This window comes from Dermochelys coriacea, chromosome 1 (assembly GCF_009764565.3).
Source record: "Dermochelys coriacea isolate rDerCor1 chromosome 1, rDerCor1.pri.v4, whole genome shotgun sequence".
NCBI lineage: Eukaryota > Metazoa > Chordata > Testudines > Dermochelyidae > Dermochelys > Dermochelys coriacea.
The window spans coordinates 231,338,895-231,838,555 of NC_050068.2; the positions used below are offsets into that span (position 1 = coordinate 231,338,895).

Sequence of the window (499,661 nt, forward strand, 5' to 3'; positions counted from 1 at the left end):
TAACTCTTAGGCAGCAAGCAGCATTAACCTCTCTTGCTTTGTTGTAATGCTCTTCAACTTTGTATTAGAACAGCCACTAGCAAATAGTAAAATACTAAACTTACCAGTGCAACTTGATGACTAAAAACTGAAATTCTTTCAATATCAGATACCATCTTGAATGACAAAGTGGTAAAGGAATCAAGTTTTTAACAATAGCTTTTGAAAGCTGCAAAACATCTGATGGCATGAGTGGACCACAACCTTCACAGCAACAAGAAGCCTTCCCTTGAAATCTTGATACTTCAGACCATTTTAATACTACTTAAGCTAATTTTTAAAATGTTCATTATGGGGTAAAAATTAGGAAAGATGTGGTATAGTTTCACGGTTTCTTCAAAGGCTGATTTAACTTCATCTTAAATCAGTCATTCATTGTGGGAGCTAAAAAGCAAGGGCCAGATTATAGCGTAGCTCAAATGAAATCAGTAAACTATGTTGACTTACACCCGTTGAAGATATGGTCCGGAACATGCTGTCTTTCAAGTGTCTCGAGGGAAACCTGTTTCTCATGTACTGGACTGTTGCTCACTGACTAACTTTTATAGCACTGATAATGCTGAGTAACTTTGCCACATCTGATGGCCAAAGTAGCAAACACTTAACTTTGATCTGAAACTACCCTTATATATGTTTACCTTGTTTTTATAATTGCCATGATTAACATTGTGAAAGAGAAAATATGAGTTACATTTGTTCCTATCTTTTATAATAAAGATTTTTTTAAGAGTACATGGAACTGAAGTCTGCTCTTGTAGTGGGTTATACCAATTTTGGTACAAACATGATCAAAACCAATTTCAACCAATCTGTGGAAACACCTTTTGTCTGTTTTGTAAGTCTCTTGTGGAGACACTCAGAAGGTGAGTATGGAGGCTTCATTTTATCTTTTGTACAGTAAGATCTTGAGTTCCCATCTGAGGTCTGGGCCACATTGTGCTCAGAGTCCCTGCCCCAAAGACCTTACACCATAATCAAAGATTTGGAGAAAGGAAACTATAACTGTATTTTACACATTGAGGAAATTGAGCCAAATTAAGCAATTTGCCTAAGGTCACACAGGAAAATATTAGCAGGGATGGGAATGAAACTCTGATCTCCTATGTCCCAGTCACAGCCTTACAACTGTGACCATCCTCTGGATTTTTGAAAAAGGCTTTTTCTAATCCACAGGAGTGCTCTGAGAAATGTCTTTTTGCAGTGGTTTTTGTAGCTCTACCCTCAGCATTGCTCCACGTTCTCCAGCCTTGTTCCCTATGCGTACTTATGAATTCATGTCCTGACTTGTTAAAGATTAACATTTTGGCACCAAACTCCCCTTCCAAAACAAAGCCCACAGGCCCTGACACTAGGTCAACTTAATGAAGCACTGCAATTACCTGCACCATACTCTTTACTTTGCTATGACAGAACTTTTTAGCATCTGGGACTTCAGAACTACTTCCTCCCTCAAACCAAGGTCGTTTCTTCTGTGTTTGTCTCCCTTTTTAAGGGACAGCTGTGGCATGGCCAGTATCCTAGCTCCTTTAATCACTAGGACTGTTAGTTTTGGGTGAGAGAAAGTGGGCCATTTTTCACAATGTGGGCCAGAAAGCAAGGGTCAGATTCTCCATGGAGTGTGCTATTTGTCAATTTAATGTGCAACGATCACTATAATTCACATTAGTTTCTAAAGCATGCTAAGAACTTTATAAATGTCAGTCCGTGGGAACAGTACTGACTGTGGTGGGGATGGTTGTGTTCAGGGCCCTTTGCCTGGGGAATTGTTCTAGAATCTGTTTTTATTCAAGAATCTTTTTAGCTCTTATAGCTGCTGGGCTCATGCTAAAAGCATGAGCAGAATGTAAATTCAACTAGTGTATACAGTCAACCTGAAACAAAAGCTCAGACATGAACTAGCCTATTTTTTTTTAAATGGCTAAGTGACAGGTTTCAGAACTATTTAATGCATTTTCAAAAAAAAATCACATAGGTACTAGCTAGCTATCCATCCCAGTCTTCCCCACCCTAAGCAGTTCTCAGGCCCTCCAATTTCCCACTACCACCCCACTGCATATAGGTATTAATACAAAATCTAGAGAAGACAATGTGGAGACAGCATGAGATTGAATTTGAAACTAAAGAGGATACTATACTGACCAACTCCATATTTAGTTCAGTAAAACCCCCAAAGTTCTAAAACAGCTTGAAATAAGTTTTAAAAGTTAAATCCAGTAAGGGACATGGTCAGAATTAGGGCTGTTAAGCAATTAAAAAAACTGATTAATTGTACTGTTAATAAATACCATTTAAATGTTTTTGGATGTTTTCAAATATATTGATTTCAATTATAAGTGTACAGTGCTCACTTTATATTTATTACAAATATTTGTACTGTAAAGTATTTCAATTCACCTAATTCAAGTATGGCAGTGCAATCTCTTTATCATGAAAGTTGAACTTACAAATATAGAATTATGTACCAAAACCAGCATTCAAATATTTGCCGTCTACAAATCCACTCTGTCCTCCTTGTTCAGCCAATTGCTCAAACAAGTTTGTTTACATTTGTAGAAAATAATGCTGCCCACTTCGTTTACAATGTCACCTGAAAGTGAGAACAGGTGTTCACATGGCACTGTTGTAGCCAGTGTCACAAGATATGTGCCAGATGCTTTATGCTTCAACCACCATCCCAGAGGGCGTGTCCCCCTGGTGATGATGGGTTCTTCTTGATAACAATCCAAAGCAGTGAGGCCTGATGCATTTCCATTTTCATCATCTGAGTCAGATGCCACAAGCAGAAGGCTGATTTTCTTTTTTTGGAGGTTCTGGAGCTTAAGACGTCTGAAGACAGGTTTTACACTTTGTCCCTCTCAGACTTTGGAAGGCACTTCAGATTCTTAAACCTTGGGTTGAGTACGGTAGCTATCTTAAGAAATCTCACATCAGTACCTCCTTTGCATTTTGTCAAATCTGCAGTGAAAGTGTTCTTAAAATGAACATGTGCTGGGTCATCATCCAAGACTGCTATACCATGAAATATATGGCAGAATGTGGGTAAAACAGAGCAGGAGACATACAATTCTCCCCCAGGGAGTTCAGTCACCAATTATTTAATGCATTTTTTTTAATGTCATCAGCATGGAAGCATGACCTTTAGAATGGTGGCCAAAGCATGAAGGGACATATGAATGTTTAGTATATCTGGCACATAAATACCTTGCAATTGTGGCTACAAAAGTGCTATGTGAACACCTGCTCTCACTTTCAGCTGACATAAATAAGCAGGCAGCATTATCTCCTATAAATAAACTTGTTTGTGTTAGTGATTGGCTGAAGAGGACAGACTGGTTAGACTTGTCAGCTCAAGTTTTACATTGGTGGTTGAGTGCAGTTATGTAACTTGTATGAGGTGAACTAAATACTATTCATCTATCATTTTTACAAGTGCAAATATTTGTAAAAAAGAGTACTGTACAGTTATTGAAATCAATATTTGAAAATGTAAAAAACATCCAATATTTAAGTGATTAAAACTAATTTCTTAATCATGAGAATTAACTACAATTTAACAGCCCTCATAATCACCCAACTTTCTATTAAACGTGCAAGTTAATATTCATAGAAGTAGCAGCCTGAATGTGGATGTAAATTTTTTTTTAAACCCTGAAGGAAAGTCAGATTTTAGCAAAGTTTTCAAAATTTAAGAAATGAGATTTTTGTAGTGTTCTCTATTAGCAAACTGCTGTAATACTTGGTTTGAAAGCTGCATGACAACCTGTAAAAGTAACTAGGCTGTTAGTTGTCCAGACTGACCCAGAGTCTGGAGATTAAGTGAAAAGTACATTTGATTTTCAAATTTTAGTTCCTTGTCACTTTACAAAAAAACCTGCCTCCTTAACATTTAAAGGAAGTTGAGTGAAGGCCATGATACCACTAATTGGGCATCTTTTCTATAAATATAACACTAAGCAAACATTCTTGAATAGTACATTTTGCTAATACTGCTTTAATCATTAAGCCATCTAGATTGTCATCTTTATTCACAAAATAAGTTTACTGTACAATACACATTCCCAGCCATGTGTTCACTTTAAGCATCTGCATTACAAAAATAGTGGGTATGTGATGGAAACTAGTCACTCCACACAATGTGAAATGTATTTAAAACCCTAAAATTGAGTTTGTTGTGGGGATGGAGGAAGAGAAATATCAATACATGTAGGTGAAGACTAGGACTAGATAAATTAAAATCACATTTTGTATTTACAAAGAAGCACAAATCAAGCATTGTTTCATAATAGAGCAACCTTAAGGAATTGCCACAGCCTAACAGCTTCCTCTGTTATATAAGCTAGGAAACTACATTTAAAAAAAAAATCAAAATTTATCTTGAACATGTTTTTGGACACCAGTAATGTCTAAAGGGAAACTGTCAGTTTCTTACAGCTCTCAAATGGAAATAAAATCTTTCTAATGCTGATACAATAAGGAGGCATTGTATAACATAGTTTTTCCTAAGTTCCTAAACCAAAAGATAGGATGCTGATTTTGTAATCAGTTAAACAGAACTAGTGATCTTTTCAATAATTTATGAACTTATTTTGTAAAAAGCAAGATTCCTTGGAAAGTTTGGAGAACTTCATGCACAGTTGTCCGTTCTTATCATTACAATGCCTTATTTCTATAGGAGCAGTTCAGTCATTCCAATGATTAACTTGCATATTTGTCTTCACCAAGCAAGTTCATACAGATTAAGTCAAATATTAAAAGTAATCAAAAATCATTTGCTTCCAGGGAGGGGAAAAGTTACTATGTGAATTATAGTGGGAATGAATAGCATTACTCTCCCAATGGTTCAATCATTAACTTTATAAACCCAAGTTTTTCTACAGGCTGATAATTCAGTCTTAGACATTTATACCATGCTAGGTTTTAACCTATAAGGGGTCAAGAGCTGTTTTTTTTTTTTTTTAAATAAACTTGAAAGAAAAATTGGTGTACATTTACACTAACTAATCTGATTATCAAATGCAGCTTGAGTAGCAGAGTTTGATAGGATTCAAACAACTTTTGCTTTGTGAAAGTTTGAGCTGCCAAAGTATTCAGATTTGGCTAGTGCTTGTGTGTATAATTTTTTTGGTGAAGGCTTTTACTATACTATATATATTTGAAGATTCACTTTAAGTTATGAATTTTTTTACATGCCAGACAAAAAATATGCAAAGGAAGCCACATATCAACTGAGGGTTTTCACCTTTTCTTATTCAGAAAAGCAAATTGTCAAATTTAGTCAAAAAGGACAAAAGCAATGCAAGAGTTATTTCCTCAGCTTTTCACTTCACACCTACATATTGCAGCACGTATAGCCCATCTAGTTGGATTCCAACCATTTAATTGGGAAGTGCCAACTTTTCATTTCTGCATTTGCCTCAGGACTTAAAGAATTGGCTCTTTTTTGCTCAGTGAAGCATGCTAAAAGCACAACTCAATCTATAAACAGAGTTGCAGTTGAAGCAAACTTTAAAAACATGTTTGGTACTCATGAAAGCGAGGGATTAATAGCACCATTAGAGCCTGCTAGAGTGCCAACTTCCTCAAATGGTTCTTTAAGTAAACCTTATTTCAGCTACTTTAGTTTGGGCATCTCACAACTGCAGCTTCCCAAGTCGTGATGAACAAACATCCAATTACAGACTAGAAAGAGATCAACCTAGTCCTCTACAGTTTTGAAACAAAAGTCTGAACCTCTTTCCTTCTCTAAAGGTGACTGGCAAGAAACTGAGCAAGATGGAAGCAGCTCTTTTAATGTTACCGAAACAATTTAAAAATAGATTCGGTATCTGCAAAACATTTTTTTTAATAAAGTATTTAGAACTGCACATGTGTATGAGCAGAACATACTGTGGATACTTGCAGAAAGTACCTTCCAATATTAAATATAATTATTTACAAGTTAGTTTACTGATGAGTGTTGATAAAGATTAACAGCATGAGGAACAACAAGACCTGTCATTTTAAATTTGCGATTTCCTAATTTCTGTCATACTAAATGCAAGTGGTGATCATATTTTCATTCTTCAGGAGGTTTGTTTCTCCACGGACTTCAATCAGGAATTGGATTAGGCCCTTAGTATTACCAATTCCTGTTGTGAAATATAGTTTTGACTATGTTTAAAATTTGTTAAAAGAAAAACAGCAACATGGATAGTACATAGGGTCTACCTGTTACTTTAACTACTCTTGGCCAAGGAGACTGATTTCAAGTGTCATGTTATTTAGGCAGGTGTCCTTTTTATGATCAGTAGCTTATACGCATTTTCTATATGTGAATGTTTAGCTTGTCATTTGTTTTGAATGGATTAATACAAAAATCTCCAATTCCACAACTGCATTGAGAAGCAATTTCCTACAAGAGTTAGGTCTATGGCAATCAACTAATCTGGTACTTGATATACGTACACTGTATAAAGCATTAACCTGAAGTCTGATTTAAGGTAAAGGAGCTTTCTGGTGCCCTATTCAGTAACAAATGCTTGACAAGTGAACCCTGATACCCTAAGCTTTAAATGTGCAACGAAGTTTGACGACTTCACAGAATCTTCAGCTCTTCCTGAGGCTCAGATCACTGCTCGTTACTAATGCTGACAGAGATGTACTCTCCGATACATCTTCTTTCTTGAGATTCAGGAATGATTCTCTAGTGATCTGAAGGATTTCCCTCAGGCCTTTGTTTTCTTGCTAGAACATGCCAAAATAAAAAAAGAGACACTTAAAATAATTCCAGGTGGAAATCAGGACAAAGAAAATAAAAATAAGATCTATTTGCTGAGGACATTAATTGTTTGGAATGGAAGAGGAAGAAAGTTTTACATTAATCTGATTTAAGAGTGAGGGAGTATTTAGGAGTTCTATTTTTTGTTGTACTGAATAGATATCTTCAGTATCAAGAAGAGAGCTCAAAGGAAGAGGATAGCTTAAGTTTAAATTTTTTATTTATTTATTTTTTTAAACAAACAAAGTTAAGATTTCCCCCCTCCATGGTAAAACACTTATTTAAAAAACATTTCTCTGTGGCAAAACATTGTGTAATCACATAACCAGAAAACTACACTGGCTACCTCAAACATTCAAAAAGCGATCCCAAAAATATTTTTTTTAAAAATGTTTAAGACAAAAACACATGCATGTGGGTTGGAGGTTATTGGCCTTCTGGTTTCTGAACCTTCAGCATACACTCCCGTCACATTTTTAAAGCTTTTGTCTACAACCATGAGGGATAAAAATTTAATTGTTTAAAAATGAAAGCTGAAACTCTCAATCATTTCCCTAGGAACTGGAAGTTTACATAAAACATCCTATTGCAGGACTCATGGAAAAAAATTGCAAGAGTTGGACACAGAGCAAAACTGACTAATCTTATTGTCCAAATAGACTATAATGCAAACAGGAGCATAAAAATAAATTAGATCAAGCTAACTCAATAGCATATTACATTTTGATAATTTTGTCATAAGATGGGGTTGTTTTGGGTTGCAGTAATGTGATGGGAACAACAGGATTGGAAAATTTACATAGAACAGAAGCTGAGACTGAAAACCAAGAATGCAAAGCATCCTCTACCATGCTGGACTAAAATGGCAATAAGAGTAGAGAAGATTAAACTTTCTTCTTCAAAATTATTGGCTTTGCAGACTTCATGGTTAGAGCTGATGAATGTTGAAAATAGTTGTTTGCACGGTTCATACGAATCCTTAATTAAGCTGAATAGCATAATATTCTGTAAAGGGCACAAGGAAGCACCTCTGGTAAGGCTCTCTCTATAGTTGCAGAGAATATAGCATCTAAGAAGACATATTAGAAGTCAAAGTAGATAACTGGAGCCAAGGAAAGTATTTGGACGATTGTCTCAGAATCTAGTGAGGGCCCAGGACTGATGTGAGAGGAACCCACGCCTTTATGCTCTGGATCCCCTGGGTGTGTTAAGCTTCTGGAGCCTGAGTGGAGTTCAGCCATTGCCCCAATCTCAGGGCATCTCTCTTCTAACTGGCACCCCTTCTGAGTGTGAACCCACTATCCAGCCACCTAGCCCTTCTTAGCTCAGCACTGATTCCCCTGCACTTAAACCCACCCCTTTCCCAGAACACCATCCAAAAGATGTGAAGCCTCCAGTTTACAGTTGTGATGCATACACTTACAGTTTACATTGTGTACAGTCTAACACGGGTGGGCAATAATTTTCACAGGAGGGCCACTCCACTAATTTTGGTAAGTCATCACGGGCTACACATTTCTAATATATTAATGGAGGGAGTGCGGAGTCAGGGAGGGAGTTTGGGTGCAGGAGGAAATCCTGACTGGTGCAGAGAGCGTTGGGGTGCAGGGTCTGGGAGGGAGTTTGGATGCAGGAGGGGGTTCTGACCTGGGGCCAGGGGGTACAAGGTGTGGGCTCTGGCCTGGAGGCACTTACCACAGCTGGCTCCTGGCCAGCAGCGCAGCAAGACTCAGGCAAGCTGCCTGCATGCTGAGGCCCCATGCCACTCCTGGAAGCGGCTGCGTCTGGCTGCTGCTGGCACACCTCTGTGCACTTCCTGTGCCCACAAGCACCACCCCTGCAGCTCCCATTGGCCGGTTTCCCATTGGTATGGGACCACGGCAGGCAGGCAGCCAGCCAGCCTGCCTGAGCTCCCCACTGTGCTGCAGGACTTTTAGCAGCCCAGACTCTTAGATCATGAGGGCGCAGAGGAGACCAGGCAGAAATGTTAGTCATGGCAGGCTGGACAGAATGGATTGGATCCAGGCCATATTTTGCCCACTCCTTGTCTAACACCTTTATGCTCTTTCATACTTAATACTGTAAAGCACAGGAGAAACTAGACCCTAGGAAACAATAGAACATCTTAACCACAATATCCCTCATTAGCTCACCCTTCTGTTGGAAGTGGTTGAAGAATAATCTGTGTTCTGAAGGTGGGCAGGGTATCCCCTGCCTCATGCATGCTGTCACAAGGGAAGTGAGTTCTCCCTCAGACTGCAGAAAACAGCCCCCATGCAGAGACCAGCCTCTGCTCTTTTAAAACCTTCACCATCTGTCAGGTGACACTCACGCCAGCTTCCCTATATGAGCACAAAGTCACCTCCCATCTGCTAAACCAGTTCTTCAGGGCAGGGACCAAGAGTGACTAGATTTCCAGTGACTGAGTACTTGAGACAACTACCCTCTATTGTTGTTTTGCCACTAGTCTTTGGAATTTGCAACCTTACATGGAGGCAGACAGACCACAGAGAAAGCAAAAGGCTGCATTTTCAAAATAGAGAGTTTGCAGCCTGACACAAATATAGGCTTCATAATCTCACACAAGTCATAAACTGAACAGGCATATTCCCAATTCATCACACCAGGACAGCAACAAGGAATTTTCACAGTGGTAGTGCAACTAGAAGAATAAATAGGAAAATAATAATAAAAAAAAGGCAGCGTATTAAAAGCTAAATCCACTGACTTAAAAGCTGAGCATGGTCCCAATGCACTCAATTCAGCCTAGGCATAATAGATACAGTAGTATATAGCCCAGTTCTCACAAAAACACTTATTTCAGCAACACTGCACTTCAAATACTTGCTTCTAACACCATGACTAAAAGCGGAGAGAGAGAGGAGATAGGCCAAGCAAAATAATTAAAAAATAGATATACAATAGGTGGTCAAATAAAGAGACCGCTTTAAGTTTGAGCAAACCCTTGTAATGTTGAGCGAGCAAGCATTTCAAAGCTAGAAAGTTCCTCCGCTTTACAAATACATGCTATATTGTAATTTTATTTAAAAATATGATAACACTTGCCTCAAGGCATTTAGTGGTGAGGGTAGGAAGAGAAAACCTAGTTGCTACCTTAGCTTCTTTGATTTAATACTTACTTCAAGCTGAAAAATACGCTCCTGCTCTTTGCAACCCTGCTGCTCATCAATTTCAATGGCTCTTCTCATTACTGCTGCCATTTCTGTAATTTGGTCCACATGCACTTGTAGCTCCTAAACCATAAGTGAAATAAAAAGCTTTACCAATATATTCTTTCCGGCATTAATAAAAGTGAGCATTAACTTCATTTTAACTACTGTGCCAGTTATCAGAAGTTTGAATTCTACAATAATTTAGATCTAGCAGTAAAAAAAGCCCCACAACGTTCCAACATTAACTAATATTACTGTGACAATTGATTCAGTAAACTTTTAAAAGAAGAAAGTCATCTTAGCAAAAGGCTTCTTCTTCAGTCTCATGCCTTTGGAAGTCTGGATCAAGCTTGCTACAGTATCAGCAAAACTGACCACATAATCCCTACAGAGGTAATAATAATTTCTTTACTCTTGTTCATCCCTGACAGTCCTTGCAATATATCTACTACTTCACTCTGTTTTAAGAGTAATCCCTATTCCATCTCTTTTTGTGGGATGGTGCTGACAACTTCTAGTTTTTGCGATTAGTCCCCCATTGTCATCTCCCCCAACCATGCTGGGGAATTAATTCTACACCAAGCCAGAGGAGAGTATGTCACCCATATCACCTCCACCATTTTCTGCATGTATTGATTCTGATATAGATGTATTCTATTTAAACTCTGCTTTGCTTAATATATCTGATTACATCAAAATAGTATGGCTACACTAAAATCATTCAAGAGTATCTGAAAGCCAAATATTAGTTAAATAAAGCTCAAACGATTCCTCAAAACAAAGGAATTCCTTGGATATCTAGGAGGGTTTATATTAAAATAAAGTTGAAATCAAAAGCTTCGTAACTATTTAAAAAGTTGAAATAATGTTTAGGCTTTAATAAGTAAGTTACAAAGTTAATGCCATCTTTAGCTTGCCCCATTTTGCCTACATATTGCAGAGGCTTGAAAAAGCCCATAATCTTGCTAAATATGCCTGATCTTCAGGACATCTGCTACAAGAGATTCGGAATTTTCTTTTTGTCACAACCATAATATTCTATTATTTACTATTTTCAAAAAGGTAAAGTAAAACTAAGTAAGATCTGTAAAAAAAAAACCCATCCAATTTTAAAATGTACATTCTGATTTGCTGCCAACTGCCTCCTCTCCAGTCCATAATTAAGTGCTTCATGGACACATTGAGGTGCACTGATGAGGAGGAGTCCTTCAGGGTTGTTAAAAGGACACATTTCAATCTCTAGTTTAGAGTCATTACCATGTTAATATGGATGTAGGCTTTAATTTTAAAGTATTACAAAAAAGGTAAAAGGTGTGCAGTAACCAGTGTTTGAGTTGCAATATCTTTGTTGTTTGAAGTATTTGGTTGTTTTAAAAATTACCATATAGCACTACCCCACAGCAAGGATCACGTGCCTGCAAAAGAATTTTTTTTTTTTTTTTTTGCAAACCAGTTTTTAGGAAGTTTAAGATTCGACTGTTCAGAGCATGAAACTGCATAACAAGTTTAAGATCAGAGCCTATTTCTACACTATATTTAGACCAGTTTTGACTACTTAAAACCGTACATGTATTTTTCTGGTATATAGGATACTGGTATAAATATTTTCAAATTTCTGTTTGAAAAAAATTCAATTGCAGAAAAACAAACCATGTGGAAAATTTCAGTAGACAAGTGCCAACAGTTGTCACTTGGTAGAACAGTGTTCACTGGTAAAGCAAGATTAATTCCTTGGACACCAAATTTGGAGTAATTATATTCTTAATGCCCATAAGAGAGAGAAGCTTTTAGACTGTACTTCAAGATTACCTAACATTACTGACTATATAGACTAGTAAGAAGTGCAAATGATGAAATTCCAGGTATCTAGACACATTAAAGTCTCCCCAACAGACATATAAAATGGGACTGAGTTGGACTAAAAAGATGGAGGGCCCTGAAATTTCTCTGCTAAAATAATATTTTCCCCAAACAAAACACTCTTGGGATAAATTAGAAGGAGATATTTTGTTTCCTTGCTTAGGACTTAAACTGTTACTGAAACAAATGCAGTTTTTTTGAAGGTTTCATCTTTATACTTTTCTAGAAGCCCTAAGTTTATACTCCCTTTATTCAGTACAGACCCATTTACGCGCGGATGTCAGGAGTCAAGCCGTCACGACTGCGTGTTAATGGACCGCGGGTTAAGAGGGCCATGCTGAATCATAGACACTTTTTTCACTTAGGAAAAAAAAATGCGAGCTAGAAAGAGCAGAAAATAATGGCGTTTTTTTCCTCTCTTTCTTATGAAGTCTGTCATTTGCAGCAGATGAATGACTTAGATATTTTCTGCATTTGGCTCCTTCATAAATCTTACAATAGTTTCTACAGCACTAAGGGCTTCTGTGGGCTAAATTCTGACCGTTTCAACGACGTCCTTTTTGTTGTCGTCGTCATCATCATTTAGGCCTGAGTTATTAGAATTCTCGCCATAACTTTCACGGTCCAACGTAGCCTCGCAGCCCGTTAATATTTCTTCCTTGGACAGTAATTCTGAAGTCGGGCAATCTTCATCCATCACCAGTCACTCGGTAATGATTTCTGGTAGCGTATCCAAACTAAAACCTTTCATCATTTGAAAAAGAAGTTTACCTTTATCCTCTTTCGTCTGCGTGTGTGTTTGTAGGATGTCTTCTTCCGAAAATCCTTCAAAGCCTGGCCCTGAATCAGCACCACTGCTGGAGTTTTCTGAGTCTGAGCCATCTTTGACAGACAAGGCATCACCGAGAGCCTTCATCCAGCAGTTTTCAATGGACTTTTGTTTTACTCCGTCCCAAGCTTTTTTAACTCAATACATAATTTCCTTCATGTTTAACTGTTTCAGGAATTCGGAAATGGCTGAAGACGTGCATGATACGATCACCAAAATCAGCTCCCGTCGATAATTGTTTTTAAAATTCTGAATAATGCCCTTGTCTAAAGGTTGAATTTTTGATGTGGTGTTGAATGGTAGGTATAGCCCTCGAATTTTTCCATTGCTCGATACCAGTGATTCGGCTGGAGGATAGGTTGGACAATTGTAAAGTAGCAAAAAGTGCTCTGGCTCCGGATTTCTTCAGACTGCAGATGCTTATGAACAGCTAGAACAAAGCTGTTGTGGAATCAGTCATTGAAAACGTGTCTCGTCATCCAAACATTTTTGCTGTTAGCATGTATTACTGGCAGTTTGGCTCTACTGAGGGGATTAAACCAGCAAGGGTTATGAAAGCGGACAACGAGAAGAGGGGCAAGCTTATGGCTGCCCGTCTTATTACTACAAAAAAGAAGAGTCACACACTCTTTTTAAATCCAGCTGTTTTCTGTGTCTCGTAATTAAAGGCTAACGTCTTATCAGGTAGCAGTTTTGCAAATAAAGCTAATCACAATTATTAAGTTGTTCTTCGTGGTAGTCTTAAAATCTACTTTACAAAATGAACTTGGCAGGAAATGCGTTCGCGGCCAATTCATCGGCTTTCTCCAGAAATTGGTACCTGTGCTATGCCATGACGCTTTTTAAAACGACTTATACATTTCTTCACCATATTTAGAATGGCTTGGAATGATTCATCCCCCGTTAAATTTCCAAATTTTGTAGCTTGGGCTTGAAGAATTGGCCCACTTAGCGGCATTCCTTTCAGCCTTTCCTGAGCAAACCAGGTGCACATGGCTTTGTCTATCGTGGGTTTTGCTGAATAGCGTACATGTTTTCGCTTAAGCCCCGCGGCAGAATCAATATTTTGTACAAAGCCATTCAGTTCAGATTAGGTTTTTTGCCATCCTCGGAGAGTAGATTCTGCAATCCCAATATCTTTTGAAACTTTGGCCTGGGTTTTTCCGCTATTTACTCGATCTATTGCAGCTAGCTTTTCTTCTACAGTGTAGGAACGCTGATGCTTGCCCTCTGCCATTATATCAGGCCTACGGTTAAAATTTTCTAATGTAGTATATAAATTACCATATATTATCTCTCTCTCTAGCGTGACAATGACTAAGCGTGCGTGATACGTCTATACCAATATCGGTAAAGACGTACATGTTTCTGCTCCACACTTCCTGTTGACTTCTATGTCCGTGAGTTAGTGAGCAAATCTGTAGCGCTACATAGCAAGTTCCTGTACCACATGTTAACGAGTCTTGCGTGTTAAATAGGTAGCACTGGGAGGCATGGCGCTACCGCGCTTTAAGCGGATTCTCACGTAAATGGGTCTGTACTGTAGTACCTACATTTTTTTAACTCCTATTGTATCTATCAGTGTACGTTCTATTTGAAGTTCTCTCTTCCATAGGGGGAGTTTTTCTGATTTTTAAACCAAAAGGTTAAGAGGAAGCTCCAAGTAGAGGTGAACTGAGGAATAGCCCACTGTTTTATTCTTAGCGTTTATCTGTGAAGTTACTTCTGATATCAGCAATGCTTATTATTCTATTACTGTATGTAAAAATCTATTTCAATAGCTCTTCTAATGAAATAGTTCACTCTAACAATTGCAGTACTTTCCATTAATTAAGTGTTTATTGTACCATGTTACAAAGGTACAATTTAAATACTTGTGTTAATTACTTTAAAAAGATGAATTGAACATTGTCACCTTCTGGCAAAGCCTGTTAAAAAAAGTGAAGAACCAAAATAATATGGGTCAGCCTTAACTAGGAACTGAATACCCACAATATTATTATATATATATGCGCCACTGATGACAGGTTAGAAACACACTGGTTTTTAGTAACCCTTTACTCTCCTAGTTTTCCAGGATCATCAAGCAGCTCACCCAGTATGGACAACTTCCAGATCCACTCAGACATCCTACAATGCACTGGTTACTCCATAGCATCTCTGATTAGTGCTGAAATAGGAAGCCTGCATGGAGGGGTGGGAGAAGAGAAGAAATATAAGCCTGGTTATTCAATATTCAGAAGGTTCTCCCAAGAGTTATTTCAAAACTAGTTTAATACCTTCAGAAAAGCGGTTGAATATTGAATAAAACGAGGCTTACCTTATTGACCCAGCACTGATCACAGAAGCCATTGAAGTCACAAGTGCATGCTGGAACACTGAGCTGATCTAAATTATTACTGGAGACTATGATAGCCGAAAGTCCAATATGGCATAGCTTCCCCGCCCCACCCCACCCCCGGCCCAGGTCTACAAGAGGAAAAAGGGAATTATGGAAATGTAGTAATGAAATGCTCTTCGATAAATGCCTAAACACACATCACAAGCATCTAGTAAGATTGATCTGTTTGTCTGAACAAGCTTCTTTTCCATGTTTAAGTAGGCTATCCTGTAAAACTTGGGAATTGCTAATGCACTTTCTAATATAAAATGACATTTGCTCAATTATCTTATATTGTCACACGACTATAAGTTAGAATTTTTTTTTTTTTTAAAAGAGACTTATTACCTTGGAATGTCGCTCTTTTAACTTTGTTATTATACCTGGATCGTCCTTTTTGCTGGCCATGAGCAGCCTAAACATTTGCTCTCTGTATTTGCTCATTATGAGTTCCAAAGCAGACTGATGTTCTTCAAGAGATGTACGTAGTTCTACCAAAACAATTTAAAAACTGCTTCAAGACATGCATGCAAAAATACTTCATTTGAGAAAACTAATACAAGCTCTTAGACAGCACCAAACAAAGTTTGCACAGCGCTTGCGCTGAGAAGTTCTCCCACAGACAGAACCAGGACCTATAGAGTCCCTTTATGCTGCTCCAGCCCTTTTAACTGAAGTAAAGTGGCCAGAGAAAAGGGTGAGAATCTCGCTCCTAGTGCTCTACTTAAAACACCCAATGCAGAGTCCATCTGAAAGTTACTTAGGCTACTGTTCTGATCTGTAACTTTGCAGAGTTTGTCTGACTTTAAACATGAGCAAAACTTTGTTTTGTTTTGAAAAACAATATTTTGTGATTCTTCAGTATATAGAACCAGCAGTTAATTTCCCCAAAACTAAGCTTTTCTGCACCAAAGGCTCAAAGCAATTAACCATTACAAAATTAATAAAGGGAGTGGAATTGTACTTAGTAAGCAGGACTGATCTTTGCGTTTCTAGTACCCTACAGAAGGGTAGATAACTTCCTATGTGAGACAAGAAAATAGTGAATATGAATCTGCAAGTGCCCCCTTGTTTAGAATACCCCAAAACTATCAAGAGTCTGAAGATATTTCATTAGACTACTTTTTTTTTTTTTTTTTTTTTTTAAGAAGTAGAAGCCTCCCCTGTACATAAGTTATTTTCTTGGCAACAGTAAGATAGATATATTCTGTATAGTAGCAGTGAACAATAGTCAAGTCACAGGATAAATAAGAGCCATAAGACCTATAGAAAACTGCCAGCAAAACTACATTTCAAAAATCTCAAAGGAAAAATAGGTTTCAGGAAAAAGGGGAAAGGAAAAAATAGTATGCCTGAATTTTTTTTTGTTCACTATTGTAATAAAGATGCCAAATCTCCAAATGTCTACACAACCAGTGCACATGACTGATTATACTAAAACAGTAGTTCTCAAACTGTGGGTCAGGACCCCAAAGTGGGTCACAACCCCATTTTCATGGGGTCACCAAGGCTGGCTTAGACTTGCTGGGGCCAGGGGCTGAAGCCCAAGCCTGAGGGCTTTAGCCTGGATGGTGGGGCTCATGTTTCAGGCCCCCTGCGTGTGGCTGAATCCCTTGGGCTTCAGCTTTTGTCCTCCTGCCTGGAGCAGTGGGGCTCAGGCTTCGGTCCCCACTCCTGGGGTCGTGTAGTAATTTTTGTTGTCAAAAGGGGGTCATGGTGCAATGAAGTTTGAGAACCCCTATACTAGAAGAATTTAAAATTAGAAGAAAACATTCTTGGGATATGATCCTACATCCATTGAAGTCAATGACAAAACTACCACCGATTTCAATGGAGCAGGATCAGATTCTTAAAGAATAAAATATTAAGCCTCACCTTTATTTTCCTGTTGCAGTTCTCTGATCTGCCTGTTTTCCTGCTGGATACCCATTACTAATGTAGATCGAGGCCGATGTCTTGCTACCTCATTAAGCTCTTGAATTTCTTCTTGGTACTAGTAGAATTAAACAGATTTAAAAAAAAATAAAAATACTTGTGTAAATGAAGGCAAGCAGGTGTATTAATCCTGACTGACTAGTTTCAAAGTTGGAATCTGACCAATACTAAATAGCCCTTTTGATACATTGCTTATTATTATTTAGCAATCATTTAAAGACCATTAACAAGAGCTAATTTTTAACAAATATTCTTATGTCTGAAGGTTCTGCTGACCATTATAAATTCCCGAGAAGCAACATTTACTTCAAAACTTTAAATGTGTTACCTTATTTATTAACAGGTTTCAGAGTAGCAGCCACGTTAGTCTATATTTGCAAAAAGAAAAGGAGTACTTGTGGCACTAACAAGTTTAATTGAGCATAAGCTTTCGTGATGAAGTGAGCTGTAGCTCATGAAAGCTTATGCTCAATTAAATTTGTTAGTCTCTAAGGTGCCACAAGTACTCCTTTTCTTTATTTATTAGTTTTTCTACTTTACTGAGATTGTTAACATGACAGGATAGGTTTCCCAAACATGGATACCACAGAGCCTTTATCACCACTGACCCACCCATACTTAGCAAAACAGTAATATCCATTGGTTAGGTTAACAGCAGAGAGGAAATTGTTACCCACTCAAAGTAAGATGAACGGGGTACTTTGCCACAGAAGAAAATATAAGATGAGATGAGAATACTCATGTAAGAGAAAACAAGAGATTGTTCTTATGCAAGTCTCTATAAAATTTTTTTAAAAAATTAGCTGAGATGTGCAAAATTAAGCAAAAATATTAAGCTACTTTTAAATACTTCCTACAAGAGCAGCACACAATCACTGAAAGTGCCATAATAAATCATAAAACCCAATCCCACAGTCACATGACCATGCTTAATTTTAAGCATGTACATGTTTGTAGGATGGGGTCATAGTAACTGACAAGTAATTTGTTTGTAGAATCATAATTACTAGAGACAAGAGACCTATTGGATCATAGAGTTCATCCCAATCCCCATGAGATCACCAGAAGAGGTATTGGATATTAAACAGATTATGCACTATACTTTAGGAGTCGAGAATATTTAAACCAGTTTTAAATAGTGGTGTTTCAAGTGTTTTCAAAGTGTTTTTTTGAGTAAGCAAAACGGGAAAACAAACCTGCTTCATCGCTTCCACCCGCTTGTTGAGAGCTGTAGTCTGTTCAATAAGAGCTTCTGCTGCATTGTCATGTTCTCTAAGTCGCTCTACTAGTGCTTTAGCATCAGCTAGGGCTTTCTCAATTGTGCAACTCATTTCTAAAAAAATAAATGTCATTATTGCCAAGACAAAGACTGTTTATCATATAGCTGTATCACCACCATGTCATACCTCAAACACATCAAATATGTTTTCATTAACCCAGAAGCAATCAGATACATTCTTTCCCTCATCCCCAAATAAGGAGAAACATCCTCACATTGCAGGAACTATTTTCTCCTGGGGAACAAGGAAACTCTGCATCCCTCATGGAACCCTGCGGCCCCGATTTCCTTCATCCACCTTTAATCCCCCAAATTCAAGGTCATACATCACAGCCAAGAGCTGAAAGGAAATTTTTGCAATTACAAAAAGTTATGTCATATTAACTGAAATTCAAGACACCTATTAAAGGCCATCAAAAATACAGGGATAGCACCTTTCCCCTTTAGCTGTAGTAATCTGGTTGAATTGTAAATAATTTCCTGGCAATCTTAATGGAACACTATGTTCAAAGGGCATCCAGAGAGTTCTCTTTTTGAGACTTACATTTATCCCATAAGATTCAGTAAGACAGGGCAGAGATGGAACCATAAGTTGTGTGCTATTCTGAAAGTGGAATAGTTGGAATTTAATATGGAACAAGAAGGGGAACTAGTGCAAAGAAAAGAGGGGCAGATATGTTCAAAGCATAAGGGGAAAGGTGATGCTGGCACCTTCATTTTGGATTATTGTTCTGGCTCGTTCCTCCACAAGGTATTACAGCAATCAATGAGACATGAGGACCAACTTCTTGCAAAGAAGGATAAGCAGGAAGGATGGAATTCTGGAGAAGATGAGACAGTGGTGTGACATGCACATAGCCTTTTTGAAAAGTGCATAGGAAAAAGAGGAAAATCAAAAATTATTTGTAAATTTGGTTACTGAAGAGATGGTGGTGTTGAAGCTAAAAAAAAAAAAAGTTGTGTCACCCTCCTCCCCTCAATATATTTTATGGTCCCAGTGATGTATTTGGGGGGGGGGATCTAGAACTGATCCTGAAAGGCTAGGAATAAAGATAATTTTTATGAATCATGAGATTAGAGTTGACCGCTAACCTGACAAGAGAAAAATCACACCGGGAAAATTTAGAGATACAGAATAGATGATTTTTATCTATGTCTAAAAATGGCTCCAGTACCACTGCATGGAGTATTCTTACCTCACATCAAAATATGGACTTTTTAACAGTACTGAGTAACACAGCAATTTAGGACACAAAATGAACACACAGAACTCAATTAAAACTTCACGATCTATCATTTACAGCCACTGTGACCAAGCCCACACTATGGCTAAGGTAACAAAACTATATATTCAAATTTGAAAAACATTGGCCTTATGAGATTTTATACCCTTAGTCTTGGTACTCAGATTATATTTCGTTTTTTATTTTGAGATTTTGATGCAAAGTCTCTTCAGTCATTTTTGAATTCAGAGTATAGAGGAAAACCCACACATTTTTTCCATTAAAAAAAAAAAAAAACCACACAACACAAAACCGGCTCATGCTTTTGAGCAGTAAAAAGAGCTACAGTAAAAAGACAGCAAGAGTTTGAAACTTGGCATAATAGTAGTTTTCAATGAAGACTGGGGCTTTTCTTTGCCTTGGGGAAAACTATTAAAATAACTTCTGAGCACGCTTACCGAACATTTGCCAAGTGGGAGATTTTCAAAAGCACAAGAGGTCATTGCCAAACTTCCCTGAAAAAGTCAATAAGAGTTGGGTGCTTAATTCCCTTAAGCTCCTTTGAAATATTTTAACTCCCTTTGAAAGCCAAGATTTTAAACAGATCCTAACGAAGCCCCTATTTCACGACTGATTTTTCTGACAGACTAGTCCAGAATGTGCTGTTAAGAGGAGGAATGATTCAATGAATCAAACATTTACATGTGAAGCAAAATCATCCCCATTCCTACCTTACTATGATCGGGGGTGGGGGGGAATAAAAAATAAAAAGAATAATTTTGATTGCTCAACAGTGTTCATGCATTTTAAGAATATGCTGCAAATCTAATTCTGCAAAGATTTTGAAATCATTTAAATTACACAGATGTTTTAAATTTGATTAATCTGATCAGAGACTCCCTCTGTGCCCTGAATACAACATGTAATATTCAAACATGTTTACTTTGGTGTTTATGTAAAGGTAGCCAAGTGTCTTTTCAGGGATCCCATTGGTAGAGAATGGAAAATATCTTGTTTATTCAACAAGTAAGCTTCACTTAAAAACTGGCAGGTGCAGTTGGCTGTAAATGTGTAAATGGCTGTTAACTTTTTCCTGTAAATGTTTGTAGTGTTAAGTCTTTTCTGGTTATCAAGTTCCTCTTTAACAGTTAATCTTGTGGTACCTAGCCAAGTTGTTTAGAATTTTGTGTGTTGCCAGAAACAATCAATCAGATTGATTTGTTTTGTCTTAGTCTGGCGAAATTAGGTTTTTTTTAATGAATATTAATGGAGAGTTGGCTCATATGGTTCCCCCTGCAATCTGTGTTCTTGTTCTTTCTAGGCTAGAACACTTACAACAACACACACAAAGTTTGGCCCCTTCCACACAGGCTGGCAAAACTGTGACAGAAGCAAGGTTAGCCAGAACCGTATTTAGATAGTTTAAAAATTGTTCTTTATTTTCCAGCCCACTATGAATGGAGCCTCACACTGTACAGTAGAAACATTTTTTGCACGTCAATTTATATTAAAGCTTATATATCATTAACTTTGATTCAACTACACCATTACTGACGCACCTTTATAGGCAAATAATCAATTTTGCCCTCCCTACATTGCTGTAAAAAAACCCTTTGTAGCAGAACCTGTAAGGTTCTGAATTACAGTGAATGACTCAAGAAAGACTGTGAAATGAAACCACACATCCTGCATAAACATACCTCTGGGGGACTTCTTGTGACATTTAGCTGACATTTAGGGGCAAGTCTGGGAGAAATACAGCAACATATGTCCCACCAAAAATAGCGGGAGCCCAGGTGGTGCAGATGATACTCCCAGTTCTGATGTTAGTGTCTTTGAGTGGGAGATTACGATTATTTACCAGTAGCTGAAAGCCTGTGCTGTAATTTGGGAGCAATTTGTAATGCCATGTGTGTAAAACAGCCAAGAAAGTAAAAATTGGACAGTAACAGACTGAAAATCCCAGTGATGACTGAACCTGGTTGAGATTCCAAACATAGTGAACTTTCAACATACTTGTTGCTGCTTCTATTACTTCACACTGACTGTACATTCATTTTAGTTTTCAGAGTGACACACTGAATGGCATTCTTGGAACCATGAGCCAGGAACCCACTAGACTGGGCATTGTACAATCATGAAAAAAGGATAATCCCTACACCACAGAGTTTATGAGATTTTCTACTCAGCAGTTTGGACTGTGCTTTGGAAACACCATTTTTAACTTGAACAGAGATGTGAACAGTCTATCTGCAGATTTTGGAATACATCACTGAATTAATCTATATATCTGGAAGGTTTTCCTGCAACCATTAGGGCTATAAACTTAACACTTACAATCTTAGATTCTTTTCAGAGTAGCAACCGTGTTAGTCTGTATTCGCAAAAAGAAAAGGAGTACTTGTGGCACCTTAGAGACTAACAAATTTATTTGAGCATAAGTTTTCGTGAGCTACAGCTCATTTCATCCGATAACTGCAGCTCCCGCTTCTGGCTCCCCCTCCCCCCAACAAATGCATCTAAATGGCAAATGGATATGTCAAGCCAGGCCCTTTCACTGATTTCAGAAATGTCAGGGTTAGCACAGAGCAAGATCAACAGCTCTAACAGTACAGCAATACAGCCACCTACATGCTCGCTTCCTGTAGTTAACTAATTGGTTTGAATCTTATCAAACTCGGTTGCCTTAAAAACATACTAACCCTCCTACACAAACACACACAACCTTCCTGTATCTTTCTGCCTTTCTCCATCTCTGCTAAAACCTCTCTGCCTGGTGTATGCTCCTTAATTTGTCGTCCCCCCCGCCCGCTTTTGATGACTAGTTTTCTACCACGCAACAATTTTGCCATACAGAGCTTGGGCAAAGGTTCACAGGCACGTCTGGGAGAGCACCGCACGCAGCCTCTCATGTAAAACACAGAGCGAGCAGGTTTCAGAGTAGCAGCCGGGTTAGTCTGTATTCGCAAAAAGAAAAGGAGAACTTGTAGCACCTTAGAGACTAACACATTTATTAGTCTCCGATGCATGCATGCATCCGATGAACAGAGCGAGCAGCATCCCCCTTTGGGCATTTATCACACGAATGCCTCCGCGTCTGACAGCGAAATAGTTAAGCGATGCCGCAGCGTGAGCACCCGTGCTTGGGACCGTCGCCGCAGGAGAGCTGGGGTCTCGGGCTGCTCAGCCAAGGCGGGGGCGGAGGGGGGGGGGTGGAGACGAGGGTGCTTGGCTGAGCAGCTGCCACACAGGCGCGTGCCCGACAGGGCTGTTTCGGTGCCGCAGCGTCGCGCGCTGGGAGGGAGAGGAAGGAGGGCAGCAGCGCCCGATACTGTTACCTCACGACAGCGGCACGTATCGCGATACCAGGGGCGCTCGTGGGTGGACGAGGCCCTCGGTGGCTAACGTTCACCGGGCACGGCCACAGGCGCCCGAACGTCACAATCGCCCCCACCCCCATTCCCACGGCCAGCGCCAGCCCCGCTCCCTGTTACCCTCCTTCCATCGTCGGGGGGAGGGGGGTCCCCAACTCACTCATATCCGGTGGCTCCGGCAGCGCCAGGCGCCGGGAGCGGGCGGAGGCCGCCGCTTCAAATAGCGGCGAGTGCGGGGGGAGGCACCAGGCCGAGGAGAGACCCCATGAGGGGGGAGCGCGACGCTCCACAACCCACAGCTAGCCGCCCGGAAGCAGAGGCTGGAGGGAACGGAAACCAGATATCGCGAGACTTCCAGTCCTTTCCACCTGCGCGGCTTGTGGGCAAGTGCCGCAAGCAAATATCGCGAGAGTGTCAGTTTCTCTTGCCCGCCTGTTGGGAAGTCCCGCGAGAGGCTCTACGGACGGTGGGTGTGTAGTGTCCGAGTCTCGCGATACCAGTGCGGTTACGGTAGCCAGGCACGAGCATGGGGGAGTGAGTGGCCCGAGGTGCGGGGCGAATCGCTGTAGCCAAGCCCGGGGCAGCGGCGACAGGCCCCTGGGCTACTGGCTTACGCGGCAGTCTCAGGGTATCGGAGCCTGAGGGCGGAGCGGGGAGTCCGGCTGCTCCCCGCGGGTGCCGGGGCCGGGCTGTGGGGCAGCGGCGGCAGGAGGGGGATGGAGGGCGCCAGGCCGCCGCGCCGTCCTTCCGTCCCGGTGTAAAGCCCAAGTGCGCCTGCGCGCTCCCGGGGTGGGCAGAGGGGGCCCCGGGCGGCGCTCCTCCGGCAGAGGATCAGGCAGAAGTAAGAGGACGCCCCCCCCCCGCCCCCCCACCCCCTGTCTGTCTGTCTGTCTGTCTGTCTGTCTGAGGAGCTGGGACTGCTGGGTTCTGTTCCCGGCTCTGCCACTGGTTGTTCCGGCTCCCTCAACTAATGCCAGGCCCAAGTCTTCTTCGCACGGTGCTGGAGGAGGTTACGGTCTGTCTGTGCTCGTATGTAAACTATTATTGCCATCCTGACAGCTGCGCCTGTTGCTAAGATCATCTACAGAGCTTGCTAGTGTGAATAAGCCTTTAGAGGCTGAAAGAAGAAAATCGCACGTGAAGGTGAAGCATGGTATGACCCTGTCCGCACTAGGCCGAAACACCCGCTTGTTTATTTCCAGGGGAAAACCAAACCCAGCATGCGTGTGTGGTTTGCTTGGTTCCTTTATTTTTTTAACTGCATTGTCATTCAAATTTTGTTTGCAGCAGTGTTATAGTCGTGTTGGTCCCAGGATATGAGAGAAACGCTGGCTGAGGAAATACCTTTTATGGGACTGATTTCTGTTGGTGAGCAAGACAAGCTTCAAACTTCAATTCTGGCAACAAGAGCTCTATGTAAGTTCAAAAGCTTTCATCAACAGAAGTTGATCTGACAAAAGATATTACTTCGACCACCACCCATTCTCAAGTTTTTACGTAAACATATTTGAATGATTTTAATTCTAAAAACATTCTTACTCAATCTGTGAATGAAAATGTTTCCTGTTTTTAAAAGGGAAACAATAAGAACATCAAGGTTCCTAATGGGTATAACAGGAAATCTCTAAAAATTAGAAGGCTTAAGGGAAAGAGGATTGGAAGGAATAACTGGAGTGTGACATGGATAGTGGGTGGGACCAGCTATTGTAAATTGGATAGGGATTTGCAAACTGTTAGGCTGTGTCTACACTGCTACTTTCAGCGCTAAAACTTTTGTTGTTCAGAGGTGTGAAAAAACACTCCCCTGAGTGACAAAAGTTTTAGCGCTGAAAAGCACCAATATAGACGGCACTTGATCTCCCGGCAATAAAGCTACTACCACTTGTTCGGGGTGGTGTTTTTAATCACAGGGGGAGAGCTCTCCCAGCGATAAGTGTGTCTACACTGCCACCAAACATCAGGGGATGAATTTTTCTGACTTAGTATACCTAGAGTTGAAGGAAATGATTTATAAGTGATTCAGTGGACTGAAGTTATAAAAACAGATGGTCTGTAGTTAAAACAATGTTTACATTTTATTTTAAGTAGAAAGATCTGTGCTCATTCTAAAAAATACAGAAAGTGAGTTTCTTTTAGATTTTCAAGATCAAATGTGCTATCAAAAAAACAAATTATAGTGGAAAAACAGAACATTGACAACATTGATGGGTCTGAAAAATGCCATCTTCAATACTGAGCACATCAGAATTAAGCCCATGTTAAAGACTTGGTGAAATGACACGAAGACAAAACTTAAAAATTATTCAAATAGTCTGTGAAAAGGTTCAGAATAGCAGCCGTGTTAGTCTGTATTCGCAAAAAGAAAAGGAGTACTTGTGACACCTTAGAGACTAACAAATTTATTAGAGCATAAGCTTTCGTGAGCTACAGCTCACTTCATCGGATGCATTTGAAGTGAGCTGTAGCTCACGAAAGCTTATGCTCTAATAAATTTGTTAGTCTCTAAGGTGCCACAAGTACTCCTTTTCTTTTTGCAGTCTGTGAAAACTTTTCATTACTTAACTGGCATGACTTACTCCCAGATTCAGAGATCAAAGGTTGAGCCCAGAATATGAAGAAGCATGGTTGGTAGAACATAATCCTGAGTTCCTTCTCTTCTGGCACTTAAAAGTTGAACATCTTGATTTCTGCCTTAAATCTTCGTTTGTGAAGGAGGTGGTGTCACATCCAAATGGTGTGAGAACTGTGGTGGTAGACTCACCGGGGACTGTACAGTTGAATTCAGAGTTTTGTCGGTTTTTAAAAGACCTCTTCTCCTATCTGGTCAGCATCAATCAAGAATACTTTTAACTCATTTGGAATGGTTCGTAATAAGAGGTTCTGAAAAATGTATCTGTATGTAAGGGCAGATACAAAAGCTTGGTAGTCTTAAATAGGTCATAGTCTGTGGACTGAATTCTTTGGTTTACTTACAGAATAGCAACGTTAGACAATTGTGTTCCTTTTAATGTTTGAAATTTGTTTAGAAGCACAGCTGTAATACCGTTTGCATCTACATTCATCCTGCTTACAAGTGGAGTCTTAGCTGTGTTTAGAAACTGTCCAGAAATCCTGATGCTGAGGATGGGGAGACTGCAGTAGGGTTTCTGCTAGCAATGTTTCGTTTAAATAGCTCTCCATGTTGAACAGGGAAATAACATTTTGATACATGTCAATTTTGAAAGGACACAGTTAACTTAATCTCTCACTTCAAATAATGAGTTTAAAATAGTTTCAGGTAATAGGTTTGTGCCCCCAAGTTTCCATGCCAATTTTTAACTTTGCAATCGCATTTTCCTATTCTTTAAAATGTTTTTCTTTCCTCTTGCTGTGCAAAAGATCCATGTGAACAAAAGGGAAATCTCTGTGTGCAGAGCTGGAAGAGAAACTGACAATTCGCAAAACGCTGTCAAATGCACAAACTAACAAACTGTAAAAGAAAAGTTTGTCTTAAGTACCACCAGCCAAGATTACTATAAATGGCTAAAAAAACAAAACACAAAAAGCCATACAGATGAGTGGTTTTTTAAAAGTTGACATAGCTGGCACAAGTTAGTATAACTTCTGGTGTGAAAATCTTGTATTGAGAAAGCGAAATTTGGTTGACTGAATTTGCTTTGCTATGTGTGTTGAGGGCTGTGCCTACAAATATAATGAACTTCTTCAGGTCACTGCAATGAATTATTTTGCTGAAAAATTGCTGCCTGCTCTATAATTTATTTTCAGAAATAATATTTTAAGGTATATTTTTAGATATACAAGCAAAAAAACTTACTGCTTACTAATTTCATTTTTAATCATTATATGAGGATGAACTGCAAAAAAAAGTAGTACCTATTTATTATTTGCTTTTTCTATCACATTCACTTCAGTTTTCTTCTCTTTCTGGGGAAAGTAGTTTCTTCCTGGGCAGGGATTATGTATTACTAGTTTTTAGTTCAGAAGGATTTTCTTTTTAAATACCAAGCATAAGTAAGGCAAACAATCAATGCAAATGGGTATTTATAGTGGAAATATTTGTGCATCTGTAACTAAAATCTTACCAACAGCAGCTCGCTAATAAAGTTAATATTTGTTGTACAAATTTAAATAAAATAACACTAAACATCTTCAAAGGCTCTAAGTTCATATAGTGGTTTTCTCCTGTTGCTTGGTAAGTTTTTTTTTTTTTTTTTTTATTTGTTTTTTTGTTTTTGTCTGATTTCAGGATTTATTCATTTCAGGAGGAAAATGAAAGTTTTCTCTGAGTCCCATAAAACTGTTTTTGTTGTGGATCATTGTCCGTATATGGCAGAATCATGTAGACAACATGTTGAGTTTGACATGTTGGTAAAGAATCGGACCCAAGGAATCATACCTCTGGCACCCATATCAAAATCACTGTGGACCTGTTCGGTGGAATCATCTATGGAATATTGTAGAATAATGTATGATATTTTTCCTTTCAAAAAACTGGTAAGTGCTTCTAAAAGTACTGCTTATTGTAGAGATTGTCTCATTTTAATGGGTGCTCTTTTAAAATTATTTTTGGATGCTGTCGGATTGAAAAGCATGTGTCTTAGATTAAAAACACTGGAAATTTTAAAAATTGAATTTTTCACCATTTAACTGCTGCATTACCCTTTTCACTCAGTTGAACAATGAAAATAGTCAGTTTCATTTTAATTTTTCACTTTCTGGTTATCTGCTCTATCTCATTGCTTTGGTTGTAAACTCTGTGGGTGAGTGTTTAAATCCACACCAACTATAATAATATTAATAATTTATTATTTAAGATACATTTAAACATTAAATCATTTATTTTGATCTCAGGTTTTATGTAATCCAGATTTTGACTCTACACAGACTTGGATATAACTTTTTTGTAAAATTTGATGAAAAATAAGAAAATACTTGGTATTACTAGGAAAATGTCATCTTAGAGGAGAAACTCACTTTCCTCTTTTATTTAGTCATGCACATAATTAGTCACAGATGTCTCTAAGTGAATATGGAGTGGTACTTTATGGGATAACAGAAAAAGCAAGGCAGGGTAATAGAATAATTGCTCTCATTGGCATATCTGACTCTGTTGCTGAAATGACAGTAAAATGTACTGCCCTCTAGGTCTATTGTTTGTATGCAGGATTGATTGGGTATTATAGGAGACAGTTCCCTATGGCTTCATGCTTTAGCCCTGCTTTCTGTAATGCTGGTCTTCCACTTTTGGGGAGAGAGGAAAATGCAGTCTTGCTGAAGGATTGATAATGTGTTATGACCCATTTTTGTTGCTGAAATAAGTTAGTCTTCATTCAGAGTATTTTTAAATAATACAAAGTACATAAAACACAGACTTGGAGCACGCCTTTTTGTTCTCGCAAACTCATTTATTTTGTTTTGGAGTTAAGCTGATACATTTTGGACAAAAGTAAGGAGTACATAGTGGATCACTTAGTCTGTTTTTCTTCTGGCACGCATTTGAGACCTCTCCATTCCCTTTAAGACCAAACAAGTCACTTTTGTGATTTATGGTTCCTTTTTTCACTAACCTGGAAATCCAGAAATTCTAAGGGTGTTCCTTGGTGCATGCTTGGCATCACATCCAGCTGCCATAATCCACTGTGCCCAGCATGACTCTCATTTGTATCTTGATAGTATATTCAACAAATTCTAAGACTTTTTTGTTTTTTTTTAGGTGTTCACACTTTGGCACATAAATGAAAGAGAATCACTGTGTTAATGAAAAAGGAACTGTGAATTGCAATAAAAGATAACTTGAAAACATTATAAATGAAAGATTAACTTTTTTTTTTTTAACATAGCACGGGCAATATATATTTGTAAGACAAATAAATTTAAAGTAAGTTATTGAAATATAAATTCAAAGTGAAAGATTTTACAGAGTGCAATTTTTTATCCTTTTTGCTTTGTAGAGTAAGCGCTGTGCCTCTTAATTAACACTTCACAATTAATTATAAGAGTTAGAATGCCAGATTTGTCATTGGGGCCATTTGTGACCCTTCTAACTGTTGTTGTTATAAGGTTGTTCCACTCCTTTCTGTCCTAAATGTGTTCAATTCTTTTGTGGCTCTCTGCAGTGCAAATTTAATGGAGTGGCAGTTCTGCTATTAAGAGTAAATTGTAATTTCTCTAAGGCCCCAATTGAGCAAAGCATTTAAGCACGTACTTAAGTCCCATGATGGAGATTACTGTGAAGTCAATGGGACTTAAGTACATGCTTAAATGCTTTATGAGTATGAACATTTGCAGTGAAGGCTCATAAAGTTATCTAATCTATCCTAGCTCACTACGGTGTTTACTGCAATGATCTCCTTTGATAGCAGATTCTACTCCACTGATTAAGTGCTGTGTTTAATTAAATAAGAGAAAAAATACATCTGTGCTCAATAACTATTGCTAATGAAAATATAAATGTGATACTACGGGAGTTGCTCCATTTTTTTTTCTCCTGTTAGTTTTGCAATGGTAACTGCAGTGTCAACAGTCAAAACCAGATCCTTGTTTATACTCTGCTAACACAGGATATGAAGTCAGTGTTAATAATGACTTTCTAAGATGATAGTTAAGATTATCTGAACATTTTTTTTTCTTTGTCATCACACCACTTCTAAATGCTTGATCTTTGCTTAAAATAAAAAGGAGATATTATGTTAGTCTGGATTTAGCACAATTCTTATAACCTATGGGCACAAATTAGTTTGATGCAAAAATGAAATGAGGTTTGAGTGACCTATAAAGATAATACTGTGGCACTGTGGCCTTTCCTAGGTAGAGCCCTGCAAATCCAGGGATATGGGCTTCATGTCCACGGACAATTTTTGGCAGCTCGTGGCTTGGATGCAGATGCAAATTTTGTATCTGCACAGGAATCTAGCGATCTCCTCACAGAAATCGGGGTGACGCTGTAACACATGGGATGGGGGCATGGCAGATGCTGTGGTCCCAACAGTAGGTGTGGGGTGGAGGAGGTGGGAATGGAGCTCTGACTGCAGCACACACTCATCCAAATGGAGCAGCTGTCACCAAGCCCTCAGGCTCCCACTCAGCTCTTTGAATCCCACTGCAGGGGGCTGTGATATGTGGCAATAGCCCGCTGAGCATTTTGGTGGTTGTAGTGCCCGGCTTGCTCAGACTTGCTTAAACTACAACTCCATGGGCTCCTGCGCATTGAGCCAAGTGCCATTTTGAAAGCGGTGTTGTTGTACTTTAAACTAGCAAGGAGCAACGACGGGTGCTGTGAGGAGCATAGTTGTTGCCACTGTCTGTCCTGGCCAGGTCTGCATTTGTTAGAGCTGCCATGGCTGCATAGGGATGTCCAAGCCCCCTGCTGGGAGGGCGGCACTGCACACAAGGGCCCAGGATTATAGTGTCTCTGCCTGGAGTGGGGGAAGCAGGTGCAGTGAGGGCAGAGCGGGTGGTGGGGCAGGAGGTCTCTGGGGAGAAGTGGGAAGTGGTTGGAGTTTGCAGGCTTGGCACAACCCCGTGTCACTGGAGCATGGTGACCCATGGAGCTGCTAGTAGAGCCCTGCTAATCTGCGGATTTCTGCTTTTTATCCGCGGACCATTTTTGCAGATTGGCTGTAGATAAAAATTTTGTATCCATGCAAGGCTCTATTTATGGGCATGGGAGAATTATCGTATAAGAAGAAAGAATACATTACTGTGACCTTAAAATTTGCTTTGTAACCTTTTAGGTGAATTTCATTGTAAGCGATTCTGGGGCTCATATCTTAAATTCCTGGACCCAAGAAGACCAAAACTTGCAGGAGGTATGATTAGTATTTGATACCTCTGTTTATTTTGTGAGGCTAGTTTAAATAAATTATAGTGAAAGAATATGCTTTCTTAGTATATTCAGTAGGCAACATTTTATCACGGTATGACATATCAATGTTTTAGTTTTTTGTCTTGTATATTTTTTCTGACAATAATAATTCATTTGTTTGAAGGAGAATTCTGGATTTAGAAAGATTGTATGTTTCTAACAGAATAAGGTTGTGTGTGTGTGTGCAGTTCAGTTACTTTTCATCTTAAGATAATGGTTTAAATAGAGACAACAACTTTTAGCTTGTGTAAATTTTAATTTTATTTGCATAGTCTTACAAATCTAGATGAAACTAGCTCCTCTTTTAAACTCACTTGAATTTTTATTTATTTTATTATTCATCCTTTAAAATCGCAATCATGTAACTATAACAAAGGAAAATAGGCAAAAGCTGTAATATTCTCTTTATTGCAAAACGTTTTCAAAATAATCTTGTAAAGAAATTCACTAAAACACAGTGGGAATACAAAGAAAAAAAAAAAGTAGTAATTTAAAGATAAAATTAAAAGGTACTCCATCACAGGTTTGACTTCTCTGTAGTACCCCCTGCAGGGCCAGGGATGGTTCTGTAAGCACTCCCTGCATTAGTTTATGACGGTGGTTCTCAACCAGGGGTACATATACCCCTGGAGGTACTTAGCGGTCTTCCAGGGGGTACATCAACTCATCCAGATTTTTGCCTAGTTTTACAACAGGGTACATAAAAAGCACTAGCAAAGTCAATACAAACTAAAATTTCATACAGACAATGACTTGTTTATACTGCTTTATATACTGTATATTGAAATGTAAGTACAATATTTATATTCCAATTGATTTATTTTATCATTCTATGGTAAAAATGAGAATGTAAGCAATTTTTCAGTAATAGTGTGCTGTGACATTTTTTGTATTTTTATGTCTGATTTTGTAAGTAAGTAGTTTTTAAGTGACGTGAAATTTGCGGGTACATAAGACAAATCAGATTCCTGCAAGGGGTACAATACTCTGGAAAGGTTGAGAACCACTGGTCTATAAGTTGTGGCCACCTGCTTGGAGTAGGGAGGCTTGTGCCGTAAGCTCAGGGTCAGTCTAAAAAAAGGTTAACAAATTCAAAATTTTTTTATTTTTATTTGTCTGTGTCAAGGCAAGCACTTGAAAGCAAGGCCCTTACCTGGCCATGGGGTTCTGGGAGAGCACCGAGTAGCTCCTCTTTCCCAGTCTCACCTATCTCTGCCCTAAGCAGAAGCAGGCAAGCTGCCTTAACTGGCCTGCTGGCTCCCAATTGGTCAGTGTCTCCCACTGGTCCTTTTAAGCATCTCGAGGAATAAGTCTTGTAGGTAGCCCAGTCTGAGAAGGGGGTTGTTAGGGTGTTGACACCTACAGCTTTGGGGCAGAGAATGCCTAATAGGCGCTATCACAAACTCTGTTTGCATTTTGACTGGAGGTGGTTGGAGATTTTCTGATGGAACAGTTTTTCCCTGGAAAATAATAATTTGATAGATCTGCAGAAACATGTTGATTCTGGCAAAATTCGGTTGTAAACCTGCAAACCAAGCTGGTTTCCTGCAAGCTTATCCCCTCCCTCCTCTGGGAGGATGGGGCTCACAGGGCTTCCTGATTGCAAATCAGCCTGTCTAGTGGGTTGCCCTGGAACCAGGGCTTCTAGGTAGCCTGCTGTGCAGGCTGCCCCAGGGTGGGGGTCCCAGAGCTTCCAGGGAGCCTGGGACCTAGGGGATCATATTTCATTTTGGAATCCCCAAAATGTTTCTCTGGAGAGGAACATTTTGGTGTTTCTAAAGCAAAATAAAACAAACTCCCAGTTCCATGAAAAATTGAGTTTTTCAATTTTTGTCCCAGTTTGGGCCCAAAAATTTTCTCTTTCCCTGCCTGCTCTAACTTTAACATCTGAAGTAAACTATCGAAGGTCTACTTTTACCATCAGAAACAGCAACTGATCATAGTCTTAGTAAGAAAGAACTATCAAGAACATCCTCATCAGGACCTATATCAAAAGCTTAATTTAGATGAGCCTCTTTTTTGGCCAAATTATATTAGTGAAATGTCAGTATGGAGAAGAAATATAATTTTCAGCCCAAAAGAAGTAGTTTTCAGAAAACTAGAAATGTGTAACAAAGGAAGATAATGGAAATGGTTTTGTAACCTTAGGAACATAAGAATAGCCATACTGGGTCTGGCCAGTTATCCATCTAATTCTGATAGTGGCCGGTGCCTGATGCTTCAGAGGGAATGAACAGGACAGGGCAATATCAAGGGATCCATCCCCTGTTTTTCAGTCCCAGCTTCTGGCAGTTGGAGGTGTAGGGATACTTGGAACATGGGGCTGTGTCCCTGACTGTCTTGGCTAATAGCTAGGGTCTTACCAAATTCATTGTCCATTTTTGTAAATGTCATTTTCATAGCATTTTAAAAATCTTGAATTTCATGGTTTTAATATTTAAATCTTAAAGCATGGATATGTATTTAGAGATAGCAAAATATAAACATGTAAAGCCCTTAAGTCAGCGTTTTTCAACCTGGGGATCGTGACCCAAGAGGGGGGCGCAAGGCTATTGTAGAGGGGATCACAGTATTGCCACCCTTACTTTTGCACTGCCCTGAGAGCTGCGTGGCTGGAAAGTGATGGCTGCTGACCGGGTGCCCAGCTCTAAAGCACCCTATCAGGCCACCCTTACTTCTGCGCTGCTGCTGGGAGCGGCGAGTTTAGGGCTAAATATTTAGCTCAGCAAGTTGGTTATGGGTCAAAATCAGTTGAATATTGCTCTATTTTTCTCCCCTGACAATGTTAATTTGTATGTAGAATAAATTGTAATTAATGACTTCTAGTACAGGATCATTTTACTGTAATAGCCAAGATCAACTTCACAACAAAACTTTTTTTTTTTCTTTTTAACCAGTTAATGGCAGCTCTAGCAGCTGTCGGACCACCTAATCCTCGTGCGGACCCAGAATGCTGCAGCATACTGCATGGTTTAGTTGCAGCAGTAGAAACACTCTGCAAAATCACAGAATACCAGCATGAGGCCCGAACCATGCTAATGGAAAATGCAGAACGTGTTGGAAACAGAGGAAGAATAATCTGCATTACGAATGCCAAAAGGTATTTACAGGATTATACAATTGGGGGGGGGAATTAATGGTTTTATAAATAGGCTAGATCCTTTGTCTTTTGATTTTTTTTTTTCTTGATGTAGTTCAGTGTTTTTATTTTGACGTATAATGCCTTTAATAGTTTTTTTGGCTACTGACAACTTCTCTCCTAATGTACTCCACCAGGAAAGGTCAGCTGAGGCATTCAAGATAACAGCTCCCTGTTTTACATAAGTGAGCATTAATGGTAGAGAGTTTCCAGGAGAGAGTTGTTTAAAGAGTTTTGGTGGGCTAAGGAGTATAGTAGTGTAGTTCTCTTGGGATTAATGGTTTATGAAGAGTTAGTAGTTTGATACAAAATTAAAGCTTGTCTCCACACGGAGCTATTCAGAAATCGGAGTGTATTAAGCTAAATTGGAAGAAAGTACTCTTACTCACGAATAAGGGAGGGATGAGGGGTCTGTACATTCCTGAATAGCTATTGTGTTTGAAATTCACAACATATTTTAATCCAAATTAATTTTCAAGTGTAGACAAGTCCCTTGACCTATCCTGTGCCTTCTTGCTCACAGACAGAGCAGTCCACAGACGTATAAAAAGTTGCAGATTGGGACTTAGTGAATAAGATTTGTAATTTTGTTCAATTGTACATGTATCTAGGAAAAAAGATAAAGTTTTGTGTATATTTAATTAAAATTATACTTTGACTTTTTTTAAATATTGCAAAACAAAACTTGTTTATACTTCTGTTGAAGAATTTTTAGACTGACCTTTGCTCTTATTTGTGCTGCATCTACGTGCCAAAACAGTAAGAGCAATATGGTAATGAAACAAATATAGCCACAAGAGTTTTTCAAAATCCTCTTGATCTGTAAAAGTATAAGCCATTTACTAAAGTATTTGGGTTAATTTTTTCTCTTTTTCTAAGGTAATTTTTTTCCCCCTTCTTTTAGTGACAGCCATGTTCGAATGCTTGAAGACTGTGTCCAAGAAACTATTCATGAGCATAACAAGCTTGCAGCTAATTCAGATCAGTGAGTGTTCAGTCCATAAACACAGTTTTTCTTATCCCGCATATGCCAACTTTGATGTGCCTTTTACGAAATACTGATCTATATTGGTGGTGGGCAACTGGCCCACGGGCCGCATGCTGCCCATATGGGTAATCTGATTGCGGGCCGCGAGACATTTTGTTAACGTTGACCGTCCGCAGGCACGGTCCCCCACAGCTCTCAGTGGCCACAGTTCTCTGTTCCTGGCCAGTGGGAGCTGCAGGAAGCAACAGCCAGCATGCCCCTGTGGCCCACCGCTTCCCGCAGCTCCCATTGGCCAGGAACTGAGAACTGTAGCCACTGGGAGCTGTGGGGTCAATGCGACCCACAGTCAGGTTACCCTGATTGACTGCCTGTTGCTCAACACTGATCTATATGATGCTGTTTATTGAGAATTTGTCTTGATGGGCCATTTGAATGCTTAACGGAGAGGGGAAACTAGATGAGGAAGATACTAAAACACCACCCTGTAATCTGAGGTCTTTAGCCATTGTGTTTTCCTGTACCATAGCCCTGTACAAGACTGTGCTGCTTTAGACTGGTATCTCTGAAAGCAATGAGGTATAAATGAGAAGAGTAAAAAAGATAATTTAGCCCAGCTATGGAAAACATCTCTGTAACTAACAATGTATCTGAAGAATACCTGATACTGCTGGTGATTAATGCTTTGAGCAATGCATATTGGTGGCAGCACTGAATTAGTTTTTCATGCCTGATACTTCTAGCCTGCAAAAGCTTCTGTGCTTAGAAATTGCTTTTAGTTTTCAAATAGCTTTTTTTTGCCTGGTATCTCTGTTGAAACTTGAGACACAAAATACTGAAGGGGGTGGGAAAGGACTTATGTTAAATCCCTTTTTCCTATCTTCTGTCTATCTTGTCTATTTAGATTATGAGCTCTGGAGGGCAGGAACTATCTATTACATTGTACATGGGGCCCTATCCTTGGTTGGCTCTAGGCATTTTCACAGTATAAATAAAGGTTAATAATATAATCCACCACATAACATCTAACTTTCATTTCACTGTTTGCATTTTTACAATTTCATAAATGTTAAAATGGTATTATGGGCCCCCAGGAAATAAGGTTTTTATTTGAATGCTATGTAAGGGTGAAAAGGTTTTGTGACTAAAACATTGTGACATTGGAAACAGTGGAGGATTGGAGATACAAGATCTGGGTTCTTTTTCCAGCTGCCAAAGTTTTCTTGTGAAAACTTCATGTAAGTTGCATAATGGCTGTGTGTGGAACTCCAGCAATTGGTAGGTGAGGGTGCTCAGCATCGTTCAGGCTATTAATTTCCATTTTCTCTTCTGTACCTAATGGGAATTAATTGATATTTGCAAAACACTTTTTTATGAACAGATCCTCAGCTGGTCTCGATTGTCATAGGTTTATTGACTTCTGTGGAGCTATGACAGCTTATTTTAGCTGAGGATCTATCTACCCAATTGATAAGGATTAAGTATTATCTAGACATCCCTGACAGATGTTTGTCTAACCAGTTCTTAAAAATCTCCAGTGACGGAGATTTGTGTGCTTATAAAATGCAATAAACAAACACCAAGTCCTGACAAAACTTACTCAGAAGCAGAATTTGTCTCTGGCGCTTCTGACTAGCGCAGTGTTTAGGAAATCAAGTTAATCTTGCATGGGAGAAAGTTGACATGAATTATGTGGCATACAGCTGCATTGCTGACCTACTAAATAGAACATTTGATTTCTAAGCCTCATGCAGATCCAGAAGTGTGAATTGGTCTTAATCCACACCTATCCAGTTGGTGAAGATAGCCTTGTTTCAGATCGCCTTAAAAAAGAGGTAAGGAGCTTAAATTGCTTTAAAGAAATGGTACCACTGTACTGAATGTCACAAACCAACTTAGGGCAGGTCTGTACTTAAAACCCTGCATTGACACAGCAGAACCTCTGTGCTGCTTAAGTGAAGACACTCCTACGCTGACAGGAGAGAGTTCTCCTGTCACTTCCTGAGAGGCGATAGCTATGGTGACGGGAGCACTGTCTCTGCAAGGTTTAAGGTTGGTATAACTGTTGGTCAGGGGTGTGTTTTTCACACCTCTGTGCAACATAGTTATACCAACATAGGTCTTTAGTATAGTCCTGGTCTTAAAATTTAGCAGTAATATTTTAGTTTCCCAGAGACTGGATACTCCTCTGTAAAGGAAGAGGCATATGTGACAGAGAAATGTTGTTGCCATTTTCAGTGTGTGTTTCTGATAACATTTTCCCCTACTTTTGCAATAGGCATGGAGTTATGGTATCTCTTTCTTTTGTCAGTTTGCTTGAGTTGTTTTTGCTAACTGTTGACTTTTCAGTAAAGCCATTCATCTTATAGTTTTTGCAGATTGAGCTCCTTTAGTGACCTCTTGAAAGGAAAACTGTTAGTTTTAATTTGTGGGAAGGAGATAACAGTACAATGAAAAACAAGACCTACATGAGATATTTACTTCTCTGGGACTTTGTCTCCATGGAAGAACACATTGCTGGCCACCAAGGACCTCTACTTCCCCGTACAAATTTCTGTTGCTGCTGAGCTTGATAGCCTGCCAGAGCATGAATATTGTTAAATGTTACATATATATTATTCTGTCCAACCCGTCAGTACTTTGACTAACTGTATTGCACAATATGTTATTTTAAACTTGACAGATAGACTTGTTTGTATCTTTTTAATTAAATGTCAGTGGAAAGAATATCTGCTTCCAAAGGGGTGATATGCAGATATGCTTGTCATGTCTCAGGAGTTGATAAAATCCTATGGTATTTATCCACATACCAATAAAAGAAATTTCCTAAAAGAAGAAATTGTATTTTATAAATAACGTTAACACAGTAAGTTAAAATTATTCTGTATACTGATATTTTCATAGCTTATTTACAAGTGCACGTACTTGGACAATCTGTATATTTATAGTGACTGTAGGTCAAAAACCACACATGCACCAAGTGGTATGTGCCACTGTGCTCTGCTGTTCTTCAGTCCTGCTCTGTTTTAATAATCATAAGGTGTTGGCTGTACCTGGAGATTATTGGAGCTGAACGTAAGTTACCTTGGGCTGTTGTTACAGCAGAATTCGGGGGGAGCTAGTAGTGAACCGGCTTGTAGCCACTCAACTAAATAAACAAAGAAATAAGCAAGGCCCAAAACTATAAAGTGTGAAAATAGGAAGCAATAGTGTTTCCTGACAGAGCCTGCTTGTGGGTGAATATGCCCTCCCCATCCCCTTAGAAGGAGATGATAATAAAAGCAACTATGCAAATTTTGCTTTGGACGAACTGTCTCACCTGTGGACCTAGGCTTTGTGGGTGCCCAGGAATTCCCCATGCTGGAGCAGCTTCTGCCATGAGCCCTCAAGGACAATGCTGGAGGGTCCGAGACTGTCGGTAGCAGAAGGGGTGTAAGCATTGATGCTTGTTTGCTTGCTGGAAAGCATATATTTAGTAACACGTGAAGGCTGGGAAGCTTATTACATCTTGGTATTAACTTTTATATAGTTATAAAATTATACTTATCTACCCGGTTATACTTATGCATCTGGTGTAGTTTCATTGAGTGTATCCGAGCACTTTGGCTCGATGCCAGTAAAGGTTTTTGTTTTTGTTTTTTTTTAAAGAAAGCTTTCTAGTTTGACAGCATCCTTTTAAAATGGCCAGACTAAAGTGAAACTATTGGGTTAACTGAAAGTATGTGTGTGGGGGGAAAATCTGGAGTTAGTTTTTAAACTGTCACTCTGAACATGAAATAAATCCAACTCGATATCTCATTGTAGGAGTAAAAATAAAGATAATACCTTTCTTCCCACAGAAACTTCAAATGCTTTATAAACTTCACAGAGGCCTTGTATAGAGTATTAAATTTTTGTGCAATGGGTGTGAGAAGCAGAGAGTACTCTTACTACTTCACCATATTCTGAGCTTCCTCTCTATAACACAGTCCCCTGACCAAGGAAAATTAGACAGGACTTCCTTGCAGTTCATTATAGCAACTCATGACATTTAGCACTTTACCTCTTCAAAATGTTATACAAGTGTATATGAAACACTCACGAGGTAGATGGATAAAAGACTACTGTCCCCACTTTACAGATTGGGAAATGGAAACAGACTGACCTTGGGCCCTATGACAGATCAGTGACAGAGTTGAGGTTAGGACCAAGGAGTTCTTGGATTCCAGTCTCGTGGATTGAGGCAGCCTCCTGTTGGCAGAAAGGGTCACAGTTTAACAACTCTCTGGTGTTCAGCGTTTTTGACAAAGTTATGATGACCGACTGAACCTAAGTCTTCTATATAACATCACTGCATCCAAGATGACTTTAAACTATGTTTATATCCTTTTCCTTTCTAAGGAACCATACATCACATTTTCTGTTGAACTTGGTGATGCAAGTCGTCTTAAGCTTAAAATGTTGATGGTTTGTATGTTTGTATGGAATCAGAAAACACCGATAAGGTACATTCTATGTCCTTTTTTAATTATTATTATTATTATTTTATTTTTAAAGCTTTCTCCAGTCTTAACCAGTGAAGTGCATAGTGTCCGTGCTGGACGGCATCTGGCTACAAAACTGAACGTTCTAGTACAGCAGCACTTCGATCTGGCTTCAACCACAATAACAAATATCCCTATGAAGGTAAGATTGTATCTATAGCTTTGATAAGTAGCTGCATCACTTACTTTAAATTGTTTTGAAATTTTAATATTTATTTTAATTGAATTTTTACATTGTTTTTCTCTCCATATCATATTTTCTGTTTTTTATTAGCCCACATTCAATGTCTGTGACCAGGTTAGTACATTTTAAGAAGGAAAAAAAGGAAGGATCACAGAACAAAATCCTGTATTGCTATGTCAGCAATTCGATTCGGCAGTACAAGTGTTATTTCAGTCCACTTCATATTATTTTATATAAATATAATCTTGTTTACTTCAAATTACTTTGTCTGTGATTCTTTTGTCTCTTATAATTGTGTTCATTAGATATTCTTGACCTTTGTGCATTTTAGTGGCTTAGTGAGTCTTTTTTCCTCTGTGTCATTTTCATGCCCACCCAACATAAAGGTGTTTGTAACTAATAGTTTCTGACCAAAGGATAATGGTTTTTCCGCTGATGTGGAGCTGTTTAACAAGAGGGGAATGGGGAAATTACTTTTGCATCTAGTAATGGAAGATATTAAATGACTTTTTTTTTCCCCCATAGAAGCTACATACATCCCTACTTCTCATTTATTTTTCTTTTTAATTAATCTTCATTGCCACTGGGATGACAATTAATGTAACTAAAAATTCTAATTGGCTTTTAGTAAGTAGGAGCCCCCCAGCTTCAATTACATTTTACTGCCAGACCAAGAGCACCTGTATTGCAAGAGAGGGAAGTTTATTAGCAAAACTAAAGAATGCACAAAAGGAAAAATAAGTCATTATTACCCAGTGCCCACTTCTTTAAAATGAATAAATGATAGTAGTGTATGGATTGTGTGTGCTAAAATATCAGTTTACTTACTTTAGTTTGTTTTTACAACTTTCAGCTTTAACATGGATCATAGTATTATATATATATAATATATATATAAAAATAAAAACATTTTTTTCTTTTAGTTTCACAAATACCTTATTTGTAACTTACTGCCCTGTGTGCTGCTGGTATGCCTCTTCCTCCTACCTTTGTCTTCTTAGGAATAGAATATGTTGGGTTCCCCGTGTACTATTTACTCAAAATAAATTCCCCAAGATTACTGTTCTGTTTTTGCTAATTTACTGTATATGGTGTTTGCTAATGCAGCTGTTTAAAGATGCTGTGTCCTCCTTTTAACAAACATCCAGTCTTTAACTTTATGCCTGCAGTTTGAACTATTAAATAGCTTCTAGTTCTTAACTGCAGGAACATGATAAACTGCTACTCTAAGTGGTTTCTTTTGTTAGTACGGGGTAAAAAGAAATTCTCAGAAGATTTAAAAAAAAAAGTGACACTGCAAACAGACTCTAGTAGTTAGAATTACTGGGTGCTGGTTAGGAAATTACAAGTTTCCCAGTCTGTTTCTTGTGCTTTATATAGAGAAGAAGAGGAAGGAAAAAAACTAGAATTTATGTCAGTGTTATTTATCTGTTTGTTATGCGTTGTGCACATTTATGGCATTTATATAAATAGGAATATCCTAGAGTTAAAGAAAAAGCAGGCAATTGCATCTTTAAATAGATCAGAAAGCAAACAGTTTCCTCAACGTTGCAACCCCTTATTGTCTGATTCACTTAGAATTTTATTTTCTTCTGAAAGGTAAAATGTAGAATATCATTCTCCATTTATAAAAACAACAAACAATCCTTTTAAAAAAACAAACCAGATTCTTTTTGAATTTCCTTTTTATTTAAAGGAAGAACAACATGCTAACACATCTGCCAATTATGATGTGGAGCTTCTTCATCACAAAGATGCACATGTAGACTTTCTAAAAAGTGGTAAGTGGGGGGGAAAATGTAAAAAGTGAGTGGTGGAATAATCTAAGAATTAAAAATGTCTAATAGAACGCTTTTATAAAAACTGTTTTAAGATCATTCAAAAACTCAGGATTTGGGCTTTAAATTGATGCAAACTTTAAGCTTCTTCAGCAAGGACAAGATTTAACTAATTATAGCAGATTTTTTTTATTTGAAATTTTAAATTTTCTTTACAACAATTTGAGATGTAATGTAAAATGAATTGTTCTTGGAATATTCAATTTAACTGATTAAAAAAAAGACATAACAAAGGAAAGAATAACATGTAAACATCAAACTAGATTAGACATGCATCGTAACATGTGTGTTTGATGGAACCAGAGACATTTCAGTTTGTCACATGGATGTAAGCATACCAGTTCATGAGTTAAGACACCAGATGCTTAAACAAAAGTCCAGGAGATTTTGAGCAAGAGGACCGTGTGACAGGCCAAATGTTCTTTGATGTTGTAGGAAGTATTCTCCATCCAGGTAGCTGCATGTCAGTGTCTAAATAAATATGGCAACCAATTACTTCACTCACAGAGACACAGATTTGTTTCCCAAAATTTGAGACAATCAAATATGCATATGAAAGTATCATCCTCTTTGATGTACATCTGGGTATGCTAGATAAAATTTCCTGTAGAACACTGATAACTGATAAGTGCAGTGTATTAGACTGAACAGTAATTCCTTCCACCTAAAATTGAGAGAAAGCATTTGAGAATTGAACCTTATTCTCCCACAGTTTTTTTTTTCTCTTCCAGTATGATCTTTAGCTTTTGGTTTCATCTCTTATTATCCTCTGATAAAGTTCAACCCAAGTCCAGTACAATTTAGAAATACATTTAGTTTGAACCTCTTTGCCATGTAGAGTACTTGTGGTCTAGAAACAGGGTGTGGCTGTCTGAGCTCTAATTTAATGTACAAATATTGGAAGGCCAAAATTGGATTTAACTTAAACATTTTACCCACTTTGAGCAGATACAAACTTCCACCTTTAAAATATTGAAAGGTATGAAGCAGATACCCCACTCTTTTCATTTAGAACCATCTGACCTGGGGATAAGTGAGTGGGGTGTTTTGATGAGGTGTGTTGGTTTTTTAGAAAGAGATTGAATTACCATGGGTTACTGTGATGGAGAAACTACCTAACTGTCTTTTACAATTATTCTGTCAAAGAATTTAAGTGATGTGTCATTAAAAAATGTTATGCAGTTTTGTCTTTAATTTAAGCAGTGAGGGAAGAGAGAGATGATAAGATGTACAATAATTAAGGTTAAGATTCTGTCACAAGTATTTTTAGTAAAAGTCAGGGACAACTCGTGGGCAATAAACAAAAATTCATGGAAGCCTGCAACCTGTCCCTGACTTTTTTTTACTAAAACCACCCTGGGGCAGGGGGATGGACAAATAAAGCATTGCCAAGGATTTGCAGCTGCTCCAGCCTCAGCGGAGCTTATCCAACCATCGGCCGCTGCTTGGACAGCACTAGAGCCGGCTGCTGCTCAGGCCCAGAAGTTCCAGAAAGTCACAGAATCCGTGACCTCCGTGACAGAATTGTATCCTTAACAATAATGCATTTATACTGGTCTGGACTTGTATTATAAGCCAGGTAGTGTCTTTTCTTGTCTTCCCAACTTAAATGAATAATAACATCGTTTCTTCCTGACACTCCCCCTTTTCATCCACAGTCTATTCAGTAAAATGTGGGGTTTTCCTTTGTTTCTCCACATAAATCTGTGGATTTTTCTGTGTAAATCTATAAATATGGATTGGCCCCCTCCCTTCCCAGCTACTGAGAAAGATGGTAGTGCAGGGTTTTCTATGAGCATACTGTCTTTGAAACCTCCTTGGAATTCCATCTTTTATATCTTCCTGTGGCTGGGAGATGGCAGGTGTCTGAAAAATTTGAAACACCCTCCATAAGTCTTTGGCTTCTCGAAGGATCATTCTCATCTGAGAGCCTTTTTGCAAAGATGAACAAAGATGTACTTCCCTACACTTCCCTCTTCCCAACCAGCAGGAAAGTGAAACTGATCCAGAGTTCTGAATTTATTCAGTGATGGTGCTTGTAAGGGGGCAGAACTTAGCACTGTGGCTCTTCCTGCTGGCCATCCTGGGAATTAGCTCTCGGCCCTTCCATGATCTGCCTTCAGCTAGTGATGTCACGCCTGCTGTCACTACTGTCTCCACTCTTTGGACCCGCATCACTCCCTGGACCGCAGCATCTTCTTCTGGGCACGGTCCTCTGGCTGTGCTCCCACTCTGGTATCTCCCCCTTTCTGGGGTACCGGCAGTCCTTAGTCCCGCCACTTGCCTCAGCGCCCAGCTGCAGTCCAAGGTCCAGCCCCTCACCTCACGGAAAAACTGCAGTCTGGATACTGGCCACTCTCCTGATTGGCAAGTGGGGTTCAAGATGGGGGAACCTAGGCCCGCCCGCTACTCTCGATCCTGACCCAGGGACCTTATAGCCAGCAGCCATCTACTTCCCTCCTGCCATCTGCTGCCTATTTTCCCTGAGCCACTTCCCCCGTAGCCCTAGCACCCTCTCAGTCCTTATTGCAAGGCCCCAGCCCAGCACTGCTCTATCTATGGTGCTTCTTCAGGCAGCCAGTCCTCCTCCCTTGCTTTCCAAGGAGAGACTTCCTTCTGCTCTGCTGAGCAGCTCTTTATATATGGCCCTCACCGGCGCTAATTGGCTGCTTCAGCAAGCCTTCCCCCTATCCATGGGCTGCTTAAACCCTTTCCTGATGCGTGGGTTCTGCGCAGCCTCCCTGGTGCTGCTTTTAACCCCTTCTTCTCCCCGTGTGGGGCAGGCGCCCCACCACGCTGCTAGTACTGTTAAGTTTTAAGTCTGCTGCATTTTGACAAAGCTGTGAGAAGCATCACAGACATTGTCTGTAGAAAAGCAGGACAGCAGTGTTTACTTCCTGGCCAGATTTAGAAAGTTCTTTTTGCAGCCATAAACAGAAGTCTGGATTCTGTAGAAGTCAATTGATCCTCACCTGGGAAAGTTTACTTGGGCAAGTTTATGAAGCAAAGTGGATTTTTCAAGCCCGTCTATGGGAATATAGTGGACAGGAGAGAGCAGCCTAGGCAACATTTCCAATTTTAAAAACATTGACTCTGTTGACCAGGAAGGTGGTAGTTTGAACCAGTTAGACTTTTTTTTTTTTAAGGCGTTGTGGCTGCTGCACAATTGAGATGAAATAGAACTGACTGACATTCTTTAGAAGATCTCTGATTGAAGTATCTAAAATTATTGTATCGGGGGTAGCCATGTTAGTCTGTATCCACAAAAACAACAAGGAGTCTGGTGGCACTTTAAAGACTAACAGATTATCCTTAACGGCAACCTGCAGGGTTGACTTCAGTGTGACTGTGTGGATAAAGACTACTTGTAGAAGCAAAGGACAGATCATGCAAGACCCATTAGTACATGTTTCTGTGATTTCAAAATCAGAAAGGACTGTGTTTATCATTTAGTCTGACCTCCTGCATAACCCAATATATACCCATTGACTCTTGCATCTAGTTCAGCATGAGATATTGGTCTAAAGCGTAATATTTTGAAGTATATTTTGTGAGTAGTAACACCAGCGATTTGAAACTTCATGTAAAACTTATCTTTCCTTAGTGTGTGCAGATTATTGGACATGCAGATTAGCAAAGCACTAATTAGCAAGAATCTACTGCATTGTCGTGGAAGCATTATGATATGTTTATATGTATTATTGCCTTTCTGTAATTAACTGCTTCCTGTCAGACCATCTGTAAATAAGAAGTGTTTTAGCAATGTATCTTAATATACATGGCCAGAACTACATGATGAGAGGTGTTCGCATTGGACAAGAAAGGATAAAGTGATTTGATAACAATACCTACTATTTTTTGCAAAAGGGAAGAAAGCAATACAACTTGTCAAATGTGCTCTTGAGAAACATTTTCAGTTATGATTTTTGGGACGTGCTGTTTAAAATAAAATTTTAATTGTAACTGATCAGTTCAAAACAAAGGTTCTGAAACCTAGGAAGTGCAGAATTTTTGCACAGAAGGCTATTACCCATCCTTTGAGTGTATTAGACTTATTTTTAAAATAAGCTGCTTGGCCTATTACAACTATAAAAGTATTGTAAATATATTTTTGCTTTAAATAATAAAATGAGATTTAGAGGAACACCTTTTCAGGAGCCTCAATGTAGCCGTTATGTTGAACATGCCTACTTGAACACCTATGTATTTTGCATGCATGGTTTCTTACACCCAACTTTGTCTGTACTGCAATAACTTTGCTCACTTAAAAAAAAAAAAAAAGGTTTAAAATTGTAGCTGTTACTTCTGAAAACTTCTGGGTTTGGGGATATTTTTGACCTTATTTTGAATGTTTAGTTTTTTAAAAATCATCATGTTCTCGTTCAAAATCAAATTCAGATTCCAGATAAGACATTTTGTACGTTAAACCCTCTCATTCAAGTAGGAGGGTTTGTGCAGCATCATCATATATTTATATAAGGGTTATAATTGCTAGATTTTTGTATTCTATAATGTAATGAATTGAAGATTGACTAATTTATTATGTTACATTTTCTCTAACTTGATGTTGCAGGTGATAATCATATAGGTGGCAATAGCAGAGAGGGTACATTTAAAGAAACTGTAACATTAAAATGGTGCACACCACGAACAAACAGTGTTGGTAGGTACTGTATTTTCTGTAAATGTTTGAGAAGCATTTTCTGTCGTGCAGTATGTTTCCTCCTCTCCCCGCCCCACCTCCCCGCCCCACCTCCCCGCCAACGGCATCCAAACATTAGAAATATTATTCCCTGGTGATTTACACTACTGTTCCTCTCTTTTTTGTTTCCTTTACCTAGTATCTCTTGCCACAGCTCTACTTTACTGACAGCCAGCAGGCCTCCAAAGAGGCTTCAACATCTACTGCCATGATTTGGCCACTGTATGTGTACAGTCAGTATCTGGTCAGACTGAATGCTCCCGATGCTGGCTAATCACTGACTTATTTATGTAGGAGAGAGGGGGAAAACAGGATTTTTCTCCCTCTACCAAGCAAACTGCTTGTTTGCTGGCGAAAAGTGTTCAGTAATTTTCTAATCAGATAGCGTATTTTCCCCTCCATTACTTTTCTGTGGTTTGCATCACCAGTTTGTAAATGTATTATAATTCTCTAGTGACATTGCTCTGCAGCTTTTTTCCTTCCCTTTCTCTCTCTCAAAGAAATTTCACAAACAAATCATTTCAACTAATTTAGATATTTTGTAAGAGTAGCTTCAGGCCCTGTGTTTAGTGTGTGCTTTACTATCTTTGCAACTAACCCTTTCTACATTTTTATTTTTCAGAATTGCATTATTGCACTGGAGCATACAGAATCTCACCTGTAGATGTAAATAGCCGACCTTCCTCTTGTCTTACAAACTTTCTTCTCAATGGTAAATTGTTTTCTTGGTTAAGCATTTTAAAAATTGTTAATGTTGCAAATCTCTTTTTTTTAAAGTATGTAGGTATATCCACATTGTACAAAATGTTAAAAAGTTAGATATTCACTTTATTCCAGATGTCATATTAACACCTAATCTGTGTAAAGGTCAGTAATACAGAAGCAAGCCAGTCCAACAAATATCTAGATAGATATTAACTGATAACTATATTTGAAGGGAAATGGAATAAAAATTACAATTTGAGTTTAAACCTAAAAAAGGGGAGAAGAGATGGGAAAGAGAGAGGAATCCTGATTTTTTTTTTTCCCCAATATAGATTCTGTGTTTAGTAATACATTTATTTTAATATTATCACTGTTCTTGAATTCCAGTATAGCTGATTAATAATAATATGTTTGATCACAATGCTTAATAGTGTTGAGTGTTCTTTCTGAATAGAAATGTAATATCTAAGGGTTCTTCCATCAGAAAACTGGAAAATAGGTTTTCTTGCTCTTATCAGTTAAGTGGAGATTGTTCTATATTGCAAAGCATTTGCAAGTTTCTCTGAAACATGCTGCAGAGGTTCAGAACAGAATAGGAACTTCTCAATATATTCCTCTTTCCCTCATTGTCTCTCATTCAAGAGACTAAAAATATCTTCCCTTCTATTCACCTCTGCAAATTTGCTAACTTTCATTTTAAATTTAATCCAGTTTTGAGCTAAGGTAGCAATGATATATCCTGCTATCTATCGAGAGAGCGCGAGAGGCTAGGCAGCTGTCAGCAATCAGGAATCGGTGACTACTGTCTTTACCACCCACAGTTGATACAATTAGGTGATCATGTGACCTCCTACATTTATTTTCATGTACTAGGAGGGCATTTTACCTGCTTGAAACTGACATACTAATTAGTATTGAGGTCAACCAAGGATTTGGTTAGTCAGTTTATCATTCAACTGTTACCATAACCTTCACCCTCAAAAGAATATATTTAGTAGAGTTTTCTCGTGCATATTCTTAATTTCAAGAAAATAAGACATATTTGACTTTTGTGAACATGAAATAGTGTCCCTTGAAACAAAGAAATTTAAGATACCCTTGTACTCAAATCATTTTCACAAGATAGTTTTTTAAACTGTATATTTACCATGCTCTTAGTCTTCAATGAGAACAGGTTAGGTGTTTGGGTCACTATTTGGTTAGCATTGTAAACTATTGAAAATAATGAGCTGACCAAATACAGTATAGCACTTCCATTACTTTTACAGACATTTATCTCCATAAGAATTATATTTTCTGAATGATCAAAAGGTAACAAATAAAGTACATAGTTTGAACCCTTTCTATATAATGCAAGAAGAGTGCTATGTTCCATAATAGCCTATTTAAAGGCAGGAATTAAAATTCCATAGGAAACAATTGTAGATCTACTAATTTGAGTTTAGTAAGAGACCTACATTAGCTTAACACCGCTGAGGTTGGGTGGCTGGATGGTTAAATATAAACCTGTAGAATATCTTTAAAAGTAAATTGCTGTACTCAGTAGCTAATCAAACTGATCTCAATTTTAATAGGTCGTTCTGTTTTGTTGGAACAACCACGCAAGTCTGGTTCTAAAGTAATTAGCCACATGCTTAGTAGCCACGGAGGAGAGATTTTCCTGCATGTATTGAGCAGTTCTCGATCAATTCTAGAAGATCCCCCTTCAATTAGTGAAGGATGTGGTGGAAGAGTCACAGACTACAGGATTACAGTAAGATACTATTTTATGTTTTTAGTTTTACTCAACAATTCATCAGAATTCAGGGGTGAGGAATGAAGGTGGGTTGAAACAGACATGTAAGAAATTGTAGGTCACTTATTTAAAACATTTTTTTTTTAAATGGCACACGTGGATCAACTATTTCTTCATTCTGTTATTGATAGTCAGCATTTATTGACACACACGACCACTTTATAGAAACCTTTTGTCTCTATCCCACATCTGTGCTTGCATGCTGTAAGCAATATGAAATTTCTAAAATACTCTCATTGGTTACTCTTTTTAAACACTGTTTATATCAACAAAGGTTTGAAATGGACTGGATCCAGATAGCCCTGCACCCAGCCCAATATAAGAAGGATAATTGTCATAATGAGGGTCTTTGGGAATAGCTGGACTGAACAGATAAAGAGCTGGATCTTATAGACTCAGGTGTGGAGGGGGCACTCTAAAGAAACCCATTTTTACTCTTTTTTTTTTTTTTTTTTTTTAATTTGATATCCTCTGCATTCAGAGCCCATTAGCAAAAAGTGGCCTGTAAACAAACGGAATAAAACTTTAACATATGTAATTCCTTATTATCAATCCAAAGCTGAGCATTTTTTGCCACATCCTACAATTTTTTGAAGTTAAGCTTTCTTGAAGTTAAGATTTGACAAACCTCTTCCTTAAATGCTCTCTATATGAATTCAAAGTAGAATTGCTCATAAGAATATTGAACACAGACCTATAGTTTTTAGGGCTACATTCCTTTTCCTTTCTGCATTATTCATAAGGGAGGCAATGATGTTTGACCCATTCAATGAAAGTTACTTTGTTAGAGAAGTTCCTAATTTTATCTTGTTTGGTTATCATTAGGATTTTGGTGAATTTATGAGGGAAAACAGATTAACTCCTTTTCTAGACCCCAGATATAAGATCGATGGAAGTCTTGAGATTCCTTTGGAACGAGCAAAAGATCAGTTAGAGAAACATACTCGTTACTGGCCTATGATTATTTCGCAAACCACCATCTTCAACATGCAAGCTGTAAGTGACCATGGATTTGTAACTTTCCTTTTCTGTTCTGGAGTAAGTTTTTAAAACTGTACTTGGGGGAAGAGTTAATATCAGTAAAAACTGAATAGCTGATAGCACGTTATAGAAAAATCAACCAAAACAAAATCAGTTAGAATAAGGTTTTGACTTTCACTTTTGATTTAGTACTTTGTGTACATTTTACAATTATAACTCTGTACCCAAATGTCTGCCATTACATGGAATTGAGTTGGATGCAGAGCTGTTGGGTTAAGAGGAAGACTTCATGTAGTAATGCATGCTGGGGACACTTCCGAATGTAGGTTAAAGGATTTTTGTTTTTTAATGTCAACCTCCGATATGCTTCCAAATTCCCCCCCCCAACTAAATGCAGATTTTGTTCTGTTTTGTTTTGTCTTGAAGGTAGTGCCGTTAGCCAGTGTTATTGTGAAAGAAACTCTCACAGATGAGGATGTGCTGAATTGTCAGAAAACAATATACAACTTAGTAGATATGGAGAGGAAAAATGATCCACTGCCAATTTCAACAGTTGGTACCAGGGGAAAGGGTCCAAAAAGGTTTAACATTTATTAATTTTGTTGTACTTTAGCAAAAAATATATCCCATCTGCATACATTCCAGATGAACCTTGTGTTTTAAGTTGGACAATCAAAGGTAATTTAGAGTCCACTAAACTACATACATGGGCAAAATAAATGTTGTATATCTTTTGGCCGCATAATTTAGAGCTGTAGTGCTATTCCCCTGGTTTCATGTTAAAGAAAAAACTCAGTTGTAACTGGAAATAACAGATTCAATCACATCTTATATTTAAGACACTTTTTAGAGGGGAAAAAAAAATCACACAGAAAACACCATCTTGAGCCTCACGTTAGAACAGAGGAAATGGAGGCACCACTGGACACATGGAAACCAGACCCTTCCAAAGCTATTGTATATTTAAAATATTTTTAATATTTTATTATCTTAAAAGTAGTCATACTATTGTTGAAACATTTGATATAAAAGATGAAACTTCCCTTACAACAAATTTAGAAGTCCGTGATATCCCATCCATTGGAATAATGATCTGCATTTCTTGTACATCAATCTAATCCTAGGCAGGATGGTTGCCTGAGTATGGGGGGAAAAAGGTCAGCTACAAAAGCTACTTGAACTATTCAGTTCTGTAGTGATATGTTATGATGATTCTCTATTATTTTGTCTTTAATTTTTGTCTAAGAGAAAAACATTAAAATTAATTTGAATCTGGCAATGAACAGAAGGATTTCTACCTGTCTCAGCATTGAAAAAGAGGGTTTCTTCTTGCCTCTTGAGTTTGTTGGTTCAAGTGACTTTAATAGGTTTTGGCAATGTCTGTACAATAGCTTAGACCCAGGGAAATTAATGATTATGACTCAAGGGGAGATTTGGATATTAGATTTAATTGCAAGTTCAGGTTTGTTGGAAGCAACCGAGCATGTCCACATACAATGCGGCTCTGATGCTTCCAAGAATGAAACAATACAAGGTGATCAGAACTCCACTAAAAGGGAGTTGGAGAAAACCTACTTTTACTAAGGCATTTTAAAAAAACTTATGCTCAATCTACTAGACATCAACTGTTTGAACCTTGATTATTTAATATATAAATGGCTCTTACAATCTGGAGGGGGGGAGAGAGAGTGTATGTGTGTATAAATATGTGAAGATTTTATTTTGCGTCTGTGGATAGAGACGAACAATACCGGATTATGTGGAATGAATTGGAGACCCTTGTTAGAGCGCATATAAATAACTCTGATAAACACCAGCGAGTCTTGGAGTGTCTCCTGGCTTGCAGAAGCAAACCTCCTGAAGAAGAAGAGCGCAAGAAACGAGGGAGGAAGAGAGAAGAAAAAGAAGACAAGTCAGAGAAATCAGGAAAAGATTATGAACTGGAAAAACCCTGGCAGGAATCAGAGAGGTGATTTTTTTTTGAATTAATATATGCTTTCACGTACTAGTATGTAATGTGGAATATACAGCACAGTCTAGCGCTAGAATTTTTAAAAGGTTAAGTGATTTAATTTAACATAATTTTAGCTTGTTTATAAAAGGCACACATGTAAGCAGCTACAGGTAAACTCTTAGGTATTGAAACCCCAATTATCTGATGTTAAGATAAGTTTCCCAAATATGACATTTAGTTTCATGCTTATATTAAGGGTACGCTTATAAATAGTTTAGAATGGGGATAATAAAAGAGAGAGGTTTTTTAATCAATGTTTAATCAATTGTTATAATGTCCAAAATAACAATAAGTTGGTTAACTATGACTTCACTATCTATAGCACCTTCTACTGTTTAGATGTATACCCATCCGTAACATAGTACATCTGTTAATCACTTTGTGTAAACAAACCCTAATATGAAGTGTGACTGAAAACCATAGATAAATGAATTTCATGTATCCTGACCTCTGGCTGATTGACTGTTTAGGTGTCCTCATAGACATTTAGATGCTCCAGGTTTCTCTGCATTGAGTTTTGTGTAGATGAGCGTCAAGGTTTATTGACTATGGACCTGCTTTCTATCCCTTAAGAAACAAAAAGTTGTCCTTTTAGCTGATATGACATGTGGTCATGAAGGATCAGTTAATCTGTCTAGTCATGAATTTCTTGAGTATCTTTTTCTTTCCCCCCACTTTCAAACTTCTCTTCTAAAGAAATCATAAAGTTGAGACTCCTAAAAAAATGGTTAATCAGCTCTAAGCTCAACTTGTATGAGCTGTTCTATATGCATGCATGGCCACTAGGAGAAGATGGATGTTTTGGCCTGCAGTGTTGTGAGCGTGCTGATGATACTTGGATCTACCTATGCATGTGATCAAGTCCAGTACTATGATTTCCTTTCTTTCCTAGTGTAAGACAAATGTAGGGATGCAGATGACAGCAAACTGGTTCAGGCTCAAACCAGGAGTCGTCAGTAGATTTGGGTTGTCCAGATGGTTTGCAACAATTGCACTTTTAAATCTCTAGCTCAACCACAATATCACAATAATGAGTGCAATATAAATATTGGTAACAAATTGAAATGAGATTGAGTTTCAGGTCATTCTCACTTCTTTTTGGTCTGCATCCAAGAAAATACTTAGCCAATGGCTTTTCTGGTTATTTTCATCGATCTCATGACTCACAAAAAAAAAAGCAATTGTTATACTAGGACAGATGTTATATGAATAAACTTGAAGAGTGCTGTAAATGAGAAGTTTGTTGTTAATGCTCTCTGATGTTTCACCTCTTTTTTTCTCTCTCTCCGTTCCTCCCCTAAGATTAAAAGGTGTATTGGATCGCGAAAAAGACGAACTGGCAGAAGCTGAAGTTATAAAAGATTCTCCTGATTCTCCCGAACCACCCAACAAAAAGCCTCTTATTACAATAGATGAAATACCTCCAGTGGAAAAAACAAAAGGTAAGTCAAAACGATTTCAACAGATTTTGAAAAATAGTAAGTCGGGTAAAATCGGTGTGAATTGCAAGATATCCTATATGGTTGTCACAGCAGTTCATATTTGATTGAATAAGATAAAGGTGCATCTCTTGAATATCCTGTATGTAGATTTAATTGTTCAGTACTAATGAGAGTCGTGGCTAAGTCTTTATACGTGATGAGAGGGGGTCAAGCAGAATCTTACTCGGAGATGAACAGTTTTGGTCCAGGTGGAGGGATGAAAAACAAGCTCTGAGGTTGAAGATTCCGGGGACTGATACTTAAAGATACAAAGCCTCTGTGTTCCTGATTTGAGTTCCATCTGATTAATTGCTGTTAGTTTTAAATTTGGTTAGTACCTTACATTGTATGTGATCCCATGGATTTCTGTGGAATTACATCTGGAGTAAGGCGCTTCTCAATGTGCCCAAAGATCACAGCTTCGTCCTAATCTAGGTAGTACATTTATTTGGGTTCAAAATTCATTTCCTTGTATAGAGATGTCACTAATGTAGAATAAAAAGCCATGAGGGTAACACAAAGGAGAGCAGAAGAGTTACTAGAAATGTAAAATATATTTATTTTGGGGTAGTGTGTCTTTATAGAAAAGAACCCTCACCAAGTAAAGGGCTAAATAAGGCAGAGAGGTGAATACAAAGCACCATACATCTATAGGGGAAAGAAGGCCACAAAAAACAAGTTACAGGCAGAATGAATGAGCTGTAGCAGTGGACATCAAATGGTTTTATCCTAGAGTGAGGAGTCAACTGCAGAAGAGTTGAGTGTTGGAGAGATATGAAGAGTTAGTTTTAGTTATTTAGAAAATTCTGAATTCTGAGAGATGTCTTCTGATTTTTGTGCGTGTATAATCTATTGATCAGTGGTTTTCAATGTATACGTCTAAGGGGTCTGCAAAAGATGACTATGAAAATACAGTTTCAGATCCCAGAAAAGGTATTGTTTTTCTGATCAATCAAAAGTATTTGAATACCCCCACCTACATGTCAAAACCCAGAAGTATTGTTGTTGTTATAGTTACCACAGTTTAGTGCTCTTTTTCACATTGCATCAAATGCCATGCTGAGCATGTGCAGCATTTACAAAACGTCAGTTTTCAGGCCAAGACTTCTATGGCAGGGGTTTGAAGACCACTGGTTGAATTTCCAAAAGGGTCCACACTTTCATTTGAAATTTTTTAGGGGTCCATGAATGGGGGGGGGGGTAGGTTGAAAATCACTGTATTAGATCATTGACATACTATATAAAATGGAATATTCTGGTGTGGTCTGAAGGTTTTAGTGATAGTTGCATTATGCAGACCTGGAGCTAGAGTACTCTCCGGAGCAGTCGGCAAAAGGTAAAGAGTGGGATGTGGTAGTTCACAGACTGAGATTTCCCCTCCTCCAATATAACAAATGCTGATGGAAAGCTCAGAGGGGCTCTGTTGCTGCCCACTGTCTTTGGTAGTTCTGGGTGGGGAATTTTTTTTGGTCTAGTGGGCCACCATTCTTGCTGGCTGAACAGCTGTATTTCAGAGCTGTCAGCAGTGGCTGGTGTTGAAAGGACATTGACCATTTGACACTCTCTGTCAATCTGCGGGAGAGACCAGTCTCTAGCCTGGGATATCAAGGGGCAGAACTGCCTCCTTTGATGGCCCAACTACCATATATTGCAGTAGAACAACCACAGCTTCAATTCTGTCTTTGGGACAAGGTTTGATTGATTTAGAGCAATTACTTGTCTGCTGCAGATTATGAACGGGATGTGGTCTGTCTCCCTTGGATCCATTTACCGCTATGCATAGGCACAAAGCCTGGCTCAGCTTCATGCCCACAGAATAGTGGAATCCATTTTGGTCAAATGTACTGAAATCATAAAATAAACCATATAGAACTAACATAATGTGAAGAAAGGTAACCTCATAACCTTATACCGTCTAAATCTCCCACCTGTTTGCAGCTGTCACGTTCATCTAACCTACAGTATAAGTTTCTTGGGGTAGGGATCATGTCTTGCATTGATCTTTAATGTGCTGTGGTGATGCTGTATAAATAGTATAATTTGTTCGGTCAACTTATATTGAATTTAGTATTTGAGAATTCATTAATCAAATCCCCTTGATTCTATTTTCAAATCTAATCCTAGGGCCAATGTCCTTGCTGTCTTTGTGGAGCAATAGGATTAATACAGCCAATTCTAGGAAACACCAAGAATTCATTGGTCGTCTGAACTCTGTCAACAATAAAGCTGAGCTGTATCAACATCTTAAAGAGGAAAATGGGTTTGTATTGCTGAATACATAATATATTTTATAAACAGTCAATGTGCTATATACAGGAACAAATTAGTCATCGTAGTAATTTATTAAGAGGATTCCTTACCTCTTGCATTAATTAAAATTTAGAATTTTTTTTATAGGAAAGCAATTTAATAATCTGTTTTCATCCATTTGCCCCTACTTCATTGCAAACCTCCCCGTAACTGAGCAGGGATGAATGCCACCCTGTTGTCTTGAGGGGATTGCTTCTTACCATCTATCCCAGTGACTGTCTACACAGCAAAATCCTCCTTATGCTTAGAGGGGGCCAAATAGGAGGCGAGATTAAGACCCAAACTCCCCAAAACATCATCTCCATAAAAGTAGCTAAATCAAACATGGCAGAGATAAAACCATTGCATCTTGTACAACACATTAAAGGAATAATAACATCTCCTGCATTCCCATAAATCCAACTGCCATCAAGTAATTGTTAGAATGGGAGTAGCCAACAAATTGAGCAAAAGGATAAAAATAACAGGGAAAAATGTTAAATACTGTTAAGGAGTTGACAGAAACTGGTACAGCTCTAGAGATTCAGAGAAGCAGACCCTCCACAGTCAGACATGAGTCTGTCTTTTGTCTTGTCTTTGTTGATCATTGCTGGAGTCAATAATGTAACGTCAGTCTTAAATGTGATATTTATATATGGAACTTATTGCTTGTTTACCCTAGTTGTAAGTGGAAAGTTCCTTGAAAGCAGAGTTTCCTCTGGTTTAATGATTACTGCATAAAGAAGTCTCTAAAAAGATAGTGTTGGGGTACTAGAAACATATAAATAAATGTTTATATAAAACCACAGATTTGCTTTTTATTTTTAATCATTTGAGTGCACTCAAGTAAACTATATGCTCTAACTGACCAATCTTCTTGATATATTTTTTATATTTCAGAATGGAAACAACAGAAAATGGAAAAGCCAGCCGGCAGTGAATGTTGGTTTTTAAGAACTATGCTTGGCATATTTCATGAATATTTTATGCTGGATTTGATATTGGTACCATTTCAGTAAGATTGTATAGATCTGTTGCTTTAATTGGTTTTACATTTTTCTGATTTTATTCTTCTTCTATTAAATGTAAAATTTGCATATTACATTCAGTGAAATGTGTGCAAATGGGATTTGTCTTGAAGTATCTTATAATCATATTTTAGGATGAAAGGATGTTTCTCCTGCAACACACACAAGCAAACCTGTGAAATGATACAATCAGATTTTTAGGTCTATTGTTTGATATTGAAAAGCACAGTATTCATGTATTTTAAAAAACTTATTTGAGCTTTTTTCTGTTGTATTGATACATTTTAGATCTATATGAAACTCCTCAAGAGGCCCCACACTAGGAGAAGAGAAATATAAAAATATCTATTAAGTACAGACTCTTAATCTGGAGTTCCTCATTGAGAGTGTATAGTTCCAGATCAACAGCTGGGCAGTGGGATGAGAAATGGTTTAAAACCTTCACTTGAGTATAAATGATTGGGGTGAGGGCATGAACTTCTTAAACAAGATTAATTATTAATTTCATCAAGAGAATTACTCAGTTTGAAAGCAAAGCTTTTCTAGTTGCTGTTTATGCCATAATTAACAAAAAAAAACAAATCCTCGCCTTTAACTGTTAACTGGCTGTTACCTTCAACTTGCCATCCACAGGAGTGTACAGAAAGAGGCTGTGAAGTGTAAAATAAAACCCACTTCAGAGAGCAGGGCCCAATCGATTATTGTTTCTTTGGCCATGCAGCAGAGTTACTCCAACCTTTGCTGAATTAACTTCCTTTTGCTTGATGGCAGCTGGTAGAAACAACTGACTTGGGTATAGTACAGTGCAAGAGGCTGTACCATACTCTTACTTTAGGAAGAAGGGTAGCTGGCACATAGGCTTTTCTTCTAAATAAGTCAGTATGTCACATAGCCAAGTTTCATTAATTGAGAAAAGTATGAAGGCCACAGATGATGATGATGATGATGGTGATGGCTGGATCAGAACACAAATATCATGTGAGTACTCCTTACTTACATTTGTAACTGCTGACCATTTAGCGGCATAGAAATAAAATATAGAGCTTCAAGGTGATTACATAGCAAGTATAATGTAATATAATTACTAAGTAAATACATAGTTTATTTCTTTCTTGATATATGATGATTACTTTTAGAGTCACCTGGTGTAATTATTTAAGTAATTCATAGGATCAGTTAATAAAGAGTACTTGCATAATATTTTGTCTGTCATGTTTTACATTTATATGGAGATTGCTGAGGTTCTCAAACCTTGGTGTTACACTGCTGCAATCCAGTGACCTTTGGGATGGGAAGGCAACCATTTCACAGGACTTCAAAGTTTTCCCTCCCCCAGCTGTTATGACCAAAGACGCTGGGGCAAATCTCTGCATTTATTTAAAAAAAAAAAAAAAAAAAAAAAAAGCTTACAGATACTGAAAGTCCTCTCAGAGCAGACAGAACTGATTTTTATAGAGTCTCATCCGAAAGATATCTGAAAAAACTCCCTACTCTACTCTTGAGAGTACTATAGAATCTTTAATGGCCAAAAATACTCAAGTTCTTCGTTTCCACCTCTTATCTGAAAGACAGCACGTCCTGCAGCACAGGGTCTCCTAGCACCATATTGAGGTATTGATTCAGTATTGATGCAAAAAGAAAAGTGCCACCTAGAGCCTTGCAAGCATGGTTGACTTGAGGGAGGCTTCTCTGCTCCTTGAAGTCTTTAAACCATGATTTAAGGACTTCAATAGCTCAGACATGGGTGAGGTTTTTCATAGGAGTGGGTGGGTGGGTGAGATTCTGTGGCCTGCGCTGTGCAGGAGGTCGGACTAGATCAGAATGGTCCCTTCTGACCTTTGGTATCTATGAATCTATGATAGGACCTGATTACAAGTATCAGGTTCAGATGTGAAGACAACCTGACTCTCTCAGACTTGGGTTGGGTTCTCTGATCATCGCCTGCTGCCCCTGAGGATGGCAGCTGCATGCCCTGCTCCCACTGATTGCCGCCACCTCGCTGCTCTCAGTGTTGTGCAGAGTGAGTGTGCCAACAAGTCACAGCACCTCTCACTCCACAGTGCACACACAGAAGTGAGGCAGGAGCAGGGCACATGGCCACCACATTGCCAACCCTATTGGCAGGAGACAACTGGAGACAGATTGCAGTCACAAGATGTGGGGAGCGGGAAGCTTCCATGAGACCAAGCCTCAAGGATGAGGCCACAAAGTTAACACAAGTTTGGGGGAAGTGTTAGAGTCATGTCTGAAAGCGACTTGACATGAGTTTGGGTCAGCTGTGGGTTAGTTGGGTTCAAGATGGGCTTAAAATGAGGCCAGCGCAGACCTGTATTGCCATCCTCACTTCTTGCAGCACCTAAAATTTTATGTCAGTTTCTCATCTTAAAACTTGCTCAGCCTGAGATCACTATCTGATCTGAACTTCCTCCTGTCTATACTGAAGAAGATTTTAAGTCTGGAAACTGAGCATTTAAATGTCAATATTCAGCATTAGTTGCTGTTATTTGTAAAGAAACATCAAGCAGAAGTGCTTCTCGTTTGTATCTGGGCATTCTCTACCTGTCCCATCCTAATGTTCCATAAATATTAGGCTGCACACTTAAAATATTTATGTGAATATTTAATCACAAGAAGAAAAATCCTGCATGTTCTATTAAAAACAAACATACTGCATAAACCACCCAAATAAATAGCTACACGATTCAATAAAAATACTTTGCTCTTCTGAAGTACCTTCCATACAAGATCTCAAAGCACTTTACAAACAAATGGGCCCCAATTCTCCAAGGTACTTTAGTATGTGCCTAATGTTAAGGATATGAGCAATCCTATTGAATAAATTAAGGTATTGCTACATTTCAAAGTAAGACAGGTGTTTAAATTTCCTGCTGAATTGGGGCCATAATTTCATTTTAAGCTTCACAACAGTCCTGTGAGGTAAGTGAGCTTGTTACGTGTATTATGTGCTATATTAATTATCTTTGTTCTGCCCTTTTGACGCTTACCCAAGCCCACCCTTCCCCTGCAATAGCCCCTTTGAAGCCTCATACCTCCTCTCTGGAGAGGTTTTATGCTGGATCCTCAAAGGTATTTAGGCTCCTAAATTCCAGGAGCCTAAGTACATTTGAGGGTCTGGGCCAATGTCACTTAAATGCTTTTGAAAAATTTACCCTAAAAATATCTATAAAATGTCTGATTAAGACTTGATGGTTAGGGAAAGGGACTTGGGTTCTTTTCCTCATTCCCATCACCAGCTTATGTGACTCTGGGGAAGTTATTTAAGCACTCTATAAAATAGGCTGATATTTCTACTCCAGCTTTTCAGAATGTTCTGAGATTTGACACTTAAAATATAGTCAGATCCTCAGATAAAAGGCGTGAAGGTTTTTTTATTAATAAAGAGGGAGAAATCTTTCATAGAGAAGTAGAAATGCTATTCTGACCTGAAGAGTTCATTTAAATCAAGATATATATTTCTCGGTGTTGTAATTGTAGGGGTCCTGACCCAAAAAGGAGGTGGGGGGGTGCAAGGCTATTGTAGGGGGGGTTGCGGTACTGCCACCCTTCTGTGCTGCTGCTGGTGGCAGTGCTGCCTTTAGAGCTGGAGAGCTGTGGCTGTTGGCCAGGAGTCCACCTCTGAAGGCAGAGCCGCTGCCAGCAGCAGCACAGAAGTAAGGGTGGCAATACCATACTTCTGCACTGCTGCCTGCGGAGCTGGGCCTTCAGTCAGCCTCTGCCACTTTCTGGCCGCCCAGCTCTGAAGGCAGCAGTGCAGAAGTAAGGGTGGCAACACCATATCATGTCACTCTTACTTCCACACTGCTGCTGTGGGGGACACTGCCTTCAGAGTTGGGTGCCTGGCCAACAGCCACCACCCTATGGCTGCCCAGCTCTGAAGGCAGCGCAGAAGTGAGGATGGCCGTGTCACGACCATAAATAATTTAAAATAACTTTGTGACTGAGTCCCGCAACTCCCTTTTGGGTCAGGACCCCCAATTTGAGAAAGGCTGGTCTCCCCCATGAAATCTGTATAGTATAGGGTAAAAGCACACAAAAGATCAGATTTCATGGTCTGTGACAAATTTTTCATGGCTGTGAATTTGGTAGGGTCCTATATATAGGTACTGTCTGAGCTGTGTCAGTACTTGCCTCTTGGCAATCCTTCCATATCAATCTGTTGCTACAAAACAAACCACTAACCTTTTGGTTTTTTACCTAAATCTGTTTCTTTTGGCATCTTGCATTAATTGTTAGTTCCAGAATTCTATATTGTAACATCACCTTATAACTTTTTTAGGGTTTAATATCTTTTTCAAATTTAATACAGAATACAAAGTTAAGATGCTTATCATTTGTGCATTTTCTTTGTGAGTAATAGACAAACATGCCTCTTTTGAGACAGATACTTAGTATAATCCAGATTTAGGGTAATCTCTTCTGTGAATATTGCCTTGGTCACTGCAGCTAGTAATATCTACTTTATAATGAGGTGGGAGTTGATATTTTGGAGGCTGGAAAGGCGGTAGAGACTGAGGCAGTCTTGAGGCAACAGAAGTTACATTGGGCCTGCAAGGTTGCTCTTGGGAAGAAGGTGGCACAGAGATCCATAAATGCAGCGAGGGTGGAACCTCCCGTTGAAGTACAGGCGCTTTGCGGGGTTTCAGCATGTCCATTTCCAGGTCAATATAGTCAAATAAGGGTCTTCCCTGAAAAGTCATAGACTGTGATTCAAGAATCTTCTTGTGATATTTATAACAATGGTAGGCAACAATTATCAGAGCCACCATGATGGTTGCACATAAGCTAATTAGCAAGACATTTCTAATCCGGGAATTGCTCTCTTCGTTATATGTAGGGAAGGTACTGTTTAAAGTCAAGGATCCATTAAATGGCTTTGTAGTGGGCAAGCAGATTCCTCCATATGAAACCTTCTCAACTATGTCAATTTTGTATTCTGGCAACATTGCCTCAGCAAAGTATGGGCTGACATTCCCATCGGGTACTCTTAGTTTATTCAGCACTTCCTGGATTTCATCTCTTGAGCACCAGCTCAGTGATCTGTTGGTGCTTCTACACAGAGACCTGTTGTACCATGAGATTACAGTGGACCCAGGTCTGAGGGCAGTCAGTGTGATGCTCTTAAGACTGCTGGAGTTTAAATATTTAGAAAGCTTGTCGAGGAATAAACCAACCCTTTCTCTCCGTCTCAGGAATGAGCAGTAACTATTTTTCATTCTGATGGTATAAATATGGCATGGAATGCTGGTGGGCTTCAAAAGCTCAATGATGAGAGGTTCCCAAACAGTCAGACCCCCTGAATCTGTGGCAGATAGTACAAACTCCTGAGGTGAATATTGAAAATCAGTACTGAGTGGATAGCCATACATGGCTTGGTGAGACACATTAAACTGAAGCCAGCTTTCTGGCCCTGATGGTGAGCCGTCGACTGGATTTATTCCAAGAGTCAACTGAGTTGAGTTGCCATCTTCCTGATCATAAAATGTGTCAGCGGGTATTGAAAAATGGAACTTGCATCCAATAGTTGCTGTTATGAATTTAATGGAGTTAACAACTTTAGGGAAAGTGTTTGTTTGACCTACAAAGGATGAAGTAATGGGGAGGGAAAGTTACTAGAAACAAACAGCCTGGCTGACAGTGAATGATGATAAAGAAACCCGGTAAAACTTATGGCAGCTAATCAGTTACACAGATTTTTATCTGGGGTAAGTATGTCCCTGCCCCTTCTCCAGTGCATCCCATCCCTTGACCCATCCTTTCTTGAGCACCACAAATGACACTTTCTTATGAAATAGGTAACTTCTACCACATGCAAAATGATGCTTGTACCTATGCTGAAGATAGCTTGAAGTCCCTTCAGTCACTTCCCCTCTTACTGATTCATCAGGAAGCTATAGCGTTGCACTTGGGTTTCTATAATATCCATAACAACTACCTTCCCCTTAACTAGGAGGGTCACTTAATCTTGGATGGCAAGGTATGATTCAACCTCAAATATCTTCTTAGATGAAAAATGGCTCATGTTCATTAAAGCAATATCAATTTCTGAAAGATCTGGGCATCAGACAGCCTTCATTAAAGTTTCGAATTCTGTGACAGTTGTACCCAAAATCTAAATCCCAGACTTGAATTACTTTTCATTGCTTTGAGTCTCCTCTAATTACTTCTTATTGGTTTCAAGTTTGACTTTTTTTTGGTCTACATTCTTTGTTTCCTTTACACTAATGACAGTAGTTCCTCAGACCATTTCAATAGGAAAAAAGCTATTTCACTTATTTTATCTGCATTACATTGGGTAGCTATCTGGGCTTTTAAAATGTCTGCCTGGCAACCACCTTGCAGGGCCTTTTTGAACTTCCATTCTGGGAATGGTGGGTACAAATGGGAGAAGGGAAGAGGAGGTGGAAAACATTGTAACACTCCAAGAGGCCAGGGAAGGACATGGAGATAATATTCCCTTTTCTCCAGCAGTGCAAGTAGGGTGCTATGGTTTCGTATACCGCACCAGCAAGATATTTATAGTTGGTACGGCGTACTGGAAAGAGGAGCAGCAGAACATGGAGCCGCTAAGCGGCCCCACACCTGCAGCTTCTCCAGCACACCTGTCCTGTCCCCCAGCCCTTCCACGCAGTGTCTCCTCCGTCTGTACAGCAGCCACACTGGAGGACGGGGCTGGGGGTAGTACAGCCACACCGGAGGAGCTGCGAGCCTGGGGCCGTCCGGTGGCCCCATGTTCTGCTCCTTTCCTTGCTGTGGTTCCTGGGAGAGCCCTCTGGGGTTGGGGGTGGTACAGCCACCAGAGGAGCTACTGGCATTCTGCTTCTTTCCCTGTTGCGGTTCCCGGGAGACGCCTGAACCACAGGGTTCTCCTGGGAACTACAGCAGGGAAAGGAGCAGAACATGGGGCCACAGGTGACCCCACACAGGCATCTCCTCCGGCTTGGCTGCTGTGCTGCCCCCAGCCCTGTCCTCTGGTGGGGCTGCTGTACAGGTGGAGGAGACCCCGTGTGGGGAGAGTCAGAGATTAGATCAGAGGGGCAAGAGATTTTCAATTCCATGATGGAGCATGAAGAAGTAGAAAGGAGATTTCTGAATTCTGGAAAGTGCAGAGAGGCAGAGGGATCGTGCAAGACTAGAAAAATACGTTCCAACTTCTCACTATGGCTGACATTAGAAGGGAGGAGCCACTCTGCATTTGGGAGAGACTGAAGTTTGTTATGCTTGTGCTTTCCAAAGTAATTGTGTGTATTACCTGGAGTTATGTCCTGAGGCACCTGTGACATAGAAAACAGAGGATGAACCCATGCAACTTTTGTAGATTGCAGTGATTCGTATGTGGGGAATGGCAAGCTGCTTGTATCTTGGTAGACCAGTGAAGATGACATCTGTACCAGCTCTGTGAAAATGAAATGATTAATATTTGTTACAGTATTAGATGAGATATTCTGGCTTTGAAAAAAAAATTGTTTTGATAAGTTCCAGTGTTAGTAACACAGAGATAAGACTTTTTTTAACCATGTGATTACGAAAAAATAAAATCTAGTGGAAAAGGTGTGTGTTGAGGCAGAAGCCACAGGAGAATGGAATGTGAATTTCCTCATTTATGAGTGGCATCTACCTAATTCTGCCATTGATTCACTGTGTGGTCTTGGTCAAGTTACTTAACCTCTCCATCTTGATTTCGCATCCTTAAAATTGGGATGATGCCGGGTGGCAATAGTGGTGCTAAGAATCAATTAATTCGTTAATTAACATTAAACGTGTAAAACCTATACATGTGAGGCATTAATTTATTTTATTAATTTATTTATTATGCAGTGAGTTGATATTAAAGGTCACTTTGGTCTCAAGTTGAAAATATGTATAGCCAAGTGTTCAATGGGAAGAGGGTAATGGGAGATTTGCTTGACTCTGGAGCACATAAACTCCCCACCCCCTCCTGTAGACACGGCTGACTGAACCGGCACCAGGATGGCTGCTATCATTGGATTAGAAAGATACTTTTGAAAAGCACCGAATGGCATGTCCTTTCAAACATATTGGTGGGAAAATCTCCCTAAGGTTGTGTTGCTCCCCTGTGGCCTTTGATAAATGACTGAACACTGGCAGCCTCAATAGTTAGAGCTACAAATTTTCACTACTAGTGCATCAAAATAGAGACTGAGCATTACAAAAACTCTTTTGTGAAGGGCAGTTACTGGGTCATACATTGAAAATGGCCAGACTGACATAGGCACTCAATTCATTCCAAAATCTAGAAATATTTTGACAACCAAAATGCTTCACGTAATTTTTCTAGTATTTAAGATCTGCCACAATTACCACTTATAGTTTTTTTTTTTTTTACAGGCAAATTATTATCCACAAAGGAAGCTGCATGAGCAGTGGCACTGCAAGCTTCTTCAAATGGCCTGAGAAATGTACCACCTCAAGATCCAGGGTATAGTAGAGTCTCTGAGTCCATTCAATTGCTATCCCCTCTCCTCAGGTTTCTACGGTTAGGTGTTTTGAGAATGGATGTGGGCTCATGTCTGCTAGAATCAGGAAAGAATCCACCAACTCCCTTCACGTTAGTCGGCATTTCCATAAATACTATGAATAACAAGACACAAACCTTAAACGTACCTTGTGCATTGTTGTAGAGATGAGAAGTGGTATTAAATATAGTTCTCGCAGATATTTCTGCAGTGTAGGATGGGATGTTTGACATTTCAGTCAACTCCAGGGTAAACATTGTGACGTTTGGCAAAAGCATTGTGGTTCCAAGAGATTTGTCTGAATTTAAATCCTTTGTGCCACTAGGTAAAACACTTGGAAAATGATTTTGTGTTCTGAGCTTGCTGCTGTCATAAGAAGTAAATATCTTTGTTGGTCTGGACAGCTCAGAGCTGTCAAAGCCAGCAAAATCTGTAGGCAGAGTAAGCAGTGGAGCATTATCAGGATAGGACTGAGCTGTCAGACCTATTTCATGAGAAGTTTCAGCATCACTGGGGAAAGTGCTACTTAAAATAGAAGAACCCAATATTGAGGTAACATGGCTTGAGTTGGATTCTCTATCCCAAATCAATGTGTCCATGTGGATTATAGAAGGAACTGAGGTTTTTCCTTCAGGAAATGGAAATCTGTCTGTCTGTGGGATAGTCATAAAAGAATTAGACATGTATTCATAGCCATTAAATAGCTCCTGACTCAGATCGCTACCACCTGACAAAAGTAGTAACATGTCATCAGTAGGAGGTGTAAAACCAAATAACATAGTCAGTTGTACTGAAGTTGATATGAATGTTGAAGTCAGCTTTTCTGGAGAGATGGTTGCACTAGATGGTATTCCAAATTCAGGAAAATGGGCATAACCCGAGATGCTGTCCTCCTGACGGCTATAAACCGATGTCATTAATATTTCTTCTGGAAAATGTGTTTGAGGTGCTGTCTTAACAAGAGATACTTCTGGAGAGATTAAAGGCCATTCGTAATTTGTCTCTGTCACTAAATTGTAAATGGGTCTTGAAAATTGGCCTTTACCGGTTGACTCAGCGATGTCAAAAGAAAGGTCTGATAGAAAATGATGCCTTGATGGCTCTGATTTGCCAGACTGCAAAAATGCATCCAACTCTTGCATGTGAGATTGTGGTTGCTCTAATAAGAGTGGCATACTGGAAACTGTATTCTGCAGCCCCTTAAATTCTGTTGAAAGAGAGGTTGCTGTAATGATCAAAGAAGGTGAAAGTTCAGGAAAAGCAAAAGCAGAGAGATCTTGAAAAATAGTACTAGACATTGGTCTTTTACTCTGAAAGTTCTGTGATGGGTCCATTTCTAAGGCCCCTAAACTTCCTGGGCTTGTTACCAAAAGTGGAATGAGATCTATGTAACTGGTGACAGCTGTGCTTGCTTCGTGGAAAGAAAACCAAGTCTGAACAGGTGATACCGCAGTCTTTCTGTGTAAGTAAACAAGTGAATTTGGTGGCAAAGTAGTGAAGACATCTTCCCTGGTTGGCTTTGCCATGGTTTCAGCCATTTTCAGTGTAGGTGTTGGTGTAACCATTAACTGTCTGCGTTGTCTTCCTGAACGTTTTCTTTCAAATCCTTCTCTTTTAATTATTCTCCAGCCTGCAATTTCATACCCTAAGAGCTGTGAAAGATGGTGTGAATCAACATTGTGTCTTAGAACTTGAATTAATTCATAGAGCATTGCAAAAACTCCACATCCAACGGGCCAATAGAGTCCTATGTAATGGCTTTCCATGAAGCTGATGTGTCTAATATCTTCAGCCAGTATTGTTAAGTTCCTCCTGCTTCTGTGTATCAAACCCTGATATGGATTTAGGGCCAATGAGGTGGGATCCAGATGGAGATATTCTGCCATGGTGCATACCAGAAAGAGGCGTTGTTGAACATCCAGTGATTCAGCTGCAGCATGGATAATGATCTCGGCAGAGGTGAGAGAGCTGTCCCTTGTACATCTTTCAGAACTGAAACTGAAAGTCCAAAAATGTAGACAGTAAAACTCCTTTCATTTGACCCCCTTTTATGTGAAAATTCCTGTTTGAATTTAGGCATGTCCCCTGATGTACATCAATTACATGGGAAAACTCTACCTCTTAGCCAAGCTCCCTCTTATCTGGATAAATTTCAGGTCCCCATTCCATTCAGGCAGTATTTGTATATAATTACAGTTGTTTATATTTAGCTTCATGATCTCCTATTCTGATCTCACAATAAACAGTTTATCAACCATACTTTTTCTGGGTTAGAACAGGTCCTGGCTCCTTTCTGGTCATAGAACATTGTAGTACTCATTCAATTACTGTTTCTTCTCCTGCCCTCCCCCCCGCCTCCAATGCATTTGCTAGTTATTTATCATCTGTAGGTTAGGAAATTAAAATTTCTTCCCTTCCCACCTCTTAGCTCTCCATCCCAGTGTTGATTTTTGAGACACTCCTCACCCCATACAGACCCCAGCTTCCTTGATGATTACAGTCCCCAATCTAATGCCCACTAAAATCAATGAAAAGACTCCTTTAACTTCAATGGGTACTAAATCTGACCCTGTGTCTGCCTCCTTCCATTCAACCCACACTTCCTCACCCTTTTCTTCAGCTTCACTTTTCCTTAATAAACAAATCCTGCATCGGGTAGATGCATCCACATTTTTTGGTGCTTTTGGCCAAATGCATTTGTAAGTTGCTGACATTAAGGATACTCACATATTGCCCTTGGACATGTGACTTAAGCCAGTCTTCTTTTCTGGGATCAGAATGCTGTCCTGAACATGAAGGGTGAAATTTACATTGGCTCTTGGTGTTTTCTGAACACACCCGTCTTCATGGGCGGCTATATTCAGGTGGTATTCTCCATTCTCCTCATACATTGGCAGTCCTTGCAGTGTACTTGTGTTAGGATTGAACTCCAACCATTTTGGCAAATCTGCACCATTAGCCAACGTAATCTATTCCATAATAGGACAAAAGATGTACTGAGTTCTAGGATCAGCACATGGACATCACTATTATAGCTGAAAAGTATACAACAAAAGCTCTGTGCAGAAAAGACTAAGCTAGTCAACAGAATCAGCTGCAGATGTTCTTAAACACAGCTGTAAGCTATCAATAGGGTTTTATTTAATTACAATTGTTTTTTGTCTTGTTTTGTTTTGCAACTTTTTATTAAGGCAAAGTTTACAATAAAATGTTAATGTACTACATCATTTATTACTTATTCAGGATCAGCTTAATATTCAAAGAAACTGGCTAAAGATTCTGTTTTGCTGGCTGGGGACTCATCCTCATGTAACTGCAGTAAAAAGGGAACCAGATTTCTAAAAACCTGTCCTCCTCTCGGCCTATTTCTTGCATAAGTTCTTGGTGTGAAAGCTTTTCCGTTACAAGGACAGTCCATATTTTATTATGTATGCCACAGTTCCATTGGAGGAGAAGTCATGTTTTTGCAATAATGTGCAATACAAAGTCTTGTTGCTAACAATAAAAAATAAATGTGTCTTTCTGTCTAAAATGTAGATAATATATTGGAGCATTAAATGAGCAGGTCAGGGATGTCTGGAAAAGCTGACACTATTTTAAAAAATTGTTTTTGAGACTGCAGTCAGCAGCCATGTTTGACATTAAAGACTATTTAGTGCCTAAAATATGTTTTGGGTGTTTCTTTAATATAGAATTAATTTAATTGTTATGCTGAAATCAAAGTTAGGTTTTAAAATAGTCTTATTAAAAATCCCTCTCCATGCAGATATTCCTGAGCTGTATTGTAATTAACTAGAAATTATTGCAAAGATCTAGAGTAAATAACGTATTATACAGAAGAGTGTATTTAACTCAGTGTTACCTTGTACTGGGTTATCTTTCCCTGAAAGGCAAATGGTGGTACTGGGTAGTAAAATACTTTCCCCATAAAGGCTATTGTGTCTGGGATGCCTCGAAGGATCTGGATCTCCTCACATGTGTTGTTTGATTCCCTGGCAACCACAGCAGCCATGATTCCTGAGAGAGATACCAGTGCAAGAAGCAGTAGTGTTGGTAAAACTCGCTTCTCCAGGGACAGATGGGACCCAGAGATAAGAAGCCTGTCATCAGCACCAGTGTATATCCTCAAAGCATCCATTCTCACATTGTATGTATGTGCCTCTGAGGTAACCAGAGGCTGCTGCTTCATTGCATTTCAGAGCTGTGGGGGGAGGGGGGAATACACATTTACAGTTAGTCAGCTACTGCTTGTGCAGAATCAGAGAGATTTAAAGCTTCCTAAGATTTAAACTGTTAATTAGAACCCACTAGTTTAATTCTAGGTGAGCAATATCCAAAATGATCAATTGGTTTACAGACTTTGAGCCACCTTTTAAAAAGCTACAATACTCACCGTTACTGCTCAGCTCAAAAGTCTTTCTTGAAAAACAGTGTAGAGCCACAAACAGCCCCTTATGCTTTTTAGCATGGTTTCCTTTAGACACAATGATGCTCTCATTTCTGCCTCTGTCATGAGCAAAGACCACCTGGTCTCTAGGAGATGAAATACTAGACTAGGGCCTCCTGAGGGGGGCCTTCAACATATGGTTGAGAGAAGTGCCTGGGAAACTGCAGTGCCGTAACCTGACCAGGCATGCTTTTTTTTTTTTTTAATGGTAGCAGGGGGAAAGGCGTTATTACAGGACCAGAGGCAGTCCAAGGGTTAACATGTCTGTCCAGTTTCATCCTTGATGTCACCCCATTGAGGGCACTGGAGTAGCAGTGGAGATAAATGAGATCCATTATGTTTTGAGGTACCTTTTTTCACTGGGGATAAAACTATTACAAGTAACACAGCATAAAATAGTTCCTGCAGGATGCAGAGATTACCTGGCTAATGTGGAAGTCTCAATGGGGGTAAAAGATGTGTTCTACTTGTCCAGAGACAGTTACCGTATATTTGGTCTGTACTGGGGGCCAGGCAAAGCATATTCAAAACATGGGTACAGGCACCATTCTTAAATGGTGTTTACAATGGTTTATTAATGCCATTTTCTCCCCACTGTAGATGAGATCTTTAGAATACTGCTGTGGATGGAAACATAGGTTAAGATCCTATCAGGGCTGACTCAATCTTTCATCGTCCTGAGTTAAGTGGTTTATTGTGTGGAGTGGATGAAGTCTTACAAATCAAGATGCTGTTCCCTCTGCACAGGCATTGAAGCATCTCTGAAATGTGGCCATGGTGCCGCATGGCGGTTTTCCTGCAGCTATTACAGACTCCTGGGCAGAGATAAGGGAGGGGGCAAAACACTCGGGCTCCAGGGGAGGGCATGAGTCCTTCCTTCCCATCTTCAGTCGCGGGACTCAGAGTGGGCTCCAGTCCCCCTTCCCTGGTTCAGCCAGAGGCTCCAGTAGTGGGCTTCAGCCTCTCCCTTCTTCCTCCCCTCTCCCTCCACTAAGTCACAGGGCTAAAGGGGTGGGCTTAATCCCCCTTCAGCCTTAGGCTCTGGCGTCAGGGTTTGTGCTTCAGCCTGCCCCCGTGCTCTGGGCAGAGCTCCAGGCTTCCGCGCCCCCCAGCTCCAGCTCCAGGACTCCAAGCTCAGGGCTCTGGGCTTTAGCCTCTTCCCCGGCTCCAGCTGTGGGGCTCCGGCTCTGGACTTCATCCCAAGGCAGCAGGGCTTCAGCAGAGCAGGCCTTACTTGGCAGCATGGTCAAGAGGCAAGGAGCAGGGTGAGCTTGGAGTGCGAGGCCATGGAAGGGAGCTTGGGGCAATGTGGGGTGGAGGAAGCAGCAGGGCCCAGGGGTGCAATGGGTAGCTCAGGGTAGGGTGGGGTGTGAGGTTGGGGGAGGCAGTGGGAGCCAAGGGGGGCTACATGGTGGGTCGGGGGAGGCAGCAGGAACCAGAGGCAATGGGTGGGGGGTCAGGGGAGGCAGTGGGGGCCATCAGCACCTAAATACAATGGTACATTATTTTTATTATTGAGTTTCCAAGAAAACCCACCCTATATAAATAAATTACAATGCTTTGGGGCATGGACATGCACATATCCATTTGTTTTTCCTAAAGTTAATTATATTTTAGGGAAATGTGTCTGAGTGGCCACCAGCAAGAGTTGGTGGCTGCACTCTGAGGCCACCAAAAAAATTGTTGCGAGAACCCCACCCAGTGGCACTTTTCATGAGAGCACTGATGTGCCCTGCTGCCTTTAGCCAATGGTTTTGGTTTTGCATTGGGCTTTGTATCAATTGCTGGCCTTCCTGCCACCCTCCCCTCTACAGGTGCCTGTGTTTTAGCAACGGTATTCTCTGAAATGCTTTGGGATCCTTTGAAAGATCCTATATAAATATAAATTAATATTCATTTGCAGATAAGACCACAGAATCCTGTGACATGAAAATGCATATCCAGCTGCTGGAGCCCACAATGTGTTATGTTTGTTATAGGTGGCACTCTGTACAGCAAAGCAATATTTAATTACCCCATTACTTAACTGTATACAGCTCAGTGAATATGCTTGAGGCTATGTAGAATTACAGGACTCTTTTGGAATTAAAAGGATCTATGATCAAACTAAATGTTGACTGCAAGGATTTTTTAAGTTAAAGCCATGATTGGCTATGACTAAATCTAAAGTTCTGTTCTTTATGATTATGGTTAATTGTTTTGAGAAAGAAGTTGTGACACTGAACTCACTGTTTTTGCCAATCTCAGCAGCATCCTTCAATAATCCCTTTAAACAATTTACTTTATTAGATGTGATTGGGGGAGGGTGGAAGTACTAGTTAGACGCAAGAATTTTTATTTAAACTATTTAGTGCTTGTGAAAGTTGCTGGCCTGACAAGTCTGGAAACTGAAACCCCGTTTATTTATAATTAGATATAGCATAAGCATGTGTCCCCTAGGGACCCTGGCCCAGCAAATCACTTAAGCACATGCTTACCTTTTAAGCATGTGAATAGTCCCATAGACTTCAATGGGGCTACTTGCAGTTAAGCATGCACATAAATCTTGCAATTTTATAATGAGCCTCACGATATTGGGTTTGTTTTTTTTCTTAAAGTCCCACCTTCTACAGACAAGAGATTGCATGAGAATCTCAGATTTCATTAAATAAATAAGCATCCTAGCCCTCCTGATTGGGCAGAACAGCCTGAAAATGTGGAGCAAGCATGTCCTAAAGGTTCAGAAAACAGAAAGCAGCTAAAAAGAACTGAAAATGTATTTGGCTTAAAAATTAGATTGCTTTAAAGCAATCTCATGATTCGGGGCAGGGGGCTAACATGATTTTTTGAATGCTTGGGATTGGCAGTACCAGTGATTCTTTGAAGGCTTTGCTATGAAAAAATATGCTGTTTCTTTGGTCTGTTGGAAAGGCAATCAAAACTGATCTACAGCATCGCTAGATTTGTAATATTTTACAACTTTTTATTTTGTTAAATGCCCAGTTTTGTTTAGCATTGTAAGGATACAATAGCGATGACATTGTGTTAGTATGGGTGTGGCTCGGCAAATTAGGTGATGTCATCATGTCCGTATAAAAGTGACTGTGCGGACATCTGTATTAATCCTGATCATGCCCAATTATGAACTAGATATTTCCAGATGGCTCAGCAGACTCAGAATGAGCTGGGTCTTGGCAGTTGTGTAAAAGTGCTGTGCCTCCTTTCTTAACTGATCTGGCTCCGGAGTGTTTAGTAACCATTATGTAATGACATACTGGTCATCTGTCCCCTCTCAAATGGTGGGAATCCTGTTGTCACAAGATTTCTGCCATTTTGGGCTGAATCCAAACCAAATCCAGAAAAGAGGCCCCTTAGAGCTTTGGACATAAAATCACAGAGCCAAATTCAGATCCACGGATTCAAATCCAAACCCTGAAATTCAGGGAGCGGGGAGTTGAAACTGGTGTTTCCCCTATTTTGGTCCCTCTTTAATTTCCATCCAATTAGTGACCTGCTAGAGCTGACTGTAGCAAACAGTGCTTATTCTCAATTTGCTTTGTCTGTGGTTTCAAATGCTACCGATCCATTTGACAAGAAATGCGTAGACATACATTTACCCTCACGACATGCTGCCTCAATACTTCAAAGGCAAATGTGTCAGCACCTTTGTATGAAGGTGGTAAGGAAGCTGAAAAGACCATCAAATCTCCAGAAGGCTGACCAGCAGTTCCTGCTGCAGTACAATCACTGAGCTCAGTTAGCTCATGCTTCATTTTCCATTTAAAGTGTAACAGTGGCACATAGGCCTGAATTAGGTCAATGCCATTTGGTAAAGCAGAAGACAACTTGTTCACAGTGCTCACAAACACAAAAGGAAAAAACCCTGCGTCTGTTCCCACTGTCTCAGTCCAAGGCCAGAAGTGACAAAATGTCTCAGGTAAAACTGGCGTAACTTAACTTAACAGAAGTAAGTTATTTCCGGCCAAACTGAATAATATCAGAAACCTCATGGAATATTCCTATTCTCACTAGGCATCCTGCCCAATTTTGCAGACTCAGCTGTTTCAGGTATTTTAGAAAAGGATGGGTAAATGTAATCCAAAGCTCTGGGTATTTATCTAAACCAAACTGAATCTTTAGAGTGTTCACCCATAAGTACTTGCAATGTAATAAAAAATAAAATTATTTAAAAAACCGGGCAAACTCATTGCTCCATTTCTGGATATGAGTATGCGCTGTTTTCCTAAGTGTCAGCTTTACATTTTCATGTGTGTTATTCTGAGATAGAGAAGATTCATCCCTAGTGAAAAACTATCAAATATACTTGAGCTACACAACAATTTTTCCAAGAGATTACAGAGGATCAGAAAAGAGAGACGAAAACAGACCCATAAACTAGAAATCATTATTAAATTGCTAGTTTCCTGGGCTCCCTCCCCCGTCTGGCTGTATCCACCTGTTGTTCTCTTGTCTTATACTTAGATTATGAACTCTTTTTTTTGGGTGGGGGGGGGAGGAGGACTGTCTTTTTGTGATGCTTGTGCGTTGTTTAGCACTATGGGGCTGGAGCCCCTAGGTGCTATCACAATACAAATAATCCCAAATTGACAAGTCTCACAATATTTGCTGTCTTGTTGAAAGCCCCAGTGGCTGGAACCAAAAGATTGCTTGAAAATCTTGGATTTCATTTCAAAGGAAGAGTCTTGTCCTGGAGGCATATAGAGAAAAGCTTGAAGCTATGAAGCTAGTGTACCCCAAATACTCAGAAACCAGAAGGTGAATAAAAAAAGAATTCAGAACATATTATTTTTAAAAAAATCTTCTTGTTTTGGGGGTAGGGAGGGCTGACTCACGATTTTGAAATGCTTTGACTTGGCAAAACTGATAACCACAGATCCCACAGCTGGATAATTAGACTGGCCATTTCAAATTATTTTGCAGTGATGGGACATTTAGGAAGACCTGTGACAATACTTTATCGAATGAATTGCAGAGTATAGAAAAGCTGGAAAGGTTTGTTCACCCGGTTCCTTTGACTTTCAGCATGTTCCAGGAGAGGCCTCTGTGCTTGAGTTGCTTGGTAACATATACAAAGGTACCTGCAGGTTGGTTCTCTCGTTGCAAGAATTTTCTAAGCATGCTAATTCCTGGGAGAAATATCAGAGACAGTTTTGTTTGAACTGTTGCTATAAACCTAATCCTGCAAGACAGAAACGTTGACAGAGATACATGAAGCACAGGAGCAGAATTTTATTTGCGTCTTAGGTACTAAAGATTTTCTTTTGTTTCTGAATTGGTTAGAGTTCTCCATGCTATAGGCTAGCCAGAACTAGCCCTAGTCAACACACCCTATAATGCAAGTACAGGAACCCTCAGGGCACTAGATACATTAATCTTCCAGTTATTTTTGCTCTACCTCAGTCTCCTTGCAAGTGTTTATTTTTAGCAATTCCTGCTGTGCATGTATGATTTAGGTCAGTGACTTTCAACCTTTCCAGACTACTGTACCCCTTTCAGGAGTCTGATTTCTGTTGCATACCCCCAAGTTTCACCTTGCTTAACTACTTGCTTACAAAATCAGACATAAAAATACAAAAGTGTACCAGCACACTATTACCGAAAAATTGCTGACTCTCTCAGTTTTACCATATAATTAATAAAATAAATCAAGTGGAATATAAATATTGTACTTACATTTCAGTGTATTGTATATAGAGCAGTATAAACAAGTCGTTGGGTGTACAAAATTTTAGTTTGTATTGACTTCACTAGTGCTTTTTATGTACCCTGCTGTAAAACTAAGCAAATAGCTAGTTGAGTTGATGTACCCCCTGGAAGACCTCTACATACCCCCAAGGGTTCATGTATCCCTAGTTGAGAACCACTGCTCTAAGGACTTGTCTACATGGGAAAGCTAAGCTAAAGTATGAATAATAATATAAGTTACATATGAATTTAAACTAATACACTGGAATTAACCCCTCACATCATGTGGACACTTTTTTTCTCATATAAGAATGCCTTTTTATGGTTTGCTTCTGTTGCTTTGGAAGCACTTTAATCTAAGATGAAAAAACCCACTCTTATTCTGAATGAAGAGCATGCACAGGGGGTTAGGCCATTTATAACTATATCATTTTACCTACTCCGCTATAATTATACTGATATAACTAGTAAAACTTTCTCATTTTTACCTTTCTCCTCAAACTGTCCCTCTGCCCCTCCACTTTTTCCAGTGTGGTGAATATAGGGGAGGGCTTAAAAATGGAGAGAATTTTTCCAATATTTTGAAATGAGTTTTTTCAAAAATGTCAAACTTTGACAAAGTTTTCCATTTCAATTTTTTTGAAAAGCAAACAAAAATATGTTTAAAAAACATTTCCATGAAAAAAATGTTTTATTTTAGTTTAAACTCCATTTTTTGGTGGGCAAAAAACTTTGATAAAATTTCAACCAGCCTAGAAATTTGAGAGCTAAGCCATCTGGCATTTTCTTGGTTATGATCTTAATTGATTAAATGGTTTACTAAAGTGTATCTGATATGGGAGAAGTACACGGTGTTGGGAAGGGTTTTATTATATTGCTGCAGCCTGCAAGCTTTTAATTTGGCCCTACGTGTAAGAGACGGTGTATAAACTACTGGTTAGAGGAGACTGTGACCCAGGTGTCTGGGTTCTATTCCTCACTCTCACGAATTCACTGGCTGACTTTGTAACTCACTTAGTCTCTCCCTGTCTCGATATATTATATCAATAACCTTGCCAAAAGAATTCTCAGAAACATGTTTTTTGATTTTGTTTTTGTTTTTTTTTACAGTTGTTCTGAGCAGTTCTTCATGGCCCACATGTCTGCTAACTGCCAGCTTTTAGCAACATACCACCCTCCTGGATTTGCCACTTTGTAAAGTGCAGAGGGCTGAACTATACAGAGGTTTGTATAAACACGGCTACAGGATGGGAACCTATATGACAAGTTTCAGCCTTATGTGATTTTAAATGGGTGGGGTGTGTACAAAACAACTGAAACAGGGCTTATAATGGCCATGCTGACAGAACTTTGTATATATATTGCCTGGTGCGACTAGGCTCCACTTTATATTGATTGGTGTTTCTGGCTTCCCACTGCAGACTTTCAAATAGATTGTTATAATATCCTAGTTATGTTTCTGTGTCAGCTGGTGTGCCAATTTTAGCCCTAGTGCTGGAGGATGCGACTCCACTGGACGGCACTCCACCCACTGGCACCAGGTCTGAATTTAGCTGAAAACATTTGGTGTAATTTTAGGAGGCTTCCCCCCCCCCTTCCCAAAGCCAAAGCTGTAACTTTTTCTCCTGAAATATAGAGGCTGCTGTAATTGGCTGTGCCATGGTTCCATTTTCATTTTGACAGTTCCTATCTCCTCTGCTGGGAAGAAGTGAAATCATATTTCCCATGAGCTGTTGTTTTCAGACCTTTCTGCTGAACAATGTTTCTTCTGGCTTCTGGCCAATTTCTGAAAACCATGGGAGAAATAAATATCAAACAACAATATTTCCCAAAAGGCGACAGGTTCATGTAGCAGAACAGAGTGCAATGCAGCTCAGAAGCTGATAAACTGCTCTAGAGATGACCTGCAAATAGGGGTGAGGAAATTGGCCTTGTGCCCCCTCCTCTTTTGCAGTTGCTTTTTTAAGATGTATAATAAAGTCCTGAAAGTTTTTTTCAAAATATCCCGATTGTCTTACCTTAGAATTTCAGGTCTTTCTGCATTGGTAGAATTTAGTTAAACTGTAACATTTCGGAAGCCGTGAGAGGTGAGGGGAAGGGATTTTCAGCTGGACTCTTTAAGTAACTTTATTTTTTGTATGGTTTGATTAATGCATTTATTCAGTCACTAATTTAACATTTGTGATGAAGGAAGCCTTTGCTAAAGGTCCATTCAATTACGTTACAGGCATTCACAATAAAAATCCTTGATTCCCTCATGGATCCTTTAGCACAGTGGCTGTCAACCTTTCTAGACTCCTGTATCCCTTTCAGGAGTCTGATTTGTCTTCTGTACCCCAAGTTTCACCTCATTTAACTACTTGCTTATAAAATCCATTATAAAAATACACAAGTGTCACAGCACATTATTCCTGAGAAATTGCCGACTTCCTCATTTTTGCCATATAATTATCAAATAAATCAACTGGAATTAAATATTGTACTTACATTTCAGTCTGTAGTATATAGAGCAGTATAAACAAGTCATTGTCTGTATGAAATTGTAGTTTATACTGACTTTGCTAGTGTTTTTTAATGTAGCCTGTTGTAGAACTAGGCACATATCTAGGTGAACTGATGGTACCTCCTGGAAGATCTCTGCATACCCCCATGCGTACACATACTCCTGGTTGAGAACCACTGCTCTAGCAAAACCAGGAATGGATGAATTTGACATGCCTGATTGTGATGGGTTCCCCCCCCCCTTTTGGGGTGCCTCCTGGGACTGGGGTATCGCTGAGCCCGCCTAACCCACCAGCCTGGGTTCCCTTTACACGGTACTGCTATGCAGCCTTCCCCAGGCTTCAGACTGCACTTTTCCAGCACACATACAGGTAGGGAAACAACCCCAGCTGCAGCTATACACACAGATGCTGAGATGGGCTCTGTATTGGAAGGCTCAGCTAAGGAATTGCCCAGTACTCAAGTGTGCACACCCCTCTAGAGGGTAAACCCAAAACTGTACTGTCTTGCACTGCACAGAGAACTGAACAGCATAATCTCATGAAATTCGCCCCTCCCTCAGTGTGGAGAGGGTATACATAGCTTTCTGCCCCAAGTTATGATTTCCACACACTGGCTTTAGACCAAACAAAGCAAGTTTATTAACTACAAAAGATAAGTTTTAAGTGATTATAGGGGATAGCAAACAGATCAAAGCAGATTACCTAGCAAATAAGACAAACACACAATCTAAGCTTAATATACTAAAGAAACTGGTTATAAGTAGCAAATTCTCACCCTAAATGTTGTTTTAGGCAGAGAGTTTTGAAGGCAAGCTGCACTTGCTTGTAGCTTAAAATGCCATATATTCCTTTCACAGTCTAGACAACCTTCTAGCCTGGGCTCAGTCCTTCTCCCCTAGTCCATCTTTTTGTTCTCAGGTGTTTCCAGCTGCCCTCTTTCTTGGGCAGGGAATCAATGAAGAACAAACCATGATGTCACTCCCCTGCCTTAAATAGTTTTTGCATATGGTGGAAATCCTTTGTCTCCTAGTGTGATCCCCACCCCGGTCAGTGGAAAAATACTAGTATTATGGAGTCCAGTATCGGTGACTTGGTCACATGTCCCTGCAGCCATAACTCAGAGGCTTCTTGTAGCGTCCCCAGGAAGGCTTCCTGGAAATTAGCATCTTCAAAGACCTGTTGTTCTCCCTAATGGCCCTTCCCAGCAAGTCATCCAGACTGATTGCATTCTGTCTCATGGGCATTCCCCAGGTGTAAACGCACTTGCAATAGATGCATAGACAATATTCCTAACCTCAGATACAAAAATGATACATGCATAGAGATAGGATAGTCATGTTCAGTAAATCATCACCTTTTCAATGATACCTCACGTGACCTATCTGGTATAAAATACATCATAGTTATAGCATAATCATATCATAATGATATCTCTATGAAGAATATGGGGTGTAATGCCACAGTAATATTAAAAACTTTATAACAAAACAAACATTTCAGACTGTCTTTATCATTAAAAAAAGTGCAAGCTGAGTTTTAAAAAAAAGTCATTTATAGGTTGTCTTGAAATCAAAAATATTGTAAGCTGTTTGTGATGGGGCAGACTTTTTTTTGTTGACCATTTATATGAAGATGATTGACATTTATTTTCAACATGGCTTACCTAAGTGAGATGATGCTCTAATCAATGGTGGGATTTGGTTGCTGCCTGTAATCACTCTGCTCCCTTCCTCCTACCTAACTCAGCAACCTACTTGCTCCTTGATGATCTGCACCATTTCCTCTTCCAAAAGGGCATCCCAGTTTCTTCTCAGCCACACAGATTGCCCAGGTAAGTCATAGTCAAAGAAGGTTTCCACTTGGTGAGTTAATACAATGGTCTCAGAATTATTGGGGTTTACCAGGAGATAGAGCCATAGCAGGCTGCTTCCATATTTTCAAGAAAGTTGTGACTTACCTCCTGGCCTAGTTTCATAGTTGGTTTCTGATGAAATAAGAGTATTGCCTGAATAAAGAAGAAAATAATTGTCATATTTCAGAGTGGGCTTGGACTTCTTAAACAGCAGTGAACAGGTAGATGACTGATACGGGCTACTCAAGGATCTTTTATCAGGGCTCATCCGAACATGAGGGGGACTCTCAACAGTAGACACACCAGAAAAAGGGTACTGTCTGTGACCTTTGCTTAACATTGTTTTGGGTGAATCTAGTGCTAATGAAAGTAAGTAACTAACAATGGCCAGAGCTATGTATAACACAAGCAAGTGCTGTGAAAGCTTCCCCAACAGAATTCTATCAATGCCTCTCAGTCTTGGCCACTTTCAATAATAGATACTAGCTGTTCTACGATTGATTTATTCTTGAGCCAAGACTGTGAATTGTGTTTATTCGCACGGTGTGGTTTTTGTCACGTTCACCAATAGAGACTAAGATGTGGCCCACCAAACATATTGTGACCTAAGCTACCATTTGCACCCTTTTTTCCACAGGTAAAAGGCTAGTGCTATAACCTGTTGCACCTAGCCCTCAAATGGGAATGGTTGGGGTTGGGGGACAACCAGATGAGTTTTAACGTGCATAACTGCTTTTTGTTGTAGACTTATATGGGGTCTAGATTTTCAAAAGTTCAAGCCTTAACAGTAGGCTCTTAAATCCACAGTGAGGCACCAAATAAGAGGTCTGACTTTTCAGGGAAGCTGAGCATGCAACAATGAGGTTGGATGAAGCTCTGGCTGCATAGAACTTCTGGAAAGGAAAACCATTTATTTAAGGATTTATGGATTTAGGAGCCTAATGTTAAGCTCCTACTTTTGGAAATCTTGCTCTTGAGTCTGTGGGAATCCTTTTGCATGGTTGTGGGTGTGTGATCACTTGAGAAATTTAGGTATGGTGCTCTTTGATACAGTGGCCACTATTAAAAAGCCATTTGCCAGCAGTTATCACACCACAATAATACTGTTATTTCCTTCTTAGAATATAGACAAATATTATAGAGGAAAAAGCAATGTGGTCTAGTGGATGGGGCACTGGACTGAAAGTCGAGAGCTATGTTCTATTCCTGGCTCTGCCACTGGGATGCTGGGTGACTTTGGTCAAGTCACTTCACCCCTTTTTGCTTCAGTTTCCCTTCCCTGGCCTTTGTCTATGTTGTCTGTATAGACAGTTAGTGCTCTGAAGAGTTTATAGTGTGATTAGTACAATAATTGTCTCCAATACCACTGTGGGCAACTATTGTTGACATTCTATTGGCAAGCACTCCCAATGGCTTTTGAGGAAAAGAGTTTAACTCTAATCCTCCTATCGTTCATCCTGATGCCTACTTTGTGTTCACTTTTTCTATCCGCAAACCTTTACCCGTTTATGAAGCAGTAAGCATGCTCTGAGCTGTCAAAATGATAATTATCCTCATACGTTTAATAAAATGAATGACATGCTTTTTGATAATAACACCACCATCCCTTTTATACAGTGAGCTCTCTTCACCAGTCGATCTCCAAGCACTGTCCAAAGGAACTCAGTATTATTCTCACTTTAAAAATGCGTAAACTGAGGCACAGGGAAGTGAAATGACTTGCCCCAGCAGGCTGGTGGCAGAGCCAAAAATAGAATCCAGGTCTCCCGAGTCCCTGTTCAATGCCCTACCCAGTGAGTCACTCTGCCTCATGTATTGGTATGGCATTAATCCTTACAGGATTAGGCCATTGGAAGTGTCTATAATAGAGCCTGTATTGTGCTTTTATTTGTCTGTTTGACAATCAGACCCAACCTCCTTACCTCATTGTACCCTCTTGGGGCATGACTGACAGATTTATGATAGAACACAGTTTCCTCTGTTTGTCTGGCAGGGACTGATCAGGCTTTGCGATTATGCAGCTGACTTCTTGCTTGGCTAACCCTTCCAGTTGGATTCAGAAGACAGGAAATGATTTAGCTAAAGGCTTTCAGTGACAATTAACAGAATTCCTGCTGATAATTTTTCCCTCCAGTGTATTTTTTTTTTATAACAGGCTTTCAGTAGCTACAAAGTGCCATTGTGTAGGTGGTTACAATACAAATATTTGAGTACTTTTATAAACAGCCTTTCGTTTATGTTTTTGTTTGAAGTACTTTTTCATCCTCCATCTCCCCGCTATTCCAGTCAGTGGCCACAGCAACACTAACACTTACATTTGTTACCAGAAAGTCATCCTGAAGCGCAACCCAGCTAGTGCTGACTTCCATGTGTCAGCTTGATATATAGGCTTGCTCTTAATTTCTGGTGTGCAGGTCAGCCTCATGCAAAAGGGTAGCTATTGTGAGATGAACCTAAATAAGTGTGCTATCTGGGAATCTCAACCTCTGGCTCATGATCCTGGATGAGGGCCGTTTCATGCCTACATCAGAAGTGTGCAGCCTTGTAGTGGGGTGGTTACCCCGCTCCAGCCCTGAAGGGGTTAAAGCAGCCCTGGAGAGGGCTGCAGCTGGTGAAAAGCTAGGCTGATTGGGGGAAGCAGACACAGCTGAGGCCATGCCCCAATCAGGCCACAGCTGGCCCTATAAGAGGGCTGAGAGGCAGAAGCTGGAGGAGTCTTACTCTAGCCTTGGAGTAGGAAGGGCTAGCTGTCTGAGAGTGAGGTACCTTAAGCGGAGCAGTGCTGGGGAGCTCCAGCCTGGTAAAACCCTGAGGCTGCAGGCCTTGGTAAAGACCCAGAAAGGTACTGGGGCTTCAGAGGGGCAGTTTGGGAATAGGCAGAGGCAGCTGGTCCTAACTCCTTGCCTGTGATGAGTGGTCATTACACTGCAGTCTGTCCCAGTGAGTGGGGGCCTAGCTGACGACTGGCATAGCCACTGAGGCAAAGTGGGTTTAGAGGGTTGGGGGTTCCCCTCGGAGGGGAGACCTAGAGTGAGGGGTACTGCTGGGGCAGAACCCTGAGGTAAAGGGCACCAGGGTCCGGGAGGGACATGGGACCAGCAGCAGGTGAGACATTGGCCTGCAGAGGGTGCTCCATACACTGGAGAGTTAATTCCTTGGACGATCAGCAGGAGGCACTGCATTGGTGAGTCGTCGCCTCGCTACAAGCCTGAATTGTAAACTGCTGTCTTTGGCAGCAGTGGATTTGGGATCCTGATATAGGACTTGTGGTGTATAAGGAAAGGGGCTTGAGCTAATGGTGAGGGGGTAGCAATAGCATTGTGAACAGCTGAAATTGTGTTATTAAAAAATGGATTTCCATGGAACTCTCTGGGGTGAGGTACTTGCTCTTGTGAAGAGGGGAAAATGAGACTTTCTATTATGGGCGAACCATTTTATGGCTGTGGCAGAGAAAGCGGCATATAGATCCTGGATATGCAGGTTAGAAAGTTACTGGAGTTGGGCCCAGGACACTATGACATTCTGGGGTGCAGGCCAGGCTGGGGATGGGCTGTGTCACCACTTGCCCTGCAACTTGGGGTTCCTCGCAATGCTTTGCTGCTGCAGCTCCCAACCTGGGCTGTTCAGAAACAGCATGCGGGTCACACCCTGAGTGTGTGTGTGTGTGTGTGTGTGTGTTGGACCAGGGCTCTAGCGATGCACACCTCATCCCTTTCTTTTTCACTCTAAAATGTCTGTCCTGCACTGACTAGCCCTCTCCTGGACAGTCCAGATTTATTATTGCCCTTCTAAGGGGATCAATATACAACAGCTTGCTTCCATAAATGGAGTTGCCCACACAGTTCAGTCTAAAGATAATGCAGTATTAGTTTTAATTAAAAAATAAAACAAGTGTACTTAAGTACAAGGAGAGAGGTTTTAAGTGAGCATAACTTATTAAAGTCAGAAGTAGTTACAAGAGAAATAAAGATAAAACACATCCTAGTGCTCAACTGAACATGTTAGACTTGGTTCAAAGTAACATTCTTACCACATGCTTCCAGCAACAGGGCTGCCCAAACTTCAGGTCAGGATCTCTTCCCCAGGTCAAACAGGCTGGTTTCTTTCCTCTTCTTAGGTGAAAGAGCAAGAGATGGGAAGGGAGAGATAACTTGGTGTGTTTGCCCCTCATTTTTATAGTTGTAACCCATAGGAAAATATATTTCTAAGGGTAACCCCTACATAAAGTATATTCCCACTGGCAGGACAGAGACAAGGCATCTTGTGGTGAAAGAGGTTTCATGCTGCTGTTTGCTAAGATGTGGATGTTTGTTCCTGCCCACCTTCCTTGCCAAAGCAAGGCCATGCAATAGGTGATTGCCCATCAGCTTTGATGACACCTGGCTATGAGAAACAGGTTTACCCATTCCTCAGACTTGTCTGGTAAATGCACTTCAGTCATAATTTCAGCTTCTGTTCATGGCTTTACATTGGTCACAGAAGCACAATTGGGATCCAAACCTTTGTAAAGTTTGGGACGCTTGATATCCAAAGTCTTATTTGTCTCTTTTAAAAAGAGACTGACCCGCCACAAAGCTTGGGTCCCTTATTTAGGCTTCCTCTCCACCAAGAGGAACCCAAGAAATTATGCAACTGGAGAATTGACTGCAACAGTCCAGTTTTTAACAGAACCATTACAATTCTGGAAGTAAGGCATAAGTGAAATGTATATTCATGGTAGGATAAACTCAGCCTTGTTTGGAGATCCCTATCTTGAGAGCTTAAGAGGTGAATAGGCTATGTGCTGAGGGTATATTTCACCCAATAATGTTTTTTACAATATGGTTAACTGAATAGGAAATAATTTAAAAAAAAAAAAGATTAGGCTTGTAATATAGTTTAATTTATTCATCATTTCTTTATTTTGTCATTGACACATCGAGGAAGTGCTGTATATAAAAATGACAGGGGCTTTCTTTATATGTATATGGTGCACAGGGAAACTGTTTTTGCTTAACCTCACACCAATTTGAATATTGAGGGTTCAGATGTTCAGCTTCCCTTAACCTGACCATTGTGGGATTTGCATTCTGTGTAGAAGAAACTGAGAAATGAAGCAGCGATGGGGGGAGTAGAAGGTAGCACAGACTTTCCTTTGGCAAGGGGAAAAAATGTATTGAGTTACTGCTGTGTGGGGGGAAAAAAAAATTGCTTTTAGATAGTTGGAGTAGGTGGGCAGGGAGGGGAGAGAGACAGTGGTGTTGCAAATAAAACCATTTAAAAAAAAAAAGAGAGAGAGAGAGAGAAAACCCACAATAGCTTGTGAGATTTGCAAAGGCTTGACTTCCACAAGGTTCCGCCGTCCCTAATTATAAGTGATATCTGGTTCATATTTTTGTTGCAATGTATTACCTTTGTGGTTTTTGCGTGACACTGTCTCTTTTTGGGTTAAATTCTAGCTACTTTTAAGTTTATATTTATCTAGGGTTTTTATGGTGTCCCTCCCCATGGTAAGCACAACAGTTGTAGCCAGCCCTTATGTGGCGGGTGAGTGGGAATAAGATGACCCTGTGGCCCTGTCCCCTCTAACATGGCCTACATAAGGACTGCCCAGAATCATAGTCCCTTCACTCAGAGGACAAGGTAGAAGGCAGAGCTGGCCAGCCACACAGAATGAGTTTGCTAATCCCCTTAAAGGGGGTGGAAAAATACTCCCCACCCTGTCCCTCACAGCACAACAGAGATGTAATAGGACAGCTTAACCCTTTTGCTGTTAAAACAATAAAGCAGTCTGAAAATACTAGTGTCCCTGCTTGATGATAACCTGTTTCTCTTTAGTCACTTGGGTGTAAATCCTGTGCTCTTTACTTAGGCCAAACTCCTGTTGGCCCTGTATCAGGGATGTGTGGCACGTATGCACTACTGAAAAAACTAAATAAAGGTCCAATGATCACTGGATGTTAGAATAACCAGATTCATAACTGAGCTATGAGTCCAAATAACTACATGCAGTACAGGAACTCCTCACTTAACGTTGTCATTATGTTCCTGAAAAATGTGACTTTAAGTGAAACGATGTTAAGTGAATCCAATTTCCCCATAAGAATGAATGTAAATGGAGGTGAGGGAGGGGGTTAGTTCCAGGGACATTTTGCCATATAGTACAGTACTATAGTTGGGAGGGGTCCCTGCCTTACCCCACACAGGCACAGCCCACTGGCACTGGAGACAATGAGGCAGGCAAGGAGGCAGAAGGTGCTGAAGGCTAGGAGAAGTGTGTTGTGTCGCGTCGCAGCAGCTTCCTCTACTCTGCAAGCACCAGGGGCGGGGGGCTCAACCCTCGGCCTGCCCACTCCCTCCCCTTCTCCCAAGCCCCCACCCTTAACCCGCCTCCTCTTCTCCCTTTCCCCTTTTTCTTTGCACACTGCATCCTCGCTCCTCCCCTGCCTCCTGTCCGTGGCAATCGGCTGGTTTGCAGCGTTCATGCGGGAGGGGGAGCCTGCATGCTGTGTCCTTACTCCTTCCTGTCCCTCCTGAATGCCACAAGCCAGCTGATTGCTACAGGCAGGAGGGTGGGGGGGGAAGGCACTGATCCACAGGGTCTGCCGACCGGCGGGAGATGCTGTGTGTGTATGTGGGGGGGGGAGCAGTAGGGGGGCTGCCAGCTGTGGACAAAGCAGGCAATCCAACATTATAGCGAAGCATTGCACAACTTTAAATGGAGCATGTTCTGTAACTGAGCAGGGATGTGAGATTGAAACAATGTTAAGCTAGAGGACGTTAAGTGGGGAGTTACTGTACAGTGAACCCACAGGCTGCTGATACGAGAAGACAATGGGGACTAAATCTTTGAAGGTGACGATGGCAAAGGTCAAGTTTGAAGGAAAAACTGTAATGGCTGAGCTAATTACTCCCAATATTTTAGTCCTAAATCTCCACCAAATTCCAGAGGAACCATGATGATTTTTGTCTCATCCAAGCAATCTTTGCACACAGTCTGTGCTTGTTGGGGAGCTACCCAACTGTAGTGCTACATTTAATAATCCTTTTTAAAAGAAGGCTAATGATGTATCCTCCTCCCATTTGGCTGGATGCAGCTGGAAGAAGGAGACTAATTGGCAATGCGTTCAGCTGTCTGTAGCGCTTACGTGCTGAAGGAAGGATGTCATTGGAATTTGCACCAGCATAAATAAGAGGAATCTGACATCCTCGTTAATGAGGTTAATCCTCATCTGCTGAAATTACCATCTCGTTCCTCTATAGCTGGTTCCTAAGGCACAGCAGCAGGCAGCGTGGGCTAGCTTGCTCTGCCAGGATAGCCGTAATATTTCTTTTATGCAAATAACAAGAAACCAGATTCTGCAGTCCTCACTCAAGCAAAACTCCAATTGAAACAAATGTGAGGTTTTTGCCTGATTCAGGTCTGCAGGGATTGAACCAGATCACATTATTTTCAGTGCTCTTCCATTTCTGTATGTTGGTCTCTTGTTCTGATCTTTCAAGCCATGATTGGGGTTTCCAACTCAGTTTAGCTGCTGTCAATTTACAGACCTCTTTTATGTCACTTGTGGCATTATGGATGACCTAGTAGAATTCTCCAACATCTCCAGAACGCCTCTTTCTTGATTAGAATGGCTACTGTTTTAGACCCCAGAGGTAGCTGAGTGATCCCTGTGTATAACTAGTGAAAATCTATTTTCAGTTAGCCTAGGGAAACATGACTGAAACCAACAGGATTGCACTGGTGTAATGGGGAGTAGAATTTGGCAGACATTTTGTAAACCAGCTTGGAAACTTTCTGGATGAAAGGTGTTCAATAGAGGCTGGAGAATTCTATTACTCTTCCTAGTAAGGATTAGGTAATGGTAACTGACTACTGGGGGGGGGGGGGAACAAAACAAAAAACACTGTAGCTTTTGTAGTAACAAGTCTCTATTCAAGCAACAGTTACTGGTTTGTTCCCCCCCCCCCCCCAGCCCCAATAGGTTGAAATAGAACATGAGGACGACAGATAATTCTTTCTTTTGCTTTGCAGCTGTATGTTAAGCTTTCTCCAGTTGACCACATTACACTTCACAAACTCAACCTCACAAGTTAAGACATTTGAGTCCTAATCCTACCCACATATAAGTAAATAGGAGTTTTGCTATTAATTTTAATCAGAACAGGATTGGAACCAGGGTGTTGTAGATGGCTTTGTGCCAAGTGAAATTAAAAGGGGAGGAGGAAAGACATCCAGCTCCTAGAAGCATCAGCCTGCGATTTTGTGTAGACAAGAGGCAAACCAGTATGTTTGTTTGCTTGAGTTAATGAACCAGTTGTTGGAGTTGTTTATACAAGAGGGTTCTCTAAGCACACACTTTTGCTTATATATGGACCCCATCTGCTAATCTGGTGGCAAGAAAACAAAGGCTGGAATGAGAACAAAATGTCTGTTAGAAATATTCACTATGCATTCCTCAGTGCCTCCAGGCAAAGATCTACCTGTGTGGACTCAATTAGAGGACTGAGTTTTACTTGTGGTGTGTGTGTGGAGCTTTAAGAACCAGGGTGACTCTGTGCAATGGTGGTAGTGCAGGGGATCTGAGTGTGGGATTCAAACTCTCAGCCCCTTGCTCCCAGGCCATCAGGAGATTGGAGGACTGCACTCTTTGCAGAAAAAGGAGGCCCCTTTGCTGTATTCTAGCCTCCTGTCTGACTCGGGAGTGGCAATGACCAGCTCCAGAGAGAACTGTGTCCAGGCATCTTTAGCTGGAAGGCTGTCTGTCTGGATGCAATGCTGAATTGAGAAGGCTGAGTCAAAAGGGCAAAAGAAATTATTTTATTTTGATTTTTCTGAAGGATGCTTTTAAAGAATGTTTCAGAGTAGCAGCCGTGTTAGTCTGTATTCACAAAAAGAAAAGGAGTACTTGGTTTTTTTTTTTTCCACCAAATGCATCCGATGAAGTGAGCTGTAGCTCACAAAAGCTTATGCTCTAATAAATTTGTTAATCTCTAAGATGCCAAAGTACTCCTTTTCTTTCTTTTTTTTTTTTTTTTTTAAAGGATGTGTGTCAGATGTACAAGACCCCTTTTGCTTTTGAATGATCTTAAATAAATAATGGCACAAAACAAAATATCTTCCTTTCCCGGTCAGACTTACACACCCTTTTTCTGTATCTGTCCTTTGACACCCACTCATCAGAACAGTGGAAGGGTTAGCATTATGCCCAATAGAGCTGTAATTTAAAAGCTATTATAACCTTTAGCAGAGGAGAGGTTCCCATGGTTCCTGCACTGCACCTAATTAAAAGAGGATTTTGGAGTGCTGTCTGCTTCTGTCTGCCCCATCACCTTCCACCAGTCCCCTACTGCTGTTGGGTGGAAACCCAGAGTTGGCCACTTCTCAGACATCCTAGCAGGAAGTTGCACTGAACTGGTGGATAGTCTAATCTGCAAAGCTAAAGATGTCCAAGTTCAGACTCCAATAATGCATAACAGGAGGGGCTGTTACAATTGCACATAAGAGAATTTGTTTTGAAGTAGTGTGGCTCAGTGTAAAGGGGACCAGACAAAGCCTGAGGAGTCCTGGTTCTAATCCTGACGCTGCCATTGTCCTGCTGTGTAACCTTGGGCAGATTATTTTATCTCCATGTGCCTCCATGTTCTCATCATTAAATTGGGAATAATGATGCTTAAAGCACTTTGAGATCAATGGATGATAAATGCTGTGTAAGAGCTAAATGTTGTGCAGAGCCAGAGAGTAGGACTTATTCCTGGTTTGAAAATCAGGCTTCAAGGTTTCCAGCCTACCCAAAGGATGTCATGTTTTCAAAAACAGAAAACACCCCAGTATTGTCATGTTGGATAGTTACTAACCCTGACTGGGTTTGGCTATGTAATTCTGGTTCTAGCCCCTCCATTTCAGAGGTGTAACAATGCATAATTATATAGCTTGAGCTGCAACTACACTGATGTAAATCACCCAGGCATGTTATCTCTCTGTTTAATCAATTATTTGTTTGCCATTTGGGTACAAGAAGTGCTTGAGACTGTTTTGTTAGAAATAATTTGGATACACCTCTGTTTAGGAGAATTAGCATGAAGTATTGAATAATTCAGCAGGGGAGCTATAGATATATTTGAGTATTTTTTTTAAGCTAATGTTCTTCATTTCCCCTTAATACTTCATGCACTGAACAGCTAGCTTTGCACAACTGTAATGCAAAATGGTGCATGCTTCTGCACCTCTCCTGTTTATGGCCTCTCTGATTAATCTTTAACTGTTAGAAACAGATGTACTGTTTTCCTGCTCTTGCTGGAAGTTCACCATGATTTGAACCCTGCTTTTCATTTTTAGGAGGTTTGTTTTCGATAGTAACCCCCATTGTATGTTACTGATCATCACAGCTCCTTTTCTGTGGATCAGAAACTGAATATTGAATAACTGGGGTAAGAACCTCCCACCAAGCTGTTACCTGGCCAAGGGAGTTTAAATTGGTCTTGTTATGACTGGTAACCTAGGTACTTTGTGTTCTGAAGACACGGCTAGAGAAATCCGTGGGGGGGGGGGAGGAGGGGGGGAAACTTAACTGCGCTATGGAGCTGATTCAAGGCCCACTGAAGTTAATGGAGAAACTTCCACTGACTCTGGATTTTGGATCAGGCCTTCAGTGAATGCTTCCAATTTCCCACGATTATTTCATAGTATTGGCAAGAGATGCATGAGAGACTTAGATTGCAAGCTCTTTGGGGGCAGGGGCCATCTTTTTGTTCTGGTTATACAGTGCCTGAGGGCCTGCCCCAAGACTAACACTCCTAGGCACCCTAGTAATACAAATAAAGAACAATAGTAACTCTTAGGCCTTTCGGTAGGTGACGGTTTTATTCTTCTTGCATGGTAGTTAAACGTTGGTTGTCTTTATAAATTTTTTTTATATTTGTGAATGCAGTGCAAACCCTATATTTCTGAAATCCTTGACCTCTCGTATTAGTTCCACGATCTGCTGCGTGATGAATAGGGGAAAGGAGTAGCTGGGAAGTTTTCCACAATGTAATAAGTGACATAGCAGCTATTCTGATGTTTTGTCAAGGCGGACATGGTGGCAGATATTTGATTCTGGGTGTAGAGAACTGAACCCTTCCACATTCCCTCTCCCTAGCAGCAGGAATTTTAAAATGAACCTTTAGAACACTGGGATGTTCCAATATTGCAACAAATTGGTTTCCTAACTGAGAGGAAGGATAGTCCAATGGGTATAGGTAGGGCACCACCTTGGGACTGGGAGACCTGTGTCCAGTTCATGCCTTGCCATGGATTTCTTGTGAATTTGGGCAAGTCATTAAGGCCCAGATTTTTAAATAATTGTTGCTCCAGTCAGCATTGTAGCCCCTAACTGACTTGGATTACTAGATACCAAGCCCAGAAGGGACCATTGTGATCATCTAGCCTGACCTCTGGTATAAAACTGGCCGGAGTACCTCCCCAGCATTAGTCCTAGAGCAGATCTTCTTGAAAAACAATACATACCCTTAGTCTCATTTTCAAAAGTGACATAGGCAGCTAGAAACCTCTCAATTAATGCCAATGGGACTTAGGCTCCTAAGTCAGTTAGGCATAGCAACACCATAAAGACAGATTTTCAAAGGTCTTTAGGCATCTAAAGATTCAGAGAATCCCACTTTTCAAAGTGCCTAAGCAGGTTTGGTGCTTAAGTCCCATTGAAGTTGGGTACCTAACTTGCTTAGGAGTTGTGGGACTTTCAACTAGGCAACTATATGAATTTATAGGTACTTAAATACCTTGGGTCTCTCTGCACCACAGTTCCCCTATCTTTTTATGTGTGTTAGCTAGCTACACACCTGTCTGTTACCTGTGTGCATGCAGTACTTCCCTACCTCAGAGGGCTACTGAGGATAAATACATTCATTGTGAGGTGCTCAGATACTGGTATAGCCCACTTTATTGTAGTATCTTCTAGATAGTGCTCCCTTTTTAGCTACCTAGGGGTCACTAAGGGACAGGTATGTCTACACAGCAGCTGGGAAGTGAGATTCCCAGCTCAGGTAGACGTCTGTGCATTAGTTCTGCTTGAGTTAGTGTCTCAAAAAGAGCTGTCACTACAGTGGCTTGGGCTAGCTGCCTCAGTACAATCCCATCTGACCCCCAGGTACATACTTTGATGACTAGTCTGAGCCACCATGGCCACACTGCTATTTTTAGGCGCTAGCTCAAGCAGAGGCGTGTGTGTGGCCTACCTGGGCTGGGACTCCTACCTCTCAGGCTGTGTAGATGTGACCTAAGGGTCTATGGCTCCTGGAGAGAAGGTTCCTTCTTTCCACCCAGTCTGGAAACCCTCTTTCTTTCTCTGTCCTAGGTGGAAGGTGCCTCTCCCTGATGCCATGAGCCACCTTCTGCTTCAAGCAGTGTTTTGGGGGGGGGGGGGGAAATAGAAGCTTCCTACCACAGAATTATGGAGTAGCCCTGTGGCTCCAAAGGGAGTTAGTTCTAGGAGATGGAATGGGAATGGGTGTATGGTATTTAAGGATTAGATTCTGGAGCACAACTCTGCAGCAAATTCCACAGCCAAGTAATTGCAGAATCTACAGGTATGACCACTGCAATAGCTCATCCTTCCTTTGGATGCAATAAAAATAGGTTTGTTTTGCTTTTGTATTCCAGTGCATACAAAGTTCCTCTAGTGCAATCAGACATTTATGAACCAGAGTGTCTGCCACTTCCCCAACAACAGAGGTGCTTTAGCAATTGCTTTACTCCCTTCTGCGATGTTGTGTTCAGATAATTGCTTATCCCTCGCTGCATTATTAGAGAGCCACCAAATAGCCCCATGTGGGAAGGAGAATGTTTGGAGAGTTTCCAGAAGTATACTGTTGCTATGGGAAACTGCCTCATGTATCTACTTTAAGTACGTTTTTCTCTTGGATCTCAGAGAGGAAATTGTCATGTGGTGAGGATACAGATAGATTTAAACAGGAAAATTCAACTTGTCTTTACATCCTTGTCTTTACATTCATATTTTCCCTTAGAAATTAGCGTTCTCCCATCTAGCCTGTGTTCTGGCATAGACTAGCCCCTGCTCAACATATGAAATGTATTGAGATTGTATCTTGACATAATATAGCTGCAGGCATTAAGAGTATGCAACACAGGTTAAATCGCCCATAATTTTACACCTCTTAAGTGAAATTCTGATCCAGTCACTGAAAAATTCTACACTGGCCACAGTCAAATACAATACTGAAATAGATGCACTGGGCTGCTGTGGTGAGCCACTGAGACTTGCATTTCCCAAGCACTGTTATGCGTAACCTTAATATTAAATCACAGTGTCAGTGCTGTAATGTAGCACTGATCAGGAAAGTTCAACTTCGAACACTAAAGCTATGCCTAAATAAATATATAATATAGGTCTTGTTTTCTTCCTAAAAGCTGATACAGATTCTCCCATACACAGATGATAGTAAAGACTTACTACCCAGGGGTGAATGTCTCCTTCTGCATTGAGGAAAAAGGAGAAGGAATCATTGATCCTAACTCCTACCTGGATGCAGATACAGCACAAAAAAGATTATTTGTCTATTTCTCCACCAGTGGAGTAATTTATCCCCTCTGCTGCTGATTCTTGCTTTTTCTGGATTAATAGATGGGTGCTGCTCCTTTTAAATGATGCTATTTTACTGTTGCCTACATGTGTTATATAACACTTCCATGTCTCTAATGACAGGTTTCAGAGTAGCAGCCGTGTAAGTCTGTATCCGCAAAAAGAAAAGGAGTACTTGTGGCACCTTAGAGACTAACAAATTTATTAGAGCATAAGCTTTCATGAGCTACAGCTCACTTCATCAGATGTCTCTAAGTGCAACAATGAATAAAACCCAAAGCATTTTTCAAGGAAAGTTAAGTCTTCTGGATGATTTATCTTGTACAAATATTGAAAGAGTGGATTGCTTCTTTAATTCATTAAGTGCACACCTCATTTAACCATTTAAATATTAGGCAGCTAAAGGAGGTGAGATTACACCTTTCAACCTGCCAGGGCTCAAATGTGTTTACACTAGCAAAGACACCAAAATGAGTTTTCAGTTTCTGGGTTGTCGGCTTTCTGACCCCCCCCCCCCCCCCCCAAAAAATGTTGAGGAAAGCAGACACTTTCTGTAAACTTTCATTTAGTCAAAACCTCAGTTTTCAGTCTGCACCCCCTCCCCCAATATTTTTTTTTTTTTGACTGAAGATTTTCACCCAGGCTTAGAGCATGAGGCTTTCACCAAATAGGTTGAAGAAGCCTGTATAGTGCACAATGTGGTGAAGGATAGAGCGTAATTACAGAGAATTCTCCACTTACATCTTATTCCAGTGTCTCTCAACCTTTCCAGATGACTGTACCCCTTTCAGGAGGCTGATTTGTCTTGCATACCCCCGTGTTTCACCTTACTTAAAAACTACTTGCTTACAAAATTGGACATAAAAATGACAAAAGTGTCACAGCACACTATTACTGAAAAATGTCTTGCATTCTCATGTTTCAGAGTAGCAGCCGTGTTAGTCTGTATTCGCAAAAAGAAAAGGAGTACTTGTGGCACCTTAGAGACTAGCAAATTTATTAGAGCATAAGCTTTCGTGAGCTACAGCTCGCTTCATCGGATGCATTTGGTGGAAAAAACAGAGGAGAGATTTATATATATATACACACACACACACACAGAGAACATGCTCAAATAAATTTGTTAGTCTCTAAGGTGCCACAAGTACTCCTTTTCTTTTTGCATTCTCATGTTTACCATATAATTACAAAAATAAATCAACTGGAATATAAATATTGTACTTACATTTCAATGTATAGTATGTAGAGCAGGATAAACAAGTCGTATGAGATTTTAGTTTGTACTGACTTTTTTTTATGTATCATTTTATTTAAGTGGGCAAATATCTAGATGAGTTGATATCCCCAGAAGACCTCTGCACACGCCCAGGGGTCCATATACCCTTAGTTGAGAACCACTGTCTTATAAGACACTGACTCTAATTACATGGCAGTTGCATTTAAATTACAGTGATTTTACACCATATCGATCTTTTTGAAAACTAACTACCACTGAGTTATATAACTGGAATGTTAATTGCATTATGGAACTCATTATTGCTACAGCTGGTCCAAAAATGGGAATTTTTGTATGAAAATTTGCCCCTTTTTTCCATTGAAATATTTAATTTCAGTGAAAGTCTCAGTCAAAAATTGGAAAATTTCAACAATTATTACCTCTTTTGTTTTATATGCAATACACTATTTATTTTTGGGGTATATTAGCGTTGATATAATTAATCACTGTCGTAGTTAAATTTTCTTCTACAAACGTAGTAATTACAGGCATCCTAAAGTAATTCCAGTGTCGCTTCATAATACCATGACTGTAAGTGATGTTTGGGGATGGATCAGGACTAGGGAGCAGACTGGTACCCCTATAATGAGAAGCTGAAAAATGAGGATATTCCTCTTTCATTCCCTTCACTGAGGAGGATTCTATTTGTTGCCCTTTTTCTAAAGGTGAAACCTTGCAGGTGGTAGCTCCCTCTTTTTGAGGGTTTCTAAAATGCTTATTAAAAAAAATTAAAACAATGTCTGTATATCTTATAAAGAAATAGTTCATTCTATACTGCCAAGAAAAGGGAACCTGAAAAAATCTCAAACCCAATTGATTGATATGCCTTTTGTGACTGATGGTGAATTCTGGGTGGTTGAATACAAACTTAATGTTACTATTGGCCCTCATTCTACACGGGAATAATAACTTCATTTTGGTTTGCTTCCTGATGCTAGCCCTGCGGTTGTGAGCTGCTAGAAGGCAATGCTGCTACCTCCTGAATCCTCTAAATAAAGTGTGCTTTCTGCACAGATGCTTTTAAAGAAAGGGAACATTGTATTTTCTGCTTTGATAGATATTTGTGGTTCTCTGAATGAACAAGGTTAGTTTAAAAAGTAGAAAAATACTTGAACAGGTTTAAATATATTGCACTGAAGCATATCCTCACTTGAATTGTTTAGAACAGCTGGCAGAAGTTTATATCACACTTGCTTTTTTTTCTACTGTTTGAAAAGTTTCCATTTTGTTTTGTCTAAACCCTTTTTATTTAGATACTAAGTTGGCAGTATTTTCATTATTTCTGGGTTTGTTGTTTTACTGTAATATTTTCTTGAAAGTAGCAAACTTCCTAATTCTAAAATAAAAATGAGCATGTATAAATTCAATGTTGAGAGGAGCAAGTGAATCAATCCTATATATTGCGTACATATTATAATTTAGGCAACTACTGTGCAGAGGGAGTGGCAGACAAACTCATCTGCATCTTCCTGAGCAGGAACGATCACTTCTGAGTTGAGGGTTATTAATTTTCCATGGCCATTCATTACTTAGACCTATTTGCCTAGAATGACCATGATACCAGACCACCCAGTTATGGTGGGAACTAGAATGAGCCCTCCAAAGTCAATTCAAACAGATAACTGAATTAGAGAGTACTGGACCAGGACTGAGGAGATGTGGGTTCCATTCCTGGCTGTGCGTGCTGGGTGACCATGGGCAAGCCACTTCACCTCTGTGCCTCAGTTTCCCATCTGGAAAATGAGGATAATGATACCAACTTCCTTCTAAAGAGCGTTGAGACCTACAGATCATAACTAAAGATTATTCGTATTATATTATCAGGTAGCTATAATTTTGTCACTCCAAAATGGCTTGGATATAAACTAACTAGAGATGAAAGATTCTATATTCCATTTGTATCTTTCTTGATCTGAATTATCTCCAAATAATGATCCTCGTAAAACTCATTAGAGCATTATTTTATGTGTTCCATTGGTTTCTTAATTGAATAGGTTTATAAAAATCACATTTACCATGTTAGATTAATTCACTGAAAAAATAAATATTTTCTTCACAATTTTCAGTACTAATCGATACCTACGTGTTGATTTTAAAAAAGACAAGTTAACCCCAAAAGGAGAAATAGGGACAAATTAACCCACATAGCTATTTTTTTAAAATTTATAAACCAAGAAGTCATACAGAGTTGTATTCTGGCGTTAATTGCAAACAAAATGAAATAAAGCACTGCCAGTGAGAAATCTATTCAAATGCAGGTAGTGCTGAATAATCTCGCATCTTTCTCTGACCCATTCTTAAAACAGGTCCTCTTGGTCATCCCTTTTATTTGTGCATCCAAAAATTCAGTAGCATCATAATCAAGGAGGACATAGCTCACTGTGGATGTTAGCATAAAAATAATCTAGGCACCAGGTGCCCATATAGGAAGACATAATTGTTTACCCCTAAAAACTAAGACCACCTTGTCTTAAATCATCCTTAATTATTCAGAGCTTGAGATAAATCTATTGAAATATATTACAGCGACAGCTCAGCCCAAGCCACAAAATTCAGATCTGTTTTCCGATATCAAAAACTTCTGGAGTGTTCACAGTCAGAATAAAACCAGACTCATTATGAAGACAGGAAATAGCAGCAAGATTTAGGGTCCGGAATCTAAACTATGCTCCACTCCCTTCCAAAGTTCAGGGGTGTTTGGATTTAGGATTTTGGTCCTGTCTCATCTCTAGCTGTTCTATGCTTCAGCAACATTCCTTTCAAACTTTTTTCTCCTGCAGCTGGAAAGCAATATACTCTGCTTCCATTAAAACAAACATCAATGCTGCTTATTATATAAGCCTCTAATTTCCCTGGTCTGCTGTCACTTGAATGCTGTGTATCTATAGTTTTAAACAAGAGGAGTATTGTGTAGGTGCAGGATGAAAGCCTTTTGACTTAAGTATTTTGCACAGCAATTAAATACCATGCTTCTCTAAAGAACCTTTTCAGTTTATACAGGATGGAAAGGAAATACAAGCATCTTCCTAAGAGTGAGGAGGAGTTAGAATGTGATATCAGCATATTTAAATTCTGTTTTATAATTTTAAAAAATATTTGACTTCATATATTGCACATTTTTGCTCCTAAGTTGAATGTCCAAATCTTGCATTTGGATGCTATTATTGACAGTTAGATAATTAAAGGCCTATATTATGCCTTAAGGTTATTTGAGCATCCAGATCTGGAATTTGGAGATTATGGTCAAGCTTCTCTATGGCAAAATTGGATCCATGGTATTGCCATTTCTCCCCCAGATTTCATATTAGATGTCCCTCTAAACTTAATCTAAAACTGTTCTTTTGTATGAAAATAAATAGACTTTGAAAGAAATTTGAGCAGAAAAAGACTGACTCGTACTCTGTGCAGGGTAGTTTGTTCACTGAAGCACAATTTATCGGCACTAACTGGTGACTTTTTTTGCATCTGGGCACTATTTAACAGAGAAGCATGTATCTTTGCAACAAAGGTTTATCAAAGATGAAAAAAACAGAAAACTTGTTATGTCTATTGACTTGGCAGCCTCACCCTCCCCTTGAGGCAGATTCCAAGGTTAAGAAACATAATAACACCCACCCCCACGCTCATATTTTAGCAACAAGTTTTGCTCAACTTTCACTCCAGAGAACACTCTAGGCATAAGAACATGCATAGGTCTGACCCAATATGGCCTTTCTTATGGTCCATCTAGTCTGGTATGCTGTTTCCCAACAGTGGCCTATGGGAATGAACAGAACAGATAATCACCAAGTGATCCAATGGCACAATTCCATCATCACTTTGGACCATATTCTCCTTTTTCTTGATAGGCTTGTTATGAAGAAAATCTCAAATTCAGTGGTGTGTGTTTAGCCACCATCTTCAAAAAAAAAATTTACATTCAGAGATGAGCAATCTCTCTTTTAGAAGAGGATTAATGCCAATTAATGGTGCTATATTAGCAACCCTTAAATCTCAAGTTTTCTTACCATAAGTGGGCATTGGCAATACCAACTTCCATCAGATTATTTTCCCAGTCAGCCCTTAGGGTCAAATCTGTTGGTCAATTTTGGAGAGAATCCACCTAGGAATATGAGTAATTTAGTTGTCAGACTGATTTAAACCCCAATCCAGTAAAGCATTTCAGAGTGTAGTTAATTTGAAGTGTGAGTAGGTCAGTGACTTCAGTGGGGCTATTCATGTGTTGCACGTTAAGAATGTGCTTAAATATTTGCTGGATTGGGGCATTTGCCTTAACTCTTCACTTTTGTAAGCACCTTTTTAAGCAAAGTTAATTAGTGCTAATTATCATGAACTGTAGGCCTCCCTTTTTGAGGGAGTAGGGAAAGCCTGCCAATTCTTTTCACATATGTCACTGAGCTGCCATGAGAGGGTAACAAATTTCAGTCACTACCACCTACTGGGCCCAGATTTGAACAGATTGGCCTAGAAATGAAGGAAGATGGGATCCATGCATTGGCTTTCTTGTTGAAAGAGAGACAATCCAGTGTGTCCACATACTCTGCAAATCAAAACACAGCAGGTGGCACCATTTCTGTCCCATCAGTCTTGACTCTGCCCCAGTAAGTAATTCCTTAGTATAAAAAGGGGGGGGGGGTAAAAAAAAAATCTTAGCCCTCTCTTGGAATTCTTAAAACTCAAAATAACAGGATACTGTGGATATAAATACTGTAAAAGGGCAACTTACTCCCAGGGCCATTGTATGACCAGTTTTGGCCCAGAATGAACAGTAGTTGAGGTCAGGCCAAATTCTGAAGCTTTTAATCAGGAAAAACTCCCATTGACTTGAACTTCAGAGTTTCCTCTGCTATTAATAAACACTGATGCAGGGCCATTTATATGCATGACACTTCACAGAATATAGAAAAGACACTCCCTGTCCTGGGGAGTTTACAATCAAATCAAATTGGCAATAATACTTAATTTGTAGCTGAATTATAAATTGGTGACAAACCAGTTTCAGTAGTGTCTAACTCAGCATTGTCTGCACCAGCCTTCATATTTTTATTTTGCTCACTTAGAAGATCCTCCATATCTCCACACTTCCAGCTTGCTAGTCAGTTCCACAGTGAAGTCTATCTACTTCTGAAGGAATTTCTACATCATCTTGTTCCACCTATGTATCTCTCTCATTTGCTGCTCCTCCTCCTCCTGTTCCCTATGCTCTTTTTAACCCCCAGATTTTGCTATTCTATCTTTTTCCCACTTCTATCACTCTGCTCACTACTCCTAAAACATTATTCCCAATCATCATCTCATCTGCCATTGGATCTATGTGTGGGATGGACCCCTCTGCCTGCACAAAGTCCTGTAGTCTTCAATGGGACTCTCTCTGGATACAAACCATGCAGATCCCATTGCAGGCATGGGCTCCGGGTTTGCAAAGAGCTGTGCAAATTTGACCACACAAATATTTTATAACCACTCTTTGAGCACCTGGCATGTATATAATTTAACCAGTCCCCCATTATGACACACTGTGCCTACTGTCTGTCTACATTTCCAACATTTCTTGTCTTTTTCCTAAGGAATGTATGCATCAGGGCAGATCCTCAGTTGGTATACGTTGTGATAGCTTCAGATGGAAAGAAGACAATTTACACTAGCTAAAGATTTGTCCCATTATCTTTGTGTGGTGGTGGGTGGGTGTGTTTTTTTTTTTTTTTTTTTTTTTTAAATCTTTGCTGTAAGGTAGGCCCCATGTAACAATCTAACACTTTAAAGTTTCATTACATTAGACTTTGAGACGGTCATATATCTTGCCCATACCTGTTCCTATTTGTTTTATATTCCAGACTAGTTCCAGGCCCTTAAATTGTAGATTTGATCCTTTTACACTGCTTCTATCTACTCTCTTCAAACAGACAAAATATAAATGCCAACTTGTGGTGATGGTTTTTAAGTGTGCAATACTAAAAAGCCACAATGAAAAATCGCAGAGGGAGGAATTTGGAATGTTATTCATTTCTTAAATTGCTAAATGCATAAAGCTTTCTCTTGCCCTCATATTGAAGATTCAGCATTTTCCAATGTCAACATTCTCATAAATAAAGAATGAGAAAACACTTGGTTTTGTGAGCGTGGGAAGTTAATGAGTGGAAAATAAAGTTGGCGCACTTTGTTTGTTACTCATTCCCAAAAGGTTGGAGCCTCTCTCACGCACATGTAAGTTCTGATCACTTTGAAGTAAGCTGCTGATCATGTTGTTCACTTGACCACTAGGGTGCATGTTGCAGCTTGCATCGAACATGGTCTTGCTTTATACAGGCAATAGCAATGGGAAAATAACACAATTTTTGGGCATTGTGCTCTACTACTCAAATTTCATTGGGAATTTTTGTTTGAGTGGAGACTACAAGATTAAGTCTTAAATTACAGTAATCTTTTATTATGTTATAGGTCTTTCTGGAGCACCTTCTATTACTTAATCCAAATTTTGGCTATCCTTATTAAATCAATGGCAACTTTCTAGAGTCAGGAATTGAATTATCTGCTCCGGTAATTCCTCCTAAAGTGATCAGCAGGAAGGGTAGAGGTTATTTTCTTAAAGAAAACTTTATTTTTATATAAAATATAATCACATGCAGAACATAGAAATAGCATATAAATAACAAAATTCCCTGTTCGTTATTTGTAATGGAGGGCATCAATTATTAAAGTGACTAGATAGATGAATAAAAGGAGTACTTGTGGCACCTTAGAGGCTAACAAATTTATCTGAGCATAAGCTTTCATGAACTACAGCTCACTTCACCAGATTCATTCAGTGGAAAATATAGTGGGGAGATTCATATACACAGATTTCAGAGTAGCAGCCGTGTAAGTCTGTATCCGCAAAAAGAAAAGGAGGATTTGTGGCACCTTAGAGACTAACACATTTATTTGAGCACAAGCTTTCATGAGCTACAGCTCACTTCATCGGATGCGTGTGTGTGTTTTCCCCTGTCGCTGTGAGGAGATTCACCCAGGGCAGCCAGGCATCAGGACCAGGAGCCCTTTGGGGCTGGCTGGGGGGCGTGGGGGGGGGGGAACCTGATCGGTGCATAGTCGTTTGCTGGGCTGCAATTTCTTGCTTGCAGCTGCCCCCACTCCCAGACATCGGATTTCCCCATATAGATCTGGCTCTGGCTTACATCATTGGCGCGTTATCCATCTTAAACCTTGGCTTCACCAAAAAGAAAAGGAGGACTTGTGGCATCTTAGAGACTAACAAATTTATTTGAGCATAAGCTTTCCTGAGCTACGGCTCACTTCATCGGCTGCATTAGCTTCACCTGTTATCCTTGTGTTCCCCTACCCCCAGCACTTTCCCCGGGGCAAAATTTTACCAGTGAATCCCTTGGTAGGGTCGCTTCCGACTGTTCGACCCCACACTCCAGCTTGTAGAGCAGGGAAGGGTGGAGTAAGGGGGGGGGAAAGGAAATGTAGAGTGTTGCAGTATGTATAATTTTCTCCTCCTCCTCGGCTCTTTTTCAGGGCGTCTCGTTGTCTTTTGCGCATCGGCGTTTCCAGGGCCCTCAATTTGACCCATCCTTTAATATGATGCAAAACTCGGGCACCAAATCATTTTTTACTGAAAATAACGTCTTGGTCGCGCATGAAATGATTGCACACAGCCGCAGCTTGGCGTCGTTCCTACCGCTCAGCGGCTAGGGTTTCCTTTATTTATCTGATGACAGGTTTCAGAGGAGCAGCCGGGTTAGTCTGTTTTCGCAAAAAGAAAAGGAGGACTTGTGGCCCCTTAGATTTGTTAGTCGCTACGGGGCCACGAGTCCTCCTTTTCTTTTTATTTATCTGGTTTCAGAGGAGCGGGCGTCTTCGCCTGTGTCGCCGAACAGGAGGACTGGCGGCACCGGCGAGGGCCACGCGTTTATGGGAGCCTCGCCTTCTCGTGAGTTACGAAACGAATGGAAAGCTGAGGCTCCCATAAACGCGTGGCCCTCGCCGGTGCCCTGGTCGTGGTCTTTTTGCGGGCGCAGCCTAACGGGGCTGCTCCTCGGCTAGCCGCAGCTGGGTGCCTTTCGGCCGCCTGTGGCCCCGGGCCCCCGCGGCGCTGCCGCGCTCCGATTGGCGGGGACGCCCGCGCGGGCCCCGCCTCCCGGGCGCTCAATGGGAAGCGGCCCGTGCAGAAAGTTCAGGGGGGGGAGAAGCGGTGAGCGCCGGAGGGCGGCGGCAGGGAAGCGACCCGGAGCGGGGCAGGCGGGAGGACGAGGGGAGAAAGTGAAGGGAGGAGGGATCCAGGAGGAGGCTTTTTTTCCCCTCCCCCCATCCCGCAGGAGGACGGGGGGGGGAAGGAAACGAGGAGAGGAGGGAGAAGTGCCCCAGCAGCAGCAGCAGCAGCAGCAGCAGCGCGGGCGGCGTGGTGAGAGGAGAAGGAAGCTGCTAGAGGGCGGCGGCGGCTCAGGATCCAGGCTCGCCCAGCAGCTCATGCCAGGCTGCGGTCACCGCTTCTCCCTTGGCTGCCGCTCCCGCTTGGCAAACCAGTGTCGGGCTCTGAGCGCGGCCGGGCGGCCCCTCCCCCTCGCGTGCGCTCCGGCGCCCCCCCCCCTCCCCCCCGGCCAGGCGGTTCTGTGACTGAAAATGAGCAAAAATGTCTGACAAAATGTCCAGTTTTCTGTACATCGGGGACATCGTGTCCCTCTACGCGGAAGGCTCAGTCAACGGCTTCATCAGCACCCTGGGGTAAGGAAAGGGCTGGGGTGCGTGTGCGTGTCTGCTCTCTCTCTGCAGCGCATGTGGTTGTTTTCTGGCAACACCCCCCCCCCCTCCCGCCCCCCATGTACATGTCAGGCTATGACATCTCGCTGCAGGACAGGGACCCGTGGAGGCAGCATGACACATCGCAGCACAGGAAACAGCGGGGAGAGGAATGTGCTGTGTAGCAGCAGCAGCAGCAACTTCACAGCCCTCTGTAACGAGAGAGATAAAAGTAGGAAGTGATTTTTTTTCTTTTTTTAAAAAAAAAAAAAAAAAAACCCAAAAGAAACCCAGCTTCTCGAAAAGGCCTGGGGAAGTAGAGCACTTGAGCAGCTTTGCTGGCAAAAGGCTGTTACACAGCGACGCTTTCTTTTATTTAGCCTCACACCAGCCCTTCCCTCCTCAGCTTGATTTACTAGCTAGAGCAGAAGCTGATCGTGTTAGGGAATAAGGTTAGCCCTCTCTGAAGCCAAAATCAGTACATGGAAAGGAAAGAGTTCCCATGGATTTAAAAAAACAAAACAAAACAAAAACAAGTTAGACCCCTTTTCTTTTATTTATTTAAAAAAGCAGCATATCCTTCTTGGGGCTGTTACTGAGCCAAACCTGCTAATCGCATACATTTGGCCAGTCTTGGGAGCATTCAGACTTCTGGAAGAGGTATGCCCTAGCAGCTGTTTGTCATTCTTTTAATAATTAAACCACCAGGACCTGAAATCCAACAATCTATTATATTTTTAAATACCTCGGGGCAGTGGAACTCTCCATCCTAGAGCCTTCAGGATTCTAGAACCAAGAAGCATTTGGAACCTTCTAGGTTTTAGTCTAGAGGAATGAAATCCTGGACCCATTGAAATGGCAAAACTCCTGTGAACTTCAGTGGGGCCAGGGTTTTATCTTGTGCCTAAGCAAAACTTCATAGACCCAGGATTCCTCTTGACCCACCTCCTGAGAGTGCCCTGAAGAAGTTGGTCAGATAACATGGTAGTAGAAAAGAATTGAAATAGAAGAAGTCATAAGTTTTTTTTTTTTTTTTTTTTTTTAAACTCTAGCAACTTGAGTGTTCAGGTTCTGTTGTGAAATGGAAGAGTAATTTCTTATTAAAACCTTATGCTTAAAATAGTAATGTAGGCATCACAAAATATGGAACTTGTCTAGGTTTTCTGATTATCTCTTAATAAGTAATGCTATTCACATTTGTATCAAGTTGATGTACAAGGCCCTGACCCTGAAAACACTTATTCACTGCTTATTAGGCACTTGACTAGACCCATTAACTTCAGTGGAGCAATTCAGTTGCCTAGAGTTAAGCATGTGTTAGTGTTTGCAGGATGAAGACTGGAGGGCCTCACTTGTAAGTGCTCAGCACCATCCAACTTCTGTTGAAATACTGTATAATGACTACAGACTCGTGTCCCAAAATTTCTCTCTCCTGTAAGAAGTGCAGCATAGAGGCTCTTTAAGACTGTATTTATTTAAAAAAAAACAAAACCCAAACAATACGCTTATATTTTGCAAGAACTTAGTTCACAGAGAAATGTAATTCTTTAAAACAAATTCCTTAGGAAAAGGGAATATGTTCATTATTTTTAACCGCAGCTACTAAACTTGTTCTATGCTACTTTACAATTTTTAATAAAGGCATGCAGGGGTGAAAACTTTTGAATTTTAAATCTCCCCACTGTATTTTCCACTGAATGCATCCAGTGAAGTGAGCTGTAGCTCATGAAAGCTTATGCTCAGATAAATTTGTTAGTCTCTAAGGTGCCACAAGTATTTCTTTTCTTTTTGCTCTCCTTTGTAACCAACTTGTTAAATTTTTCAGCTGCTCTTGTCTAATTACATGTTTGTGTAACCATTTGGTGGTGGATTTGATTTGCCTAAAGTCTCTTCTGTTTTCAACATTGATCAGACATTTAATTCCCTATGGATGATTTTTCCTGAATCTCTCTTTTAAAAAATGACTTGCTGACAAAAAGCTACTTCAGTGAGTTGTCATTAACCTGAGTGTTTTGGATCATCCTTTCAGTTTTATTCTGAAAAATATCCAATATAGAAAAATTCTACTGATGATGCATATAAAATGACATTGATAATGCATTATTATAAAACCAGCATTGTTAGTGACATGTCAAAAGGCTTTGGTAGTCCCCACTGATCTCAGTGGGAGAGTCAGAGTGCCAGTGATTTTTTTTTTTTTTTTTTTTTTTTTTTGTAGCAAGTCCAAAGCAAATGTGTCCTTAATGATATGTCATTGGAACTGTCTTACGGATTGTATGAATCACAATGATTCCAATGGCACATATTGGAAACAAAGCAGCTCCAAACCTAAGAGTTCCAGTGTGGGTTGTGTGTGTTTTTTTTTTTTTTTTTTTTTTTTAAACAGTGGCTATTAAACATCAAGCACTATATTCAGAACTAATAGTTAAGGTCTAATCTATACCAAGGGAAGATAACAAAATTCACCGTTAAGGCTGTGACTTCATCCTCTGCTAATTAACCCTGTTGTGCCTAAGTGCAGAAAATGCGTAAGGTTGCTCATATTCTGAGACTCCCACACCAGGAAACTTTGTGGTGAAGTAAGGATGGAGTGGAAGCTTTAATAATGAATTTCTGTGGTTTTTGTCTGTCACTTATTTGTTCAATGTTATTGAAGGCAGTTGGTTTTCATTGTCTTTCATACCTTTCATCTTACTTCCTGTTCGCTCACTTTGTCTGCTTGCAAACAACTTTCCATGATGTATTCCTCCCTGTCTACATTTTATGTCTTTCCCCTTCCACTTACAACTTTGGTATTCATTTCACATCTCTGTTTTGCTGACTCTTGGAATTTTAAATCCCATCTCAAAACTTTTCCTGTACCTTCAAATAATTGGATGGCTCTTCCTGTTTTTTGCAAGGTGTGTATTTCTTCTCGGAACCTCTTGTTGAATTGACAGGTTTCAGAGTAGCAGCCGTGTTAGTCTGTATTCACAAAAAGAACAGGAGTACTTGTGACACCTTAGAGACTAACAAATGTATTAGAGCATAAGCTTTCGTGAGCTACAGCTCACTTTTCCACCAAATGCATCCGATGAAGTGAGCTGTAGCTCACGAAAGCTTATGCTCTAATAAATTTGTTAGTCTCTAAGGTGCCACAAGTACTCCTTTTCTTCTTGTTGAATTGTTTGTGTCGTATTGCTAGGGCTGCAGGTTTGTCATAGTGATAAAAATGTCACAGATAGGATGATTTTTCTGTTTGTGACTTTAATAAAGCAGTGTTTCCCAAATGGTGCCTTGCTAGGGGAGGTTTGATGGAGGAGGGGCCAGGTCAAATTTTAGGGAGTGGCATTGGGATGTTGGGCAGACCTGGGAGTGTTGAAGTTATGATACCCTATAATATGTTCTGTGGCAGTGGTTGCAATTACTCCCTTTAGGTTGGTAGTAGCTATGCAGGGGTAGTTTTATCAGGGGTAGTTTCTGGGAAGAATTCTGCTAGGAAATCTGTCCCGCTGAAAGGGGAACATGCTGTGGAGTGTGATGTTCCTTTCCCTATTTACCCCCAGATCTTTCTTCCATCATTCAGAGCAGCAGAGCCTCTTTCATATACAGGTACTTCTTATGTGTCTGGAGAAAGTGGGGAGCAGGCAGTGGAATTGCTGCTCTCTTCACCTGACTGATTTTGGGCCCTCACTTCCACATTTTGTTACTGTCCAGACTGCATAGCAAATGGTAGCCATGTATCCCAGTATTTTCAGAGCCAGTAGGAGAGGGAGATAAATTACCTTGTCACCCAGTGTCTGGGTTATTATATAGTCCACCAGGTAGCCTAACACGGTTGCAGCAACTTTAAATCCAGCTCAAGTATACTGATTGTGAAGAAAAGACTTAATTCTGTTTTATTTTAAGCTGCCAGAGGCTAACCGTTCCTTAAACAAAGCATGAGTGAGGCAGATCTATAAATAAGATGTAATGTGCACAGTACCTCTCTAAGCAGGGAGGCCTGTCACGTAAACGGACATCGCTCCTTACAGAGTTGAATGAGCCAAGTAAGTTTGTGTGAGGAATGGAAGTTTTAAGTGAATGCTTAATTCTACAGGTTTTTCTATGGTGGGGGTAGTACTCTTTTTTTTTTTTTTTTTTTTTTTTTTCCCTCCACTTTCCACACTCCTATTTCCTCTGGGAAACTTAAATTTATATATATATTAAACTCCAAGGTTGAGCAATTAAGGTCAAGTTTGGGATCAGTTTAGTGCCTGGTACATCCTAGAGCCTAGAAAAATGTATCCTGCACTTGCGGTGCGAATGGAGCTGATAAGCTAATGATCAATGTAGGAGCTCTGGCATTTAGATGCAAATGATGGGTACAGTCTAAGAACCTAAATAGACAGCTAGCTGTTTCTACCCTCATGATTTTATTGTTACTTTATGAACATGAGGGCTTCTTTTTTATTTTTAAACAAGAAGATCACATTGCAGTGTAGTGGAACTGGCAATGAACCAGAATTTCCATTTCATGGGAACACCTAGCACTTTGATTGTATTTTTTCATTCCAAACCAGACCAAAAGGCTGAAATTTCCCACAAAATGGAAATTCTGAACCATTTCAATTTGGGACCATCAAAATGCTTTGTTTCAATAATATTTCAATTCATTTTGTTTCCACTTTTATTTTAAGTACAATATATTATACATATAGGTATAAGTATAATATTGCAATTAATAACAGGTTTCAGAGTAGCAACCGTGTTAGTCTGTATTTGCAGACTTCACGAAAGCTTATGCTCAAATAAATTTGTTAGTCTCTAAGGTGCCACAAGTACTCCTTTTCTTTATTGCAATTAATATTTCAATATAATATAAATGTGGAAATGAAATGAATTTGAATCAAAAGTTTTGAGTTTGTCAAAATGAAATGTTTTCACTTTTCCTACTGAAATTTTTTGTTTAAATTGATACAGGCCCGTGACACATTTTGCTTCTGATGAAACTGTGTTTTTTCGACAGGAAACTGTTCCATCGATATTTATATCAACCAGCTCTACAATTTAGATGAAAAAATCAGGAAATGTTTTTTCCTTTTTGTTGTTGTTTTTTGTATTCCAGTGCTGCTTGGTAGCTTCTACAAAGATTGTGGCCCCCTTGTGCAAGGCACTGTATGGACATGTAATAAGAGATGGTCCCTGTCCTGAAGAGCTTATAATGCAAGTAGCTAAGACACACACAGGGTGGGAGAAAAGAAGAATTGTTATTACTGTCGATAGTTCTGGAAAGAGAGAATGGAGGCACAGAGAGACTGAGGCCCAGATCCTCAAAGGGATTGATTTAAATGGGTATTAGGTGCTGGTCACACAGGAAGTTTTTGTTAGAGCTGGGAAATGAGCCCCTGTCTCCCAGGTCCTAGTCCAGTGCCTTAACCATGAGACCAGTCTTCCATGTTTTAAGAGTAAAATTGGAATAGTATATTATGAACTTTTTTATGAATGGAGAATTAAATTTCTGTAGTCTTCTGGTACCATGAGAAGAAAGTGTGTGTGCATGGAATAGTGGGGGCAGGGGCGGGCTGACACTGATGTGGCTGGGGGGGGGGGGAGGAGTAGTGCCAGCTCCCAGCCTCCAGGGTGGGAGGTTCGGCTGATCGATCCATTATTCAGAAATCCAATGTGTACATGCCTGTCTAGCCTCAGTAAAGCTGCTCTGTGCAACTGTAGATGGAAACCTCATGGAACATCGCTATGGAGTGTACTGCCTAAAAGGCAGCTCTTGATGGGGAGGGACAGGTAGAAGAGCCCTAAAGAAGAGCAAAAATGGTGTAGCATTTCAGCATATGCACATTTTTTTTTCCTTTAGTTTGCTGTTCTGTGTTGTCTTTACCTGCTTCTGTTAGCTCCTTGGGACAGGTACCATACCTTTCTACATCTTTCATTAAGTACCTAGCACAATTTCAGCCTAGGCTTTGTAAGACCCACATTTAGCATGATCACAGGTTTCAGAGTAGCAGCCGTGTTAGTCTGTATTCGCAAAAAGAAAAGGAGTACTTGTGGCACCTTAGAGACTAACAAATTTATTAGAGCATAAAGCTCACGAAAGCTTATGCTCTAATAAATTTGTTAGTCTCTAAGGTGCCACAAGTACTCCTTTTCATTTAGCATGATGTGGCTTTATTGAACCCAAGCTTTGTGCATAGACTGTATTTGTTGGACTCTGGAGCAAAAAGGTCACGTAGAAAACGGAGTGTTAGTGGAACAGTGCTAGCTTGAGTACTACAAAGACCATGCAAATTAAAATTAGTAGTGCTGGTGGCCTGAGAGGAGTTATGGTATGAAAGTCATAGTGACCAAGGGTGCTTAACAATCATTGATGTAGCATACATACTATTCCCATTCCCTCCCAATGATACTGCCTGAAAATGTGAGTGATTGGTGAGGTACGTGGTGTACTGGCTCCTTTATTAATGAAGTTTTATTCTGCTTTTATGAACAAGAGAAATGTTAATACTTAGGATGAGTGACACATTAGTATCAGGTCCAAGTCTGGTAGTTAGTGATTTCAAGCAGTCTAGAGTGGCTCACGAGCGTGAGTGCCAACCTCAGGGCAAAGTGGGTCAGGTAATTTCTTTTTTATTGGACCAGCTTCTGTTGGTGAGAGACAAGCTTGCATACTTACACAGAGCTCTTCTTCAGGTCTGGGAACCTAACTCAGACTGTCAAGAAACAGGATCCAAATTGGTTGTGTGTTCTGTACTTAATTTCACCAACTAAGCAGCAAGTGAACTCCCTCAGGCACTATAACAGCCTTAATATGGAGTCAGTCAGTCCCCTTGGGCACTCTTCTATCTTGTCACCCAGGCAAGCCCGCCTTTGTGATAGATGGTCCCTTACAACAAAAAATCACAGCCATATTTGGATTACTCCCAGTTCCAAAGGACCAGTCACTTATCCCAAGTCAGTTGCACTTCAGATCTCAAACCAAAGACAATGTTTGTGGCCAATCATATACTACTAAGCTAAAGATTTATTAACTAAGGTCAAGTCTACACTATAAACTTGCATTGGTATTACCTGTTGCTCAGGGGTGTGAAAAATCTACACTCCTGAACAATGCATTTATGCCGACCAAACTCCCACGGTAGACAGCACTATCTCCAGAGGAGAACGTCTCCCATAGATATAGCTACCCTCTTTAGGAGATTAACTACACCAATGGCAGAAGCTCTCCTGTTGGCATAGCAGCATCTTCACTGAACCTCTATACAGTAGACCTGCCCTAAGAAAAAGAAATAAGACTTATTTCCAAGGTGAAAGCAGGTAAACATACACACAAAAATGAGCTAGTCTTAGGTTCCAGAAGATAATAGCTGCTGTAATATGCAAGGTCTGCATGTCTTTTAGGGCTAAGCCAAGCAGCTTGTGGATCCCTTGCTCATACTTAGAAATGTTGCCCTCTCCAAATTCCAAGCAGCAAAGTGACGATGATTTCTCCTTAACAGATATTTTAGTTCTTTTTCCCCCGGTGTTCAAGCTGTGATGGGACGAGGACCTTTGCACATATCCTCTTCATGGGTGTGGGGGGAAGCAGTCAGCAAAGTCTTGTTCACTGATGTTCCACAATGGTTTGACTGGTAGGCCTTTTGCTGGGAAGAAGACACCACTTGTGGTAAACTAGTATTTCACACTTGGTCAGGCTTCTTGGTTTACAGTCTTAGCAAACATTTCTGATAGTTACAGAGCAAACACTTACATGCTACCTTTATAACGTTGGATACAGATATTACAAGTAAGAGTAATACATGTAGCATCCTACAAGTATTTCATAAAGTATAAACACATTCTTATAACTCTAATACCTATTTTAACAATACCAAGACACAGGTGAGCCAGACTGGTCTCCAGCTATGAATTTTTCAGTGTTCAGTGGGGCCTTGGCATAAGCTGGCACCTGGTCTGCCGGTGTCACAAGTGGTACAAATACTCAGAATTGCACCCATAATTTATTTTGCAGGCACAGTTTTATCAAGGCAAACAGCAGCCCCCCAAAAGGAGAATGAGCCTCAACCCTGCTGAAAACATAAGAGTCTGGGGTCAGAGGGTGTTTTATTCTCTAGGCCCTTCGAGTCACTGCCCTCCATTCTGATAGTGCCAATGGAGCTGCTGGTTTTGAGGGTGCATTTTGCGATAAAGACACTTGTTTAACAGCTTTCTTCTTGCCAGGGCCAGCCTTACTGAAAATGGTGTCCTGGGTGAACTTTTATTTTTGGCACTAACCCTCTTCCCCTCCCCCCCCATCACTTCCGGGCCATTACCTATACTTCATATGGAATGTCCACAGGAAAGTCATTTCAATGTAGATGGGCATCTCCCATGGTCCATTGTGAGTTAAGTGTCCCTTGATGAGCCACTTACTTTGACTAGTCCCTTCAAGATGTGCTGGCTAACTACCTTGTGGGAGTTACCCTAGGAGCAAACATTTGAAATACTGGTAAAGAGTCAATACTGATAACTTCAGATACAGAAATGATGCATGCAAATAGGATAAACATATTCAGCAAATCATAACCTTTTCATAAAAATAAAAGGAGGACTTGTGGCACCTTAGAGACTAACAAATTTATTTGAGCATAAGCTTTCGTGAGCTACAGCTCACTTCCTCGGATGCATTTGGTGGAAAAAACAGAGGGGAGATTGAGATATATACACACACACACACACAGAGAACATGAAACAATGGGTTTATCATACACACTGTAAGGAGAGTGATCACTTAAGATAAGCCATCACCAGCAGTGGGGGGAGGAGGAAAACCTTTCATGGTGACAAGCAAGGTAGGCTATTTCCAGCAGTTAACAAGAATATCTGAGGAACAGTGGGGGGTGGGATGGGGGGGATAAATAACATGGGGAAATCTACTCTGAAGCCTTTTCATAGACATCTTACAGGTCCCATTTTATACAAGATTTGTTGCTATTATGTAACAGTGGTTGCAACAATGATGTACATGGTCAGGTTTTAATCAGATAACATCACAACAAGTAACTGCTACAAATAGCAAATTCCTAGGCCACTGTCAGCAGAAATAAGGGTGGCATGTAATATGGTGTATTTCCACGCTAACTTCTGTGCTGCTGCTGTGGCTTGTGGTGCCTGGCGCTTGGCCTGCGGCTCAAGCCAGGCTTTGCGCTGTCACATGGGGGCTGCATCTTGTCAGAGCCCACGGTCCACCCACAGCCCTCTGGCCATTCCTGGCTCACCATGAGCATTTTGACAGGAAGTACCAAGCAGTAATAACAATAATATAAGTGTGTGTCAGTGAGTCTGTGTGTGTGTGAGAGACTGTGTGTTGGGGGATTGTGTGTGTGTGTGGAGGAGTGTGAGACTCACACACACATGCACACAATCTGTGTTGGGGGACTGAGAGACCGAGTCGATGTGAGAGCCTGTGTGTGTGAGGGAAGTTTTTGAGACACAGTGAGTGCACTGTCACTTTAAGTCCTCTATCCTGCCCTGGCTTGGCCCGGCTCTCACACCCCATCCCTTACTCATGTGGAAGTTTTGCTCCTCCTGGCCCAGATGGTCCCCGCTGGAGACTGAGCAGTGCAGGGCCACAGGCAGAGAGGGGCCTGGCTCCGCTCCAGGCAGCGAGTGGTGGGCCACACCGCCAGTGACTGGCTCCGGCTGCGCTGCTCTGGGCTCGCTGGGGCGGAGCTGGATCAAGCGAGGGTGGGGCCAGGGGGGCAGGGACAAGTCTGACAGCCCAGTGCAGGGGAGGGGCTGGAGAAGAGAGGAGTCTGGACGCAGCCAGCCAGGGGAAGCCCCCTGGCTATGGCACCCTGGGCATGCACCCCAATTGCCCGGCCTTGCTTCTCGCTGATATATTAAAGGCTCTAGAAATGTGCTGCTCTGTATGTCTTCCTACTGTAAAATGACTGGTCTGAATTCTGCTCTGATCAGTGGAGTTACTCTAAATTTACATCGTGTAACAGAACAGAATTTGGCCCATTAAGTATTATTTTTTCAGCTACCTGGTACGTTGCATTTCTGATAAGTAACTATTCCCACTTAAACATAGCCCATAATATATATTGTACTAGATATATGTATTGATTTTTACAATAATCACAACACACACACAGATGTAAATGTATAAGTAAAACTCAGTGGCTTCCATTCCCTGCAATACAATACATTAATCAAAACTTTTATCTATTTTAATGCTCCCACTTGAAATAACAGCTATAGAACACTCTATTTTAACTTAGGTTTCAGAGTAGCAGCCGTGTTAGTCTGTATTCGCAAAAAGAAAAGGAGTACTTGTGGCACCTTAGAGACTGACAAATTTATTAGAGCATAAGCTTTCGTGAGCTACAGCTCACTTCATCGGATGCATCCGATGAAGTGAGCTGTAGCTCACGAAAGCTTATGCTCTAATAAATTTGTCAGTCTCTAAGGTGCCACAAGTACTCCTTTTCTTTTTATTTTAACTTAGCCATCCATAATAAATTTCTTTAAATGCCTATTAGTGGTGCCATCTTTAGTTAAACTGTAACAAAAAGCTTTCCATAAAAAACTCTTATGAGAGCGGCACAGGTAGTAAACTCCAGAGCTGTATCGGAGGTTTTTGCTTGTTGGAGGCAGAGCATAAGCTTTTGATGTATGGGAGCAAAGTATAACACTTTTATTTGTGAGAGCATCTACTATATGTGGATGCTTTCTAAATATTTAAGTAGTACTGTCCCTGCTCCGAGATGCTCACCACCTAAGGAAAGACAGACAAGTCTACAGACAGTTGGGGAAGGGGAGAAAAAGGCAACTGATTTATACACAAGTTGATTTTAATAAGTATAAGTAGAATGGAAACAGTGTGACTTAAATGAGGATAAGAAAAGGGTCTTGCCAGCGTTGATGATTCTCAATAAGGTTACAGGAGATAGGGGGCCATAATCAACCTCTCCTTGGTCTTAGGACTAATGCCCAGATTTTTTAAAGGTATTTAGGTGTTGCTGTGTTCCATATTGCAATGCCTAACTGATTTAAGAGCGGTTTCAGAGTAGCAGCCGTGTTAGTGTGTATTCGCAAAAAGAAAAGGAGTACTGGTGGCACCTTAGAGACTAACAAATTTATTTGAGCATAAGCTTTCGTGAGCTACAGCTCACTTCATCGGATGCATTTGGTGGAAAATACAATGAGGAGATTTATATACATGGAGAACATGAAACAATGGGTGTTACCATACATACTGTAACCAGAGTGATCACTTAATGTGAGCTATTACCAGCAGGAGAGCGGGGTGGAAAAAAACCTTTTGTAGTGATAATCAAGGTGGGCCATTTCCAGCAGTTGACAAGAAGGTCTGAGGAACAGTGGGGGGGTTGGGGGAGGGGATAAACAAAGTGAAATAGTTTTACTTTGCGTAATGACCCATCCACTCCCAGTCTCTATTCAAACCTAAGTTAATTGTATCCAGTTCGCAAATTAATTCCAATTCAGCAGACTCTAGTTGGCATCTGTTTTTGAAGTTTTTTTTGTTGAAGAATTGCCACTCTCAGGTCTGTAATTGAGTGACCGGAGAGACTGAAGTGTTCTCTGACTGGTTTTTGAATGTTATAATTCTTGACGTCTGATTTGTGTCCATTTATTCTTTTACATAGAGACTGTCCAGTCTGACCAATGCACATGGCAGAGGGGCATTACTGGCACATGATGGCATATATCGCATTGGTAGATGTGCAGGTGAACGAGTCTCTGATAGTGTGGATGATGTGATTAGGCTCTATGATGGTGTCCCCTGAATAGATATGTGGACACAGTTGGCAACAGGCTTTGTTTCAAGGATAGGTTCCCTGGGTTAGTGGTTCTGTTGTGTGGTTGCTGGTGAGTATTTGCTTCAGGTTAGGGGGCTGTCTGTAAGCAAGGACTGGTCTGTCTCCCAAGATCTGTGAGAGTGATGGGTCGTCCTTCAGGTTAGGTTGTAGATCCTTCATGATGTGTTGGAGAGGTTTTAGTTGGGGGCGGACGGTGATGGCTAGTGGCGTTCTGTTGTTTTCTTTGTTGGGCCTGCCCTGTAGTAGGTGACTTCTGGGTACTCTTCTGGCTCTGTCAATCTGTTTCTTCACTTCAGCAGGTGGGTGTTTTCAAAAGGGATTTAGGCACTTACGTACCTATATCCCATTGACAGTTAATGCCTACCTACTTTTAAAAATCAGGATCTAGCTGCATTGTCTCTGCCTTTCCTACACGCAGGGGGAAGAGATTTATATAAAACACTTCCTACTCTCATAGATACTGTCTCTCCAGCAGGGCCGTTTACAGGTGCCAGCCTCATTGGGAGTCAAAGGTGATATGTAGAAGATTGGATCCCAGGGAAGGATGGATTAATTTCAAACCAAGTTCTGCTTCTCAGTGTGGGACTCGTAACCAACTTTATCTAAGGATCCTTGGATGCATATAAAACCTTCTTTCAGTTTTCTTGTTGTCATATGGAAGTTTGTGTTTGTGTTATGAGAGAGCAGAGATTGACTCGCTGACCTGTAGAGTTAAAAGGATGAGTCTTGACATGTTGAGTTAGTCATCACCAGAATCTGTTAGGCTTCTATCCTCAGTTGATTTGTCGCAGATGGAGAGATATGTACCACATTGAGCAGAAAGTTACATTTGCTTTGAAAAGGTAATTATTTCTTGCAGGAAAAAAAACCCAGATGCACTGGTCTGTATAACATTTTTATTATTTGAATTGCCATAGAACCTAGGACCTTAGTCAAGGACCAGGAACACATTATGTTAGGTGCTGTACAAAGACAAACAAGACCATCCCTGCTCCCAAAGAGTGTACTGCCTAAGAGGGATATGTTGGGGGACGGGGGAAGGAAAGCGGAGTGGCAGTTCGTGATTTTTGCGGGGAGGGTAGTACATTTTAGTTATACATTTGTTCAGTTTTTGTTGTCTTATGCATAGACGTCCATTAAAATAGATTGCGAAAACAAAGAGGGAAAATAATTATGTTCTTTAAACCTTCATACACACTGATTGATGATAAATCAGATTCCATCTAATTATTGGAGCTGGTAGCATTACCTATACTTAAGATTGCCTAGCACTTCCCCTTGTGGATCCTGTTTTCAGTTTCCTGTAACTTTGCAAAAGTTTGACCATTTAGGCTGAAATATTTCATACCAGATATTTTGCCTCAGGCTGATTATTTATTTATTTATTTTTGGGTAAGTTTCAACTAAAATGCTTCAGCCATTTCAGAGAATGAGATTAGGGAAGAATACATTGTTTGTTTGTACAATTTTTTGTTCTCTTTAACATGGGCAGCCATTTTGTTGGGAAGCTCTTTTGCAACCATGGTTTGGAGCAGAGTCTTGAAATTTGGCTGAGGTGTTGTCCTTGTGTCAGGGATGGGCCTTTTTGGAATCCCCATGAAAACCTGGCCAAGTTATAAGCCTCTGTTAGAATTTGGCCACTAAATTCACCAAAGATTCCGTCACTGGTGAATATGCTCCAGACACTTAAGCTTCTATATGCTGACCAGACTGGACATTTTATCCCTGCAGAACAAATGAGCATACTCCATCCCAGGGCTACAGGGGTAGAGCTGGACTTTCCCTGCCACTGCTCCTCTCTGCAACTGGGAAGGCCTGTGGCGTCAGACATGGAACTGAGAAGAGAGATGGTCTCTCTTGTGCTCTGTACTCCCCCAGATGGGGCCTAGATAGCAAGGAGAAAGAGAAGGTAGCCACACTGGAATGCTGTGGGGTGAGTGGGGGGGGGGGGGGGGAAGAAGGGGTTGCAAGAGTCAGAGGATGGGGGGGAGCAGAAGGGGAGGGTGACAGCTGGTATGTGAAGGTGGATAGTAGTGGGGTGGGGGGAGAGGAGGCAGAAGCCACTGGGTGTGTGTGTGTGTGTGGGGAGTGTAATGAATAGGAACAGAGCAGCAGGGAGCTAGTGGTTGGATAGGAACAGAGGAGAGAAGGGAAGAAACTGGGAGCTCTACATTGCTCCTGTCATAAATATAAAGGGAAGGGTAAGCACCTTTTAAAATCCCTCCTGGCCAGAGGAAAAACCCTTTCACCTGTAAAGGGTTAGGAAGCTAGGATAACCTCGCTGGCACCTGACTAAAATGACCAATGAGAGGACAAGATACTTTCAAAGTTGGAGTGGGAGGGAGAAACAAAGGTTTGCTCTGTCTGTGTGATGCTTTTGCCGGGAACAGAAAAGGAATGGAGTCTTAGAATTTAGTAAGTAATCTAGCTAGAAATGCGTTAGATTCTGTTTTGTTTAAATGGCTGATTAAAATAAGCTGTGCTGAATGGAATGTATATTAAGGTTTTGCCTAGAGGGATTCTCTGTTTTGAATCTGATTACCCTGTAAGGTATTTACCAGCCTGATTTTATAGAGGTGATTCTTTTACTTCCATTAAAATTCTTCTTGTAAGAACCTGATTGCTTTTTCATTGTTCTTAAGATCCAAGGGTTTGGATCTGTGTTCACCTATGCAAACTGGTAGGGATTTTTATCAAGCCTTCCCCAGGAAAGGGGGTGTAGGGTTTGGGAGGATTTTGGGGGGGGGAAAGACGTTTCCAAGTGGGCTCTTTCCCTGTTAGATGCTTGGTGGTGGCAGCAATAAAGTCCAAGGGCAAAAGGTAAAATAGTTTGTACCTTGGGGAAGTTTTAACCTAAGCTGGTAAAAATAAGCTTAGGGGGGTTTTCATGCAGGTCCCCACATCTGTACCCTAGCGTTCAGAGTGGGGAAGGAACCTTGACAGCTCCGCTGTCAACAAATAGCTATGAACCCACTGGCATAGTGTATGTCTCATCCCCTCTTGTGATTAGTCCACACAGAGGCTCTAAAACTCCAGATCCTGGTGATAACCCAAACTGAGGGTTCAAGATGGTTCCATGTATTAGAATTTGTTTTTTTTAGGCTTTTTTATATTCGGAAATTACATTAAAAATGCCTACATTAAAAGAATGTTAAGGTTACAAAGTGAAGCTCTCAAAAGGTAGGAAATGCCAAAGTTAAGGTAGCCCATGTAATCTTAATTTGCACCCTTGTGCATATGCATTATGACACAGTCTTTAATTCATGATCACATTATTTTTCCACAAAACCCCTACTGCATTGAATATGCAGGGTGGACAATGCGCTCGGAATGAATCAGGGTTGTGTAGTAAAGGAGGCTGTTGTAATCTCTATATAAAGAGAGTTTTGGACTGACAGGTTTGCATAAACTTCCTTTAATTTGATGGCCACCACATGCCAAACAAATACTTTGCCTCAGTCTTTAATAAGGCTAAAGAGGATCTTAGGGATAATGGTAGCATGACAAATGGGAATGAGGATATGGAGGTAGATATTACCATATCTGAGGGAGAAGCAAAACTCGAACAGCTTAATGGGACTAAATCGGAGGGCCCAGATAATCTTCATCCAAGAATATTAAAGGAATTGGCACCTGAAATTGCAAGCCCATTAGCAAGAATTTTTAATGAATCTGTAAACTCAGGAGTTGTACCGAATGATTGGAGAATTGCTAATATAGTTCCTGTTTTTAAGAAAGGAAAAAAAAGTGATCCGGGTAACTACAGACCAGTTAGTTGGACATCTGTATGCAAGGTCTTGTAAAAATTTTGAAGGAGAAAGTAGTTAAGGACATTGAGGTCAATGGTAAATGGGACAAAATATAACATGGTTTTACAAAAGGTAGATCGTGCCAAACCAACCTAATCTCCTTTTTTGAAAAAGTAACAGATTTTTTAGATAAAGGAAATGCAGTGGATCTAATTTACGTAGATTTCAGTAAGGTGTTTGATACCGTGCCATATGGGGAATTATTTGTAAAATTGGAGAAGATGGGGATCAATATGAACATCAAAAGGTGGATAAGGAATTGGTTAAAGAGGAGAATACAACGGGTCCTACTGAAAGGCAAACTGTCAGGATGGAGGGAGGTTACCAGTGGAGTTCCTCAGGGATCAGTTTTGGGACCAATCTTACTTAATCTTTTTATTACTGACCTTGGCACAAAAAGTGGGAGTGTGCTAATAAAGTTTGCAGATGATACAAAGCTGGGAGGTATTGCTAATTCGGAGAAGGATCAGGATATTATACAGGAGGATCTGGATGACCTTGTAAACTGGAGTAATAGTAATAGGATGAAATTTAATAGTGAGAAGTGTAAGGTTATGCATTTAGGGATTAATAACAAGAAATTTAGTTATAAGCTGGGGCCGTATCAATTAGAAGTAGCGGAGGAGGAGAAGGACCTTGGAGTATTGGTTGATCTTTGGGAGCTCATAGTCATCCTATGTGATATGGCTGTGAAAAAAGCTAATGCGGTTTTGGGATGCATCGGGAGAGGCATTTCCAGTAGGGATAAGGAGGTTTTAGTATCATTATACAAGGCACTGGTGAGACCTCACCTAGAATACTGTGTGCAGTTCTGGTCTCCCATGTTTAAAAAGGATGAATTCAAACTGGAGCAGGTACAGAGAAGGGCTACTAGGATGATCCGAGGAATGGAAAACTTGTCTCCTTTCATAAGGCTCAAGGAGCTTGGCTTGTTTAGCCTAACTAAAAGAAGGTTGAGGGGAGATATGATTGCTCTCTATAAATATATCAGAGGGATAAATACAGGAGAGGGAGAGGAATTATTTCAGCTCAGCACCAATGTGGACACAATAAGAAATGGCTATAAACTGGCCACCAGGAAGTTTAGACTTGAAATCAGATGAAGGTTTCTAACCATCAGAGGAGTGAAGTTTTGGAATAGCCTTCCAAGGGAAGCAGTGGGGGGCAAAAGATCTATCTGGCCTTAAGATTCTACTCGATAAGTTTATGGAGGAGATGGTATGATGGGATAATGTGATTTTTGGTAATTAATTGATCTTTAAATATTCAGGGTAAATAGACCTAATCCCCTGAGATGGGATATTAGATGGATGGGATCTGAGTTACCCAGGAAAGAATTTTCTGGAGTATCTGGCTGGTGAATCTTGCCCATATGCTCAGGGTTTAGCTGATTGCCATATTTGGGGTTGGGAAGAAAGTTTCCTCCGGGGCAGACTGGAAAAGCCCTGGAGGTTTTTCGCCTTCCTGTGTAGCATGGGGCACGGGTCACTTGAGGGAGGATTCTTTGCTCCTTGAAGTCTTTAAACCACGATTTGAGGACTTCAATAGCTCAGACATAGGTGAGGTTTTTTTGTAGGAGTGGGTGGGTGAGATTCTGTGGCCTGCATTGTGCAGGAGGTTGGACTAGATGATCAGAATGGTCCTTTCTGACCTTGGTATCTATGCCAAGTAGCACACTGTTGAAACTGAGGTGAAAATATTTTGAAACAGAGGGAGACTATAAAAACACATCCAAATGTGATTTCTAGAGTTTATCACATTGAACTGGATTTACTGTAGCTCCACTCAGTATGAAGAAGAGGTTTCAAGACAGGAATTGACTTTTGGTCTTTGACCTCCTGACAGAGATAAAATAATTATCACAAAAATAAAACTGAAACTAGACAACTATAGTGAATCACAGAATACAGAAACTTGCTAAGGATGTATGTTTGGAGTTCTTATCTTGATTTTCTTTTAATGGCTTGTTTGACTTTGACTTTGAAACTGTAGGTTTGTTTTTTTTTCCTCCACTTGGTACATACATCTAACAAATGTACTAAGGGGAACTAAGAGGGTACATGCATAGGAGAATAAATATCTCTTAAATGTATGTTAACCCCAAATTTTCAACCTTGGGAGGCTACAATTAAAACCTAGTGCCTGATTTTCTTTGTGCCAAGATCTCCTTATGCAGTTGTGTGTAGTGGGGAGATCAGGTAGGCAAAGGTGGTTATAAGTCACTCTGGGTATGTCTCTACAACTGCTGGGAGTGAGTCTCGCAGCCCAGAGGGACAGACTTGTATTAGTGGGACTCTTGCCACATTGCTCTTATAATCATGCTAGATGTTCTGGCTTGGGCTCTGAAGCCTGAGAGGGGGAGTTTGAGAGCCTGACTTCCAGCTTGAGCCCGAACATCAAAGCAACTTCTACACAACTATCTTTAGCATGCTAGCCCAAGCTCCACTAAGGTGAGTCTGACCCAGGCTATGAGACTTTCTCTCCTAGCAGCTGTGCAGACCTACCCTTAGCAGCGTTTCTGCCTCCCTTTATCCTAGGACTGAACTAACCCCTGGCATAAGAGTACCTACAGAGCCTGTTCTGCTGGCCTAGGATCACTGGAGCACAGTACACTATGGCCCCACATCCTTTATCCCTAGTTGTATCACAGGAATCTCCAGCTACCTCTTCAGGGCAGCTTTGAGTCCACTTGGGTTTTCGGTTTGGGCTTAACATCTGGTCCCTAAATTCACCTGCAGCTCAACATGAAATCAGATAAATTGTTTAGGTGTTTAAACTTGACGCACTTAGGTTTTGACATATTTGGCCAATTGGTTTAGAGGCCTGCCATTTTCAGTGTTGCCAACAGGATTGTCTCACAAGTCCTGTTGATAGTTGGTGTTTTTCTTAAAGCCTCAGCTTCTGGGGTCCTGGGATTCTTGGGGTAGCCTCAACTTTCATGTAAGAAAAAGTAAGCTTCTAGCTGTTCTGGCTGTGGTGGAAAGCTTGAAAATGTGACTCCTAAAGGCTCAAAACCTAGAACCCAAGTAATTCTTATTATTTTAAAGAATCTCATGATTTTTAGCTACGCTCCTGGGTTTTTTTGGGTCTTGATTTATAATATTGGAATCCTTGGGGTTGGAAATGCTGCTTTTTGCATGACCTTGCTGATAATATGTTTGAAGTTTGCTGTGTTGAGATTGCCAAAGTGTTATCAAAGTGCTTCAGACTAATTAACCAACAGTGCATTTTGGCCAAGTAATAGGTAATTCCATATTGCTTTTTTAGTACAACAGGATTTAGAAAATAATTAGAGGAAAATAAAACTGATGTACTAGGAGGGACTGGAATGGAAATCTTTAAGGTAGTAAAAGCAATGTGATTTTAAAAAAAATCAGATAGCAAATTCATTATTCTAACAATAAAATAAAAATAAGACTATTCACAGTTTTTTTTTTAAAAGGATTAAAAAAATTCACACATAGTGAAAAGGTTAACTGCTTATTAAGAGTATTCACTTTGATGTCTTAGACAAATTCCAACTTGGGTAATTTGTGTTTTGCCAGTTTAGAGTCTATCCTCCAGTTTCAACTGAATGCATTCTTCTTCACTTCCTATCCTGAACTGTGTATGTAACTCCATAGACTTCAGTTGAATTACTGCTGTAATTTATAATTGAGAGAAGAATCAGGCTCATTAATTCTTGATGTTCCTCACCTATACCTGTTTTTTTTTAAATCAGGAGTAAATGAACAGAAGTTTGAATTGCATTGGTCGAAGACCAGGATAAGTAAGAGCAGAAAAATTAAAGGAGGGAAGGTGTCTAGTGCTCTTAAGGTCAAATACTGCTCTCAACTGGCCAATCTTAAAACTAAAGCAGTTTCTCAAGTAATAAACTGAAGACCTAATAAATGTTGCAAATTCAAATTTCACTGTATCACCCGTCAAGGTTAGGGATGCAATGAACAAAAGAAGTTCACATCTCAAATTTGACTTAATCAGTCTTTCAGACAGTTTAATGGGTCAAGTTGTTTATAAAATCCCTTTTGAATATAATTTAAAGTTCTTAGCATGTCACTTAAAAATTTTAAAACATGCCTCCAACTTTAATTTATTTTGGTTTTGTTGGCAGTGTTGAGGCAGGAATTTTATTATTATACCAGACTACAGACAGCAGTTTGTTATGTAATGTGTGTTCTGATTCACAGCCATAAAATAGTGCCAGAGTCGCATAAATTATTTTTTTTACAGGTGTGCTGCTTAAAAGTAATAAAATCTGTTTAAGGCCCTGTATCCTTAGAATACATTGACTTACAAACGGTAAGTAAATTTTAAGACAGAATTTTGGAGTCATTTCCTCTTTTACTTACCTGTCAAAGACCTGAGTTAAAAGTTCTGTTTTTCCTGCTAGAGTTACAGGCATTACTAATATATAACTTAGGCCTCGATCCTGCACATTGCACAGAACTTTTGTTGACTTCAAATGGGAGTTATCTGCATGAAACTGCTACAGGATTGGGTTAGCTGCTTGCTCAGTTTATATATTAGTGGCCTCTCTTGCAACAAACAAACAAAAACCCACTAATGCTTCTGAGGTTTTGGTATTCAGGTCCTGGCAGATAAAACATTTTTGTTTTCCTGTTACCTTCATAATTCTTAAATCTAAGCATATTTCTCTGCTGATGCATTTTGATCTTAGTTACTTTGTATTTTGTGTGCAATAGCCATGAAATATTTAATCTATTATATGCAAAGTTCTGTGTTATACCTTTGTATTTGGATGAGAATTGTACATTTAATCTATAGGAAGTGTTTGTTTGTCCCAGGTTGGGGCTGCTTTTATAATCATCACTCATGAATATAACTCAATGTTGGACAGTCCTGATTCTAGCACTCTAAAGTGCTGATTTAAAGAGGTGAGGAACTATCTCCTGTCATTTGGTTCCTACTGTGTTCAGGAAGACAGGACTTCGTACTTGCTTTGTAGATGCAATCCTATTTATATACAAAGAATCTGCTTCCATCATCAAATTCTCTCTCTAATGGAAACAATCTCTAGACCCCTCCAAATTGGCTAACTGGTGAAGTCAAAAAGAGGTAATATGACTGTCTTTGATACCCGAGAGAGAGAGTGTCACAGTGAAAATTGTTGAGCAATCTGACATTTTTAGAAATGAATGTTAAACACAGCCCCAACTCCCAGTCCAAAAGGTTACTTCACTGTTTTGGGGTATCCATCCATCCAAGGGTTAATACTGCTGCCTATCACTATAGTATTTTAGTGCCTTCCATATAAAATCAATAGCAAAGTCCCTAGTACACTTCATGAAGTCTCTGGAACTTTCCCTTCATGGGGTAAGAACTTTGCTTGGAGTAGCGTTTTTTTTTTTTGTGGGGGGCAGGGGCATAGGGGTTGGTAGGCGTTCATAATGAGAGTTTCATTTATAGTGGAAAGGCTTTCTCAAAGAGGAAGGTTTTGGAACATTTCATAAAAATGATCGAACTCTGGATTTGCCTGATCCCTTCTGACAGATTGTTCCATAGCCAGATACCCTTGACAGAGAACATTTTGTCCCTAGCTCTCATGTGCTTGGTGTTGGGATCTGCATTGTCCCACAGGAGTGCAGCTGTTGGAGAGATTCATACTGTGCTTAATTTGTGATGAAAGAGGTGCCGGGCTCAAGCAATGGTTTACTTTCAAACCTGATGTGTTAAGCCCAGTGGTGCCGGGACTATGAACTGCCAAACCTATAGATGCCAGCCAGGGCTCAGCTCTGGCAAGCCCTGGCACAAATTAAGGACTGGGTTCATAGCTCAAAGTTAGTGTTCTGACGTAGCTGGGGCATGGTATATTAATTGTGTTGGAAATTGGAGCCAGGGCCTTTATACTGGCGTTGGAAGCTGACTGGAAGCCAGTGGAGGGACCTGATGTGCTCATGGCAGCCTGAGCCACGGAGAAGATGGGCAGCTGCATTCTGTACCAGCTGGAGCCTGGACATCCTCTTCACATTCAGTTTGATACAATGACTATTTCCATGTTGTAGAGCATGTAGTTGTAGCCCTCTTGTCTGATAAAAGCTAGAGAACATGGCTCCATTTCATACTCAAATGTTTTTCAGGGTTTTTTGAGCTTTGGCATATGTGCTGGGGCCAAACTCAGTCAGGGATGGCCGGGCAGATAATACAATCTGGTTAAGGTGGAATTTTCTTTCAGAGTTAGTTCTATATGTATTCAGTTGATCTAATCAGTGAAGTATATAGACAGCTCTCTGTAGTAGTTGATGGTTGGACTGGTGTTTGGATTGTGCAGCCTGGGTTGATTAGCTGGTTCACTATGTGAAATAACTTTTCTGGCTGTGATTCTGCCACATTCTATGTGAAGGCGCAGAAGGCTTGTTTTTGCCTCCTTTATTGCAGTGGTGTAGTTCCGTAAGAGTTGTTTTGTGCTGCTGGTGGAGGGGTTCAAAGTGTCTTTTGTGCCATTGTATTTTAGCTTTCTGCCTGTGTACTTCATCTACCACAGTTCACGGATGAACTATGGCAATCTTCCTGCATGGTGCGGGGGGAGTGCATGGCTTGGGCCAAAATGTTGGTGGTACTGGACATCAGGCGAGTCTTGTATTTGGGTGACTTATTCTCCTAGGGCAAGTTGAAGACCTATGGGAGTTCAGGAGTCTTCAGGGGTGGACCATCTTTTGTTGATCACTACCCTGGTGGGAAGGAGGGAAGGCTCTGACTTTTGCTTGCATGAGGTGGTGGTAAGGCCAAGGGAATGGTATGTTGGTCCTAGGCTGAAGATAGGGTTCAACATATGTCCTGGTTGCAAGTGTAGGTTCAGACTGCTTGGGAGAATCCCATGGGATCAAATACTACTGTATCATTAAGATTATCTATGTAAACGCTGAGGTCTGAGGGATTCCAGTACCATGATGGGTGGCAGCTCTGTAAGTTGACAGCTTTGCTGTCTGCAGGTCTACACACCACTAGGAATCCTAGGTTCCTCTTGTCCTTTACCTCACAGATCATATGGATGTACTCCTGTGTTTTTGTTTCTGATGTGGAAAGTCTTCTGCAGCTGAAGGGGAGCAGGACTACTACTCTATTCTCCCTCCTTTTGTCTGGTGCATTCTGAGGTCTGTTTTGGCTTTTGACATATGCTGGTGTTTCTCCCTGTATCTGTGACATGATAGTACTGAGTTGGCTCTAGGCCTGGTTATAAAGGTTTATGTTCTCTTCTGTTTATGATCTGATCAGGGAGGGTGGAGTGGCCTCTGGGAGCCATTTATGGCTCTGATTTTTCTGGGCTGATCCGTGCCAGCCCCATGATAGGTTACATCAGCTTTGAGGTTGCTCTAAGATACATCAGCTGTTAATAGTCCCTCAGTGATTCTGTCTGCTGGGGCTTGCTGGAGTGCACTATAGTCTAGTTTCACCTCCGCCCCCTCTTGTGGAGCCAGATGGGAGGTAATTCGTACCAACTGAGAGCTCCTTCACAATGGGAGAATTCTCAGCTGGATAGATCAAGCTGCTTTCTGGTCCCTTTGCAATGCCAGAGAAATGCAGAAGAGGATCTGTCCTGAAACCTTGGCAGAATCTTCTTAATGTGATTTCCGGTAATTTTTGCATAGAATTAATGATCATAAATAGTATGCTATCTCTTTCTTGTATTGGGACTGTAAGTACATAAAAATCTGTCTTCATGGCACTTTTACATAAAATTATAATTATTTTGGTCCCTTTTTTGGTGCTTTAAAAATTCACCCACTACCTTTAAAAATTTAAATAAATCAGAATGCAAAATAATATAAAATTAAAATCTATTCAGACTGTGTGCACACATGCATGTGTTTAATAAAAAAAACAAACACGAAAAGTCCAACCTTATCCCCAACACCTACACTTGTTAACACAACAGCAGATGCAAACCACATAAACTTAATGTTGCAGGGAAAACAAAAAAGTATTCGGTATTGGCTTGCAAGATCCCAAAATCAACCTCCATGGAGACAGAATACCAAACATGCTGCCCTCTTATGGAGTGATTCCTGCTTCCTGGCCTTTCAGAATTGTTGGTAATTTGAGTTTCACCAATTTCAGTTATATTAGGCCAGGAATCATCTCCCAGGGTCCTGTTTAGGGCATTGCACTCATGTGAAATTCATAGGTGAGTGGAATTGTGGCATTAGAGGTTATTCATCAGGAGATGAGGCCTGATAGTTTTCCAAACCACTAATTGACCTGAAAGGAGTGAACTATTCTAAAGTACACCTTAACTATTTCATTAAATCAGGCCAACAATATCTCACAGGTAGTGTTATCAAATGTAGCTTACAGATCAGATATCTGTATGTAACTGTGTCTCAAACTCATTGCTGACAGCGAGTCATACAGCCCACAAACAAATGGTGTGTCAATGTTGTACTGAGGCCTGCCGCCAAATCAGAGATCCCACGTTGTCTGAAATATGTTGGCAGTCACCTTCTTGGAGAGGAACATTTGAATCTGGCTGATAATAGAATAATAAACATTTGAGAGGACTTTCTTAGCAAGAGGGCCAAACCTTGATTGACACAGCTTGACTGACATAGTGCCCTCTGACAAGGGATGGGGAGAGGTAGTAATAATTTAGCAATTGAATGGTTCCATGGCAGTGTACGAGAGTATTCAAGACAATATATTGAAAGGTTGCTGGAACAAATTGTATCATGAGGGGGCTGAGAGCCTTTGAACCAAACTGCAAATCCTGTATATGACAGAAACCACTTCAAGCCAAGCACACCTAGTTCCAGCACACCTGATAGGTTGCTTCTTTGGGGAGAAGAAACGCTTGTGTAATCAGTACGCAAAGCTTGCTGCAGAGAGGGCTGAATGGCTTTTGATTATGCAATGAAATCTAGAACAGTGATTAAAACAATCAGAGCTAATATTGGGTGGGGTGACTTTAGCTGCACTGAAGAGATAGTACAGCATAGTTTATTTTTTGGGTATACATGAATGACTTGGGGAATTGTAACCAGGGTGATTAGAAGGCTTTTAATCTCAATGCCCTAGGCAGTGGTATAGCTACTGATAATGGTGTAAAGCAGTCCAGAAAGGGGTATGGAACTCTAAGGAAAGGACAAGAATAGTCTTACGCTTCTGAATATCATTGCACAATATTAGGTTGACTTCCACAAGGCTGTTTTTAAAGGGGTCTGTGTACATTAATTAGCTTAACTAGAAATTAAGTTTAAACTTTGGTACACTCTTTTTTGGCCTCTGGTTGTAGAGAAAGGATCCAGTAACACTGCAGCCTTTTTAGCACCATTAGGTGTGACTATGGAAACCAAAAGGGTGTGGATTTCACCCTTTGAATCCTAAGGTTGAACACAATTGTCTTTAGGAGTACACATTGGAATAGAGGAGCTGAGTTAACTAGAATAAGTTGAAAAGTGAAATGTTCCCCAAAAATGTGCCCCTTAATTTTTTCATTGAAAAATTCTGAGTTTTGACATCTTTAGACCAGCTCTAAGAGATGATGTTGTTTTTATTGTGTGTTTGTACAGTGCCTAGCACAGAGGGGTCCTGGTCTACGATTTGGGTCTCTAAGTGCTACCATAATAATGACCATTATTAACTCGCTTCTTGCCTTCTGCTCCTCTTTCCTTCTTTGCTGTGGTCCTGTGGCTCTCTGCAACCCAGGTCTGTCTCTCTCCCTTTGGTGCGTTCTTTCCCACTCCCTACCTGTCCCATGTTCTGATCAATGCTCTCCTTCCTTCTCCCAGCAGGTAATGAACCTTCCATACTCTTCCTGCCTCCTCTGCCACCGAGTGCTTTAGGGCTCTCTGCCAGAGTGTCCCCTTCCTTGGCCTACCCTTCCCAAGCAGAAAACCTCCACCTGCTGGTTTCCAACTTGAGAGAGCGTGCGGGCACCAGCTATTGCTCACAGGTTGTTCGCAGTGGCAGGCCAAACTATGAAAGCAGGTGGCTCCTTGCAGGGACAGCTAGGACTCTGTAAAAGGGATATAAATAAATTAACCCTGCCTCTCAGTGGCCAGAAAACTACTTTTCTGCTGGCCCAGGCTAAGCTGGCCAGTTTATTAATAGGTAGCAGAGTGACTGCAGAGTGGGAAATGTGCTTTTCCATGTATGCAATAAAAGGAAACATAATATACTGGGTGAAATAAAAAGCTTTCCCAGCACATGACCTTGTAACACTTTTTTTTCATCCTGTTTCTCTGTTCCAAGTCCTTTTTGGAAGACCTGTGCTGATTACTAATTCCTTAGGAAACACTGAGAACGTTCACGTTAGTGTTTGGCCTGGTGACAGCTTGCTTGTTTTACTGCCAGCTCTTTTGAGGCTCAAGTTCCTCAGCCAGAGTGGTGGGGTTCTGGTGCTCGGTATCAGATGAGGGGCCTGTGAGCATCATCCAAGTGCCACAGGCTACCGCTGTGCTTAAAGTAGATAGATGGTAAGCTCTCCGTTCACCAGCTAACAAGGAGAGGGAGCTCTGTGTGAGCCCTGCTCAGCCAAGCTGGGGAGAGGAAGGGAAGCTTTTGCGTTTTTTATTTATTTATTTATTTATTTTTTAAGTAGATGAAGAGGAGCTGTGCTTCTCTTGCTCCTGTTTGCCTTAGCCTTTAGCTGACAAGAGCCAATTGGAGCGGCACCCTGCTTGCTTTTGAGGGTGTGGGAACAAGAAAATGGCTGGGAGTAATGTTTTGCAGAGTAAGACATTCGCCATGTTTCCAATGCTGGTTGTGCAAAAGGCCTGAGTCAGAACCACCAAAGTTTCATAGATACTAAGGTCAGAAGGGATCATTCTGATCATCTAGTCTGGCCTGCGTTGTGCAGAAGGTCGCAGAATCTCACCCACCCACTCCTATGAAAAACCTAGCCTATGTCTGAGCTATTGAAGTCCTCAAATCGTGGTTTAAAGACTTCAAGGAGCAGAGAATCCTCCCTCAAGTGACCCGTGCCCCATGCTACACAGGAAGGCGAAAAACCTCCAGGGCAGACTGGAAAGGCCCTGGAGGAAACTTCCCTCCCGACCCCAAATATGGCATCAGCTAAACCCTGAGCATATGGGCAAGGTTCACCAGCCAGATACTACAGAAAATTCTTTCCTGGGTAACTTGGATCCCATCCATCTAATATCCCATCTCAGGGGATTAGGCCTATTTACCCTGAATATTTAAAGACCAATTAATTACCAAAAATCCCATTATCCCATCATACCATCTCCTCCATAAACTTATCGAGTAGAATCTTAAGGCCAGATAGATCTTTTGCCCCCACTGCTTCCCTTGGAAGGCTATTCCAAAACTTCACTCCTCTGATGGTTAGAAACCTTCATCTGATTTCAAGTCTAAACTTCCTGGTGGCCAGTTTATAGCCATTTCTTCTTGTGTCCACATTGGTGCTGAGCTGAAATAATTCCTCTCCCTCTCCTGTATTTATCCCTCTGATATATTTATAGAGAGCAATCATATCTCCCCTCAACCTTCTTTTAGTTAGGCTAAACAAGCCAAGCTCCTTGAGCCTTATGAAAGGAGACAAGTTTTCCATTCCTCGGATCATCCTAGTAGCCCTTCTCTGTACCTGCTCCAGTTTGAATTCATCCTTTTTAAACATGGGAGACCAGAACTGCACACAGTATTCTAGGTGAGGTCTCACCAGTGCCTTGTATAATGATACTAAAACCTCCTTATCCCTACTGGAAATGCCTCTCCCGATGCATCCCAAAACCGCATTAGCTTTTTTCACAGCCATATCACATTGGCAGCTCATAGTCATCCTATGATCAACCAATACTCCAAGGTCCTTCTCCTCCTCAGTTACTTCTAATTGATGCGGCCCCAGCTTATAACTAAAATTCTTGTTATTAATCCCTAAATGCATAACTTTACACTTCTCACTATTAAATTTCATCCTATTACTATTACTGCAATTTACAAGGTCATCCAGATCCTCCTGTATAATATCCCAATCCTTCTCCGAATTGGCAATACCTCCCAGCTTTGTATCATCTGCTAACTTTATTAGCACACTCCCACTTTTTGTGCCAAGGTCAGTAATAAAGAGATTGGTCCCAAAACTGATCCCTGAGGAACTCCACTGGTAACTTCCCTTCAGCCTGACAGTTTGCCTTTCAGTAGGACCTGTTGTATTCTCCTCTTTAACCAATTCCTTATCCACCTTTTGATGTTCATATTGATCCCCCATCTTCTCCAATTTAACTAATAATTCCCCATGTGGCACGGTATCAAATACCTTACTGAAATCTAGGTAAATTAGATCCACTATGTTTGTTTCTTTTATCTAAAAAATCTGTTACCTTTTCAAAAAAGGACATCAGGTTGGTTTGGCACGAGCTACCTTTTGTAAAACCATGTTGTATTTTGTCCCATTTACCATTGACTTCAATGTCCTTAACTAATTTCTCCTTCAGAATTTTTTCCAAGACCGTGCGTACTACAGATGTCCAACTAACTGGTCTGTAGTTACCCGGATCACTTTTTTTTCCTTTCTTAAAAATAGGAACTATATTAGCAATTCTCCAATCATTCGGTACAACTCCCGAGTTTACAGATTCATTAAAAATTATTGCTAATGGGCTTGCAATTTCAGGTGCCAAGTTATGAGATTGGTTTAAAAATCATGGAATTTAAAAATTCTGATTTTTTTTCTTTTGCTTTTTGAGCCTCTATGATGCACTTGCGTCACATTTTCATGCTTTTCTGAGCAACCAGGAGGGCCTAAAATTTAAAAAAAACAAAAAAACCCTTAAAGCTGAGATTCCTACATATTCACTTGATTCCAGGAACTAAAGCATTAAGAAAGACACCATGTATCACAAGACTTGCAATAAAATCACAAGAGTTGGTAACACTGATTCCATTTGTGATCTTTTCTAAATTCTCCTTGGGCTCATTTGCATTGACTTTGGGTCAGGCCCCATCAGATGCTGTTGGTTTTTCTTTTGATTTATAAAATATTTTAACTGGCATAGATAAAGACAAACTGGACTGTAGGAAAATACTCATTAGAACGTGTTTGAAATAATAATGCGTTCAACTATATGAATCATGAATTACACAGGGAGAGCTCAGTCCTCTTGAAGTCCCTCCCAGGTTTGGGGCAAGACTTGGCTGTTTAAACCTTTTTGAAACCTGTGCATTTTATGTGGACTGTGCCATTGGTGTTGAGAGGAAATGAATGCATAGCACTAATATACCGATCAGCAAGAATAAAGTGGACTCCATTCATTCATTCATTCACGTACCACTAAAGTACAGGCTTTGCAAAAGATTCCATTTTACTTCCTTTTTGGTTAACCCTCCAATAAGCAGTGAGCTGTTAAAGAATTCCAGGAGTCTCTCCAGGTAGGAAGTGATTATTTGCAATCATCTGTGGTCTCTTAGGAGGCCAGTGTAAACAGTTGTGAAGAGGGCTGAAAGCGTTTGGGGCTGAGTCAAAAGAATGCTGGAAAGCCACAGGAAACATAAGAGCCTTAAAAACAAGGGGCCAAATTATCCCCGTACAACAAAGCTTATAGTGAAGCTACTCCTTAGTAGTTTTTGCTTTTGGAGAATTGACAGCACAGCCATAGCATCGTTGCTCTTCACAGTTAACATTGAGCTATAGCATTGGAAGGCTACCTGGTGGTGATAATGCCTGCACCAAGTCAACACTAATGCTCTCATTATTGCTAGCACGAGTGGAACTGCTAAACCATTGACGGGAGAATTGCCTACAATTCTTAAAGGGACACCATTAACTTGGAATCTGGTCAGTTTAAGAAATGAGTTGCAATCAGTATTTATTATGAAACCTGCCTATATGTCATTATGAAAATGTATGGTATTATATTTTTACAAATGTTCTGTCTCACCACTTGCTGTGTGAAAGACCTACATAGTTAATCAGTCTCTGCTGTTGTTTAAGGCCATGTTGCCACTAAAATTTTTCTTTCCCCTTTATATTTACCACTGTTGGTAACCAGTGGTGCCCTAGTGCAGTGGCTCTCAACCTTTCCAGACTACTAGACACCTTTCAGGAGTCTGATTTGTCTTGCACACCCCCAAGTTTCACCTCACTTAAAAACTATTTGCTTACAAAATCAGACCTAAAAATATCAGTGTCTCAGAACACTATTACTGAAAAATTGCTTGCTTTCTCGTTTTTACCACATAATTATAAAATAAATCAATTGGAATATAAATATTGTACTTGCATTTCAATGTATAGTATATAGAGCAGTATAAACAAGTCATTAGCTGTATGAAATTTGTTCTGAGTTTCTGAGTGCTTTTTGTGTAGCCTTCTGTACCTCATGGGAACACCCTACACCCCCTTGTTCATCCTTATAATATGATTGTGTGGTATCTAATGCAAAGTTTGTCATGTTGGGTGTCTTCAGAAGGCTCCATGTTGTACTGAGCATTGTTATGGTAATGTTTTTTTTTATGGTAATGTTATAGGTTGTAATTTCATGTATATTAGTTATGAGGCTGAAAATGTGTCCTCATGGCTTAAAGCAAGCCCGGGCAAAAACTTCCCAAGAGCATAGGGGCAGTTCACACCTTGTCAGGGCATGGATGGGACAAACCCAGCCCAGCCTCGTAGGAACAAAGGACACTGGCCTAGGCAACAACAAAGGATGTGTTGGACTCTTGAGTTAGTCACCCCCTTTCCTTTGGTCAGTTTGGGACTGTGATGCGGTAATGGTCTCCTGTACCTGAAAGTGGGTGGGGGAGCGGCGGCAAAGCCAAGAGGGAAGAAAGAACATGATAAAAAGGAGAGACGTTTGCCATGCTCTTCCTCGCTCTTCCACCTCCATCTACAGACACCACACCAAGTGACTGAAGCACTGATCAAAGGGGAGAGCCTGGCTGAAGAGCAGCGAGCCAGTCTGTGGTGAGAAGCATCTAGGTTTGTAAGGCATTGGAAGTGTTAAGATCAGCTTAAAATGCATTTTGCGTTTATTTCATTTGACCAAATCTGACTTGTTGTGCTTTGACTTCTAATCACTTAAAATTTATCTTTGTAGCTAATAAATCTGTTTGTTTGTTCTACCTGAAGCAGTGTGTTCGGTTTGAAGTGTGTCAGAGACTCCTCTTGGGATAACAAGCCTGGTACATATCTATTTCTTTGTTAAATGGACAAACTCGTATAATCTTTCAGCATCCAGAGGCATAACTGTATACTACAAGTTGGAGGTTCCTAAAGTTGTGTCTGGGACTGGAGATACTGGCTAGTGTCATTCGTTTGCGAGTAGCTGGGAGCAGCTTATATGCTAGAGGCTGTGCGTGAACAGCCCAGGGGTGGGGGCTCTCACAACAGAGCTGGGTAAGACTGGCTCCCAGAGTTGATGATTGGAGTGATCTAGTAGACCACCAGTCCAGATAACACCAGGGGAATGTCACAGTATAGCCTGTTTGTAAAACTAGGCAAATATCTTGAGGAGTAGGTGTACCCCCTGGAAGAGCTGTGCGTATCCCCAGGGCTATGTGTATCCATGGTTGATAACCACTGTCCTAGTGTAGGCAGCTGTCTGCTGCAGATCTGGAGGACGTAGTATTTAAAACACCAGCAGTTGCTAGAAGCCTTTCCACAAGAGCACCTCTGTTGTTGTGGCCACCAGCAGTTCTTCCTATTGTGGTGGGAAAATTTTAAGAAAGGATCTAATGTATAATCGGTTACGTCTTGTCCACAGGAGAAACAGTGGAACTGAGTCTATACAAATTTACAAAACAAACAAACAGGTGGGCAGTCCCTCTAATCTTGTTGTTACAGCCATTTTAGGGGTTACTTGTAATAACGGGGATGCATTGTTTTACCTGACAAAAATGTGATTTTTAAGATTATGGTGTCCCTCTAGTAGGGAGCTGCTCTACAGGGGGTCAGTATTACTGATCTCGTCACACTTTGAATGATTTATGAGTTGCTGAAGACTAAGAAGGGCTTTTTCTTTAGTTCACCGGATCATTTTGTGGCGTGAATTCCTGCACATGCACATTTTACTCTTCCGCTCGGAGTAGGAGGAGAACAGATAGCTCCGTATGAAGGTTATTTCTGTGTTTCCAAAGGAGACTGTTTGTGTAGATCAGGAGGAGTAGGAGTTCTGGCTTTTAGGAACTACTCCTGCATCTGCCTCTGACATACTGTGTGCGTGGCTGTCAGTAGGTTAGCCTTACAGGGGTGTTCTGAGGCTAAACTAAGATTTTGTTTCCTGTAATTATTTATTATGTATTTCAGCAGTGACTAGAGGCTCCATTGTGCGAAACCCCATAGGTATATTAAGAGACAGTCCCTGATCCAAAGAGCTTATGGTTTAAAAAGAAAAGACAGATAAAAAGGCATGAAAAAGGAAGGATTTTTATCTCCATTTTACAGATGGAGAACTAAGCCACAGAGATAAGTGACTTGCCCTGGGTCACACAAGAAATCTGTTGCAGAAGCTGGATTTGAACCCAGTTTTTCTAAGTCCCCAGTGCTTGAATAACAAGACCATCCTTCCTCTTTCATACCTTAAGATCATTGTTCAGTGACCAGGCAGAGAGAGGCTGTTGTGGGTGGAGCAGAGACCTCTGAGGACTAGTTCAAGTTAATGGGAGAGCAACTCTGAAATGATCTGGAACAGCTCCCAAAATGATATGGCGGTAGGAAGCAGGCTCACCTTACTTCAAGAACAAGTAAACAAAGTCTATGTAATTTCTCCACTGTTTTTCGCCTGGAAGGCAATTTTTTTTTTTTTTCTGACGCAAAAGAAACAGGAAAGCAAAGAGAATCTGCAAGTTACTTGGCACGGCCATTAAATGTTTAAAACATTTGTCATTGCAAGGCAAAATTTTAAGTCTTGTTTAGGAAATTGAAACGTGTTCATGTGTGGGGGTCTTCTGCCTTTGAAAAGTGTGCATTAACTCCCGTTCACATCCGTGACCGCTGGGCATATATATCAAAGGATAAATAGATCTCTTTCAGTGGATTCTTGCAAAGCAAGTCATTGCCCCTGGAGGCAGAAACAAATGCTGAAACCAGAAGTTAAATTACATGTCTGGTACTGCTTTTGTGATTGCTGTTCAGTTAAGTTGCAGGTTGTCTAATTCATCAGAATGCTAGGCTGGCTGAAACAGACTGCCAAACTCAAGAGCCTGTGTCTGAGGGGACCCAGGGTTGGAAAGGTTCTTGTTCCAAGTGGTAAGGCCCAGATTTGCTCTCCCCATTCCTGTCAGAATGCACTCTTCTTGCCAAACAAAAGAGAGATGAATCTGTAATAGAACTAAACAATTAAATAATTTGTAAAGATTTGAAGGCATCCAATTGGCCCTATTTCTAACACTGAGAAGTAGCAGGTGTTTTGCTCAGAGATACTGTTATCAGACAGAAAAATAGCACATTAGTCCCTTAACAGCAAGATTTTCAAAGGAACTCAAGTGTGTTAGGCACCCAGCTGGGAGTGGGTCAGAATGTTCAGACTGGGTCAGACCAATGGTCCATCTAGCCCGGTATCCTGTTTTCTGACCGTGGCCAATGCCAGGTGCTTCAAAGGGAATGAACAGAACAGGGCAATTATCGAGTGATCCATCCCCTGTCGCCCATTCCCAGCTTCTGGCAGTCAGAGGCTTAGGACCACCCAGAGCATGGGGCTGTACCGTGATCATCTTGGCTAATAACCATCAATGGAACTATCTTACATGAATTTTATCTAATTTTTTTTGAATCCAGTTATAGTTTGGCCTTCACAACATCCCTTGACAACAAGTTCCGCCGGTTGACTGTGCATTGGGTGGAGAAGTACTTGCTTTTGTTTGTTTTAAACCTGCTACCTATTTAATTTCATTGGGTGACCCTGGTTCTTGTGTTATGTGAAGAGGTAAATAACACTGCCTTATTCATTTTTCTCCACACCATTCATGATTTTATAGACCTCTATCACATCCCCCCCCCTTAGTCTCTTTTCCAAGATGAACAGTCCCAATCTTTTTAATCACTTCTCATAAGTAAGCTGTTCCATGCCCTTAATAATTTTTGTTGCCCTTCTCTATACCTTCCTATTTCTAATGTACGTTCTTTGAGATGGTACTATATGCAGTATTCAAAGTGTGCATGTAGCATGGATTTATATAATTATGATATTTTCTGTTTTATTATCTATTCCTTTTCTAATGGTTCCTAACATTATCTTTTTTTGACTGCCGCTGCACATTGAGCAGTGAGGTGGTCGTTTGCAGATATTTAAGTCCAAAGCAGACTGCAAAGAGTTAGAGCAATCTCACAAAATTTGGGTGACTGGACAACAAAATGGCAGATGAAATTCAATGTTGATAAATGCATATTGGAAAACCATAATCCCAAGTATAACATACAAAATAATGAGGCATAAATTAGCTGTTACCACTCACAAAACAGATCTTGGAGTTATTGTGGATAGTTCTCTGAAAACATCTGCTTAGTGCAAGGCAATGAAGAGTCATGTCCCCTGCATGTATTCAGAGCTACTTACTCTAGGGACAAAATTAGATTTTTTTTTTTTTTTTTTTTTTTATACAGCAGGTGCCATACTCTGGTCTGCAGAACTTTTATTACTGGTGCTGATGCAAAATAAAGAAGGAACCCATCTTGACTCTCAAGTCTGTACTAGATTCCAGATTGAATTTTCAGTGCTGACACTTGGGGGGGGGGGGAGGAGTTTAAAATGTATTTTGCTTTGTCTGTGTTTGCTTTCTGTTGTAGAAATCACTGAGCACAATAAACAGAGGACTCCAAAAGATGCTTATAACAGAATTACTTGGTGAGATTAGGATTCCATTTTAAGCAACAGTGTACTTACACCCTGGCATCTCCGGCTTTATGACGCATCTTTGTGTTAGTGAAAAGCTTTTCTATTGTTTCTGTCCTTTGGCATGTGCCTCCTTTTTATATTATGGGTTGACTTCTTGATGTTTAAGAGTGAATGCCTTAATTAACGTATGAGGTCTTTTTTTGATCAGTGAACAGATTATGGTATTTCTCAACCGGACCTTTTGAGTACATTTATTCTCCAGACCTTTTCTATGCAGTTTATCATTGTGATTGATTAAATAGGGTTTACAGCCTTTCAGTTTCTTCCAGGTAACATGTAATACTTCAAAGAAATTGTTTGAACCTGGAGTAGATGTTTAGCAGTTACAGCATACTGCTTTAGGAAACACCTAACAAATAATTAATTCTCCTAGTGTGACTGTCTGGGCTGATCTTGGAATATTTTTCAGTTATACTTCTGTTCTCTCTATACCCAAGTTCTCCTTTCAATCTCTTTCTGAATGGTTAGCCATGAAACAAGATTTAGGGTGGAATTTTTTTAAACACTCCTATGTGATTTCAGAACATAAGTCCTATTGATGGCCTGTGTTACTAAGTCACTTAGGCATTCTTGAAAATTCAGCCTGTAATTCACAGTGGTCACAATCTGAAAGTAACTGTATGTCTTCAGTAACTTCTTCATATTGAATGAACAGGATTCTGTTTGTCACAACTTGCATGTTAGAAGTTCTCAGTTACAAAGTTATCATCGGTAACTGTAAAGAGGTAGAGTAAAGGGTACGTAGTCAATTTTGATTTTCTCATTTCCAGATACTTGCAGATTAACTAAGCACCCTTAACATTGTGTCAACATACTGCCAAACCCTGCAGTTTTTAAACAGGTTTTGTAATCAGTAGGAATCTTGCTTGTATAACAACTGAGTAAAGGGATTGCAGCAGTGAGGTCAGATTTTTGCACGTGTGCCTTAGAAATGACTAAAATAGATAAAATGATTTGTAGAGTACCACAGGTATACATAATACTTTGCCAAACATGCACAAAATACAAGGTACCTGCCTTGAAGAGCTTAAACCCTCCATCAAATACTGTAGGTGGGACAACAGTTCACACTGAAGAAGTCATGTAGACGCAGTCCATGAGCAGATAACATTTATTGAGTTGTATATGGACAATTATATATTCATTGAGCTACAATATATTTCAATAGTGTAATACAGAAAGGCTTTAAGATCCTATTTTTAAAATGACAGGTTTCAGAGTAGCAGCCGTCTTAGTCTGTATTCGCAAAAAGAAAAGGAGTACTTGTGGCACCTTAGAGACTAACAAATTTCAAAGTTGTTAGTCTCTAAGGTGCCACAAGTACTCCTTTTCTATTTTTAAAATGTTGGCTTGGAATTACTGCAGTTTCTGAGTTCAGTAGGTAAGTTTAATGAGAATTAATAATTTTTGGCAATCTTTCCTGCAGATTTCCAAAGTTTTGCTTAGCTTTAACTATAACATTACTTCACAGCTCTTGCTGTAAGCGAGGAGTAGTTTAGCAGGCTAAACTTAAAGTTAACAGAGGGTTTTTTGCTCGGTATTAGTATCTTTTGAAACAAACCATTTCAACAAAGAAATATACCCATGCATTATGGGACACATTTGATATGTTTTCTGGGAAGATTTAGCAGTTTTGTTTTGAGGGACGTGTTCTCAGGGCGTAAGCATGGTAATGTGCGTGTTCTTTGATCACTGCAAATCTGGTGATGACACTCTGCTCTGAAACTGCACGGTCATCAGTCTAATCCTACTCGGTGTTAAACAGATGTTCTGTTGGTGGAAGAAGGCCTGAGGAACTTCTCACCCATGCCCAGCATATGCAGATTACACAGCACAGGATAAGCTGTCAGCACTCTTGTTAAAGCTGGGAGAGGGGCCTACTAACATGCTCCCTGGTGCTCCACAATCCCAAGAGGACAAGGTCAGACAACTTGAGGATGTGTGCAGGCGCCCGGCCCCATCTGCATGTAAATTGAATTTGGCAGCAGGTGTGTTTGTAGGAGTGTAGCGGGGTGGTTACCTGCTCTTGCCCTGTGGGGTTTAAAAGCCAGCCCTGGGAGAGAGCCAGGGCTGAGGGCAAGAAAGGCTAGGCTGATTGATTGGGGAAATGGCTACAGCTGGGCCACGCCCCAATCACGCCGCAGTTGGGCCTATAAAGGGGCTGCTAGGTTGGAGCTTAGTCAGTCTCTCTCTGTGTTCAGGGAGGGAAGGGCCTGACTGCAGGGACCTGAGGGAATACCTAGATTGGAGCAGGGCTGAGGGGAAAGGCCTTGGGAGCAGGGGAGCTCCGGCCTGGAAACCCCCAGGGTGCGAGGCCTAGATTAGGGCCTATTTGGTACTGGGGTTGCAAGGGGGCAGCCCATGGGTAGACAGAGGCAGCAGGTCCAAACCCCTTGGCCTATGATGAGTGGCTGATACACTGCAGTCGGCCCAGGGAGTGGGGCTAAGTGAGGACTAGCAGTAGCCAAGACTGAGGTGAAGTGGGGATAGTGGGTGGAGGCTCCCTGGGGAGGGGAGACCCTCAGGGATTGTTGGGTTTTACTGCCGGGGCAGCACCCCAGTGGGAGGAGGCACTGGGTCCTGGGAGGGACTGGGGCCAGGGGTAAGGTGGATCACCGGATGGCAGAGGGCGCTCCAGAGGTGGTTGAGCTAAATCCGAAGGACAACCAGCAGGAAGCGCCACCGGGTGAGTCCGTCTCTATTACAAGGAGATATGCCAACCATAACCATACTGCTGTGTGCCAACAGGGTGGCTCCCAGACTCGCTTCTCACCATTTCATTTCCGCTTTCCTCCACAGTTCACCTTTTAATCATGGGGGAGTTTTGTCATAGATTTCAGTGGGGCTAGGGTTGTACCCGTGCATTTGAGATTGTAATCTTCTGGCCAAGGCAGAATTGTTCTCTGATCTACACTTAATAGAGTCTTGCCCCATCTAATTTAAATGTCCCAAGTGATGGGGCTTCTACAACTTCCTTTGGGAGACCAGTCCATGAGCTAATAGATCTCGTGGTTAGGAAGATTTCCTGGTATTCATCTTAAACTTTTCATTTTGTAATTTCTAAATAACTTTTCATAATTTCATCCTAAATAATGTATTTTCCTTTGTGGTGTTTAGACCCTTCAGATATTTGTAAGCTTTATTTATTATCCCCAGCTAGCAGGGCAAGATTTTGCCCTTTGTATTTTTTAAAATAAGAATTCCTTTTCTTTATGTTACAGGAACGTTATTTGGCTTCAGTACAGAGTAAAATAGATCTGAAATAGTGAAATTGATGTAATATAAATTTACTGTATATGGTCTTTTTGGTGCAAGGGTTTTTAAATTTTGTACAAACATTTTACAAAATCCTGTAATATTGACAGGTATCATTATTCCCTTGTACACATGAGGAAGCAATCACGAGAATTTATTACTTACCCAAGGTGTCATATTTCAGAGTAGCAGCCGTGTTAGTCTGTATTCGCAAAAAGAAAAGGAGGACTTGTGGCACCTTAGAGACTAACAAATTTATTAGAGCATAAGCTTTCGTGAGCTACACACTGAAGTGAGCTGTAGCTCACGAAAGCTTATGCTCTAATAAATTTGTTAGTCTCTAAGGTGCCACAAGTCCTCCTTCTCTTTTTGCCAAAGTGTCATAGCAAGTCAATGGCAGAATTAGGGCTAGAATCTAGAATTCTGGTTCCTGCCTCCTACTGCAAACATGGCATAACACTACCCAATTATTATTAATTAATTTATATTATTCATTTATATAATGTTATAAACAAGGTACTAAAAATAGATCAAATCTAATAAACAAATCCCTGAACATTTTATAGTCTAAAGGCATGAGTGGGTACAGCACAACACAAAACAGAATGGCTTTAGGACTTTATAGCTGGACTTGTTCATGGAACAACTGAAACATCCTGCTTTTTCTCTGGTACACAAGTTTACAGGTGACTGGTAACAAGAAGGTTGAAATTTTACTGCATGGTCAAATAAGAGAACGTTCAACACTGGCTGCGCTTGCTCTGTTCCACTCTTTCTGTTTCTGATGCCTTGTTTCCTTGGTATTTGATATGCTTTTGCAAGTCACTTTGAATTGTAATATCTCAATATGGTAAATGTAGTTCTTAATCTGAGTGACTCAGGTACACTACACTTGCATTGCTCTTTTATATAGCAGAAGGTATATGTTTAATGATCACCTATTTAAAACACTTTGACAGGTGCAGAATATTTTTAGGTGTGTAGAACTTTCTGTGAAGAGCTGGCATTTATTTAATAGCATGTTGCAATCTGGGCTATAATAAATTTGTATTTGTAGCAGTTTAGAAAAAAAAAACTTCTAATAAGTGGCAAAGACCAACAAAATCAGCTTCTCTAGCCTATTTCCTGTGCAGTTTTACTCAGACGTCTAGGCTATGTTGTCACACTGTCTGAAGTGCTCACGACTGTGAGTGCCTACATCAGGGCGGACACCCCAAATTGGTGGTATGATTTATAATTAGATTTTACCAACCCAGTACCGAATGTGAACTTCCAAAGTTCTACAATAGTCTTATGGAGTCACAGACAGTCCTTTTAGACACTCCAGTCTATCTTGCCACCTGGGCAAGCTGGACTACGTTATAAATGGTCACTTACACCAAAAATCTCACTATTTCAGATTACACTGAGTTCCAAGAGACCAGTCACTGACCCAGGTCAATTTGCATCCTAGATCTCACCAAAGACAACTCTGGTAGCCAATTCTGTAGTAAACTAAAGATTTATTAGCCAAGAAAAAGGAATGAAAGTTGAGGGGTTAAAGCAGGTAAAAATATATGTACAGGTGAATCAGTCTATATATCCAAATGGTAACACAGACATAGTACAGTAGTCTGCCAGTTTCTCTAAAGTCTCTCAGGGCTACACAGGATAACTATGGGGATCTCTGTCTTCTCATTCAGTTATTCTGCCCTGTTAGAATCAAAACTAGTCCAGATATGAAGAATTTTTCCTTGTGTCCAACTTACAGCTTCTTCTCACAGAACAACAAGTTGGCAGTTCAGCTGCCCAGGTGGGCTCTTTCTTCGATGACTAAGAGAGAAGAATGCATTTAGAATCTTAGATCACTTGCTTTGAAATGCCCAAGAATTAGCACTCTGCTGTTAAAGTAGTTCATTTGCATTATACAAGGCTTTTCTCATTTGATGGGTTGTTTAGTTACATGGGTATATATAATGTAAATGTTTGCTATTACATTATAACAGGTTACAGGTAAGTGAAAACAATGCATACGGCATCCCATTACTTGTCATGAAGTTTAAACACCAAATATATTCCTATAAGTTTAACAATCTCTCTGATTTATACTAATACACAAGTGAATTGGCTTGGCTTCCAGCTGTGAGTTTGTCAGTTCTCTGCTGACACCTAGGCTTTGCCTAGAGGCAGGCACTTGGCTTACCAGCGTCACACACATTTCTCAGATGAGTTTGTATGGAAGTCTTTGAATGGATTTTTGGTAGCTAAATCTGTGACCATGAATGCTAATGTGGAATATGTTTGTGTGTGTGTGGTTAACCTATGGACCTTAGTGGAGGACTCTTATTGTAATGTGTTAAGGTATGGAAATAAACAGTTAAGTCACCAATATAATTTAATTCTGTCCTAGAGTGACACTAGGGGAGAGGGAAGAAAATATTTTTAAAAATCAGTTGAATTTAATTTGGAATGGTTATTGCTTGGTATGATGACAGGGCAAAATTAAGGTGGTTTGGCAGCCTTAAAACCTACAAAGATTTTTAGGCTTTACAAACTTTTGAAAAATTCAAAATAAGCCTTCAGTAAAACAACCAGAGGCTCTCACGGCCCTACTTTGATAAAAAGCCCAGTTCCATTGATTGCCCAAGGCCCAGCATGCATTTGAGGAGTTGAAGCTTGCCTTCACCATCACTCAGTATGGCCCACCCAGACATGACGCAAATTTTCATTGTGGAAGCTGACTCCTCCAATATGGCGATTGTGGCAGTCCTATCCCAAAGGCATGGACCCAAGCAAACACTTCACTCCAATGCCTACTACTCGGGGAAGCTTACCCCTGCTGAGCAAACGTATGAGATCTTAGACGAGGAGCTTCTGATAAGAAAGACTACCTTCAAAGGCTGGTGACGCTACTTGGAAGGGGCCTGTCATCCAGTTCAAGTGTTTACCAGTCATAAAAACCTGGAGTACCTGCACAAGACCAAGGCCCTAAACCAGTGACCGCTCCAGTGGGGCCCTGTTTTTTCTCTTCGATCAGCCTTATCTTGACCATCTGCCCTGGAACAAGAAATCGCAATGAGGACATTTCCAAAGATATGGCGCCAGCCCACATTCTCAAGTCGCATAATTTCCTCAGTGTGACTTGCTGCCAGGACCTGCTCATACTCATCTGTTCTGCTTCTGTCTCCAGAATTCCACCCAATGAATTGGCCATTAACAACAGAGAACCACATGAAAACCAGGAAGGAGCATGTTCCTAAAGAACATTGCAACTGTGTTTCCCCCCCCCCCCCCCCCCCCCAGACCAGCCAGAGTGGCAGTTCTTCAACTGTACCATGCCTCCCCCCGGCAAGACACTTAGGGTGATGTAAAACCTGACGCTTAATGTCCTGTTTCTTCTGGTGGCCCCGAGTGTGCCCCACAATAGAGACCTTGGTAGCTTCCTGCCAGGTACGTGCCTCCCACTCCAGAAACCTTCTGTCTCCTCCAACTTTTGGACACACTCTCTATTTCAGCCCTGGAGGGGCTATTTCCTTGGACTTTTTGGGGGAATTACCAGGATCTGGTGGCTTCATGACTATCCAGACAGTGGTAAATTGCTTTTTCTAGGCTCATTTCATTCTGTGTATGGATTTACCCTTGTGGGGGAAACTACCTGGCTCTGGTTAAACAATATAGTCCATCTTCCTGGCCTCCCAGATTACATCACCTTTGCCTGGGGGCCCCCAGTTTACTGCCTGCTTCTGGCACAAGACCCTATGTTTATTAGTAGTCCTATCCCCTACCTACTATCCTCAGCTGATTGGCCAAATGGAAAGAATCAACCAGATCTTCTAACAATACTTATGATGCTATATCAACCATCACCAGGATGACTGGTCTTCACTGTGACCCTATGCTGAATTTTAGTGCCATAACACAGACCATGCATCCATAGGCCCCAGCCCCTTTATCAACTATGGGTACCACCCCCAATTTCACACACAGTTAGTCGCATCCTCCCCCAACCCATCTGTCCTTTACCTAGTACAACACATCGATCACATCCAAGAGGAGATGAAAGGACACCTTGGAAAAGGTGAGGGAACACTACAGAAAGCACGCAGACAAGGGTAGACGAAAGGATCTCACCTCTTTCACAGGACAAAAGGTATGGCTTCCTACAGAACACATCTGCATGGACAGACCCTCCTAGCCCATACTGGTTTCAGCAACAAATCAACCTGCCCAGTCACCACTCTTACCAGTGTGAGTACAGGATCAGGAGGAATACATTGTTCACAAAGTCTTTGACTCTAAGATAAAGCAGGGCAAATTATGGTGCCTGGTTTGATTGGGAAGGCTATGGCCTAGAGGACCTTGGGACCCAACTGAAAACATTCATGATTCCACCCTGGTTCGGGCCTTCAATAGGAGCCACCCTGAATTTGGCTCCTGCCTCAGACCATCTGGTATCCTGACCCAGCCTGACTCTGTTTCTTGATGCATGGTTCTAATCTCCAGTTTCTCTTACTTCTTGCCTCCCGGTATCCTGACCCAGTTGACTCTCATCTCATGACTGTGGACTCTGGCTCTGACTACTCAGCCTGGCTGCTCATGACTTAACCATGACACCCCTTTACAAAAAAAAAAAATTAAAAAATAAAACTCAAGGCAACTTAAAAACAAAAAGTGGTTTCACATCAAAAAGTCAGTGTTTGTTTTGAGTTGAACATTTCAAAATGAAACGTTTTGATGACTTGTTTTTTTTTTTTTTAAGCAAAACAATTTTCCAGAATCAACATGACTTCACAAAATGTTTTGGTTGACCTGAATACCCATGTTTTGCCTCTAAAAGTTTTTTGATCAAAAACTTTCACCCAGCTCTAGTAACAGGTTCCCTGTGTGATGGCGTGGTGGTTGTTAGGTGTTCCGTGTGTTGGGGTGGACGGTGATGGGGGTAGGGATGGAGCAAAAGAGGCCTTCTATGGCAGGGAAAGTTTGAGGGCAGGTTCTTCACGTGTGAGAAGGGGTTGAGGGCAGGTTGTCTTGGAGACATGTCTTGAACATGGTTTTGTCCTTGGCTATGCTTGTAGTTAAACTGTCCAGCTGCACCTGTTGCTGACAGGTATAGCCAACAATGTCCCCCTTTCCTGTGCTGACAAGGCTTATGCTCATTGGAAAGTGAGTGGAAACCATAATCTTAAGGGCTAAGAGAGTGAAAGCTGAGCAACTGAGTGAGGAGGAGACTGTCTGTTGGTTTGTCTAAAGCTCTTTGAGGAGCAAGACTTAATACTCAGAGTAAGTAAAGGTATCAAGCCTGCCCTCTGTGCATGTTCCTGATGATTTTAATAGTCAGATATTATTTCTGTTGCTTATTTTGTTGAACTTACACAAAATAAGGTAGAATTAAGTAATCGGATCCGATGAAGTGAGCTGTAGTTCACGAAAGCTTATGCTCAAATAAATTTTAGTCTCTAAGGTGCCACAAGTCCTCCTTTTTCTTTTTTGAGAATACAGACTAACACGGCTGCTACTCTGAAACCTGTTAATCTTTGCTGAATCTTATATTGTTAAAAAACAAAGACTTGAGGTAAAATTCTTCTATGTGTAACATCAGAGATGAATTTGGCCTATGAGATATCCAAAGAGCTTATGAAAAGTCTCTACAATTCATGAAATCCATCATCCTCATCTTCTTTTTTTGGCATAGAACCTTTTTTTCATGTCCTATGTTGTATGGAACTCTAAGTCCCTTATGGCTTCCAGAATATATTTTGTGTGTGTGTGTGTGAGTGTGTTTCAGTATTAGTTTTAATTAACTACATGGCTACAATAAAATTTCTTGGCCCTTTCATATCATCCATAAGTCCCTTTAAAGTAAGTTAAGGATGTGCCTTCAGGTCGTAACTGGCCCTGTGCATTTTGGTAGTTCATGAAAGAACTACCACTTCCCCAGCACATGTTCCTTACCCCCAACCAACCTGCCCCTCTCATCATTAACCATTCCTGTTCTTATTCCCATTCCAGCTCCCCCCACCACTCATTCTTGCCCCTCTCACGTACACCTTCTCACTCTTGCTGCTCCATATGTGTATTCCCTCACCTTATTATTCCCATACCCATACTCCTGCTTCCGACCCCACCTCTTGAAACAAAATTCCTCCCTTCACATATCCCTGCTGAAATCCTCCCGCTGCCCCCTCGTGACGTGTCCCCCAATAGAGAGATGGGATTTCACTCTAGACTTGTCAGAATTCCAGGGGAGAAGGAGGTCCTTGGGGGTGGAGGAGAAGATTGGGACTGTTTGTTAGGAGAATAAGGAGGTTTATAATAAAGGTGTTTGAAATAATGAATGATATTACGGTAGATGGAGCACTTCTGTTCTTGTAGTACAAAAATGGCAGGACATTGAATGAACTTGAAAAGCAGCAAATGTAAAACTGATAAAAGGAAATACTTTTTCACACGGTGTGCAATTAACCTGTGGGATTAATTGCCATGAAACATCGTTGAGGTTGAGAATTTAGTAGAATACAAGATAGGATTTGACATATGAGCCATATCTATATTGCATTTTTCTGCTGGCACAGCAGTGTCAGTCCAGGCTGTGAAGGGATGTGGGCTCTGACCAGTGTAGCTGTGCAGGCATAAGGTCCGAGTGGAGTTTTGCCAGTATAAGCTGTGTTCACAGTAGAAGTACTTTGCCAGTATGGTATACCAATATTCCTGTACCAACAAAGTGCTTCCAGTGTAGACATGGCCAGAGATGGATAATGAGAACATCCACAGTTACATTAGGTAGGATTTAAACAAATGTCTGGAAGGGATATTCTTCAGGGCATAAGCCAAAAACTCGCTAATGGGGATTACGAAGAAACTTTCCCTGTGGGCAGGTTATTCCATAACTACCTACTGCAGGCTTCTTGAATCTTCATCTGAGGCATTGGGTCCTACCACTGTCGAGACAATGTTAGATGAGATAGATGAGGGCTCTGATTCAATATGACAATTCCTATGTTCCTAAAAATTAACACCCCCTCCTCCCCCAAAGCCAACGAATGGGGAACCATTGGAAACGGAAGAGGAAATTTCCTGGAGACTTTTGCTTTATGGACAATGAGGAGTATGTTGTATCTTCTAGGCATATAGATCATTATTTTCAAAGGTTTCCATTTTTGTGTAGCCTGGTATAGTACACGGTAGCATGGCGTACAGCAATGCAATAGTGGCCAATTGTACTGAATTGACCAGATTCTCAAAACAGTTTCCCACTGAAATAAATAGGAAAACTTCCATTGACTTCAGTGGGAGCAGGATTGGGTCCCAGGATAAGATCCCCATTATATTGTTGCTTTCAGAATCTTTTTCCATAATGGCTGAATGCAGGGGGTGTAAGTAAAGGTCCAGTGTCAGAACTGTCGTATTGTCTTCCAGAGCTCTGATGCTATATTTTAGGTTGCACTGTATTACTACATAACTTAATGACGCCAGTTAAAAAAATGGGTGTACAGCATTCACTCATAGGCATTGTACATAAAACGGGTATTTATTATGTTTAAAAAGAATGTGCACAAATAAAAATCATGCCATAAACGAGCAGAAAATTCCATTGTCTCCTATAAGTAGCCAACATGTGCAAAACTGAAATGGAATCATGTTGTACCTGTTATGTACTGTATTACAATATACAGTACAATGCAGTATTGTCTGTTGCCAGTGAGCAAAAGAATAAAGCTATTAAGCTTTTTTTAAACTTGCCAAAACTTCCTTGATAGAATAGTTAAAATAGTTGCTTTACAACTTTATTTTAAAGAGTTAGCTCAGTATATTGTATAATGTAGGCAACTAGTTCTCCCCGTGCCAGGTTTTAAATTCTTTATTTGCACTATAAAACAAAACTGCAAACGAAATTTAAAAAAAAAATCAGCTCATGTCTTTGGAAGTAGTTAAAAAGCTCTGAACTTGAAAGGTGCTTGTATTGTATTGGTTCAGTCAGGACTATTATTAACGTCATGCATTTTAAATTAATTATTTTGCAAGCACACAGAAAATGAATCATTTTGTTTGTTTGAAAACCAAATGCAGCGACCTAGTATGTTTAAGAGTCTTTTAGGTGTAACAAAGCAACAGATGCTTTTTATCTATTTATTTATGAAATGTAGGCTATGAATATTGATTCTGTACTCTGAGTAAGTGCTGTAAATTTGGGAAGTATATATTTTGATTATGGAGGCATGACTGGTGCCTTCATAATCTGTGTGTGTGTGTGTGTGTGTGTGTGTGTGTGTGTGTATCATAAGCAAGTGATTACTGAACCTTTTTTTTTAAAAGATACATGAACATTCTTTAGGACTGAGATGTAGAAAAATTTCCATATGTTATATGGACAAATTGGAACTTAGTCCAGGTTTTGTGCGGTGTTGTAAGATGTTGCGCAAGAGAGAAAGTGGTCAATGGTTAAAGCGCTGGACTGCGATTCAGCGGATGTGGGTTCATTTCCCAGCTCTGCTATAGACTCCTGTGTCACCTTGAGCAGGTCACTTAATCTTTCCATACCTCAATGTCCCATCTGTAAAATGGGAGTGATGACACTTCCTTTTTCCTACCCTGTATCTCTTTCTGGTCTGTTTAGACCCTAAGCCCATCGTGACAAAGGGCTACCCCCCCCATGTGTCTGTATAGCACTTGTGAGGCCCTGATCGGGGTGGGGCTTCTAGGCAGTCCAAATCAATAATCAAAGTCACTGAGGTTTGGGATAGATATCAGTTATGCAAATTTATTTCTCATACTCTCAAACACCAATCCAGGCTTATGGCGAAAGCCCACCTCGCCACATGTAGGAAGCTCCGTTGTTGTGAGGGTGGAAACGTAGGGGTGGTTCCTGTGGAGTCCCTGTTCCTATTCACCCCCTTTACTCCACTCTTAACAAGAGTCCAATCACACTCCCATCTGTTTTAAAGGAGTTGGGGTCTGAGTCCCCATTGCCTGCACCCTGTGCACGTTGACCAGCATAAAGTGGGTGTAAACCACAACTATTGTCATTTGCTAATGTTTTACACATACTTTACATGGGTTTGAATGTCTGCATAAGGTATGGGACAGTGGTGAGTCGGACCCTTAGTGTTCTATCAGAGAAAAACAAGGGAAGGGCTCTTTTGTTAAGAATCTGGAGGTGTGGACCAGAATTAGAAAGGCGAACATGGCTCCTCCTCCACACCAGGTATTTCTCCCCCCCCCCTTTTTTTCCCCCCCAAGAATCTAGAGATTTACTCTCCTTTCCCAGATGATGTACCATCCATTTTTAGGTACTCTTACGTGGCCCCCCATTACCATACCATCTTTGTACCTCAGAATCTTTAATGTATTTATCCCCACAATGCTTCTGCAAGGTAGGGAAATACTACTGTCTCCATTGTACAGATGGGGCCCTGAAGAGGTTACAATGTAAGTATCCAAGACAGGCACAGAGTAGGAGAAAAGTATTAATATAACTATATTCCCTTTATAGATGGGGAGAGATTAAATGGCTTGCCCCCAAGATCATACAGGAAGTCTGTGGTAGAGCAGAGCTAGAACCTCGGTCTCAGGCTAGCACCTTTTATCACTGGGCTATCCGTCCTCTCCTTTCCCGATTTGGGGAGGTTGGGGCACTTACAGCAATGTCTAGCATAGCTAGTGCCCAAGAAGCTTCATTCCCAAGGAATGGGCTTCCTAGATTGGAAGATCTAAAAGAGATTTCTGTTTGAGAAATCATGATCTTAAAAATAGTTTGAATTATATTGGAATGGAAAGAGAGCAGCCAGCCTGCCTGTTTGCAGTACAGTGTCAAACTAAAACTGTATTAAACTGGGTATTGGGCTGCAGAACCAAGAGTATTGCATGCGTAATTGAGAAATCTTGTATGTAGCTTGAGGGCTAATTAATCCTTGGTGCAACTCCATTTACATTAGGGGCAATTGTGGTCACTAATTACTGTAATACAACTTTATGGTATTTTATCTTTGTCTTCCCAGAACATACAAAAGAGAGTGACTAATATTAATTAAAGTTTACTTTTTATTATGCTTCAGTGTCTTGATCATGAGAACTGCTAAGTGCCCTCCACTCCTATCAAAAATGGCTGCTGGGCATCTGATAGGAAGTAGTCGGCACCCTGCAGGATCTAGCCCGTAGCTGTGTGTTACTTTGCTGTAACGATGTGGCTCTGTAATGGAGAAGGTAAGTCTCTCTGTCTAGTTAAGGCTGCAGTTGAAGTCTTTCAAATTAGACGAGCATCCTTGAAAATCATACCCCAAATGCCCTACTTATGGTGCTAGTTCTGAAAACCATGGAGAAAATGTTGGGTTAGTTTTGAGACTAAAATATTTAGAAATAGCTTCTTTAAACATTTTTACAAAAACAGCAGAACCTCAGAGTTATGAACACCTTGGAAATGGAGGTTGTTCACAACTCTGAACAAAACATGATGGTGGTTCTTTAAAAAGCTTGCAACTGAACATGGACTTAATACAGCTTTGACACTTTTTATTATGCACAAGAAAAATGCTGCTTTTAACCATCTTAATTTAAGTGAGACAAGAACAGAAACAGTTTCCTTACGGTGTCAAATATTTTTTAAACTCCCCCTAGCCCCCCCCTTTTTTTAGTAGTTTACATTTAACACTGTACTGTGTGTGTGTATATTTATTTTTTTTGTCTCTATACCTGATTGCGTACTTCTAGTTCCAAATGAGGTGTGTGGTTGACCAGTCAGTTCGTAACTCTGAGGTTCTACTGTACTCTAATGTTTCTGATCTTCTATTCTGAATTCACTTAATCCCACAAAATTTGAACCATAGGTGGATTTGGATGTTGGCTCCTACAAGTCCATTCAAAGGGCAGAGATAGTAAAATGTTTATAGAATAAAACATTATAAAGATCCTGTCCCCTTTTATCTGTCAATGAGCAGAGGAACCTAGTGATGGTCCTGTGCTAGAGCAGAAGATATTCTGCAGCAGAGGAGGCCTTAAATTCTGCCCCTAAACTCGTGGGGGCTTCCTGCATTGTACCTGGGAATGAGTCTCCCTGGGTTGAGACTCGTGCTAGCATGGCTTGAGCTAGCACACTAAAAATAGCAGTGTGGATGTTGAAGCACTGGTAGAGACTCGGGCTAGTCAGCCAAGCTCAGATCCAGGGGGAAGGGGAAAGGCGGGCTTGAACTCTGCTGGCTAGCCTGAGCCGCCGCTAGTGCTGAAACATCCACGCTAGCTCAAGCCCTGCTAACGTGAGTCTGACATACCCATAGCTCTGTATTGGATGCTTCTGGGAACTGGGAGCCAGACTTCACTCCCTCAGGCATCTGCCCTTACTGGTTTGCAGTGTGGTTTGTGTCCCCGTCCTCCCTTCCTCCCCACCCCCCATACTGCTAACCAACATAGCTATTCTAGGAAAACTTTTAAGTGTAGTTCAGGCTCTACTGTCAAATTGCTTATTGAACATTAGCGGCTGATTTCCATAGTTGTTGTTTTGTAGTTGTTTTTTACTTTTACTTTTGGGAGTGAAGGTAAATCTGAGCGGCCTGCTCTGGTTCCGTATGCCAGTGAGCTGCTGCTTGTTGTATTGTTTGTATTACCATAGTACTTAAGACCCATCGTCAGTGACCAGGACTCCATTGTGCTAGAGGCTGTACAAACACACAACAAGAGAGTTTCTGCCCCAAAGAGCTTATAATCGAAGTATAAGAGAAGAGACAACAGGTGGAGATGGACAGGAGAGTACAAGGGAGCAATGAGACAATATTGGTCCATGTGATAGGCTGTGATATCGGCACACCAGCAGCCTGGTGGTGGGAAATGCATGTGCATATTGAGAGATTGTTGACAAGAAGGTGTGAGTAATAGTAGGGAAAAATTTAGTATTAGGGAAATTAAGTTTAGGTTTTGTAATGACCTAACCACTCCCAGTCTCGATTCAGGCCTAATCTGATGATATCCACTTTGCAAATTAATTTCAGTTATGCAGCTTCTCGTTGGAGTCCTGTTTTTGAAGTTTGTTTGTTTTTTTTGTTGAATTGCTGCTTTTTAGGTCTGTTGTTGAGTGATCTCCTACTGGTTTTTGAATGTTCTGATTCCTGATACCAGATTTGTGTCCATTTATTCTTTTGCATACAGTCAGTCTGGTTTGGCCAATGTACATGGCAGAGGGGCATTGCTGGCACATGATGGCATATTCCCGTTGCTAGATGTGCAGGTGAATGAGCCCTTGATGGTGTGGCTGATGTGATTAGGTCCTATGATGGTGCCCCTTTTGAATAGATATTGGACAGAGTTGGCAACAGGGTTTGTTGCACGGATTGGTTCCTGGGTTGGTGTTTTTATTGTGTGGTGTGTAGTTGATGGTGAGTATTTGCTTCAGGTTGGGGGGCTGTCTGTAAGTAAGGACTGGCCTGTCTCCCAAGGTCTGTGAGTGTGAGGTATTATCCTTCAGGATAGGTTATAGATCCTTGATGATGCGCTGGAGAGGTTTTAGTTGGGGGCTGTAGGTGATGGCTAGTGGCGTTCTGTTACTTTCTTTGTTTGGCCTGTCTTGTAGTAGGTGACTTCTCGGTACCCTTCTGGCTCTGTCAGTCTGTTTCTCAGATAAAAGTAAATATTGTTCATTGAAATTAGAAAGAAAGGAAAAAAAAATGAATTCTGCTAAACCTACAGATATTGCTTTGTCTGATGCCTTCTCCCAGAAAAAATCCTAGAACTGCTATCAACTACTGATAGGGTGGCAGAGTTTACTTAAATATGATTTTTCCTGTGTAATTGTTTTAAATGGGGCAGATAGCTTACACTAGACTTCCTGAAGGCAAATTGAATTTGTTTATAAAGAATAGTACTAAGGTTAATGGTTTTTCTATTAAATGGGCTTATAGTCCTTTTTAAACTCTTATTTCACTTGCAAAATGTCATGACAACCACTTTTGTTTTTTGAGTAAACATATGAACTCGCATTAGCATATGAAAATGTGTTCTTGTTGTCTATTTGACCAAAGATTCAGACCTATATTTCACACTGTTCTATTTAGAGGGGAAAAATGGAAATTATAAAAAAACTAAGGTATTAAGATGACAAAATCAGGAAATCTTAAGTGTAATCAGCCTGATCCTGCAGTCCTTTAATTCAAATTGCCAAAGCATTATTAGATCAGGTTCAATAATAGGTTATATGCATTTAAGACTATATTGTCTTGGCGGCTCCAATTTATGTATCACTATCAATCAGTCTAGGAGATGAGTCAAAATAATTCTCTGCTTCCTATATGCAGAGCAGGTGTCATATATAATAATTTTTGTGCTTGTAGAAATTGGTTATTCTGACTACTACCTTCAGAGGGAATAGTGTCTAATGGTTAGAGAAGTCAATTGAGAGTCAGGATCTCTGTGTTCTAATTCTGGTACTGCCACTAGCATGTTTGTGTAGTGTTGGGCAACTCAGCTAAGATCTGGTTAATTGATACAGGGAAGATAATAATTGGCCACCTCATAGGGGTGCTATGACTTCCAGTTCACTGATGTTTATAAAGTGCTTTGAGATGCCCAGTTTATTATTATTATTTTGTATTACTGTAGAGCCTAGCAGCCCCAGTCCTGGACCAAAGCCCGGTTGTGGTAGGTGCTGTACAAACAGAACAAAAGACAGTCTTTGCCCCAAGGATCTTACAATCTTAAATACAAGGCAAGAGACAATGGGGGGATGCAAGAAAAGAATATACCAGAGAGAATATTGGTCAACATGATAGGCCGTGATCTCAGCACACCAGCGGCCTGACCGGTCTGAAGAGACGCTACAGAACAGCACAGAATTATTATAGCATTTTAAAAGACAGTTTATTTTGAAAATTTGAAGTTTTAACTTTATATTTTACAAGTCTTTCCTATTTTTTAAAAAAAAGCCTCCTGGCTAATAAAGATAAATGCCGTTTTGTGGCTTCTGTGACAGAATCATTCAATTTATCTTCACAGATCTGGGTTCTGTCCCCACCATAATGTACAAGGCAATATGTTTGGGTAGTTGATAGATACCATTCACATCTGCTTAATTTTGGACAAATCGTTACTCCTGAGAGCATTCTGCGCCAAAAAATTAAAAATTCTGTGCACAATATTTTAAAATTCTGCAAAATTCTTCAAATTGTATTTGTCAAATAAACGTGGAGGCTCCAGCATGGCATTGGGCAGCACAGGCCACTGGCTGCACGGAGGTGGGAGATCATTCTGAAGCTCCCACCCAGGACACAGATTCAGCAGTGAGGCTGCACCCAACCCTGACACAGAACAAGGACCAAGCCTGCCCCAGAAACACCTTGGGGCCTGTCCCTCCGTGTCAGGTGTACCAGGTGTGGGCCGGCAGGCTCAGCCTGGCACAGTCCAAGTGTGGAGGGGCTTAGTGTGGGGGGGATCCAGGTGTGTGTTGAGAGGATTCTGTGTGGGGCATTCTGGGTGTGGGTAGTTTGGTGCAGGGTCTGGGTGCAGGCGGGATCTGGATGCACAGAGGCTTTTGGGGGGTTCTCGTGCAGCGGTATTAGGACTCTGCAGGGGGTCCTGGTGAAGGTGATTGGGGCTTAGTAGGGTAGTCTGGGTGGGGGGAATTCAGTGCGGGGGGGGGTCCAGATACTAGGGGAGTGGGGCTCAGCGGGATCAAGATCCAGGTGCAGCTGGTTGGGGCTCAGTAGGGTGGGGATCTAGGTGTGAATGGCTCATTGGGGTGGTCCAGATTTAGGGGGAAGTGGGGCTCGTTGGGGGGATGTTCTGGGTTTCAGGGCGGGGTAAGGCTCAGTGGGAGGATCTGGTGGCTGGGGGGAGCAGTTCTCTGTACAGAGATCCCTGCAGCTGAGGAGTGATGGGCGCAGGAAGCACGGTGGGGGTTTGACCTGGCCCCGGATGCCGGGAAGGGGAAGTCCTGTCCTCCCCAGCCCAGCTGGGACTAAGCGGCTGAGCCCAGCGAAGGGTAAGACCCACCAGCCAGGTCTTCCCCAGTCCCGCCCCCTGCCCCACAGTGATTTACCTCTCTGCCGGCTGCCTTGGACACCTAAAACATACTGCTGGGGAGGGTTGCATGACCTCTCTTGTGGCTTTCCTTTGCTTCCCCCTCAAAGTCATTTTTCTGTGGGGAGGCAAAGAAATCTGCAGAGGACATTAATTCTGTGCATGTGCAGTGGCACAGAATTCCCCCAGGAGTAAAATAGTGTAATCTTTTGTATGGCATCTCCATTCAGAAAGTCTATGATCACAATGAGAGTATATGTGTGCCCTCCCATTGCCTCTAGTGGTTGGACTATCAGACCTGCTCAAGTGTATGTTGTCATTTGGCGTTCAAGTAGGTGCAGCCTGCAGATCATACAAAATTTGTGAAGTGTTACTTTTATATTTGTACAGGGCTGTCCACAACCTGTCCAACATTTCACTATCCTATGAGTTTATTGGAAGAAAGTTTCATCATCGCTTCCCCTGGGAGCGTTTGGAAGAAGTACTGGGCAGCAACAAGTCACCAAAGAACATATGTCCCAGTCATGTAAACAGTCTCCTGGATGAACTCCTGCATCAGCAAGGAGCCCCGTTGCAGTTGATGAATTTAAAGGGGTGCTGTGTAGATGTAGAGATTGGCTTGCATGGAGCTGCTTGCAGAACTGAGGCCAAAGTTAGCAAGTTGTACTTTAAATGTAGTGCTTTAAATCCTTTTCTTCATGCTGCAAACATCGGTGCCTCAGCCTTCCTCTTCAAGGCCTAATCTAGAGCTCATTAAAGTCAGTGGGACTCTTTCTATTGACTTCAATGGGCTTTGGATCAGGCCTCTGGAGCTTGGTTATGAGAATCTGAGAGCTGCCCAGAGGCAGATTGTTTATTATTCAGGGTTAATGTACCACTGAAAATGAAAGCTAAGAGTTTTTTGCACACAATATCAACATGCACATTGCAATGAAAGGGACTTTAACCAGATTTAAATGAAGCAGGATCTGAAATAGCTGCTTTGAATTAGTGCTATAAAAAAAATCCTCCTATGCAAGAGGAGAGCACAGATATTTGTTCTTTCCTTGTGCTGACATAATACAGGTTGTGATTTTTGTTTTCATGTTGTTGACTCGAAATGGAAATGTGAGAACCCTGTTACCTTAAGTGTCATGGATATGTCTACACAAACATACATATGACAACAGTGAAAATAATGTTTAACATGTATGTTTTTCTAGGTTAGTGGATGACAGATGTGTGGTTCAGCCAGAGGCAGGTGACCTTGCCAACCCTCCTAAGAAGTTCCGAGGTAAGTGAATGAGAGTTGCTTTTATTTCACACATGGGCTACAGCTGGATCTGTAGTTTACGAAACTGATCCACATTCTACTTTTGGGCAAAGATTTGCATTACAACACAATGGAAATCTCCAAATGCTGTAGGACTGGGCCACTGACTTTTGAAGTTGCAATATAAATAAAAAATTAATGTACAATATAAGAAGGTGAACATTAAGAACTGTTAATATGGAGAGAGGGTTAATTTTCATTTAAACTGAGGCCCATTTACAGCAGTCTAACACTTAGTCACTTTAAGACCCCTTTATGCTTCTGAAGTGCCATTAAGACTCCTATTGTAAATAGGAAGCAAGCACAAGAAGTTCATAACTACCAGAAATGGCTGATTTTTTCTTCTTCTTCTTCTTCTTCTTTTTTTTTTTAAACAGACAATTTTTAGGTGAAGTTTTTTTTAAAAACATTTCCCGCTGTTTTTTGTCCAGCTCTACCTATAACCTTTCTTGCTTTTCTCTACTTCTCTGAACATATGCGTATGGATTAAACTAATATTTTGGGAGTTTTTTTTCCCTTATGCTTAATTTTCATGCAAATATAATGTGTGTGTGTGGGGGGGGGGGGGGAGGGAAGATGCATTGGCCAAATGCATTTCTGTTCCTTTAAGAAAATTTTATTTAAAAATGAATACTTTAAATGTAGCTCTAAGTTTTGTGTGGAGGGAGGGAAATAACCTTTTAATGTCTTGTCCACACTTGAAGTTACCCTTGATTTCAGCCATCCATGTAACTGCACCAAAGTAAACCCAGTGTTTCCTGATGCAGAATCCTTTGAAGTCAGTAGTAGGTGCTGTTAAAAGAGGGGAGTGCTACCTGGAGTTTATACACCCGTATGCCCCTGCACCCTCCATGCTCAGCCTGTCTCTGTCCTAGGGTGACCAGATAGCAAGTGTGAAAAATCGGGATGGGTATTAGGTTGCCTATACAAGACACAACCCCTAATATCAGGATGGTTCCAATAATTGGGATGGTTCTGATAATATCAGGATATCTGGTAACCCCACTCTGTCCTGCTCCCCTCCTATCCCTGCAACCAGGCTCCTTCCACCTTCCCCTGCCCCCTCTTCCTCCTCCAATCTCTCCCACCAGCTTCTATACCCATCCCCTTTTCCTGCCCCTCACTGCTACTTCCTCATACCCCTTCTGGCTATGTTCCCCTCCCCCCACCCATTCGTCAGGCTGCTGCTTCCTTTTCCCGGCTGCCTGGGCCCAGCAGGGGGAAGCACTGAAAGCACAGGGAGTGTGTGTCCTGTTCTCTGTTCCATTAACAGATGCAGAGTCAGCCCCTGCATCCCTAGGATGGAGCATGCTCAGTCGCTCTGCAGGGATGGTGCATGTGGAGCCTGGTCAGCACAAGGAGCTGAGAGAGGCTTGAGTATGCTCAGTGACAACTGAATCTTTGCTCAGGGAAGACAGAATTTAGCCACCAAGCTCTTAAATCTCTGCTGAGCATGTGCAACCATGTATTTTTTTTCTCTAATCTCATTCTCAGAAGTGACTGAACTGTTGTAACTGAAACTTAAAATAAATAAATTAACGTTAGGCAGACACGAGGTATGAAAAGCTTAAGCCTGAATGTTTAAAATTTGGCAAAGCTATTAGCAACTGACAATAGGGTCTAATAACATGATGTGTCGGGCAACTTTAACTATCGGTATTGCTACCTGCACCGGCTATACTGTTATCACTGGTGGCTGAAATAGGGATGGATTCTTAGGAGCCAAGGAAGTGTGAGAGAGTTTCTAATATTGCTCTTACTCTCCAAGAACTGGCTCTGAAAAAGGTATCACGGAGGACTATGATTGTTGGTTTTTTTCAGTGATGCTTTCTCAATTTTGCTCAGTTTTCAAATAACTGGGTTTTTTTTTTCTTTCTATCTGCCATACAGTACCTCTCCTATAGCGTTTGCACAGTTCAAAATTGAGTACTGAGCTGCAGGCCTGAGCTGAAAGCATGTCCCAAAATAGTATACAGTTTCATTTTTGTATGTATGTTTACTTTCTCTTTTAGGGTGAGTGGTGGCTGCATTATATTTCTGTTTCAGATCACCTGGGATTGAGTAGTATTCAGTTAAACAAAGCTGTGGTTGCCTTTCCTTTTGGGGCTATTTAAAGATACCATGTGCCAAATTCTGCTCTCAGATTTACACTACTGTGACTGAAGTAACTGCACTGATGTCAGTGGAATTACTCTAGGCTTACACCAGCATGAATGAGAGCAGAATTTGGTCTCACGGGTGTTTCCTGTAGTCTATTCAAAAGAGCTTTTAGTATCTTGTGGTTGAATTATGACCTACTATGCAAGGTGCTGTGGGCTCTCATTTCCTATTGAAGTGAAAGGGTATTGAGGGGTCTCAACACCTTAATGGAGGCGCTCAGCACCTTAAAGGATTAGCCTCTAAGTGGTTATGAAAGGTACTGGACTGCCAGCCAAAAGTCCTCTGTTTATCCACAGAACAGATACAATGTGGGCAGCAGAAGTGCAAGCTGTCTTAAACTGCAACCTCAAACATACTTCAGTTAATTTAACATGTAGTTATCTCCATTGAGAAATACTTTTAGCCTCCAATAGACTACTATATACAATAGACCACAATTAAAAACACATACAGCACAAATTTGGCAGCACTGAGGAGCACAAGGCCCTTCACTGGTATCATGAAGCTTAGAAATGTAGGGCCGGAAGGGGCCTTGAAGTCATCAAGTCAAGCCCCTTTGCTGAGGCAGGACCAAAGAAACCCAGAGCATCCCTGACAGGTGTTTGTCCATCCTGTTCTTAAACCTCCAGTGATGGGGATTCCGAAACCTTCCTTGGAAGCCTATTCCAGACTTTAACTAACCTTGTAGTTAGAAAGTTTTTCCTAATATTTAGCCTAAATCTCCCTTTCTGCAGATTAAGCCTTCTTGTCCTACCTTCTGTGGACATGGAGAACAATTGATCACTGTCCTCTTTATAAACAGCCCTTAATGTACTTGAAGGTCCTCCCTGAGTCTTTGTGTCTCAAGACTAAGCATGCCCAGTTTTTTTTACTCTTTCCTCATAGATCAGGTTTTCTAAACCTTGTCATTTTTGTTGCTCTCCTCTGGACACTCTCCTGTTTAGTCATGTTTCATAAAGTGTGGTGCCCAAAATTGGACACAATACTCCAACTGAGGCCTCACCAGTGCCAAGTAGAATAGGACCGTTACCTCACGTGTCTCACTTGTGACACTCCTATTAATATAGCCCAAAACGTATTAGCCTTTTTTTTGCAACTGCATCATGTTGTTGACTCTCATTCAATTTGTGATCTACTACAACCTCCAAATCCCTTTTCAGCAGTACTACCACTGAGCCAGCTTTTCTCCCTTTTATATTTGTGCATTTGATTTTTCCTTCCCATGTGTAGTACTTTGCACTTGTCTTCATTGCAGTTCATCTTGCTGATTTCAGACCAATTCTCTAATTTGTAAAGGCTATTTTGAATCCTAATCCTGTCCTCCAAAGTGTTTGCATGCATAAATACTTCAATTGACTTTTTATTTTTTTCTGTTGGTTTGTATCCCCTCCCCCGTGTGGCATTTAAAATAAATGCAACATTTGAGTAAATCAAAGTTTTTTCTGACTTTTTCCACCCTATTTTGATATATTCAGTTTTGTTTCATTTCTTTTTCTCACAATACGTTTTCCTTCAGTTCTCTTTCTTCCGCTAGAGTCCCTTCTGTTTTTCTTTTCCCATCCAGCCCTGCCCGCTCTCCTTTCTGCCTCCATCCTATTCTTTCCTTCATCTCCCCTTCGCCCTCTTCTCCTTCATCATTTCCACTTTGTCCCCCAGTTTCCCTTTTGCCCTCAATCTCCCTATTGTTTCCTCCATTACCCTTCTCCTCAATTCTCCCCCTTCCCTCATGTCCCTTCATTGCCACCATTTTTCTCCTCAAAAGTCTCTCGCTGCCTCCTCCTCCCTTCCTCAATTTAACTGTTGCCCCTCTCTTCGGCCGCCGCCTCTTTTCCCCCCTTTCCTTCTTAAAAATCAGATTTTTTTTTTAAGTAATACAATTTAAATATCCCTTCTCTTCCCAGTTGCTCAGCTCTCAGCCTCATGTCATGACGTGACAATTTCACTAGCTCTCCAGTCAGTATAGAGTCTTTCAGGGTTGAATTTCTCATGTAAAAAATCGGCAGCAAATAAACAACCTATGTTTTAAACTAACACTTTTCAGACTTCTTTATAAACATACAGAAGCATAAAAAGGCACAAGCTATTCCTTTTTCATTTCTGGCTCCCACATTGCAATGGCTGGGTGAGCAGGGATCCTGTTACACTTGCTCGCTAAGATAACATTGCCTGCTGTATTGAGCTTCTGGGCTGTTAGATTTTGTGCCCCCTCTCAGGGTCACTTGGACCATCAAGTGATATTGGTTGCATCTTCTGAGGACTCTCTCCTGCACTTGCTGGGGAATGGACTCAGTATTATAAGTGGGTGTTTTCCAACTCTTGATGTCTGACTAATAAATGACTGTTCCTTTTTTAAATAAAATTGATGCTAGTATTTTAAATATAAAAATACTGTGGCTATCTATCAATCCTAAAACTTCTGTACCCCTCTTGCTTTCTGAGGCACTTACAGGTGATTAAGCTCTCCCAGTCTCGGACCTTGCATCTGTTCTTCTAAAGTATCTTTTGACAATCTGAAGTTTAAACCAGTTTCAGGAGAATCGTAGAAGAGGTGGTTAGATTTATAGTAATCCTAGATGTAAAAATGATCTGCAAAGGAAAAAAAAATTGGCTTGTGCCCTTTTTGGAGTTTATACGATTTCAGAAGTGAGTATGTATGTGTGCATGAGGGTGTGTTTCTTTAGAAAAGGTCCCCCGCGCGCGCGTGTGTGTGTGTGTGTGGTTTTTTTTTTTTTTTTTTTTTACTTTAGACATTCCGATTATGTCTAGGCTGGAGGATTTAATAATGGCTCGATAACTAGTAAAATGGTGACGACATAAGGGTGAAACAAATGAAAGTTGAGCAGTTTCAGTGGCATGGGCTTTTAAAATGTACTGTTCAAACAATGTTAGTTTTTTGTTAAGACCTATTTAACTTCAGTGACTCAATTGTCTGTTTAAATAAAGGAAGCTTTCATTAGAGGCATCTCTCCCACTTCTTGAAATAACGTGGTGAGAGTTTACAATAAACAACCCTGAAACTGCCCAGAGGTCCTCCAACAAAACTGGGAGAGACAATGCTGTCTAGTGGGTAGGGCAGTGGACAGGCAGTCATCAGGAAAGCTAGGTTCTATTTCTGGTTCTGCCACTGGCCTGCTGTGGCATCTTGGGCAAATCAGTACATTTTTCTGTGCCTGTTTCCCCTCCCACCTTATGTCTGTCTTGACTGTTTAGATGGTAAGCTCTGTGCGGCAAGGACTGTCTTTTTATCATGTGTTTTGTGCAGTTTTTAGCACAGTGGGGGCCCAATCTTAGTTGGCATTTCTAGGCACTGCCGTAACACTATTATATATTATTGTTTATTACTCAGGGAAGACCTGACTTGACTCATTCACTGTTGATAATGTAAGAAATAAGTAGGGAGAAACCTAAACAACCTGTGACAAAGCTCTGTCCTTGCCTCCGTGGGTCCCGCATTTCCTGGCGGATTTCGCTAGCCTCAGAGGCTCATTGTGACCCTGCACGTAACCCTGCTCTCTCTAGAGACAAGGGTCACAGTCTACTGAGCCATTTTCTTCATAAGCCAGCGAGGGAGGTGAGGAGAATTTATCCTTCCTTGCACAGTCTCTGTTGTCTCCCAGTCTCAGTGATTAATCAGGGGCAAAGGGGTGGGTTGGTGGGCGGGGAGAGCCCAGGCCCACCCTCTACTCCGGGCTCCAGCCCAGGGACCCGAATAGTATCAGCTATGGTAGCTGACCTTTTAGAAACATGACATCTACAATTCCCTGGGCTACTTCCCCTCACTTCCTCAAGCTCCACTTCACTCTTACCTCAGGGCCTCCTTCCTTGTGCCTGATATGGTGTGTACTACTCAGCCTCTCCAACAGCGCAACTTCCTCCCACAGCTCCTGACATGCACTCCCACCTGACTGACTGGAGGCTTTTAACTAGTTTCAGCCAGCCCCTGATTGGCTTCAGGTGTCCCAATCAATGTAGCCTTCTCCCTGCCTTCTGGAAAGTTCTTAGTTGGCCCCAGGTGTCTAAATTGACCTGGAGCAGCTTCCATTTCACTTACCTGGTACCAGGGATTTGTTTAGCCTGGAGCGAATCTCTCTCTTTCCCTCCCTCCTATTACTCTCCCATAGCCTTCTAGCTTGGAGGGAGGTGGAAAGCTGCTACTCCTGCTGCTAGGCCCTAAGCTCTCCCTGCTGCTCCAGCTGCTCCCCTGGCTGGGCCAGACACCCCCCCCCATTATCTGCTACCTGATTGCTGAACCCCCCTCTCTCGGGTGCTGCTACTGCTGCAACTGCAGCCCCGAGGCGGGGGGGGGCTGTTAGCCCACTCCCCAGAGAGGAGGAGTGAGGGACCCCAACCACTGCTGTTGTGGACACCACCACCTGAGAGGGGTCCTTTCTGCCTGCCTGGACCACCACCTGGAGTTCCTGGAGCTGCTGCTGCTGTGGAGTCTGTTGCCTGGAGCTGCTGAAGCCCTGAGGAGGAGAAGAGAACCATCTGCCAGTGGGGCAGCACCTAGAGACTTTGCAGACCACCGTGGAGGGGGCCCTAAGACTGAGTAATTTTCAAACTGTGCTCTTGTGGTGGGGGTTTTGACTGTGTTTGTAGGGACACAGGGGGTGTGGTGTGGAGCTGCCCCCTGATCCATCTGTGTCCCCCCCACCACTATTACCACCACCGCTGCCCCCTCCACCACCCCCACTGGCTGTATACCGTCTGCCTCAGCTCCTGCCTCTGGACTCAGCTGCTTGCTTGGCTTGCCACACCCTGTTTCCACCCTTTGGGCCAGAAGCAGCAGCCAGCTAAAAAAGACTTGTGCAAGTGCACATGGGCCCGTGCCCCCCCCGGACTGCCTAACCCCCAGCTTTGCCCTTTACTACCTGCCCCATTTGCCACTTGCTTTGCCTCCTCTTTTGCTCCAGCCCCCCTTACTAGCTTCGGTTTGTTTGCCTGCCCCGCCCATTTCCATTCTGCAGCCTTTGTTTGTTTGTCCCGCCCCAGCCTCTGAAGCTAGCCCCTTGGTTTCCCTGTTCTACCCCCAGACCGCTTAGCCCCTCGCTCCGTGTGCCAATGCCCCCTCCCATGCGCTCGTGCAATTCCCCATTTTAGTTGCAACCCTCTTCACTGCACCCCCAATGTTGTTGTATCCCCCCTCCCCTAGTGCACCAAGAGGAGCTGGAATTCCACCTTGTGTCGGTGACTGACCCCTAACCCCTGATTGCCCCCCGTCCAGCCCACCCCTTTTGGCACCCTCCTCCCCTGCCTGCAGCCGAGCGGGGAGGAGTGGTCGACCTGCTTCCCCTCTCCCCTCCTCCTTTTGGTGTCCCCTTTCCTCCTTGCTCATGATGGCGGGGGATGAGACGGGTGAGACCCCTCCAGCAGCCCGAGCTCCCCCTCCGTCACCCCCCCAAGCTTCTACCTCCGCAGCCGAACCATTTGCCACCGCCCCCGCTGGGGCACCAGCAGCGACGGGCACCGGGGTGACCTCTACTGCTGCCACATCTCTCACCCCCTCAGATTTGGGGGGAGTCCCCCCAGCCGGCGGGAAGGGCCAGGGGAAGAAGAAGGGGAAGGGCCCTGCTAAAAAGACTAGGCTCTCCATGGCAAGGGCTGCCCCCAATGCCCCGGCCCCATCTCCAGTTGGGGTGCCCCTCCCTGCTGTTCCCTCCACCAGCTCTGCAGGTGTCCCTCCCCTGGCCCCCAGAGCATACGCCCAGGTGGCGGCAGCTCCCCCGCCTGCCGCTACATCATTTCTCCAGCCCACCGCTTCCGCTACCATCTATAGCAGCCAGGGCCCCTTTCCCACCATGACCAGGAAGCACGGCGTCCGTTGCCTTCTGGTGCCCGCCTCACCCCACGTGGAGACCTATGTGCGGGCATTGGCAAGGGTGGTGGGGCCCATGGCCATTGTGGCGGCCTCCAAAATGTATAGCAAGGTTGTCATCTTCTTAGCATCGGAGGCCGCCGCCCAGGAGGCGGTGGAGAAGGGCCTGGCGGTGGGGGGCGTGTTCGTCCCCTTAGAGCCGCTAGAGGACCTGGTTTCCGCCTGGTCCTGACCTCCGTCCCTCCCTTTCTCCCCAATGCCACCCTGTTACCCGCCCTTTCTACCTTGGGGAAGCCCATCTCTATCATCAGCCCTCTTCCGTTGGGCTGCAAAGACCCCGCCCTCCGTCACGTCCTCTCCTTCCGCCGGCAAGTGCAGCTTCAACTACCGCGGGCGGCGCGCGACGGAGAGGCACTCGAGGGGTCCTTCCTAGTCCCCTACCAGGGGACCCGTTACCGGGTACATTATTCCACGAGAGAGGCCTGCTGCTACCTCTGCTGGGCGATGGGGCACGTCCGGAGGGACTGCCCCCTGGCCCGGGAAGGAGGTGCATCCAGGACCCCCGAGCCCCGGCAGGGCACTGGCCCCCTCATCACCGACGCCCCTGGCTGCCCGGCGCCCGAAACTGCCCCTCCTCCTTCCCAGTCCACCATTGCTCCTGCTCGGGCCCAAGGGGCACCTCCCCCACTATGCCCAGATGAGCGGGAGAACCCCGCCCCCGCTGTTTGCAATCTGGCGGGGCCTGTGGAGGAGGGTGCGGCAGGGACACCGCCAAGCATGGGAGAGGACCCACCCCAAGGGGAATCTTCCCTCCCTTGTGCTGCCCCACCGTTACCCCCTCGAGTCCCTGAGCCATCGCCTCTGCCCCCTGACACAACCCCTGCTAGCCAGCCCCTGGATGATGCCATGGAGGGCTGGGCCCTAGTCCAGGGGAAGCGGGGCAAGCGGAAGGCTCGAGCTCCGCTCCTCCCATCTGACGCGGAGGCCCCCCGGAAGACCAGGAAGGGGGGCACTGATGCTGAGCCTTCCGCTCTACCCATGGGTGTGTTCCATCCACTAGAGCCGGCTGGGGAAGACGTGGCAGCACTGGGATGCAGTATCTCCCCTCCACGGGAGTCCCTCCCCTCCAAGACCCCCGAGGCACCATCTGAAACCCCAGTGTACCCCGAAGTAACAGTCGCGTCAGGTGCCGGCGGGGAGAATCCCGGGGTAGTGGAAAACAATTTCCCATCTATATATGAGGAGATCAAGGCCCTGGGTCTGACCCCGGTCACCCAGGGGGAGGACGATCCTATGCCAGCGGGCCTCGATCTGGGCGACTTCACTCCAGCCCCCCTTTCCCCATGTTCCCTCCCTCTAACCATTGCTTCTGCTCCCACCTCCAAGGAGCCCCTGGACTCCTCCATCAACCCAGCTGCAGAGGGCACCCCGTTGAGAGCCGCCGAGCCAGTTGAGGCAACGGCCAGTGCCACGCGGCTGGAACCTGAGCCACCAGGGGCATCCCTCGCTGGTGAGGATCATTCGACCTCCTTTCCGGGAGAGGACCCTACGGAAGAAAGTACACCTCCTGATGCCGTGGCTGCCAAATCCACCAGAGAGCTTGCGCCCAGCATCCGTGAGAGCCCTCTCCCAACCCAGACTCTCACCTCTGCCCCTGCCCCTGCCCTTGTCCCGCCCACCTCCTGAGATATTATTGCCACCCCTGGGACTGTCTCCTTCCCCTTTCCAGCAGATGACTCCCAGGGAGTGGCCTCTGTGTTTACCCGTCCCGACCCACCAGGGGCTGCTATCCTCCCTCCGCTGCCTCCTATCGCCCCAGCATTCAGGTCACCCCATCAAGAGCCCCGTCGGGGGTCCGCACCCTGTCTGCCCATCTCGCTGGGCCAGGGGGCTGTACCAAGGGCCCCATCGGGGAGTAACCAGACCATAACCCCAGCCCCCCATGTGCTGCGAGAGGAGTTGCGGGAGTTCCTAGAAGACGTCCGTGGCTCCCGCAACAAAGTCCAGCTTGCCCTCCAGCGATGGGGGACTTTAATCAAATCCTCCGGGCCGCAAGGGCCCTCATGGGGGAGGGGAAAAGGACCGGGAGGCAGGGCGCCGTAGCCTACCAGCGGGTCCGCCACTTCCGTGACTCCTTACTCACCTACAGGGTGGGTCACAGACTGCTGCGCGGCCTGCCGGGAGCCACGAGCATCCCTGCCGGCGAGGATCCCCCCCAGTCCTCCTCATGGCACCCTTTACCATCGCAACATTGAACACCCGTGGCTGTAGAATGGGTCTCCGCAGGTCCCAGGTGCTCTCCTTCCTTCGAGAGGGGAGGTACTCTGTGGTTTTCCTGCAGGAGACCCATACGGATCCGACCGCCGAAGACAGCTGGCGGCTGGATTGGGGGGACAGGGTCTACTTTAGCCACCTCACAGTTGGTACAGCTGGAGTGGCGACCCTGTTCTCCCCCGACCTACGGCCCGAGGTGCTGGGGGTCGCCTGCTGCACCTCCGGATCCGCATGGAGGGACTCGTAGTCAACCTCGTCAACATCTATGCCCCAGCAGCGAGCCCGGAGCGGCTGCAATTCTATCAGCAGGCATCCGCCTTCCTCGGCACCTTGGATCCTCAGGAGTGCCTGGTCCTGGGAGGGGACTTTAACATCACCCTTGAGGAGCGGGACCGCTCGGGGACCGAGCAGAGCCTGTCCGCCGTCGCCGTCCTCCAGGAGATAGTCGAACATCACTCCCTGGTGGACGTCTGGCGCGACCACCACCCAGATGACACTTCCTCGTTCACCTTTGTCCGGGTGGAGGCCCATCGGTCACGCCACTCCCGGTTGGACCGCATTTATTTATCACGCTTTCATCTTTCACGAGCCCACTCCTCCAGCATCCGGCCGGCCCCATTTTCTGACCATCATATAGCCACCGTGACAGCCTCCCTCTGCGCGGAGAGGCCAGGGCTGGCCTATTGGCATTTTAACAACAGCCCGCTGGAGGATGCGGGCTTCGTGGCATCCTTCCGGGAGTTCTGGCTGGCCTGGCGAGGGCAGCGGCGTGCCTTTCCCTCGGCACGGCAGTGGTGGGACTTAGGGAAGGTGCGCGCCCGGCTCTTCTGCCGTGACTACACCCGGGGCGCCAGCCGACGGAGGGATGCGGCAATAGAGCAGTTGGAACGGGAGGTCTTAGAGCTGGAGAGGCGTCTGGCCGCCAGCCCCGAGGATCCACCCCTCTGCGGAGCGTGCCGGGAGAAGCGAGAGGAGCTCCGGACCCTCGAGGACCATCGGGCCCGGAGTGCCTTTGTTCGATCCTGCATCCATCTCCTTCGGGAGATGGATTGCGGCTCCCGCTTCTTCTACGCCCTGGAGAAAAAGAGGGGGGCTAAGAAACGTATCATCTGCCTACTGGCAGAAGATGGCACCCCCTCACGGATCCGGTGGAGATGTGCGAGAGGGCGAGAGCCTTCTACGCAAGCCTTTTCTCCCCGGATCCAACCGATCCGAACGCTTGCAGAGTGCTTTGGGAGGAGCTCCCGACGGTCAGCGTGGGCAACTGAGATCGGCTAGAGCTGCCTCTCACTCTGGCCGAGTTCTCGGAAGCCCTCCGTCGCATGCCCACCAATAAATCTCTGGGCATGGACGGGCTGACCGTGGAGTTCTACTGCGTGTTCTGGGACGTCCTCTGCCCAGACCTAGTCACCGTCTGGGCCGAGTCTTTGCAGAGCGGGGTCCTCCCTCTTTCGTGCAGGCAAGCCGTGCTGGCCTTATTGCCGAAGAAGGGGGACCTCTGCGATTTACGAAATTGGCGTCCCGTCTCGCTCTTCAGCACGGACTACAAAGTCGTGGCAAAAGCCATCTCGCTGCGGCTAGGGTCCGTGCTGGCGGACGTGGTCCACCCAGACCAGACCTACACCGTCCCGGGCCGCAGCATCTTCGACAACCTATATCTGGTCCGGGACCTGTTGGAACTTGGGTGTAGGGATGGTCTGTTGTTCGCCCTCGTGTCCTTAGATCAGGAGAAGGCGTTCGACAGGGTGGATCACGGGTATCTCCTGAGCACTCTGCAGGCGTTTGGCTTCGGACCCAGGTTTGTGAATTTTCTCCGGGTGCTGTACACTTCCGCAGAGTATCTGGTCAGGCTCAACTGGACCCTGACCGAACCGGTCAGCTTCGGGTGAGGAGTATGGCAGGGGTGCCTCCTCTCGGGCCAGCTGTATGCTCTGGCGATCGAGCCCTTCCTCTGTCTCCTCCGAAGGATGTTGACAGGGTTGGTGCTGCGGGAGCCGGTGCTGCGGCTGGTCCTGTCGGCCTACGCTGATGACGTGCTCCTCGTGGTCCAGGACCCGGTCGACTCGGCGGGGGTGGAGGCTTGCCAGGCCATCTATTCGGCAGTCTCCTCCGCGCGGGTCAACTGGGTCGAGTTCTGGCTTGGTGGTAGGGGACTGGCGGCAGGCGAGCTCCCTCCCACCCGCGCTTCAGGCCATCCAGTGGAGCACGGGTCCGCTGCTCTATCTGGGCGTTTACCTTTCTGCCACGCATCCCTCTCCGCTGGAGAACTGGCAGAATTTAGAGGGCGGGGTGATAGAGTGGCTCCAGAAACGGACAGGACTACTCCAGTGCCTCTCCCTTCGAGGGAGAGCGCTGGTGCTTGATCAGCTAGTCCTGTCCATGCTCTGGTACCGACTCAACACCCTGGTCCCGGCCCCAGGTTTCCTGGCCAACCTCCGGACATCGATTCTGGAGTTCTTTTGGTCAGGACTGCACTGGGTCCCTGCAGGGGTTCTCCATGTACCTGTGGAGGAGGGAGGGCAAGGCCTAAAATGTCTGCTCACTCGGGTCCATGCCTCTGCAGGGTCTGGAGGCGGAAAACTCCTTTATAGTGCAGGTAGTCCGGCGTGGAGCATACTGGCGCACGCCTTCCTGTGCCGCTTCCGAGGGCTCCGATACGACCGGCAGCTCCTTTATCTTCATCCGAGAGGTCTTCCGCGAGACCTCTCCGGGCTGCCGGTCTTCTACCAGGACCTCCTCTGTACCTGGAAACTCTTTTCAACGACCAGGTCCATGGTAGCCACCGAGGGGGCAGATCTCCTCGCGGAGCCCCTGCTACGCAACCCCAGCTCCGTGTGCAGGTGGCGGAGTCCCACTCGGTGCGCCAGAGGTTGGTCCTGGCAGAGGTCACAAGAGTCGGATACCTCCTGGACTATGACCGGGGAGACTGGCTGGATCCCCTGACGCTCTCTCAGCGCATGGGGCTTTCCAGGCCTTGTACTCCCCGGCGCATACTTCAGGAGGTGAAGGCCGCTTTGCCGCCCACTGCTCGGGTTCATCTCGACCGAGTCCTGCACGAGGGCATGCCCCGCCTACCCGTTACCCCAGGCCCGCCGGACCTTTTAATTGGACCCCTGCCCCGTGGACCCAACCGACCCCTTCGCTGGAATCCGGCTGCACGAGATGCAGCCGGTCTGCTTTCAAACCGCGCCAAGAAAACATCTCTACACGCTCGTGCACCACACCCTTCACGTCCGCACCCTTGTGTCCCGCCCCGATACAAAATGGCGGGACCTCCTGCCACCTTTTGGAGGGTGAGGATCCCCGGTGGGCCAGCCTATATTCCACCTTAGTCCCGAGGCCCGCCGGGGATGTCAGTTGGCGGCTCCTTCACGGAGCCGTGAGCACGGGCGTGTACTTGGCGCAGTTCACCTCAATCCCAGACACCTGCCCCTTTTGCGGCGTGAGGGATACCCTGGCACATATATACTTGGAGTGTGCCAGGCTGCAGCCCCTATTCCGGCTCCTCACCAATATTTTATTACGTTTTTGGTTACACTTCTCCCCTCACCTTCTCATGTATGCACTCCCTATCCGTGGCCCTACAAAGTCATGGGATCTCCTGGTCAACCTTCTCCTGGCCCTAGCTAAAATGGCCATCTATAAAACCAGAATGAGGAGGTTGGCCGATGGAGTCTCCTGTGACTGTGAGGCCTATTTCCGATCCTCGGTCCGTTCATGTATCCGGGCAGAGGTCCTCTGACTCCCTTGACGCCTTTGAGGAGCAGTGGGCGCTGTCCGGGGTTCTCTGCTTGGTGTCCCCGTCCGGTTCCCTTCGTTTGACCCTTTGACTGCACTCCTGTCCCTGTTATTTTATTAGTTGTCCCCCGGAATTTTTTGGGCATCTAGGTCCTGTGGATCCTCCTTTTAGGCTGGGGGGGATCCTTTAACGGTGTACGGGCTTTGCCCGCCCACTTCCCGGATCCCAGTAAGACTACTTTTCTATAGCCATCTGGCCTTACTTTGTCACAAACCAAAAACATTCAGGGTTTTTTTGACACATTATCAAAAAGCAAAGCAAGTGCACAAGCCTAGTTTTAATGAGGGGGGAAAAATTCTTTTATAGGTCACCTTTAAGGCATGGGCTTGGGGCTAAGGAGAACTGCATTCATTTCACAGCTTCACTGCAGTCTTTCCTGTGTGACCTTAAGCAACTCACCTAGTGCCTCCTTTCCTATACCAGGGAGAAAATAGAATTTCCCTATCAGAGTGAAGAGAACAGTGTATTGGGCAGACAAATGCATTAATATTCAGGAACTGCGCAGATGTTGTGGAAACGGGGGCTGGGCATATAAGTCTAGATGGGCTCCCCATGTTCTCTTCCCCATTTAGTTTATCTGCACAGTGCATGGCAAGTTTTTGTCAAGTATTTCCTTCTGTAAGGGTTGACTTTTTTTTTCTTCATCTTGATAGGTGAGTAATTAACACAGAGCATGTTTGTTCTGATTAAAATACACTTAACATCGAGTGTAGATATATAAGCTATATTTTTCAGTAAACTAAATTGAGACATTTAGTCTGACTGGGAGTGGTATTTAGGAGTATAACTATGAAACAGTTGGATGGCAAATGTCTGTATTTAATAAGGAAATGGTGTGATACTGCAGCATTTTTGCATTTGCTGGTACTGACAGCTCAGAACATTGCAATGCTATTTCCTCTTTTCACCTATTGGTTTGTGTCAAATATGGAGGAAGTATTTCAATTGCACTACTGTTGTAAGGTCACGATATTTGCAAGATTTGTTCATTTGATTTTTTTTTGAAGGGGGGAGATATGCAGAGTATGTCTTTGCATTATAAAGCAATGCTTACTGGACTTCAGAGGTCAAAATACCAGTGCTGCCAAATGCCGTTGGTGTCCCACCTTTTAGAGGAGTCTCAGGGTTGGGAGCAAAATTCCCCCAGGGGTCCTTGTGTTCCATGAGTTTAAAGAGCCAGACCTTCTGATCGCTTTCCACTGCTACAGAGCTTTCCCCTGGTGAGTGGAATCTGCTGGGATTTTTGATTCCTGGCTTTTTAAAAAAAAAAAAAAAACTTTAAAAAAAAAAGTTTTCTCTTGGGAGGATAAATGCTGCCATAATGGTCTGTAAAAATTGATTTCACGTTAGTGTGTCATGTTTCTGTGCTATATAATAGGAAAGCCTGTACCTTGTCGTGGAGACATGGCATGGAGTTGTGTGTTTATACAACTAAGAGGTTATGGATGGGGAGTAACTGCGGCTTGGAAGCAGACCATACAAGATGGTGGTAGTTCAGAAAATATCAGGGATATAAGTGTTGTATAAAGTGCTCTGAGAATGAGAGTTTATAATTTATAGGTTGTTATGGAAAATAATAGCTGACTTTGATCTAGAAGGCAAGCCCTGAATACTCAAACTTAGTTTTTCAACATACAATATGATTTATTGGTATGTAATGTTTTGTATTTGTTTTTCTTCTTCTCCTCAGAGTTCAAAGTATTGTAAAAGTTCTACAAACAGCTATCATGTACCCTACTTTATATATTGTGGTTTTCATTGTAAATATTCCCACTTCAAACTAAAGCAAACATTGCTGCAAGGTGGCACGGTTTGCTTTGCTAATGCCTGGTAACTCTTTCTTTTAAGGAGCAGCCACACAGAATTGAGATTAGATAGCAAAACAGTGAGGATTTTGGGTAAGTGCCAAGGAAAGCACCACCACTGTTGGTTTGAATATAAATCCAGTTTTCGAGCCCTTGAATGCCCAAGCAGGGCCTATTGCTATGAGAAAAAGGGAAAGGAGAAGTTTCAATGAAAGACTGAATTTAATATAGTGTGATGGCTGCCATCTTGGTCAACATATCCGGGCTTGAACCAGGGATCTCCAGAGCTAAAAGCATACGCTGCTACAACTCAAACTAAAGAGCCAAGGTAAAACTATTTTCCCATGTTATTCCTCCCTCCCTCCCCCTGCCACTGTTCCTCAGACATTCTTGTCAACTGCTGGAAATGGCCCACCTTGATTATCACCACAAAAGGTTTTCTTCCTCCTTCCCCCCCTCCCCCCGCCTCGCTGGTAATAGCTCATCTTAAGTGATCACTCTCCTTATAGTTTTCAGAGTAGCAGCCGTGTTAGTCTGTATTTGCAAAAAGAAAAGGAGTACTTGTGGCACCTTAGAGACTAACAAATTTATTAGAGCATAAGCTTTCGTGAGCTACAGCTCACATAAGCTTTCGTGAGCTACAGCTCACATAAGCTTTCGTGAGCTACAGCTCACATAAGCTTTCGTGAGCTACAGCTCACTTCATCCGATGAAGTGAGCTGTAGCTCACGAAAGCTTATGCTCTAATAAATTTGTTAGTCTCTAAGGTGCCACAAGTACTCCTTTTCTTTCTCCTTATAGTGTGATGATAAAACCCATTGTTTCATGTTCTCTATGTATATAAATCTCCCCACTGTATTTTTCCACTGAATGCATCTGATGAAGTGAGCTGTAGCTCACGAAAGGTTATGCTCAAATAAATTTGTTAGTCTCTAAGGTGCCACAAGTACTCCTTTTATTTTTAATCAGCAATGTAACAGACTCTTATCCACTAGGGATCAAGCATAGAGGGGTGTGCATAATATACACTTACCAATGGTCTACAGTAGTATCAGAAAATTAGTGTCAACTGAGATGGGCTATAGTTGAGAGAGGTGGTGACAGTCAGGGCCCCAAAATATCACAGATGTATCAGCCTTTTAAAAAATGAGAACTTATTTTGCTTCCCTCGGAAACATAGGAACTACTTGAGCCGTACTCTCCTCCTTCCCCCTTGTGTTCATGCTGTCCTTGGACTTCTTGCTGTGTTTCGGTTTTGCTAACTATTCACTTGTAGAGTGTGAGAGGATGTGTACAGTGAGCCAGATTCTGTTCTTGTTTCCACTGTCGGAGAACTCCACTGAGTTCACAGCAGTGAAACTGAGAACAGGATTTGTATCTGTATCTAGTATAGCCTAGAGATAAGGTCTGAATTTGACACTTGGACATCACCTATAAGTCTCCAGTGATGAAACAGAATGTACTTCCTACTACAAATAATGCATATGGGACTTTCCATATCTGTTTTTCCAGATTAATAGGTTGTGCTTGAGAACTAGATAAAGGGTAACTGCAGATGTGTACCTCTTTATGGTGAGGGGTCGTCCACAGCTGATCTAAATAAGTGGTTAAAAGCAGCACATTGCCTATCTTTAGTTCCCTAACATCTCAGATGCTACTTTTTTTTTTCCCCCCTGATGATAACAAATGAACAGGTAATAAGTACCTACATTTTAAAATATGCAAATTATAGAAAATATGCAAAAATATATAAGCTATATTTTTCCATAAATTAAATTGAGACATTTAGGCACTGATCCAGCATAGTATGAAAGCATGTGCTTAGCTTGGGCATTGCATATGCTTGTTAATATTGAAGCGCTTGGAGCTTCAGTCCTAACTGGTATTGTGTGGGAAGAAAGCATTTTTGGCAGGGTGGATAAAAATCAATGATTTAAAAAACAAAACAAAACTGATTTTTTTAATTTTAATCGGATTTTGAGGAAAAAACCTATCTAAAGATATCCTTTGAGCTATAATGTAGCTTAATTAAAACTCTCTCATTGTGGAATAGGGATTATAAATTTTAATTCTATAGTATGAGACAATCTATTCATGTAATGTTGAAGAAAAGTTTTGTAAATGAGTTCCAATAGTTCATGGATTAGGGACTCAATTTTATGGGATTCTAGGGGTTTCTGTGTAGAGTATTTAGGTTAATCTTTCTATCTACCGAATGGGACTCGGTGCTCAGTCTAGGAGATACCATTTTGAGAAATCGTTTGGGACCTGAAAAAGCAGGAGAGCTTTTTTTTTTTTTTTTTTTTTTTTTTTTTTTTTTTTTTTTTTCCAGATTATGAACAAACAGGAAAACGAAGGTGAAGACGACTGAGTTAGCTGCGGAAGCCAATGTTTTAAGTTTCTCATGTTGACCTGGCTTAAAAGTCGATATAATATATATATTTTAAATATTTCATTTAACTATTTTAGTTGAAAACAATTTTAACAAAAACAAACCTGATTTTAAAACACTTGAATGTTTAACTAAATTCAGAAATTCATATGCTTGTTTTGTTATAATATTATGTTTGCTGTTGAAGAATAAATCCAGAAAATCCTCCAAATATTAATGATAGTTCACTTCCCAATGACTTCATAAATATCTGCTTCAATTACCTTTTGATAAATGAAATGACCAAACAATCATTCATTTTCTGATACAGCTGTAAAACTAATCTCAAAAGTTTTCAAAATAAATCATTGTTTAAAAATGTTGAGCATGTACCTTCTAAAAATGAAACCTACATCCATCTCTGAATTGTGAAGAACATGTATTAAGGTTATAACAAACAACAAGAATGCACTTTTATGTAGAAATCCATGATGAAATAGTTTTCTTGACTAAAAAAAAAGAAAAGGAGTACTTTGTGGCACCTTGGAGACTAACAAATTTATTTGAGCATAAGCTTTCCTGAGCTAGTCTCTACAGTTCCACAAGTACTCCTTTTCTTTTTGCTGATACAGACTAACACGGCTGCTACTCTGAAGCCTGTCTTCTTGACTAGTGATTTAAATCATGATTTAAATAAACTTCATTTAAATCAAATTCACCCTGATTTTTGGGGGTAGGGAGAGTCTTTGAGGCAGTTTATTTTGAAATGTTTTTTGATGAATATGCATTATGCCTGTGTGAGCACCTAGATATAAGTGCAGTAATGAATAAATAAGCAAACATGCCCATGGACCAGGATTCTCCAGCCTGCTAGGAAATAACTTGTACCACATAAGCTGTGCCAAATGGCCTTGAAACTGCCAGTGGAGAATTCCCACTCTGCAGAAGAACTCTCTGTTGGTGTAAAGGAGAGGAAGTGGCTCTGATTACTCCACTACCAGTTGCACTCTTGTCCCTCACGTAACGCCCCCTCCTTTCTCTTATATGGGTGACTCGGGAGGCACGTGGGAGCAGAGTTCCCTTAGTCTCAATCCTCCACTGAAGTAAGATCCAACATCAATGCCATAAGTCAAAGCTGCTCTTGTACACCTCCTCTGAAAATCCCAGTGATAGATTATTAACATTATGATTAGAAATAGTTATAAAATGTGATCATCATGTCTCACAAAATTATTTTTTTAACCTTTTTATTTTAAATTACCCAGTTTTATGGAGCGTGGAGGTCTGCGTTAGGCCCACTACCACACACAACATCACATGGGGTTTTATTAGCTCTCAAGCAGTGTATTTTTTGTTTTTGTTTTTTAATTCCCTGGCTGTAAAATTTTCATTGACAGTTGATGCTTTTTTCTCATTGATTTCTATATGCTGAGGGTGAAACAACAATTACCAGTATTTGCTATTTAAAACAGAATTCTTCCAAGCCTAGCTTTGATAAGTTTCTGATAAAAGAGTACATAGGAATAAAAATAGTTAAATATTTGTAGTTCTGAAGGAAGTCAGACTTGGGCAAGTCACTTAATCTTTCCATGCTTCTTTCCCATATATAAAATGGGGGGAAAGTCCCTTTCTCCTGCCCCTTTTCTACTTTGTCTATTTTGATTGTAAACTCTCTGGGGCAGGGGATACCTCTTATTATGGATTTTTACAGCACCTAGCATAAAGGGGATCTTAACTGAGGCCTCTAAGCGCTACTGTAATTTACTAGTACTAGAGAATACACTGTGCTGTGTGACGCTGGCTGTGCTAGCCTGCTGAAAGGATGGTCCTGTGGTTAGAGGCTAACTTTGGATTGTAGAGCTGGAGTTTAATTTTCTGCTCCACCACAGACTTCCTGTGTCACCTCAGACTATTCACTTAGTCTCTCTCTCCCTCAGTTTCCCGTTTGTGAAACCGGGCTAATGCCAGATAGAAGTTCTCTGTCTCTCAGGGATCTTGTGGGGATAAATACAGCAAAGGTTCTGAGATGCTTATATCCTATTGTTAGAGGGGCAGTGTAAGATAGGTCATTATTGAGGTCCCTAAAAAATGTTTGTTGTGTATGTGACTGTGGTGTTGTGTACTGTCTGTGTATATTTTCCATTTTGCCTAGAGCAGCAGAATGCCCGGTAACCAACCCTGCTACTTTGGAGTAATGAGCAGATATCATTTGCAACTTCTATATGTGACATTCTGTCTCCACTAGGTGTTAAGAAACCTTAGGTTGGAGAGCAACTTTTGTCCCTTTGATACCGTTTTGTTAACCAATCTTGGGGAAAGCACACATGGAACTGAACAGTGTTAAAATTCCTAATATTCTTTGCATCTGAATGGCGATAGTTTTTTATTTAACACTGCCAACAGAATAGGAGGAGCAGATCGCTGAAGTCAAAAAGTAGTGCACTTAGTCTCAGGGTTTCAGAAGTCACGCACCTTCTGTTGTCAATACATGGATAAAGTCATACCAGAGCAAAGAGTAAAGGGGGGAAAAAGCATGGAATTTCGCATATTTCTTGCAGGCTTATGGCCTACAGCTCTTCACTGAGTGTTCAGAGAACCTGCACTGAGTGGGAGGATGTAGGAGTCGTTGAAAGATTTATAATTGACTCTCCTATTTCTCCCACATTTATGGTTTCATTACTATCAGACTGTTTTCTATTAAATCAATTCCCAGACATTGTGGTAGCTAGGCATTGTTGGAAAAAACAAGACAAAGGAACCCCACCCAGACAAATAAGGGAAGCATCTTTCAACATCACTTTTTATAGGTATTTTTTTTTCAATTTTCTGCAGATTGCCTTTTCAAGGTGTGTCCTATGAACCGATATTCTGCACAGAAGCAATACTGGAAAGCTAAACAAGCCAAACAAGGAAACCATACAGAAGCAGCCTTGCTTAAGAAACTACAAGTAAGAGATGTTATCTGAATCTGTAGGCGGTAGAATCACAATAGAATGAAACAACAATAACAAATATCTGGAGAATTGCCATGTTGAGTATTATGCCACCATAGCAACCCCCCTTATGTACCCCTTGCTCTACCCTCCTACTGCCTTGACTGGAAGTGTTGCCCTCTACATCCTGTCTATCCTGCCTTAGATTGTCAGTCATCTGGGACAGGACTGTGTCTTTTACTTATCGTGTGAAGCACCGGGGACTCCTATGACATAATATTCATTTATCAAATAACTGACTTAATAGGAGCATCCCTTTCTTTTAATTTAGTGTGTCACTTTAGGTCTGAATTCTAGGAGTCGGGCAAAGGGACATTTAGAGAACTTTTCCACACCTTCAGCCTGAAATATCGCCAGTAAGGCTGTTTTTATTGCCTTCAGTCTAGGTGGTGGCACTTTCTCACCTATTCGTCATTGGACACCATACGCCTCCTCCTTTGCATCAAACACTGGATATGAGGAAAGGGTTCCTCTGTCACTGAAAAAGGGTCTTCGCAGACAGCAAAATTGGAGGGATGGTGCTGGCTGGGTGAAACATGATTACCTGTTTACGTAATTTCACACAATGAAGGGACATCATTCAACACTACTTTCTAAAAGCAATGAAGAAAACATCCAATGACAGATAGCGCAGGGGACTAGGAGTCAGCATTCCTTGGTTCTATACCCACCTCTGTCACTGACTCTGTTTGTTTGACCTTGAGTAAATCACTTTAAACTCTGTGCCTGGAACGTACAGTTTGTGAGCTGAATGCTGCACTTGAGCAGAGTCTCATTGAAGTCAGTGGGGGTCTGTGTGGGTACAGTAGCCTGCCCGCATGCCACAATTTGCAGGATCAGGGCCTCAAGAAGCTATAAAATTACTCCTTAAAACTTGTACAGTATTGCAAAGATTAATTCTATAAAGATTCGTAAAATATTTTTGAGAATCTTGGGTGAATCATACTATTAAGTGGCATTATTACTGTACTATTCTTTTTCCTGTAAGTTACTTCTGATATAACTAGTAGTGTTTTGGTTTATACTGTCCATATATTTCATGCCTTTTAAAAAAACAAATAAAACATTTCAAGCCTTAAAGAAAAAGATGGGAGGGTGGAACTGCTCTTCCCCCTCCCCCCCCCAAATTCAGGATGACATAAAACACCAGGAAATATATTTCTTCTTCTTGAGCTTCTAAAATAGCATGCAGCTAGGACATGACCTGTAAATGATTAATTGTTTTATTTTGGGGAATATAAACACTGAATGATTGTATGGCATCCATGTGTTTATAGTGCGCAAAATTATGATGCCGCAAGAAACTGGTGCTAAATGGTTTATATCAATAGTGCAGTAACAGCTGTAAATCGAAGAAGGCATTTTTAATGTGATGCCATTTCCTCTACTTCCTCACTATCCCAAAAGCTGAATCCTAATATTGATTTGCTATTGAAATAAATAATAATTCTTTTGCAGCATGCGGCAGAAATGGAACAGAAGCAGAATGAATGCGAAAACAGAAAGTTGTTGGGCGAAATCGTAAAATATAGCAATGTCATACAGGTAAGCCACTGAGATGCATCTGCACCCTTTGAGCTGAAAGGGAGACAATGTTTCATGTCGGGGTGATTGGGAACATAAAACTAACGTTGCAATTCTCTTTATGTCAGAGCAGGTAAATAAAACTTGGTAAAAGTTGTTATACTGTATTTTTCTTTTTTTAAAGATTACCAGAAGTACTGTATATTCATTTTCTAATGGTGTGCCACAATAGTATTTATCAATATGTAGTTGTTACTTCAGTTTGGGAAATGGTTGTAAATATACATTTCCATGATGCATGTTGATATTCTCACTGAAAAAATGCTATGCAACTTCATCTCAATCACAGGAGTCATTCCTCCTTCTTGACCTAAATGTGAAAGATGTTATATTCTCAAGCTCAGTAAAACCTTTCCTTAACATACAGGGGCCTAGAGTTGAATAATCTCATTAAAGGGGTAGTGACATTAAGAGCAGTCCAAGGGAAGAGGGCAAGGGGCACGCAGATATCTAGCAGTGAGTTGTTCAGGGAGCCCGTCCCCGTAGCCTCTGGCCTCCGCGCCGCACACAAACAAGCAAGCGCTGCGTGGCGCCCCCTGGGGGCGGAAAGGTGGACAGGCGTCTCCCAGTGGCAGAGGCTCGGCCCTGGCCGGGGTGCTTGTGCTAGCGGTGCCATCCAGGCAGCCTGCCCCCTGCTGAGAGAGGCGAGCTCTTCCCCAGGCCATCTACAATGGACTCAACAGAAGCCGCCCAGTTGTGCCCCTGCTCCTTATTTTCATTGGGTTATATGTAGATTTAAAATAATAACGGCCCCCAGCCAAGGCTCCAGGTGCCCACATGTGGCTAACTGTAAACACAATGAAATAGGTAAAAGCCCTCTATAGGCCTGACACTATTCACAATTGTGAAGGTATTTGCAATTGTGCACATATGCTCTGCTGAAAGGCCTAGGAGAGTTAACTTCTTTCCTTAGTGAACTTCCCCTCATTTTGACCTCTTTTCTACATGTGAGAGGGACCCTTTACCAGTGATCAACTAGTTCTGATTTTCTGGGCAGTGGATTTGATCCATGAGCTATAGATATATATATCACCTTCCTCTGTAGCATGCAGCAGGGGTCACTTGCTGGAGGATTCTCTGCATCTTGAAGTCTAAACCATGATTTGAGGACTTCAATAGCTCAGACATAGGTGAGAGGGTTATTGCAGGTGTGGGTGGGTGAGATTCTGTGGCCTGCGTTGTGCAAGAGGTCAGACTAGATGATCATAATGGTCCCTTCTGACCTTAATATCTATGAGTCTATGAGTTTCAACTGGACTGATCATTGTATCCCAGCTCACTATTGTTATAATCTGTATCTAAGAGCTGTTGTGTAATATGTCATTGGAAAACTCATAACTCACCTGTTAATATCCTTGTGTAATGTTGGGTGCAAACAACTGATGCAAAGTTAAGGACATAAACTGAAATCATAATTAATAAAATGTGTTTGCCAGTCAAACAGGAGTTATTCCACCCTAAGCAAAGGAATGTAGCTTCACCTCTGGGCAGTTACTTCTAAAGTACTTTCAAAGACCATAAAAATGTATTTACATATCAGATCAATACAGTTATCAAGCTAACAAGTGGGGGGAAGAGAAACTTTATCTGCAAAGACAACAAGGAGTCCAGTCCAGTGGCATGTCAGAGACTAACAGATTTATTTGGGCATGCTCGGGGGTCGCATAACTAGTTAGCATATCAGTCTGATTCGTTATCGGAATTAACCAGACAAATCACTCCACCAACTAAGAACGGCCATGTAAATCTGTTAGTCTTTAAGGTGCCACCAGACTCCTCGTTGTTTTTGTGGATACAGACTAACACAGCTACCCCTCTGAAACTTTATCTGAGCTATAAAGATCAGGGAGGGGGATCTAAACCTCAAAAAGTAAGCAATTGAATCCATGGATTGAATACAATATTAGTGTATCATATAAGGAGGGCCCCACCAAACTCTCGGCCATGAAAAACACGTCACAGACCATGAAATCTGTATCATCTAGGGTAAAAGCACACTGGGGAGAAAGTGTCTCAAATTGGGGGTCCTGACCCAAAAGGGAGTTGCAGGGGGATCACAAGGTTATTTTAGGAGAGTAGCAGAATTGCCACCTTACTTCTGTGCTGCCTTCAGAGCTAGGTGACTGCTGAGCGGCGGCTGTTGGCAGGCACTCAGCTCTGAAGTCAGCACCCTGCCAGCAGCAGTGCAGAAGTAAGGGTGGCAATATCATATCAGGCCACCCTTATTTCTGTGCTGCTGCCCTCAGAGCTGGGCAGCCAGAGAGTGGCAGCTGCTGACTGAGGGCCCACATCTGCAGGCAGCAGCGCAGAAGTAAGGGTGGCAATACCACTCCATGCCATCTTTACTTCTGTGCTGCTGCTGGAGACGTCTCTGCCTTCAGAGCTCACGCCCCTATTCCAACCCCTTCTCCAAAGTCCCCGCCCCAACTCCCCGTCCCTGCCCCTATTGGACTCCTTCCCCAAATCCCCAGCCACGCCTCTTCCCCCTGTCCTCCCTATAGTGTGTTGCGTTCCCCTCCTCACCCCCTCCCTCCCACAACTTGTTACACCGTGAAACAGCTGTTTTGCAGCAGCAAGCACTGGGAGGAGAAGCAGGGAAGGCACGCTCAGGGGAAGAGGCGGAGGCAGAGGTGAGCTGGGGTGGGCTGGGGAGCTGCTGGTGGGTGCAGAGCACCCACCAATTTTTCCCCGTGGCTGCTCCAGCCCCAGAGCACCCATGGAGTTGGCGCCTATGCTCCCAGCCAGCAGCCACCACTCTCCAGCTGCCCGGCTCTGATGGCAGAGCTGCCACCGCCAGCAGTAGCACAGAAGTAAGGGTAGCAATACCATAACCCCTCCTACAATAACCTTGCAATCCCCTCACAATTCCTTCTTGAGTCAGGACTCCTGGAATTATAACATTGTGAAATTTCAGATTTAAATATCTGAAATCATGAAATTTATGATTTTAAAAATCCTATGATCATGAAATTGACCAAAATGGACTCTGACTTTGGTGGGGCCCTACATATAAAGCCTTTTATGAATGCTTGTAACACAATGGCGATTAATATAATTGTAAAATGTAGGTATTAATACCATAGGAGGAAGTATGGATATTTATTGATATTATGTTTTAAAGTGTGTGGCCGAACAAAGGGAGGAATAGTTCCTATCTGGACAGAAGTAGGGTTGGGGGAGGAGGTCTGGGGAAAGCTATTTACCTGTCTTCTTTGTAAATTAAGCATGGTAGGATCAAAACAATGGAAGCCCCATTTATATACCGGGGGAAGCCCACAGGAATGGAAGAGCAGCATGAGGTTAGCTTCCTGATGGGCACACAGGAGGGCTTCCTGCCTCCTGAAACAAGGTTGTTGAATTTTGGGAGATACAAGCAAGGACGGGAAGCTGTTTTAGGCATCCATCACTAGGCAGACACACAAAGCCAGAGCTCTTGAAAGCTGAGAAAGATGGGTCCTTCAACCAGGTGTGGGTGGGTGGGGTGAAGTCTCTGGAACTGAATATAGGTGAGAAACCTGCTTAGGCAAAGAACTTTCACCTAGGAGGACGAGGGAAACCAGCCCCTTGTGCTTCTGAGAAAGGCCCTGACTGAGAGAGAGTCTACCACAGCTGGGAAGAGAACTGACAGATGAAAGAAACAACTTGAGCAAAGCTTGTATCTTGCTAGATTAAGTTTTAGACTTTTTTATTTTCATTTTATTTGCTTGTAAGCCTTTCTGACTTGATTCCTTTTACTTGATCTCATTTCACTTATGTCCTATTGCAAAATAAAACAAGTTTTTATTAACTACAAACCAACTCAGTGGTGTGTTTTGAAGGGAAGGGTGTATTAAGTTAAGTTGAACTGTGATGTGTTTTGGGTCTTTGGAGGAACAAATGAACCATATTTCTCTGACCTGTCCAGGGAAAAGCTGGATGTTGCCGAGCACATTGGTTTTGTGAAAATATGGGACTGGGAGTCGTCTTGTTGGCTGTAACCAAAGCTGGTGGAAGTTGCTGGGGGGTTGCTGAGATCACAGCTGCTGAAGCAGGGCTGTCTAGCGCACAGACATTCAGGGTGTGACCTGCATGCTGGTAGGCTGCTGGTGAGCAGCTGAGGTTGGGAGCTACAGCAGCAAAGCATTGTGAGGTACCCAAGGTTACAGGGGGAGGGTGATGAACACACCCCTCACTGGTCCGGATTGGCACCCTGCACTGGCCAGACTCTGAGCAAGGTGTATATACTGTATGTATAACTGATCACTACACTGTTTTCTTTAGGATCTTATAGAGTAAATGTTTCCTTGGTTTATTCCAATGTACTTTGATCTCTTTTCTGGTTTGATTTTTGTCTTCGTTTATTTGTTATGAAAAATTGCCAGAAGCTTTTAAATAAACTCCTGACAGAAAGGTAGGAGTAACCATAATTTATTTGTTTTATTTACAGTTACTGCACATAAAAAGCAACAAATATCTCACCGTCAATAAGAGGTTACCAGCTCTCCTGGAGAAGAATGCTATGCGGGTATCTCTGGATGCTGCGGGGAATGAAGGGTCCTGGTTTTACATCCAGCCATTTTGGAAGCTGAGGAGCGAAGGTGACAATGTAGGTGGAAAATACTGAATCTCAACTAAGTTGTTTAGGGAGAAAGCAAAGGGATGCAAGAAGAAGAAGAATTTCTTAGTTAATGGCATAAATCAGGACTCAAAAAGCACACAGTTATTTCTAAACAATGTCTTTGCTGAATATACAGTACATAAATGCTGCCTCAAATGCCAGAGGGAAGATAATGTCCAGGGTTTGGTTCTACAGTGGTGATGCACAGTGGGTAAGAGTGTCAGCTGGTGTAAACTGGTGTAACAATGACATCAGTGGTGCTACACTGAATTGCACCGGCTGAGAGTCCATCCCGTTGTATATGGGGGGGGGGAAGGGGATATAGGAAAAGAGCCTGTAGATTCTGAAATTAACTCTCAAAAAGCAAGAAAATTTAGCATAAAGGGCAAAATTCTGTTCTCAAGTCCATAGAGCAGCTTTCTAGCAAATATGCTGCAGTTTTTCCATGCTTTGAATTCCCTGTGCGCTCTCAGGAAAACTGTGTCCAACTCTGAGAGGGAATTGGACTTGATAACTGGGGGGGTCTTTTCCATCTCTGGCTAGTATGATCCTACTATTGAGTCCAGGCGAGTTTTACATGCTAGCTAAAGATAGAATTTAAGTAGAGATCATGACTCCAGATCTAAGAGAATTGTGTCCTAAGCTTGAAACTCAGTCCTCAAATTGTGGTTTCACATCCACTATGCCAGTTCAGATCCACTTCTGACAAGGTCAAGTTCTGGGTTTGGCAGCTTCATATTGCAGACCTGACTGGGGATTCCCAGGCAGGCTCTTCATTTGTGGAGTGCTAAGCAAATCTCTCATCAGCAGGAGCCACGTACAGTAGTGCTTTCTTAGACCACAGTGGTTTCTTATGAAAATATACTGGAGGAAAATGTTTATAAAGTATGCTAGAGGGAGTTGTTAGAATGTATTTGATTTGTCTTATAGGTCACACTGTAACCTTTGGTTCAGATATTCCCATTAATATGTTTAGATGCAAAATTTAAAAATAATATAAGCCCAAGGCTGGATCCTTGATTTGGTTATAGGTAATGCATTTAAATTCAGTTTAAGAACCGTGAGTGACACAATGAGGATGAAATTCATATTTTATTATATGATAAAACTAAAGTAAGCATGCATTAAAGCATTACAGTCTAACAACTGAACTCTACATTTATGCTCACGTTCCTAAAATGAAAAGACACCAAAGGGTGATCAGTCCCTTCGCTTAAGCTCTATATGATGTCTGCAACTCTCCATACATTGGAAGCTACCCTATTTATAGTAAATAATATATTAATCTACCTTTCTACCATGTGTGTTATTCATCTGCCATATTTAATTATCTGTACCCCAGAACCCAAATATCAGATTCTTTTTTTTTGGCTATTTAATATCAAACAACATTATCAAAAAGAAAAGGAGTACTTGTGGCACTTTAGAGACTAACAAATTTATTAGAGCATAAGCTTTCGTGAGCTACAGCTCACTTCATCGGATGCATTTGGTGGAAAAAACAGAGGAGAGATTTATATACACACACACACAGAGAACATGAAACAATGGGTTTATCATACACACTGTAAGGAGAGTGATCACTTAAGATAAGCTATCACCAGCAGCGGGGGAGGGGGGGACAGGAGGAAAACCTTTCATGGTGACAAGCAAGGTAGGCTAATTCCAGCAGTTAACAAGAATATCAGAGGAACAGTGGGGGGTGGGGTGGGAGGGAGAAATACCATGGGGAAATAGTTTTACTTTGTGTAATGACTCATCCATTCCCAGTCTCTATTCAAGCCTAAGTTAATTGTATCCAGTTTGCAAATTAATTCCAATTCAGCAGTCTCTCGTTGGAGTCTGTTTTTGAAGCTTTTTTGTTGAAGGATAGCCACTCTTAGGTCTGTGATCGAGTGACCAGAGAGATTGAAGTGTTCTCCAACTGGTTTTTGAATGTTATAATTCTTGACGTCTGATTTGTGTCCATTCATTCTTTTACGTAGAGACTGTCCAGTTTGGCCAATGTACATGGCAGAGGGGCATTGCTGGCACATGATGGCATATATCACATTGGTAGATGCGCAGGTGAACGAGCCTCTGATAGTGTGGCTGATCTGATTAGGCCCTATGATGGTGTCCCCTGAATAGATATGTGGACAGAGTTGGCAACGGGCTTTGTTGCAAGGATAGGTTCCTGGGTTAGTGGTTCTGTTGTGTGGTGTGTGGTTGCTGGTGAGTATTTGCTTCAGATTGGGGGGCTGTCTGTAAGCAAGGACTGGTCTGTCCCCCAAGATCTGTGAGAGTGATGGGTCGTCCTTCAGGATGGGTTGTAGATCCTTGATGATGCGTTGGAGAGGTTTTAGTTGGGGGCTGAAGGTGATGGCTAGTGGCGTTCTGTTATTTTCTTTGTTGGGCCTGTCCTGTAGTAGGTGACTTCTGGGTACTCTTCTGGCTCTGTCAATCTGTTTCTTCACTTCAGCAGGTGGGTATTGTAGTTGTAGGAATGCATGATAGAGATCTTGTAGGTGTTTGTCTCTGTCTGAGGGGTTGGAGCAAATGCGGTTATATCGTAGCGCTTGGCTGTAGACAATGGATCGAGTGGTATGATCTGGATGAAAGCTAGAGGCATGTAGGTAGGAATAGCGGTCAGTAGGTTTCCGATATAGGGTGGTGTTTATGTGACCATAGCTTATTAGCACCATAGTGTCCAAGAAGTGGATCTCTTGTGTGGACTGGTCCAGGCTGAGGTTGATGGTGGGATGGAAATTGTTGAAATTATGGTGGAATTCCTCAAGAGCTTCTTTTCCATGGGTCCAGATGATGAAGCTGTCATCAATGTAGCGCAAGTAGAGTAGGGGCATTAGGGGACGAGAGCTGAGGAAGCGTTGTTCTAAGTCAGCCATAAAAATGTTGGCATACTGTGGGGCCATGCGGGTACCCATCGCAGTGCCGCTTATTTGAAGGTATACATTGTCACCAAATGTGAAATTCAAAAACCAGTTGGAGAACACTTCAATCTCTCTGGTCACTCAATCACAGACCTAAGAGTGGCTATCCTTCAACAAAAAAGCTTCAAAAACAGACTCTCCAACGAGAGACTGCTGAATTGGAATTAATTTGCAAACTGGATACAATTAACTTAGGCTTGAATAGAGACTGGGAATGGATGAGTCATTACACAAAGTAAAACTATTTACCCCTGGTATTTCTCCCACCCACCCCACCCCCCACTGTTCCTCTGATATTCTTGTTAACTGCTGGAATTAGCCTACCTTGCTTGTCACATGAAAGGTTTTCCTCCTTTTCCCCCCCCCCCGCTGCTGGTGATGGCTTATCTTAAGTGATCACTCTCCTTACAGTGTGTATGATAAACCCATTGTTTCATGTTCTCTGTGTGTGTGTATATAAATCTCTCCTCTGTTTTTTCCACCAAATGCATCCGATGAAGTGAGCTGTAGCTCACGAAAGCTTATGCTCTAATAAATTTGTTAGTCTCTAAGGTGCCACAAGTACTCCTTTTCTTTTTGCGAATACAGACTAACATGGCTGCTACTCTGAAACAACATTATAATTATCATTTGCATCAATGCAAATTTCTACAGTTATCAATATTCCAAAAGATCCAAAAATTCCCCTACAACACTTAATAAAACCAGTTTAAAACAAAAACGTATTTACTACATGACCCAAGGTTATGCCTTGCGTCACTATTATTAATACTTTTTATTCACTCATACTAACAAACTTAACTTTAGCAAATATGAAGCCTAAACTTTAGGCCTAAAGGCCTACGCCTTACTTGCATTTCAACACATTTTCAGTTAGCATAAGTAAATATTACCCTCATGGCTTACAATAGTGGATGCTTAGCACTGTGAGATTTTCTTTTAAAAATAATAATAATAAAAAGATTTTCATTTGATCTTGCACTGACTTCTTTGGAGCACTTCCATAGATATTTGTCACAGTGATTGAACCATATTACATAATACATTCTAGCAGTCTAGTTAGATGTTCTAGCAACTGCAACAGGGGGCTGGGCAGAAGAGGGTTGCATAGATCTGGTGGTTGGTCTTTGCAAGAGGAGTCTTCAGATGCCCTGTTAAATCAGCTTTCCATAGCCTTTGCACTCTGAGATCTGGCCCAGAGATTGGAGGTACATATTTAGGCTCTCATTAAAGTCAAAGGATAGATTCTCATTGATTTAATGGCGAATTGCATCAGACCATAGAAGGTACCTGTTTGGGTTGGAAAGTGAAAGAGTTTAGACCAGGGACTCATTAATTAATTACCGACACAAAGTGAGAGTGAGAAATAAAACTCAACTGGTTCAGGTGTTTGTAGGAGTCAGTTCCTTTCCAAATCTGTGCCTGGGGCAGCACAGCTGTGCCACTCCTTTCTTCTGGCTCTCCCTCCCCTATGTAAAGTCAGATATTGGCTCTCAGTGAATAATTCCTTTTTTTTAAAATGGAATACTTGGTTATGTGTTATCTCAGTAATTTTGTTCTTGTTATAATCCAGCTGTACTTTCAATGGATTTTGAAGTCCTGATTCAATTCTGCAGGATACAAGCCTGATGGTTTATTTTGGTTTATGAATTGTCTGATCTTAACTTCTTACATGGCTGTAAGTAAAGTCTGTATGAAGCATGGCATGCAGGAATGTGTTGCATAAGTAATGCACTTTAAAAGCACTTTTTTCATCATTGTTTTGGATTCCTTTAGTAAACTTCCTTGTTTTGGATCTGCTAGGATTTTGACATGTATTCTGAGCATGATGACGCCTTGTTTTGTTACCAGTATTTATTTAACTATTGTTAAATAACTTGAAACCTGTTTTCACCCCTTCCTCCCCACCATTGGGTCAAATTCATTGGCTTTGATTTCAGTGGAGTTACACGAAGGATGAATTTGGCCCAATGTGGTGTTAATTGCATTAAGTTAGCAAATGCAGACATCAACTTTGTGTGTTCCAAAAAAGCATGGCGCTCTCAGCATTTCTCAAGACACGGATCACAATTTTTAGGAGTCACTTCCTAGTTTTTGTCTATATGCCCGCTTAGTCTTGCTGTGAACACCAAAACCAAATCCAAGCATCAACACCAAAGTTTGAGCCGGGCTAATAGTGTTGTTCTACTTGGATTTAAAGTATTTCCTTTGTTAGGTGTGAGTAGAATTCTTGTCGCACTAATCTGTTGTTTTTTAGGTTGGAGACTGTTTTCCATGTTGTTTTCCCCAGTTCTAGCAGTGCACAAGAGCTGGAATCTGGCTGTAACTGACTGGCTGGCAATTCCTCCAATAGGGAGGGATCTATCAGTTGGGATAGCTGGCATCTGTGATCACCACCCCGCATTGTGTAGATGCCTTTCAGGACAGGGGGCAGACCATGATTTGATTTTCAGTTGGTATATGATTCTTTAGGGCCCATAGCCAGCTGGGGTAAGTTAGAGCACCTCTTAGGCTGTTCTAACTCAGATCAGGCCGGGGGCTTCACTGACTGGACAACAACCATTCACTTAGGCTGATCTGATGTTGGCCAAAAAAAACAACAAAAAAACCTGGCCCCAAGCCTCTAAGGCTGTTGTGAAATCAAAGACCTAATGATGGAGAATTTTGGCTGACAGCAAGGGTTGGAGAAGGATCTTCCTTTCAAACTCTGGACTATTTTCCCAAGTTTAACCTACCATCTGACTGGCAGTGCATGGGAACGAAGAGCAGTTTAATGTAGTTTTTATCTGGATTGGTTTGTTTTTACAGACATGGAATTGATAGGTTTATAGGGCCATTTTTCCACCTACAAATCCCTGCTGAATCAAGCAGCAAGCTTACTGAGGGTGCTGAAACCTGTTGGGATGACATTTTGAACTTGAGCTGCTCACTGGGGATGAACTTGCTTACCTGGGTGAAAAAAATTCCATGGTCTCTGAATTGTCTTCGGAATAAGTTGGCCAGGCATAGGTCCAAGAGCATCATCTGCACTGAGCCCTAAAAAATGTAGCATTGCTCCATTTTATTGGATAATTACATGTGACTAAATTGCCGTTTATTTCTGGCCTCCAGATAGTTGTGGGAGACAAAGTTGTACTGATGCCAGTCAACGCGGGGCAGCCTCTGCATGCCAGCAATATAGAGCTGCTAGATAATCCAGGCTGCAAAGAGGTGAGTTCAGCCTAAGAGGGGTAGTTGGCAATTCAGAATGTGTACACTTCCTCCTTTTTTTGGTATGCTCAGCTCCAGCATGGGCTAAAAGCCAGTAGCATGCACCAACTCTAACACTGCTGATACTACGCCTGAGAGAATGGCCCAGCTACTTGACAACCTAAAGGCAAAAGAGGCCTGATTCTAGGAGTTACTGGGTACCTGACACTCTTACTGATGTTAATGGGTGAGGCAGGTGTTTAGCGCCTCTCAGGATCAGGCCTTTAGGGTCTCCTGTTAGTAAGCACTATAACCAGTCGTAAACATTTGGCCCACTCTATTCCATCATCATCGTTGCCACCTATTGTTATTTATTAGTGTTACTGTATTAGATGGGAACCCAATTCGTTGCCCAGAACAAAAAGATCTTACTGTACTGTTTTATGTATTAAAAAGACTAAATCAGTGTTAAAAGAACAAACACCCTCAACCTATAGGTGTTTATATATTTTTAACAGGTAAATGCTGTTAATTGCAACACAAGCTGGAAAATAACTTTATTCATGAAATACAGTTGCTACAGAGAAGACGTTCTTAAAGGAGTAAGTATGAGTCGCATATTTTTGTAATCTTGTTTGTATTGAATTTCAAAATTTGTAACAATTATGCCATGTTCAGGTTAATGGCACCTAGGAGAAATATTAGAAAGAACTGGACCCAGAAAACCACCTTACAGGAACAACCGTAGCTATGTTGCATTATCTAGGATCCTCCACCACTCTCCCATGCCACTCCTATATAATAATGCAAAGGAAGAATACTGGCTTCCTATTGATTAATCTAAGGTTTTTCTGTATTGTAGTATATCCCAAAGGCCCCCATCAAACTTGAGAACCCCCAGGGCAAGATATGGTACAAATACATGACTAAGTCTCTGCCTTGAACAGTTTTCCTCTCTTAGTTTCAGCCAAGATACAGAAAGCGATTGTAACCGGTAGTAGGAGGGAGTGGGGCATGGATGGTGAGAGCACCTGATATAGGATGATGATGCTATAAAAGCACAACTTGAGAATTCTGAATTGCTTACAGTTTTATTTTAAATAAATTAATAGCAGCAGTCCCCACGTGCTCCCTAACTAGCTGTTACCAACAGACAATTTCATGGTGGCAGTGGGTTTTGAAAAGGAATGTGAGGGAGGAAAGGATAGGTGCTTTACAGAACTGTTTTTGGGGAGGGTGTTTCATGCTTGCAGGAGAGGTGGAGGACAGCAGTAAGATGCCTTTGGAAGAAGTGGGTGCTGGAGACCAACATTGTTAGCACAGCAGAGGGGGCAGGACGCAGGAGCAGTATAACAAACAAGAACAATAAACAGGGAGGGGTAGACTTGTGAAGTGCGAGCAAGAAGCTGGAGTCTGATGCAGTGGAAAAGGGGAAACCACTGGAGGGATTCAGAATGAAAGAGGGGTTACAACAGGCAAGGACGTTGATCTGGAGAGGTGGAGGGCAATGCAGGTGCCAGGGAGTGCTGAGTGGAGGATGTCATAGTAGTTAGGATGGGAGGTGATGAGGCTGGAATAAGAATTTTGAACTGGGTGGGTGGAGAAAGAAGGTGTAAGCTTTAAAATGTTGTGGAGGAGGAGAAGTAGCATGACTTCAGTGCAGCTTGAATGTGTGGGGCAAAAGAAGGAGGAGCCAAAGTTAACACTGAGTAGCAGGGCATGTGTAAAGTTTTGGGGGAGAGAGACCAAAGTCCTGATCCTCCCCCACCCTGGAACCTTGTGCAGTAATTTACACTTGTTCCTAGGCCACTTGACATGATGCCAGATCAGAATTTCTAGTAGTTTACATGCAGTTGGCAGAGGTGTAAATGACCACACAAAGTATAAGCAGTGGAGGATTGGATCCAAAATTCAGCTTTAGTCAGATTTAGTTCTAGTTGACGGTAAGACATCCACGAGGAAATGTCGGGGAGAGAGATGCTGAAATGAGGGGAGGAAAGGTCAGGAATGGAGCATAAAGATGGTAGTTGAAGCCAGGTGAGTCAATGAGATCCCCTAAAGATAGAATGGGGAGAGGAGAAGAGGACCAAGCCCCCTCTCCTCTACCAGAAAGTGATAAGGGAGACAGAGAAGGCCCCATTGAAACAGACATTGCTGGAACAATCAGATAGGGCAAAAGGAGAACTGGGAGAGGACAGAGTTGCAAAAGCAAACGATAGGTTGTTAAGAAGAAGGATCTGATCAATAGGATCAAAAGCATCTAAGATTTCAAGGCCTTGCAATTTGGCAAGCTCTGCAGTGAACATGATTCTCCATCACAGCACCAACGCTCAATTCAACATAATTAGCAATCTGTGTTAGAAAAGGCCTAGGACAGGAATAACTGGGTATTGCTGTCTGTGTGGAGGTGCATTGGCAGAACTGTGTGAAGGGGAAGCGTGTACAACCCCTGGCTACAGTATGCCTTATTTACACTTCTAGAGTGTGCTGCCAGCTATTCATTTTCACCAAGCACTAACTATGCTTAATCAAACATAGAAAACCAGTTAAAAAAATTCCTTAAAGTTAAAAATCACCCCAAGGTTGACTTGTCGTCATCTTTTCACTGTCATGCTTTGAAATAGATTTTATTTTCATTAACGTTTCACAGGGTTTCTGTAAGGATAGACTTTTGAGTCATAACCTGTCTACATCCTGCAAAACCAAGATGTGTTCTCCCCTTTCCATGAGTCCCCAGCAACAGGGAAAAAAAAAAAAGTCACAGGTCCCACTTACTGCAGTGAAAAGTCATGTGGACTCTGTTGATGTCAGTGGATTCATGTGGCTCAGATTCTGAATTCATATGGATCAAACTCTGGCCCAGCATTTCCAATCGCCTTGTCTTCCATTTGGTAATACTTCCCTTCCCTGTTCCTTTAGGGGGATGTTGTTAGACTGTTCCATGCAGAGCAAGAGAAGTTTCTGACCTGTGATGAATATGAGAAGAAACAACATATTTTCCTTCGTACAACATTGCGTCAGTCAGCCACTTCTGCAACAAGTTCTAAAGCACTGTGGGAAATAGAGGTATTTTTGCCCGTTTATAAATATTTTAGGATGCAAAGGGCAGCGCTCGGTAAAAATGCATCATTCCTGGCCATAGTATCACCATATACCTCCCACTAACTATTCTTGTTTTTATGAAGCAGTTTGTGTAGGATGAACATTTAAGAGATGCTTTATTGCTACAGTTGTGTGGGGGAGAAGATGTTTTCTTGGCATAGATAGCTGCACAGAAGGAAAGTAATGGAGGGTCAAATTCAGACCTGGCATAAATGGTGCAACTTTATCAAAGCCAATGCAGTGACACTGCTTCTCCTGAACAGACCAAGATGGGTATATATGGAATCTCATGGGATGCACATATTTGCCATTAATGACACATGACAATAGAGTAGGGCCCTAATTCAGCAAATTGATTCAGTCCATTCTTCTTCAGCAAATCATGTGCTTACAGTTAGGCTTTGCTGAATAGGAATGATTTGCTGAATTAGGGCCTAGAAGATTAGGAGGAGTTTTTGTTTTTGATGGAAGAATACGGGGCAATTGATACGTCTTAAAACCTTTACTTCCACCCTGTGCAAGGATCCTAAACTGCTAGACAAACATTACACTGTGAAAACAAAAGTCGTCTTGAGCAAACCCACATTTTTGCCTGGGTAGGGACTGCAGGAGTGGGCCCTGCATATCTTGGGATCACTTAACTTGTTAATGAGAAAAAAGGCAACGCCAAACTGGAAAGTAGTAAGTAACACTACGAAACCATGGAAGACATAAAGGAAAGAATACCCTGGCCAGCTCAACTGACAGTGAGGAGATTTGGCCAGACGGAATGTAGTTATCCGGGGGTCCTATATCCAGAGCATCCTGATTTTTTGCTAAAAGTGCTATGCAGTTTTTATTGTTTGTATTGGTGGTATAGCTGTGTTGGCCCCAGGATATGAGAGGGACAAGGTGGCTGAGGTAATCTTTTATTGGACCAACTTCTTTCAGCAACTGAAATTTTTAATAAGAGAAGGAGACACAGTGTAATCTGATTTTAGTAATACCCATGTAAATGTGGAGTAGTTCCATTTACTCTGTTGGATTAAATGGAATAACTCTAGATTCACACATTACAGGAGGCACATTTCCTTGCAAGCAGTGAAATATAAATGTAAGTAGTTATGATCTGTGGCAGATTCAGTGTAAGCATAGACTTTCACCCTGTAGTAAAATATTTTATCATCGTGGAATATACGTTGTACAGCATATTGACAGCATTAGCTATTAGGATTGCCAATTTTGGTTGGACGTATTCTTGAAGGTTTCATCACACGACCTAATCTTTCATTAAAGATTATTCGTTAATTTCTTGAGACTCCAGGGCAATCCTAGAGGGTTGGCACCCCAATAGCTATAGTAGAATTAGAATTTCAGCATAATGAAGGCAGCAGTTTCTCTGAATGGGCTGTATTTGTGTGGTCCTCACGATGGCTGGTATGACTAATAATCTGTATTTCTGTCTGTAGGTTGTACATCATGATCCATGCCGTGGAGGAGCAGGACAATGGAATAGCTTGTTTAGATTTAAACATCTAGCCACTGGGAACTACTTAGCTGCAGAGGTAAGAACAGCATCTAAATAATAAGTGGAAGCATGTAACAAAACTGGATGTGATCCCCACATTCCAAGCAACCTTGTGCTGTGCATTCTTCTAATTCGGAAGTGCCAGAGTTTTCTCTCTTACTGAACAAATGTAAGCTGGTTTAGGACAACTTCTGTATTTAGTTTCAACTGTGCCATTCACTGTTGGGTCAGATTTTGTCACCAGTTACACCAGTGCAAACCCTACTGATGTTGATCGCCGTATTTTGATTTAAGATTGTTGCATCTTTTTATTTTTTTATTTTTTTTATTTCTGTGTCCTTGCTTCCCCTTGGTCTTGGGAATGTTGTTAGGATAAGTCAAATATTAATATTTGCTGACCCAGACAGCTGCATACAGATTAAAGCGTCCTGAGTTCAACTGAACACAGGATAATTACTGAGGCTGATCAAAGAAATGGGAAAAGGGATGGTACTGCAGCTTCTGTATGCAATGCTGACAAAAGAGAAGGCCTTAGTTTTTTTCTTTTTTTTTTTTCTTTTTCTTTTTTGGGTTGAAAAAGATTCCCATCATGCTAATGAAAACTAGGGGCCAGATCTTCAGGTGATGTAAAGTTAATGGAACTACATCGATTTACTCCAGCTGAGAATCTGGCCCTAGGTGTCTTAGAATTGTGCTCTGTAAGAGCTTGTCTTGAAGGACAAACTTGTTAGGTCATGATAGCCTGATATTTGTGTCACAACAATATGTTATCATTAGACCTGGTTTGAAGTTTTTTAAAATTCAGTTAATTTTGAATTTTCACCAATAACCCCCGCCCACACAAAACATCCCTCCCAAATACCTACCAGACTGTTCCACAATTTTTTTTGGGGGGGAGGATGGGAGTATTTTTTAAAATTAACTTTGTTTCTGATGTGGTGGTTTATCTGCCCTCCAAAAGCAACAAAATATCTTGCAACACACACACACCTGCCCCCCCCAACACAAACTATCTGGAAAAATCTGGAGGAGAGCAGTCACTGAGAAGCTTCCTCAGTTGTGATCCGGAGTTTGTCTTATTGAAGTAGTTATGAGCTTTATTGATCCTGTTGATCTGCTGTTTTAGGCCTGGTTGTACATGTGACATTGTACTGATATAATAATTAAAGATATGATTTTCATATTGATCTGGTTAAACCAGTGCAGTGCTATATGTGGACATTCATATCAATTTAAACCTGGCTTATATCAATTTGGCTTGTGCTTGCAAAATAGCTTGTGCTTGTAAATGTTCACTTGCAAGCTATGCTCATTTAACCAGTTTTAAACCAGTATGAGAGAGTCCACACACACAAGTTGTACTGCTTGAATTAAACCAGTGTAAGTTTAGCCACTTCTCTGTATGTAGACAAGTCCTTATGTCCACACAGTACTGCCATAACTCCCAGAATCCTGTCCTGACATGCATTGAGTTCAGAGTGAGACCAGTTGTGAATTATCAGTAGCATTCTCGTATCTAGTTATTGCCAAACCAAGGTCAAGAATACGAAGGGTATTATCCCCAGGACATTACAGATACCAGTCCTATTTTTACTTTAAGAGCAGTTTGAAGTTAGTAGCCTTTAAACAGCTGAACCATACTGTATTAAATAAGTTTATGAATGGTTTATGTATCATTATTGACCCGGGATTGTATGGAACTCTGGGGCGGGTTACCGCAGCTCCCCCAGGAACTAAAAACAGCAGGGGGTGATTAAGGCTAATCATTAACACTGTGAACACCTCCAGAGAGGTACTACCCCTTGGCTGGCTTGCAGATACTGGGTCTTCCAGCCACCAACAGACAAAGAAGGGGCTTTTGGTATAAAAAGGCTGAGTTTAAATTGGCGCAGGGCTTTTTTTTTTTTTTTTTTTTTTTTTTTTTGATTCAGTAAACAGGATTCTGTTTGGGTGGGGGTGAGAACTTTGCAGAAGGGTTGGAAGGACTTTGGCTTACAAGGGCCCATAAGACTGATGGGTGGCCTCTGGTAAGCTTTTAGCACAAGTATAGGAACATTTTTTTCCCCTCTGTACTGCTTTTTACCCTCAGAATAAATGTATTTTGCTTTGTGAAGGCTGTTTGGTTACTGTACACACTATTTGGTACGCACTATTGTATCCTCTGGAGAGAGGTTAACCACAGGTGCTAGACCTTGGTCAGACCTGCTGGGGAAATCACAGTGAAGTGCAGAGGGACTGAAAATCTAAATCCCTGGTCTGGAGGAGAGAGACATAGGTCTCTGCCTGAGATAGGTGGTGGCTGGGAGTCTGAAACCTTAGCCCTCAAGGAAGACCGGGAGGGAGGTCAAAGGTTCAAGTTGATTCTGAAACTGTGGCCTATGTGGTGGTAGCGTGTGCTGTCGATGACCATGGGGAATTGCCAGTAAAGTGCCAACAGTAGCATTGAGTGCAAGCAGTGTAGGAAGGAAAAGCCCAGAGGAAAATCCTCATCTTTTCAGGAAAGGGATAGCAAAGAGAGATGGGAGGGTGGGGGGAAATAAGTTATGAGCAGCTTTTTTAAAAAAAAAAAAAAAGTCAGCTGGTTGAGAAATGCAAAGAAAGGCAGCTCAATGCTGAGGAGTGGACAAAGGCACAGTTAGTCTATTGGATCTTCTGATCTACTTTGAGGACTGCAAAAGGAATGATGCTGCAGGAACACAGGGAATGCCCAGTCCACTTGCAGAGAATCGAGTGGGTAGGGAGAACTCTTGAAGACACCTCCCTAAAGGGAAGCAGTGAGGAGGCTGTCAGAGGCTGCAACCATGCTGCCTCCAGACTGAACGCACTGCTATAATAGGAATTGTGGACAGATTGACAGTCGGAGCAAAAGAAGCTACAGCTGGAGAGGGAAAGACTGCATCTGGAAGCCCAGCTGCTTGCAGATTGAGAATCGGAGAGAGAGCAGACCAGGAGAAGCAGCATCAGCATGAGAGAGAGAGAGAGAGAGGAGGACAACCAGGAAGGGAGGGGAGAGAGCAAGAAGGAGCATCAATATCTGCTCAGTATGGAGAGACTGCACCTGCAAATCTCTACTCCAGTAGGTGGAGGCAGACTCCATGTGCCTATCCTGGCTGGGTCACCTCCAGATTATTTCCCTGCTTTAGGAAGGATGGATTTCACAATGGAGTGTGAATTGAGCAAGGTAGGGCAGGAGGACATGGTACGGTATCTGACTCCATTGCTGTTGGAGAAGGCCCTAGATATTTTACCCATACGGACATAGGGCACTGTGACGGAATATACCAGGCCCTGCCACACTTTGCCCAAAAAAGAGCAGTGAGGATGGTCCTCCATGCTACCCTAGAGTGACAATCAGGGCCCAGCAGCCTGGTATAAGAAGAGCTGCAGAGCTACTATATGGTGCTGGATAAACCACGGGCTGGTAGTAACCCGCAGCGCTGGCAGGTCGCATTGGCCCCACCTACAGCAGAACCAGATCCGGCCTTGACGGTTCAGTCAGTAAATCTGACTTGTTCAGCCTCCAAAGGGGACTCAACAAAACATTCTTTCCTGGTTGAGGTGGATGGGAAAAAGGCCGAGGGATGGAGGGATACTGGACTGAAGCAACTCTGGCATTCCCTGGGATGGTGGACCACTCGAGAACTATCCCTTATAGTCTCTTAACCATTCAGGGAAAAATGGGAACCTTCTTTCCAAGTCCTGGCAACTCAGATCTATCTGAAATTGGGTGACAATCAGGGACCTAAGGATGTTGGCGTGCACTCCCGGCTGCTGGTAGAGGTCTTGTTGGGGAAGCCTAGCCGCTTATATAATTACTTGAAGCCAAAAGCACAAAACAGCCAGAAGCTCCGGAGAAGTGGGAGCACAACCGATACCCAAATGGTGGCCCCTCCCGCAGCCCCGCCTCCCCCTCCCCCGGCCCTGCCTGCTGGTCACTCCTCTCTGCCCCCTCCTAACCCCCCCTTCCACTGTCGCTTGCCCTTAAGGCAGGTAAAAAGTGCTGGGGTCGTGGCCCCCTGGACCCTCCATTCCAGCACCCCTGACAACAGCTTTTGGCTTGGACTCTGATCGGAAAGCCGACAGGCGGAGAGGCAGCTCTGTGCTGCTGCCTGACACTGAGTGCATGCTCTGGGGCTGAGCTGGGTCCTGCTGATAAACTGACCTCAGAGGTGGGGAAGCAGGTCCCAGGGAGCAGGCTGAGCTTAGCCTCCCAGCTTCTGATATGTTAATCAAGCAGGAACAATTGACTGACCCCACCCTAGAAAAACCTCGGGTGGTTGCAGCTGACTCCCTTGTGGCCCCGGGACAGGAGGGCACTTAGAAAGGTTTCTGGGTATGGGGCTGTTCTGTAGAGCGTGGAGGTCCCCCTAGGAGTGTTGAGCCTTGGGGAATATGGAGACTGTTGGTAGCACCACAAAAGTACTGACTTCAGCTACTCTGCCTAGCCCATGATATATCCTTCTCAGGGCACAGGGGAATACATGCACTTCAGGATTTCCACTGGCCTGGGTTTTTGAGTACAGAAATACTGTGAATCTTGTGACCCATCCCAGAGCATGGGGAAGGGCAAGGGTAAGGCTGCCCTAATCCCTCATTCCAATCCTAGAGGAACCCTTTCAGAGGATCGCTGTGGACATTGTGGGCCCCTTAGCAAAGTTGCTTGGCTGCGGAAAAAGTATATTTTGGTGGTAGTAAATTACACCATCCACTGACCAGAAGCACTACCCCTGTCCTCTATAGAGGCAGACAATGTGACTGATGCTTTGCTAGAAATATTCAGCCGTGTCAGGTTTCCCCCTGAGGTTTTGACCAGAGGGTGAAATTTGTCTTCCCTACATAGAGGCTTTTGGGAGAAATGCGGGGTTCAGCACTTTTGTTAATCTCCCTAGCCCCCAGACATAGGGGTTGGTAGAGAGATTTAACAGAACTTTTTTAAAATGATGTTGACCATTTCTGTGGACCAACACCCTGGTGACTGAGAGAAATGTTTATCTTACCTGCTATTTGCCTATCATGAGGTTCTCTAGGAATCCATAGGATTCTCCTCTTTTAATCCACTCCATGGGAGGAGGCTATTGTCCTTGTAGACTTAATGAGACCTGAGTGGGAAGGTACATCATCTGGTTCTGGTAAGCCCAGGCTTTGACAGCCTTTTATGATGTGCACAGACACCTCTGACACAGGGTTTGGGGCTGTGTTGGTGCAAAATTATGAAAAGTGGGGAGACACCCCATTGAGTATTTGAGCAAGAAGTTGCTTCCCTAGCAAAGAATACCATGCAACAATTGAAAAAGAATGTTTGTCTACAGTGTGGACCCCCAGGCAATTCCAGCCGTCTGTTTGATTGACATTTAACTGTGTACACTGACTACTCATCCCATTGCATGCGATGAAAGGGACAGATGCCAAATTGCTATGGTAGAGCCTGATGCCCCAAGCTTATGATGTGGAAGTGATTCATGGGGAAGGAAATGCAAATTTGGTCACTGATGTTCAGTCCAGAAAATAAGCCAAGGGCCAAGGGTACCCCTAGGGCACCAGACAGACACCTTTACTAATAACTACTACTTTATGGGGGAGCTGTGACAGATACTGCAACTTCCTGCAGTGATTTTGAGCAACCACATTATGTGAAGTTTATGAACGTTTTTATGTATCACTGGGACCAGGGATGGTTTGCAACTCTGGGGGCAGGGGAGAGTGGGGTTTGCACAGCTCCTCCAGGAGGAACTAAAAACCATGGAGGAGCGAGGGTGATTAAGACTAGTCGCTGAAACATCTAACGCTTATAGTGAGGTACCCCTTCGTTGGCTAGCAGATACTTGTTCAAACTGGGTCTTCCTGCGACCAGCAGACAGAGGCTTCTGGTATAAAAAGGCTGAGTTTAAATTGATACAGGGCTTTCTTTTGATTCAGTAAACAGACAGGACCCTCTCTCCAATGGGGACCCCAACCTTTGCAGTAGGGTTGGAAGGACTTTGGCTTACAAGGCCCCATAAAACTGATGGATGACCTCTGGTAAGCTTTTGGCACAAAGAACATTTATAGCATAGGGAATGTTTATTGTTTTTTCATATTTTGCTCTGTACCGCTTTCACCCAAAAGAATAAACGTATTTTTAGCTTTGTGAAGGCTGTTTGGTAACTGCTATGAACTGCCGTAGCCCCCAGGGAAAGGTTAACCAGAAATGCCCAACCCCAGTCAGACCTGCTGGGGAAATCACAATGAAGTGCAGAGGGACTGCAAGTCTAAACCTCCAGTCTGGAGGGGGAGAGATGTAGGTCTCTGCCCAAGATAGGTGATGGCTGGGAGCCTGAACCTTGAGCAGGTGCCCTTGAAGAAAGCCAAGGCGGAGATCAAAGGTGCAATTAACCCCGAAACTGACAATCCCTTTGTAGCTTGCTGGCCAGTCTCACTCCACTGCACAGAGTGCAGCTGCCTAGCTTGTCTGAAGCCAGCTGGCTCTATTTTATATTTATTATTTCTATTACAGTAGCAGCTAGTGCCCCTAGCCGAGATAAGAGCCCTGTTGTACCAGGTGCTATGCATACATGTTGTAAGAGACAGACCTACCATGAAGAGCGTGCACACTAAATAGACAAGACTAGAGTAGAAGAGAGGCATTTCTTCACTGCCCTTTTGAAGATGGGGACATGAATGGGAATTTTAAGTGCGCTTTCAAGAGTGCTGGCTGGCTCTGCTTTCATCTAAGATCTAAGGTTTTAACAAGGGCATCCTAAATTTTCAGGTAAATGGGGTGTACCTCAGTGTGTGCTGATTCAGAGTTTAGAATCTTTAAACCTCTGTATTAGCTTTCCTGAGGAAATCACTGGCAATAAAGCTCTCAATATGGAGAGTAGCATAGATGCAGTGCAGTAACAACTGGAAAGGAGTTCAGGTTGAACAAAGATTATGCACTGTGCCTTGAAAGCAGAATTAACTACTGCATCTGTGAAGTGTGAAAAATCTGCTAGTGGAGATATTAAAGGTAAAGCTATAATAACCTGTGAACCGCTTTTTGTACAGTTCACATGTCAGGCACGACACACCAGGCAGGCATCCACATCAAAGATTTATAAACAAGCAGGCAGATACCTAATGTGCGTGAGGTAACTTTTAAATCAGTTGGGAAAAGCTTACTGAGTGCTTATCTGTACTCTTGCAGCTGAGAGAGATTACTCATGCCATGAATTATCAACACGTCACATATGTTTTTGTTTAAGCCTCTACGATAAAGATATCTAGCGTGGAATAATAAACACAAACAAAACAAAGATTAATGACTAAACTTTTTTTCCTCCCCAGTCTAATGGTACAAGTTCTGTCACAGTTGAGCTATTGTAAATCATGTTTTACAACTGGTGTTTACTTGTTGCATCCTTCTGTACGTCAGCTTGGTACGTCCTCGGAGGGCTCTGCAGTAAAATGTGGGTGGGTGGGAGTGGCTCCCAAGTGATCAGTGTTCAGAACTCTAATCCCTGAGGCCCAAACACTTCCCAGACAGTGAAATCATAAAGCAGCACTGAGCCAAATCCCCTGCTGGAAAAATCTACCAGTGAAATCCTGGTTCCACTGAAGTCAAGGGGAATTTTGCCATTGACTTCAGTGGGGCCAGGATTTCACCCCCAATGAACTGAGCCAAATCCTCATCTGAAGTCAGAGAAGCTAGACCAGTTTGCACCAGCTGAGATCTAGCTCACAGAATTTTATTCTGATCTTTATGGACTCAGTGGTGTCTAAGGTTCTTTTCTAGTACTGGATACAGCAGGAATTCTGCAAGTCGGTTTTAAATTACTCCCCTCCGGTGACCAGATAGTAAAAATCAGAATGGGGAGGGCTGGGTGGGAGTATGTTGCCTTTATGACAAAGCCCCTAATATTGAGACGCTCGTGATAACATCGGGACATCTGGTCACCCTACTTCCTCCCCAGATGGTTTGTAAGTTTAGGTGAAAAATTATGATGCTGCAATTTCCCAATTTTTGTAGTTCTTTCAGTACATGTATCCAGTGTAGAATGCTCCCAAATCTGTCTCTGTTGGCTTGGAGCTGGCTGCATTCAACATGAACAGCATTTCAGATGCTCCGGGTTAGGACCCATGCAGCTGTGTCTTTCTCATGACCAAACCTAACCTTTTCAGTATTCTAATCACCAGGATAAAAGTCTCTTTGAACTGGTGATGGCATATTGACTGTGCTAAGCTAAAACACACACCTCTGATACTCGTGCATGTGGGCCACTGGTTCTGTGATTACAAAACTGAGAAATCTGTACTGGAAACTGTACCGATACTTGCTATTTGAGGACATTAAAGGCACCAAGCTAGAAATTCTGGTTTAAGACTATCATTACATATTTAACTTTTCCAGTGGGACTCATGCATTACCGCACTAAAATGAACATAAGTACTTGTATGAATATCAGGTCAGACCCTGTTCAGAGACCTCTGGGTAGACAACCATAATACAATGAGACATTGTAAATGCAGATCAAAATCACAAGACATCCTGGAATTTGTTAGGAAAGTTCCTGATAATTCTCTTTTACTTTGTTGAACAGAATGGGCCTTTTGGATACCATTGCCAGATCTAGCAGTAACGGTGTCTTTTACTCTGCCAGAGCTATATTCTGGTTGAGTTAAGATGAAGGGGTTAAATTAGTAACTTTGAATTTTATAGGATCTTAGAAATTCGAGATAGAAACAACCTGCTAGATCATTAATGCATGTCCCTGCAAATGCACAATACAATCTTCAAATTATTATTATTTTAGTTATATTCCATTAGCACCTTGAGGCCTCAACTATGATCAGGTCTTCACTGTGCCAGGTGTACAAACTTGGAGTAAGAGACAGCCTGTGCCCTGAAAAGTGTAAAGACAGACAAAGGGCTAGCAGGGGAAACAGATGTGAAATGACCAGCACAAAGGCCAGTGGTAGCTAAGAACTGAACCCAGATCTCCTGTCTCCAAGACCAGTGCCATGTCCACTGCTTTAGCAAAGCTCTTACGCATGTGTTTATCTTTGAAGTCAGTGGGACTTAAACACATGCTTATGGGGACAGAGGACTCATCAGGTATTAAATGCATGTGGCTGGGGTCTTCACTGATGCAAAAATCCCATTACTTCAGTGGGAGTTTTGCATGAAGACTAGGATTGAAGCCTTGATGTTGGCCAAAAGATAGCTTAAAATTTGCACTTATAAATAGTATATATGATGATATCTATATTCCTCTATGAGAGCTATGTGTATCCTGGTTGGTTTGATGGGTTATTGAGGCATATATTAGTGTTCCATAGATCTTTTTGATTATTGGGCTGTGTTGCCTTTTTGATCTTCTTGGGTTTTTTATTTGAGATACTTTATGTACTTTGATGCCATAAAGTATGAGTGTCCCATAAATATAATTTATTATCCCTTTATTGCTGTTGCTGTTTTACATTTAAGTCAGACTCTCAGTTATAACTTCCCATATTTTACTTTTGATTCCAGCATCCTTGTGGTAAGGTAATACAAGTACCAAGGGCCAAATCCTGCTTTCTGGAACACCAGAGTAATTCCTTCCAAGTCAGTGGAGTTTGAACCTCCGAGATGAACCCAGCTTGTTGTTTCTCACTCAATACAGGCTTAGATTTGGATCCTGCAGTCTGATTCGCTTGTACAGACACGTGCTCATGTGAAATTCCAGTGACTTCAGTGGGACTTTGCACAGGCATCTTGGTGTGCCTGCATAGATCAACTTTCAGGATATGGGCCTTGAACTGGAACAGTCCAAGAGTTAGTTGTGTTCGGAACTACAGTCTAGCTCAGGGGTGGGCAAACTACAGCCCGGGGGCTGCATCCAGCCCACCAGACATTTTAATCTGGCCCTCGAGTTCCCGCTGGGCAGTGGGATCAAGGGCTTGCCCCCCTTTGGCACTCCAGCTGGGAAGCAGGATCGGGGGCTTGCCCCCCTCCATGTGGGTCCCGGAAGCAGCGGCATGTCCCCGCTCTGGGCCCTACATGTAGGGGCAGCCAGGGGGCTCTGCACACTGCCCCCGCCCCAAGCGCTGCCCCTGCAACTCCCATTGGCTGGCAACTGCGGCCAATGGGAGCTGCAAGGGCGGCACCTGCAGACTGGGCAGTGTGCAGAGTCGCCTGCCGTGCCTCCACGTAGGATCCGGTGAGGGGACATGCCGCTGCTTCTGGGAGCTGCTTGAGGTAAGTGCTGCCTGGAGCCTGCACTCCGACTCTCTCCTGCACCCCAATTCCCTTCCCCAGCCCTGATCCCCTTCCTGCCCTCCAAATCCCTCTGTCCCAGGCCAGAGTAACTTCCTGTACCCACAACCCCCCAGCCCCACACCAGGGCCCGTACCCCATCCAGAGTCTTCTCCCCCCCACCACAGCCCTGCCCCAGCCCAGAGCCCTCCTCCCACACCCTGAATTCCTCATTTCTGGCTCCACCCCACAGCCAGAGCCCTCATCCCCTCCTGCACCCCAACCCGCAATTTCATGAGCATTCATGGCCTGCCATACAATTTCCATACCCAGATGTGGCCCTTGGGCCAAAAAGTTTGCCCACCCCTGGTCTGGCTGGAGGAATCGTTCATTACAAATACCAAACCCCACAGAGCATGCTCATTGTACACATGCAAATTGAGCCAGTTTCTTCAAAAGGTTAGTTAGTTTCAGGTTCAGCTATTGTCTGAAGTATGGGTTTGTGTGCAAACTAAGTGAAGTTTGGCAGCTCCTGGGGTTTGAATTTTTGGGCTTGTTTGGAGTTTCTCTTTGAGTTTCAGATTTAATCAAACTATTGAGTTTCACAAAACTCTGTTCTAAATTACTTGCCAGCAACCCTTGCATCAGAAGTCATTAAAAGTCACATTCCTCTTTTTTCCCCCAGGTAATTTCCCCTCTCTCCCTCCCATGCATTCATTCTAAGTGTCTGTAGAGAAGCTTGTGTCCAAGCTGTTGGAGAGAAGTTGATAGAAGTTCATTTTCTCTTGAAAATGAATTTGAGAACTGCTGTTCTACATCCATTAAAACTTATTCTTGTTCATATTATGTCTGTTAGTTTTTAAAAAAAGCTTTAGTAAACCATACTGTATAATAAATTACAAAGTGTATGACCTTTATGTGGATGGTCAGGATCAAATGAATCCTGGTGTATCAGTATTAAAGTAACTAGAGTTGTACCGGAATGAGTTTAGGCCAATACAGTTTAAAATTAAAATGGATAGAACACGTCACATAATTCAACAACACATAATTAACCCATGAAACTCGCTGCTACCAGCTATAGAGGATTAGAAGAAGTTAGATATTTGTATGAGTAAGATCCACCATGCTAGACAAGCATGAAAACATAAAAGGGAGATCAGTCCTCATGCTTTAGGACATAAGCAAAGATGAACTTCTTGGAGTAATGAAGAAATTCCCCTATATTCAGGGTATTCTGTAATGGGTTTTCTTTCTCCTTTTTCAGAAGCAGCTAGTGCTGGTCACTTTTAAGACAGGATACCAGACTACTGAGTCCAGTAAAGCAATTCCTGTGAGAACGTGCAAAGTCCATTAGCTTTGACTTCTTTTCTTCCAATTTTTGGAAAGGGGAGTTTGAATTTATGTCAAGGATCTTCATGTCGAAGATGCCAAAAAAAGAGGCCAGTCTTTGCCGGCAATCTTCTTGCTCCCTTTTTCAAGGCACCGTGCATCAGCCTTTAGGTACTGTGGTAATAGTAGAAATGCTTACATATCTGTTACATGGATAAGGTAAATAATGGAGACTTAGTCATGTGGGGACATTGTGACATGAAGCTTGCCACAAAGCTTGGATATATAGAACCAACTATATTTTATGGACGTGAAACATGGATGCTGAGGAAGGCTGAAGAATGCTGGGTTGACCTTTTTGATTCTTACTGTCTTTGTTAGCTGCTCCATATTAAATAACAGGACAAGATCAAAAACAAGGATATTTGAAGCTGAACCCAGCAGCTGCCTCCATCAGCTCTAATTCAGTTTTGGCTGCTTTCTTAGTATTGACATATTAGAATGGAAGACCAGCAAATTCCAAAGGAACCAAGGAATGCCACTACAAGCCCGGTGATCATGTGGGTGACAAAAGTTTCAGGGACACATAAGATTGCCCATGATGGACATCAGCTAAATATCCAGCCAGGTTACCTTAAAGACCTAACTGGAGATTGATCCGGGTGGTGGTCAGTTGACAAGGAGGCCATGTCAACCTTGGGATTTGCCATGATTAGTAGTGAATTCTTCAAAGTTCCTTATCTCAATGAAGCAAATAACTTGAAATGAATAGCTTTATTTGAGCATAACTATAGATTATCTTTTCCTTAGGGTATCTGTCAGTTATTTGCAAACAGGAGAAACCACCACCAGATGGCAGTCCACACTTAATCCTTAACTCATCAGATAGCCACCACATTGGAATAATTTTTTTTTTTAAATTTAGTTTCATGATACAACACAGTAGAACTCAGTTATTTGAAGGGTGCTTCAAAATCCGCTCTTTATATTGACTTTTAACAAGGACATAAAAAAGCCACTGTCTTAATAATGTTCTGATAAATTGCATCAGTTGGTTCTTATGATCAAAGGGAGTGCCAGAATTACAGTGTGAATCCAGCGTTTTGCAGGGTGTATGTTTTTAACTGTCTCATGGGTACAGGGTTTTTTTTTTATAAAAGAAACCACAATATACAAGGAATGAAGAATAATTTAGTTATGCATGAAGACCTGGAGCGGAAGGACCCCTGCCGCCTGAATTGCTCCCACGCCCCCTGAATCCTCCGGGCGGCCCTGCATGTTACTAAGGGTATGTCTACACTACGAAATTAGGTCGAATTTATAGAAGTCAGTTTTGTAGAAAGCGTTTTTATACAGTCGATTGTGTGTGTCCTCACACAAATGCTCTAAGTGCATGTAGTCGGCGGAGTGTGTCCACAGTACCGAGGCAACCATCAACTTCCGGAGCGTTGCACTATGGGTAGCTATTCCACAGTTCCCGCAGTCTCCGCCGCCCATTTGAATTCTGGGTAGAAATCCCAGTGCCTGATGGGGCTAGATCATTGTCGCAGGTGATTCTGGGTACATATTGTCAGGCCCCCCTTCACTCCCTCCCTTCATGAAAGCAAGGGCAAATAATCCGTTTTGTGCCTTTTTTTTTTCTTGAGTTACCTGTGCAGATGCCATACCATGGCACGCATGCAACCCGCTCAGCTAACCATCACCATATGTCTCCTGGGTGCTGGCAGATGCGCTACAGCATTGCTACACAGCAACAGTTTATTGCCTTTTGGCAGTAGATAGCGCAGTATGACTGGTAGTCGTCATCGACGTAGTCCAGGGTGCTCTTTTAACTGACCTCAATGAGGTTGGGGCGCCTGGGCAAATATGGGAGTGATTCAGCCAAGTCATTTCCCTTTTAAATTTCGTTTCATGGCGATTCAGTCCTACCGGCATTGCATGGTCTTTTAATCTGAGCCAGCAGAAGACGATGGCCAGCAGTCATACTGCACCTTCTTCTGCCGAACACCCAGGAGATGACGATGGCTAGCGGCCGTACTGCACAGTCTGCTGCCAGCAAGATGTATAAAGGATAGATGAAGTGGATCAAAACAAGAAATAGACCAGATTTGTTTTGTATTCATTTTCTCCTCCCTCCCTCCCTCCCTCTGTGAAATCAACAGCCTGCTAAACCCAGTTTTGAGTTCTGTCCTCGAGGTTTTGAGTTCTATCCTTGAGGAGGCTATTCTGTTTCTCGCAAAGCCACCCCCTTTGTTGATTTTAATTCCCTATAAGCTGACCTGTAAGCCATGTCATCAGTTGCCCCCCCTCCGTCAGAGCAATGGCAGACAATCGTTCTGCGCCTTTTTTCTGTGCAGACACCATACCGCGCCAAGCATGGAGCCCGCTCAGATCACTTTGGCAATTAGGAGCACATTAAACACCACGCGCATTATCCAGCAGTATATGCAGCACCAGAACCTGGCAAAGCGAAACTGGGCGAGTAGGTGACGTCAGCGCGGTGACGAGAGTGATGAGGACATGGACACAGACTTCTCTCAAAGCACGGACCCTGCCAATGGGGGCATCGTGGTGCTAATGGGGCAGGTTCATGTGGTGGAACACCGATTCTGGGCTCGGGAAACAAGCACAGACTGGTGGGACCGCTTAGTGTTGCAGGTCTGGGACAATTCCCAGTGGCTGCGAAACTTTCGCATGCATAAGGGCACTTTCATGGAACTTTGTGACTTGCTTTTCCCTGCCCTGAGGCGCAAGAATACCAAGATGAGAGCAGCCCTCACAGTTGAGAAGCAAGTGGCGATAGCCCTGTGGAAGCTTGCAAAGCCAGACAGCTACCGGTTAGTCAGAAATCAATTTGGAGTGGGCAAATCTACTGTGGGGACTGCTGTGATGCAAGTAGCCAATGCAATCAAAGGTCTGCTGATATCAAGGGTAGTGACCCTGGGAAATGTGCAGGTCATAGTGGATGGCTTTGCTGCAATGGGATTCCCTAACTGTGGTGGGGCCATAGATGGAACCTATATCCCTATCTTGACACCGGAACACCAAGCCGGCTAGTACATAAACCGTAAGGGGTACTTCTCAATAGTGCTGCAAGCACTGGTGGATCACAAGGGACATTTCACCAACATCAACGAGGGATGGCCGGGAAAGGTACGTGATGCTCGCATCTTCAGGAACTCTGGTCTGTTTCAAAAGCTGCAGGAAGGGACTTTATTCCCAGACCAGAAAATAACCGTTGGGGATGTTGAAATGCCTATAGTTATCCTTGGGGACCCAGCCTACCCCTTAATGCCATGGCTCATGAAGCCATACACAGGCACTCTGGACAGTAGTCAGGAGGTGTTCAACTACAGGCTGAGCAAGTGCAGAATGGTGGTAGAATGTGCATTTGGATGTTTAAAAGCACGCTGGCGCAGTTTACTGACTTGGTTAGACCTCAGCAAAACCAATATTCCCACTGTTATTACTGCTTGCTGTGCGCTCCACAATATCAGTGTGAGACTAAGGGGGAGACGTTTATGGCAGGGTGGGAGGTTGAGGCAAATCGCCTGGCCGCTGGTTACGCACAGCCAGACACCAGGACGGTTAGAAAAGCATAGGAGGGCGCGGTGCGCATCAGAGAAGCTTTGAAAACCAGTTTCATGACTAGCCAGGCTACAGTGTGAAAGGTCTGTTTGTTTCTCCGTGATGAAACCCCCCGCCTCTTGGTTTACTCTACTTCCCTGAAAGCTAACCACCCTCCCCTCCTCCCTTCGATCACCGCTTGCAGAGGCAATAAAGTCGTTGCTTCACATTCATGCATTCTTTATTAATTCATCACACAAATAGGGGGATAACTACCAAGGTAGCCCAGGAGGGGTGGTAGAGGAGAGAACCACCAGGAGGGGTGGAGGAGGAGGGAAGGACAAGGCCGCACAGCACTTTAAAAGTTTAAAACTTATTGAATGCCAGTCTTCTGTTGCTTGGGCAATCCTCTGGGGTGGAGTGGCTGGGTGGCCGGAGGGCGCCCCCCCGCGTTCTTGGGTGTCTGGGTGAGGAGGCTATGGAACTTGGGGAGGAGGGCGGTTGGTTACATAGGGGCTGTAGCAGCGGTCTGTGCTCCAGCTGCCTTTCCTGCAGCTCAACCATATGCTGGAGCATATTAGTTTGATCCTTCAGCAGCCTCAGCATCCTGCCTCCTTTCATCACGCTGCTGCCACCTTTCAGCTTCAGCCCTCTCTTCAGCCCGCCACCTCTCCTCCCAGTCATTCTGTGCTTTCTTGCATTCTGACATTGTCTGCCTCCACGCATTCGTCTGTGCTCTGTCAGTGTGGGAGGACAGCATGAGCTCAGAGAACATTTCATTGCAAGTGTGGTTTTTTCATCTTCTAATCTTAGCTAGCCTCTTCGGAAGGAGAAGATCCTGTGGTCCTTGAAACACATGCAGCTGGTGGAGGGAAAAAAAAAGGGACAGCGGTATTTTAAAAAGACACATTTTATTGAACAATGGGTACGCTCTTTCACGGTAAACCTTGCTGTTAACATTACATACATAGCACATGTGCTTTCGTTGCAAGGTTGCATTTTGCCTCCCCTCACTGTGTGGCTAGCCCCTCATCCTTCTCCCCTCCCCATGGCTAACAGCGGGGAACATTTCTGTTCAGCTACAGGCAAACAGCCCAGCAGGAATGGGCACCTCTGAATGTCCCCTTAAGAAAAACACCCTATTTCAACCAGGTGACCATGAATGATATCGCTTTCCTGAGGATAATAGAGAGATAAAGAACGGATGTTGTTTGGATTCCAGCAAACATACACTGCAATGCTTTGTTCTACAATGATTCCCGAGTACGTGCTACTGGCCTGGAGTGGTTAAGTGTCCTACCATGGTGGACGGAATAAGGCTGCCCTCCCCAGAAACCTTTTGCAAAGGCTTTGGGAATATATCCAGGAGAGCCGCAAATGCTAGGGCACATTAATCATTAAACATGCTTGCTTTTAAACCATGTATACTATTTTAAAAGGTACACTCACGAGAAGTCCTTCTCCGCCTGGCGGGTCCGGAAGGCAGTCTTGAGTGGGTTCGGGGGTTACTGGCTCCAGGTCCAGGGTGAGAAACAGTTCCTGGCTGTCGGGAAAACCGCTTTCTCCGCTTGCTTGTTGTGAGCTATCTACAACATCATCATCATCTTCCTCATCCCGAAAACCTGCTTCCGTGTTGCCTCCATTTCAATTGAAGGAGTCAAACAACACGGTTAGGGTAGTGGTGGCTGAACCCCTTAAAATGGCATGCAGCTCATCATAGAAGCGGCATTTTTTGGGCTCTGACCCGGAGCGGCCATTGGTCTCTCTGGTTTTCTGGTAGGCTTGCCTCAGCTCCTTAAGTTTCACGCGACACTGCTTCGGGTCCCTGTTATGGCTTCTGTCCTTCATGCCCTGGAAGATTTTGACAAATGTTTTGGCATTTTGAAAACTGGAACGTAGTTCCATCTCCCCATACAGCAATCAGATCCCGTACCTCCCATTCGGTCCATGCTGGAGCTCTTTTGCGATTCTGAGACTCCATCATGGTCACTTCTGCTGATGAGCTCTGCATGGTCACCTGCAGTTTGCCACGCTGGCCAAACAGGAAATTGAAATTCAAAAGTTTGCGGGCCTTTTCCTGTCTACCTCGCCAGTGCATCCGAGTTGAGAGTGCTGTCCAGAGTGGTCACAATGGAGCACTCTGGGATAGCTCATGGAAACCAATACCGTCTAATTGTGTCCACAGTACCCCAAATTCGACCCAGCAAGCAGATTTCAGAGCTAATCCCCTTGTCAGGAGTGGAGTAAGGAAATCGATTTTAAGAGCCCTTTAAGTCGAAAAAAAGGGCTTCGTCGTGTGGACGGGTGCAGGGTTAAATCGATTTAACACTGCTAAATTCGACCTCAACTCCTGGTGTGTAGACCAAGGTGAAGGATCAGATTTTCAAAGGGATTTAAGCACCTAAAAATGCCAACAGGTGCCGAGTGGGATTTTCAAGAGCACCTAAACAGACTAGGCATCTAACACCCATTTAAATCAATGTGAATTAGGCACCTAGTCTATATATAGGCACTTCTTAAAATCCCACTAGGCACCTCTCTGCATCTTTAGATGTCCAAGTATCTTTGAAAATCTGGCGCTAAGAGCAATAGCTTTGTCCATGTGTTCTTAACCAAGTTGTATTGTGTAGTGAGCTGTACCAGTTTCCTACCAGGTTATTTCCATCCAGCCCAGTGTTTGGATGTATGTCAGCGGTGCTTATATATATGTGTGTGCTTTAGTGTGCAAGATATTGTAGAAGAATTCAATGTTATGTTATTGTTATTTAATGGTTAACCACTTATTTTCATGAAAATAAGTTGTTATATTTGTTGGTTTTCTCCTTTCCTTTCTGGCACTCGTTTCATTTTGCTTCATTTTCCGGGTAGCAAAAACTTAGAGGGTTTATCCACTAATCTGTTTCTTTTTGAAAGATGACCTGAGGATTTTTTTTTTAAATTGGACTTTTCCTTTCCTTCCGAAGAAAGTCCAGAAGGATTTGAGAGGCTTTTTTTTTTAAAAAGGGTTTTATTTGTTTGCTTTTTTCACTGTAGAAATATCAATAATGTCAAACCTGGTCTTCCCTAGTTGTGCTGAATGATAACTGGAAGGTAGAAAGGATACTTAGGATGAGATCTTAATCCCACGAAGAGGTGAATGTGGTTTTTTTCCATATGATCAATATTGAGGCTAAGGACCATGAGGCTGTTCTAGCTTATGCTGGGGGACTACCCTCACATACAGGAAAGTGAAAAGGGAGCTTAAAGCCACATTTTCCTCCGTCTCGCATCCTGTGCTCAGCAGAGTTTGGGTGGAGCTGAGAATCAGAATCCATGGGTCAGGTTCTCCACCATGCCAGAGTTCCACTAGGACAATAGGGGGTGGGCGGGGGGGACCTGTATGGTGCCAGTTGTGGATCCCTGATCCTCAGCCATGCTGCCCCTCAACAAATTAGAGTTTCATAGGAACAGCTGTAATTGGTGCCACTGGAGCAAGGCCCCCATCTTAAATCAATGTAAATTTGGGCATAGCAGAGTTGTGCTCTGCTGCTGCTTCTTCCCCTTTCTTCCTGAAATACCCCGGATATGCCGCCTCCTTCCTTCTTACACCAGGGATTGGGGAAGAGCTGGCACAGGATGGGTTAGAGCTAATTCTGTTCCAGCTTTCCCCTGGCAGATTGTTTATCTGCACGGGGGAATTTCTCCACTGATCCGTTCAATTCATACCACTTATGTATCATAAAGTAGCTTTAACAGTGATGTTTTCTCCCTGGACACTGCTCTGGTCTGTTTAATATGTTTTCTAACTAGTGCCTCCAATCCAGCTCTTCTTCAGCCAAGAAGAGTAAATAAGGCTTATTTAATTAAAAAAAAAATCCTGCAGTAAAAGACTTTGAGAATTTAAACCTACTTCCAAGGAAGATTGTCTAGAGTATTGTATCTGATGATCAATCAGGAACTCTGTGCCAGATGCTTCAAGGATGTTGCACAGAATCTATCTAAGCATAGCCATAACCAATATTTCTCCAGCAAGTTAATATAATAACAAAAGTCCTGTTGAATCTGTGCAAAAGTCCTTTGGATGTATTGAAAGCTAATCCGTGTACTGTTAGTAGAGAACAAAGCAAGCCTAATGAAGATGATAGATTTGGGAAGTGTATGTTTTTTTTTGTTTTTGTTTTTTTTTTCTTTTAGCATGTTGCTCCTGTTGATTGGGTACAGTGTTAATGAGTTGGATATCAAATGAAATGGAAATTGCTTTGTGTTTGAATTATCTCCTTTCATTTTTTGTCTGTCAGTATTTCCATTAGAAATCCCGTTTTTAGGGAGCATCTAAAAATAACCTTTTCAGGCACTGTAACTGAATTTCCCTGTTTTTAAAAGCAACTTATTTTCTAAATGTGACAATTTCAAGCCATTCATCCACAATATAAGCTGAAATATGTAACTTAAATTGCTAAATGTAAAATATTTCTTATGACAGAGAGATGCAGGAAAATGGCAACAAAATATTGAAACATTAATATAGCCAATAATATGTCCTTAGTAGAGGATTCAAGATGATTCACATGCTTAGGAAACTTTAAAACTTTATTTTTCACTGCAGTAAGTGTGATGAACCTCCAGTGGTAAATGGGGATAGAGCTTGGGACCTTCAGGACTAGGTCTTTTACCATTTGATCTAACAGAGTAACTCCCTTAACTGGTGGTAATAGCAGGCTCTTACCCTTTCTATGAACAAGCTCCTATAGGTAACATAGAACATGTTTAGGCACAGTATTACATGCTCCTCTAAGCAAACAAAGTGTGCAGGAAGATGCTCATGTGGGTAAGGTACTGGGCTGGAATTCAGGACTTCAATTCCTGGCTCTGCAACTGACTTCCTGTGTGGTCTTGGGCAAGTCGCTTAATAAGCACTATTTCTGACTCAGTTCCCCATTTGTAAAATGGGCTAATAATGCCTTCTGTCTTTCACTCTGTCTCTTGCCTATTTGGATTGTAAGCTTTTTTGGGGTAGGGTGGCCTTTTACTAAGTGTTTTATAACAGTGCCTAGTACAGCAGCCCTGCTCTTATCTGGGGCCCCAAGGTGCTCCCAGAATATGCATGATAGGTCATCTCATGGGCCACCATTTTGTGAAAGTCTCTACCAGTGCACACTATCAATAGGGGTTGAGCATGGGAACTTCAGCACCAACATCCGATCTTTTCAACTGGACCGTAGCTCTTATCCTTTAGATGGACTAGCCACTAGAATGAGACTTCTCACACTTAGCCAGCATGTTATGTAAGACAGACATGGGTCACAGTCTGAGTACATAACACTCTGCAGATGACAGGATTTATTAGTACTGTCTAGATTTAAAAGAAGATACTACATTCTGTACACTGTGAATCCCTCTTATTGTAGATGCTGATCTAGTGAATTCTGTTTCAGTGAAGCTCCTTTTTAATTGTTCAATCCTGTGAGGTGCTGACAGCCTTCAGGTGGTGCTGAGCACCCTCTCTCCTCCTTAGATTTCCATTCAGTAACCACCCTCAAAGCCCTCATCTCTCTGCTGTTTCAGCTCCCTAGTGAACTAGAATCAGTCACAAACTGTTCCAGTGAATTACACTGTACAAATTGCAGTTACAATTACCAGTGTGCACATGCTTGTAGGACCATAGACTGGAGGAAAACTCTCACAATGCCTACTGACGTCAGTGTGAGCCCCGTGTGTGCACACGTGCATCAAGTCAAAATATAGCTCATTGTGCTGTTTTGTGAAAGAAATGATACAGCTGTACTTCATCCACTCCATGAGAATCTGGAGGTTAGAGGTGGGCTGGATGTTGTGCAGAGCTGGGTCTGATGAATCTGTGACTGCTTGACTATGTGCAAAATCTCCCCCATCTGTGTGCATCGCATCCACACCGATTCCGCTCGCTCTGGGTCTGCAGGAGTAGCAGCAGAGTGCGGCTTTCCTTATGACTGCTTAGTTGACCCTCTTTATTTGGGTATGGCACAGGAACCAGGATATGCCCTTATAAGATGATTGCTCTATAGCTACCTGTGCGTTTTCCTGGATCAGTGTTTAGGTATGGAACTGAAGTGGCACAAAGCTTGCCACATAATGAAACACACTTTCTACTCTCTCTTAATCAATTTTCAGTAATTAGAGGTCTGAAGCCCAGACTATTATTTTGTGGTACTTCTCCTCCCTTCCCCCCCCCTCCCCCCGCCCCCCCAGCATAAGCTAAAAATTACCAAGTCTGAAATTGTTGAAATACAAGCTGTGGAGGCCTAGTATGGTTGAGTTGTTCTTCATTACAGGAGCTGTTGGAAACATATTGTACTACTTTTAAAAAGTAGCACACAATGAAGCTGTTTAAATGATGATTTATAGAGTCCCTCTGATCTGAGCTATGTAATTCGCAATGCATGGCAGTCATACCATATATTGGTTGCATACTTCTCCTTATGCTGGCTGTTTTGTTGAAATACAGTTCTGTATGTTAAAGTAACACTGGAACTGTAATGGATCCGTTGACCTGAAAATGGCAAAAGGATCATTTAGCTCAAGTAGGGCCTATTTTGGTTCTGTTTTAATATTTATAGACTAAATATCTGCAGAGAAATTCTGGATTTCTACAATAATGGAGAGAACTTTTTCCTAGCATTTTATTTGCGACTCTCCTATTCTTTGCTAGGCTGTTTGAGGGACCCTGAAAGTGTATCCTATAAATCAGGAAAAGGAATGGATTTGAAGCATTAAGACTTTATCCAAACTTAACTTTTGTGGAGTTTATTATAGCTTTTGTGGTAGTGGGAAGAATACTGTAATTAAAGATGCACCTCAGATTTTTTTTTGGGGGGGGGTCTTCTGTTTTCATTTGGTCTCAGTTCAAAATTGAATTATTCTGTAAAGTTTGAGCATAATCTGTTTAGTCATTTTTAACAAAGCAAGTGGGGAAATTATTTTACTAGTTTTTATTCTTTTTATAAAGAAGCCTAATTTTTCTGTGCAGAAGTAACTCAAAAATTGCAAAATTGAAGACCCCAATCCTGCAGTGTGATCTGCCCAGGCAGACTGCTATCCCCATGGGGAGCCCCATAGACATCAACAAGGCTATGCAGATTAATGTTAGCTGAAGATTTTGCTCTGTATTTAGAGTTTTCTCTCTGATTCTTCCAGTACCAAAACTAAAAGTTGAGCCAGTTTGCTTTTCTTTTGTGTGGTATCAACAGAACTGTTAACTAAGTTCTGATTGTAGGATCAAATTCTGCCTCCAGTTACACCTGTGCACTTCGGTTGAAGACAGTGGAGTTTGCATACTGTAACAGAGCAGAGTTTGCCTGAGAACATTTATTGCTCCTGATGGTGGACCAAACAGGAAGAACCCATCTTGACCTGGAGAATCAGGTTGTGTTTTCGGAACTGGCACTTAAAATAATCTTATTTAAGTTGTTTATTTCAAGCTCTTTGGGCCAGGGGATGTCTTTGTTTTGTGCTTGTACAGCCCCCAGCACAATGGTGTCCTGGTTCATGACTGGGTTCCTAGGTGCTACCGCATCACAAATAATAAATAATAGTAATAACATTTGATTTTGGAGTAAATGTGAGAAAACTTGAAAAAAAAAAAAAAACCCCAAAAACTTGTCATGCTCTTTGGTGTGGCTCACCACTGAGAGTACCATCCTCAGGACAGACTATCCAAAAACAATGCAAAAACTCCAAATTGGTTGTGTGTTCTGTGCTTAGATTTCACCAACCATGTAGCAAATGTGAACTCCTAACACACTGTCACAGCCTTAACATGGAGTCACAGATGACTCCCTTGGGCACCCTCATCTATCTTGCTGTCCCGGCAAGCTTGCCTTTTGTGACAGATGGTCCCTTACACCAAATATCACATCAATATTCAGGTTACTCCCAGTCCCAAAGGACCAGTCGCTTACCTCAGGTCAATGGTACTTCAGATCTCAAACCAAAGGTAATGCTTGTGGCCAATCCTGTAAACTAAAGGTTTATTTACTAGGAAAAAGAAATCAGTTATTTACAAGGTTAAAGCAGGTAAACATGTACACACACGTGCGCGTTACAGTCAGGTTTCAAAAGGTAATAGAAGCTGTTGTAATATGCCAGCTCTCTGTCATTTAGGCTAACTCAAGCTAAACAGCTGAGGACCCCTTGCTTATTCTTAGAAATCTTCGCCCCTCAGAGTTCAAGCAGCAGGAATAAAGTTCCTTCTGGTCAGGCATTTTTATTACCTTTCGTCCACCATTCAAGCTGTGATGGGATGAGGGCTTCTGCATATACCCTCTTCAGAGGTGTGGGAAAGCAATCAACATGGTCTTTTGTCCCCTGATGTTCCACAATGCCTTGTCTGTTGTCTATAGGCATTCTTGTGTTGGGGAGGAGATAACGCCTCTTGTGGCAAACTAATATTTCACACTTGGTCATGCTTCTCCCCTGATTGTAACAAGCATTTTTATAGTTACAGAGCAAACACTTTCCTGAATGCTCCTTTAATGCCTTGGTTGACTAATGGCCTACTCTGTTTGGCAGGCTTCCCCTTTCTGATCTACATAAAAAAAAAAAAATTCTTGTTAGTTTTTGCAACTTTAGCAAGTTTTTTCTCAAACTCTTTCTCGGCCTACCTTGCTCTACTTTTACACTTAACCTGCCACAGTTTGTGCTCCTTCCAATTATCCTCTGTTTGACTTCCAAATTTTAGAGGATGCCTTTTTGCCCAGAACTGCCTCCACTACTCTGCTGCTTAGCCAGGGCAGCATTCTTTTGGTCCTCTGATTGTCTTTTCTAATTTGGGTTATACATTTAGTCTGAGCGTCTATTATGGTTCATTTGAGTAGTCCCCATGCTGCTTGCAAGCTTTTAATTCTTGTGATACCTCCTTTTAATTTCTGTTTAACAAGCATCCTCATTGAGTTCCGCTTTTTAGAGTTCAATGTTATCATGGTGGGTTTTTTATCACCTCTACAAGGATGTTAATTTTAATTATATAATGGTTGCTATTATCGAGCAGTTCAGCTATAGTCACCTCTTGGACCAGTTCCTGTGCTCCATTTAAGATTAAATAAAGAATTGCCACTCTGGTTGTGGGTTCCAGGGCTATCTGCTCCAACAAGCAGTCATTTATGGTGTCTAGAAATTTGACCGCTGCATCCTTTCTTGAAGTGACACATAACCAGTCAATATGGAGATCATTTAAATCATCCATTATTATTGAGCTTTCTGCTTTTGTAGCCTCGCTAACCTCCTGTAGCATTTCACAATCTCCATCCCCCTCCTGGTCAGGTGGTCAGTAGTATGTTCCTTCTGCTAAACTCTTATTGTTCAAGCATGGAATTTCTATCCATAGAGGTTCTATGTTACGATTTGTTTCGTTTAAGATTTTGCCTTATTTGACTCTGCTTTCTTTTACATATAGTGCCACTCCCCCACCAGTGTGACCAATTCTGTCATTCCTATATATTTTGTACCTGGTATTACTGTGTCCCATTCATTATTCTCATTCTCCCATTCCTGTTTCTGTGTAATAGAGCTATTTGGGAGTTCTAGTTGAGAAGTTATGGGGAGCAAGAGCTTGAGACAGGATTTAGAGTGGGCATCATAGAGGGAAGAAAACAAGCTGTTAAAGCAGACTTTCAAGCCTGTCATGCTGGCTAAAGGAAATACCAAAATCAGTCAGAGCAGTCTCAGTACCAGACCTACAGACTTTGGCTTGTGCTATTGCACTAAAAATAGTGTAGATGTTCTCACTTGGAGTGGAGTTGAGACTCTGAGACCCACCTCCCTTGCTGAGTTTGATCCCAAACTCCAGCCTGAGCGGGAATGTCTGTGCTGCTATTTTTAGTACTGTTGCCTGAGCCGAAGTCTGTACACCCAGATTCTGAGATTTGCTGCCTCAGGTGTGGTTGTTTTTTGAAGTGTAGATGTACCCTTGGCTACCTCATACTTATGCAGTAAAACCACTATACATACTTATAACCTTTATACATGCATACCACACTGCTCATGCTTACAGCTGACTTGTTTAGATAACTATATAATGTAATCACAGTATTTGCAATGTTGCATAGGTATTTCTAATACTGGGGAATGCTGCAAATACTGAGGTAGAACTGTTTCATTATCTTTCTTAAAAAGAAAAGGAGGACTTGTGGCACCTTAGAGACTAACACATTTATTAGAGCATAAGCTTTCGTGAGCTACAGCTCACTTCATCGGATGCATTTGGTGGAGTCCACCAAATGCATCCGATGAAGTGAGCTGTAGCTCACGAAAGCTTATGCTCTAATAAATTTGTTAGTCTCTAAGGTGCCACAAGTCCTCCTTTTCTTTTTGCGAATACAGACTAACACGGCTGCTACTCTGAAACCTGTCATTATCTTTCTTGAAAGTTTTTTATGTGCAACCATCGTGTGTCAGTGTTTGTCTGGATTTGTCTACCTACATAAAAGATCATCTCCTTGCCTATGTCTTCCAGTGTCAAAAGTTAAATTGTATTAATGCTGTTAAATAATAATACTTTGTGTTTATTATTGTGTAGCATCTTTCATGCAAGCTTCTCTCACTACTTCACAATAGTTTAATTCATTAAGCTTCACAACCCCACTACAACGTAAGTACGCATTATCATCTCTAGTAATGGCTAAACTGAGTCACCCAGCAGTTAAACACTGTCCACTTGACTACGTCTTCAGTGCAAAAGAGGTGTGTGTGTGTGTGTGTGTGTGTGTGTGTGTGTGTAAAATCCTAGTGGAGACAGTGCATTCTAGTTTTACCTCAGTGTAGTTAGTCAAGGGGAACCCCAGGTGGGAGGAGAAGTGTTGACTTTTTGACTAGGTACCTTGAGATAAAAATTACCTGTGCCTTGTCTCCACTAGGGTTTTACATAGTTAGCTGTATCTCAATGGAAAAACACCCCTTTTTTTGCACTAAAGATGCAGCCGGTTGAATTGAACTCTGGAATTTGATTTTCAGATACTGGCTTTAACTGCTGAGCCAATGTACATAATAGGTGACTGAGCAAAAATGGGATACTTGCTGAGTATAAAATCAGTGTAAAAATGATGAAACAAAGTTATAATGAATGCTTTTCTTTTTCAGCTTAATCCACACTATCCAGATGGGAATACTGAAGGAAAGGTCATGGTAAGTGGAATGCTTTCTTTAAATGTACTGCAGGATATTTTGTTGTATTCTCAATCTAATATAAAGTATCAGCCTTGGGTGGAAGGGATATTTTTGTTTTACTTGCATATAAAACACCAACAGGCTGAACAATTCGTTTATCATTGTAGCCCATCAGGGTACTGGGAAGTGTAATTCATTAATGTTCATAAAGTGCTTTGAAATCTTTGGATGGAAAGTCCTATAGAACTGCAAAGTGGTGCTGGTTGTATTTGCCTATTCACCTTTTCCTATAAGGCCAAAACACTGTTTCAGTTCTCCAGAAAGCAGGAGAAGGAAAGGGAAAAAGAAGAGGGTCACGGAGTATTGAAAAGATCACAGCAGCACTTTTGATCATCATAGCCTCTATTAGAGTAGATTTCCTTCTGCTTTGAATTCTGCTACCGCCAACCTTGGGCTCTCTGTATAAACAAAAGCACAACTCAGAACTATTGTTAAGAAAATTTTTCTCTTGCTTAATAAAAATGTGTTTGGTTTCAAATTCCAGTGGAACACTATGACACCTCTATACTATATTGGGGACTGAGTTGTTCAGAGGTTGGTAATGGGCTAGGAAGTCTTTCATGTCTAAGTTACTTGGTTGAATCCAGTGTCATATCCGCATGTGCCAGCTGGTAATTGGTATTAACCAGTCGATACTGTCTGGTGGTTGCATATGTGACATTAATTGGTTGTCTTAATTCTTCTCAAAGTAGACAGATTTCCACATTGCTCTTTAGCACTGGGCTCTTTAGCAAAGAGACCAAGGACAAAATAAACTTGGCTATTTGTTGAGTTCTGAGTCAGTGCAGACAAAAGTCTCTGTCCAAAAGGAGCTGATAGCCTAAGGTCTGACTCTCCAAACATTTAATCCAGTGCATGATACGTACTGTCAAAGTCAGTGGGGCTGTTCATAGCAGTAAGTAAAAAGAAAAGGAGTACTTGTGGCACCTTAGAGACTAACAAATTTTAAATAAATTTGTTAGTCTCTAAGGTGCCACAAGTACTCCTTTTCTTTTTGTGAATACAGACTAACACGGCTGCTACTCTGAAACCTGTCATAGCAGTAAGTGTTACTCCCAAATGTATTTGCGGGGTTGGATCCTTAGAAAGACGTTTATAAGATAATACATGGAGCAATGAGACTGAGCTACCCTAGCATCCCTAGAGATTTTCTTCAGATCATAGTTAAGGCACATTAGAGAGTATAAACGCTTTGGCTTACAGATCCTACCTATCCAAAGCAGAGCATGCAGGCGCTATGAGTAGGTCTACACTGCAATCAAAAACCTGTGGCTGGCCATGCCAGCTGATTGTCTCACAGGGCTCAAGCTAAGGGGCTTTTTAATGCGGTGTAGACGCTTGGGCTGGTGTCTGGGCTCGAAGACCTGGCAAGGTAGGAGGGTCCCAGGGCTTGAGCAGCAGCCCAAGCCCGAACATCTACACCACAATTAAACAGCCCCTTAGTCCAAGCTCTGTGAGCCCAACTCAGTTTACACGGGCCAGCTGTGGGTTTTTAACTGCAGTGTAGACATACCCTCTCTGGCCTAGTCTTGCCTAGGATTTAAAGATGTGATTGATGATGTTAGCTAGCTTGATCTAACCCACAACTTCTAAAATGCTAGTCACGGCAAGGAAAGTTGTATGTTAGCACATGCTAAGGTGGTGGAGTTAAAGCCTGCTGGGAATCTGTTACCAACCAATCCAAGTATTGACTCACTACTTTGAATCCTGTCCCACTCACCAGCCAAAAATCATGAGATTCACTTAAAAACTACAAGGTTTTTAAAAATAAATGTGGGGACCTTTTTATTTGCCTCCTATTTTTAAGCCTTTAGGGAACTTGTTTTCAAGCTTTTCTCTGTGCTAGAATCTTTTTAAAATGATTGCTGAGGTTCTGACATAATCCACGTGACTCCAGGGGCTGGAGCTTTAATAAAAATGCCAAACGCTTTGAGGATTGACGACAACACTTCCTGATGTATGGCTTTATTGGTAACTCAGCAATACTAACCCAACATAAACCTCAACCTACAGTCACTCCTAGTTTTTCCTTCCAGGACCTCCTCTGTCCTAGTTCCCTCTGCACTCTCCTTCCGTTTATATCCAGGTTGGAGCTAGTTGGCCCCATCTGCTAGCATGATTCAGCAGTAACTACTTTGAATCTTAGTGCAAGCAACTGAACCTAGTGTTTCTGAACAGGAGAACCGTGCACTCTTATGCAAGGTTTTCCATTCTGCTATCCAGTTACAGTGTGGCAGTATTGACAACTCTCATGATTTTTATCCTGAGACTTGTGATAATTAGTGTTTTTTCAAAGCCACAGCTCCTGTAGCCGAGGATCTTGCTTTTGTTTATAAAATATATTTATATTTCTAGCCCTCATGGTTGTGGAGGAAAGTCTGAACATGTGAACCAAGTGCACCCTAAAGGCACAGAGACCTAGAAGTCTAATAAAAAGAACTCCACTTTTTAAAAAAGCTCATGATTTTTAAACCAAACTTTTTTGGGCTTGGCCCATGATTTTTGAGTGCTTCCTATTGATGAAGTTGGCATGGGGAGGCCTGTTCTGTTGCTTGTCATACTGTAGCTTCTAAGGTAAAATAAATTTAGAGGTCTGTAGTCTGTAGGGTTGTCAGTTTGGAAGCTTTTTCCAATGTATATAAAAAAACAAACAAGAAGTAACTCACTCACCCCTCCATGTAATATTGGGGTTCATTTTCCAGTGCTCCAGAAACTAGAGCTCTGCGCTTGTGACAAACAAGCACCCCATTTGCAAGTTAGGCACCCCAATCCCATTGGATTTCAAAGGAAACGGGGCACTTAATTCTCTTAGGATAAAATTTTCAAAGTGCCTAAGGGCTTGTCTACATTACCTGCTGGATCAATGGATTGATCCAGCAGGGGTCGATTATTGCATCTAGTCTAGACGCGATAAATCGACTGCTGAGGGCTCTCCCATCTACTCCAGTACTCCACCGGAGTGAGAGGCATAAGCGGAGTCGACAGGAGAGCATCAGCCATTGATTTACCACAGTGAAGACACCGTGGTAAGTAGATCTAAGTACGTCGACTTCAGCTATGTTATTCACGTAGCTGAAGTTGCATAACTTAGATCGATTTCCCCCCTGCAGTGTAGACCATGCCTCAGTGACTTATGAGTTTTAAGTCCCATTTTTCAAAAGTGAATCTGACACTTAGGAGTCTCAATATTACAAATATATTACAAATCAATAGGGTTTAGGTTTTTAAGAGCCGAATTCACTTTTAAAATGGGAGTTGAGTCACTTTGTCCCTTTTAAAAATGTTACCTTTAGGCTCTTTTGAAAATACTGCCAAATTGCCTAGTGAAGAAGAGCTTTAAAAATCCTGTTTTGGTTTCTGGTAATATTTGGCCTTACAATGAAGGTCAATACACTTACATATTTTTCCCCTCCAGAGCCTAAGAGACTATGTAACATGAAGGTCTTCCTGTAATTTAGAAGCCTTTATTAAATGCTGCCTTCTCCAGCTTTTGAAGATTGGAAGGTTATAATGTATAGTGCATCAAAAAGTCAGTGTTGTATGTCACAGCTCCCATTTAAATTCAGAATTGGTGTATTACGCTGTGAAGAAGTCTGTTATTTCCAATCACACAAATGTACAGCATCCACAGGGACACCATAAACATTGGGAAAATGTCAAGAACAGCTGGGAACCTGGATTTCATTACTTCCTTTCCCTAAAAAGGCTGCCGCCTTTGGAAGGGTAAACTAACTCCCTCTGCAAATGAATCTTTGTGAGATAGCACTAACCTTAAGTATTTCCAAACTGGCATTTACTGTTGTGATTTCTTGGAGGTGGTGTATATTTTTTTTGCTTGAATAAATAGGGCATTTCTGCCATGGAACCAAAAGGCCAGATCTTCAGCTTGAGTAGTTTGGCATAGCTCCATTGAGTTCAATGGAGTTTTGCTTTACACCAGCTGAGGATCTGACCCAGAGAGTGTTTTCTATCATATATAATTCCTCGGTGGAATTTTTAAAAAAATACTGTGTCTCTAAAGGCTTTTTCCTTTTGTCTTCCAGCAACTGAGTTTGTTTTTAAAAAAACAAAAAACAAAAAAACAAAAAAAAAAACCAAAAAAACCCTCTATTTAAAATTGTATTATGTGTAATGCAAGTCATCTGGTTTAAACAAGTGGAGCAGTATTTTAAAAGGCTCAGCTAGGAATTAATTTGGTAATAAATAATCCAAAAAGCACAGTTTAAAAATAAGTGTCTTTAGCTTTAAAATGGCAGTGTCTGTGCTTATCTAAAGCCAGCAGTCAGACCACTTGAGAGGCTCTGTACTTGCAGTGAGAGAGAGAGAGAGAGAAACACACACGGATGCTGGCACTTTATTATTCTGCTGTTGCACACAGATCGGAATCAGCTCTGAAAATGCATACATTGTTTCTTACAGAATGTCTCTGGCTCCTAACAACAGAATTGCAACGTGATGTCTCTGCTAAAAATGGGATGACTCACAAATGAGTCAATAGGGAAGGTGTTATAGGCGGCTAACTACTGTGCTGTCTGCCAGGGTTCAGTAAAATGCAGGAGCAAGGGTAGCCATTAATTTACTCATTTTTCATATAGAATTTTTTAACTCCTCCTAACCTAAACAGTTCTGTTCACATTGCTGCTATATGAAAATGCTGGTTTTCTAAGAGCCTACTAAACTGGGTTAACATATTGAGATATTACATTGTATTGGATTTAACAGGCATTTTAAGAAGTCTGGCTGTTAAATTTAATTTCTACTGAAGTCTGTAGAGTATTCATACAGGAATAGGGCATTATCCCTGTCTGTCTCTATGCCACAGGAGGTGGTTTTACCAATTGGAATTGTAGATTGGGTTTGCAATCTAAAAGAAATGATCTTCCAGGTCTGTTGCATTTTTGCACTGTTCTGTGCAGTTAAAATGAATGCTCCTCCATAAGTGAAGCCACATGCAGGTCTCCTCAATTTTAGGTATAAAAGACTCTGGGGATAGGATGTAGTTGAAAGTGGTGTCTCTTGAGATCTGTGGTGGCGCATATTTACTAGCAAACCATGCTAGTCGCTGTGAAGTAGAGTAGTCTAGTGGGCACTTAGAAATATCCAGGTATTGGGAAGGAGAAGTCTGATTTTGCCTGATTTATGTTACCTCTGGTTGGACTATAGTATTTGGCTCCAATTACATTAAACTTCTGTTTCACAACATAAACATTACATGTTTTAGAAAATTCCTTCCTATATAATATGATGTGTCAAACCAATGGCGGTAATCCAGTATCTGTGAAATTTTTTCTGTATTTTATATATAATCTACTGTAACTGATTTAAAAAATATGCATAATGGACTGAAATTTACAAGTCGTCTCAATTTTGTGCTGATGCTTTTTTCCAGATTGCATGCATGACAGAGTTATCCGTTTGGTTAGGAGTACCAACTCCATAAAGCTCATTGCAATCCATGACCACCTCATCTGTCACTTCTCCAATCTCACTGTACTCAGTGAAACCTGGATCCCACTCAAATGCTGCCTCTGCAGCCACTCTCTTTTCTCACACACCATGACTTTAAAAATAAACAAATAAACAAAGATACCCTAGCAAGGATGTTGGGCTTTTCTTCTTCCACATTTGCTGATTCCTATTCCTCCCTTGCCCCGGTCACTGTCCTCCACTGAATGGTACACCAATCGGATCCCCTTTCCCCGACCCATCTACATAGCTAACTTTGACCACCCCCGCTAATGCCTCTTGGCGTGTTCTCTATACTCCCACACATCCAGGCTGCCACTTTTTTTCTTTTCTAAGGGCAGGTCTACACTACAGCTGGGATCCACGCTCTGAGATCGATCCACTCGCGGTCGATTTAGCGGGTCTAGTAAAGACCTGCCAAATCGACTGCAGATCGCTCTCCAGTCGACCCCTGTACTTTACGAGAAGAGTAAGGTAAGTCGACTGGAGATTCAAAACAGAAATGCTGAGATCATCTTCCTTACCTGCCCCTCTGACCATATCACTACCCTCTCTGCATCCCATCTTTGTCTCTCTCTTCTCACTGCACTCACAGCGACTAGATCAAGCTTCATGTCCTCACCTTGAAGGCCCTTCACAATTCTGCCCCTCCTACCTGTCCACTCATCTTTCATTCCAATGATGGACACTTCATTCACTTATTTGCCAATTTCTCACACATACAAACAAATAAAATGCCTTCTTCCATGCTGCCCCTTATGCATGAAATGCCCTTTCTGCACTGATCAATAAAACTGACAACACAATAGACCCTGGATGCCCCTGAGCAAAGTGCAGTTACAGGAGGATTTCTGCTTCTCTCCCTTGTTTAGAGCAATGGGATGGAGTGTTAGTATTTTCAGGGTTGATAGAAGTGAATATTTAGCAAGGATTTGAAAAGTTTCTTCCCTACTGGGCTATGAAGGGGAGCTAGTTTTATCTGAACTGGTGAAATTCATTGCAATTGTGATGGCTAATCAACAGGCAGTATCAGTAATCAAAGCACTACCCTATTATCTCTCACTGTATAGGTCTTATCAAACAACTAATGCAAAGCAAGTGTATCCTTTTTATATTGCTTAGCACATTCCTTGGTTCGTGACACACTATAAATCGTGTTAATCACATTTCAGATCTCCATTGTCTTATTTTCTTTTTTGGCATCTTTGGCTCCCCTCGCTCTCTCTCTCTTCCACACCATATATTTTGTGTGCCTGGTGTGCCAGGGATTGTTAATCTGAAACTGATTGCAAATCTTTGATAATGTATATAATTTAAAGGTCTGATCCTGCAGTCCTAACAAAGAGTAACTGTTACACAGACCAGAAGTCCTATTGACTTCAATGGGGCTATAGATGTGAATATGCATTACTCCTTTCAGAAAGGGTTTGCAGGGTCAAGCCCTGGGAATTTAGCATTTTGGGCCACATTTACAAAGATGCAGATAGGCATGCAGTGGATTTTAGGTGTCACTCTCATAGGTTAAAAAGCTGGGCATGTGTAGTCTTGAGAGACGACTGAGGGGGGGCCTGATAAGTCTTCAAATACGTTAAGTGCTGTTACAAAGAGGACTGCGACCTCCGGGTCCACTGACGGTAGGACAGGGAGAAGAAGTAATGGGCGTCATCTGCTGCAAGGGCGATTCAGGTTAGATATTAGGGAAAACTTTCTAACTGTAAGGGTAGTTAAGCTCTGAAATAGGTTACTAGGGGAGGGTGTCCAAATCCCAGTATTGGAGGTTTTAAGACAGTGGTCCCCAAAGTTTTACCTTGTGTCCCTTCCCCCCGGGGCCAGGAATGGGGTTGGGGCTCCGGGGTGGGGGGACGCAGATAGGGGTTAGGGGGCTGGGGCTGGCAGCCAGGACCCCGGGGCAGGCACAGGGCTGGCAGCTGGGGCCCTGCTCATTGATTCTAGGACCTGTTTCTGTTAGATGATGAGCTCCCTCAATTCCACGGACATCAGTGGGATTTGGGACCACTCTGCACCAGGCAGGATCCAGCCCCTAATGGGCTGTCTGTTTACACTGAGAATTTTAGTAGAGTCCAGCTGGCTGGCTGTGCCACTGCCAGTCCATGCAATGTCAGGTTGATTGTGAATGGAGCAGCTGCCTTGGCTGCTCTCATTTATCAGGTGCTATGATTATGACCACAAATGGGAAAAGAAAACGGACTCTTAGAACAGCAGTTGAACTAATCTTTCTTTCTCTTTACATTTCGATTTTCATCCATTCTTTGCTTTTATCTTTGGCCCCCTCCAAACTAGTGCAGTGTAATTACATCTGATGGGAGACCAGGGTCTGCAACTACAGCAGGTTTTTGAACTGCTGGTGTCAAGTAATAATCAGGGCCGGCTCTAGGCACCAGTTTTCCAAGCAGGTGCTTGGGGTGGTATTTAGAATGGGCCAGCAGTCTGTGTCCTGCGGCGGCAATTGGGCCGCAGCTCCGCTGCTCTTCCCACCACGGCAGCTTTCGGCAGCAGCTCTGCCGCTGTTGTGGCGGCGGCAATTCGGCGGCGACTGCTTGGGGTGGCAAAATTGGTAGAGCCACCCCTGGTAATAATGTACATGATACTATAGTCTCTTTGCAGTGTGTGACCTGCTCCTGTTCTGACTTTCTGAGACCCTGTGTCCACGGGGCAGATTGTATCCTCTGTGTTACATGCTCCAAAGCTGGCGCTAACACATCCTCACTGGAATGTAAAAGTAAAATTCAGATGTATTACTTGTCCACAAGGTAATTGGAGAATTTATAATAGGGCCCAGTGCAAGCAAAAACCCTTGTGCCTAATCAACAGAGAGACGGCGACCTTCCTGCTTCAAAGAAGAAACGGCAAGCAGGGGAGAAGATTATGTATACTTTGGTCTCTGTACCACATGGAAATGACATCGCATCTCTCTTTGAACTGGATGCCACCACTCTTCAGAGAGCTGATTGCCTGGTTCCAAGGTAAAAATAAAAATAAAAATGCTGCGTTGACAATGTTTCTCTCTAGCATTATACTGGTGAGTAAAGCTGAAAAATCAAACATATGCATCTGATGAAGTGAGCTGTAGCTCACGAGAGCTTATGCTCAAATAAATTTGTTAGTCTCTAAGGTGCCACAAGTACTCCTTTTCTTTTTGCGAATACAGACTAACACGGCTGCTACTCTGAGACATATGCTAGTGTTATTCTTCAGCTGAAATTGAGGAGCGTTCCCAGATAAACAAGAGATGTATAAAACATGATCCTGCTGCTGTGACTAGATAAAATAATTATTAGGATAAAACAAGTAAGACTTAAAGGGAGACTGTCAAAATATAAAAGTAGTGGGGCAAATGTTGCACAGGTGTAATTGAGAGCAGAACTGGGCCCAGTATGCTGTTTGGGGAAAAAAAAAGTACTATTAATAAATCTGAGAATCATTCCCAGTAAATAATTTATGCAATGAATTTTGCCTTGTTTTCTGTGCATGCACTGCCCATGACAGAGCACGGTTTCTTGGAATATATTTGTTGTTCAAATTCATTGAACAAGTAGTTTTTGAGGTTTTTACTCCTGAAATTAATTGTGAATATATGAAATTTTGAACAGTATTGCTTAATTGTTTGGTCAGATAAGTCGTAAGGGTTTTTTTTTTCTGTTCCATGATTGAACATTCAGTCACTTGGGGGAAAATTCTGTGTCAATTTAAAATTTGGTTTCTGATAATATTTGTGTATGCAACTTTGAAATTTGTTTTCTGTGCTCCTTTTTCCTAGAACAAGTCACTTGCATGAATATTCACAGAGTGTGAACATGAAAAGGGAAACTGAAAACTTGGCCAAAGTGAATTAATGTAAAAAAGTAGAATTAATAGTCACTGAAAAATGTTTGCATTAATTGCCCATCTCTAGTTTCTAACACCACCACAAACTGAAAGGATTTAAAAAGATCTAATTCATGCTGTTTGTGCACTTGATCCTCAGCTTATGACTGATACTATACGTGCTTGTTCACCTGAGCATTCTTATTGAAGTCAAGCTTACTCATGTGAGCAAGGGTTTTCAGGATCGAGCTATTAGACTGTGACTATTAATGTATTGCTGTTCTTTGAGGGTCACAACTCTGCAGAGGATTGTTCAAATAAAAGAAACATGTTTTCATACTTTGCTGAAATTCACAGAAGTACTTCTGTTCACGTTAGATTTTAGAACCTTCCCCTCATCATCTTTTCCTTAAATAACTTTACTCGTGGTCTCTCCGTCATATTGTCTCAAAACTTTCTGCAGAAAAATGAAGTGTGTAGCTTCCATCATTTTTTCTCCAGACCTGTTGTTTTACTGTATTTTGTCTTTAGGAACTCTTATGTTCGGTTGAGACACCTATGTACTAATACTTGGGTGACCAGTACTAGTATTCCTATAGATGCAGAAGAAGAGAGGACAGTGATGTTGAAGGTAAATATTGATACAAGTGTACTAACTTTCCAAACTCATTCCTATAATTGTCTGTGAATGATTTAACTTCCCTATATATAAAGATGTATAATAATTCAGAGGAAGATAGAGGATTGCTCGCCAAAATTAAACTCTGTTTAAAAAAAACACACAATATTTCAGATTGGGACTTGCCAAACAAAAGAAGACAAGGAAGCTTTTGCCATTGTATCTGTTCCTCTGTCTGAGGTCAGAGACTTGGATTTTGCCAATGATGCCAACAAGGTTTTAGCATCCACTGTTAAAAAGCTGGAGAATGGAACAATAACACAAAATGAAAGGAGGTCAGTAATGTGTTTTTTTTTTTTTTTTTTCCCCCTCCCTTCAGGTCATTTTCATATAAAATGATTATGTATGTTGTCCAAACACCACAGTAATGGGGACACCAGTAAAATCTAGATAGATCGGTAGGAAGGCAGGTGAGGAAGGTGGTTAGGATGCTAGCCTGGGACTTGAGACTGGCTGTGCCACAGGCTCCCTCGAAGACCTTGGACAAGTCACTTATTCTCTCGTGGCACCTTTAAAGACTAAAAGATTTATTTGGGCATAAATTTTGTGGGTAAAAAACCCATTTCTTCAGATGCATCTAGGTAAATCTTAGATGCATCTGAAGAAGTTGTTGTTTTACCCATGAAAGCTTATGCCCAAATAAATCAGTCTTTAAGGTGCCACCGGACTCCTCATTGTTTTTGTGGATATGGACTAACACGGCTACCCCCTGATATTTAATCTCTCCAGTGGCTCAGTTCGCCATGGGTGTAATGGGGACAGTGGCACTGGGCTCTCTCTCACAGGAGTGTTGTGAAGATGAAGTCATTAAAGATTGTGAAGTGCTCAGATACTATGGTAATGGGGCGGGGGGGCTTATAATGAACTAAAATAAGGAGAAATGTGAGTTTCAAGATTTACCTAGATTATAGAGCAAACTTTAAACTGTTTGCATTCTGTAACATTTGGATCCAATGAGCCTGATTCTCATTTATATTAAGGACCTTTACCCCATTCTGGTAGTGTAATTTATACCCTTTTTACACTGCCAGAAAGGTAAATGAGTGTAAATGAGAATCTGGCTCAACATCAACTCTTCTCCCTTCTGTCTATAACCCCTGTCCTCTTCGTCCCTCCTACTTTCCATAGTCTCTTCTAAAGGCTGTTCGGAGTGGGTCTGCCCTTTGCATTCATCCGTGCTTCAACTTCAGTGCTATTGGAGTGTTCTGCTCTTTATACCCTCCAGGAATTAAGGGACTTTGTTGCACATTGTAGCCAAATGCATCATTCTGCCCTGGGTGTAGTATGCTAGTTATTTTCAACGCTCTCTGGAAAAATTAAATATTAGACAGCATCTTTGTGTGCTGTTTAATTTGTAACTTTCATTCTGTCATGGAACATGCACACCTTTTTATTGAAAATGTTAATTTTTTGGTAATAAAATGAAGCTTCTGTCAACAATTGAATCAAGAGGTTTTTGTCAATAATAAATAGATTTATCCTAACGTGGCATGCTATAATGGCCTAGGCATTGGTACTTAACCCTAAAGAGCTGACAGGCCACTTCATCACTGAATAGAGTCAGAGAAGTACTAAGTAATTAATTGGGGTGTGACATAAAAACAGTGCATCTCACTATTAGGCTTGTGACTGTGAAACATTGAGATTCAGCATCATCGGATAGTGGGGCTATTGCTGTGATATAATGCTGAAAATATTTCATAGTGCTTTCTGGATGCTGGCCTTATTTGTGTCTCTGTGATTTCCTGTGAAGGCGTAGCAGTCCTCGTTCTTCCCTTCCCTGTTCCTTTCTGGCTTATAAAGGTAGGGTTCCTGCTAGCACCAGACTAGTTGCTCAGCCCTACAGCCGCATCCTCTACCTTTTGCTGCATGGGCAGCATTCGTGTACTATGAGCCTTGTTCTACTCAGACCAGGCTCCAAACAGATTTTTGTACTCCATGAGATCTGCATATAGGCTGAGATTTTTCAAAGCGGGCTAGGAGATTTAGCACATGGTTCCTCTTGAGCGTAATAGAAGTTGTGTGTTTTAAATCCCCTAGTCGTTGTTTTTTTTTTTTTTTTTTTTTTTTTAAATCTCAGCTGAAGATCCACATGCCTCTCTACCCTATAGTTTAGAAACCTGGGTCTAGAATATATGTACTAGGCCAAATTCATCTGATGCTTGGAGGTCTGTGGGTTTAGTTGCAGGCACAATTTGGCCCACTCCTTGTTGAAAGCTTTTATTTTTCTTTCCTCTGTTTTCCCCAAGATTTAGTTACTGAGCCCACATGGGATCTTCTTGGCTTTTTGCAGAGCTGCTCCTGGAAAGCCTGTAGCCCTTCTCAGGGGTGTTTGTTAAAGTGGGTCTGTTGTCCATTTGACATTCAAAGTTCCATCTATATATGTTCTGCCATATGCATGTACAATTTACTGTTTTTCATTTGCCTCCTCCAGGATGGAGTAGCCATTTTCTAGTATTAGAAGTACCCCTCCCCTTTTGGTGCTCTTTACCATCACCCTTTCCTTTTAGCAGGAAGTGCAAGATGTGGTCTTTTGCAAATCCACCTTCAATACCTCCTTGGCCCGTAGGGGTACAGAATAGGAGGGGGATGCTTGCATGCTCTTGTACTGCATACAGTGCATCCTATCTAAAGCGGTCAGCATTAATGGTTACCTGAAAAACTCTAGCTAAGCTGCAAATGAAAACATCTTGCTGCTGTCGCTGGCATATTTGTGTAGATTACTTGTTTTGGGATACTGTCCATCAGTTCAACTTTATTCCCGTTTTGTTGTGGTTCTTTAATGCTTTGGTAAACATCCTTGATCCATCGATTTAAGCCTCTGCTGATTTAAGGTTTTGAATCCTTAAGCACATGTCAGGCTTGGCTTTGCAGTGGTTGAAGTTCCGTTGTGCCACAGAAAGCCTGTTCTAAAATGTATGGATTTTTTTTTAAATGAATCCTAGCAAGTGTTGAACTGTATAGTAAGGATTTCTCTACTTGTTCTAGGTTTGTAACCAAGCTGTTAGAAGATCTCATTTTCTTTGTTGCTGATGTTCCTAATAATGGGCAGGAAGTTTTGGATGTGATGATCACCAAGCCAAACCGGGAAAGACAAAAATTAATGCGGGAACAAAATATATTGGCCCAGGTATGTTTTGGATATTAGCGGTTTGTTTATATATATACCTATTGGGGAGCTCCTGAAGGAAGACGGTTGTTTAATTAACGAGGCTACATAGTCCTTTGTTAACTTCCACTTGGGATTTCTAGGTATGAAATTAGCCACATGGGGCTCACTTATTGTTGCCTAAATGAAAATAGGAAACATTTGATGAGAGGACAGTTGAATATAAATGGCTATATTCTGTTCTGAGCTATGCCTGTACAACCCCACTGCATCGTATGGCTATAAGAGAGAGTAAAGTCTTGCCCAAGGATGATAAAGTGGAAACACATTTTCTACTCTAGTCCCCAGTACTGTAAATGACTCCACATCTGGTGAACCTCTGCGTTCTCATGGAGCTGGAAAGACCCAGTTTATGCTAAGATCTGTGCACTTGTGAATCAGACTTAATATTCTTTTTAAGTAGCTTCTTGAATAAACAATGGTGAATAGGCTGGAAAAGAGGAATAATAGAATTGTCCTTCCCTTTGACTGTAAATTTATCCAAATTTTTTCTACACGATGTCAGTGAATAGATCAATGGGACAATGTCACTGTTTTAACGTCTGAAATTGTCAGGTTTCCCCACCCCCCATCACATTCAGTCTTATGTAGACAGGAAGAGTGGTGCCCTATTTCTTACCTGGCTTAAGGTACTCCTGCAACTTTTAATGCAAATATGAATAGAAATGGCCAACTACAGTCATGCAGAAATCTTGGTTTTGTTCTTATACTCAGTGATTTTGATTCTGAACAGATATTTGGGATCCTCAAAGCTCCTTTTAAGGACAAAGGAGGAGAGGGATCAATGCTGAGACTTGAAGATCTAGGAGACCAGAGATATGCTCCGTACAAATACATGTTAAGGCTATGTTACAGAGTCATCAGACATTCCCAGCAGGACTATAGGAAAAACCAGGTCAGTTGTAGCCAAAATTTTTTTGCCAAAATTGTTACATAATTGTATACTCTGGGTCTGACCCTGTGCTCTGTACTTGTATTTGGATTCCCGTTGTATTCCAATGAAACAACTCTTGTAAGAAGGGGCTGGTGGACTGGGCTCTGTGTGCATTAGTGTGTAGCAAATCAGTCATTAAAATATTGACTTCTCATGCTGAAGAATGGTATTTTTGTTTAGGAATTTTTACAAGAAACCAGTGAAATGTTATGGTTTCATTTCCCCAGCACGTGCTCCATACCATTTTTTCCTCTTTATAAGCTCCACAGGTTCAAGCATGAGAATGGGACTCCCAGTTTGTGGGTCTCTGCTGTATCACTAAAATTATGCTCTTGGATGTCAGACTAGAAAGTGGGAGAGTTGCAGGGATTTCTGAATTCTTTTCACTGCCAAATTTGTGAAGCAGAGAGTAATAGTGGTCTTGGAAGCAGGACTGATTCAGTCAAGCTGCCCAGCCTACCACCACAGGGTGCCCTTTATGAGTGGGAGAAAGTTCAAACCCACTCGGTCCAATATTTTTATGAACTAGAGTTGAGAATGAGTCATCAATCCAAGGACTTTGCAGGCATGGAGGGACTAAAGATAAGGTGTTGAAATGATGTGTATGATTTTTACGATTTCCTTTCTAGAGCCTTTCAAAATATTTCTTGCCTCTAAAAACAAGAAGAATACTTCTTCAAAATAATGTAAATCCCAAATTTTCCTTTTATTTTCTGTGTATTTGGAGCTGGGGGAGGGGACTGTAGAAGACACAGAAGTGTTGGCCACCCCTAAGACAACTAATTTTTTCTTGGAGTACATTATTCAGTGATCCCAGATTTACTTCACTTCATGCCACTAGTAAGCTACGTGTTTTGAGTATTAGTTTGAGGGATCAATTGAGCTGGATGTTGCTGATCCTAAAAGAAAGATGCTGCTTCTTACAGGCTGTTGAAGACATCATCCTGAGGCTTTTTTATTTTTCAGGAATATATTGCTAAGAACTTCTGCATCATGCAGTCTCAGATTGGTTATGATATTCTGGCAGAAGACACCATCACAGCTTTGTTGCACAACAACAGAAAACTACTTGAGAAACATATCACGTCTAAAGAAATAGAAACATTTGTTAACTTACTCAGGAGGAATCGAGAGCCAAGGTTTGAAGTAGCCCACATACCTTTCTTCTGTACTGATACTCTTTTATTCTTGTAACAGCTGTAAATCTGCCTTCTATTTGCTATTTTGTTATCTCTCTTCCATGGCTTAAATTTTTTAGTCTTGGCAGAGGAGGAAAAAAAACATACATATTGTGTATAAATTGTTACACTAGAGAGAGCAGAAATTCCTGCAACTCTCTTGATTTCACCATTGCTTCCGGTCGGAATGTAAAATAAATGGAGTGTCTAATGAAAAAAGTATCTTATTTTTTTCATTAGACTTCCAAATGTAAACATATAGTAATAATGTAAATGTATTAAATCAATGTACTGAGGGCCAAATTACTTTTATGGGAGCAATTTATAGTACTGTTGGGGGATGTTGCATTGCATCAGTATAATTACTCTGCATATATCTGCAGCCATATCACCTGACGCTGTGATTTCATCACATGTCCCAAGCTAAGCAGTGTTGGGCTTGGTCAGTATTAGAAGAGGAGGCCATATTGGTACTGAGCCAATTCCCTGGTTCATTATTAGAAGGGGACAGGACCCTTAACAAAGCACCATCGACCTTGTTTATTTAAGATCTCACATCACTTTTTTTGCAAGAGGAAGGATCTTAATTTGATTGATTTTGAATTTATTATTTGAATGCAAAAACTTCTTGTGCTTAAACCCTAGTTGCAAAAACAATTCATGCTTTAAAAGCACATCTTACAAAACAATTTAGGATGACCCACTGTTAGCAGTTAGGACCTGCCCCATAGAATTGACTCGTGTGGAAAGTCCCATAGACTTCCATGGTTGCATGAGATGAGGTATGCAGAACTGAGTGTGCGCGCGCGCACGCACACACACACACAGACCTTCCTCAGCATACATTTGGGGTATGTGATTCCACCGGCCAAGCCTGAGTAATTACATTCCGCCTACTCAAATTTCCACTGCATTTTCAATCAGATTTAGTGGGGGTTTTTATTTATTTTTTTTTTTAGTTTTTTGCTCTAAACTATTATGTAATGTTGCTAGACACTGTTACTTCCATTTTAGCAAGTAGCAGGTAATTAACTTCATTTTAATGGTGGAGGAACTGGTTCCTGAATATGATATACTGTTGGCATTTAGACCTTTCATTCAAAAATACTTTATGAACACAAACATTCTAGAGTTCAGCTGTTGGTATTGTAGGTGTAACCCGGGGTAATCAATTATTTTTTGTCAAGATCCACTTTTTTTGGTCAAGGTATAGTCAAAGTCCAGACTCCAGAGAAAATAATGATGATGATGATGATGATAAAAAGATTTCGGGGTCCGTTCAAAAGCATTTAGCAGTCTGGATTTGGTCCACAGTCCACTTATTGACTACCCCAGTGTAACCTATGCTAATACAATGTGGCGATCTGTCCCCCTTTAGTGGCTAGACTACATAGAGAGGTTTGTGAACCTGCTACTGGTTTCAGGCTAATGGTCCTTGTGGCAGAGGCTCATGTTTTCAGATAGAGGTCTTGGATTCAATCCCTGGTCCTCACTAAGTGCCTGTGAGGCAGAAGGCATTTAAAGTTGCCTTAAATTGGTAGTTGTGGATTACTGTAGCATAGGGGATTCCTTGGATGGCATAAGCTCAGCTACACCTGGTTTATGTCAGTCACTTCCCCATCCTTGGTATTTAGATTAGGGGAGAGTAAGTGGAGGGTGCACCAGGGTGGGATAGGTGGTCCATAGCACAGAGCACTCCTCTGGATCCTGGGCCAGTGATGAAGTCCTTAGTGGAGTAACCCCACAGGCACATTTTAGAGCATCCTTTTAGTCTGCTGTAAATTACAAGAGGGACTGTTTGGGTCACCCTTGCTGCACTCGGCCTGAGCTGCAGGCATTGAGAGCTCAGCATTGATCTTAATATCTTACTCCTCTTTAGTGATTATAGGTTGTAATAATATGAATAAACAATGATCAAGATTTGAATACAGCCTGTATTTAGAGAACTCTAGCACTATGGGTGAGGTGACTGTTTCAGAGATGAGCACTCTAGAAAAAACGAAGATTGACAGGTAAACAGATTTTCTTTGTGATGCTTCTGTGTAATATTTTGTTGTTTGCTTTTTTCCTGTCCAGATTCCTGGATTATCTATCAGACCTGTGTGTTTCTAACACAACTGCCATACCCGTAACTCAGGAACTCATCTGTAAATTTATGCTGAGTCCAGGGAATGCTGACATCCTCATCCAAACCAAGTAAGCAGCTGTAACTGAAACATACTTGTCATTGTTACCTTGCCTTTCTTGCCACATCGGTAACTGGGTTTGTGTAGCTACAGTATGCGTTATTTATTTGAAGGCTGGTTTCAATGCAAATAGACAATCCCTTGGAATGCGCCATCATCCCAGAGGATATTGATGAGGAGGAGGTCTGGCTCTACTGGATTGACAGTAATAAGGAACCACATGGCAAAGCTATCAGGCATCTGGCCCAGGAGGCTAAGGAAGGCACAAAGGCTGATTTAGAAGTCCTTACCTATTACAGGTAAAATAATATTTTTACTATTCATGGAACCAGATGCTACTCTTGTTGAAATCCATTGTCATTGTGTTAAACTGGAGCAAGGTCAGATCTATGCTCTGTTTAGAAACTGGATCTAAGTTTGTGATCCTTCCTACATTTTAAAAAAACAACAATAATCTATCCAATATTTTCCAAAGAGTGTTGAGGCTTTGATGCTTTTGATGCATCCCTGTGCTCTCAAAATGCTGTGGTTTCAGCTCCTCCCTTTTCTAGCAAGTGGGATTACACAACAGCTACTTTAGTATACTCTTGCAGACCAGGTGTGCTCTGATCTGTTGTCCAGAAGCACTGAGAAATTAGCACCATCAGCACTTCCAGGTCCCAGGCACTGGAAGGCAGGTGCATGAAACAGTCTTAAATGTATTGAAAGTGAATAATAGTTCAAGGGTTTTATCCCACAACTGCTGTTCTAGGTGGGGGACTTTCTTTGAACTCCAGTGTGAGTTGGGTATAAAAATCAATGGGGATAAGAGCCTAATACTAGTGTTTGTAATGGCAAGTCAGCTTCTTTGCTAACAAAGGGGCTGTATTATTTTCATTATGTTACATTGGAATGGCATAGATCAGGCTCCTGAGAGTATATTCTCAGGTATGTTGCTCTGTGCCAGTCAAAGAAATCTAAGTTACTACTGAAAGTGTAACATTATTTTTATTACCTTAAGGTACCAATTAAACCTCTTTGCAAGGATGTGCCTGGATCGTCAGTATCTAGCCATAAACCAGATTTCAACACAGCTGTCAGTAGACTTGATCCTACGATGTATGTCTGATGAAAGCCTCCCTTATGACCTCCGGGCTTCTTTTTGCCGTCTTATGCTGCACATGCACGTTGACAGAGATCCTCAGGAGTCAGTAGTACCTGTTAGATATGCCAGACTGTGGACTGAAATTCCTACCAAGATCACAATCCATGAGTAAGTTTAAAAAAAACACCCCAAAGTGTTTTAAATGGATCAGACCTACTCAGAATAAAATTGTAAGTGGCTGTAATTTTAATGCAACACACATGTGAACAGATATTTTGCTGGAGAACACAAACCATTCGGCACTATTAGTCCTGGAAATTTAAAAGGGTCACTTTATTCGTGTGTGTGTTCTTTAAAAAACATTGTGATAAGGGAGATGAAATGGCCTTTTCCTGGGAACTACAAAGGGTGAAGCCATTACATTCAGTTAAATATTACCCCCTCACTAGGCTGAATCTTAGTTTTACAATTAGAGCTTTATTGTGGCTTTAAAGCCACAACCTATAGTCAGTTGAAGCAGTTCAGAGGCAATGGCCTCAATCCAGGAAAGCACTTAAGAAAGTGCTTCATTTTAAGTATGGGAGGAGCTCCACTGACTTCAATGGGAACTCTCACTTGCTTGATTGCTTTGATGCACTGGGGCCTTTCTGTATGAGGCAGGCACAGTAGTTCTGAGCAGTGGCATAGCCAGATGGAGAAAACAGGGGGAGCGGAGATTTAAAAAAAAAAAAAGGCACCACCCACTAGTATTCACCCGGTGGCACTCTGGGTCTTCGGCGGCAGGTCAGGTGGCACTCCAGTCTTGGGTCCTTCACTCGCTCCAGTCTCTGGTGGCAGTGAAGGACTCCCCATTCCCCGCAACGCCACCAAAGACTGGAGCGAGTGAAGGACCCGAGGCCGAAGTGCTGCTGAAGACCACCGCCACCAAAGACACGGAGCGCCACCAGGTGAGTAAAAATTTAAAAGGTGCAAAGAATTAAAAAGGCACCACTTCCGCTCAGTGGGGGAGCGGCCCAAATATTGCTCCATTCTTTCACAAGGTGCAGTGTCTGCCCCCCATCCTTACCAGCTCTTTTTTTTTTTTTTTTTTTTTTTTTTTTTTGGCTGGTGGAGGGGATTGTGCAAAAAGGGGAGTTGATCATGGACTTAACTTCTCACCATCTTTTCTACTATCACCACTGGTGTTGAGTCCCCCCAGACCTGTGCCACAAGTGGAGGGAAGATTTGTTTGCATCCTTTGCCTGCCACCCTGGTGCACACAAGCAGGACTAACTTCAACCTAGCCCTTTTCTGCACAAAATAACTTAAAATAAGGTTAAAGCATCATGAGTGGTTGGAGGATTTGGTAATTTTTTACATTACAGTTCATCATATCTGATTGCCATATTTGGGGTCGGGAAGGAATTTTCCTCCGGGAAGATTGGAGAGGCCCTGGAGGTTTTTCGCCTTCCTCTGTAGCATGGGGCATGGTTGACTTGAGGGAGGCTTCTCTGCTCCTTGAAGTCTTTAAACCATGATTTAAGGACTTCAATAGCTCAGACATAGGTGAGGTTTTTCATAGGAGTGGGTGGGTGAGATTCTGTGGCCTGCGCTGTGCAGGAGGTCGGACTAGATGATCAGAATGGTCCCTTCTGACCTTAGTATCTATGAATCATATCAATGGAAGAGGTTAATTTTGCTTCTCCCTATGTTTTGCCTGGTAGGTATGATTCTTTCACAGACTCCTCGAGAAATGATATGAAGAGAAAATTTGCTTTGACCATGGAATTTGTAGAAGAGTACTTGAAAGAAGTTGTAAATCAGCCATTTCCTTTTGGGGACAAAGAGAAAAACAAACTTACATTTGAGGTACTTTTCAGTTATCTTTGACACAATTTATTGTACCCCTTGAATCAAACAATGAAGTGGTAGAACATAACTGCTTAGTATTAACCAGGTTTTCTTTGAAAAGAAAAGTTTAAGAACATATTTGATTATACAGTAGAACAGGGGTTCGGACCCCTTAGGGGGTTGCGAGATTATTATATGGGGGGTCGTGAGCTGTCAGCCTCCATCTCAAACGCTGTTTTGCCTCCAGCATTTATAATGGTGTTAAATTAAACACACATTTTTTATATATTTATAAGAGGTGGAAGTCACACTCGGAGGCTTGCTAGGTGAAAAGGTCTCAAAAGTTTGAGAACCACTGCAGTAGAACCGCCTGAGTTATGAACACCTTAGGGATGGAGGTTGGTTGTAACTCTGAACAAAACGTTATGGTGGTTCTTTCAAAGGTTTACAACTGAAAATTGATTTAATGCAGCTTTGAAACTACTATGCAGAAGACAAATGCTGCTTTTAACCATCTTAATTTAAATGAAACAAGCACAGAAACAGTTTCCTTACCTTGTCAAATCTTTTTTTTTTAAACTTTCCATTTTTTTTAGTAGTTTGTTTAACACAGTACTGTACAGTATTTGCTTTTTTTGGTCTTTGCTGCTGCCTCATTGCATGCTTCCAGTTCCAAATGAGGTGCATGGTTAATTCGTAACTCTGCGGTTCTACCGTAGAATGTTCTTTAAGAAATATCTTCTTCTACTCTTTTTGCTTCCTGCTTTTGTTTTGTATACTGTACTGTGTGCTGTTAAACAGCTGCAGTTCCTCACTACACCAGAAGTGGCTGCATTTCAGTGGCAAATGAAGTGATTTGTGTGTGGGAGGGGTGTATACACACATGCTCTGTGTTAGTTAAGAGGTTTGGGATCTTTAGGGTAAAAAGTGCTGTATTCTGTGTCAGATGTGATAATAAGGGAATTGTATTGCACCACATAATCCTGTCCTTTATTACTGTCCAGAACACCTGACGGAAGCAAGGGTTACGTAGGATTGAGTCTTCTAGAATCAGATGAAAGAACACTTACAGCTGCCCTAGCTTAAACTACCTCTGGCCATGCAGCGCTGCCTCCACTATCTATTTACCTTACCACAGTCTGGCGGCTGCTGTTTCAAGATGCTTCTCCACTGCAGCTTTTGCCATCTGGAACAGCCTTCTGGCATCTTTCTGCCTCATAGACTTTCCTTCTCATTTCTTTTCTCCAGTGGAACTAGATCTCCCCCCAGTTCTGCCTAAACCGCATGCTGTTTTCTCTCCTGCTTTCATTTAACCCAGTAATTGCGTTATCTAACTCTGAAAAGCATTTAACAATTAGGGGCCTGGGCTCACATCAATGGAAAGACTCCCATTGAATTCACTGGGTCTTGAATCAGGCCCATAGCCTGTATGAAAGACAAAACGACAGGACAAAATATAACTGTATTGTACAGTTCAACACCACTAATGTTGTAGAGGTTGTCTTCATTGTGATTTGTTTTCCCCCCCCCCGCAGGTGGTGCATCTGGCTCGAAATCTCATATACTTCGGCTTTTATAGTTTTAGTGAGCTGCTCAGACTGACCAGGACACTTCTGGCTATTCTAGATATTGTTCAGGGTCCTATGTCATCATACTTCGAAAGACTAAGCAAATTTCAGGATGGAGGTGAGAAAAAGCAGTGAAAAGTTTTTATTAAAATGCATAATTCACTATTTGGGAAGGAAGCAATTTACGCTATATGTCTTTGATCTGTCTGTACACACATCCATCCAACTATGTGGACAGCGGATAAGTTTAGAATGCATAAAAATGATCAATTTAAAAGAACTTTTAGACTGATTGACTGATACAGTGTCACATGGTGCCACATGGGATACTGAGGCCTGGAACCTGATTTGGAACTGTCAGCTACAAACAAGTGGAGGGAGTAGCAGCTTTCTGGATGTGGTGCAAGCAGTTGCGCATGTATAGTACAGGCATTTACCAGTCATTGAGGAAGATGCTTGTCCACTTTTAAGTGAGGTGCTGTGCTGGCAGCTGTTAGTCATAGAATCCTAGAAGGAGCAGATGGAAAAGACCTATTAGCCATCCTGTCCATCTTCCTGCTGATGCGGGATTGTTCCCTAGTGAACACTTTCTTGTATTTTGACTAGGTCAGAATTTAAATGCCCTAAACAATGGGGCTTTCACACCTCCCTGGGGAAGAGTATTTCACAGCCTCACTGTCAGAGAGTTAAATTTTCCTGTTCTTAATTTTATTAGATGATATGCTCCATCTGTGTCACACCCTAAACAATTCCTCTTCCTCCTTGATGTTTATACTCTTCAAATATTTATAGACTGTTATCATGTTTTTCCCTTTTGTCATCTCTGAGCCAAGCAATACATATTTAGTTCTTTTAATCTTTCCTCAGTCTCTGGTGTTACTCTTCTCTGAACTGCATCCTATTTGTCAAAGTCTTTCATAGAATGCTGTGCTCTATACAGAACTCTATATTCCAGGTGACATCTCATCAGAACTTTACAGAAAGGGACGATTATCTGTTACTTGTGGCCGCAATTTGAATTGGCTGTTTTTGCTGACATGTCGCATTGCAAACTCATGTCTAGAAATGGCCCCAAGGGACAAAGTTTGTTTCTAGAGCCAAACTTTCACAGTCTGCAGGAGCTGGGCACTCAGATCTGTGATTTTTGGGTCAGTCTGATCTCTGTGCATGTCTGTAAACCTGGGGTCTCCCTCCACTCATTGCCTTTACTCACCCCTATCACCCATAGCTCTGTTTCACCAATTCTGTTTTCTCCCTCCCATTGACTGTATGTGTTTCAGGCTATTCTGGAGGAAGGAAAGTTACTTATTGAGCCCAGAGGGTCAGGTTCTGCTCCGTTATGCTGGTGTAAATCCATGAAAATCCAGAGCTACCCCAATATAACTAAGATCAAAAAGTCAGGAGTTAGAGCACTGAAAAAATACAAATAAGATCTGTGAGAATAACGCTGCACCTGGGGGAATAACAGGTCCTGATGATACATATAGTACACTTCAGTATAGTGCAATTTAGAGAACAGTGAAAGTCCGTGAAGGAGATCAAACATAGGTGGGTGGGGGGAAATCACCTATTTCACTGAATTAAATCTATGCACAACACCTGGACAGGTTCACTGGATACAGCACTGTTCTTTAGTAATGTGTCACATGCCATTTTCTCCATCTTTATCTCCACTTTCTTCAGCAAGAGGGTGCTGTCAAAGTGGTTTGGTCCCTGTGGCTAGCCTCTGCCTTTGTCTGTGCTGACCCTTTTTAGTTTCCTTCTTGGATGTAGTTGTTTCCACGGATGTAAGTCTGATGAGCACTGCAGATGGACTGTAGATGTGTGCAGCTCTGGGTACAACAGTGAACTTGTGTGTGTGGGACTAGCACTACCCTGGAAAGGACTGACTTCTTAATGGTGTTTGTTTGGACATGGCCCCTACTCTGCCCTCCCGTGCTAATCGAGTGGCAAGGAATCCTGTCTCTTCTGAGAGAGTTCCTTGCTATTTTGAATTGGTGTCAGTCTGTTCTGCATCCTTAGGTGCATCCTGCAGGGTCATTGGGGTGTGCTGGCATGGCCTAGATATTTGCAATAAAATCTTGCTGTTTAGAGAGAGTCTTTCTTAGGTTGGAATAGCTTGTGAGACTTGCTGGACATCCCACGCAGCCATTTCTGGAAGATGAGGATGTGCGTTTTCTCTGGTTGACCATGCCTTATCTCTAGTGTGTCTTCCCCTTTTCTAACTTATGCATCCAAAAGAATATGAGCTGCACATTAGTCTCGCTATTGATGTGCAGAGTGGTAGTGAATGTGGAAAGGCCTCTACCCTTTGTGTAACCTGGCGTGGTCCCAGGCAGCTCTGCATTTCTCCCTTGCTCCTGTGGATATACATGCTTTTGGCATGGACAAAATTAGGCCCTCAGAGTGCATCTATTACAGGGATGCATTCTGAGAGTGATTTATCACTGGCCTTTGAGTATTCTCAAGGGCTATGTTGCAATAGCTGCATCTCTGAAGATCTTAGTGCAGTGAAAAAGGAAGTAATGGCTCAGAAGCAGTGGAATAGCTGCCCTTTCTTTTTATTTTTTCCACATGATTCTGTGTTTTAGTCAGAGACATGAACATCCCCACTTTTTCCATCCCAGCCCTCTTTCCCCACCCTTAGAGATCTATATAAGGAACAACCTCCCTCCTTGCAACCATGGAGGAACTGACAAAATTTCATCAAGTCCTTCAGTACAGCTTCCTGGTTTTCTAGAAGGTTTGCTGTTGAGCACTTACTCCTCCTTTCTGCGCCTAGTCTTAAGGCTTGTCTTCACTACTGGGGTAAGTCTACCTAAGTTACGCCACTCCAGCTACGTAGCTTTGATTGACTTACCCCAGTGTCTTCACTACACTGTGTTGACAGGAGACACTCTCCTGTTGACTTACCTTACTCTTCTTGGAGAGGTGGAGTACTGGGGTTGACTGGAGAGTGCTCTGCCATTGATTTTAGTGGGTCTTCACTAGACCCATTAAATAGACACCTGTTGCATCGATTGCAGCAGCCAAGAAGACAAGCCCTTATAGCTGTAGGATTGGTTTAATGCCACTGGGAGTCCTGCTTATGGAAGGGCTACTGGAAAAGGCCTATATGGGCTGAGCATGCTATCACCATGAAATTGTCTCACTCCTTATCACCCCAGGGAAAAGGAAACCACGGACCCTGTTCCCTATTACCCTGCACCTTGTGCAGCCATTTGCACCAATGTGAAAATGTGCTGTTCTGATTTAGTATTTTACACCTACTTTGCACTGGTGACTTGCAAGATGCTGGGCATTGGAGAATCAGGCCTCAAAAATTGAGCCGAGCCCTTCTGTAGAGAAGTGCTATCATGAGGCTAAACCACCAACAGGGTGGTGATGTGATTTATAATGTGTAGTAATTATTTTTAGGGGTTCCATTCTGCTTTATACACCTGCACTCTCTACCTGTTATAAAACTGAAGCGTCTGGATTAATCTGTCAGTTTTTATCTGAATCTGTACCTGCCCTGCCTTTTAATTCTCACTTTGAATTTATAATACCCATTTCTTAACTTTATTAAACAAAAAAGTCAGCATTACACTAGAAAGCAGCCCAATCTGCATTTCATGGCTATAGGAAGATGTGTTGGCAGCTTGACTTTAGAAAACACTGCATTGATTTTTCAGTAAGCGTTTGTTTGATCATACATAAATAGTATATAAACATTTAAAGGATGGATTGTTCCTTGCCCTTATTAAGAATGGAAGATCTCTGTTGCCAATAACAAGGGACAGAGACCATCCCAGACCCTAACCTCATGGGCGTGCAGGTACTTCTCCCTCTCTGCATCCATGCGAGCTCACATCCCTCTCAAAGGGGCAGGGGAATGGCCATGACTCCCCCTCCACTCGGAGCTGTACAGGGTTTGTGCAGTCTGCGCTCACCGTGCAGGCAGAGATGGGGTTTTGCTTTTGAGGCACACTTGGTACCCCATGTTACCCCTAGGGATGCATGGCTTTGTACAACTCCTCATTCAGGGCTATGTCTAACTGGACTGCAAAATTTGAGCCTTACGTTGATCCTTTAAAAAAATACGCTAAATATTAAAACCTAGATAAATAAAGGTCCCATATGCAATTGTTAGGTTTTATTTTGTGGGGGCTAATCATTAGTTTTTCGAGATCTTCAAAGGTTTTATTTAATCTACTCAGTCACTAATCACAAATGTCTAGATTATGGCTGTAATGCTGAAAGAAGACATGGTTCATAATTAAAGCTTAGAGCTTTTGACTGTAGCACTAAACCCCAGCTGTGGCACAGCACTAAAATGCCAGCTTTGATACGTGAAACTGACTATTTAACAGCATAAATACATTTATTTAAATTTTAGCATTGTCTATGGGTCCAATCCTGCAGCCCTAATGCAGTCAAAACTCCTACAAGATAAGAGTACAGTGGGCTTTTGCCCTGGATTATAAATTCAATCTCTGCCTTATTGTACATTTACATTGCTTGATCTTAAATTGATTCTTCACTTCATGCAAGGTTTTGACGGTAACTACACCCAGTTGGAAACTGATTTGTGGGTCCTATGATAGTAAATTTTGAGAAGAGGTGTGACCAAATGGAAAAGGTGTACAGCTCTGGTTTTTTTGTTTGTTTTTTGTTTTTTGCTCTGTTGTAAAAGCCAAGGTGGAAACTCTAAATTAGGATAAGAATATGAAATAGATTCTATTTGATTGTAGAGAATAGCAGTTAGATTTTATCTCACTAAATATCTCACTTTATTTATCTCTGCATCGCTCATCGGAATCTGTCCTAGGTCAATAGGGTGAGAAGTTTTTCCCATCTGATCCCAAATGAGCTGGAGCAAAGAAAACAATGTAATTACTTATTACTATTTGCTTTGCCATAGTGCCCAGGAGCGCCCCCCCCCCCCCGTCATGGACCAGGCCCCCTTTGTGTTAAGTGCTGTATAAACACAGGACAATAAATTGTCCTTGCGCCGAAGAGCTTACAATTGAAGTACAAGGGGAGACGAGATCCATTCAGACAGACTGACAGGAGTGCTAGGAAGCAGCAAGAACGCATTGGTCAGTAGGAGAGGCTTTGGTGTCAGTGCAACAGTGGCCTAACCGGTGTCCGTTTTTTTTGTAGGCATCGCAGCAGATGATTTTGAAGGAGGATAATGGGTTAGTTCTGTAGATGTTGGAGATCTTTTCCAAGTCATGAGGGGCAGCATGGGAGAAAGCACAAAGGTGCTTGTTTGAAAATGTAGCAGGTGGCCAGTGAAGCCTGGCATCATGGGCTGATCACAGGGTGTAAAGCAGTGGGAGAGTTCCACAGCCACTCCTGCATCCCTGAGAACTCAGCAGCCCCGGCTGCTTTTACACCCCTTCCATGTGAAGGGTAATGGCTGGTGGATCTGTATATGGTGGGTCCACTGGTACTCCCCTCACTCCTTTCCTCCATCCCTGCATTTCCCCACCCCCTAAATGCATCAGCATGAAACAATGTAGAGAGCCCCTCTGACTAATATGGTGCTGGCTGCTCAGAAACCAAAACAAATGAGAGCAGTATTAAAATAGAGTGGATTTGGACCCCACATATGGACTCCAGCAATCCTGCCTTCTGCCCCTTCTCCTGCACTTGGGGGGGCCTCTGCCACTAAAGAAAAAGGGGCTGGATTTCATCCAGGGCCTGTTGAATTGATTAGGTGGTTTCTAAGTCTTGCATATATATCCATTTGCTGCTCCTTTTTATTGTTAACAAGTCTAAACATCATTTTGAGGCAGGCTTTGATTAGCAGCACTACGGCAGTTCCTACCTGTCAGACTGGAGAGATTATTTATCCCAACAGTTTTTAAAAAAAAAATTCAGCAGACTATTTGAGGATTAACTCTTGGGAAATTTGAGCAGGCTGATCAGATTTCTATAATGCAGTAATTGCTACATCTCGTTGACTATTATTTGGACAAAAGAAAGCCAGTACAAATGGGAGTTACCTCCCCTCCAGATATGTTTGACTTTCTGGAGTGGAATATTTCTCTTTCATAATTTATTTTTTCTGCCACTAGACCTGTGCCTCTATGTGATTCTGAAGCACCCTTCTTTTCCAGGGACCCCATACAACATACATTTACCCATCTCGCCAACTAGAAGGCCCATTGAGATTCCCATGATCTTTTATGGCTTCAGAGCAAGCATGCTATTGCAGAGATTAAATTCCCTGCCTTCCCTCCTCCCCTGTTGAAAAGTTGAACTTTGACAACACTTTCTGGTTTTCTGGTCCACGCAGTGGAAAAGGAGGTCCTACCACAAATGGCAGACCCTCACAAAAAGGGTGTTTCTTGGTAGCTGGAGTAGGTTGCTGGCAAACTGGAGGTGTCTGAGTTGTGAATACATGGAGGAGATCCAGTTTTATTGGGGAGTTGGGAGCTGGATGTGGCCTCACGTGTATTTTCAGATAGGGCCCCGTGGAATGTAGAGCTGGCCCCACTCTCTCTCCTTTAATGTTATGTATTATATTTCTAATAGGCTAACCTGAGGTCAGCTACTTATTGAGGGGTGAAGTATGGTTTAATGAAGAAATAAAGTGTGATATTCATTTGTTTATGGTATGTTCTACATCTTTATGAGCAAATTCTGTGGAAAACCTGTAAAAATTAATACCTCTTTTTTACAAATGGAGCAATAAGGCTTTATGTTCCTGGCAAATAATATATAGCTCAAAGGATTTGAAATAAAATGTGCTCCTTTAAGTATCAAAGTGATGTTGTTATATGTTTCATAAATGGCTATAACTTTTCATGCACAAAAATTAAATTACATGAAGAAATGCAGCCAGATCAACAAAGGCAAAGACATTTAGAGTTAAATTAAAAGCCCCATAGCAGCTTTATCTTATGGTAACTGGTCATTAGAGCACATGTGGCGCTCTGCCAGAGGACCCCAAAGTTCTGGCCAGTGTTACATGCCCTGGGCTGGTTCTATATAAATAAAATTTAAAAAGCTTACACCGAATCAGTATTAAGAGTCTCTCAGGAATCCACAAAAGCAAGGGCATTAGGAGGTAATTCCTGTTCCAGCTGTAATTCACCTAATTACTGAGACCCTTACTGGCTAAGGGCCCATTCTTGATGCTGGTTTGGGCCTCCTGTGAAGCACAGTCAGCCTTGAACTGCAGCTGACTTCTGTGGGAGTTGTGGGCTCTTAGCAGTTCATGGGATCAGGACCAATGTAGGGAGGAGCGGCCTCTGCTGTGATCTTGGTTAGAGTGGGGAAACAGGCAATGCTTTGGAGTCGGGGGTTCTAATATTCAAATGATATCAGATATTCAGACCTCAGAATCTAATCTGATTATCCACCACAGCTTAATTGCCTCCAGAGCCCCCTTTTTCCTAGGCCCCAGGGGCTCCCTTTCTCCTTTCATCTGTTGCAGGAGTGAGAGGGGAAATAGCTGAGACATTTAGAGATGCTGAGTGGATGCTCCCCCCAATCTTCAAGGGGCAGTGTCTTAGATCCTTCAGTCCTGAAAGAGGCTCTGGCAAGTGGGAGGGGCTCAAGCCTTGATAGAAGAGGGACAGTAAAACCTCAAAGTGTTCAGTATCCCTCCCATGGTTCTGACAGATGCAGCTGAGCAGCAGCCAGAGACTTTCTTCCGTTCTAGGAATGGGCCATCTGCCCCCTCTCTGAAGGAAAAAGGATCTTTGGAGGTGGGGTGTTTGTGAGTCTTTTGGGGTCTTCTGTGACTGGAGTTCGGATGTCCGACAGCAGTAGTTTTCAACTTCTTTTTCATTTGTGGACCCCTAGAAAATTTCGACTGGAGCTGCGGATCTCTTCAGAAATCTTAGATGTAATCTGAGGACCCCCAGGGGTCCATGGACCACAGGTTCAAAACCACTGTGCTACAGAGAGAGTTTTCGGGGTAGGAGTGCAGAATATAAGTAATTTCATGATGATGATCAGAAATATTTGGCTCCACAAACAGGGATGATATTTGAGCTCATTGGGAAGTTTATTATTCTGTTTACCCATCCTTTCCTCCCAGTCTCTGTCAGTTTGGGTGAGAGATGAGGTGCCTAAGCATGAATTTTCTACATAGCACACGCTGCCAGATTCTTATCACACTGCAATGGGAGTGCAGCTATCCAGAGGACATAAGCACCATGGCAATACAGAATATATTTGCAAGACCTCAATAAATTTGGCTGTACAGTACTCAGTAACAAAAATGTTGAGGTAAAAATGTTTCATAGAGAGTTTGGTGTTATGTGACACTGCTCACATAAAAATAATTTTTTTTTTGTCTGTAAAACCACTCATTTGTCCCCCCTTCCCTCGCTCTTTTTTTTATAAATAAGATTGACCGATGTGTTGCCCTTTTACCGGACAAGTTAATGAGCAGTTGTCGGAGTAATTGACCCAAGTGCATTTGTTCTCTATCTGATCATTAAGCACCAGATTTTAAAAAAGACTCATCACCCAGTGACGCCCATTTAGGCACCTAAATAAAGATTTCCAAAATTGTTCAGCACCCAGCAGCTCTATGTTCTTAATGGGAATTCTTGGCTGCTGAAATCTGCCTGAAAACTTGGCTGCTTTTTAAAATGCTTTACTGAGAGCTGGGCACTCTTGAATATCTCGCTCCAGCAGTGTGTGCTGGAGCACTTCTGAACCCCAGGAATCCAATCTTGCTTGTTAATGGCCAAACTTCCATTAATTTTAATAGCAGTGGGAACAGCTCAGTCCCTTTGTGACTGATACGAACAAGAATAAAAATATATAACTGGTAGTACTAGGTATTACATTTAACCATGTTTGATATTTTTGGATTGAGTCTTGTGTTCAGTCAATGATATTTCCGCAGAAAATATTTTCAGGCTATTTTTTTGGTAAAGTAGCCTCAACAGTTTTCTATGTACTACCTTCTAAGGTTTAAAATAAACTAAGGGCCAAATAGTGATGCCTTCCTCATGTGGAATAGTTGCCATGAGTGGTTCCACTGATGTCCAGAGGGCTACTTGTGCAGCAAGAGGACTACTCGCTCTGAGTAAGGGCATCATAATCTGGCCCTAAGAAACATTAGGGTAAGTAAAATGTGTCAGCTAGCTAACTGTGGAGACTGAAATCTATTGTTTATTTACAGCCCGGGTATGGCATGGGGCCCTGCTCTCTCTGAGCTTCCTCACACTAACTCATATATCTCATTTACATGTATGCTTCATCTCCCATATCAGTCCTAGCCTCACCACTGAGACTACCAACAAGGGTTCCTAATCGTGTCAGTTGTGATGCTGCTTGTAGTGTTATTGATTCTTGTTCACTGGGAACAGGACAGAAGGCACCACATAGACACTAGCTGGGAGCAATATTAAGACAAGGCATAGTTTGCCAATTCTTTTTCTAGTGGCTTTTCTCCCTGAATATAGCTTTGTCATTTAACATCCATGCTATATTGCATAGCACTTTTCTGTTTGTGTTTATTTTGCTCTTCAATAATTTACTGGTCTGAACAATTCTATCAGGACATATGTTTTATGCAGAAAGTGAGGTGTCCCATTATCCAACATGTCGATTGTATGTTCTTTATAACTTAACTCCTCTGAAATCTCTCTCGTCTCAGAGAGGCCATTGTGTTATCAATCACACCAAATTGTATGAGCTTATGTGCCACAGTTTTGTGACAGAAACTGATATTCATTAGGAAGTTGTGATCACTATAATACAATGCAATGAAAAGGAGTTGCACAGTTGTCTTTCCAAAAGATGACAAACATTCTTTTTTTTTCCAAACCCTCATTTTAGTACCTGTCAGTGTAACTCCTTTAAATGAGTATCAGAACCTACCTTGATTTCACTCTTTTATTGTACTATATATTGGTGAATAGATCACTTATCTCTAGTGGACATATTCTACACTAGAATTGTGAAACCATAATAGGATGCACTTGTGGGTCTTGACAGTGCAACTCTGGGTAAGAGTCTCACAAAATACATTTTGTCCTCTCTTCTGAGAGGCATCTGCTCAGTAACTCTCAGGATTTAGCCCAGTTAGTAACAGTGGAAGTGGTAGATTAATTTATTATTTATTATTGTATTGTGGTAGCACCTAGCGCCCCAATGTGTTAGGCACTGTACAAACATTTAATAAGACACAGGCCCTGCCCCCAAGAGCTTACAGATCTAAATAGATGAATGAGATAAAAGGTGGGAGGGGAAACAAACGCAGAGAAATGAAGTGACTTGCTAGTAATAGTACAAAGGGCTCTATCCACTGGACCATGCTGATTGGATGCAACAGATGTGAAGTACATACCTACTCTTGGTTAAAATTTTCTATAGATCTGATTTATCCCTTCTTCCTTCTAAGGCAGATATTTACATTGAGTGGCATGTAGATTACTGTGTTTAGGTCTCTTGGAGGAGACCTCTTAAAATCAAGTTTCTGTCTAATCTTCATGGATATTCCTAAAGCACAGGTTCCTTTGAGTGTCTTGTGTACTCTCTGGCGCCCCATGGTTGTGGCACTGTGTACTGGTTGGTGGTCACCCACCACCTGCGAGACAGTTGTGTTTCAGTGGTAGTCTGCATATGCAGGTATATAGCTTGTGAAATATTTTGGGTTCTTTCACTTTGAAAAGTATACTGGTAATTAATTGTTCTAAGTGCCATTTCATTTTAATTCCAGAAATTTTCTCCCCCAAACCTGCTGGGTGTTAATTTAAAATATAATTGCTGATCTCTTGCTATTTGCTAAGATGCTGTATGAGATTGATTTGCCTGTTACTCCCAGTCTTGCTGGTATTGTTGACAAAAAGCAAAGTATATTGGTTTAAAGAGGGTCTTAACCATTGCAGCTATAACTACTAAAATTGATTTAAGCTGGCTTTTCCCCCCCTAAAAACACTTTCAGCTGTATTAACGAAATACAACTGAAAATGACAATCTTCTTTAGCGGATCTTCCTCTAGCTTTTAGTCACACACAGAGGTTGATGTTCAAGGAATGTTTGGGAGGAAGGAGTGTAGTGAATCCAGTGTAACTTTTCCTTTGTTATAGGTTCAATTATGAAGCTGCTTTGCATCCCCCTTATTCCCTTGCACTTCCTACCTCTGTTGCTAGTCTGTGCATAGTCTCTGACTCCGTGGGTGCTCTGGGGCTGGAAAAATAGTGGGTGTTCAGCAGCCACCTGCCAATCAGCTCCTCCCTGCCTCCTATCATCTGTTTGTCAGCGGGTGGGAAGAGCGGAGTGGGAAAAGGCAGAGTGAGGGCAGGACGTGCTCCGGGGAAGGGGTAGGGTGGGGTCTTGGGGGAAGGAGGGGCCTCAGGGCCAAGTGGGGGTGGAGCACCCCTGGGGAAAGCTGAAAATCAGCACCTGTGAGTAGGGGCAAGGGAAGGAGCTGCCTCTTCTGTTTTCTTTGGTACTCTTATAATTCCCCTCTCTGTAGTATCTGAGTTCCTCCACAATCTTTAGTATATTTATACTCACAAGAGCACTCTGAGGTAGGGAAGTGCTATTATTCTCCTCACTTTTCAAATCAGGGAATGGAGGGAAAGAGATGCTAAGTGAGTTGCCCCAGGCCACGCAGGAAATCTGGCAGAGTAGGAATTGGACCTGGGTCTCTCATGTCCTAGACTATCATCCTAACCACTGCACCAACCTTCCTCTGATGTTTGTGGGGTATCTTCTCCCCTTCCACATGCGTGGGTGGCAAGTGAGGGAGCAGAAGTGGGGATTGGGCATAACCTTGACTCTATCTCCCTCCTCCCCCACCGAACGTACAGAGCAGCACCGTTGATCTGTTGCAAATGGGGAAGTGATTACTCTTCACTCTGGAGCAAGAGAGGGACCAGCTCATACTGTGACTGAGCCACAGTTTGATTTCTGATCTGCTCCTGACACAGTGCAACTATGCATTGCCCTTGATCAGAGCTCATGGTGGGGGGAAGTCTAATCCTATATTGCATAGTACCTGGGCCTTTGCTATTTCAGCAGGATTTATCTTAGAGGTTGGAATGACTGAAATATACAGGGAATTTCCAATCAGAAATTGCACACTTGTATACTGAATACTTACTTTCAGTGGACCCATTCCTGAGAGGACTGCTAGGTACTTGCAAATCCCATTGACCTCAATTAAAAGTACCTCTCAATATTTCTTTTTTTTAGAAAGAAATTGGGATCGACCTAAAAATCTAGAAGACTATCTTCTTGTCACTTTTTCAATCTATGCTGACCGCTTCTTCACACTGCAATACCAGTTATATTGTGCTGTAACTCCATTGACTCTTTGTATGCAGAATTCATTAACTTTTGAAATCTCCATTACTAATTGGGAAAATTTTAACCTCCATATACATTTTTCAAGTAATGGGATGACAAGTCACCAAGGAGTGATGCAGTCAAATTATCTTGTACTGTGGTCTTTACTTTTGTTCTTGCTCTATTTCTTAAACCAAGGGGATACCTAAAAGTCCTACAACTGCACTTCACTGTTAGCAGACTATGCAGCTGAAAGGACAGGGAGTTATGAATGAGATCATCTGTTTCACAAATTGGTGGTAAATAGTATTAAAAAAAAAACTTAAATGGAGCCATTTTAAAGGTCAAGGGGCCTGATTCTTCTCTTTGTAAGCCTGTTTTACACTGATGTAACTACATTGTAATCAATGCAGATAAACATTGTTTAGCACTTTGGGGGGAGGTGATCCTAGTCTCATGTTTCATGCAGTTTAAAGATCAGTTCTGCCCGATATGCGATTTCCAGCACCATGCAGTAGCCAGGAGGATATTTGGAAAGATTTTTATTACCTTCCTTATGTGTAGGCAGTTAGGAGGATCTGCCTGTGTACGATCCTGATCGGATTTAGTCTGATATCCAGTGCTTTTCTTCCTAGCATGATGCAAAAACGGCCAGAAATTATTTCCCACCCCTTAACTTGTATGGATGTGAAGGAGTATTTTCAAAAGCTCAATTCAGACAGATTGCACACCAGACTGAATGCTGAACAGGACCTGAAACGTGACACTAATGTGTCTCATTCACTTTGAAAAAGCAAATTCTTTCTTCTTTTTAAGTCAGGGTTAAAGGCCCCCTCTTTCCTCACATACAACATGTGAACGCCATGAATGGTGGCAAAAAGGAATAAGGGGAGGATATTGCTAGCAAAATATAATAGGATGTTGACCTTTTGCTGCAGATTATATAGAAAGAGAGTTATTGTGATGTTGCTGTTGCCTGGTGATTAAAGTATACAGAAGACATTCAAGGAACTACTTAAGCCTTCTAGCAAATTATATCTTCTCTTCCAGCCTTTGGTTTTCTTTTGCATACTCTAGGTATCCCCACTTATCATTATCTCTGCTTAGAGGGAGGATCTCTTTCCACCGTCGTCTCATCGTCCTGTCCATTAGTTCATATCTGTGAGTTACGAGTTATGAAAAGACTAATTCACACTGGTAGGAATCATTATGTCCTGTCCAGAGCAAGACCCAAATTCCTTCTCCTCCTCCTCCTCTTCTTCCCCCATCCTAGAATGAAGATCGTCATTCATTCATAGAATTTCTGTTCACGTCAAAGTCAGAGTAGAAGAAGAACAGCACAGTTTGTCTGAACAAACAGCATCCTCATGTAGTGGTTGATCCAACTCCTTGCAGAGTCAATAGAATGGATGGTTGAACTGGGCTCTTAGGGCTAGATTAAACTGGAAAGCTTAGCTCTGAGGTGAGTAAGTTTCTTCGTAGGAGGAGCCCAGGCAAGGAACTGTAACTGTAACTATAGAGCAGCGGTTCTCAACCAGGGGCCCGGGGCCCACTGCATGGCCATGAGCAGGTTTCAGGGGGGCCGCCAAACAGGGCCAGTGTTAGATTTGCTGGGACCCAGAGCAGAAAGCTGAAGCCCCACTGTGTGACGCTGAAGCCCAGGGCTCCCAGCCCGGCAACCTGGGGCTGAATTCAAAGCCTGAGCAACTTAGCTTTGTGAGGACCCCTGTGGTGTGAGGCCCTGGGCAGTTACCCTGCTTGATGCATCCTAATGCTGGTCCTGGCTTTTATAGGCAGAAAAACAGTTGTGGCACTGGCAGGCCATGGAGTTTTTATAGCATGTTGTGGGGGGGCCTCAGAAAGAAAAAGATTGAGAACCCCTTCTCTAGAGAACATTTTGACATTCAGGTCCGGCGATAAGGTCTGTCCCTTTCCCAGGATTTTTCTGAAGTGGGAAGGTTGAGCAAATGGGGCTGAGTGGTGAGAGTATCTTAGTTTGTGAGAATGTGGAGGCTTTTGCAATTTGAACATTGGTTCAGCTTGTAGGCTGTATATGTTTTATGAAGTATGTGTATGTGCTCAGAGCTGTGGATGGGAGTATGTTGAGTACATCCAAATAAATGTTCCAAGATTGGTAATGTAATCAAATGGCCAAGGGGTTTGGTAATAGGGGACAGCATACAAAGCTTTTTCTACTTCTAGGTCACTGGTTAAAATTGGATTAAGTCTGTAGAGACCAAAAAGTCCTTACCAACTGATGGCATCTTTGTGTCCCATTTTAAAATCATTTGTTGGTCTCAGTCCAGTTCCTAAGGTGCAGGTGTCTCCATCCCCATCTTTGGAGGTTTGAAAGAACAGGCTGGACAAATACCTGTCAGGGATGGCCTAGGTATACTTAATCCTGACTCAGAGCAGGAGGCTGGACTAGATGATGACCTGTTGAGGTCTCTTCTAGCACTACATCTCTGTGATTCTACAATTCTATCACCAAATCCACCATCCCCATTGGCAAATCTTCACGGAGAAGCCAACAAGGAGAGTGGGCATGGAACTGAACTAGGCACTCTTCTCCTGAGGTGTTCCCTGCAGAACAAGGTTATGAGCACATTGATGGGATGAATGAGTGTTTTGGGAACGTTGTCTCTTAGTCTTTCCGTTAGTCTGCAAGTACGTCCTTTGCGGGAGGGTGATGTGGTAGATTTATTTGGCTCCAAAACCATAGATATTTTGACTTAACTCTTTCCCTCCTGTGCAGCTTTAGCTGGAAAGAGATGATTTAGTTCTTAGTAGATTTATTAAGATTGTTGGGGTATTTTTGCCACATAAAGAACGTGTGTGGGAGGGGGTGGGGGGGTTTGAAAGAAAGCTTCACCAATTGTATGATTTCTTTTTAATACCTAGGAAACAATGTTATGAAGACCATCCATGGTGTGGGAGAGATGATGACACAAATGGTACTGAGCAGAGGATCTATCTTTCCCATCAGCGTACCTGATGTACAGCCAAGCCTCCACTCGAGCAAGCAGGCCAGCCCAGACAGTGAAGATGTGACTGTGATGGACACCAAATTAAAAATCATTGAGATCTTGCAGGTAAAAACCATGATGGAAAATTACAAAGCAGCTAGTTAATTTTAATCTACGTCTTTATTTACTTAGGGATGAATTCTGCGACCCAATCTTTCTCATTGAGGAGTACCTTTCTCTAATGGTTGTGCCTTGGCATGGAGAAGGATACTGCTCAGTGTCTGTAAGGGTGACAGAATCTGGTCCTTAGTACTATCCCAGAAATATTCTCTAGACCAGTGGTCCTGAAACTTTTGAATTGGTGACCCCTTTCACACAGCAAGCCTGTGAGAGTGACCCCCTCCTTGTAAAGTAAAAACTTTTTTTTTTTTTTTTTATATTTAGCACTAGTATAAATGCTGGAAGCAAAGCGGGGTTTGAGGGTAGAGGCTGACAGGTCATGACCCCTCCCCCCACATAATAACCTTGTGACCTCCTGAGGGGTCACGACCCCCATTTGATGAGAACCCCTGCTCTAGAGACAAAGGATATATTTCCAGATTTACTTATACTTGTTTTACATCAGCATAATTTCATTGACTTTAGTAGTTACTCCTCATTTCCACCAGTGTAACTAAGAACAGAACTGAGTCCAGACACACTGGAGAAATGCGGAACCAGACATTCTGGAAGCTCTCTCCAGATGTTCACTGGTGGAACTGAACAGAATTTGGGTCAGTATCATTTTATCCTAGCCATTCCATGAGGTACATCCACTAGCATATATCTTTAGGGTTCTCACCTTGGGCTGCTGTAAGTTATGTACCACACAGAGTCTATTATTCTGCATATCAACTCCCATTTCCAGGCACACACACTCTGTAGAAGTTTTTTAGTATTTTTTGTAAATTCTGCTATCTGTTGATACAATTTATCACTTTTGAAGCTTTCCATTTATACTGAATGTTTATGAAGTACGTCTTTTATATTTCCTTAATTACAAGTTGCTGAAAGACTAGCAATTGTTAGGTTATGCTTATTGTAGCATACAATTGTTCAAAATGTGATAGATTGCATATTTCAGAGCTCAGAAATGAGCATAGGGTGGTGCTAAACTGCACTACTTTAGGGAGAGCCTTGGGAAGATACTACTATCCAGAGCATCACTCCCACTTCCTTGCTCTCTCCTTGTTCTGAGAGGGGCAGTAAGCTATGACACCGCTTTTGGGATGCAGCTTACTTTCCCTTCATACCTGGCCGACTCTGCTGGTTTGCACTTGGGAGGGCAGAGCCACGGTTCCAATTTCTTCCTGTCCACTCCCTACCTGTATGCTCACTGGAGAAAGATTCAGGTGAGGCAGCTCCTCCTGTCCCTTCTTCACTCTAGCCTCCGTCCGAGCAGGTCTAACGCAATTCCACAGGGAGCTGGAAAGGTCTTACCCTCCACCGTTACTCTCTGACATCGCTATGTAACACCAGGGCACAATCCCGTCATATACAGGACAACCTCAGCATTACCCCTTGGGAATGGAGGCTGTCCGTAACTCTGAAATGTTCGTAACTCTGAACAAAGCACAGTTCGGGTTCCAGATCCAGCAGCTGATACTCCAGGCCAGGATTCAGCAGTCGCTGAGCTCCCTACTAAGCCCTAGCATGAGTTTTCAAGCTTGGCCCCCTCCAGGCAGGGGTGTGTGTATGCGCGCGTGTATGTGCGTGAGAGAGAGAGAGAGAACAGCATGTTCCTCTCCTGGGGAGGGGGTTAAAAACCACATGTCCCCATCATGTGGGGTGGGTGAAAGCTGTGCAGATCCCAGTGCTGCACCTGCTCTGCTGGCTCCAGCTGCCTTGGGCTGGCAGCCCCAGCGTCTTGCTGCAAGTGGCTGCCCCGTGAGGGGGGACAGGCAGCCCAGATGTGCCTACCTTTAAGATGCAATACAATATAACCTCAGCTGTGCAGAACACAATGCCATCCACAGTCTCGGAAACAACTCTGATATCATAATCAAAAAAGTTGACAAAGAAGGTGCTGTTGTCATCATGAATAGGTCGGAATATGAACAAGAGGCTGCTAGGCAGTTCTCCAACACCACTTTCTACAAGCCATTACTCTCTGATCCCACTGAGGGTTACCAAAAGAAACTACACCATTTGATCAAGAAACTCCCTGAAACAAAGAAGAAATCCGCACAGACACACCCCTAGAACCCGGATTTGGGGTATTCTATCTGCTACCCAAGATCCATAAATCTGGAAATCCTGGATGCCCCATCATCTCAGGCATTGGCACCCTGACAGCAGGATTGTCTGGCTATGTAGACTCCCTCCTCAGGCCCTACGCTACCAGGACTCCCAGCTATCTTCGAGACACCACTGACTTCCTGAGGAAACTCCAATCCATTGGTGATCTTCCTGAAAACACCATCCTAGCCACTATGGATGTAGAAGCCCTCTACACCAACATTCCACACAAAGATGGACTACAAGCCGTCAGGAACAGTATCCCTGGTAATGTCACGGCTAACCTGGTAGCTGAACTTTGACTTTGTCCTCACCCATAACTATTTCACATTTGGGGACAATGTATACCTTCAAATCAGTGGCACTGCTATGGATACCCTCATGGCCCCACAGTATGCCAACATTTTTATGGCTGACTTAGAACAACGCTTCCTCAGCTCTCATCCCCTAATGCCCCTACTCTGCTTGCGCTACATTGATGACCTCTTCATCATCTGGAAAAGAAGCCCTTGAGGAATTCCACCCTGATTTCAACAATTTCCATCACACCATCAACCTCAGCCTGGACCAGTCCATACAAGAGATCCACTTCCTGGACACTACGGTGCTAATAAACGATGGTCACGTAAACACCACCCTATACCGGAAACCTACTGACCGCTATTCCTACCTACATGCCTCCAGCTTTCATCCAGACCACACCACCTGATCCATTGTCTACAGCCAAGCTCTACGATACAGCCGGATTTGCTCCAACCCCTCAGACAGAGACAAACACCTACAAGATCTCTATCATGCATTCTCACAACTACAGTACTCACCTGCTGAAGTGAAGAAACAGATTGACAGAGCCAGAAGAATACCCAGAAGTCACCTACTTGCAGGTTGCAGGCCCAACAAAGAAAATAACAGAACGCCACTAGCCATCACCTTCAGCGCGCAACTAAAACCTCTCCAACGCATCATCAAGGATCTACAACCTATCCTGAAGGACGACCCATCACTCTCACAGATCTTGGGAGACAAGCCAGTCCTTGCTTACAGACAGCCCCCCAACCTGAAGCAAATACTCACCATCAACCACACAACAGAACCACTAACCCAGGAACCTATCCTTGCAACAAAGCCCGTTGCCAACTCTGTCCAGATATCTATTCAGGGGACACCATCATAGGGCCATCAGCCACGCTATCAGAGGCTCGTTCACCTGCACATCTACCAATGTGATATATGCCATCATGTGCCAGCAATGCCCCTCTGCCATGTACATTGGTCAAACTGGACAGTCTCTACGTAAAAGAATAAATGGACATAAATCAGATGTCAAGAATTATAACATTCAAAAACCAGTCGAAGAACACTTCAATCTCTTTGGTCACTTGATTACAGACCTAAAAGTTGCAATTCTTCAACAAAAAAAACTTCAAATCCAGACTCCGAGAGACTGCTGAATTGGAATTAATTTGCAAACTGGATACAATTAACTTGGGCTTGAATAAAGACTGGGAATGGATTGGTCATTACACAAAGTAAAACTATTTCCCCATGTTTATTCCACCTCCACAGTTCCTCAGATGTTCTTGTCAACTGCTGGAAATGGCCCACCTTGATTATCACTACAAAAGGACCCCCCCCCACTCTCCTGCTGGTAATATCTCACCTTAAGTGATCACTCTCGTTACAGTGTGTATGGTAACACCCACTGTTTCATGTTCTCTATGTATATAAATTTCCCCACTGTATTTTCCACTACATGCATCCGATGAAGTGAGCTGTAGCTCACGAAAGCATATGCTCAAATAAATTTGTTAGTCTCTAAGGTGCCACAAGTACTCCTTTTCTTTTTAGGCCCAATATAGTACTGGCGTGTGTGTGTGTGTGTGCTGCTGCCTGATTTGTTACTCTGGTTTTACATGGTGTCCGGTTCACCGGTCAGTCCTTAACTCTGATATTCGTACCTTTTGAGGATCTACTGTATACTTACATGTTAACCCCCCTTCACCCCAGTTTTATACCACAATACAAGCACAATGAGAGTTAAGCATACCTAAAACAGGGAAAAAATGTATACCTGTCCAAATCCTGCTGCCCTTATGAGAATATTTTCACAGAGCCAGATTCTGATCATGGTTACCCTGTTGTAAATTCAATGAGCAAGTTATGTTTGTTTTAAAAAAGTAAACCTCAGAAATAATCCTTTGTCCTTAGGTTTATATTCACCACAAAGTATCCTCAAAAAGCAAACACTGGCCAGGATATCACCACTAGTATTTTGCACTGAAAAATAAATGATTTGTCTTTAGTGTTTCCATGCAGCTTTGGAATAGTCATCTGGTACCATGGGCAGATCTCAGAGCCGCTTGACGAGTCTGAACTGACTAAGATATTCATGGTGAAGGAGGTGCAGCCTAAATGTCGCAGCGTAGTGTGGGAGGTGAATCTCAGGAAAGAAATCACAAAAATTATCATTTTGAAAAACATAGCTGTTTTATTTTCAGTAATGGACTTAAAATTAGCTCCCTCCCACCTCACAAAACAGGTTAGAGAGAGAAAACTGTATCTTATTTTAAACTCTTGTCTTGTAGTTTATCCTTAGTGTTAGACTGGACTATAGAATATCCTACATGCTGTCTATCTATAAGAAAGAATTCGGAGAAGACGGCGAGAATGTTGATAGCTCCACCACCTCTCCACCAGACACACCAGGGTTTGTCTCAGGTAACTGTTGCTGTTGTATTGCAGTTTATTGTTGGGGTAATTTTAGTAAGCAATGAACTAAACTACTTCAGAAAGCTACACATCGCTCCAGATTGAAAGCTAGAGGGGTGCTCACAATAATGGATATTTGTTGGGTTGCTGCTCTCTAATTAATTTCCTGTGACAGTGATTTATTATTCATTTGTATGCTTCCCAAAGGTTTGCTACGTGACAAAACAAATGAGAGTGAAAACGGACCATGGAGGATGGAGTGGGGACGGATAGAGTTGCGCGTTGCTCTGTTTTTCTTTCTCGTGTTTTGCGTGCCTTGTGGCAGAACTGAGGTTTTCAGAGGGCTTTAAATGGGGGTGGAGCTGATGAACTGGTTTACAGAGAATATTTATGGATAGAGCAGTGGTACGGAAAAAAGCCCGTAACTGTCTGAAGAGATGAGAAGAGGGTATTCTGGTTTTGCTGGCAGAGCAGAGCGGGTGGGTGCAAAAGGAATGGCAATTAACACTAATTCTTCAACAGGTTTGTGTCATTGTCTGCTGTTTTGAGGGGTTGATTACATCAAAGAAAATATGAAAGATGCAGCTTGCAAAGTCTTTGGGGGCATAGGTTGTCTTTGTTCTGTTTGTACAGCGCCTAGCACAATGGGGTCCTGGTACACAACTGTGGCTCTTAAATGCTACTGCAATACAAATAAGAATAATTAAGGCCCGATCCTTTCCTCCTTGTTATGGCAAAATTTCTATTGACTGCTTCAAATGGAGTTTTGCCTGGCCAAGGAGTCCATAGTTGGGCCTTCAGTTTGTTGCACATACATAAACAGAGACCGTAGTTTCTTTAGCTGTGAAAACTAAATGGTGGTCCTGTGTTTTGTTTTTTGGCAGCAATTGTTCCTGACATAGATGAAATTGCAGCTCAGGCCGAGACAATGTTTGCTGGCAGGTATGCTCTCTGAAGGTTATATATGTGTCTGTATTCACTCAATAACACACAACATCTTTCTATCCTATTTTTGTTTCTAATTGACAATTTCTGTTTATTTTTTATGTATCTTCCTCTCTCTTCCTCTCCTTTTACTGGTTCCTTTTGCCACATATAGACCTCATATAGACCACATATAGACCTCATATAGAGGAGGTGGTGGGAGTAGTAGCTTCCACTGCAGCATAGATTTTCGACATGGGTCAGGGCCATGAAGTTCAGATCTGGGTTCCAAACACCCTAAAATTCAAGTGTGTATGGATCTGTTTTGGCCAGTTGTGGGATCTGGATTGGACACTCTACCCCCAAAGTTCAGGAGGGTTTGGATTCAGGTTTTTGGCTGGTTCCCATCTCTGTTGGGGCTTATCTGCATGGGAAAATTAAACTGGTATAAAGGAAGGTGTGGATTTGAAGTACTGTAGTTATACCGGTATAACTCTCTGTGTGGATACTCTTATTCCAGTATAAAAATTCCTTTTTCTGGTTTAGTTTTGTCACTTTGGAAGTGGCTTAAGCTAAACCAAAAAACCCACTCTTATTCTGGAATAAGAATGTCCACATAGGGGAGTTATGCTGGTATAACTATATCAGTTTAACTATGTTGGTTCACTTGTATGAGTATAACTGGAAACATTTCCTGTGTAGACAAGCCTTTAGATGCTAATGATATTCCCAGAACTCAGGAGAAGGGGGAAAGATGTCTGAGGTGGGTGTTCTGAACTTTCCTCACCAAGTATGTCCCCTATGTGTTCTTAGTCTTTGCCAAAAAGAGGTCCTCAGTCCTGTCCCTGAACTGCCATAATGAAAAACAACACACCACTCTGGTGTGGCTCTTGGCACCTGCATCTTTCAATTGAACACTGACTGTGAATGGCTTCTTGGAAACATTATTTCTGCTTTGATATGCTAAGTGTAAATCTGCTTTCTGTCTTCCAGATTATAAATATGATCCAGAAATATGATGCCTTTGGCAATTTTTACTGGATTTGTAGTTCATTTTTCCTACATTTAATTTTAGCAGCAGCGGATAGGGAAAAGAATAAAAAGGACAGGGCCAAATTCATCTTGGGTGCAACTCCATTGACTTTGGTGGGCTTGTACCAACAATGAGTTGGTCACCCGGACGTAAAGTGATGTGTTTGCAAAATGGAGCTTAATCACCGTGTTTGATGCATTTCATAAGTTTTTACTTTCAGCCAGTACTGGCGAGTCTGTTACAAGCATCAGATTGCCACAAAGAAAATAACCCTGGCATTGAAGCTTCTGTAAAATGAACTAAAGTGGGGAGTGGTTTTTAATTTACATCTCACAGTTTGTCCTGTTTGGTTTTAAGAGCACCATCAAAGTGTGTGATTGATTGATTGATTTTGATTTCGATTTATTGATTTACACCACAGGTTTTTTAACTTATTTGGGCTTTTGCAGAAAAGAAAAAAATCCAGTGCAACTTGATGATGAGGGGGGCAGAACGTTTCTACGAGTCCTCATTCACCTTATCATGCATGACTATCCTCCTTTGCTGTCAGGAGCCCTACAGCTGCTATTTAAGCATTTCAGCCAAAGAGCAGAAGTTTTGCAAGCATTTAAACAGGTACAGGTGCAATGGTGTTTCATGAAATCTACTGTGTGAGGAAAAAGGAAGTAGTTTCAAAGTCTAGTCGTCTCACTTAAACTGCCAGTTACAGTATTAGAATGTCCCTTCCTTATAAATTGAAGGTCCAAATTCGGCCCTCTTGCTCCATGGGATCTGCACATACACAGCTGCACGTGAGTGAGCCAAGCTCGAGGTGTCTCAAGTCAGAGACCCAAAAACGGAGACACCTGGAGTTGGAGCTGCTGTTGACTATGTAGGCCTGAGTGACTTACCCAAGGTCACATATAACAGCAAGTGAATAACAGAGCTAGGCGTAGTACTCAGCTGTTGTTCTGTCTACACCCCCATTTCTGTATAAATATTTAACATGTCAACCCTAATCTATTAAGAAATCTTATGTAATGGGTTTAGATAATAGAAGACTCTCTTGGTTATGGTGATGGATAATTTACTGTTTTTGAGATAATTTGATGCTTATTTCAGGAGTTCACTAGCATGTTGCCACCTCATTATGTAAAAGGTGGTGGTTTTTCTTGTCGTAAAACCAAGCAAATGATAAATAGCTGGAAAGCCTTTGTTGTAATACTTTTGCGGAGTTGCATACTGGCTTCCCACAAGGATATTAAAGCGGAACCATGCTGATTAGGGGCATAAATAGCTGCTATTCCCAGTTAAGTGAGAGTTGCGTACCTAATATGTATGTTTGTTTGTAAAAGAAAGTAAAAGTCTGACTGGCAAATAAACAAAAAAGGCTGTGGAGGAAGTAGAATGTGAATAGGTGTGGACGAGCAGCACTCATCAATTCAGTAGGATAACAAGTCTGTATGCTCTTAAGCAAGCAGCCTATGAGAACTTCAAGATTATATTATAAAATAGTGAATATTTGTCTGCGTACAGCAATTTTAAAAAAATATATTATCAGTGTTCTTATCTGCCATGTGACAATATTCACTTGATGTGGCATTTTCTTTTACAACAGTTTGATTTCTTAATGGTGGTTATTGGGTTATACAGGGATCATTGTTAGGTCAAATTTTGTTTAATCTCTTCATTGATAATTTAGGAGAAGGAGCAAATAGCCTAATAAGGAACTTCAAATTTAGTATCATCTTTAGAGGAGTTTATGAACACCAATGAGCAGAAAGAAAGATTAGATATATGGGCAGGAAATGAAAAAACAGATTCATCTGAAAAATGCAAGCGGTCATAACTGTGGGTAAATGATATGAGATCTGTCAAGCATCAATGCTGAAAGAGACTTGGATGTGTTGCCCTATAATTGGTAATGAAAATTAGGTCACATGTTTTGTTTCGTTTTGTTTTCCATTTTTACTCAAAATGTTGATGACCTTTCTAATTGAAATTTCAATATTTGGAAAATGTTGACTATCGCTACAATTCACGTTTGTATCTCTTGATTTCTTGTAATGTCAATCTTGTCTTTCCATGAAATATTATTTACATGGGATAAACTGTTGCTTACTATCTTCTTTTAATACCAGAAGGAGCATAATCCTGGTGTCCCCATTAGCTCTGCCATAGATCTCAGGGGTTTATAGACAGTTGTTTACATTGCAAACATTTTGCAGTGTGATGATAAAGGGAGCAGAATGTTTTAAACATTGTAACCGTTTTGCTTTGGGCAAAAGAGTCTTCAGTGGCAATAACTTCAGTTTGATTTAAGTATGTGATTAAGGGTTTTGCTCAACTGGGGCCAAAGAGACTAAGAATGGAAAATTTCAGTTCAAAAGATAATTTCATAAGGTCATGAGGGAGTGAAACCAGGGCATTAAAATGAAAACCATTAAACAAACATGACTGTAGAGGCTGCAGCTGGCTCTGCTGTAATATAACTGTGGATTACTATATTTTCAGGTCCAGTTACTGGTGTCTAATCAGGATGTGGACAACTACAAGCAAATCAAAGCTGATCTTGACCAGCTCCGACTGACTGTAGAAAAATCTGAACTATGGGTTGAAAAGAGCAGTAGCTACGAGAGTGGGGAGCTAGGTGACAGTCAGGCGAAAGGGGGTGAAGAACCGATAGAGGTGTGTCTCTTAAGTCCTAGGCCACCTGTGTTCCTATATAGCTAACATATAGTTTAATAAACCTGCCCCCCCATATATATTATTAAACTAGAAATTCAAAATGGTGCTGCTAGCAAGCAGGGGATATCCAAAATGCTGGGTAAACAATAATCTTAAAGAAGGAAGAAGACAAAACCAAAGGTGCTTTTCTAGGAGTTCTCAGTATTCTCCTCTGCTAAGTTTAATAAGAGCTATATTATCTCAGAGAGAGTCTCCTTCAGTTTGGTCCAGCAGGAGTGCCACAGATCTGTTTGTGACATCATTCTGTTTCTGTGCAGGTGATCCAGAGGTCACACTTTCACTATTACAATGACTATTGCAAGCTTGAATAGGAGGGGAAGGATAGACTTTCCCCAAAACTTTGGCCCAAAGTGAGCATTGATGTGACAAAGGGGAAGGAGATAAAGGACCCTTATTCAGTTATGCTGGGTGGTGCTACACCTCTATCCAGATCTCAATTCTCATGTAGTTACCTTAGATACAGGGGATTATAGAAAGTGTTTATAGAACAAGATGATGGAACCGACACCCAGGCAATGCAGGGTGGGGCCCAACAATGATGCCATAACTACAAATCACACGGAGAATTATAAGAGCTGTGAGGGGGAAATAATCCATCTCTATGAAATAGTCTATGCTGGCATATCTCCTTACTGTAGATACTGTGTACGCTGACAGGAGTTCTTCTGCTGACTTAGTAAGATCAGCTCCCCAAACTACTTTAGCTAACTCTACAAGAACACTCTTCTTTCAGATCAGATGTGGCTATAGTAGGCATTCTGCTGTCACAGCCTGTCTCCTTGGGGTGTGAGGTTTTTTTTCACATTGCTCTCAAACATGGCTATGTCAGTGGAACTTTATAGAATATGCCAGGCCTGAAATTCAGTGCAGGACACTTGGCCACCCATGTCACTTGAATGGAAGAGACAACATTTAAGTCTTGTCTACACTTGTAAGTTAATTTGGATTAAGGTAGCATGTGAATTTAAAAGTTCAATAGCTATTTCTTAATAACTCCATATGTGGATGCTCTTATTTTGGAATCAGTGTGTCTATACATGGAGTTATTCAGGAGCAGTTATGCAGAAATAATTATAACTCCATGTACAGAGAAATCTTTAGTTCCACCACTCTGCCTCTGCTCTGGCTTCTGATAGGTTTGATTGTTGCCCTGAGTATGTTTTGGGGAACATTAATTTCAAGCATTATGTATATATTAGGGTTATGGGCCCAATCCTACAATCTTTACTCATGTAGTGAGTAAGCACTGAGCACCTAACTGTGCCATCCTTATTTGTGTGAAACAGTAACATGCTGTCCGTAGTCCCATGAAAATTAATGACCCTATTTCAGTAGAAAAGTATAACTCAGTGTGAGAGTGGCGGAATCTGGCCCTGGCTCAGGGCTGTAGTATAGGATCCTATAACTGATGCAACAGTAGAAATTGCCTATGAATTTTACAAATAGAGCAAGGAGCCATTTTTAGTAATTCCCACTCTCTAACAACACAAATATTCAGAATAGAACATATATTAGTACAGGCTCTGTGACTTCTTTGCCTCCTATGGGAAAGCATGACAGAGAACGTATATCACAAGGCAAAATGAGGCAAGATATGCAACCAGGTGCCTCTGATGTCCCAGTGGTGTGATTATCTCTTGATAACTACATCCCTGGAATACTCTTACAAGTTCAATAAACAGTTTTTTATTTTGTTAAGAGAGAGGATGGATTTAGTTTAATGCTGATCAGCACTTCCAGATAAAATGTATAGTTCTCACGGATTATAAAATTACTTTGAGGAAAAATGCTGATAAACGTAACAGGTAAATTAATCTTGGTTAATCAACGGTCCCAGGGCAAAGGACAGTGGTTAAATTATAGCAAAGAACCTGAAATATCTTCCACAACATCAATCCAAATATCTAGTAAGAGATGCATACTAACAAACCCTAAACAAATAATAGTCGTCTTATTGTTGCATAGATGAACACAAACATGACAAATAACAATGCTGACATTGTTATGAACTGTCATGAATGGCCAAGCAGCCTAGCTATTAAATTTTCCTCTTTTATATTCATTTCCACATCACCCAGAGATGAGCGTTGAAGCATCATCTCTACTGGAGGAACATCTTCAATCCTCGTAGTGGCAGGCTGGTGCCAGATTATCAACATCCATACACCTTGTGTTCTTCATGCTTTTGAAAAAAAATCTATTTATCTTAACTACAAAGATTGTCTTCATCTTATTCTTCAAATCTGCTGTGTTACTCACTTAATTTCAGTCTGTAATCTTTCCAGGTCCATTAGAGATAGGCTTGGACCAAATACTATCTATCTAAGGTAGTCATGACTTCCATTGCTATCTCATTTAAGCATTTTACAACCTTTATTAAATTTAACCTCATAACACCCCTATGAAGTAGGGAAGTGCTATTATGAGGACAAAGTAAATTTGACAAATGAGACAAAGTAAATTTTCCAAACATCACACAAGAAGTTTGTGGCAGGGGAAGGAATTAAACCCAGATCTCCTGAGTCCCAGGCTTGCACCCTAGCCTTTGGACCATTATTTCTCTTCTCTATACTTCCACTTTGCTCTTACCTGTTATTGTTGCTCTTCTTCTTGATTTTTTGTTGTTAAAAACAGTTCGCTGATATTCAGTCAGTTGCACTAAAACCATTTGTGGTTGTGTTTAAATTATAGGAACCCAATATTTTAAGCCCAGTGCAGGATGGGACCAAAAACCCTCAGATTGACAGCAATAAGAGTAATAATTACAACATTGTTAAGGAGGTTTGTATACCTACAAATAAGATGTAGTAGATTCATATTTGTTAATATGACACATTATATCCTTTTACATTTGAATTTTGTGGGGGGCTTCGGGTTTTTTTTTCTCTTCCAGATTTTGATTAGACTCGGCAAACTCTGTGTTCAGAATAAAAAATGTTGGAATCAGCAGCAGCGATTGCTGAAAAATATGGGAGCTCACTCGGTGGTGCTGGACCTTCTGCAGATACCCTATGAAAAGGTTAGACTAATTATTACTTGTAGTAAAGTACATGAAGTCACTGATTGGACAGTCCTAAAAAGACCTGTTACAAAGCCTTTTGAAATCACTGGAAAGATTTCCATTGACTTCAGTGGGCTTTGGAGCAGACCCAAAGTCATGATATCCTAATTCTCTACTTTGACAATAAGGAAACTGAGCTGAATTTTTAAGCATGGGTGCTGAAATACTGATGACATAATTGAAAACATGAATATTCATCACCTCAGGTACTCAAAATAAAGGTGGTGTCTTCTCACACTTTGAATAAGAGACCCTGTACTACTGCAATCACTTTGGGGGAGAAGGGACAGGCATTGACTAAATCGAACCCACAGTGGGATGCACAGATTTGGGTGCTGAGATTGGCACTGTACGTACATAACATGGGCATTTATATGTCTCAGGACCAAACCATGCAATCCTTATGAAGTCTCTACTCTTGCTAAACTCTGGAGTTTTGCCTCAGAAAGGATAGCATGATTTGGCCCCGATTTACTGATCTGACCACCAAAATGAAGGATCCTTTTCAGGAGCCCTTGTTTGAAAACTAGGTGCATCCATCTGTAGTAAGCACTGAAAAAAGACATGAATCCATTTGTGATCTCCATTTACATTATCCTGAATTTGATAATCTGCTGTTCCGACTTTGAGACTGGGTTCAGTTCTCTTCAGTAGAATAGTTAGCTGTAACGCTTTGTCATAGAATGGTTCACTACATGCTCATTAACGTGTTGTTCTAAGAGTGTAGAAAATAGGTGCCTAAAACTACTCACCTAAATGTATATTTAAGCACCTAATTGGTCTGATTTTCAAAAGTCAGTGGGAGCTATGGGATGCACAGTACTTTTTGAAAATCAGACCACTTGATAGGACCCTAAATATGGAAGTAAGAGCCTAAATTTAGGCACTCGTAAGAAAATCTTGTCCTTAACTTAATTATCTTTGATGTACTCTGTTTATTATATTTAGTGGTAGACCCAAAATAAAACCAAGTCAACAGCCTGGGCATAAAAGGGCAGACAGGAGCACTGGGAACGCAGCACTTCATGTCACGCTGTGGTGATTCACTGAAGAAGGAGCCATTGATGAGCTCTGGAGAAAAGTGGGTTCAGCCATTCTTGCTAGAGGGCGAGTTGCCATCTTTGGAAGGCACAGGAAATTGGAGGAGAATTGGCACATTACTGATCAGATTGTGTTGTGGAGTTTTAGCAAATGTTTTATTTTTTCCCCCTTTTGATGTGTTTGATGTTCTTATCTGTAGACCGATGAAAAGATGAATGAAGTCATGAATCTAGCCCACACTTTCCTTCAGAATTTCTGTCGAGGAAATCCTCAGAATCAAGTTCTCCTCCACAAAAACCTCAATTTGTTCTTAACTCCTGGTGTAAGTATTTCATGTGATTTATTGTTTAAAATAGATTAAGCTGATTTTGATTCACTGACATGTAATGCCAAATAAATACATTAATGGAGAAGAAACAAAAGAAACCAATTATTTTCTCTCTCCCTTTCCTCCTTCCTTCTTTTCCTCCTTCCTTTCCTTTTTCCTATTATGATTTTGTCATTGCTTCTAAAGAGATCCATTTCTGAAAGTGGAAAGCAAAATTGCATTTATAATTTACCCAGCATTATCTGTAAGTATGATGTCTCATCGTCAAGACAGAGTATCACACATGGCTTGATTCTGATCTCACTTACACCTCTGTAAATTAGGAGTAACTTCAGTGAAATCAGTGGAGCTACTGTGATGTAAAGCAGTGTGAATGAGATCAAATCAAGCCCACAGTATTTTACACATGCATTCAGAATGCTGCTGCCACCAAGATCATTTTCCTAGCCTGTCACTTTGACTATGTCCTCCCCCCCCCCGTTTTTATATCCCTCCATTGTATCTCCCTTCTCTTGGTATCATAAACTACTTGTCTTCCCTTTCAAGTCCCTTCATAATCAATCCCCACCCTGCCTATCGTTTCTCATTTGCTATTGCGCTGTCGATGCTCACCTCCACTCAGCCCAGGATGTCAGCCTCCACTGCCCAGCCTGTTACATTTTCAAACAAGCACCTTTGTGCTTTCTCCCATGGGAGGCACTTCCCATAAACATCCACAAAGCTACCTCATTCTCCACCTGCCAACCCCTCCTCAAATCTCTTCTTTGCCAAGATGCCTACAAAAGACGATGTGGGTTAGACTGTTAGTGTGCTGGGACCACAGCCTATCATGGTGACCGGTATTATTTCATTGTCCTCCTCTGTCTATCTGTATCAATCTCTTGTTTTATACTTCAGTGATAAGCTTCTTGGGGCAGGGACTGTCTTTTTTTTTTTTTTTTTTTTTTTTTTTTTTTTTTTTTTTTAATTTTTTATTTTGTGTGTGTACAGTGCCTAGCACAATGTGTCCTGATCTATGATTGGGGCCCCTGGGGATTATGGTAATACAAATTATTATTAATAATAATAATAATAATTATTATTATTATTGTTCATTTTATTTATTTATTTATTTATTTATTTACTTATTAACTAATCAATATTATCTGTGTGTCCTCCCTTCTTCAACTAAGCCAAAACTTGAATTAATACCACACTTTTTCACATCTTAGCCTATCTAAACAAGAGGTCACTTCCCTTCCCTTTTAGTCAGTCTCCTCTTCCCACTATCCCCCAGATTTTTGAATTGTTTCATTTGTTGTTAGTGAGCCATGCGTTGTCATTCAGAGCCAGGATCTTTTCAGCTTATGGGTTGAGCGGCCTGCTAAGCAAAACCCACTTTCATTAGAAATAATATAATCATATTAGAAGTACAGAATCTTGACAGACCATAATGGCCTAAGTACATCCCTCTAGAATTAATATGGTCCTTTTTTTAATTTTTGGTGTGGTTTTAGGGCTGGTGAAGGGTGCTGGGCTGAGAGTCCTGGAGACTAAGAGCTCAGTTACCCTAAAGTCCCTTTACAGTGCTCTAGCAGCATATAGGTCCTTAAAGCGGGTATGAATTTAGTTTGTGACAATTTTAGGCCTTTTTGCGCTCTGGAAAAGTAGCCTAAAGAAAAACCAATATAAATGAGAATCGGTCCCTAAAGCTTCTATTTACCCCTTGAACAGACACATTTTGGGGATTGGCCATGATGCCCTTTCAATGTGCCCTTACTCTGACCTGGAGACTTCTTATCCCCTCTTCCAGTATCTATTCTCAGGACATTTAATATAAACTAGCTCTGCCATTCTGATGAGGCTGTTTGATTTAAATCTGTTTAGCTGCTTGAAGCTGAAACAATGCGGCACACCTTTATGAACAATTACCATCTGTGCAATGAAATTAGCGAGAGAGTAGTGCAGCACTTCGTACACTGTGTAGAGACACATGGCCGACATGTGGAGTACCTGCGTTTTCTGCAGACAATTGTAAAAGCAGATGGCAAATATGTGAAGAAATGCCAGGATATGGTAATGACAGAGGTAGGTTTACTGTTCATGTTATATCTGTTTAACACACACACTAATATCTGAGGTTGCTTTTCTCTGCTGTTAATGCCAGTGAAACATGCTGGCATTATAGGTTTAGAATTTTAAATGTTACCATGAATAATTTTTTAGCGTACATATTTTTGAGTTAAATGTAATTTAGAAAGGCCATCTGTATCAGTACTAGCCATAAAATGCAAGAGCTACTGTGATGGTATGCAGAGTTCTAGTTCTGGAACTTGCAACAGAGAAATATTTGAACTCCATATTCAGACCTTCATTCTCCTGCGCAGTATCCCATGTACCAAGGAAAATATACCATTTTGTGACACTGCATTATAACAAAACGTGCTCCTGCTTACATAGATTCATCCAAACTTTGTTATGATCATTTTGTGGAACCGCATTACAATCCCAAAGGCCAGATTCTGATCTCCATTCCATTGATGTCATTCTGGAGCAACTCTGCTGAAGTCAGTGGAGTTACTGTGGATTTACCCAGAGTAATGGAGTTCAGAATTTGGCCTGGTAAATTTCACTGCATAGACCAGCTCTCTGAGGGCCACAGCTTTATGCCATTGAAAATAGTAGGAAAACACTAATTTGACTTCTCATGGGAGCCCGATTTGGTACACACAAGGGTGGATTGGGGTTTTGTGGGGTCCTGAGCCAGAGCAAGTGAGGGCCCTCCCAACCCCTTTTGCCTGCAGTCCCTCCCACCTCTCCATGCTCCCGCTGGGGAGCAGGGTCAGGGTGCGGAGGCTTACCCTGCTCTGCCTGCCTGGCTCTCCTGCCGGGGAGCGGGGTCAGGGTGCAGGGGTTTACCTGACTCCATCTGCCCAGCCCTTCACGCACTTATTCATGCATCTAACTGTAATTATGTGAACTTCATTAACTTCAATGAGACTACTCCATGTGAGTAAAATTACATATGAGCTTAAGTGTTGATAAGATCAGGGCCCAAGTATTATTTTCATTCCTTTGCAATTTTTTTTTCCTTTTGGGAAAAGAAACTTGAGGAAGAAAACAGAGATGAGCAATAGTCCTGATTTAAGCAGAGTTGAGATGTACAGAAAATTCTCTTTACAGCAATAAAGAAGAAAAATTTCTAATTAAGAAAATAAAACTTCATCCTACATGATAACCTTTAATGAATTCCACTTCAACTTTTTCAGTTTGACTGAAGAGTTTTAACATGTAATATCAATTGCAAGCCTTTGATTTACGTAATTCAAACAATTCTTATGCATTAGAGCTTTTAGAGTTCCTTCCCTCCTACACTCAGTATCATGTAAGTTTTGAGCTTCTTACCATACAGTTTTTTTTCTTGTTTTTTTTCTGTTTAAATACATTTTGTTAGCGAAGAGAGGTATTGCCATATTACCTCTTCAGACTGATTGCATGATGAAAAGAACTTAGCTCTGACATTTGGATCACAATTCCTTCAGGAATTAGCAAGAAAGGAACCATTTTGATGAGAGGGGTAGAAAGATGACCATTGTGATTTTAGGCAAATGACTTATCTTCCTATGCTTGTCTCCCCATGTGTAAAATGGATGTAATGATATTTACCTAGCTCATAGACTCCTGAGAGGCTACTGTTAGGGAAGTGCTTTGAGGTTCTTGGATGAAAGATTGCCATATCAGCACGAACATTTTACAAAAGAGAAAACAGGACTTATTTGGGCCCTTTGACCCAATCAGTGGAACAAAAGAGCTTTCTAGTATGTCTTGTGTTCCAGAATGAAGTGCATTGCAGAATGTCAACAGCTAATCTAAAACTGATCATCCTTGTTGATATTTACCTAGACTTCTTAACTGCTTAGTTGTGACTTACTCATATGGGACAAAATGCTGCAGCATTTTCTCAGTCACAGCTGTGAGTGGGAATTTTGTCTGACCTTATGCTGGAGGCTTCTTAGAGTTTCTTTAGTGAGGACATTCAAATGATAATTTTATGCTTGGATCAATGTTTGGTTCCCTTTGCAGGTCACCTTTAAACTGGAGGGGAAATAGTTGGGTGGGTAATTTGGAAAATAAGATACTTTTCTGCTTCCATTACCTTTATGATGATCATTTTGTTCCACTTGCACTATAGTTGCTGATGCAGCACCCTCTCTTTTGTGTGTGTTGTTCATGTCTTCACACTGAAAGTTCCCTCATGGTCATGAAACAAGTAGCTCTGTATTCCATTGCCTTATCCAACATCTTGTTTCGTGCATTCAGTAACTTAATCTAATTTTTCAGCAACTGTATACATTCTGTATACAGTGTAGGGGATATACTGCGTTAAGGCACATTTTAGCAAGTGACTCTGTGCCAGGTTATGTCTGGCTCTTAAATGGGGCATCATGCAAGGAATCTGTTACAGGACCAGATACTAGATTTGGTTGAAATATGGAAAAATATTCTCATGAAAAATTTCAAAGTTGTTTCCCTCTTGCAGGATACGATATGGAACAATTTCTTAATTATTTTGTGAATTATTTTTTGAAAAAGTCAATTTCACATTTTTGAATTTTGATTCCCCCCATTTCTCCTTCCTTTTTCATTTTTGTCACCTAGAACAATTACAATAAATGATATTTGGGTTATTACTTCCCCCCAACTTTATCGTTTTTCCTTTTCTCATTTTCTAAACTTTTTCAGTTTTGGAAAACTTAAGATGTGGCAAAAGGGGGTGGTGGGGAGAAAAAAACCGGGTGGGCAGGAAAAAACCCTAGACAACATGAATTCTGTTGCATTCAATGGCTAAAAGAGAGAAAACAACATTCAGGTGATTCTGAACTTCAAATTTTGAAATTTTCCAGTTTTGATGAAAAACTGGAAAATTTAAAAAAACAAACAAAAACCACAAAACTTTTCATTAAAGTTTTCTTTTTCCAAAGAGCCTATTTTTCATCCCTGCCATGTGCAAAAAATGTCAAGTGAAAAATTGCAGGCAGCTCTACCAGGTACAATTGCCACCCTTGCACTTGGGGATGCATAAGAACTGCCTCTCCCTAAGAGTGTACTATATCCCAGAGAGGATGAGGAAAATGCAGGGCTATGGCCTTGGATGCACTCTATGCCAGCTTGCTAAGTAGCACTGGCACAGTAGAGGGAGTAAGCTGCAAGCCCTCAAGGGATGTAGCAGCAGGTATGTTGAATGCCCTGGGAGAGCTCAGAGAAGAACTCTGTCTACTTGGGACAAAACTTTTCCCTGAGATCCACCAGGATGATGATGTACCACGTGTACCTGAACTCTGGGATGTGTCTAACTGGCATGTCTGAGCCCTCCAGGATGAGTGAGTTACTCCTATTACTCACATCTCAGATATCTATAGCTGCAGCCCCCTTTTTTTTTCTTTTAAAAGGAATCACTGGCCTTACATTAACAGTACTGGGATACAGGTGGTCTCTAGTACATAGAGAAAGGAAGGATAGTTATGTGTTTAAGGCACTGGCCTGGGACACAGAAGACATGGATTCGGTTCTTGTATTTGCCACTGACTTGCTGTGTGAGCTTGGGTATGCCATTTAATCTGTGTCTCAGTTCCCCATCTAGGAAATGGGGATAATAATACTTACCAACCTCACATCAGTGTTGAGGTTACATTAATTAATGTTTAAGTGGCGCTTGGGTACTCCGATGGGAGTGGTATACATGCTAAGATAAATGTAGGCATAGACAGAAATCTGGAGTAACTCTGTTGAATTTCACTCTGCATCAACTGATTCAATGGAGTTATTCCAGATTTGCATGTATGTAACTGAGATAACGTACGCTCAGTTAGCTGAATTCTGTTTTTCCTAGTGCTCTGAATATAATCAGAGAGCAATTTTGCACATTGTGAGACAGAACGAATCATTAGAAAGTGAACACGATGTGGGACACTTGAACAGTTGGGCAGACTTTTGTGCTATCATTTCAGCTGATAAATGGAGGTGAAGATGTGTTGATATTTTACAACGATCGAGCATCATTTCCAGTTCTCCTACAAATGATGTGCTCAGAGCGAGACCGAGCAGATGAGAGTGGACCCTTAGCCTACCACGTCACGCTTGTAGAACTGCTAGCAGCATGTACAGAAGGAAAGAATGTGTATACGGAGATCAAGTGCAATTCACTCCTGCCATTGGATGACATAGTGAGAGTGGTAACCCATGATGAATGCATACCAGAGGTAAGCCTGACTAGACAATGCAGCAACTGAAGAATTATTATAAATAGAAAAACATTTGCAGAGCTTCTAAAAACAAATAGGTTGACTGTTTGTCCAGAAAGCAGTCTCACCAGTTCACCTGTGCTGTTTGTTAAGCTGCACAAATGAGAGAGTAAATCGGAACATTTTCCAGAAGTAAACTGTTAAATGAAACAATACAATGATGATTGAGTTTGCCATGCTAAAATATCCCCACTGCATGAGTTGGGAGGTATGAAGTGAAATCCTGTCCCTGTTGAAGTCAATGGGAGTTTTGCCTCAGTGCGGCCAGGATTTCACCAAGGGTTTCAAGTGCCTTTATTCACAGCAAGTACAGGCTCAGTCCTGCAAACACTACCAAGCTAGTTCAGCAGTGCTGTGAACTAAACTGTAAACCCTGTATATAATAGAAACCATTTCAAGCCAGGTGGTGCGACAGCACCCCTATTTCCAGCACCTATGTTTCATAATTCAGCAGGATCTGGCTCAGACTCTACACTTTGGTTGATGAAGTCAGTGGGACTTTGCGCAGCGGTTGGCCCATGAGTTATCAGTTGGGGACTGGGAATCTCTGATCTTTTTACAGGATCAGGTAATTTGACAATAAAGAAGCACATCATACTTTGTGGGCATCCTTATCACAATAAAATATTTTCTTGGTTGAAAATATGTACATTTATTTAAATTACTGCCATTAGTTGAGGAAAAAAACCCAGCTTTTCTGTTTACTGCATTTAAATTTATTGTCTATTATCCCTACTTTGGACTATCGAAAATTTTAAAAAAATGTTATATGTATGTTATGTGCAAAGTATGTTAAAAGAACATTAGGATTGAAAAGCCAAACATTCAAAAATTAGAAAATGCCAGAATTAAGGCTGCCTGTGCAACCTTAATTTGGCCCTCTTATGTGTTATGGATTATGATACAATTTTCACATGATCACATGCAATTTTTTTCCACAAGACCCCCATCTTATTCAGGGAACAGGCTATACAGTGCTCATTTAATGAGCAGCTCTTCCATATTTTGTTGTATCCTCATTGTTTAATATGTGGCCCTAGGCCTTATTTACTGCATTAACATTCTTTTAATCTAGGGTTTTTTGTATATAATACATATATGCTCATTCACCTCCTGAACATATGAAAGGGCCATTTCTCTACCCTTATATTCCTTAACATGGCTATTATCTTCAACGTGGTCACTCTCTCTCATTTTTTGTCTGGACTTGGCTTCCATGCCTCTGCTTCTCCCTCTTTGCTGATGGTTTCTTCATCGTTTCCTTTAATGGGTCCTCATCCTTCCCTCTTCCTCTTCTGATGATCCCTCATGATTCTTTACTCTGTCCCCTACTCTTCCCTCTTGGCAATAACCCTGTTGATTGTACCCTGACTTAGCCCTGTCTGTCCAGTCTTACATCTCGAGTAGCCTTTCTGTCAGGCACTGTAGATTTCAAATTCAAGTCCACAGAACTGCTGTGCAGGAGCTTTACCTTCTGCACCACCACACTGCATGGGCTGAGGAGGGAACTGCTGCTAATACCCCACCACTAGAAGCTGACTCGGTAAGGTCAGATGACTAACAGCAAAATGTTGATTGGACCCCGCTGCATGTAAAGCTTCCTGTTCCTGTCCCATCCCTTGTCTGAGCAACTAGACACTAAGCTTGTTGCTGCCCAGACCTCTGAGACCAAGTCCCAAGCCTTGTTCCTGGTTTCTGCTTCCTCACTCTGGCTTTGATCCTTGGCATTATCCTAACCTGGACATTACTCCTGGCTCAGATCACTAGGTGAGATCACCTATGTTAGGGACCCTGACAACTTGCTCAGACCAACCTCAGTCTCCTACGAGACTTATCATTGAATCCCTGGACAGAGTATGGACATCACAGGGGTTCTCGCCTTGCCATCACTCCAGGGCCCTGTGAGTCCACAGGAGTAGATTGTTGCCTTCCAAGCAGAAAACCAGAAACTGAGGGGCAAAATACAACAGCTGCAGATGGGAAATGGTTCCTTGCAGGAGCAAGCTACAGCACTTGTGTTGAATTTTTGGGGTTCAGCCTGTCAGCAGATGGGCCCTCAGAAAGTATCTTAAGTTCAGGATTGGGCCAAATCCTGGAGCATCCAAAAGATCCAAAGGTTCATGGGGTTTGCCAACTTTTACTGGAGTTTTATTCCAAACTTCTCAAAGGTCACAGCCCCTATAACTGGCATCCTCTATAAAACTCCAAGCTTTCACTGGGCCCAGAGACCTGCAGGCCTTCAAATGCCTGAAGATAACTTTCACGTGTGCTGGATGTCCAGTTGCCATCTCAAATTCCTTCTCTCCAAACTGGGCTTATCTTTCCTCCTATCACATTTCTTTTCCCTCTCTTGCATATTCATTCTGTCTCTTAGGCTGCAGCCTTTGTCTAATCTTTACTCTCCTCTGAATCCTCTTGCTCCTGCTCCCAATCCTGTCACTTCTTCCTTTTTAACATCACCCAGATCTACCTCTTTTCTTTATCACTGCAACCTCCTGTTTGGCTATTCAGCACATCAACTGGCACATTTCAGTCAGTCCACAATGCTACTGCTGACATCATTTGCCCTTTACTCTTCTTCAAATTCTGCATTGCCTTCCCAGCTTTCTGCATCTCGTTTGCGCTTCTGTTCCTCACCTGCAAGGCTGTATGTAATTTTGCCTCCAAAGACATTTCTGCTGTCCTTTCCAGCTACTTCCTTTCTTGTTTCTATTACTCTTCCCAGTCTTCTCACCTTATTGCTCTTCATCTCTTCCTCTGCCAATCACCCTTTCTTCTTCAGCTCTCCCCCTTGAGACATAAGCAGTCTCTCCTGTCTTCTCTTTATTAATAATCCCCACATCCTCCCTTGTCTAAACTGGTGTCTGTTACCTTGTCCTATTTGTCCTGACTTAGACTGTAGGCTTTTGGGAGATTTGTCAAAATCTCTCTGCAAAATGCTTTGTAAATAATGGCATTATATAAATAACTTAATATATTGAGTTAGTTGTGTAGAAAGGGGAGCATCTATCCTGTATTATTGTGAGCCGTCAATCACTTTGCTAAATTCCCGACACTGTAGTCCTGTTACTACGTTGCATAGAGACTGGGAGCATTAGAGGAGAATACAGAACCAGGAAGAGTTGAAAAGAGAAAACAGGGAAGGTGGCATGGCTGTCTGCAAATAGCAGACTGAACTTTCTGTGAAATAGCCCTACAAAGTTTCCTTCTCTGCAAATTCCAAAGACTCTAAAGCTCTAGGGTCTCTTGTATTTAATCTGCCTAGATTTTGAGTCTCCATTTAGTGTTACAGGGATGATCTGGTAGAGACCCCTATTATTAAGGCTGCCCAACACTTTTGCAATTAATAGTTCCTATTTTAAGTTCCTTGTATCTTTGCCAAACTTGCCATAAGAATAGAAATTTTCCACCTTTGTGCTCTACCTCAGGCTGCAGTTGTTTTGGTAGTTTCAGCAAAAGTGGCTTAAATGCCTAAAGGAAAATTAGATGGTTTTGCCACTGTTAAATTTTTCCAACTGTTTCTTTGAGGTGCTCTGCTGCTTCCAGGATTTGGAGCAGGAGCTTGAATTTAACCAGCAACGATCCTGTCATCAGAAATATGCCTTTTGTTGTCCCCATGAAAATATACCCAGATTTGGCAGTCAGAAGCCTCTGAAAATCTCCACTTGCTAAGGCTCAGTAGAGATTTTAGTGGCAAACCTCTAACATTTCATCTGCACTGAGAATGCTCCAGCTCTACAAATCTCCCTAACATGCCAGGTGCATGAGCATGTTCCAGGCACGGAACTAGAGTTCCAGTTGGCAGGATTATGCAGCAATAACAGCTGCAGCTGCCACCCTCTCCTTTGGTCTAGGTGATTTGTGCTGTGGATCAGGAGGAGCCTGAGTTAGTCTTATTTCTTCTCTTGACTGGTGGCAATAATTATATGTACTTTACACTCCTGTTTTTTTTATTGAGCCAGGCTTCATAACTCTTTGGGAGCAGACAAGTATCATTCCCCCATTTTCAGCTGAGGTAACTGCGAGGTTGCACAAAGACATTTCTAGCAAAGCTGGCTATAGAACCTGGGACCATATTCAGTGCTGCCTCCCCTAAGCGATGTAGCAGAGAGCGTGCCGCAGGGCTTTAAGTTACTTTTGTGCATCCCAGATTCTGGGCTGTTTAAGGGGCCAGCCAAGACACCAGTATAAGCGAGAGCTGTTAGCAGCCCTAACTTAGAGCAGTGTTACCTAGTTGCCTATGGGCTTCTCCATAGCCCAGAATTGCTGAAATACTCTGTGCTCTGGCCACTCCATTGCTGCCTCCAACAATGAGTGCTATAAAGTAGATGAAATTCAGTGTTGATAAATGCAAAGTAATGCACATTAGAAAACATAATCCCAACTATACATACAAAACCATGGGGTCTAAATAAGATGTTGCCGCTCAAGTCATCATGGATCGTGCTCTGAAAACATTCGCTCAACGTACAGCGGCAATTTAAAAAGGCGAACAGAATGTTAGAAACCACTAGGAAAGGATAGATAATAAGACGGTAAATATCATAATGCCACCATATAAATCCATAGTACACCCACACATTGAATAGTGTATGCAGTTCTGGTTGCCCCATTTTAAAAAAGATGTATTAGAAATGGAAAAGGTACAGAGACAGGCAACAAAAATGATTAATAGAACAGCTTCCTTATGAGGAGAGATTAAAAAGACTGACTATTCAGCTTGGAAAAGAGACAACTAAGGGGGGATATGGTACAGGTCTATTAAAATCATGATGGTGTGGAGAAGGTGAATATGGAAATGTTATTTACCCCTTCATGTATCACAAGAACTAGCGGTCATTCAATGAAATTAATAGGCAGAAGGTTTAAAACAAAAGGAAGTACTTCTTCCTTCAACGCAGTCAGTCATTGCCAGGGGATGTTGTGAAGGCCAAAAGTATAACTGGTTCAAAAAGGAATTAGATAAGTTTATGGAGGATAGGTCCATCAATGGCTATTAGCCAAGATGGTCAGGGATGTAACCCCATGCTCTGCATGTCCCGAAGCCTCTGACTGCCAGATGCTGGGACTGGATTACAGGTAGGGTGACCAAATGTCCTGATTTTATAGGGACAATCCCGATATTTGGGGCTTTGTCTTATATAGGTGCCTATTATCCCCCCATCCTCTGTCCCGATTTTTCACACTTGCTGTCTGGTCACCCTAAAGACAGGGGATGGATCACTTGATGATTGCCTTGTTCTGTTCATTCCCTTTGAAGCATCTGGCCCTGGCCACTGTCAGAAGATAGGCTACAGGGCTAGATGGACCCATTGGTCTGACCCAGTATGACCGTTCTTATGTAAGTGGGGTCAATGCAGAGCCTCAGATGCCAGCTTCATGCTTCCATTTTGCTGATGGAACTTGTAACAGGGTTCACTCACCACTGTGGCACCTTCTGTTGCCTGTTTGGGAATTAGCTCTGCGTGTTAGTGCTCCCTCTTCAAGTGTTGCCTCGCTGCTATCATTCCTGTTCTAGAACCCATGTCTCTCCAAGGACTGCGGCATCCTCTTCAGCAACATAGCTCCCTGGCCGCGCAACAGACTGTGCTCCCCACTTCAGGGGAACTTGCAGTCCACTGTTCAGCCAGTTCCCTTAGTGGCAACTGCAACAAATTGTCTGGCCACTTCCTCATGGCCCCAGCATCTTCTTTGCCCTTGCCTCAGGGCCTCAGCTTGCAAACTCCAGCAGCCAGCCAGGAGCTGTCTCTTTCTCTCCTGGTCCCTGCTAGCATCACTGCTCTGCCCAGGTTGCTGGCAGCTCTCTCAGCCCTTCAGACATAGTCCTTCCCCCCAGGCTCCCAGCAGAGAACTGCCTTCCTTTGCCCTGCAGCTCCCTTTTTATATAGGCCTGCTTGGCTGCTCCCTTCAGCCCTTCTCTGATTGGCTGCTTCTGGCACAGCCTCCCTAGGGCTGCTTTTAACCCCTTTTCTGCCAGTGAGGGGCAGCTGCCCCATCACAGAACTCTCCTAGGGAACAACTCTGCCTTTCATTTTAAAGCACTAGATTAGGATGCAGGAAATTGAGTTGTATTCCTAGCTCTGCTACAGACTTCATACGTTATATTGGGCAAGTGTGTCATAATACGTATGCACAAAGAAGTCAAATTACAGTTGCATTAAAACATTTAACACTGGTGGCTTTCATTGTTATTTTCATGAGTGTTTTTTTTAATATTTGCTGCTCTTACAGGTGAAGATTGCATATGTGAACTTTGTTAATCACTGTTATGTGGACACTGAGGTGGAAATGAAGGAAATCTATGCTAGTAACCACATTTGGAAATTATTTGAGAACTTCCTTGTTGATATGGCAAGGGTAAGCTTTATGATGCATTACATATTACAGTATGCACATTTAAGATAGCTGAATGGGCAATAACTTTTCTGCTTGAACTTCATATGTTCTATTAACCATATTTTCAAATGCATGAGAGTGAAATGAATGAAATCTTCTTTAATGATGCATAATTTCGATTACAATTTTCTTATCATTATTTAACCTGTTTTATCTCAAACACTGCCATCCTTTTAACAAGGCACATCACCACCCTGGAGATTCTTTTCATTTTTTAAGATAAAGGTATAAACTGGATTTGGCTGGGTTGTGGGTGTGAGAGACTCGGTGTATATCAGCAAGATCAATTTAAAAATTACTGTGGGTCTAGGAGCATTTATTACACATTGTTATGCAGGTCATTAAAAATGCAATTGTCCTTGGCGCTCCTGTGCTCTCTTAGGATGGTAAGGCTCACAGGGCAAGAGACTGTACCCTTGGCTGGTCACCCCAGCTAGCTGACTTAATCTCCTGCCATCACCGTCTGCCCTTTTTCATGTGCTGCTTCTTGACAAAAGTGACAAGTATAGTTCCACACTTTTTCAAGCTTCGAGCTCTTACTGCCTAAAAGAGTCTATCGGATCAGGCTATATGTGACACGGTCAGTTAGTACTCTAAGCATTATGAAAGGTTAGGTTTGGAGCCTAAAGGAGTTTCCTGGGCTGTGTCTATACTACGGAATGTACAGCAGCTCTGCTGTAGCACTACAGCTGTGCCACTGTAAGGTCTCCTGTGTAACCGCTCTGTGCTGTGGGAGAGAGCTCTTCTGCCAGCATAATTAAGCCACCACCGCTCATTGGGGGTGGATCTTTGTTGGCAGGAAAACGTATACCGCCAACAAAGTGTTGTCCACACTGACACTTTTGTCAGTGAAACATATGTCAGTCAAGGGGTGGTGTTTTCACACTCCTGACCGACAAAATTTTACTGACAAAAGTCCTTGTGTAGATGTAGCCTTGGTGTCCTCATAGTTGCCATTTTATGTACATTAGGAATGGTCATAACTGATGGTCTCTGCTTACAAGAGGCCTAGGAGGTAGAATAACAGGTGTTTTTGCAAGTTTAGGAAGATTAAGATGCACTGGCAGAGACATGGGGAAGCTTGTGTAACCCAGTGGTTTAGTGTGTGTGTTACGTGTCCCCTTTCTAGAGATTGATCCGCATAAGTATAAGAGCCTACTACTAATGCTAATGGAGTTACTTCTTTAGTTTAAGTGGTAGAGGTCCATGTTTTTAATGCTGAAATCCATGGATTCAATCCCTGATGCTGAACAAGTGTTTGGAGGTGAGAGCTGTTCTGCTTTTACAGCACACCTCTAAACTGGATGCCTGGCTTTGTCCCCTACAGTTTATGGCACTAAATTCTCATTCCTTACGTTTTCTTTAGTTTAAATTAAAAAAGAGGTGAAAGAACCTCAATTCAATTTTGTGATGGGCTTTCACACCAAAGTAATAGTGCCTCGTGAAATAGTTTCTTTGAAACCTTTCACAGAAAATAGCACACTCCTGTAGTTAGCATGATTTATAGCCTAGAGAAGAATAAGTTCAGATATTTGTGCAGTGCAATAGGTGCTGGAGCCACTTCATCTCTGTGAAGCAGAAAAAAAGAGTTTTCTTTATTTATTTTTCTGCTAAGAGTTTCAGGGAACAGGATAATGCGAGTGTGTGTGTGTGCGCGCTTCTCTCTTTTGGAGAAGGCCATCAATAATGAGAACTCTGCAAACCCTACACAGCTGCTGCCTGTCTTGTTTCTGTAGCTGTTCCTACAGTGAGGCCTCTTCTGGGCAATCCAGGCTCAGTTGAGAATGAAGATCAGAATTCGTGTTGGAGGGGATTCTATGCTTTAACTTTTCTTACTTTTAGCCAGCAGCATTTTCTTCTGTTTAATCCCCTTTCCCCAGAGTGGTTGCTCTTATCTGACATGGCGCAGTTCTGACCCTCCAGCAGCGGCATCCACAAACCTCTCTTGGTTTTATCTCTGTAATAGGACCATTTTTGTAGAAGCAGACATATATAGGTAGGCACTTCCCTACACATTCTGCTACTCCAACCCAGAAACTTTCCTTGGCAGAGACCACCAATCGCGTTAAATTGTGCCAAATGGTTTAGCGGTATGTACATCAGATAGAGGTATGATGCTTGGCACTACCAAGCTCATTTGCACTTAGTCCTCTAATAAGAGAAATTGAACTCCAGATTTTCAGAGGGAAATAGTGAGTGTGTTGTTAATACATTGTGCTGCCCAGCCCACCAACCATCTCTTTATTCTTTTTTGTGTGTGCACGCACACATGTTCGTTTTTTTTTTTCTGAAAAAGAATCGCAAAAGTACACTTTTGTGTTGCTCTCCTGCACAGCCATCTGGGTAGCTGCCTAATTAGTTCCTTTTCATTTCCTGGTAAGTCCGATCCTTGTCTTTTTCCCCCCTCAGCTAAAAGAGCATGTCAAAAATGCTCTCTTCAGTTCCATGCTTCAGCCAGGCCCTCTGGGGGAACCAAATCTTCTAGAATGTTGGGTGTATTTGCTCAGATCTGCTTTTTGGGGCTGAGGCAGTGTCCACATGTTGCAAATACGTCAGCTTTATGTAGCCATCAGGACTGTTGGAAGGCTCTTAGCTTCATGAAAAGATATTACGAAAGCTCTCAAAAGAGTTAGAAAGAAGAATCCTTTGATCCTCTATGTTCCAGTGAGCTAAAAGAGCTGCTACTGATGGGAGGGAAGGGGGTTGGAGGGATGGAGGGAAATGCTTTTCTTTTAGCTGCTACAACTGCCTGTCAGTGGTGAGTCTGGGAACTGAGTCTGTGTTGTTAGAGAGCGCTAATGGCTAGAGGTATCCTCCAGCTGGATTTCTTTCTTTTTCCATTTGAGATGTTGACCTGGTTTTTGTTATTAGATTCAAGATCCAGTAAAGGGTGGGAGATAATAAGGGGTGCGGGAGGATCATAGGATTGCCATTCTGTTATGAGTCCTGTGATGGAGGAAGATGGACCCCTTCAGTGGCTTTCTAGCAATGTTTTTTTTTAGACAAGTGAGGGGAAAATCTTAAAAGCATTTTGCAGTTTTTAGTTTTGACAGTTGGTAAAATTGCCATGCCAGCACCATGCAGTTCCCTGTATTCCTGTTGGGATCCTGAACGTTGAGCCTCAAAGCTACTGGTTCCAGCAGAAATTGGCATGCCGCTTCATTAAAGGCAGGAGAACATCCAAATGGATTTAGGTCTGTGGTCTTTTCAAGAAGTTTTGATTAGTAATTGAACCTTTGTTTACCTCCCCTAGAGCTGTGGGAAAAAATGTCACACCTCTACTGACCCTAGTGGGTTTTTAATCTCAGTTTCATGGTATAGCTACTGTTGCTTTTCTGTCTACGTCACCATTCCCTTTCTTGCTGTTTGGAAAAACACTATGCTCACTCCATGCCTTCCTGATCTTGTATATTAAAATCCAACACACCTTTTCTAAGGTCCTTCATGCACCTGGGTCTTACCGTGCTCTCTGAAGACTCCCCTAACTGCCTCATGGCAATAATTTGCCTTGTATTGTCCACTCATAAGGTGTTCTACTCAAAATGTATTTGTATTACAATAAACTGCTCTTTTAAGTATTGTCCCTCTGGGTGCTCCACTGTAGCTGTGCTTGCATCCCTGTGCTGCTGATCGGAGAACTTTGGTAGCAGTGTCAGTTCGGCCCGCACATGTGTGTCCCCCTCACTGTGCTCTGCCATGAGGCTAACCAGCATTGGGAGAGGAGATCCTCCACAGTTTCTTCTCAACCACCCCTGGCTTGAGATGGCGCTTTTAGCTGTTCATTTATTGGATCATTAACCCATTAAATACTTGCTAATCATTCTTTTAATTTCTTTTGTTGCTATTACTTAGTTTCCTTTGGGTTTCTTTTTGTTCTTAAAATTTATTTATTTAAATTTTTATTCACCCTGCTCCCTTGTCCAGGGACCACCTCAGGATGGAATATGCCTGGTTCACCGGGCTTTAAGAGGTGTCTCAACTTCAAAGAGGCCATCCTGGTGATGGACAGACATCCTCATTGTGTTCATTGCCTCGGGGAAAACCACATTCCCCAGAAGTGGTGGTTTCTGCCAGCAGCTGAAACCGTGGTCCCAAAAGGACAGAGCTGAGACTTAAACTCCTTATGAAAGCAGCTCTCCAACCATCTTCAAACCCAGGCAGCAAGGTTCTTCATCACCACCCTCTACATTCAAGGGCGGTGAGCATACCAAGACAACTATGAGCCACTCATATAAGGCTTCTAAAAAGAGGGCTGTGAATCCACCAGAGCGAGCCCTGAACCAGCTGAAAAAGATCACCAGCTCATTCGGTATCATCGGCACTGACAGCACTGAAGCCATCCAAACGTGGATGGAGCAAGTTGGGCTGCCTAAAGACCCGATGGGCAATGGCCAAGACAAGGACAGAGACCTTGCCTTTGGGAAGACTCCATCAGTGTGGACAACAGCATTGGTACCGTCAATGGTACGTCAGACACCATTGGATCATTTAACCCAGACTACTTCACCAATTCCATCAGTATAGTCATCCCAGCCATATTCTCCAGAGGGGAGTCAGACAGTGAGAGGAACAGGAGGCTGCTATTGCGGAAGAGGTTCCACCTTAGACCAACATTCCTCACCAGATGAGGCAGTGATGCCCCCTCCATTGTCCTTTGCAGAAGGTTTTTTAAACTTTTTCAAAATCTAGCTAAGAGGGTGGCTGATACACTGCAGTTACCACTACAGGAGGTGAGAGAATCACATCATAAATTGCCGGAGACTTTGCACTCCTCTTTCTCATCCAAAGTAGCTCTCCCCATCAACAAGGCTATCTTTGAGCCAACCAAACTTGTATGGCAGACCACTGTATTGGTCCTAGCAACCTTTAAGCAGGCTGATAAATACTATGTGCCAGCGAAGGACACAGAATTTCTTTTCTCCCCTCCACCCCTAATTAAATCATTGTGGATGTGGTAAATTCCAGAGGTCTGCAACGTCGGGTGGAATCAGTCCCCTATGATTGGGATTGGAAGGGCCTCTACCTATTTGGGAGAAAGGCTTATTCATCTGCCACACTACAATTCCTCATGGCAAATTTACCAGGCCCTAACAGCAAAATATGACTCTATCAATGCACAAAACTCAATTCCTTTATTGAACAGCTTCCAGAATCTCTGAGATCAGTTAAGGGCCATCCTCAGTGAAGAACAACTGCTGGCCAAGGTGGCACTTCAGTCAGTGCTCGATGCAGCTGATATGGTGGTGTGATCCATCTCCACTCCCATTGTGATGTATTGAGTCTCTTGGCTTGGCTTATCTGCTTCCCCCAGAAAGTGCAAACAACGGTGGAGGATCTTCCCTTTGAAAGCACAGAATTGTTTGCAGAAAAGACAGATGCATCTCTCCACACACTTAAAGATTCAGGGCTATTCTTAAGTCATCAGGGATTTACACACCTGGGCAGAAGAGGAAATACAGTCCTCTGCTCTCATTCAAATCTCGCACGGCACACTACTCAACCCAATGCTTTTATGAACCACAGAGGAAGAAGTCTACATTCTCAAAATACCAACCATCAAGCCCACAGCCTGCTTCTTCCCAATCATCCACCTCAAAACATCATCAGTTTTGACTGGTTGGTTGGGGTGCTGACAGACCACTCCCTTCAACACCATCTAACACTGGTCAACCCTTTGCATTGGCTCGCTCTGTTTTGCAGCACTTGGGAATGGATAACATCTGACAAACGGATTCTGGGGATCATTTGCGATATCTATCCATTTCACCTCCCCCCTCAACACCCTTCCCCATTTTTCTTCAGGGACCCCTCTCACGAGAGCCTGTTATATGAGAGGGAGAGAGAGAGAGACCACCTCCTCAGTTTAGAAGCTACAGAACCAGTACCTCAACATTTGAGGCAAAGATTTTTATTCCTCATTACTTCCTGATACCCAAGAAAAAAAGAGGTTGGAGACAAATACCAGATCTCAGTGCACTCAACAAATCATCAAGATTCAGAAATTCAAGATGGTCATTTTAGTAGCAATTATTCCAGCATTGGAACAGGGAGATTTGGTTCTTGGCCCTTGACCTCCAGGATGCTTATTTCCATATTTCAATCATACCATCCCACAGACAATATCTCAGATTTACGCTGTGGCAGGACCAGTACCAGTACAGAGTACTCCCCTTTGGCCTCTCATCAGCTCCCAGAATATTCTCCAAGGTCCTCTCTGTAGTGGCAGCCCATCTACACTCCCAGGGGATCATGATCTAGACTTACCTGGACAATTGTCTCCTCATTATGTGCTCCTTCGACGAAGCACTGTGGGTTACCCATACAACTGTGAACTTGTTCAGAACCTTGGACCTACAAATCACGTACAAAAATCAACAGAGATTAGAATGCATAGGAGCCGACCTCAACTCTGTACAAGTGAGAGTGCTTCTTCCACAACACAGATTCCTCAGTGTTTCCGCACTCCTAGAGACAGTGCAAGCCCACCATCGAATATCAGCAAGGCATTGCCTTCAGCTTCTGTAGGCTGCAGGCGCATTTGTGATAACTCATGCCAGACTTTGCCTAAGTCATGGTTCAGCTCAGTTTACAGGCTGAACAAAGACAGCCTAGACAAACCACTATTGCTACCCACTGAGGTCATACAACCCTTGAAATGGTGGAAGGACCCAGAAATAGTCTGCACAGTGATTCCGTTCACACAGCCTCCTTCGTCACTACTCCTCACCACCGACGTATCTCTCATAGAGTGGGGTGCACATCTCAACAACCTCACAGTACAGGGCAAATGGTCTCCCTATGAGGTGTGTGTTCACATCAACCTCCTCGAACTAAAAGTGGTCAAGAATGTGTGCACTCACTTCCTTCTGCTGATCAGAGGTGCACACACACAAAGGTGATGACAAACAACATAGTGTGCATGTACTACATAAATCGTCCAGGGAGCTCCAGATCACCATCCCTTTGCTTGGAAGCATTAGAGCTGTGGAACTGGTGCATTTCCCACAGTGTTACAATATTAGCAGCCTACCTACCGGGAGTGCACGACATGACAGCAGACGGTCTCAGTCACAATTTCCCACATGACCACAAATGGAGATGCACTCTGTGATACTTCATGACAAGCTGCTGGGGAACACTGATAATAGACTTGTTTGCCCCTTACCTGAACAAGAAATGCCCATGATTCTGCTTGAGAGCAGGCCTCAGATAGCACTTCTTAAGGGACATTTTCCTTCTCTCATGGGACAAGGGCCTTCTTTACACCTTTCCCCCATTTCCTTTCTTACTGAAAGTCGTATTGAAAATAAAAAGAGAGAGAGCAAATGTCAAACTGATTGCTCCTACCTGGCCAAGACAGAGGTGGTACCGTTACCTGTTACAATTGGCGATGTATCTTCCAATCCCTCTTCAACTCGCTTCTTAACTCCTCTTGCAGAACAAAAGACGCACTCTCCATCTCGACCCACAGATGTTGCAGCACAAGGCCTGGCTCCTTTGTGGTTCCAACATGTAGAGAGATCCTGCTCTGAAGAGGTACAGGAAGTGTTAGTACACAGCAGGAAATGGACTATCTGTCATACTTACTTACAAAAGTGGACCAGGTTTCAGGCCATTCCAGACATATTACCCCGGCATCTGCTACTCTACCACTAGCCTTAGACTACCTCTGACTCTTAAGAAATCTGGACTATCTATTAACTTGGTTAAGGTACATTTTAGCGGCAATAGCGACTTTTCACCAACAAATAGAAGGGTACTCAGTCCTCTTGCACCCAACTACATAGAGGTAGGTTCCTTAAAGGCATAGCAAACCCCTTTCCCCAACCCAGACATCCTACCTCACCACGGGACCTGAATTTAGTATTAAAAAGACTGACCAGACCATACTTCAAACCCATGGCCATTTGTTCACTCATGCAAGTTTCAATGAAGATGGCGTTTCTGGTCGCCATCACCTCAGCGAGAAGGATTGGAGAGATAGCGGCTCTTATGGCGCACCCCCCATTTACTGTGTTCTTTCCTGACAAGGTTATGCTAAGACCATACCCGAAATTCATCCCCAAAGTGACTTTAGCCTTTCACATGAATCGACTCATTCACCTCCTGACCTTTTATCCCAAACCTCACCAGGATAATAGGGAAGCCATTCTACACATGCTAGATGTAAGGAGAGCCCTGGCTTCCTCCTTGGACAGGACAAAGGCTTTTAGGAAATCTCCTAGGCTTTTCCACTCCATTGCGGATAGGTCTGAAGGTGCAGTGACGACAGCCCAGAGACTCTCTAAATGTGTCCCGAGCTGCATCAAAAACTGTTGACAGGCTCATAATTTAGTACCTCCGTGTGCTATCCGTACCCAGTCCACAAGATTGTTTTCCTCCTTGGTCACCTTCTTCAAGGATGTCCCCATCCCAGAAATCTTCAGAGCAGCTACTTGGGCATCTGCACATACCTTTACAGAACACTATGCCATCACAGTGCCGATGCTAGCTTTGACTCTGCAGTATTATTGTCCATACTAGACTTGATTCCAGTGTGCCAGCCCTCCATGGGGGATGCTACTTGGGAGTCACCTACAGTGGAGCACCCATAGGTTACTCATCTTGTGCAGTAACGATAGTTCTTAGAGATGTGTCCCCATATGGGTACTCCTCAACCCACCCTCGTTCCCTCCACTTCAGAGTTCTTATCACGGACTCTGCAATAGAGAGGGAACTGAAGAGTGTTTGCCTGCGCAATGCTGATTAGCTTTGTGGCAGAGCACAAGGGAGGAACAGCTCATGTGCAGACCGAACGGTTGCTGCTATCAAAGTTCTCTGATCAGTAGCACAAGGATGCAAGCACATCTACAGTGGAGCACCCATAGGGGGACACATCTTGAAGAACCATTGTTACTGCACAAGGTAAGTCACTTGTTCATCTCCCAGCAATGACTGGCGCTGTTTGAGGTCTCCATAAATATCCTTTAAACACTTCTGGCTATTTTGCCAAAGTTTTTAGCTTACAAGGTTCATGTGCCACTACAGTACTGCATAATCAGAAGGCTGGATGGCCTGACCTAGGATATAGGTCTTTATGCTCTTTCTAGCCCTGCCACTGAGTTTTTCTCTGTGACCTTGAACAAATCACTTACCCTCTCTGTTCTTCAGTTCTCTAGCTATCAAATCTCCTCCCCCACAAAAAAAAATCCTCAATTTTTTTTTTTACCATAAATGTATGCAGCATAAAATGGTGAATGTTGTAGAAGAGTGTTGTCTTTGACCGTTTTTACAGTTTGTGCCTATGGAGGCTGCTGCTGGCCTTTGCTGACTGAACGGATGGGATTTTGTTTTTTGTTATATCTGTGCTCGCTTCCTGGTTGGTTGGTTGGTTGGTTTCGGTTTTTAAAACTCTTACTTTGAAGAGTTTCCCATCTGGCTGTAATAATTGAAACGAGCTCCAAATTCAGCACCCTTTGAGAACTTTCTCACTCTTCTAATATAGTAGGTTTATCGTTCCATCTGTCTAAAGTCTCCTCCAACCCTCCTGGAGGAATGATCCTTTTTCCTCCTGAGTCTGTCTAGATGCGTAAGGTGGCATGTGATGTGTGGGCCTACAGGAATGACCAGTGTTATCCAACAAACTCATTTGTTTCATGGTGAGGGAAAGAGTAGCCAACTCAACTAGAGGAAAGGTAGGGATCAGGAGGGAGTGGAGCTCCCAGGAACAAAGATAATTAAACAGAATATAACTTGACTACAAGGTAGGTATCTTGATTTTATATGTTTAATACAAAAATTAACATTTTTGAAAAAGGATTAAATGTCAATTCTGTGTGTGTGTGTGTGTGTGTGTGTGTCTTTTAAAATGTTCAAAGATCACAAGTAAACAAAAGCTAATATTTTCCTTTTCATTGTAGGTTTGCAACACAACTACAGACCGGAAACATGCAGATGCATCTCTGGAGAAGTATGTCACTGAACCAGTAATGAACATTGTGAGTGGCTTCTTCAGTTCTCCATTTTCAGATAACAGCACCAGCCTCCAGGTAAGAACATGGGAGACTGCAACACATACGTAATTCCGATCATTAATGTGTTGTCTTCCACTCGCTGGAGGGGAGTGCTGCAACTTTCTTTCCTTCTTTATTTCCTCTCCCACTCCTCATGATTCACACTAACAGTGTAACACCTCCTGTAAATATGTTTTGACAAATTGTACTACTGATTACCCTAATCCAGGAAAAGACTCTTTCTCTACAGAGCTTTACATCTGACTTCTGTGACTTCATTGGGACTTTGCATGACTGATCTCTTTGCAAGATCAGGGAACTTTTGTTTGTGTTTCTAAAAAAGGAAATCTTTGTGACCCAAGTTGAAAGTTTGCCACATGTTTGGGGACCAAGAAATCTCCCCATTTTTTTCTGCAGTATGCCATTTTGTTTCATATCAATGGGAATTTTGACTGAGTAAGGACTGCATGATTTGGCACTCTATAAGAATGCCAAACTGGTTTATTTTTCATCCTGTATTGAAGAGTGATGACGGTTTAATTGAGTTGAAATTTGATTATAGAGGCTAAAAGTTATGCATGTAATTTATGTGGGTGCATAACTTAGGGTAATTGTAAGGAGGATTTTAAAGTCTAAAATTAGTTGCTTACCTTTTTGTTTTCAGACACATCAGCCAGTTTTTATTCAGCTGCTTCAGTCTGCTTTTAGAATTTACAACTGTACCTGGCCAAACCCAGCACAGAAGGCCTCAGTGGAGTCATGTATCAAAACTTTGGCTGAAGTGGGTAGGTGCCAAGTTTTTACTTAACAATTCTTCACTGTGTTTTAAATAAGCCTGAGTTGGGATCCATCCATTATTTTTCGGGTTGTAGCATCCTGGAAATCAGGGCACTGATAATACTAGAAAATTGTGTTATAATTGCATAAGAACAGCCATATTGGGTCAAACCAAAGGTCCATCTAGCCCAGTCTTCCATCAGTGGCCAATGACAGAGGGAATGAACAGAGCAGGTAATCATCAAGTGATCCATCATCTGTTGCCCATTTCCAGCTTCTGGCAAACAGAGGCTAGGGACACACTATCCCTGCCCATCCTTGCTAATAGCCATTGATGGACCTATCCTCCATGAATTTCACCATGTAAGGCTCGGAAGCTCTGACTTTCAGGTCTCATTTCTTCCCTCACTTATACACCATTTGAATCTGTCCGTTCAATGGGGTGGTTCAGGTGAATGGTTGTGTTCAATGGTGTAAGTGAAAGTAGAATTGGACTCCAAGCAGGTGGCATTCGTCTACACTATTACATTATGACCTAATTTTCTTATATAGAAATGATCTTAAACTGGGTCAGATCATAGGCATTCATAATCATTAAGGCCCTACTAATTCACGGCCATGAAAAATGCGTCACGGACCATGAAATCTAGTCTCCCCATGGCGAAATCTGGTCTTTTGTGTGTGCTTTTATCCTATACCATACAGATTTCACGGCAGAGACCAGCGTTTCTCAAATTGGGGATCCTGACCCAAAAGGGAGTTGCAGGCAGGTCACAAGGTTATTTTAGGGGGATAGCAGTATTGCCACCCTTACTGTGCTGCCTTCAGAGCTGGGCGGCCGGAGAGTGGCGGCTGTTAGCCGGGCATCCAGCTCTGAAGGCAGCACCCCACCAGCCATCCTTACTTCTGCACTGCTGCTGGCAGCAACTCTGCCTTCAGAGCTGGGCTTGCAGCCAGCAGCTGCTGCTCTCCACCTGCCCAGCTCTGAAGGCAGTGCAACCGATAGCAGCAGCGCAGAAGTAAGGGTAGCAGTACCGCAACCCCCACTCCCTACAATAACCTTGTGATACCCCCCGCCCCACAACTCCTTTATGGGTTAGGACCACTACAATTACAACATCATGAAATTTCAGATTTAAATAGCTGAAATTGTGAAATTACCAATTTTTAAAATCCTATGACTGTGAAATTTACCAAAATGGACTGTGAATTTGGTAGGGCCCTAATAATCATTGTGGACTCCATTCTGTGGTAAGGCACAGCCCATAGTAATAGGTGGTATATAGCTGTGTCATCCTTGGAAACATCCCAGGGAAGGAATTATGGACCAAGCAACCAACATTCCCTCCCTTGTTCCCCTTTGCTCCTGGGGGATGTTGAGTTATTGCTCGCCTGACTCTCATGCTAGCTCAGTTGTTCTGGCCAGTGAGTTGAAACCAAACCCTGATCTTCCCTGATCACTCTTTAGTCTCCTGCTCAGGGAAAGGAATAAGTATAAGAATAAGAATAAAGGTGCGCTTACTTACCCTTTCACAACGTTGGTCCAGGTAGCTTGTCTAAAGATGTACAGTGGATTCTTACTGCTCTGCCTGTGCACAGACTCCCAATCAGAATTTAGCCCTTAAGTCAACTACATAATTTAGTAGTGTTGAGCTAGAATTCATTAAGGGCTAGAGTATTCAGTCCTTACCCACTTTGAAACCAACGGGACTACTTGTGAATAAATGCTCATCCACAAAAGTAGCCCCAATTAGCCCCAAACTAGTGTATGCTCCAGAAAAAAAACCTATTAAACAATTAATCCATAAAAGAAGTTTTAAAAGGAATTAAAATATCATGTGGTCTGTGTCAAAAGAGAAGACTTTAAATTCCTACAGAAGAAAATTTAATCCTAAAGAAGAATGGTCACAGATATCTAGCTAACATTAGCAAAGGTTCAGTTTTAGGATTCAATTCCACAAAAACATTATTTTAAAGTCTTTTACTTTGTCACAGAAAAGATGATTTGATGTAGATATTTTTCTAAAAATGAGCCATTTTGTCTGACAGTTTCTAAACTCTCTCTATTTCAAAATCTGCTCAGCCAAAGCAAGCCCAATCAGTGCTATTATTCTAACCCCATTTTGTGGCCCTGTTCACTTTCAGTATTTTACAAGCAGCTAGACAACTTGTGGACAACATCAATAAGAAGGAAAGGGAGGGACAGGATCATGATGATAGAAAAGCTTGATAGATACAGTTGCTTTAATTTTTTAAAGAAGTTATAGTAAATAATAGCACCACTCTGGGATGGTCTCTTGAACGTTTGTGGCGTCTGTAACATTGCAACAACTGACTCTAAATTTAGATTTCAGATTTATGTTACAGTAGTTTCATTTAATGCTTTTGCCAAAGCATCTCATTAACATTTTGTGTGAATTAGTCTAGCAATTTAGCAGCACACAATTTTTATTTGTTGTGCAAACTGGTTTAATTACGGATCCATCTGGCAGGAGAACTTAAAGTTGAAGATGTTCTTTGTTCCTTATTCCACTGATTTTTACAGCTTCAGATAAAGGACCCAGTCCTACAAACCCTTATTCATATGACTAATGCTCACTCATGGCAATAGCCCTTCTCTGCTCCTCTGCTGCACTCCTGGTATAAGCTATCAGAAAATTACTGCCTTTGGGAACTAGGAGCAAACAGAGAAGGAACTAAGGGTCTGAAGGATTTTTGTGTCCTAATGTCCCCTTGTGGATTAGTGTGTTACCACTTGTTCAGATCTGTACCTAAAGTGAAAATCCAGCCCACTTAAGTCGGCTGCCTGCAAGCCACTTCATATCTACATGGGTACATAAAAGGTTTAATGTTCTCTTGTCTGTGGCACTCTCTTGTTTTTTCTGGGAAGGCTTATGTGATGCAAGTAGCAGATGTGAGGTTGTCCTTGACTTTTCTTCAAATTAGTGGATTTATTCCATATCTTCGGGAGTTCCTACATTCCTCTATTGTACTCTAATCTGTTGTATTCCATTTTCTCACATATCTTGTATTGTATGGAGATATTTAAAATAACACTGCTATATTGTGCTGTTGTAAACTATACGTCCAATAAAACAGAGGGCCAGATTTGAGTTAACCCTTGCATTGGTACATGAGGGAGAGGAGGATGGCTCGAAGAACCTCCCGCATACTTTGGCTTCTCTCTCATATGCTGACTGCATCTAAAGCCCTTGCAACCCTTCAAGGACAATGGATGTTCAAGGCTAGCTTCACCTAAAGGGGTGGGGAAGAGAAGAGGCCATGGCTCCCTCTACCACTGTGGAGTGGAGCTGGGCTGCCACTGAGGAGCCTCACGCTGTATCCTTCTTAGGGGCTTCCTTAAGCACAATTCCTCCTGCAGCGCCTACTGGGGCAGGGACTCTTTGTACTACCTCTACTTAGGGCAGGGGTTGGTAACCTGCGGCTCTGGAGCTGCATGCAATTCCTTGGCTGCCCCCTTGCAGGCAGCTGTTTTTTGTGTGGAGGTGCGAGGTACAAGCTCTGGCTAGGAGGCGCTTCCCACAGGTGGCTCCCGGTTGGCGGCGCAGCAGGACTCTGGCCCCATGCTGCTCCCAGAAGTGGCTGGCTGCTGGCACGTCTCTGTGCGCCCCTTGGGGGGAGCAAGGCAGTGCATCTCTGTGAGCTACCTGCACCCTCAAGCACCACCCCTGCAGCTCCCATAGGCTGGGAACCAGCCAATAGGAGCTGTGACAATGGTGCTGGGGGTGGGGGCAGTGTGCAGAGCCGCCTCCCCCCCTGCCAGGGGCACGTAGAGACAAGCCCAGCAACCAACTGCTTTCGGGAGCGGCGTGGGGCCAGGGCAGGCAGGCAGCCTGCCTGAGCCCTGCTGTGCTGCCGGCCGAGAGCTGCCTGTGGTAAGCACCTCCCAGCCAGAGCCAGCACCTCGCACCCCTTCCCACACCCAATCGCCCTCCTGCACCCAAACTCCCTCCCAGACCCTGCAGCCCCTCCTGGACCCCAATCTCCTGCCTGGAGCCCCCTCCTGTTTATATTCAAATTCAAATGGCAAAAGTTGCATTAAAAGTATTGGTGAGTAATATGAATATGTTCAATTATTATTAGTTGATAAATTCTAGCTCTACAAGTAGCTTTGCATGTGATGCTGCTCTTTGAAATATTTTGGTCAAAGACAAAAACAAAAAAATGGTCCCTCTTCTTTGAAAGGTTGCCGACCCCTGACTTAGGGCTGTGTGTCAGGGACACAGTCTGGTGATGATGATGTGCTGATTTCCCGATCTGCAGGGACATAGTATTTGGGGATTTAAAATATGCACTGTGGTGGTGGTTGTGGTGTTTTGCTGTATTTGCAAACCAAAAAGATTGTGATGGATGAGGAGGAGTTTGGATGAGGCATGAACAAGTGAAAGCAAAGGCAGGGAAAAATTAGAGCTTTTTGCTAGAAGCTCTGTATATATATTTAGCTAAGATTTAAACCTAGTGTTGAGTGCAGAGTTTGTAGACATGGTGCTAAATCCTGCTGGCCTTTCCTATGCAAGTCTGATTCTGTGCTAACTGAAGCCCACATAGCCGAATTGAAATCTATAGGTTTGCATGACGGTAGCTGAAGACAGAACTTGGCCTATTGGAGAAGGACTAGCTGTGTAAGTAGGGGAAGCTAAGTGAGCCAAATTCTGCCTTTATATAATTACTATACAATTCCATTGAAGACAGTGGAGCAAATCCTACATACTTTACTCATGTGGTTAATTCCATTGACTTCAAGTACCCATGTAAGTCAAGGAATTGGCCCACTGGGTTTGCACAGGGTCACTGCAGTAATTATTTAAGCATAGCCAGATTTTTCAGCTGCTCAGCACCCACAATTTGAAGCCAAATATTCAGAAGAACTCAGCATCCACTTAGGCACCTACATAATGCCTGCTACTCAGAAGCGTCCATTGTGGTGCTTATTTTGTTGCCTGGATAGGAGCTTGAACTCTTTGGAAAATCTGCCCCCAGATGCAGTTGCTGAGCATGTTTGAAAATCTGATCCCTAGTGATAATGTATATTGTACTCCTTTTCCTGTATGCTGCTCCATCCAAGCACAAAATTCTGCTGCATGTCCACATGAAGAGATAAGATAAAGATTTCTTTGTTAATACAAACAGCCATACCAGGCTTGACTTTAGGCTAGATATGTGAGCATTCTCCTATCTGTTTCTTTTTAAATTGAGTGTTTGACAATTTCAATGTTAGGACCTTCATGTTTCAAAGCATGTTTTTTGTGAAAACTCTGAAAAGATTTTGCCTGTGTCAAGCCAAAGGTGTATTGGGCAGATTTATAGAAGAGACCAAAAGTTTTTGCTGGAAAATAAATTTAGTGTATTGTTGAATGAACAAACATAATTTTTATTCATTTCATTTTGTGGTAGCCCTGGGTTCAAAAATGAATCCTAGCAGGTACAAAGATCATGCACAGATTTCCCAGGATATAAAAGATCCATATGATGATAAACTTTTAAAAGCCCTGTTTCAGAGTAAGTTTAAGAAATGTACATTCTGCTCGGTGCTGGCAGGTGGATGTAAGTATTTCCTTAAGAGTTTAAGATCATTACATCTGTTGTCTTATGAACACTGCAGGGAATGTATGTGATCTTCCAGGTCAACAAAAGGCAAGGTGCAAAAGCTAATTTCTTATCTCCCTGAGACTTCAACTCCTCTTGACTATCAGGAAAAAACTTTATAAGTGTTTCAGTCTTCACTTACTACTTTTGTCTCCAGGCACATTTACCTGCCTTCAGTTCAGAAAGGAGCTATAGGGACTTGTGTCCCTTTGCAGACCTTTCTCAGGCTCTATCCTTCTCACCACTGATACTTTGTGTGCTTCTTAACGCTACCTGTCTTTAGCCATCTGTCCATATTTCACTGTTACAGTGAACATAGACAACCAAAACCCGGCCCCCTAAGTTCTGAGCTCAGTTAGACTGGACAGTAGCTGGGCAACTAAACCCGTTTTGCACAGTGACTGAAGGTGAGGGCTCTGTATATCTGTGTTCTCATTGGCACATCTTGAAGTAAATTAACTACCGTATTTTATATAACACATTGCCACAAAGCTTTAAAGCTTTGTCTGAGTAGACTATTATGGGTACGCATATCATAGTTTGGGAACACCTGCCATAAAAATTTGGAAGGCTTGAGGCCAGTCCTGACTTTTTTGCATTTTAAACAATCTTGTGACGTATCCGTTTTTCCACATGGTAATGTTGCAAGATGTCACCCATCCTCACCCCAAAGGGACTGGGCAGTAAGCATCCACTTTCTGGTTACTATTTTCTCATGTTCCACAACCCAGTCCTATGCTGATTAACTCAGGTGAAGAAAAGCATGTCTGGTAATAGAGCCCAATCCTGCTCCCACTGAACTCAGTGGCAAAAGCCACATTGATTTAATGGTGTGGGATCAGACTGTTAGTTTCCAAGCTAAACAATGTTCCAGGGTCCCTTTCAAATAGCGGGTATTGCTGCTTAGTTAAGCAATGACTGTTAGTGCATCATACACCAACACATGCTTTTTCTTCTGCTACGGGATCAAAGAACTGCAATATATGGAATTACATGCTGGCTAAACCTGAATATATTATCCCCATTTTCTATAAAATATCTATTAGCATTGTTCTGTATTTCTACACCCTCAAGGAATCAAAGCTATTTGCCCTAGAGGCTTTTTATACAGCAATTTTGCATTGCACACCAGATGTCTGCTAATCTATTTATAAAGGTCCTCGTTATAGCTTTTTATTGTAGAGGTCTTACTTGTACCGTATTCCTTTTAAGCATCTTGTCTACATCTCAGCTAGAGAACGCTGTGTAAAGGACCTTTCAGTAGCAGGAGCATGACTTTACTATTACCATCATGACTGAAATAAATGGGATTACTCCACAAGTAAGCAGTGGCAGGATCAGTCCCTACATTTTATTACTTCAAAGTACCGGAGGTCTTCTGGTCTATTCCTTTAGCTCTTCCAAGCCAAGTGATATCAGTCATTACCAACTCGGATTCTAGGACAATAGGTGGTAGGATGCTGTATGAAAGAAACAAAAAGAGAATTCCAATTCCCATCCTATTGGAGCAGTGGATGCTAATTATAAGAATGCTGTTTCAGGTCACTGCTATTCCACTATAATGCTATATAGAATCTGGGGAAAACCTCTAAGGTTTTGCATACATGTGCTGTAAGGTGTTTTCCTTCTACCATAAAAAGTTACGAATAGGAAACATTAAACTTGGAATCTAGGCTCAATATTATTGTCTTTTTGAAATGATTATTTGTGTGTTAATACCCATATAGATGGACTGTCCTTAAATAATTCCTTCACCTCAGCAGACTTCATTTGACTTCCCACTTTAGTTTTTCACAAAATGGAGAAGGAAGAAAACTCCTCTTCCATTTTCAATTTTTTTTTAGTTCAAATCAAATGATTATAATATTGTTACATTTCTGACAGCAGGGAGAATACATTTCAGACAAAGCACATATTTTATTCTATTTTAACTGTTTGTGTTTCCCTAATTGCAAGAAAAAAATCAATGATGATCTTTTTGTGGAATGATAAATATTTTAACTTAAGTTTTCAGCTGGAAGAAAAATATGTGCTGCCAATGAAAGGTACCAGATTGGCAGCCTTGTGCCTTGTCTACACAAAGCTTTTATTTCCTGTAAAATTTCCTACTGTTGCTACCATCAATGTCTTTCCAACCAAATTTATTTATTAAGCAGTCAGTAAATGATTAAGGAGCAAGAGAGACTGATTTATGAACAGAGATTAATTGAAGTAAATATGTATTGCTCAGTTAAGTGCCAACGGGGCTGGGTGGGAGAACACAATAGCTGTCTGTTGTTTACACCCTGTAGGTACTGGTAATGAGGGAGAGGCATTGTTTAGTTTGGTACAAGGGGGTATAAATTACCGTAAAAGATAATGGGATAAAAACCTCCTAACAGTGAGAATTGTTAGTCTGAGGAATAATCTTCCTTGGGAAGTCAATGGTGACAGCGCCGTCCATGGAAATTCTGAAAATTAAATTGGATGTAGCTGTAAACAAGGCAGTGTAGTGGAAGAACAATCCTTCACCAGCAGGGGAATGGAATAGATGTCCTACTTTGGTAGGGCCTGGTCTAATTCCAGTTTCTATGGTTCTGTGAGAGAACCTACATATACATATTATTTTTCAAATATAGACACCCAGCTTCTAGGCCAGTTTAGCCCTGTTGCTAGTGGGTATACAGTGCTCTTTTTGACTTCAGTAAGTTAAGCCCACCTGCACATGGGACTTGAATTTAGCTATTTCTTATAGTGAATATAATGCTCATTCTTTATTTTGGGTCCCATTCTGTCTATATACCCAAGCAGTTTGCACAGTGAAGGGAACAGAGAAACTGGTACATTGAGTTCACAAGAAACCATGCCAGAATTTTACACGATGGCCTAGCTAAATGCGTTATCAGCGTCACTTTTTTCATTGGTCTTGGTGCTGGGCTGTGTTTGTTGCTAGTGGGAATATGTGCACTAGTGCAGGGGTTCTCAACCTTTTTCTTTCTGAGCCCTGCCGCCCCTATCACCCCCAACATGCTATTAAAAACTCCATGGCCCACCAGTACCATAGTAATTGGTTTTCTGCATATAAAGCCAGGGCTGGAGTTAGGGCAGGGCAGGGCAATTGCATGGGGTCCCATGCCACAAGAGCCCCCACAAAGCTACATTGGTTTGGCTTCAGCCCTGGGTGGCAGGGCTTGGGGCCCTGGACTTCAGCCCCATGTGGTGGGGCTTTGGCTTTCTGCCCTGGGCCCCAGCTAGTCTAACACTGGCCATGCTTGGAGGCCCACTTGAAACCTGCTTGCGGCTACCCAGGGGACCCTGAGACCCTGGTAGAGAGCCACTCTGCTAGTGGGAGTATAGGTGTATGCACCAACCTGGGAGCTAGTCGCATCTCTTTTTCCCAGCAAACCCTGCTTCCTCAGACAGTGAGGCACACCCCAAGTTATTAGAGGTGAAATCCAGCCTGGTGCAGAAGTGGGACTGAGATGGTATATAGGCCTGTGCTAAACCTCTAAACAAGAGTGAATTACACTCTAGAGGAGCATATGTTCTAGTCTGTGGTGGGATTGTGGCTGGGTACACAAGTGACATACCAAGCTGCTTGTGCAGTCACACAATCTATTGCATCCTTTCCCCGCACTGCACATCAGTCACCCCAAGGACAAGATTTAATCAGTTTCTGGCCTCTTCTTCTTTTGATTCTGACCCTAGTTTGCAAGTTGTCTCTTTTTTTCAAAAGTATTCCAAAATGGAGCAAAAACAAACATGCTTTTAAATATTTTATTTTCATACTTTAAGGGAGATTGACATGTTTTGAAGAGGAAAGCAGCCTACAACACCTAAATTAAAAATAAATATTTATGTTCACATTTGTTCGTCAGCTTTCCAAAATGTAAAAATATATTTCATGTTGTTTTAAATAATGAAATGTGAAACAAATGAAGATAAACTTTCTACAAGCTTCAAGGAAATAAGAAGATAAATAAAGCCTTTGTTTATAGCTTAGATTTCAACAATGCCCTTTGACAATCGATGCAACTCTTAATTACAAATGGAATTATACATATAAGAACTGTTCAAAACAAAGGAGCCTTTTTTTTCTGGTTTTCTTTGTGATACTTTTAATTAGCTGAAACTCTTTGAAAAATCCTAGTCCTTGACTGCTATTCAGACACTGATGGAAGTTGTTAACTTCAAATAATGCAGGGATGTAGAAGTACAGGTGTTCCCGCACAACATGCTCCACTGTTAATATATTCTCAGGTATATTGGAATTCTGCATACCTAATTTAAGTGCAAATTAGCATTATCCCATAACTTTCCAGTGATTGACATGATAGGGAAAAATAATCCCGGTAGAATAACGTGCAGAAACAATAACTACAAATAATGGTCAGTCATACATTGTACTTTTCTCTTCATGACCACTTGCACTTTCTCCAAAACAAATAGAAGTTGAGAGGGGGGGGGCAACTGGGCTGCCCTGTGAAAGCAGCTTCTCTTGACACTGGTGATGAGTGGGTTGTGCAGCTGCTGGGAAATGCATCTTCCCATCTTTGGCACAACACCACTTCTTAATTCCCCCAGGCAAACTCTCTTTTAAGGAAAGTGTCTACCAGAGATGGAAATCTATTCAAGGGGAGCTGTACCTCCTGCACCAGTTACGCTCAGCTGCCTGTGCTCCAGACGCAAGCACGATTAGGCATTGGGATATGCTAGTGTGGACCCTTGCAAAGTCCTATTGAAATCAATGGGTCTCCGCACTAATAGGTCCCACTGCAACACTAGGGATGTGGAAGGTAAAGCGATCTTGTTCTAGTCCAGAAGATCATTGGTTCAAGTTCCATACCAGGATTTGGGTTTATTTCAAGTGCTGGCATTGCAGTATAGTACTTGGGAAGTGCATTGTCCTTGCCAACGTATACCCTAATCCAATAAAGCATTTAAACGCCTGCATAACTTTAAGCATGTATGTAGTACTTTTGAGGCTGATGCATACACACTGAAGTCAACAGAAACACCCCCAACTGACTTCAGTTGGGTTTGGATCAGGCCCAGTGATATTTCTCACATGATCAAAGTTATACATGTGTTTAAATGCTTTGCTGGATCAGGACCATGTTCTGTCTCTCAGTAATGTGTACTAACTATGCTAGAAAACATTAATCTTATTACAAAATGCTTTGGGAATACCTTACTCTGCCTTTGAAGTAAGTACTTAAAACCTATGTTGGTGTAATAAGAAAAACAGACAGCTTTCAGTTATTGGTTTATTTACCTGAAGAACACTAGCAACCTAGTATATTTTTTGTTACTCAGACATTTATTAAGGATAAAACTGTGCTGTGGAAATGTAAGTAAAGTCATAAATAAAATTAATAGGTAGAAAGGCAGTGATTCCTATCTTTTCAAGTACATGTCAGAAAATCTGCCCCCTATTGTTGCTGTGTCTACCTGACATTACTTGTTGAATCTCAAACATTCCACATACACTTAAAAGAATGCCACTCTGGTCCATTGCATCATGGAGGCAACTGTGTAACACAGACTTCCTACATAGAAGACAGTACATCAGAATTATTTATGGCATTCCCCTTTTTTGAAAAGGCCATTCAGCATGCACAATTACCATGGCATTAGCTGAACTATCGGTGCCTTGTAGGAACCAATTCAAGATTTCTCTACCTCCTACCTTCAGGTCTAAAAATCAAATTATTCTCCTGGATTTGCCAACTGTACAGTTCTTCGTCTATTTATAATTATTACTTTTTTGCATCATGGTAGAACGTAGGAGCCTCAGGCATTGTACAATACAATCATGTGAAGGGTAGAAGTGTGCAGGGAAACAAGCCAAGCTGGAGTACTTTTATATGTCTAAGTAGTTTAAGTGCATAAAACATGCAGGCAACAGTGGGATATATTGGGTAAATGCATATCTATGTCTAAGACGACTAAAAAGAAGATTTTTCAAATTTACTCTTAAATGGATAAGTAGCTACTGAAATAACAATTACTAATTTTGCTGCTCTTGCTAATGTCTTTGTAATTGATTTCATTTGAATCATTTCAGTTGATTCATTCTTTAAAGCAGAGATATACCTTTACCTATGAGAAATAAGAAATCATGGACCAGATCCTCAGTTGGTATAAATTGGTGTAGCTTTATTAACTTAAATAGTACTACACTGATTAACACCAGCTGAGAATCAGGCCCTTATTTTTAAAGGGTGAAATCCTGGCCCCACTGAAGTAAAGGGCAAAAGGCTCCCTGCATGGGATCTGAATTTCACCCAAAATGATTTGCAAAGGATCTGAAAGCATTCTTTATTGTAAATGTCGTCTTCTGTTTAAAGCAAAGAACCGTGGGATTGCAATACCAGTGGATTTAGACAGCCAGGTAAATACCCTGTTCATGAAGAGTCATTCCAATATGGTGCAGAGAGCGGCCATGGGATGGAGACTGTCTGCCCGCAGTGGACCTCGTTTTAAAGAAGCTCTTGGAGGGCCTGCCTGGGATTACAGGAATATCATTGAAAAACTGCAGGTATGGTAGCAAATGCCTGATGCTGTGTGCGTGACCATGCGTTTTGCCTAGATATGTTTGTGACAGTAAGAACAGCCTGAGGGCAAGGGGCACTCTGATATCTACCAGTGAGTGTCAGCCGGCCTGAGCAGCTCAGTATATCCTAGCTCGTTATTGTTATAATCTGTATCTAAAAGGTGTCCTGTAATATGCACGCTGTTTTGGGGAAATTTGGGACTGGGGGTGTGTTGGGATCATCTTGCTGGTTGTAACCAAGCTGGTGGAAGCCCAAGTGGGGATAGGGAGTGTAGACAAGCTGTTGGGGTCAGAGCTGCTGAGCCAGGGCTGTCTAAGCACCCAGATATGCAGGGTGTGACCACACCCCTACTGCAGGTGCAAAAAGGTTAGAGTGGTGTAGGAGTCGCTTCATTGCTTTGGTGTCACTGTGCTGGGAGATCATCCCGCGGTGTGAAATGTACTGGCTTTAGAGACACTGTGTATTCCAAAGAGTTTAGAATCTTGTCTGCATGGTGCAGTAATGCACACTAGAAGGGTGTGATTTCTAAAGCGTGGCTGTGTGTTGTGCTAACTGGCCCGGCAGACCTGCTGGCACAGACTAAAAGTTCCCTGGTGCACATCAACATAGTGCTCTTTGAAAGGGGGGCTATGTTAACGTGCACTAGGGCACCTTTAATGCAGTCCAGCAGGATCTACGTGGGCCCGTTGGCACGCTTTAGAAATCACACCCTTCCAGTGCACGTTGCTGTGCCTTGGAGACAAGAGGTAAGTATAAGACTAAGAAGTAGATACAACGGGTAGATACAGGCAGGTAGGGGGAATACAAGAAAAAAAATGATTCCAGGCAGTGGTTTCAGCACACAGGTTTCCTAACCATTGTCAAGTTTTTTTTGTCGGCCCCCTGGTCAAGGAGAGTTTTGAAGGAGGGCAGGTAGGTAGTTCTGTGGAAGTTTATGGAAAGCTGCTCCCAAGTATGGTGGGCAGCAAAGGAGAAAGCCTGGAGGTGCTTGTTTGGCAATGTAACAAGTGGGTGGTAAAATGGGCATCATGGGTTGATGGGAGGTGGGACAACCAATGATGACAAATATTTGTCCGATATTTCATTCACATAATTTGAAATTCATCAACTAAATGGTTCAAGTGTGATTGGACCAGCTCTTGTCATAATTGACATCCTTCTGCTGCTTCTTTATTTAGGATGTAGTATCCTCCTTGGAACAGCAGTTCACCCCCATGATGCAAGCTGAATTCTCTGTGTTGGTTGATGTATTGCATAGCCCTGAACTTCTCTTTCCTGAGGGGAGTGATGCAAGAATAAGATGTGGTGCTTTCTTGTCCAAGTAAGTGGCACAAAAAAAGTCCTGATTTTGTTTTTGTTTTTTTTTTTTCTGAAAAGACGAGGATAAAATTTTCAGAAGCGCCTAAGTCTCATTTACAGAAAGCCCTTAGGAGCCCAAGTCTCACTGATACCCTTTGTTTATATTTTTTTTGTTGCATAGATTGTGTCCCATTAGTAAGGGAGTTGTATGTGTGACATGGTTAAAACGAAAACCCTTGCAGCTTGCTGAAATTAAGACAGTCTCAACAGATTTGTTTTCCTTATCATCATGTATGTTAAATTGCCCCCAAATACATTGCAAGGTCTCAGTCATTCCATGTTAGAAGTGTGTGTTTTTAATTCATATTCTTTGGGGGCATGCTGAGCTACCTTTTTGAGACTAAGTAAATAAATCCTTTGGTTTTATTTTAAATTGCAAACTCTGAAATAGCTCTTGTAAATATACATTTCACTGGTACCATTGCATGGTTTTGAATTACAGGAGGTTTTATTTGCAGTTTGGGCATTGGAAGAGAGCTGTTCAGTTTTGCTTTATTGGTCCTTTAGTGAGATGCCCTATTTGCCCTTGAGGAACTATATAATTTAAAGGTAACTAGAGGGCACTGAAAATTTGGCAGGTTTCCTGATTCCTCAGCTTTTTGCATATTCTGTATAGGTAGCATTATATACTTCATATGCTTAAAAAAATAAGACTAAATGTTGCATTTTTTCCCCTCTGTGTCAAAACTTTCACTGAAAGTTAATGAGATTTTTGACTGCAGGATTTGGCCTATGGTGTACAAGGAATAGTTTTCTTTGTTTTTGTTCTAAATATCTACTATTGCCCAGTGATACTTTGCAATACTATGTAAATAGCACTATTAATATGCAGTCCATTTTAAAATTATGGTTACCAATATTATTTACATTTAGACCATGGTGAGCTCATCTCATGAGCCTGGTCATCACTTGAGTGGGAGACTTCCAAAGAAATCCTGGCATGCTGCTGGAAGTGATATTAGTACTGAACCCAGCATGATGATAGGGGGCATGGTGCTGTGGCTGATGCTCTCTTTTGGATTAGATGTAAATGACGCTTTATGCGAGAATGTATGTTAGCTCCGGTGTTTTTGTCTAATTCTGATTTGAGGAATGATATTTTGCCTTTCTAAACTCCTATTGCAGTTTTATTTGGAGGCAGAATTCTACTTAGCTTCCTGCCCTAAACTGCCCTGCAGGTTTCCTGTGGCACTTAAACAGCTGCTGCATTCCATACCATACCGAGGTGACTGCATTTCTATGCTGAGCAAAGTGATTCTATTACAAAATTTTTGTAAAATACTTTGGATCATTTTGGGTGGAAGCCACTCGATAATTGTAGAATTAATCTTATTACTACCATAAAATTTAAACTTCCTTTTGAAGTTTGTAGGATAAATGATGCAGGTAACATAATAATTTTTAGAAAACGATAGGCCCAAATGGCAGAATTTGGATCCTGGTCTGGATTTCAAACCCTCTAAAATGTAGTTGTATTTGGATCTGGGATTCTCTTTCTGCTCATTACTTAGGCGCCTGCAGCAAAATTGGGTGCAGACTCCAAACACCCTCAAAGGCCAAGAGAGTTTGGGCTAGGGCTTATTTCTTTTTCATGATACCTACCTGGTCTATTTCCTTCAGGAAAAATATAGTAACAAACAAACCATTTCTACATAAAGTGCATGTTGTCTGGCTTAGAGGTGAGGTGCAATACTCTATATAAGGTCTAATGTTTTACTTTAAGGTTGATAAATCACACAAAGAAACTAATGGAGAAAGAAGAAAAACTTTGCATTAAAATTCTTCAGATATTACGGGAAATGCTCGACAAGAAAGACAGCTTTGTGGAAGAGGTACTGCTGCCCTTTTAATATTAAAAATAAAACTTTTCATCCTGGCATAGAATATTGGCCCTAGAATTTGAGCAGAATGTTATGACTCTTAACTCCTCGCATGTTAGAGGTAATGCATTGTCTCTGAAACAGAAGTTACATCATAGAAATGTAGTCCCCTTTTTCTGACACTCCTCCTGGCCCGTGGCAGTCCGTGTGTTGACTAGAGTCAGTTTCAAGTGTCCAGTTCATCCTTTTTCCCTCCTGCCTGGGATCCCAGCCCTTTATAGTCAGTAAGCATTTTTGCTGCTGAAGATGTGGTAGGGAGTAGGTAATGTTTAATGAGAAGTACCACCTAGGGGGGGAAGTGAGGGGGAGTGGAATTGGCTCTCTGTGCTCTCTACAATGCCTGCTGTTTTCTGTATCTGCTAACATCCCCCTTGTTTAGCTCCAGAACTGTTTCTTCTCTCAACATCTAGGTTTCCAAATGCCCTTTTGATCTTGCATGCACCTTAGGGTCATGGTGACTGGACCCTGGTTTTCACGTCAATTGGTCCATGGTTAGAGGTTTTAAACTCATTCAAAATCCATCTGTCTTGACAAATTTTTCATGTATAGTTTCCTCGCTGGTATTTCTTATAATTCATTCTTGATATTAATACTACTTTATATTAAAATGAATCATAGTGATTAATTCATGTGTCACAGAAATCATTTACATTTATCAGAATCAACACCTATAGTCAAGTATATACACTGGAATCAGTTTAAGAAAAATTGTTGACCTCAGGCAGCACATTTCCCCTTTCCTTGTCCCCATGCTCCAGTATATACAGATTTTGATGTTCTGCTGGTCATCCATTTTACAGTACCTACTAGAATTATCAACAGTCAGGATATACCAGGTAGTTTAATGTTGAATATAAAGCTCCTAATGATGAAGGGAAGGTTTTGTGTGTAGTGAGATGGGTACATATTTCTGGGTGATTTGGATTTTACTCAAGTTCCATGTCTCAGTGCTGTCATAAGACAACAATACTTCAATTTCTTCTCTTATGGTAGATAAGCCACATATGAGAAATAAGGTGTATTCACAGTGCATGTGTTTTGATTATACACTATTTTGATTTCAACATATGTCGCACAAAAAGAACGTTTTGCCCAGGCTCTAGGCAGCCTACAAGATAGTTTAAAAAAAACAACAACAAAACCCAGTCAAACCAAGACAAAGACAACAGTAGCAAAGCAGTGACCTTTCTTTTCACAAAAACAACCCATCCACAAAGAGTGAATTTACCTCCTCCTCACCTTCTGCAAAGAATTTTGCTCCAAGAGCAATGCACTCAGTCCATGGCAGATAATGATTTGTCTTGGTGTCGAAGCAAAATTTTCATGGCTGAATCAGATATTATTATTATTATTATTATTATTTTATTATTAATTTGTATCCAACCAGCCTTAATTCTTACATACCCATGAGTAACATGTAAAAACGAAGTTTCCTTTTGAAACTGTTCACATTGGGGAACTATGCTAAGCCTTTCCAAAATAGCCATGTACACACCAGAAAATATGACCTCAGAAAAAGAAGGAAAGAGAAGACAACACCTTGCTTTATAGATATTCAGCAAAGGCTTGTCTGGTCAGATACACCTTTTACCCTGCTCTGGAGGCTGATCCACTGAGATTAAGGCAAACCACCAGAGGGAGTAAGTTCCACAGTTAGGGATCCTTTAACAAGACAGCCTGGCTTCCAGTCTTCAAGAGTGCACATCTGGGACTTCAGCAAATGCAGCTCAGTTGTGCATTGTTATCTTGACAGTGCATAGGGAGATGGTACATGGAAATGTACATGGTACATTTAGGGAAAAAATAAGACTGATACCCCACCATCCTGTTCTTTTTGAGACCCATGAATTTTATAGTGGAGAAGGATAATAAACCAAAACATAAAAAAAAAAAAAAAAGTACTTGTGGCACCTTAGAGACTAACAAACCAAAACATGTGACTTACTGTATGGTTTTGCAAGTCCTTTCCTCACTTAACACTCTTGGGAGTCCCAGCTTACATTATGGAGTTCAGAAAGCTCATTGTGCTATTTTTAGCCTGTCTTTTGTGTACTTTTTCAGCTTTCCATGAAACAGTACATCACTGTATGCAATTGTACTTTACTGTGTAATCTAAATACTGAAAAACACAGAATTAGGGTACATGGGGCCAAATGAACTTTTGACAGCAGAAGGCCTGAATGTACGTTAATCGTGAGTCTATATTTTGTGCTGTACTGTATTTGGAGCATTACATTGGGCACAAACTATAAGCTTTCAGGTAAAGATTATTGCAGAACTTCTCATGATGAGAAGCAGGGAGAGAATCATAATGCAATCTATTGATCAGTTGTGTTTATCTTGCCCCCATCACTTTAACGTCATACTTATCCTCACCTTACCCTTGGGAGGTAAGACATTATCATCCCCCCTGTTTTATAGAGAGGGAACTGATGCACAGAGAAACTAAGTGATTGTCTTTTTAAACTTTCTTCAGAAAATTTAAGAGCTTGATATCTTTTTATTCCCTCCATCCCCCCAAAATGGCTTAACACAAATTATATCGAGACTACAGATTTTCATATACATTCACTTCTAGAACACTAATAAAACATAGCAAGTGAATGAGGTGGTGGTATGTAGTAGGCTGGTGCTTCTAAAAAGACAAAGAATGCTGGGAGGGTTTATGGCAAAGTTTCCCAAGGTGTGGGACAAAACCCATGGGATGTCATGGAAGATGTATACATTTAAGCTGGGTATGCCTTTACTAACACATGGTGAAGTTGTGGAGGGGTTGGATGGGGAGCTCTGTCAATTTCATTCTTCTGAAAGGAAACTCCACTTTTGAAAGTTTGGTTTGGGGAATTACAATAATAATGGGATATAAAACCTCTTGGTCATTGATTTAACTTCGATAGGTAATGACAGAAAGCTGTTAACACCGTAAGTCTCAGTTCAACAGTTGGTGAATCACTAGCAAAATTAGTGCCTTTCTGCTGGGCATGAAGACTGAAGTCTCCTTTCACTTCTTTAGGCAGCCTTTCCATGGGAGCATTGCAAACTTTGGTAAGGCATTATGGGAGGAAGCTTGTGCTACCATTACCCAGGCTGCAATTGTGTTGTGGAAATCAAAGTCCACCTTTATTTACAAGTTTGTTTGTTTGTTTGTTTTTGTTTTCAAAGAGAGAAACAGATTAAAGAGAATAGGATTTTGTATTAGCTCTGTCCTGTCAAAGTTTTGATTTGAGTTTGGTTCAAGCTTTATGTGAAATCTGAGGTCAATTCTTACTCCAGCCGCAGTTCCATCCCTTCTGTTGAATGGGTAAAATTTTCAAAAGTGCCTGTTACCAAAAACACCAAACTGACCTAGGAGTCTGGTCCCATTGACTTTCAAGGCAGTCCTAAGAGCTTGGTGCTTCTGAAAAATTTACCCTCTGATTATGTGAGTGTGAATATGTAATGACAAGTTTCAGAGTAGCAGCCATGTTAGTCTGTATCTGCAAAAAGAAAAGGAGTACTTGTGACACCTTAGAGACTAACAAATTTATTGGAGCATAAATTTCATGAGCTACAGCTCACTTCATCGGATGCATGCAGTGGAAACTACAGTGGGGAGATTCTATATACACAGAGAACATGAAACAATGGGTTTTACCATACACACTGTAACGAGAGTGATCAGGTAAGGTGAGCTATTACCAGCAGGAGAGAGAAAAAAAACACCTTTTGTAGTGATAATCAAGGTGGGCCATTTCCAGCAGTTGACAAGAACGTGTGAGGAACAGTGCGGGGGCGGGGGGAGAAATAAACATGGGGAAATAGTTTTACTTTATGTAATGACACATCCACTCCCAGTTTTTCTTCAAGCCTAAGTTAATGGTGTCCAGTTTGCAAATTAATTCCAATTCAGCAGTCTCTCGTTGGAGTCTGTTTTTGAAGCTTTTTTTCTTGAAGAATTGCCACTTTTAGGTCTGTAATAGAGTGACTAGAGAGATTGAAGTGTTCTCCGACTGGTGGTTGAATGTTATAATTCTTGACGTCTGATTTGTGTCCATTTATTCTTTTATGTAGAGACTGTCCAGTTTGGCCAATGTACATGGCAGAGGGGCATTGCTGGCACATGATGGCATATATCACACAGGTAGATGTGCAGGTGAACGAGCCTCTGATAGGGCCTAATCAGCCACACTGTGATGATCCTTGACGATCTCTATCAAGTGTTCTTACAATTACAATATCCACCTGCTGAAGTGAAGAAACAGATTGACAGAGCCAGAAGAGTACCCAGAAGTTACTTACCCCAACTAAAACCTCTCCAATGCATCATCAAGGATCTACAACCTATCCTGAAGGACAACCCATCACACTCGCAGATCTTGGGAGACAGGCCAGTCCTTGCTTACAGGCAGCTCCCCAACCTGAAGCAAATACTCACCGGCAACCACACAACAAAAACACTAATCCAGGAACCTATCCTTGCAACAAAGCCCATTGCCAGCTGTGTCCACATATCTATTCAGGGACACCATCATAGGGCCTAATCACATGAGCCACACTATCAGAGGCTTGTTCACCTACACATCTACCGATGTGATATATGCCATCATGTGCCAGCAATGCCCCTTTGTTTGCCATGTATATTGGCCAAACTGAACAGTCTCTACGTAAAAGAATAAATGGACACAAATCAGACGTCAAGAATTATAACATTCAACAACCAGTCGGAGAACACTTCAGTCTCTCTGGTCACTCGACTACAGACCTAAAAATGGCAATTCTTCAACAAAAAAAACTTCAAAACCAGACTCCAACGAGAGACTGCTGAATTGGAATTAATTTGCAAACTGGACACTATTAACTTAGGCTTGAAGAAAGACTGGGAGTGGATGTGCCATTACACAAAGTAAAACTATTTCCCATGTTTATTTCCCCCCCCCCCCCCCCCGTTCCTCAGATGTTCTTGTCAACTGCTGCAAATGGCCCACCTTGATTATCACTACAAAAGGTGTTTTTTTTTTTCCTCTATCCTGCTGGTAATAGCTCACCCTACCTGATCACTCTCATTACAGTGTGTATGGTAACACCCATTGATTCATGTTCTCTGTGCATATAAAATCTCCCCACTGTATTTTCCACTACATGCATCTGATGAAGTGAGCTGTAGCTCACGAAAGCTTATGCTCAAATAAATTTGTTAGTCTCTAAGGTGCCACAAGGTGCCTTTTCTTTTGTATACCGTAATGTATTCAGATCATGATATCATATGTGCTTACTGTGATATTAATTAACTGATGGATATGTTTAACAATGGTAGTACATTTTAAAATGCATGGTAGAATGGTAGGAACCAAACCTGCAACTCTCATGCATGCTAATAGTTCCCCACTGAAGTTAATAGTATTACTTGCACGAATAAAGACTGTATGCACAAGTAAGGGCTTCTTATGCTATAGAACACAGTTTATACTGTTTTTCCAGTTTTAGATGTTGAACCACAGTATGAACAAAAAATTAGAGTACTGTTTAAGTATCAGTGGGGAGGAAAAAAACCTATAAGCTATTCAGTTGTCTATCAAAAATATGAAGTACCCTACTTTTTTTCCTTTTTTTGGAATACTCCTGAAAATCATTGCCCCCCTTCTAAATGTTTTCACTGTTTCTTTTTCTAACACATAACTAGATTTCTAGCTCTATGTGGTGAAATACTAAGATTTCTTTATTCATCTTTTAGCTACACAATGGGCAGGTATACACTCCAGCCTGGATCAGTGCTCTGAGATCGATCCACTGGCAGTCGATTTAGCGGGTCTAGTGAAGACCTGCCAAATCGACAGCAAATCGCTGTCCAGTCGCCCCATACTCTACCCCCAACAAGAAGAGTAAGGTAAATCAACAGGAAAGTTTCTCCTGTCGACCCTCTGTGGTGCAGACCCCATGGTAATTCGACCTAAGGTACGTTGACTCCAGCTACATTATTCACATAGCTGGAGTTGCGAAGCGTAGGTCAGCTTACCGCGGTAGTGTAAACATAGCCAGTGTTAACAACCCTTTTGCTTCTTGTTTTAGCAGAGTGACCAATAACAACAAGAAACAGGTTAGAAATCATTTACAAATGTACATCATTCCCTAAAGAACCTGTAGATCACTGTTTGTTGCCAGTAAGGTGATCATATATTCTGCCTTTCTAAGGCCTGATTCTTTTCAGTTGAAGTCAGTGGCAGAAGTCCAATGATTTAATCAAGGGCACATTCCAGATTCTGCTCTTATGTACATGAAACCAAAGAGAGTTGGATCCCTTTATCTGTTGGGAAAATGTCTCTTAGTAATCAGTTGGTGTTCCTGTGATCTACAGCAGTATGCCATTGTTGCTGCTACTGCTGTTTAAACCAAAGAAGCTCTTAACTTAGTGTGCTCTATGACCTAGTCTAGTCCATTCTAGATCACTTTACTTATTTGCATGTATTGAGTTAAGTATTTAGATAAATCACAATAAATGTAGGCAAAAATAAATGGAAACAGGAATTATTCTGAAAATGCCAGTCTGTTGTGGAGTGCAGTGTAATTTAAAGTGACTTTATTATTTCAAGTGGCAGGGTGGGGAGGAAGGGAGAGGAATTCCCTTACCTGTGTTACTAATAGCAGTTTGGATTAGCAGCATTGCAAGCATTTAAAAAAATCTAATTTAATTTTCACCACTTATGCCGTTTTGTTTTGTTTGTGCTCTGCTTTATGAAAGACGGTGCACTAGCCTATTTCAGTTTTATTTCTGGTCAGTGGACCAAAAATTGCTCACTTTACTCTCTGGTTTAGTTCAATGTGTTTTTCAGATTGTTTGCTTCAGTGCTGGGGTTGCAAACACTACAGGGAATATTTAAATCCAATCTAAAAACTTCTAATTGAAAATTTAAAAAACTGGTGATATTTATTGATATTGGGTTTTGTGAAACTTTTTTAAAATGCTGTAAATCACCCTAAACTGACAATATCCCTTTAAGGTCTTTCTAACAAAATCTTTTTGCTGTAGAAAGAAAAATTAGATTTGGAAATGAAAGTATTTAAATATGTAAGAAGTCACGATCAGTCAGTAATACATTTATAAGCAACTAGCGCACACCTTCAGTGTGGTTTTCTAACATAAGGTAGAAGGTCAAATGACTTTTTAACCACCTAAGAAGTACAATGAAATTGTAGAAATTCACCACCTGGATTGACTTTTTTCTGTTACCTAATGGAGTTTATAAATGAAAGTAAGGGAAAGCATCAGACCTGTGCATTTACTGGATATCATTGGCAGAGGGATGATGTCATTGACAGCCAATCGGAGAGGACCATTAGTGATCAATGTTCAATAGAGATTTCATAATATGCTGACATCAGTGCAACCTTCTACTTTAGTGGTTTCATGGGTCACCTGCTTGCTGATTGTTTCCTGCCTGTCATCATCATATTGCCTCATTCTTATCTGGAAAGTGCTTACAGATGTTGACTGATTTGGTGGAGTTTAATGAAAAACTGAAAAGGTTTGGCTTTTAAATGCATGGTCCTGTGTGCTTGTTCTAGTGCTTGTAGGTGAGATTTATAAATTAAAAGTCAAATTATAAATGGTAGGGGCCAATGAGGACAGATACAGACATCTGGATTTTTTGGACCCAAAACCATGCCTTTACCTGTCTGTTATAAACATTAAAATATGATACAAGGCAGGGCATGTTCACAGAAAAGGCTGAATTTCTTCTATATGCCTATTTCTCAGCACCACATGAGCCTATGGCGGGGACCAGGGCTATCCAATGAGAGCCCTTCTCTTAGATGGCTGTTGCAATAGGACAACCCAGGAGTGTGTGGTGTGCCCTGTGGGCCCCACCCTGCAATCCCATGCTGGCTAGGAAGGCTAGTTAGTGTATGCCTTTACTCAGACATTCATGAAGCCAAGATAGTGCATGTGATGTGTCGAATTAAGCAACAAGATGCGACAGTTTGATTGTGACAGTTCTTTGACATCCAGGATAATTTCATGTACGACAATGACGGCTTATGTAAAGTTGTGTGTTCTTCAGTGCCTGAGGCTGAGCCAGTGTGTTACGACGGAGATTTCAGTCTCTTCTGTTTCAATGACTGAACGAAGCCACTAATTTTAAGCAGCCGTCATGTGAATGTATTGGGATTCTTATGACCAAACACAAAATACTTTCAAATCCCCTACATATGGTAATTTCTCACCATACCCACATGGTGGCACTTTAAAAGGAAAAGAAATAAAAAGTATGGAGAAACAAATCAACACAATTTGACTTTTCCTCCTCTAAGTTCCAAGTATAATAATGAAGCAAACAGATACTGCAGAGCATGTGATATTTGTGTATTAACTAAGTGTTGGCCATGATGTCTTGGGCCTTGTGACATCATCCACTGAAGCATGCTGTTCTTGCATATTTCTGGCACAATTTTACACACACACACACCCTTCCCTCACCCCAGTGGTCTGCAGTAATCTCGCCAAACCTTGTAGCATTGTTATATAACACATAGTGTTTCGGACTATTACAATAAAATGCTTCACTACTATATTTATAAGGTAAAGTCCTTGAGTGTCCTACTGGACTTTGTTCATTTATTAATATTTATAGAGATGTTTATTATTTGCAATATTCTCTAAGTGCATCTTCATAATCTTCGGTGGAAAAAACTCATAATGACAATGTCATTCTTAGAGACAGTAATAATAGACAAACCTCCCTGCTCCCCTTAATACATGTTCCTTAAAACCTCCTCACTGAACTCAAGATTAAGCAGATGTTTGAACAAATTGATGAGGTTGGCACTGATCTCCTGAAGGTCAAGAAATAAAGCAGGCTCTGGTGGAGCGTAGAGGAGGCAAGCGCCACAGCAAAAAACTTTGCATCAAGAATGCTCTACAGAGTTAAAAGCTAGGAATGGTCCATAGAAGCACCTCTGCTAATCTAATAATTAAGAATTGTGCACAGGGAGAGAAGTATTCTCATACTGTAGGTAGCCAGCTCAGGGAATATGTAGGACTTTATAGATTAAAACTAACTCCTTGGATTATCCTCAGAAATGCATAAAAAGCCATTCTTCTTCTTGGAATCGGGTATAAGGTGCTCATTGTGGCCTGCTTCAAGGATTGCCTCAAGCAGAGCACATTGTGCTAATCCACCCGGAGCTGACAAAGGAAAGAATGTTTGCCCAGTCCATAACTGAAATGAGAAGTCAGAACCACAATCCTGCAAACCATGGACAGCAAAGGGCTCTTCTGGTCCCTATTGTATTGGGGGGCACTGATTCAGCAGAGCACTAATGCACATGCTTAACTTAAAGTACATATATCCATTGACTTCTGACATATATCCATTAACTTCTGCTTATGTGCTTGCACTTAAACAGATGCTTAATTGCTATTTTGGATCATCATCTGTGATGATTTTGCCTCTTTTAATATAACTGGTAGTTGCCACTATTATCCAAAATAGATTGCTCATTTCCAAAGAGTTAACACTGCTTGCACCCTTTCATCAGCAGATAATACAGTAAGAAATAATGCTTCCTGGTCTTCACTTTTCCTCTCTCTGTCCTAAAAAACTTGATGTTTTGGGTTTGGTTTTTTTAGCATTTTCTAAAGTTTGTAACCAAATTCACTTGTAGGATACCATGTGCAATATCTTTCTCAAGACTGAGAAAACATATGGATGTAAATGGGCTGCTTCCTATAGACAGTAATCTCTCATCAAGACGCATTCTATTCTTTTCTCATAATATATGTGAAGCTGTTAGCCACGGCTGTTTCATAATTACAAATTCTGACTGTTAAATTCCAAATTTTTTTGGATCTTATATCTTCTTCTTCCCCCCACATTAAAGTACATTTCACCCCCATGGGACTGTAAAATAAATTAGTTTGTTTTTTTCTGTAAACTCTTATTTTGAAAACACCATCCAAAGCACAAACAAACAGAAGTTGTTTGATACTGTTTCCAGTTTTCCAAGCACCTGTGTACCAAATATTGCCTTAGGTTGCATACACACAGATCCCATTGATTTCAAGATACGTTACCTATGAAAAACTAGGATTGAGGTATTTGTATGTGCATTCCTCTCTATGGAGAATCCAAAACCCAGTAATGTAGATGGAAAGATTCCAAAAAACTTCAATGGGTTTTGAATCAGGCCCTGTTACTCCTGCTATTGATTAAAAGTAATTGGAATAGGGGACAGCTGTTAACTGCTGAAATGTTCACTGAGATTTGGGTAAAAATTCAGTTCACCTTATTTTTGTATATAAACTCATGGCCATCAACAGGACTACTGTGTTAGAAACACCAAGGGGTGTTTGCCCCTTTTTTTTCTTCGAATGCTAGTCATAATGATTTCACTAGATACATCCAGTTGTTTGGAATTCAAATTACAGGCCAACCATAGCTATTTGGATCAAGCACTGCATCATCAAATCATATGCAGCTACAGATAAATCAATTCCAGAAAGGATCAGACTTCTCTGGCAGGGGTTTTTGTTTTTGTTTTGTTTAATGGCAGGTGTATGAAGCATCTAAGTGTTTTTAGGAAGCTAGAATAAATTCCTAGCAGATGGATTAGGGGGTATAGGGAGGTGAGATGGTCAAAGGAGCATACTAAATTAATTTATAACAAGGCTCTGTAGTTTAACACATGGACCGTCCCCTCTGTATGTGTGAAAATAAATAGTATATATTTCGATACCTTACTTCTTTTCAATTTCTCTTCCTCGTGAGAACTGCATTACCTCAAATGTGGAGTTGCGTTACTTGGTCGGGATTTTAATGTGCATGATATGTCGTGTTCTAAAAGGAATAAATATTGCTGAACAGCCTGTGAACTATCTTCCGTGCACCAATGCGCTCTGAGTCACTTAAAACAATGGAAATGTAATTTCCGTGGCCACCCATTTTTAAGTGATTTTGTGGCACTTGTTTAAAGTGTCAGCCCTGGAGACCTGAGTCATCAGGTGATCCACAGAACTGGAGCAACACAGGCAGCTACAGCACAAGCTTTCCCACCCTGCCTTGCTAAGTGCCTCCTGGGCAGGGACCACCTCCAGGGAAGAGAAGGCTAGTTCGAAGGGACAGGTGAATTATGGATATAGGGACAGAAATAAATTGCAGACAACTGGAGTTTGGGACTCTGAAACCTGAGGTTTTATCTGTACATATAAAATTAAGAGAATAAAATCCCCATGGGGCACATTCAAAGATAAGGCTGACATTGTTCCCTGAACATCTCCTGCATGCTTATCTCCTTGCCACCACACGAGTTAACCTCTTCTTCTAGATTGCAAGCCAACAGAATGCTGAGGAGGGCTTTCGTGCAATGGTTGCCATTAAAAAAAATCCACATTTATTAGCAGCTACCATACTATGGCATTTGAGCGACTGTAAATATTTTCCTTAGTAAGGCTAGAGAAATGCTGCAGTATTTCAGACACCAGTATGTGGCAACTGAGAACTTTTACAGTATGACCCCGGGTTCTCTAGGAGAGGCTCAGCTATCTGTCTGTGCACAAATGGACTCGCTCTACAGTCAAATGTATGCAGCACACAGAGGGTGTGAGAGGCAATGTCTGCTCTAATTTTCAGCTCCCTTGGGAGGGGAGGGTGGATGGGTCTTGTTGACTGTCTCAAATTTAATGTTGCTGTATTTAATAGGTTAGTGCAACAGCCCTGTTCGTACTCCGCAGTTGCACCAGATATAGCAGTGAGCAGAATTTGATGCACTGTATTAAGGATAGGCAATGAATATTTATGATAGTCCTAGGGAGCCAGTAATAAAAATGAAATTGGCATGATGCCACTAGCTCCAAATCTTTGACCTGTTTTAAGAGGAAGTAGAATAAAAAACAGGATAATGGACTTACAATGGTGGAATGGTTAGTTAGGGTTGGTTCGAGCAGTGAGAATAATTAAGCTTTTGTTGCTTTTACAGAAGTCTGTAGTCTGAGATGTATGACTCAGCAGTATGCTTTCAGGAATCTAGATTACATGGAAAATATCAGTTTATGGTATTTTTTTAAATTAAATAAAAAAATGTACCTCTCTTTTAGATGTCAGGGTAGCTTGTGCCCTTGTCTTATTCAGCCAAACAGAGGAATGAGGAGGAGCAAGGCCCCGCTACATCCTACCCACTCCTTTGCTTGTGCTCGGATTATGAAACACTACCCGGCTCTCCAGATACTCCTCCTGCAAGCAATGGGTGGGATGGGGCGAAGAGGCAGTGGAGCCTTGGCTCCACTTGCTCAAGGGGATGTCTACACTGCAATTAGACACCCGGGGCCGGCCCATGCCAGCTGGCTCGGGCTAAGGGGCTGTTTCATTGCAGTGTAGACATTTGGGCTGGAGCTCAGGCTCTAGGACTGTGAGGTGGAAGGGTGCTCTACACAGCAATGAAACAGTCCCTTAGCTCGAGCCCAAGTCAACTGGCACTGGCCAGCCGTGGGTGTCCCACTGCAGTGTAGACATACCCTCGCTGCCCAGAATTATACAGACAGATACCAGGCACAAGTGATCAGCACCTTTTACGTAGCTGCAGGAGCTCACTCAATACCCCTAAGCAAGAAGGGAGAGAGGCTGCTTCTGGAGCACAGGCCCAAGCTGATCCTGAAGTCTCTTGAGCCATAAATGATGGGAAAAATTGCTATTTTCTGATCTGTTTCCTGCGTGTGTAATTTCAAAGGGGTGTGATTTCACTGATTGCATTTGGCCAGTGATAAGTCCATAATGTAGTTTCAAGAGAAAGTATATACTGTATTCAACTTTGAAAAGCAGCTATTGTGCAAGCACAGTAAGTGCTTCTGATGAGGATTTTACCCTGTCTCTTTGGCCTGGGAGGAATGCCTGGATGATATTGCCAGCTGGATGTGTCACAGCTGCTTTGTCTTCAGTCCCAGAAAAACAAAAGCCTTGAAGGGTGGTGGTTCTCTCTTTGTTTTCATCTCTGCACATACTCAGTATTGCCAGTCCCACCTGCTTAAAAAATCACGAGTCAGGCTCCTAAAATTGAGATTTAACAAAAAATTGGTTTCAGAGTAGCAGCCGTGTTAGTCTGTATCCACAAAAAGAGGAGGAGGACTTGTGGCACCTTAGAGACTAACAAATTTATTTGAGCTACAGCTCACTTCATCGGATGCATTCAGTGGAAAACAAAAAATTAATATCTTTAGGGTTCTTTTTATTTGCTTTCTGGTTTTTGAGCCTTTAGAGTTCATGTTTTCAAGCTTTCCTCTGCAAGCACAAAGGATAGAAACTTCATGTTTACTTAAAATGAAAGTCGAGAATCTCTTGTAATCATCTGACTTCAGGAGATGGAACTTTAAGAAAAATGGCCAGTTTCATAAAACTCATGATAAAATGAGTTGGGGTGGCCCCACTGCTTATTGAGGGCTAAAAGTCTTGGTGTCATTTTATTTTTTGCCCTTTCAATGAAAAAAGCCAAGGTTTGAAGGTATTCTTTAACTTTCTTGAATTGTGCAATTTGCACAGGTTCTGCCTCGTTTATCTTGTTGACAGTCTTTCACAAGCAACACACGTCCTCATGACAGGTCCTGATTATTGCAGGTACTTCCCGTTAGGGCTTCACCATTGTTCACAGCTTGTTCCGAATGCAGCAGTGCAGTTGCTCATGGCCTTGAGCATGTTATGCTGACTTGTGTGCTTTGCACTGGACGCCTGGGAGATAACTTGACTTAAAATTGGCATGATTGTCAGGAAAGAAAATGTATGCTACTTCCTGTGATTGAGGCAGCAGCTGAGCTGACATTTGGAGTAGGGGAGAGGACTATGTTGCCCTGAGAATTGCCCCGACAGAACTCAGCAGAATTCTGGTCTCCAAGGGACTACAGATGGCAATAGCAGCTCTCCTTCAAACTTCCTTTTTTCCCATCTTTTATCCCTTCTTTTTTAGTCCTTTGCCCCCTCCCCCCATCTGCAAGCTTTTTCTTGATTTTTGGGCACTTTAATTGGCTTCAGTGGCTTTTTTTGTTTCCCCACTTTTCCTTCTATTTGCTCCTCTCCCAGCCATTGCTGGGGTGGGGCCTCTGAGACATTGCAGCAGATTTAGACTTTCATTATCCTGTGTCAGGAAGAGATGTTATTTCCTTGCTCTCAAATGACCCCAGTGGAGAGGGAATGGAGTTCTCAGAGGATGGGTAGGCAGCAGCTGCTGGGCTCTCACTCGTTATCTCCGATGTTCTCAGCAAGGACTATAAAGGGGAAGAAGCATGCTAGGAATGCTCCTCACTGGCTTCCCTTTCTGAATCGGACTGCCTTCCAACCCTACCCAGCCATCAAGAACGTGCCAAATCTCAAACCCTTCTTCGCCATCTCTCCCAGCAGGTCCCCAGGTGTCTCACTGGAAGTGGTATGCACTGGATGTTCCTGGCCATAGGGAACTTCCCAGATCCTGGGAGTGCAGTTCAGCACCTTTGAAAATCTGGCCTCATGTTTGAGCGTGGATTTAAATCCCTGCCTTTAGGTCACCTAAGTGTGAACCTCTTAGCATTAAAACAGGGCTCAGAGGGGATCATAGAGTCTTGTGTGAGCCCTGTGCACTGGCATGAGTTTTACCCTCTTTGATTGGCCCCAAATATCTCAGTGCAGAACTAAGTCCTACACAGGGTGTGTTTTTGTTCTTTGAATGGACTGGAAAACATCACTGAAGAATGGAGTATGATGTTTCAGCGCAGTCGATTATTTGAAGAATACTATGGTAGCAAAGTTAATTTTGCTAGCCAAAGTAGTAATAGCATTGATTCATTGTTGGCAGTGCAAGCACATTAGCTGTGATGATGTAGTGAAATCTAACACAGGGTTTGTACAGTGGGCTGTTCTCAGTTGTTTCACACTCTTTATGAAATATTTTCATTGTGGTTGGAAACATTTTATTCTCAACCTTCCTATATTAATCTGAAAAAAAATCTTTTTTTTCAGAAAGCACTGTAAAAAGTGTGAATTGAGCAACTGTTACTGTCCATTCGTACCCCCCCGAATACTTCAGTGTTCTTGCAGTAAATAGTTATATGTGGGAACAGCTGTCTCATATCTCCCGTTTTCTTACGTTGGTTTAGCTCTTTGTCCTGGTGCCATGTGAGCTAATGTCTGCATGAAAAAAACAGCAAGAGAAAGAGTCTGAGAGAGTTTCTTGGATCTGATGTGTTTTATTCAGAAACCTAGTGAAAGCATTGCCTACTTCTGTCTGCGTGTGTGCAAATAACCTGCTACTCCACACACCTAGAGAGATTGGAGTCCAGAAGAAAATGATACCTTCAGAACACACGTGTTCATCGCATGTTCCATATACAGACCTTTATGGATTAGCAATAGGTGGATTTACTGGCTAAGGTTGCAGTCTCACCTAATGCATTGAGAACTTATGTACAGGTGCTAACTATCTAGGATCCTGACCTAGCAGTTATACACATGTGTATCTTTACTCACGTGACTTAAATGGGGCTATTTACATGAATAAAGTTGGGGTGTGTGTGTGTTGTTTTTGTTTTTTTTGTTTTTTGTTTTTTTTTGCAGGAGCTTGGCCTTATTCAATATCAAGTACTAGCACATTTGATAGTACGCTAAAATATAGATGGTGATTTATTGTTTTAATAAGTAGACTGTGATATAATTTAATATATATAAAACCAATATTTTTGAAGACAGCTATACCGTGTATTCCACTGCCTTTATAATTGCCTTTGTCTTTACTATTTTCCCACACTTCTCTTCTTTCCCTTTTCTCTTCGTTTGATCTGATTTGTGCCTGAAGAAAGACTGTTTGAATATAGGAAAGCAAGTGTTCAAGGGGTAATGTTGTCTTTTGAGCCAGCCCACAGGTTATGGCTTCTGTGTAGGTAAGTTCGGTACTTTGATCACTAATCCATCAGTTTTCCACCCAACAACTATGTAGTGGGGTTTTGCTACTGGGGCAGCTGGAGCACTGTCCTCATCAAAACTGTAAGATAATAAAATCGGAGTAAATTAAATTTGCTTTCTCAAAATCCTATGTGTCATTCAAAGATGTTAATTTAACATTCTAGCTTCTTCAGATGAAGTGGGAACTGCTTTATTGCCCTAGACTAGTGGTTCTCAGCCAGGAGTCTGGGGCCCCCTGGGGGCTGCGAGCAGGGCTGGCATTAGACTTGTTGGGCCCAAAGGCAGAAAGCCAAAGCCCCACCGCCTGGGGCTGAAGCCCGGTGACCCAAGCCCCCTACCCGGGCTGAAGCTGAAGCCTGAGCAACTTAGCTTTGTAGGGCCCTGTGGCGTGGGGCTCTTGGTAACTGCCCTACTTGCTACCCCCTAACATTGACCCTGGCTCTTGTATGCAGAAAAACAGTTGTTGTGGGCTGTGGAGTTTTTATAGCATGTTGCAGGAGTGGAACCTCAGAAAAAGGTTGAGAACCTCTGCCCTAGACTGCATATTGCACACATTCATTTCCAGCAGGGGGCTCTAGAGTAGCAGCAGGAAGAAAACTAATAGTCTGTCAGACACAGCAGTTTCCAAAAGTCTCTTTCAGAAACATCTTTAATAGGCGAGCACATGTGCAGCTAAGACAAGTTGTGGTGTCCCACATAAGATTTTGACCTAGAGCTTTCCCCTGTGAATCAAAACTTGCTGTTGGTGAGTATAGATTCTAAGGCCAGAAGGGATTACTGATATCATCCAGTCTGACCTCCTGCATAAGACAGGCCAAAGAACTTCCCTGAAATAATTCCTGTTTGAACCAGAGCACACCTTTTATAGAAACAGCCAATCTTCACTTAAAAATGGCTAGTGATGGAGAATTGTAAATTGCTCCAATCTCTCCACTGCCTGTTTATGGCTTGATTTAAAAAATACAAGCTTAAACCCACTCAGCATTTAGTTATACTTTTTCCACAATGAAGTAGATAGTTGATGATCTGCTTGGGGAAGGACTGGTGGAAACCTCCAACACTTTTCTCGTCTGTGCTTTAACTAGCTACATACAAGCCACTTACTTTGAGATGAAGTTTCCTTTGGAACTTGTCAGTGCAGCACATTAAACAGACAGAGGGGGCACTGTTGAGCAACAAGAGAAATTTCCTGCCATGGTTTCCCTTCCACAGTGCGAAATGAACTTCCTCCATGCTACAGTCTGGAAATGGAACCTGAGCCTCCCATATGGCATTGCAGAACAATAGGACAGCTGGTGTGAACCCCTCTTCCCCCCCCCTTAAATCAAGCATACAGTATGCCCCTACACTTTGTGAATCAAAGATTCATTGAAAAAATGGTAGCCTAAATAAGTACTGATTTTTTGAATGAATTTGGCTTTGTATTATCTACATAAATTCTTCCAGACTTGGCTCCTATTGGAAAAAGCTGTGGGGTTTTTTTCCTGCCTGAAATGCTGGCGTTTATGAAAAGACTCACTTCTTCTCTAGTGGCATGGACTTCAAAGATCCTGCCTGCTGAATTGGCCTAACTTGAGCTAACGTGTCCATTCTCTTGAAGAAGAATTTAGGGTGATATTAGTTCCAAAGACCTGCAGCAAGTAGTTAAAATGACTCGATAGGAAAACACAGGGATGCGTATACAACCCCGCCTCCCCCTTCCTTTTCATAGAAGCATGTTATCAGGGAGGGATGATCTACAGGATTCTGATTTGTTAGATGGCACACAGTGTGAAATATATGCAGGTTGGGGTGCTCATTAACTACTCACATTACATGTAGTTTATATTTGGGGACAGTTCTGCAGCTAGTGTAAATCAGCGTAATTCCGTTGATTTTAGGTGGATCTAGCTCTTATTTTCCATGTGAGAAGGAGATTGCAGCATCATTAATATTTTTTTTTTAAAAAATTAAGCGTCAAATATTAGCATCAGGTCTGGTGGTTGAAAATCCCTCCGGGTAAATATTCCCTGTGTTGTGTGGGTACGTGAAGAGGAAGAAGACGCTCACCCTCATCCCAGGGCACTTGGCTGATAGTTAGGATTACAGCCTGGCCTTCCCTTGAATAGTAAGCTGGGAGAACAGCTATCCTGCCCGCTGGTGCTCCACAGCTCCAATGGGGGGGTCGTCTGCTGGGTCAGGGGTTGGGCAGACTGCTGCACAGACACAGTGGCAGGCACTAAACGCATGAGGTGTGTTCCTAGTGCTTATTTTGGTAGCAGCAGTAAACTGTGCTTCACAATGCATTCCCTGTCGATCTCTCCATCAGCAGGATGGCTCAGAGATCCTACATGAGGCCAGCTTGGTGCTGCTGTCCCCTGTGGTGGTCTGGCGAGTACAGGGTAGGGTTTTGCCCTTTGTGTTATATATCTCTTCGCTGGCTGTAATCTTCTTTGCCTTGTGAGTGATTTAATGAACTGTTTTGCCTTGTAGAGGAAAAAAAAGTCCCATTTTCATTTGCTGCTGCAAAGGTCCTAAAACATGTGACTGTACATGTGAACGCTGTGTGCGGATTGAAGCTTCAGGGCATGATCGGAGGAGACGCTGACTGCCAAGTCGATGAGGCGACTGAGAGTGCAGTCCTTCTCAGCCAACAACAGTGTGTGATTATGTAACGCCTGCAGCGTCTGGCACTGTTCTCCACTGGAGACACATCACGTGTTGTGCAATGCTCTTGGCTCTGAAATTCAATTAGATTGGTTTGAATAATCGTGAGTCTGCATGAGATAAGCTTTTAGTGTTATACACTAGAAAGCAAATGGGTTGATTAGCTGCACATGAATTGATAAATTGCTGTTAGAATTCCAGCAAAGATATTTGCATTGCATATACATCATCATGCCACCCAGAGCTGAAATTAAGCATTATGTAATCTGGCTGAACAACAACAGCAACAACAAAAGGAAATAAACAATCTCCCATCCCATAGATTGCAGAAGAAAAAGTCTTGTTAAAGACGCTTACCCAACGGACTTGGATCCTCATTCCTTATGCCATTGCATTGAAGAAGCAGTTAGACAGGCTGGGAAACTGATTCTGTACTGGTTTCAGAGTAGCAGCCGTGTTAGTCTGTATTCGCAAAAAGAAAAGGAGTACTTGTGGCACCTTAGAGACTAACAAATTTATTAGAGCATAAGCTTTCGTGAGCTACAGCTCACTTCATCGGATGCATTACTATGCTTAGTGGCTGATTGACGGTTTGGTGGTAGTTATGTTGACAGTTTTGGCAAGGGATGTTGGTTTGCAGACACTAAAGCTTGTGAATGCAGGTGGCCTGTTAGCACTCTTCATAAATTATTTTATATGTAAGGCTCCCTTGTGGCTTTATGGAGTCCTATCTCCATGAAATTACAAACATTTCTGCCAATAAACTTCTTACCTTCTAGCAAGGGGCACTGAAGAGAAAATGTACTGTGACTATGGAGGAATGAAAGTAACCAGGGAAAGGGGGAAAAAAACTTTTTATTTTATTAACAAGCAGTTGAACAAATTGACATGAAAAAGCTGATGGCACAAGATTCCTCCTCTTCCCCCCGTTCTCATGTTTCAAATAAACTTTGAAAAGTTCAGCATGCAGCCCCCCAAGAGAAGCTGAAAGCAGTGTGAAATCTTTTTTGCCTTTTTAAGGGCCACACTACACATTGATGAGCCACGAGTTTGCAGGGCAGCCAAAGCACACTTTTTGAGTATAAGAAGAAAATTTGGTCATGTCTACTTTGTAAAAATCTGTTTGATGGGATAGGATTTTGTGTGCAGATCTTTCATTTGGGGAATTTTCAGTGAGATGATTCCTTAATGTATAACTTTATTTGAATCCCACCCTCCAGTATTGTATTTACAAGGCAGGGCCTCTTGGATGTAAGTAACGAACCTTTAAAAATGCACACTGAGTTTGGGGAATGTGCACCCTGTTTAAAAAAACCTGCCATCCTACAGAGACTTTTAAAAATAGCCCAAGTCCACCAGGAATTCAATTAGCGATGCCTGCCAGCTGCTTCCTTTGCCTGGGGCTAGCATATTTCTAGCTACTCTGTTCCTCTGGATGTTCCATGCACACAAGCAGTCGCTGTGACATGACTGAGGAACAGGCACACAGATTGGAGAGAGTGGTGCTCAGATGTGGCCCCCTCCCCCACCCGCTGCTTGGGCTGTCGTTTCACAGTCACGATTTGGACTGTGTGATTTGTGGTGCAGTGTGGATGCTGGCTGAGCAGCTACTGCTGGGACTAGCACTTTATTCTCATGCTATGTGCAGTGACTTTAGCTCTTTATTTAGGCCCTCTAGCACTGCATCTTACAAATACCACAATAGGAATCCCAGCCCCTCGGATTTATATTCTGGCTGAGTCCACAGACAACATCTGACTACCCCCCTTTTGCTAAAACACTTAAGTGCAGACCCCGTGCAAAAGATCAGGCTTCTTTCCCCATAAAGGGTCGTGCAGATTTTTGTGTATTTGGCTATAAATACATAGATTTGGCTTTCCTTAATAGAGCCTGTACTACTAAGGCATTGTTTCACACCTAGTGATGCAGCTTCAGAAAAATCTGTGCCTACTTACTAAATTACATGGACTGTCTTTTGTTGTCAGTAGCCTCCTTTTTTGTTTTGCAGAACTGGCTGCAGACGTGAAATTGCTGGTTAGATAATTCAGCTGTCCAGTTCTAGGGAAAATGTATCCAGTAATGGCATTTGGATGTAATCCTTTTATATCCTTCTGTCTTACCCCAGACAATGTGTGTGGGGCAATGGGTCCAGTCTGTCTGCAGGATTTCACTGCTTCTGCACTGTGTTGTCTTCTTGGGTGTCATTTTACTTTGTGATTGAGAAGCATATGGTTTGACTGTCTGTGGTAGAAATTCTTATGTGGTGTGGGGGTGGAGGAGGAGGAATAATTCCATGTATTATGGACCGGGATGTAGGCGGTCTAGCCTAGTAGTTGGAGCAGGAGTCAGGCCTAGTGGGAGAAGCAGGTGTCCAGGTTGGAGAACGAAGCTAAGGGTCAGCACCAGAGTCAACTACCAATTATCTGAGCCAGGAGTCAAGCATCAAAGCTGAGGGTCAGAGCTGTGGTCAGATGCCAAATGCCAGAGCCAAGGATCAGGCTAGAATCGGGGTTAGAAGTGGGCCCTTGGGGTTAGAGCAAGGAGTGGTAACTGATGATTGGAGTCGAGGAGTAAGGGCAAGAAGTGGAGGAGAGTCAAGGATCAAGCACAGAGCAGGAACATGGTGGGAACAGGAGCGAAGGCAGGGGTGAGGCAGGAGCCGGGAGTGGAGCAGGAATCAGGAACAAGGCTGGGTGCAGGAGGCAGGTACAAGCAGGGTCTGATGCTGCCACCACAGGAAATTGCCTTGTTGCTCAAACCTCCTGTGCTGCCTCCTGGGATTTAATAGCATGGTTGGAGCCAGGCAATCCTCCAATCAGGGCTTCTGGGAGTGGAGTCTTGGCCTAGGTGACTAGGTCCTCGGCCCACCAGGTTTCAGCAGATGCTGCGTGGAAGCCAGGGTGCAGTTGTTGTCTGGGGACTCTTAGGCTTGGGTTAAAGACCTGAGACATCACACCATGGTACAGAGTGACAATCCTCCAAGATGACATAGTCACAGTGCTTGGTGTGTTTGTTTTTGAATCACATAGTCACCAAATCTTTGTATTTTCCAAGTCTGTTGTATTAATAGGTGTGGTTATGAATCCAGGGACAGATACTGCCATCCTTATACTGTGTAGTACCCTAATCCAGCAGCAGTCCCATGGATTTCAGTGCGATATTACTCATAACCTGATATCAGAACTGGGCCACCAGAGAGCAGAAAGTACAATATTCTGTTTGCCTGTCAATTTCAGTGTATTTTTAATTTTGATGTAGGAATCCAGACTTAGCTTAGTTCACTAACGATCTGATTGATAACTTGTTGAAGTCAACTCCCATTGACCTCATTGGGATTTGGATCAGGCCTTTAGTCTCTATTGATGTAAACACATATTTGTTGTTAAGAAACAGGATTGTTTTATTTTCCTGAAAGATTTAAATTAGGATAAACATGCAGCCTCCAACATTGTCCTAAAAAAAAAAAATTCTCTGTAGTTTGCTAATAAGTAAATGAAGCCAAGTTTTGAGAAGTGTAACTGCAGAGAGCAAGTCACTGGCACTGACAGGTTTTAAAGAGTTGTAGCTGGTTATATAAGACACTAGAGATTGTTTGATGTGATGCTATTTCCAGATGGAGCTGGGATTGCATGTGCCGGTGCTGTATGCTGCCAGACAAAAATCACAGCAATTTACCCTCAAAATAATTATCATCTACAGCAAGTCTAGAAGCTTATGAATAAAAAGGAATGGGATTCTTTATCTAAGAAAACACCAACTAGTGATCTGTTCTCTCAGCTAATTCTGTTAGCACATCTACACTTCTCAGGAAACCAGTGCAACTGCAAAGAGTTGTAGGGCAAAATATGTAAGGATTTCATGATTTCTGATTACATTTGACTGGAAAGCTCTCCAAAAAATGAAATGAATGCATGTTGTTTTGAATATGAAATACTCTAGATACACACATCTGCAGTTAATTGAATTGATTATGTTAAACTGACATGCATGTATCTGAATGAGATAATATTAAACTCAGGGCTTGTCCCCACTTACCGGGGGATTGATGCTCAGTGATCAATCCATCGGGGGTTGATTTAGCTGGTCTAATGAAGACCCACTAAATCGACCACTGATCGCTCTTCTGTCAACTCCAGTACTCACCTTATGCTTCTCGTTCCGGTGAAGTCAACGGGAGAATTTCTCCATCGATCTAGCACGGTGTAGACACTGTAATAAGTCAACCTAAGGTATGTTGACTCCAGCTACATTAGTCACGTAGCTGGAGTTGCATAAGTTAGGTCGACTTAGCCCCGTAGTGTAGACCTGTCAGTGTTTCCTTCTTAGTTTATAAGCAGTAACTCCGCAAGCATCTTCTTGGTTGCATTCTACATATTGCCAGAGACAATTGACCAGCAAAGTTTTGTGCATGTAGATTTTGTAATCCTTTTGGAAAACAATATTCATTAGTAGTGTAAATACAAACTTGTGTTAGCCACATGGGCTGACCAGGAGCTGTAGGCACCTTGTACCACCACAGTCCTCTTTGGGTGGACTTTCTGTTACCCGATGCCTTATGCCACCTTAAACAAGGGCTGAATCTGGCTGTATATGTGTACAAATACAATAGGTGTCTTTTTTTTTTTTCCCCCAAGTGATTTCTGGTGAATATTAATGGTCGGCAAGAGAGGAGACAAATTACTTCTCTGGCTGAAAAATTATTGCACTTTTGAACCTGGATCAATTCCTAGTTCCATTATTTATCCCATTAACTGAGGAAAGACGTGGCTTTTCAGAATGCCCACCTGCAAGCTTCCAAGATGTTTCTGAGGTGCCTGAGGCTGTTGGACCATATGTCCACTATCATGCAGGTGGTCCAATTTTCAAGGGTGTGCCTTCACCCCTGCCAAATATGTCTCAGAATGGTTTACTGTCACTCTTCATTCCTGGACAGATTCCTCAACTGGTCCTGGACTCCTTGCAGTGGTGGATACATCCTGAAGAAAAAAAAAGTTTGGCAAGGGCCAGACAAAGTGAATGCCCTAGCAACCAGCAACTGTGGCACCTTCTAGACTAACAGATGTATTGGACCATGAGCTTTCGTGGGTGAATACCCACTTCGTCGGATGCATGTAGTGGAAATTTCCAGAGGCAGGTATAAATATGCAAGTCAGAATCAGGCTAGGGATAACGAGGTTAGTTTAGTCAGGGAGGATGAGGCCCTAATAGCAGTTGAGGTGTGAACAGCAAGGGAGGAGAAACTGCTTTTGTAGTTGGCTAGCCTTTCACAGTTATTGTTTAATCCTGAGCTGATAATGTCAAATTTGCAAATGAACTGAAGCTCAGCAGTTTCTCTTTGAAGTCTGGTCCTGAAGTTTTTTTGCTGCAGGATGGCTACCTTTAAATCTGCTATTGTGTGTCCAGTGAGATTGAAGTGTTTTCTTGCAGGTTTTTGTATATTGCCATTCCTAATATCTGATTTGTGTCCATTTGTCCTTTTATGTAGTGTGACAAAGTTCCTCCTCTATCTTGGTGGGTCTTGCGCTTATTGGCGGATTTGCTCGCCTTGGAGCTTCACGGTAGCCCTCAGTTTGACCGTTTTCATGAACCTACAGTCCAGGTCAACTCCTCCTGTGTCTGACCAGGAGTTGGGAGGTTTGGGGGGGAACCCGGGGTTGCCCTCTACTCCAGGTTCCAGTCCAGGGCTCTGTGGAATGCAGCTGTCTAGAGTGCCTCCTGGAACAGCTGTGCGACAGCTACAACTCCCTGGGCTACTTTCCGATGGTCTCCTAACACCTTCTTTATGCTCACCATAGGACCTTGTACGCCTCAGTCCTCCAACAGTATGCATTCTCACTCTCAGCTCCTAACGCCTCTTGCTCCCAGCTCCTTACACACGCACCACAAACTGAAGTGAGCTCCTTTTTAAACCCAGATGCCCTGATTAGCCTGCCTTAATTGATTCTAGCAGCTTCTTGATTGGCTGCAGGTGTTCTTATCAGCCTGTCTGTCTTAATTGTCTCCAGAAGGTTCCTGATTATTCTGGAACCTTCCCTGTTACCTTACCCAGGAAAAAGGGACCTACTTAACCTGGGACTAATATATCTGCCTTCTATTACTCTCCTGTAGCCATCCAGCCCGACCCTGTCACAGTAGGGACTGTCCAGTTTGGCCGATGTACATAGCAGAGAGGCATAGCTGGCACATGACATATATTACATTGGTGGACATGCAGGTGAATGAACTGGTGATGGTGTGGCTGATCTGGTTAGGTCCTGTGATGGTGTCACTGGTGTAGATATGTGGGCAGACTTGGCATTGAGGTTTGTTGCATGGATTGGTTCCTGAGTTAGTTACTATGGTGCAGTGTGTAGTTGCTGGTGAGAATATGCTTCAGGTTGGCAGGTTGTCTGTGGGCGAGGACTGGCCTGCCTCCCAAGGCCTGTGAAAGTGATGGATTGTTGTCCAGGAGAGTAGAGCTGTAGCTCACGAAAGCTTATGCTCAAATAAATTTGTTCGTCTCTACGGTGCCACAAGTACTCCTTTTCTTTTTTTGGCAGAGGCAATGCTAGTTCTCCGACCTTCTCATGCTAACAATTCAGCCTCCCATACTGCTTCCTTTCATCCTGACTCAGAATTATGGCCACACCTTGCATCCCATTCTCAGCTCCCTGCATTTCACAGTGCAGCTACTTCATGGCTAAATGAGGCGGAAGAGGGGTGTTTGACAGCTGTTCAACACATCTGACTCAACAGTAGAAAGCCCTCTACCAGAATGGCCTGTTCTGCAAAATGGAAGCTATTTTTGGTGTGGTCATTGGCCCACGGGATTCAACTGATGCTGGCTTCTAACCAGGACATCTTAGAGTACCTGCTGCTCCTTCTGTCACTGAGACTTGCACTTAGTAGACTGAAAGTGCATCTGGCAGCAATATCAGCATTTCATCTCCTCATTCAGGAAAGATCTAATGCCATGGGACAGGGCTTCTTCATCTGCATCCTCTGGTCCAAGAGCTGGTTCCTCTGTGAGACCTGAACACTGTCCTACTGGCTTTAATGGAACCTCCATTCGAGCCCTTGGCATCTTGTCCCTTTCCACTTTTGTGTCAGAAAACTGCATTCCTAGTAGCAATAACATCCTCAAGAAGAGCGTGTGAGTTGCAGGCTTTGATGATGGAGTCATCTTATACACAATTCTCCAAAGATAAAGTGACTTTACGACCACAGCCCAAATTTTTGTCTAAAGTGGTTTCTCTGTTTCATTTGAACCAGATGGTATATTTACCTATGTTCTTTCCTAAGCTGCATTCATCTCTGCATTCAGAACTAAACCATTTCATGTTTTGCCTCACCTGTTTGAGTCATATGCAGATGGTTTGAAGGGTCAAGGTGGTCTCTGTACAGATGATCTCTAAAGGAATAACATCCTGTATCAAGGCTGCATATGGAATAGCTTTGGCTTCATCTCCTTAGCAAGTCATTTTACAGGAGCTCAAGCAACGTCAATAGCGTTCCTCAGTGATATCCCAATAATGGACATTTGCAGAGCTTCTAGATGGTCATCTATCCATACGTTTATGAACCACTGTGCCTTTGCCACATCTTCCAAGGCGGATGCAAGTTTCAGTAGAGTGGTCCTGCAGCCCTTGTTTAGGTAGACTCTGAGCTCTTCCTTCTTGGGGGTACTGCTTGCGAGTCACCTTTGTGGAATACATGGCAGTATGTACTTGAAGAAGAAGAAAGGGTTACTTGCTGTTTAACTGAGGTTCTTTGAGATGTGATGCAGATGTTTTTTCCACAACCCACCATCTGTCCCCTCTGCATTGGAGTCTTGTCTCTGGGCATTCGTGTGAAGGGACTGAGGGGACTCAAGGTAGTGTCACCTCATATAACCAGGGCATGAGGCACGAATGCCCCCGCCCCTCCCAAGGGTACTGGTAGGCAAAATTCTCCAGCTCTGCTGTGCTGGGCATGGACCCACCTAAGTTCATGGCTGTATCATATCTTGAAGGACCACAGTTACAATAAGTAACTGTTTCTTGTCTGAAAAATTTTGACCAGCTCCACAGTAGATATGTCCTCTCATGAATTTGGGGCAGAGGTTGCCAAAAGCATTGGCGGCCTGGCTGACGCAGCAGGAAATTTTGGTGTCCTTTCCTGTATGTAATAAAAAGGAAACCTAGATGTTCGGTGGGATCTAGGGATATTGTCTGTTTTAATATAGGTGTATGATTTAATGTAAAATGATTGGCTTCTAATATAGCAAAATGACACACTGTGCTGTTTTTATAGGAAGAAAGGGAGTGGTGGAAGGTGTGATCACTTTTTGTACTACTGTAATGGAAATTAGTTTGAGAAGAACTCTAAACAGAAGTTTCCACATCAGCCAGGATATTTCAATACAGTACTGTCTGGGTGTATCAATCCACTAAAAAGTCTATTCTTTTGTGTGACTACTTGGTAAAGTGACAGGTTTCAGAGTAGCAACCGTGTTAGTCTGTATCCGCAAAAAGAAAAGGAGGACTTGTGGTACCTTAGAGACTAATAAGAGATGCTCAAATAAATTTGTTTGTCTCTAAGGTGCCACAAGTCCTCCTTTTTCTTTTTACTTGGTAAAGGAGGCTTATGTGAGAACATAGGAATTACAAGACTGGCTCAGACTCCAGGTCCAGCGAGTCCAGTATCTTGTCTTTGACAGTGGCCAGCATCAATTACTTCAGAGAAAAGTGCAAGCATAGGGGAAAACCTGCCCCAAGGAAAGTGGTTGGTGTTTTTTTCCCTTCCCCCTACTCCTTGATGGAAGCATTATTTAAACTTTGGCTGCATCTCTCGCTGCCTATGCTGGATTGGCCAAAATCCTGACTTAGGTAAAACTATCAGTTAAGTAGGACACGAGGGCTGTATCTTGAGAGAAGCTGCACACCTGCAACTCCCTTGTCTTCATTAGGAGCTCTCAGGAATATGCCTAAAATAAGGCCTGCAGGAACGGACAATTTTCTCATCAGTCTGATTTTGTATTTTGCCTACAGTATGAAATTCTTATTCACGTGTCAGAAAACAAATCACAGGAGTTCTCTCCAAATTCATAGTTCGTTTTGCAACATTTTTGATGAGGCTAGTATTCTAATGCCACCAAGTTGTTTGTAATATTTAGCTTACACACCTCAACTGGCGAGGTATCCATGGTAACTGTCTAGCCTATACGTGGTACTCTAGTCTGCCTTCCCACACAGGTCAAGACGCACACATTCCCGGATGCTGACTCAATTTATTGTGCCTTAAACATCCGGCAATTTTAACAAGGAACTGGTTCCAAAATAACGCATACAATTTCCTATTTAATTAGCAGCTTGAGCCTCTGCATTTTGATAGCAAATGTGACATGCAAAGCCTCTGCCATTGTAAATACATCTGTTGCCCAGACCCATTCAAATTAAACAAAACCCTGTGCTGCAAATATTGTTAGGAGTTTTGCAGTAAGGAGATTCAAATGTAAAGCTGCTGGTGTGCCATTAAAGAACCTCATCGCCCTTCTGAAGTGAACTTTTAAAACAGCAGCACCCTATTCAGGGCCAGATCCTATGAGGTGTTGAGTGTCCCCATTTCTCATTGACTTCACTGGAAGTTGAAGGAGCTCAGCTCCTTCAGTACGAGATCCTAGAGTATTATCTACATACATGTTTTTCTATTTCCTTCCCAATCATTCTTGATTGGCAGGATATCTGCGTGTCAGTGAAACTCTGTTCCCATTCTGATCAGTGTGAGCCTTTTGCCTAGTGTCAGTAGTGGTCATCTGTGGTATCCAGGGCTGCATAAAATTGGAATCCCACATTTGGGACTTTTCTACACTGCCAGTCTTCTCTAATCTCCAGCCGGTCTGCTACCCTCCACCCATCTTTTCCATCTACTCTGGGCTGCTCTATCAGTCCATTCCTCTCACTCACTCGTTTCTGAACTATGCACTCAGGATGGGGAGCTGAGAGTGCAGAGGGGAATGTTCCATGCTCAGTTTAAAATACAAACACTCCTCTTACTGGAGTTCAGCTCCCCTCCAGCTGTGTCAGACAGGATAGGGATCGAGGATGTCTGGATTTACTGAGAGAGTGTAGTTGGTCGTCAGGTTGCTGGTGTGTGGTACGCTTATGAAAGTACAACTAGAGGGAGGTGAGGAACAGCAGAAGATGGCTAGGTTCAGAAGGGGCAAGGAAAAAATTGGGAGAACCAAAGCAAGAGAAATATAATCCAAAATCCCCAGTCAGTCTTGTACAATATCCCTCCTGCACCTCCTTATAAATGCTGTTCTACTGGCTAGAACTTGGCAGTTCTGATAACAGCAAGAATGTTAATCTTTCATGTGTAGCACCTTGCGGCGAAGGAGAAGGACATTAAGGATGTAGAAAAAAGCGTCTGGATAAGTGATATTCCACCTTTAGGCAGTCAAAAAAGTCACTTCATCACAAATGGACGCATGGAGAGACGAACGGAGTTTAACATGCATAGGAAACAATTGCATAACACAGTCATTACCCAGTTGTATTAATCAAAAAACTAAATAAAGGTGACAGTCTGGACAGAGTTATTAGGCCTGAATAAGCCAGGCATTCATTATCTGTCACCAGTATTGAGAAGTCAGATGCTGTCTCTCTACCATTCAAAGACATTTTTTCACTGTGTTTCAATGTCTGAGGGGACTTCGTATTTTGGACTTACTTGTACCAGCAGAGAGAAATCAGCTGTAGTGGGTGGAGGAAACCAGGGAAATGTAATGTCTGACAAGCTTGGAGACTTACCCACACTCAACTTCTCACACAGGTTTCTGGATACTTTTGTTTCCAATTGCCATGTATCATTGCAGGGACTTCATAAGATGTCTCACTCAAACCCACAGGTTGTGAAAAGCTGCATGTGGCTCCAAAGCTGAACAATTGAATACTGCTGTCATGTATTTACTCATCAGTACCTTACTAAGTAACAATGAAGGCAAAGATCAACCCTGTGGGGTTTTGTTTAAATACACTTTTGCTCATTAAAATAATCTGTTTTGCTTGTGTGTAGCAGTTAAGAACATAAGAATGGCCATACTGGGTCAGACCAAAGGTCCATCCAGCCCGGTATCCTGGCTACCGACAGTGGCCAATGCCAGGTGCCCCAGAGGGAGGCTAATGATCAAGTTCAGGGGAGGGATAGCTCAGTGGTTTGAGCATTGGCCGGCTAAACCCAGGGTTGCGAGTTCAATCTTTGAGGGGGGCCATTTAGGGATCTGGGGCAAAAATAGGGGATTGGTCCTGCTTTGAGTAGGGGGTTGAACTCGATGACCACCTGAGATCCTTTCCAACCCTGATATTCTGTGATAAGTGATCTCTCTCCTGCCATCCATCTCCACGCTCTGCCAAACAGAGGCTAGGGACACCATTCCTTAATCATCCTGGCTAATAGCCATTAATGGACTTAACCTCCATTAATTTATCCAGTTCTCTTTTAAACTCTGTTATAATCCTAGCCTTCACAACCACCTCAGGCAAGGAGTTCCACAGGTTGACTGTGTGCTGAGTGAAGAAGAACTTCCTTTTATTTGTTTAAATCTGCTACTCCGGGGTCGGCAACCTTTTAGAAGTGGTGTGCCGAGTCTTCATTTATTCACTTTAATTTAAGGTTTTGTGTGCCAATAATACATTTTAATGTTTTTAGAAGGTCTCTCTCTATAAGTCTATCTATTATATAACTAAACTATTGTTATATGTAAACAAGGTTTTCAAAATATTTAAGAAGCTTCATTTAAAATTAAATTAAAATGCTGATCTTATGCCGCCGGCCCGCTCAGCCCGTTGCTAGCCTGGGGTTCCGTTCACCTAGGCTGGCAGCAGGCTGAGCGGGGCCTGCGGTCGGGACCACGGCTGGCAAGGGGCCAACAGCCAGAACCCCAGACTGGCAGCGGGCTGAGCTGCTCAGCCTGTTGCCGCTGAGCCTGCTGTCAGTCTGGGGTTCCGTCCGCTGGCTCCTGCCAGCCAGGGTCCCGGCTGCCAGTCACACTCAGCCCTCTGCTGGTCTGGAGTCCCGTCCCCGTTCACATAGAGTAGGTACCTACCTTCTCTCTGGTTCTAGCCCATTCTTTTCCTCTCTTTGTACTGAGATGAGGGTAGGAGGGTGTGCTGAGAACAGGGCTGGGTGAAGGAGCAGGCTGGGGGATGGGGTGCAGGATCTGGCTAGGAGCTAGAATGAGGGAGGGGGCTCAGGGTTGGGGCAGGAGGTTTGGGTGTGGAGCGCTTACCTGGGCAGCTCCCATTTGGTGCGAGGGGTGCAGATGGGAATGTGGGGTGTGTGTGTGTGTGTGTGTGTGCAGGAGCTCCCGTTTGGTGCTCAGGGTGGGAGTGGAGATGTGGGGGGTGCAAGAGTCAGGGCATGGAGTCTGGGAGGGGCTGGGTATGTGTGGGGGGTGCCGGAGTCAGGGCTGGGGTTGTGGGGAAGGTGCAAGGGTCAGGGCACGGGGCTGGTGGGGGTGTGTGTGTGTGTGTGTGTGTGTGTGTGTGTGTGAGAGAGAGGAGGGTTCAGGGATGAGAGCAGAGGGCTGGGGGTGTGGGCTGGGGTCATGGGGAGCTCCCAGCCCGCTGCCCTGCGCGGCTCATGGCAGAGGGCTGGAGGGGATATGCTCTGATTCCACCCCCTTCCCCAAGGTCCCTGGAGCAGAGCGCACTGCGGCTCCGCTTTTACCTCTCCCGCTCCGTAGCATAGGCCGTCAGCTGATCGGCAGGGAGGGAGCAGAGGAGGGGCAGGAACCCAGCATGCTGGGAGAAGCTTGCTTGCCCTGCAAGGAGAGAGCAGGGGGTGGAAAAGAGCGGGCTGGGCCGGATTTTTAGTGGCACACTGCTGTCTGCCTGGGTCCGGCAGACAGCAGCATCCCATTAAAAATTGGCTCGCGTGCCGTGTTTGGCACGCATGCCATAGGTTGCCGACCCCGTGCTACCCATTAATTTCATTTGGTGGCCCCTAGTTCTTATATTATATGAACTAGTAAATAACTTTTCCTTATTCACTTTCTCCACATCACTCATGATTTTATAGACCTCTATCATATCCACCCTTAGTCCCCTCTTTTCCAATCTGAAAAGTGCTAGCCTCTTTAATCTCTCCTCATATGGGGCCCATTCTAAACCTCTAATCCTTTTAGTTGCCCTTTTCTGAACCTTTTCTAATGTCAGTATATCTTTTTTGAGATGAGGGGATGACATCTGTGTACAATATTCAAGATGTGGGCGTACCATGGATTCATATAAGGGCAATAAGATATTCTCAGTCTTATTCTCTATCCCTTTTTTAATGATTCCTAACATCCAGTTTGCTTTTTTGACTGCCGCTGCACACTGCATGGATGTCTTCAGAGAACTATCCATGATGACTCCAAGATCTTTCTCCTGATTAGCTGTAGCTAAATTAGCCCCCATCATATTGTATGTATAGATGGGGTTATTTTTCCAATGTGCATTACTTTACATTTATCCATATTAAATTTCATTTGCCATTTTGTTGCCCAATCACTTAGTTTTATGAGATCTTTTTGAAGTTCTTCACAGTCTGCTTTGGTCTTAACTATCTTGAGCAGTTTAGTATCATCTGCAAACTTTGCCACCTCACTGTTTACCCCTTTCTCTAGATCATTTCTGAATAAGTTGAATAGGATTGGTCCTAGGACTGACCCTTGGGGAACACCACTAGTTACCCCTCTCCATTCTGAAAATTTACCATTTATTTCTATCCTTTATTCCCTGTCTTTTAACTAGTTCTCAGTCCATGAAAGGATCTTCCCTCTTATCCCATGACAACTTAATTTACATAAGAGCCTTTGGTGAGGGACCTTGTCAAAGGCTTTCTGGAAAGCCAAGTACACTATATCCACTGGATCCCCCTTGTCCACGTGTTTGTTGACGCCCTCGGGGAACTCTTAATAGATTAGTAAGACATGATCTCCCTTTACAGAAGCCATGTTGACTTTTGCCCAAGAATTTATGTTCTTCTATGTGTCTGACAATTTTATTCTTTACTATTGTTTCAACTAATTTGCCCGGTACTGATGTTCGATTTATCAGTGTGTAATTGCCAGGATCATCTCTAGAGCCCTTCTTAAATATTGGCGTTACATTAGCTATCTTCCAGTCATTGGGTACAGTAGCTGTTTGGTACAGTAGCTAGTAGTTTTCTTTTTGATATGGTTGTGCCTAGGTGTTGCAACAGATATGGTACATCACCATGATGCTCTGTTCTGAACACACACAACACAGTAACTTTAAAAAATATATTTATTGTTACTGCATTGTACTGTACTATGTAAAAGTCCTTTGGATCTAATACCATACACATAGACGTGCTATAACTTTTGTTCTCATGTAATACCATAGGATTTCCCAGACAGGATCAGACCCAACATCCAGTATCCTATGTAAGACAGTGGCCAGAACCTGCTGGTTCAGTGGAAGATAGATGAAACTGCACAGTAGGTAGAAGTAAGGTTATCTGTCCTCCATTATGGTCTTATGATGATCCCATGAGTAAGAGATTGGTTTAAACCCTGAAACATGAGTGTTGGAAGGAAGTGAAAACCTCCTTTTGTTAATATTAATTAATATAACTCTTTGCATGGTGTCAAGTATCAGGGGGTAGCCGTGTTAGTCTGTATCCACAAAAACAACAAGGAGTCTGGTGGCACCTTAAAGACTAAAAGATTTATTTGGGCATAAGATTTTGGGTAAAAAAACCACCTCTTCAGATTGCCACCGGACTGCTTGTTGTTAATATAACTCTGGATATTGTCCAATCCCTCTATGAATCTTCCTAAATTCTTGGCCTCAGCAACTTCCTGTGGCAATGAATTACCCAGTCTAATTCTGTCTTGTGTGGAAGAGTATTTCTCTTTTTTCCCTTTGAATATCCTATCTTTCAGTTTCATTGAACGTGACCCCTTCCTCTTGTATTATCAGAGAGAGGGAGAGAATGGAAGTTCTGATCTAGCTTCTCTACACCATTATTTTATATACTTCTACCATGTCGCCTCTCACTGGTGGTCTTTCTAAGGTAAATAACCCAGTTTTTTCCATTTCTCTTTGTGTGAGAAATGTTCCATATCATTAATCACTCTGATTACCTCTTGGAATCCCTCAGATTCTGCAATATCATTTTTAAGATGGGGTGACTAGTATGCCACACCCTGTTCCCAGTCACACCACGCTACTGATTCAGAGCATAGAATTAGAATTTTTTTTGGTGGTATTCTCCATCCTCATGAAAGATCTGATCAGGTCTTCCACTGCCGTGTTCTGACTATGTATTGATGAGAGGCTATGTTAAGACTAACAGGTTTTGTTAGTATATTGTAATAAGAATAGGTATATACTGTAGGTTATGGAGCCTAACAGACTGTAGTTGTGTTGGTTAGTATCTCCCAAAGCATTGACTGAATGAACTGTAAGCAATATATGTCTCCACAGTTAGCGGAACTGGAAGGTTCATCTTGGGTTTTCAGTTGCCGTTGTGGCATTTATCACAGAGATATCATAAGTGGTGATGTCAGTACCCTTGCAACATTGTAGGCAATGTCACATTATAGGGTCTCTGGGTCTGGATTCTCCCAACACTTGGGTTGATGTGTACAGTATAAAATGACTCCATAGAAGGCTATAATGGTGTGCAGTTTCTTGGCTATAGGCTAAAACAATCATAATGTATAGTGTTTCTTTGAAATCAGCAAGAATTTGTGTATTGAATAGTAACAGCTCCATAACAAATGTGTATTAAAATGTGTTCTGGTAGAACAGCTACCGTACATGTGCAGCAGTTTGATTTCTGTCATAAATAACTCAGCAGTTTTAACAAATATTAAATGCTGAAAGAGAGCGCTTCCTATTATGGGCTAACAGCTTGTATATTGAATTTTATATAAATATGAATCTGTCTTTTAGCTGTGGGAATGCAAAAAGCTAATACAGTCAGATTAAAATGTCTTTCTTTCTTCTCCCCCCACACCTCTAACTTAAAACTGCTGGTTTAATTTCAACCAAATTTTCTTAGTATTTTAAAACAAATTCTTGGGGTAATGAAATTGATTTCTTTAGTTCAAGCTAGAAAATTTCAGTGACTGATTTTCCTCGGCCTATGAAAACTGGCGTTTAGAAATGGCTGTCGTTCCTGAAATACCACGACATCTAAGAGACTCTTGAGTCTTAGCGTGACAGCCAATATACCTCTGAATAGTATTTAAAACAAAATGTCTCCGTTTCAGTCTGCAGCTCCAGTTAATAAAAGGTTTATGAAACCTCTGCTGTGGATTTATGCCACAGAGTGTCAGAATTATTTCCATGACACACTTCAAAAGACTTTATTAGGTTTATTTGTTTAAAATGATGAAATGCTAGAATCCAAGAGTAGGAAGCTAATTTCAGAATCCAACTTAGAAACAGAGAATGAAAACTGCTTCACAAAGAGCTCACAATGAAGAACTTTTGCTAGTAACAACGCCTTTAATCTAAATGTTACATCATTTGAATGCGAAGCACCATTACTGTGCGCCCTTAGCTGTGCTAGGAAAGGCAGGCACCGAGGCCAAATCATTGCAGCTTTGTGAATCAAATGCAAAAGTCATGTCACATCCTAAGGCATTCAGATGAGCACTAGCAGGAGACAAACTACCATTGATTTTAGTGGCATTGAGGAACCTCAGCATCTCACAGGATATGGCCCTAAAAGAGCAACCAGCCCCCCACTCCTGGAGTGCAGCCATGGCAATTTGTGTTTCCCGTATGATAAGGAATAGAGGCCTAAGATATCCCCTAACCTTAGTCTCTCATATGGCAGCCCATCAAGCTGCCATGAAACTAAAGGGGGCCAGACCTCAAAAAGGAAGTTAATTGTAAATTTGTTTAAATTCCTCTCTTTTCCTGATGTCTCATACTCATTTTCTAAAAGGGACCCTACCTTCTAGGGTTTGATGGGATGGTCTTACCCATAATTCTAGGATGCCATTAAATCTCAGTTGTTTGGACCCCATCATTGGCTCTGTGATGATTTACTGAACTGCTTCTTGACCAGGAAAAGTGGTGCTTTGCTGCCTTTGAAACGGTAGCCACGTGTCACTGCATCCATATACAGTATCAGGACTTGAATAAGAGCCAGATTGCTGACTAGGTCATGCACCAGTGAGGATCCAAGCCTCTTGCAGTGCACAGGATCAATATATCTCATCCAGGACATTCCTGAATTCATACTCCGTGCTGCCTACTTCCAGCATTCAAAATCATGTGTCAGGCTCCAAAAGTCACAAGATTGGCTTAAAAATAGTGAGATTTTTAAAAAAATAAACTTTGAGTTCTCTTTATTTGCCTTCTTGTTTTTGAGCACACAGGGTTAATATTTTCAAGCTTTTCTCTGCAACCATGAGCGCTAGAAAAGTTGATATTTTTTTTCCATGTTGTAAGAGCTGAGATTTTCATGTAATCCCATAACTCCAGAAGCTGGGGCTTTAAGCAAAACACCAAACATTGCAAGACTCTGAATAGAATTGAGAGTTGGCAATAATGCATACCCAAGCGCAATAAAGGAGGAAAGTTCAAACTACCATTGCTTCATCAAGGACACTAATTCTAAATGTCTTTAACTCATAGTTGACACCCATGACAGTTATTAAAGACCATGGGCCAGATTTATTGCTGTGTCCAGCTTATGCAGGGTACAGTTTGATGTATCCATCTGGAGGCTTGGTACAGCTCCCTGATCCTCTACCTGCCTCCAGCCCCAGCTGGAGGTTAGAGCAGTGAGCACATTGCAATCTGGCTACTCCTACTTCCCCACCCCTTTCTGACCCAAATATGGTTCCTGTGCTCAGGGCTGCAGTGAGGTCAGTATAGGTGCTGGCTGTACTCCAGAGGGGAATTGCCTATCCGTTGGTAGGAAGTTAGTGAGCCTCTGATTCCCTTGTGCTGCCTGCGCAGTGCAGAGGGAGTGAGTGGCAGTGAGAATGTGTCCCCGTATCTGCAGCATACTGCAGCATAACATCCATTACCTACAGCGTACTGCATTGCTCTTAGTTTCTGTCCACACAATTTTTAACCCACCATGGTTGGCTCTGAGCATGGTATGTGCCCACGTTCCATGTGGTTGGAATTTTGTTAGTAACCCTGTCAATTTATGGTGTTTCACCCGAGTCAGAAGCCTCGACTGGCATGAGTTTGCTTCCTTTAACTATTAACCATTTAACAGTTATTTTTATAGAGTGGATGGACAGGAGCTTCTAAATATGTTTATGTAACTGGTTCTGGACAGTTATCCCCCCTTTTAGTAATCTGATAACATCCCAGAGTGCATTCTGTACTTTCTGTTGGCATTGCTCTGTGTGCATGTCCTTCAGGCACTCAAATAAATAGGAGCATAAGTCCCCAAGTCACTTAGGACCAGACTTTTAAAAGCATTTATATGCCTAAAGATGCAGATAGGCACCTAATAGACTTTTTGGAAGTGGCTTGATTTCAGTGGGATTTAGAGAGGGAGAAATTTCTGAAAATCCCAGTAAGCATCTGTCTGCAACTTTGGACACTTAAATACATTTGAAAATCTGGCCCTTTTGAAAAAATTTAGCCAGGATCTCGAACTGGTTTTTAAAAAAAAAAAAAAAAAAATTAAAAACTGTAGTGTGGATAGTATCTACATACATATTTTTGAAATGGTATGTGATTGTAGGAAGGAGGCTCGCTAGCAGAGAAACAGTTGTCTTTAAGGTTTCAGAGTAGCAGCCGTGTTAGTCTGTATTCGCAAAAAATAAAAAGGAGTACTTGTGGCACCTTAGAGACTAACAAATTTATTTGAGCATAAGCTTTCGTGAGCTACAGCTCACTTCATCTCAGTGCTGACTTAAGAACAAACATATCCAATAGATTCTTTTGCAGTGTAGTGAACTTTTGATGGTTAGTCCTCCTGTTAGTATCTCATTGTAAATGGCATAGAGCTGCTCTAGCTGAAATAACAGACATTAACCAGATACCTCTGTAAATATTTGGGAAACTATTGACCATTAGAACTGAATGAACCTCCCACAACGAAACCGCAAACCAGGAAAAAAATTAGTATTTAGTTACTGAACAAACCCAATGTGTGTGCCAGGTTCACTGAAACGTTTGTGGGAGTTAATGAACCTGTGCTGTGGGTTACCAAAACTTGCAGTTTTCTCAGAATGAATGAAATTTGGGGAATTGGAACCCATGAAAACCAATTCTGAGGAAAGTTTATACCGACTCCTGCAAATTGGAACTGAGGTGTTGTATAACTCAGTGGAGCTAGTGGGTGGGTGAAATTGACACACAAAGATGCCCTCTGAATTAATTAGTATCAGCAGGTGGAAATCATAATGTATCTGATTCAAAGTAGGATAGACAATAAGTACTGTCTGCCTTGTGAAGCTCCCCCTGCTAAGTATCAATTATCTAGTAGATCCAATATCTATAGTACTTTAGCATTGAAGTTCAACATAATAGCAACATACTGAAACAGAATAATGTGATGAAAACACTTTTGAGCTACTCCTGTTATTTTTTCCAAGCTACCTACCTAATTTTATCCTTAAATGTCAAAGCACAATAGTGCTCCTAAGTATGTAGCTGGAAATTAAGTGTGTGTTTTGCCAGGGTACTTAGGTGTAAATTTTCCTAGCAGGGCATGGAGAGTTCCTCACACAAATCCTGTTAACAAATAATAGGATTTGTGTGGGAAAACTCCCTCTACATCACTATGAAAATTTACCCCCTGCAGTACAAGTTAGATGATTTTAGCCTTCAGAAATTATGTCTTTCAGATCCAGTCTGTTTCTGCAGTACATTATTGATGCTACAGACATAAATGTGTCTCTGAATAAATCTTGATCAGATCTCAGATGGCTTTCTGTCAGTGATTTAAAAACTTTGGAGAACATCAAATATGAACTTATTACAGTGCATCCTGGTATTTTACTGTCTAAACGACAAATATTTAAAAACTGTGTAGGTGTAAAAATTGACCTATTTTATATATACAAGTATTATGATTTCACAGAGAAATAAATGTAATCATGCAAGCAAATGGACGGGCAACTAGCATTAACAATAACATTTGATGGACTAATAGTAAAAATATTCTAGACTCTACAAAGTCAATCTATTATTTTGAATGATCCATTTGCAGCAATTGGCGCAAATAAATCTGAATGCCCCAGTGTTGAGGTGCACCTATCCCTAATTTATATTCTATGCTGCTATATTTATATTGAACATATTAGTCTTTTTATAATTTAGTTTATTTTTAATATTAATATTTTGTCACCCAGTTGAGTTTGTATAAGTACCCCAAGAGTTCAGGCACTTTTTTGAACTTCTTGGGTCTGCAAAATTAGGCTTAATACCAAGCAAGAACCGGTTTTCATGTGACGTATCTAATGCTCCCTAGTCTATCTAGACTAGAAGTATCCAGGCAGCAGTATTTGTTTTTGCAATATTTTGGCACTTATGCTTCCTTTCTTAACTGATACCCAGAATCGCAGAGGCAAATAAAATCAAAGAACAAATAAATCAATAATAAAATCTAAATGTTAACTCTTATTTTTGTAAACCACAGCAATTTGGTTTGAATTCAGGTTGAGTTTTGAGAGAAGGGGTAGGGTATGTTTCTGGATTCTTATTTTATCTGAACTGATTCACTCATCCCTACAATAGCTGTAACCTCAGCTTTAATCATTTAGCTTTTCTGATGTAGGCAGCTTGGATTAACACAAGTGGGATTTAATACCAGATTTGTATAGCATTGAAACAATAGTATGTTTAGAATGTGGAACATCCCCACTTAATGAAAGAGAGTTGAGAGGTGTGGGTTGCCAGTTCTTCTATGCTAGGAGAAACTGTGTAATAATTCTGGTACATATTTTTGATCTTTTTACAGTTCTGTAAAAAACTTTTGCCAAAGCAAAGTACAGCCCCACTCCTTCTATTGAAGTCATTGTCAAAACTCCCTTGCTTGAATGGAGGCAGGACTGGATCTGAGATGTACATGATCTGATTTTTAAAAGTACTCTCTCCCCATAGAGAATGAATGCCCAGGTGCACAAAGATTAGCTTTCAGGTATCCTACATTAATTATCAGTGGAAACGTATCCGTGTTGCCCAGTCTATTACGGGTGGAAACATCTTGTTTATAAAACAGAATCTGTATTTTGCTGGAAGCACACAGTAAGGATAGAATTTTTCCACTGGTTTTTATGGATGGAGATCAGGGGACCAGGGTCAGGACTTACAGATTCTATTAATGGCTGTGCCATTTACTTGCTGTATGTTATTGGACACCTTTGTGCCTCTGTTTACCCATATCTGAAATGGGAAGATAACTATGCTTAGCTACCTCACAGGAGGGTTGAATCTTAATGAAAAATTATAAAACTTTGAGAAAGTTGGAAAATGGGAAAGATTTATATAAAACTATTGTTATTACATACATAAAAACTATGGTTAAAAACATTTAGGCTGCAAAATCAGTCACTCAAAAGTTGAGACATCAGATTTAAGGCTGCCTGTGCAAACTTAATTTGGCCCCCTTGTGTGAATACATTAGGATAGTCCTTACATGATGAAGTATTTTTTTCCACAGGACCTCTGCCTCATTCAGTGCACAGGGTGATCGGTGCTCACTTAATGAGCAGTTGTTCAATACTTTGCTTTCTCCTCATTGTTCAGTGTGTGGCCCCAGGTCTTATTTACTGCACATTATTCAAAACCTGCTCTGAAGACAGAATTGTTAATTTCCTCATGGGCTTTTCTGTGGTGTTTGTCACTACGGTATCCGAGTGCTTTATAAATATTAATTAATTTTATTTTCTCATCACCCTAATGAGATGAAAATGTGGTATTCTCCTCATTTTACAGAAGGAGAACTGAGGCACAGAGATTAAGGTCAGAAGTATCCCAATTTGGATGCCCAATTTGAGACACCTAGGACCTAATTTTTTAGTGTTCTTAGTGATATATAGCACCTCATACATTTAAAGAACAAAGCGCTCAGCATTTCTGAAGATAAGACTCAGGGTCTGAAGTTAGGAATCCAGAAAATGAGGAACGTCCAGTTAGTGATCACATGTGAAAAGTGTGGTTTAAGTGACTTACCCAGTATCACAGGGGAGCCCTGTGGCAGAGGCAGGGATAGAATCCAGATATTCATGACCTTATTTATCTACCTTAGCCATGAGACCATTCTTTCTCTACCACCAATCCTCTGCTTCATTCACTGCACAACTTTCAATTTCTGGAACAAGTGTAGCGGGGGTCCAACAGACAACAGCCTCCTTCACTGTACAGCCCTTATTCATCCCCAGAGCAGGACCATCCTGTGCCACTGAATGAGTAGTTGTAGGTTGCCATCCTATATGTGGATGGACATAAGAAGGGGATGGGACAGTTTTCCAGGGGTTCACAGATATTTCCTGACAGCAGAGGAACGATGGGACTCGGGAATCTTGAGGAGTGTGCTCTAGTCTTTCTGCCCATTGCCCACAGGCTTGACCCCTTCTAACATGTCCTGGTTCTGCCCCATCTCTTCCAACCTCTTCCCCATCCTTGACTCCTTGTCCCAGTCCGTTTCTTCACTAGCCAGTCCTGGTTTCCACTCCTCAAGCTTCTCATTCCAAGCCCAGCCTTGACAGTCCCAGTCCTCCCTCCAGCTTCTTGTTTGATTTGTTCCCCCCACTCCCCTGGTCAACATTTCCCATCCCCACTGACTCCCAGTCTTACTTCCAGGGCTTCTCATCCAATCTGTGTCTCCTCCCCACTCCTGGCTCCTTGTCCCAATCCCTTTGCCCAGCCAGTATGTTTTCCCCCTGCACCTCGACTCCTCATCAGATCTGTTTCCTCTCCCCACACAGCATTGGTGTCCAGTACCAGTCTCCCACAGCTCCTCATATAGTTGACCCAGTGACGCCCAGTCCCCCACACCATTTTCCTCTCCAGCTTCCGGCCCAGCAAGTCCTAGTCTTCCCCCAGCTCCCAGTACCAATCTCCTTTACAGCCAGTCCCAATCCTGCTGCAGAACAGCTAGTCCCAGTTTCCCTCTCCCCCCATCAGTCTCCAGCTCAAATATGCCTCCCTGGCTCCTGTTCTAATGTACTCCTTCTGCCTCCACCCCTCCCAGTCAAGCTCTTGGCCACTCTGCATTCAAACCAGGTGTTTTCCTCCTCAACACAGCCCTGGCCCAGCAGTGGGGAGCAGTTTCATTGAGAGCACAGGAGAGAAGTTTTCCTGCTCCCAGTTCAGGTGCCCAGACCCAAACTCAGCGCAGCCTGCAAAAGCCCAGTTCCGCAGTTGCAGTGAAAGTCCTGCTCAGCCTCAGGCTGGAATATGCCCAATGTGGATGGAATCTTTAGGGAATTTAACTGCTAAAATCTAAAACGTCTCTACTGAGCATGTGCAAACTGATCTTTTTCCCCAGAGGTTTATAACTTGACCAAATGTGGGCAGATTTTCATGGGGAAGGCAAAAGGTGCTTTGACACAAAGCACCCTCTCTGCTGCCGCCCCCAGCCCCACCTCAGCCACACACATACATTTCAAATCCCTGTTATAGAGCTTCTCAAAGAAAAGACCACCAGAACTTTTTAACATGGATAAAACAACTAACTGTGTTCTCAGACACAACTGGAGTGTTTTTGCTGAAGTTTTCTAAAGAACATTCCTCCTGCAGCAGACACCCAGTATAGAAAATTGAATGGTGGGGAAAGCTATCAGCAACTGAAAACTCTTTCTTATAATAGGAGGAGTTGGGCAACCTTAATAATAGGCTATGCCACTTGTCTTGCTGACAGTTACTAAAGTGAAGGAATGGCAGAATATGTATAGATTCACTGAACCATTTTGTTTTAGCCAGACTTTAGTAGAAAAGCAATTAAAAAATTAGACTTACAAGGTTAACTATTCCCTTTTACAACAGTAATGACAAGTATAATGAAATATGGACCGAGAGAAATAAAATTTGTACCTACTTGCTTCTATTGAAGCCATATTTCCCTTTTGGAAATATTTTTCTGTCAGTCAGTGACTATTTAGAGCTCCAATAAAGAAATATTTGTAAATTGTTGTTGCTGTCTTGTGTCCTCATGTCTTTTCCCTTCAGTAGCTTTTGTTAGAGACAATGCAGGGGCATTCACTGATAACAATAAGACTGTTATGTTTTATTGTGTTTCTTCAAAGCCATGATCAGCCTATTTTAGCTATTCATTACATAAGTAGCGAGGAGTCAGCTGAGTTCTGTTTATATACCACTTCCATGTATTAATAAAAGCTACAGAAGAAATTCCATTGTAGCCAGCAGGAGGGAGAATCAGTTGGGCAGGACTTGGGTCCAAAATGTGAAGAAATACAATAAGGTGACAATATCGCTGCACTATCTGCTATTTTGGGCTCTGTACCTATATTAGGAGTTTTGGTAATGTTTGTTGCAGACTGCTAATTCAAATTGCATTGGTGATTGCGTCCTTGCTTTGGTACTGAGCAAGAAAACTGTTACAGGGACTTGGATTGCATAAAATGGTTGGTTGTCTCATTTGCTTCCTTAACTTTCTGCATCCACATGACATCTCTGTTTTCGACTGACCTATTTTAATCTGCCTACAAAAGCCCACTATACAACCAGGGCTGTCCCAGTGCATCCTGGGATTGTCCAGTTACCTATTCCATAGTGTGCAGCACTTTTGCTGGGAGCAGGGGCTTTTCAGCAAAATGGTGCCCCATGGAGTGAAGCTGTGGGAGCTTAGGGGCATTCTTGGAATTTTGCATATCTCAGAGTTCCCCAGGCTCAGTCAATATTACTATACTGCAGAGAAACAGTGCTTGCTCTTTGCACTGGCAGCTAATTTTATGACAGAATGGATGGCTTGGCAGAGTCACATGGCTCTTAAAGGTCAGAAATGAGGTAGGTGAAACTCATGAGGAGGCTGAAGATCTCAAGTTTGCAATCATATGGGACAAGCTTGAGGCTGCGTTTTTGTCACTGCTGTCACGGAAGCGAGGGATTCCATGGTCATCTTTCTTTTCAAACAAAAATGTTCTTGACTTTTCACATTTTGAGAACTTTGAGAGCTGCCAACTCAAAGCCTGAGCTTTGTGGGAGTCTGAGAGAGGGAGCAAGAGAGAGACAGAAAGCAGGGACTCTAATAGTTAAAGCTAGTAGTATGTCATAAGAAGGGGCATCAAGTATTCTGTGATTTATGCAGGAGGGAAGTCTTGGAGTTACTGTGACACTAAGTACCCCTGAATAATCTTGTAGTAATCTTCATACAAGATATGCTTTGTGTAGTATCATCTGAAGACTCATAACTCACTGATCATTAATAATCTTACAGGATGTATGTATAGAATGGGTATTAAGAGTTATGAATGTATGCTGGAATGATAACTAAAGTGTGTGTGTGAACCAGATATGTCAGGGGTGTTGTTAAACAGATCTGTCGTAAACAAAGGAATGTGTTTATCTCAATTTGTGTATAAGTAGTAAAAAGGTTCCTTGAGACAGCATGGGCAGGAGATGGCAGGAAGCAGGATATTTGGATTTCAGCAAACGTAAGTGGGGGAAGAAAGAGCATGGAGCCTCCTTCACCACCAGACTCTGTCACCTCATCTATTACTTGAATAAACAATACTTTGAAGAGTAACTCTCAGAACAATCCATGTCAAAGGTTCACTGGAGTATAAAAGAAAGAGGTAGAGAAGTTCTCTCTCTTTCAGCTAAGATGACAAAGGCACCAGCACCTTTGGAACTCTGGGAGAGATCCTGACCAAGCAAAAGTCAGTCACCATCTTCCTGGAAGACTGTGGGTGAGAAAGTCCATCTTAAACAAAACCTTGAATTGTAACTTGCTAGATTACGTTTAAACTTCTAGGTGTCTTTTCACTTTTATTTGCTTTATCTCTTATACTTAGGATTTTAAGTGAATCCATCTTCTTTTGTTAATAAACTTGTATTACTCTTAATTCTAAACCAATTCAGTGCTATTTAGCTGGAGTTACCAAACAGTTCAGTTTAAAGTAGCAAATTGTTGAATATTGACTCCTTAGTGGCAATGGATCTTAGTATCTGAATCCTCCACGAGAGGACTGGACACACATTTTGGAAAAATTTGGGACTGGGTGTGTGTTGGGGTCACCCTTCAAGTAGTAATTAACGCTGGTGGAAGCCAGTGTGTGAATGGAGTGTTGCTGACTGGCTGCTGGGGATCAGAGCAGTGTGTGACCTGCATGTGAGTGGCTCAGGTTGGGAGCTATAACAGCAAAGCATTGTGAGGCACCCAAGGTTACAAGGCAGGAGCTAACAACCTCTCCTCACTGGTCTGGATTGCTCCCCGGAACATGACAGTTGCATAGCTGCTTTCAGAGGTGTCTCCATAGCATTGCTCTACTGCTGTCTTTGTAGAGGACAAGACGGGTAAGAGAGGATGAAGAAGAGGCAGCAGTTGCTGTCTCCTGAGCAATAGGACTACAGTTGTAACTCATTCTGAATTATTAGACAAATATTACATGGGCTTAAACAGTTTTTGTTTTAGAATGACGATGTTTTGATTGAATAATGAAACACATGACTTCTGACATTGTTTTTTAAAGCTATATATCAATGCCTTTTGGTGTTCTTTCCCTGCACTGTGACTTTTGGTATCACTTACCATGGCACTTTATTAGTTGTAAGTGCATTGCATGGGTTGCGGTCTAGGATGTTACCCCAAGACAAGTATTTAGTTAAGTGGCCTGACAAACACTGTCCTTTTCCACTGTATGGCCATTAAACATTCTCAAATATATTGCCCATTCTGGAACAAGTCCCAGTCTATGGAGATGGGAACCTGGAGTGTCTGTGAGTAGCTGAAGATAATCTACTTTTGTGTAAAGCTTTGCTTATAAAATGAAAAATTCAGACCCTGTCGACTAGGAAATAACTATTGTTTTGCGCAGGTTGGCTACATGTATAGAATATTGCATGCTGCTACTTGCTTGGTTCTAACAAGTCCATTGTGACTGAGATGTGTATAGCAATGAAGTCCTACAGAGTCCTGTGACTACTGTTAGAAATATTGCTGAGATAACAGAAATATTGAATGGGGATTCCCAGCCGTTCTGGAGGTATTGGTGAGATTCACCTGCCTCCTTTCTGCCTCAGAGTAATCACAGGAGTATGTCAACTGGAAAGTCTACTACCCCATTGCTTTGCAGGTCCTGGAGACCATTTCCTGTTTCATAGGTTTTCAAAAACTGGTTTGCACAAGAAGGCATGGAGAAGAATTTGTAAATTTTAATAGTGTGCAGTAAGAATAGACTCTCTGTTTGTATGGCAATTCTTGGAGACCCTGCCTTGCTTCCTTGGTTAACTAAACCGAACCTGGATTACATCAGCACTTGTCATGATAACTACCACCTCATTAAGAGTTTAGTTTTGTCTGAAAGTGTTTTTTGGGAGGGTGAAGGGAAGATGAAAATGCCTGCTGAAATGCAGTGAGAAAGGCAATGTCTGAATCCCCATTTTTAATTCCTCATGTCATGTTTTGCAGAACATGTATGATACAAAATGGGAGGATTTCTGTATGGAAAGGAATAGAGCAATAAAGATTGCTTTATATTTAGAAGTAGAGGGACAAGGAGGTACAGGAATAATTTTGTGACAGCTTAAATATACAAAAAGAAAAGGAGTACTTGTGGCACCTTAGAGACTAACAAATTTATTAGAGCATAAGCTTTCGTGAGCTACAGCTCACTTCATCGGATGGATGCATCCGATGAAGTGAGCTGTAGCTCACGAAAGCTTATGCTCTAATAAATTTATTAGTCTCTAAGGTGCCACAAGTACTCCTTTTCTTTTTGCGAATACAGACTAACACGGCTGCTACTCTGAAACCTTAAATATACAGTTCTTTGTCATACCTCTCTTTTTTTTTTTTAATACTTCAGTTACGATACAACTTCCTCTAATTGGTTAATACAAATGATGAAAAGGGTTTTATATCAATCACACATACAACATGGAACTCCGGGGAGGAATATTCTATAGGACAGTGCTTCCCAGCTTCTTCTGGAGATAGTTCTGCTTGTATCCATTGTTTTATGCGATCCTGGATTATGTAGACCCAAACATTGCTCACATGCGATATCAGGATAATAGGTATAGTAGTTACTATACTCTGTTATGTCTTCCTTCTTCGTTCAGGGCAAAAAAAAATCCCTTCTTCAAGCCCTCTCATAAATTTCTAGTCATCCATACATCATTACAAATTTTCCATGTAAGATCAGTACCATGTTAGCCAACTGCTTTTAACAATTCTGCTGACATGTTGTCTACCCTTGTACACAGAATTGATGGCGCTGGCTCTTTTCTCGTTTTGTTGTCCTTTATTACGAGTGTCATGGTAATCTTTCCACCTGAGTTTAAGATCTTCCTCCTCCATGAGGACTTAGCCATCATGATCTTTTATTATGTTTGATTGAGGGGAAAAACCTTGTGGTAAAAAAAATCTGACCACGGTGAACATAGCTTTTGTATTATTACTCTATTTATAATTCTCAAGTTCCATACGTTTTGCTCTTATATATTCACTCGTCTAATCCTGTCTACCTTTGAATTAGTCTGTTCAGTTCCTTATGTTCTTTCCTACATTCCCGTCTCCAAGCTATCTTCTTTCACTCTTTATCATTTAATTGCCAGCTGAAACACCTTCTCAGTTAATCCTGGATCATAAGGATAGAAGCAGAACTACCACCACAACTACCACCACAACAAGCTAGTTTCAGAGAAGTCCAAGGCACATGTGACCAAATCATGAATATCGGTTACATCACTGAAGAATGTAGAGAGTACATTCACCCATTGATCTTGTGCTTCACTGACTTTTCAAAAGCTGCTGCTATCATCCAGCACAGCCATCTTTGGAAGATATTGGCAGATGTGGAGATTCCAAAGGTTCTTACTGAACTCATCCCAAGTATCTACAAACAACAACAGGCAGTTGCACGAACAGCAGTCTGTGACAGTGAGTGGTTTTCCATTGTGCAGCATGTGAGGCAGGTTTATTTTGTCTCCACGCCTTTTTAACCTATATGGAGGATTTATTATGAGGCAAGCCTGTGAGGTTTTTACAAATTGGAAGGAGCTGGGATCTCCATTGGTGGACACCTCTGAACTATCCTCAGATATGCTGATGACCTGATGCTCTTTCCTACAACCACCAAAGCAATGCAACAAATGTTGGAGTTTGTAAAAAAACAGTTAGTGAGGAATATGGATTATTCCTGAATGCGATGAAAAGAAAACGTCTGTACATTGACATGACTACCAAAACATGATGCAAGCAGGTATCCCGATTAATGGACAAGCTGTGGAGGAAGTAGATTAATTAAATTAATCTGAGGTCATACATATCCAGCCAAGGAGGCTGTTCCAGAAATCAGAGGAAGACGAGGGATGGCTCACTCAGATATGCCCTCTCTTAAGAAACTGTGGGAAAACTATGGCATCTCGAAATGTCTGACTGTGTGACTGGTGAAAAGCCAATTTTTTTTTAATGAGATATGAATCCTGGGAAGTTAATGCTGCTGACAGGAAAACAACTGAAGCTTTTGACATGTGGTGCTGGCGAAGAACTATGCATATCTCCTGGATTGAAAAAAGACAAATGCCTATGTTGGAAATATTATGGGAGAGAAGCAGACCCTGATGTCAGAAGTCAACAGATGTAGACTTGGTTGCATTAGGCATAGAGATGGAAATAGCTTTGAGAACATTATTATGGAAGGAATGGTGAAGGGTCATTTATAGTAGAGTACAACCAGCGAGGAGATGGATGGATGGTGTGTGGAAGATCAGCTGCTCAGTGCCTGAAGTTAGTGATGGATCTTGAAGGCCTTAGAAAATTCTGTTATATCATCACCAATATTTAGACATGAATAAATTGTTTTACTTATTTTAATGTTTCCCAAAAAATGTGTCCCAATCAGGCACCAGATCACAATGCTACTTGTTCAAATTTGGCCCAGTCATCCCTCTGTCATGATAGAGGGGTGGCCGGACCAGAGTGGCACTGTGCCTCCATGTGCCAGGCAGTGCCCAGAGCGGGAAGTCAGACCCAACTCCATGGGACATTAGCTGCTACTGCGAGGTGCGTGTGGGATGGGCTCGTTCTCTTACTCTCTTCCCCCAACCCACTCCAGTGCCTCCCCTCTGCATCGGACCGGGATTAGGGTTGTGGTGCTGGGGTGGAGAGTGCATATATGTAATGGTGGGTTGCAAAACAAGACCAAATGTAGTTGGTGGGTTGCCTTATTAAAAAGTTTGGTAACCCGCTGCTCCAGGTCAGGGGTGGGCAAACTTTTTGGCCCGAGGCCACATTTGGGTGCGAAACTGTATGGAGGGCCAGGTAGGGAAGGCTGTGCCCCCCAAACAGCCTGGCCCCCGCCCCCTATCCACCCCTCCCACTTCCCGTCCCTGACTGCCCCCCTCAAAACCCCTGACGCATCCAACACCCCCTGCTCCTTGTCACCTGACCACCCCCTCCCGGGATCCCCACCCCTATATAACCCCCCCACTCCCTGTTCCCGACTGCCCCGATGCCTATCCACACCCCCGTCCCCAGACAGGCACCCCGGGACCCCACCTCCTGTCCACCCTCTGTTACCTGTCCCCTGCACCTCCCCTGAACCTCTGCCGTATCCAACTGCTCCCTGACTGCCCCCTCGGACCTCCTGCCCTATATACAACCCCCTGGCCCCAGCCCCCTTACCATGCCGCTCAGAGCAGCATGTCTGGAGCCGCACCGCCCGGCCGGAGCAAGGCACACTGCCCTGCATGAGCACGCAGCCCCGCTGCCCAAAGCGCTGCCCATGTGGCAGCGTGCCAGCGAGGGAGGAGCCAGGGGCTAGCCTCCCCGGCCAGGAGCTTAGGGGCCAGGTAGTACGGTCCCGCAGGCCAGATGTTGCCCGCAGGCCGTAGTTTGCCCACCTCTGCTCTAGGTAATAGTCTGAGTTCCTACAGCTGGGATATACAGTGTCAGACAGTCTGAGTAATATAAGATGACTCAAGCACGGAGGGGTAGGAGACAGCACAGTCAAGGATAGGTAGGACAAAGGGAAAGCAAGAACACGTATCTGTCTTTATGGATCCAACTGAAAAATATAGGCCTTAAAGACCACAATTAAAATATTTTTTTAAAACACTTGATTTATTTTGAGGTTTTAAAAATAAATACATTGAAAAGAAGCTTAGAAAATTGGCGATGAGATTTGTTAGGTAAAACCATACTTCTCTCAGCTACCATCCCCAAATATATATTTGCCGTTTATCTAAAACTGAGTTAGCAGAATATTACTGTGGCAAACAGCTTGTTTTCCAGAAAGCGGAAATTGGCAGCTCCTGTAATGTCTCATGCTATTTTTCATCCTTCTCCTAAAGGGCAACACTTTAAGGAAAATACTTCTAAATCGTTACTTTAAAGGAGACTATGGAAGTGGTATGAATGGGCCTCTGTCCGGCAGCTACAGCAAAACTGCACAAGTGGGAGGTAAATCAACAACGATCATTTAAGAAAAATAAAATGTCACCCTATTTTCTACTCAGGTGCATGGTAAATGCTAAGGGGATTTAGTCAGTAAATAGTTCAAACAACTGTTGACCTGTTGGGAGAGGAGCAGTGCCAAACTGTGTTAAATTGCATGCACCTGTGTCAAACAGTTGGCTTGTGTTTCGCAATCCCAAAGAATAAAAAATAAATACACAGCTCAATCCAAATTCAGACTGGCTGTGTGTAAGCATGTGCCAGAAAATCTGCAGCCAGTAGGCGGAGCAAAGCACAGAAGTTCTCCAAACGTGTCCCGGTGTCCCTCAAAACTCATGGGAAGGATTCTTGGCTTCACAGAACCTTCACTACCAAAGCAGTTGAGGGGTCTTCAAGGAGTATGATTTTGAAGGTCTGTATGTTGACAGTAGTAATTTAAGTAGGGCATGGGGAGAGGACTGTGCATAGAGCCAGATTGTAATGCACCTTAATACTACTTTTGCAGCACATACTGTATGTATGCCTGCTTTTGTGGGGCACATTTCCAGATGCTGATCCAGATGTTCCTACATAAATTTCCAGATGTTGGCCCTATGGAAATATTTACAGTCGATATCCTGTGGACCAAATTCTGCTCTCAGTCAGACCCTTGTAACCTACTGAAGTCAATTGGTTGCCTGTGTACAAAAGTAGAATCTGGCACTGTACGTTTAGACTGTGCATCTGTATGTTTGTACAGTTCATTTGTTAGTGGATATGGTGGTTATTGAGTGTGCATTCTGTTTAGGTATAACAGACGTAAGTTCTGAAGTTTATACAGTCCAATGGAGAACATAAAATGTAGCTAGTATTGATGAGACATCATACGGATAGCTACAGTCATACTAATGCTATTATGTCACTTAGATAGTAATATGGATGGTTGTGGAGGGGCAGGGTTTTTTGTTTTCTGCTTGCTTTTTAAATTATAAACACAGGTACTATTAGGACTGGAAGACTTGTGGATGACTGGAGTACTACAGAAATGGTGACATCATGAGCTAAGCAATGGAGAGGGAAAGGGATTTTCAGACAGACTGCTTGAAACCTTTCGTTTTGTTTGATTTTATTAAGACCTATTTAATTTAAGTGATTCATTAACACTTTGAACAAAGGTAGTCTTTTGTTCAAGATCAAATACCGTTAGTGTCAGTCCTCACAATAAAGATCCTTAAGACCTCCCAAAGGTTCTCCAGCAGAATCAGGAAGGACAGAATTTGACATTCCTGAGGGCTTATCTACACTTAAAACACTGTAGTGAGCTGTGTGTTGTAGCACTTCAGTAGAGACACTACCTACATTTACAGGAGGGGCTTCTGCCGTCCGTGTAGGTACTCCCCCTCCATGACCATCGGTAGCTAGGTTGACAAGAGAATGGAAGTAGTGCTGCCTATACCAAGGGTTAGGTCAGTTTAACTGCATCGCTCAGGGTTGTGGATTTTTCACACCCCTGAGCTGTGTATTTATACTGACCTAATTTCATAGCGTAGACCAGGCCTCATATTTTTAATGCCATGTTTACACAAACACACAAGCTGTAACATTTTACTATGGCAGTATAGTTCAAATGGTACAATTGCCCTAGTGTAGATACAGTTATATCCATACAGGTGTTTATACCAGTATAATAATTAATAATACGTAGTTCTTATGTAGCTTCCCCATAAGGGAAGGTGAATAAGCTGTACTTGTGTAAGGCACCTTTATGCCAGTATAACTGCACCCAAACTGGGGGGAAGGGAGGGGTTGTATTTTTTTAAAATTATATTTACCTCTAACCAAAACAGTATTATCACTACAAAATCTGGGTGTAGACTGTACCTTAGGTTAAAAAAAACAAACCCATCAAGATAACCTTTCAGCCCATGTTGATAATTTATTAAGAAGCAAAAGAGGACATGGGTCCCCTGTCTTCAAAAGCCCTTGCAGCTCAGCTTACCTTTCAAATATGCAATAATTCAATAAAAATGCATTTCTGTGAACAAATCACTGAGGCTCCATCATCTTTGTCGTTGGAATTACTCCGTGTTACTACGGTTTTGATCATGTTATTTCATGTTTTTTTTTATTCTTGGGGCCCAGCCCTAAAGTCATTATTTATGCAAAATTATCATTTAAATCAATGGGAGATTTCCCTGAGAAAAAAATTTCAGGATTGGATTTGTTATATTGCTACTGTAAACTGAACACTTTAGAAATTAATATCCAGTTATGAGGCAGTTTATTTTAACATGTATACACAAATAGCAATATAAAAGTACAGGATCTATAATTGTCATATTTGCAGGTGGCTTTTCAGGACAAGATTCAGATAAGTCTGGGATATTGATGTCTGATATTCAGTGCCTTCTGGATAAAGAAGGTGCATCGGAACTAGTCATAGATGTTATAGTAAGCACCAAAAATGACAGAATTTTCTCAGAAGCCATCTTACTTGGTATTGCATTGCTTGAAGGTGGAAATACACAAACACAGGTATTTACTTATCATTCATTGCTTTTGAAATGCACGTAGTGTGGAGACAAATTAAAAGAATTTTTTCAGTGACTTCTGTGAAAAGTTTCTCTCATGAACCAATGTATCATTATAATACAAATGCAAATGTGCTTTTGCTAATAATGTAATATCTTATGCTGTAGACTCATTAATAGTGGAAAACACTTTTTAACGATCTTTATGTATGGAGTGCAGTACAGTACTTTTTTAAACTTGTTCTTTGCCTTATGGACGTATGAATATTATCTCCAGTTGCTTTATGTTTGTGTTCCTGAATTTAAGCATTTTGAAGAGTGATGTTAAATAAACCATACCATCAAGTCAAAAATAGCAGCAAAATTAAAAAGAAAAGGAGTACTTGTGGCACCTTAGAGACTAACAAATTTATTAGAGCATAAGCTTTCGTGAGCTACAGCTCACGAAAGCTTATGCTCTAATAAATTGGTTAGTCTCTAAGGTGCCACAAGTACTCCTTTTCTTTTTGCGAATGCAGACTAACACGGCTGCTACTCTGAAACCAGCAAAATTAAGTTACTTTCTGAAAAAGTTTGACACTTCTCAAAAGCCTCAAAAACCGAATTAATGTAAAAGTGACCAATATTCCATTTTGTAAGTAATGGATAAGTAATACTTTTAGTTTAAGGATTCTAATTTTTGTATTTTTGTCCTGCAAGAATGATGCATCTTAGGGAGATCATTCATTCTGTTCCCTTTGAAAAAGAGTGTCCCTCTGAAAAAGTCTGTAGATTTGAGTTTGAGAGGTAGCATCTGACAAAGAAAACTTAAAGAAGTGTAAAGTTTAAGCTGTAGTACTATATATACATAATTATTGTTTTATTATTAAATGGGAATAATAAATCACTAGAACTGTTAGAAAAATGGAAATTTCACAAAATTTCACTTTCATTCTCTTTTCAAAATTTAATATTTTGAAATGTGAAAAATTGCAGCCAACTCAACAGGTGGTCAAAATAGCATTGAAATTTTCCTCAGTTTTTCCAAAATTTCAAAATGTCATTGAAGTTTCAAAATTTGAAACATTTTGACCTGCTCTGTATATTAATTTATAAAAGAATTAGGTTGTCGATACTCAATATTTGTTTTTTGTTAATGTAGATAATTTAATGATAATCTAGAAATTACTAGTTTTGTGGAAACTATGTGTTTCTTCTTGTTTAAAATACTGACATCTAAAGGATATCTTTTCTTGCAGTATTCTACTTACCAGCAATTGAACGAACAAAAAAAGTCAGAAAAATTCTTTAAAGTTCTGCATGACCGCATGAAAACTGCTCAGCAGGAAATACGATCAACAGTGACAGTCAACACTATTGATTTGAGTAGCAAGAAGAAGGATGATGATAGTGACATAACCATATCTGCTCCAAGAAAGAGAGGTAAAGAGGATTTTCTCTAAAATAGAGGCAAAAGAAATGCTTTGTACATGAACAGCATGTATAGCATCACTGATACCATAGCTGCTTTTCAGAGCAACTACAGCAGACTCTGGGCTGCTGAAATAAAAGTAACTGTTTGAAAATTGTCTCTAAATTATGGGCTATATTCCTCAATTGGTTATATCAGAATATCTCTATTGACGTCAGTGGTGCTATGCCGATTTACACAGGTGAAGGATTTGGCCATTTATTTTTATACAGACAGAAACAAAGCTGAAACTAATAGTGCTGTTTGTGAAAGACTTATTCCAGCATAAGAACTGAATTCCCAGTCTGTGGTTCATCCATTGTTCTCATCGTTTATTGTATGTGGCAGAAAGACAGTGTTTTTTTGTTTCAAGTTTCTGTTTCAACGTTTGTGGATTATTTGGAAAACATTATTCTTTTGTGAACATTGCTCTGATATTTCATTATATGTTGCCTAGAGGTCTTTAGGGATTGAGTGCAAAAAAAATCCCCCAAACACTGTTGTTGTTCATTATTTATTAATGAATTGAGCCTGGGGGAAAATGGGAATTATCGTCTTCATTTACAGTAAGGGATTCAACACTGCACCTGAAACAGGGCATGAAGGGGCAGTTAACAGAAGCGTCTTCTGCAACATCCAAAGCTTACTCTGTGTATAGAAGAGAAATGGACCCAGAAATAGATATTATGGGCTCAGCAACAGATGCTACAAACACAGAAGAAAAGTCCATGGAGGAAGCAACAATGAGCCCTGCTATCACAATCATGCAGCCAATACTGAGATTTCTTCAGTTGCTATGTGAGAACCACAACCGAGAGCTCCAGGTATGGTTCTGTAGAATATGTGGAAAGATTGTGCATTTTTTGACTTAATTTTTTTTGTATTTCCTGAATTCTGAGTACTTACATTTACAAGTTTTTTGTTTTTGTTTTTGTTTTGTTTTTTTGTGTGGTGAAATTTTCACCTGTTCACAAGGTGTCAAGGCTAATTCCCCACTTTGGCACTTCAAGTGCAGAAGATGGGGGCCTTCAAGGATTCTAAAAAATTAATACTGGCCACTCCAGACTTGTATTAAACTCCCAAGGTTATAGCTTTCTCTGACCTTGGATGGGTAGATGCTGTCACCACCCAAGTGCAAAAACCCTTTTGAGAACCCAGGAAGGCACACTTGGGAATTCCTTCCTGTGGGGTACCCTCGAGCCCCTTCTCTCTCTCACGCACACATGCACACACCCTCTGGGGAAGAACTGAGAAAGAAAATAAAGGAAATCAGCTGTTACCACCAGCTAATTAAACAACATGTGCACAAACCCCTTAGGACACACAAATCCAATCCTGTTCTTAAAAAAGGTAAATTTTATTAAAACCAAAAAGAAAGAAAATACATCCGGAAACTTAGGCTATTGCTAGATTTAAAAAAAACCTACTTACAAAAACTAAGCATCAAGCATAACCTTCTTGAGGTCCAGCTTAAAGGTTACAAGCAAAACAAAAGCATTTGGGATTAGCACAGAGGAGTCCACAAGCCATAAAGAAATAAACCTAATTGCATCTTCCTAGACATTCCTGATCTACTTACATATCTGGGGGTTTCAAGTGAGTAGTTTCTAGTTACGATTTGATGATTTTTCATGCCTGGCTCAAGCTCTTACGACATAACTGCAGCCCTGTCTTTCTGCTTTTCCCCGAGAACCACAACAGACAGACAAAGGGGAAGTTTTTTCCCAATTTTAAAAAGTTCTAGCCTTCCCATTGGCTCTTTTGCTCAGATGCCCACTCCCTTCCTTTTACCTATGCGGGGAGACTTCTTAACCCTCTACAGGTAAAGCAAGTAGAGAATAGCTACTAAGAGGGATATTATAGCTAACTGGCTGACGGGGTCCATAAAAGGGAGCTTCCCCCCTCTTCATTTATCACACAAGGGCAAGTGGAGAATTACCATTAAAATGTAAAGCTGTTCCGGTGTGGTGCCTGATCTCTCTCATTTTATTTTCAGACCTTCTTAAGAAATCAGAACAACAAAACAAATTACAACCTAGTGTGCGAGACTCTCCAGTTCTTGGACTGCATTTGTGGAAGCACGACCGGCGGCCTGGGTCTGTTGGGGCTATACATCAACGAAAAGAACGTAGTGCTGGTGAACCAAACCCTTGAGAGCTTGACCGAATACTGCCAAGGCCCATGTCATGAAAATCAGGTAGCTAGAATAATCGTTTTTTGGTAAGGAAGAATTTACCTGCGTGTCCATGGGCATTACATAACCTTTTCATATTCTTAATAATTCAGGACTGATTCAAATTATATGGCTGGCTGTAGCATACTTGAAGCCCTCATAAAAGTTTAAGATGCCTTTGAAAATGCACTTTTATTAGAGCTTGGACTCGTTTTGTCTAATCAGGTCTCCTCTGTAGTACAATCTCTCAGATATAGGTGGGGTGAAATCCTGGCCAAATTGAAGTCAATGGGAGTTTTGCTATTGGCCATAATAGGGCCAGGATTTAAACCAAACCTCCCCCACACAGTTTGAGAGTCCTTTCAGGTTTTGAACTGTAATTGTGGCAGCACATGGCAAACTCATTAGTAACCAAATAAGCAATAAAATCTAAATCTCACTCATTTCTTAGCTTTTATATGTGGTGGTCTTTCTGCAGGTTTCTAGAATATAGTGACTGTAATTTATATAGTTCCCAAGTGTTTAACGCAGGTTTTCTGCTGTACTTGCAAGACCAGCATCTTCAAGACTGGGTAGTAGTAATGCAATTCTTTCAGTCAGATGTCAGGGATTTTCCTAAAAAATACACTCAGGAAGAGGCAGGTGTGAGGTGTATGCTGCCATGCTTTTCTGTCCTCAGCAGCTACTTTAAGGTGTGTTCAGTGTTTGCTGGCACAGATTTAGGGACCTAAGCTTGTTTGACTTTAAACACATGAATGGTCCCTGAATGAGGACTTATAGTTAAATATGTGCTTAATTGCATTGCTGGATGGAGTCTATAAAGTCATATACCTGAGTATTTTACATCACTCTACTTGGCCTGGGTAAACGAAAGAAAAGATGTAACAGCAGATGTAATTTCACAACTTTTGTTATGGATTAGGAATGGAGAAATTTGCAGTGGACAGAATTACAAAATAAAAACTGGTTTCTTAATGCTAAAATGGTTAACTGTTGGATCATACAGTTAAATATTAATGTTACTTCCTAGTATATATCTTGGTTAACTACAAAGTGTGCTTGTCTGCAATACTGACATCAATCAGCCTTACTTCATACTTGGAAAAAAAGCTAAAGTGCACTGAAAGTTAAATCATATTTGCTTAAAAACTCATGGGTCAAACTATTTGAAAATACAGAGATAATTAGAGTGCTGTAAAGGGAAAGGAAAATGTGTTTTCAAGTTCACTTTTTATCTAGTTTCACAGAGAACACTGGTAATAAAAAAATATGATTGATTGTTTAGACTTCATTACCTAGACCTTCTGTGAAGTAACTAAGGAATGAAGTTGCGCTCTTTTACATCAACTGAAGACGTGATCTTTTGTATTTCAGAGGCAGATACTCAGTGCTGTCATTTCCATCTCATTTTTCTCTGCTTTTTATTTTTAAGCCTTTTGTTTTCCAATGTTATATAATGTGTTGTTTTTTTTTTTAAATCCACGAGCTTTTTAGCCTGATGTTTGTTATAGCTGAAAAGGGCCAGAACTCTAGTTGTGAAAATATTCAGAATTACCGTTCGCCACAGTTGCAAATTTCAGATGCTGTATTTTTAAAAAAAACAAAAACAAGCACCCCCCCTTGTGTGTATGTATATATGTGTGTTTGTGTGTGTGTGTATGTATGTGTAATATATATAAAAAAAAAAAACCCTGCATCTGTGCACACAAATCATATAGTCATGTAGGCTACATCTACGCTACTGGTGGTAGCATGTAGTGTATGTGTAGCTACCCGCTGCAGAGAAAAGTAGGCTGTGTCCATACCTCAGTGTGTACGTGTAACTATACAGGTCAGACAGAGGCTCTGGCAGAGGGGAGGCAGGGTGGAAAGGCTTCAGTAGCTCCCCCACCATTCAGAGTCTTTCCCTGATGCTGGAATGTTTCACTGTGGAAGGGGAAGGGCTCTAGCAGCAGGGAGCTGGCAGACCTTTCCCCATGGCCAGAGTCTTTTCCTGAGGCGAGGAAGGGTTCTGGAAGGGGGGGAGACAGCAGGAAAAGGTTCATCAGCCTTTCCCCACAGAGGGGAAATACTCCAGCAGCAGAGAGCTGGTAGAGCCTTTTTCCCTTGCTTTCCTCCTGCCAGAGACTTTTCCTACTGGGGGACTTTGTTCCCCACAGAGGAAAAAGGCTCCAATAGTGGGGAATCAGTGGGAAACCACAGTGCTAAAAATAGCAGCGGGAGGTAGCAGGGACTTGTAGCAGGGATGGGTGGTGACATGCTGGCTCTACACAACAGAAAGCTCCTGCTCCACGGGGGTGATCCTCTCTCCTATGGCCAGCTACCGTTGCTTTAGGGCCACTTTGCATTGGCCATCGGGTATAATGCTGCCACAGAGCAGCCTAGGATCTGGGCCCTTGCTTTGAAAATATGCTCATATGTGTGCATCTCTCTTTTCTTTTCATTTTAAAAAGACCTGCATTGCTACCCATGAGTCTAATGGAATTGATATTATAATTGCACTGATCCTGAATGACATAAACCCTCTTGGCAAATATTGCATCGACCTGGTGCTTCAGCTAAAGGTATCGAAAATATTTTTATTTATCTATTCAGATTCAAGTGATGATGGTGATGATGAAAATGCCTATTCAAGAGTGCGAGGCATCCTGACGCTTACTTAGTGTCATGACGATATAATATACCCGGTGGCATTAGTAAACAAATTAACTCAGTTTGGCTCAGCTCAGCCAGTGAATTAGACACAGAGACATTCCTTTCTACTCACCATCATATCCAGGAACTTACCTTCAACTTCCTCTAAAAACCTTATCAAATAGATACTGTATATCTGGTATGAAGAGTCTGTGTTCCCAATATAAAATCTGGTGGTGTGCTTCTCAAATAATGTGATACCTCAGGTATTGCTACATATGAACAGAACTGGTCAAAATTTTTTCATCAAACATTAAAAAATGCCAGGAATAAGGTTGCCCGTGCAACCTTAATTGGGCCCCCTTGGACATCTGCATTATAATACAGTCTTTAATTATATGATTACATACTATTTTTCTCATAGGACCCTTCATTTCACAGGATGGATGATGCTCGCTTAATGAGCAGCTATTCAGTCTTCTAATTTCTCCTCATTATTCAATGCCCCACTAATTTGGGGTGCCCAATTTAAGACACCTGACACCTGGTTTTTTCAGTGTTCATAGCATTGTAAAGCACTTTATATGTTCTGTAAATCAGTCCTCGGGCTCAAGTTGGCCACCCAGAAAATGGGCACACAGTGACCACTGTGAAAAGTTTGATATAAGTGACTTGTCCAACATCCTGCAGCAACGCTGTGGTAAAGGGCTGGAATCTAGTTCACCAGTGTAGTATTCAACTGCCTTAATCATGGGACCATCCTTTCTCTTCCTGCAGTCTCCCACTGCACAAGTTCCAACTTCTGGAACAAGTGCAGCAGGGGTCCTCCAGGCAACAATCTCCTTCCCTATACCACCCTGATTCATCCCCAGTGCAGGTCCATCCTGTGCACTGAATGAGGCAGAAGTCCTGTGGAAAAAATAGTATGTCATTATGTAAATAAAGATTATCTCCTTATGCTTGATTCCTCCTGCCCCGTCCCCTCCAACCTGTCCCTGTCTTCTTGACCCAGGCCCTTTCTTCTCATATACCCAGTTCCAGTTTCCACTCCTCCGGCTTCATATCTCAGTCCCAGTCTCCTTGCCCAGCCAATTCTTGTCTTACTCTCTAGACACCCCATCCCAGCACCTACCTTCTTCCCACCGTATCTTGTGCCCAGTCTCCTTGCCCAGCCAATCTCTGTTTCTCCCCCTCCGTCCCAGTGAAAGTTTGGGAAGTTTGTCCTTTGTCTCTCTCCCACACACACACACACTTTCCCTGTCCCCACTGGTTCTGTCACTCTCTTCCTCCCCAAGCTCCTCATCCAATCTCAACCTGCCCCCACATCCTCTTTGGTTCCTTGTTCCTGGCTCTTTGCCCCACTGCTTTTGCCCAACTAGTGCCAGTTCTCCCCCTGTGCCCTGGCTCCTCATCAGATCTGTCTTCCTTCCACCCCACTGGTTCCCAATTTCAGCATCCTGGCTTAGCCAGGTGCAGTCTCCTTCACCAGCATCTCATCCAATGTGACTCCCTCCAGTCTGTGGCTCCATGCCCAACCAGTCCTACTCTGCCCCCTCCTCCTGTCCCAGTTTCCCCCAGGGTTCCTTGTCCAAATGGGCCCACTGCACCCCACCCAGGTCCAGTTTTTTTCCGGGTCTATGGTGGGGAGCTTGGGAGAACAGGAGTTCCAGTGACAGACTTCAGCACAGCCTTCAGCATCTCAGAAAGTCAACTGTAGAGAAAGTCCTGCACAGTCCTGAGTGGGAACATGCTTCACTGTGGACAGAACGCTTTGAAGATTTTAGTTGTCAAGGTCTAGCAAGTCTCTACCAAGCATGTGCAAACCGTGATTTTTTTCAAAGGCTTATAACTTGGTGAAATGTAGGTGGATTTTCATGTGGAAAACAAAAGGCCTGATCCTCCCACAAAGGTCACCCCCTTCCAAATTTCAAGTCCCCACTCCAAAGCATGGGGGTTATAGAACTGCTCAAAGAAAAAGTCACAAGAACATTTTAATATGGGCAAAACAATCTTTTTTGCCTCATTCTTGAAAAGGGCTGAACTTTTTTGGCTGAAATTTTCCAAAATAATTCTGCCTGGGGCAGGCACCCAGCATGTCAAATTTCAGCCCGAACAGTTAGTTTGGCAAATTGATAAACAACTGAGAACAGGATCTTTTAATGGGAAGTATTGGGCAACCTTAATAATAGGAGCATTTCCAGCTGTGCTGCTAGCAAGAGACCCCATTCTGCCTTCACATTTTCATACAGGGGACCTCTTGGGGTTAGCATAGTGTCTCAGCAATTCACAACCACAAATACATTTAGCCTCACAACATGCTTGTAAGGTGTAGAAGTATTATCCCCATTTTTATAGATGGGGATCTGAGGTGCAGAGAGGTTGTGACTTGCCTAGGATCACACAGGAGTTGGTGGCAGAGCAGGGAATTGAACCAAGGTCTGCTAAGTCCCAGTATCGTGCTTGAACCATGAGACCAACCTTCCTCCCCCATGGTCTCCAATTGATTTTAATTGGAGTAAGATCAGACTCTCAGAAGTTATGGAACTACTACTGTTTAAGGACATGGTATTTTATCCCTGGGAGAGATCTGAGTGAAAATCCGATAGTTAACACTCCCACCAGGAGTCCAGGAATATGCTCAGTACTTAGTATTCAGATTAAATTTGAAGATTATGAAATGCATGAAATCTGTTGATTTTATAGCCTTTCGGGTAATTAATTATGCTTTAAAAAACAAAAAGGGAAGGAAACATGCGTCATAGGCAAAACCTTTTGTATGGTACACTTTGTAATTACCTCTGCTCTCTGTTTAACAAAATGACAAAAACTGTGAGCTGGGCAATGAGAACAGGAAATGGGATCTCATTTGTTGTGCTCAATGCAGAATAAAGCTTTGCATTTAAAAGTCAGATAGTTTTCAATATTTAAAATACCCCTTCCAATATATTATACGTAGTTAGTTATTTTTACAGCACATTGACATTAAAGTCAGAGAGCAGCTATTTACTATGTCAATAACATAAAAGATGCAAGCAGTTTAAAATCATATCCACTAAAAAAAAAGTGGTCCTAGTAATCTCAGTTAAAATGAATGCAAGGATTGTTAATCCATGAAATAGATTTTACATTTGCATTAACTTGGTTTTGTATCTCTAGAACAATGCCTCTAAGCTTTTGCTGGCTATTATGGAAAGCAGGCATGACAGTGAGAATGCAGAAAGAATCCTTTTTAATATGAGACCAAGGGAACTGGTAAGAAAACTTCTGAATATTCATAAATCTTTTGGCTATACCCCATCCCCAATAATCTCTGTCATCAAAATATTTTGTAAAGGATCTGTATCTAAACTGAATAGCAATGGCTGCATATAGGGATATAGCATATCAAGCTAGTACTAATTCTCCAAAGGTATTTTTGAATGATCAAGCATGCATGATTTCATTCTTTATGACTTCATTATTTTTATCCATTCCAAGCACTTTTCTGTAATTGTTTCCTAACTAAATTATCATACTCCAGTAAACTGTCTTCAAGTACATTTAGTCAGTAGCTGTGAAATTAAGCTTGTACCATTTATGATACCACACTAAGAAAAAAAATGCACCTCACAGGCAAAACAAAAAAGTCAAAAATATATTTTTACTTTATCTTTGAATAGGGATAATATTTGTAATTGTCCCCCTGAATTTCTATTAAGGTGGAAAAGCTGGGGGAGTGGCCAGTTCCACCAATTTGGTGACTGGAAAAAACATGATCCCATCCTGCAATAAGATCTGTGTGGATCTCCCCTGGTGCATGTGCAGAGCACTTTGAATGAGTCAGGCTCCACCCCGCCCCCATTTCCTCTCCCCTGGATCTCATTGCAGGATCAGGGCATACGTGAGGTACAAAGAAATTATATTTTCTGTAAACTCTCTGAGAGACCTTAAGATCCCTGACCCTCCCAACATCCTGTCCCTGATTCCTACCTTCCCTTCCTCTTTGACTGCTCTTTTATACACAGCTTGCTGGTGAGCAAGTGAGATGTGTTGCTGCATGCTTCCAGCCAGGAATAGGTTGCAAGTGTCCTGCATTATAAGTCCCAACAACAAGGCACTACCTGCCATGTCAGCTATCTTTCTTTAAACATGAGTTTCAAAAAGCACCCTTTCTCGAGGCCCAGGATTTGTGTTGATTTCTCACAGAAGTTTTGTTAGTGAAAAATGTTGTCATTTTGAGCTTCACAAAATTTAGAAGAAATTAGTGGGGGGGTTTCCAAGAATTTGCTAAAACAGAGTAGATCAGTGGCTCATCTAGTCTGGTATCATCCCTCTGGCTTTGAGGATAAGACCAAATAAACCAAGTAATTGTGCAATGTTGTACATGGAGAGAAAAATTCCTTCCTGACCCTTGCAAAGCTATTAGTTTATCCCTTGAAGCACATGATATGATTAACTTGGGTTTTAAAAATGGAAAAGGTGAATTTCACAAGCTCTTCCACACAGTTCGTTGTTAGATTTTAATCTTAATTGTAGATAACTTAATTTTTCTTGCACTCTCTCCAGAAACCCACTTTTATACCTGTTTTACTGGTGACCATTAGGAAAAAAAATCAATGCATGAATTCCTGGCACTACTGAAGTCAGTGAAAGTTTTGCCATTGACTTCAGTGGGGCCAGGATTTCATCCTGTCAGTATGTAAGACATTCAGAAGGTTAAAATGCGGCCCTCCATTTACAAAGCTTAAGAAACCAGGAGTGGAGTGGTACAAACTTCCCTCCCAACATACAGCTACGCCGTGAGACTGTAACACAACCCCTCCAGGGCTACGGGAATAAACACCACCTCTCTGTGTAAGCATGGATTCAGTCACCCTACTCTGCCCCGTTCCCTGTGCCCCCTCCATATCAGCTTGTTAGTCATTAATGCAGAAATCCTATATGGCGCATACAGTGGGGGGTCGAGAGTAATTTGCACAACCCCCTCTTTTCCTCCCCCAAAGCCCCACAACAGGGCTTCACTATCTGTCTAGCTAAAGTACCTATTGGGTCTCCATTACTGCAATAGATGGAGAACCAAGGCATAGAGAATATAAAGCCCAAATCCTCAAAGGTGTTTAGGCACTGAATTCCTATTGAAATCAATGGGAGATGGGCACCTAAACACCTTTGAGTATTTGGGCCTTGTCCAAGGTTACACAGGAAGCTGTGACAGAGCAGGCAACTGAACCTAAGTCTCCTGGACCCAGGCTTGTGCTCTAGCCATGAACCATCCTTCAACTCTGGTATCCAAAACCCTCCATTTCTGAATTAATTTCTCCTGAAATACATAGGTAAACACCAGACTCAATTTTTGCTGTAAACTTTGCAGTTTGTCTTACAATGACAAAGAGGAAAAACAGCAAAGCAGAGTGCAATTGGTTGAGATAAGAATAAACCAAACACCTTCTCAGGCTGCTGTTCATTCAGAATGCGTTTTTCAGCGTACATCATCTTCTTGTAGGACTTCATGGGACCTGTCCAAATTTGAGCCGAGCACAGTGAGCAAATCTGAATGCAGTTCACATTTTTCATGGAATTAAAATTTTTGAAAGCCCTTTGATTTTATTTGTTTTAAAGGTGGACGTAATGAAGAACGCATATAATCAGGCTCTGGAATGTGATGATGATGAGGAGAATGGAGATAATATTTCACCGAAAGATGTTGGCCACAATATATACATACTGGCACATCAGGTATGTCTCTTGTTATTGTGTGTCTGCGTCCATAAAAGAGAAGTGTTAAAGACTGCAAGATGTCATTCAATTCTACCCTAGATCTGTGTGCATTAACAATTGAAGTTTTGTCTATGTAACATCTGTAGGATCGCGTTTATATAGGATATTATTTTCTCTAGAGTGTCTTTGGGGCCAGGATCAAAGTGTGTGTGGTTTTGCTGTGTGTGTGGGCTGTGCCCATGATGTGTGAGTACTGTTGAGATGTAAATTATAACCTAGAATGGAGCAAGTAATGTACACTCAGTTTATCATCTTTTGTCATTTCCTGGTCTGGGAGTCTTTGGCTCAGATCAGCATCTAAAAATAATTTATCTTAATTAAAGCATAAATTGAATCAGATTATCATCAATTAGATTTTAATTCATGTTTTATATTCTTGTATGAAATGAATATTAATAAAATACTAATTTTATTTTACAGCTGTTAATTTTACCTTAATAGTATGGCCGTATGGGAATTTTGTTCCTTTTGGGATATGCAGTTGTTGCGCAGGGCTCTCTTATCACACATCTTTTGTGCACTGTAAAGGTGAACATACAGATTTTTATTGGTATGCCACAAATAAGAGAGAGCGAGATTCTCTTCCCCCCCCCCCCGGTGGAAAAAGGAAAGACTGCAACTTTAGTAATCAAGCCCTATAATAAAGATGGTACAGGCCGATAGTACTTGCTGTTCCCTGGTAGGAACCTTATCTTTTGTGTTTAATTATTTTTATTAAAGCAGGTGCAGGTTAAAAATGTAGAGGTATGGGAGATTCTAAATAAATTGACAGAAAATACAAAGTTAAGCATATTCCTTAAAATGTGAGTAATAATGACTAGAAGAAGAAAAGAGGACAGGTTATAATTACACTAATAAGGTGAGAAATGTGAATTATGTACATTTTTGTGTCTTCAACATGTTCAATGAAGGACTCTCTTTCCTATTATGTTGTTGAGAGCCATGTTCTACCCTTATGCTGCCTACAGTGCCCCTAATAAAGACAATGGGAATTTGTGTACCTTGCACCTAGTATAATCAGTTGCACCACTGGGAACATTTTACACTCACTTTGTGCTTACTGTGCCTGATGTCAATGACTATACCAGGTTCAGGACAAAGGGGAATTAGGACTAAAGCTATGTAAGAAAAGATTGCTGGGATACCGTTGCCCTGCCAGGAGCTATACAATCACTACTAAGAAAGCAACACCAATTCCGTATGTCTGATCCTTGGTGGGGCATTTTGGTCACATCCTGGATGTTGGCAACAATTTACTGAGCCCCTTCATGCCCTGCAGAAGAAAGCAGGGGTATCGATTTGGCAGGAAAACCTATGCTTGGTGTACAGATTTTACAAAACTGACTGATTTCCCTTCCTTCAGTTGGCTATCCCAATGAACACATATATTTATTATTATATGTACAGCCGTGCAGAACACCATACAGCCACATAACAGAGCATTAGACGATAAAACCATGTTGTTTAGGCCCTTCCCCCCACCCCTGTTAATGAAAAGCTGATTTTTGGCACATGAAAACAAATCTTTGACTACCAAACTCTTTCTACATGCGTCCTTTCAATCACTCTGGGCTGGGTAGGATATGAACTTTTGTCCCTCATGAGTAAGATCATTGTTGCCTAGTTCCTATCCTGTTCTCTAAACACCCGCTAATGCTGTCTTAAGTATAATCAGCGTACTGGTGACTTTACTCTCCGCTCTGTGTAGCTGACCTAATTTACATCATGTGTCTTTGCTCTGCTCCTTGCAGTTTCATTGTTAGTTTTTTACCATTTTCACAATTGGTATATCTTTTCAGCTGCTTCCGTGTGGCCACCTACTTTGGCTACAGCATCTGTACCATTCTAGCAGCAGAGTCTAGATTAGAGTTCCTCTTTTTATCATCACAAACTCATGCACAGACAGTTTATTTTGGAGCACTCAGACTTTCCGTTTTTGTCGATGCTCTTTTAAAGGCTGGAGTGGGTTCTGCATTTTGCCACCACGACATCCTTCCCTGCCCTTCCTGTGGTTGGTTTTACCAGAAGCAAAATACTTTCTTGTAAATGTCTGACCTGCTATGCACAGAAAGATATAAATACATCACAAGCAAGGTTGAGGACTGTGTTATGGCCCCACACTGCAGAGCAAGACACAGAAGACCCCTTACTGTTAACTGTGCATCATCAAGTTGGACAACGTTTCTTCTTCTCCCCACCCTGCCCTCACATCTCTTGTCTATCATCCCTGTCCTCCTCTGCAGACCATGTGGGACCATTGTTCATGCTGGTTCCCCTCCACTGACTTCATCCCTTTCCTGGCACTATTGCTTCCCACTCTTCCTGTCCCGTGCGTTGTAAGCAGAGTGGGGAACTCAAACCAGAGGAAACAGAACTGAGCCATCCCCAGGGGACCAGCATAATCTGCACTCCCATTTACACTGGAGTGGGGGCAGATTCCAAATGAAGCCTTTCTGTTGCCCACAACAGTACAGAGTAATGACGCAAATGGGTGCTAGATACCGCGGGCTGGAAACCCCCCGTTATTACCAGATGGACAGCGTGCGTGATTTGTTTCAGAAGAATCTACTGTGGCCAAACATCCCATTCATCTGTGTCATGTTCAATCTTCTTGCTCAGAGCCAAACCTTGAGGTTTTTCTCAGTTATTTCTTTTTCAAATTCCTCCAACGCTCTTGGAAGAATACCATCCAGTCCTGGTGAGTTCTTGATGGTCTGTGTTCGTTCCAGTACCTCCTCTTGTCACACCTCAATCAAAGGGAAACTGCATGGTGTTTATAATAATAATTTAAAATATAGATTATGCTAAATGAAGTTGACTTCTCCTTTGTGATATTAGAAAGGCTCTCAGCAAGGAGAACTCAGATGACGTGATGTGCCTGTGATGTGATGTACATTTAGACTTTACAAAGGCTTCTGAAACAAGTAGCACATAAAAGTTTGATCTGTACACTGGCCCTTCTAAGTCTGGAATGTCAAACCAGATAGTCAGTTGGTTAAATGGTGCAACGAAAATGTGACAGTGCATAGCACAAAAAAACCACTCTGATTTTCACATTACTGGTTGAGACTGCACAGCTGGCTCTTACAGGCTTTCAAAAGTTAATAAACTGAGCAAACTTTGTTGTTGGAATAATCTAGGATAGTGTTTCTCAAACTTTTCAGAGTGGTGACCCTTTATTCGAAGTCAAAAATGTTCATAGCCCCCTTCTGTGTATGGTAAAAGTAAGAGTAAAAATACATCAGTGATAACCCTCTGTAATTTATTTTAAAAAAACAAGGAGGAGTACTTGTGGCACCTTAGAGACTAACAAATTTATTTGGGCATAAGCTTTTGTGGACTAAAACCCACTTCATCAGATGCATGGAGTGGAAAATACAGTAGGAAGATATATATACACAATACATGAAAAGATTGGAGTTGCCTTACCAAGTGGAGGGGTCAGGTCTAATGAGACAATTCAATTAAAAAGAAAAGGAGGACTTGTGGCACCTTAGAGACTAACAAATTTATTGGAGCATATGCTTTCGTGAGCTATAGCTCACTTCATCAGATGCATTCAGTGGAAAATACAGTGGGGAGATTTATATACACAGAGAACATGAAACAATGGGGGTTACCATACACACTGTAATGAGTGATCAGGTAAGGTGAGCTATTACCACCAGGGGAGGGGGGAACCTTTTGTAGTGATAATCAAGGTGGGCCATTTTCAGCAGTTGACAAGAACGTCTGAGGAACAGCGCGGTGGGGAATAAACATGGGGAAATAGTTTTACTTTGTGTAATGACCCATCCACTCCCAGTCTTTATTCAAGCCTAAGTTAATGGTGTCCAGTTTGCAAATTAATTCCAATTTAGCAGTCTCTCCTGTTTTTGAAGTTTTTTTTCTTGAGGAATTGCCACGTTTAGGTCTGTAATCAAGTGACCAAAGAGATCGAAGTGTTCTCCAACTGGTTTTTGAATATTATAATTCTTGATGTCTGATTTGTGTCCATTTATTCTTTTACATAGAGACTGTCCAGTTTGGCCAATGTACATGGCAGAGGGGCATTGCTGGCACATGATGGCATATATCACTTTAGTAGATGTGCAGGTGAACAAGCCTCTGATAGTGTGGCTGATGTGATTAGGCTCTATGATGGTGTCCCCTGAATAGATATGTGGATACAGTTGACAACGGGCTTTGTTGCAAGGATAGGTTCCCTGGGTTAGTGGTTCTGTTGTGTGGTGTGTGGTTGCTGGTGAGTATTTGCTTCAAGTTGGGGGGCTGTCTGTAAGCAAGGACTGGTCTGTCTCCCAAGATCTGTGAGAGTGATGGGTCGTCCTTCAGGTTAGGTTGTAGATCCTTGATGATGTGTTGGAGAGGTTTTAGTTGGGGGCTGAAGGTGATGGCTAGTGGCGTTCTGTTATTTTCTTTGTTGGGCCTGCCCTGTAGTAGGTAACTTCTGGGTACTCTTCTGGCTCTGTCAATCTGTTTCTTCACTTCAGCAGGTGGGTATTGTAGTTGTAAGAATGCTTGATAGAGATCTTGTAGGTGTTTGTCTCTGTCTGAGGGGTTGGAACTTATCCTTGTAACAAAGCCCGTTGCCAACTGTGTCCACATAGCTATTCAGGGACACCATCATACGGCCTAATCACATCAGCCACACCATCAGAGGCTTGTTCACCTTCACATCTACCTGTGTGATATACGCCATCATGTGCCAGTAGTGCCCCTGTGCCATGTACATTGGCCAAACTGGACAGTCTCTATGTAAAAGAATAAATGGACACAAATCAGACGTCAAGAATTATAACATTCAAAAGCCAGTCGGAGAACATTTCAATCTCTTTGGTCACTTAATTACAGACCTAAAGGTGGCAATTCTTCAACAAAAAACCTTCAAAAACAGACTCAAAGGAGAGACTGCTAAATTGGAATTAATTTGCAAACTGGACACCATTAACTTAGGCTTGAATAAAGACTGGGAGTGGATGGGTCATTACACAAAGTAAAACTATTCGCGCCCGCGCGCGCCTTCCTCTCCCCCCCCGCTGTTCCTCGGACATTCTTGTCAACTGCTAGAAATGGCCTACCTTGATGATCACTACAAAAGCTGTTTTTTCTCTCCTGCTGGTAATAGCTCACCTTACCTGATCACTCTCATTGCAGTGTGTATGGTAAAACCCATTTTTTCATGTTCTCTGTGTATATAAAATATCCCCACTGTATTTTCCACTGAATGCATCCGATGAAGTGAGCTGTAGCTCACGAAAGCCTATGCTCAAATAAATTTGTTAGTCTCTAAGGTGCCACAAGTACTCCTTTTCTTTTTGCGGATACAGACTAACATGGCTGCTACTCTGAATTCAATTAAAGTGGGCTATTATCAACAGGAGGAAAAATCACTTTTGTACTGGTAATCAAGGTGGCCCATTTCAAACAGTTAACAAGAAGGTGCGAGTTACAGTAGGGGGAAATTAGCATGGGGAAATTAGTTTTTAGTTTTTGTAGTCACCACTCTGAAACCTGTAATTTATTTGTTGGTGTGTTTCAAGAGGTTGACAGAGATCACTTGACCTTCAGGGGTAAGGGTGTGCAGGGGGTGGGGGTAACCAGATTTTCTTTGTTTTAGATTGTAATAAAATTTTCAATGTCTTTTGACCCCCTGCATTCCGTGTTGCATTTCATGACACCCTCTTGGGTCACAACTCAATGGTTAAGAAACACTGATGAAGGGTATCATCCCTCTCAAGATCATGCCTTGAGACTTCCAATCCAGCAAAGTATTTAAGCAAATGCTTAATATTAAGCCCATGCTTGAGTGCTTTGCTGAATTGGGGCCAGAGAGAGAATAATTATGAAACCCCACAATGTCTTTTTTGAGCAGATTATAGCTTCCTAGAAAACAGAAGATTTTTTTATAAGCTTAAATTAAAAGTTTAGTTAAATACCAAGGAAGTGCCAGAACTATTTATGTAAATACTACAATCTCCTGATGGTACCGAGATCTGATGAAAGGATCTTTTCCTCCCACCCCGTGTAGTTAGAAGAAATTAACGCTGCTTGATATCAATGCAGGTATGCAGCATAAACAAACACCAGCTTGAACCAAACAATCTCCTGATAGCCTGGCACAGTTGGAAGTTCCCTTTCATTGATAAGTTCTTAAAATAAAGGTAAAACTAAACATACAGTAGCAATTTTGAGTTAATGGGTAACTCATACACATTCCCGTCTGGTGCCAATGGAGTTAGGGAAACAAGTAATTCAGCCTTGTACATTTGAATTGCTAAAATATATTAGCAGTAGAATAAAGGTTCCTTGATCAAACATAGCATGAAATATCTAATCTCCTTATTGCCATGTTTACTATGTGTAATGGTAGATTAATAGGTATATGCATAAAGAATATTTGTTAAATAGACAATTGATGGCCTGCATTTATACTTTGGGAATAATAGCACCCTACAGTCTATTTAATAAAAATAATAATTTTTTCAGTTCAAATAAGATTGGTTTGATAATGAGACCTTTATTAAGGAAAAGTTTCAAGTAATAGTTGAAATTCTGGTTACCCACATAGTTAAAAATATAAGCAGTACACGGCCATATAAGGGCTTGTTCTATGACTATCTTCTTAAACATATTAAACTGTGAAATTTCCTCCAATAGATCTGAGCATAGCAGGGGCAGAGACCATCCTTTGTTCTGTGTTTGTACAGCGCTTGGCACAACAGAGTTCTGGTCCATGACTGGGGCTCCTAGCTACAGCAGTACAAACAATAATTCTGGAAATATTTAGGAATCACATTTGTCTTTTATAGCATATTCTTTTTGAGGGCTTCAAAACACTTTAAAACATTAACTGCTTACATTTTCCCAACAACCCTGTGAAGTAGGATGCAAAAGAGGTGAAGGCAACAAGTCATTGGCCGTTATGGGAAAAGAAGCAAGGTTGCCTGATTTCTAATCCTTTGCACTAGCTGGTCCGCTTCTCATGCTAACTCAGTACCAGCTACTATACTAATGAGGAGGAATTGGCATTTAATACATCAGAAAGGCATCATTGCTGGTATCTTGCCATTCCTTAAAGGAGACTGTTAAGCCTATTTTTAAATATATACTTTCCTGTGCTGCTAATAATATAGATTGTTAAAGCTGGGATAACTTTAGTCATATGATTGGCTGTTTGTGCGTGGGGGAAGGTGGTATTGATTTTTACTGGGGGGAGTTATTTTTGGTTTGAGGGTGTAGAGCAGCTGTTGGCTTTCGGTTGGTAGCACTTTTGAATTTTGGCAGAGGTACGTATAGTTTTGGATAGGCTCTTTCTTGTATATGTTATGTACATGTAAATAAATAAAAAGAAACATTGAATAGAGACAAATATCATTTTGTGTCAGGGCAAAGGAGAGTCACAAGTAGAAGATTGAAGTGATGGAGCTAAACAGGCTTTCCATGATTTAATGGCTGTGGAAGCTAAGGGGCATTTCTGTAGTTGTGTACAACCAGATCCAAGGTAAGATCACTCAGTGCATCTTGGCCTTTGGCATAGGAATCCAGGGTTTCTGAATTGACTGTGCTGGCAGCAGTAGACAACAGAGCAGTGTTCCTCAGGAAGGAAGTGTGACCGGAATCAGGAGTACATTTGTGGTGAAATTGACTGACTGGGCTGAAAGAAATGCTACTGAAGAAGAAGTGGGTTACTTAATGAAGCATTTAAAGGAACCCACAACAAGACAAAACAAGGAAATAGAGTGTGAGAAGGGCTGTAGTTCCCGCACTAGGGGTCTCCATTAACTGTGTGACACATGAACGCCAGGTGATTCCAAGGAAAAGGTGTGGGTGGAAGCCATGTGAGAGAAGAATGTGACTCCATGGAATGTCTTTTCCCCTCTCCTCACTAGTGTGTCAGTGTTCCCTCTGTCCCATCTGCCGCATAAGTAAAGCACTACTCAGTTTCACTATGCTCCAGAGGCTTCCAGCTATGAAGAACAGCCTTAAATTCCAGCAAGAACCTCTTGGTTTACGGTACATCTATGCAGCTCGTGGCAGTGAGCCTCCCTGCCCAGGTCGACGGACCTACGCTCACAGACCTCGTACTACTGCGCTAAAAACAATTGTGTAGATGTTGCAGCTTGGGCTGGAGCTTGGGTTCTGACGCCTAGAGAAGGGAGATGGGCTTCAGAGCCTGAGCCCCAGGCTGAGCTCAGCTTCAGAGTGCTGTCTACACAACTGTTTTTAGTGTAGTAGCGCAAGCCCAAGTCTTGGGAGGCTCGATTGTGTGGGCTGTGTAGACACACCCTTGGAGTCTGGCAGTGAAGAGTGCTCATAGAAGCATAGAATATCAGGGTTGGAAGGGACCTCAGGAGGTCATCTAATCCAACCCCCTGCTCAAAGCAGGACCAACCCCAACTAAATCATCCCAGCCAGGGCTTTGTCATGTCACATGAGACATACTGCATCAGTTCATCTTCCTGGCCAGCACAGCCAACTTTAGGAGATACTCTGGCTGCTGGTGGACACACCACCCCCACTACTGGAGGGGAGATGATAACCATTCTGTGCCTTACTAGCCCCAGTCCCCATTAGTAGACTTTGTGTTGTTGAGGCCGTGTTTCTGCTGATAGCTACCTTGTGTTAAATGTGACCCATGAACTATTTAAAATTGTTTTGATCATTTGATTTTTTTTAAAATAAATCTGTGGCTAATTTACACTAAAATGTATCTGTGATATATGGGAGTAGGAACTCCAGAAATAAGGCACAAGTACAAAGTAACTGATCTTCAGGTGGTATAAATGAAGCTACCCTGATTTACAATAGGTGAGGATCTGACCCTTTTAATCTATAGGTAGCGCCAATTTTTGAACAGCCAACTATTTCCACATTTTGCAGCACAGTGTGAGGGTTCTCAAGACGTTTAATGGGAGTGTCTCCTCCCAAACAGCTGTTTGTACATAAAGAAAAGCATTGTACATACTTACAGGAGCATCGCTAAGTTTTTAGTTCTGAGTATGATCCAGTGGAGATGGCACTGGACTGGGAATGAGAAGATCTGGGTTTAGGTCCTGGCTCCAGCCCTGACTTTCTTGTGATTTTGGCCAAGTCACTGCACCTGTTTCCCCTCCCACCCTTTATCTGCCTTGTCTATTTAGCTTGCAAGCTCTTTGGAGCAAGGATTGTCTTTCATTACACATTTATGCAGCGCCTAGGAGAGCAGGGCCCTGATCTTGGTTGAGACAAATAATGAAGAAACTTAGAAGCCCACCAGTCCTGCGGGATGAATTCCATAGAGTAACCCTGAGTTCCTTTGAAAAAGTCACTCTCTTCCTGCAAGCCAAGTGGAACTTAAGGCTTCAGCAATATACTTTTAGTGGGCGTTTGCTGAGGCTTGCAGATTTCCTTCCTAGCAGAAAAGCATTAGCTGATCACATTGCCAAGGCAAGGAGCTAATGGGGACCTGCCCCAGGAACCATGACTGTCAGGGGACTTGTATCCTGGGCTGCCAGACCTGAAACTTCTTGTGGAACTTTTATTTTGTGCATGTTGTTTTGTAGCTCTCGTCCTGATGAGACAGTCTATAGCATCAAAATGACACTGGCTAATTAAATGTCAGCAGAATCAGAAGCTGTTGCAAGGCTTTTACACTCAGATTGCCAAGATTGAAACAGAAATCCAGGAGGCATATCACCCTCCCTGCAGTTCATTAAGAGGGTATTTATCTCTACCTTCAACCAGCTCCAGTGCATAAATCCAGTATGGAGACTGCCACAGGGCCTTGACACTAATGAGCCCCTGAAAGCTTAAATAAATGTCTGAGGCTGCCAATCTTTGGCAACTTGTTCTGCAGCTTTTTCTTTTCCTATTTTGTTGACATTGGCTTCCAGCTATTACCCCATCATTTAAGATCCAATTCCGAAATGGAATTGAATAACATGGGTCCTAGTGCCTCTGAGGAGTCCCACTGACTTCAGTGAAGCTCCTTGGGGTTGGAAGTGGCCATGCTTAGAGGATCTCACTAATAGGCTTTGGTCCAATAGGTGTGGCTTACTTTCATTTCCCTCAAAATTTTTAATAAGGTCAAATGTATCAGTTGATATCACATACATCCTCTGTTTGGGGACTGTATATTGCATTAACATGGAGATAGACATGATTAAGTGGGCAGGGGGTTTCCTACCTCTAACTTCAGTTATCCCGTGTCCATATGATTTATGGTTTTTAAGATCTCTGTATCTGGGAAATACAATATACTGTAGAATAGGGGCCCATAAGGCATACTAGAAGGAATACCGTGAGTATTAATGTGTGCTTCTGCTCTGAAAAGTGGCTGTGTAAGATGCTACTCTCTTCGAGAGAGACTTGCTGCTCACTGTATGTATCCACCGTCCTATCTGCTCACCTCAGTGACAAAAGTAGATAGTTACTACTTTTTTAGGAGAAGGAGCTGGATTTTCTTCTGGCTCCCATTTCATTAGCAGAATTTTTAGCTGAGTTCCTACTGCAGGGCCAGTTCCTTTTTAGGCCAGATTCTCAGCTGGTGTAAATTAGAATAGCTCCATTGCAGTCAAAAGAGCTACACTGATTTGTACTAGCTGAGAATCTGTCCCATTGCCTTCATGTTCTGCTCTCGGTTACATTGGTGCTTTCCACTGAAGCCATACTGTCAGTAACAGCGTAATGAAGGGCAGCACTTACCCTGCAGAATCCTCATTACTGGTGGCGATATATGAAGCAGAAGGAACACCACTTGGTTTTCAGGCTGAGTTTGCAGAGGTGAATGTTATAGGGAGAAAAGTCATTCTACCTGTAAACTGAACAAATCTGATCTAGAAGTCTTTGAGAGAGATTAAATGTGGAATCCCACAGTGCCATTTTTACATTCACTTTTCAAAGGGGGCTGCACTTTTGTCACCATAAACCACAGTGCATAATATTGTCTGCACAGAAATACATGTAATATACCCCCGACATTGTTTATATTGCAGCAGAGGCACCTGATTAATAGATATATAGACATGCTATTGAATTGTAACCATACTACCATAGACCAAGTCTTACATCCGAGGCTGAGCTGGGACTGATGCGTTACAGGTAATCTGCAAAGGACTTGCATAAAATGGGGTTATTACCCTTTCGTGGGGAGTGCGATCATGTTGAAATTTCCAGCTAGCAAACTCTGGTATAACAGCTGGCTACATTTTCTATACATCAAGAATAAGATGGAAAATTACTTAGGACACCAGTAGTATCGCAGGGTAGAAACAGACACTTAATCATGGTGGCTCTTGCTTTCATGCATAGGGTTGTACAAACTGGGGTCCAGTTTTCCCACCTGGTGTATGGATAGTGACATTAGGATGATTTTTCCTCTGGATCACCTGCTGGGATGAGGCTGACGCATCCCGAGTCATTCATAGAATCATAGAATATCAGGGTTGGAAGGGACCTCAGGAGGTCATCTAGTCCAACCCTCTGCTCAAAGCAGGACCAATCCACAACTAAATCATCCCAGCCAGGGCTTTGTCAAGCCTGACCTTAAAAACTTCCAAGGAAGGAGATTTCACCACCCTCCTAGTGAAAAAGCTTTTCCTAATAGCCAACCTAAACCTCCCCCATTGCAACTTGAGACCATTACTCCTTGTTCTGTCATCTGCTACCACTGAGAGCAGTCTAGATGCATCCTCTTTGGAACCCCCTTTCAGGTAGTTGAAAGCAGCTATCAAATCCCCCCTCATTCTTCTCTTCTGCAGACTAAATAATCCCAGTTCCCACAGCCTCTCCTCATAAATCGTGTGCTCCAGCCCCCTAATCATTTTTGTTGCCCTCCACTGGACTCTGCCTAATTTTTCCACATCCTTCTTGTAGTGTAAGGCCCAAAACTGGACGCACTACTCCAGATAAGGCCTCACCAATGGTGAATAGAGGGGAATGATCCCATCCGTCAATCTGCTGGCAATGCTCCTACTTATACAGCCCAAAATGCCGTTAGCCGCCTTGGCAACAAGGGCACACTGTTGACTCATATCCAGCTTCTTGTCCACTGTAACCCCTAGATCCTTTTCTGCGGAACTGCTGCCTAGCCTCTGGATCCCTAGTCAGTAGCAGTGCAGTCATTGATTAGTTGTGATTGCCAAGGGTGAGCATCAGTTGCTCACCAGTCTCTTCTTTCTATATTTATATCTGTTGATCATCATTTAATTGCTGGCTAACACCAATAGCTCATATCTGATGAGTAGGACTAAGAAGTGTCTGTCCAGGATGAAGGTTGCACCTCCACCGCTCACTTTCCTTTGCTTTCTTAGCATATGCTGCTAATTCGTAGGTGGCTGGTGCAAATATTGTCCAGATGACTGCAGTAAAGAGGTTGGATTTGGAAAGGGAATATCATCACATTTTCTTTTGCCTACTCCTCTCCCCATTACCAAGCCCTGAAAACAGCTATTCTGTTTTTTGTTCTGTTAAGTGGATGGATGAGGCAAAAGTCCAGCAGCACTATTCAAAATGGTGGGTAGGCTGTGCCATACTGGCTGCTGGAAGAAGCATCTCGTCTGATCTCCTGCTCCTTTCTTTCATGTGGTCAACCCCCTACTCCTGCCTCACCTCCCAGTATGTGCATAACGGTCCCCACTGGTGAATAGAAAAAGGTGAGTGAGTTTGGACAGTTGTGAATTCTCTTTGCAGGGCGCAGCTGCCTGTTCTCCACTTTAATCCAATTTGTCTTTGGGAAAGAGAACTTTTTGTCAAGAAATAATTTTCTGTGCTTTGAGAAATACCTGTTAAGGAGGTTGGGATACTAGCAGGATTGGCCATATAATTTGGAGGACCCGAACAAGAGCGTGGTCCCAAGCAGGAGATATCATGCCACAAGTTGCACTTGTCTTTCTGGCAGAGCACAGGAGGTTGTCTGGCAGTATCCTTTTTCCTCTGCTTCCAGTCCCACGGCTGGAGAAGAAGGCAGGACCATCCCAAGACTTCAAGGAGATGTGGGGCCCCCAAAAGAGCAGGGTAGTAAGCAGCTGCCTACTTTGCTTGTGTGGATATTTAACTTGTTTTTTTTTAGACTCTGTTAGACAGCTGTAGCTAGAGATTGCAGAGAAGTATTATTTCCCATTCTACTTCTGCTCAGAATAAGAAACCAAAAAGAGGAACATGCTTTCAAGCAATAGAATTGAGAGCTCCTGGAAGGGAGATGCTTTCTTTTCTCCAGTTTTTAATATATTGTTCTAGTGGCCTTCATGAGGAGGAGAGAAGCTCTTCCACTCTGCAGACAGGGGATCCTGTGGGTGGGAACCTACCTGCTGCAGCTCTGCTTGGAGTGGGCACTGCTTTCTGCTGGGTGGATGCTGCGCAGTGTGCTGGGCTTTCAGATGAGCCCATAATGTCCACTTATTCTGGGCACTTTGGTTTCTTGGCCTCTCCTAGAAGTTGCAAGTGATTGAGGTCTTTCCCCTTGCAGTGGCTGTGAAGTAGACCCCCATTGGTAAGGAGGGATGGTTAGTCTAAGAAGGCTTCTATGCTATGGCCTGATACTTGCACTTCCTCCCCAAGTGAATTTTGTTTTGTCATGAAACACATTTTAGCTATGGGCCTGAAAATAGTTTCCCACAAATGTTGCTAGCTAAAGGGGCAATGAATAAGACAATTTGCAGTTGGGTTTCTAATTCACTGAAGTATGTGGAAATAATTTTTCCTGCTTTTCATGCTGCTTCATCAGGCATAAAAGAAGCAGAGGAAACATGACTTCAGAATGCTCAGAGAGTTACAAACATTATAACCAGAATAATTTGTACTTAACTACAGTAGTCTCTCGCATGTGAGAATGTCAGTGTTTCACAGGCTTTAATTCTTCCTACCTTGTAAGCTAGATAATTTATTCCCATGTTACAAATGTGGAAACGGAGGCCCAAAGTGCTTAGGTGATTTATCAGAGGTTACACAAGAAGTCTGGGAAAGTCAGTAATTGAGAATCCAAGGAGCCTGGACTTCCAGTGCCTGGCTGATATCACAAGCTGCCAGGGGAAGATTGGCTCTGAACTCTTTCAGCTACTATATATTGTATAATCATCTGAATGAAAATCTCTTAGTACTTGATTCTAGGGTCTCCCTTTGCTCAATCCCAGCTGTTCCCAGTGTTTAAGACTATTTGCTTTGGGTAAAGTGCAAAGGTGCTGCTCTCTGAAGCTGTAAAGACTCTTGGAAAGGAGGCTGTTCTGTGCATTGGTGAAATCTCTGTTCAATTCTGATTGGAACATGGGGAGTTGAGAAGTCGTCATTACTGTTATCAGAGCCAGCTGGAATAAAAAATTCTGCTTACTTACGTTTAAGGTGATATTTCAGTTTTTCTTTCTTTCTTCACTAATGGCTCTGTCTTTTCTGTCCCATATACAATGAATTGGCCCGTGAACACCTCTGTGCTCCTATGTCCCATCATCTTGTGCCTCATTTTCTCTCTCCTGTCTTTCTGTTTCCTTCTCATCTTGTTTTCTACTCTTTTTTTTGTTTTGTACTCCTTTTTGTCTCTCTGGTTACTTTCCCAGTGGCTCCTCTTCCTCCTCCTATCTCTCAGCAGAAAGCTACAGGTTCCTTGGGTTGGCAGGAGGAACCATCAATGGTGATGCTGTGGTACCAAAGCTTGGTGGCTCTATTGAGTTACCAAGAGGGCAGGGGGAAAAAGGAATAGCTTGCAGACTGTTCCCTAGAGCCACCGCCTTTAAGAGGCAGTGCACAAGCAGTAGCAGCTTTCAAGGATCTATCTGCTTCTACTCACAGCTACAGGAGCATTTTTGCAGTAGCAAGGTGGGACAGAACTGAGATTATTCAGTTTACTCTGCTGCTCTCATTTGATCTCTCTCACCCTGGAGAAATTCTAGTGTTATGTAGGTTGGCAACACAGTCTGATTACCTGTGGAATAAATATGAAAATGTAATATAAATAATTTAAATAGGAGAATTTTTTCCAGTTTATATAATTTCTTAATAGTAAGTGATGTTAAACATTATACATCCTAAATTGTAAACACTTCTAGATACAGAAGCTGGTTTTGTTCATATTGGTTTAAGAACTTAAGAATGGCCAGCCTGCATCAGACCAATGGTCCATCTAGCCCAGCATCCTGGTTTCCGACAATGTCTGGTGCCAGATGCTTCAGAGGGAATGAACAGAACAAGGCAATTTATTGAGTGATCCATTCCCTGTCATCCAGTCCCAGCTTCTGGCAGTCAGAGGCTTAGGAACATCCAGAGCATGGGGTAGCATCCCTGACCATCATGGCCAATAGCTTATCTAATTCCTTTTTGAACCCAGTTATACTTTCGGTCCTCACAGCTTCCCCTGGCAATGAGTTCCACAGGTTCACTGTGCCTTGTGTGAAGATGTACTTCCTTATGTTTGTGTTAAATCTGCTGCCTATTGATTTAATTGGCTGACCCCTGGTTCTTGTGTTATGTGAAGAGGTAAATAACACTTCCTTTTTCACTCTCCAGTCCATTCATGATTTTATAGATTTCTATCATATTCCCCCCTTAGTCGCCTCTTTTCTAAGATGAACAGTCCCAGTCTTTTTAATCTCTCCTCGTAGGGAAGCTGTTCCATACCCCTCATCATTTTTGTTGCCCTTCTCTGCACTTTTTCCAATTCTAATATACCTTTTTGAGATGGGGCAACCAGAACTGCACACAGTATGCAAGCTGTTGGCAAGATTTATATAGTGGCATTATGATATTTTCTGTCTTATTACTTATCCCTTTCCTAATGGTTCCTCACATTGTTCACTTTTTTGACTGCTGCTGCATATTGAGTAGATATTTTTAGAGAACTATCCATGATGACTCCAAGATCTTTCTTGAGTGATAACAGCTAATTTAGACCTCATCATTTTGTATGTATAGTTGGGAGTATGTTTTCCAATGTTCATTACTTTGCATTTATCAACATATGAATTTCATCTGCCATTTTGTCACCCACTTTAGTGAGATCCCTTTATAACTTTTCACAGTCAGCTTTTGACTTGACTATTTTGAGCAATTTTGTATTGTCTGCAAACTTTGCCACTTTGTTTCCAGCCACTTCTTTGCTTCCAGATCATTTATGTTAAATACCACTGGTCGCAGTACATATCCTTCGGGAATCCTATTATCTTATCCTCTCTCTGCTGTGAAAACTGACCATTTATTCCTACTCTTCCTTTCCTGTCTTTTAACCAGTTACTGATCCATGAGAGGACCTTCCATTACTATTCCAGTTATTCCATGACTGCTTACTTTGCTTAAGGGGTTTTAATGAGGGAACCTTGTCAAAGGTTTTCTGAAAGTTCAAGTACACTATGTCTACTGGATCACCCTTGTCCACATGTTTGTTGACCCTCTCAAAGAATTCTAATAGATTGATGAGGCATGATTTCCATTTATGAAAGCTGTGTTGACTCTTTCCCAACAAATCATATTCATCTATATTCTGATGATTCTGTTTTTTACTATAGTTTCAAACAATTTTGCCTGGTACTGAAGTTAGGCTTACTGGCCTATAATTGCTAGGATTGCCTCTGGAGTCTTTTTTTTTTTTTTTTTTTTTTTAAATTGGCATTACATTAACTATCCTCCAGTCACTTGGTACAGAGGCTGATTTAAGTGATAGCTTACATACCACAGTTAGTAGTTGTGTAATTTCATATTTGAGTTCCTTCAGAACTCAAGCCAGAGTTTAAAGCACCTTTCCCCAGGAACTAAAACATATAAGATAAAATCTACAAAACTTTTATTCAACACATTTCCAGAGAACTGACTCTCTCAGAAGAACTAAAGACATTTTACTCAGTTATTTTGTAAGATACCAGACCTGACTCTCATTAACACCAAAGCCCTTTTACACCCTTCTGGCAGTGGAAAGGGGCCTTAAAGTTGGCATAAATTATATTTACATTCACTTTTGCGCCTTTAAACTGCTACAGTGGTATAAAGGAACTGTAATATAAATTGAGACTCATGTCCACCATCTATATCAACCTGTTGTTTCTAACACCTATTTATATGATCCCTCCCACCTCAACAAACCTCCTTTAGAACCTGATCAATCCAAACCCAGTGAAATCAATAGGCATTTTTCAGTTGATTTCACTCGGTGCTGTATTAGGCTCCACATGCCTGTGAGAAAGGATGTGCTCTCAAGGTTAATGAGTTAGGACAAGGTTAATGAATTAGGACAAGGAGATGACATAAAATGCTTGACAGTGTGTGGAATTTGTTTGTTTTACGAAGATAATGGAAAGTGAAAAACTACTTCTGAAATATATTTTCCTAACAATTTTTCAACGTATATTTTCTGTTTTCAAGACAATCCGGTATCCCAACTCAATAAACCATATGAATTTCTCCAGATTTAAATCACTTTTTATTTGATAACATTAGAAAAACTGCAGTTTTTTCAAAGATATCTTGATACAAAACGAAACATATTTTGTTTTGACACTTTACTGCAGTGTTTTTCCAAAGTTCTGAAAGCTAATAACCTTTCAGGAAATTGACCAATGTGTCTTTCTATGCAACTTGCTAAGGTCTAACCATTATAATTCATACATCTTCTGCAACTGCTACACACACCTCATCCCTCCCCTCATACCCCCTGCAAAAAATCAAGTGGTCTGCCTATGCACCACCATTGGCTAACCTTGGAGGGCCTGCCCCACTCTTTGGAAACTCTGGTTTGCTGTATAATAGAATCACAGAAGTTAGAGATGGAAAAGACCATTCCCTCTACATGCCAATGCAGGACTGTCCCTAAAATATATTTGCAGTGCTTTGTATCAGCACTCCATACCACACAAACTCTCTTTGTTTAAGTTATCAGTTTGTGACTATATTATCACTATTATTACTATGACCTTGATCCTACGGAAAGCTCTGGACAGATGTGAGGGACTGCTGGCATCGAATGCTTTACACATCTGGCCCTATAAGTTCTTTACATAACAAATGTACAGGCATGAAGGTAGAGCTATAGACAATATTATGGTTTGCTAAAGTAAGAGACTTGTGCTATCTTGCCTTTATTCGCTCTCTCTCCTGTTGGGTCTCTGTCTTTTAAATGTGGACCGTGACAGGTTGTTACCAGTACCATGTGTTTGTTCATTTTATAATTATATTATATATATTCTAATGCCCAGGCTCCCCAGTCATGGGCCAGGACCCCATTGTGCTAGGCACTGTACAAAGACAAACCAAAAATACGGCTGCTGCCCCAAAAGAGCTTACAATCTAGACAAAGCAACAGAAAGATATATAGTCGTGAATCCTATGGCTACTGAGATTGAGTGTGACTAAGAACATGTTACATTGAACCGTGGTGCACAATTTTAAAATGACTTTCCTTCTGCTCTCGGTTAGGCTCCTTAAATTGTCTCAACACTTCCTAGTCTTTCAAGAACGTTGTTTATTAGCAGCACTAAGACCATCTCTGAAATCCCAAACCTATTCTTCAGATCAGTTTCCTTCTCTCCAATTTTAACTTTGACCTTGTCAGTACCCCATTCAGCAGTCAGTCAGTCGCAACTGTGTAGCTGCACCGGTGTAAACCCCCCAAGTAGACAGGAAAAGCCACCATTTGTACTAGTTGAGATTACCCTCATTTTAATCAGGGATAAATCCTTCTGATATTTGCATTCCTGCAGCTGTAAGGTTGCTGCCCACTGCCTGCTGAATCCCATGTGGTGATGTTATAAAGCCTAGAAGCTCTAGTCAGGGCTCAGGACTCCATTGTGCTCAGCGCTATAAACACTGAAGAAAAAGATGGTCCCTGACCCAAAGTGCTTACACTCTAAACCAAGTGTAGTCAAAGCCTTTGTTTGCCCAAGTTTTCAGAGAACCTGGGTGTTCTTCACATCCATAATGATCTGATAATGAGTTATACAATGGTTTTCAATTGGTTCTGAGACTGCGCCTCTCAAAATCATTAATGATCAGCTAATATATTTATTGTACCCAATATTTCTGCTCACCTGACACACTGACTCATTGTCATCACTAGGCTGCACTTTATATTAATCTATAAATGGATGATTGGATATAAAACAATCAATCCTGTCACAATGCAGAAGAAATGGGATAGAGCAAATGATTCTATGATTAATCTGAGCTTCAGTTATTGATGCATATCATGGGATATGTTTATAGTAAAATGTGAAAAGTTAAAAGGACAACTATAATAAAAGGAAAGTGCTATATTCTGAAAGTTCACATGGTTGGTATGAGACATTTCCTATCCTGTGGGCAGTGCAAGTTCTAATACATTTAGAAATGAAGCTTTTCATTATGTTGGTGGACATTTGTGAATTTATAGATGGTTAGTAGTAACATCTTGCTGTAAGGCAACATCATTTTCAAGATTTGGACTTCCAGTCATAAGAAATTGTAAACCAATTTCCAACTTTTTTTCTATCATAGAGAAGAAATTCTTAATGGTTAACAGTAGAGGAAAATGGTCAATATAGTAGAAAAGTTTTTTCTGTATTATAGCAAGATGAAAATTGGTTTACATTTGCTTCTGTTGGTAATAATTCATCACCCAAAGCAGTTCTCTCTTCAGTTGTGTTCATTCTGTCTCAAAGAAAAGATACAGCCAAAATAGAGGGCAGTTGGAGATGGGAAATAAAAAATTATGTAATCACAGAGACACTTCTTTATGAGGAGAGAGTGATTTTTTTTTCTTTTTATTTGAAAAGGAGACGAGGACAAGATACTGATATATACAGCATGATAAATGGTGTAGAGAGGGTGAATGGGGATCTCCTACTTTCCCTCTCATAATAAAGGAACCAGGGAACATGAAACTGAAAGGCAAAGGATTAAAGGAATTTTTTTTTAAAACAATCTTAAATAGACTGTGGAACTCATTTCCACAATATATCATTGAGGCCAGATCTTATTGCGCATAGGAAGATTTGAAACTTACTTGGGAGTATGGTGGATTCTCCTTTACTTGAAGCCTTTAAATCAAGACTGGATAGCTTTCTAAAAGATATGCTATAGCTCAAACAGTAAATATGGGCTTGCTCTAGAAATTACTGGTTGATGTTTTATGGCCCGTTATGCAAGTCAGTCTACATTATCACAATGGTCCCTTCTGGCCTTAAAATCTGTGAAAAAACTATGAGTAATGAGAATATCCCCAGCTGAATTAGGATAAAAAATGTGTAAGGGATCTAAACCCTCCTGCTTCATGTCCTAAAACAACCACTGATTGACGGATGAGGAAGAAATTTTCCCTATTGGCAGGTTACTCCATAATTGTCTACTGTGTAGTTTCTTGCATCTTCCTCTGAAATATCTGCTTCTGACTGTTTTCAGAGACAGGGTGCTGGACTAGATGGACCAGTGAGCTGATCCAGTGTAGAAATTCCAAAGCTCCAGCTTAGGGGCAGAACAGCATTTTATGCAACTACAAAGTCATAGGAAATACTTTTTTCTGGTGGTTGTTGTTTTTTTTTTGCATTCTCTTATTTTCTGATGCATCATTTAATATTTGTCATTTTTACTTTGTAAGTACGTTCACAGATTAAGAATAAATTCAATTTGTCCACTGGTTATGCAATTTTTCCAGTACACTGAGATTGCCAAGAAACATGAGTTGTTGTTAGGTTAAAAATGGAGGGATGAGGTTTGCAAATACCCAAATAGCCTAGAAATGAGCTATCCCTTTCAGACACAGATAGTGTAACATTTGGTCAGACCTGTGTTTCTGCTAGAATGGATTATTGCTCCTCTTTGGGGCTATAAAATCTAAATAAATTAACAATCTCATAGCGTTGGCACTTAGAGTTCCAAACTATATTCTGTGATGATCATCGCTAGTTTACAGCCTTGTTACATTGGTCACTTTGAGGGGTAGGTTTAGCTCTTACACTTTTTTTGTGGCTTAGTAGAGCACTGGACTTGGACTCAGGCAAACTGGGTTCTGTTCCCAGATCATCTACTGTCCTGCTGGATGATCTTTGGCAAGTTGTTTCACCTCCGTGTGCCTCGGTTTCCCCATCAGTCAAATGGGGCTAACGATAATGACCTCCTTTGTAAAGCGCTTTGAGATCTATTGATGAAAAGTGCTACAAAAGAGCTATTTGTCATCTTCCATAGCAGCTCATCAGTTTTTAAAATTAGGTTCAAATTTCTCATTAAGGTAAAGGACTAAGATGTCTACACTACAAAATTAGATCGATTTTATAGAAGTCAATTTTTAGAAATCAATTTTATACTGTCGATTGTGTATGTCCCCACTAAGCTCATTAAGTCGGCAGAGTGCGTCCTCACTACCGTGACTAGCATCGACTCACGGAGCAGTGCACTGTGGGAAGCTATCCCACAGTTTCTACAGTCTCCGCTGCCCATTGGAATTCTGGGTTAAGCTCCCAATGCCTGATGGGGCAAAAACATTGTTGTGGATGGTTTTGGGTACATGTCGTCAGTCTCCCCTTCGTCCATCCCTCCCCCTGTGAAAGCAACTGCAGACAATCATTTCCCGCCTTTTTTCTTGGGTTACCTGTGCAGACGCTATAGCACGGCAAGCATGGAGCCCGCTCAGCTCACCGCTGCTGTTGCGAGCATTGTAAACACCTCGTGCATTATGCTGCAGTATGTGCAGAACCTGGCTAAGAGATGGCAGCATGAGGATGATTGTGAGGGGGACATGGACACAGACATTCCTGGAAGAACAGGATGTGGCAATTGGGACATCATGGCAACAGTGGGGCTGGTTGATACAGTGGAACACCGATTCTGGGCCTGGCAAACAAGCACAGACTGGTGGGACCTCATAGTCTTGCAGGTATGGGATAATTCCCAGTAGCTGCAAAACTTTCGCATGCGTAAGGCCACTTTCATGGAACTCTGAGTTGCTTTCTCCCGCCCTGAAGCTCAGGAATACCAAGATGAGAGCTGTCCTGACAGTTGAGAAGAGAGTGGTGATAGCTGTGGAAGCTTGCAGTGCCTGACTGCTATCAGTCAGTCGGGAATCAATTTGGAGTGGGCAAATCTACTGTGGGGACTGCTGTGATTCAAGTAGCTAATGCAGTGACTCGCGTTCTGCTATCAAGGGTAGTGACTGGGAAATGTGCAGGTCATGGAGGATGGCTTTGCTGCAATGGGTTTCCCTAACTGTGGTGGGGCAATAGACGGAACGCATATCCTTATCTTGGCACCGGACCACCTTGCCAACCAGTACATAAACCGCAAGCGGTATTTCTCAATGGTGCTGCAAGCATTGGTGGATCACAAGGGACATTTCACGGACATCAACGTGGGATGGCCAGGAAAGGTGCATGACGCTCACATCTTTAGGAACTCCGGGCTGTTTGAGCAGCTGCAAGAAGGGACTTACTTCCCAGACCAGAAAATTACTCTTGGGGATATTGAAATGCCAATAGTTATCCTTGGAGGCCCAGCCTACCTCTTTCTCCCATGGCTCATGAAGCCATACACAGGCAACCTGGACAATAGTAAGGAGCAGTTCAACTGTAGGCTGAGCAAGTGCAGAATGGTGGTAGAATGTACCTTTGGATGTTTAAAAGCTTGCTGGTGCTGTTCGTTGACTAGATTAGACCTCAGCACAACCAATATTCCCATTGTTATTACTGCTTGCTGTGTGCTCCATAATATCTGTGAGAGTAAGGGGGAGATATTTATGGAGGGGTGGGAGGTTGAGGCAAATCTCCTGGCTGCCAATTTTGAGCAGCCAGATACCAAGGCCATTAGAAGAACACAGGTAGGCACACTGCGCTTCAGAGAGGCTTTGAAATCAGTTTCATGACTGGCCAGGGTATGGTGTGACAGTTGTGTGTGTTTCTCCTTAATGCAAACCTCTACCCCCTTTGTTGTTTTTAATTCCCTATAAACTAACCACCCTTCCCCTACGATCACAGCTGACAAAGGAAATAAAGTCACTATTGTTTTGAAACCATGCATTCTTTCTTTATTAATTTAAAAAAAAAAGGGGGGGAGATAACTGATAAGGTAGGGGTAGGGGAGGAGGGAAGGACAAGGGCACATTGCTTCCTGCAGCCACACTAGAAATCAAAACTGTTTGAATGACAGCCTTCTGTTGCTTGGGCCATCCCCTGGAGTGGAGTGGCTGGGTGCCCGGAGCCTCTTCCCCCTCTCCCTCCCCACCATGCTCTTTGGTGTCTGGGTGAGGAGGATATGGAATTTGGGAAGGAGGGCAGGTGGTTGTACAGTGGATGCAGCGGTGGTCTGTGCTCTTGTTGGCTTTCCTCCTGCTCCACCAGATGCCTGAGCCTGTCCATTTGCTCCCCCATTAGCCTCAGCATTGCATCCTGCCTCTTCTTATCGTGCTCACTCAATGCTTTCCTGGACTCTGCCACTGAATGCCTCCATGCGTTCGGCTGTGCCCTATCAGTGCGGGAGGACTGCATGAGCTCAGAAAACATGTAATCGCGAGTGCGGTTTTTTTGCCTTCTGATCTGCGATAACCTCAGGGACGGAGATGATAGGGGCAGCATAGAAATGTTTTTACCTGCAGGGGGATAAAAAGGGAGAGTAAAATTTAAGGTGATACATTTCTGAGAACAAAAGGGAGACTCTTTCACAGTGAATCAAGCAATTCACAACAGACAGCACATGTGCTTTAGGTAAGGAGCAAGTGCAGAAAAGTGAAAAGGTCGCATTTTGCCTTTTATATTAAGTGCCTGCCGCTATGGTGATATACCACACACGGCTGGGCAACAGAATTCAGTTTCCAGGCAGCCATGGTAAGCCAAAGGGTACATGGGTTTGGCTTCTAACACGTTCATAACATGTGGGAATGTTTTCAAACTGCAGCATGCTTCTTTCCCATAGCAAGCTATGCTGGTTGGGTTTGCCATTTAAAAGGAGGGGCTGCGTTTTTTGGGTGTATGTGCAGCACACACCTCTCCCCATCCCTCCGTGTGGCTATTTGGGATGATCCCTTTAACCCTCCCCCCACCGGGTGGCTATGGGATGATCCCTTTTAGCCAAGCACAAACAGCCCAGCACGAACGGGGTCCTTTTACTGTTCCCTTACAAAAATTCCCCTATTTCAACCAGGTGACCATGAATGATATCACTCTCCTGAGGCTAACACAGAAAGATAAAAGACCGAATGTTGCTTGAATGCGACCAAAACCCAGGACCGTTCACTGCCATGCTTCGTGCTGCAAAGATTCCAGACTACTTGCTACTGGCTTGGTGTGGTCAAGTGTCCTACTGTGGAGGATGAAATAAGGCAGTCTTCCCCAAAGGCTTTCAGAGTACCTCCAGGAGAGCTTCATGTAGATGTCCCTGGAGGATTCCCACTCCATCCCCAGACACATTAACAGACTTTTCCAATAGCTGTACTGGCCGTGAATGCATCCCAAGTCTTCAGAGCAAATCAAACATTAAACACTATTGCTTTTAAACCCTGTACTGTAGTTACAAATGTGCACTCACCAGAGGTGCCTTCTCTGCCTTCAGGGTCGGGGATCCCGCCTTGGGAGGGTATTGGCTCCTGAGTGATGAAAAGATCTTGGCTGCCGGGGAGAACGGATTCACCACTTGCCTGCTGCGCATTCTTCTCTTCCTCCTCCTCCTCCTCCTCTTCCTCACCCACAAATCCTCTTCTGTGTTGCGTGAGACTTCCCCCTTGCAGGTGTCCACAAACAGTGGTGGGGTAGTGGTAGGGTCCCCCCCTAGAATGCCATGCAGCTGATCATAGAAGCGGCAGGTATGGGGCTCTGACCCAGATCGATCGTTTGCCTCCTTTGTCTTTTGGTAGGCTTGCCTGAGCTCCTTGACTTTCACGCAGCACTGCTGTGTGTCCCTGGTGTAGCCTCTGTCCACCATGCCCTGTAAAATTTTGGCATATATATCAGCATTTCTTCTTCTTGATTGAAGTTCTACCTGCACAGATTCTTCTTCCCATACATCAGACAGATCCAGTGTTTTCCTGTTCACTCCATGCTGGAGCTCGTTTGCGATTCTGGGGGAACTGCATGGTCACCTGTTCTGCTGAGCTTGCCACACTGACCAAACAGGAAATGAAATTCAAAAGTTCCCAGGGCTTTTCCTGTGTACTTGGCTAGTGCATCGGAGTTGAAGTGCTGTCCAGAGCGGTCACATTGGAGCCCTCAGGGATAGCTCCCAGTGGCTAATAACATCAATTTGCGTCCGCGCTACCACAAATTTCGACCCAGCAAGGATGATTTTAGTGCTACTCCCCGCGCCGGGGAGGAGTACAGAAGTCGATTTTAAGAGCCCTTTAGGTCAACGGAACAGGATTGCTTTATAAAATTGACCTAATGTGGCTAAATTCAACTTAATCCTGTAGTGTAGACCAGGGCACAGACTCATGAAGTGATAGTACATTTGCTGTTGTCTCTCAATAATAAAAAAATGTTTACATTTAAGACTACCTTTTAAACAGGGGTGGCCAACCTGTGGCTCCAGAGCCACATGTGGTTCTTCAAAAATTAATATGCGGCTCCTTGTATAGGCACCAACTCCAGGGCTGGAGCTACAGGTGCCAACTTTCCAATGTGCTGGGGGGTGCTCACTGCTCAACCCCTGGCTCTGCCACAGGCCCTGCCCCCAGTCCATCCCTTCCCGCCCCCTCCCCTGAGCCTGCAGTGCCCTTGCTCCTCCCCTTCTCCCCACCCCCAGGGCCTCCTGCACCCCACAAAACAGCTGATTAGGTGGTTTGGGGGGAAGGGGGAGGCGCTGATTGGTGGGGCTGCTGGTGGGCAGGAGGTGCTGGGAGTGTGGTGGGGGGAGCTGATGGGGGGCTGCTGACATATTACTGTGGCTCTTTGGCAGTGTACATTGGTAAATTCTGGCTCCTTCTCAGGCTCAGGTTGGCCATGCCTGCCTTTAAACATCTGACAAGACCTAAATTACTTTTTTGAATACAGACAATATATGAGTCATTTTGCCCAACATGGAGATGCACCTGCCTCTGGGGTAGGAAAACATCAGCTTTTTAACAGGACCAGCAACATTGTTCAAGCATATTGAAAAATAACTTATCCATTTGAAATTATGGGGGAAGTTTCGAATGTAATTACCTAATTTGGAAAAGCAGCACTGTCAAAGGTATGCAGATTTTATATCTGAACTTAACTGGGCAGTGCTGTTCTAACTTTTTGGTGTCTCTGAAAAAGCCTCCAAAAAGACATGGACTGCTGGCAGAGTCAGCATTCATAAAATTTAGCTGAAGACTTGCTTATTTAAACTGGCTTTTTAACACCAAATTATTTATATGGTTATCAGCAAATGGCATTTTGGGTTCTTATTTACAGAAAGAGGCCCATTGGGGCATTTTTGGAGGGGGCGGGTAAGTGGAGATGGTAAACCGGAGAATAGGAAATAAATCAAATGGTCATCTTTTTTCTAGTTGGCTCGCCACAATAAAACATTGCAGCAGATGCTGAAGCCAGGGTCTGATCCAGAAGAAGGAGATGAAGCCTTGAAGTACTATGCCAATCACACAGCACAGATTGAGGTAAAAAATTGCTCATCAAAAGGGAAACTATTGTGCTCTGAGGCTAGTTTACTTCCTACAGAGCTTCTCCTTTAGATTTCTCCTGAAGAACAAAATATATTTAAATAGTGTAGCTTATTTTGAAAGGGAAAAGCGGAATAATATCATACTGGGGAAGGGAAAAAAGTCCTGGATGTTCTTTGAAATATACCAAGCCAATTTTAAACAACTGTCCTACCGTCGCTCTCCTGTGGGATACAGGACATTTCTTGTTATGGAAATAATGACTGGGAATAGTAATAGTGTAACCCTTCTGTCCATCAGAGTTGGCAGCAACAAGGGCCGGGTTCAGTATCTAGGGGTTTCATTCTAATAACACAATGCAAAACTGGCTCGAGCCCCCACCCAGTGACCTGGGACAAATATATACCACCCCTGCTGGGTGCCTCCCAGAGGCAATACTTCTCGTCTCGCAAGCACATAGTCTGAGTGTAGCAAAAAGACTTTTAATAACAGAGAGAAACAATGTGGCATTATGTTAGGGAAACACCACCAACAGGATTCATAACACAACCCATGAGCAAAAACTCACCCCAAGCAAATGGGGGGCGTGTCGTTTCCTTTGGTTCTTGAGTCCAGCAACCCAAAATCACCCAAAGTCCCAAAAGTCTCTGTCCCTGGTCTGGGCAGCCCCAGAGTTCAAAAGTTTATCTGCAGAGTTTACCTCCCAACCTGGGTGGAGATGGGGGGGAGGGTTAAGGGGCACCTTACATGGTCCAAAACTAATAGCCCCACCTCTCCATGGGGCTCCGCTCTGCCAGCCACCCCCATGAGCTGCTCCAGGCATCTGACAAACTGCTCTGCTCGCTGTCCTGCAAACTGCAAGGCTCTGCTCCACCAGCCGCTCTGCTCTGCTTGCCGTCCCACAAACTGCTCTGCCATATATCTTCAGGCTCCCACACTACACAACACTCAGTGATTTCAGCTCTTAGTAAGTTTAGCTCTTTTGTGATTTCAGCTTGTAGTAAGGGAGCCTCAGTGCTGGTGCACCATTAGTCCAAAGTAAATTCAGCTCAGCAGCCTGTAACTAGACTCCTAATAGAATCAAAATTAGCTCTGATATTCCACAGTGGAGAGAGGAGGAAGTGCAATTAGCATGTAAGGGGCCCATGCCACCAAGTATTAATACCTGTCCCCAGCCTCTCTCCATTCAGTGGGTTTTGGAACCCATGACCCTTGCCTAGCAAGTGCTGCTTAGTTGATGGTGAGTCCTTCCATCATAACAAAAGGCCGAGTACAGTTCCACTGTCCTTGATTCACATAATCAGGATAATAACAGTTTATTCCTGCCCCAATAACAGAGAAACTGGTGCTCCTACAGCAGCCAAAGTGACCATCTAGGCAGGGTGGGTGTGCCTATGCAAATGAGATCAACCCCTGAAGTTCTTTTCCACAACCCACCATGACTTGCCACCAGATGTCAGGGTAGAGCTCATCCTGACTCTGCTTACAGTAGTGTCTTGGAGACAAGAATAGTCCTGTGTAGCACATCAGTCACATAAACCTTGCTTTTCAAGTCAAGGAGGTTTATGGATCAAATGAGAATTTTGGCTGTAGTACAAAGTTTTTGAAGTGTCGTGAAGATTCAGTGCAGTTTTTGCCTAACAGGATGAGGTGGGTCTGGTTCATCAGCTCCTTTCCATATTGTAAACAGCATTCACCTGTTGGACAGAAAAACGTTTCTTGACTTTGGCGGTAGTAGAAGTTCAATGGTGGCATCTTTAAGGGGTTGTGCCTGCGAGGTGTGCAGGGCTGTCATTTGGAAACTATGACTATCTGATGCAAATCTAGTTGATTAAGGGTGAGTAATTGCACGTAGACTCTCATGTCAAACCACATCCTTCTTGGGGTCTGGTTTATTAAAAGAAAATCACAGTTCAATGTCATCTTAAGTGAAAGCCAGTCATTCCCCAGCTCTTCAAAGTTCTGTCAGCTCCTCCTGGGCTCACTAGCTCCTTCCCAAACCCAGTTCCTGCTCCTGGCATTTCCTAAAGCCTCTTCCTCTTTAGGCCTCTGCCCCTTGTGGCAGGAGGCATCAGCCAAGCCTGTGGAGAGCCCCTTCATAGATCCTCTCTTATCCTGGGTGTCCTGCAGGTGTCTCGCTGTGGAGCAGCTCTGTCAACCCTCCTGCTCCTCTGGTTCTCTTTCTTGACTGTACTTAAGCTGCCCTTATATCCCCCAGCTGGCCTAGTTGTTAGTCATAGGCCCCATCACATGACCCTGGGACTGAGAGGTACAAGTGAGGTATCACCCAGGACTCCCCTAAAAGGTCAGCTCACCCATAGACAGTACTACATTCATTGTGCACCAATACACAGACACACCCACACAGTTTTGCTACCCTTGAGGTGAAGATACATAAATATATTGCTTTTAAATATCAAACCATTTCAGAAGGGAGAGAGAAGGCAACTTTTTGCAAAACAGCCACAGTTTTGGGGGCTTCCTGAAAGTGAGGACGTAAATGACTCTGAGCCCAACACTGCTTCTGTTGAAATAAGAGAGGGGTTTGCCAGATCTGGGCCAATTGTGGAGTTCTAAATATATAGTCTGTCAGCTCAGCATACCCAATTTGTTCAATTTGTAAGTCAAATGATGGTTCCGTGATAACGAGTTCTCCAAAAAACCTGGGATCTGAGATCCAAGGTGTGTTTTCCGCCTATTGCTGCTTCACCAGTAATACAAACTCCACAGTCAGATTCAGCAAACAGTTCTAATGGAATGGAATCCAGCTCACTCTCAAGTAGCTCTGTTGGTTCTGAAGGGCTAATAGTAGCAATATCTTGGGTTTTGTCAAGTAAGCAGATAAAACCCTAAAGCACATAGAAACTGGCACTATATGAGTAACAAGGTGCTCCTTTCGCATAGCCCCTTTCATGATTTACAACCTTATAGAGATGGGCTCAAGCTACAAAATGAAGTTCTTCATCCAAATGCTAAGCCCTTTAAAGTCTGAGAATGTTTGGATATGAAGTTTTGCTTTAGCTTATTATAAATATAGGGGCAGTTTGCAGGGCTCAGATTTGGAATGTCCTCAAAGATTGGGGATACTTGGATCTAGATTTTTTTATTTGAGGCACACCTCATTTTAAGGCAGGTTTTTGAAGGCAAAGACAATTTTAGTATAAATTACTTAGGTAAGTATTTTTTAATGTAGTGTCTTGGTGTAATTGAAATTTTTAAAATTAGTTCAACACCAGTTTGTAAATAAAAGCAAGCTCTGAGTCAGAAGGGAATCACAGCATGATTGAGAAGTCTCTGACCCTGAAAGACACATACATTTGTATTTACAGATTGTCCGTCATGATAGAACCATGGAACAGATAGTCTTCCCTGTCCCGAATATTTGTGAATTCCTCACTCGAGAATCCAAAAGTCGTGTATTTAATACAACTGAGAGAGATGAACAAGGGAGCAAAGTGAATGACTTTTTCCAACAGACAGAAGATCTGTACAATGAAATGAAGTGGCAGAAGAAAATTAGGAGTAAGTACTATCTATAGTTTCAAGGATTTAGTTTCAGGTTGTCTAAATGTATTTAAAACCTGTAAGTCACCAACCAAGGATTTTACGTTTTCATTTTTATTTGTTTCCAATCCCTTTGATATTGCAAGAAAACATTTTCCGAACATCAAGATTGTAAGTCACTGGAGATGTGCCACCTGGGGGAGAGAGAGAGATGCATACACAAAGAAGAAATAATATGGAAAAGTGACTAATAAAATCATCTTCTGGGCTCTCAAGACCAGAATTGAGTGGTGGACTAAATGGGTGTAACTTCACTGAAAACAGTAGAGTTGCACCCAATTATGCCAGATGGAATTTTGGCCCCTAATGTTTAACAAGAATATGTGTAGTTGTCTACTTATACTTTTGAATATCACTCACTGAAAACGTCTTTCACCTTGGGCCAAATCCTCAGCTGGTGTAAAACAGTGTGGCTCCCAGGAAGTTAGTGGAGCCCTGCCAATTTATACCAGACCTCTTTGCACTGAGTCTCATCCTGGAGAATGATCTGTTTTCTTAGTAATAGTACTTTGCATCCCAGGATCTTTTAAAGCACTTTACAAAAATCCTGCTGGCTTAATTCCCAGCAGAACCCAGTCTGTGAATCCTTGGTGGCCAAGGGGACATACCTACTCAAACTGTTTACAACACCCATTCCGCTGGAGGGCGCAGCTCCAGCTGGCAAAGGCAAGAAAGTGTGTGGTGCTAGTTTCAGAAGGGACATGGCTAGAACACAAAGGGTAAGCAGGCTGGTTCCATGGGGGTCTCTCCCAGAAACCCCACACAGAACTTAGAGCTGTTCCTCCAGGATGGAATTCTCAGGGGAGGCAGAAGTGTAGTTGAATCTGTAAACTCAGGAGTAGTACTGAATGATTGGAGAATTGCTAATATAGTTCCTATTTTTAAGAAAGGGGAAAAAAGTGATCCAGGTAACTACAGGCCAGTTAGTTTGACATCTGTAGTATGCAAGGTCCTGGAAAAAATTTTGAAGGAGAAATTAGTTAAGGACATTGAAGACAATGGTAAATGGGACAAAATACAACATGGTTTTACAAAAGGTAGATTGTGCCAAACCAACCTAATCTTTTTTGAAAAAGTAACAGATTTTTTAGATAAAGGAAATGCAGTGGATCTAATTTACCTAGATCTCAGTAAGGCATTTGATACCGTGCCACATGGAGAATTATTAGTTAAATTGGAGAAGATGAGGATCAATATGAACATCAAAAGGTGGATAAGGAATTGGTTAAAGGCGAGACTGCAACGGATCCTACTGAAAGGGGAACTGTCAGGTTGGAGGGAGGTTACCAGTGGAGTTCCTCAGGGATCGGTTTTGGGACCAATCTTATTTAATCTTTTTATTACTGACCTTGGCACAAAAAGTGGGAGTGTGCTAATAAAGTTTGCAGATGATACAAAGCTGGGAGGTATTGCCAATTCAGAGAAGGATCGGGATATTATACAGGAGGATCTGGATGACCTCGTAAACTGGAGTAATAGTAATAGGATGAAATTTAATAGTGAGAAGTGTAAAGTTATGCATTTAGGGATTAATAACAAAAATTTTAGTTACAAGTTGGGGACGCATCAACTAGAAGTAACGGAAGAGGAGAAGGACCTTGGAGCATTGGTTGATCATAGGATGACTATGAGCTGCCAATGTGATATGGCTGTGAAAAAAGCTAATGTGGTTTTGGGATGCATCGGGAGAGGCATTTCCAGTAGGGATAAGGAGGTTTTCGGACCGTTATACAAGGCACTGGTGAGACCTCACCTAGAATACTGTGTGCAGTTCTGGTCTCCCATGTTTAAAAAGGATGAATTCAAACTGGAGCAGGTACAGAGAAGGGCTACTAGGATGATCCGAGGAATGGAAAACTTGTCTTATGAAAGGAGACTTAAGGAGCTTGGCTTGTTTAGCCTAACTAAAAGAAGGTTGAGGGGAAGATATGATTGCTCTCTATAAATATATCAGAGGGATAAATACAGGAGAGGGAGAGGAATTATTTAAGCTCAGCACCAATGTGGACACAAGAACAAATGGGTATAAACTGGCCACCAGGAAGTTTGTTTAGACTTGAAATTAGACGAAGGTTTCTAACCATCAGAGGAGTGAAGTTTTGGAATAGCCTTCCAAGGGAAGCAGTGGGGGCAAAAGATCTATCTGGTTTTAAGATTCTACTCGATAAGTTTATGGAAGAGATGGTATGATGGGATAATGTGATTTTGGTAAGTAAATGATCTTTAAATATTCAGGGTAAATAGGACTAATCCCCTGAGATGGGATATTAGATGGATGGGATCTGAGTTACCCAGGAAAGAATTTTCTGTAGTATCTGGCTGGTGAATCTTGCCCATATGCTCGGGGTTTAGCTGATCGCCATATTTGGGATCGGAAAGGAATTTTCCTCCAGGGCAGATTGGAGAGGCCCTGCAGGTTTCTCGCCTTCCTCTGTAGCATGGGGCACGGGTCACTTGAGGGAGGATTCTCTGCTCCTTGAAGTCTTTAAACCACGATTTGAGGACTTCAATAGCTCAGTCATAGGTGAGGTTTTTCGTAGGGGTGGGTGGGTGAGATTCTGTGGCCTGCGCTGTGCAGGAGGTCGGACTAGATGATCAGAATGGTCCCTTCTGACCTTCGTATCTATGAATCTAAGTGGTGCTGCCATGTGACCTCCCCGTGAAGTTGTGTCTAGCGTTTCAGGAGGTGGTAGATGGCAGCCCTGTGCACCTTCCAGGGTAAGTCCAGCCTTTTCACAATTAAGCTTCACAACACTCCTGATAAGGAGGTGGGATATAGATAGATATCTAAGGATCTCTTCATCCACCATTAAAATGCAGATGCCTCAGAGGTAGAAGACAGCAGCTCTTGAACGGTTCACAGCAACATTACACAACCAGTTAGTAAGGAAGTGAAAAATACCAGATATGGGCAGAACTGCAGGAGGATTTGGCTAGCTAGAGTGGAATGAATTAACTTGAAGCTTGTACCACCATTAAAAACATGATGCTGGGTTGTAGTTTTTGTGAATTTAATTCCCAGGGTGTAGTTTCTATTTCAAAATAATTTTGCTCACAAAGTAGGACTGGGATCCCAGTTAAAAGAAACACAAACAAACAAAAATCCCCAACTGCTGTCTCGGAGAGCGCAGACTTGGATCTGACTTCTGTAATGCTAAACCAGCATAAATTAGGAGTTTTTTTAATCCAAAACAGAAATGCCCACATTTCCTTTCATCTATGGAACACTTAACAAGCCTTATTATTATTTTGTTTGAAAATGCAATATACATTCAAGTACTGTTTAATCTTTACCCCAGTGTCTGAGTTGCTATGTTATTGTACAATGCTGCATTGCTTGAAATGAGAGGATGCCTCATGCAAAGGCTCCAGATCCTTAAAACCCAGAAGTTAACAGCCTGATTTTACCACAAGTGAATCTTAATGTTTAGTCTGAGCTGACTCTAATTGTGAGTAATTAAAGCTGACCTTACTCTGAGACAAAAAGATCCAGTTTGAGGAGTTGTCTGTTTCTAGGAGTCAACTATGTTCTTAGTCATTTCCAACAGTATGATAACAAGTGAAGCCCTACAGCCGGCAGAAAGATCCAAGAAAGTCAAGGGTGCATCTTTTATGCATACAGGAAATTCAGAGCATTCTAGGAGTTTGTAATTCCCTGAGAAAAATGTAATCTTCAAATAGTTAAATGTCACAGGTTTTAGAGATTTTGAAACACCATATATTAAGATATAATTCGAAAATGTTAATTCCAACACTTACCTTGTGGGGTCCTAGAGCTTAGGCTCAAGCCCGAGCCCAAATGTCTACACTGCAATTAAACAGTCCCTTAGCCCAAGCCCAAGCCCCGTAAGCCTGAGTCTGCTGGTATGAGTCAGCAGCAGGTATTTAAATGCAGTGTAGACATACTTTAACTGTGTTTGTACAGCCTCTAGCACAATGGAGCCCTGGTTTCAGATAGGGCCTCTAGGTGCTATTACAAAAATAGAACAGATCTATTTAGTTATGAGGGAGGACTTAGAAGCCTGAGCACTGCATGTAAAATACTAAGACTCCTCAGTGATTCTCAAACTTTTTTACTGGTGACCCCTTTCACATAGCAAGCCTCTGAGTGCGACCTCCCCATCAATTAAAATGCTTTTTTATATATTTAACACCATTCTAAATGCTGAAGGCAAAGTAGGGTTTGGGGTGGAGGCTGACAGCTCACGACCGCCCATGTAAGAACCTTGCGACCCCCAGTTTGAGAACCCCTGCCCTAGATCCTTATTGGCAGGGTTGAACCCTCAGGTAAATTGTGATTTTATGTGGTTTCAGTGGGTCTTTTGGAAAAGATCATAAGCCTGAGACTTTGACTGTTCTGTGAGGTCAAAAAAAACCCATTGCATTTTTTGTAACAGAGGGTCTGTGTTTCAGTATCTTTGACCAAAACATCCTCTTCCCTCCACTCTTGTGAAGCATGAAGGGAGCCATTTGTCCACAGATTTCCCCTCTCCTTTCGCTGTCAAGTGAAATGATTCCTTCACAAAAGGTCCAGGCCTCCAAACTTAAAATAGGTAAAACTCTTGTTATTAAGCCCTGTAGGGTTGTAATTTATAATAGAGTACTGGGATCCTTCTGGGTGGAAAAGTGCCATGTAAATACAATATACTAGGACTATTCAACCTGAATATTTATTTTTGACTTTACTGTTCTCCATTAAGCTGCATTTCTTGTTTGCATGAACCCGTTGCTCATAAGCTCATGCATCTCCTTTTCATTTCTCCAATGCTGCTTTTCTCTCCTGCCTAGATAACCCAGCCCTGTTCTGGTTCTCCAGACACATCTCTCTCTGGGGGAGCATTTCCTTCAACTTGGCTGTATTCATCAATTTAGCAGTTGCTCTCTTCTACCCCTTTGGAGATGATGGAGATGAAGGTAAGTGATCTTTTTTTTTTCCTTATACTAGTGAACATTTTCAATTATAAAGCAACACAAGCCATTATATCACCACATCTTAAATAGCAATTCCTATGACTCTCCTTCTGCCTTGCAAAGCTCTTGAATAACTTAAACAGAACAGTTAAGATTTTCAGAATTCACAAGTCATTTTGGATGCCCAGTTTGAGCCACCTTAATGGGGCCTGAATTTCAGAGGCTGGACGCTCAGCACTTTCTGCAGATCAGGCTCTGATAAGATGTCTCAAGTCGGGCACCCAAAATCACAGGCACAGCTGAAAATCCCGTTAGGTAGACTTCGTTGCTCTTGAACATTGTTGTATGTGTTTTTATAGACTGTAGGAATCTCATGGGGAAAAAATGTGCTGGAATTGTTAGACAGAGTATTAATTGCTGCTATGGGTTTGGGCAGTGGTCAGTGTGGTATTTGGTATCAATCTTATGACAAGGACAATATTGGTGACCAGAATTACAGCAAAAAAAAAAAATCTCTAGCAGACATTTGGATGCTACATAAATCACTAAATGAATATTAAGAATAAAAAGAAATTTTGCAATACTGGCAAAGGAATCACGCACTCAAAAGTTTTGTGAAAAACATGAAACTTTTTTTTGTTCTCGCCTCAAATTTTTTGCAGAAATGAAACATCCTATTAATCCTCTCTTGTGTCTTTGTATGTGTAATCTGGACTCTTTGGGAAACAAAAAAGCAACACTACCATACATCAGAGAATGTTTTAATATATAAACCTTGAATATAAGCCATACATCAGAGAATGGAAAGTTTTTTTTTCATTGATTTCAGAGGGTTCTGGATGTGGTCAATCATCTGCATTTCTTCGAAAACGTACGGAAATATTCAGTGGCCATTTAGGAGGGTATGATATGGAATGAAATGATTTTAAATATGTTTCATTTGTCAGTTTTTGACTGCTGTGCTTATAAGGATAAAATAACACATAATTTGCAAAAAGAAAAGGAGGACTTGTGGCACCTTAGAGACTAACAAATTTATTTGAGCATAAGCTTTCGTGAGCTACAGCTCACTTCATCGGATGCAGGAAAGCTTATGCTCAAATAAATTTGTTAGTCTCTGAGGTGCCACAAGTCCTCCTTTTCTTTTTGTGAATACAGACTAACATGGCTGCTACTCTGAAACCTGTCATTTGCAAATGGTAGATTAGATTAAAAAAGCAATGATGTATTTAAAAGCAGTGATTTTTGGCTCTGCTTCATAAGAAATATATTGAATAATATATTCCATCAAATGACTACCGTAGACTTGTTTTTGTAGCCTAAATATGCTTAATGGGGACAAAGGGGACTGCATGACTCAAGAGATTGGGAATGGAATAGAGAGCCATTCATCTCTAGGTCATTGGTTCATATCCAGTCCAATTAGTAATGTGACTGAAAGTCACTTCCATCTGATGGCTCATGTGAATGGAGTGGGTGGAATCAGTCCAGGGTCTAGTGGATACATGTGCTCTTCCCAAACGCCACTGCCGTAGTTGGCACAAACAGATGGGTCTGGCTGGCAGACTCAACAGAGAGGCAAAGGATTAAAGTGGATTGGCAGGGAGACTGAACTGCCCTTTAACCCCCTGAGGTGGTCTCTGCGGGTTACAGCACGGGCACATCAGCAGGGTTATGTAGGGAAGCTTTCAGGGCCGAGATTCCTCCTGTATATACCTGCTCTGTAAAGAGAAGATTCTAGTCTCCACTGCTCTCAATTTTCTAAAGTCTAAACTTGTTTCAAGTGTGTGTGTTCCAGACCATAAAGAATAACAGAGAAGAAATAGAGAGTTCACATTATACCATTTAAACTAAGACATATTTAGCTAATCTGAGAGTTTTACAATGTGTAAAATCCTCTGGGCTGCAATCAGTAGGTATTAACTCTTAGTTTGAATGGCAGGCACGTCTAGTATTAGTTTAAGCAGTCCCAATAATCCAGTGGTTTCAGCTATAGTTCAGTTCACTTTTCTAAATCCCATAATTCCAGGCAATTGTAGATGTAATTAGAGATTTATTGACAATAAACATGAATGTGACGAAACTGGAATAGTCACCAGACAGACTCATTTCTCCCTCCTCCCACTCAAAAAAAAACCAAAAAAAAAAAACCTAACTCTAGGGCCAGGGTTTATTTCATGTTTTTTTCCCCCCTTCTCCTTGAGTAAATCAGCCCATAGCCATGTGTCTGAAGTGCTCAGGTTGATCTAATCAGCCTAAGAATGTTCTTTTAATTTACTTCTGCAATTCCAGCATCATATGATATAAGTGAAACTGCTCTTCAGACAACGGCTCCTTGCCTCAACTGTGCAAGTCCTGTTAAATTAAATTGATTGACCTGAACCAAGGAGGGGGGGAAATATTCAGGGCTTTGGACCTACCTTTTAATGAAGACCTCACATCCAGTTTAAAGGTATATTCCAGATTTGGTAGAAGTTTCCCATTCTAGTTGGTAGCAAAATTATTTTACAGAGCTGGATTTGAACCAATTGCCAGGATATAAACACCCTATAGTCTGGAGAAAGTTTGGATGCACTCTGAAATTGGAGACCAGGGGCTGTCTCTGTTTTTTCCTAATCCAGTGATATTACTTAGCCCTGGAGCTGTTGCCATTGTTTCTGTGCTAAGCCTATCTTAACTGCCTCTTCGCATTTCCCAGCCACCACCATTTCGCCTCACCCATACTAGCTGTGCACTTCATAATGTGAAAAGTAAGTGTACTACATTGACACAGTCCAAATATTTGAATATACTGTTTCATGGTACAATGATTACACTAGAGCTAAGGTGCCCTAATGAGCTTTGCAAAAGGGAATTGATTGGCAAATAACTACAATAGACTGTCAAGTTGTCTCTTCCGAGCAGTCCACAGATTTAATGAAGACTTTATTACCTACCCTTATTGTTAGCTGTGTGAAATTAACCCTAATACATTAACAGTATTTCCCACTATGATCATGCGAAGTTATGGTCAGAAGGTATGTTGCATGATTCATTCACTTTGGTAGGTAAACTGGCCAAGGAACCAAGTTTTGCTCGGATTTGTTTCTTGACACGTAACTGATTTTCCAAAAGGGTTAACATTTCCTTTTCTTCCCTTTCCAGGCACGCTTTCTCCACTGTTTTCTGTCCTTCTTTGGATAGCACTGGCAGTCTGTACAGCTATGCTGTTTTTCTTCTCCAAGCCTGTTGGTATCCGACCTTTTTTAGTGACTGTAATTCTCAGGTCTATATACACAATAGGGCTTGGGCCTACGTTGATACTTCTCGGTGCTGCTAATGTAAGTACTTTAAAATTAGCATAATTTCCATTTCCACAGAAGCAGCAATATTAAGGGCCACACTTTAAAAAAGCAAGGTCTGAGATCTGTGTACTGTTTCACATCTGCTTTTGCACACACATTTAGCACGGCTGGGTTCATGATCGTTCTAACAAGTATCTCTATAAGTTTCTGTTGAATCACAGCAGCTTTGTTATATCAGAGCTGGGATGGGATTGGGTAGCTGGAATCTGGCCCTGTAGCTCTAACATGCTAGTTCAGAAGTTTGATTGAATCATTTTTTAAAAGGTTATTCTAACTAAAAATAGAGTTGCAAAAAAAAGACTGTCCCGCAGCCACTGAACGTGTATTACAGTCCTGTTGTTCATTTCAAGGTGGCATTTCTACATACTGTAGCGCTGGTTCAGTTCCAAATTCTTTGCAAAGATTTCATTCTCTAATTGTTTTTTAATGTTTTATGGCATGAAAGAAGCCCTAGCAACCTACTAATGACATAGAAATATATCACATAGTAACTATGTACATTTTGCCATGACCTCAGGGAACGGATCATTGTATAGATATACTTCATATATATACTGTTCAATCAGACAGGTATTGAAAGTACAAAGCCCAAATAGGGCAAGTTGTTAGTGGCATAATCAGCTTCTTAAGCTGAGCCAGAGGACTAAAAGAAAAGGGCAGGAATGCTATTAAAAATTCAGTATTTCACTGGAATCAAAACATTTCCGAAGTCCTGATTCTGTTTAACTTTCAATGGACAATGCCAAGATGCATACAGTGGTTGTCTTTTTTTAAAACCTTTTCAATTTGGCCTTTTCAAGTAGATAATGTTGTTGTGGTATTTGCATTAAACCCTAACTTCCCTGTAATTAGTAAAAGGAATACCTAAGAAATTGAACAAATACTGACAACATTTAGCTACAAAGATAACTGAGAAGTTTTAAAAGGAATATTGCTGTATACAGAGGCACCGACTTTCTGATTCCCTAGGAGTGCTCGACCCCTACACTGTGTCTCAGGCCCTGCCCTCACTCAACCCCTACCCCCTAGGTCCCACCCCTGCCCCACCTCTTCCAGCGTCAGAGTGCACCCCACCCTTGCTCCGCCTGTTCCTTGCTCCGCTCATTCCCTTTCCCCCTACCGCCTCCTGTCCGCCGCTGAACAGCTGATCCTCGGCAGGCAGGGGAGGGAGGAACTGTTTGGCAGGACCCATGGTTGGTTGCTGAGCACCCACGGAGTTGGCACCTGTGGCTGTATATGCTAAAACAAATTTTGGAGAGGAAAGAGCAGAACCAAGAATTCCATAGTAAACAGCAGATCACATTCTGATCTCAGCTATGCTTTCTTAAATCTGGAACGACTCCATTGACTTTAATGGAGTTATTCTTGATATACACTTTATAACTGAGATCCAGTTCTGGCCCACGCTGTCTAAAACTATTGGCATTGTATGTAGTGCTAAGATGTAGTATTTTTAATTTGAATGTACACTATAGGGACCTGATCTTGCACCCATTGAAATCAATAGGAGATTTGCCATTCACTTTAATGGGACAGGACCAGGCTTGAGGCTACCACAATAAAGTCACTTAATCTATATCGGAAGTAATCTCCATTGCATGGCTTTGTTTTCTTACCTAATGTGCAAGCATGTGTATGCTACACATGTCTTACACAGCTATATAAAATATATAATGTGAATGACAGTTCACCCGTTTTTGCACCTAAAGAGTGTTACCTCTGATTTTGAAGCACCCCTTAAGTATTCTATATATTAAATATAGAGAACAGCTTTAGTAACACGATCGAGGTGCCCAGTCAATGTGAAAAAACTCCTAATGGTGGCTGCTGCAGAGTAATGTTGTTTAATGTATTGTGCGTGCCTTATATGACATTACATAGTATCCACGTGCATATTTAGAATAAAGTGGAGGGGCAGGACAAGGATTTTGTAAGGGCTTTTGTGCAGAACAGCTCTGCAAACAGCTAGTTAAGTCTGGCCGTCTGCACCTGTTGTCTCTTGTCTTATGCTTCAACTGTGAGCTCTTTGGGAGCAGGGAATGTCCTTTTAATCTCTTTGTACACCTGGCGTCCTGATCCATGACTGGGGCTCTGAGACGCTTTCACCATATGAATTGATGATGTTAATATTGTTCTGATGTAGTAAACCTAGCCTTGTAATCTCCCCCCAGCTTTGTAACAAAATAGTATTTCTGGTGAGCTTTGTTGGAAACCGGGGCACATTCACTCGAGGCTACAGAGCCGTCGTTATGGACATGGCCTTTCTCTACCATGTAGTGTACGTCCTGGTCTGCATGCTGGGCCTCTGTGTCCACGAATTCTTCTATAGTTTCCTGGTGAGTATGTGCCGCTGGGGAGCGGGAGACCTTGCAAAAATAGAAAATACCGTTACCCGTGCAGCTGTCTTTGATTTCTTCCTGACAGTCATGCCAAATCATGGGTATTTTTAGCATACTGCTATGTGGCTGCCCATTAGAAGCTGCTGTTTTTGTTAGGACTTATTGCCTGTGTCACAGAGGTCTGTCTACACATTTCATTCCAGAAAATCATCAAACAGCGTTCTGTTTGCCCCCATCCCTCCCCAATTCTGCGTTTGTATGCTGTATCCTTTCCACTACTCTTTGTTTGTCTTGTCTAGTTAGACTGTAAGCTCTTCAGGACAGGAACTGTCTACTACTCTTTATTTGTACAATGCCTAGCACAATGGGCTCTCATTCTCAGTTTGTCCTTAGTCAGTAGGTAATAAATGTAATGAATTATTTTAATAAATTGATGGGACTGTTTTGCAGTTGGTATGGGATGGGATGCTTCTGACATGTAGCCTGAAGGCATTTTAAATATGTTTCCTTAATTTTCTTCAATTCTACTGACACAGGTAGAATTCCCTTCATGATACAATACAGGTGTACTGAAAGTAACTCCATACAAAATATGTTCTTGAAACTGAACTCTTCAAATCGAAGAGCATTAAAAAAAAAAGCCCTTTCTGATGCTCTTAAGTAGTTTTTAATCACTTTAATTTTATTCTGTGGTGTGTAAACCTTTTGGACAGATTTCATAAACCCCTGTACAGTTCAATGGCTTTCACCTTTCTTTAAAATCAGTTTTCTGAACAATCGAGTCTGTCCAGTAATTGCAGAGTTTCATATAGATCCTGCTTTCAACACTAAAGGGCTTCAGTCCTTGCTCTAGTAAAACCCCTACTGAAATCAAACTTTCAAAATCTAGTTCTGTGCTTACATATATCCATCCTATTGTCACTAAAGTTCACAGGAATTGTGCTAATTTTATGAGGACATAAGTAGGCTCAGTGGTGTAAATTTTCGAGATGTGGTACAGACTCTCTGGATAAAATCTTGGCCCCAGTAAGTCAATTGCAAAACATCTATGGACTTCATTAGGGCCAGGATTTTACCTAGTGTTTTAGCTGCTGGTCCCCTTTAAAATTAATGCGACTTGTTCCTGAAACAATATATAAGGCCTGGCTTTAAAAATGTATTCCTGAAGACTCTATTATTTGTTATATAGGGTGGGATTTTTAAAAGTACCCAAGTGACTAAAGAGTATATGTCCCATTGAAAGTCCTCACCCATCCCACCCGTAACTCATTCATGCTGGTGAGTACTCACGTTCTCAGTGTAAGAGACCACTAAACACTGTGTAACTAAGAGACAGATTCACCAAACTAGCAGTTAGTTTTAATACTGGAGAATTTTTTTTAAACCAAAAAGTGTGAAATGTAAGCTTTGCATTTGGGGGGCATAAAACAGGCAGTAAAGTCTATTTGTGAAAATCTGTCTTACAGGATCTTTATTTGGTATAAATTCAACTGTGATCAAACTTTTAGGTAACACCAAAATTATAAGCATAGCAAACACACCAGATGATACAACCAGTGTTCCAAGTGAGCTGTATTGATTTAGAGCAGAGTGGGCTTACAAGACATGAAAGGGAGTTCTGTTTTAATTGTTTATTCTCCCTGGATGTAGGATTTTACATCTAACAGCAGGGAGACAAAATAGAGACTGTAACTGACCACCTATACACAAGTCGTTAAAGAGAATTTATTTTAATTTTGCCTTTGTAATATTGTCCTAAGGTCACTATGTTATAATATGGATTACAGTAGCTGCCGCCGAGGTGGTGTGGAATCGGGAACGGTCTATCGGGAAGAGAGGTTGTCCATGGAAGGATCTCAGTCCTAAGATAGAGACTTCACTGTGAAAAAGTTTAAGAAATACTGATATGACTAAGTTTTTACTGTTTTTGAATGACAAATGTCCATGATTCATTCATGGTATAATTATAAACATTCCCTAGTTACTTACACACATTCACTTGGTAGTGGAAATACTCAAAACTTATTTTTGTTCCTAATTTTTTTCCTCTGTTTTTAATCCTCTCACAAGGGTGTGGATTTCAGATCTCATGAATTATGACTAATACCTTTTACTATGGACGATTCTGATAAATCATTCTGTGTCATCTCATAGCTGTAATCTGTGTATTTTGGAGTTGAAATACATATATTGAAGATAAGACCCAAAGAATTTTAGAACACCAATACAAACCAGAATTATAAAAGAAAAAAGCTATAGTTTCTTGAAAGGGATTCATCATTATTGATTATTATGTTTAGGAACTTGACATTGAAAAAGTTATCTTTATGTATACTCTCCTTTAAAGTTAAATCCTAGCAACACAGGTGATGCTACACAAATAATACGAATTTTACAAGGGTTATACGAAACAGTAAAATTAATTTTACTTTTTCATAACAAAGTACAGCCTGCTGACACATGTGTAACTTTAAATACCAAAATAACCCATCAGGTCAATGGACTATAGGTTATTTATGTGCATGTTTGCAGAATCGAGGGCTTAACTGTGTGTGTGTGTATATAGTAGATGGGCCCAAAATGCAAAATTTTAAATCTAGATCTGGACTTTTCTGCATACCGTGGGGACATTGGGATTTTGGTCTAGCCCATTATACTTATGGGGGGAAATTACTAAGTTTGGATCCTGATTCTGAATGTTACTGAAGTATGGATCAGCCCATATCTGATGTATAGTATTCCTCTTAATTTGGTTGTACAATAATGTGTGTTAATAAAGTTTATCATGCCAAATTCTGCCCTCTGCCCACAGATATGAGTGGGAATTGTATGTGCAGGTATCTTAGGTCAGAATTTGGCCTAGGTGTCTTTCCTGAGTTTAGGAGGTGTTCCCAACTAGCATCTGTATATTGTCACCTTTATTCGGATTTTCCTGTATTATATTTTTTTCTAGATGTTTGATTTGGTGTACAGAGAGGAGACTTTGCTCAATGTCATCAAAAGTGTTACCCGAAATGGCCGCTCCATTATCCTTACTGCAGTGCTAGCTCTCATCCTGGTCTACCTCTTCTCCATCATTGGGTTCCTGTTCTTGAAAGATGACTTCATCATGGAGGTGGACCGGTTGAAAAACAGAACACCTATTGCAGGTATTGCTTTTACCTCAAATTATCATCATCCTGCTGAAATTTAGCATTTCTATGAGGATAATTATGCTCCCTTTAATGTCTTTAAAAGATTGAGTTGTTTACATGTAACTTCCAGGCTAAAATCGAGAACTTGAAATTTAATTTCAGAAGGTTCCTGTGACCACTATTGGAGACAGGATACCTAACTATATGAACCACTGGTGTGATCTAGAATGGCAACCCCTATGTTTTGTGTTCCCCTTCTTGGGCTCTCTGGAGATTGTGTGTGGCTTGTTGTGTTCTTGCTGGCATTCATACATGAGAATCTAGTCAAGAAAATATACGGATGATATTAAAAGATGTCAGGTTAGCAGAATATTGTACAGCAAAAATTCATTTAAAATGTTAGCTTAACACTCCTCAGGTGGGAAGAAGTCAGACTGAATCTATTTTCACTGCTTAAACAACCTACTCTATTTTGGACTATTATTTGGATTGAATGATTTTTGCCATCATTTTTGCTCCTTAAACTTTTTGCAACACTGATTTGAAATGCAATAAATTGTCTGCAATGCACAGGGTGAAATTGGTGTTCAGTAAAATCAAGCTTATGTACACATGTACCCACTTTGGGAATGTTAAATTAGTGTTTTACTCAAACCCATACATATTTACAAATGAGTACCAAACTCTGTTTTTATCCTTGAAAACTCTTAAATATTCTAGATTCAGGAAGACTGAATATCAGCTCAGTGTCCTGCTTGTCAGCCTTTATAAATAATTTATCTAATGGTTTTAAAACTGACATTATTTTCAGATCTGACAGTTGTCTGTTGCTTTGAATACATTTTGTTCCAACTAGAAGTAGTGGCATTTGATGTAATGGTAGAATAGCTGTGATGTACTGTAACTGTAAAATAGTGCGTAATTCTTCCTTGAGATAGTTTTGAGCTGTTCATGCTGAATGCTTTCTTTCTGCTGTGATCTAATTTATTCTTCTTGATTTTTTTTAAATAAATCAAGAATTCATTTCAAGAGATTTGTGATTTTAAACTTTGTGTCAATGCGCTTGGTATGGCTAATAGATGTATTTTACAGCATGTGCCTCTTGATCAATATCCTGCTTTTCATTTTGTCAGGTATTGGTGAAGTTCCTACCACAACTCTAACATCCATGATAGAAACATGTGCAAAAGAAAATTGCTCTACTGCCCTACCTATTACCAACCCAGGTTAGTACAAAAGTCCCCCAAATTGTGATAAATCTAAAGTAGAAGTGTTTGTAAGTAACTATTACACAGAAGAGGCTTTTCTTGTCAGGAAAATTGACTATCATTATTCGAAGTCAGAAGTGGCCACATTTTTTTACACTGAGAGCTGCGCTGACAACTTGCCTAGAGTGCGAGTGCTTCCCACACCAAATTTCCAAATACACGGACATTTATTTGTTATCAAAATTAAATGCTGAATCTTAATACTGACATGTGCAAATATCTTCCTTCTAGCTGAGTTCACAGATCACAAAAGCCAGCAGCTGATCAGCTTTATCCTTCCCTTGAGTGAGAAACCAGCTGTTAGCTCCGTCTCAGGATCTCATAAGTTGGTCTTAGTAATGCAGTATATACCACTGAATGTCTGTATACACTTTGTCTGTAGTCCTCATCTCAGATGCAATTTAAATTGAAGAGCTAAGTTAAAGGGACATTGTCAGCATGGAATCTAGTAAAAAAAATTTTAAACTTTAGAAGTGGTTTCACGTACTATAGCCCTCCACTACTTACGTGCACTAAGTGACTTTTAGTAAGTGTGTTTATCTCTCCTGTTGCTGAGAGAGAAAAACTGAGGAAACTGACTATAGAGGGGAAATAGTGAACTAGTTTGCTTATGAGAATGTCATGTGAGATTGTGCCAAAAGCCTTACTAAAAATCAAGATATATTAAGTCTACTGCTTTCCCCCCCCCCCATTCATGAGGCCAGTAACCCTGTCAAAGGAGGATGTTAGGTTGGCTATAACTAAGTGCTTACAAATTATTTAATAATTTGTTCCAATATCTTTCCAAGTATCAAAGTTAGGCTAGCGGGTCTGTAATTCCTCGGGTACTCCTTGTTCCTCCTTTTTAAAGATAGGTACTATGTTTGCCCTTCTCTAGTTCTTGGAGACCTCACCCCGTGCCCCATGTGTTCTTGAAGATGATTGCTATTGGTTCCAAGATTGCTTCAGCTAATTCCTTAAATACCCAGGATGAATTTCACTAGGCCCTGCTCACTTGAGTATATCTAACTTGAACCTGTCCTTTCCTATTCTGGCTTGCGTTCATTCCCCCTTGCTGTTAATTTTCATTGCAGTCACCATTAACCTTTTTAGTGACGACTGAAGCAAAATAGGCTTTAAACACCTCAGCCTTCTTGATGTCCGTTATTAGTTCTCCTTCCCCATTAAGAAGTGGACCTGAACTTTCCTTTGTGTCTCTTGCTTCTACTGTATTATAGATCCTCTTTCTATTGCCTTATGTTCCTGGCTAGATGTGACCCATTTTGTGCCTTAGCCTTTGATTTTCTCCCTACCTCCTTGTGCTGTTCTTTTCTACTCATCCTTAGCAATCTGTCCATGTTTCCACTTTCTGTAGAATTCCTTTTTAATCTTCAGGTCATTAAAGAGCTTCTGATGGAGCCATATTGACCTGTTACTGTTCTTCCTATCTTTCCTTCGTAGTGGGATAGCTTGCTGCTTTGCCTTTAATATTGTCCTTTTGAGAGTGCCAGCTCTCCTGGACTCCTTTTTCCCTTAGTTTTTCTTCCCATAGGACCTTACCTACCAGTTATCTGATATTATACTATTATTATTACATTCTAGGAGGGAGGATTGACAAATATCTATACCAATAGTGTATTAGTGCCATAGGTCATTTGGGTTCAGGGACTTACCATCCATTACTTTGCCTTTCTTTCTGCTAACCTTTATTTAAATCAATATTGATATAAGGCACTATCCATAATGTGAATTTTGGTTTACTGAACAAAGGGTTTTCAGTCAATCAGATATCTCAGAGCCCAAAGTGTGGCACCTTCACAGTAATTTCTTACATATACCATTTCAGTTAACCAGGGAAGCAGAAAATTGACATTTATTAAATTGTGTTATTTCTGAAAGCCCCACACTAAAAACCAGCACATGGAAGAAATGGAGAAATGCTGACCTTGTGCATCCCAAAGAGAGAGGGAAGAGTAGGGCCAGGAGAAAGGCCAGCCATGATTCTACTCCATCCGCACCAGTCACCACAGCACATTGCCCTCTTTGAAAGCTGATCATGTTGCCACTGCAGCATGGGAGTCTCGGGAGGAATTCTGGTTGTTGGTCGGGATTCATATGACAATGCAGGCCTCCCCCCCCGCCCCGTGCACTCGCATGCTTATGGCCCAACCTACATCTATGTAGCCTGGCCGCAGTGACTCAGCAATTCTGTGGCATACATAGGAATAGAACCCAGGTTTCCAGGCCTCTATTGCCCAATCCAATACCTTGAGGTCAGTGGGTGTCTTGTTTACTTCAGTGGGCATGCACTTAGTTCTGTTCCCTAACCCTGATCACTGCTAGAATGAGTCACACATAAGCCAGCCGCTGTTTAATAGCTGGAAATGATGGCATTACTTGGTTTATACGTGCATATGTAGGGAGGTGATTTCACAAGAGACAAACTTCTGAATGTACCTCTAATTCCCGTACATCATGTCTCTCTCTGTCAGCTATGCACTCAGGGATCCATTGAAGCCAGTGGGAGTACTCGCATGAGTAAAGAGTATTCTCATGAATAAAGCTTGCAGACTTCAGCTATTAGCGGGGTTACCTGTGGGAGAACAAATAAGGATTCTCACCACCTCTCTGTCAGGTTAAGTGTATTGTTGTCAAAAAGCTATAATGTTGTGGCTTCAAAATTGATAGGGATGATAAATAATTACAGCTGTAGAATGATGAAAGGCAAATTACTTTAGCAGCCACTTTTTTGAATAAACAGAGTGTCTATTGCTGTGTTGGGAGTGATCAATTGATGCTTTGGTTTACAAGCCTTTCTTTGTTGTGGCTGTAGGTGAGGAAGAAAAGGAGAATGGAATTGAGAGGACCTGTGACACTCTGCTAATGTGCATTGTTACAGTATTAAACCAAGGCCTGAGAAATGGCGGTGGTGTGGGGGACGTGCTAAGAAAGCCTTCCAAAGATGTAAGCATTTGTCTAACAGAATGCAAGTATATTTTCTCATGTGCCTCGTGAGCTCTGAAATCAACTCTTACAGGTATAGGAAATATTTTTATCTAGTCAACTCGAATGTCACTCAGATGACTTATCAAATGTAATTTTAACATACTGGATGGAATGCTCAATGAGAAGAGCAAAAGCTCAAGGCAATGATTTTACATGAAGAAGGAATGCCAGGTGCTAGTTACCTTTCTGGAAAGCTGGAGCATATTATAACCTTCCGAGCAGTGCTAAGAATTGTTGCCAGATTGGATCAGTTTCCCATTACAACAGGAATCAAATGCAAACCTTTGAATGGGGTTGATTGATGCATATATGTCAAGACTCTTGATTGTGGTATATCAGGTTTATGGTTAGCTGAGATTTAGTCTAGCGTCTGCTTTGGAATAGATCCTATTATTTACTCATATCAAGCAACATACTCTAACAAAGGCAAAAGAGAATTTCAAATACACCAATAAACTTCCAAAAGTTAAAAAAGCAAAGGGGACTTGCTTTTGTTTTAATGCAATACATTTAAAATAAAATTAACAACTTCAACAAAATGACTTTTTAGTTCAGAATGCACAGTATGCTCAAGGACCACATAATAGCCCCATGGTTGGTGCTTTGCACTGTAAGGCGCAGGGCTAAATTCACAAGTATGATCTCTTGCTAACCAAACACCAAGGGACGACAAGCACTGCAGCGATAGAGCACTCAGTTTTGGGGGGGAAAGAACTCTTTGTGTTAGTAATAGTAACCTAGGTCCTGATCCGTAGTCCACTGGAGTCACTGCCCCCTGTCTGCCTTGATGGGCAGAGGACCTTATGGTTCTCTTAAGAGCCCAATCCAGCCTTGCTCAGAAGGAACATTAGTGCAACATGGAACCAGGAAGTTTCAGGAAGATGGGAAATGTTGGCAGCAATAGAGAACTATGGAAAATCCAAAGAGGAGGGGATAAAAGCATATAAAGCCAAATCCTGCTTACTCTGCTTACATGAGTCACCCCTTTGGCTTCAGTTAGACTGCTGATGTGAGTAAGGTGTGTAGGGTCTGGCCTAAGACATGCAGATCTGTGCCTTGCTTTACTGTAGCTAATGTTCTGAAAAAGTACCTGGTGGTTTAATATTTTAGTTGTGTGCTATTTTTATATCATACAGAACCCTTCTTATGGTTTCAGGAGCCCTTGTTTGCTGCCCGAGTTGTTTATGATCTTCTGTTTTATTTCATCGTCATAATTATTGTTCTGAACCTCATCTTTGGAGTCATCATTGATACATTTGCTGACCTTAGGAGTGAAAAACAGAAAAAAGAGGAAATCTTAAAGACAACGTGTTTTATTTGTGGTAAGTGCTATTGAGCTACAGTGGTATTTGGTGGGGAAAGCAATAAAATAGAATACTGCTCCATAAATGAGAGAGAGTCTGAAGGGCAGTCATCCCTTGGAAACTAACTCTGTAAAAATGATGGAGTGGGATTCTACATTTATTCCTTCCTGACAGCATTTTACAAGTCAAAAGATGACTTTTCTGAGTTCCACTTGGGATCTGAGAGTCAAGCTGTATTCATCCCACTGTTTGCACTGTCACCAATAATGAAGGCTCTGCAGTTGGAGCGCAGCTATTGATTTTGTTGAATAGCGCAGCAGATAAAAATACAACACACTCTTCTGTAGCAGTACGGGCTCCGCAATGTTAATTGTAGCACAGCCTGTCCACTTGATAAGGAGAAGTGACTCTGAAGACACATAGGAGCAGATAAATTGAATAAGAGGTGTCATTACATAGAACTTTTCTGACTATGATTCGCCCTTGCTGGTGCAGAGAAATGCAAATCACACCTCCACATGAGGGAGAGAAGCTTTAATCTCTGCTCAGGTCTCCATAGGAGAGCAGATTGGGGAAATTGTAACAGATTAAATAATTCCATGCATCCCTATCCTCTCTGGCCATGACACTCAGCCACAGTTTCTAATCTATTGCAGGAGTGGTTACAACAAACAGTTTTTCTCATGACTTGAGCCTCAATCCTGCAAAGACTTGCACGCATTTAACTTTAAGCACACAAGCAGTCCCTCTGAAGCTTCAATAGGGCTATTCACATGCTTAAAACTAATCATGTTAATAAATCTATGCTAGATAAAGGCCTATGTAGCAATACTACGTGTAAACTTACACAGCTCATATCTATAGTCTATTTTTTGCAGGATCAAAGCCAATGCTTGTAAAGTACTTTATATACCTCAAGACAGAAGGCACTATAAAAGTGTAAGATATTTAATTATATTGTTGTTGTTAAGAGGGAATATCATGAAAGAATAAATATGGGGCTGATAGAATTTTGCCAGAAATGCTTTAGTGTTTCTGGAGGTCTTGCGTAGCAGTCACTGTATGAAAAATGTCAGAGAAAGGATGTTAATTTAAAAGCTATAATTAGAGTTTATTTTTACATGGGCAATGAAGATAAACGTTGATCAGGTGGAATATCACATTATGTTTTGTGTCTTTTGCAGGACTTGAGAGAGACAAGTTTGATAATAAGACAGTTTCATTTGAGGAGCACATAAAGTCAGAACACAACATGTGGCATTATTTGTACTTTATCGTTCTGGTCAAAGTGAAAGACCCAACCGAATACACTGGTCCTGAAAGTTATGTGGCTCAAATGATTGTGGTGAGTCATGTGCGTGAGCTGTGCTTTATGCAGTTGAAAGATGTTCCTTGCAGATATAGTAGGGATGTTTTTTTTCTTAACAATGAGAAGCTTTGATCTTTATTTTTAAAGACATTTTTAGACATCAGCAATGGACTGTAGCAAAGCCCAATCTCCATCATAATGAACAAGAAAAAGAATACAGTCTTTACGTTGGCTCCCCTGCTCTGTGGGTTCCCCTCATTAGCCAAACCAGCCCAAAGAGCGTGGATCAGAACATCTGCTACTGCTCCTTTGTCCAGGATCACTGGGCTACTATCCAGCAAAATAACCCCTGCTGAGTAACAGAATACAGGGTCGGCACTGAAAACTAGCTCTCTTCTACTCCTCCACTGAACTATTAAAAAGACCAAGAGGAGCTGCTGTGGTGATCAGAAAAGCTGTAGCATGTCCTTTGTGTGGCTGCACCAGTTTAGATTCCCCGGGGAATTACATTCCTGCAGCTGCCTGGCAACCTAGGGGGAGCCATTTGAGGGAGAGATGGTAACGTTGCCATGGCCACCCTCCCTCCAGAGGTTTCCACTGGGGAAAGTAGATTTCACTTGTAGTCAGGAATCCAGAGCAGCCTTACTAGAAGTGGTTGTTCAGGAGATATGCCAAATTGGCACAGCCCCTAGCTCTCCCTTCCAGATTTCCACGGCTGGGGTCTTCCACTAGGATCTATGGTAACAGAAGCTGACCTATGAATATGACCAAGGATTGGTATATTTATATCCCAGAAAAGGATGTAGGCAAGCGTGTACCAGGCCCTGTGTGCATTTTTCATTCTCTAGAGTACCATTTCTTCTGATGACTGGCTGATCTTTTGTTGTTGTTGTTCAAGCCTTTAATTATATATACTGCTCATTTTCACTAGCTGACTTCACTTGCTATATTTTAGTCCACAACTCACTTAAGTACGTGCTTAACTTTAAATGTGTGAGTAGTTTCATTGACTCAAGTGCTTAAAGTTAAGCAGGTGCTTAAGTGCTTTGCTGGAATGGAATCTTGTTGAATATGAAACAGGTAATGGTGTCCTGAGGTGATATGGGAATGCATTGGGCAGTGACAGAAGAGCAGCCATGTACATAGGAATTTCAAATTGTCAGCGACATCCCCGACTGTGAATGCTACAAGGAAATATTGAATCTGTACTTTCCAATAGGGTGGAAAGAACAGAAAATTGGAGTAAAACTGTCCACTGTTCTATGTGGATAAACCATTTGAACATAGTGGCAGAAGCCTTTAAAAGTTACCCTTTGATCTGTTTCCACTTTATCCCAGTGGAAGTCGGTATTTAAAATCATGGACTGACAAAATTATAGGTTAGAGAGTTCTCTCCTGTGCAATTTCCTCTCTCCCCCTCCAACAATTTTTCATTTTTAAACTTTGGAAGTATTAGTATTTATTCATAGTACATATGTTTATCTTCTGATGCCAGCAGTTGGATTTTTCCAATGCAATGCACTAATGGCGGGTGCTCCAGACTCACATCTCTAAAAGATTAACAAAGGCATCAAACTGCCTTTAACCTCAAGTGCTGAACTGATCAGTTTGAAAACCCCACTCCTGTGCTGAGAAGCAAATGGCTTAGCTTGTGGAGGAGTCAGTTTGTTACTTGGGGGATTTTTTTTTGAATGGGGACATATTTGTTTTTCATGGGGGTATTTAAAAGCAATCATGATTTCAGTGTAAGGAGGCTGCTTCATGCAAGTGTCTGCATACTGCTGACAATGGGAGAGAGAACTGTAGGCTACGATCTTAGTGCAGAGGAGAGAAAGGAAGTTGGAGGTAAAGAAAAGAGATGCAGGTGTTTAAACGAGACATGGTTGGAAGATGTTGGGAGGGAGGGCAATTTATTTCTCTCTCTGTTTGAAATTCAATTTAATTGGAAACTTTTTGGCCTGTTCTAGTTAAAATGTCAAGAGCTGTACAGCCACTCCAGTGGCTCTCGCTGTGGAGGGAAATACAAGGGCTGTTAAAATGGATATGCCGCACGGGAGGGAGAAGTTCTACACCTCAGCACCATCAAGTTGTCAAGCACCCAGTCCAGTTAATTAAGTTGGTGCTGAGGATCTGATCCATTGCCCTCCATCACATTTCTCCATTTACAGTCAGCTACTGAAGCTGTCCAAAAAAATCACCAACTGTAAAACCCAGAGAGGGATATGAACATAGTTATTAGCTATGTAATGGGGTGAACCAAAAACCTGAGTCCTCACGCTGCTGAACTTTGAGGCTCAGGCTGATCTCAAATTGTATGAAACTCAGACCTTTGAAGTATCATTCAGTGAATGCTGAGGGTTAATGGAGCTCAGCTGCAAGTATCCTTCCTCCCCCTTTCCCCCCACATCCCAGCAGGTATGGCATAGCTAGGTATTCTTTATTAATTTAAATAGCAATGGAAAGAGGATACTGGAAACATTATCAGTATTGCACAATCACAGGGGGGTATACAACATTTCTGGCTGTGCTTGGACCAGAAAATGAGATTGGTTGGTGAGATTGATGCATCTTAATCTGTGTGGTGACTCTCTTCCTTCTGCATCAGTTGTCCAGTGCACTAGCTGTTGTGGGATCTGGTTAAAGTATTGATGATATACTGAAAGGAAAGACCAGATGTGTTGGTGTCTTTTTTTGTACTAGGCTAAAGTTTGGCAAACACGATGTCAAGAAAGAAGGGAAGTGTTTTGCCATGGCATTTAGCTTCATTTGCCCAATTCCTTAGTTAAAATGATAAAGCTATAACTTGTCTGGTGGTGGTTTATACTCCTGTTAACTCAAAGCACAGGTTTGTAGGTAGTTACTGCACAAGCGATGAACATGCAGATTAAAGCTTAAATTTTCAGTCTTTTCTTTTATGGGCATAAACTGCACCCCTGAAACTTAGATCCACGTTTTGGGACCTGCAAATGAAGTGGGTGCAAAAGTTTGTCACAGTAGCCATTGCATTCATTCCTAGCAAATCAGGTAGATATGAATTAAGCTACTTCATTGTTGTGGAATTAAACAAATGCAGAGAAATTGTGCCCACAAAGTGGGAGACTAGATTTTCTAAAGCTAGCCCTGAAAGTTCTGTGGTGCAGGTGAACTGGCCACCATTCGTAGCAAGTTTCATAATAGTTTTTACCAACATCTCACTACATGTCATAATATAACGAGATGGTGTAATTAGTATAAATTACATAATCAGCTAAATTCTGTTCTGAAAACCAAAGTGATTGAGACAGTCAAAAGCACAGGCAAAGAATGTTGGGTTAGGCTAACCACCTAAAGTAAGGGAATCCATGGTGAAAGATTATAGGCCCTATCCTGCTCCCCTTGAAGCCAGGGGGAGTTTAGGCCCTTCATAGCTAGCTGTAATGGGATACTGCTGTAAAATATCCCATTTCAGCTTGCTGTTCATAGACTTAAAGCATGAGCCTGGGCCGAAAATTATAATGGTATTGACCCCTTTGTTGACAGAAGTGCAAAGCTATGTGTAATATAAAAACCCATGAAAAATAAGAAAGCAAATTTTGGGGAGTTCTCAGAACAAGTCACATCAAACATCCCACATATCCTTCTATAAAATCCCTCCCTCCCCTGTCTTTAAGTTGAGTTACAGTACTGCTACCTCCTCTAAGTATGTGTTAGCTGAGCAATGGCAATGTACTCCTGTGTGGCATACAGCAATTCTTCAAAAAGGGCTGTAGTTTTAATGCACAGACATCTACCCTGTATCATCCTAAAACTTATTTTACGTATGATTAGATGAGGTATGATACAGAGCTACCAAGCGGTGCTGTAAACCTGTAGGCAAGGTGAAACAAGGTACCCAAAACGTGTGCGTCATTTTTGCACAATTCAAGAAACACAACTACAGTTTACTGTTTGTTAATTTCAACACCTTAAAGTTTTGTGTTTATTGGTCAAAGCTACCCAACATGATATTAAGATTTGTATTGATTTTGGATGGGAAAGTTTATTTCCCCCAAGAAATAGGGCAAAAATGGCAAATACCAACATTTTACAATTTACTAACATAAAATGTTTTCACATTGGCTATTCTTAAATTGTCAAAAAGCATCTCACAAGTCAGTCATTTCCCTCACGCTGCAGGTTGTACATCAGTCACAGTAGATTGCACAGCATAGGTGATAGATTATATGAATTCCTACTGTACTACTTGTAAGCTTTTTGTACATACAATGTAGCACCTGGGCTGCCTGCTAGGAAGTTTTAGTTTGTTGTTGCCTATGAAAGCACTACGAACCTTTGAAATAGTCTAGAAACCAGCCTTTTATTTCACTGACATTTATGCACTGTTCTGTGTTAGCAGTAACAGTATTCACCTTCATATTATGACTATGCAAAAACTATGAGAGAAGGAGTGGCCTGATATGAAGTAGTGAAGGCAAAGTCACATCTTGGCCCTGAAGAGGGTTGAAGAACATGTTACAGCTCTTACCACCTATGTCATATCAACAATGTGACAAACTCATTTGACCCGGTATCACATTCAGGTGCACTTAACAACATATCTAGTAGCTTGCATGTAGCAGCAGATGTTGGTGAAGAACAAGTGGACAGTTTCAGAGGTGTACTTGATTATGACAGGACATGGCGCTGCTTCGGTCCAGTCGATAAATCTGGCATCAAAAAACATTTGCTGATATGGCCAAGATGACCAAATTGAAGTCTGGCAAGAAAGGGACAATCACAGGAGCTATCATTCCAGAAATTGTTTTCTGCAGAGCCCTTTCCTTAGCAAGAATCAGAGGTGCTATTTCCATGGCAGTTGTTCTTAGTCACCCAATAGGACTTGTCTATACCCCTCCTCCGTGCTTATGGAACAATGAGATGGACAAAGTTGAATTAGGGCATCGGTTGGATGAATCCGTGAGCTAAAAGCAGTGTACAGCAGAGATGCCGTGGCTGAAGACAAGTTTCACACATTCAGTGAATTGGCTGTTGAGTACTTGAGGCACGTCCTGTAAGGATTTGACAAAGCTAATTTTGTAATCAACATTTTTGGCAGATGTGAAAACTGCAGACAGACAGTGCTGGATCTAAGGTTGGATGCAAGAAATACCAGGTATTGGTAGATGCTCAGTGCCTCCATGGAAAAAGCTTCTAAATGTGGCAGTCAACAAGTAATCATTTATAAAATTCTTCTGTGAATATTTCATTCAAAATTCACCTGAGTGTAGGAGCACACCCAAAACAGACACTCCTGCTTGCTGGAGGTTTTGCCAATGGTGAAGTAGCAAAATCCACCACCAGTAGAGGTACTGAAGAAGCTAAAGACTTCTACAATACTCAAGAGCAAGCAGACAAAAGATGTTTCTACATGCTGTATGTGCCAATATGGCTTTTGGTGTCAAAAGGAACCATAGTAATTAGATCATCTGATGTAGATATTTTGATCCTTGCTGTTTACTACTTCCCAAAAATGGAACACGCAACACAAGGATTAAAAATAGGCATTATTACCAGCACAGTGAACAAGTCCCACTCCATACCTGTGCGTGCAATTTATGACGCACTCACTCCTGACTTCTGCCACATAGTTTCTGCTGCATGTGCATTAACAGGCTGTGGCTGTGTCATCCCTATTTGGTATTGAGGAAAAAAAAACCATCTGTTTGATGTTGTCAAAAGAGAGGAAGCTTACCACTTCAGAGATCTTGCTAAGTTGGGAGAGAGTGACATCAAGCCACAATTTGTGCAGCAAGGAATGTGGTAGCAGTGCTGTGTGACCAGAGCGAGCCCTGAACTACTTGAGCCTCAGTCTAGCCATCAAAAAAGTACAAGTCACTGGCCCGATTCCCACCAGTGAGGTCAGTTTGGAAGAACACGTCAAAAGAGCATCTTGGCAAACAAAGAATTGGATGTCTTTGCACATAGGTAAGCTAGATATTGGATCACCATTGCTGCATGGATGGAAAAATGTTGATGAACCACTTCCTGTATTCTTCAAGGGCCCCATGGCATCTGAGCTTCTAGAAGACCTTATATGTGCCTATACCACTAAGGGTCACTGCACAATCAACCATGTCTTTGTCAGAACAATTTTCCCTGCACAGAACTGTGTACAAGCCAAGGCAATGAAGACTGTTAACTCATGCACTGAGACCAAAATGATGAACAATGCTGATGACTAGAAATGTCAGCAGCACTATTGCATTTCACTGCTATCTATACGCATTTATTATTAGATTTTCATTTTACCTTTTAGATTGTGATTTCAAAGCATCACCAAAGAAATCTAGTTTTATATCATGAAATAAGTCATTTTAAAAAAAAAACACACTTTCAAATATCTGCATTCCTTTAACATGTTGGTATCATTGTTTATCCCCATTTCTATGGTAACAGCACCCTATGACAACTCTCCATCATACCTCATCTTAAAGTAGACAAAATAAGCTTTCAAATGATATGTGAGGGTGTGGTGAGTGGGTAAAGAGGGTAAAATTAAGTTGACCAAATTGGTGATGTCTGCTGCTCACCTGCGTCTTCAGGCCTCAAATGTTCCCTCAGGTACTGCTCCCATCAAAGAGGATTGAGCCCCAAAGGCAGTTGTCAGGTGCTGCAGGGTGAACAAACTTCCCTTTAGAGGAAGTAGTTAAAGAGGAAGTTACTGAAATAGAAGTAGGTGGAGAAAGAGGAAATAAAGATGTTCCAAAAGAAAGAAGAAGGGGGTTCTCAAGGCAAGCCACCATAGAAGAGAAGAAGTTGTGGAGAAAGGGAAGAGCTGCTCTTCCCTTCCCAATTATATTTAAGGTTGTAATAAAAGTGTGTGTGTGTGTGTGTGTGTGTTTATTTATTTAAGGGGGTGCTTAGTTCATAAGCAAGAATAGTGGCCCCTCCGGGTTTAAAAGTGTAATATCCATTGGGCAGTAATACTCAAAGGGTTGACTTCCAGGATTTCTATACCCTGCTATCAATCACTTTTTCAACTCATGGGGCAGTAGTTGTCCTGCTAATTCTGTACAACACTCACTAGATTTTATTTTGCTCTTCGATTGCTAAAACACAATCCAGTGGCTGAGGCAGAGTCCTACACCTGAAACAGAGAAACTTCAGCATACAGTGATGCTGCACAACAAACTTAGGCCTGCAAGACACTTTGAAGGGCTCAGTATAAAAAGGCTGTGTTGTTCAATTCTCATAAATACCCTAGTGCACTTCTAGGTTCCTGATCCAGCAGCGCATTGACTTTAATGGGACTATTCATGTTAATAAGTAACTCTGCTGGATCACGCCAGGGTTAGCTTTGTGGGATATAAAATAAAGCATTTTACCTTGAAATCTGGCCACCTTCTGTAAAATTTAAAAAAACCCACAAATGTTGTCAAATCAGTGGTAAGAGTGAGACCTATGTAATATATCATAAAGCCATGCAACTTTTTGCTTACTTATTTTTAATGACTGATAAGATGCATGCCACATTGAGTAATTAGTTACCACAGTAGTTATACCAAATAGCACAAGATCCTGGTGTTAAATAAGATCTGAGGTCTCACTAACAGAGTCAGTTTCCAAAGAACTACAATAGATTTTTCTGCAGTGGGTTTTCATAAAATAAGCAATTAAAGAAATCTGCCCTAATTTTCTAACTTGGACAGATTGTTTTGTTCCTTACAAAACAGGAAAAGAGTTAGCATACACAAACCCATAGAATATCAGGGTTGGAAGGGACCTATATCATAGAACCAGACCTGTGAGTAAAGTTATAGGATTTGTTTCAGGTGCTCTGAGAGCAGGAGATTCTCTCATTTCTCTATTTATTTATATATTTCTGCAAGGAGTGAGTGAAACTCACATGATCTCGGGGCGGGGGGGGGAACACCATCTCATCAAGCACCAGATTCAAGCAGTTGCAGTATGTGGTCCCTCAAATGCAAAAAAGGTATACTATCTCCCCCGTTTAGCAGGATGTTATCCAGTTCAAGCATGTGAGGCCACTGATCTAGGCTACTCTTTAGGGTGTTTCCCCACCTTCTACTAGACCTTTTTCCCAGAAAATAACTATTCCATAAGATCTCATTACTGTGCAGGGATCCTATCCTCCAAGCATCTTCCACTCCCATTCAAGGGGCTCAGCCCCCCCCCTGCAGAATTGTTCTCCAGTCAACCCACAAATGGTTTGCTGACCTGGTGGCGTGAGACAGAACAGCTCTGCTTGACTAGATGAGTTGATTAGACATGGGCCCTTCAGAATAGGATACAGAAGGGTAAATTAAGAAGGATTCCATAGGCTAAATCTAACCTCCAAACAAGCCTGGTTTTGGTGACTAAAACTTATGAAAGTTATTTCCAGAAATCCAAAATTAGTAATCCCCAAGCTGTTGGAATTTAAGACGAAGGGCCTGTTCCCTTTGAGGTCAATGTAAAAGTTTAACATCAATGGGACCAGTATGCAATCAGGCTCAACTACAGCTGTCATACTAATTTTTCTGCAAATAGCTTTTGCCTTACACATACACACACCTCTCTTGCAGCGTGGCACAGGCAGAAGTCAAACCAAGAGTTTGGTGGGGGGGAGGGGGTTAAAAAACAAAACCACTTCCTAGTAGAAGAGAGTTATCCCATTGCCTGCAGCTCTAATGAAGTCTTTAAAAATAACAGTCCTGAGATTTTTTTTCAGGGAACAGAAACATTGATTTGAGATGGACCAAAAAGACTAGTTGTTCCTGGGCTAACTAGTGGTAGAGTGGCACAATTCCAGGCAGTCTATTATTTTTTCTGCATTTGAAAGACTAATAATGCCTGTCTAGTGACCTACACTAACAGGTTGTAAGGGGCTTACTTCACCGTTAGGCCTTCAAGACTAGTTCTGCTATGAGAAATCCAGGAGACCGTGCTTCGATTTGGGAACTCAGATCCCCTTCTCCCCACTCCCTCCTGCCAATCTGCCAGAGCCCAGGCAGACCTTTCACACATGTGGCAAAGCTCCTCTTCTTTAAGGCTATTGAGGAGGATGTAGGCTGAGGTGGGCATAGTTATGGGCAGACTTGTTTTTATATTGTGATTCTAACTTATGGGATAGACATCTTGAGAGCTGGTTTGTCTCTGAGCTATCCTGAAGACCAGAGAGAGAGTAATACTTGGTGGTTTGGATCACTGCCCAGTGCTAGTGATATATTTTCAGAAGTTGGCACTAAACAAAATTACGTCCTTTATTTTCCTCTCTGTTGTGGGCAGAAAAAAAATCTACAGAATCATATCTCTGTTTAAGCTTACTGAATTTGAATAACTTGTGTCTCATTGCACCATTTATCTTTCAGGATCTGTATTAGGAGTTGTGTGTCAGATTTTTCTATTTGGTTGCAAGGCTGGTTCATGAAATCTCTCTCTCTCTACTTTGGTGGATGTTTGTATGATAAAAAGCTAAGATTATATCTTCTCCTTTATTAAAGATGATATATAGCATGTAGAAATCAGATTACTTGTAGAGAAAGAAAATCAATCGGGTTGGTAAATGGTATCTATGGGACAAAGTGTAAAATGTTTGTTGTGTACAATAGTTATTTCAAAAACTTGTTAAGATGGTTAAAAATGCTGTATCAAAAACGGGAACCTTTTTGTTCAATTTAAAATGACAGTGATGTATTTTTCACATCATGAAGTCTTGCAATATTACCAGCACAATTGGCTCAGAGGGCATTTTGAGATAAAAGTATATATCAGATTGCAATTTGGATGCAGCTAACTTATATATATAGTAGAACCCATTACAGTCACCCTACAAAATTCAGTTGATCAGGAATTGTATTACAGTTTTGAAAACTTGGTATCGTAGCTTTAAAGAGGCTCCAGAACAAAAAGGAAACTTTAAATGATATTTAGTGAACACCCTTTTTGGGTGCAGTATTTTATTTACACGGGATTAAGATTTTCCTTGTTGTGATTTCACTTGCAGTACCCAACAGAATAACTCTGAAACTAAACAGGTGGTTGTTCTCAACATGAAAGTGTGACAAGACTGTACAGTATAGAACTATTTCAATATTGGTAATTTTAAAAACAGAACTGGGCAGCAGACAGTTCAAATATCCTATGTTTGCAGAAAGAAAGAGCTAAATAACAGTATCAGCAGCTAAAGATTCACAAGGTAATTTGATCTACGTTTACAACATCTCAAATAGAACATCATTCAAGATTTGAGTGAGTAGATATTTTAAACCCAAGACAAATTTTTTTTCTAGTTTCTGGAAAGTTAGTGCGGTAGCTGATGCTTGGTATGTCACAGGAAAACGCCCAATGCCTTGCAGGATCTGCCTCCAAAGCAGGCATATTAGGCAAAACCATCAAAGGTACCTCTGTTTGGCCTTCATTTGTGTGCAGGGACCTGTGGATACAGCAAATGAATGCACAAAATCTACATGGGCCAGGGGCCTGCGCATTTGAAAATTTGACCCAGCATGGCTTAAAGTTTGTCATGTTGCTTGGTGTCACTTTCAAACCATCAGGTTTGAAGTAAACACAGGATTTTCTTCTCTGCTTTTGAGTGGTTAGGCTAGAATATCTATGTCTGATGAGTATTTTAAAAAATATTATAGTTCTGTAATCAATAATTCAAAAAAGTGTTGTATTTTAAATTTGATATTGCACTATGTCAAAATGGGCCCAAAGTCCAAAATTCAGATCCAGATTTTAAACAGTGTTTAGGAGTATCTCAATTTGGAATAATGCCATTGAAGTTAATGGAATTATACGGCAATGGAATTATTCCAAATTAAAATATAACCTGTGCAACTGAGAACAGAGTCAGGTCGGAAGTATCCAACAAAAAAAAAAAAAGTCTTCAGCTGTGTTTTTAAATTACCTAGAAATTTTGCTACATCAAACTGAGGCTACAAGTACTCTGTTTTCATCTTTAAAATGCAAACTGACTGGGTAAGAGAATTAAGGTTAAGTGTAAAGAATATACATATGCAACAACTATGAAACCAAAAGATTTACTCAAAACTTTTTGTGGGATAGTGGGTAGCAGCAAGATTTTATACCTGATCTTTGTTCAATTACACCAAACCAGTACTTCCACCGACACTAGCTGGCAAATGTTTTTGGCACTTCCTGCAGAGAGGCCAAGGACTGAATGCATGTACATAGAGACTACTTGGTGATCATTCCAGGGCACAGGAGAAACCTATTAGAAGGGTAGCATATAGAATACTTGCATGGCAGTTACCCACACAAAAGCTGAGCAAGTTTGAATCATGTTTCCAGTCTTCACATTTTGGCACCTTGCATGAACACCAAGTCAATGATTTTTTTTTTAAATTAGGATATTGAGTACAAAGGTACAGATAATTTGGTAATGTGCCATTTCTTGCTATTCACACAAGCAGAAATATACAATAGGAGTCAATCCAACCAACCAATATATTCACTAAAATATTCTGTTGGAAGCGTGTGGAGGGGAATGAATTTAACAAATTAAACTTACATGATTGAACAACAGGACCAAGTTGAGTTGTAAAGGACAATTAGAGAGCCCTATGTACTTTTCCACAGTGATTCACATCACATTACCTGTTCTTCCTCTTTCTGGTGAGGAAGTTAAAATTAAGGTGAATCATATGCATGATACATTTAAAAAGCTCTGAATTTAAGGATACATCCATTTAATGCCAGAATATTGAAGACACATCCATGCGAGTAAAGCGAGAGCTAAAGATTCATTGCAGTTTCAGATGTAATAGCCTGTATGTGGATATAGTAAATTTCTGCTTAGTCGTAACAGTCTATGATTTACCATTGTGTTTTGTACCAACATCTGTGTTAAAAACCCAAGAACATTTATCACCTAATGTCTAGACTAGATATTGTTGCTTAGTGTATAAAAGACAGGGATTATTTTAGAATAATTTAACTCTAATCCAGTGTTTCTCTCAAAACATAGCCACTACCCATGCCTGACAAAGCTTTAGATAGGTGCAAAGTAAATATATATGTCACATCTACTAGTAACTTTGGGAATTTAAAAGAAGCAGCAATTATTAAGTGCCAAATTCGATGTTGAGAGGATGTCATTGGGAGCTATGAAGATATGCACAGGTGATCAATCCTCAGGTTTAAAGTAGAGATAAAACAGAGAAATAGAAACAGCAGAGGAGTGAGAAATGAACTCTGTGGAGATACACCATAGAAAGGAGAAGGATGTAAGAAGATGGAAAGGGAAGGGAGTCTGGAAAGAACTTGGGCCTTCTCTGTACATAAATTATGCTGCCAAAACTACACCAATATAGTTAAAGCTGTACTTCCCCCAACCTCATTGGATGCAGTATGAGCATATTTATACCAGTATAGCTATTCCCATAGGAGGATGGGGAATAAGCAATACCACTATAACTGCATCCACACTAAGGGTTAGAATTATACAAATGTAGGGCTGGAAGGGAGCTTGAGAAATCATCAAGGACCAAGTAACCCTAGGCCTCCTTAAGAATAGGTTGGACAACCACTTGCCAAAAGCTTCCAGTGATAGGGATTCCACAGCCTCCCTTGGAAGCCTGTTGCAGAGCTTAACTATCCTTAGAGTTGGAAAGTTTTTCCTAATATCTAACTTAAATCTCCTTTGCTGCAGATTAAGCCCATTACTCATCCTACCTTTAATGGACATGGAGAACAATTGATCCCAGTCCTCTGTAAATAGCCCCTAACATTTCAAGACTCTTTATCAGGTCCCCCCCCCCTCAACTGTCTTTTCTGAAGACTAAACATTTCCACTTTCTTTTATTACCTTATAGGTCAGGTTTTCTAAACCCTTCATCTCTTTTGGCTGCTTTCTAGAAGTGTGGTGCACAGAACTGGACACAGTGCTCCAGCTGAGGCCTCACCAGTACCTAATAGAGGGGGACAGTTACCTCCTGCGACTTACATAGGATGCTTCTGTTAATACAGCCCAGAAGGATATTAGTCTTTTTCGCAACTGCATCCCGCTGTTTGCTTATGTTTTAAATTCATGATCAACAGTAGCCCCCAGATTCTTTCCAGTGGTACTACCACCACCAGCTGGTTGATGCCCATTTTGTGCATTTGATTTTTCCTTCCTATTTTCATCGTGTTGATTTCAGACCAATTTGTCAAGATTGTTTGGAATTCTAATCCTATCCTCCAAAGTGTTAGCAACCCCTCCCAGCTTTGTGTCACCTGCAAATTTTATAAACAAACACATTCTTCACTCCACTATCCAAGCCATTAAGGAATTGTTGTTGTGGTATAACTACTTCAGCAAAAAGTTACATCCTTAACTGACTTAATTATACCAATTAAAAAAATTGTCTGTAGAGCTAGCCTCAGATGCAAGGAGTAGAGGAGCGTGCACTGAGGAGGACAGAGTATTTCAAATGTTTGCACACAGGGGGAGTGGCTCTGCTTGGGCATGGAGAGAACCACACAGGGTACATACCCCATCTTTACTTGCCTATCAATGTTGCTATTTATACCTGTGCTAGTGGGGCATGCGGTGTATGTACTCTACACACCCCCATAAGGAGTATACAGTGTAGACATACCCTAACTAGGGCAGAGAACCTCCTTAGAATTAAAGGGGGAACAATGCTGTTGGGAGTGGCTAGTCTCCTGGCACATCCCCCAGCTCATTCTCTCCCAACCTGCAGATTCTCAACTTTGTGTAGCACCTATACAGGGGCTTCCACGGGGTCAAGAAGTAGTGTGAACAGTGTTTCCTAAGGGGGTGCCCTCTTCTTCCACAGCCCCATGCAGAGCTACTGACTTCTTACCCTCCACTCACAGTGGCAGCAAGGATGATTTGGCCCATAGCTGGAGACGAGGGCAGCTGGAAATGAGACAAGTAGCAAGAATGAAGGGTTGGTTAGAGCAAACAACAAAGCACAGTAGCTGAAGCAGTCCACATGCAGAGGAGAGTAAACAGAAAAGTTGCTGGGGTTTCATGCGAGCCGGACAAAGCACAACAGCCAATATGGTTGGTAGCTAAGCCGTTTATCTGTTGTTTTCTCATTGCTTTTATACACTCCTTTTACATAATATTTTCAACCCCCTCCAAAGTCCATCACCCGATCACGGAGACATCTCGTTGGTCGAGCAGCCTCAGCACGGGCTATGCACGTGCGTCCTTCCTCTTGATTGGAGCACAGCTGTCCGCTATCTGTTGTCAACAAAGTCTGGTGTTGCCAGTTTGCCAGGGTCACGTTCCAGCCTGTAACTCTTTCTCAATAGTTCATTAAAGGTTCACCGCGACCTTAACTAGCTCATAAATACACCATGTTCCCACATCTCCCCCCTTTTTATTACATGATACACGGACCACCGGTCACTTGCGTAGTTCCATCCAATTTTCGTTCATTAACAGGGGTGACCTAACGGGGGTGGAGCGATGCATTTTACGAAATATATCAAACAAGGAGGGGAGACGTTGCAGACAGCAACAAAGGCAAATAAGACCAATACATACAAAAAACATAATTCCAAATAACTGCCGAAGCCACCCCAAAGAAGGCAAACACCCTGTAAGCCAGTCCCAAAATCCCGCAAACCTGGTATCCTGAGGGATGTGCTCGGTGAGGGAAGTTAACTCATCCAGACGCTCTTCAATGGATCAGCTATTATCCGTAAAATTAAAACAACACACATGTTTAAAAGATTCACATCCCATGTGATGCTTAAGCAATAGAAAAATCAATCGCAGCTCGATTATCTAAAATGGCATCTCTCAATTCCTGTTGTTCCCTATTCAAAAGAGCAATAGCCTGTGATGTAGCATTAAGCACCTTAACAGCAAAGCAAGCTAATGCATTCAAAGTTTGTACCGTGTAATAAGTTGAAAAACCAGGAATGCCTGCAACAACATTCATCAAAGCCAAATATTCCGAGTGACTATATAAGGTAACATCGGCTGAACACATATCTTGCAGGGTCGCACTCCGCCGACTTGGCTGCTGATTCTTTCCAGGCAACAAAAGGGTCATTCGGCTAAGGCAGCATAAGGTATTATGACTTAAATTAGCAGGAATATAACTGAAAGTCCGTGCGCCGCAGGTAAAAAACCAACCAGACGGCAAAATAATATGTCCATAATTAAAAGAAACATTAACCGCATTAGTACAATTCAAAAAGGGGGCGCTTACTGTTTGGCAGCCCATGGGTACTTCTGCGCATGTGCAATTAACTACTCGCGCACACGTTACATTATTCGCCCTGGCTGGATACGGGGTATGTAAAGATAGGGCCCCAGGGGGCAAGGAATAATTGGCGGGGCCCCAATTTGCCATATTCGAATACTGTGAAGACAAATTGGCATAAGCTACAAGCATGGTGTGATTGCCAATTTCTTCGGGATGATGACATATGGGCACAAGACAAGTGCCCAGTAGTTCCCCGGCTGCCACAGAATCAGACTGACATTGGCTATCAATGCTAGACATTCCCATAGGTTATACGTCATTCGCACACGTAGGGGTACAAGGAGCCCCCCTTGCAACCCAAGCAATAATACTATAACAATTTTGGCAACCCACATCCTCATTCTGGAAATAAACAGGATATGGCCGCAAAGCACAACCTCCTCTGATGCTTCCTCTCCAAGCGCGGGATCTTGTTCTCCAGGCGCCGGGTTCAAGGGCGAGCGAGGTTGCTGTAGCCACGGACGTACCCACTTGGCCGGGATCCACCGGGGACCTGCATCAGTAGAAACACAAGCATATACCCTTCCCCAGGTTAACAATTCCACCGGCCCTTTCCACATCTGTTGGCGATAGTCAAACCAGCGCATTTGGGGCCGGGCGATTTGTTCGTCCCGGGTCAACCCAAAGAGGTGCCGGAACGCGGAGTGTGTATCATGTTGTATCATCATCAGGCTGTAACCAATTTAAAACAGATAATGCCTTTAACAGATGGGCCTGCGGGGTACGCTCAAGTGCATCTGGATGTGGGTCAGGGGTTACTCCCCCTTTTTATTTAAGTAATAAAGATTTAAGCGAGGCATGAGTATGCTCAATAATAGCTTGACCCGTGGAATTACCGGGAACCCCGGTGATATGGGATACACCCCAACGCGCAAGGAAACGAGCCGTGCGGCAAGATATATAACCGGCACCATTATCCGTTTTAATAATGGTCGGAATGCCCATAACTGCAAAGCAACTTTGCCAGTGGCAAATAACATCGCGAGTGCCGGTCGAAGAAAGGGCAGTAGCCCAGACATAGCTGGAAAAAGTGTCAATAGACACATGAACGGAGCGAAGGCGGCCAAACTCAGGGAAAACAGTAATGTCGGTCTGCCATAGTTGGAGGGAGGCAAGACTGCGAGGATTAACACCGAAAGAAAGGGGTAGAGAATGCCTCTGACAATCTGAACAAGAGGCAACAATCGCATGGGTGTCTGCAAGGGGTAATCGAAACTGACGCGCAAGAGCGCGTGCAGATTGGTGAAAAAAGTCATGGGAAAGGCGAGCCTGAGCAAAGGAATTAGGAAGCTGAGCATATAATTGTGGGGGATTAACAAACGCATCGGCTCGTGCGTTACCCTCCACGAGGAGCCCAGGAAGACTGGAATGACTACGGATATGCATAATAAAATAGGGGACCAAACAAGCATTAAGGAGGTGCCATAATCGTAAAAAGGCACGCCAGAGGACAGGATTAGGGACGCGGCGAAGAAAGGCACGTTCCATTCGGCATACCACCCCAACAACATACAGGGAATCAGTAACAATATTAAGAGGTGTGGTAGGCCATTTTTCAAAAGCACGAATAACGGCACAAAATTCGAGAACTTGGACAGAACCTTCCGCTACAACGGCCTCATGGCACCAGCGGTCAGCACTACGCCAAAAAAGGCCGGCACGGGCAACGCGGCCGCTGGCGTCAGTAAAGACCGTAAGGCCAGAGAGAGGTGCCAGAGAAAGGAGCGGCAGACGTTCCAACGGAAGGGGGGCAGAGAAAAGACGGTGCGGGGGGTAATGATTGTCCAGACGGCCAGCGTAATTTAAGAGGGCCAACGCAAAAGGCAAAGATTCCGCAAGTAAACGAGTAAGGGTTCGGGAATCATAGCGGAGATAAATAATGAACGGGTCACAACCCGCGAGGGACACCAAGCAGTCTCGAGCACTTACGAGAAGCCGGGCAAAAGCATCGACGCGAGTGGTGATTGTACAGGAGTAACGTGAGGGCGGGAAGATCCATTCTATCACAATAAGAGGATCAGAGAGACTGGGGTCCCACTGAAATAAAAGGGCCTTCAGGGAGGCATCGTGGGAGAGTAGGGCGATACAAAAGGGGAGATCAGGAGCAATACGGCCAGAATATTGACACGCAACCTTATCTGCGATTTTTTGAAGGGCCACAATATGAGCCGGAGAAAGGGACGGGGATTGGTAGGAGTTTGTCCGCCTTCAAGCAGGCTAAAAAGGGGTTGCAAATCATCATTAGTAATACTGCACGTAGAGCGGACCCACTAGAGATCTCCAAGCAAATGTTGTACATCGTAAAGGGAGCGGATATCAGTATGAAAGGTAAGCTTTTGGGGCCGCACAATGGCATCAGTAATTTCCATGCCCAAGTTTTGAAAAGGGGAACTGCTGAATTTTATCAGGGGCAACTACAAGGTCAGCCACCTGGAGGGTGGATCGAATTTCTTGAATAGCTGTATCGGGGCACAAATCAATACCAGCAAATAGGAGATCATCCATATAATGGTAGATAAGCCAGCGAGGGTGCGCGTGATGAAGGGGAGCAATGGCCCAGGCCACAAAAAGCTGGCAAATGGTAGGAGAATTTTTCATGCCCTGTGGGAGTACGGTCCACTGAAAACGATCAGCGGGCTCAGCTTTATTCAGTGACGGGACCGAAAAGGGGAATTTCTCACGGTCCATTGGATGTAGGGGAATAGTAAAAAAGCAATCTTTCAAATCGACAATAAGAAGGGGCCAATCACGGGGGATCATGGTAGGGGTTGGCAGCCCAGGCTGCAAGGCACCCATATCTTTCAAAACAGCGTTGACCGCACGGAGGTCCTGTAATAAGCGCCATTGTCCAGATTTTTTGGGAATGGTAAAAATAGGAGTGTTCCAGGGACTAGTGGAAGGCTCCAAATGACCCGCCAATAACTGTTCGTTTACAAGTCTTTTAACATGGGCGAGCTTTTCTGTTGTAAGCGGCCACTGTGCAACCCACACAGGAGAGTCGGTCAACCATTCGAGTCGAGGGGTCGGTCGCCCATCAGTGGCCGCTAAGCAAAAAGGTGTTCATTTTGTAGCGTGACGCCCCATTGGTTCAAACAATCCCGGCCTAGGAGCCAAACAGAAGTAGCAATAACATATGGGCGTACCCACGCAACAGTAGAGGGGTTTTGAGTGTCAGTAACAGCAATAAATTCAGTACTAATACGGGTGTTCTGAGTTCCCCCGATACCACGCACGGGGGTGTTAAGTTCTTGCAGGGGCCAATTTGAAGGCCATGATTGGAGTGGGAGAACAGTAACATCAGCCCCGGTGTCTAAAAGGGCATCATGATAAAGCAAGTGTCTGTCGGGGCCCTTATAACATACGGCTCGAAGCGGTTTGCTGGCAGTTATTTTCATTGCAAAAGCGATCTCAGGAATTCCAGTAGACCCAAAACCACCAGAGCCTCGACGAACTGGATTAGTATGGGGAACTGCGCTCTGAAAAGGGATTAATTGTGCGATATGAGTGCCTGCTGAAATGAGGACAGGAGGGCAAAACACACGCACCATGATCTTTATCGGGCCGGTATAATCTGCATCGACAAGGCCCGGAAGAACAAAAATACCCTGTCGGGAGGCGGAGGAGCGACCAATTATCAGGGCACTCAGCCCATATCCCAAAGGTCCCGTGGCTGTGGACGGTAGAACATGCACTTGCTCATCATTTATGGAGGCGTCAGTGGCGAGGGCCAGGTCCACTCCAGCACTGCCGGTGGTGGCTCCTGCGAGGTGTTCCAAACAGCCGGACGAGGGGGAGGCATTTGTATCCGCGCGCCCCTCCGTTGAGCGCTCATCTGTCCGTTTCCCGGTAGGGGGGTTCCGTCCTTCTTATAACGAGAACGGCATTCCGAAGCACGATGCCCAAACTTATCACAGCAATTGCATGTGCCAGCAAATGGGCGAGAAGAGACAGAAGGCACAACCCGTTGCCCACCCCTGTCGTTTCTGTTGGAACAATCTCGCTTCATATGGCCGGGGCGCCCGCAGGCAAAACACAAACCTGGGGGCCGAACGGGCCCGCGGGCCCCAGAGGCACAGCCAATGAGTGGTTTAAGAGCGACGGCTAAGGCTGTCACTTGGGCCTGCGCATGAATAGTAGCCTTTTCCGCCTCCTCAACCGCCGTGGCACAGTTACATGCCTCAATCATTTCCATTAAGGAGGCCGTTTTTGCAATGAGGCCAAAATGCGACGGCAAGTAGGGTTAGCATTCTGCGTTGCTAAGTCCATTCCCACCGCCGTTCTGGCGTCCTCCGTTAAGTTAGGAGATCTTTCTAAGGCCTGCCGAAGGCGGTCCAAAAAGGCGGAATACAGCTCCGACGCACCCTGAACAATTTTTGCATAAGGAGGGGAAGGTTTTCCCATCTGGGGTACCTTTTTAAACGCCGCCAACGCCAGACCCTGCGCCTGCTGCAGGACGCCAGGGTCTAGGCGGGCCTGGAGTTGAGGGTTGGTATAATCCCCAGTTCCCATCAAAACATCTAGGGTGACCGCCCGTAAGGGGCTGTTGTCCGGCTGATCCATATTACAAATAATCGCCACCTCAGCCTTGCGACGCCAGCTATCCTTCCATAACAGGCGCTGGGTCGGGGTCAACAGCATATCTGCAAATTTTTGCGCGTCATAAGGACACATAACTTGACTAGTGAATACTTGCTCAATTAGAGATTGGACATAATGATTATCTAAGCCATACGCCATAACGGATTTCTGTGCTTCTCTAATCAATTTCCAATCAAGGGGGGCCCACCTTCGGCGCCCGTTAGCATCCGTAGTAACAGGGTAAAGCACGGGCGACTCAAGCACCACTGGGTATGCCGAAGGGAAAAACTCCCCTTCGATAATCGCATCCTTTATCACCCCGTGCCAGCGTCGTGCCGGATTTGGGAGGCCCTTTCCCCGCTTCTGCCCCGGGAACTCAGGGGATTCCTTCTCCTCATCAGAGGAGTAGACCGGGGGTGGGGGTGAACCACCCCGAGTCCCTAGTACTTTCGCCACCTGAGAAGGGCCAGGAGGCGGATCGCCTGCCATAAGGGCCAACTGCCGAAGCATGTCAGTCAGCTGCTGGCCCTGTTGGCGCATCTCCTGCAGAAACATGTCGGATTTAGTCAATTTAATAAAATCGGGATAGGCAGGCTGGGAGGCTTGTTGGGGAACAACAGCGGGAGAAGTATTTGCAAAGGGCACTGACTGCCCTGGATCCCACTGAAGCGTATCTGAAACGACAGGGTGGGGGTCATATGTAGGCATATCTCTAACCCAAGAACGGTCAACGTGCTCGGTGGCATCCATGGGCACATCATCTGGTGGGAGCGGAACAGTACTTGGGTCCGGTGCCGGGACGGGCGCGGAGGGAGCCACAGGAATTACGATCTCGGGGGCATCGAAAAAGTCTCGAGCCCCCACAGGAAGGACCTGTGGGGGATCATCCTTAGGTTTGGGGTGGAACATCTCAGAAACCGTCGCTTGCACCTCCGCCTCAGCTGCAAGGGCCGCTATAGCTTTCTTAACCTTGCACCGGGTCTGGCTAAGGGATACAGCCTCCTTATTCCCATGGGCAACTGAGTCCCAAAGATCCTGTCCCAATCGCTCCCACACTTGTCCATCAAAAGCATGGTTTGGCCTCTTCAGAAACCCTCTCCTCTGTCCCCATTTCAGCAGATGAGACAAGGATTCTGTAGTTACTTTCTCGCCCTGTCTCTCTATGATACGAAGTAAAAATTCATGCACGGTTTTCTCTTCAGCTGATACAGCGGTACCCATTGCTACTTAAAGCCGCTCACCTGTGCGCACTTGCGTCACTCTCGGACGCCCAGGAGCCGAAAAGCCGGTGCCTCCTGCCGCGGCTAGAACCCTCGCCTTTTCAGAAGGGATCACGTCGGGGTCACCATTTGTTGGGGTTTCATGCGAGCCGGACAAAGCACAACAGCCAATATGGTTGGTAGCTAAGCCGTTTATCTGTTATTTTCTCATTGTTTTTATACACTCCTTTTACATAATATTTTCAACCCCCTCCAAAGTCCATCACCCGATCACGGAGACATCTCGTTGGTCGAGCAGCCTCAGCACAGGCTATGCACGTGTGTCCTTCCTCTTGATTGGAGCACAGCTGTCCGCTATCTGGCAACACCAGACTTTGTTGACAACAGTTTGCCTGGGTCACGTTCCAGCCTGTAACTCTTTCTCAATAGTTCATTAAAGGTTCACCGCGATCTTAACTAGCTCATAAATACTCTTAACTAGCTCACAAATACACCATGTTCCCACAAAAAGTTCTAGCTTAATACAGCTGTGGGAGGGAAATACTGTATTCAATTGTACTTAATATGATTAATACTGCACACGATGGCCAAGATTGTCAAAAAGTGATTTTGGTTGCCTCCTTTTTTGGGTGCCCCAACCTTAAAGGGGCCTAATTTTCAGGAATTGCTGGGCACCTTCCCTTTGAAAATCTAGGCCTGTTAAGATGTCAAGTTGGGCCAAAAACAGAAGCATCCAAAAATCATTTTTGAAAATCTAGGCTATTGTATGCTTGCTATTGCGCCTTTAAAAAAAACACACACACACACACACACCTCTTTTTCTGCCACACACATATGCACAAAGTCACCCAACACTACATTGAAATGCCTGGATAATAGTCATGCAGTGCATTTGGTATTTTGGAATCAAGGCTATACTCTACTATAGTCCACAAACAAATATTTAAATCAAGTGAAGTTAGTAAAGCAGACTGCAATTTTAGGTGTCGATTGCAACCTCTCTCTCTCGTGGCAAAAATATTTCTATTGTTTTCTCTCCCCCCTGCCCATGCTGTGAAGATATGGAATGGATTAGCACAGTGGTAGCTCCAGCCATTAGTGTTCTTACTGTATAAAGATTTATCTGTAATTGCTGAGTTTAATTTTCCTTGAGTTATTGTTCTCAGAGCATATAGATGCTTAAGAGTTTGGAATTCTCTTCTCTATATTACGAAGGGCAGATTGCTTATCAAATACAGTCTTAACATTAAAGTGTCAAACAGGATTTTCAGAAAGCTATTTTGGTTGTAGTTGACGGTGAATGTTTATCAAATGATGGATTAGCTGAATCATGCACTGAGCCAAATTATTATTGACTGTGATTAAATCACAAAACGGTTATAGCACTATGCACAAGACAGTTTGAATATTTAAACTCCCTTTTTGTACATTGGCTGTGGGAGCTCTATAACTAGAGATTTTAGGACCATATCTTGCCCTTAAACCTGCCTGGGAATTTGAGCAAAGTCATGTGCTATAAGGATCTGGGTGTGAAAGGGACTTGCAGATCTATGCTTTGGACATAGATCATAGTCTAACTGAAATCAGCACTGCCTGAGGTTTGTGTTCATGCTGTGAGACACCTGATGGATCCAGATGGATTATTCTCCAGCAGTATTTCCTAATAATGGTTCTGATCATAAATATAGACCCAGGGCGAAATCCTGGCCCCACTTACTTCAGTGAAGCCAGGATTCCACCACGAGAGTACAGAACTGGAGAGTTGTTTATGATTGTATAATGTTAGAGGCAGGAAAGCATTGTGTACCTAAAGCTGTAAGAGGCTTTGCCAATACAGCATCATAATGCCCCTTCAACATCCACTAATTAGTATGCCCCAAAACAGTGGAACACCTAGAGCACAGCAATGCGGCATACCTGACTAGTATGTAGCGAACGTTACAAAGACTACTGTAATAGACCTCATAGACTTTAAAGCCAGAAGAGACCACCATGATCATCTAGTCTGACCTGCACATTGCAGGCCACAGAATGTCACCTACTCACTTCTGTAATCGACCCATAAGCTCTGGCTGAGTTACTGAAGTCCTCAAATCATGATTTAAAGACATCAAGGTACAGAGAATCCACCATTTACACTAGTTTAAACCTGTAAGTGATCCGTGCCCCATGCTGCAGAGAAAGACAAAAAAAACCCCAGAGTCTCTTCCAATCTGACCCTGGGAATAAATTCCTTCCTGACGATAACTATGGTAATCGGTTAGACCCGGAGCATGTGCGCAAGGTCCACCAGCCAGACACCTGGGAAAGAATTCTCTGTAGTAACTCAGAGCCTCCCCATCTTAGTGTCCCATCACTGGCCATTGGAGATATTTGCTGCTAGCAGTCACAGATGTACTTGTAGGCAGTCTCCTCGTACCATTCCCTCAATAAAACTTACAAAGCTCAGTCTTGAAAACAGTTAGGTTCCCCCCCTTCCCCTCTTGGAAGGCTGTTCCAGAACTTCACTTCTCTGATGGTTGGAAACCTTCCCTTAATTTCAAGACTAAACTAGTTGACGGCCAGTTGATATCAATTTGTTCTTGTGTCCAAAATGGCACTTAACTTAAATAGCTCCTCTCCCTCCCTGTTATTTATCCCCAGGTGTATTTATAGACAGCAGTCATATCTCCCTTCAGGCTTTTTTTTTTTTTTGGTTAGGCTAAACAAGCCGAGCTCTTTGACTCTCCTCTCATAAGACAGGTTTTCCATTTCTCTGATCATCCTAGTAGCCCTTCTCTGTAACTGTTCCATTTTGAATTCATCCTTCTTAAACATGGGAGACCAGAATTACACACACAATTCCAATGAGTAAATGCATCCGATGAAGTGAGCTGTAGCTCACGAAAGCTTATGCTCTAATAAATTTGTTAGTCTCTAAGGTGCCACAAGTACTCCTTTTCTTTTTGCGAATACAGACTAACACGGCTGCTACTCTGAATTCCAATGAGGTCTCACCAGTGCCTTGTATAACGGTAACAACACTTATCTCCAGTAGAGACAGAGAAGTTCAAAGGTCAGTCAAGTCTTTGTCTGAGGCTCTCAAAAACACTTTATTTCACAGTAGCTCTAGGAAGTAAATAAATAACCCTTTGTAAAATGGATTGATACACGATGATACATGACTTGTCCAGGATGCTGAAACAAGTAGCATAGAACCTTAGAGCCAATTTCCCAGTGTAATGCTCTAACCACTACACTGTGGGCATAACCCAAGGGTGTAGGTTATGCCCACAAACCTGCCACAACCACTTTCACTCTCTAGCTAGATGGGTGGGGAGGGTCTCAACTTTTTATTTTAACTTGGGATCATGGTCTGGGAAAAGCTAAGAGCCATGCCACCTGCTTTCCATGCACATCAGTGCAATAAAAGGGATATCACATGTAACTGGCATGACGCTTCAAGCTTGTGGTTAAGGCAAATCAGAAAACACCCATTAAACTGGCTTCATTTTTCTAGTTTCCCCCTGTCCTATACATTGGCCTATTTTCTCACTGTTCTCTAGTTTTTAAAAAACTCAGCCCAGTCTTTCCTGCTGGTTGCTGGTGATCTCTCTCTCTCTCTCTCTCCTCTATCTCACTACACCAGAGATCTCTCCCTCCAGTTTTTCAGGAGGCATGGACTTAGCTCAGCGGGAGAGCTCAGCTGAAGCCAGTTGGCTGCACAGAGGGATGGCTTAGCAAAGACTTTGCCCAGAGTTTCTATGCTTTGTTAAATCCCTGCAGTCTTTTCTCCTATTGAAGTAAAAAAAACAAAAACAAAAAACAAAAAAAAACAACAAAGTTTTCCCCACATGAGGACCAAGGCCCCAACTCTATTTCCACCAAATAAGCCACAGGAGGGAGAAATGTATAGAAAGCTTCATGAGGACAGCTGTGCAGAGCTTCTGAATACACTTCCTCTAAGGGAAAGGGCTGGAGGTATCTCAAGCAAGGCAAGTAGCAATGCCTCCAAACACTACAGAGCCTCATGGGTCTGTGTCAAAATCTGCAGTCCCAGCAAGCAGCGTGCCTCCATCCCATTGAAGGATTCAGCAAGACAGGGCAGCAGTAATGTCTGTTGAAGTGCTGCTGGGAGAGGTGGGGAGAAGAGCTACTGACTCACCATATCAAGTGTCTGTCCTACTTGTGCACAGCCTCTTTGGATAGCACCACCTGCTTTCTTCAGCTGAGCTGAACAACTGATGGAGTGAGGCTGCAGCTACTTTCTACCCCAGCAGCCTTCCTGCCTGGCTGACATTTCCCCCCCCAGGATCCCAGCACCTGGGTGCACACACACGCATGCACACACACACACTTACATGGACCCTGCTCCCCTAGGGCACATAAGCTTTTCATTGTCTGTACAGGTCCATGATTGGATCTCCTAGGCCCGAGCACAATGCAAGTGGCAAAACACTGGCAGAAACCTGGCTTGAATTCAGCCCTGTTTAGAAACCCTGTTTAAATTCTTAAGTTGTCCCTCTGTTGTCCAGCCAGATACAGATGGTTCAGACTTTCCAGCCATATCGTTTACTCTCTCTGAGTTTGCCTACACTGGACTTTATCTCAAGTTAATTTGTTGCCAATGATAAACTGAGCCCTAAGCTAAAGCACAAACATTTGTAGCCTGGAACAAATGTTTGCAGTGTTTCCCCACTAGCTGTTACAGACATGTTAACTGGCAGTCTGTTAAATTGAAGTCTATGTAGATATGGCCTATAGAGCTTGTCCATACGAAGGAAAGAGGTATTAAACTAAGTGATAGCTAAAGCATGATAGATACTAGTTTTAAAGTCCTAGGATGAAATCTTGTCCCCACTCAAGTCTATTAGATTTCACTCCTAGTGTAGACAGGGCAAAGTTGTAGTTTTAATATGTGTTAGGTGGTCAAGGTGAACCCTAGGCTGAGCTCCAGAGACATCGATGTCCCAGAGCAAATGTCAGGGAGTAGCATTCAACCTAGCCTTTACAAAAAAAAAAAAAAAAATTAACTCTTTCAAGTTAGCTGGCAAGCAATCAACTGAAGGTAAAAATAACTCTAATGTAGATAAGCAGTCAGTGTGCCAGTCTTCCAGCAATTGCATAGAAATTTCACTATAAACTCTGTCTGCAAAGAAATCTCTGCAGTTTGCATTTTGAAATCTTCTAGAGTTTTGTGATGCATTATTTAGTCTCCATTAGCAAGTGCTGTCAGTAAGGAGCACTATAGCATCACAAAATAAGGCAGCATCCATGCCCTGGACTATCTTTTCACACTCTCTTGTGATAAAACTTTGCAATTCACAGTGCATTGAGAAAGTGGGTTAATATTGACCAGAAGCAAACAATTGAGCAAGGGAATTTAATAACCGTATGTGTTATGCGATTCAGCCTATTCAAAGCATATATTTATAAATGACTGGTGGAACAGAATGTATTTCCTACTGTTCTGATGAATTCCCAATCCACTTAAAGTTTTGTGGTACAAAAATGCACAGTTTGACAGTACTGTGGATGGAGTAATGTTAGCCTCTGTGTGTAGTCAGCAGCCAAAGAGCAATATTCTGCCTGCTCTGTAAATAGAGCTCTGAACTGCCAAATGTGTTCAGTTGTTTGACTCATCACTTCTTCGGCTGCCAGGAAGTGCTATGCAAAAGTCAACAGTTTCACTTCACAGGGTCACTTTTCCATGCAAATGCATCAGCTGGCTCAGGTCTTCTCAAAACAGTCCAAGCTCTTGGTCCTCAACCAACCTTTTGGCTTGACTTTGTCCAAGTCTCCTGCTTTGTAATTAAAACCACAGCCCAGCTGAAATGGGTTTTGTTAAGAGTTTTTCCACAGCTTTACTGGCCAGGGCTGGCCCTCTGTAGAAGCAAAGCTGAGAAGAGGAGGGGCTCGTAGCCCACTTTCACTGATCCTGGGGCTGAAGTGATTTAGAGCTGCTCTAAATGATGCCAGCAGTAAAGGACCCATAGGGACCACTGCCCAATCTTCAGCTAATGCAGAGTGCCATGTATTCCAGCCCCACCTACCTCCCCCCCACACACACAAAAACAAGTCCTCTATTCAGAGGGTGGGGGAGTAAGTTGGCATGGGGGCATAGAACAGGCAGACTGAAATTATACCCTAACATTTCCAGCACCAAAAATTATTTCAAATATATATCATGTTCCTGTGACTATTTCAGTGCTGTATAGGTTAAAAAACATGGGGGGGAAAAAACCAAACCAATAGCCACTTTAAAAAAAAAAAAAGACAAACCAAACAAAGTATTGTGTTCTGGAGAAGCAGAGAATAGGAAGAACAATGGGCATTTCACAATGCTGACATCAGTGCTCAGCAGTACAAGAGCACCAAGTCTGAAATGACTCCCATCCTGCCAATCTTGGTCAAGAAAGTTTACCTTGATGCTCAGCGTTAGCAAAAGGGAGTAGGTACCACAGCTATTTGCTGCCTTCTACGATAATGCAGTATTGTGTTTCGTAATCTCAGATTCTTCAAGCGAGAGACACTAACAGATAAAAATATAACAGTTTTCCAGGAATATTCCAGTCCAAAAGGAAGTAGCTTCAATAGTATTTGCTGCACCACTTTTGAATTTGCATTCTGCAAATATTCTGTCAGATGAGTTTATGAACAGATGTGTTGGCAAAGATAGGCAACAGTCCAGCAGTGCACTTTCACATAAGCTTGACTTTAAGTACAAGGCTGTCCTTTCAGTAAAAGCATATGCTGAAGTTCTTTGAATACTAGAATATTCATTGAAAATTAATGTTAATCTTGTATACACCAGAATCCTGGAACAGAAAATACCATGCAATCTGTGTTCAATTAGAACTCACCAACAAATGGTGAAATAAGATTTTGATTTGAATGATCACCCACAGAAAAGTGAATTGTGCATGCACAATAAATCATCATGAGATCCCCATGTTTACAAATCACGGGACTAGGGAAGGCCACATTTCACAAACATATGTGACTGACAGCTATGTACTACAAAATGTAATGAAGCTGTACAGTCTAACTCCCTTTGCAGTGTGTCATTTTAGTGTTACAGGACCAGGAACAGCGGGACAGAAATTTATTTGAAACCTCAGATTAAGTAGAGAAAAACCCCTGAGGATTTCAAGTTTACTTTTAGATTTTCATGGTGCAACCAAAATAAAAGTAGACTAGCAGAGTCTATGGCTACATTCCCCTTTGCCCACATGTTCTTCAAAGAGCAAAACCTAACAATACAAGGACAGCTCTTGGCTCCAGAGCACCTTGGGTTGGGTTAGGCTCCAGAGTAAGCAATCCTCATCTGTCTGGGGAAATAGATCTAGGTGGGTGGAGAGTCCCTAGGGTATAATGAGAGCCTGGAAGGAACATGCTCTAGAGCACATCTTGTCCTTTAAAAAGGTGCCACATGCATGCCACTACACTTGCGTGCTACCAAAAGGTATGGCTTTGATCTAACCTACTTCTGTGTGGAAGACTGAGCCCCTGTGATGTAACTTGCCACCAGACATGGGAACCATTTTCCCATTTAAGGAACGCTAGATTGTAATCCTGCTCTGAAACTGCAGGACTCCTTGGGCTCCTCTTCCCATTCCCTACACAGGGCAGAATTCTCTCCTCCCCGCCCCCCATATATCCATTATATCCTGCATGCATACTCCAGAACAGTGCAGGCATCCCAAATGAATGCTCAAAAATACCCTTTATGCTACTCCACCCCATCTTCCATATCCCACTCATTACATTTTTTACTCTGTCTAGATCGGTGGTACTCCAACTTTTTCAGTCGCACCCCCCTTATCAGTAACAGAATCTGTCTGCACGCTTCCCCCTCCATTACTGCACAGTCAAGGCTTCCCTCAGCAGAGGAGCTTGGTCTGGGGACAGAATTGGGTTTGGGGGAGAGGCTGCAGCTGGGGACAGAGAAGGAATGAGGGCAAAGCCTGGCTGGGGGCAGAGTAGAGCTGCAGCTGGGTTTGGAACTGGCCTGGCAGCAGAGTGGGAGTGGGGCAGATCCGGGCCTGGAGCTGGAGCAGGACTTGGGGCTGAACGGGGTTAGGGGAGGAGAAGGCAGGGGACAGAGCAGGGCTGAAAGCATGGCCCTGGCCCGGCCCCGCCACATGGCACTCCCGCCACACCCAGCATTCTTCTGTGCCACCCTAAGGGTGAGCACTGGTCTATATTTATACACTGTGAGTATACATAAAGGTTGGATTCCAAAGATAAGGCGGCAATATCTGTTTCTGTCTTGGGATGAAAAATCTGGCCTCACTGAAGTCAATGGGAATTTTGTCAGTGACCTCAGTGCAGCCAGGATTTTGCCCTAGCTGTTTTCATTTTAGACAGAAAACATTTAATAGTGTAAAATATTAAAATATTGTGATTTCCTGTTGTAATGTTTCTTAAACTCTCTTGCTGTGCATCAAACAGTAGAAACCCGAATGATTCTCTTTCTAGAACTTCAGGCTAATAGCATTAGATAAACCCAGATTAACATTTTTTAAAAATATATTCACATGTAGGAGAAGAATTTGGACTGGTTCCCTCGAATGCGAGCCATGTCCCTGGTTAGCAGTGAAGGTGACAATGAGCAAAATGAAATTAGAAACCTGCAAGAAAAGTTGGAGACAACCATGAGTCTTGTAAAACAACTGTCCAGTCAGCTTGCTGAGCTCAAGGAACAGGTAAGTGTTTCTGAGCTGGGTAGAAAACCGACACATGAACACATGCTTAAAGAACTAGATTTTGTCTTGAGTCATGGTCAGGATTTATGTCTTAGAAAGGTTTTATTCCTGACTCAATAAAGCTTAGAGTAGGTGCACAGATAAGGTTCTGGAAAGAGTTTTTATTCCATTAACACAACTAGAGAACAGGTAAGCAAGAAATTGAATTTTGAAACCCTAACAGCCAGGTAGGGGGAATCCTGTTACTAGAGAATGTGACTGCAAAACGTATATATTTATTTTGTCGAGCTTCGTATCGGAAATACCTGCAAATTGTTGAAATTGTTTTAGTTTGACTCTCTGACGTTACAGCCTATACCTGTTCCCCCACCCCCATCATGCACATATAAATCCATTATTTGCATGACAATCTCATACTTCAAAGAAATCCTGTACTCGGTTTTTAATGATGAAGAAAATTGCAGTTATTTTGCTTATATGTACTTGGCAAAAATGTTCTTCTAATGCTGTTTCATTGTAATTGCATGTGCTGCTGCTAAATAATAGTCAAAAACCTCTCATCTTTATCTCCCTTTCCACCTTAGATGACAGAACAAAGGAAAAATAAACAGAGGCTGGGCTTTCTTGGATCAAACACACCCCATGTGAATCATCATATGCCACCACACTGATACAATGGGGAGAAGCCATGACTAGCCTTTCATCAGTATTCCTGCTTGATTACAGAATAAAAAGCTGAAATTAAGAGGAGTGAACAGTGCCTATTGTTGCAAAGTTAAAAACAACCAAGTGCCAAGATGTTAAGTGATTTAGCTCTGGGAACAATTTGTAACGGTTTTTCATGGCTGAAAGGGACCAAAACCTAGAATGCAAGAAATACAAGGGAGTTCTTCTGTATTCATTCTACAGGCTAAACTCTGCTGGGTTTACACTCTCTGCAACTCAATTGGCTTCAATGGGAACTGTATACAATGCAAGTCAGGGCAGTATTTGGCTCTTCTTAAAGTCAATTTAAGATTTCTTCTCAAAGTAATGGAAGACCCAAGATATGGGGGAGGAGCAATAATTTAACACCACAAATGCAACAGCCTCCTTTAGAATCAATAGAAGTTATTTCTTGTTTTATTTACCAGATAGCAATATCTGTTATATTTGCTTGCATTTACTTTTTTATTATTATTATTATTATTACCACCACCAAAAATACAGCAGCAGGAGCAGTTATAACATCACTGCAAGTTAACTTCTGTTAGAGGCAAATCAACTCTATACTCAGACTAAAAAAAAAGTGGCAAAGAGAAACATGAGTGCTTTTAACTGTCATCATGCAATTTCTTATTTATGACATGGAGCACAATAGATTTACAGCTGTGGGAACTTGGAATTAATGCACAGACCACTGACAACATAAAGTGATTTTTCTCCTGGCGTCAGATGTTCTTTATTCATGTAGCTGCAAGTGGAGATTTCACATATTATGATGTTAAATCATGTTTTAAATTCAAGCTCGAAAAAGGATTTAGAACAAAAGGATATTTTAAAATTTGCATTGAGGTGACTTTTTTGGTAAAAAGCTTAAAAATGGACTACCTAGAAGGAATTGTAATGGAGTCATTACCTTCCATAAACACACTGTAGGCCCTATTTGACATAAGTGAATCAGGGCCATATCCTGCTGTCTTTACTCAGTCCTAGTTTCAGTGGGAATGTTGCCTGGATTATAGATCGGTTCCTGCTTGCCCTTCGTGCATGAAACTCCTATTGACGTCAGTAGAAGATGATCTTGTTGGACTGGGCCTTCAAGACAGCACTGTAGTGTCCAGCTGCAAGAGTGCACTTTTCAGCTATATTATTCTAACTGTTTGAAGAGAAAATTATAGGGTTTGTTAAACTCCAAGGGACTTTTAGACTTAGGGGGAGGTTTCAAGGTACAAATGGGAGTTGGGGACTTAAATCCCTTTGAAAAAATCAATAGGAGTTAAGATCTAACTGCCCTTTGTGCCTTTGAAAAGTCTCCCCTTTAATTTTTAAGAGCGGGGTATTTAAAGAGGCATTCATTAGAGCTGCTTGGGAAACCATTTCTCTGCCCCCCCACACACACACACACACACAAAATTTCAGGGGGCAAAAAAAAAAAAAAAAAAGGGAAATTCAGCAAAAATGAATGTTAAAAGACTTAAGGTTTTCAATCACTGAAAAGCCAAAAAAATTCATTTTTAAAGCAGAAATGGATTTTTCCAGAAGGTTTCATTAAAAAGCCTTTTCTTTTTGGTCAAAAATTTTGATCAGTTTTTAACTAGCTCCAGTATTCATTTTAAAAAAAATGAGTAAATGTTACTGTTATAAAAGCAGGTCAGGTGAGAACTGGCAGGACTGGAAGAAAAGATGGGACGTTTCTCTCCTCTAACTAAACACACATGTACCCCACACCCTTATATGGCTTCCAGGAACAGCCATATCTTTCACATGGGATAAAGGGAGATTTTAGGGCCTCACTTACAAAAAGGGAACTCTGTATATGTCTTCAGCACTTTGACACTGTATGGGTCCTGACATGGGCTTAATTCTGAGAGGCACTAACACTTCCAGGATCAAGTTGTGTATTTCCCTATCAGAAATGCACATCCCAACTTGAGTCTAGCCTGCTTCAGTGGCATCTACATGTGTGTTACACACAATGTATACCATTGTATGCCACTCTACATGAGTGAGCAGGATCTACAGGGGTGAAGTTTACCACCTTCAGAAATCCTCAGACTATACATGTAGGAGTTTGAACCTTATGATCTGTCCATAAGGCCATAAACACCTCACCCTAAGGAGAGTGCAATAGAAGCTCCATGAGGGGAGCCGCTTTTCCCCTTCTGAGAGGGCTTTCAACATGGAATAGTATGATTTGGGCTTCACTAATTAAAACTAATGAACCTCTATCCTTATCTTGTACAAGTAACATGCTGGAGACCTACACTGGGGTTTGTTGTCTCCAATATGGCTGTCGTGGTGCAAACAACTAGTGTAGATGTAGTGCACCAGTGTACACCATGTCTTGCTTGAAACCAATATAAGCTGCACCAGGGTCAGTTGTGGTTTACACCACTGGATTGCATTCATATCGAGGCCTGGTCTACACTAGAAAATTAGGTCAGTTTAACTACCACGGTCGGGGATGTGAAAGATCCACATCCTTGGGCAGCATTCTCAAGCCAACCTACGGTAAATCTCCATCTAGACAGCGCTAGTTCGACGGAAGAATTCTTCCATCGACCTAGCTACCACCTCACAGGGAGGTGGATTACCTACACCGACAGGAGAACCTCTCCCGTCAGCATAGGTAATGCCTACATTGAAGCGCTGCAGCAGCGTCGCTGTAGCATTTGAAGTGTAGGCATACAATCTCTTAGGCTATGTCTACACTAGCACTTTTGTTAGTAAAACGTATGTTTCTCAAGGGTGTGGGGAAAAAAAAACAAGAACACCCTCCCAACCAACAGAAGTGCCGGTGGACAGCACTGTGTCAGCAGGAGATGCTTTCCTGCTAACATAGCTACTGCTGCTGATTGGGGGTGGTTTCATTATGTCGACAGGAGAGCTCTCTCCCATCGGCATAGAGCAGCTACACAGGAGGTCGTACAGCTGTGTTGCTGCAAGGTCTGTAGTGTAGACCTGGCCTCAGGGTATCACTTCAGCTACGCTGATGCAGCTACATCAGTGGCTGAAATCAAAATTTAGATAAGGCCAGATTTTTCTCTTCTCACTTTCCCTGATGTAAATAATGAAGACAGTGGAGTTATAGTTGTTAAGACTGGTATAAGTTAGAGAATCCAGCCATATCATTTTTAATTCGTTTTAGATTTGATAAACTGTATAAAGTAGTCAACTCTATTTCAATATCAATTCCCTCTTACGCTCATCAGCAGTAAAAAGTAACATTTATTGGAACTAAAGCATGTTTATGATTGTTATTAGTGGGGGGGGGGGGAAGAGTGGGATAATACTGGAAGTAGCTGGCACTTGTTTACAGTTAGAAAACCAACCAAATGATTGCACAAGAAGGGAGGTTTTTGCTGTATGAGCTGGAAAACTTGAGAACAGACTTATTTGTGCACTAAATTCCTGATTGCAGTTCCAAGCTGCAAGCACTCTCTCTTCCCTCAATCCCCACTAACGTTTCCCTTCCTCACAAGAACTCATCTATTACAGTACAGCTGTTTAGATGAGATCTAAAACTGCAAAAGGAAAAAAAAAAGTTGTAATAGACACCAGCTAATATTTGCCACAGTGCCTTTCTGATGTTTATTGCTTCCGAGACAGACCTCTTTAAATCAATAAGAGTAGAAAATGCTACTTGCACAGATCGTAAATATCTTTCACTTGTGTTTGACATGCTTGCTACTTCTGCTGGAAGGTCACTGCAGGCCTTACTCACATGAGTAAGTCTTATCCAGGCAAGTAGTCCCATTAACTTCAACAGGGGACACTTGCACGACCAATTTCCAGGCCTTTAAGAGTTCAAAAATACAACCACCCCCCATTGATGAATTCATGAAAGAATGTGGTGGGGGAAAAAAAATCACTTTTATACACATTTGTATGTATATCTTTGTTTAATGAAGCCAAGATGTCCTATTTATACAAATTGATTGAAACTATAAATATCTATGAACTATCAATGCCTTAGAGGGAAAAACTAAACTATGTCCATTGCTGCTGACTAACTTTATTAAAAGTTGTCATTTTATACAGGTTCGTTTCTGTATATTCCATTGCAGAGCCGTGTGCAAATGTGTGTTGCTGAATTAAAATCTTCTAAGAGTTGCGGTGTTTGTACTGTAATGGTGTAGTCCAGGAGTCAGCAACCTTTGGCATGTGGCCCATCAGGGTAATCCCTAGTGGGTTACCCTGATATGTCACTTGCTGAAGGTTGCCAATCCCTGGCGTACTCACTCATGCAATAAATATGCTGGAAAAAAAAATGTATTTTTACATACAAGTCAGGGATTGGGTGGCTTCACCCTAATTCCTCAGGGATAAGGCCCAAACCCAGCAAAGCAATTAAATGCATACTTAAGTACATGAGTCTTTCCATTACAGTCAAAGGGCCAGATTTTCAAAAGTATTTAGGTGCCTAAAGTTGCAGATAGGTTAAGCATTCAATGGGAGTTAGATGCCTGCTTAGGTGGTTTTGAAAATGCCAATAGTCACCTGTCAGCATCTTTAGGCACCTAAGAACATTTGCAAATCCAGCCCAATGTGACTACTCTATGTGCTTAAATCAAAGCACATCTTAAAAGCCTCTGCTGGCTCAAGACTCAGATCCCCACATCACACACACAACTTTTCCCTATGATGTTAGCATACATTGGCACTTTTGTTGGGAATCTCAATAGAGGCCAGAGACTGAATGGACCATGAAACTGACCTTCATTCCTAGCAGTGGTTCCCAAACTTGTTCCACTGCTTGTGCAGGGAAAGTCCCTGGTGGGCTGGGGTGGTTTGTTTACCTGCCGCATCCACAGGTTCGGCCGATCGCAGCTCCCAGTGGCCGCGGTTCGCTGCTCCAGGCCAATGGGAGCTGCTGGAAGTGGCACAGGACGAGGGACGTACTGGCCACCACTTCCAGCAGCTCCCATTGGCCTGGAGCAGCGAACCGCGGCCACTGGGAGCCGCGATCGGCCGAACCTGCAGACGCGGCAGGTAAACAAACCAGCCTGGCCCGCCAGGGGCTTTCATTGCACAAGCAGCGGAACAAGTTTGGGAACTACTGCTCTAGAGCATAAAGGCACATTAGCTCAGCAGAAGGGAAAAGCTTTCACTGCCCTGTCTGCTATACTTGTCCTGTGGATAAAGGGCTTAACTATTCAAGAACTTGAGCACCATCAAAACACTTATTGCGGTCAATAGGAATTGAAAATGCTCAGCACCTCAGAGGATCAGACATATAAAGGACATCACAGTCTGACACCTTTCATAAGCATTGAAAAACAATTGACATTTTTAGAAGATATATTGCACTTCCAAACTGAACTTCCTAGTTATGCATAGGAAGATTCATTGCAGACATCTCTTCTTCTCGCCCAAGACTAATGTTGTAGAGATTCATCCCTCATATAATCAATGCACATGAGGTGGTTTAAAGGTCCCTTCAGAGTAATTATCTGTGGAAGTAATCTAATGTGATCTACCAAAAAGACCCACACCCCATAGAGATTCTTCAGTTTGAGATGTTTTATGTTCGAAGAAACATATTGAAAAATAGTAGGTTGTTCCTCCCTTTCAAAGAAAGGCCAGAAAAAACAGCCAAACCTCTGTGAGCTGGAGGAACTGGTATAAATGGAAGCTGTTGTCAAGAGTTAAGAGATGATATATTGGAGCATGTTGAGGAAAACACCAATTTTGCTTCAGACTTAGTTTTAGAAAGTCACTCTCAGAAAAGCGAGACAACGTGGATGAATCCAGTTTAAATTTAACAAACTGGATGGCTTCTGTATAATTTTAAAAATATTCTGTAGAATGTTTAAGCACGTGTAGAACTCTGTTAGTCTAAAGGATGATTTAAAAATTCTATAGAAAGGATATACTGTTTTATGGGGCTTTTTCATAAATTATGTCGTAAGAGTAACTGTTGGCCTAGAAGATTAACCTTAAATTGGGACAAAATTAAAAAAAAAAAAAAAAGATTAATTTTAGGTTAAGCCCACACAGGCACCAATAGGTACTCAAGGTTTCTGGGGGAAAAATAATTAGGCAGATGATATATGTTTAGGAGATTAATTTTAGGTTTCTATTTCTGATAAATGTTGATCCTAAAAAGATCTCCATTTTGTTCACTATCCACAACTGTGGGCAGATTAGTTCCTCAACTTCAGCCACACTAACTTCTTCAGTGCGTTTGCCCAGGTGTGGTTTAAGGAAGAGTTAGGCTCCTTGTCTTCTACAGTTATTGTTGCTGTGTTACTGGAATATCATCTTTGGAACAGCCTGTCTGTCCTCCACAGACTGCAACCAATTTTATTTTTAAGTAAAGAAAACAGATTTTTAGGTCTACTGACCTTTTCTTTGTCCCAGAATGCCTATAAGAACCACTGACCATATGATTCCGATTTCATATAATCATAGACTGAGCATTCTGTATACTTCCTTCATGAAATTTATTGAAATAGGTATGAGCAACTAAATACATTCAAGCTCAAGGAATTTTAAATTAGAAGCATGCTGTTAACACTTCACATTCGCCTATTCTATCTGTACACTGTACTTTTCTGTCTTTTAGCAGAAAGTTGAAATTTGTCTTGTACCTTGTCTTTATAAACTTGCAATTTCAAAGTTGCTACAAACAGCCAACTATTACCTTTCTCTTTACACAGAAGAATACTCTATCACCTCCCTCTTTTAAGACTGGGAAAGCAACCACTCAGAACATATAGAACACAACATTGAGATTATTTGTCCAGGATTTCTCAGTCAAGAATATTAGCATTAAGATAGAACACTCATGATCATGTCCTTATAAGAACAGCCATACTGGGTCAGACTAATGGCCCAGTATCCTGTCTTCCAGCAGTGGCCAGTGACAGATGCCTCAGAGGTAATGAGCAGAACAGGACAATTTTTGAGTGATCTGTCCTGTCAACCAGTCCCAGCTTCAGTTTAGGGACACCCAGAGCATGGAGTTGCATTTCTGACCACTTGGCTATTGGCCATTGATGGACCCGATTCTTTTTTGAACCCAGTTATACTTTTGGCCTTCACAAATCCCTTGGCACAGGTGATTGTGCATTGTGTAAAGAAGTACTTCCTTATGTTTTAAAACTTGCTGCCTGTTCATTTCAGTCATGTCACCCCTGGTTCTTGTTATGCGAAGGGGTAAAGGATACTTCCTTATTCAACATTCATGATTTTACAGACCTCTCATATGCCCCATAGACATCTTTTCTAAGCTGAGCAATCCCAGTCTTTTTAATTTCTCCTCATATGGAAGCTGGTTCATACTCCTAGTAATTTTTATTGCCCTTCTCAGTGCTTTTGCCAATTCTAATATCTTTTTGGAGATGGGGTGACCAGAACTGCACGCCATATTCAAGGTATGGGCATAACATGGATTTATATAGTGGCATTATGATATTTTCGGTCTTATCTATCCCTCTCCTAATGGTTCCTAATATTCTTTTAGCTTTTTTAACTGCTGCTGCACATTGAGCTATCCATGAGAACATCAAGGTCTCTTTGAGTGGCAGCAGCTAATTAGGTTTTCCAATGTGCCTTACTTTGGGCAACAAAATGGCAGATGAAATTCAATCACCCAGTTTTGCAAGATCCCTTTGTAAGTCTTCAGAATCAGCTTTGGACTTAACTATCTTGAATAATTTTGTTAGTCTGCAAATTTTGCTACCTCGCTGTTTACCCCTTTTCCAGATCATTTAAGAACATGTTGAACAGCAGTGGTTCCAGTACAAATCCTTGGGTGACCCTACTATTTACCTCTCCCCACTCTGAAAACTGAGCACTTATTCCTACCCTTTGTTTCCTTTTCACCATTTACTGACTATGAGAGGACCTTCCCTCTTATCCCATGACTGTTTACTTTGCTTAAGAGCCTTCGGTGGTGGAGCCTTGTCGGGCTTTGTTAAAATCCATGTACGCTATATTAACTGGCTCACCCTTATCCACTTGCTTGTTGACACTGTCAAAGAATTCTAGCAACAGGTCTGTGGAAGGCAAGATGCTAATATCAGGCATAGTATTTCTTTCCCCTTCCTTTACCTCAGCTTATCTCTCTGCTGTTATACAGACCAGAGTAGTGTCTTTTGAGGACATATACAATACAGATTTAAAAGTCCGGTAGGAGAGCAAACAGTCTCTAAAGGAAAATGTTTACTAAATCTATACATGAATACATAACTGTACTTACAACCCTTGAAACAACTGTCTGTTAGAATTATTGTCAATTTTCACAGCACTTTTGGGGATACTTCCTCCTGCCAGGTTTTGTACTTGTTATCATCACTAGTTCAAATGCAAAAATATAATTATGTGCATGTACATAGATTCCTCCTGGCAAGAGCCCCAAAGGACTGTTTTACCCTTTTCAGGCTCTGTAGAGGTATCCAAGCTTTCTGTAAGGCATGCAGGTTCCTTAAAGTGTGGGAAACAAGTTATAGTCCCCCAGCTTCCTTCAAACATCCCCCGAGTCCTTGCAATGATAGTCTGCAATTTGCAAAGCCCGCAGCAAAATCTAGTCTGCTGCATTTGAAAGAGGAATCCTGCACTCTAAATTCAAGAAAGGAGTACAGTCTAGGACCACAGTCCTTACAACAAACCCTTCTAGTCCTTGTGCTGTGCCATACCCGATTCTTTAAGTCTGATTCCTCCTCTTTATCAACTCCGCCCTCTCCCCTTGGTTCCATTCTCAAAAGAGAAACTCTGAGTGTGTCCTAATAGGCATATAGTCACTTAAGTGGCTTCAAACAGCTAAAGAGCACATCTAGTGCCTTCCACATCCAATTTCTGTATTCCAGCCCATCCTGCAACCACCCTACCCAGCTCCAACAAGTCCCCAAAAACAAAAGGCAAAAATTATGTATCCTCCTCCACTGTTTTTCCACTTATTGACACCACTAAATGTGCAATGCAAGCATGTGGGTTGCACTTTCACCATAAAAATCCCTCTATTTACAATTATAAATCATTTGCCATTTAATACAATATATAACAAGCAGGAATTTCTTAAGCGCTACATGCAGCACGTTATAGCACATTACAAGCAATTTTCAGACTTGGCTTGATTTTTAAATCTCATTAAGATCTGTTAAGCAAATTTTGAAGAAACTCAAACTGGGAAGAGAAGCAGATCGACAAACCTAGGCCTTGATCCTGCAATTGGATCTGGGAAGGTAGACTGCTTTCTTACATAAAGCACCATTGGAATCGGATTGATTTCGTTTGCAGATTGGGGGAGGGGATGAGTTTCATCCAGGTGGATCCAGTTGTAGTATTGGGGCCAAGTCACCAGGCAGTATTTTTTTCCTTCTGGCTCCCAAACTGTGTGTTATGCATTAGCTCCCAATAACACTTGATATGAAGGCTCCAAAATCCCTTTGTGAATCCAGCTCTGTCACTTTAGGCACCTAAATCCCAGAATCGGGTCACATTGGAATTAGTGAATTCTACTCAGCTGCCACCAAACCCTGTAGGCACCTAAACTCACTCAGAGCTTGAGTTCCAAAAGATATCTATGTTTCTAACTCTGAGCACGTGCACTGCCACCTCCCTCTAGGCAGCTGGACGCCTAAGCCCCACAGCCATGCACAAGCTGGGAGAAGATAGGCATCCCTCTGCCTAACTCACTTGCAGGCCCAATCCAGGAGGCATTTTCAGAGACCACTTACCAGACCAGGCCATGCACAAGGGCTCACACAAGACAGCTTAGAGGTGCAAGGAGGACAACCTCCCTCATTACTTCTACCCAAACCATCGGGCTACTCACCTGGGATGTGGGAGACACCCCCACCTCCCAGTTCAAGTCCACCCTCCAGAGTCATTGGGCCAGAAAGAGAGCCTGAGAACGACTCTGTAGACTGGTGGTTAGAGCGTTCAGCCAGGAGGTGGGTGACCCAGGGTTGAGTTCACCTGCTCCAGCAATACTTTACATAGCCACAGCAGAACAGCTTCCACAGAAGAGGCTGAGGGAGCCCCACATGAGACTATCCCATAGCTCAGTGATAAGGGTACTCATCTGAGAGGTGCATATCCCTGTTCAAATCCCCCACCAACCCCCTGAGGAAAGAAGGGACCTGAACTGGGAGTCTCCCACATCTCAGGTGAGTCTCCAATACACTGAGCTGGGGGGCTGAGGGAGGTTGTCCTCCCTGCCCCTGCAAAACAAAACAAATGCAGCCTAACTCCAAGGGAGGGTTTGCAGCTGAGAATCCCAAGCAGAGGGAAGTGTCCCCCTGCAGCTCAGATTTAGGCACCTATTTCCATGAAAGAACCAGGGCTTAGGACTCAGCCCTCTCCTTGGCATCCCTCATTGGCTAGCTTACACAGGGAGCCACCTAGCTGGCTTTTGTGACCCCTAAGTCACCTATCTCTCTCCATTCCTTCATGGACCAAGGTGCCAAACTCAGGCTTTGTGAATCCCAGTGGTTTTCTAGGCACCCGAGAGTTAAGTGTGGCAATGCTCAGCGTCCTCACACCTACATTACACTTCCAGTCAATTTTGAAATTCCAGTCAATTACAAAAGGTATAAAGATATTACTAAGTGCTATGGCATCAAGTTAGGGTGACCAGATAGCAAGTGTAAAAAATTGCAACAGGGGTGGGGGCGTAATAGGTGCCTATATAAGAAAAAGCTCCCAAAATCAGGCCTGTCCCTATAAAATCGGGACATCTGGTCACTCTACATCAAGTAGCCCTTAATTTTGTTCATTTGGGCAAAGTTACAGTGACCTACAGCTACACTGAGGGGTTCAGGACACCAAACCCAGAGCAACTCTGAAATTAAGTATTTTCAGTCCTGATCTGGGCTCAAGCCACAACATTTGGCTTCTGGTTTGTATTTTCATATTTGAGGATATTGGGATTTGGTGTTTGGTTCAGGCCCTGATATAGTTATTTGTTTAGTCAGTCAACATACCCTAAAAGGACAAGTTTTAAAAGTGGCCTCAACTTGACTTCTAAACTTTTTACTCACAATTTGCTAGAGAGGTCCAATTTCTTAGTGTCTTAAAAAAAAAATTAAGATAATTAGATTTTGGTGTACTTGATCAGCACAAATGATTGCAGTCTGTATGCACAAATCAAGTGCCTGTATGCACATTCTAAAACATTTGCATATAGATCTGAAAGCACAGATTTAGAGGTGGTGATTTAGGGCAGCTTTCAGTAATCCAAATTCTGACACCCTCACAGGTCATACACTTTCCACCTGGAGGAGGTCAGGCCTAAGCAGATGGAGAGGAAGCATGAATCATGAGATTCAGTTCTATTCCTGAAAAGTGTGACTTTAGGCAAGTCATCTCTCCCTACCTCAGGTTGCTCAGCTGTGAAATGGGAATAGGAGAAGGGGCACCACTGCCTCCTAAGCAGCCCCTTGTGGTGGAATGTGTCTCTGCAGTGGCCTGCCTCACTTACCCCTCAATGAGGCCATTTTAACAGCCCAGTCAAGGAGAAGCCAAACACTCGACAGCAGTATCTCTCCCTTTAGTAAAGCCTCCCAAAAGGAGCACTTGTACAATCGTTTAAAGACTCTTACCTTGGAGCCCAGATAAAATGGAAATGTCCCAACACGAGTCTCTGGATTCCAACAGCTCCTTCTGCTGTAACGTCTCAGGCTTCTCTGCTGCCTGGAGAGCCCTACAGTCTTTCCCATGTGTGCTGAGGGTCTCTCTAAGACCTCTTTATCTAGGAAGTTCTGTAATCCCTTCTCTTTCTGCCTTACGGATACAACATCTGGCTAGTTCAGGCTTGCTGGGAGTTCCCCTTCCTCCAGAGCTTCCTTTCTCCTCAGCAGCCTGCTGAGCTTAAGGCTCTATTCCCTGGCTCTTCTCTCTGCCTGGAGCCAGGCCAGCTCTTGCTGCAGCCCAATCAACATTTTTCTTCCATAAGGTGCTGACCTCCTGCAATTCTTGTTGGCACTTTTCAAACCGCTCCCACTGGCTTTGGGGCTGGTCAAGAACTTCCTCTCTGCACCCCTCCACTCTCCTTCCTCAAGCTTCCAGCCCTTAATTCCTTTCCCACTTGATCTCCCTGTCCTGGGCTGTTCTATTTTCTGCGGTATGAGGAGTGAAAACCACCCAGTCTCACCCCAGAATTATTGGCCAGGGCAGATAGTTGGCCACCATGGTGCACACCTGACCTCCCCAGCTCAACTTCTTCCATGGAGTAGATGTGGCTTTTGCCACATACCAGAAGATTTTGGTATACCTTGTTCAGCCTTGCCCCAGCTTCCCAGACATGGGTGTACCCATAAGCTGACTTCACCAGTCCCTTGACCATTGCTTCTCCCAACCTAACTGGTTCCACATACAGCTCAGCCCCCGTAACTTTCCGAGTGGACTCACAGCCCCTTTTGCAGCTGTGGTGATAGGCTAGAAAATCATGTTCCATGACTGGACATCCTGATCTAATATGCTCAGGCTGGCTACTCCTGAAGCACACCTGTGGGCTCCCTGGCCACTCCCAGGAGTGTTGCCACTAGATTAAGGGACTATCTCAACCCCCAATAGCTCATGTATGCCCCAGTTTCTGGTCTTTCCCCCTTGAGAGCTTCCCTGGGCCACCACCCATTGGGCCTCTGTAAATTTATTATGTTGTGTAGGCTGCTTGTCTCCCTCCAGCATCCAAGGCGGCCTCTGCCCATTCAACAGCTTCCTCTACTGAGGCTGGCTGAAAGTGCCTTACCCAGCTTTGGGTTCCCATGAGCAGAATCTTTAGGAACTACTCCAGGACAGTTTGGTCCTGGATACTATCCACAAAGCTGGCCTCAGGGCAGAGCCACCAATCCACAAATACTGTAATGTCCGAGAGCCCCTCACAGAAACGATTTCACATAAAGTCAGTGTCTATATGCCTCTAGAGTCAGTCCCAATCAGTCCAACGTGACCACCTTCACCACTGGCGAGGAGCTTGCCTGTTCATTGCTTACTGCTTGGTAAGTGTCTTGCCACTTGGTAAGCATCTCGCCTGTCAGGAACAGTGCTACGCAGGCTACCCAGGTCAATTCTTCCCATCCCACAGTTCTTGCCATTCTCTGATGTCCAGAGAAAGGTTTGGAGTTGTCCTCTCAATTTCACCAGGCCTGGGATCAGCTGGCCCACGGTCCCATTATAAAGAAAGTTGCCAGACATCCCTTGGCCCAACTGCTTTTGTAACCACTCTTGTTGGAAGTCGGCCTCTTGCCACCTCTGCTGAGCAGCAATTTGTGCCTCCTATTGTTTCTGCAGGGTCTTCATCAACTGCATGATCAGAGCCTCAGTCTGCTGCTCCCGTTCTTTGTTGCCACTGGATTGTCTATTGCTGCCCTGTTATTAACAGGCAGATCACCTCCTCCATTTTCCCCTTAGTCACCCAAATGTGGTGCGGGTCAGGCACTATTACAAGTTCAACTTTCTCTTCACTGGGCAGCAAAGGTCCACCTCACTCCCTCTAGTATCAGGGGCTGATTGAGTTGTTCACATTCTCTACCATGTGACATAACGGCTTCTTTCCAGCTTCCAATCATACACTGCCATGTCCAATCTCCTTTAAGTTGGTTTGTTGTCCATACATAAGCAAACAGACAGACAGTCCCTCAGCTCACCCTTAGTCCTAGGGTTTCATGGTCTCCCCTCCCCAGGGTCTCTGGTGATCCTGCTTCTTGCAGCCTCTTAATCCCAGCCAATCCTTATTCAGCGATCTCTGTTAGTCTTCTGGAACAGCTGTTCCAGGGCAACCTTCTTAAGCATCTGGTCCCTTGCTTCAGGGACCTGCCACATGTATTAGTTCCACTCTTCTATGGTCCCAGGTAGAGCCTATCTCACTAACTCCCTTTCTTCTTGTCCTCTGACAGACTTTTGCAGTCCCATCCCCTTTGATCAGCTTCACTGGCCACAACTACTCTGACACAGCAGAACTGGACCACCTCTACTTGCAGGGATTAGCTACCCTGTGATAAGTATAATAGTGCTTCTTACCAAGTATGTACAAGGACTTAATTGATGAATATTTGTAAAGAGCTTTGAGATCCTTAGATGCAAGGTGCTATAGAAGTGCAAAATATTAATAAGAGTGAGGAAATACTTCAAGGAGGGAAAGAAGAAATGGACAGTGGAATTCTTATCTTTAGGGAAAGACCCATCTTCCCCCCTCCGCTCCACCCCCCAAAGTTGGAAGATGGTGAGATGAGCAACTCAGATAGTGGTTGCATTGGTGGAATTTAATACATTTTTAAGTAGTGTTATCAGTAGCTGATGGACTGTTTATGGACGTCTTTCTAGAAAAGAGGATCTACATCAACCAGAACCTATGGGCTTGGTACAGATTCTATGGCTTGCATTATGCAGGAGGTCAGACTAGATGGTTATAATGGTCTCAAAATCTATTAACTGTATTTTTAAGAGTTTGTCCAGGGTGCCCCATTTGGGATGAGCGCTTTTAGGAAAACTACAAACTGATCTGGAAATTTACAGAGTACAAGCAGTCTTGCAAAATTGTCTGTGGTTCCTGGCTCTGGATGGGTTGGAAATACGACAAGACTAGTCTCTCATGTTAATATGATACTTCTGCTTCCGGGCTTAGCTGAAAGCAGGAGGTGGAGGAATTCATGAGAACAGAAAAAGAAACTAAAGCAAAACCAAATCAAGCTTGTTTTAGACAAATAAATAGATTCAATAGGGACCATTATGATTATTTAGCCTGACCTCCTGTATATCAGAGGCCAAAGAACCTCATCTAATCATTCTGCATCAAGCCCATAACTTCTGTTTGAGCTATAGCCTAGGTTTCCAAAAAGACATCCAGGTTTGATTTAAAGACTGAGTGACAAAGAATCCACCACATCCCTAGGTAAATTCAGGTTTGGTTCAAACAAAGTTCCAGTCCAGATGCTGCACCTACTTAAGCATTATGGTGTGCCAGACCACCACATATCATAAGGAGGTCCCTGGCACTCTGCACATTTTTAGCTGACTGAGAACTCACTTTCAACTAAAGGTTCAGAAACAGAGCCTCTCAATTCAACAGATCATCTGGCAGAGCTCCTGTGTCCTTTCCAATGAGTTTGATTTTGGAGACTTATCTCCAAGTTACATAAATAAAGATATTGCAGTAATTTGGCTCATAAGGATCTAGATATATAGACATTTCCTAATGGTTAGAGCAGTCCTATTCCCTACTCAGCTACTGGCTGCGTGAGCCTTCAGACAGACAGTCACTTCACCTCCCCGTCTATGAAACAGGGAAAATTATATTTCCCCACCTTTGTCACTGCATGGAGATTCTCACCCCCATCCATGAAATGTTCAAAACCCATATGCGGTCTCTGGAGGGAGGCAAACAAAAGGCCTGCTCTAAAGCCTATTGAAATCTTTCCATTGACTCTGCTGAGTTCTGGAATAGCACCATAACGAGCTAAGCATTTAGCTCAGAAGTATTGTTATTGCATGAAGAGGCAACCAGGACTGGATCATAAGTGATGGTGCCACAATGAAAAAACAAGGACTAGTCTGCTTATTCAGAACTTGAAGCAGCTGGCTAGTACAGTTTACAGCTCTTACCTGGAGAGTCTATTCCTTGAATAAGATATTATGGTCTTTAAGGAGGCAGAAATTTATTGCTCTCTCTAATGGGATGTGCTAACCCAGAGTATCCCAGCTATAAAGGCAGCAGCAGCTGAGTTGCAGCTCATAACAGAGCTATAGATCAAGGTCCAGAGTCTCTTCTCAGAAACACAGGCACTGCTCCCACTGAAGCCAGCGATAGCTGCCTGCGCACACACCTGAAGGGAGAAATTATCCCAAAAATCAGGGGAGCAGGTTTTCAGGATATAGCTTCATACTGCAAGCATGGTTGTGAGAGACGTAAGAATCCTTGATGATAATTGGATTCTCTGGATCAAAGTATGCCAGCCAGCATGTGTTTGATACAAGAGCCAAGTCTGAGCCCCACTGAGGAAGTTGCAGCCCCTGCAGTCCTGAGGTGGGGATGGGAAAGTGCGCAAGCATCCTAGATTTTACCTAGCTGAGGTAAAATCTATTCAGTGGTGTCTGACCACCACCCCCTTGTCCATCTTTACGCTCTTGCTTCTAAAAGGTTTATCCCCAAGAATGAGAAAGTCAGACTGAAAAAGAGAGTCCAAGTGAACATATAGCTACAATTACCTGAGGTCTGGCCTTCTTCAAAGTACGTTTAGCAAAAAGCAGCACTCTGTACTCATACCCTTCCTCCACACATAGTAGTGCTGAGACTTCAGAAACTTGTGATTAATATCCTGCCACCCATCCTTATACAATGAAGACCCCAGGCTTTGCCCATGTCTCAGCCTTGACCTACAGGGACCATCTCAAGGGAACAGAGCTACACTCTCACTCCCAAGCTTAAGCAGGACATGGGTCTCTCTGCTGAAACTGCCAACAAAGTTATTATTTGTGGTGGGTTTAAGTGATGCCTTCTGAGAACTGGACTGAGACCATCAAAAATCAGTTCAGGTGGGTCATCAGATAGCCATTAGATGCCAAGAGCTTTCAGATACTATTAACATGGGCTGGAGATCTGGATGCAACAGGTTTGTTATATTTTTCAACATCCCTCTGAGTCTTCCAGTCCCTTGTTATTTGTATGTATTAGTGAGTTCCTCCCACCCCCATCCGTGAAATTTTCAAAACCCATATGCGGTCTCTGGAGGGAGGCAAAAAAAAGGTCTGCTCTAAAGCCTATTGAAGTCTTTCCATTGACTCCGCTGAGCTCTGGAATAATGAGCTGAGCATTTAACAGCGAGAGTTCTGCAAGATTCCTGCCATGGAACTCGTATGATGTGACACTCACACTGGTAACGGCTTCATGCCTCTTTTGTGGATGGCATCTGCAGAACTAAGAGTTCTGATGCCATTTACTCTTGACCCAAGGAAGCTTGGTGCACAATGCAGCCTTTGATTTTTCACTGAAGTCCCAGCTACATTTTTATCCTGTTTTACAGTGGATTGAATGAGGCACAAGGAGGTCAAGTGATTTGCTTAGGGCCACCTGGTAAGAGAGAGAGACTCATCCTGCCTCCCAAGACTTTTTTTCAACACCCAAGGCTGCCGATTGAATAAGTAGAGCCCTGCAGGAAACATGCTGTATTGGCAAGACCTAGATCAAGTACTTTGCACGTTGCATTTGTGAATATCAAATAATGAACTGGGACACAGGAATCATTCACAGGGCGGTGAAACCGGCTTCAGAAGCAGCTCCTTCCCTGCCCACTCCCTGTCTGCATCTCCCCACTCCACATCCCTTCTCTCTGGGACTGCCTGATAAGCAGCTCATTGCTAAAGTGGTGGGCTGAGCTATTAAGGGTCAGTCAACTCTTATTACAATAATAGCTTGCGCTTCAATAGCTCTTCCCTTCTAAGGATCCCAAAAGTCTTTCACTAAAAGGATCATCACCATTTTACAGATGGGAAACTGAGGAAGGCACAAATCAATAAGGCTGACTAGCCCAAGCTCATGAAGGGCCTGATTCTGCCCCCTTATCCATGTGGAGAAGTACTTTACAATGTACGCTGTCCCAGTAGACACTGCGTAAATGTGGCAGATTCAAGAATAGAAATGAGGGCCTCAGCAACCTCCGCCGTGGCCTAACCATTAGACAAGATTGCCTCCCAGCTCAAGATTGAGTTGTGATATCACAGTAGACAGCTGAATACTAGAATGCTTACATCATGCTAAGTGGAGGGAAGAGCTATAAACACTCTGCTACAAAACTGTTTGGAAGCTGTATTTCAGCGTCCACATGGGTACCGAGGCAACGTGTCTTCTATTTTAAGCTCCTACAAGTCAGTAAAACTGAACATTTGATTCTACCTATAAAGTAAACCTATGGTAGACGGGAGCTACCTTGAAAAGCACACCGCTCTTATTCAGACTGCGCCTCATGCAGCATACATTGATGAAGCCATAATCTTTGGCGAGATGCAGCAGGACTGTCCAAAAAAAAAAAAAAAATTGTCAAAGAGCTAGAGTTGCTCATTTCTCTTGCACTCTTTCACACGGATACCATTTGGAAAGTAGCAATATTGTGATTGTTACCATGTGATGGCTGTTGGGGGCAGAAGTGAGTTGAGTGCAATGGTCTAGGTTTGTTTCCTAGACCAGGGCCAGATCACGATGCCCAGACACTGACTTGTACCTTATTCCACAAGGTAGTCCCACTGACATTTGTAGGACTACTTGCAGAATAAGGTGCTACCTTTCCATTGCAAGTAAGGATACAAGACTCTTCCCCAGGTGATTTCTACATTAAACACCACCAGCACAGCTGGCACTAATTGTTGCTATTTTCAGCAGTATTGGCAGGAAGATAGAGGATTCAATAGGCCATGGAAACTCAATTACCTTCTCATGCCTGGAGAAGGTCCCTTCTATTAGGGCTGAAGCACCGACAATGCAATGGGGAGAAGCTACTGCAGCCACCGCTAATGCTGCATTAATTTCTTTTTAAAATATAACACTACTAGTATAGGCTCCAGTGTCTACATTTTACTAAAAACCCCACACAATACAGTAATTAGTTGTAACCCTTGACCTGGCTCTGATCTGCGAACTGTATATTTTAAAGAATTTGAGTAAGTTACCTTTAGCCTCTTACAGTTTCTATGGCAACTTCCACTTTCTCTGTACGTATATATCTATCTTCTTACTATATGTTCCATTTTATGCATCCAATGAAGTGGGCTGTAGCCCACGAAAGCTTATGCTCTAATAAATTTGTTAGTCTCTAAGGTGCCACAAGTACTCCTGTTCTTTTTACCTTTCCCTGTTATCCTTAGATTAGGAATTTCAGTATTGGCAGGGTCAGGCCGTTATGCCTGTTCTTTTATGAGCTCCACCGTACAGACTATATTCATGATTCTCTTCTCACTTACTACAGGTTTGATCCTGCACAGCTGTCAATGGCAAGTCTCCCATTGACCTCACAGCAAGTCAGTGGAATTATAGCCATGTAGAGCCTGTATGAGTGTTTGCAGAATCAGGACCAACATCTGCAGTTACAAACAGTTATAAACTGACATCCATGCCCATTCATTTGAGGTGTCGGGGAGCCCTCAAACTTTTTGGAAGCTGCTAGCACCAGTCCCCATAGGATAGTCTGTTTATAAAACTTAAGATAAGAAGCAAAGTCAAGAATTGTTGTTTATTGTTCTGCTATAATTGTTTGTTTTATCACAGCATCCACTAGCTGTGCTTCAGAGAGTGGTACAAGCTATATGTAACTTGAAACAATGACAACGAAGAAAAAGGCAAGGATTCTGTTCTTAAATCGAACTAAATTTGACTAAGGTGGATAAATATGAAGTACCCATCCTTGTAGAAAAGGAATGTGTACTTAATGGATTGCATTTGAGAGGAAAGGGAAATCAGTTTAACAATGATAAATTCTTCTCCAATAGTATAAACACTATTTTATTTGGTAAAAAATATATATTATATATATAAAATTTTGGACAACCCTGTGAGCAATTTAGAGGCAAATTTCCTCTTTGGGCACAAACTCAGAAGGAATAAGACCCCCCCAATCTGAAATACAATCTGGTGGGCAAAGCATTGTGGACCACAGATACCATTTGCCTGTGATCAGTGTGTAGACACCACTTAGCAGTTTCACTTTGCACTACAGCCAAACAGTATTGCCAACCTCACACATTCAGAATCGTGACGCAGGCCACCCAAGACTTGAGATATATTTTTAGAGTTGCAGCAATATAAGCCAAATAGATGTGGGGATCTTTTTATTTGCCTCCTGGGGTGTTGGAGTCAGGGTTCATGTTTTCAGTCTTTACTCTGCAAGCAGGAGGGCTAGAAGTTGCCTTAAAAGGAAAAGGAAGCCAAGGATCTCAGGTAATAAGAGTTTCAGCAGCAGGTGGGATCAGCTAAGAAAATGCATCAAAAGCTGCAGCCGTTGGCAAAACTGGCAAATGCAGGTAAACTAATGAAAGCTCTTCGCAAAAGGGAGCATCTCTTTCAGTGTGTTCATACAGTACCTAGTGCAGTGGGGTCCTGATCTCAGTTGAGGCCTCTAGGTGCTACTGTAAAAATTATATTTTTTTCCCTTGTGGTAGTGTTCAAAGGCCCCAGTCAATTGGCCATGCACAGGAAGACTGCAAGCTTTTTGGGGCAGGACTATCTAAATAAGACAGAGGGAAATGTATTTTTCTCCACTGCCACCAATTTGGGTGGGAAGTAAGCACACAGGTGTCCACTCCCATCAAGACTCTCCCCAGGTCCTTTGGAGGGTATAGGTGCTCCCCCTCACCATAGTGCTTGTCAGGCAACAGTCCTTTGAGACAGCAGCAATCTTTTCTATCTAGTCAGCCACTGCTGCTGGCCCTGCCCCAGTGAATGAACCTATTTGAACAGGGGGGCGAGACTTCTAACTATGAAAGTAAGAATGGCCATACTGGATCAGATCAGTGGTCTATCTAGCCCAGTATCCAGTGCTAGATGCTTCACAGAGAATTAACAGAATAGGAAAATTATCGAGTGATCCATCCCGTTGTCCACTCCCAGCTTCTGGCAGTTGGAGGCTAGGGACATTCAAAGCGCAGGGTTGCATCCTTGACCATCTTGGCTAACAGCCATTGGTGCACCTATCCTCCATGGACTTCTCTAATTCTTTTTTGAACCCAGTTGTACTTTTGCCATTGACTAATGGCAATGAGTTAAACAGGTTGACTGTATGTTTTAAACCTGATGCCTATTCATTTTATTGAGTGGCCCCTAGTTCTTGTGTTATGTGAAGGGGTATTGATGACACTTCCTTATTCACTTTCTCCACACCAGTCATGATTTTATAAGCTTCAATCATAACCCCCTTTGTCATCTCCTTTCTAAGTTGACCAGTCACAGTCTTATTACTCTCCCCTCATATGGAAGCTGTTCCATACCCCTAATCGTTTTTGTTTTCCTTCTCTGTACCTTTTCCAATTCTGATACCTCTTTCTTGAGAGGTGGCAACCAGAATTGCATGCAGTATTCAAGGTGTGGGTGTACCATGGATTTACGTAGTGGCAAAAAAATAAGTTTTTATTATTTATCCCTTTCCTAATGGTTCCTAAAACATTGTTAGCTTTTTTGACTGCTGCTGCACATTTCCCTACCGCTATCCATGATGATTCCAAGATTCTTGAGTGGGCAGCTAATTTAGACCCCATAATTTTATATGTATAGTTGGGATTATTTCTTCCAAAGTGGATTATTTTGCACTTAACACTGAATTTTGTCTGTCATTTTCTTGCCCAGTCACCCACTTTAGTGACTCTTCGTAAGCCTTCACTGTCAGTTTTGGACTTACCTATCTTAATTGAAAGGAAGTGGGTCAATTAGAGACTTTTTCATGGTCCAAAATTAATGTTAAAAATAAATGCAAGCAAGAGACCAAGTTTGGTCATTTACTCACTTTGGCCCTAACTTCTTAAAATCTTTCACTTGAGTGAGACTTGGGAGTGGCCTACAAATATCAAGGTGATTAAACACCATTCATCCCCATTTGTGGCACTAATTTCACATAGGCACTGAGCATCTGGGAAGCCAGTCACTACTGGAGCTGTGCACATTTAAAAAACAAAACAAAACACAAACCTATAGAAATTCATGTGAAAATTGTTGCCCTTTGCTTTGCACAGTCTCAGCTTTCACATTGAAGACATCTATTGAGCTGAACAAGCCACCCCCGATCCAAAAACCCCCACAGTTTGGAAGAGTTTGAACCTGGACATGAAGGTGGTGGTTGAGGCCCACCCTTATTTGCTCCTAGCTTGCTCTGGTTGCTTCCAGTTTCCTATAATCAGATGCTTGCCTGAGGTTAGGGTCAGCAACATCAGAACTGACTTAAAAAAAAAATCTGTATCTAACCATTTTTGGTATCCACTTCATTATAGGTAGATATGAAGATGGAAATATATTTTTCTAATATGTGGGTCTGGAATTGGGGTTCAGCTCTTTTATATTTCAATGGATCCATAAATTAATGAAAGAGTTTCCTATGTGGATCATTAAAGTCTGATACAATAGCTGCTTCCAGATTGCATTCATGTAAAGTAAAATTTCTGTTTTCTCCTGCCCTTCCCTTTTTGTGTATTAAGCTGACTTTACTCAAAGTCTTTTTCCAGATTGCTAAAAATGTAGTCTTTTTTTAGAGTAATTGTTAAGAGAACATCCACTAATTTCCTTCCTATGTTCAAATATTTTAAGCTCTATACATGCAAAGCTTTCCTGGCAAATAAATAAAGAGAAAGAAACAAGCCTGATGCACAAAAGCAGGGATAGAGGCTGTCCCATTAAGGGGATTTATAAGAACTCTTAATATAGCTTTAGAAACTGTGTTTATTTAGGTGATGGATGTCTGTTGAACAGTAATCTTTTCCTATGGTATATTTTAGGTTTACAAAAACTTAAGTTATTCACAAGTATTTGCATGCAGAGGAGATATCCCCTGTAAAGTTGCAGGGGATTTTTGAGTCTTAATATCAAGGTTAGCACAATGCCAAGTTTAGCTTCCCAATATATAATTGGCTATTTCTTGCTAAGGGAAATAATTAAGCTGCTCATTATAATATACATCATTGTGAAACAATTTTTATCCTTTGTTTTTATATACAATAGAGCTTAAACCCTTGTGAAATGCCATTAAGCCTGCACTTTACAGTTTGTCATATTGTTCTTGTTTACAAGTGTTACAGTAGCACCTGGACCCCAGGCTAGGCCAGGGCCCCATTGTGCTAAGCACTGTTTACACCCCTAACGAGACAAAGCAAACAAAGGGTGGGAGAAAGAAATATTTCTATCTCCATGTTACAGATGGGGAGCAGAGGCCCAGAGAGATTATGGAAGAGATCCTTAAAGACAGAGGTGGCCAACCTGTGGCTCCAGAGCCACGTGCGGCTCTTCAGAAGTTAACATGCAGCTCCTTATATAGGCACCAACTCCGGGGCTGGAGCTACAGGCGCCAACTTTCCAATGTGCTGGGAGGTGCTCAATGCTCAATCCCTGCCTCTGCCATAGGCCCTGCCCCCACTCCACCCCTTCCTGCCCTCCCCCCCCAGAGCCTCCTGCACACCACAAAACAGCTGATCGAGAGGGAGGGAGGGGGGAGGTGCTGATCAGCAGGGTTGCCAGTGAGCAGGAGGCACTGGGAGCAGGACAGGGAGCTGATGGGGGGCTGCTGACATATTACTGTGGCTCTTTGGCAAGGTACATTGGTAAATTCAGGCTCCTTCTCAGGCTCAGGTTGGCCACCCCTGATTAAAGATGTTCAGGTGTCTAACTCCCACTTAAATCAAATAGGAGTTAGGCACCTGAATACTGTTGAGGATCTGGATTTAAGTGACTTGCTCAAGGTCACGTAGGAAGTCTATGGCAGAGCCAAGCATTAATCCCATAGTCCTATGAGTCACAGTCCCTTGCCATAAAACACAAGACCATCCTTTCTACCATCAATTTTAGGCCAAAACTTGTGTCCTGATCAGGGCCAGATCTTGCAAGATGCTGAGCAACTTCCTCTCCCATTAAAATCACTGGCAGGTGAGGAGATCAGCATCTCACAGGAGGCACTCAGCACCATGCAGACCCGGTCTTTGTTCATACTCATGCAAAACTCCCATTCATTTCCATCAGCGCTTCACCAGAGTGAAGATTTAGGGCTTGATCCTGCTTCCACTGAAGTCAATGACAGTTTAGTCTTTGTCATCAATGGGGGTAGGACTGGGCTGTGTGCTCGGTTTCACCTAGGATAGTCATTTCTAATGATGTTTTTAGTTTAATGCAGATTAACTCCCTTCTTCTACTTCAGCACTTCACACAGGTCAGCAGAGGAAGCACCGTACTGAATGGCAACATACGCCCATCTAATCTGGGACCATGCCTTTCCCAGTGGCCAGCATATGCTGCTTCAGAAAAAGGTGTAGGAAGCCTGCAGTACCCACCGGGTAAACTTCCTATCCTCCATTAGCTAGAGCTTGGCTGGTGCCCTGAAGCATGAAGTTTAAATATTCCTTCCAAATACTTTTTGTTATAGTGAGAATTACAACAACTTTGGATGCAATAGCAATATTTGTAGGAGGCATGTAGTAACTACCAAAGGACTCTCAATCATGTTTATATAACAGACGCAGCTCCTAGGTGCTGGCACTCATCTATATATGCGAGAGACCCAGCACTTTATGAATTGCTCTGCTGATACTATATGCCAAAGCAAAACTAAAATACATCCACGTAAAGCAAAGAACCAGAGCAGGCTTATCACATAGTTGTAAGCTTCTCTCTCACAAACTAGTCAGTTAAAACAAATTTATTGAATCCACCTTGTCTGTAAAGTCTCTGGTGAAACACTTTGCAATGGAGAGAGCCAGATATATTTTCCCCCCAAACCAGAAGCATAGTGGTATTTAAACATGGAACCAAAATCCTGGTGTAAAGGAATACTTAATTTCATCTTCAAAGCACGCTACAGCTATCAATTAATCCTCGGGAACCTCTAAGAGATACTTTAGGGCCTGATCTAGTGTCCACTAAAAATTAATGGAATTCTTTCCACTGGCTTTAATGGGTCAGACTTCTCATTGTACAGATAGGGAAACTGAGGCAGGGGTTAAACCATTTTCCAAAAGCCACATAAGAGGTTGTTGTCAGAGCTAGGATTATTGCTGAAGACTTCCTGGCTTCCTTTACTGGGTTCTGTCCTCCCGCCATCACTGGGATCATGTATTTTTAAATAATGTTCTCTTAATTCTATCATGGGAAGATCCCTTCTATGTTTATGCAGCATCTGCTGGATTTAAATGTGTTTGAAAGAGTTTAACAAGCAGGGTTTCACCTAAGTGAAGGAATAATTGATTTCTTTGGACCTTCAGATTAGCCAGGAAAAACTGAAAGATGATTTTACCAAAAAGCCCAATCCATATGATTTTAGAGCCTAGCCACTTCAGTCAATGAAACCTTTCCATTAGGTTTAAGGAGTGATGTTATGGATAGTATGTTCTGAAGTATTCAAGTGGAGCTAGCTAATGCATAAACACAGTCAAGTTATATTTTGAAATTGATTTGTTATATTTGAAGCATAAGTTATAAGCAAAGATAAGCATTTTCTGATTATTTGCCCAGTTTATAAGGCTGGGTGGTTGTTTCAAGTATACGAGCCCATTGACTGTTGAAGTCAATGGAAATCTTTTCCCTGACTCAAGTAGGCTTTGGATCCTGCCCCATGTACACATTTGTCATAAGATTCAAATAAACTACTGGCAAATTATTCCATTTCATTATTTGCCCTCAGCTCTATTCATTAACTACATTTAAAACAAGTCTGTGATTAGACAAGCATGCCAGACAGAGAGAGAGCGAGCCTCAAACAGTATGCATTGCTCAAAGCTATTTCTACTGGGGAGAAGATGAGAGAGGGCGAAGAAACCACATGTGACAGATGTTAGTCAATCACTTAATGCACAACTAGAAGGCACTCTGATACTATGCGATGAGTGTGGTATAAGAACCCCTATGGAGTAGATCAGAAGGGTGGCATCAGACTCTAGGAGGAAGGGAGCAGGAATAGGGAAATAGGTGAGCACCTGTAGTATTATTTTAAAGGATGTAGCAGAAATTGCTGTGACCCATGCTTCCCAGATACTCTCAGAAACACTGCACCAAGATTTCCCCACTGAGTGGGAAAGACTTTCCTCCTCACCCACAGTGCCAAGTGGTGGCCAGAGAGCCACAGTTTAGCCCATGAAATTATCCTGAATATTTCACTCACTCATTTAAACAAATACAGGTCAGAGCATCAGCTGCTGTAAGTCAGCAGAGCACCTTTGAAGCCAATGGAGTTATGCCAGTTGGCACCAGCTGAGAATCTGGCTCTTCTTGTTCTCCCTGAATTGCATCTGGATGTGTTTGGAAATTTGTCTCCGATGCATTTGCACAGAGAGGATAGAAACAGAATAGGTGGAGACTTGCAAACTGCCTTCTGCTGAAGAAGCCAAAGCACCACAGAAAAGTGATGGTTTAGGTCTCATTTAGGCATTTACTTTTCCCTCCCAGATTCTAAAGGTGTCAGCTTCACTGCGATTTCTGATCACAGGGTTCTTTGTTGGGTGCATGTGTGTGGTGGTTTGTGTCTAAATCTGGTCCAACTGGACACTGCCAGATGGTACAAAAGCTTACCGGAATTTCATTTTCAAATAAACCACAAACTTGGATGAGCTAATGTTGTTCCACATAAAAGCCACAAAAACATGACAAAGTGATGGTGTTTCAAGTAGAGAACAGGGAGAGAGAGAAACCAACCAGTCTTGTCTGAAAGAGCTCTCATACAGAAGATATACATGCCTGCCCATTGTTTTGGAAAATGCTTGCCTACAAGCACAGGGAAAACTGCACTGTAGCAAGGCGATAGTTTAAAAAAATTCCTCCCGAGCTGTTGTCTGCACAGCAGAACACTGGCAGAATGACATAGAAACCACATCCGGTCATCAACTTTGTTTTATGTTTAATGCTCATGAAAAACAGATCCCCAGAGGCAGTCAGAGTGCTCTTTAGCCCCAGGACAGCTACAGCATAGGCAAGGGGAAGAGCATGTATCCCACCATTACATTGTCACCGCATGCAGGGGGTGGGGTGGGAGATGAGAGGATCTCTGTTGCCCTCCAGTCCTTGCCATCTTTAAGACTTGCTACTAGGATCTAATGATAGTAGTGTCTTTGCCAATATGGACATCTACCCACTGGGAACAGAATTGAGACCCCTGACACATTTCACATACCAACAGCTATAACAAGTTTCAGATTTGATTGCCTTAATTGGATTTAAAGTAGCAGGTTAAAGGCAAAAGGGCTTTATACCCATTGCCCAATTCCCTAAGCCACCCACTAAAATATCTTAGTGCATAATTACTATCCCCCAGAAGCACCACAGCCACTCACGTGCATGTGAGATGGGGCCTTTTCTCATGGCTGTGTTCCTGCTTGCGTGGGACAAATGAGGCAGCCAAGGAGAAAGGCAGGGGCCTCCAGGGTCTTTACCAAGGTCCTCAAAATGGATGACTACGTTCCTTTGGCAATTCCCTGTGGAGGTTGGAGTCTGAAAGCCTCTCTTCCTTCCCTGGGAAAGGGTAAGTTGTGCCTGAATTCCTTGTCTCCTGGGATGACTGCTGGTTTGGCAGTTTCCTGTGGGACCACCTATGGCACAGCCACCACAAGAAATTATACTAGCCACATGTAAAATAATAATAACTTTGTTTCCATTTTAAAGAATGTCTTACTAGTGAGTGGCTGCTGTGACCTGGCCCTGAAGAGTCTGCAATCTGTCCACTTTTCATCCCACATTCAGTTCTCCCCCAACACCACACTTTATTTTAGCCTAGGCCAGCCCCAAAGGGACATTCTTTTAAAACTAAAACCAGGAATCTCTGCCCATGAATCTGTTAAAAAATCAGGTCCACCCTTAAAAAGGATAATTTCCATGACTCTTTTCTACTAAACTCTGTTAATTTTACCATTATTTCAGTCCCCCAAGCCAGCCCCACCCAGTTTGTCTGTTTTGTCCACCTGTTGCATCCTGTTGTGATACAGATTAGAGAGTTATGTCTGCACAGCACAGTAGGGCCCAGATAAAGAACAAGCAGTGGAGATTGTTATTAACTGAGGAAGGAGACTATAAGGAGAACTTGGATGAGAGATTAGTATGACATTCAACAGATTCCACCAGGAACATTTAGAAAATAATAGTGGAAGTTAAATAAATAAATACATACATAGCCCTTTTAAAAGAAGATCACAACATTAAAGCAGCTAGCTTTATATTGGCGATATAATACAAGTTATGGCACCAGTTCTGCAAACACTTCCATGCTTAACTTTACACACACAAGCAACCCCAAGAAAGCCAATGGGACTACTCACATCACACTTTGAGAGGTGGGCAGCCAGGCATAATGGTCAGAGCAGGAGCCAGGAAGCCAGTAATCAGAGCCAAGGGGTTGGAGCCGGAGCTGGAGCCAGAGGTCAGAGTCAGGGAGCCAATAACCAGAGCTAAGGGATCAGGGCCAGAGTCAGGAACCCAATCCAGTAGGGAAGCAGGACTGGAGCTGGAATCATTACAGCTTCACACATAAACCTTGAGCAGGCAACCCTCAATTGTTGCTGCTGGGCTTCAGAGCAAGCTTGCTGACTTCCTCAGTCAATCAGGCAGCCCTGCTGTACCTCAGGTGTGCTCATAGGCTGCCTGGAGACTGGGCAGGCACAGCTGCAAGCCCTTAACCCTGACAACTCACATGAAGTACTAGCCTGACACATGGTCTGGCCAATTGCACAGAGAATGAGATTTATCCTGGAGTATACACACTAAATGTTTTCCCTCTAATGCAGTTTCTAAAATCATGGGCAGCCAGGAGCTTAACCAGGGAGGGTACTGTAAGGGATGAATCCACAGTAGAGGCTGTAAGAGCCACTGATTCTTGGACCATTTCAGTCACTGGAATATGAGACCTTTAAAAATCTGTCTTTCCAGCCCTTAAGGCAGCTGCCTGTTATCAGCAAAGACATGATGCTGTTGCTATTTTTGTTTTATACTTTCAAGACTTGGGGATAGATTTCAATTTCATCTTTATAAATAACTCCCTATTTCACACTTACCTGTTCGTTCTCTGCCCTAGTGAAAATCAATATTGCAGATAATTATCTTTCAGAGCACTTATACAGCCGTTGGAGGTGATTAACAAGAAAGAGTCTTTTGCTTTATTTAAAAAAAAATGTTTTCAGTGAATTAAATGACAATGAGAGATAGTAGATCAATGGTAGCCAGAAACCAAAGAGCTACGTATCCACAGCCTGACTCCTCCCACCACCCCATGAGTCCTGGGCTTGAGTGACCACCTCCCGTGGTGATTATTTTCTTTTCCTACTGCTCTGGTCCTGTCATCCATGCAGAAGGGCCTTCACTGGCTCACTTTAAATGTCAGCATCAAATGCAGTCTCCTCATCAGAGCTGCCACACCTGCATCTTTGCATCCCAGACTTTGCCAACTCTTCTCACTTTGATGCTTCCTTTATCTCCTAACATTTGCTCTATTGTTTCTTCTCTTCATGCTACCTGGAGCCCCCTCCGTCCCACAAATCACCCTCCCTCTCCACCTTCACATCGCTCTTAAAATCCATTTTTTCCTGCTGGTTTGCCACACCTGACCTCTCCACGGTGTTTCCAGCCCTACCAGAGATCTCTCTCTTTCTCAGCCCACATTAACATCCCTGGTTTTTCTCCTGTGCAACACTAGATGAATACTTCGTATACCAAATGTGCTCATTTTACTGGTAACCTGTCCTATCTCCCTTGCATTTCTTCCATCCACCTGTTGCATTCTGCCATAACTCTATACTGTGAGCTCTGCTTTGCTCAGGGACCGCCATCTTCTCACTCCTTTGTACAGCATCCAGAGCAATGGGGCCACGATCCTGGACTGGGATCCCTTACCTCTAATGTCACACAAGCAGTTAATAATAAATTAGCTGAGAGGATAGTTCAGTCCCCAGGGTCAATCAGGCCAAGGTCTTTCCACTGAGGCCCCCTACAAAAAATAGTCAGTTTTAACAGCAATTTTAGTAATGTAGCTGCCTGAACACTAGGAATAGGGCTGAGAGCAGCAATTCATTTCAAGGGGGGTCACTAAATAGCAATAGTTAATGATTGGGAATCCCACCCTAGTCCTGTGAGTTTGCGGCAGACCCTCCTGAACACCAGATAAGCCACACTGAAGCTCTTAATGCAACGTGGAAGTGATGTGGAGGGTATTGCACTGAGAAACGCACCTTGCTAGGGAGCAATTCACTTCATTGGCATGGGATTCGACAGGTGTAGGGGGTAATCAATTTGTGTGAAAATAACCCTCTGGAACATAGAAAAAATCTCTCCTTTCTTTTAAGGGGAAATTCACATCTGTGTAAGGCCCTGCATATAATTTCAACCTTAAATACAGGGCCTCAATGGGACTTAACTGGTGCAAAGGGCCTTGTGCAGGCCTTCTGCGCAGAGATGAATTCCATTCTTAATGTTTCCTTTAAGCTTCCTGTTTGTCTGTAGTTACAGTGTAAGTGATCATAACTGTTTTTTCTTGTCTCCCCGTCCAACCCAGTGTAACCACTATTTTTCTATGATCCCAATTCTCCAACTGGGTTTGTATCGGTGAAACCCTCCACCCATATGGAGCCTCACTGGGGTCTGTCCGAATGGCTCCACCTTCAGGATCGGGGTCTTTCTTTGCAGAGAAGAATGAGGGGGGATTTGATAGCTGTTTTCAACTACCCAAAAGGGGGTTCTAAAGAAGATGGATATAGACTGTTCTCAGTGGTGGCAGATGACAGAACAAGGAGTAATTGTCTCAAGTAGCAGTGGGGGAGGTTTAGGTTGGATATTAGGACAGTGCTTTTTCACTAGGAGGGGGGTGAAGCACTGGAATGGGTTACCTAGGGATGTGGTAGAATCTCCTTCCTTAGAGGTTTTTAAGGTCAGGCTTGACAAAGCCCTGGCTGGAATGATTTAGTTGGGGGTTGGTCCTGCTTTGAGCAGGGGGTCGGACTGAGGTCCCTTCTAACCCTGATATTCTATGATAGGCAGTTACACCAAATGAACCACAAATCATGCTCCTTTTCTTCTTGTATATTAAACTTAAATCTTGGATAAGATGGGTAGAGCAGTTGCTCAATAGCTCTCTCCTGTGTTTTGCATGTTAGCTAACAGCTAATCTATCACAGCAACTGTATGAATAAAGTATGCGTCCTGCTTCCCTCTTTTCCAAGTTGCTTGGGGTGCTATATGACATAACATTGTTTTTTCAAACCCAGGTCAAATCCTCAGCTGGCGTAAATCAGCAAAGTTCTTTTGAGTGGAGGTATGCTTATTTACACCAGTTGAGTTTCTGGCCCATAAAATAGATTAAAAAATACCCTCTTATTGTTGAAAGAGACCAGAATATTTAGTTATTACTATTATTATTTGCAATAAAATAGTGCTTTAAAGGTCCCAGTCAAGGCACTGTACAAACACATAAGAGTCCCTGCTCCAAAGAGTTTGCTGTCTAACTAGACAACTGATGGGAGGAGAAACAGAAGCACTCGAAGGTGAAGAACCTTGGCCAAGGCCAGCAGGTCAGAGCTGGGAACAGAACCCTATCCACCTACATTGCAACAACAAAAATATCCGGCAGCAAGTCTCAGATCAACTGATTTGAGCTTGCGTGGCTCACGCTACAGAGTTAAAAATAGTAACATAGATATTCCCACCACAGGTGGGTTTCAGAGCCTGGTCTCCTGCCCTACCAGGAATGTCTACACTGCTCTTTTTAGCCCTGTAGTGTGAGCCCCACAAGCTTAAGTCAATTGACTGGGCTTGGAAACTCACTGCTGTCGGTCTTTTTTTGCAATGTAGATGTATCCCAGGTCTACTGACTCTCAGATCACTGGCACCTGAGATCCACCCAGCCACCCTTACATGACATTGATTTTGAAAAGGCTTCATAAGAGCCATGACATTCAGATCAAAAGCTGGATCCAAATCTGGGGCATTGTTTGGAGCTGAGTATTTGATTCAGGCGCATCTCTCCTTCAGGTGTGTGCAGGTAGCTATGATTCTGTTTCCTGGGCACTGAACTTTAAATGTAAGAAGGCTCTGTGCCTGTGAAGGCGTAGGGCTATCGGCCATTTTAAGGTGGAGTGAGAAGCACATTACTTTCTCTCACTCATGGAGAGTTTTGTATTTCTTTCTTTGAGGTTTTTTTCTTCCTCTAAACTAAAAGTCATCTAGGTTGACTATGCATGACATGCTCCTTATATACAGAAACAAAAACATTAGCAGCTGAATCTATCCATCTATCCCTAATCCCTACCTACCTAGTTAGGCAGCTCCCATTATTGTAGCTGATGGAGACTGTACATAGATTCATATACTTTAAGGCCAGAAGAGACCATATTAGACCATCAAGTCTATAGAACTTCATAAGGAAGAATGGAATGTTTGCAATTGTTCCCAGGTTGTTTGGTTTCTTATATAGATTCATAGATACTAAGGTCAGAAGGGACCATTCTGATCATCTAGTCCGACCTCCTGCACAACGCCACAGAATCTCACCCACCCACTCCTATGAAAAATCTCACCTATGTCTGAGCGATTGAAGTCCTCAAATCATGGTTTAAAGACTTCAAGGAGCAGAGAATCCTCCCTCAAGTGACCTGTACCACATGCTACAGAGGAAGGCGAAAACCCTCCAGGGCCTCTTCCAATCTGCCCTGGAGGAAAATTCCTTCCTGACCCAAAATATGGCGATCAGCTAAACCCTGAGCATATGGGCAAGATTCACCAGCCAGATACTACAGAAAATTCTTTCCTGGGTAACTCAAATTCCATCCATCTAATATCCCATCTCAGGGGATTAGCCCTATTTACCCTGAATATTTAAAGATCAATTAATTACCAAAATCACATTATCCCATCATACCATCTCCTCCATAAACTTATCGAGTAGAATCTTAAGGCCAGATAGATCTTTTGTCCCCACTGCTTCCCTTGGAAGGCTATTCCAAAACTTCACTCCTCTGATGGTTAAAAACCTTCGTCTGATTTCAAGTCTAAACTTCCTGGTGGCCAGTTTATACCCATTTGTTCTTGTGTCCAAATTGGTGCTGAGCTTAAATAATTCCTCTCCCTCTCCTATATTTATCCCTCTGATATATTTATAGAGAGCAATCATATCTCCCCTCAACCTTCTTTTAGTTAGGCTAAACAAGCCAAGCTCCTTGAGTCTCCTTTCATAAGACAGGTTTTCCATTCCTCAGATCATCCTAGTAGCCTTTCTCTGTACCTGCTCTAGTTTGAATTCATCCTTTTTAAACATGGGAGACCAGAACTGCACACAGTATTCCAGGTGAGGTCTCACCAGTGCCTTGTATAATGGTATTAAAACCTCCTTATCCCTACTGGAAATACCTCTCCCGATGCATCCCAAAACCGCATTAGCTTTTTTCACAGCCATATCACATTGGCAGCTCATAGTCATCCTATGATCAACCAATACTCCAAGGTCCTTCTCCTCTTCTGTTACTTCTAATTGATGCATCCCCAGCTTATAACTAAAATTCTTGTTATTAATCCCTAAATGCATAACCTTACACTTCTCACTATTAAATTTCATCCTATTACTATTACTCCAGTTTACAAGGTCATCCAGGTCCTCCTGTATAATATCCCGATCCTTCTCTGAATTGGCAATACCTCCCAGCTTTGTATCATCTGCAAACTTTATTAGCACACTCCCACTTTTTGTGCCAAGGTCAGTAATAAAAAGATTAAATAAGATTGGTCCCAAAACCGATCCCTGAGGAACTCCACTAGTAACCTCCCTCCAGCCTGACAGTTTGCCTTTCAGTAGGACCCGTTGTAGTATCCCCTTTAACCAATTCCTTATCCACCTTTTGATGTTCATATTGATCCCCATCTTTTCCAATTTAACTAATAATTCCCCATGTGGCATGGTATCAAACGCCTTACTGAAATCTAGATAAATTAGATCCACTGCGTTTCCTTTATCTAAAAAATCTGTTACTTTCTCAAAGAAGGAGATCATGTTGGCACGAGCTACCTTTTGTAAAACCATGTTGTATTTTGTCCCATTTACCATTGACTTCAATGTCCGTAATTAATTTCTCCTTCAAAATTTTTTCCAGGACCTTGCATACTACAGATGTCAAACTAACTGGCCTGTAGTTACCCGGATCACTTTTTTTTCCTTTCTTAAAAATAGGAACTATATTAGCAATTCTCCAATCATTCGGTACAACTCCTGATTCATTTTACAGATTCATTAAAAATTCTTGCTAATGGGCTTGCAATTTCAGGTGCCAATTCCTTTAATATTCTTGGATGAAGATTATCTGGGCCCCCCGATTTAGTCCCATTAAGCTGTTTGAGTTTTGCTTCTACCTCAGATATGGCAATATCTACCTCCATATCCTCATTCCCATTTGTCATGCTACCATTATCCTTAAGATCCTCTTTAGCCTTATTAAAGACTGAGGCAAAGTATTTGTTTAGATATTGGGCTATGCCTATATTATCTTTAACCTCCAACTCCATCCTCAGTGTTTAGCAGCCCCACTTCTTCTTTCTTAGTTTTCTTCTTATTTATATGGCTATAGAACCCTTTACTATTGGTTTTAATTCCCTTTGCAAGGTCCAACTCTACTCGACTTTTAGCCTGTCTCACTTTATCCCTACATGTTCTGACCTCAATAAGGTAGCTTTCCTTGCTGATCCCTCCCATCTTCCACTCCCTGTATGCTTTCTGCTTCTTCTTAATCACCTCTCCAAGATGCTTGCTCATCCAGCTTGGTCTATAATTCCTGCCTATGAATTTTTTCCTCTTTCTTGGGATACAGGCTTCCGATAGCTTCTGCAGCTTTGCTTTAAAGTAATCCCAGGCCTCCTCTACCTTTAGATCCATAAGTTCTTCAGTCCAATCCACTTCGCTAACTAATTTCCTTAATTTTTGAAAGTCAGCCCTTTTGAAATCAAAAACTTTAGTTGCAGATTTATTTTTATTAATCCTTCCGTTCAGTTTGAACTGAATTAGCTCATGATCACTTGAACCAAGATTATCCTCTACAACCATTTCTTCTATGAGGTCCTCGCTACTCACCAAAATTAAATCTAAAATGGCATCCCCTCTAGTCGGTTCAGCAACTACTTGATGAAGGAATCCATCAGCTATCGCATCTAGGAAAATCTGAGCCCTATTATTATTACTAGCACTGGTCCTCCAGTCAATATCTGGGAAGTTAAAGTCTCCCATGATCACGCAGTTGCCATTAGTATTTACTTCATTAAAAACATTAAAAAGGGCTCTATCCATATCCAAATTAGATCCAGGCGGTCTATAGCACACCCCAAGCACTATCGTAGGAGAGGCTCTACTAGTTATCTTCCCCAATGTAATTTTTGCCCAGACGGACTCTGCCTTATTCATTGCATTGCTTCTTATTTCTTTACATTCTACCTCATCATTGATATACAATGCCACTCCACCACCTTTATCTTTATTTCTGTCTTTCCTAAACAGCACATACCCTTCAATACCTGTAGTCCAGTCATGACTACTGTTCCACCATGTTTCTGTTATCCCTATAATATCTGGTTTCACTTCCTGCACCATTAGCTCTAGTTCCTCCATTTTGTTACCTAGGCTCCTCACATTGGTGTACAAACATTTTAATTTTTGCTGTTTGGCCTCGCTCACATTTTGTACTCTATTAGGCACAGCCATTCTACAGCCAGTATAACCTATTAGCCTGGTATCCACACTGCCCTCGCTCCTTATATACATTCTTCTGCCCACGTCTGTATCCTTTCTTACTTCATCTTCTTCCCTCTCAATGCTAAAATCTGGCGTGGAGATTACCTGGACATCTCCCAACCATCTCCCCCAAATTCCTAGTTTAAAGCTCTCTTTATCAGTTGTGCCAGCCTCCATCCTAGAAGTCTATTTCCTTCCCTACTCAGATGAAGTCCATCCCGAGAGAACTGTCCTCTGTCCATGAATGCCTCCCAGTGGCCATACATCCCAAAGCCCTCCTTATAGCACCACTGCCTAAGCCATCTGTTGATAGTCATAATCTTGTCACACCTTTGTTGCCCTTCTCTAGGAACAGGCAGGATCCCGCTAAAGATCAACTGAGCCTCGATTTCCTTAAGCGTCTTCCCCAGCCTAGTATAGTCTCCCTTAATACTTTCCAGCGAGAATCTAGCCGTATCATTTGTTCCCACATGAAGGATAATTAGGGGATTCTTTCCCGCTCCCTTTAGGATCCTTTTCAACCTCAGGTTTACATCCTGTATCTTAGCACCTGAAAGACAGCACACCCTTCTATTCTCTGGATCAGCTCTAGTTACAGGCCTGTCTATTCTTCTCAATGAAGAATCCCTGATCACATAGACCTGCCTTTTCCTGGTGACGGTGCTATTCTCCAGTCTCTCCCCTGTTCCCTCTGGCTGCAAGTTCTTTCCATTCCTATTTTCCCTTATAATCCTCTTCAACCCATCCTGTATCCTCCTGGGGCTCATATTTGGTGTAGTCTCCCTTGACTCTTCCCCTTTTCCTATAGGACTAGCCTCTCTTCCCTTCTTCCTTGCCCTTCCACCTTCAGCGACTACCTGCTGAGCCCCTTCTTCATTTTCCAACTCTGCAAACCTGTTCCTAAGCTCTATTTCTCCTTCACTAGCCCGTCTTTTTCATTGCTTGGTTCTTTTAGTCACATGCTTCCACTGACCACTTTTCTCACCCACTTTTCTCCCCTCAAAATTCCCCAGCCCTGCTTCCATCCGTAAGTCTGAGCTTTTCCCTTCAGACACCTCATGTCTTTGCTCCATCATCTGCTCAAACCCCTTCCTAAACTCAACCAGACTTTCCACCTGCATCTCCAGACCTCGGATCTTTTCCTCCATCAGCTCTATCAGACGGCATTTCATGCAGACAAAACTCTTACCAGGTTCCCCCTCCAGGATCATGTACGTACCGCAGCTTCCACATCCAGTCATCCTCATTGTGTCTTCTATTACATGAGTCACTCCCACTGCTGCCTCCGTATCCGTCATAGACTTCCCACCTAAGGCCTGTTAATCTGGGAACACAAGCCACACCAAAAAGACCATCCCCCCCACAGCAAAAACAAACCCCAAACAAGCATCACAATACAAACTCCCCTTACAAACTCCCACTCAAACTCCCCTGTTTACAGCTCTGTTTGCCAGCTCCTGTGCCACTGCAGCTGTCTGTGTGAAAATACAGTTCAGAGAAAGTCTCAGTAGTAACCTGCTGTAATGCCAACCAGGGACAGCTAGAGGGAAGAGGTGTCCATTCCAATTTGGTATGTTTAGGAAAAAGGTAAAGGCTGGCACAGCACCGTTCATTGCACACATACAGCACAGCTCTAATAAACACCCCTTTTTTTCAGAAATGGGCCTGCAGTGCAAATCTGAATCTGGATTTCAGATGCCCTAAAGGTCAGGAGTGATAGTTTCCATGGGTTTCATTCAGGCCATTGTAGAAACGGAAGCTATGAAATTCAGGTCCAAGTCAGGGTCTGGATTTCAAACAATAAGGTGTATAAATCTGGGCTTTTGTTTCTCAGGGCCCATCTACATTCGTGAAATTTGCACTGGTGCAAAGTAGGGCTTACACAGTTTAACGGACTCTTGCAAGTCTTGCAATATTTGATGTTTTCTTAAAGCCCAAGCTGCTGGAGTCATGGGATTGCAGAAGTATCTCAGCTTTCATTGAAAATAATAATAAAAAAAAGGAGTTAGCTTTCATGGTTATACAGAAAAGCTTGAAAACATGAACCCTAGCAATAAAAAAAAACCAGAAGGCAAATAAATCCCCCAAATAATTATTTCTAAAATCTCATGATTTTGAAGCCAATTTCATGGTTTTTTGGGGAGGGCTGAGTCATGATTTTTTGAATGCTTAGGGTGGACAATACTTCTTACCTTGGTGCAAATTTTTTTAAAAATGTTCTTAGACAGGGCCTATTTGGGTATGTCTACACAGCATTTTGGAGCGAGCAGGAGAGACCTTCCCAGCCCCACTCGCTAAACTTGGGCTAGCGGGGCTCACGTTAGCGCTCAAAAAGAAATTGCTGCAACAACAGTGCTTTGAAGCTGTGGCTCGGGCTCTGAAGCCCACCCAGCTCCCTAGGCTTCAGAGCCCTAGCTCTAGCCCAACCCTGAATATTTACACGGTTATTTTTAGAGGGCTAGACGAAGCCTGCCAACCCCAGGTGGGAGGCTCACTCCCAAAGCTGTGTAGACAGAACCTATATTTCTGCTTTCACTCCTGAGGCTTCTCCAGTGAGAGTCTTTGCAGGGATGAACTTGCTATTTCAATTGGCCACGTCTGGCAATGACTAAGTATTCAGCTCACCATCTGAAGGACACCACGCCCTGGCGTGGGCTGCAAACCTCAGCATTACATAAGGAGTTCTGCAGCTGCTGCTTCAAAACGAGACTGAAAACTTCCCAAGTGGAATCCCCTTCCAGGAATGAAGTTACTCCTCCCCCTCCCCCAGCCCCACTACAAGCCCTATCAATGGGGAACAGGCACATTAGGAACTTACTAAGAGGGGTGCGGTCTCTGGGGAAATCACTGCCCAGCTGGTGCTACTGAACAGCTCATTCTTCACCTCGTTGCCAGGCACTGCTAGTAATAATAAACTCCCACATGCCTGTGATGTTATCCCTTGCTCAGCTGTGCTAGGTGGGAGCTGCTAGCTATATGTGCCAGCTCAAGCAAAGTGGTATCCTCCCAGCGCCAAGCTGCCTGCCCAAGTAAAACCACATAACAGTTCCAGCTGGGGGATTACAAAGAGAATGGGCCAGTCAGGGGCAGTTTTCTCATGCTGTTATATAATAGATATGACAAAAACAGAATAGCAGAATGTTAATGTCGCAGACACCTTATTTTCTATGTTATGCTAGGCGCTTGACTGCCTGTGCTTTGATTTTAACTGGCTGAGCATTCCTGTTCATTTCATTTCATTTCTTCCGTAAAATGGTTGCTCTCACAAGAGTTCGTCTGCAGCCAAACCAGGGCTTTGAGGCTGCAAACACTTACACATGTACACAACTTTTCTCATCTGAGTAATCCTGTTGAATTCAATGGGGCTACTCATATGAGTAAAGCAGTAAGTGATGCTGCAAGCATGCAGCTGTAGGAGACAGAGTTTTATTAAATGTGCTGAGAGGCCAGTGTTGCATACTGAGGTTCCATTGTTTGTCTAGGAGCAGCCAGTTCCACACTTGAATTTCAAGTCTTTGGTCCCTGGCCACTCTAGGTCCCTCTTGAAACCTCATTCTCCTTCATCAGTTCCATCCATCAGATTGTAGGGTTGAGATGCAGAGCTAGGATCTTTTGGTTTTCAATCTGAACTGGAACTAAAACTATAAGGGTAGATGTATTTTTGAAAACAAAGGGCCTAATCCAGCAAATCCCCCTCATTTGAGTAGTCAAATCCCACTCAAAAGTAACTATATACGACTCATCGGGGTATTGCTTGCAGCAGCTGGCCAAAATTCCTTACCCCATTAATAACACCTAAGTCTATGACTTAAGGTATGATTCTCAGCTGGTATAGACATACTCACACTAGCTCTCTTTGAGGTAGCACACTAAAAATAGTAGCATAGCCAGGGTAGCACTGGCAGCAGCAAGTGGTGGCATGGGCTAGTCATGTCAAGTACAAACCACCCTGAACCCCACAGGTATATATGTGGAGTGGCTAGCCCCTGCCACTGCTCCTCTGGTTACACTCTTATTTTTAGCACGCTAGCTCAATGAGAGTTGGGAATCACACTCTTAGCTCCAAGTAAAGACACACCCTTAAATTGTTATTAATAAATAATTAAAACAAAGAATTAACACTCTGTAGCGTTATCACTTTTGACACCCTGAAGTGAGAGGTCATAAACAAAGAGCCATGCCTTAAGCAGTATCTGGAGAACGCCTTGAGCAAGAAATCCCTCTTTTTATTAAACTTCTTTTAGTGGTCCTGTCCGGTAACTGTGGAGGACCAGGAACTCTATAAATACTCCACAGTCTCTAACTTCCTTTTCCCCATCACTGATGTTTCTTACTTCTCAGGCACTGGAAATACGATGGCTGCTTGAACGCTCTGGGGAAGCTCTCCTCTGGCGTGGAATGGTTCCGTTCTTGTGAAAGAAGCTCTGCCACTTTGCACCAGCTGAGCAACTGGCCCCCTGTTTCTAGTCAAGATGGGATTCTTACACACTAGGGAAATATTTAAATTTCACTTTCCTCCTCCCTCGCCTCCAGGAAAAAAAAAAACATCCGATTTCATTTATTTGCTTTTTGGATTATGAAAACTTTTCTATACATATACCGGCTGCTGTAATGTAAGCTGTGGCTCAGACCAGTGCCCAGATAACTCAAGCATGGAGAGAGGAGAAGGCAGCACAAACATGGCTTAAAACCAACCTTCCCCATTACACCGCACCCCCCACCTGCTGACTTGCACTAAGTGCTTCTCGCCTGGACCTCAAACCGCACACCATTTTCTCTCACGGTTTTTTTATTAATATGTTTGAGGCCTGTTAAAAATTAGGCTTCTGGTTCTTGATGTCATCCCCTTCATTCCTCTTGAAATCATTCTCTAAAGCATATTCTCTAAAGTCAACAGAGGTTAAGCAAGTTCATTTGGAACCTGCACAGCTTCCTCCTGACCAGTAGATTTTCCTTGAGCCAATTTATTTTTATTTTAAATCATACTTATTAGCTGCAACCAAGGTATTTTATACTCAGCCCAACATGTGTTTGCTGCTGCTAATGTCATTCCTCAGAACAGTTCATTTTCTCAAAACAAATACCAGCCAAAGCAGTGTATTTAGCTGAAACTTAGCTCTTTTAACTCATGCCATTTCCAGTGGGGCCTCATCCAAACACCATTGAAATCACTGCAAGTCTTTCCAGTGATTTCAATTGGCTTTTGATCAGCCCCATGCTTCTCACTCAGTTAACATATATTGATGCCAACAGGTTAGTCTATGTTATTTAAGACTGTCCAAAAGAAATACAACAGCCCAGACCAATGTTCAATCCACCATATCCAGAACTTGGAGCTAGCAATTGGTTTTGTTTTCCCTTTCACCCAGCATCAAATGTTACTTTTCTGTTTATTTTTTATCTTCAAGACCATCCCTTAATCAAACACAAGCTTTCTGTAATCTCCAGTGTTGTGACTAATGTGATGTAGCAGAGATAATAATGCTTTAGATTAGGAAAAGGAAATGTTAGTTAGGTCTATAACTAGATGGGATTTAAAATAAACTTCTTATATGGTCTGGTCCAAGACAAATGAACTCAATAGGAGTATTTCCATTGATTTCAAGAGGCACTGAATCAAGGCCTTACTGCCATATGGAAAAAAATATCAGGGATAAAGTTCATTTCAGCAGGAATGAGGTGCTCCATGCTCTAATGGAAGAGTTGACCCTCAGTCGCACAGAAGAGAACCAATATAACTCTTGTCCCTTCCAAATTTGATTGTAGGGTCTGACTGTTTTTTTCCTACTCAAACATAATAAATGTAAGATCTGATAATTTAGGACTTTCCAGAGTTAGGCGCGGATAGTAAAACTGCCTTTTCCATGGTATAATGCACTCATTTCAAGCTATGATGGGTTAAGAGATGTCAGAACTTAAACCTATCACTGGTGAAGAACTGAATATTACCCATTCTGGGCTTCAGGCCAGTGTAATTTTGTGGAGGGAAATTCATTATCTGGGGGGAACAAGGAAACATTTCTCTGGAAAGTTGTTTAAAAAATAGGAGCTTTTTGAATACACACTTGGGGAGGTGCATGATAAATGAAGCTTACCACAAGGCTTTGTATATTACCATGTGGCCATCACTACCACAGACTCAGAATATCTACTTGTATAGATTAGTCACTTAGACCCAGATCCTGCAACCTTTGCTCACATAAGAAGTCCTTCCCTGGGTCCCTCCGTTTACTTCATTGAAATCTGATTCTGCAAACTCTATCAGATGCCGTGCTTCCTAAAATGAGAGGTCCCACCGACTTTAGGGGGAGTACTCACAGGAACAAGCACTGTGTTTATTAGTCTCTTTGGCAGGATTGGGTCATTACATTATATATTTCTGAGGGTCTGGATTGGACTTAAAATTTGACTAACACACATATATTCATCTATAGAAAGAGATGTGCATACTCGTTCAACACCTGGGTTCTATGGCCAGAAAGGACAACTGTGATCATCTCTAGGATGGTCTGACCTCCTGCATAACACAGGCCATAGAACTTCCCCAAAATAATTCCTGCTCGAACTAGTACAGTAGCAACACACACACAGAGTAAATCTCCTTCCAGCAGTGACAATGGAGCAGTTGACATGACACTCCATCACACAAGATGATGTTGGCTGAATGGTCTTAAGGACTGCATTATAAAATGCCAGCTATTTCCAGGACAGGGGGTTGTATGATATTGTGATTAGAGACAAAGACTGTGCACTAGGAAGCTGCTAGTTTCTAATCTCCAATAGAGCCAAACTTCAGTGTGTGATCCTGCACATGAACTTGCCACCGCATACAAAAAATTTTGGGCGGGGCGGAACAGCAGGAGCTCAGTGAAAACTACTAATGCTGAGGTACGCTGGGTAAATCTTTAAAAATATAAAATAAAGGAAATGCTCGTTATCACCTCACTATGTCAACATTTGGACGATTTTAATGTAAATAGTTTGTTTTTTTTCCATTCTTATTTGCCGAAACATCTTCACCATATTGATTAACATGACTAGAAAGCAAAGCAAGTATCGGTGGTTACTTTGTGTGTAATGAATGCAGAAGCCATGAGGTCTTGGAGAACTTAGTCAGCCTTGATGCCGTAGTGATTGGTCACCAGTAACACTCATGGGACCTGGCAGTGGTGGGACTGTGCGTTCTGCATGAATTCTTCCTTCCTGAACTCATTGTAACATGGTGCCTCATGATCTTTGCCAAAAGAGTTCAATAACACCATCACTTCTGTGACAACACCCCCTAAGTATTCCAGGCT

General features: G+C 42.0%; 5 protein-coding genes across 24 annotated transcripts in view; 3 read left to right on the forward strand and 2 right to left on the reverse strand.

Annotated features, from left to right (window-relative positions):
- Window positions 1-771, forward strand: part of TM7SF3 (transmembrane 7 superfamily member 3) — a 45,694-nt gene extending 44,923 nt beyond the window's left edge. For both annotated transcript variants that reach the window (XM_038376348.2, XM_043516115.1), the window contains exon 12: window positions 1-771. This exon is cut by the window's left edge and continues 1,806 nt beyond it. The gene's annotated coding sequence lies outside the window, so the exon portion shown is untranslated.
- The window catches only part of FGFR1OP2 (FGFR1 oncogene partner 2), a 24,149-nt gene extending 886 nt beyond the window's left edge, over window positions 1-23,263 (reverse strand). The window contains exons 1-8 of one of the 11 annotated variants that reach the window (XM_043516162.1): window positions 23,010-23,195; window positions 19,934-19,990; window positions 18,170-18,306; window positions 16,914-17,031; window positions 15,387-15,529; window positions 11,090-11,206; window positions 9,937-10,050; window positions 4,394-6,762 (exon numbers count right to left, since the gene is read on the reverse strand). In XM_043516162.1, coding sequence (XP_043372097.1) covers window positions 6,625-6,762; window positions 9,937-10,050; window positions 11,090-11,206; window positions 15,387-15,529; window positions 16,914-17,031; window positions 18,170-18,306; window positions 19,934-19,940 — 774 coding nt within the window. In that variant the 5' untranslated portion in view covers window positions 19,941-19,990; window positions 23,010-23,195 and the 3' untranslated portion in view covers window positions 4,394-6,624. Of the gene's footprint in view, window positions 2,627-4,393; window positions 6,774-7,035; window positions 9,459-9,936; window positions 10,051-11,089; window positions 11,207-15,386; window positions 15,530-16,913; window positions 17,032-18,169; window positions 18,307-18,379; window positions 18,593-19,933; window positions 19,991-23,009 lie in introns of those variants that run through there. The other 10 variants (XM_038387302.2, XM_043516153.1, XM_043516145.1 and 7 more) reach the window with 10 other exon arrangements.
- A 77-nt stretch (window positions 23,264-23,340) lies between these two features.
- INTS13 (integrator complex subunit 13) lies at window positions 23,341-57,577 on the forward strand. Of its 7 annotated transcripts, none has more exons than XM_038387345.2 (18): window positions 23,341-23,690; window positions 24,137-24,265; window positions 27,096-27,343; window positions 30,583-30,657; window positions 33,611-33,813; window positions 34,757-34,837; window positions 36,582-36,672; window positions 39,374-39,502; window positions 41,241-41,325; window positions 45,956-46,045; window positions 46,707-46,796; window positions 48,364-48,542; window positions 49,410-49,580; window positions 49,992-50,146; window positions 51,304-51,534; window positions 52,882-53,021; window positions 55,185-55,320; window positions 56,250-57,577. In XM_038387345.2, exons 3-18 carry the CDS (start codon window positions 27,119-27,121, stop codon window positions 56,287-56,289), a joined length of 2,121 nt encoding a protein of 706 aa, XP_038243273.1. In that variant the 5' UTR covers window positions 23,341-23,690; window positions 24,137-24,265; window positions 27,096-27,118; the 3' UTR covers window positions 56,290-57,577. The 7 variants fall into 7 exon arrangements, with proteins under 7 accessions (XP_038243273.1, XP_038243264.1, XP_038243282.1 ...); XM_038387336.2 differs by having other exon boundaries at window positions 27,112-27,343; XM_038387354.2 differs by lacking the exon at window positions 24,137-24,265.
- Window positions 57,578-60,783: 3,206 nt separating this feature from the next.
- LOC119855713 lies at window positions 60,784-67,949 on the reverse strand. The gene is made up of 4 exons (XM_043506252.1): window positions 67,600-67,949; window positions 65,021-66,870; window positions 63,385-63,791; window positions 60,784-61,866 (listed from the first exon to the last, which is right to left on the reverse strand). Exons 1-4 carry the CDS (start codon window positions 67,761-67,763, stop codon window positions 60,784-60,786), a joined length of 3,504 nt encoding a protein of 1,167 aa, XP_043362187.1. The 5' UTR covers window positions 67,764-67,949.
- Window positions 67,950-102,461: 34,512 nt separating this feature from the next.
- On the forward strand, window positions 102,462-461,122 carry ITPR2 (inositol 1,4,5-trisphosphate receptor type 2). Of its 3 annotated transcripts, none has more exons than XM_038389064.2 (57): window positions 102,462-102,937; window positions 156,796-156,866; window positions 177,962-178,077; window positions 179,581-179,667; window positions 184,133-184,291; window positions 190,345-190,443; window positions 190,941-191,024; window positions 193,342-193,488; window positions 194,973-195,068; window positions 221,217-221,261; window positions 229,563-229,753; window positions 231,126-231,225; window positions 231,388-231,548; window positions 234,262-234,403; window positions 235,176-235,337; window positions 236,343-236,515; window positions 238,631-238,750; window positions 238,854-239,039; window positions 239,741-239,992; window positions 241,528-241,672; window positions 243,190-243,340; window positions 258,376-258,566; window positions 263,303-263,435; window positions 264,311-264,368; window positions 265,833-265,998; window positions 267,877-268,050; window positions 270,802-270,891; window positions 271,004-271,129; window positions 272,412-272,534; window positions 274,407-274,607; window positions 278,528-278,779; window positions 285,053-285,178; window positions 295,117-295,245; window positions 295,874-295,994; window positions 307,923-308,113; window positions 309,308-309,450; window positions 311,212-311,320; window positions 361,341-361,449; window positions 363,770-363,957; window positions 365,192-365,375; window positions 365,971-366,227; window positions 367,400-367,600; window positions 370,030-370,140; window positions 373,367-373,462; window positions 375,809-375,925; window positions 402,342-402,449; window positions 405,782-405,974; window positions 410,805-410,930; window positions 414,072-414,247; window positions 416,443-416,607; window positions 419,564-419,759; window positions 420,878-420,970; window positions 423,825-423,955; window positions 425,154-425,319; window positions 426,486-426,646; window positions 456,149-456,310; window positions 456,895-461,122. In XM_038389064.2, the coding sequence occupies exons 1-57, from the start codon at window positions 102,846-102,848 to the stop codon at window positions 456,979-456,981; spliced, it is 8,139 nt and encodes a 2,712-aa protein (XP_038244992.1). In that variant the 5' UTR covers window positions 102,462-102,845; the 3' UTR covers window positions 456,982-461,122. The 3 variants fall into 3 exon arrangements, with proteins under 3 accessions (XP_038244992.1, XP_038244998.1, XP_043372114.1); XM_038389070.2 differs by having other exon boundaries at window positions 229,602-229,753; XM_043516179.1 differs by lacking the exons at window positions 456,149-456,310; window positions 456,895-461,122 and adding an exon at window positions 454,116-454,523.
- The last annotated feature ends 38,539 nt before the right edge of the window (window positions 461,123-499,661 follow it).

Excerpts from the sequence above, each read along its gene's own strand:
- INTS13 (XM_043516087.1), top strand. The coding sequence starts at position 25,054 with ATGGGTCTGAAAAATGCCATCTTCAATACTGAGCACATCAGAATTAAG. Across the intron at positions 50,147-51,303 it reads AGGGGAAAGGGTCCAAAAAG|AGACGAACAATACCGGATTA; the intron begins GTTTAACATTTA and ends GTCTGTGGATAG. Across the intron at positions 53,022-55,184 it reads TCCAGTGGAAAAAACAAAAG|GGCCAATGTCCTTGCTGTCT; the intron begins GTAAGTCAAAAC and ends ATCTAATCCTAG.
- LOC119855713 (XM_043506252.1), bottom strand. The coding sequence starts at position 67,763 with ATGTATGAGGAGAATGGAGAATACCACCTGAATATAGCCGCCCATGAA. Across the intron at positions 66,871-67,599 it reads CACATGTCCAAGGGCAATAT|TTTCAGTTCTGAAAGATGTA; the intron begins GTGAGTATCCTT and ends TTGGACTTTCAG. Across the intron at positions 61,867-63,384 it reads ACACGGGGTCTCCTCCACCT|GAAGATGGCAACTCAACTCA; the intron begins GTACAGCAGCCC and ends TTTTATGATCAG.
- ITPR2 (XM_038389064.2), top strand. The coding sequence starts at position 102,846 with ATGTCTGACAAAATGTCCAGTTTTCTGTACATCGGGGACATCGTGTCC. Across the intron at positions 221,262-229,562 it reads ATACTGAAGGAAAGGTCATG|GGCCCAGTGCAAGCAAAAAC; the intron begins GTAAGTGGAATG and ends AATTTATAATAG. Across the intron at positions 370,141-373,366 it reads ACCTGGTGCTTCAGCTAAAG|AACAATGCCTCTAAGCTTTT; the intron begins GTATCGAAAATA and ends TTGTATCTCTAG.